At 46.2% G+C, this 576,716-nt stretch overlaps 1 protein-coding gene across 1 annotated transcript; it reads left to right on the top strand.

Moving 5' to 3' along the window:
- Window positions 1–222,543: 222,543 nt before the first annotated feature.
- Window positions 222,544–457,821, top strand: LOC144770770 (phospholipase A2 inhibitor and Ly6/PLAUR domain-containing protein-like). The gene is made up of 5 exons (XM_078655518.1): window positions 222,544–222,798; window positions 371,417–371,536; window positions 411,900–412,046; window positions 455,250–455,393; window positions 456,306–457,821. The coding sequence occupies exons 1-5, from the start codon at window positions 222,744–222,746 to the stop codon at window positions 456,830–456,832; spliced, it is 993 nt and encodes a 330-aa protein (XP_078511644.1). The 5' UTR covers window positions 222,544–222,743; the 3' UTR covers window positions 456,833–457,821.
- Window positions 457,822–576,716: the final 118,895 nt, after the last annotated feature.

The following is a 576,716-nucleotide window of genomic DNA, read 5'->3' on the forward strand; positions in this document are numbered from 1 at the left end:
AGGCTGAGAACACGAGCAACTAGCCACTATCCCCACAAGTGCATCACGGCGACGGCGGCCAGAGTCACGAGGGCGTCAGGCCCCACTTCCAGAATAACAGCTTCTCCGACTGCCGCGATGGGGAAGCCTGATAAACAACAACCAAAGCTCTTGTTCGATAGCAGAAAATCGAATAAGCCCGTAGAGGAGATGGCAGACTCCAGTGGCTCTGCGGAACCGCCGCCAACCAGCAACATGGAAAAAATACTGCTCGCCATCCAGTCGAATCTCCAAGACATTAACGGAAAACTGGACAACTTGACGTGCAGAATGGATGGAATGGCCGCAAGACAGGAGAAGCATGGTGAGCGGCTGGACGAGGCCGAAACCCGAATATCGGCCGTAGAAGACGAAGCACGAACCTCCACCACCAAATGCGCGGGAATGGAACGTATCCTCGAAGTGATTAAAGCGAAGGAGGAGGATTTGGAAGCGCGCTCGAGGCGCAATAATTTGCGAATTACGGGCCTACCGGAGTCGACCAACACTGGGCGTATGGAACAGTACGTCGAAAACCTTTGCAAAGACCTCTTTGGCGCGGAGGCCCTGTCGCCGGTCTTCATAGTGGAGCGGGCCCATAGATCGTTGGCACCTCGACCACCACCCGGAGCAACGCCGAGACCGATAGTGGCAAGGATACTCAATTACCGAGACAGAGATACAATCCTCAGGTTGGCGAGGGAAAAAGGCAAAATCACTCATCAGGCCAATTCCCTGGAATTCTATGCAGATCACACGTTTGCGGTTCAGCAGGCGCGTAAAGAATATACATCCGTCAAGGCGAAACTGAGAGACCTCAACATCAACTATTCCATGCTGTACCCTGCCAGACTTTGAGTGACGTGGAAAGAGAAGGCGATTGTGCTACCAACACCCAAAGCAGCCCAAGAATTTGTCAAAAAGGTGCAGCGGGAGACTAGGTCGAATTTGCAAAACGACCAGCAGCAAGACTCAGATTGACATCGCTGGCAGGCCCCATCTACATCCGGCGGTGAGTTATTCGACAGGTGTGGGTTATAAATGTTCAAAGTGTGGCTACAATAGTGCATACTGGGTGGCACGGCCTGGTGTGGGACGCTTAATGAAACGGCTGAGACAGTATTATTTGACTTTCCTTGCAACTGTGGAGCTGGCGATTGTGTAGGACAAGCGTTCTGGGGCGTACTCCAGATTATGACACGCGTCACTGCCTAATGCTGATCCCTCTTTACCGCACATACCCGTTGTGGTAAACATTGTTGTTTTCCCTGCTGTAAGAGGCGAAGTCCCGGTGATCTGGGTGACTCTCCATAGCTTCACTCACGGTTGTACATTGAAGGCGATCTCCGGGGGGGTCGAGGGACAGAGGGGGTGCATCCCTGCACAGCCATCTGATATCGCACTGCAACAGGGCGCGGACCTTATCATCGCGCACGTCCTCCTGCGAGACCACATTACAGTGGGCACGAGGGGCGCCGAATTCATTGCGTGGGAGGAGATCGTATACTGCATAACACGGACCTTCTTGCCTTCTCACACGAACAATAAGGACTGGCTCCAGCTAAAATAAAAACTGCTCATGCACTATCCTATGGGTAATGCTAAAGTGACTATTGGAGGGTGGGGGGTAAGCGGGTTCATAGTCACATACATTGTGTATATGTTAGCTTTCATAGTATCGCCTATACCCGTACCATCGGGGGTAGAGTTGTGCTCCCTGCGGTCCTCCGCAAGGGTAATGCCCAACACAAGTTCCTCAGAATGGGTATTGAGTTGATTGTTACGAATTTGTGGGGTTTGTCTTTAAAAGGGCTGAGGCTTCAGCAGGTTGGGGTTGCTGGAGTGGGTGGGATAGAGGGGTTGGGGGGTTCTGAATGTTTGCAAAGACCAAAGACATTGAAATTGGACAATTCACTGAGTTCTCCCTGGCGGACGGCTGCCATTGCTAGAAATGTTACTCCTAATGCAAAGAGACAGACACCTCCTATGGATGCAGTTTGTGTAGGGATGGGACACTGCACTTTCATAGATGACTCCAGGGGATAGACACGCGGGCAGACTGCACCTAAACGTCCTCACTTGGAACATAAGAGGATTCTCCCGGCCACAGAAAATAAGGCAGGTTTTTGCGAGCCTCACCAGATGGGAAATAGATATTGCATTTTTGCAGGAATCTCACTTAGCTCCCAACACGCACGCACGTCTGGGTGCCAGATGGGCAGAGTCGTCTTACAGGGCTTCCTATTCATCTTATTCTAGGGGTGTGCTCATTTTGATTAAGAAAGGGGTAAATTTTACGACACAGCAAGTAACACATGACCCCAATGGTAGATACGTGTTGGTATCAGGCACATTGAGAGGCCAGCACGTGACACTCCTTAACGTTTATGGTCCCAACACCGATGCTCCAGAGTTCTTTCGGGAACTTTGGGGCCATTTGCAAACGCATACAAACACGCACATGATTTGTGGAGGGGATTGGAACGTAACGTTACAGGATGGGCTGGATCGCTCCTCTAACTCGTTAGAACAACATAAGCAGTCAAGATTAATGGTGGGACACATGATGAAGGATCTGACACTATCGGATCTTTGGAGGCTACGGCATACTGACACACCAGGGGCCACCCATATCACGGCGTCTCACAGTAGCTGGTCCAGGCTCGACTATTGGCTAGGTACAAAGGACATAGCACTATGGGTTAGGAAGATTCAAGTGTTACGACGCACATTGTCAGACCACAACCCCGTCATGTTACAGATCGACATACCACAATATACGCCCCCTCCGTTCCAATGGCGGTTCAATTCCCAGGCTCTATCTGATTCTGTTTATACCGACACCTTAACGAAGGCAATAAAGGAATATTTCGAAATGAATTCACAGACAGTGGAAGACCCGGATATATTATGGGAGGCCTTCAAGGACACGATAGGAGGAATCTGCATCAGCACCACTGCCGGGTTCCTGAAAGACATAAGGCGACAGGTACACCGTTGTGAGGAGCGTATAAGGGATATAGAACTGAAGTTTGAGACAACGCAAAATATTTCGCTGTTGACTGAGCTGCGCGAATTGCACACTGAACATGCTGAATTTGTGGCAGCTGAAATTAAATACTTAGATCGCAAACACATAGCCAGAACATTTGGAGAGGGAGGCAGGCCAGGGGGAACTCTAGCGAGGAAGATATGTGAAGGTAGAGGACAATCGGCCATACTTCGAGTCAAATCGAAGGAGGGTCTAATACAGACACAATCAACGGATATACTGAAACACTTTGTAGAGTCCTTTAGCTCCCTATATAAATCACAGCCCTCAGCGACAGCAGACAAGATCTATGAGTATTTGCAAGATGTAGCGATTGGTTGGCTATCGGATGCACAAAGGGAACACTTAGCTATGCCCATAACAGTGGAAGAAGTAACGGCAGTAATCAAGTCGCTACCTAATGGTAAAGCGCCGGGCCCCGACGGGTACACTAATGAGTTTTACAAACATTTCGCGGACATTCTCGCACCCTATTTGGTAGACATGTTTGGCACTTCTTTTGAGAAATCATTACTTCCCCCTACCCTAAGAGAAGCACTAGTCATTGCCCTCCTAAAACCATCCAAGGATCCTGAGGACTGCGACTCCTACAGGCCTTTATCCCTCATTAACGTAGACTCGAAAATACTCGCAAAACTGCTGGCGGTACGTTTATCCCCGCTGATGACTCGTCTGGTCCTTCCAGATCAGTCGGGATTCATCCCCACATCCCATAACACCAGATCCCTGTTTGCGCTTTCTCACTATCTCGAGCCCTCGGTTAAAGCTGTGGCAGTCATGCTCGACGCCGCTAAGGCATTTGACTCCATTGAATGGAGTTATATGATCGCCATATTACACAGGATGGGTTTTCCTAAGCGGTTTGTTCAATGGATCTCTTTATTATATACCCAACTATGCGCTAGAGTACGAATTAATGGCTATATCTCTGCCCCTTTTACCATTGAGCGTGGAACAAGGCAGGGCTGCCCCCTCTCGCCCCTTCTATTTGCGTTGGCATTAGAACCCCTCGCTTGCATAGTGAGACAAAATTACAAATCTTCGGCATTGCAGTTCGTTGCCAGACCGCTCCACATATCCCTATACGCAGACGATATGCTGCTGTATATACGTGACCCCAACACCAACCTCAATCCTCTGCTTAGAGAATACATTAGATTCGGGGGGCACTCTGGTTTGACGATTAATTGGTCAAAATCTTCCATAATACCACTAACGGACACTACAACTCCCTTTGACATCGACTACCCGCTGGAATGGCAGCAGGATCCGATTCGTTATCTGGGGGTCATGTTTCATAGGGACCCGGAGGAAGTCATGCCGCCAACTATGGGGTAGTGATATCCAAACTTGAGGATAAAGTCAAACGCTGGGTCCACTTGCCTCTATCTGTAGCTGACAGAATCGCGATAGTCAAAATGAACGTTTTACCTAAGTTACTGTATCTTTTTAATAACATTCCCATCACACCTACAGTTGAGGTTTTTCGCCGCATTAAATCCTTAGTACTGACCCTGATATGGGCCGGCAAAAAAGCCCGCATAGACCTTCAGACATTAACACTCCCATATACGCAGGGCGGTTTTGGAGTTCCTGATTTTCTCCTCTATTATCTGTGTGCACAGGCACAATATGCAGCATATTGGTATCATGAAATCCCGTACCTCACACACGCAGCCATAGAGGAGGGAGACGCAAACCCTGTACCCCTGTCAGCAATAATCACACATACCAGACCACCACTGCATGCAAAAGACATCAACACCATAGATACAACGGTCAAAGCCTGGCGTAAACTTGGACAACTAGCCCGTAAAACCCCTTTATACGCACCAGCGATGCCGTTACAACATCATCAGGCACTGTCCGTCACCAGTGAGCAGGTAGGAATGTCATTGCTGAGCAGGGCTGGAATTGATAAGATGGGTGATGTGTTCGAGGGAGGCACGTACTTAGGTATTGATCAATTGACATATATACATAACAAGACACCCATGTTTCGCTTCACGTACTATAGACTAACTAGAGCTTTAAAGGAACACTACCCAACATTCCCAGCAGAACCAGAATGCTTAGCGCCACTCCAGCTACTGATAACCACACAGGACTTATCACACCTGGTATCCAGATTGTATGCAGCGGCGCAATCGGAGATGCCACGGCCCACAATTAAGGCTAAGGTGCGGTGGGATGTAGTATTGGAGACTCCGTTAACAGATGTTGAATGGCAGAGTACATGCGCCCTAACACAGATTCTCACGCCCAACGGCAATTTGAGAATTATACACTACAAATGTATTCACCAGGCGTACTACACCCCAACAAAACTTCTCAAATTTGGCTTGCAAGAGGAAGACAGGTGCAAGAGATGCAATAGGGAAGGTGCTAACTTCACACATCTAGCTTGTTCTTGCTCCAAGATAGCGGAGTACTGGGTAGAGGTTACATCCACACTCACTGTTATGCTGGGGGAAGAGGTGCAATGTACGATACAAGTCTGTCTCCTAGGTATAGTACCACAATTTCGTGCATTAAAGCGTAAATTTTGTGCTATTGCTCTATTATTAGCGAAAAGACAGGTGGCACAATGCTGGCATAGCCGCAAGGTACCGAAATAATCAACGTGGCTTCATGACATGTCCATATGTAGAGATAGGCTGCAAACATACGAGGAGAACCTTCCGGCGCAATCCAGGCCAAAAGACTTCTAGTGCTTCTTAACAGACTATACTAACTCATTGCAGGACAACATGGAAGATTAGATCACATTCTATTCACATCAAAAAGCGATTATATATGGTGTGCGAGCCGCGATCGAGTGGCGGCCGGGCCGTAGGAGAGAACCAGTGTTACTGATGTACTCACTGAATCAGATATATGTGATGTCAATGTAGGGTCTTAAGTTGAGTTATGTTCCTGTTCTTATCTATAAAATGACAAAATGTAAGACTCATGTTAAAGTGCTGGCTAAGAGACCTACGAAGGGAGCAAGGGGCGGTTCTGACTAAAGTTAATACACGATTCCTTCATGTATGCCTTTTTACTTCATTAAGATGACCATTATATCATTGCGAGCCGGCCCCAGGGTTGTAGGCTCATGCTGTGTAAACTGCATTGTGTTAATAAAGGTCTTACGCAAAAAAAAAAAAAAGCAGTTAGAAACTCAGCGGATATAAGTACACACGATCTGGAAAGAATAGCATTTAAAAACATCAAAGAAATTTCCGACAGAGAAATAACAAAGACAACCTGTTCCTCAGAAAAAATAGTGAGGAGGATCCTGGATGAGGAACCCCAACAAAAAGTATGGGGAATAAAAATGCAACTCTATCAAAGGCCTGGCTACCCGGAACCATTGATCATAAACAAAAGAGAACAAGGAAATGCAGCTATCTCATCAGCGGGCCTGCATCCGCAATCAGTACTCAAAAGCGCTGGCAGTACGGACGCACGACCATAAGAAAGAAAAGACCAACACTGAGTAATTAGGTCATAAGACTTGTCCTGGCTAGCAAAAACGATAAACTGGCTAGAGGAGAGTACTTCACTTAGGATAAAACAACAACCTCCAAGCAATCATCATTTACGAATTTGCTCCTGCAACATAAACGGTATGGGTAACAAAACAACGAATAAAGATCTTCTGAATTATTTTCAAGACTTCGATCTCATCCTGCTACAAGAAACCTGGTTAGAGGAACCCTTTATTTGGCTTCAAAACCCATCATACTCCAGCAGTGAGAGACTCCAAATTTGGACATCTAAAGGGTGGTCTAACAATTTACTCATCAATAAAAACATTAACAGCAACTGGTGATGTTGACACCTTTACATCTTCCACCAATGCAATTAAAGCACTCAGAGTGAGTATACGGGATGGGAATACTATACAACAAATACTACTCTTAAACACCTATATGCATCCCCTGGACAAAAAAAAGGTGCCTAAATGGTGAGGCAGAAATTATTAGGCTCCTCTCAGAAGAACCAATTTCAAATCTACTGTTGACAGGTGACTTCTACATGCACCTAATATGGGCACAGACGAGGAATGAGCTACTCGGGGAACAATACTCCACCTGGAATATTCTTTGTCAGGAGCTGAGTACCAAGAAAAAAACAATTAGCACTCACTAGGAACTTCGTCAAAGATCTGGAACACCTAAGCTTTGTGGCACTAAATGGCCGTTTCCCAAGAGATCAACCCCCAGTGGCAACATTCCACAGTGCACTCTCAAGCACCCTAATAGACTACACCTTTAGATCTATTTCATTCTTCAGTTGGATTACAGGCTTCCAGGTAGGCACCAAATATCAAAGTGACCACCTGCCATAGGAAATATCCACAATAATAATTAGATTGCCACTAAACCAACCTGCTGCGGAGCCCGAGTCCATATATAGGGACAATTTCAGGAGAATACATTTCAATACTAACCAATTATATGAACTACTGGCCTCAGCGAAGTCATTATGGGAACAAAGGGAGGAGTCCGACAGAAATGAGATAACACACTGGGAACAATTCATTAAAATATTAGGAGCAAAGCATGCGGCAACGCTCTTCCAGCCTCAACGTTAAACAGGATTTCAGAATATCAAGACAAACACTTTCTTATCACCAAAACTCCACATCTTCGTAATCTCAAGAAAGCAATAAACAAAACATTGTGCTGGCTTCCGCGTACAGGGCATGATCCGAGTTTACAAAGGGACCTAGCGCAACTCAAAGCGGAAAAGAAAAAAATAATCTGGCAGGCAAATAGGGACTCGGATGAAAATCTGTGGACTAGACTGTTACACGACTCAAAATCAAACAACAGCGCAAGATTCTGGCGCACAATAAACAGCCTAGCCAACCCGAATGCTCTAAGAATCAACTCACACCTAACAGAGAAAGCTTGGGCCTCTCATCTGCTTCATCATTTCAATTCTGATTAGAAGCAGAGCACACACTATATTCCTGAGAAAATCCTCCCAATCACAATGTTACTCCAGGAAACGAGCATCTTTCGTTAACTCATCAGATTAAGTACAGGATAGCTAAAGGCAAGCAGGAGGGAGCCCCGGGTTACGATGGGATTCCTCCAAGATTATTAAAACAATTATTTAAAATAGACCCGGAATACTGGGCTTCCAAACTGTCACCGCTGTTTGCGCAAATCTCAGGAGGAAACACTATCCCAGACTCTTGGAGGGGGTCAATCATATCCCCAATGTACAAGAAAGGGGAGAAGAACTTAGCAAACAAGTGCAGGCTGGTGGCCTTCATCAATATCAAAGTAAAATACTATGCTGGCCTACTTTTGGACAGACGATAAATCAATCACACCTATAAAACAAACAGGCTTTTGCAAGGGCATGGGAACAACTACAAGCATACTTGCCCTGTACCTATTGGTAGATAGGGTGAGATTAGCAAACCACCCTCTATTTATGTGTTTCATTGACTATTCATCAGCGTTTGACAAAATCGACATACTCTGGCACAAGCTCAAGGAGAAAAAAATACCACCTGCTCTCCTAAATAAGTTAATACTCCTCCACACAAATATGTTGGTACAAGTCAAACTTGGATATGGTAAGTTTGTGTCCCGAAAAATCCCAAAAACCATGTGGCTCAAACAGGGGTGCGTCTTGGCGCTGACACTTTTCAACTTGTACTTGTCTGATCTATCTTCTGTACTGGACACTTGTAACTTGCATGCGCCAAACATCGGAGGGCTGCTACTCTCTAACCTCCTTTATGCAGATGACCTCATGCTGGCGAGTCGAACCCCCTTGGCCTTCAACAAATATTAGACACAACCATTAGAAATTTAGCAAATAATGGTTAAACCAACTATGACAAAACGAAGGTAATGAGGATTCATCCAAGAAAGGAAACCTCCAAGTTCCGCTTGCACCTTGCTAACTCAACATTTGAAGTAGTTGGCCAATACAAATACTTAGGAGTGATAATAGACAATAAAGGGACATTCAACTCACAAAAAGATGTAATTAAAAGAAGAGTCAACTCTATTGCAGCAGCAATAAAATCCATAAACATATAACGACCGGCCCAAATCTTACTCCACTTTAACAAGTCTGGCAAACTAAGCTCATTCCACCAATCACTTATGTGAGCGAGTGCCTGAGGGGAAGAGATGGGACCATACTAGACAGCACTGTCTCAAGAGAGGCCAGAATGATCTTCAATCTACCAAAGTATGTTTCACTGGCCCAAATAGGGTTGGAATTCGGCCTACAAATCCATGAAATAGCCCACAAAGGAGCTTACCCCAAGAGCTGCTACAGGATCAAAAGGGCTGAAGAAGGATCACTGAATTCTTACCAATGGAACAAAATACATCGAAAGAGGGACAGTGCAGCCATGAACTATCTGACAGCATCAAAAGAGCGTCTGGGTCTGGAGGAACTTTGGGCATTCTCAGGGTTTTACCATTGCCTTAAACAAATCATAAATAAGACAGCAAAAAAACTATCACTAGTAGAAGACAAGGCGGCATTCACAGAGTGAACCCACAGATGGTTTGTTGTGCAAAATCTACATCAAGTCCTCTCCGCAATCCTACCTAGAAGAGGTGTGGCGCCGCGGCCAGGGCAACTGACGCTGGAATCTGGGGACCACGGTTCGATCCCCGGCTCCGGCGGCAGGTCAGCCCAGCACCATGTGACTCTGGGCAATAGCTCGCTTAATCTTCCCGACGGCCCCCCAGCGCCTAGAGACCCTTACGGGTGATTGTGCGCTTTACAAATGTGGACTTTACTTTAGGTGTAGGTTTCAACACTATGCAGAAAGAAAAATATCTTCATCTCCGAATGGGCATCTTACCATCATTGCAGCACCTTCCCCTTGGAAATGATCGCCGGGCCAGACAACATGTCTTTTATGCAAGGAAGAAAATTAAAGTATATCACACCTTTTGTGCATCTGCAGAGAACTACCAGCTGAACAACGTTAATTACTGAAGCCATTCTTTGTAAGCATGGGATAAGAACCTGCAGACAAGCAGTGATGGCATGCCTCGGAGAATGGAACATTCAGCTGGTATGCGGCTTCGTCTAATTTAAAGAAGCGTCTATGGAGAAAATCAGTTGTTAAACGACTGGTATGCTCTATCACTGCAACAAAAAGGTTTTTTTTTACCTGTCACTTCACAGCAAACAACAAATATTTAGGTTGCCCTTCATCCGGACTACATATGCCCCAGCATACTGCTGTTGTTGATATAGCTACTGTCCTATTGCATATTTACCCTTCCACTAAGAAATGAGTATCTGTTTTATCAATTTGTTATCTTCTAGATTTTTACTTCCTCTCCTAAAAATGCTCAGAAACTGAAAGAGGACAGTATTAGCAAATCACTTGGCAATCCGTCAACATACTGAGAGGTTAAACCCCTTATCAATGTACTGTGTTAGACAACAATTATGGATAACTGCATCATTGATGTTAGTATACTACACAGATGTTTTATGAAATGTTATTTATTAATTAGTCTTAAATCATGAACTCTGCTGCTGTAACTTTTGGTTTTAATTGACTGGACAATAAACTGTAACTTTCTTACTTAGATTACATATAGAAAGATATGGCATTTTAATGTTAAAATGTTGTAGTGCAAATGGAAGAAAATTTTAAACAAAAATTACACATTTTTCAGGAAGTCAAAGTTCTATTTCAGGAAGAACTAATACAACAGTGGCCTATATTTTCCATGATGATCCTACTACAACATCTGGAGACTATACTGTTTATTTAAAGTGTAACAAAGGAATGACACTTTGCACAGATGCCCACTTGAAATGCAAACCTAATTTGCCTTCTCAATTACCAAATTCTTATATTTTATTTCTCCAGCCAAAAATTTGAGAACATCATTTGGCCTATTGGGGAATATGTCAACAGCAAATATGGCATTTTAATGTTACAATTTTGTAGGGCAAATGTAAAAAAAATTGAAACAAAAAAATAAACATTTTAAAGGAAGTCAAATTTCTATTTTAGGAAGAACTTATACAACAGTGGCTATTATTTTCCATGATGGTGCTACTACAACATCTGGACACTATACCGTTTAAAAGAGTAACAAAGGATTGACACATTTCACAGATGCCCACTTGAAATTCAAACCTAATTTGCCTTCTCAATTACCAAATTCTTATATGTTATTTCTCCAGCCAAAGTTTTGAGGACATTATTTGGCCTATTGGGGAAAATGTCAACAAAAAATATAAAGCAATGCAATCTATTAGTGTTTTTGATTATTATTTTGCCTAATAGATATTATATTTTGTAAAGTGTGTTTAAAAACAAATTGTTTATATATTTGTTGTCATTATTGTATCAGATGTAAATAAGATTGTACAATTATTGAAATGTATTTGTGATAAGTAATAGAGTTAATGTAGATGAAAGAAGTGATTAAAAAAGTGCAGATAGGAGAACGCATAGTTACACATTTTGACAATGATGTACGATGCTGATTTGGGATTTTTTGTACAATCAATTCGATTGTTTTTTTCTGTGCTGTTCAATGATGATGCTATATTCAGATCATTGTTCATGTTGAAGTCATGTGCAAGCTGAGAACAGCAAAAAAGGGAAATTGAAAATGTTATCTAAATATAAATTAATGTTATGTTCTCAACAATTTAATATTATAATATCTCCAATATAGTATCATTAAATAATAGATAATACTACTCAAAAATAGATTTACTGAATGATGTATCTAAATTACTTTACAGGTAAGAATACATTACACAATATTTATGATGAACTGGAGAAATGTTTAAAATTTAGTTATATGTTATTTGTTTCTAATATAAATGATCTACTACTTTTAGACTATTTGAAAAATATCATCCTATTCCCGAGGAGCAGTATCACACTCGCTTTCTGGAAAAGTGCACACACCCATAAAAGTGGTAAAATAACATTGGGCTTTTATTTATTTATTTTTTAAATAATTTGTATTTAATAATTAAAACAGTACCTTAGTTACAAATAGCATACGGAAGAAAAGTAACATGTAACAAGAGAAATATAATAGGAAAATATACCACCTTATGCATGTTAGGTAGCTATTTATTATTTAATTGTGAGTATATTTTTTGAATATGGGAAAAGAAGGAAAAAGAAAGGATAGGTAGAAGGGAAAAGGGAAAAAAGGAGGTAGGGGAATAGGAAGAGGGAATAGAGTGAAGAAATATAATGACTAATTAGTGTAAGGATGAGTGTGTAGATAAAAAGGTAGTAAAGGGTAAGTCGGACTTAATTTTTTGAGGTATTGAAGAAGAAGAAACAGTAGAGATTCTATGTTCATCACAGATAATTGTCTACCAAGTTAGGATACACATTTTGGAGTTGTCTTTCCAACAGGTAAGAATAACTTTGAATACCATAGCAATAAAAAGATCAAGTAAATTCAACCTCAATGAAGTAATATGAAGATCATTAGACATGGAACCAAGAAATACATTTTGAATAGATAATGGTATTCAAAAATGAAAAATCTTAGAACATTTGAACCATACAGATTCCCAAAATTTAAAAAAAATAGGGCAATAGTACAGTAAATAAAGTAAAGTACCATTAGAAGATAAACAAGACCAACAAAGAGGAGAGTAAGAAGGGTTAATTATATGTAGAGAAACAGGTGTTCGATAGGCTCTGTTATATATATAAAAAAAACAGCGATTGTGTGATATCAGCAGCTTTAGAGGTGGTAAAAACTTTGGGGCACAGTTACAAGCCACTTTTGCGTCACTTTTCCCATGTTAAAAATGACACAAAAGTAGTGCAAGGGCCTTATAAATAAGCCCCTTTGTGCCATAGTTTATCCCAGTCTTTGATTGAAAAAGCTATCGAGAGATCAAGTTCCCAAGCTAATTCAATCAATGTTGTTGGTCTTTCTGAGTTAGAAGAGGAAAGAAGTTTATATATAAGAACGGCTTTCATATTAAAATCAGGAGAACTGTTCTACAAAGGGATCAAGGAGGAAAATGGAATAACATTAGGTGGAACATTGTTATTTGAAATAAATGCCTGGAGTGCACGTGATATTTGAATATGTTTAGGTAGACAAGAGGAAGGTAAATCATAACATTCTTGTGAAGTATTAAAAGGAGTAATAAAAATATGAGAAAGAAGTTGATGGACATAAACAATATTCTTTTCTTTCCAATGTTTGAAATAGAAAGATGTATGTCTAAATTTAATACATTTGTTATACCGAATAGAGGAGGCAAAGAAAACTTGATGAAAGTTGGACCATTAGTAAACAGTGACTGTAACAGATGTTGTGAATATTTTAAAATAGGGTGCTTAGCTATAAATGTACAATTGGACATAAAACAGGTGTCGAAAAAAGAGAATTCATTTAGTAGAGAGCGTTCAAAAGTGATCCAGGTGGGTATCGGTTCATCATGATATTGTTTGTTTAATGCATATGCTTGTCTGAGTAAAAAAGCGGTGTGGTAAAATTTAAAATTAGGGAATCATACACCCCCTACGCTTTTTGGTTTGATTAATTTAGATAATGCAAAGCGAGCAGGTTTGTTGTTCCAGAGAAATTTTGAACAAAGGGAATTGAATTGATTAAAGTAATAATTAGGAATCTTAAAAGGTAACAGAGTGAGTAAAAATAAGATCAGTGATACAATCATCATGTTGATGGTGTCTCTGACCCGTTAGTCTTTAAGAAGAAATTGAAAACACCTTTGTTCTGAGTCCTTTCTTGTGATGCTTTCTTCGTAGGCGGGCGGTGGGGGATTCATTGTAGCAGCGCCAGGACACTGAGTAGCCGTGCGCTTTAGAAATACAGTATAACATAACATAACATAACATAGTCTACCTCACCAAGATAAGTGAAGAGGAGACCAGGTGGAGAAAGAATTTTGAATTTTCGTTTTTCATGTGCTAAAATTATGGGATAGAGTTTGAGGAATGGTAGGAGAAAACCAAACACCTAGGTATTTGATTTTAGAAAACAGTAATTGATAACAAAAGAGATTTAGAAGTAAAATCTCACTTTAAAAATTGTTTTTGTTTGCAACCAGATACCTTTGAGTACAAATCAATTTCTTGTAAGAAGGGAGGTAGAGAAGTTATAGGTTTAGAAAGATCAATAAGAATGTTATCTGCATATGCAGATAATTTATTTTTGTGGGATTTATGTTGGAATCCAGATATCAAGGAGTTATGGCGAATGTGTTAAAGAAAGGGTTTAAGAGATAAAAGAAATAAATGAGGGGAAAGGGTCCAACCTTGCCTGGTGCCCCTGTGTAGGTAAAAAGGGGGGATAGTAGACCGTTGATCGAGACACACGCTGGAGGAGCTGCATATAATAATTTGATGAAAGAAGTACACTTGGGACCAAAACCGAACCAGTGTAAAGTTTTGAACACAAACTGTCAATTTATACGATCAAATGCTTTCTCAGCATCTAGTGATAAAGCAGCTAGGGGATCAGGATAACACTTTGCCATAGCAATGAAATTCGAGACCATCCTAGTGTTATCAGAGGTGAATCTTCCTTTGATAAATCCAGATTGGTCAGATTTTATAAGGAAGGATATGACACCCTCTAATCTAGAGGCAAGGATATTTGCAAAAATGTTGCAGTCATAATTAATTAATGATATTGGGTGATAATTTTCACAAAGGGAATGGTCTTTATCAGGTTTAGGGGTAATGACGATGAGGGCATCAATAAAGGAGCCCTCAGGTTTGGAATGTGATAGAATGGAGGTGAAAAGACCATGTAAACGTGGGACAAAAAAAATTGAAAAAGAGGAGATAAGTTCAATGGAAAAGCCATCAGGGCCAGGGGCTTTAGCCCTTTTCAGGGATTTTATTGCATCTAAAATCTCTTTATATGAGATATCTTTTTCTAAGAGAGCCACAGTGTCCGGTGTGGAAGTGGGGGAAGGTAGATTCTCAAAAAATGAATGGATGTTATTAACAGAAGGATTATTATCATCAACATATAATGAATGGTAATAAGATTGAAATGCATTGACAATGTCTAGGGCAGAATGTAGTAAAGTGTTGTTGATGATATTGCGAACTGGACCAACCTTTTTCCTTTCAGATTTAACTTTTGAATAATTGGCCAACAAATTACCTTCTTTATTCTGGCCTCCATGGTATTTGGATTTTATGTTAAGAAGGATCGTACAGGCATAGATTGTTGCAAGTTTATTTAAATCAGATTTTGCTTTGATGAGGTCTCACAGGTGGACAGGAGACTTAGAGGTATAATAAGTGGGTTCAAGGGATTTGATCAAATTGAGGGTGGAAAGATATTGTAAGTTTAATGATTTTTTCTTTTTGGCAGTGTACAAAATAGTAAATGCTCTGAACGATGCTTTAAAAGCATCCCAGTTGTTATGGACAGAAGTGTCACTTGATTTGTTAAATTGATCAAAAACAAGGTAAAACAGGTAGCTTCAGAAATAATGGCTTGAGAGATAACAAAAAAATATTGAATCTCCATCTAGCATGCTTAGTTGTAATGAATGATAAGTCCAAATTAAGAGAAACAGGGGCATGGTCAGAATAAAAATTGAACCAATCTCAGAAGATTGAATTGAGGGGAGTAAAGATTTCAAGGCGAGAATGTAAACAATACAAGACATGGTATGATGTACATTAGAAAAGAAAGTAAATTCTCATTTGTCAGGGTCACAAATTCTCCAAGCATCGAAGAGTGGACGAGAAGCAATAGCAGTTTGAAATGCTTTATGAGATTTATCAGGTTTGAACTTACAATCTGAATTCCTGTCAGAAATGGGGTCCAGCCAATCATTGAAGTCACCAGCAGTAATGATGTTGAGGTTAGTATTTGAGGATCATCTTATTTTGATGGAAAGCCAAAAGTCAGATTTAACTGGTCCATAAATACTAAAAATGTTGATTTGCTTATCATAGACCATGGCATTAAGTACTGCCCATCGTCCACTCATATTATTTTCAGGAGATAAAATTTGCCATTTCAAAATTTATGGCAGAGAATGGCAACACCACCCCTACAATTGATAGCTGGAGAGAAAACCATCTGACCCACCCATTGGTATTTTAGTTTAAGCAAATCAACATCATCACAATGAGATTCTTGCAAAAAGGCAATTTGACAATTTAGTTTAGATAAATGAGAAAGTACCTTTTTGACGCTTAATGGGATGACCCAGACCACAAACGTTCCACGAAACAACATTAAACATGTTGATGACTAAGAAACAGGGGGACGGATACAATAATGAGGAACTGCATGGGGAACAATGGAAACAAAAGACAACTCATATCAGAAATTAAATAACATGACAAATATAATGAACATATACGTAAATAAGACAAATATACACTAATGAAAGCAGTAAGGTTGAGGACAATAGATTAAAGAAAAATGTGGAAAAGGAGAGGAGAATAGAAACAATGATCTAAAACGTCGGACAACAGGATACAATTAAGAGGATCATACTTAAGCACATAGAATAAATACTCAAGCAAATTAGAAGACGGAAGGAAAAATAAACGAAAAGAGGGAAAAAGAAGGAAAGGGAACAAAACAGGACAAAGTAGAAACAAAATAGAAAAAAGAAAAGTAGAAAGAGATAGATCAAGGGCAGAAAGCCAGCTCTCCAGTAATGCAGAGAAAGATACAAAAACCGGGCATGTCCGCACACATGGACAAGGGCAGCAACGTAAAAAGGTTTGAGAGGAAGAGGATAAGAAAAGTGTAGAAAATAAGACAATATGAGATATAGAGGAAATAGAAGAAATAGAAGAGAAACTATTTAGATGGCATAAAACATCATAAATAGATAAAGAACATTAAGTTAAAAAAATAGTGATGAAATGTAAAATAATAACAATCTAATGATATGAGAGCATAAAAGATTTCAAGTACATTGAGTATTTGTGCCCACAGGCATTCTCGTGATAGAATGCAAAAACTGTTTCAACTTGAGAGGATCTTCAAAAGAGTGGGAAACACCTTCATGAGCGATTTTGCGGATACAAGGATCTAAGATACCACAATCGATATTCATAGATTTCTGTGGTCGAAGGGCTAGGAATTATTTGCGCCTAGCATTTGTAGCATTAGAAAGATCCTGTGGAATGTAGATGTTATGTCCCGACCAAACAAGACAACGTTGTTCTCTGGCAATTTTGAGAACATGCATCAGATCAATGATTTCAAGAAACAGCATAATTTTGCCACGTAGTTTGGTAGAATGAAGTTGAAGATGACCAAGACGATGAGCTAGCTGATGTTGAGGTGAGTCAAAGATTGAAGTTTGAGGAGGTAAGCCAAGAATTTTTTCTATTTAGGGGGTTTTATAAAGCGTAGTTTGGTAGAATGAAGTTGAAGATGACCAAGACGATGAGCTAGCTGATGTTGAGGTGAGTCAAAGATTGAAGTTTGAGGAGGTAAGCCAAGAATTTTTTCTATTTAGGGGGTTTTATTAAGCGCTTGGTGACGCTCAACGGCGTGTCCCCGCGCTGAGGAGCAGAAATTACAGGAGCCTACAGAGCAGAATATCTTACTGTGCGAATAGTACAGTTTTAAGCTTAGCTCTAAAGATTGATTCTGATGGTTCTAATCGCAATGCCATAGGTAATTTGTTCCTTCTAGAGGCTGCAAGATACCTAAAGGATCTTCCGCCCTTCCGTGCTCTAGACACTTTAGGGACAGCCAGGATTCCTGAGCCGGAAGATCTCAGGGGGCGGGACAGCTCGTAAGATGTCAGCAGTCCTTTCAAAGGGAGAGGGGACCTCCCGTTGATGATCCGATGGCACGTACATAGTGCTTTGAATTCTACCCTGCTTCTAATCGGAAGCCAATGCAGAGAACGGAGGGCCGCTGAAGATGCGGCTCTTCTGGGTAGTCTAAGCACTAGTCGGGCAGCGGCATTCTGTAAAACCTGTAGGCGGCTCAAATTCTTCTCCAAAGTCCCTAAATAGAGAAGATTGCCATAGTCCATCTTTGATGTGACTAGTGCATGCACCAGGGTTTGACGGGCTGTCACAGGTAAAAACTTTAATGCCTTCCTGAGACTTTTAAGGGTCCCGAAGCATGATCCAACCACCCGGTTGATCTGAGGGCCAAAGGTAAGGTCAGTATCAAACCATATGCCCAAGTTCTTTGCTTTCTGGCAGGGGATAGGTGTTGGACCTAAGCAGGACGGCCACCATGCCGACGTCCATGCAGATTGGCAACCCCCCACGACCAGCACCTCGGTCTTGCCTCCGTTGAGCTTGAGACAATTGGCGGACATCCAGGCAGCTAGATCTTGCATGCAAGCTCTGAAGATGTCCGCCGAGAGACCGGGTGCACGCGACAGGGAGATAACCATCTGCGTGTCGTCGGCATACTACACCATTCGGAGGCCGTGACTCTCTACTAAGGAGGCAATCGGGGCAACATAAAGGTTAAAAAGTGTTGGACTCAGGGACGAACCTTGCGGCACCCCCTGGTCCAAAGTGATTCGCTCAGAGGACTGATCGCCTTGCCTCACTTGGAAGCCCCGACCTGTAAGAAATGAATATATCCATTTCAGCGCTGCCCCTCTGTTCAGACACTGTAGCAAGATGGAATGTGCTACAGTGTCGAACGCCGCGCTGAGGTCCAAGAGGATTAAAGCCATGGTTTGTCCCTCATCTGCACCCTGCCTGAGGGTTTCGGTAGCCCTAAGAAGGGCAGACTCCGTAGAATGACGGGGCCGAAACCCAAATTGGGTGGGGTGAAGAAGGTTGTTTTCCTCCACATATTTCATTAGCTGTTTGTTAACCACGTTCTCTGCTACCTTAGAGAAATATGGCAGCAGAGAGATGGGACGTAGATTGTCCAACTTCTCAAAGCTAATGTTGGGCTTTTTGCGGAGGGGAAGCACCACAGCCTGTTTCCAATCCTCAGGTATAGAACTAGAACGGAAGGAGACATCTAGCAAGTGCCTGATATAGGGTTCGAGTGTCTCCAAACTGTCACTCAACCTTTTAGGGGATGCAGGATCTCGAGGGGAGCCAGATTTAACAGACCTGCAAATTTTAACTAAATCCTCCGTTGAGGGGATAGTGAAATTAAGTAGCAGATTTTGATCGGCTTCGTCTCCTACTAGATCTACAGGCTCATCCGCTACAGGTGGTGTATCGGGAAAAGCAGAGTAGATCTTAGACACTTTGTCACCAAAGTAGTAGGCAATGCGATTGCATGCTGCTACTGAGTGGTCTACGTCGTGAGTAGAGGTTTTAAGGGTGGCTAGGGACTTATATATGCTAAACAGTTCCCTGGCAGAATTCTCTGCCCCATGGATTCTGTCTGCATAGTATGTGGCTTTTTCTGTCCGGATTTTGTTATGATAGATGCGTCTCTTAGTGAGATAAGCCTCCTTCAGCCGGTCATCGTATGCCACTCTCCATTGTCTTTCTGCTCGTTTACAGTCCTTTTTGGCGCAGCGCAGCACCTTGCTGAACCAGGGAGCAGTTCTTTGTCTGTGGACACCTTTACTTGACCGGCCCAAAGGGGCTGTGCAGTCCAGAGCAGCCGTGATGCAATCATTGAGCAGTTTATTTGCCGTTACCACGTCATTGCCTCCTGGGGGCCCTTCCCCGGTGAGAGCCTTATTGAATTCTAGCAGGGAGAATTTTGCCCACCTGCGTCGAGGATAGTTGAGAGGGGTGGGAGCGATAACTGTTTGCTTGGGCAGTTGAATAACGAATGGAACAAAAAAATGATCTGTCCAGGGCAGGGGCACTGGGGGTGCAACCAAAACATCCTCCCAATTGGCAAATATAGGGTCTAGTAGGTGCCCACGGTTGTGTGTTGGGAGCTGCCCCTTTAACTCTAGCTGTAGGGTGTGAAGTTCTTCCAGGAACTCCACCGCTCCTTTGTCTAGTGGGTCTTCCAGGTGTGCGTTTAAATCTCCTAACAATAGAAACTTGTCCCTCCTTATTGCTGCTTCTGTAACACACTCTAGGAGATTGCCTTTGAATCTGGACATAGGTCCCGGTTGGCGATAAACTAACAGACCTTTAACAGTCATGCTCCCGTCGATTGTAATGGTGAAAACACCCGCCTCACATCCTGCCAGATTAACTGGTTCTAGTTTACAGGCCCATTGCTGTTTAAAGGCGATCGCAATTCCGCCTCCTCTGCCTACCAGTCTGTCCAGGCGTACCATCTGATAGTCATCTGGTAAAGCCTGAATGATATCTGGATCAGAGTTGGCGTCAAGCCAGGTTTCTGTAATAAACAGCAGATCAGGATGTTTATCAATGAGAAGGTCATGTACATCGTGTTTATGACAGCTAAGCGATCTCACATTAATAAGGCCACAGGACAGTGAGGAGTTGTTAGCCCTATTGTTTGCTGGCACCGTGCTGAAGCGGAATTGACAGTAACTACACCCTTCATTCTCCCCTACCCTTACGCTGTGATGGCCAGGAGAGCATTCAATAGAGGAAAAACTTACTAATTCACTCCTGCTCCAGGTGACTCTACCATCCGGGCCAGGGGTTGGGGCCCTGGGCCATGTCCGGTCGCGGACGGGCGCAGACGGGCTTGGCTTAGGCGCGGCTTCGGCGCGCATCCGGTGCGCCCGCTGCGCCATCCCGCTGCGCCGTCTGGCCGGAATGCACATTATATAGGGTGTGAGGAGGGTGGGAGGGCACTGCGACTAGAGCGCACCCCCAGCCCTACCTAAAATGGCGCCCACCGCCGCCAACCGCAAATGACACAAGACGGCTGGGCGAGGCAGAGGAAAGGGGTATGAGCATGTGAAAGAGATGTTAGTGTGCCTGGTTAAATTCCCCAATTAAAATTTCTATTTAGAACCCCCAGGTGAAACTCCTAAAAAACGCTGTCTTTACAGTTTAAAACACAATATCACCAGTAAATATTCCAGCAAGTCGAATCCAGATAAAAGCGCTCGCAGCCCTAGTGTCTCTCACTAGGGAGAGCTCAAAAATAGGCAGCGAGGGCTTCCCTGAGCAGCTCTATATAGCCTGGGAGGGCGGGAGGGCGGCGCGACTAGAGCGCACCCCCAGCCCTACCTAAAATGGCGCCCACCGCCGCCAACCGCAAATGACACAAGACGGCTGGGCGAGGCAGAGGAAAGGGGTATGAGCGTGTGAAAGAGATGTTAGTGTGCCTGGTTAAATTCCGCAATTAAAATTTCTATTTAGAACCCCCAGGTGAAATTCCTAAAAAACGCTGTCTTTACAGTTTAAAACACAATATCACCAGTAAATATTCCAGCAAGTCGAATCCAGATAAAAGCGCTCGCAGCCCTAGTGTCTCTCACTAGGGAGAGCTCAAAAATAGGCGGAGGAGGTAAGCCAAGAATTTTTTCAAAAAAGAGAGTCCATAAAGTCGAAGATTGTTTCTTCTGTTACTATTTTCCAAATCCTCAGTGTGAAGTTTTAGTTTGTGAATTTCTTGTTCTAACAAAGGTATTTTAGTAGACACATCCTGAAGATTACTTATACATTGCTCCATTTCAAACATTTTACCCTCCATTTGGATCCATCGATCTTCAATAAGCTGTAGTTTTTCATTAGTGGTGTTCATGAAAGTTTTTAAAGCCTCCTTTATTCTTTATTTCGGTAAAATTTTTCACCATAAAAGACGTTATAATGTTCCATTAAAACAGTTAAAATAAAATATACTTTACGAATTCATTCAGTCCATTACAGGGATTTTCATCATATTATTATATGTTGTGGTCACTGGACGGCCTTAATACATTTTGTCCTCAGAAACCACACGGCACCTAGGTACTTAGCTACTGTGAATACAATGTGTTTCGACAGGTCTGTTTTAAGAACTCTAAAAGCGGCTAGACAGTCTACAAATCCCAGGTTTCCGCATAAAGGGACGATACATTTCTTACGTGTCTCATGATATACTGGGCAAAAAAAGATTATATGGAGCTCGGACTCATCGGCCAGTTTGCAAGCTGGACATACACTATTTGCATGTTCACTCCACTTACTTTTAAATACTCGGAGTGGGAGGGACCCATGTCTCCATTGTAAGTAGAGTTTCCTAAGCAAGGAGGGATATAAGTTGTCTAACATTGGCTCAAAGCTGTAAATGTCCTTAGTGCATAGAAATGTCTCTGTTAATGTCCCATGGTTTTGGCGACGGTGCAATGCCATTAATTTGCTATCATGATATACCTTTGCCAGTGACTTTTTGGGGAAAAATGGGCAGGTGGGTAGGGGATCGGACCACAGTTTCAGAAGACCCAAACCCTCCAGCTCGGTTTTTAATAAATTGCAGCCATTTAATTTCCCCCACATTGGGCATTGCAAGCACCTCCTGAAGTCCTTGTCTATAGCTGATCAGTTCCGGAACTGACCATAACCTACGCCAGTAAGCCAGCGGACGAAAAGCCAGTTCTTCGTCAAGGGGTCGCAATCCAAGATCTAACCTTAAGGGGACAAGAGGGGTACTACGGGGAAGGGCTACAATACTCCGAATAAACCTGTTCTCCTCTTTCAGCAGATCCTGAGAGGCTGCATGGCCCCAAAGCTCACACCGATACATGACGGCCCCCCTTGCCTGTGCCCTGTAGATCTGTAAAGGTGGGCCAACAGGACGGATGGATGACTTGTTATTGCACAGGAGCTTCATGGTACCACCCGAATACTGAATCAGTTTAAGTAGTGCTTTCTCTTGATGGGTGCACTAGGACATTCTCTCATTTAAGGTAATTCCCAGGTACTCAAAAGTTCTCACCCTTTCCAGTCTGCTTTGTCCAATACTAGGGGTGAAGCGGAGTTTTGGGGGGGATTAAATACCATAAATTTGGTCTTTAAGGTGTTAATTTCTAGACCGTGTTCCCCACAGAAACCCACGAAGCCATCGAGTACTCGCTGGATACCCGTCGTAGATTTTGATAACAGTAAAGTGTCGTCGGCGTACATAATCGCCGGCACTCTGATTCCCGTCAGCTTGGGGGCATCAGAGTCGGCCACCCCATTCAGATGAGGGATAACCCCGTTGACATAGAGGCAAAACAGGGTCGGTGCGAGCACACAACCCTGCCTTACCCCCCTGTCAACGGGGAACCTATTCGACAGGGCACCCTCCTTGCCACACCTTACCTGTGCAAAGTTGGCAGTATGGAGATGAATAATCATCTCCAACAGGCCCCTAGGGACCCCCAATTTGGTCAGCACCTCCCAGAGTTTTCTACGAGGGACCAGGTCGAAGGCCGCCCTCAGGTCCACGAATACAGTGTAGAGGCTGCCACCCCACAACTGTACCGTTTTCCAGTAAATGAGGGCGAGCCGGAAAACCTGATCTATCGTTGAGACCTTCTCTCTGAAGCCCGCTTGGAAGGGACTCAGTATATCGTGTTCCATCGTCCATTCCAACAAACGATCCAACAATAGCCTGGCGAATAGCTTTTGTGAAACGTCTATCAGGCTTATTGGCCTATAATTGACCGGGAGCAGAGGAGAACCCTTTTTGAAAATAGGGACTATCTCTGCCCCCAGCCAAGTGGGGGGGATCGTCATGCCATTCAGAATTGCATTGAACAGCACCCTAAAATACGTGGCCCAGATTTTGACTTCGTGTTTGTATAGGTCTCCTGGAAGCCTATCGAGGCCTGGCGCCTTTCCAGGCACCAGCCCCGAGATCGCCATGGTAACTTCCTCCAGAGTGAATCCATCCATGGGAGCTGCACTTTCAGTATCTTGGTCCACTGTGAATGCCAGTGGAGTCGCCGGTTGGTCCGGGTTATGTGATCTATACAAGTTTTTAAAGTGGTCCTCCCAAACAGTGGGTGCTATATTTGCTTCAACTGCAACTAGGGGTTCAGCTGATCCGTGCTTGACAATTTGCCAAAATTTCCGGCTATCTCTGATTGTGAGGGCAGCAGTCATTTCTGACCAATTTTCCTCATCCCACTCTATTTTAGCAGTACGTAAGATGGACTTATAGGCAAGCCGTTTTCCCTGATCTTGGTTAGACTATCCCTTATTTTAAGTGACTCTAGTAGGGCAGCCTTCTTGCAGGAAGCATTGAACCACGAGGCTCTTTTCTTCCTAGATTTCTTCGTCCTAGCCACCGGGTTCAATACTTCTGCTAGGTTAGAGCATAACTCAGAGTGGATAACCCCAAGCACAGAAAACTCAGCAGGGGTGGTTTGGGTGGTATTGGGTACCTCGGCTTCTTCTGGAGCTAACTGCAGGGTAAGAACCTCAACCTTTTCTAGCGCGAGGACCACTGCTGCATACAACCTTTGGATGTTAATTGGGTTCTCTAAAAGTTTCACCCATTTGATTCTACGTCTGTTGCTATTTAAGACCAGGGCAGCTGGGGGTGCTGAGTTTTCTTCTTCCATACCAATAGACAGTCCCTGGACCGCAAATCTCAGTGAGAGTGCATTATGGTCGCTGTCGTTCCTAGCGACTATCCTAAAGTCCTCCACTTTATCCCAATCCTTCGTTGAAACCATGATGTAATCTATTCGTGACTCGTGACCAGGTCTGTTGAAGGTGTATTTTGGTGGAATATCTCCTTCAATTCGACCATTGCAAGCCCACAGCGAGTGGCAGAGCGTTAGAGAGGTTATTTGGGTGGCGGTAGGTGACCAAGCCTTTACGGATGGGCCCGCCAAAGTGGGGATCTCCCAAAGATCGTCCTCTTCACTTGTAACACCCACTAGATGATCCGGAAGAGGCTCATATTGGGTGTTGAAGTCTCCCCCCACTATAAGTGTGGAGCATAGGCTGGCGGAATCGAGGAAGAGTGCCAGATCCTTAATTGTTCTCGAGGTACCTGCTATCCCTACCGCTCTTGAATATACGTTGATCAATGCTATACTTTCACCGTGTGCCCATTCCAAAACAACGCACTGAAAGTCCGCTGAGTTGGTTTCACGGAGTGATGCCCTACATCCAGGGTGAGAAGCCACCCGGATCAAAAGACCCCCAGATGGTCGTCCCTTCCCGCCCCAATTGGCCAGAATTTCAAAGGAAGCATATCCTGTATGAGACTGTTTTTCCCTCGCCCATGTTTCTTGGAACAAGCATATGTCGTAACCTTCTACTAGGTCCTCCCACTCGGGGGAATCTATTTTATTGGCCAACCCTGCAATGTTCCAAGAAAGTATGGAAAGTGAGCCTGGGGTCATCACCTTATCAGTATAATTAGTTACCAGAGTAGGCCTGCTTGCCCTTGGCTGCCCTTGAGAATAGAAAGACGTGCCTTCCTTTACCGTGCAAGTTATTTCTGGCATCACCTCGGCAAAGGGATTATCCTTCATGCTTTTGTCTAATTTAACTTTGTCTGTGTTAATGTTTTTAACATTAGATGGCTCAATAATTGGAGTTGTTAAAATGTTTGTAATGCCAGCAGAGTGTTCAAAGGCAAGGCCACCTTTATGCCTATTCTCATCTGAAGTTTCATTACAATCTCCGGGTTGAGGATGTGGAGAAGAGGAAGCAGGTCGGCCCAGGGAATAGGTAGAGCAAGTGGCTGAGTCTACTACTGGCAGTGTGTTAGTAGACCTGCGAAGAAGTCAGTCTACTTCCTCGAGGCAACCAAATCTATTGTAGACAGGGACTCCTGTCCACCCACCATGTGTACTTGGCCAATTGTTGTAGAACCCACCCTGCACACCCTTTCTCTCCGGGATCCGGCTCCAATTCCCTCCTGTGTTATAGTGTGAGCGTGGAGGGTAAAAATAAGTTAAGGGTCTGCATGCTATAGGCGAATTTGGGCTGTTGTTGTTCCAGGAGTGAATATAGTGTGCAGTATTGGGATCCTCAAATGAGACAATTACACAATCGCCGTTAATAGACTTATGCGAATTGCCTATCCAGGGTACCCGACACACCATGAGGATTTTACTTCTCAGGTGGTTGGGTATTGGCCTGTTGACGTTAAGCCAGTGCATTACTTTGTTTTTTAATGACCCATAATCTTCCTGCTGGTGATATAGCAGTTCCGGCACCCCTGTTAGGACAGCTACATATGGCCTTACATCAGGGGGAAGATCGACATAACCCCTATAGTGATTTGTATTAGATTTTACTCTCTGTGTTGTAGAGTGGGGATTTTTATGCTCAATGACCCTCTGGTTAGTCATGACTATCGGCACCGAAGCATGGGAAACCACCTGCTGATTTACATCCACCGCTACCCTGTTAACAGAAATGCCTGTAACACCCTTGTGCCGAGGTTTTGGGATAGGTTTAGCTTTCGAGGCTTCTGAAGGGGTGGCAGCAGGTAGTGGTGTAGTAACAGATAGTGGTGGTGGTGAGTTGTTAGCAATGGCCGATCGACAAGTTAGTTTGTTATCAGATATACTAAGGGTGGCTACATTTAGGATACTTTTTTCAATCTCAAGCAACTGAGTTTCTATTCGTATTAATCTGACTTCTAGGGGGGGTTAACAGTTTTTTTAGTGTTCCCCACACAATTGTCAGGAATTCCACGTCCTTCCCTTTTATAGTACAAAGTGGAACCCCACCATTCTCGCTTTCTACAGAATTATCTGGATCGCATTTACCCACCAGTTTTACAGGGCTGGATTCTATTTCTGGATCAGAGGGGCACATATTTCTCATTAAAGGGGGTTCAGGGGGTATCTGGGGAAATCCCTGAGTGGGTAATTGGGCCATTGCTACCTTGGCCTTTTTCCTCGTGTAGGCAGATGTGTGATTGCGTTTTCTTTTGTAATTTGTGCCCTTTTGTGGGGTATGAAAAAACTCCCCGATCTTTCCCATAGATTTGGTAGTTAGTACCTTCTTCTTCTTCTGCCGCTCACTTGACCAAACCTGCTATTGCCATCGAGGAGGAAGCCTATCGCTGCACACGGAGGGTGCATTCGACCACTTAAACAGTGCTGCCAAGGTCGCGCCGCTGGTGGGAGCTTCTCCGCATTTCGGCGGACAGCCTGCACGCTCCCAGCGTGCGCTGGACCTTTAAACTACCTGTTGCCTTCACCGGGGGACTGCGAGGACCAGCAGCCTCTACATCTCACAGCTCGTGCCTCTTCCCCCGGCGGCAACGCCCCCCATCAGCCCTATTTACTTTTCGCGACACCCGCTCCGCGGGTGCCGCTCACTTGACCAAACCTGCTATTGCCATCGAGGAGGAAGCCTATCGCTGCACACGGAGGGTGCATTCGACCACTTAAACAGTGCTGCCAAGGTCGCGCCGCTGGTGGGAGCTTCTCCGCATTTCGGCGGACAGCCTGCACGCTCCCAGCGTGCGCTGGACCTTTAAACTACCTGTTGCCTTCACCGGGGGACTGCGAGGACCAGCAGCCTCTACACCTCACAGCTGGTGCCTCTTCCCCCGGCGGCAACGCCCCCCATCAGCCCTATTTACTTTTCGCGACACCCGCTCCGCGGGTGCCGCTCACTTGACCAAACCTGCTATTGCCATCGAGGAGGAAGCCTATCGCTGCACACGGAGGGTGCATTCGACCACTTAAACAGTGCTGCCAAGGTCGCGCCGCTGGTGGGAGCTTCTCCGCATTTCGGCGGACAGCCTGCACGCTCCCAGCGTGCGCTGGACCTTTAAACTACCTGTTGCCTTCACCGGGGGACTGTGAGGACCAGCAGCCTCTACACCTCACAGCTGGTGCCTCTTCCCCCGGCGGCAACGCCCCCTAGTACGATAACAATAAATTGAACAGTCCTCCACGCAACGCGGGACGCGCACGGGACGAAGCGCGAGGCGAAGCCCGGGCCAAGGGCGGGCCCGTTTAAGCCCGTTCAAGACCGGCCAAGACTGGACTGGACCACCCTAATTAAGTTTGCCTTTAAATTTTTTTTTTTTTTTTTTTTCTTACTGATATTGAGTATACTTCTAAACAGGTCCTTGTAGTTTGATTTTAAAAACATATTAGATTTACTGTATTTTGTATTGCAACGATTTGTATTGCATTATGTCTCCGAGAACCACCAGGAATACTGTTAAGAAACAGGCCCAAACTGCTGCTGAGGTCGTTGGGCCAATAGACCAATTCATAACTAAAGCTAATGATGCCATTAACCAGGGTATCATCTTATTGGAACGGAGGGTCTCACAGGACCTGGCTATTGCCAGACGCTCTTCTATGGGCTTACTGGCTAATGCAAAAACTCCCCAGCGTCCTGTTGAGTTACCCCCTCCCTTGATAGTGCATGCAGAGACGCACACTGTTCCCTGCACAGTGGATCTATCTGCGTCTCTAGATCTTTCTGAATCCCATCTTTCACTTGAAAAATCTCCAGATATTTTTGCTACCCAAACAGACGTTGCCCCTTCCCCAACTATAGCTAGGGGTATACGCGAAGGAGCAGTTCCCAAAAAAACGAAGAACAAGGAAATTATCAAGTCTCACCAAATCACTATTTCTCCCCCCTTAACTATCCCTGCACTCCTTCTGTTTCTCACCCCCCCCACAAACTTTTAACTCTGCCACAACTCCTCACCAACTTCCTTCCCTGTCATTTGTACACGCAGCAGACCTTAATACGGACAACTTAAACGTCAGTTGTGCCAGCTCTAGTAGTTACGACAGTGAAGGAGGTATGGAAAATGGTAACCTCACAACTAACACTTGTAGTAACGACAGTTTATTGCTTAGCAGAATTGGAGATTTATTTAAGTCCTATTTAGAACCAATAGAAAAGACTCTGCTCTCGGTTCAGACCCAATTAACCCAACTGTCCCTAGGCCTAAACTCAAATAAGGGTAACACGAAAGAGCCCATTTTGGCTCAAGGAAGGTCTACTAACCATAATACAAATACGTCAAAGCCTGGTACAACTGTACCGAATCCCAATATTAACAAACAAAAGGCCCCAGAGAAGCCTAACCAGAAACAACCACTAGCACTTACAATCAAGCAACAAGCACTTCCAAAATCTTCTAATCCCATACCGTCCCAATCTTTAACCAATCCTAAGCCACTATCATCTACCAAACCTATCCCACTTTCCGTTCCCCCTACCCCTGCCCCCCCTACCCCTGCCCCTACCCATCCTAAAAGTTCTGTTGGATTTAACACCATCCCGAGTAATCGGAAGAGAAGGGGCCACCCTATCCATCTCCCACCTGAGGCATCCCCCTACGTAGTAATAATGACAGGCGTCCCGGAACTCCCCCCAATCAGGACGAACCAGTTTGGTCACTAACAAATAAAGTATTATACTGGCTGTCCAAAAATAGACCTTTACCATTCTACTTGGACAACAGAGTCACCACTGTACGCAGAGTGCCCTGGCTAGGTAACGAACCCAAAAACACCAAGGGTGACTGCGTTATAGTAAACTTCGCCGATTCTAATACAGTGGAGCATATCTGCTCCTGGGGAGATCATATTTCCACTGAAGGGATAGCCACTCATAATTTGTCATACTTCTACCCCCCGACTTCACGACGCAATGTCGGTCCCCCGTGGTCTTGGACTAGGGGGGGAACTGGGGTGGAAATCGAGATCGAGATCACTGGTCAGGTTACGGTTTTAGTAATCCACCACCTGGCCACTTTACCAACTGGAGAGGCCCACCGCTATCCAACAGATACGATTGTTTGGATATGGTAGACTGACCACCAACCCCATCTTCCAAAGACAATGGCACCAACGATGTATTGATTAACCCCAAACCTATTTCCAAGGAAACTCGGATGGTTGGTTCCACTCTGCCATCCTTGTCTGGTTCCCGCACTGAGCCCTGTACCTCTCCGCGAACCCTGCTCCCACAGCCGTCACTTTCTATATATCATGATCCTTGCTACACTCAGTCAACTCCCCTCGAGGACTCTTCCCCGAGTCAGCAACACATCACCTCACAACTCTGTGACTCCAAACGTTTTTACTCCCTTCCTGTCCCAACAGTTCAGTCCCAACCCTTACGTCCTTCTGACGACTTTCAGATTTCAAATCCCAATCTACCATCAACCTGTGAGTTCCCAGTCTTGTACTGGAATGTAGCAGGTCTTAGATCCAAGACTCACCTTCAGTCTTGGCTCGACTTGATTAATAAGTATAAGTTAATTTGCCTTCAGGAAACCTGGGCAATAGACCCTATCCACATTCAGGGCTTCAAAACCTTTCATTTTCCTGCCATACCGTCTGTTCATGGAAGACCCAAGGGTGGTTTAGCTATCTATATTTCCAATCAAATTCCATTTACGACCATGGAAGTTCCGTCAATATCTTCAATTTTCCAAATTCTTAAACTAGTTCCTGATAAAAATTCTTGTTATTATTTTATTAACATGTATAACAATTCCACACCTGCTGACTGTGTAAAATCTCTGTTAGAAACTTCATCTTATTTGCATGACCAAAAAGTTAAGAACCCGCAGTTACAATGTCATGTCGTGTGGGGTGGGGATTTTAATGTCTATTTATGTAATAACTACAAAAAAGGTATCTGCGGGCTCCAAGACGAGCATGATGTTCCCTTGGCCCACTTTGCTCATTGTAGTATTGGGGCTGCTTTAAATAATTGTCTTTTTGCACTTGAACTTGAATTCGCGAATGAACTAGTGAGTCCTGCTGCTGAGTTTAAGCCGACCTTTCATGGCAGAGGTTTTTCTACTATTATTGATTTTATTCTGTGTTCTCAATCTTTAAATAATCGATTACAATTTTTTATAACTGGTACTGATCCCTCCAGCGATCACTACTCCAATAGCATTACCATAATATTAAATATACCCACCCCAGTTTGTTCAAAAACAAGCCTTCTAACGCAGCATTCCCTGGAGATGAGTAAAATCAATGGCTATACTGTAAAATGGTCAAAGATTAATCCCTCAGAGGTCACTAGCAAGATTATCCAAAAAACCCTTCCCCTAATTTACCATTGTTTGGAGAAGACATCATCCCCTCAGCTGATTCTCTCTAGTTTTGCCAAAATTTTTGAAACTATACGACAAGAGCTTACACGCCAACACAAGATTCATGACAAGGACTCCAGGGGGTGGTTTGATTCCCACTGCCGAAAAGCCCTTCGCGCATTAAAAAATGCCCTACATAATCAAGTCAGGGACATTCCCTTAATAGCCTCTCTAAGAAGAAATTATAAGTTGGCTTTAAAACCCGCAAACGGGAAATAAAAAACAACCTTTGGGCCCAATTGCACCAGAGTACATTAAACAAGGACACCACCTTGTTTTGGCGAACAGTTAAGGCCCCTTTTCTAGCTGATGTGACTGCCGTTCGCCATCTAGATGTGGCAGTACCAGCCAAAAAACGGGTAGCTCACTACTCACAGATTTTCGGGGACCACACTTTAACAACTGAGACTTCCAGATTTGGGGAGGCAGCCTCCACAAGCGATAATATTTATCCCATTGACCTCCATTTCGATCTTGTGGAGGTGACTGCTGCGTTGACTTCCTCAAAGTCCAGTAAAGCCCCTGGCCCTGATGGTGTGCCACTTGACATCTTTGTGAGTAACTTAGACTTATGGTCCCCAATCGTTACGCAGGTTATGTCTGCTGCTTCTCAGATTGGCCTCATTGATTCTTGGTCCACCTCTGTGCTTCTACCCATATTTAAAAAGGGAGATCGCGATAACCCAGCCTGCTACAGACCCATTTCCCTCTTGGATTCTCTGGGCAAGGTCGCCGGAAGACTAATTTTGGATCGTCTCCGGGACTGGGCCACAGAGAATAAGATCATAACCGATCTACAGTTCGGTTTCCAGGAGGGATTGGGTACTGTCGAACAGGCCCTAAATCTGACTTTACTCATGGGCAAATACGCCTGGGCCAAAGGCGGTAATCTCTATCTGGTCTATGTGGATTTGAGTTCCGCATTTGACTGCGTAATTCATTCCAAGTTGTGGGAGATTTTGAGTAACCTGGGCGTAGATCCTGCACTCCTGAAATTTCTCCGCGAGCTATACACGGATGCAAAAGCATGTGTGAGATACGGCATCAATGGTGAGCTTTCGGAATCATTCGGTATTGCAAAAGGCGTCAGACAGGGGTGCGTCCTTGCTCCATTCTTATTTAACATCTATACAAATGGGTTGGAGCAAGCGATGCTGGTAGATAACAAAGACCTCCCCTGTATAAATACCCGGCCAATCCCTGCATTATTATATGCAGACGACTCTGTCATCTTGGCAAGGACACCGAATCAGCTCCAGATTCAATTGGACAAGTACTGCCAATACATGCTCTCTCTTGGACTTAAAGTAAATAAGTCCAAGACTTTTGTTATGTATACCGGAAAGAAAGCCCAGAAATGTAAACCTGTATTTGTTGATAAGACTAGGTTAGAAACCACTAAAACATATCCATATCTAGGGATTCTTATTGATAACCATTTGTCCTGGAAACCTGCCACTTCCAGCAAGAAACTGCAGTTTCAGCGCACAACATCGGCTCTGACTTCATTTTCAAGGAAGTTGGGCAAGCCTGCTCCTGCCGTAATTTTGAAAATTTACCAAGCTAAATGTATGAGTGTGGCCACCTATGGAGCAGGTGTATGGGGCTACACGCACGTTAACGAGCTTCAAATAATCGAAAACGATTTTTTGAAATATATATTAGCCCTTCCTCGAAGTGCTTCTACTTACGGTACCCATATGGAGCTCGGTTGGGAGTATCTTACCGACATCGTTAGATACCAACCGATTCTCCTTTGGCATCGTATATGGACTCAGGAGCAATGTCTCCTTACTAGGTCATTAATAACTGATTGTCTTACATTGACCTACTGGAAAAAGATTCCCTGGCTATCATATGTTTTTAAATTCTTGAATGATCTGAATTGTCCAACATTTTTTACTGACCCTGTCTCATTAATGGCAATACCAAGAAAAACTTTGAAGAATCTGTGTGTCGCCCATTTAAGAGACCTACGTATGTGTTCTGAAATTGGCAAACAGTCAAACGTTCATTTAATGACGATACAATCCTCCTACGGCATTCAACCTTATCTGTCTTTTTACCTGTCAAATTATGATAGATACGTTTTAACTAGGTTTCGATTTGATTTATTTTATCGTCTTGTTTCACTTCCTGAGCCCTCTGATTGGTCACGCGAATTAGCTAGCTGTCCCTGTGATGGATGTACTCGTCAGTCTACCTTGCATGTAACCTTTTTTTGCAGCTTTTATGAGACCCCGCGTAAACGCTGGCTGGTCCCACTTCTCCATCAATTAGGTTTGAGAAGATGCAGACCTGCTCTTTTGGCACTTCAGTACCTAGACACCCCGTCTGCTGCCAAATCTGTAGCCTGCTTCCTTAAAGCTTGCTTGAAAATCCATTCCCAACTTTCGGTTACTGCATCACAAGACTCTATTCAGTTTGTATGAATAATCTGCTATCTCATCCCTGTACAGAGTGATACTGTATAGACGATTTTTAACGATTTCCTAACGTATTGATTTACAGTGTCATGTATCCTTCAGTCAATAATGTTTAAATGAAAACTTTTTATAAATTGTTGTAATTATTTGTTTCTAATGTGCTTTTATGATTGTAAATTCAATGGAAATAAAGTTTCTTTTGACTTTGACCTTCTTCAGAGGTGCCCTCTCTGCATGTTGTATCAGACCCGACCTTCCCGCCTGATGAGTTACTTAGAATGGCGGAGGTTTCTTGTAGGGACTCTGCCTTAGGTGTGTGTGGCGTGGTTGCTAATGGCTGGTGGATATCGGCCTGTGTCACTATCAATGTGGGAGTTGGACCAGTTAAATGATCAGGTGTTTTAGCAAAGGCAAAGTGCCCTAGGGAGGATTTTTTAGCCATGGTCAGTTCCTGGGATAACCTTCTCGCTGCATCTAGTTCATTAGAAACCCTGCGCTGCATTTTGTTAATTTCCATGTCTATGGCAATGTTGGTCCTAGTAATAAAATCGTCTAATGTTCCATTTTTCAGCTTGCCCTTCGCTGCCCTACTCCTATACTCACGAGTTGACATAGTGCTTTCTCTAGTGCGGGCTCACAACCAGTGGAGCTAAGGGGCAAAGTTGGGACCAAAAGGTGTGGCCCAGTCTAGTCTCTGCCGGTCTCGAACGGCCTCAAACGGCCCGCTCTTTGCCCGGTCTTCGCCCGTGCGCGTCCGTGCGCGTCCCGCGGGCCGATTAGGATGGCCCAGCAATATAGTACCTGTAGGACCACGCCCCTACTTTCAAGCAGAGGGAGGAGGCGGCGGGAGGAGGACCAGCTGTGGCAGGTTAGCGGACTGCCCGCTGGTCCTCGCAGTCCCGTCGCAAGCCTTTGCTGGAATCCGGCTTCACTCCACTCCGTTCACAAGCAGGCACAGCTGTCACAGTTGCCCAGGGTCCCGAGCGGCTCCCGCGCAGCTGGGGCCGCGAGTCGCGGGTCCGCTCTCCAACTCCCCACAGCAACAATAGGTAAAGCAGGAAGCGTCCGCCGAATAGCGCCTTTACTCCCAAAGGGGACACACAAAGCCCAAGTCCGGCCCCTACTTTCAAGCAGAGGGAGGAGGCGGCGGGAAGAGGACCAGCTGTGGCAGGTTAGCGCACTGCCCGCTGGTCCTCGCAGTCCCATCGCAAGCCTTTGCTGGAATCCGGATTCACTCCACTCCGTTCACAAGCAGGCACAGCTGTCACAGTTGCCCAGGGTCCCGAGCGGCTCCCGCGCAGCGGGGGCCGCGAGTCGCGGGTCCTGTCTCCAACTCCCCACAGCAACAATAGGTAAAGCAGGAAGCGTCCGCCGAATAGCGCCTTTACTCCCAAAGGGGACACACAAAGCCCAAGTCCGGCCCCTACTTTCAAGCAGAGGGAGGAGGCGGCGGGAAGAGGACCAGCTGTGGCAGGTTAGCTCACTGCCCGCTGGTCCTCACAGTCCCGTCGCAAGCCTTTGCTGGAATCCGGCTTCACTCCACTCCGTTCACAAGCAGGCACAGCTGTCACAGTTGCCCAGGGTCCCGAGCGGCTCCCGCGCAGCGGGGGCCGCGAGTCACGGGTCCGGTCTCCAACTCCCCACAGCAACAATAGGGAAAGCAGGAAGCGTCCGCCGAATAGCGCCTTTACTCCCAAAGCACATAGTTCCTCCAAGATAGAATTCAAGCCTGTATTGGAAGAAGATTGAATTGGAGATGGGGGAACATTTTTGGCTCTTTTGATGCCGAGAAGTAGGACGATTATTAAGAGCAGAGATCCTTCCCATAAAAAAGATTCCCAGTATTGTAGAAAACTATGAGGGTGTGCAGATGTTTCACACACAATACGGATATAGATAAAGGGTAAAACAAAGGATGGTGACTGTTAATTACAGCAGGGACATAAACAGTGACTAACCATCCACGGTCTCCTAAAAGTAAATCACTTGAGAGAAAAACTAGAGGTCAAACAACCCCAGTTGAAAACAAATAGTAGTAGTGAGGGCAACATATGGGTGTTATTGATGACACCAGCCCTGAGAAGATGCCACAGCACCAAATAACTTCTACAACAATATGAGATGGGCTGGTGATATCCTCAGTTACTTCACAATATGACAGTTGGCATATTGACCCATGTAGGAGGACCTTGCACTCACTGTCAATCATAGTGGTGCATGAACGGGAAAAGTAGAGGCAGAAGTAGCTGGTATTAAAGGAAAAATGCTCCAAAGCAAGAAGATGCCAGCAAACACTCCCCTGGGTGGCAAAGGACTTGGCAGTGATGAGAATAAGATTTAAGGAGTGCCAAGGCTGGATTAACTTGGAAATGCCCTTCAAATGTAGAGTTATCTCTCCTTCCATAGGCAACATACGGCAGCAGAGATAAATATGGTAATTAACTCATAATTACCAATACGACATGATTGCAGAAGCGACTAATAATAGTTCAGCAATAATTACATCAGTCAGGGTGGGCATCGCGCACATAAAATGTCGGTCGTCCGGTCAGAAGAACCAAGTTGCAGGGAAACACATTCAAAAACGGGTGCTGCACTCTGATAAAATTCAGCAAATGCGAGCTGCCATGTAGCAGGAGACTTCCAATGCTTGTCAACAGCGAAGCAAGGTCTCGAAATAGTCAAAATCCTCGTCCAGAACTCCTTGAGACGGAGAGCACAGGTAGGAGGCGCCATCCTGTTTGGCGCGGTAGCCACGCCCCGAGGCTTTTATTTTGAGTTACAGTTTCTATTGCGAACTCTTGCTGCTGTTAACAAACTAGTATTCTAATGTGACTTTTAAAACATGTTCAAAACGGTATTTACCCTGATTGTAACGTATATTATTCTTCACAAAGGTATACTTAAATTAGAAAATATTTCTGTTATATTTGTAAATTTTACAGTTTTGAATTCTGACGTATCTTCCCATTTGAACAAGTATTTTAATATATATCATAGAGCTAATAGGCCTATGTTTTAAATAATAGAATCTACTGTATATGGCACAACCTATACACTCATCCATTCATCCACACACTACCTGTACACTTATGAATCACACAGCGACTAGCTTTGCTCTCATCCATTTACTCAGGAAGTACCTATGCACTCATCCATTGACTCAAGCACTACCCATGCACTCACGCATTCACCCAAGGACTACCTTTGTGCTCATCCCAACAATTATACACTATTCCTTGAATGTATCCATTTGTTCATGCACTACCCAGGCACACATCCATTTACTTACATCCTACCCATGCACTCATCCAATCACTCAGGCACTTCCATTGGACTAATTTGTTTAATAACACTTTATCCACGCTGTCATCCAATCACCCAGGTGGTACTCTTGCACTTGTCTAGTCAACCAGGCACTACCCATACAATCACCCAATTGCCCAGGTACTACCCATGCAGTCACCTAATCACCCAGGCACTATCCATGCACTCATCCTTTCACTCAGTTGCTACTCAAGTACTCATCCATTCACCTAGCCACTAGCCATGCACTTATGCATTCTCCCAGGCACTGTTCATGCACTAATCCATTTACTCAGTCAATACCCTTGCACTCGTCTATTTATCCCAGGTACTCCTTATGCACTGTTCCATTCACCCAGACATTAACCTTGCACTTATCTATTCACTCATGTATTACCCATGCACTCATCTATTCACTTACATACTACCCATGCACTCATCCAATAACCCTGGCACTACCATGCACTTATCCATTCACTCACGTAGTACCCATGCACTCATCCAATCACCCGGCCACTACCCTTGGACTCATCAATTCAATGACACACTCCCCCAACACTCATCCAATCACCAAGGTGCTACTCTTGCACTTATGCAGTCACCCAGACACAACCCATGCACTCATGCATTCACTCAGGCACTACCCATGCACGTATCCAATCACCAAGGAACTATCCATGCACCCATCCATTTACTCAGGCATTACCTATGCACTAATCACCTAGGTGTTACCCTGCACTCATTCTTTCAATGAGGTGCTACTCATACTGTCATCTATTCACTCAGCCGCTAGTCATGCATTTATCCATTCAGGTAGGCACTACCCATGTACTCATCCATTCACTTAGACACTAACATTGCACTCTTCCATTCACTCATTCACTACCCATTCACTCATCCGTTCACTCAGACACTAACCTTGCACTCATCTATTCAATAGGGGGTGGTGATGGACGGAGCATCTGAATCAATCAAACACTCACACCCAGTCAAAAGATCTGGGTTTAATCCATCACCGTTCTTTAGCCCACTCTGCCACCCCAGTTCAGACATGGCTATATGCAAATCAGTCTGACCCTGTGCCTCATGGAACAGTCCAGCCCGAACTGCCAAGCCATGTCTTCCCTGGACCGGAAACAAGCTTCCGAGGACCGGTTTCTGGCATTTCAGCCGTCTTCAGCCCGGCTTGCTTGAATCCAGTGGCAAAGTGAGCAAGGGACTCACGTCTGAGCATACCCTGCCACACTTATGGCGGCCAAAAGCGGTACAAAAGGGGGTGGTGATGGACGGAGCATCTGAATCAATCAAACACTCACACCCAGTCAAAAGATCTGGGTTTAATCCATCACCGTTCTTTAGCCCACTCTGCCACCCCAGTTCAGACATGGCTATATGCAAATCAGTCTGACCCTGTGCCTCATGGGAACAGTCCAGCCCGAACTGCCAAGCCATGTCTTCCCTGGACCGGAAACAAGCTTCTGAGGACCGGTTTCTGGCATTCCAGCCGTCTTCAGTCCGGCTTGCTTGAATCCAGTGGCAAAGTGAGCAAGGGACTCACGTCTGAGCATACCCTGCCACACTTATGGCGGCCAAAAGCGGTACAAAAGGGGGTGGTGATGGACGGAGCATCTGAATCAATCAAACACTCACACCCAGTCAAAAGATCTGGGTTTAATCCATCACCCTTCTTTAGCCCACTCTGCCACCCCAGTTCAGACATGGCTATATGCAAATCAGTCTGACCCGGTGCCTCATGGGAACAGTCCAGCCCGAACTGCCAAGCCATGTCTTCCCTGGACCGGAAACAAGCTTCCGAGGACCGGTTTCTGGCATTCCAGCCATCTTCAGCCCGGCTTGCTTGAATCCAGTGGCAAAGTGAGCAAGGCACTCACGTCTGAGCATACCCTGCCACACTTATGGCGTCCAAAAGCTGTACAAAAGGGGGTGGTGATGGACGGAGCATCTGAATCAATCAAACACAAACACCCAGTCAAAAGATCTGGGTTTAATCCATCACCGTTCTTTAGCCCACTCTGCCACCCCATTTCAGACCTGGCTATATGCAAATCAGTCTGACCCTGTGCCTCATGGGAACAGTCCAGCCCGAACTGCCAAGCCATGTCTTCCCTGGACCGGAAACAAGCTTCCGAGGACCGGTTTCTAGCATTCCAGCCGTCTTCAGCCCGTTTTACTTGAATCCAGTGGCAAAGTGAGTAAGGGACTCACGTCTGAGCATACCCTGCCACACTTATGGCGGCCAAGAGCGGTACAAAAGGGGGTGGTGATCTATTCACTCATACACTGCTGTAGTATGGCCTAGGGCCTGCTTTGCATGCATGTTATATTAGCATGGCTTATTATAAGTTTAAATGCCATTTTACCTTTCGCTGCTTTTGCACACAACACTGCATAGCTGTTTTTGTAAGTTAGCCTTCAGGAAGGTCTACACATGAGAAAAAGTTTGTTTCCAACATCTCTAGATTTACATCATGCCACTAGTCTGCACAGTGAGTGCTACATCCGTCAAGGTTATCAAAACAGGTTTATTGTTTTTTGACATGTTCGGGTAGCGTTTTCTAGACACAACATTTTGGCAGCTGTGAGCCAAGTAAGATTCTGACATCCTTATTATCACACACTAGCCATGATTTCACACACTTGGAAGATTTCTGTTTCTAGGGATCAAGAGAGTCTATGCTGATCCAGATGTAATTTACTCTTACTGAGCGGAAATTCCGGAATTCCGGAATATGACCAGCGTATCAAGCCTCTTTATGCTTTAATACAACCTTCTTTTTCCAAATTGTGCTGGCTGCCTGAGCATGCAGCCATCATGCAATCTTTGCAGGCTGATCTGCTTGAATCTAAATTGTTGCTAACCTGTGATAACCATACCTACCTGGTAATGAGAATCGTTCCAGGGGCGGTGGGTTTCATGTACCTCACTTTTAGGTTTAAATCTTTTATTGAAAGCAGCACATAGAAAACAGAACAGACATTGCATATTCTGTGTGGTTCAACATTGGCATGGAACGTTTGCAAGGCACGTAAAGCCCCCAAAAGGGCGAGCATAGTATTCAAAAACCAATCTGACCCGCAAAGGCACACATATAGAGGAAGTGCTGCGAAGAACCCTCCAATAGGAAACCCCACCCCCTGTTCTCCCATCTCCCCGTCCCCTCTCCCCCTCACCCCCCTGTCCAGTGCTCAATCAATCAATCAATCGGGGGCCGCGAGTCGCGGGTCCGGTCTCCAACTCCCTACAGCAACAATAGGTAAAGCAGGAAGCGTCCGCCGAATAGCGCCTTTACTCCCAAAGGGCACACACAAAGCCCAAGTCCGGCCCCTACTTTCAAGCAGAGGGAGGAGGCGGCGGGAAGAGGACCAGCTGTGGCAGGTTAGCGCACTGCCCGCTGGTCCTCGCAGTCCCGTCGCAAGCCTTTGCTGGAATCCGGCTTCACTCCACTCCGTTCACAAGCAGGCACAGCTGTCACAGTTGCCCAGGGTCCCGAGCGGCACCCACGCAGCGGGGGCCGCGAGTCGCGGGTCCGGTCTCCAACTCCCCACAGCAACAATAGGTAAAGCAGGAAGCGTCCGCCGAATAGCGCCTTTACTCCCAAAGGGGACACACAAAGCCCAAGTCCGGCCCCTACTTTCAAGCAGAGGGAGGAGGCGGCGGGAAGAGGACCAGCTGTGGCAGGTTAGCGCACTGCCCGCTGGTCCTCGCAGTACCGTCGCAAGCCTTTGCTGGAATCCGGCTTCACTCCACTCCGTTCACAAGCAGGCACAGCTGTTACAGTTTCCCAGGGTCCCGAGCGGCTCCCGCGCTGCGGGGGCCGCTAGTCGCGGGTCCGGTCTCCAACTCCCCACAGCAACAATAGGGAAAGCAGGAAGAGTCCGCCGAATAGCGCCTTTACTCCCAAAGCACATAGTTCCTCCAAGATAGAATTCAAGCCTGTATTGGAAGAAGATTGAATTGGAGATGGGGGATCATTTTTGGCTCTTTTGATGCCGAGAAGTAGGACGATTCTTAAGAGCAGAGATCCTTCCCATAAAAAAGATTCACAGTATTGTAGGAAACTATGAGGGTGTGCAGATGTTTCACACACAATACGGATATAGATAAAGGGTAAAACAAAGGATGGAGACTGTTAATTACAGCAGGGACATAAACAGTGACTAACCATCCACGGTCTCCTAAAAGTAAATCACTTGAGAGAAAAACTAGAGGTCAAACCACCCCAGTTGAAAACAAATAGTAGTAGTGAGGGCAACATATGGGTGTTATTGATGACACCAGCCCTGAGAAGATGCCACAGCACCAAATAACTTCTACAACAATATGAGATGGGCTGGTGATATCCTCAGTTACCTAACAATATGACAGTTGGCATATTGACCCATGTAAGGAGGACCTTGCACTCACTGTCAATCATAGGGGCGCATGAGCGGGAAAAGTAGAGGCAGAAGTAGCTGGTATTGAAGGAAAAATGCTCCAAAGCAAGAAGATGCCAGCAAACACTCCCCTGGGTGGCAAAGGACTTGGCAGTGATGAGAATAAGATTTAAGGAGTGCCAAGGCTGGATTAACTTGGAAATGCCCTTCAAATGTAGAGTTATCTCTCCTTCCATCGGCAACATACGGCAGCAGAGATAAATATGGTAATTAACTCATAATTACCAATACGACATGATTGCAGAAGCGACTAATAATGGTTCAGCAATAATTACATCAGTCAGGGTGGGCATCGCGCACATAAAATGTCGGTCGTCCGGTCAGAAGAACCAAGTTGCAGGGAAACACATTCCAAAACGGGTGCTGCACTCTGATAAAATTCAGCAAATGCGAGCTGCCATGTAGCAGGAGACTTCCAATGCTTGTCAACAGCGAAGCAAGGTCTCGAAATAGTCAAAATCCTCGTCCAGAACTCCTTGAGACGGAGAGCACAGGTAGGAGGCGCAATCCTGTTTGGCGCGGTAGCCACGCCCCGGGGCTTTTATTTTGAGTTACAGTTTCTATTGCGAACTCTTGCTACTGTTAACAAACTAGTATTCTAATGTGACTTTTAAAACATGTTCAAAACGGTATTTACCTTGATTGTAACGTATATTATTCTTCACAAAGGTATACTTAAATTAGAAAATATTTCAGTTATATTTGTAAATTTTACAGTTTTGAATTCTGACGTATCTTCCCATTTGAACAAGTATTTTAATTTATATCATAGAGCTAATAGGCCTATGTTTTAAATAATAGAATCTACTGTATATGGCACAACCTATACACTCATCCATTCATCCACACACTACCTGTACACTTATGAATCACACAGCGACTAGCTTTGCACTCATCCATTTACTCAGGAAGTACCTATGCACTCATCCATTGACTCAAGCACTACCCATGCACTCACGCATTCACCCAAGGACTACCTTTGTACTCATCCCAACAATTATACACTATTCCTTGAATGTATCCATTTGTTCATGCACTACCCAGGCACACATCCATTTACTTACATCCTACCCATGCACTCACCCAATCACTCAGGCACTTCCATTGGACTAATTTGTTTAATAACACTTTATCCACGCTGTCATCCAATCACCCAGGTGGTACTCTTGCACTTGTCTAGTCACCCAGGCACTACCCATACAATCACCCAATCGCCCAGGTACTACCCATGCAGTCACCTAATCACCCAGGCACTATCCATGCACTCATCCTTTCACTCAGTTGCTACTCAAGTACTCATCCATTCACCTAGCCACTAGCCATGCACTTATGCATTCTCCCAGGCACTGTTCATGCACTAATCCATTTACTCAGTCAATACCCTTGCACTCGTCTATTTATCCCAGGTACTCCTTATGCACTGTTCCATTCACCCAGACATTAACCTTGCACTTATCTATTCACTCATGTATTACCCATGCACTCATCTATTCACTTACATACTACCCATGCACTCATCCAATAACCCTGGCACTACCATGCACTTATCTATTCACTCACGTAGTACCCATGCACTCATCCAATCACCCGGCCACTACCCTTGGACTCATCAATTCAATGACACACTCCCCCAACACTCATCCAATCACCAAGGTGCTACTCTTGCACTTATGCAGTCACCCAGACACAACCCATGCACTCATGCATTCACTCAGGCACTACCCATGCACGTATCCAATCACCAAGGAACTATCCATGCACCCATCCATTTACTCAGGCTTTACCTATGCACTAATCACCTAGGTGTTACCCTGCACTCATTCTTTCAATGAGGTGCTACTCATACTGTCATCTATTCACTCAGCCGCTAGTCATGCATTCATCCATTCAGGTAGGCACTACCCATGTACTCATCCATTCACTTAGACACTAACATTGCACTCTTCCATTCACTCATTCACTACCCATTCACTCATCCGTTCGCTCAGACACTAACCTTGCACTCATCTATTCAATAGGGGGTGGTGATGGACGGAGCATCTGAATCAATCAAACACTCACACCCAGTCAAAAGATCTGGGTTTAATCCATCACCGTTCTTTATCCCACTCTGCCACCCCAGTTCAGACATGGCTATATGCAAATCAGTCTGACCCTGTGCCTCATGGGAACAGTCCAGCCCGAACTGCCAAGCCATGTCTTCCCTGGACCGGAAACAAGCTTCCGAGGACCGGTTTCTGGCATTCCAGCCGTCTTCAGCCCGGCTTGCTTGAATCCAGTGGCAAAGTGAGCAAGGGACTCACGTCTGAGCATACCCTGCCACACTTATGGCGGCCAAAAGCGGTACAAAAGGAGGTGGTGATGGACGGAGCATCTGAATCAATCAAACACTCACACCCAGTCAAAAGATCTGGGTTTAATCCATCACCGTTCTTTAGCCCACTCTGCCACCCCAGTTCAGACATGGCTATATGCAAATCAGTCTGACCCTGTGCCTCATGGGAACAGTCCAGCCCGAACTGCCAAGCCATGTCTTCCCTGGACCGGAAACAAGCTTCTGAGGACCGGTTTCTGGCATTTCAGCCGTCTTCAGCCCGGCTTGCTTGAATCCAGTGGCAAAGTGAGCAAGGGACTCACGTCTGAGCATACCCTGCCACACTTGTGGCGGCCAAAAGCGGTACAAAGGGGGGTGGTGATGGACGGAGCATCTGAATCAATCAAACACTCACACCCAGTCAAAAGATCTGGGTTTAATCCATCACCGTTCTTTAGCCCACTCTGCCACCCCAGTTCAGACATGGCTATATGCAAATCAGTCTGACCCTGTGCCTCATGGGAACAGTCCAGCCCGAACTGCCAAGCCATGTCTTCGCTGGACCGGAAACAAGCTTCCGAGGACCGGTTTCTGGCATTACAGCCGTCTTCAGCCCGGCTTGCTTGAATCCAGTGGCAAAGTGAGCAAGGGACTCACGTCTGAGCATACCCTGCCACACTTATGGCGGCCAAAAGCGGTACAAAAGGAGGTGGTGATGGACGGAGCATCTGAATCAATCAAACACTCACACCCAGTCAAAAGATCTGGGTTTAATCCATCACCGTTCTTTAGCCCACTCTGCCACCCCAGTTCAGACATGGCTATATGCAAATCAGTCTGACCCTGTGCCTCATGGGAACAGTCCAGCCCGAACTGCCAAGCCATGTCTTCCCTGGACCGGAAACAAGCTTCCCAGGACCGGTTTCTGGCATTCCAGCCGTCTTCAGCCCGTTTTACTTGAATCCAGTGGCAAAGTGAGTAAGGGACTCACGTCTGAGCATACCCTGCCACACTTATGGCGGCCAAAAGCGGTGCAAAAGGGGGTGGTGATCTATTCACTCATACACTGCTGTAGTATGGCCTAGGGCCTGCTTTGCATGCATGTTATATTAGCATGGCTTATTATAAGTTTAAATGCCATTTTACCTTTCACTGCTTTTGCACACAACACTGCATAGCTGTTTTTGTAAGTTAGCCTTCAGGAAGGTCTACACATGAGAAAAAGTTTGTTTCCAACATCTCTAGACTTACATCATGCCACTAGTCTGCACAGTGAGTGCTACAGCCGTCAAGGTTATCAAAACAGGTTTATTGTTTTTTGACATGTTCGGGTAGCGTTTTCTAGACACAACATTTTGGCAGCTGTGAGCCAAGTAAGATTCTGACATCCTTATTATCACACACTAGCCATGATTTCACACACTTGGAAGATTTCTGTTTCTAGGGATCAAGAGAGTCTATGCTGATCCAGATGTAATTTACTCTTACTGAGCGGAAATTCCGGAATTCCGGAATATGCCCAGCGTATCAAGCCTCTTTATGCTTTAATACAACCTTCTTTTTCCAAATTGTGCTGGCTGCCTGAGCATGCAGCCATCATGCAATCTTTGCAGGCTGATCTGCTTGAATCTAAATTGTTGCTAACCTGTGATAACCACACCTACCTGGTAATGAGAATCGTTCCAGGGGCGGTGGGTTTCCTGTACCTCACTTTTAGGTTTAAATATTTTATTGAAAGCAGCACATAGAAAACAGAACAGACATTGCATATTCTGTGTGGTTCAACATTGGCATGGAACGTTTGCAAGGCACGTAAAGCCCCCAAAAGGGCGAGCATAGTATTCAAAAACCAATCTGACCCGCAAAGGCACACATATAGAGGAAGTGCTGCGAAAAACCCTCCAATAGGAAACCCCACCCCCTGTTCTCCCATCTCCCCGTCCCCTCTCCCCCTCACCCCCCTATCCAGTGCTCAATCAATCAATCAATCGGGGGCCGCGAGTCGCGGGTCCGGTCTCCAACTCCCCACAGCAACAATAGGTAAAGCAGGAAGCGTCCGCCGAATAGCGCCTTTACTCCCAAAGGGGACACACAAAGCCCAAGTCCAGCCCCTACTTTCAAGCAGAGGGAGGAGGCGGCGGGAAGAGGACCAGCTGTGGCAGGTTAGCGCACTGCCCGCTGGTCCTCGCAGTCCCGTCGCAAGCCTTTGCTGGAATCCGGCTTCACTCCACTCCGTTCACAAGCAGGCACAGCTGTCACAGTTGCCCAGGGTCCCGAGCGGCACCCACGCAGCGGGGGCCGCAAGTCGCGGGTCCGGTCTCCAACTCCCCACAGCAACAATAGGTAAAGCAGGAAGCGTCCGCCGAATAGCGCCTTTACTCCCAAAGCACATAGTTCCTCCAAGATAGAATTCAAGCCTGTATTGGAAGAAGATTGAATTGGAGATGGGGGATCATTTTTGGCTCTTTTGATGCCGAGAAGTAGGACGATTCTTAAGAGCAGAGATCCTTCCCATAAAAAAGATTCCCAGTATTGTAGAAAACTATGAGGGTGTGCAGATGTTTCACACACAATACGGATATAGATAAAGGGTAAAACAAAGGATGGAGACTGTTAATTACAGCAGGGACATAAACAGTGACTAACCATCCACAGTCTCCTAAAAGTAAATCACTTGAGAGAAAAACTAGAGGTCAAACAACCCCAGTTGAAAACAAATAGTAGTAGTGAGGGCAACATATGGGTATTATTGATGACACCTGCCCTGAGAAGATGCCACAGCACCAAATAACTTCTACAACAATATGAGATGGGCTGGTGATATCCTCAGTTACTTCACAATATGACAGTTGGCATATTGACCCATGTAAGGAGGACCTTGCACTCACTGTCAATCATAGGGGCGCATGAGCGGGAAAAGTAGAGGCAGAAGTAGCTGGTATTGAAGGAAAAATGCTCCAAAGCAAGAAGATGCCAGCAAACACACCCCTGGGTGGCAAAGGACTTGGCAGTGATGAGAATAAGATTTAAGGAGTGCCAAGGCTGGATTAACTTGGAAATGCCCTTCAAATGTAGAGTTATCTCTCCTTCCATAGGCAACATATGGCAGCAGAGATAAATATGGTAATTAACTCATAATTACCATATGACATGATTGCAGAAGCGACTAATAATGGTTCAGCAATAATTACATCAGTCAGGGTGGGCATCGCGCACATAAAATGTCGGTCGTCCGGTCAGAAGAACCAAGTTGCAGGGAAACACATTCAAAAACGGGTGCTGCACTCTGATAAAATTCAGCAAATGCGAGCTGCCATGTAGCAGGAGACTTCCAATGCTTGTCAACAGCGAAGCAAGGTCTCTAAATAGTCAAAATCCTCGTCCAGAACTCCTTGAGACGGAGAGCACAGGTAGGAGGCGCCATCTTGTTTGGCGCGGTAGCCACGCCCCGGGGCTTTTATTTTGAGGTACAGTTTCTATTGCGAACTCTTAATGCTGTTAACAAACTAGTATTCTAATGTGACTTTTAAAACATGTTCAAAACGGTATTTACCTTGATTGTAACGTATATTATTCTTCACAAAGGTATACTTAAATTAGAAAATATTTCTGTTATATTTGTAAATTTTACAGTTTTGAATTCTGACGTATCTTCCCATTTGAACAAGTATTTTAATATAAATCATAGAGCTAATAGGCCTATGTTTTAAATAATAGAATCTACGGTATATGGCACAACCTATACACTCATCCATTCATCCACACACTACCTGTACACTTATGAATCACACAGCGACTAGCTTTGCACTCATCCATTTACTCAGGAAGTACCTATGCACTCATCCATTGACTCAAGCACTACCCATGCACTCACGCATTCACCCAAGGACTACCTTTGTACTCATCCCAACAATTATACACTATTCCTTGAATGTATCCTTTTGTTCATGCACTACCCAGGCACACATCCATTTACTTACATCCTACCCATGCACTCACCCAATCACTCAGGCACTTCCATTGGACTAATTTGTTTAATAACACTTTATCCACGCTGTCATCAATCACCCAGGTGGTACTCTTGCACTTGTCTAGTCACCCAGGCACTACCCATACAATCACCCAATCGCCCAGGTACTACCCATGCAGTCACCTAATCACCCAGGCACTATCCATGCACTCATCCTTTCACTCAGTTGCTACTCAAGTACTCATCCATTCACCTAGCCACTAGCCATGCACTTATGCATTCTCCCAGGCACTGTTCATGCACTAATCCATTTACTCAGTCAATACCCTTGCACTCGTCTATTTATCCCAGGTACTCCTTATGCACTGTTCCATTCACCCAGACATTAACCTTGCACTTATCTATTCACTCATGTATTACCCATGCACTCATCTATTCACTTACATACTACCCATGCACTCATCCAATAACCCTGGCACTACCATGCACTTATCCATTCACTCACGTAGTACCCATGCACTCATCCATTCACCCGGCCACTACCCTTGGACTCATCAATTCAATGACACACTCCCCCAACACTCATCCAATCACCAAGGTGCTACTCTTGTACTTATGCAGTCACCCAGACACAACCCATGCACTCATGCATTCACTCAGGCACTACCCATGCACGTATCCAATCACCAAGGAACTATCCATGCACCCATCCATTTACTCAGGCATTACCTATGCACTAATCACCTAGGTGTTACCCTGCACTCATTCTTTCAATGAGGTGCCACTCATACTGTCATCTATTCACTCAGCCGCTAGTCATGCATTCATCCATTCAGGTAGGCACTACCCATGTACTCATCCATTCACTTAGACACTAACATTGCACTCTTCCATTCACTCATTCACTACCCATTCACTCATCCGTTCACTCAGACACTAACCTTGCACTCATCTATTCAGTAGGGGGTGGTGATGGACGGAGCATCTGAATCAATCAAACACTCACACCCAGTGAAAAGATCTGGGTTTAATCCGTCACCGTTCTTTAGCCCACTCTGCCACCCCAGTTCAGACATGGCTATATGCAAATCAGTCTGACCCTGTGCCTCATGGGAGCAGTCCAGCCCGAACTGCCAAGCCATGTCTTCCCTGGACCAGAAACAAGCTTCCAAGGACCGGTTTCTGGCATTCCAGCCATCTTCAGCCCGGCTTGCTTGAATCCAGTGGCAAAGTGAGCAAGGCACTCACGTCTGAGCATACCCTGCCACACTTATGGCGTCCAAAAGCTGTACAAAAGGGGGTGGTGATGGACGGAGCATCTGAATCAAACACAAACACCCAGTCAAAAGATCTGGGTTTAATCCATCACCGTTCTTTAGCCCACTCTGCCACCCCATTTCAGACCTGGCTATATGCAAATCAGTCTGACCCTGTGCCTCATGGGAACAGTCTGATTCAGAAAAGGGGGTGGTGATGAACAGAGTGCCTGAATTAACCAGACCACTCTTTCCCAGTCCAAAGATCAGGGCTTGATCCATCACCGTTTTTTAGCTCACTGCACCATCCCAGCTCAGAACTTGGCTATATGCAAATTAGTCTGTTCCTGTCCCAGTGCATGATGGGAACAGGGCATGCCAGAATATATATTACAAACAATTAAATGTATCAATTAAAGCTTCTAGTATGGAATGTAGCTGGTTTAAACAGTCGGACTAAGAGGAGTCTAGTATACGAAGAACTTAGGATGTATAACCCTCAGATAGTAGTTATAACTGAGACTCATATTACATATAAGGATAGACGTTTATTGAATCAATTAGGCTATGATCTTTTGGTTAGCACGGAGTTTAATGCCTCAATCCGAGGGGTGGCTATACTGAAACATAAACAGCTTAAAGTAGAAGTCAACAGAAAAATGACAGATAAAGCGGGCAGGTGGGCCATGGTACAATTGACTCTGGAAGGTCTCCAATATATAATATGTGGGGTTTATGCCTCAAATCAGGATGAACCAAGAATAATCGATCAGGTTAATATGGAGTTACTCACTTGGGAGGGGGAGCGGATAGTGTTAGGTGATTTTAATTGCGTAATGGATTACAATTTGGACACAACCAGGAAGGGTTCATTTCAGAGGATGCGTAAGACGAGGGCTGCTATCTCAGATTTAGCCACTATACATGCAATCAAAGATGCTTGGAGGTATCTATACCCTCACATAGCAGGTTATACCTATTATTCATCTGCCCATAAACTCTGCTCACGCATCGATATGGTCTTTGCTTCTGATTCTATTCTATCAACCAGTTCAATGTCAATATGCCCTAGGGTAACATCGGACCATAACCCGCTTTTATTTACAATAGAAATTGATACGGACATGCACCCACCCAGGCCTTTTTCCTTTCCTAGGTATTTATTCTCCGATACTAAGTTTGTGAGCTTGCTGAAAGGGCATATAAAGGACTTTATTGATATCAATAGGTTCTCTACATCTCCTTTGATGGTGTGGGACGCATGTAAGGCTAGCATTCGTGGGTTTACCCAACAGTTTGTCTGGCAACAAAACAAAGCTGGTAGAATTCAAAATAAAAAACTACTAGATGATATATCTGATATTGAAGATAGGCTATCTAAGATGTTAGCTACCACTATAATGGTAAAAGAAATTGAAGAATTAAATTTAAAATTAATGGAATCAAGATTAGCATTGAAAAATCTCTTTAGGGAGAAAAGTATTTCAAAGATAGCTAAATATAGGTTGAACCAATATGAAAGTGGGGAGAGGATAGGAAAAATGTTGGCATATAAAGTGGCAGAAGACCGAGCCCAAACGCTGATTAAGGAAATAAAAGGTGATGACGGACAACTACATCAAGATTCTAAATTAATCCTACTCCAGTTTGCCACATACTATCAAAAGCTATACACGCTGAAACGACCCCAACAGGGGATAATATAAAAGCTTATTTGACAGAAAATGCTGTACAGAATATAGAGGATGAGCAAGCTGATTACTTAGAAGCAGATATAACAGCAGGAGAAATTCAGGCAGCTATTAACTCCCTAGCACTGGGAAAAGCAGTAGGCGAAGACGCAATCCCCCTAGAACTTTACAGAAAATGCATGGAAGAATTAATCCCTCTCCTAATAATAGTCATCAAGGCTATTGGCGAAGGAGAACAAGCTCCAAAATCCTGGAATTACACCCAAATTACATTTTTTCTTAAAAAGGGGAAATCCCCACAAGAGAGAGGGTCTTATAGACCAATATCATTAATTAATGCCGATGCCAAGATATTCGCAAAAATATTAGCAACAAGACTTGCGTCACTAATTTCACAGATGGTTTCACCATTTCAACACGGGTTTATCCCTAAACGGGATACTACCGCTCACATTAATACTGCTATAACAGCATTTGACGTTGCTAGGACGTGTCCCACCCCACTCGGTATGATCCTTTTAGATGCAGAAAAGGCATTTGATCGCATGGGGTGGGACTTCCTTTGGGCAGTTCTGGCGGCATTCGGCATAAAAGGTCAGTATCTGAAATGGGTTAAATCCTTGTATGATCAACCAAGGGGCAAGGTATGTTATTCAGGACGTTGCTCACTTACCTTTTCAATCAAACGTGGTACACGACAAGGGTGTCCTTTATCTCCTTTGTTATTCGCTTTAGTAATAGAACCCTTCTTGATTGCACTGCATAAGCAAGAGATGATTATACCATTTAAAAATGGCCTTAAAATATTAAAAATAACTGCTTATGCAGATGATATAGCGGTTTTCTCTACAAATGTCCCTGATGCGATATTAGGTATAGGTACCGAAGCAGATAAATATGGTTTGGTATCTGGGTATCGGTTAAATATTAGCAAAACGCAAGTAATCCTAAACTTTCCTCCAGTCACACCAGTAGTTGGAGTATGTAACGTGGCAACCTACCTCGGGGTAAAAATCTCTTCTAATCCTGAATCGATAATTGCACTTAATTATGAACCCCTGCTAAAAGAAACCTCTCTTCTCCTCAAGAAATGGCACAAACTTCCAATGGGGATTCTGGGGCGAATTAACTTAATTAAAATGAAGATCTTGCCTAAATTTTTATATCTTTTTCGGTCTATACCTTTAAGAGTGTGTAATACATATTTCAGCAGACTGGAGGGTATCAACAGCAGCTTCATATGGGGGTATAAAAAAGCACGACGGGCTCTATCTCTGCTTAAACTCCCCTATGACCAAGGTGGACTTGGGTTACCAGACTTTAAATTATATTATTGGGCTGCTTTTTTAACTCGATTTCGCAGCTTGCTTATCCCTGACAAATGTCTTTATTTTCATAGATTTATATTAGGGGGAGAGGCTGTTATGTTTTTATATAGACTTAATGACCCTAACTACTTTAAACGAGTACGTTTTAAGACGATTCGAGATACGGTTAATATTTGGCGATCTATTCTTAATAGGAATAACATCTCCTTATTTCATGCCAAAACGCCCCTCTGGTATAACCCAGGGTTTCCAGAAATTTTTCATGATTCAGCTAGCACTATGTTTTTGGATAACAGCATTAGTAATCTTGGAGACCTGTATGACCATATTGGATTTTCTACTTTTGAAAAGCTAAAGATGATATATAACCTACAAGAAGGGGCTTGGTTTAAATACAACCAGATCAAGGATTATATTATTCATAGAACAGGCTTTGATAGCATAGCCAAATCTGAAATCTGGAGTTGTATGTATAGAGATTCTGACAAGGCACTGATCAGCTGTGGTTATAAGACCTTTTCTATCTTACACAAGGATGATATCAGTAAGGTGGCAGAAAAGTGGAGTACAAAGTTAGAGGTGAATGTAACCCCAGATATGATAACCTCCTCATTGAACAGTCTAAATAACGCAGTTCAATCGTCAAGCCTGAAATTACAGCTGTTTAGAACTTTGTTTCAACTGTACTATTCTCCAGACAGGATTTTAAAATGGGCTTGCAATAATGAAATGAATGATCGCACAAAATGTCCTAAATGTGCACTTAAAGGGGCAGATATCGTGCACATGTTTTTTTCATGCCCTGAGCTATCCATTTTCTGGAAGGATGTAGCTGGTGTTATCTCAGCCAAATTGGCTAGGCCAATTGTACTCGTGCAACTGGATATTATGATCGGGGTTGCTGGGGCAAATAACAGTTTTCGGGACCTGATGAATATACTTATGACATGTGCTAGATTAGCTATTGCTAGGGTTTGGATTCAAAATCATCCCCCCACGGTTATGGAATGGTGGCTTTTGGTTAAAGACATTCATAATATGGAAAGCTCTTTGGCGATAACTAAGGGACAGAAGAAAAAACGAAAAGTGGAAAAAATTTGGGGACTAATTATGTCTTAATGCTTAAATTGAAATATTGATTTTTAGTACTGTTATGATTGATGTCTCATCTTACATGATTTGTCGGATACCCTTGTTAATTTGAATTTTTTTTATTCTGAGCTATCTGTATTTGACGTTACTCATGATGCTAATAAAAAAATATTAAAAAAAAAAAAAAAAAAAAAAAAAAAAAAGGGAACAGGGCAAACCAAACTACCAAGCCAATTCTTATACTGGGAAGGAAACAAGCTTCCGGGGACCGGTTTCTGCCATTTCAGGCGTCGTCGGCCCGGCTTGCTTGAATCCTGATGGTGCAATGAGCAAGGGACTCACATCTGAGTATACCCTTCCACGCTTATGGTGGACAAAATGATTCAGAAAAGGGGGTGGTGATGAACAGAGTGCCTGAATTAAGCAGACCACTCTTTCCCAGTCCAAAGATCAGGGCTTGATCCATCACCGTTTTTTAGCTCACTGCACCATCCCAGCTCAGAACTTGGCTATATGCAAATTAGTCTGTTCCTGTCCCAGTGCATGATGGGAACAGGGCAAACTAAACTACCAAGCCAATTCTTATACTGGGAAGGAAACAAGCTTCCGGGTACCGGTTTCTGCCATTTCAGGCGTCGTCGGCCCGGCTTGCTTGAATCCTGATGGTGCAATGAGCAAGGGACTCACATCTGAGTACACCCTTCCACGCTTATGGTGGACAAAATGATTCAGAAAAGGGGGTGGTGATGAACAGAGTGCCTGAATTAAGCAGACCACTCTTTCCCAGTCCAAAGATCAGGGCTTGATCCATCACCGTTTTTTAGCTCACTGCACCATCCCAGTTTAGAACTTGGCTATATGCAAATTAGTCTGTTCCTGTCCCAGTGCATGATGGGAACAGGGCAAACCAAACTACCAAGCCAATTCTTATACTGGGAAGGAAACAAGCTTCCGGGGACCGGTTTCTGCCATTTCAGGCGTCGTCGGCCCGGCTTGCTTGAATCCTGATGGTGCAATGAGCAAGGGACTCACATCTGAGTATACCCTTCCACGCTTATGCCTTGCTCACTGCTCCATCAGGATTCAAGCAAGCCGGGCCGACAACGCCTGAAATGGCAGAAACCGGTCCCCGGAAGCTTGTCTCCTTTCTGGTGAAGAATTGGCTTGGTAGTTTGGTCTGCCCTGTTCCCATGATGCACTGGGCCAGGGACAGACTAATTTGCATATAGCCAGGTTCTGAGCTGGGATGGGGCAGTGAGCTAAATAACGGTGATGGATCAAGCCCTGATCTTTGGACTGGGTAAGAGTGGTCTGCTTAATTCAGACACTCTGTTCATCACCACCCCCTTTTCTGAATCATTTTGTCCACCATAAGCGTGGAAGGGTATACTCAGACATGAGTCCCTTGCTCACCGCTCCATCAGGATTCAAGCAAGCCGGGCCGACGACGCCTGAAATGGAAGAAACCGGTCCCCGGAAGCTTGTCTCCTTTCTGGTGAAGAATTGGCTTGGTAGTTTGGTCTGCCCTGTTCCCATGATGCACTGGGCCAGGGACAGACTAATTTGCATATAGCCAGGTTCTGAGCTGGGATGGGGCAGTGAGCTAAATAACGGTGATGGATCAAGCCCTGATCTTTGGACTGGGTAAGAGTGGTCTGCTTAATTCAGACACTCTGTTCATCACCACCCCCTTTTCTGAATCATTTTGTCCACCATAAGCGTGGAAGGGTATACTCAGACATGAGTCCCTTGCTCATTGCTCCATCAGGATTCAAGCAAGCCGGGCCGACGACGCCTGAAATGGCAGAAACCGGTCCCCGGAAGCTTGTCTCCTTTCTGGTGAAGAATTGGCTTGGTAGTTTGGTCTGCCCTGTTCCCATGATGCACTGGGCCAGGGACAGACTAATTTGCATATAGCCAGGTTCTGAGCTGGGATGGGGCAGTGAGCTAAATAATGGTGATGGATCAAGCCCTGATCTTTGGACTGGGTAAGAGTGGTCTGCTTAATTCAGACACTCTGTTCATCACCACCCCCTTTTCTGAATCATGGGAACAGTCCAGCCCGAACTGCCAAGCCATGTCTTCCCTGGACCGGAAACAAGCTTCCGAGGACCGGTTTCTGGCATTCCAGCCGTCTTCAGCCCGGCTTGCTTGAATCCAGTGGCAAAGTGAGCAAGGGACTCACGTCTGAGCATACCCTGCCACATTTATGGCGGCCAAAAGCGGTACAAAAGGGGGTGGTGATGGACGGAGCATCTGAATCAATCAAACACTCACACCCAGTCAAAAGATCTGGGTTTAATCCATCACCGTTCTTTAGCCCACTCTGCCACCCCAGTTCAGACATGGCTATATGCAAATCAGTCTGACCCTGTGCCTCATGGGAACAGTCCAGCCCGAACTGCCAAGCCATGTCTTCCCTGGACCGGAAACAAGCTTCCGAGGACCGGTTTCTGTCATTTCAGCCGTCTTCAGCCCGTTTTACTTGAATCCAGTGGAAAAGTGAGTAAGGGACTCACGTCTGAGCATACCCTGCCACACTTATGGCAGCCAAAAGCGGTACAAAAGGGGGTGGTGATCTATTCACTCATACACTGCTGTAGTATGGCCTAGGGCCTGCTTTGCATGCATGTTATATTAGCATGGCTTATTATAAGTTTAAATGCCATTTTACCTTTCGCTGCTTTTGCACACAACACTGCATAGCTGTTTTTGTAAGTTAGCCTTCAGGAAGGTCTACACATGAGAAAAAGTTTGTTTCCAACATCTCTAGACTTACATCATGCCACTAGTCTGCACAGTGAGTGCTACAGCCGTCAAGGTTATCAAAACATGTTTATTGTTTTTTGACATGATCGGGTAGCGTTTTCTAGACACAACATTTTGGCAGCTGTGAGCCAAGTAAGATTCTGACATCCTTATTATCACACACTAGCCATGATTTCACACACTTGGAAGATTTCTGTTTCTAGGGATCATGAGTGTCTATGCTGATCCAGATGTAATTTACTCTTACTGAGCGGAAATCCCGGAATTCCGGAATATGCCCAGCGTATCAAGCCTCTTTATGCTTTAATACAACCTTCTTTTTCCAAATTGTGCTGGCTGCCTGAGCATGCAGCCATCATGCAATCTTTGCAGGCTGATCTGCTTGAATCTAAATTGTTGCTAACCTGTGATAACCACACCTACCTGGTAATGAGAATCGTTCCAGGGGCGGTGGGTTTCATGTACCTCACTTTTAGGTTTAAATCTTTTATTGAAAGCAGCACATAGAAAACAGAACAGACATTGCATATTCTGTGTGGTTCAACATTGGCATGGAACGTTTTCAAGGCACGTAAAGCCCCCAAAAGGGCGAGCATAGTATTCAAAAACCAATCTGACCCGCAAAGGCACACATATAGAGGAAGTGCTGCGAAAAACCCTCCAATAGGAAACCCCACCCCCCGTTCTCCCATCTCCCCGTCCCCTCTCCCCCACACCCCCCTGTCCAGTGCTCAATCAATCAATCAATCGGGGGCCGCGAGTCGCGGGTCCGGTCTCCAACTCCCCACAGCAACAATAGGTAAAGCAGGAAGCGTCCGCCGAATAGCGCCTTTACTCCCAAAGGGGACACACAAAGCCCAAGTCCGGCCCCTACTTTCAAGCAGAGGGAGGAGGCGGCGGGAAGAGGACCAGCTGTGGCAGGTTAGCGCACTGCCCGCTGGTCCTCGCAGTCCCGTCGCAAGCCTTTGCTGGAATCCGGGTTCACTCCACTCCGTTCACAAGCAGGCACAGCTGTCACAGTTGCCCAGGGTCCCGAGCGGCACCCACGCAGCGGGGGCCGCGAGTCACGGGTCCGGTCTCCAACTCCCCACAGCAACAATAGGTAAAGCAGGAAGCGTCCGCCGAATAGCGCCTTTACTCCCAAAGGGGACACACAAAACCCAAGTCCGGCCCCTACTTTCAAGCAGAGGGAGGAGGCGGCGGGAAGAAGACCAGCTGTGGCAGGTTAGCGCACTGCCCGCTGGTCCTCGCAGTCCCGTCGCAAGCCTTTGCTGGAATCCGGCTTCACTCCACTCCGTTCACAAGCAGGCACAGCAGTCACAGTTGCCCAGGGTACCGAGCGGCTCCCGCGCAGCGGGGGCCGCGAGTCGCGGGTCCGGTCTCCAACTCCCCACGTCAACAATAGGGAAAGCAGGAAGCGTCCGCCGAATAGCGCCTTTACTCCCAAAGCACATAGTTCCTCCAAGATAGAATTCGAGCCTGTATTGGAAGAAGATTGAATTGGAGATGGGGGATCATTTTTGGCTCTTTTGATGCCGAGAAGTAGGACGATTCTTAAGAGCAGAGATCCTTCCCATAAAAAAGATTCCCAGTATTGTAGAAAACTATGAGGGTGTGCAGATGTTTCACACACAATACGGATATAGATAAAGGGTAAAACAAAGGATGGCGACTGTTAATTACAGCAGGGACATAAACAGTGACTAACCATCCACGGTCTCCTAAAAGTAAATCACTTGAGAGAAAAACTAGAGGTCAAACAACCCCAGTTGAAAACAAATAGTAGTAGTGAGGGCAACATATGGGTATTATTGATGACACCAGCTCTGAGAAGATGCCACAGCACCAAATAACTTCTACAACAATATGAGATGGGCTGGTGATATCCTCAGTTACTTCACAATATGACAGTTGGCATATTGACCCATGTAAGGAGGACCTTGCACTCACTGTCAATCATAGGGGCGCATGAGCGGGAAAAGTAGAGGCAGAAGTAGCTGGTATTGAAGGAAAAATGCTCCAAAGCAAGAAGATGCCAGCAAACACTCCCCTGGGTGGCAAAGGACTTGGCAGTGATGAGAATAAGATTTAAGGAGTGCCAAGGCTGGATTAACTTGGAAATGCCCTTCAAATGTAGAGTTATCTCTCCTTCCATAGGCAACATATGGCAGCAGAGATAAATATGGTAATTAACTCATAATTACCAATACGACATGATTGCAGAAGCGACTAATAATGGTTCAGCAATAATTACATCAGTCAGGGTGGGCATCGCGCACATAAAATGTCGGTCGTCCGGTCAGAAGAACCAAGTTGCAGGGAAACACATTCAAAAACGGGTGCTGCACTCTGATAAAATTCAGCAAATGCGAGCTGCCATGTAGCAGGAGACTTCCAATGCTTGTCAACAGCGAAGCAAGGTCTCGAAAGAGTCAAAATCCTTGTCCAGAACTCCTTGAGACGGAGAGCACAGGTAGGAGGCGCCATCCTGTTTGGCGCGGTAGCCACGCCCCGGGGCTTTTATTTTGAGTTACAGTTTCTATTGCGAACTCTTGCTGCTGTTAACAAACTAGTATTCTAATGTGACTTTTAAAACATATTCAAAACGGTATTTACCTTGATTGTAACGTATATTATTCTTCACAAAGGTATACTTAAATTAGAAAATATTTCTGTTATATTTGTAAATTTTACAGTTTTGAATTCTGACGTATCTTCCCATTTGAACAAGTATTTTAATATATATCATAGAGCTAATAGGCCTGTTTTAAATAATAGAATCTACTGTATATGGCACAACCTATACACTCATCCATTCATCCACACACTACCTGTACACTTATGAATCACACAGCGACTAGCTTTGCACTCATCCATTTACTCAGGAAGTACCTATGCACTCATCCATTGACTCAAGCACTACCCATGCACTCACGCATTCACCCAAGGACTACCTTTGTACTCATCCCAACAATTATACACTATTCCTTGAATGTATCCATTTGTTCATGCACTACCCAGGCACACATCCATTTACTTACATCCTACCCATGCACTCACCCAATCATTAGGCACTTCCATTGGACTAATTTGTTTAATACCACTTTATCCACGCTGTCATCCAATCACCCAGGTGGTACTCTTGCACTTGTCTAGTCACCCAGGCACTACCCATACACTCACCCAATCGCCCAGGTACTACCCATGCAGTCACCTAATCACCCAGGCACTATCCATGCACTCATCCTTTCACTCAGTTGCTACTCAAGTACTCATCCATTCACCTAGCCACTAGCCATGCACTTATGCATTCTCCCAGGCATTGTTCATGCACTAATCCATTTACTCAGTCAATACCCTTGCACTCGTCTATTTATCCCAGGTACTCCTTATGCACTGTTCCATTCCCCCAGGCATTAACCTTGCACGTATCTATTCACTCATGTATTACCCATGCACTCATCTATTCACTTACATACTACCCATGCACTCATCCAATAACCCTGGCACTACCATGCACTTATCCATTCACTCACGTAGTACCCATGCACTCATCCAATCACCCGGCCACTACCCTTGAACTCATCAAATCAATGGCACACTCCCCCAACACTCATCCAATCACCAAGGTGCTACTCTTGCACTTATGCAGTCACCCAGACACAACCCATGCACTCATGCATTCACTCAGGCACTACCCATGCACGTATCCAATCACCAAGGAACTATCCATGCACCCATCCATTTACTCAGGCATTACCTATGCACTAATCCCCTAGGTGTTACCCTGCACTCATTCTTTCAATGAGGTGCTACTCATACTGTCATCTATTCACTCAGCCGATAGTCATGCATTCATCCATTCAGGTAGGCACTACCCATGTACTCATCGATTCACTTAGACACTAACATTGCACTCTTCCATTCACTCATTCACTACCCATTCACTCATCCGTTCACTCAGACACTAACCTTGCACTCATCTATTCAATAGGGGGTGGTGATGGACGGAGCATCTGAATCAATCAAACACTCACACCCAGTCAAAAGATCTGGGTTTAATCCATCACCGTTCTTTAGCCCACTCTGCCACCCCAGTTCAGACATGGCTATATGCAAATCAGTCTGGCCCTGTGCCTCATGGGAACAGTCCAGCCCGAACTGCCAAGCCATGTCTTCCCTGGACCGGAAACAAGCTTCCGAGGACCGGTTTCTGGCATTCCAGCTGTCTTCAGCCCGGCTTGCTTGAATCCAGTGGCAAAGTGAGCAAGGGACTCACGTCTGAGCATACCCTGCCACACTTATGGCAGCCAAAAGCTGTACAAAAGGGGGTGGTGATGGGCGGAGCATCTGAATCAATCAAACACTCACACCCAGTCAAAAGATCTGGGTTTAATCCATCACCGTTCTTTAGCCCACTCTGCCACCCCAGTTCAGACATGGCTATATGCAAATCAGTCTGACCCTGTGCCTCATGAAACAGTCCAGCCCGAACTGCCAAGCCATGTCTTCCCTGGACCGGAAACAAGCTTCTGAGGACCGGTTTCTGGCATTTCAGCCGTCTTCAGCCCGGCTTGCTTGAATCCAGTGGCAAAGTGAGCAAGGGACTCACGTCTGAGCATACCCTGCCACACTTATGGCGGCCAAAAGCGGTACAAAAGGGGGTGGTGATGGACGGAGCATCTGAATCAATCAAACACTCACACCCAGTCAAAAGATCTGGGTTTAATCCATCACCGTTCTTTAGCCCACTCTGCCACCCCAGTTCAGACATGGCTATATGCAAATCAGTCTGACCCTGTGCCTCATGGGAACAGTCCAGCCCGAACTGCCAAGCCATGTCTTCGCTGGACCGGAAACAAGCTTCCGAGGACCGGTTTCTGGCATTCCAGCCATCTTCAGCCCGGCTTGCTTGAATCCAGTGGCAAAGTGAGCAAGGGACTCACGTCTGAGCATACCCTGCCACACTTATGGCGGCCAAAAGCGGTACAAAAGGGGGTGGTGATGGACGGAGCATCTGAATCAATCAAACACTCACACCCACTCAAAATATCTGGGTTTAATCCATCACCGTTCTTTAGCCCACTCTGCCACCCCAGTTCAGACATGGCTATATGCAAATCAGTCTGACCCTGTGCCTCATGGGAACAGTCCAGCCCGAACTGCCAAGCCATGTCTTCCCTGGACCGGAAACAAGCTTCTGAGGACCGGTTTCTGGCATTCCAGCCGTCTTCAGTCTGGCTTGCTTGAATCCAGTGGCAAAGTGAGCAAGGGACTCACGTCTGAGCATACCCTGCCACACTTATGGCGGCCAAAAGCGGTACAAAAGGGGGTGGTGATGGACGGAGCATCTGAATCAATCAAACACTCACACCCAGTCAAAAGATCTGGGTTTAATCCATCACCGTTCTTTAGCCCACTCTGCCACCCCAGTTCAGACATGGCTATATGCAAATCAGTCTGACCCGGTGCCTCATGGGAACAGTCCAGCCCGAACTGCCAAGCCATGTCTTCCCTGGACCGGAAACAAGCTTCCAAGGACCGGTTTCTGGCATTCCAGCCGTCTTCAGCCCGGCTTGCTTGAATCCAGTGGCAAAGTGAGCAAGGGACTCACGTCTGAGCATACCCTGCCACACTTATGGCGGCCAAAAGCGGTACAAAAGGGGGTGGTGATGGACGGAGCATCTGAATAAATCAAACACTCACACCCAGTCAAAAGATCTGGGTTTAATCCATCACCGTTCTTTAGCCCACTCTGCCACCCCAGTTCAGACATGGCTATATGCAAATCAGTCTTACCCTGTGCCTCATGGGAACAGTCCAGCCCGAACTGCCAAGCCATGTCTTCCCTGGACCAGAAACAAGCTTCCAAGGACCGGTTTCTGGCATTCCAGCCGTCTTCAGCCCGTCTTGCTTGAATCCAGTGGCAAAGTGAGCAAGGCACTCACGTCTGAGCATACCCTGCCACACTTATGGCGTCCAAAAGCTGTACAAAAGGGGGTGGTGATGGACGTAGCATCTGAATCAATCAAACACAAACACCCAGTCAAAAGATCTGGGTTTAATCCATCACCGTTCTTTAGCCCACTCTGCCACCCCATTTCAGACCTGGCTTTATGCAAATCAGTCTGACCCTGTGCCTCATGGGAACAGTCCAGCCCGAACTGCCAAGCCATGTCTTCCCTGGACCGGAAACAAGCTTCCGAGGACCGGTTTCTGGCATTCCAGCCGTCTTCAGCCCGTTTTACTTGAATCCAGTGGGAAAGTGAGTAAGGGACTCACGTCTGAGCATACCCTGCCACACTTATGGCGGCCAAAAGCGGTACAAAAGGGGGTGGTGATCTATTCACTCATACACTGCTGTAGTATGGCCTAGAGCCTGCTTTGCATGCATGTTATATTAGCATGGCTTATTATAAGTTTAAAAGCCATTTTACCTTTCGCTGCTTTTGCACACAACACTGCATAGCTGTTTTTGTAAGTTAGCCTTCAGGAAGGTCTACACATGAGAAAAAGTTTGTTTCCAACATCTCTAGACTTACATCATGCCACTAGTCTGCACAGTGAGTGCTACAGCCGTCATGGTTATCAAAACAGGTTTATTGTTTTTTGACATGTTCGGGTAGCGTTTTCTAGACACAACATTTTGGCAGCTGTGAGCCAAGTAAGATTCTGACATCCTTATTATCACACACTAGCCATGATTTCACACACTTGAAAGATTTCTGTTTCTAGGGATCAAGAGAGTCTATGCTGATCAAGATGTAATTTACTCTTACTGAGCGGAAATTCCTGAATTCCGGAATATGCCCAGCGTATCAAGCCTCTTTATGCTTTAATACAACCTTCTTTTTCCAAATTGTGCTGGCTGCCTGAGCATGCAGCCATCATGCAATCTTTGCAGGCTGATCTGCTTGAATCTAAATTGTTGCTAACCTGTGATAACCACACCTACCTTTTAATGAGAATCGTTCCAGGGGCGGTGGGTTTCATGTACCTCACTTTTAGGTTTAAATCTTTTATTGAAAGCAGCACAAAGAAAACAGAACAGACATTGCATATTCTGTGTGGTTCAACATTGGCATGGAACATTTGCAAGGCACGTAAAGCCCCCAAAAGGGCGAGCATAGTATTCAAAAACCAATCTGACCCGCAAAGGCACACATATAGAGGAAGTGCTGCGAAAAACCCTCCAATAGGAAACCCCAGCCCCCGTTCTCCCATCTCCCCGTACCCTCTCCCCCTCACCCCCTGTCCAGTGCTCAATCAATCAATCAATCAATCAATCAATCAAGTAATTTGTAAAGCGCGCTACCTACCCGCTAAGGTCTCAAGGCGCGGGGGGGGGGGGGGGGGAGCTGCAGTCAGTTGTCGAAGAGCCAGGTCTTGAGCAGTCTTATGAATGCCGGGAGGTCTGTAGTCTGTCGTAGGTGGAGGGGGAGGTCGTTCCGGGTCTTTGCGGCGCGTTGGGAGAAGGATCTGCCCCCGGAAGTGGTTCTGTGGATGCACGGGACGGCGGCCAGGGAAAGGTCGGCGGAGCGGAGTTTCCTGTTGGGTGCGTAGAAGGAGAGTCTGCTGTTGAGGTAGTCTGGGCCGGTCTTGTGGAGTGCTTTGTGTGTGTGGATCATGAGTTTGAAGGTGATTCTTTTGTCGACGGGGAGCCAATGCAGGTCTCTCAGGTAGGGGGTGATGTGGTCTCTGTGAGGGACATCTAGGACCAGGCATGCGGAGGCGTTCTGGATTCTTTGGAGGCTGCTGATGAGTTTGACTGGGGCTCCGGTGTATAGGGCGTTTCCGTAGTCGAGTCGGCTGCTGATGAGGGCGTGGGTGACTGTTTTCCGAGTGTTCATTGGGATCCATCTGTAGATCTTGCGGAGCATACGGAGGGTGTGGAAGCATGAGGAGGAGACTGCATTGACTTGGTTGGTCATGCTGAGCGTGGAGTCGAGCATGATCCCTAGGTTGCGTGCTTGGTTGGTCGGTGTCAGGGGGGTTCCCAGGGAAGGAGGCCACCAGGAGTCGTCCCACGCCGATGGGTTGGGCCCAAGGATGAGGATCTTCATCTTGTCCGAGTTCAGCTTGAGCCGACTTGCCTCCATCCAGTCGGCGACGGCCTTCATCCCCTGGTGCAGGTTGGATTTGGCGATGAGGGGGTCCTTGGTGAGGGAGAGGGTCAGCTGGGTGTCACCGGCGTGGGAGATTATGTTGACGTTGTGTAGTCTTGCGATGCGGGCAAGGGGGGCCATGTAGACGTTGAACAGCGTTGTGCTGAGGGAAGATCCCTGAGGGACGCCGCAGATGGTTTTGGTGGTTCCGGATTGGGGGGGAGGAGGACTCTCTGGGTTCTGTTGGTGAGGAAGGAGGTGGTCCGGTCCAGGGCCTTGTCTCGGATCCCTGCGTCGTAGAGGTGTGTGCGGAGAGTGTGGTGGCAGACGGTGTCGAACGCGGCTGAGAGGTCCAGGAGAATGAGGGCTGCTGTCTCGCCATTATCGAGGAGGATTCTGATGTCGTCTGTGGCGGCGATGAGGGCGGTTTCGGTGCTGTTGTTGCTGCGAAAGCTGTTGTTGTCTTCTAGGTAGCGGGTGAGCTGGGTGTTGACGGTCTTTTCAATTACTTTTGCTGGGAACGTAAGCAGAGTGATGGTCCGGAATTTCTTGAGGTCGCTCGGATCCGCCTTTGGTTTCTTCAGGAAGGCGTTGATCTCTGCGTGCTTACAGCTCTCAGGGAAAGTGACGGTTTCGAAGGAGAGGTTGATGATGTTGCGCAGGTGGGGTGCGATGAGGCTGTTGGCTTTGTTGGCGATGTGGTGGGGGAGAGGGTCCGAAGGGGCGCCTGAGTGGATGGTGCTCATGGTCTCGATTATGTATTCGGTGCTCACGTTGGTCCATGTGGTCAGAAGGTCGCGGTCGGTGGGGTTGGGTGTGCTTGTCGTGGTGGGGTGCGTTGGGTTGATCTCAGTGTTGAAGCTGTTGTGGATGTCGAAGATCTTGTGGTGGAAGAAGGCGGCGATTGTGTCGCACAGAGCTTGCGATGGCGGGATGTCGTTGGTGCAGGAGCTGGGATTGGAGAATTCTTTCATGATGTTGAAGAGCTCTTTGCTGTTGTGGGCGTTGTTGTCAAGGCGGTCTGTGAATGAGGCTCTTTTGGTTGTTCTGATGAGGTGGCGAGGGTTGCGGATGGCATCTTTGTGGGCTGCTGTTCTGTAGCTGAACCACATGTTTTCGAGTTTCCGGCAGGCGCGCTTGGAGGCCAGGTGCTCCGGAGTGAACCAGCTGGCTCTCTGGTTGGTGTCTCTGTCGTTGGGTAGTCGTAAAGGTGCTGCGTTGTTGGCGCATTTTTCCATCCAGAGTCTGAGGGTGCTGGCCCCCTCCTCTGGGCCGGTGGGGCTGGTCAGATGGTCGATTGCGAGGTGAGCTTCCAGCAGTTCCTTGGCTACTTTGCCCCAGCGACGGCGGGGGATCTGTGGGGTGCGGTGGTGGGTGACGGATTTCTGGAAGGTGAAGTGGATGCAGTGGTGGTCGGTCCAGGTGAGCTCGGAGTTGTGGCTGAAGGTGACGTGGGGGCTGGAGGAGAAGATGGCTTTGAGCACGTGGCCGGCGATGTGGGGCGCAACCCCCTTAAGAGTCCACCTCTTTGGGTGCTGTGAGCCGCAACAGGCGGAGGTATCTCGGGCAGGTGAGTTCCTCAAATTCAGTTACCAACAAGGAGCGGTATGGTGGCCAGAGTTCATCATATTGATCTATGTCTCCGGCTAAGGTAAGTGACAACTTCTCCATCCCCAATACATGCCACATCCTATGTAACCACCCTATAGTGGACGGAACCGTAGTAGTGCGCCAATGAATAAGGATGTTCTGTACTGCGGAGCCTAGGGCGATGGCTATCTGGCGCCCCCTGCGCGAGCGCAACGGGTATGTCAATGGATTAGGGAGCCCCAGCAAGATGTAGTCAGGAAATCGAGGTAGCTCTGTCTGGAAATGAATGTCAATGTCGTCTATTACCTGCGTCCAGTATGAATGGAGAAGAGGACAGTCCCACAAGAGGTGCAACAGGGTGCCTGTGTGTCCACACTCCCTCCAACAATTTTTGTCTTTGCTGCGGTCCATCTCATGTATCCGTTCTGGGGTGTAATACCAATATGTAGAAATCTTAGTTAGTGTCTCCGTAAGCCCAGTGTGGTATGCAGAGTGGCGCACTCTATAAGAGATATGGTCCCATTCTTTATGGCTCAGGGTCCTACCCAGTTCACGTTCCCAGCGTTCCCTGCCTGGATTGTGGAGATGTGTTGTCGGTGGTTGTAAAAATTTGTAAAGATCGGATATTAATTTGCCGTCAGAAGTGCGGGATAGAAGCCACCTTTCATACGGGTGGAATTTCCTATCGGCCATCTCCCTCACTTGTGGTTGCAGTGCCCAGTGGCGGACTTGCATATAGCGCATCCGCTCCGTCTCAGGGAATTTATATTCCTGTTTAAAGAGTGAGAAATGGATTACTCCATCTGGACCGTATATATGGTAGAGGAAGCAGCACCCTGCGGGTCACCAGTGAGTGAAGGCTCCTTTATCTAGTCCCGGAGTGAAGTCTGGGTTGTCGAACAATGGTGTGAGAGGCGAAGGGAAGGTGGTAAGTTTGTGAATGGCGTTAGTGGCATCCCACACTTTCAGGGGGACCCGTGTGACAAATGAGGCATAAAGGTTAGCGGGCCGATGGGCCTTACGAAGAAAGAGGATTTCCTGGAGTGGGCGCCCTGCAACTGCCTGGTCCTGGAAGAGCCAGTGCTTCTCCGACTCCCACCTACTCCATTCCACTAAGTAGCGCAACTGTGCCGCCTGAAAGTATTTGCGCAAATCCGGTATCCCCAAGCCCCCTGCTTCTGGAGCCAACGTGGTCAGTGCCCTCTTCATTCTCGGCTTCCGGCCTTGCCAAATAAAGTGGGCGAGGTCTGCCTGCGTTTGCTGGAGCCAGCCCGTAGGTGGCTGTAATGGTAGCGCTCTAAAGAGGTAGAGAAATTGGGGCAAAACGGTCATTTTGACCGCTGCGATTCTACCCAACCAAGAAAGGGGGAAGTGTTTCCAGCATCCAAACTCCTCCCGTATATTCCCTTGGAGTGCGGCATAGTTGGCCGTCGTCATAGCACGAGGCCGGATGACCATTGGAGGGGGAGGAGGTTCTGTAGGTAAGTTTTCGTGGAGGGGGTGAGGGACAAATCGAGAGCTATTGACTTGTCTGTATTCATTTTAAACCCGGCTACGCTCGCAAAGGTCTCCAACTCCGCAATGCAAGCTGGGAGGGCCGTCCGCAGATTTTCTAGCGAGAGTAGGACATCGTCCGCGTAGAGACTGATGGTGTGGGTGTAGCCACCCAATCCCATCCCTGTTGCCGCACTGTTTTGGCGGATCCTCTGGGCGAATGGCTCCATATACAGGGCGAATAATAGGGGTGATAGCGGGCACCCCTGCCTTGTGCCTCTCTCAATGGCAAAACTCTGCGAGCTATAACCATTTACCCGCACCACTGCCGTGGGGGATTTGTAACAATTAAAAATGAGAGTGCGGAATTTCTCTCCAATACCGTCCTTCGCCATGACCTGTTCTAGGTACGGCCAGTGAACTCGGCCAAACAGCTTTTCGGCGTCTACCGCCAGCATCATTCTCTCTCCAGGGATTCGGGAGGCTTTTTCTATGAGGTGGACGACCCTTTTGGTGTTATCTACCATCTGCCGTTCGGGGATGAAGCCTGCCTGGTCCAGGTCTATGAGGCCCGGCAAGTGGGGGCCAACCGGGTCACCAGGATTCCCGTATATAATTTAAGGTCCACATTTAGTAGCGATATCGGCCTGTAGGAGCCGCATTTAGCCCTATCTTTCCCTGGTTTGGGGATGACCGTAAGGGACGCACGCAGGAGGTCAGGTGGGATGGCGCCAGGTTCAGAAAAGGTGTTAAAAAGGCAGGTGAGAATCGGTGCTAATGTAGTACAGAATGTTTTGTAAAAGAGGGCCGTGAAGCCATCTGGCCCCGGAGCTTTCCCGTGCTTGAGTTTGGCAATGGCGGAGATCACTTCTTCAATGCGGATATCCCTTTCAAGGTATTCCGCTTTTTGGGCGTCCTCTGTGACTATGGATCCGCCAGGACCGGAGAGTTCTTTTACTATCTGTTGTTGGCGCGCAGCTCGAAGCCTATTCGCCAGGAGGCGGCCACATCTGTCCCCACCGGTGTAAAAGGCATGCCGCAGGGCTGTGAACTCCGCCCAGTCCATATCTAGGGCCGCCTGTAGTTGCTGTACTACTTTGAGTTGCTTCCATATTCTGGGTGCCCCAGTTCGTTGGTGCATTTGCTCAAGTTCGTGCACACGTTGCGTGAGTTTGTCCCGTTTGTGTTGCTGGTCCCTATTCTCCGTGGAGGAGAGAGCCAAAAATTTTCCCCGGATGACTGCCTTCATGGCCGCCCATTGTGTCGCCAAAGTCGTGTCGGAGTTAGAGTTGTGGATCAGGTAGTCTTGGATAGTGTCCTGAATGTGCTTCACTACCTATCATGTGGGTGTGCGCGGCGGCAAAGATCATGAAGATCCAGCTCTGCCATCCGGTCAGTGCAACTGGAGGAAAACACTCCAGTTTGATGAGTGCGTTGGGCGGACCTATCAAGGACCGTGTCGAAGACCATGTTGAAGTCCCCCCCTAGTATAATATGCCTATCCGGTGTGTCTGTGATGTCCGTAAGGGTCGAGTGAAGAAAGTGTTCCTGGCTCTCGTTAGGGCCATATAGGGACCGAATCGTAAACGTGAGGCCCCCTAAAGCAAAGCGGTACGCTAGTAATCTCCCTTTCTGTTCGGCACACTTATGTAGAACCTCCCCTTTAAAATGTCGTGCTACCAGGATCGCCGCCCCTGCAGTCTTGTTGGGGCCAGAAGAGAAGAATTGAGTTGGAAATTTGCGTGAGCGGAGCGTATGGCAGTCGCGGGCCAGCAAGTGGGTCTCTTGTAGTAAGCAAATGTCTGCCTGGGTATTTTCTAAGTGGGACAAAATCGCACGCCGTTTAACTGGATTGTTTAAACCCCTTACATTAAGGGTCAGGATCTTAAAGGTTGTAGGCAGCATGTATTACACAGGAATCAGACACGCTAGTCCCCAAACCTGGGGGGTTGTGAGATGCTGGATTGCAACCTAGATTAAAAAGACAAAAATGGAGCACTGGACGATCCACCCCCTCACCCCCCTCCTGAAAACACCCCCTGAACAAATACCAACCCTCCTCTCCTCTCCCATTCCCATGTCCCCCCGTTTCCTCCCCCAGCCCCAACTGGTAACCCCAACTGCAAACCATTGTCGAAGGCCTTTCCCAACCTCATTCAGGCCTACGGTGAGAAGAAAAAGATCCCAGGTCAGTCGCACAAAGTTCAGGCCTGTAGTAGTGGGAAGGAAGGGAGTGTGTGGCAGTGGTGACCCTAGTGGTCCCCCTCTCCGACCCCCAACCCCAAGCAATGACAGTGCTGTGAACCCCCCTGCGTCTTGCCTCAGTCTTCAACTGATGTGTCTTTAGACACTTCCATCACAGCCGCCGCTTGCGCCGACGATATCATCTTAGGGTCTGGTTTCAAGTTATTGCTGGGTGAACGTTGGCGTCCCATGCGTTGCCCTGGGGGGGGCTGAGTGGATTTCAGTGGTGATGACTGTGGAGTCAATCCCTCCGTTTGCGAAGTCTCCTCATTGTCGATTCCCAATAACGCACAGGTCTCCCGCATTGATCAGAGCTGGTGTAACTTCCCCTTCCACTTGAAGATTAGTCTGAAGGGATGCCCCCAGGCATAGGGGATCCCATTGTCCCTTAGAAAGGTGGTAGCTGCTCTAAAGCTCTTCCGTATTTGGAGGGTGATGGCTGAGAGGTCTTGGAACATCGCTATTGGGCGATCTTGGAATTTAAGGGGCTGATTCCTGCTGCCTCTATGAAGATGCGTTCCTTCAGTGGGAGGTCGGGTGGGGAGGCTAATATATCCGGTGGCGGGGCGGGAGCCCGGCGCGCCAGGCCCACTCTATGCGCCCTATCAATACGGACCTCAAAGTTCTCGGATTCCCCCAGTACCTCCCGGAACGGCTTCTGCATGTAGCCAGTTACATCGCCTCCTTCCGATTTGAGTGGCACTCCTCGTACCCGTATGTTATTTCTCCGGGACCGGAGACGGATGACTTCCTGTTGTAAGCTCTCCACCTCCTCACTCCTGTTGTGGTCCGCTTCCTCCATCGCTCCTACTCGTTCCCCAAGCCCGTACACTTCTCGGCGCAGCTTCCTGTGCTCTCCAGCCATGTCCTGTTTGAGGGTTTGGAAGTCTTCCCGCAGGGAGTTGAATAAGGACTCCAAAAAAAATGGGTAATGGGGCCTTCTTTGTCCTCCTGTCGCGGTGTCTCTGTGGACGTCGAGGGTGGTGGCGGGCCTTTCTCGTCTTTGGGGGTGCCTTTTATTAACATTTCGGTGATGGTGCGGCTCCCTCTGCGGTTTGAGGACGTCATGTCGTGTGTCCCACTGGAGTCGCAAGTGCCGGGTTGCATGTCCTTGTCCGATATTGGGTCCCCATTTAATTGCTGTCCCGTGGGATGCCTTCAGATGCGGCTCTGGCAACGCTCCTCAGGGCCTTCGGCAGGGTTCACCACTCCAGGGCGACACATGAGAAAAAGTTTGTTTCCAACATCTCTAGACTTACATCATGCCACTAGTCTGCACAGTGAGTGCTACAGCCGTCAAGGTTATCAAAACAGGTTTATTGTTTTTTGACATGTTCGGGTAGCGTTTTCTAGACACAACATTTTGGCAGCTGTGAGCCAAGTAAGATTCTGACATCCTTATTATCACACACTAGCCATGATTTCACACACTTGGAAGATTTCTGTTTCTAGGGATCAAGAGAGTCTATGCTGATCCAGATGTAATTTACTCTTACTGAGCGGAAATTCCGGAATTCCGGAATATGCCCAGCGTATCAAGCCTCTTTATGCTTTAATACAACCTTCTTTTTCCAAATTGTGCTGGCTGCCTGAGCATGCAGCCATCATGCAATCTTTGCAGGCTGATCTGCTTGAATCTAAATTGTTGCTAACCTGTGATAACCACACCTACCTTTTAATGAGAATCGTTCCAGGGGCGGTGGGTTTCATGTACCTCACTTTTAGGTTTAAATCTTTTATTGAAAGCAGCACAAAGAAAACAGAACAGACATTGCATATTCTGTGTGGTTCAACATTGGCATGGAACATTTGCAAGGCACGTAAAGCCCCCAAAAGGGCGAGCATAGTATTCAAAAACCAATCTGACCCACAAAGGCACACATATAGAGGAAGTGCTGCGAAAAACCCTCCAATAGGAAACCCCACCCCCCGTTCTCCCATCTCCCCGTACCCTCTCCCCCTCACCCCCTGTCCAGTGCTCAATCAATCAATCAATCAATCAATCAAGTAATTTGTAAAGCGCGCTACCTACCCGCTAAGGTCTCAAGGCGCTGGGGGGGGGGTGGGGAGCTGCAGTCAGTTGTCGAAGAGCCAGGTCTTGAGCAGTCTTATGAATGCCGGGAGGTCTGTAGTCTGTCGTAGGTGGAGGGGGAGGTCGTTCCAGGTCTTGGCGGCACGTTGGGAGAAGGATCTGCCCCCGGAGGTGGTTCTGTGGATGCACGGGACGGCGGCCAGGGAAAGGTCGGCGGAGCGGAGTTTCCTGTTGGGTGCGTAGAAGGAGAGTCTGCTGTTGAGGTAGTCTGGGCCGGTCTTGTGGAGTGCTTTGTGTGTGTGGATCATGAGTTTGAAGGTGATTCTTTTGTCGACGGGGAGCCAATGCAGGTCTCTCAGGTAGGGGGTGATGTGGTCTCTGTGAGGGACATCTAGGACCAGGCATGCGGAGGCGTTCTGGATTCTTTGGAGGCTGCTGATGAGTTTGACCGGGGCTCCGGTGTATAGGGCGTTTCCGTAGTCGAGTCGGCTGCTGATGAGGGCGTGGGTGACTGTTTTCCGAGTGTTCATTGGGATCCATCTGTAGATCTTGCGGAGCATACGGAGGGTGTGGAAGCATGAGGAGGAGACTGCATTGACTTGGTTGGTCATGCTGAGCGTGGAGTCGAGCATGATCCCTAGGTTGCGTGCGTGGTTGGTCGGTGTCAGGGGGGTTCCCAGGGAAGGAGGCCACCAGGAGTCGTCCCACGCCGATGGGTTGGGCCCAAGGATGAGGATCTTCATCTTGTCCGAGTTCAGCTTGAGCCGACTTGCCTCCATCCAGTCGGCGACGGCCTTCATCCCCTGGTGCAGGTTGGATTTGGCGATGAGGGGGTCCTTGGTGAGGGAGAGGATCAGCTGGGTGTCACCGGCATGGGAGATTATGTTGACGTTGTGTAGTCTTGCGATGCGGACAAGGGGGGCCATGTAGACGTTGAACAGCGTTGTGCTGAGGGAAGATCCCTGAGGGACGCCGCAGATGGTTTTGGTGGTTCCGGATTGGGGGGGAGGAGGACTCTCTGGGTTCTGTCGGTGAGGAAGGAGGTGGTCCAGTCCAGGGCCTTGTCTCGGATCCCTGCGTCGTAGAGGTGTGTGCGGAGAGTGTGGTGGCAGACGGTGTCGAACGCGGCTGAGAGGTCCAGGAGAATGAGGGCTGCTGTCTCGCCATTATCGAGGAGGATTCTGATGTCGTCTGTGGCGGCGATGAGGGCGGTTTCGGTGCTGTTGTTGCTGCGAAAGCTGTTGTTGTCTTCTAGGTAGCGGGTGAGCTGGGTGTTGACGGTCTTTTCAATTACTTTTGCTGGGAACGTAAGCAGAGTGATGGGCCGGAATTTCTTGAGGTCGCTCGGATCCGCCTTTGGTTTCTTCAGGAAGGCGTTGATCTCTGCGTGCTTACAGCTCTCAGGGAAAGTGACGGTTTCGAAGGAGAGGTTGATGATGTTGCGCAGGTGGGGTGCGATGAGGCTGTTGGCTTTGTTGGCGATGTGGTGGGGGAGAGGGTCCGAAGGGGCGCCTGAGTGGATGGTGCTCATGGTCTCGATTATGTCTTCGGTGCTCACGTTGGTCCATGTGGTCAGAAGGTCGTGGTCGGTGGGGTTGGGTGTGCTTGTCGTGGTGGGGTGCGTTGGGTTGATCTCAGTGTTGAAGCTGTTGTGGATGTCGAAGATCTTGTGGTGGAAGAAGGCGGCGATTGTGTCGCACAGAGCTTGCGATGGCGGGATGTCGTTGGTGCAGGAGCTGGGATTGGAGAATTCTTTCATGATGTTGAAGAGCTCTTTGCTGTTGTGGGCGTTGTTGTCAAGGTGGTCTGTGAATGAGGCTCTTTTGGTTGTTCTGATGAGGTGGCGAGGGTTGCGGATGGCATCTTTGTGGGCTGCTGTTCTGTCGCTAAACCACATGTTTTCGAGTTTCCGGCAGGCGCGCTTGGAGGTCAGGTGCTCCGGAGTGAACCAGCTGGCTCTCTGGTTGGTGTCTCTGTCGTTGGGTAGTCGTAAAGGTGCTGCGTTGTTGGCGCATTTTTCCATCCAGAGTCTGAGGGTGCTGGCCCCCTCCTCTGGGCCGGTGGGGCTGGTCAGATGGTCGATTGCGAGGTGAGCTTCCAGCAGTTCCTTGGCTACTTTGCCCCAGCGACGGCGGGGGATCTGTGGGGTGCGGTGGTGGGTGACGGATTTCTGGAAGGTGAAGTGGATGCAGTGGTGGTCGGTCCAGGTGAGCTCGGAGTTGTGGCTGAAGGTGACGTGGGGGCTGGAGGAGAAGATGGCTTTGAGCACGTGGCCGGCGATGTGGGGCGCAACCCCCTTAAGAGTCCACCTCTTTGGGTGCTGTGAGCCGCAACAGGCGGAGGTATCTCGGGCAGGTGAGTTCCTCAAATTCAGTTACCAACAAGGAGCGGTATGGTGGCCAGAGTTCATCATATTGATCTATGTCTCCGGCTAAGGTAAGTGACAACTTCTCCATCCCCAATACATGCCACATCCTATGTAACCACCCTATAGTGGACGGAACCGTAGTAGTGTGCCAATGAATAAGGATGTTCTGTACTGCGGAGCCTAGGGCGATGGCTATCTGGCGCCCCCTGCGCGAGCGCAACGGGTATGTCAATGGATTAGGGAGCCCCAGCAAGATGTAGTCAGGAAATCGAGGTAGCTCTGTCTGGAAATGAATGTCAATGTCGTCTATTACCTGCGTCCAGTATGAATGGAGAAGAGGACAGTCCCACAAGAGGTGCAACAGGGTGCCTGTGTGTCCACACTCCCTCCAACAATTTTTGTCTTTGCTGCGGTCCATCTCATGTATCCGTTCTGGGGTGTAATACCAATATGTAGAAATCTTAGTTAGTGTCTCCGTAAGCCCAGTGTGGTATGCAGAGTGGCGCACTCTATAAGAGATCTGGTCCCATTCTTTATGGCTCAGGGTCCTACCCAGTTCACGTTCCCAGCGTTCCCTGCCTGGATTGTGGAGATGTGTTGTCGGTGGTTGTAAAAATTTGTAAAGATCGGATATTAATTTGCCGTCAGAAGTGCGGGATAGAAGCCACCTTTCATACGGGTGGAATTTCCTATCGGCCATCTCCCTCACTTGTGGTTGCAGTGCCCAGTGGCGGACTTGCATATAGCGCATCCGCTCCGTCTCAGGGAATTTATATTCCTGTTTAAAGAGTGAGAAATGGATTACTCCATCTGGACCGTATATATGGTATAGGAAGCAGCACCCCGCGGGCCACCAGTGAGTGAAGGCTCCTTTATCTAGTCCCGGAGTGAAGTCTGGGTTGTCGAACAATGGTGTGAGTGGCGAAGGGAAGGTGGTAAGTTCGTGAATGGCGTTAGTGGCATCCCACACTTTCAGGGGGACCCGTGTGACAAATGAGGCATAAAGGTTAGCGGGCCGATGGGCCTTACGAAGAAAGAGGATATCCTGGAGTGGGCGCCCCGCAACTGCCTGGTCCTGGAAGAGCCAGTGCTTCTCCGACTCCCACCTACTCCATTCCACTAAGTAGCGCAACTGTGCCGCCTGAAAGTATTTGCGCAAATCCGGTATCCCCAAGCCCCCTGCTTCTGGAGCCAACGTGGTCAGTGCCCTCTTCATTCTCGGATTCCGGCCTTGCCAAATAAAGTGGGCGAGGTCTGCCTGCGTTTGCTGGAGCCAGCCCGTAGGTGGCTGTAATGGTAGCGCTCTAAAGAGGTAGAGAAATTGGGGCAAAACGGTCATTTTGACCGCTGCGATTCTACCCAACCAAGAAAGGGGGAAGTGTTTCCAGCATCCAAACTCCTCCCGTATATTCCCTTGGAGTGCGGCATAGTTGGCCGTCGTCATAGCACGAGGCCGGATGACCATTGGAGGGGGAGGAGGTTCTGTAGGTAAGTTTTCGTGGAGGGGGTGAGGGACAAATCGAGAGCTATTGACTTGTCTGTATTCATTTTAAACCCGGCTACGCTCGCAAAGGTCTCCAACTCCGCAATGCAAGCTGGGAGGGCCGTCCGCAGATTTTCTAGCGAGAGTAGGACATCGTCCGCGTAGAGACTGATGGTGTGGGTGTAGCCACCCAATCCCATCCCTGTTGCCGCACTGTTTTGGCGGATCCTCTGGGCGAATGGCTCCATATACAGGGCGAATAATAGGGGTGATAGCGGGCACCCCTGCCTTGTGCCTCTCTCAATGGCAAAACTCTGCGAGCTATAACCATTTACCCGCACCACTGCCGTGGGGGATTTGTAACAATTAAAAATGAGAGTGCGGAATTTCTCTCCAATACCGTCCTTCGCCATGACCTGTTCTAGGTACGGCCAGTGAACTCGGCCAAACAGCTTTTCGGCGTCTACCGCCAGCATCATTCTCTCTCCAGGGATTCGGGAGGCTTTTTCTATGAGGTGGACGACCCTTTTGGTGTTATCTACCATCTGCCGTTCGGGGATGAAGCCTGCCTGGTCCAGGTCTATGAGGCCCGGCAAGTGGGGGCCAACCGGGTCACCAGGATTCCCGTATATAATTTAAGGTCCACATTTAGTAGCGATATCGGCCTGTAGGAGCCGCATTTAGCCCTATCTTTCCCTGGTTTGGGGATGGCCGTAAGGGACGCACGCAGGAGGTCAGGTGGGATGGCGCCAGGTTCAGAAAAGGTGTTAAAAAGGCAGGTGAGAATCGGTGCTAATGTAGTACAGAATGTTTTGTAAAAGAGGGCCGTGAAGCCATCTGGCCCCGGAGCTTTCCCGTGCTTGAGTTTGGCAATGGCGGAGATCACTTCTTCAATGCGGATATCCCTTTCAAGGTATTCCGCTTTTTGGGCGTCCTCTGTGACTATGGATCCGCCAGGACCGGAGAGTTCTTTTACTATCTGTTGTTGGCGCGCAGCTCGAAGCCTATTCGCCAGGAGGCGGCCACATCTGTCCCCACCGGTGTAAAAGGCATGCCGCAGGGCTGTGAACTCCGCCCAGTCCATATCTAGGGCCGCCTGTAGTTGCTGTGCTACTTTGAGTTGCTTCCATATTCTGGGTGCCCCAGTTCGTTGGTGCATTTGCTCAAGTTCGTGCACACGTTGCGTGAGTTTGTCCCGTTTGTGTTGCTGGTCCCTATTCTCCGTGGAGGAGAGAGCCAAAAATTTTCCCCGGATGACTGCCTTCATGGCCGCCCATTGTGTCGCCAAAGTCGTGTCGGAGTTAGCGTTGTGGATCAGGTAGTCTTGGATAGTGTCCTGAATGTGCTTCACTACCTATCATGTGGGTGTGCGCGGCGGCAAAGATCATGAAGATCCAGCTCTGCCATCCGGTCAGTGCAACTGGAGGAAAACACTCCAGTTTGGTGAGTGCATTGGGCGGACCTATCAAGGACCGTGTCGAAGACCATGTTGAAGTCCCCCCCTAGTATAATATGCCTATCCGGTGTGTCTGTGATGTCCGTAAGGGTCGAGTGAAGAAAGTGTTCCTGGCTCTCGTTAGGGCCATATAGGGACCGAATCGTAAACGTGAGGCCCTCTAAAGCAAAGCGGTACGCTAGTAATCTCCCTTTCTGTTCGGCACACTTATGTAGAACCTCCCCTTTAAAATGTCGTGCTACCAGGATCGCCGCCCCTGCAGTCTTGTTGGGGCCAGAAGAGAAGAATTGAGTTGGAAATTTGCGTGAGCGGAGCGTATGGCAGTCGCGGGCCAGCAAGTGGGTCTCTTGTAGTAAGCAAATGTCTGCCTGGGTATTTTCTAAGTGGGACAAAATCGCACGCCGTTTAACTGGATTGTTTAAACCCCTTACATTAAGGGTCAGGATCTTAAAGGTTGTAGGCAGCATGTATTACACAGGAATCAGACACGCTAGTCCCCAAACCTGGGGGGTTGTGAGATGCTGGATTGCAACCTAGATTAAAAAGACCAAAATGGAGCACTGGACGATCCACCCCCTCACCCCCCTCCTGAAAACACCCCCTGAACAAATACCAACCCTCCTCCCCTCTCCCATTCCCATGTCCCCCCGTTTCCTCCCCCAGCCCCAACTGGTAACCCCAACTGCAAACCATTGTCGAAGGCCTTTCCCAACCTCATTCAGGCCTACGGTGAGAAGAAAAAGATCCCAGGTCAGTCGCACAAAGTTCAGGCCTGTAGTAGTGGGAAGGAAGGGAGTGTGTGGCAGTGGCGACCCTAGTGGTCCCCCTCCCCGACCCCCAACCCCAAGCAATGACAGTGCTGTGAACCCCCCTGCGTCTTGCCTCAGTCTTCAACTGATGTGTCTTTAGACACTTCCATCACAGCCGCCGCTTGCGCCGACGATATCATCTTAGGGTCTGGTTTCAAGTTATTGCTGGGTGAACGTTGGCGTCCCATGCGTTGCCCTGGGGGGGGGCTGAGTGGATTTCAGTGGTGATGACTGTGGAGTCAATCCCTCCATTTGCGAAGTCTCCTCATTGTCGATTCCCAATAACGCACAGGTCTCCCGCATTGATCAGAGCTGGTGTAACTTCCCCTTCCACTTGAAGATTAGTCTGAAGGGATGCCCCCAGGCATAGGGGATCCCATTGTCCCTTAGAAAGGTGGTAGCCGCTCTAAAGCTCTTCCGTATTTGGAGGGTGATGGCTGAGAGGTCTTGGAACATCGCTATTGGGCGATCTTGGAATTTAAGGGGCTGATTCCTGCTGCCTCTATGAAGATGCGTTCCTTCAGTGGGAGGTCGGGTGGGGAGGCTAATATATCCGGTGGCGGGGCGGGAGCCCGGCGCGCCAGGCCCACTCTATGCGCCCTATCAATACGGACCTCAAAGTTCTCGGATTCCCCCAGTACCTCCGGGAACGGCTTCTGCATGTAGCCAGTTACATCGCCTCCTTCCGATTTGAGTGGCACTCCTCGTACCCGTATGTTATTTCTCCGGGACCGGAGACGGATGACTTCCTGTTGTAAGCTCTCCACCTCCTCACTCCTGTTGTGGTCCGCTTCCTCCATCGCTCCTACTCGTTCCCCAAGCCCGTACACTTCTCGGCACAGCTTCCTGTGCTCTCCAGCCATGTCCTGTTTGAGGGTTTGGAAGTCTTCCCGCAGGGAGTTGAATAAGGACTCCAAAAAAAATGGGTAATGGGGCCTTCTTTGTCCTCCTGTCGCGGTGTCTCTGTGGACGTCGAGGGTGGTGGCGGGCCTTTCTCGTCTTTGGGGGTGCCTTTTATTAACATTTTGGTGACGGTGCGGCTCCCTCTGCGGTTTGAGGACGTCATGTCGTGTGTCCCACTGGAGTCGCAAGTGCCGGGTTGCGTGTCCTTGTCCGATATTGGGTCCCCATTTAATTGCTGTCCCGTGGGATGCCTTCAGATGCGGCTCTGGCAACGCTCCTCAGGGCCTTCGGCAGGGTTCACCACTCCAGGGCGGCAATGCCCAAGTACGGGATCTGATCTTTGTACCCTGCGGGCCGCTCCACCGTGGGGGCCTGTGGTAGTGCTCGGGTCTTACAATTCCGGGTCCCATGCTGTGGCTGCCCCTTATAATAGTCACGTAGGTCCCCTTGTGGGGACACAACTGTTTGCTGTGGGCTAGGCCGCTGCTCGCATACTGGGCCGCGCCACCTCTTGGCCCGGTGCTTCGCGGATTATCCGTACCCGGCCTGGCCTTCCACCCTGCTGCTCGGGACAGCTCCGGACCGGACCCTATGTCCTCCGGTGGTACCCTCCTTGTGCGTACCACCCCGGCTCCTGCCCACCAGTGCCGGGTCGAGGTCCCGATTGCGAGGTCCAGCCACACCTCTCAGTGGAGCCTGCTATGCAGTTGGGCCATGCAGGTGTGCTAATGTCCGCCGCTGTATGCCTCACCTGTGCCGCGAGAGAATGCGGTGTCCTCCAGGTTCTGGGGAGCCACTGCTGCTGTGCTGGCCGCTGTGTGGGGGCAGCGCGGCCTACTTAGGCCCTGGGGCGGGGAGCTCTAGTTTTGCACTCCCCGCACGTCTCACTTTTCCAGGTGGGACCGCACTGGGCCTCTCTCCTGCTGGGGGTCCCCAGTGTTGATGCCCACCCCACTGTCCGCCTGCAGTGCGGCGGGGCTCTGCTGCGCTGGGGTACCTTCGTAGGCCTTGGGGCGGGGAGCTCTACTTTCATGCTCCCTGCGCACCTCACTCTTCCAGGCAGGACACTACTCGACCTCTCTCCTGCTGGGGGTCCCCGTGTCGATGCACACCCTACTGTCCACCTGTAGTGCGGCGGAGGTCTGCTGCGCTGGGGTGCCTTGCTTGTTCCGCCAGGCCTCCGCGCTTACCTGGCCCTGCTGGGACCCGGGCCTCGATTCCCGCGCTCCCCGCGGTCCTCACCCCCAAGGTGGTACACCGTGCAGCCTCTCCCACGACGGAGGCCGCCTGTGCTTCTGCCCTCTCCTCGTCCCATTGGCGGAGCGTTAGTCTCTATTGTGCCGGGGGCGCCTTGCCTGCTTCGCCGGTTCGTCGGCACTTCACTGGAAGCCAGCACACTGGTCCGGCGTAGGCCCCAAGCCGGGGCCTCGATTTTGGCGCCTCCTGTCGCGGGCGCTCATCTGGCGGGTTGCTGCTGTCTGCCCAGACCAGGCTCACGCCGCCCTGCCCCAAGCCGCTCCGGCAAATGCGGCGGTGCTGGTCCTGTTATTCCGGCGTTCTCGAGCTCGCCTGCCCCCGCGGGTCTCACTGGTGGCCGCACCAGGGGTCCCGGCGTCTCCGGCTCAGGCCGACATGGCACCACGGCCCGAGACCGCTCTGCTGGTCTCGAGGGAAGCGAGTTTCTTCTGATGCTGGAGTCGCTGCCCCCTCACAGCTGCGAACCTAGGATCCGGTTCTGGACTCCGTGGGTCAAAGGTACTGTGTTGGGGGGTAATGAGTAACTTTTACGGGCTTAACTGGGGATCAGGGCCGGGGAGCCAGGCGATCTTGCGGCTGGTCAGATCGCCATCTTGGCCAGGCCCCGTATTTCACTTTTAATGAGGGTGACACAGTCCCTATCGCTTACAAGTCACACTTCGGCTGAGTTGCAGTTTTCCACTGTGGAAAAAGTTTTGACCCCACTGCAAATGGCGATTCCTAAGGGACGTGCACAGTCGCAGGGAAAACGCATTTTGGTTGTTACTCCGTATCCTGCCTTAGAGGCAGTGACGAAAGCCAGTGTACCAAATTCCAAAGCCTTGCACCCTCAGTGGATACAATGGGCCACGTCCTTGACGTCTCGGGATGTCACGTTCATTTTGATTCCTCACTGCAGACTCAAGAGTACTTGCAGTATGAATTTGTTCATCCTGCTCCTCTGACTATGCGCCCACTTGAGGATTTCCGTTGTATCATTCACACTGACGGAAGCACGCAAGCTGCTACGGTTTCAAAGCAAGCATATTCTTCAGCCTGCGCAATTGTGGTTGGTACTATGGTGGATGGTGAGTTCAACTCCGATGTTGTACATACCCAGACATTAGGGGACTGTACCGCCCAGTTGGCAGAGCTCCGTGCTCTGATGCTTACATTGGAGTATACAGACCCCAGTGTGACCACTCTAATTGTAAGTGACTCTTACCACTGTTTTCAATCCTACAATGACAATCTACCCTATTGGACTCAAAATGATTATTGTGACTCCAAGGGGCGCACAATAAAACATAAAATCATCTGGGTTCGAGTGGCTGAGCTTAAAGAGAGGCTGTCACTTGTCTTTGTAATTCATACTCTGGGTCACCAGCGTGTTGGAATTCATGCTGTTGGCAACTGTCTCGCGGACGAGGCTGCGAAGACAGCAGTTGCAACATATGCAGTAGCAGCGGTTACACGTTCCAAAAGTAATATTGATGGTGATATCTTGGCAGCTATTGACGCAACAGAGAAGGGAGGTAATTACCCTAGAGGTTTCCCTTCTAAATACTCTTATCCTGATAAAGTTCCTTATGTGAGAATTAACGACGTTGGTGACAGGTTAATACCCAACGCAGACCACAGGCAGGCTTTGATTACAGCAGCCCATGCCGGGATTGCTTCGGCGCATGCCGGCATGTCAGCTACTGTTTCTCCCCTACAGCAATGGTTTTGGTGGTGGGGTTTGTACAAACAAATGCGTGATTATGTCCTTCAATGTGGCATTTGTCAAAGTCAAAGTCAAATAATTTATATAGCGCGCTACATACCCAGAGGGTCTCAAGGCGCTTGAGGAAGGGTGGGGAATTACTTGTCGAAAATCCAAGTTTTAAGTTGCTTTCTGAATGCTAGGTGGTTTTGAGTGAGGCGGAGGTGAGTGGGAAGTGAGTTCCAGGTTTTAGCTGCCAGGTAGGAGAAGGATCTTCCTCCCATGGTGGTTTTGTTGATGCGAGGTACAGTAGCAAGGGCCTGGTCGGAGGAGCGTAGCTGGCGGGGGGGGGGTGTAGAAGGAAAGTCGTGTGTTGAGGCATTCGGGTCCGAGTTCGTAGAGAGCTTTGTGTGCGTGGATTAGGAGGCGGAATGTTATTCTCTTATTGACGGGGAGCCAGTGGAGGTTTTTCAGGTGACTAGAGATGTGGTCTTTACGTGGGATGTCTAGTATGAGTCTGGCTGATGCGTTCTGGATGCGTTGGAGTTTTTTCTGAAGTTTTGCGGTGGTACCTGGGCGTATAGGGTGTTGCCGTAGTCCAGGCGGCTTGTGACCAGCGCGTGGGTGACCGTTTTTCTAGTTTCGGTGGGGATCCAGCGAAATGTTTTTTTGAGCATGCGAAGAATGTTGAAGCAGGATGATGAGACTGCGTTGACTTGTTTGTTCATCGAGAGTGTGGAGTCCAGGATGACGCCCAGGTTCCGTGCGTGGTTCGTCGGGATGGGTGCTTTTCCAAGGGCCTCTGGCCACCAAGAGTCATCCCAGGCGGAGGGGGAGGTACCTAAGATAAGGACTTCTGTTTTGTCAGAGTTCAGCTTCAGACGGCTTTGCTTCATCCATTCGGCTACTTCTTTCATCACTTCATGTAGGCTGGTTTTGGCGGTGTTCGGGTCTTTGGTGAGTGAGAGGATAAGTTGAGTGTCATCAGCGTAGGAGATGATGTTGAGGTTGTGTTGGCGTGCGATGGTTGCGAGGGGGCTCATGTATACGTTGAAGAGGGTGGGGCTGAGTGAGGATCCTTGTGGCACGCTGCAGATGACTTCAGTGGCTTCTGACTTGAATGGTGGAAGGCGGACTCTCTGAGTTCTTCCGGTAAGGAACGAGGTGATCCATTCCAGTGCTTTACCTTGTATTCCTATGTTTTTGAGGCGTTGTAGGAGGGTGTTATGACAGACTGTGTCGAAGGCTGCGGAGAGGTCAAGGAGGATGAGGGCGACTGTGTCTCCATTGTCCAGTAGAGTTCGAATGTCATCTGTTGCTGCGATGAGTGCGGTTTCAGTGCTGTGTTTAGCTCGGAAGCCGGATTGTGAGGAGTCGAGGGAATTGTTTGTTTCGAGGAAGGCGGCGAGCTGGTTGTTGACAGCTTTCTCAATGACTTTGGCCGGGAATGGTAGGAGCGATATGGGGCGGTAGTTTTTGAGTTCGGTGGGGTCAGCTGAGGGTTTTTTCAGAAGGGCGCTGAGTTCGGCGTGTTTCCAGCTTTCCGGGAAGGTGGCGGAGTTGAGGGAGCAGTTGATGACGTCTCGGAGGTGTGGTGCTATGATGGAGTCTGCTTTGTTGAAGATATGGTGAGGGCATGGGTCTGTGGGGGATCCAGAGTGAATGGAATTCATCAGGCGGATGGTGTCCTCAGTGGAGATAGGGTTCCAGTCGTTGAGGATGTTCAAGGTGGGTGAGGGTATGGCAGAAGGTTGGGGGGGTTGGTCTCCGGGTTGGTTGTCGAAGCTGTTGTGGATGTCTGCGATTTTGTTGTGGAAGAACGAAGCTAGGGAGTCACAAAGGGTTTGAGAGGGAGTGATGTCGTTGGAGTTGGCAGAGGGGTTGGTAAACTCTTTGATGATGTTGAATAATTCCTTGCTGTTGTGGGCGTTGTTGTCTAGTCGTTCTTTAAGTGCTGCTTTCTTGGCAGTCCGGATCAGTTGTCAGAAAATTAAACCTTCTCCTGCTGCGCGTCCTCCCCAAACTCAGTTGTACATATCTAATAAACCACTTGCATGTGTTTATTTAGATGACTGCGGTCCTTTCTCATCTGATACTGCATACAAGTACATCTTAGTAGCAGTTGACTCTTGCATGTGCTTTGTGTGGCTATGGCCTCAAAGTAGTGCTGATAACAGAACTGTCGTAAGGGATTTGCGAGTTTTTGTGGGAATTTTTGCTTGTGGTACCTTCCATTCGGACCAGGGTCCAGCGTTTGCTTCAAGACGTAGAAGTTTGCCATGGCTTCATTGGGGGACCAGGTCAAATTTTCGTCTCCATACCAGCCTGAGGGTAATAGTGTTGTGGAGCGGATGAACCGTGACTTGAACCGTAAGCGTCATAGACCAATCTTCTGCAAAATACTGCACCTGCTCTTTCGGCACTGTGTGCGCGAAACTAGGGAGGATTACCTCCTCCCCTTGGGGAGCAGCTAAGACAAAGGGTGGGGGCCAGTCGACCTCCCCCAACAAAATATCATAGGTAGCAGTTAGATTTTCCCAAAATATCCATTTTATGGTATGTCCTATGTCACCTTCAATTACAAGGACAATTTCATAAAGCCTGTCAGGGGAGCCACTCTAGTGTCTGCTGTCTCAACTACAACGAAGGTGTCAGTTGCTGTCACCTTCAGTAGTTGACGCAGGGCCTCTCGCACTATGGTAATCTCTGCTGCGCTGTCTAACAGCGTCAACGCCCATGTCAGATTCCGAAGCTGCGTTCTCACTATCTGTGGCTTATCTTGCTGTTACTGTAGCAACTTTCTTCTTTTGAAACTGGGGTCTTTGTCACTGTGACTCGTCTTGCTTGCCTTTTCCGTCAGCCTTGCGAGGCTCTGTTGGGCACCTCGACATCTGCCGCTGCCCCCTCCACCGGTGGTTGAGACCGATGTTTCCTGCAAAGAGCGAGGAGAACGTTGTTCAGGAACCTGAAATCTATCAGGTGACTTAATAGTACTGCGGTCGCGCAACTCATATGTACGCTCAGTAGAGGCAGGTGTAGGTGAAGCAGGACGGGACCCCTGTTTCTGTTGCTGCTTCCCCTGTTTTTTGTTCTTACTCCAATTTTGTTTCTGAAGTTTTGGGCGGTCATCTTTATCAGATGACACCTGCTGAGTTTGCTGCTGTGTTTGTTGTTCAGCAAAAGGCTTAACACCCAAACTATTAGGGCCAACGTTCTTATGACCCTCCATAATAATTCTCGGTAACTGACCGGGTTTTTCAGCCTCGGGGATGTCGTGCAAAGCATTAGACACCTGGAAACTAATCGCATCCCCCTTGACATTTGGAAGGACGAGATCGCGTACCATGTCAAACGCTCCCACGAGTCGCATTCCCAACTCCACAGCCGCCTCCGCTTAATGACGGAGGGCAGGAAAGCCATTGACGAGGTGCCGAAGCACCTAGTATAGACAGTCGCAAAAATCACACCCCAAGTTGTACAGTCGTTTATGTCTGGCACTAAGTCTTTCTGCAAACTTATGGTAAGGATCCTGTGTTTTTCCACAGGAGTAGTGTTCGGAAATACTGGTTCAAGTTGGTCGAATTTCTCGGCAAGCCAAAAAGGCATCTCATCCTTATCCTGGGGACGCTTGCCCATGACCGCATGAACCATGATGGGACTAAGCTTCAGCCCGCCCCCACCAACTGGATGTGCTGCACCACCTGGGGCGCCACCCGGGAGGTTGCGCCTAATGTAATGAACCACACCCCTACTAACTGCCACAGCAGAGACATAAAGGGGTCCCAGTTGCAGAGCTGTTAAATGCCCCGCATTAGGATGTGGAGTATAGGCAGCTAAAACAGGCCAAGTAGTGCCTGGGATTGACAACGGCCCTTGTCTGACCGCCGTTATTACGTGTTGGAGGGCGCAATTAAACCAAACGGCATGCTGCCAAGCAGAAATAGGAACTTCCACTGGCCTATATGGAGCGTACACTGAAGGCACATCAGCAGGGGTGTAAGTGTGAAATTCACCAGGCACAGCATCTACCGCAGGAAACGTGACCCATGAGTAAAACAACTCAAACGGGTACACTGCCTCAGCTGATACAACAAAAACAACTGCCTGCCCCGCTAATGAAATTAGGCAATCCTGCAAGTGATTCCGCACAGCCAAGTGACTGTGTGCTGGGATATCAACCGCAGCCATAATGACACAGTGATAAAGAAGTACATGCAATATAAAAAGGCACCACTGGGTAGTAATTCAACAGAAAACCGTTTTAAAATATCAAGCTTGAATAGACCTATGTAACTATAGGTAGGTTTAATCCGTCACTACTGTCAACCAGAAATGATAGTGAGGGGGTCGTAAGCACTACTCAAGTGTCTCACAATAAGACTACACTCTTGGTAGAACAGAGGCATAAGAAAGCAGCAAAAGAAATGCGAAAACACACACAAAAGGGGCAGGGTAGAAACACCCTGATCCCCTAGGTCTGCTCAGGGGGTCACACAAGGACCCCCAATTAGCCCCCGGGGGGATCAAATCCCGGGGGCATAATAAAAAATAGTGTGGGGGGGCTCCAATCCCCCCCACACTGCCCCGGGGACCACCACCCCCCGCGGCAAAGTAATTATAATAGCTGCCACCCCCCGAGGCGTTACTGAAAAGTATGCGGGGGGCTCACAAATCCCCCGCAGCCCCGAGGACCGCCACCCTACGGGGCTTCAATTTAAATAAATAAAAATAAAAAACCTGTGTGGGGGGGCTCAAGCCCCCCACACACCCTGGGGACCGCCAACTCCCCAGAGCACGAATATTTAAAATAGGGGGGTCCGTGACGGACCCCCGAGCCCCGGGGACTACCACCCCTGGGGCTTTACAATTGATGGGAGAAGGGGCTGAGCGGCCCCCCTCCTGGATCCCTTGATGGCCCTGGGGACCCTCAGCCCCAGGGCCGGCTCCTGCAGTGTCCCGGGGTGCCTACCCCGGGACACTGCTGTTTGCTATTGTTTTTGAAAGAGAGAGCAGGGAACCTGCTCTCTCTTTCAAAAACCAAAGCGGATTGCTTTTCTGCATGGGGAGTAGCATGTTAGCTTCTCCCCATGCAGAAAAGCAATGCCGACTCTCGCAGGATGCGGGTAGCCGGCAGGGACCGTGGGGGGCTTGGGGACCACCCCACGGCTCCCAACGAAGAGGGCCAGGCCCCGGGGGATGTGGTTCCCGGGGCCAGAAGTGGCCCATGATGGTGGCCACGCGGCCCCACTCCCAAAATAATAAAATTATTACATTTAAAAAAAAGATGTAGGCTAGCCCCGGGGGATGGGGTCCCCGGGGCCTTAAGTGGCCTGTGGAGGGGGGCTATGCAGCCCCCTCCTTTAAAATTAAATATAAAAAGTGGCATGCCCCGGGGGATGGGGTCCCCGGGGCCTTTATTAGCAATGGGAGGGGGGTCACGCGGCCCCCTTTCCCTTAAAAAACATACATATTATTTTTGGGGGTGAGGCCCTGGGGGATGGGGTCCCCAGGGCCCAAAAGAAAGAAAAAGAAGGGGGGGCTACACAGCCCCCTTCTTAAAAACCAAAACAAATTTAAAAAATGGGATCGGGAGGAGGCCACGCGCCTCCCTGTACTTCTTTGCAAACACGCCTCCTGGCGCGTTTGCAGAGGGGGAACTAATTCCCCTTGCATACTGGGGGTACCTGGGGGCCAACTTGCCCACCAGGAACCTCCAGTATGCGCCAGGGGGCTGCATTGCAGAAAGGTGTAAAAAGGGGCGTGGCCTCAGAACACCTCTCTGCAATGCAGCCCCTGGTGCATACTAGAGTTACCCCTCTGCAAACGCACCAGGGGACTGCGTTGCAGAGAGGTGTACTGAGGCCTCGCCCCTTTTTACACCTCTCTGCAACGCAGCCCCCTGGCCCATACTGGTGGGCTAGTTGACCCCCAGGGACCCCAGGTATGCAAGGGGACTTAAACCCCCAACTTATAACACGCTATGGGGTGCGTTTGCACAGTGGTGAAGGTAGGGGGCGGGCTTGAGGTGATATGAGTGCAAACATGCCCTTTGGCGCGTTTTAAGTTGGGGAATTAATTCCTCTTCAATCCAGAGGTCCCCTAGGGTCCAACTAATCCAACAGGTACCTCCAGTACGCGCCACGGAGCTGCGTTGCAGAGTGTTGTAAAAAGGGGGCATGCCCTCTGAACACCTCTCTGCAACAGAGCTCCCTGGTGCATACTGGAGGTATCTGGTGGGCTAGTTGGCTCACAGGGGACTTCAGGATTGAAGAGAAATGAATTCCCCAACCTAAAATACACCACTAGGCGTGTTTGCACACATATCACCTCAGGCCCCTCCCCTTCCTTCAATATTGAGCAAAATATTCCTCTAAAATCAGCCGAATTACAATTCCGATTTACTCACCTATTTTCAAGAGAGACCTCAGTGCTGCATCTTTCAGCTCACTACTGATCCTGAAAAGTAATTCTAACCATACTTACAGTAACTTGAATTTCCTTCCATAGGCTAACATTGACTGGTTTCACTTGGAAATTCTTCTAAGTGTGTATTTTTGCTACTTAAAAAATTCCTCAAAAATCAGCCGAACTACGAATTCCGATTTATTCACCTGCTATCAGGAGAGACCTCATTGCTGCATCTTTCAGCCCACTACTGATCCTGAAAAGTAATTCTAATCGTAGTTACAGTAACTTGAATTTCCTTCCATAGGCTAACACTGACTGGTTTCACTAGGAAATTCTTCTAAGTGTGGAGTTTTGGAACTTTTAAAAATTCCTCTAAATCAGCCGAACTAGGAATTCCGATTTACTCACCTGTTATCTGGAGAGACCTCAGTGCTGCATCTTTCAGCTCACTACTGTTCCTGAAAAGTAAATTTAACTGTACTTACCAGTAACTTGAATTTCCTTCCATAGGATATCATTGCCTGCTATATAAAATATATATAAATTAAAAAAATAGAAAATAAAAAAATAAAATATTACAATTTCAATATTTTTGCAAATATTTTTTTTCAATTTATATTAAAAATATGTAATGTAAGTTAAAAAATAAAAGATCTAAAAAATAAATACTTTAAAACAGTAAAATTAAATAAGTAAAAAAAAATATAACAATTAATACATTTAAAAATTATCACTGAAATTCACTGAAAAAAACCATAGGTTTCAGCCACAATATAGTTAGGAATTAGCATTTAAAAAAGCTTAGAAATTTACTGAAAAAAATCATAGGTTTCAGCCACGTTGTAGTTAGGAATTAGCATTTAAAAAACCTTAGAAATTCACTGAAAAAACCATAGGTTTCACACATGCTATAGTTAGCTGGACATTTCACTTATACAAAACCATTGAAATTCCCTGTTATAGTTAGTTCAGATAACTATAACTCGCGTGCCCGCAATGCACTGCTGATGACGTCACATATTACATCACTGATTACATGGTCAGTGACATCACTCATGACATCACTGATGACATCTCAAATGACATCACTGATTTGCACGGGAATGCCTACTCCGCATATTATTAGCGTTAATCGTCGCTCTCAACTGTTGTGATTTGTTTTGCTGAGCTATCGGTGTAGAACTGGCGACATCGGTAGTATTCACCAGGTTGAGAATGGCATGATAATTTAAAATCACAGAAAAAAACATAGGTTTAATGAACATTATAATTAGAAATTAGCATTTAAAAAAACCTTTGAAATTCACTGAAAAAAGAATAGGTTTCAGGCATAATATAGTAAGAAATTAGCATTTAAAAAACATTTGAAATTCACTGAAAAAAACATGTTTCAGGGACGTTATAGTTTGTTGGACATTCCTCTCGTACAAAACCATAGAAATTCCCCTGTTATAGTTAGTTCAGCTAACTTTAACTTGCGCCCCCGCAATGTACCGCATTATGTGAATAACTGAAATATACATTTCATTAAAAATACTTGTGATTTTTAGACAAAGATGATAGATCTGTTTTATATATATTGATGTGCTCACCCCTTGATAAAGATATTTTGTATATTTTTGTTTTGTGGCGCTTTGACAAGTCAGTAAGAGTCTGCGTGAGTGCAGTTAGGGACTGTGAATACCAGATGGCCGTGTGCTGCAGGAGGTAGGGTGCATGTAGGAGGGTTGGGCGCAGGCCGTGCATAGCATAGGGTTGGCTTTATGTATAGTAATTAAATATTACTTCACGTTAATTTGTGTGTGACTGTCTAGCACGAATACACAAAGCCCAACTGCCAATTGCACCCAGTGTTGTGATCACAGATATTCTACAGGCACCTAAAAGTGGCATTTTCATAATTGTAATTGAAAATCCAACTTCACTATATGTTAGGATTTTAAATTAGAATATCAGAGCCACCAAAGACAAACCTGTTATCTCTTCTAATTTGGAAATTACACTTATAAAATGTAATATGGCAACTCCAATGTTAACCTATGGGAGCGACAGGCCTTGCAGAAGTGAAAAATGAATTTAGCAGTTTTTCACTACCAGGAAATGTAAAACTTAAAAGTACTTGTCCTCAACTTTAGATGCATTGCACCCTGCCCTCTGGGCTCTCCGGGGCCTACCCTAGAGGTGAAATATGTATTAAAAAGACGGTTTGGGCATGACACAAGGCTTTTTTTGCCAGGTCGAAATGGCAGTTCAAAACTGCACTCACAGCCTCTGCAATGGCAGGCCTAACTCATGTTTAAAGGACTATTTAACTAGGTGGCACCATTAGTGCTGCAGTCCCCCAAGTAGCATTTTATATACACACCCTAGGCACATGCAGTGCTCTTTACTAGGGACCTATATGTAAATTAAATATAGCAATTTGGTATAAGCTAATGTTACCATGTTTTATGGCGAAAGCAAAAGCACTTTTAGCGCTGGGTAGCTGTGGTAAAGTGCATAGAGTCCTAAAGCCAACAAAAACGAATCCAGCAAAAATAGAAAGAGGAAGGCAAGGCGTTTGGGGATAACCCTGCAGAGAGGGTCATTTCCAACAGTCTTGAATTCCAAGAGTAAGCCATAAGTTCTACAAAAGCAAGTCACACCCAAATCATAGCAAAATCTTGGTGACTCTGGCCCCGTGCATTTTAAGTATCCTTACAATGTGAAGTAAATGTTAACATGATGGGCAATAATAACTTAAGAGCACGAAAGACAGATTGCTATTCAAATACCCCATTTAAATTCAGAGCCACAGTGTTACTAAAACATGTGCAGGGCAATTTTACCTATGATGCCAAAAAGGGCATCTGGTTAATTGTCCATCATCTTAAGTTTACTGTCAGGGTTTGAAATGTGATGTTACATGGTGTGACTATGCAAAATGCAACACATCTTTCACACCCTGCAAATGTACACATGAGAAAACCCGATAAAGGCTGGACTTATGGGACCTTAGTAAGTAGTCCAGTATTCCCTGACATTATTATCACTATGGGGCAAGAGTGCCTGCGTTGACGCTAGGCAGTTATTATTAGCACCAGTGCTAGGGAAAACACAGGGGTGCAGTGTATTCCTGTAAATACGGTGCATCCCTGCATTTCCTTGTTGATATGCCGCTCTAACTGTGCTTAAATGACTTTCTATAGGGAGATGGATATTTCCAGGAATTCCCATATCATGCTGCACTTCAACTGTATTATGGTCCCTCACACTTACTGGGGTGACCATAAGATCTCTTAAGACTGATATTTACTTCCCTGAAATTAATGTATGATCGATAACACTCGTGGCTCCCTTTCCTGTAAAAGTTAGTAGAATCATCTGGGAGTTAGGGCGAAAATTAATCGCAAACTTCATATTAACTGTAAAACCACAGCACTCATAACAAGGACCTTAAGTGCTATGCTAAGGTGGGAGGGGCAAAATGTCATGGAAGAGTTTGGGATGGATTTTGTACAGAGAAAATGATTTTACCTGTATGAAAAACACCATTAATGCCCAAATGCACATTTCTGCATGGTGTACTCGCGCAAAATAAATATCACTTAGTCTGTGTCAGGTGTAAATTCATGACATTGTGAATTCTCGAAAAATCATAGGAGTAACCCTGTGGAAGTATAGATTTTTAACTTTACCAGCTTGGCTTTGGAAGTTGAGTCATTATAAGCTTACACATATGTTCCAGTGACTTGTAGATCGGTCATCAATGACCATATATCCCTCTCCACATCGGATGTAACAGGTCTACAGTGTAGAACAAGTGGCGACTGCGTCAGCAGCGATACTGGTCTGGACTCAACGAGGCGCTACAAGAGCCAGAAAGTGCGGTGTGGGCTTTTACCTTGGGCACTACCAAGAATCAAGAATGTATGGTGCCAATGCCCCGAAAAGCCCAAGTATCCACCCAACCCACACACCCGCCCTCTTACTTTAAAACCTGCAAACATCGAAACATAAATCATAAGTAGTTCTGAGTGTAATTCACTTCTCCATAGGATTTGCCACATAACCCACAGGGCTAGCCCCAGCTGCAAGAAGAGAGCAAGAAAGGTGTTCACACGAGGAAGTTTGTTGGAGATATTTGCATATTAAAAGAAGATGGTCTTAAAATATTTAGGCAGAGAATCAGTTTTTTGTCTTAGTTCACCCCTAACAATTTCATCAGAAGTTTTCAGCTTCGTTACATCTATTGGAAGTTTAAATTCGATCAAAATGGAGTCAACAAAAAAGCATTCTGGGATGTGAAGTTTTCAGGGAAGCTAAGTCGTATTAACAGTTTTTTTTATCATGATACACTGTGAGGATTAACCAGACATGAATCTGTTGTGGCACAATAGATACGGCATTACAAATATAAACAAAAAATGTACTTTCACTGAAAATATTATCTGCATTCCAGATTGCCTTAGGCTTATAGATGGCCAAGGCCAACGCTGCTCTTCATTTGATTTCCTATTAGAGGCAGTTCTTTGCCTTTTTATCGGCTGGTAGTGTTGCACAGATATTGCCTTTCTGCCTCCTCAGTAGAAACCCAGCCTGCCTCTACACACCACGAGATTCCCTTGGAAGCTCTCACTCCTTTGTCATCTAAAAATTATCTAAAACGGTGGTTCTCAACCTATTATCTTAGGTGGAGCCCGTTGTAATCATTACTGGAACCAGGGACCCCAATTGAATCATCAGTGGATTTTGGCTCCCCCCCACTGAGTCATCACTGGAGGCCGGGAATCCCGGGTCGAACATTTTTGATGATTTGAACTGACAAACAATACACACAAAAATACAAGAAACAAGCAAACAAATTCACAAAAGACAAAATAGTTTATTTAATTTACAAACACATATAAACAAAACAAAATTCCAATTTTATTGGGAAGGATGAAGTTTTTTCAAATTCAATTGAGGCCACTCATCATCCGTACTATATTCTAATTGATACACTCAGACTGCTCCCACAAATCAAACTGAGAACACCAACTTAATTTTTAGTCTCCAATTTCAAATTCCTAACATTTGCAGAACATTTTAAGAATTTAAATTTTACGTTTTATTTTTTAACACACTTTATTGACCTGTTAATATTATTCAATTTTCTAAGCAGTCGCAGACCCCCCTGAGTCGGCTTCATGGACCCCTAGCGGTCTCTTGACAACAAATTGCGAACCACTGATCTAAAACAAGCAAGAATTCTAAATGCAGCTATGCATCTGTGAGCTCTAACCAAAAGATTTCCAACCTTCAGCCTCAGTCCAGGGATAATCACTGCTGGGTACAGCACATCACGGTAGGATGACCGTGCCTGGATTTAAGGGCATGATGTGCTTGGGGATCCTGCATTTTCACTGCTGGAGAGCAGGGATTGCCAATCGTGTATTTTCAACATATTGAACCATAATATCTCCCATAGCATGCCATGTAGTGTCTAACTAGATGAGCAACACACTGCTGGCCACCAGAGAACTCTAACCAAGTCCACACCTGCACGTCAAGTGCAGGTTTTTATTCTGACCACATCTTGACACCTATAGATGAGAACGTATACTTAAGGAGATGACTGCAAACCAGTCTCTCCTGGCTTCCATCTCTATGCTGCAGCGTCCCCCAAGCCATTAGAGCTCTGAGGGGCCAGCCTCTGACACGGTCAGCATATAAAATTGGGCCTAGAATAAAAAGAAATATAGAAACATATTAGTGGGACCTGCAAAGGTACTCATGGCTTCCGGCACACTTCATCAGAAACAGTATGCCTTTCATTCCCCATCCTCCATCACACCATGAGGTGCAGAGCCCCATGAAAAGCTTCACCTCTATAGTAACTCACACACAACAAGAAATCACTCGCCACATGGGCTGAAAGCAAAGACAACACACGCCCAACCAACCAGTGCGCCTACATCCCCATTCATGGAGTAGCATGCTACTCCTGTACCTAAATACTTCAACTCCCCACACAGGTGTAGTATTCTACCCCTCTGTGTAGGCATCTGACTGGATCACAATTTCAGTAAAATACACTAAACATAAAGGTGAAGAGGAATCTGTAAAGTGATGTTTTCTGCTAAGCAATGTCATCCGGTCAGGTATTTTATTATGTACTAATATGTGATGTTGTGTTACTCATGTTATCCTTTGTGAATAGGCCTTTTGTTAGATTCAATTGGTTTTTAGAGTCAGATGACTTGCCAGACATAGAGCCTAACCAAGAATACACTAATATTGACATGTTTTAGTACTAATGTTGCAGTATTAAAATTACAAATACATATTTCACTATTGTTCAAAACTCTATCTGAATTTAAGATTTTCTAGTCTAGTAGATGGTCTGTACTTCATTTGTTTTCTGGTTTAAAAGCAGTGCTATGTCATTATTTACGCTACTTATGCTGAGTAGCGCAGAGATGTATGGTCATATTTGCAAGTCACTTTTTGAGACGTTCTGGTGGCGTCAAGTCCTTAACCCTATTTAGAAGGCTGAGTTAAGTCACTTAATGTGGCTTAATGCCGCCTTGTAAACAATGCCCCTAATTACGCAGCATTTAGCTTGAAAGGGGCAGGCAGCGGGTGCTGCTGTGGGTGTTCCGCTGCAAGACCCATTGCTTTTTGACGCTTATCTCAATTTACAAGGGTGGCATACTTATGGGGCAGCAACAAAAATAAGACCAGAGAAAATCTGGTCTTAATCTAGAGCAACAAGGAGAAATTATTAATTTCTCCCTGTTTTTGATGTTTCTATGTAGAATACAACACACATAGAAACACCAAATCGCCAGTAGGGAATGTTCGTGTACAAGAAGGCGTCCCTTCCTGCACATGAACAATCATTCAATCACAGCAAGTTGCAACTTCTATGTGTGCTGCAGAATGCACCACATATAGAAGTTTCAAATCGCCATTAATGATTGTTTATGTGCAGGAAAGGACACCTTCCTGCACATGAACAATCCTTCCCTGCAATGCATCGTCGCTAGGGAGCTAAATTTAGTGTCAGTCTAAGGGGAAAAGCAGGGTTGCATCGCATTCCTGTAAATACAGTGCATCTCTGCATTTTGAAACTAACAGGACCCGGCGTTAGCAATTTTGTCTTAACACAGCGCTACGACAATTTCCTTGTAAATATGCCTAGTTGTCTTTTATCCTCTTTAGAGCCCTTTCAGCCTCGGAGAGACCAAGATCAGAGAGAGTAAGCAAAAGTAGCTTATCATGGCAACATTGGCAAACATACCTTCATATATGGCACAGAGCTCTAAAAGTTGCATTTAAGTATTTGTTTATTTTTGATCTTCCTATATTGGCATAGTAACCATTCATGTGAAGGTGAGGAGTAACAGAAATGCTCACCATTTTATATGCCCCAAAATATGTAAAGTCCTTGAAGAAAGGCATCCTATGAAGCAAATCAAGAAAGCATACTGGTCTGAGACGTCTGACAAGCCATGGCTTGGGACCAAGCGATGAGTAACGATTTGATGAGGATCCACATGCCAGAGAGAGGAGGTGAGTCTTAAGGATTTCTAAACTTGACAATATCATCATCAATAGGAGGTACATCTTCAAGAGGGGCCGCCTTTCCCTAGGGATATGGTCTTCCAGTATTTTTATTCTGAGCTCCACGCCACATTATACCTGATTGAGTCACATCAAATGGGAAATGCTGTGAGCAGGTAAACATGATGCCAAGCATGGTGTGGTCACTGGCTAGATTGGGGATGACTTTAAATTCTCTCTCATTTCGATTTATGAAGACAAGCAAAACCACCCTACCTGACTTTGAGTTGCCTCCTAAATCACGAGTAAGGAGATGCAGCCCAAATCAGGATGTATGACTTTACAACGCATACTTTTACATCGCATGCCTTTACAACGCGGTTTTTACATCGCATACCATTACAACGCATAATGCTTTTAGGCGCTGGATAGTGATTTATTTAATTTACTATTCCAACTCCAGTCCCCGTGGATAGTAGGGAAGGTGTTGGATAGTATATTAAATACATTCCCTATCCTAGAGTGCCCCCCAGCGCTATGCGTTGTAATGGTTTGCGTTGTAAAAGTTGTGTCGTAATGGTAGTGCGTTGTAAAAGTTTCGTTGTAATGGATGTTTCCCCCCAAATCACTGCCTCGCCTACTCTGCGCCCCAGAGGAGTTCCATGGGTATTGCAATGGGTTTCCCCATGCAAAACCCATGGAATTTGCCCCGGATTCACTAAATGATGTAAATCTAGGGAATCACCAAATCTGTACTCCTCCTGAGGGGAGGCTTAGCGAGGAGAAATATGTTTATTTCTCCTTGTTTTTTTCCTCTTGCTACACGTGCTGCATTCTGCAGCACACATAGCAAGAGGATAACACCTCTTAGGACTGTTTTGTGCAGGAAGGCACCCCTTCCTGCACAGAAACAAAAATCCATGCAACAGAGTAACAAACCGAGTTGCAAGGGTGCCTACGTTGGCACTAAGCTGTCGAAACGGTGCCAGCACGGAGAGATGGACAGGAATGCAGAGTATTGCTTAAATACGGTGGATTCCTGCTCTTTCACTTTAGCGTAGGGTAGCACAGCAAGGTTGTGCTGCCCTGCACTAAATTCCCATAACTCCCCTTGGTTTGTCTCACTAATACTCTGGGCTCAACATTCTGAGCCACTCCACATAACATTTGATCCAGCAGCATCAAATCTATAGTTCACAGATGGACAATTTTGCATATCTGTGGCCTTATAATCCACATTCAAAAACAGATAGTACGCAGTGAAAACGCTTTTACTTGCACTGCCTGATGATCACACTTCCAATACACAGATTGCGGGTATTGGGGCAGTCCACTTCTGCCACATGCTTGTTTGGGTCAGCCAAATGCAGTTATTCTTTTAGACTTTGTCAATCACATCTTGGCTCAGATGAGTGAAGTATTTTTCTCTCACCTAATATTACTGAATGTTTGGAGTATTGTTCCACCTCCTAAGAAGCGGTTCCATTGCAATGTATGAAGTGCATGATTGACATTAGCAGCAGCAGTTATAGGAGGCTTCTAGCTGAACACAGAAGCCATATTGAAAATAATTAATTCAGCCGTAAAAATAGCGGCCCGGATTTGCCCGGGCCAAGGGCGGGCCCGTCTGCACCCGTCAGCGGCAGAAAGAGCCAGGGTAGGGCCACTCCCCTAACATCTGCAGCTTATTAACTCATCATTAAGCCTTACAGAGAAGTGCAGACCTACCCTGGGAATACTGAAAGGTATTGTTTTTCACTGTGCATATTGCAAAAGCCAGTTTGATGGACCCTTTCCTACTTTCTGTGGACTATCAGAATTGCTTGTTGTTTTCTAAGTCTTTCCTTTTAGCAGGGAGGTATATACTTGAATGGGCAAATGCAAGTCAATGGAAGGGGGAGGAGGGGTGTTGAGGCTGGGAATGCTAGTAGACCCCGCAAAGGAAAATAAGCTAGAAGAATGATCAAGCATGCTGCCAGCAATTGTGTTCTCGATCGTATCGACAGTCTTGTAGAGGAATGTGAGGCAATTTTAATTTCTGAACCTAGTCCACATCTAGTGTGAGATAAGGCTCAACAGAATACAGCTGGGCTGGCGTTGGAAGGTTCATGCAAGGGTCCTGCCTCCCTTGTTATTGCTGCTATGTTTCTCCCAAAACCAATAGCCCCAAAGGGCAGTGGTACTGTGAGTGGGGGGGGGGGTTCTAACTAAGGAGAGCACCATAACTAGTGATATTGATAACTCACTATTAGCTTATGGCAGTCAGTCCATAACATCGTCCGTATGGTCCCCTGCACTAACATGTTTTCTATACTGGCAAATGTTCACAGTAAGAGTTCTATGCTACAACCATCTCAACCGTCCGGAATAGCTACGGAGGTTGCCCCAAACCATCCATCAGACTCCTAAACCCAAATTAATGATAAGAGTAGAAATAATGTACAAGATATCCATGAGCTAGTGAGGCTAGTACTTCTTCTACGGGATGGGATAGAATCCATGAAGGTTTTGATTGTAAATGTATCTGGTATGGTAGGGCTTGCGCCTAACGGTGGGGCGTGCACCTTGTTAAACCCTATCTTGAGTGACACTAACTCTTTCCCACTGAAAGCGGGTAGTACCTTGGCAAAACCAATGGCAATTGTAAAAGAGGGTGGTGTGTGTAAAGCTACCACCTCCTATAGTGAGGTGGCTAAATCCGTAAAATCCTTACCCATCCCTTATGTTCAAAATAGACCTCAATTGCCCAATAACAACAGTTTAACCCACCCTCCAAAGACCAAGGAGAGAGAGTATTCGGTATTTAGTGTGAGGTGGAATGTTTCCCCAATAGTCACCAATCAAGATAAACTTCAAGATAATAGGGGGGGGTCTGAAATCAAGAATAGCACAGAGTACCAACAAAATCTATATGACCAACGTCCCCAAGTTAGCAACAGTGAGAAGTAATAAGAGTGCCGACTCCCTGACCAATAAAACTATTCATTGGTTGCGTCATGTTAGAGGGTGTCGGTCGGTAATTAGGGAAGATATTTCTAAGGTGAGCAGGGTGACCTCGACCACTGAACAATTTGATTGTATTGAATTGACACTGCGGAAAGAGGAAATGGCTGAAAATCTATATGCCCTCGAGTTCAGAACCAGCCCCCCTGCCCATTCATGCATTCAGTTAAGGAAGGCCCCACCTGGCTCTCAGGTGTACCACTACCCTGGGCAGTGGTCATGGGGTCGTGTTGGAAGCTCTGGGTTAGAAAATATTGATTGACTCCAGAGTGTATATGCGCAAGGGCTGTGTAGAGATAGTGCAAAGGGCCGAGCTGATAGTAGTGTTATTTCCAGTCACATTCCCGAAATGAGCCAATTGCAAGGGGTAGGTACTTGTATGGTCAATGGTCTGGCTGTTTCTTTAGATAGGTCCCAGTCAAATAACACTGATATTGCTAGTGGTTTCTCTGAGGTGAGATGTCCTATCACAACTCAATCAACTGATGCTCCTGGCCCTGGACCACAGCGACATGCCATGGGCACTATTCCAAGGCAAGGCAAGGAACCATTGCATATAGGCTATGCCCCCATTTGGGGTTCATTTATGTCATGGAACATTGCAGGTTTGGGTCCAAAAATATAATTACTGGATTGGCTCACATTTGTCAATGAGTTTGATATATGTACCTTTCAAGAGACTTGTCTCCTCGAGCCGCAAATCCGTGCAGGTTAACTAAACTTTTTTGTTCCCGCGATCAAAGGTGCCAAAGGCCGCCCAATGGGTGGCCTTACCATATGGGTTCCCCAAGCATTGGCATTGAGTGTTAAAGAATTGTCTTCCGAGAGTAGTGATATTCAGGTGATAAGGTTAGACTTGGGCTCCTTAGGACCTCTGGACATTTATAATGTTTATGAGAGGGTAGTTCGGGGGGAAAGTCCCAAGTTATATCGGTTTTAGACAACCTCCTCGAGCTTTACTCAATGGACAGCAGTGTGATTGTTGTGGGTAATTTGAACTCAACTTTTGAGCCACCTGCTACTCCCGATTAGCAACTCACTAATGATGAGGATAGCCTATGGGGAGCACCAAAATTGGAACACGACCCCGTAAAAAAATGGACAGAGGTCATTGTCCAGATTAACACTATCTGCTATGAAAGGGGACTTAGGGCCCTCAATGGTAGGACACCACAGGATAGGTCTGGGGCTAATACATTTAACAATGGGTAGAGCAAAAGTAGGATTGACTACATCCCCTGCAGTTTGAAAATTTGGCACAGGATTAATGATATGGCGGTTATGGATCAGCTAGAAAGCGACCATACCACCTGTGTGTCACCCATGGATGGTGGATGTCGGAGCAACCACAACCGGGGATGTTGAACTTCGTGCTCCGGACGCTGTCCTTACCAACGACATGTGTCGGGTTAACTGGCTACACGTAACTTAAAAACCGGAGGTCCTGGCAAACATCATTGAAGATGTTGGCAGAACTGTGCTAGAGATCGAGCAAGTCCTGGGAACCGGTGGTGATCCGGGGCACGTGATACAGATACATGATAGCTTTTTTATCAGAATAAGTACCTATTTTATTAAGCCCATCAGAACCCAGAAATTGTCTGACTCCAGGTGGTGTGGTGGTATAACAACGAATGTAGGCAAGCTGGAATTGCTAGAATTGCCCTTGGTAATACTACCAGGGGTGGGGAAATGGACACTGTCCGTACAGCAAAGCCAAGTGCCCAAGGGATGAGCTTAGATGGCAGGACTTTAAAGAAGCTGGTTCGCAGAATAATACCAAATTATTTTGGAATAATATTAAGTGGGGCAGAGGGGCACAACTAACCCTGGGCGAAGCACTACGCTACGCTCGCGTAGTTTGCAAAGTTTGCGCAACTTCGCACTACGCGAGCTGCACGTAGCACAGTGCGAACACGAGAAGTGCAGCGTAGCGTAGTGCAGCGGTCATTTTTTGCTTGTTCGCGGTCTTCAACGTCATGTTCGCGACCGCGTGCAAGCAAAATGACATCCCGGCGAGATTCTCAAAGCATGGAGGTCAAGATTTTCATTGCGAGTGGTTGAGCATGCTTGCGACCGCTCACGATGAGAAACTACCAGTTCGCGTTAAGAAGGCTGCCGCTCGAGTAAAAATCTACTCGAGCAGCAGAAAACTACAGCTTGCACTGTGCAAGATGCCGTTTTCAATGATTGCACAGTGCCGGATGCTTGTCCGCACTGTGCAATCATTGAAAACGCATCTTGCACAGTGCGAACATGCTACTACGCAGCTCGCGTAGTGCTACGTGAAGTTCGCGTAGTGCAAAGTGCACTTCGCGTAGCTTCGCATAGCTTTGCGTAGCGCTACTTCGCAAACTACGCCCACCTTTAAAGACAACCTGATCAGCCCCAAAATGTTATCTCTCAAGAAGGATGGGTTAATTATTTTAGGCGCCAATATGCGCGTAACCCTCTAGAGGATCAAATGGAAGATGTTAGTCATGTTTTCTATACAGATGAGGCTTTTAATGTTAAAGATGTTTTATTAGCTCTTAGTGCAGTGGCTGGAGGAAGAGCACCGGGACCCGATGGTGTCCCTGCGGACATGTTTCTCTACGTCAAAACGTGATGGGGCAGATACATTTTGCTGATGGCAAATGCAACGGTCCAGGGTGCCCCCGATCCCGGTTACCAGTATACAAAAAAGGAGATAAAACTCAACTGGGGAACTATACACCTATCATTTTGATAGACACGATCCACAAGGTAGTTCGGAAGGATGATCCTGACCAAAATTTTAGATTGGATTGAGGAGAGCAGTATATTGTCCCCCTTCCAAGCGGGTTTTCGTAAATATACTAGCACCATTGATCAAGTCTTTCATTTTATTCTTTTATAATGGAAGACTGTGGCATTGGGCAAGGGCAGCCTTTATTCTGCCTTTGTTGACCTACGTGCAGCTTTTGACCTTGTCCCCCGATCCCGGCTGTAAGAACTGGGGCCACCAGTTCTCCGGGGGGGTAGCTTGGCTCGAGCAGGAAGGCAACCAGGGGCTTACGTGTAAAGTAGCTACACAACACACTCATCCACTGAGACTATAAGTGGGCGCAATAATGGAGACCACACCAAATCAATATCTTTTATATAGAATTCAAGTCAGGGTAATCAATTCATCAACATTTCCTAGAATATCTCATTAAAGCATTTTATCAGGTGAGCAAAATTAGCAAAACGTCAAACAACACAGCCTGTTGCAATATACTCTTCAGCAGGCTAAGGGGGATACTTTCATGAACCAGGAGCTGGCATTTCAGGAAGCGGTCATGAACATTTAATACTGCAAATATAAACAGTTCAATACAGGTAACCATTTCATTGAAATAGCAAGGGGGTAGATTAAGCAATATCATAGCACATCCCCATAGACACTCAGGGAAGCCCGCCCCTGCAAGAAATTCAGTACAGGGCAATAATCCACAGCTCAATTAGCAGGCTTAAAACAGGTACTCAGACAAGCACAGTTAATTTAGAATGAGCCTGGCTCCAGGCATGCACAGTCAATCTGTATTGAGTCACCTTGAAGTTTAACCGTGGCCTCACAGTCTCTGGGGGCTCATTGGGGCCAACAGGGGCCCAGTTACCGTTTTCCCCGGGGGATGGGCAAACTCGGGGCCTTGACCGGCCTTCCAACCTCCTCCCCTGGGGGTTACCTGTTGTCTTCGGCCCTCCAAGAACGAGACAGACCCGCGGTTGAGCAGGAGGTGGAGAGTACGAAGAACATATCCAGTTCTAACAATGTCGCTGAATGACTGACCTGAAAGTCGACACCCAAGGTGTTACCGCGGTGAATGAAATATATTTGATGACAACAGAACCCTGTATCAAAATCAAAGATACGTATAACTACCAGAGCTCTGAGGAAATAAGTACAGTATATGAGAATCGTAAAGGAAACGGTTATATAGTACTGACAAAAGTTCCAAAAGGAAAGTACTCCAACCGCTCCCAGTGAGGTGACGGGGGATGAGCCTCCATTCTGAAAAATATTGCAAACTTCCAGACTAAGTGTCCTGAAAGTTCAAGACCTACAATAAAGAAGGATACCACTATCAAGATGTTGATGACCCCAATTAAATTTGTCCTGAAGAAGGTGTAACCATATCCACGGCTAAAACACCGAAATGCGTCGACGCTCCACGTTTATAGAATCCAAGTAAAGCCTGGGGGTTTCCACAAATACCCCAATTTTGGACATTGGAAGCCTCACACAAGTGGTATAAAGGCTATTGGATCTGATTATCCTGTAGCAACCTTAGTTGATCTATTGAAAATAGGGGGTTTACTTGTCTGTTATTTACAATTAGTCCTGTGTGATTAGGTTGTGACACTGTAAACTATGAGATGTTTTTATTTACTGTCTTTCAGGAAAACTGTTTGTTCTGAAATTTTAACATTGAGCTTGGTTCCTTATGTTAAGGAAAATACCATGTTAAGTAAGAGAATTTTTTAATAAAGAAAGAGTGTAAATGTTACATTTTAGTTTGTGGCCAAATTCATAAAAAATACAATTAAGTCATAGTCAGGTGTTAATGAGGCAGGGGTGGGGAATTCCTATCTCCCGACGCCGAGACATCTAGATTTCTTAGGAGGGCAAGAGGTTTTAATTTGCATTTTGTCCAAAGGACAAGTAGACAGTTTAATGGTGCTGGGGCCTGCACTTTAATTCCCCCAGAGCAGAACAACAACAGAGATATAGCAGAGCTCAAAGTTGCAGCCAGCTGCATAAGCTTGTGTGGCCCCCAGGCCCGCCCTAGTTCCTTTTATTTTCTTTGAGCATGAGACAAACATCGTGCTTCTGCAGCTCCAGAACACTCACAGCACTGGCATGTAAGAGGCTGCCTTATCTGCCTCTTGGCCCCTTGCTCTGACTTGAACTCTATGACCCCTGCGTTTTAATCTCTGCTCCACTCTTGGGCCTCATATGGCCCCAAGAACAGTGCTTTCCCTTCTCATGCAGCTCCTGCACCCCCTTCTTTGCACTTTGCCTTTCCTGTACACTTTATGTTTCACCCGGTGCCTAAACCTGCTAACACCGCCCTCTCTGACAGCCCGGACCTGCTCCCCTTGGCCTCTCGTTTTCTTAGTCATTCAGGGCTTACATTAAAGCTCATAAGTTTCTCCATGAGGCTTTCATGCAGGCCTAAGGCCACCCCCATTTCTGTCCTTGCACTAGGCCTCGCATATCACTTTGTGCATACACCAGGGGCATTTGGAACACACTGCCATAGCAACTACAGCAGCTGTGGAGTTCTTGATGGGCCTCTTCAGTCTGCAGGTCTGCACACAAAGGCCCATAATGGATTTGAAAGGGGTGGGTGGATGAGTGATAGGGTGGATGAATAGATACATGGATGAATGAGTGAAAGGGTGGATGGATAGATGCATGGAAGAATAAGTGAGAGGGTGGATGGATAGATGCATTGATGAATAAGTGAAAGAGTGGATGATAGATGAATACATTAATGAGTGAAAGTGTGGATGGATAATGCATGTATGAATGAGTGAAAGGTTGGATGGATATGTGCATGGATGAATGGGTGGAGTGAAAGGGTGGATGGATAGATGCATGAATGAATGAGTGAAATGATGGATGTAAGGAAGGATGCGTGAAAGAATGGATGGGCAAGGGTGAAAGGATGGATGGCTGAGTGGATGGATGGGGTGAAAGTGGATGGATGGGGTGAAAGTGGATGGATGAGTGAAAGGATGGATGGCTGAATGAAAGGGGGATTAATGGGTGAGAGATAGAGTAGATGAATGGGTGGATGGCTGAGTGGGTGGGTGGATGGGTGGATGAATCGGTGGGTGGGTAGGTAGGTGGCTAGCTGGGTGGAATGGTGGATGGATGGGTGGATAGTTGAGTGTAAAGGTGGATGGAGGGATTAGTGAAAGGGTGGATGGATATATGAGCGAAATGGAAGATGGAATGGGGTAAAAGGGTGGATAGATGAGCTAAAGCATAAATGGAGGAACTGAAATGGTGGAAGGATATACGAGTGAAAAGGAGGATGTATGTATGAGCAAAAGGATGGATGGAGGGATGAGTGAAAGGGTGGATGAATATGAGCGAAAAGGAGGATGTGCGGGTGAAAAGGAGGATGTGTGGGGTGAAAGGATGGATGGATGAGCAAAAGGATGGATGAGTGAAAGGAAGGCGGGATGGATGAGTTTGATAGATAGGTTTGGAGATGGAAGGATAGGTATGAACAGGGGCTTCGTGAACACCCCACTTTAGCATCTACTGTAGAGGTGGAGCTCTTGATGGGCCTCTTCTGTCTGCAGGTCGACAGACAAAGGCTCATAATCAATGTGAAAGGGTGGGTGTGAGTGAAAGGATGAATGTGTGGGTGAAAGGATGAGTGAGTAAGTGTTGCTGGCTAAATGCATGGATGAATGAGTGACAGGGATGGTTGAGTGACGGAGATAGGGGATGAACAAAGGATGTTAAAATGAAGGAAAAGGTGAATGGATGGATGGGTTACAGGGTGTATGGATTAGGGAGTGAAAGGATGGATGAGTGTAAAGGATAAATGGATGAGTGAAAGGATGGATTGAAGGATTGGTAGATAGGTGGGTGGATGGAGGAGTGAAAGGGTGGATGGATGAGTGAAAGGATGGATGGATAAGTGAAAGAATGGATGGATAGATGGATGGAGGGAAAGGGTGGCTATATGGATGAGCGAAAGGATGGACAGATGGCTGAAATGGTTAGGTTTGGAGATGGATGGGTAGGTTTGGATACTGATGAGCGGATGGACTGACAAATCAACAGATGGACGAACATATTGGTGAAAGGCTAATGGATGAAAGAATGAATGGATGACCATGTAAAGATGAAATGCTAGATATCAGTGGGTGAAAGGATGAATGGATGGATGCTTAGATGGAAGAAGACAGAGCAATTCTGGAGAGGACTCCAGTGACATTTTTCGCCTGCTTGGTGGCATAAGAGCTTTGGATCAAAGTGGGGGGTATTTCAATTTTCTGGTTACTCACTTGGCCTGCACTATGCTCCTTTCTCTACCTGGGGATTATCAGGTAGGTGTGGTGCTGTTCGTCAGCACGTTCTTACTAGACAGCCAGTATTTGGTCTCATTAAGGCCTCATTGCCATAGAAATTACTGGTACTGAACAAAACTACTTTGTAAAAGAGCAGAATGTTGTCACACACAATGAAGCCAGCCGATAGATAGGATGAGAAAGCATTTAAATAAAAACAAAAAGTCTTGGTTAACTCAGATTGAATTAGGGGCTCAAATGTTAAAGAAAGTCACAAAAGTGCACCCAGGATTTATGTCCTTATATTAATGCAGATTTACGTTTTTCATGAATTCACATGAATTTCCTTAAGTAGGCCAGGAAACCGTAATTCTAGAAAATATTTGTGAATTGCATTTTAGCATGAGCAAAGATGAATGTGCCCCAGTGGAAAACTGAGTGTTTACAAGTTCACTTTTCCTCGAACCACATTTTTCCCAGCCCTGGAAGAAACTTTACTTCTGCCGTTGTCAGGGGTAGTAAATTTCCAACCTTTCTCAGTATGGGAAGAGATTAGAGAAAAGCTAGTTAAAACCCCCAAAAGTCAAATCCTTTTATAGTATCAATCAATCAGTGACACTTATAAAGCGCGTTACATACCCGTAGGGTCTCAAGGCGCTGGGGGGGGGGGGGGGGTGCCGCTACTGCTCGAACAGCCAGGTCTTCAGCTTCTTCCTGAAGGAGAGGTGGTCTTGGATCAGGCGCAGGTCGGGAGGGAGGGAGTTCCAGGTCTTGGCGGCCAGGTAGGAGAAGGACCTTCCTCCTGTAGTCGCTCTTCGGATGCGGGGGACGGCGGCGAGGGCGTGGTTGGCTGATCGGAGGTGGCGTTTGGGAGCGTAGAAGTTGACTCGGCTGTTGAGGTAGCTCGGGCCTTGGTCGTGTAGGGCTTTGTGTGCGTGGGTGAGGAGGCGGAAGGTGATTCTTTTGTTGACGGGGAGCCAGTGAAGGTCTCTCAGATGTCCGGAGATGTGGCTGGTTCGTGGGATGTCGAGGATGAGTCTGGCCGAGGCGTTCTGGATCCGCTGGAGTCTCTTCTGGAGCTTGGCGGTGGTACCGGCGTATAGGGCGTTGCCGTAGTCCAGACGGCTGGTGACGAGGGCTTGGGTGACGGTCTTCCTGGTCTCGGTGGGGATCCACCAGAAGATCTTTCGTAGCATGCGCAGGATGTTGAAGCACGACGAGGAGACGGCGTTGACTTGTCTGGTCATGGAGAGGGAGGAGTCCAGGATGAAGCCCAGGTTGCGTGCGTGGTCTGTCGGTTTGGGTGCGGTGCCCAGGGCGGGTGGCCACCAGGAGTCGTCCCAGGCGGAGGGTGAAGAGCCCAGGATGAGGACCTCCGTCTTGTCTGAGTTCAGTTTCAGGCGGCTGGTCGTCATCCACTCGGCTACCTCTTTCATCCCTTCGTGCAGGTTGGCTCTGGCGGCTGCGGGGTCGTTGGTCAGGGAGAGGATCAGCTGGGTGTCGTCGGCGTAGGAGATTATTCTGAGGTTGTGTTTGCGTACGATGGCCGCGAGGGGGCTCATGTAGACGTTGAAGAGGGTGGGGCTCAGAGATGATCCTTGGGGGACGCCGCAGATGACTTCGGAGGCCTCTGACTTGTACGGTGGCAGGCGGACTCTCTGTGTTCTTCCGTCGAGGAAGGAGATGATCCATTCCAGTGCCTTCTCCTGAATTCCGACGTCGCTGAGGCGCTGCACTAGGGTGCGGTGGCAGACAGTGTCGAATGCCGCGGAGAGGTCTAGGAGGATGAGGGCCACTGTTTCTCCATTGTCCATCAGGGCTCGGATGTCATCGGTGGCGGCGATGAGGGCGGTCTCGGTGCTGTGGTTGGCTCGGAAGCCGGACTGTGAGGGGTCGAGGGATCCGTTCGTCTCGAGGAAGGCGGCCATCTGCTTGTTGACGGTCTTCTCGATGACTTTGGCTGGAAACGGGAGAAGCGAGATGGGGCGGTAGTTCTTGAGGTCGGTGGGGTCCGCTGTTGGTTTCTTGAGTAGGGCGCTGAGTTCGGCGTGTTTCCAGCTCTCAGGGAAGATGGTGGTGTCGAAGGATGTGTTGATGATGTCTCGTAGGTGGGGTGCGATGACAGCGTCGGCCTTGTTGAAGACGTGGTGAGGGCAGGGGTCGGTCGGTGATCCGGAGTGGATGGAGTTCATCGTGCGGATGGTGTCTTCGGTGCTGATCGGGGTCCAGGCGTGGAGGGTGGTGGTGGGGGGTGGTTGTTCGGTCATGGTGTGCGTTGGTTGGTTGTTGAAGCTGCTGTGTATGTCCGTGATCTTGTTGTGGAAGTATGAAGCGAGGGAGTTGCAGAGGTCTTGCGATGGGGTGATGTCGTTGTTTCCTGCGCTGGGGTTGGAAAGCTCTTTCACGATGTTGAAGAGTTCCTTGCAGTTGTGTGCGTTGTTGTCCAGCCGGTCCTTGAATGCTGTTTTCTTGGCGGCGCGGATCAGCTGGTGGTGTTTCCGGGTGGCAAGTTTGTAGGAGGTCCTGTTGTCCGGTGTCGGTTCCCTTTTCCAGACTTTCTCGAGGGCTCGGCAGTTCTTCTTGGAGCTCTTGAGTTCGTCGGTGAACCATGGGGTCTTCTTGCTGCCGTGTCTGCTAGGCGGGGTCCTCAGTGGGGCGAGTTCGTCCGCGCAGTTGCTGATCCACTTTGTGAGGTTGTCGGCGGCCTGGCTGGGGTTCGCTGAGCTGGCAGGAGGGTGCTGGCTCAGGGAGGTGGCGAGCTGGTCTGCTGTGATCTTGTTCCAGCTTCTGCGGGCGGCCTGTTGCTGGTGTTGGTGGGTCGTCGTTCTCTTGAAGGTGAAGTGGACGCAGCTGTGGTCCGTCCATTGAAGCTCTGTGGCGTGGCTGAAGTCGATGTCTGTGCTGGATGAGAAGACGGCGTCGAGTGTGTGTCCGGCGCGGTGGGTGGAGGTGGACACCAGTTGCTTGAGTCCCAGGTTGGCGAGGTTGTCGAGCAGGGTGCTGGTGTTGCGGTCGTTGTTGTTCTCCAGATGGAAGTTGAGGTCTCCCAGGAGGATGTAGTCAGCGGAGGGGAGGGCATGCGGGCTGACGAAGTCGGCGATGTCCCGCTGAATTGCGTGCGTGGTCCAGGGGGTCGGTAGATCAGGGTGCCTCTGAGGGTGGTGTTCGGGTTGGTGTGGATCTGGAAATGCAGGTGTTCGGCGCTGGTCAGGGTGTTGTCGGTGCTGGTCGTGAGACGGATGGTGCTTCTGTGGATGATGGCGATGCCTCCTCCCATCTGGTTGGCGTTTCGGTCCCTCCGGACGATCTTGTAGCCCTCTGGGATGGCGATGGCGATGTCTGGAGCTGAGGAGGCGTTCATCCAGGTCTCCGTGAGGAAGGCAACGTCGGGGGCTGTGGCGTCTAGGAGGTTCCAGAGTTCGATGGCGTGTCTGTGGACGGAGCGGGTGTTGAGCAGGATGCACTTGAGGTGGGTGCTGCTGGTGTTCGACTTGGCGAGTGCTGGTGCGGGGCAGGTCCGGATGCAGGAGAACTTGCAGGCGTGGCAGCTGAAGGGTCCGTGGGTACGTCTTGGAGTGGCTTGATGGCATTCTGGGAGTCGGCCGGTGTTGAGAGCGGTGAGGGTGGCGGCAGAGTACGTCAGGCGGGTTGGTCGGGATCTTCGTGGGCCAGGGGTCCTGGCACTGGGCGCGGTCCAGGCGCGGACGGGCGCAGACGGGCTTACCTTTGGCGCGCCTTCGGCGCACAATCGGCGCGCCCGCTGCGCGTGACCGCTGCGCGTTCGCACGGTCGCCATTTAAGGCGAAGTGCGCGGGTGGGCGGAGCAGCTGGGAGGCGGGAGCGGGGAGGGTACAGAATAGAAAAGGGGCGGGGAAAAGCGGCGGTGGCGGGAAGGGAGGGCGGAGGGCAGCGAGGTAGGCGGACAGAAAGGAAGGAGAACCTAAACACGGGCAAAGAGAAATTGACCACAGCAGGCACAAATTCTAGACAAAACAAGGGAAAAAATGAAAATAAACACAACAGGCACAAATGTTAGGCAAAACAAGGCAAAAACAAAGTCAGCAGCGGAGACAGCCGGCAACCGGCAAACGAGGCAGCAGCGAGGCGGGGGCAGGCAAGGGCACACGCAGCAGCTGGTGGCCTGACATTAACCAGAGAGGCTACTATCAGAGCTCTTCTATATTGAGATGGCTGCATTATTTTACGGCGCACTATGTGGCACCAAAGGGACAAGTGGATTTTGTTACAGGACAAGTAGATTTATGAAGCTACTTGTCCCTTGGACAAGTACATATTTCATTAAATTCCACACCCCTGATGAGGTTATACAACTAATTTCCAATAGCTAATCCAGGGATATTTCTTTTGACTTTGATTAATTTAGAATGAGCCCGACTCCAGGCATGCACAGTCAATCTGTATTGAGTCACCTTGAAGTTTAACCGTGGCCTCACAGTCTCTGGGGGCTCATTGGGGCCAACAGGGGCCCAGTTACCATTTTCCCCGGGGGAGGGGCAAACTCGGGGCCTTGACCGGCCTTCCGCCCTCCTCCCCTGGGGGTTACCTGTTGTCTTCGGCCCTCCGGGGCCCTTGTGTGGACTCTGGGGCGGGGGGAGGGCTCCAGCCCTCCCGGGGGCCTCACTCGGCCTGGCGCGGTGCAGGGACAGCTGCAGGGCACCGGCGCCAGGGGCGAAGCAGGTCCGGCGTTTGGGGGCAGATCAGAGGGGGCTCTCGGGCTCCGCGGCCCCCTCCGCGACGAGTCTGGGCTTCCCCCCCTGGGTGTCGGGCCTCGCTGAGGAAGGGGCGGTGCTGGGAGCCAATGGCTACGCGTCTCTGGCGGGGGCATGGCCGATGACGAGGCCGGAGTCCCCCGCCACGTGCTGCAGGCTTGGGAGGCTTCAGGGCTAGCACGGCCTGGTGTACGCGGTGCGGCGGCCCTCTCCTGGCATACGGGGGCCGCCGAGGGGGGCTCGATGTCGGCGCAGGACCCACTGGGGCACCGGGGCACGGAGAGGCAGGGTGACTTCGGCCCAGCGCGGCCCGTGGAGGAATCTGGCAGCCCTCTCCTGACACCGGGGGATGCCCCAAGGATATTATCACGCCCAGTCGGGCTGCGGCTGTGAGTGCAACAGCGTGCTCTTTCCACACAGCGCTGTGGGGGCAATTTCCTTCGGCTCAACACCGGGGCATACAGCGCGCCTCGAGCAGGATGGCGCTTCCAGGGTGTAGCGCCTCGGGGGCAGTCCACTCGGTGGGGAGGACGGAGTAGGCACAGCGCTGCTCATAGGGGTGCAGTTTAGCAGAGACACAGCACTTCAGTCAAGTCAGTTTCCCAGCGCTAGATAGAGGGTGCGCTTGACAGGCAGTTCAGGTAGTTAGGCAGGGGGACAAGGCAAGACAGTGCAGGCCCAGGTGGGGCAGAGGGGCACAGTAGGGGCTCAGCACAGTACCTGGTCGATCCCCCAGTAGTCTCTGGTTGAATGGCAAGTAGTCTTCTCGGCGCTTGGATGGTTCTGCGCCCTTATGAGGTGATTTCTTGAAAAGGGGGGGGCTTGAGTTGGAGGCTGGATACATTTTGTCAGGTCACTGAAGATGGACCCTGGGGTCCCCTACCGCTGGGCCAGATCAGGGGGCTAGTCTAGGATACCTCACTCAACTTAAGAGGCAGCACCTAAATCCTGTACCTTCCAGTGGCATAAGTCCCTGACTAGGCCCTCCCTCCTAAATCTCCTGCGTGGGTCCAACAGGTCAGTGATGCCCCAACTGACTAAAAAAAGTTCCCTCCCTTGCTTAAGTATGCCCAGGTCAGGTGACCACTCTCTAAGGCGGCAAAAAAAAGCTCCGCCTTTCTTCTGGAAGGTTCCAGGAGCTTCCCCACTCTACCTATGGACAGGGGATGGTAGGCTGGCATTGCAACAATGTATGGGGGTCCAGCCAGCTCCTGGCAACTAGGGTGCTACACTAAAAGACCACGCTGCAGTAGCAAGGGCCAGTGGCAGCCATGTTTGTAGTAGAGAGCACCTGCACCCTAACATGGATTAGCCATAAAAAGGTGCCCGAAGACCTAAGGGCCAACAAAAAGAAGGTGGGAAAAAAGGAGGCAAGGGCGAAAAAAACAGGGAAAGACCACCCTAGGGCTGACAGGTCTAACACCGGCTATGGTTGACATTGAGGGAGCTAGGTCTTTCTGATGAGATTTTAACTTTGATAATGAGGCTGCACGAGGGTAACCACGCTATAATCCGATGGGGGGGGGGCAGGCTAGGGTCACCACCCAGTTTCCGGTTGAACAAGGGGTACGGCAAGGCTGTGCCATGGCACCAACGTTATTTTCTCTGTATATTAATGGAATAGTGGACAGTTTGTTGCCAGTAAACACAGATGCCCCTTCTCTAGCTGGTGTAAAAATTCTGATTTTAATGTTTGCGGATGACACATTACTTATTTTCAAGACTTCTAGTGGCCTCCAGCGAGCTTCATTAATCTTCAAAGATTTCTGTGGTGCTCGAGGCCTAGAAGTTAATGTGGCAAAAACGAAACTCATGGCTTTTAATCCGCATCGAAGTTTTAAGGGACAGTTTTTATGAATAAACAACCACTTGAACTGGTCAGGGTTTTTACCTATTTGGGCATTCACTTAGAGAAGAACCTTAAGTGGGACTGCCATATAGATACAGCTGTTTTGAAACATTGACAACTCACGGGAGCCTTAAGTCTGGAGCACAAAAGGTCGCTAACAAAACTGATTAAACCAGTCCTCCATGTTTATGAATCAAAAGCTGTTACCTCCGCGTTCTATGGCGCTGAATTATGGGTGTTTGAGAAAGCAGCTTCCTTAACCCTTTCTGAAAATAAGTTCCTCCGTAGCATTATTAATCTCCCACAAAGCACTCCCCTTAAGCCGCTTAGATATGATTTGGGTAGAAAACCCTTCACAGATGCCGCCAAGCGGCGCCCGATTTTATATTGGCGCAGGTTGTGGACGACACCTGAACTCTCATCATATGCCGCTGGTTTTCCTGATGTTATCAAATCTGATGGCTTCCACAAAATCGGCTGGTTTAGAGGTGTTAGAAATAGCCTGGTTGGCTTGAGCATTAAAATGTTATGGGAGAACCCAACATAAGCCTCTTTTCCCTCTAAAAATATCTTAAAAGAGAAGTATTGGAAGTGGGTTGCTCATAATGCTTGGAGTAACACTGACTCATCTACTATGGCGGGAATATTTTTAGAAACAAAACTTACCCCCAGATTTCAATCTTACTGGGATATTATCGCCAGGCCGTGAGATAGGAAGCTGTACTTCCAGCTTAGGGCCGGTTCCACGAAGGAGCTCCTAACGCTCGGGATCCCCTCGGTGGATTTTCCCTGTTAGCGACAGTCCTCCTGGCGCAACAAAACAGAAAGATAAGGCGCAAGAGTAACCAGAATAACCTGAACATTTTTCTGCACTGAATCGTCAGGATTCACACGTCTTACCTGGAGACGGGCGGAGCAGATCCCCAGCGGACCTTCTCCGATCTGGATCTCCACACTGCTGGGCACGACATCGGCTCCTGATTATATGCTGACTGATGCGAAGTTTGGGAGCCCCCGATTGTCCTTGGTCACGCCGTGAGCGAGCCTCGCTGACCCCTGGAAGGACGGTGCCCACGGGTCGATGGTCCCGAGTGCTGGAATCGAGGAACCTGGATAGGACGCCAGGAGGCTCATGTCCTCGCACCAGCGGCCGCGCTCCACGTCGGGGGGAGACGCCAGGAAATGCGCACCCACGTAGGGGCAGCCGCACTCCAGCAGGGCTTCTCGCGAAGACTGCGGCCCGGGCAGGAGCTGCACGTCAACAGCGGAGACAGCTCGCAGTGGGCCCGGCACGTGACAAGCTTTCTCTCCTCTTTCTGCCCGACCTTTGAATAGTGCGCTCGCCCCCCCACCCATTCTGGCTTTATGGGCTGAACGCTCACGCAAAGCTCTTTGGGGTTGACTCACAGCAATATTGTCACCCATTCCCACAACATAGGAGGCAATCACAAGAGAAAAGGCAAGTGACTCTTTTTCCTCCTTCTAGGCTGCCTTTCATTTTTCATTTGTCCTAGGGAAAGGTCCCGAACTTTAGTGGGTGACTTTCCGTTTTTCCTTCTATTGGTGCTTTTAGCTTATTTTATATACTTTTCGGTTGGCATCAGGACTTTTGCTTGCTCGTACTGTATTTAAGGAACATTGGGTTTCTTTGAACAAGATGGCCCTGTGTGTATCTGGATGCTGATGGCTCCTCAACCTAGTCATATAGTTGTAAAATGGCTGCATGTTATTGTTTGTCCCATTACTCTATGGCAACTGAAAGAGGATAATAGTCTCTACAAACACTAAACATAGGAATAGGACTCTTCTGGGCTGGACACAAACAAAGGACTATATATTTGGGCAACAAATCTGACTAATGATTCGGCCATCCTTGCCTTACTCTATAGCAACTGAAAGAGGACCATAGTCTTTACAACTAAACATAGGAATAGGACTCTCAAGTGCTGGACACAAACAAAGGACTTCATACCTAGACAACAAGTCATACTAATGATTCGGCCATCTTGGACTGTTCTCGTTACACTCACCCACCCTCCTTCTCTTCCCCCTTACTACCTCACTATTTGATTATCATCATTATTCCCTCTTATATTGCTAAATTTTAAATGTATAGATCTTTTACGCTTTTATTTAAAATTGAAAAAAGATTAATTGATTTGATTTGATCACTATCATCCCATCTAAGGCCCTGACCCACACAGTCTATCGCACGAAGACCCTCTGCACCCAGACTGCTCTCTTGCTTAACAATCAACATGGAACTCTTAGGCACACATACTTTCAATATCATTTACCCCCCACACCTCTCACAAAAAGCCTCCAAACGCTTCAAGCACAACTTCCTAAAACTGCACCCTGAAACCCTCTTCGCTGACCCCTACTTTTCTCAGCACAACGGGCACATTACAACTCACATCATCTTCCACACCAAACGCAGAGCCGAATGGCGCAAAGCATTTCTTACACTACTCTCGATCTCCTCTTCCAGAAAATCTCCACATGGTCTAGCAATCACTATTTCACCATCACAGCTCTTCCAAGCTACAGCAACAATTACTATCTACAATAATGGCACTATCCTTATGCAATCCACAAATCACAATCTAGGTTTACTAGAGGAGATCTTCCCATCATTAAAAATCATGTATGCAATCCCCTTACTTCTACCCAACACTCCCCCCTATCCAATCCACCCCATCTGCCAACACATATGTCGCCTCCTCAACATCCCCCTCATCCACCCTCCGCCCCCCTCTTCCCCACCCTTCTCGGGCATCGCATCCACCTGCCCCTACCTCACAGACTACCCTCTCCCCCTACACACCCCATCCCATCGCTATATACCAACCCACATCCCAACCCACATCCCAACCCTCACTTCCCACCCAGCCCCTTACGCCTCATCAACCAGCACAAACAAACACACCCCGACCCCACCACACAGATCTAATGCTTGCACATACGTCGGCTTCCCTCCACACTGATCCCAAACGCGCTCCCCTTCCAGACCTCATTCCGCTCCCAGCTACACCCACTGCTTCTACTCACCAACAACCCTCCCTATCACCTATGTTACCCGCACTAACTGTCCCTCCACCCACACATACACCATCATCCACTACTCTACCTGTGCCCACCCAGGCTACGGCACAACCCCACTCATGCTTAACTCAATCACCAATTCCACCCACATCCAACCCTGATACCAGGATGGATGAACCATCACATACTTTTACCCCACGCACAATAGAAAGTTTCAATCTCAATAGGATTATGTCTGCACTCCTACAAATCAAAGAAGAACTCCACACTGTCAAAAAGATGATTGCTAGACAACCAATGCACTTCATATCGGCGTACACGGCTAGATCAAGTTACCCCCTATTCACCTTTCACACACACCCAAGCATTATCGCCTCTCCTGGAACTCCATCCATCTCCCAATCTCCCTTCCCGCCCTATCCGAAGCACTAACCCATTCTCGGAGAATGATATTCGCTCCCTCCTACTCTCCTACAATCCCCCTCTCATCACCCCTAGCGCTGCGACACATACGATTAGGGCTATTACCCCTAATCCACACAGATCCGCCACTCACAACAATAGAGGAATCATTGATAATAATCTTAGAAGAATCACACTCACACTTGATCCCACCCCTTCTCTCACGACATCCCTTCTCAAATGCACCCTCCTGAACAGTAGATCGGCCGCTTGACACGCAGTAGATGTCGCCGACCTCATCATCTCTCATGAGCTTGACTTGATTGTGCTAACAGAGACATGGCTAACTGAATCCTGCTCCCCCTCTTGGACATTCTGATACCACCTAACTATGACATCATCAGACTTGATAGAAGCAAAAAAACTGGGGTAGGAATAGCGTGCATACACAGGAGCACCATCTCAGTAAATAGAGCCCTATCCCCCACATTCTCCTCTTGTGAATACATGTGCATCGACATCACCAGTAATGGTACGCCAGTATGCTCCCTTCACATCATATACCATCTTCCTCGTGATAATCTTAGCTTCACTGAACACTTCATGGACATGGTCACAACAACCATTGGACGTCAAAACACCCAAATATTCCTTGGCGACTTCAATCTCCATTGGAATGACATCAATGGTTAACAGTCTCAAAAACTTCAACGGTGCGCTTGACCTCGCCCAAATCTGCAACAGCCCCACACACAAAAAAGTTGCAATCCTGGACTTAATAATTTCCAAGAACAACTCCATTCAGCTGGACTCAATCCTCCCCTGTGATTGGTCAGACCACCACATCATTACTTTCTTCATCAGGGAAACAGTGAAAATTAACATAGCCCAATCCACTAAACCAAAGATATGGAAAAGAGACCTGAAAAAGCTCAAGCCCAACACTTTGCCCATCTACTCCCATAAACTACTCCAGCCTCCAGATGACCTCACCTCCGTAAATGACCTCACCAACCATTACCTTAACGCAATGGCTAAAGTTATCAATGAAGCCGCTCCTCTGCAACTAAAAAGAGTTCCCGCTAAAAACTTCAAACCCTGGTTCAACCTAAACAACTACTGGAAACCTCACGCACCCAACCCACGTGTGACAAATTCTCTGCTTTCTTTAATTTAAAAAACGAAAACATCAAGAGGGATCTCCTCAATGACCTTACAGCCCTACAGTCTTGCCCTCATACCACAATCCCTCCCTCTCCCCCAACTCCGACACAACAAACATCCGCAAAACTTCAACTGAAAAATGAGGCAGCCTGGTCCTCCTTCGACACCTAGACACCTACGCCGAAGAAGCTGTAGGCAAGATTCTTAGCACCCTCAAGTCGGCCAATCATACCACCGATCCTCTCTCGGCTAACGCAGGTAAAGATCTAACCCCTCTGATCCTGCCGCTCTGGACCAGGATCATCAACAACTCTCTGCATTAGGACTGCATCCCTGACATCCTCAAAATTGGTCAAGTGAGACCCATCCTAAAAAAAAGCACAGCTGACCCGATGGACCTTAACAACTATCGTCCTATTTCTAACAGCCCTACCCTAGCTAAACTCTTGGGTATGTGTGAAAGGTGAATAGGGGGTAACTTGATCTAGCCGTGTACGCCGATATGAAGTGCATTGGTTGTCTAGCAATCATCTTTTTGACAGTGTGGAGTTCTTCTTTGATTTGTAGGAGTGCAGACATAATCCTATTGAGATTGAGACTTTCTATTGTGCGTGGGGTAAAAGTATGTGATGGTTCATCCATCCTGGTATCAGGGTTGGATGTGGGTGGAATTGGTGATTGAGTTAAGCATGAGTGGGGTTCTCCAACAACTGGCAAAACGCATTGACCACTCCGACCTCCTGGACAATCACCAATCTGGATTTAGAGCAGGGCATAGCACCGAATCAGCCATGACTCACATTATCGACGACGCGTTACAAATACTCGACCAGAATGGATCATGCCTACTCTTATTACTAGACCTCTCCTCCGCCTTCAATACGGTCAAACACGAGAACCTGATTGACCTGCTGAATCTCAGAATGGGCCTATCAGGCTCAGTGCTCAATTGGTTTACCTCCTTTCTTCAAAACCGGACCCAAAAATTCAAGGTCAATAACTCCTTTTCCAAACCTGTACCAGTAACTCTAGGAGTCCCACAAGGGTCCGCACTATCCCCGACACTATTCAGTCTATTTATGGAACCTCTTACTGTCTTGCTGCAATCATCCAACATCCAATTTCACATGTTACGCAAATGATACACAACTCTACCTGAAGATTCATACTCCTGAAGATATCAAATTACTCAACAAAACACTGCTGAACACCCAAACATGGCTAGCTGAGAACCATCATCTCAAGCTTAATGCACTCAAAACTGAATTCCTACTTATAGCTCCACCCTTCAAAACTCTCCTCCTCCAGGATTGGTTCAAACACCTCACGGCATTCAACGTTCAACCAACAATCATTGACTCAGCTAAATCTCTGGGTATAACCCTTGATTGCAACCTCAACATGCATAAACATATTGGCAACACAACAAAAGGAGCAAATTTACAGATTAATATTCTCAGGAAACTTAAACCCTTCCTACCAAAAAACGACCTCAAGACGGCAGTTCAAGCTCTAGTTATCCCCAGGATCGAGTACAGAAGTGTCTCTCTTTGCGGCCTCCCCAAAGCTACAACAGCACCACTAAGAGCCACCATCAACGCGGCAGCCAGGCTCTTCACAGGCTGAAAAAAAAGTTCCCACATCTCCCCTGACTTAAAAGCCTTGAATTGGCTACCATGGGAAGCCAGAATTCACCTAAAAATAGCCTCCATGACCCACAAAGCCATTCACCATAAAACACCCAGCTATCTCTCTCAGAAACTGTCTATCTCTGGGGGTAAGAGATGCACAAGAAGTGCAGAAAGCCTATTACTGAAGCCACACAGATTTAATAAGTCGAAAACTTACAAACGCTCCTTCTGAGGGATGGCTCCTAGGATCTGGAACGCACTATCCCCAGAAACCAGACTTACCACATTTACTGCATTGCTCAAAAAGGAAGTAAAGGCGATTCTCATGCAAAAATTCTCATGATCATCACCGAAAGATACCATGACTTATATAGGTGCAAACAGACAATCTACATGACACTGATGCTCTCTCGGCCCGCACCTTTCTCTGTATCTTATTTTGGACAACGTAGGATGCAGATTTGAGCTACCTCTCTTGTTTGTTTTATGTATGCACACTATGTACACGTATATTTGTATTTGGTATTGTGTTGTATAACTTTCACTGCCTGTAAAGCGCTCTGATATCTGCAAGGGTCTAGTTCGCGCTCTATAAAACTTTCAAAATAAATAAATAAATACCTCTAAAGTCCCTTACGTCCAGGTGGACCCCTACAATTGATATCATCTGTCCTGCTTGTGGGAGTTACAGCGAAACAGTCGCCCACCTGCTCTTCGCCTGTCCCGCCTATGCAATCCCTCGGCGAGCCTGGCTGATCCCAATGTGCAAACTTCTTGGTACAAATAGGAGCGCTGAAGCTGAAAGGCTTATGTGCACCAGTACTTTGCCATTCATTACAATAGCGGTAGCCAAATACTTGAGACCAGGATTTGAACTTGATTCTCCACTTCCAAGGTTGGCAGCCACAGGGCCAAATCTCCTCCTCCCTGTGTTCAGCTGTGTGTGACTTGACATTATCACTACCACCAGCACGTAATGCACACACCATCACAGTGGTAGACCAAAGGGGGATGAAGTGAGGGTCAACAAGTAAATGGATGAAAGAGGTGGACCCAAAGCCCCTTTTTCTCTTTTTGAATGTCTTTGGGACCTCATTTATGAGAAGTGACGCATCGCTGCGTGAAAGCAGCAATGCGTCACTACTCAGTGCTCCCTCCTTGCGACATGATGGATGCGTCAAATTTACTGTATGATGCATCATGTCGCAAGGAGCTACGTCAGTATTTCTGAAGTGTCTGTAGGCGCAAAAGTGACACATTGCTTGAGGCACTCCAATTACCATCGGGCCACTCGCGTGGCCACGCCCATCTGGGCGGGAACATCACGGGTAAATGGACTGCCAAAACTGCCGTTGAAGGTATTTGAACCGAAGCCCCCGAGCCCCTGATGAAGTGTCCTCAGACATGAAACGCGTTGGGCAGGAACTGATTGGATGAAGCACCATGTTGTTTCCCTTAATAATATTGAAGGCAAAAGCGACTCACCTGTTTGGGCTCCTTCACTGCAGGCAAACCTTGTGATTGATATATATAAATATATATATATTTACACATATATATGTATGGTTCGGTAAACAACCTTTACAACGAAACTTTTACAACGCACTACCATTACAATGCGGTCATTACAACGCAAACCATTACAACGCATTGCGCTGGGGGGCGCTCTACGTTTAATTTACTATCCAACACCTTCCCTAGTGTCCACGGGGACTGGAGTTGGAATAGTAAATTAAACTATTCACTATCCAACACCCAAAAGCACTATGCGTTGTAATGGATTGCGATGTAAAAAGGCAGACGTTGTAATAGCCTGCGTTGTAACGTCATACATCCGTATATATCCAATTGCCACTCCTATGTGCATTCACGCACGTCAAGAGAAATGGACTACTTAGTGAGCTGAATTTGCCAATGCTGCATTTAATTTTTCAGTTTCAGGTGCAGTCGATCATGACGCGTTACTGCCAACGCAGTGGCCTTGGTCACATGATCGCGTTACTAATGGTGAAATATTTATTGGATGCCCTCATACCATGTGACACCGTCTCTGCAACTTACATAGACATAGAAAAAATGTTCAAAAATACTACGGCATGGATGTTACTTTTGGTCTTCAACCAATACATGGTGTAGCTAGATGTATACACTGAGTAATAACAGGCAGTACTGCTTCAATGCATTATAGATCGAAATTGTCATCAATTTCATAAATAACATAATATTTACACCATTAAAAGCATATTATCTATAAAATGCACAAATACAGCATTTGAAATATGCTAAAAGTAGGTGAGGAAAAGCAAGACTACAAATGCCTAAAAAATATATACTCAAATTGTGCCACGTATTAAAAAAACATCTCTCTTAGCCATATCAAATTTTCGATAAATGAGTCAAAATTGCTAGTACAAATACTGCTATGTAAACATGATCGTCCATTGACATATAATGATGTAAATAGAAAAGACTCATTAATGACATCATTGGGTCTAAAGTGCAGAACTAGTGTGCAAATTTAAGTGCAAATAGAAAGTGCAAATGTGCATAATATTGAAGGTGCATGGATGAAAAAGTGCAGATATAAGTGCATATAGCAGCTGATACTAATACCATAATTTATGTTTAAATGTACGAATAATATAAAAACTAAGACTCATTTCTTTGATGTGCCTGGGAGCCCCCAGGCATTACCTTGTGCGGAGGAAAGGGAGCAACCTCCCCGGGTAATTCAAAAGAGATCCTGCACAGGTGACATTGTAGATGTTGCTATCCTAATACAAGGGTGCAACGAATAAGAATACATGGCATAGGACACTACATGAAGCTCAGCAGGGTGTATATGGCTATAGGGAATTGTATAGATCCTCACATAAATGTAAACCCTGAGGAGACTTGGTATTGAGTTCGACTATATACTGCGATTCAACTTTTTTTCTCGATTACCGCCACGTTTGTTAAGAGGTACACTGTCGAAACGTGTTTCGATGTCTCCTGACACCTTGCTCACGATGTCAGGAGACATCGAAACGCATTTTCTAATGAAGGAGAACATTTTATAAAAAGTGCAAAAGTACTTCGGGAGTGCGGCCTGTTATTTCTTCCTGTCAGGAAGATTAGTTGTTTAATAAGTAGTGGCGTGGTTCGGCCGCAGGAGATCGCACCCACATGGAGTGCTGCAAAACCCGGTGTTTGTGAACCGAATTGGATTAAATAAATATATTTATATATATCAAACCACGCTAGTTCCCTAGAGACAAGCACGACACACCCCAGAATCTTTAGAGGGCTTTATTTTAAAAATGTTGCGCAGTGTTGGCAGTCCATAAAACAACAGGCATATGTATTTCAGCGATGGTTCGCCTTCATCAGTGCCAGTTTCACGGGCTCCTTCGACGGTCAGCACAGGGTACAGCTGTTCTAAAAACCGAGCCCCGTTAAATGTTACTCTTGCCCATCCTCTAGATCAGGTGCTCTTCATTCGCGCTGTCACTCCCACATCCATTGCATGCTGGTACCTGTAGTCCGGGAGGGCGGCTGAATAGTTTCAGTAGTGCTCCCAGTTATACAGTGATGCTCCCAACATTATGAGCACGGGCCACACACCAGCTCGAGTGCCCAGGGGGGGGGGGTGTCAAAACAAAGTCCACAGCCGAATCCTTCCTCAGGCACACTCTCAGGCGGGTGCGGATTTACGGCAGTGGACACCTCAATGTATACCTGCTCTGTTCCTTCGGTTGCAAAAGAGAATACCGCACTTGCGGGGGCGTTCAAAGAAAACTTTATTCCTCAATGACCAGCAACAAACGCGTTTCGGCAAACTGCCTTCTTCGATGTTGATGACACACCGGAGAAGGCCATGTTTTAAAGACTTTTCATCAGTGCAGTAAAACAAAGAAGGGACCAGCGCACTCATTCTTGCGTCAGCGCCATTTTTAAAAGGTTCTATATCATGGGTACTCACAAACTTTCTCTCGGGGGCCAAATTTACAGTGTGGTTTGTGCCCGAGGGCCGCACCCGTGGGGGAGGAGTCAGTGGGGGAGGAGGCAGGGCTAGAGCAACAAAAAAAACTGTGACCGTGAGGTTGAACACAGGTCCCTGCAGCAGACGCCTTCGTCCACTGAGCTACCAGACCTGGCATGCACACCTCTCTCTCTCTCACCCTCCCTCTATCTATCTCTCTCTCTCTCTGCCTCCCTCCCTCCATCCCTCTATCTCCCTCTCTCCCTCTGTCTCAATCACTCTAACTGTCTCACTCCCTCTCTCTCCCTCATTCTGACTGTCTCACTCCCTCTCCCTCTCTCATTCCCTCTCGCTCCTTCCCTCTCCCTCCCCTTCCTTCTCCCTCCCTCTTCCTCCCTCTCCCTTCCTCTCCTTCCCTCCCTAACACTCACTCCCCTTCCCTTCCCCTCACTTCCCTTCTCCCTATTCCCCCTCTCCCTCCCTCACTCCCCTTCCCTCACCCTCACTGCCTTGCCATCCCTCTCTCCCTCACTCCCTCACTCCCCTTCCCTCACTCCCCTTCCCTCTCTCCCTCCCCTCTCTCCCTCCCTCCCCTTCCCTCTCTCCCTCCCCTTCCTCCCTCCTGCCCCTTCCCTCTCTCCCTCCCTCCCCTTCCCTCCCTCACTGACCCCCTTCCCTCACTCCCTTCCCTTACTCCCTCACTCCCCTTACCTTCCACCCCTCCCCTCACCTCCTCCCTCACCCCTCCCTCACCCCCTCCCCTCACTCCCTCCCTCACCCCCTCCCCTTCCCTCACTCCCATTCCCTCACTCCCCTTCCCTCACTCCCCTTCCCTCACCCCCCTTCCCTCACTCACCCCCTTCCCTCACTCACCCCCTTCCCTCACTCACCCCCTTACCTCACTCACCCCTTACCTCACTCACCCCCTTACCTCACTCACCCCCTTTCCTCACTCACCCCCTTCCCTCACTCACCCCTTCCCTCACTCACCCCCTTCCCTCACTCACTCCCTTCCCTCACTCAGTCTCTTCCCTCACTCCCTCCCTTCCCTCCCTCCCTTCACCCCCTCACTCACTCCCTCACTCACTCCCTGACTCCCTCACTCACTCCCTCCCTTCCCTCACTCCCTTCCCTCCCCTTCCCTCACTCCCCTTCCCTCACTCCCTCCCTTACCCCCTCCCTCACTAGCTTCCCTCACTAGCTTCTCCCTCACTCAGTCGCCCTCCTCCCTCTGTCACCCTCCTTCCTCTGTCTGTGTCCCTTTCTCTGTCTCCATTTCTCTGTTTCCCTTTCCCTCCCTCCCTCCCTCTGTCTCTGTCCCTCTACCTCCCTCTGTCACCCCACCCTGCCTGTGTGTGCCCGGGCTGAGACAGCTTCCCCAGCGCGCACAGACACACAGCCCCACCCGAGCACTTCACAGGTCATTAACAAGACCATTTGCATGTTAATGGGACTTTGTGTAATTCCACCTTCTTTTAGCGCCCCTGCAGCTCCATTCTGGCCTCGCCGGAATGAATGGCCCGGCCCCCACAGAACAGCAGAGTGTTTGAAGACACTTTTTGAAACACGAGTTTCATGGTCCGCGGGCCGCCACGGAAGGCTTGCCGGGCCGCTGCTGGCCCGCGGGCCGTACTATGAGTACCCGTGTTCTATATGAACCTGCCTTTCATATTCAGCTAATCTTTTACATGTAATCATGCATAAATACCGTGATCGTAAACATCTTTAAAAACACAATTGTGAATAAACATGATAACATATCATCACAGTACATTTTACAATAAAAAAGAATTCGCAGTTCTCATTTTATGTGTAACTCATAACACATTTCATCAACCGTGTAATGTGTACATTAATTTTAAATAAGATTCTTTTACCCGAGATTTATAACGGAATTGGTATGATCTCATTTTTTATATCTTACCAAATCAAGCACTACTTCACCATTAGAGGCTATAAGTGTGTTTCAAGACGATGCTTTGCTTTGAATTTTACACCAACAAGTCTTTTAAAGAACAACATTTATAAACATGTTTTGCAGCCAGAAGTATTTTGCATTAATGCTGATAGTATGTTGTTTCATTTCAATATTAGGCCATTGGACTCTTGGCATTTTACTCAATATTTATTGTGGATTTTATATTCTCTTTCAATATGTTTTACCACAGCACCAGCTTATTTGTGTTTTAATAGTATGTCTTCTATGTTTATTGGGAATCACGTGGCACGTTGGGGTGGTACTTAAAAAACAATGGCAAACGCATTTTGTTATGTGATCAAGGCTGCTGTGACAGTCGAAACGTGTAATAGCTATTCAAATGTGAGCATTAAAATCTTGCCAAACGTGAAAGAGGAGTTTGTGCCTTTCCTTCATTGCCTGCGTGAAAGTTGAAGTCGGCAAAACTGTGATTTGGATATAATACTGAAGTGGGTCTGCTTCCTCTCTACGAACCCCCTTGCCGTAAGCAGGCCGCTGCTTTCAGCCATCTAGTCCAAGTATTCCGGGAGGAAATTTTGGAAGCGGCCTCTTGTGCTTCTACTAAATCACTACTCGCCAGGAGGCGGGGAAAGGCTGGGTGGGTCGGAGGACGTGCCTGGAGCAGCTTTGCGGCGGTGAGCAGTTACAGCGCAGGTGGGGAGGTAACGGTTGGCGTTGCAATTTTTGGCAGCACACATAAAGAAACACAAGAAATTCAGTGCGCCACTCTCACAGAAGATGAGTATGTCCGAAAATGCTTTCCGTGAACGTGAGGCTGAAGCGGAAGAACTATTCAAAAACCTTCCGAGTATTTCCACTCGCAAACAAAGTGTGCATGCTAGTACAACCGAGGGAGATGCAAAGTCACTCGTTGGAAAAATGTCAACGGTCGGAAATGACAAAATTTTGGGAACAAAAGTCCTTAGAAAAATATGAGGAAGCAGGACGTGTACCGAGAGGATTGAGAATCCTATTGGCACCGAGTTTTGAGAATCCAAACCCGGATATGTTAACTGAGTGGGCTGAAAACAATCTGGCTGCCTCCATGAACCTAGTTAAAATCCTGGTCAAATATGCACAAATTGTTGGGGCGCTAGGTGGCGCTTGACCAAGATGGCTGCGCACTAGTAAGGCTCCAGCCCGGTCGAGCAGGCCATCATCCTTCAACACCATCCTGAGGCATATTGGACACGTCTGCTGTTCGCCAACAGACGCGTGAAGCTGCGAAGATCCTGCACCAATAACTATTTTGCTCCGAACTGGCGCCCACGAGTGAATTGCCGCTGGAGTCTCCTGGCCGCGGACTGCTGCTGGAACTAGAGGACCCCGTGGCCCTGATGCCGTAACTACGCGAGGCCGGGGATCTAGGGCCTAAGAAAACGTGGCGGCCGGAGCTCTCCCAGACACAGTGAGCTGGACCCAGCCGGCGGAGCACCTTGCCCCCTGTGCGGGGCCTGACATTGCTGGCGGCGGTAAGGAGCTTGGACTGTGGTGTGCCTTGCACTGTACGGAGCGCTGCTGAAAGCGGTCGGACTGTGGCGCGCGCTGACCTCCCCCCCCCCCATCAGCGGGAGGAGGCGCGACCGCCAACAACCTGCATCTTGCCCCAAAGCTGTTGCCACTATTTACCCCACGAAGCATGGCGCTGCTGGCGAGCAAGTGACCCATTGAGCGCGCTGGTGAAATTGGGCGCCTTTGAGATTGCGGGACATAAGTGCATAGCGGCTGCTGTATAGCGCTGCGGTGCCGGTGTGGAGCTGGATACCGCACGAGTGCCATACAACGAAGGTGCAGATACTGGGCTGAGCACCGGAACTCTGTGACGGGGTGTGCTGGAGGCAGAGGATTCAGATGGGCTAGAGGGAAACACCGTCCCGCCCCGGGCCAGAGGCTGCCATTTTGCGACAACTCACACAACAGCGGGCCCAGCCATGACGCGACTGGGGTGCTGACATCCCGCCTGCAGCGCTCCCTTGCCCGCCACCATTTGATAACTTTCCTGTGGAGGGGAGAGGCGACAGATTGCCTCCAGGGGATGCCCGGTCTGGACGTGCCTACCTAATAACACCTCAGCTGTTCTACTAGTGACTGGCGGCTCCCCCCTCTCACATACCAAGCGCGTGTGCCCACGTTCTTCTCTGACCATTGCTGGTTAAGACTGCCCGATTCCAACACCAGCCTGATGCGGAGGATACGAGGGGGCTACATCCCGCTGGGCCCTACCTTGGTGCAGTGCCGGCGGCGGCGGGCGCGCTACCTTAACCTGTCCTAACGAATACCGACCCTCTTGGGCCTGGTGTCCCGTGCCGCACCTTTCGCCTCGCTGGAGCTGTGACACTTGGCCGGAACTGCCCTATCACTGCTACAATATGGAGCGCACTGAGGCCAGGCAGTCCAAAATCCCCTTCGAAGCCCGCTGAAACCCCAGATCCCAATCGGAGGAACATGTGGAGCCCCCAACTGAGCATGAACCACAGCCTTACATCAATTGACTCTAAAATAGATGCGTTAAATGTATGAATGGACACTGTGGTTGCTAAATTGGGACAACACGATACCCGCATAAACGAAGCAGAGAGCAGGATTTCGGACCTAGAAGATACTGCCGCTACTAGCAGTCGTCATGTCACACAAATGGACAAGCTACTAAAGGTGATAGCGGACAAAAATGAGGACCTCGAAGCCAGATCCCGGAGAAATAACGTGCGCATCCTAGGCCTGGCGGAATCAGCCAACACAGGCCGCGTGGAAGACTTTGTCGAAAAGCTGGTGGTAGACCTCTTTGGGCGAGATTCTTTCTCGGCACACCTTATAGTGGAGCGAGCGCATAGATCCTTGGCAGTCAGACCTCCACCGGGAGCACCACCCAGACCCATTATAGCACGCTTTTTAAACTATCGGGACCGAGATGCTGTGCTACGGCTAGCCCGTGAAAAAGGACAAATACCTTACGAAAACACAACGCTAGCGTTCTTTCCTGATTTCACACCAGAGGTACAGGAGGCGAGGCGCAAGTTCACTGTGGTGAAAAAGAAGCTCCAGACGCAGGAAATCCCCTATGCTATGCTCTATCCTGCCAAACTAAAGATAACACACCGTGGGAAGAAGTACTTCTTTGTCACCCCACAGCAGGCGGAGGACTACCTCAAGCGGCATAAGAGAGCATCCTCCAGAGAGGAAGCGGCCCGGGGGCGCTCAAGATCGCACTCTGAGCTCTCCCAGCAGGACTGACACATGATGAAGGGGGAGACGGCGATGAGACAACCTGCACTCCATTAATGGACTGACAAACTGACCTCCATTGGTGATGTATAACATTGACTGGACTTGTTTAAATATGCAATTATACCCTTCTCGACTTCCCACCTCCATCCCACGTATGACTGCCCTGCTCAGCAGCAGAGGCACTTGTGGGTCCAAGTAGGGAGGTGTTTGGGCGGGTCGACTGCCCCTAGCGATTCCTCCCCCTAAAGTGCAAACCCCCTATCTTCATTCCCTGTTGGGAGTGATTTTTCTGTTTACTGCTATAAGGATTTACTGGATGGGAGGTAATCTAGTACCCGGCAAGTTGGGGACGCCGGTGTGGGTGGGGGGACACTGTGCTATTACATCTGTATTGTTATATGCCGAAAGGAGAATGGTACTTACCCAATGTGTGATATATGGCATGTGCTGTTATGGGTTCTGCAGGTGATCGGCATCCACTCCGAACCATTAAGGTGACGTTCTGGAATGTTAGGGGCCTCAATGACTCTAGGAAGCGCAGACAGATTCTGGGATACCTTGACAGGCATGGGATAGCCATCGCCCTCCTACAAGAGACACATTTAGCGCCCAGCACCACTCCGCATTTTGCGTCTAGATGGGTCTCATGTCGAGCCTACTCGTCCTACTCTAGTTATTCTAGGGGTGTCACTATTTTGATTAAAAGAGGAATGGATTTTACACCTATAGGGATGGACTCAGATGCAGAGGGCAGGTTCTGCTTGCTATGGGGGCGTCTGCACAGACATGAGGTGCTCTTTGCTAACTATTATGGCCCCAATACTGATAGGCCTAATGCTCTGCTACTACTATGGGGGAAGGTTCAAACACTGGGCATCACATATGTCATCCTAGGGGGGACTTCAACACCGCGCTGCGACCACAGATAGATCGATCCTGAACTCTCCCAGCACACTACACGACCACGCAAAGGATACTATGTGATATAGTGGATAGTAACGGTCTGATAGACGCCGGGAGGCATGTACACCCCACACTTAGGGAAGGCATGCACTACTCGACCATCCACTCATCTTGGGCTCGACTGGATTATGTTTTTATGTCAACGGGGAATGCACGCTGGTTAACTCGGGCGATCCACTAGGCCCGCACGTTCTCGGCCCACTTCCCAGTCATTATAGACCTTCAGATTCCCCTAAACTGTTGCCAGTATCTGGGTTGGCGGCTTAACCCCTCTCACCTCAAAGACCCTGTGTTTAAGGCAGAATTGGAGCAGGACATTCAGGACTTCTTTGACGGAACTTGGCATCTGTATCTAGCGTTATGACAGTTTGGGAGGCATTCAAAGTTACGATAAGGGGCTGGTGCATAGCCCAGGGAGGTGGAATTCTCAAATCTCTGCGGAACGACCTCCACAAGCTAGAGACTGAATTGCGAGCATTAGAGACTACCCTCAACCATAGCCCGAATGACAGTGCAACTAAGGCCCACATGCGTGACAAACTGACTGAATATGAAATAGTCACCGATAGGGAGTGCAAATTCCGGGGGAAACCGCACACAACGCGCATCCATGGGGAGGGTGAACGTCCGGGGTTGGCACTGGCAAACGCGATTAAACCCCCTAAATTTGCCAATTACATCACTGAAATACAAGACACTCAGGGGAACACGTACATAAATCTCCCAGATCAACTCCGCATCTTTCAGAAGAGCCACTAGACCTGATGGCCTATTTTGAGGATGTAGCACTTGCCTGGTTGGGAGACACCCAGCAAAAGTTCCATCATTTAGAACTGGAACTGGACGAGATCATGGAGGCCATCATGACAATGAAATCTGGCGAGGCCCCGGGCTCTGACGGCCTCCCGATCTAATTTTATAAAACCTTTGCTTCCCTACTGGCCCCCATATTGAAGAAAGTTTTTTATGCGGCACAGGAGGAAGAACGCCTCCCCAACACCATGCGTGAAGCTCTTATAACCTCCCTCCTCAAACCTGGCAAACCCCCTATGCTGTGTGACTCCTACCGCCCCTTATCGCTGTTAAACTGCGATACTAAAATATTAGCCAAGGTGCTGGCGACACGTCTTAATCTATTAACGGAAAGCCTGGTCCTACTGGACCAAGCCTGATTTGTCCCACATCGAGCGACTTCACATAATTTGCGCAAATTGCATGCGGTATTACAAGACATCGACCCACACAGTGAGGCGGTAGCGGTGTTCCTTGATGCCACAAAGGCCTTTGATTCACTGGAGTGGGACTACATGCTGGGCACGTTGGAAGGCATGGGGATGCCTTTCAGCTTCCTAGATTGGATACGATTGTTATATTGCCAACCAACTGCCACGGTGCTATTAAATGTTTCTAGGTCCACCCCGTTTAATATTCACAGGGGTACACATCCGGGATGTCCCCTATCCCCCATCTTTTTTGCAATTGCTATTGAAGCCCTGGCTGCGAAGCTTCGGCAGCACCATAACCATCGTGCCCTCATTTACCCTGCCCACCAGCTGCTCGTCTCGCTTTACGCAGATGACATGACGCTGTATGTTAGGAAACCCCAGGATAATCTCAATTCAGTACTGCGCGAGATCACGAAATTCGGAGGAATCGCTGGAGTGCAGATAAATTGGGCCAAATCCGCGATATTCCCGCTGACGGACAAAACACAACTGTACCAGCTGGACTATCCCCTTGTGTGGGAGCTTGATGAATTGAAATACCTAGGTATATGAGTCACTAGGCAGAAAGATACCCTGATGAGAGCTAACTATGGGACGGTAATGGATAAAATTACCGACAACATCACCAAATGGTTACGCCTCCCACTTTCAATGGCAGGCCGGATCGCCCTCATTAAGATGGTGCTGCTGCCAAAGTTGTTATACCTTTTTATCAATATCCCGTACCACCGGGGAAGCTTCTTCTTTCGCACACTGAGGACTCAGTTAACGAGACTCATATGGGGGGGCAAACAAGCGAGACTTAGTCTTAGCACACTCATGCTGCCATACCATCAGGGGGGATTTGAAGTTCCTAACTTCGAACGGTACTATGATTGTGCACAGGCCCATTTCGTCCACATATTGGTTCCACCCACCACCATACATGGCACATTTGGTGGTGTAAGACGGCTACATGACCCCAGTGGTCAAGTCTGGCTATATACATACGCAGGTGGGCACTAGGGAACGCGACCTGTCCACAGTGGACTCTACGGCAGTGGCTTGGAGCCGCATAGCTCGTTCCATGGACAGCCCATTCCTATACTCGCCCAAGATGTCATTGTTAAATGATCCCAGACTACAGGTCACCTGCAAGAAATCTGTTGCAAAATGTTGATTGAACTCAAGTACTACCTGTGTTCGGACCTATATCTACAGGCAGGGTTAGATTGGGATTGAAAATCGGCCCGGGCACGCAAACAAAAATTGGCCTATATTTGCATAATCACTCCTCTAATCACTGTTTGGCTAATCTTATAAAAAAACCTTTAGGAGGCTGGGGTAAAAAAATGCATGCGTTAAGTTTACAGACAAGTTTGGCCACTTCTACTCAGGCCCGCTGCCACCACTCAGTAAGTGCACACATTAATGGGCCGGCCAGCGAGACAAAGGGAGTGACACCTCTTGCTAAACAGAGGTAACGAGCGCCCATCCGCCACTAGAAAGGCCACTCAGACGCCTACGCGGCCGCTAGCTGATTTCGAACAATAGAGACAGCGCCCAAATGGCCCCCCAGACTGCTCAAAAAAGAGGCCCACAGCAGCACTCGGACACCGGCCCCTCAGGCATTGCCCGAATACCGTGTTACCAATCCAACGCTGTCTACAGGGCCAGTTTCACACCAAGGAGCAGTTCTTTGGGGAACACGTACCCACTATAATGGACACCTTCTTATACACTCGCCTCCGGGAGAGCGTCCGCGCTATCACCCCTATATTCCCTGGCGAACCTGACACCCTTACATGCAATGCTGCAAGCAGAGGCCCCGCACCATGTCATCTCGCTACTCTATAAACATGTACAAAATGTGCCGCTGACAACCTCCTTGCGAGCTAAGCTAGACTGGGACAAAGATCTAGACATACCACTGACAGTCGAGCAATGGGAAATCAGCTGCACACAAACTAACGCTATCACAAGTAACAGCAGGTTACTTCTCATACACTAAAAACTCCTGCACCGGCTGTACCACACCCCTGCTAGGTTGCATCGGTTTCACCTCCGTGAGACGGACTGCTGCCTTCGCTGCGGGACGACTGGACCTAGCTTGGTCCTGCCCCAGGTTCGCTGACTACTGGACACTAGTTTTTGCGGGAATTTCTGACATGCTGGGCACTGTTATAGCTTCATGCCCACTGATGGCGCTGCTGGGGTTGACACAAAGCACGAAAACTGTACATAAATTTTTTTGGGCAATGAGCTTACTACTAGCTAAGAAATTAGTGGCATGCAAGTGGGGGAGGGGGCGTGCCCCCAAGTTCAAACAGTGGATACTAACCATGGCTACATGGCATGATCAATTAGATACATATGCTAAGCTGCTGCCGCCGCAGTCACGACCGAAAGACATCTGGGCCCTCTAACATCTTACCTCCTGCGGAGTAGGGGTGGAGGGCGAGGGCAGTGATAAGATAACCCTCAATTTGCTGCCTAACAGCGCAACTATAGGATGGAAAATGCGTTGCCCTCCTCTAAAATGCTTGAATTCCGCACTCTGTATTGGGGATGCCGCTTCCGCCGAAATGTACAGGTGGAGCTGGACTGAGACTGTGGTCCCGAGGAGAAATGCGGAGGAGATCCACTGAGTGGGTTCAGAACATTACAGATGTTATCTTGAACTGATCTGGATTTGTACAAGACTTTATCACATGGACTACTATCGTTGATAACTTATGATCTAGTACTTATTTCGGCACTTTATGTGGAAAGCACAGTGGGTGGGTGAAGAGGGAGTTAATGTTTCTTTCCTTTTTTTTTACTTTCGCTGTATCTGTTCTAATCGACAAAATGTACACAATAAGACACGGGAAGGTGCTAAAGAACTTCATGAATATTTAATAGAATGTTGCTCGAAGTTATTACACTAATGTACCGTCCTTTATACGAAATAAAGGTTTTTGAAAATTCAAAAAAAAATATGCACAAATTGTTCGGGGCGAATTGCTCAAAGAAATTACCATACTAAATGAACAAATAGACAAGTTAGAACAAACTGAATATATAGTGAAAACAAAAAAAGAAATCCAGCATAGGATTAAAAAACAAGAGGATAAAATCAAACTAAGGAAGATACATAAATGTGCCCAGGACAAAGGATTATGAGCAAGGGCAAATTTTCACATTTGCACGGAGATGAGAATGTGAGAAAATGCATCTCAATGAAACTTCCAAAGTGGCAGTTTGACAGCGGAGGTAGCGATATAGCAGCCAACGCGGAATCATCAGCCTCTGATGCCACTTCACTAACCAGTGAAAGTGAATCCGAAGAAGGAAGAAGCAGTGCCCGCTACAACAATGACGAAAGGAGTAAATTTAAGCGGGGAGAAGAGCTGAATTTTTTAGATTACGATCGGCGGCAAACTCTGAGACCGCGCAATCCACGGCTTCAAGGCCCATAGGAATTAATGGTCAATACCGAATCGGTATTTACAGATTCGGTAAATACCGAATCTTAACGATTCGGTATTTACAGAATCTGAAATACCTACATCTCCCCCCTTCATATTTACCGTATCGGTAAAATTCGGTATTTAAGAGTCGGTATATATGAATTACCTACATCTGGCCCTAGACCTCTTAACTGTTGTAATCATAACATCATATTGTTGCAATCGATCACATGGTGCCTTTTTAACAATTCTTTTATGTTTAACAAACAAGTGTATAGACAGTCCAGAGAAGTTGCAATGGGAGCCTGCTTCTCCCCCAGCTATGCGTGTTTACACGTAGGTTGGTGGGAGGAGCAGGTTCTAAATGAGATGTATAAACATATTGCTGATGCTCATGTAGTAAATTGGTTCCGCTATATCAATGATGTCTTTATAGTATGGAAAGGTGACATCAAAAGTGCAGAAATGTTTATATCAGATATCAACACCAATGAAAGGAAACTAAAATTTACATCTCGCATAGATAAAGTCAGTGTTGATTTTTTGGATACCACTGTTTATGTAGTTGGGAATGAGTTACATACAACACTACATAGAAATTCTACATCAGGCAATTCTACGCTGCATGCTATGAGCTCACATCCAAAACATCTAATCACTAGCATCCCATATGGTGAGCTTTTGAGGCTAAAATGGATCTGTAGCACTGAAGCAGAGTTCGAAAAGTGTACAGTAGCATCCTTAGAAAGGTTCAAACAAAGAGGGCATAGCAAAAAAGTACTTACAGAAGCCACCCAGAAAGCTACACTCCGTTCTAAGGATTCTCTTTTAAATAAATGTGATGTAATCCAGGAGACTAGCCAGCCAATCAGTGAGGAGCTCAGTGCACCAAGGTTGATTACCGCTTACAGTTAACAACACAGGCAAGTTAAGGCAATAATAAGAAAAAATTGGCCCATTTTGATGACAGATGGGGTGCTGGCACCTATTTTACCAGCAGCATCTACCCTCACTTTCAGAAGAGCAAAATCTATGAGGACAGAACTGGTTAGAAACAGCCCAGAAAATACCACGATAACGACATGGTTAAAACCCAAATTGGGTTTTTTCAAATGTTCTACATGTAGGGCATGTAAATTTGGTGGCAACACCACCCACTACACAGTTCCTTTCAGTCCACAGCAAGGAGAGATAAGAGGCCATTTTACTTGCCGTACTGAATTTGCTGTATATGTTCTTTTGTGTACCTGTGATTTAAATTACATAGGGAGTACTAAACTCCCAGTACATGCTCACATTTTGTAGCACCTCCATGCAATTGTCAATAATGACATCAATTACCCCATAGCATGCCACTTTAAGGCAGTACACAGTAACAACCTTAGTTGTTTGAGATATTATGTGGTAGCTGCTATTCCCGTACTTCCGCATGGGGGTAATAGAGAGCTTATGCTTAGAAAACTGGAGACAAGCACGATAATGGAATTTAACAGTAAGCCCTGAATGGTCTCAACACTACTGAGGACCTTCACTATTATTTGTATAATCATTAAAGACATAGTTCCCATCCATTTTAGTATCATTACATGACGAAAAATGTGCTATCTTGCTATAGCAATCTCCATAGGTAGTGTTTTCAATAGTAGGTTTCTGTCTCACTGTACCATGTTTACAAATACCATCTAGTGATCACACACATTGTTTTATATAAAAAAAATAGAAAAAAATCCCATAAAAAAGTTATCAAATTAAAAGTGTTTTTTAGAAGTGTTTTTTAATTTATATAATATTTGTATTAAGTCATAACACTATTTGCACTTTATTATTATACACATTGCACTTTAAATTGCGTTATTTGCATGACATATAGGGATTTTGCAAAATTGGTAGGAATATATTGCTTCATATGTAATAAAGTGTTTATATCTGCTTAGAGTTTGTTAATCATCAATTGACTATGACCTGTCTTGCTGCTTTTTCAAAAACACAGCATTGCATTCGTTCAATCAGGTATCGAGCTGCTTTGGTCAGGGTTTTTTTAGAATACATATGTTTAGTATAGTCTAGCATATGATATTTTGGCATTCATGCTGATATAATGTGTCAATTAATTTGATAAAAGATTATTTTACCCGAGATTCAGAACGGAATTGGTATGATCTAATTTTTTATATCTTACCAAATCAAGCACTACTTCACCATTAGAGGCTATAAGTGTGTTTCAAGATGATGCTTTGCTTTGAATTTTACACTAACAAGTCTTTTAAAAAACACAATTTATAGACATGTTTTGCAACCAGAAGTATTTTGCATTAATGCTGATAGTATGTCGTTTCATTTCAATATTAGGTCATTGGACTCTTGGCATTTTACTCAATATTTATTGTGGTTTTTATATTCTCTTTTTATATTTTTTACCACAGCACCGGCTGGTGCTAGTATAATATATTGTTGTTATTTATTATGACAAGGCTTGCCCTATTTTGCACATCATTATTTGTGTTTTAATAGTATCTCTTCTATGTTTATTGGGAATCAGGTGGTACGTTGAGGTGGTACTTGAAAAACAATGGAAAACGCATTTCATTATGTCATCAAGGCTGCTGTGACAGTCAAAACGCATAATGCCTATTCAAATGTGAGCATTAAAATCTTGCCAAACCTGAAAGAGGAGTTCGTGCCTTTCCTTCATCGCCTGCGTGGAAGTTGAAGTCGGCAAAACTGTTATTTGGATATATAAATATATATATATATATATATATATATATATATATATATATTACCTACTGGCGGTCGCCAGTAGGTATATATACTTAGGATTTTTTCTCTATGGGATTTTTGAAAATTCTATGTCTAATAACTTTGGCGTTTGTGGACGGAATTGGCTGAAATTTTCAGGAAAATGGCACATTTTGTTTCTGAGCAGCCCCTGAAAATTGGGGGTGGTTCGTCCAGGGGGGGTCGAGAAAAAAGGGGGGTCCCAAAACGTGTTTTTAACATTGAGTTTTCCATAGGGCAGTTGGCCTCACTTTTAGCCCGAACGGCTGAATGGATTTGCACGAAACTTGGCAAAATTGTAGGGACTGGTAGCCTGATGTGCCTTTTGTAGGTCTCAATATATGTGCTACAGTGGATTTTGAGAAATTAACGTTTAAAAAAAGATATATATCTGTAACAGCGGACCGGGCAGCGCTCCAGTACGCGTACTTTTCGCGCAACGGAGCTTTGTGAAGCGAAGCTGATTGGTTCTCCGGCGTCTGTAAACATTCCAAACAGTCCGTAGCGGCCGCCATCTTGTCTCTCGGTAGGATCGAGAGACAAGAGGAGGCCAAAGCGAAGGGGCAAATGACCATAAGGGGGCATAGTAGATCCTCGCTGACCCCCTAGGTTTGATGTGGAGGTTTTAAAAGGGCCCCGCGGGGCAAAATAAATAAATAATAATAATAATCGAACGGCTGAATGGATTTGCACGAAACTTGGTAAAATATTAGGGACTGGTAGCCCGATGTGCCTTTGCTAGGTCTCAATATATGTGCTCCAGTGGATTTTGAGAAATTAACGTTCAAAAAAAGATATATATCTGTAACAGCGCTCCGCTTCGCGTAACGGAGGTTTGCGAAGCTGATTGGTCATTCTGTCACTGGGCTATAGTTGGGCTACATCTGGCTGATATTTGGGCTACATTTGTTTTTTTGTCTCTGGCGGCCATCTTTGGGCTACATTGGGCTACATTGGGCTTCATTGGGCTACATTGGGCTACATTTGGGCTCCAACATATATATAGGCCAATGTAGCCCAATATATATTTTTCAAAGTTAATTTTCGTAAAAACCACTGGAGCATATATCTTGAGACATAGCAAAGGCACATCGGGCTACCAGTCCCTACAATTTTGCCAAGTTTCGTGGAAATCCATTCAGCCGTTCGAGCTAAAAGTGAGTCCAACCGCCCTATGGAAATGAAGGAAATGAATGGGTAATTTGTAATTAGCAAATAGCTCATCGCAAACTAGGAATGGTAAAGAATCGCTATTTATTCCTTAAAGTTCGCTATTTAGGAAATGCAAAAAACTTTGATGATACATATGGCGGTTCATCTCTAACAAGATAAGAAGCATAGGGATAGATTTATGATGACTGGCGCATCACCAGGGATGTGTTAGTCATTCTGTGCCGCTGTTCCGTCACCTATGGTGTGCTGCATTTACAATGCGGCTCATCATGGGGCAAAAACAGCACAGATGCGTGATGTATCTGTGCCGTAAAGGTGGCGCATTGCTGGAGTTGTATCGCAAGTGTGATGAAGCTCCAGCAAGGGTCGGGGGTGCCCCTGTCGCAGGGTTTCTGTTCTCACACAGAACTGTGGACAGAGGATTGGAACCTCGGCGAATTAGGGTGTCCCAAAACTCACCTTAGTAATCAAAAACCCCTTAGCAAGCTAGGTACAGTGTCACATTGGATATAACAAACTCTCAATGTTTAGACAATCCAGAATATGAACTTATAGTACCTCAGGATACGTGGAACTCATGAACAGTCGGTCGTTATATATATCTTAGAAACCAGAACATGGAGTTAAGAAGAACACATGTGTATTTGAAATGTTTATTTACTAATGCCGTCTTCTCAGGCGTAGTATCTTAGATAATACAAGTACACATATTATCAGTAGCAAAATTACCAGCATAGTTACTAGTACATAAAAAGCGAATGGTGACAGTATGTTAACATGCTGTAAATGAATAAGAGTTAGCAACACTTATAAGCAGCCACGGGCCGTGGAGGGAGTTACGGTGGGGCAGGGAGGCGGGGAGGGGGAGGGGCAGGGTGGAGAGGGCTCCACCCTGCCCCTCCCCCTCCCCGCCTCCCTGCCCCACCGTAACTCCCTCCACGGCCCGCGGCTGCTTATATCTCACCCTCCCTAATACACATATTATATTATTTGCTAAGAAGGTCTGTTTGTGTTGGTTTAGGGCGTGCCCATACTTTAGTGTCTTAGATTTGAAGGAATCACATCAGCATACACCAGCTCTCTCTTCATGTGAACCGCATCAACTGTTGTGTATGTGTGTTCGGCAAAGCAATATAAAACCCGCCTCATGCCCAGAATTGGCAGAAGCTGCACTTATGTTATGAGTATGAAGTCGTGGAGATCAGACCTCATAACAATTCTGTATCGTGTTGTTCTTGAAACTTCAGCACTCGCTGTACAGATATAGTTTAACAAGCAAAGCAGATAGTAGAGCAATAACATATTATTCTCATGTAAACCACGATGAACTACTAGGTTGAAAGCTAAAGCAACAACTAAGTGTCGTGTGCAGAAGTTGCAAAAAAGGAAAAATGGCGTTTAAACCGGTAATGAGCCCATGCTAACTTAACACGGTGTAAAGATATCCAGGACCTAGATGACACCTCCCCATGATCCGGAAACGAACTGAATAAGATAATAGAAGTGCCATCTCATGAGAGCAGATTGCAACTTTATATGTGGACGGTCCGCAAGGTAAAACATTAAAAACTAGGAAAATTTAATGCTAAAGAAAAATAAAACAGCCAAGTACTTTATCGAGTCTTAAGCCAATAGGCAAGCTAAATATTAAAAACTTGACAAATAAGTCAATGAATTGTCAATGAAATGCTAGTACTCAGCATATCAAACATGAAAAAGGTCTATGACATAACTGTGTATGCAAAATAAGCTGCAACAGCCTCCAATAGGAAGTCACCGTCTTCATCCGAAAAGAGTTCAGCCATCCAATTTAAAAGCGGAAAAGAACATACGTGCTCTCCCAGCACCGGATCCTCTATCACCATCAGAGGACAGCTCGGTGGGTTTTCAAGAAAGCTCTGTTCCAAGAAAGACTGTGTTGCCGCCAGTAAATTCCAGGGACCAATTAGTCCATGCATCAATGCCACAGCCATAATCCTTTCGCCAGGACAAACCAACTCGTGAGTAATGATAGGAGTCATCAGCTGATTAAAGTCGACGTCAGGAGAAACCGGTCCGCAGAGACACAAATCAATGGCCCAATCGAAATCACAGGTCAGGCAGTGAAATACAGGCTGGACACAGGTGAAGTAGGAGAATCGAAAAGATAATCCATATGCCGTGCTTAATATCGCCAACGGCATTGTGCCATAATATTCTAGCATGCGATTGCGGAACAGTGTCAGCAGCTGCAGGGCGGGAGCTTGCACAGGAGGGACATCCATATTTAAAAATGTAAAAAAGCACAGGAGCGTCCGCTGGTAATGCAAGTAAAAATGGGAATCCACGAAGCAGAGTGGAAAAAATAGAATGAAAGAAAGCAGGGATGACTCCAAAGATTTTCTCAAATGAAGTCACGAGACCACTGGTAACAACTTTAAAAAAGTGCGCCAGGGCCTTTGTGGAGGACGCGTCAAAGATAGTCCGAACCATGTCGCTGAAATGCAAAGGCGAATCAGTATTTAAAAGGGTCTGCACCTCTGTACGGGTGTTCGCTATGTGAAGCACGAAAGTTTCACGGGCCGAACTCAAGGCCACCTCTCTCTGAGACAAAAGAGCTCTTATTCTTGCCATGCCGTTGAAATGTGCTCCCAAGGTTGGTATTTGTGGCCAGATTGAAAACTCCCTATGTTCATGTGTGGGAGGAAATAGAACATTTCTGCAGCAAATAACCCGTTCACTTACTGTTACGATAAAAGGAATACTTTTAATTAACCCAGAACAATCTTCATTATTGAGCATCAAATAACTACCATTTTCCAACAACTTGAACGTGGGGATGATAGCAGGAACTGGCGTGCCTTGCAAGCCATATTTGGTCGGTGTTTGTTGCATGAACCGTGTAACTGTATGTGCCTACACATTAGTGAATGATCTGGCGTCTCAGTGCATTCCTCTCCATTCAGATAAACTTCTTGATCATCTTTGAAACATCTGTATGTGTATGGAAGCGACCAGACCTCATGAAGAAAAGCACTACCTAAAGGTTCATAACGACCTATTGGTATATATTTCATACAATTTGAAAACTTATATAAAGCAAAAGGCAGCGTTATTAAACCGTGGATAAGGCACGTTGCCAAAAAACCCGCAATCCTCTGCTGATGATGTCACTGAGCATGTCATGAATGATGTAATATGTGACATCATCAGCAGTGGATTACGGGTAATAGTATCTCTAGTTTACTCCCCTATAGCTGTCTTTCTTTTAACATAAGTGTCTGTTTCCTTCCCTTATACTTACTGTTTTTTTTTTTTTTTTTACATTTTTGGTTCACTTTCGGTTCGCGTACCGGCGAGCGAACTGGGAAGCGAACTACGAGAAATAGAGGTTGGCACAGTTCCAAAAATTTTACCAATTTTTTAATAACGGGGAGGTAGTCCTGAAAAGAACTTTTTTTTATTGTTTTTGTTGTTTTATATTTTTTTATTATTTTTCTGAACATTTTTTTACTTTTTTTGAATTTTTCTGAACAGTTTTATATTTTTGGGGGTTTTTCTTGCAGGGGGCAATGAAAACGATTCATTGTAAAGGGCTCAACAGGAGCAACAAAACAAAAAAAAAGTATTTATTATTTGGGGCGTTTCGTACAAACTTGCATATGATAGTCAATAGCTCTGTTGATCAGAGTGATGCTTCTTTCTCCGTAGCAAATGAATCCATTGCAATGTACGCAGACGTGTTTTACTTCATGAAATCTCGTTTGAATATTTGGCACCATCTCCCTGCCCTCTGGTCCCGTTACTTCCGGTACAACAGATCTTCTGGCCATAATAGGGAGATTATCTAGGTCGTTACGAAACTGTGCAGCACTGTAGTTGTTAGGATGCCACCTAGTCATATGGCGATGCATTGTGTAGTTTCCGAAACTGTATTTTTTGTCGGTCCCTCTGGACAGTCTATCTTGACATATAAGGCAAGTTACGTATCTTGCATTTACTTTTTTCTGACCTTTGGGAATTTAAAAAAAATTGCCAAATGAAGTTTTCTTTCCGGTGAGACGTCCTGGGCTCCTCAGGCAAAAAGTGCCTCTCTTCGTGCTCGTCGTCCTGTTCTTCTTCTTCCTCTTCTTGCTGAATTATAACTTGAGCAGGTGGTCCACTCTTCCTTGGATGTGGTGGAGGTGGTGGGGAAGCACCAGCTGAAGCTACTAAAGAAGCCATTGCTCACTGGTAACAAAGGGTCTTTCTCTCACAAAGATGAAAGTCAGAGTGAGGAAAGAAGGAGGGGTTTTCATCATTTGGGAAAAACAATAGTTCTCAACCAATGAAAAGTTTTCATTTTAGATTATATGACCTAGTCTTACATCATTAGGAAACCAAAAGCGAAATGAACCAATGAAAAGTGTTATTACCAAGTCACATGACCTGCTGTGTTTACGTTAAGCGCTTTGCAGGGCCTCCAGGTTTGCTTCCAGAAACCTGTGCTTTGCGACTCGGTAAGCGTACCAGTTCGCTAACGTAGCACGTCATATGACGTATCACGCGACAACGCGAAACGTCATGCGGACGGGAGGCGTCACGATGTTGTTTTCTAACGCGGCAGTTGCGGTAAAGAAACGTTTACCGGCTCGCGGTCTATTTCGCGGCATCAAGGTCAGCTAACGGGAAGCTTCCCGATTCGCGAAGCGGGAACGAAGAAAAAAAAATATTTTAAAAAAAATTATTAATAAACATATAAAATATATTTTTGGATTTAAAGAACAATACATTTTACAGCTACAGATATTAGCTGTTAAAAAACCAATGAAATTCACTGAAAAAACCATAGGTTATAGACCATATATAGTTAGGAATTAGCATTTACAAAACCTTGAAAATTCACTGAAAAAACCATAGGTTATAGACCATATATAGTTAGGAATTAGCATTTAGAAAACCTTATTTTACTCACACAAAACCATTGAAATTCCATATATAGTTAGTTGCACTAACTATATATCGCGCACCCGCAATCCACTGCTGATGATGTCACATATTACATCATTCATGACATGGTCAGTGACATCACTGATGACATCACTGATGACATCTCAAATGACATCACTGATGACATCACTGATGACATCTCAAATGACATCACTGATGACATCATGACACACCAATACCAGTTACTACATAAGCACTCACTGATTCCTACGTCTACACACACATTCACTCATTCACCCATACAATCACTCATACATACAGTCACTCATTATTACAACACTATCATATGCACTCATACACCTATGCAGACAGTCACACACTGCCACTCATCCATGGAGTTACTCACACACCAAGTCAGTCCTGTAAAGAATCAATCACACTTCCATTTCTTCATCTATACAGTTAAACACAGAACACCATACTTCAGTGACATCACTGATGACATCACTAATGACATCTGAAATGACATCACTGATGACATCTCAAATGACATCACTGATGACATCATGACACACCAATACCAGTTACTACATACGCACTCACTGATTCGTACGTCTACACACACATTCACTCATTCACCCATACAATTACTCATACATACAGTCAGTTATTATTAGAACACTATCATATGCACTCATACACCTAGTCAGTCCTGTGAAGAATCAATCACACTTCGATTTCCTCATCTATAGTTAAACACAGAACACCATACTTTTCACACATATACTAACACATACTTACTCTCTTATACAATCACTGATACAAGTACACATTGATATGCACAGCGTCACACACCTCCCAGCCAGCCACACACACACTCAGTCTTCCATCCATCCAGTCATTCTTCAATATGTAAAACGTATTTAAACTTTACAAAAACACACAGACACTAGATGATGTCATCAGTGATGTCATCAGTGATGTCACTGACCATGTCATGAATGATGTAATATGTGACATCATCAGCAGTGGATTGCGGGTGCGCGATATATAGTTAGTGCAACTAACTATATATGGAATTTCAATGGTTTTGTGTGAGTAAAATAAGGTTTTCTAAATGCTAATTCCTAACTATATATGGTCTATAACCTATGGTTTTTTCAGTGAATTTTCAAGGTTTTGTAAATGCTAATTCCTAACTATATATGGTCTATAACCTATGGTTTTTTCAGTATATATATATATATATATATATATATATATATATATATATATATATATATATATATATATATATATATATTACCTACTGGCGGTCGCCAGTAGGTATATATAGTTAGGATTTTTTCTCTATGGGTTTTTTGAAAATTCTATGTCTAATAACTTTGGCGTTTGTGGATGGAATTGGCTGAAATTTTCAGGAAAATGGCACATTTTGTTTTTGAGCAGCCCTTGAAAATTTGGGGGGGGTTCGTCCAGTGGGGGCCGAGAAAAAAGGGGGGTCCCAAAACGTGTTTTTAACATTGAGTTTTCCATAGGGCGGTTGGCCTCACTTTTAGCCCGAACGGCTGAATGGATTTGCACGAAACTTGGCAAAATTGTAGGGACTGGTAGCCCGATGTGCCTTTTGTAGGTCTCAATATATGTGCTCCAGTGGATTTTGAGAAATTAACGTTTAAAAAAAGATATATATCTGTAACAGCGGACCGGGCAGCGCTCTGGTTCGCGGACTTTTCGCGCAACGGAGCTTTGTGAAGCAAAGCTGATTGGTTCTCCGGCGTCTGTCAACATTCCAAACAGTCCGTAGCGGCCGCCATCTTGTCTCTCGGTAGGATCGAGAGACAAGAGGAGGTCAAAACAAAGGGGGAAATAACTATAAGGGGGCATAGTAGATCCTCGCTGACCCCCTAGGTTTGATGTGGAGGTTTTAAAAGGGCCCCGCGGGGCAAAAAAAAATAATAATAATAATAATTGAACGGCTGAATGGATTTGCACGAAACTTGGCAAAATATTAGGGACTGGTAGCCCGATGTGCCTTTGCTAGGTCTCAATATATGTGCTCCAGTGGATTTTGAGAAATTAACGTTCAAAAAAAGATATATATCTGTAACAGCGCTCCGCTTCGCGTAACGGAGGTTTGCGAAGCTGATTGGTCATTCTGTCACTGGGCTATAGTTGGGCTACATCTGGCTGATATTTGGGCTACATTTGTTTTTTTGTGTGTCTGGCGGCCATCTTTGGGCTACATTGGGCTACATTGGGCTTCATTGGGCTACATTCGGCTAATTAGCAAATAGCTCATCGCAAACTAGGAATGGTAAAGAATCGCTATTTATTCCTTAAAGTTCGCTATTTAGGAAATGCAAAAAACTTTGATGATACATATGGCGGTTCATCTCTAACAAGATAAGAAGCATAGGGATACATTTATGATGACTGGCGCATCACCAGGGATGTGTTAGTCATTCTGTGCCGCTGTTCCGTCACCTATGGTGTGCTGCATTTACAATGCGGCGCATCATGGGGCAAAAACAGCACAGATGCGTGATGTATCTGTGCCGTAAAGGTGGCGCATTGCTGGAGTTGTATCGCAAGTGTGATGAAGCTCCAGCAAGGGTCGGGGGTGCCCCTGTCGCAGGGTTTCTGTTCTCACACAGAACTGTGGACAGAGGATTGGAACCTCGGCGAATGCATTGCTGGAGTTGTATCGCAAGTGTGATGAAGCTCCAGCAAGGGTCTGGGGTGCCCCTGTCGCAGGGTTTCTGTTCTCACACAGAACTGTGGACAGAGGATTGGAACCTCGGCGAATTAGGGTGTCCCAAAACTCACGTTAGTAATCAAAAACTCCTTAGCAAGCTAGGTACAGTGTCACATTGGATATAACAAACTCTCAATGTTTAGACAATCCAGAATATGAACTTATAGTACCTCAGGATACGTGGAACTCATGAACAGTCGGTCGTTATAGATTTCTTAGAAACCAGAACATGGAGTTAAGAAGAACAGATGTGTATTTGAAATGTTTATTTACTAATGCCGTCTTCTCAGGCGTAGTACCTTAGATAATAAAAGTACACATATTATCAGTAGCAAAATTACCAGCATAGTTACTAGTACATAAAAAGTGAATGGTGATAGTATGTTAACATGCTGTAAATGAATAAGAGTTAGCAACACTTATAAGCAGCCGCGGGCCGTGGAGGGAGTTACGGTGAGGCAGGGAGGCGGGGAGGGGGAGAAGCAGGGTGGAGAATACAAGTACACATATTATCAGTAGCAAAATTACCAGCATAGTTACTAGTACATAAAAAGCGAATGGTGACAGTATGTTAACATGCTGTAAATGAATAAGAGTTAGCAACACTTATAAGCAGCCGCGGGCCGTGGAGGGAGTTACGGTGGGGCAGGGAGGCGGGGAGGGGGAGGGGCAAGGTAGAGAGGGCTCCACCCTGCTTCTCCCCCTCCCCGCCTCCCTGCCCCATCGTAACTCCCTCCACGGCCCGCGGCTGCTTATATCTCACCCTCCCTAATACACATATTATATTATTTGCTAAGAAGGTCTCTTTGTGTTGGTTTAGGGCGTGCCCATACTTTAGTGTCTTAGATTTGAAGGAATCACATCAGCATACACCAGCTCTCTCTTCATGTGAACCGCATCAACTGTTGTGTATGTGTGTTCGGCAAAGCAATATAAAACCCGCCTCATGCCCAGAATTGGCAGAAGTTGCACTTATGTTATGAGTATGAAGTCGTGGAGATCAGACCTCATAACAATTCTGTATCGTGTTGTTCTTGAAACTTTAGCACTCGCTGTACAGATATAGTTTAACAAGTAAAGCAGATAGTAGACCAATAACATATTATTCTCATGTAAACCAAGATGAACTACTAGGTGGAAAGCTAAAGCAACAACTAAGTGTCGTGTGCAGAAGTTGCAAAAAAGGAAAAATGGCGTTTAAACCGGTAATGAGCCCATGCTAACTTAACACGGTGTAAAGATATCCAGGACCTAGATGACACCTCCTCATGATCCGGAAACGAACTGAATAAGATAATAGAAGTGCCATCTCATGAGAGCAGATTGCAAGTTTATATGTGGACGGTCCGCAAGGTAAAGCATTAAAAACTAGGAAAATTTAATGCTAAAGAAAAATAAAACAGCCAAGTACTTTATCGAGTCTTAAGCCAATAGGCAAGGTAAATAATAAAAACTTGACAAATAAGTCAATGAATTGTCAATGAAATGCTAGTACTCAGCATATCAAACATGAAAAAGGTCTATGACATAACTGTGTATGCAAAATAAGCTGCAACAGCCTCCAATAGGAAGTCACCGTCTTCATCCGAAAACAGTTCAGCCATCCAATTTAAAAGCGGAAAAGAACATACGTGCTCTCCCAGCACCGGATCCTCTATCACCATCAGAGGACAGCTCGGTGGGTTTTCAAGAAAGCTCTGTTCCAAGAAAGACTGTGCTGCCGCCAGTAAATTCCAGGGACCAAGTAGTCCATGCATCAATGCCACAGCCATAATCCTTTCGCCAGGACAAACCAACTCGTGAGTAATGATAGGAGTCATCAGCTGATTAAAGTCGACGTCAGGAGAAACCGGTCCGCAGAGACACAAATCAATGGCCCAATCGAAATCACAGGTCAGGCAGTGAAATACAGGCTGGACACAGGTGAAGTAGGAGAACCGAAAAGATAATCCATATGCCGTGCTTAATATCGCCAACGGCATTGTGCCATAATATTCTAGCATGCGATTGCGGAACAGTGTCAGCAGCTGCAGAGTCGGAGGTTGCATAGGAGGGACATCCATATTTAAAAATGTAAAAAAGCACAAGAGCGTCCGCTGGTAATGCAAGTAAAAATGCCAATCCACGAACCAGAGTGCAGAAAATACAATGAAAGGAAGCAGGGATGACTCCAAAGATTTTCTCAAATGAAGTCACGAGACCACTGGTAACAACTTTAAAAAAGTGCGCCAGGGACTTTGTGGAGGATGCGTTAAAGATAGTCGGAAACATGTTGCTGAAATTGAAAGGCAAATCTGAATTGCAAAGGGTGTGCACCTCTGTACGGGTGTTCGCTATGTGAACCACAAAAGTTTCACGGGCCGAACTCAAGGCCACCTCTCTCTGAGACAAAAGAGCTCTTATTCTTGCCATGCCGTTGAAATCTGTCCCAAGGTTGGTATTTGTGGCCAGATTGAAAACTCCCTATGTTCATGTGTGGGAGGAAATAGAACATTTCTGCAGCAAATAACCCGTTCACTTACTGTTACGATAAAAGGAATACTTTTAATTAACTCAGAACAATCTTCATTATTGAGCATCAAATAACTACCATTTTCCAACAACTTGAACGTGGGGATGATAGCAGGAACTGGCGTGCCTTGCAACACGCAAGCCATATTTGGTCGGTGTTTGTTGCATGAACCGTGTAACTGTATGTGCCTACACATTAGTGAATGATCTGGCGTCTCAGTGCATTCCTCTCCATTCAGATAAACTTCTTGATCATCTTTGAAACATCTGTATGTGTATGGAAGCGACCAGACCTCATGAAGAAAAGCACTACCTAAAGGTTCATAACGACCTATTGGTATATATTTCATACAATTTGAAAACTTATATAAAGCAAAAGGCAGCGTTATTAAACCGTGGATAAGGCACGTTGCCAAAAAACCCGCAATCCTCTGCTGATGATGTCACTGAGCATGTCATGAATGATGTAATATGTGACATCATCAGCAGTGGATTACGGGTAATAGTATCTCTAGTTTACTCCCCTATAGCTGTCTTTCTTTTAACATAAGTGTCTGTTTCCTTCCCTTATACTTACTGTTTTTGGTTCGCTTCTAGTTCGCGTACCGGCGAGCGAACTGGGAAGCGAACTAAGAGAAATAGAGATTGGCACAGTTCCAAATATTGTACCAATTTTTTAATAACGGGGAGGTAGTTCTGAAAAGAACTTTTTTTTTTATTGTTTTTGTTGTTTTATATTTTTTTTATTATTTTTCGGAACATTTTTTTACTTTTTTTGAATTTTTAAGAAGTTTTATATTTTTTTGGGTTTTTCTTGGAGGGGGCAATGAAAACGATTCATTGTAAAGGGCTCAACAGGAGCAACAAAACAAAAAAAGAAGTATTTATTATTTTGGGCGTTTCGTACAAACTTGCATATGATAGTCAATAGCTCTGTTGATCAGAGTGATGCTTTTTTCTCCGTAGGAAATGAATCCATCGCAAAATACGCAGGTGTGTTTTACTTCACCAAATTTCATTTGTATATTTGGCACCATCTCCCTGCCCTCTGGTCCCGTTACTTCCGGTACAACAGATCTTCTGGCCATAATAGGGAGATTATCTAGGTCGTTCCGAAACTGTGCAGCACTGTAGTTGTTAGGATGCCACCTAGTCATATGGCGATGCATTGTGTAGTTTCCGAAACTGTATTTTTTCTCGGTTCCTCTGGACAGTCTATCTTGACATATAAGGCAAGTTACGTATCTTGCATTTACTTTTTTCTGACCTTTGGGAATTAAAAAAAATTGCCAAATGAAGTTTTCTTTCCGGTGAGACGTCCTGGGCTGCTCAGGCAAAAACTGCCTCTCTTCGTGCTCGTCGTCCTGTTCCTCTTCTTCTTCTTCTTGTTGAATTATAACTTGAGCAGGTGGTCCACTCTTCCTTGGATGTGGTGGAGGTGGTGGGGAAGCACCAGCTGAAGCTACTAAAGAAGCCATTGCTCAGTGATCACAAAGGGTCTTTCTCTCACAATGATGAAAGTCAGAGTGAGGAAAGAAGGAGGGATTTTCATCATTTGGGAAAAACAAGAGTTCTCAACCAATCAAAAGTGTTCATTTTAGATTATATGACCTAGTCTTACATCATTAGGAAACCAAAAGTGAAATGAACCAATGAAAAGTGTTATTACCAAGTCACATGACTTGCTGTGTTTACGTTAAGCGCTTTGCAGGGCCTCCCGGTTTGCTTCCAGAAACCTGCGCTTTGCGACTCGCTTCGCGTACCAGTTCGCTAACGTAGCACGTCATATGACGTATCACGCGACAACGTGAAACGTCATGCGGACGGGAGGCGTCACGGTGTTGTTTTCTAACGCGGCACTTGCGGTAAAGAAACGTTTACCGGCTCGCGGTCTATTTCGCGGCATCAAGGTCAGCTAACGGGAAGCTTCCCGATTCGCGAAGCGGGAACGAAGAAAAAAAAATATTAAAAAAAAAAATTATTCATAAACATATAAAATATATTTTTGGATTTAAAGAAGAATACATTTTACAGCTACAGATATTAGCTGTTAAAAAACCAATGAAATTCACAGAAAAAACCATAGGTTATAGACCATATATAGTTAGGAATTAGCATTTACAAAACCTTGAAAATTCACTGAAAAAACCACAGGTTATAGACCATATATAGTTAGGAATTAGCATTTAGAAAACCTTATTTTACTCACACAAAACCATTGAAATTCCATATATAGTTAGTTGCACTAACTATATATCGTGCACCCGCAATCCACTGCTGATGATGTCACATATTACATCATTCATGACATGGTCAGTGACATCACTGATGACATCACTGATGACATCTCAAATGACATCACTGATGACATCACTGATGACATCTCATTTGACATCAATGACCACATCACTGATGATATCATTCATGTGACAATACAATGCATCTCCTCACATTTTAATATAACCTCTGTTTCACCCAGTGTTAAAAAGAGAGTATAATTTTTGAAACCATTGACACACCAATACTAGTTACTACATACGCACTCACTGATTGCTACGTCTACACACACCTTCACTCATTCACCCATACAATCATTCATACATACAATCACTCATCTTTACAACACTATCATATGCACTCATACACCTATACAGACACTCACAGTCTGCCACTCATCCATGGAGTTACTCACACACCTAGTCAGTCCTGTAAAGAATCAATGACACTTCCATTTTCTTGTCTATACAGTTAAACATAGAGCACCTTACATTTTCAAACATATACTAACACATACTTACCTTCTTATACAATCATTGATACAAGTACAGATTGATCTGCACAGAGTCACACACCTCCCAGCTAGCCACACACACACTCAGTCTCCCATACAAATACTTGGGCAATCAATCAATAACCCATATAGTTACTCATATAGCTACTGATCAACACATGCAGCAGTTTACAGAACAACAGACATAATGATGCACAAATTAAGACAGTTTAGTCACTAACCCATGCAGTCAGTGAGACACATTTAATCACTCACTCATACAGTCAGTCATGCACCTACTAAATCCTTCGTCCAGACACTTACACATCCACTCATTCTTCAATATGTAAGACATATTTAAACTTTATAGAAACACACAGTCACTGGATGATGTCATCAGTGATGTCATCAGTGATGTCATCAGTGATGTCATTTGAGATGTCATCAGTGATGTCATCAGTGATGTCACTGACCATGTCATGAATGATGTAATATGTGACATCATCAGCAGTGGATTGCGGGTGCACGATATATAGTTAGTGCAACTAACTATATATGGAATTTCAATGGTTTTGTGTGAGTAAAATAAGGTTTTCTAAATGCTAATTCCTAACTATATATGGTCTATAACCTGTGGTTTTTTCAGTGAATTTTCAAGGTTTTGTAAATGCTAATTCCTAACTATATATGGTCTATAACCTATGGTTTTTTCTGTGAATATATATATATATATATATATATATATATATATATATATATTCTCCCACCGATCTCCGGTATCATTGGAGATGCTGTAGTCGGGCGGTCCGAGCAGGGACACCGGAAGTCGCAAAACATACTTTCACCAATCTCGTTCGTTCCAAAAGATACTCGGACACCTTCCTTCTGCAAAATGATTTATTGCGGCAACAAACAACGCGTTTCGACGATTAAGCCTTGATCACGCTTGAGAGTTTCCGTGCACATAATCAAATTTAAATCCATTAGTGTAAAACATAAACATAGGACTATTTCCAAGGTGCTGTGTTCATACAAGTAAATGTATTGGCCATTTTGGAGTGTGTTAAAGATGTCGCAACCACTGTGTAATCAGTTCAATACACATGAATATTTGAATTTTTAGATTGTGCATGTATTCTTGCATCATTAATTACACAAATTTATGTAAAGTTGGTACAGTTGCATAATTTAGACATGTCAGCAAAGTCCCATTAGTAAATCATCTGTACACAAAACATGCCGTGTCTACAGTCTCCTATCTCCTAGAGAGCTGGGATGGTTTTGCCCAAGTGGGCTTTATCACTATTAGTTTGGCAACACGGATAGATAGTATCCACTATTACATGAATCATAGTGCAACATATCTTTCATTATCTTCACAAGTTGAGCCTTCATGCGAATGATCAGTCCTGTGGCCACAGTATTCTACACACATCAGGGCACCTATGCAAATAGAAATGTAAAATTACTAAAAACTTGCGACTGTGATACTGTACATATTATTAACTCATACATTCATAATTAATGTAGGTGTACTGCTAATTCTTCAGTAATATTTAGTCCACTAGGTGCAATACTTTCGAAATCAATAATATATGTTGATTCTAGTTTGCGTAGGGATAATTCCTGATTACCCCCCCTAATCCCAAGGTCGACACTGTCAATCACAACCATACGTGATCAGGAATTATCCCTACTCAAACTGGCAAAACGGCAGAGTGGGAAACCTCTGCTTGTAACGCCTGCCTACCTTTGGTGCTCCTTGCTGCCTTTCTTGACGGGCTCCTGACATCCGCCCTGGTTCTTTGTGACTCCGCTCTCTGCTCGCTGTGGGCTCATGGTGGGCTCCTGACGTCTGCCCAGGTCAGCCCTGCCGCCAGTGATGCCACACCATCCCGCGTCGCGGCCGCCGAGAGGGGGGGACTACAGCCCCCAAGAGCCTTTGCGCCGCCACCTACACCTGCCGCCGGAGGCGCATAAAACGGCCGGACTCATCCCGTGACGCGGGAGCACGCCGGGAGCACGCTGGGAGAAGCCCGAGACAAGGGCGGGACAGTCTGTGACAGTGCGGGACAGACAGGGGCAGGGCTGGGCTACCCCCTAAGTCGTGGATCAGCAGAGATTAAGCTGCATAAAGCTACTGTTACAACCTGGGAAGAATAACTGTGTATCCGTCTCTGTGGAGCTGCTTTACAAAAAGTACTATATATTAAAAAAAAATTAATAAGCTAAGAGGGGTACTTAAGGGGATGGAAAAAAGAAAGTCAACCAAAGGGGGTGTCGATCATGCAAACGGGAAAAAGGAAAGAAGGCTAAAAAGTCTTTACATGCAGCATCCAACTGCGTATTGTCCAACATTGAACTGCTTGTTGGAGAATGCGAGGAGATCTTGCAGGGGGCCCCCAAGTAATCGAATGGGGGTGCCATAGACCCCTTGCTAGAGAGTGCATCACAGAAGCGGGGCAAAGTAGTAATCCCGGCAATTTTCCTAAAGAAACCCCCACCCGCTGTTGAAATTTATCCAGCACCAAAAACCCTCCCTGTGCCTAATATTACAGATTCCCCAAGTGGGCGCAATACGAACAAGGGGGGAGAAGGTACTGTTCAAACAATAGAGGTCCATGACAGGGAAGGTTTGGAGGCTAGATGCAGTTCAGGGATTGTATGTTCTAATAGATATGCTGTCTTGGAATGTGAATTAAGGGAAATGGGTGAGGTCCCAGCACAAGGACCAAGAGTCAATGAGCTGAGCCCAGATAGTATATCAGACTGTTTACATTGTTTGAATTTTAAAGATCTTTTTATAAAGAAAATAGGCTGCCTGGAAGAGGAAATTGTGCAGATAAAGAAATTATTGATGGATCTAGTCAAGCAGGGTGGTAAACAGGCCTTATGTACCCCCCAATCAGCTGTGCCATCTTCCTTGGCAAATCTCCAAAACAATCGGGCAGCATCAGAAGTAGGCTGTAAAACTTCAATTTTAACATGACCGTCTTTCCCAAAGGCCCAACAAAAGGCTATGGCTTCCAATACATTAAGAACCCCCAATACAAGGGTAGTACAACCTAGTGGTCCTAAAGTATCAGAAGGGTTGGTAGCAAAAACAATAACCACACACCCGTTAGGCGGGGGGCAAGCAGGGCGGGGCAATGGTAGTTCCAGTTCCTATGCGGCTGTAGTCAAACAGCCAGGCCCATTGGAAAAATATCACCAGGGGTGGGGAAAGTTAGCCAGTAATGTATTAGAGGGGAAAAAAAACAGCAAACGAGGGGGGCAAATGGTCTAATTTCCATACTACACCACACAGTCCTCCAAACACTATCGTGTACCTGACGGGGGTCCCTAAACTTAGTCGTAACGCACAAGAGAGTAGGGACTCAACCTGTAACAAAGCGATACATTGGCTGCGCCAGGTGAGAGGATGCAGATCAATTATCAGGGAAGATATGATCAAAGTACAAAGATTGTCCCTGGTAAACTCTGTTACAGATTGCATTGAAATACAACTAAGGGATAAGGTATTAGCTGAGAATCTGGTCACCCTTGAGTATAGATCATCCCCTCCCACACATTCAAACATACAAGTTAGACAGTCGCCTTGGTGGTCAAAAGTCAATGTCCAAAACGAGTCAGACTTAAACACTGTGGACTGACTAGGGAAGGGCTATCAGACAAATACGCCGATAGATATAACCAAAGCCCCAAGGTTAAAGCACAAGAGCAAGGTTATTGTAAGTACTGCTGAGAGCGAAGTGGAATTCCCTATTGGATACGAGTACGGTTGTAGGAGGGAGGAACTAACTAGCAACGGGCAAAATATCCCTAGTATAGCAGATAAGGGATCATTGCCCTATGTAACAGCCAAGGGAACAGCTCCAGCTTCTAACATCATCAACCTTCTTTCATGGAACATAGCAGGGTTGCAAAAAAAAATGGCCATTCCAGAATGGAATGACTTTATTGATAGATTTAATATCTGCATGTTCCAAGAAACATGGAGCATGATCCCACTCCATAAAAATGGGTATACTACTTATTTTATTCCAGCAATTACGGCGGGGAGAGGATGACCATCAGGTGGCCTGCATATATGGATTAGTGTGGCACTGAATTGGGGTGTCACTGTCCATAATTTACCTTCAAATGATATATTATACATATCCCTTAAGGGCCCGAATGGGGGAAATACACTGGAATTGTTCTGTGTATACGCGAGAGGCTCCCAGGGTGGTCAATCCTCACCCACAATAGCATTACTAGATGCGACATTAGCGGATATTTCCCAAAGGTCTAAAGTGATAGTAGGGGGTGACTTTAATTGCACTTATGAACCCTTAGCTGATGAGGAGGTGCTATGGATTAGTGCAGATGATTGGAGTCAGTCCATCCCCCCTCTAAATTTAAAACCTATTAAGAAATGGTCGGCTAGAGCAATACAAATGAATGCTCTAACATTTGAACATAATTTATGGGCTCTCAATGGGAGGACTGTTTCAGATCCTAATGGGGCAATGACATACAACAGAATAGGTTGCCCGTCACACATAGATTATATATTACTGGACACCCAATCATGGGGCAGCCTGGTGGATATAGAGGTCAGGCAATCACAGGATAGTGACCACAACTCACTCTGCATGAGTATCAACTGGGAGAGTGAGATTGAAATAAGGAGTGGTCCTGTGATGATTGCTAAAGAAATAATCCCAGCAAATTGCAACCGGAAGTTAAAATGGAGTAGGGTAAGCTGTGAAGAGGAAAAATTAATTAGTATTAAAGAACTGGTGCAAGCAGAGACTAGAGTCCTAACATCTGGCAGGCTGGTACAGCCTAATTCCTCAGATTTTAAACTGACTGATTCTTATAAGAATCCAATAGATACAATTGGTGTGTTTTTTACTATGAGGGAGAAATAAAAAACCCTCGATTGGTACTCCTTGGTATACGGCTGAATGCAGGGAAAAGAGGAAGGCAATAACATCTTCCATTAAAAGAAAGGATCCGAAAGCAGTAAGACTAGCGAAGAAGGAATACAGTAGGAGTATCAAAGTAGCCAAGAGGGACTGGGAGGAGGAGCACTGGCAGCAACTTAAGCTTGCTGCCAATGCAAAAGACTTGACTCTGTTCTGGAACCTGGTCAATAAACTGGATAGAAGAGGGGTGGAGCCAATACCAAATCATATAACGGAACAACAGTGGCACTCCCACTTTTTAAAATTGTATTGTGGGACAGTAGATCTGGGACAAATAACAGGGGCTTATAATGAATTCAGTATGGAGATCCCAACGCAGATAGAAGCCTTTGCTCCCCGGGAAGTGCAGGATGCTATTACAAATATAATACCCGGTAAGGCGGCAGGCCCGGGTGGGCTGCCGACAATTTACTTCTGCACGACCCAAAGCTATGGTCCGACCTCATTGCTCGCATAATGAATTTAATCATGTATGGACATCCTGTCCCTGAATCATGGAAAGGCGCAGGGGTTGTAACCAAGGGCCCGATGTAGGTAGCCAAATACCGGTCGGTAACGGCCGAAATTTGGTAATTTCGGCCTTTACCGACCGGTATAAGTGAATCGAGATGTATGTGACCAGAAACGTACCGAATCGGTAAATACCAGTCGGTAAAACACCGAATCGGTATAAGACGAATCGGAATTCACCGAATTCATATTTACCGATTCGGAAATTAAGAAATTGTAATTGTCCAATTCGGAAAATACCGAATTCATATTTACTGAGTCGGTAAATAAGAAATGGTAAAAATGGCCTGTTGAGATGTAGCACATCCAAAAAATACCGAATTTCATGAAATTCGGTATTTAAGAGTCGGTATATACCATGGATTGGAAGCAGGTGGAAACCAGAAACAGGATTTATAAGAAGTCCCCAAAATGCAACAGTGCAACAACAATGGCGGCTTTCTATGTTATTGCAAGGCAGCTACGGATACAGGCAGCAGGAGAGAGGGTCTGGCTAAGGGAGGAGCAGGTGTATAGGCAGAGGATCACCCTCTTCCAACTGACTGAAGCTGAGATTCTGCAAAGGTACCGACTCCACCCCAGGACAATCCTCGACTTGATCATGGACCTCCACCCATATCTGGAACACCCAACCCCAAGAGCACATGCCATCCCACCCCATGTGCTGGTGCTGTGCTGCCTACACCTTCTTGCCTCTGGGAGCTACCAGCAGGTGATACCCACAGTAGGTGGGCTGTCCCAGAGCTGCCTGTCACAGTTCTTCAGAAAATTTCTTGACGCCATGATGCAGAGGATGGACCACTACATTGAGTTCCCTGACACACCTGCAGAACTGGCAAGGACGAAAACCGATTTCTATCAACTTGCACAGTTCCCGCACATCATAGGCTGTATCGATGGGACGCACATCCCACTATGCCCACCTGCAGCAACTGAACACATATACAGAAACCGGAAGTCCACACATTCTATCAATGTGCAGGTGATCTGCAACGCTGGCAACATAATTACTGACATTGTAGCCAAATATCCAGGGAGTACCCACGACTCCTACATATTCACAAACAGTGGGATATACAGATGCCTTGTGGCTGGTGATTTTGGTGATGGATACCTGCTAGGTGAGTATGTGTGAGACACCCTGATAGTCCATGCAGAAGGAGCAATCATGAGTATGTGACTAATCAAAATATCATTTTTCACCCAGGTGACAGTGCATATGCCCTGCGGTCTTTTGTGCTCACCCCCTACCTGAACCCATCCACCAGGAGCGAAAGGCGTTATAACGTGGCACACAGAACAACACGTTGCGTGGTGGAACGCACTTTTGGACTGCTGAAAAGTAGATTTAGGTGCCTCCATAAGAGTGGAGGTGCACGGCAATACACGCCAATTATCTGTTGCAAGATTATTGCGACCTGCGCCATGCTGCACAATCTTGCCACCAAGGAGGGCACAGAGATTGAACTAACTTATCATGAGGGCATAGATGATGGGACAGTACAAGCCGATCACAATGCAGCAGGAGCAGCACCAGCAACAGATGGTAGACTGCGACGCGCAGAAATCACCAACAGATACTTTTAATAGAGGGATGACACACAGGCATGTTCATGTCTTGGAACACTCACTTTAATATGCACTACTGCACTATTCAAGACCATATAAATCAAAATAAATGCACTTTGCACACTGGGTGGCCAAAGTTCACTTCACTGTGACCAGTCCTGTGTTCTTTATGATTTCTCAATGTTTGCGCTTACGCATGATGTTGTGGGAGCCACGGGGCTGTGGGTCAACCTGCGCAGTGGTGCCGGTGTCATCTGCATGGAGTCTGCTTCTCCGACGAATGTCCTGTACAGGCGTGCTGAACCCACTCCTGCTTGTGGACTCCTCTGTGTCCACAACACACGTGTTGCCAGCAGTGGCTGTCTGCTGTGTCAACAGTACCTCCATAGCAGAGGTCACCCTCCCCATCCCCCTGGACAAGTCACTGCAGCAGTGTACAATGTCAGTCTGCATGTTTACAGACCGGCGGCACAGCAGTGTGGTTGAAGTTGCCAGATGGTTAATAGACTGATTCAGCTGCCTGACCTCGCGCCTATACCTGCGCCTTTCTTGGTGGTCACTCTCCAGCCTGTCACAGAGGGAACCCATAGGCACACCCATGTCCCTCACCCCCTCTGCCATGGACTCCATTCCTTTGCCCATTGACTCCATTCCTTTGCCCATGGACTCCATTCCCTTTGCCATGGCACTTATCCCCCGGTCGATGTCTGACATCCTGCTGTTCAGGATGCGCACCTGTCTGTGCACTGCCATGATCCCTCTGGCCTGCATGCGATGGACCTTAACCATAGTGGCTTCCAGACCAGCAAAGACCCCCTGCACATTCTGCCCCTCATCCTGCTCACGTGCCCTACGGCCACGGTCACTTGCACGGCCAGACCCCATTGACCCCTGTTGCCCTGCGTCGCCAGCCAGGGGTGGTGTGCTAGGTCTGGGAGCCTCCACCACTTCCTCATCTGAGCTTTCCAGGATCCTTAATCGTGGTACGTCCTGCCTCCTTGGCCTCACATGCACAGGGGACCCAGAGCTTGGTGTAGTGGCATCTGCAGGTGCTGCCGGAGTCTGTGTCTCGAACAGCAGGGGCGACAGTGGCTGTGCAGTGGTGTCTTGCTCCATTGCTGTGGGTGCGTACGTTGTGGTTGTGTCTTCAGGCACAGTGCTAGGTCCTGCTGTGTCTGTGGGCTTCTCCCTCGCAGCTGTTGTTGGTGCACTTGACTCCCCTCCCTGCGCTGCTCTGCGCGATGACTCTCCTGTGGGCAGACATGGACAATGATCAGCTGTGTGTTTCCATCTCAAAAATTCCTAACACACATTTTCATATGCCTCAACTGGTTGTGTATGGGGAGTGTGGCATGGCATGCAAGATCCTGTGTTGGCTGCTTTGATGTAAGTTCTTATGACTACGGCTACCATGATGCATTGCAGGTGAGTACTGACATGTGGACTGGATTGTGATTCAGTCACCCACATTGGGGAAGGGGCCAGGGAATGGGTGGAGATTCATGCCCATGCATCTTACCTTTCTTTCTTGCAGCTGTGGCTGAGCTATCAGCATCCCCAATCCCGTGTATGCTCTCGGGCTCCATGATGGATTCCACAAGCTGCTCCAGTTCAGTGAGGCTTGGAGCACGACTCTTCCCCCCACCTGTGGCTGCTGATTCCTTCCTCTGGGTGGCAAGCTTCTTTTTGGTGGTGATCCTCAGATCATACCACCTTTTCTTCATGTCATCTATTTCGCGATGTGTCACTCCTAGGGCATTGACTTTGCTCTGGATAGCCAGCCAGGTGTTCCTCTTTACAGACTCTGCTACTTGCAGAGACTGTCTCCCAAAAAGCTGACTATAATGCTGCACAACCTCCTCCACCTGCACCTGGAGCTCAGTTGGGCTGAATTTCACCTTCCTCTTTCTGTCACCTCCATCCTTTGGTGCCTCCTGGGACTCCATGGTATTGCTATGCTGGGCTCAGTGCAGCCTGCTCCTCTGTCTCCCCTCCAGCTCTCTCTGCAGTTCTGTTGCTCTGCACCTGCATGGGTGTGGCCACCTCCAGGTACTGGGGTGTGATACTTGCATCTGATTGGTTGATTTCTCAGAGGCTTTGTTGTGGGGTGTGGTGGGTGTCCCTGATTGGTTCACTGGCTCACATGTCATGTATTCGAATTTTTGAGATCGGATTGTACCGATTCGGTAAATACCGATTCAGTAAATACCGATTTGGTAATCTCCGAGTCGTTGTCTCCCATTCATTCCTATGGGACTGGAGGCCCATAGGGTTGAATGGGTGTTACCGAATCGGAGATTACCGATTCGGTGATTAACGATTCGGTATTTACCGAGTGTGGATACCGAATGTTTCCGAATCGGTATTTTTTACCGATTATTTACCTACATCGGGTTTTCCGGTTCATAAATACCGATTCGGTATGATTCGGTATTTACGAACCGGTAAAAAAATATTATCTACATCGGGCCCCATATATAAAAAAGGTGATAGGGAAGACCCTGCCAACTACAGACCTATAAGCTTAATTGATACAATTCAGAAGGTAGTTGGCAGGGTCATTGTTAATAGAATAGGGACATGGCTCAGCCAAGATAATATTCTGACCCACTTTCAGGCGGGTTTTAGGCAAAATGTGGGCAGGATGGACCAGGTTTTCAGGTTCTGTTCTGTATACTGGAAAACTGTATCCGTTGCAAAGAGTAGCCTATATTTGGCCTTTATAGATTTAAAAACAGCGTTCGATGTAATCCCCCGTGATAAGCTCTGGAAGGTTCTGTTGGACATGGGGTTCCCGTGTCACCTTTTGCAGTTTGTTGTTAGGCTCCATGAAGACAATTATGCCAGAATCCTGTGGGGGAGTCAAGGCCAGCTAACAGGGAGGGTGCCAGTCAACAGAGGGGTTCGCCAGGGCTGTGTGATGGCTCCGACATTGTTCTCCCTCTTTATCAATGGGGAGGTAGACCATTTGAGGGAGGAACCTGCGGTTGCCCCAGTCCTGGCCGGGGGGAAAACACCTACCCTCCTCTTTGCAGACGACACCCTCCTGATGTCTAAAACCCCATCGGGTTCACAGAAACTGATTGATCGCTTTAGTTTGTTTTGATGAGCGAGGGCTAACTGCCAACACCACCAAAACGAAGCTGATGGTGCTATCCTCCAAAAAAAGGATAGGAAAGTTCATCTCACTTTAAATGGGGCTGCGCTAGAGGTGGTGGAAGAATTTGACTACTTGGGAGTCAGGCTGAGTAAGAACATGAAATGGGACTCCCACGTAGCCAAAATGCTCCTAAATCTCAAAAGGGTTTCTGGAGTCATCCTGTGGAATCAGCGCTTGTCTATTATCAGGCCAATAGCCCCGGCCCTCGCAGTTTATGAGGGAAAGGCGCTGGCTTCGGCGGTTTATGGCTCTGAATTGTGGTGTGGAGAGAACACGATGGACCTGGTAAGAGCTGAGAATAAGTTTGTGAGAGACTTAGTATCGCTCCCCTACTCGACCCCTCTGAAACCCCTCTTTAACGACATGGGCAAACGATCAATTGTGGATATAGTACGCTTCCGCCCTTTGCTGTTCTGGGTGCGCCTGAGAAGGACACCAGAATTGGCAAAATATGCCTTGGTGTTGGATAAGCTGATTAACCTGAATGCCTCAAAAAAGATAAAGTGGCTCAATAAATTGAGGCAGTTGGTGGTGAGTTTAGGCATGGCCGAATTTTCGGTTTCCCAGTCCCCACCACATAAACAAATTGTCAAAAAAAATTATTAAGAGTGGGTGGAGGCTGAGGATCTAAAACGTACAAAGTGGGGGCCTTTGACTAACCAATTCCTGGAACAACCAGGAAGCTAGAGCCCTTTCTGGATTACATTCAAATTCCAAGAGATAGATCCCTCTTCTTAAAGATGAGATATGGTATACTCCCCCTTAAAAAGTTTATAGAAGGGTGGAAAGGGGCGAGAGATCACGATGTTACCTGTCCAGGCTGCCCATGTACGAAAGAATCTCTACCTCACTTTTTGTTTGCTTGTAAGGCTTACAAGCACCCTAGAGCAAGATGGTTAAAACCTGTGTGTAGGGAGATGGGTGTTAGAGACTTCAGGACTGCATTGCGTATCCTTCTAACAGATACAACATCCTTGTATATTGTTTGTGGGGTTGCAAGGTATCTTGCCAGCGCTTGGTTTACACAGACTAGGCTGTTAGATAATAGTAAAAACTAAACTCCCACTATATCCAGATATATGAATATTGTTGAGAATGCACTTTAGTCCTCTGTAATTATTCTTTTAATTGTATATAGATTTTAACTTTTTTTAAGATGAAATGGATGTAATACTTTGGTACATTGATTTTATGTTTAGTAATGTTTGTACTTTTATGATATGAATATATCGAATAAAGTATTACAACAACACATATATATATATTTCCAAACAAATCAGCATCCATTTCGATGTTGAAAAAAGGAAAGCACACAGGTCTCCGTTTATGAAGTGTTTAATACAGACCCCCCACCCCTCCAACAGATGCGTTTCACCTCACGGCTTCGTTAGTATATATATATATATTTGTTACATTTTTGTAGAATTTTCAAATTATAAAATACATTGCAATTGTGTATATTAATTATTATATATGTGTTTACTTTTTTAAATTAATTGTATTTGTTATATTTGTTAAAATGTATAATATATTTTAAATTAATTTAATTATTTAATATATTTAATATTTCTCAATGTATTTTATATATTTAAAACGATTCATGACATTAATATTTATTCGATATTTTTTTACTTACCATTGTAAGTACAGGATGTAGATATTATTTACATTAATATTTTAGTCACAAAATATTTGTATGGGGATATTTTGGGTGTCGATATTTTGGCAGTGTACCGCTTCAAATGAGAGAAAAATTAAATGAACTGTTGACTCAATGATTAAGTTAACTTCATTTTCAGTTTTCTCCCTGTTCAAAGTATCACTTTTACAAACAGCAGGTATCTTGCCTTGGTCCCATTGTCTGATAGACACAGTGCTATATTTGTAAATGGGGGAAATTTAAAGTGAAGAAAAATATTTCTATGAAACATTTGGGCATATTTAGATAAAATGTTGGAGCGCTGTATTTTGCTACATTTGGCAAAGCCGCGCTGCAACATTTAAAAAATGCAGGAATTCTCCGTATACACAAAAATACAGAGCACCCCTGTATTTCCCCTAGCGCTGGCACTAAATAGCTGCCTAGCACCAGCACAGGCACCCTGCCGCCATGTTGCAAGGGTGCCTGTGCTGCAGGGGAGATTGTTTATGTGCAGGAAGGGACACCTTCTTGCAGATAAACAATCAATAGTGGTGGTTTGCTCTTTCTATGTGTGCTGCAGAATGCAGCACACATAGAAAGAGCAAAAAACGAGGAGAAATTAATAGGTTCTCCTTGTATTGCCATTCTAAGACCATGTATTACCTGACCTTATTTTTTGCCACTTGCCCAGCCTTGTAAATATGGGGCTGCGTCAAAAAAGCAATGGGTGTTGTGGTGGAACGCTCACTGAAACGCCCATTACACGCCCCTCTGCCGCAGAGGACTGCAGCAGAAAGGTGCATATTAACAAGGTGGGGTTAAGCCATATTGAGTGTTGAATGTCGCTATGCCACCGGAGCATAACAAAAGGGACACTCCTGTGGTCGTAGGGCCTTGTAAATATGCCCCATTTCTTAATGGTTGTACCTGCTTTAAATCAATCTAATTAAGTCCTAATATTTTATGAAGCATATTTCTTTGCTTTAAATCCCTCACATTTAATAAAAATACAGTATTTTCCTGTTATTGGTATGGCACTATGTCTACAGGTCACTGGCTGTTATATGCCTGCTGTTTGTAAAAACACTTTGACATGGGGAGAAATTTTATGTAATGCATATAAACATAAAGTTAGCTCTTCAGTTTAACTTTCTCATTTCAAAATGGCACATTTACACACAACAGGCATCAATCTCCCAGTGGCTGGTAGGCATGCTGCCATATTCATAGTTGAAAAATACAGCCTTTTTTTAAAAATTGGAGACATTTAAAGTGCAACAAAATGGTCCATCCAGTGCAGAAAAAGTTCCTTATTAGGAACATTTCTGCAGAACAATTTTCTGCACTTTATAATTCTTCCATTTAAAAAAAAAAAGTGTGTATGTTTGTGTTGCACATATAACAGTGCCAGATATGGCAAAATGTATCTCCTGTGCCACAAGTACATACGACACTGACTCTCAGTCACCCATACACACATATTCCATTCATTCACACACATGTTCATACATCCCAACAGATCATGCACTCACTGACGGACATGGTAGCCCTATCATAGTATCCCTAGTCAAAGTATTTTGTTCAAGCCATTGTATCGCACTCCTTGAACATTAACTCTAAAGTCAATGAAGCTGGGCGATAGGTGTCTGGTAACAATGCGCGAGTTTCAGTAGCTCCCAATGATTTTCACTGATCAGAAGTAGATTTTGCTGGAGATAGTGAATTATATGTGCTAAACAGATGCGCTCTAAAAGCTCTACTAAAATCTCATTAATTGGGTACAAATGCATACTGGGAGTCATCGTACAGGTATTGTCTTAGATTTCTTTGGACTTGTCAGTATTTACAGACCAGTGCCTGGTACTATTTAGGGTAGGTTGCGAGAGCCCGGTAGACTTCTTAGCGCTGGTATATCAATGCATCATGTAATTCAGAAATGAGGTGAATTAGAGTGGTTGAGGTTGTGGTTGAGTTGCTCTTCATGCCTCAGAAACTGCTTGACTACTGTCCCCCGGAATCAAACACTGACGACATTTACAGTAACATTTCCCCCATACACACATTCCCTGGTGACTAGTGTATTGAGACGTGCTCAACTCTATCGAGAATGCAGACATGTTCGGTACCCTCACAATCAGAGAACATAGGAGAATGCAGATGCCAGTCAAACCTTGTTCCAGCGCTCATCTGCTCTCTTTCTGCTGACCTCCAGCAGGGGGCGTTGTTGATGTGATGCAAGTTATTATGTGTTTCCACCGTAGGCTTGTTACGATAGGGGGTTTAAGGAATTCTTGTGTCCAAAGATCTTACCCAGTGCTTAATTTGTAAAAAAAAAAATGAGAACCGGTGCCCAAATCCCTTCTCTGGCAGTGCTATTAAAAACGGGTGCACTGAATACCAAGGCTGTTGTGTTAAATTTTCCTAAGGTCTCCTTAGACTACTACTAGACACTCCTTGCCCCTTTATGGCACTCTTGACTGTGTTCTCCCTTCGTGTCAATGTTTCTGTCTTTCCCTTCATCCTGCTTTAGATTGTGTGTTTTTCTCTCTCTTGCTCATGGTCAATATCTAAAGAGAAAAGTTATGTGAAGGTCCCCAAAAATGAGTGCCGGTGGATGCCTCCAGCAACTACCATCTTCCACCTTATAAACGATAAGAAACCTCATACAGACCCCTCACTCTCAGACATCTTTATGCCTAGATGTAGGGGGCTGTAATAGAGCATAACCCTCATTGACCCTATCGCAATGGGACATGGATTTGAGCCAGGCCGAATCTGTGGGCTTGTCCCTGCTACACCAATGAGCGGCAAGATCCTATTTAGTAAGTAGTTAGGCCACAGATATGAATCTGCGTACTGATTTAGGACTGTCATGAGTATAGCCCAGGAGTGCAATAGCGGGGTCAGGCTGTATTGTGTGATAAGCCATTGTGGAATGGAGGGAGAAAACGGAGGCTCAGTAGCGACCAATTAGGAGGTACGTCCAAGTGAGCTGAGCAAAATGGGCATATGGGGTTTGACACTTGGGGCACTGAGTCGAGTGTGTATGGTCAAATTTGGTGATGTCTTTAGGGGAAACATGCGCTCTGTGCAGGAACCTGAAATGGAAAAGCTTATGTGTTTGGTTGATAGATACTAGCTTGGTTTGAGAGCAACAGAAATCCCAGACCTTTTCAGGAATCAAACTGCCCAGGCCTCCCTAACCCGTGCTGTGGAGTCTGGTTTTAGGGCCAGGCATGAGCGATACAGTCTGACAACTTAATGGTCACCGTCAACATCAGTAATAATGAGCGTAAGTCATGTAAACTTATCCTGGGCCAGTTTGTACGTGGGTATATAAGAGTGCAAGGAATTATGAACTTTGCGTAGTATGAAATGATCCATAAAAGTGGTGCCCTAAAAGCGAGTAGCAGTAGCATGGAAATGGGCATGGGCATCTGGGAACACATCACCCTAAAGTATGGAGGCCATGACGGGCCAGGGTTTGCTGGACTAGTTATTGACTTGTGAGGGGGAAACATGGGTCGTCCAACAAAGGGATGGCAGAGGAGTACAGCTCACTGCCTCCTAGAGCACGGAAGAGCCATCGCCAGACCCAGCAAGTGGTGGAAAGAGTCTGAATGTCGGTGAAGTCCATGGGAATGCCCTTCTGCAATATGAATAAGTGCAGTATATGTCCAGCCTGGTTGCTCTCAGGCATGAGATATAAGATGCAGGAGTGAAGGTTGAGACTAGCATTAAACGTACTGGCACTGTGCAGCAATATAATAAAGAAAGGAGTTTGGGATTCCAAAACCACCATGCTCGTAGGAGAGGATCACGGTGTCCCACTTAATGCTGGTCCTATGCCTAGGCCATACAAGCCATAGGAAAAGACTGGGCAAAGTTTTGAAAACATGTTGTGGGAGTGGAATGTGAAGGTTAGAAAATGAGGGTGCACTACCATTTTGATTATTGCCACCCATCTGGCCATGGAGAGAAGGTGGCCAATCCAGTGTTCTACTTGAGTCGACAAATGGTCAACAGCAGGTCCGTGGGTTAGCCGAAGGACTTGTTCTTTATCTAAATATATGTGGACACCCAAGTATTTAGTGGAATCTGTGATGCATGACAGGAGATACTCTGTGTCTATGGGATATGTATTCGCTGTCAATGGGAAGAGCTCACATTTAGCCTGGTTTATGTGAAGGTCTGACAGACTGCCACCCAATGGTGAGAGGTTTTCAGTGAGATGGAACACAAATATTAAGATATCATCTGCATAGAGTGAGACTAAAAGGGGGCCATGTGTGTTGAAGGGTACAATGTATGTGCTGTTCCTGGAGATGACAGACCTGAGGGTTCATTGCAATTATAAATAAAAGAGGGGAAAGAGGGCATCCCTGCCTAGTACCCCTGTAAACAGGGAATCACTCAGTAAGAAAGCTGCTCATTAGCAGACTGGCCAGTGGTTGAGTAAAAGAAAAATCTCCAAGGGCTTTTTTGGAAATGGCCCTTTTTGCAGGGTTATCCCCTAACTTGTTGCTTCTTCCTTCCTTATTTTTCCTGACCTGTGGTTGTTGGCAATAGGACTCTGGGCACTTTATCACTGCCGTTCAGTGCTAAAGTGCATATACTTTCTGTATAAATTGTTATTGTGATTGGTCATCCATGATTGGCATACTTGTATTACCAAGAAGTCCCTAGTAAAGTTCACTGAGTGTGCCAGGGCTGGTGATTCAAATGCTAATAGAGGCCCTGCAGCTCTGATTTTGCCACCCAAAGGAGTAGGCCTAAAATGGTGTCTCAGGCCTGCCACCACAGTGCCTGTGTGCAGTCAGTGAACTGCCATGTCAACCTGGCCAGTGTCCCCACTGACCAGGCCTAACCTTTCCCTTTCTGTGCACATTGGACCCCCTATAGAAGGCCCTCGGTATCCCCCAGGGCAGGGTGCAGTGTGTGTGAAAGGTAGAGCATGTACTAGTGTGTGTGACATGCTCTGGTAGTGAATTACAGCCATTTTCATGTTTCACTGCTGTAAGTCTATCTGGCCCATAAGCTGTAATGGGGAATGCTGTGTACAGTGGTTACCTGTATATCTTCCCATAGGAGCAAGATAGAAAATTAAAGTTTGGTATCCCTGAACTCAGAATTTAATAACACATATTTTAGGAAGGATGCTTTTTAAATCCTGTGTTTGAAAACAGCACTTTTAGAAAGTGGCTGCTTTCTTGTCTGACCTTTCTGTGTGCCTTGGCCTGTTTGTGATTTGACTGTCTGGTTTGTGAGTGACAGGGCTGGGGGATTCCAAAGAGACAGAATGAGTCCGCCCAATGGTGAATAGAGAGATCTGTATCTAGATGGCAGGGAGGAGTTGCACCTGGGACCTGAATAGGACTGTCCCTGCCCCCCACCGTGCTGGCTCCACCCCCTGTGGTGCGTCTGATGTCTCTGCCCTACACTGTGAAAGGAGAGAAGGAATCATGTCAACAAAGTGCTCCAGGGCTGTGCTTTCCCTCCAGAATGCTGGCTCCACCTCCTGTGGGATGGCTAATGTTTCTGCTCTGCACTGTGAGAGGAAAGAAGGAGTCATGTAAACAGAGTGCTCCAGAACTGGTTTGGACCAGGCTCAGAGTCCTCCCGCACAATGGGAACAAAGACTTTTTGGGGTATAAGTACAGGACCCCAGACTACAGAAAATTAGATCATCCTGGAATCAAGAAGGAACCTCTGCCAAGGAGAAAGCTGGAAGACTGAAGGTGATGGACTGTCCTGCTGGGTGTCTGTGGGCTGACCTGCTGTTGCTTTACTTCCAAGAAGAGGGGAAGGACTTTGCTTTGTGCTGTTTCCCCTTGCTTGAAGAGATCTCGAAGGGCCTGAGATGAGCTTGCTCCCTGTTAAGAAGTCCCAGGAACAAAAAGACTTCACCCCCAGTTCCCCCCTGAAATCTATTGAGAGAGTTCTGTCCGTCCTAGAGTGCTTGGGCCAGTTGTGGTGCCTCTGGAAGTTGTACCTATTGTTGGGAAGCTGGACAAGGAGAAACGAAAGACTTTCTGCAAAGTTTCACGCATCGCTTGCTTGCGGAGCACATCCCCGTCAGTGCGACAAAATTCCCGCTGCCACGAAGATCGAGATCGTCACAGCGCCTGTTGCCGCTGCAAGATCCGACGTATCCTTTGCTTGCGGAACGCATCGCTCCGGTGCAGAAAGTACCATCGCTGCGAGTATCGTCGCAGGGCCTGTCGTCACTGGGTGAGATCGTCGCACCGCTTGCTTGCGAACCACATCACGTCGCTGCGAGAGTCGTCGCAGAGCCATCGCATCGAGGGGCCACGAGAGGAGAAGATCGGCTCTGCGCATCGCCGCCGCACCGGAGATCGTCGGCGTCCAGAAGATCTTCGCATTGTACCTTTGCGAGACGCTTCCTACGAAACCTCTGGACCGGAATCCATAAGAGGTATCGCATCCCTCTCCATACAGACCAGAGTCATCGCAACATGTGTCTGCGTCAAGCGGGGTTGTCGCATCACCTCCCCAGGGTCTCAGCAGAGACGCATTGCTTGTTTTTCATCGCTGCAGCATTCACTTGGAACTTTTGTCGCATCTAAAGGTACTTTTGGATAAAACGTGACACAACTGTGGATTATTTTAACTCAACCTTAAGAACTCTTTTGAAACCATATTCTTGAACTGTGTGTGTTGGGTTTTTGTCATTTTGGTCTTGTTTAGTTTAGATTCAATACATCTATTTTTCTAACCTGGTGTGGAGTCCATTTTGTGGTGTTTTCACTGTGTTACTGTGAGTGTTGGTACAAATACTTTACACATTGCCTTTGATAAGCCTGTCTGCTTGTGCCAAGCTACCAAGGAGGTGAGCAGGGGTTATCTAAAGAGTGTATCCCCCTTACCCTGACTAGAAGCAAGGGTCCCTATTTGGTCAAAAGGTACCTATCTCTGCCAACTAGAGACCCCAGTTATAACATGCTCCCTCTGCGGCCAGCCAGCCCCACCCTGCCCTGCGTCGCAATGGGAAATAAAATGATAACTTCTTGTTATTATCATTTTATTTTTATTTTCCACTGCTCAACGAGTGGGGGAGGAGCCGCCATTGGAGACAAACCATCAGAAGATGAACAGGCCTTGATTCAGAGTATAGGTACTGTTTATCACACATGATAAATAACGATGAAATGGGGTACTTTATTTATCAAGTGCGATAAATACCGGCTGTTATGTGTGGTTGGGGAATAACATGCAGATTTTGGTGTTTAACGCACTAAAATTTGCATGATACAGTAAATACCGTATGCTTTGAGTTATTTCGTGCATCCGATAATTATCAGATTTGTTAAATAGCTAATAACTCCTAAGTGCAACCCGCGCGTAAACTGGCGTTTGCACATGGGACAGAATTTAACGAGCAACTGGTAATCAGGCCCTTAGATTGTGAATGTATACATGGGTCATGGTCTGAGGCTCTGAAATGCTTTGTCTGCTCACATAAGCTTTCGACTGAGACTTGCTATGGACTGCAACCTGCCATTGTGTAATGTGGTGGCCTAGAGGATCCGGGAAAGCGCCTTGACCTGGATGGCTGGCGGACACTGGTTGCCTTCAACTCACAGTGCACAGCCTGAGTTGACACCACCTATCACCTTCATCACACCACAACTTAAGGACTCACATGAAACCCCTACTTTGCAACCCATGACCCAAGCTGGATAGATCTCAAAGAGTTCATGTATGTACACATGCTCAACACCAGGAGGCGTCTGTGTCTCCTGGAGGACTGAGGCCAACACACTGAACTGCGGATGTGCACTTACACACAGGCAGCTGTTTATATGAAGTTTATATAACATTTAACCACCGACAAGAGCCAGGAAAGAGTGTGCCTTGCATCTCAGATAAAGACCTTTAATAACTGCTTTGAGAGACCAGCACGTGAGTAATAAAGGCAGATGATCGGTGCAGTTTACAAGTTAGGCTGGGTCAGTGCTGCGCCGCCGCCCTCTCCACCTCCGCCAAGGTCACTCCTCGCTGCCAACATCTCCGAAGTGCGAGTCTATCAAACAGGCCATAAACGGACGGCAATCAGCGAACACAAAGGTTACTCCGATCCATGAAGATTTATTAATACAAAAACACTCTTCCACGCAGTCATTAGAGAGATAAGGGGGCGCGAACTCGACCTTCCAGGTGCGGTGGAGGGTTTGACATTTGTGATGTGCCAGAATCGGGGAGCGGTGTGCACCAGAGCAGATAAAGGCACTTTAACTGCTCTGCTGTGTCAAACGGAAAAAGGGAACCATGCCACTGCGGGAAAGTGGCAAGGGTTGTCTAGGCATGGGGATAACACAAGCACCTGCTGCGGGTGCGGGGTCCGCATCTCTTCAAGCCCCAATCAGGTCAGGGTGAATGAATATCTGTGAAGCCCGGTTATCACATTCTGCAGGGGGAGAGGCGTAATTTAGCGTTACGTCTCTGCTTCTAGGCACATTTTCGGGGCCCTGGGCTAAACGTATTTACTAAGGGCCCCCTGCTCGGGACAGATTTGGATTTATCATCCACTTCCAGTTCTTTCATGCCCTCTTTGGCCCGGTCATTGACAATGCACAGGCAAGCTGGGCCAAATTCAAATGTGTTTGCATCTAATTTCAGGGAGAGTAACTTGTGTTTTCAATATTGCAACTCAGCAGCAGCTCTCTAATAATACTGCAAATAATCTCAGTGTCGCCCTTCCATTTCTCATATGGAACGTCCTGTTTTGATCTAAAAGAAACGTTTTTTTATTGGTGTTGCATGAACCATAAGCACACAATGTATCTGTCAAATGGCTCTAATAGATTCTCATGCATCACCCACATTAAAAATAAAATCTGTTTAAGAATTATTCAATGCAACCAGGACGAGACTCAGCAGAACAGAGCTGGCTCTATCAGGAGCCTCGGGGAACGCTGCCCACTTTGCCCATGCCTTACAGCGTCTTTGGCACAGCCAGGTAACTGTGTGGATCTGAGTCTAGAGAGCTAGGCCCACCCAGGGAACATTGCGAGCATTGGTGTTAAGTTTTCATGCGACACCCTCTCCGAGTGCATTCATTCCGAGGTGAAAACCTTTGACAGAGGACCTATGAACACCGAGCCCCCCGGGTGGTCTTTGAAGGCTGGGACGGTAGAAGTTAAAACGAGAGCTTGCTGATATTCATAATACCAGTCCCGGGATGCTGCCACCTTGTGGTGATGATAACCATCGATTTAATCAAATTCACGCCAAATCTCTTAACCAGATTCTCATTTTATTTCAGTTATATCCAGTTATATCCAATTTTCAAATGCATGTACCATGCTCAATCGCCTTAAATACAGAGTCCCAGTTCCATATTTGAATGCCAAATGCTTAACCCAATTTCTCTTGAACGCTTTTCTTATCCTGGCTGTCGAGCCCACTGCGGTACGGACAGCTCTGCGAGTGGAGAGGTCACGAGGCTGGTTCCGCAACCATCGTCAGGTCAACAGCCCTGCCGGAGGGCTTCCGCTGAAGGGCCAGGCTTGTTGCTGTGACGGTGAACTAGGCCGTGACCAGGTGATGTCGTAGAAAGGCGGAGACCCCTCCGAGGAGAGCGAATCTTCCCTTCAAACTTAAGATATCTCTTTTCTAGGCATAAAAAAGACCTTAAGGTTCAGCTCTTTTTAAATGTGTTTGGTCTGTTGCGGAGTGGATGACAGATAATGTCCTTCCTCACTTTGTGCATCCTTGCGGGGCTGGTTTCCAGCACTGATGCTGACGAGGGCCCACCAATGCTGGATGGGGGAAGGGAGGGCAAGAGAAAGAAAAGCACAATGTAATGAGAGTGTTTCATCTGGGAGACTGGCTGAGGTCTCATCGAACCAGCGGGGTGCACTGCAATACCTCTTCAGGAGGTATTAACCATGTCTGAGGTATTAACCAATCCTAGGCTAAAACTAAGGTTTGGGAATTAATTAAATGGAGGGTCATGTAGATTCGATCACCCATTTGGACACTAATGGTTGACCTACTGCTTCTGCCTTTCCTTTGGCATTTTGGGGCCCACTAGCCAACTGGCAATAGTGTGGTGCCTGTTTTGTCACAAACCTGTGGACATGAGAAATTGATCAGAGGACTACCGGCACTCTCAGAGAAAGCAAGGTGTGCCATTAGAAGCTAAGGTAATATGTATATGTGCTTCTAGGAGCCTTTGCCCTCCAAGACCGTTTTCAAATGTAGCTTTCTAACTATATGTAGGTCAGCCAACGTTACTAGGCAGAAAAAACACTGTTTATACCTAGGCCCAAAGCTGTTCACCATCCTCTACCCTTGCACGCATACGCTACAAAGATTCAAAGTCAAGCCAAACACCCGAAGAAGGATGATAAGGGTCTACAAAATCCATAGCAAGAACTCAACATCAACCTTAAACAAAGTCCATGTACAATACTTAAAGAAGGCTCACTAAGGCCCGCATCTCTATATGGGACAGGACCAGTGTCATTACTGAAGAACAAGCACCCTGGAAAAAATGATTTGTCAATATCTCTGTTGCTAATATTATTTATGTCATCTTCAGTGCCTGACCCTCAAGACCCCCAAACCTGTGCACCAGCTCATAATGTAGACAGATCACAAACGCTGTCGCTCCTGGCATCCTGCTCCCACATTGAGCTAGTTGTCCGTATCATCACTGGAACAGCAAGCCTTACTGATATGCGACCACACACGCTTTATATGATATATCAACCTGAAATATATTGTGTAAAGAGTCCAGGGGTTCCCTTATGAGTAGACAGGGGTTTTGCTATGGCAATCCCAAGGTGCTCTTCTAGTGGTAGTGTGGGCGAGCAGCCTAAGGCTTATTACAGAGGTGTGCAAAACATCTGCAAATACATGCTGTAGTCAAAAAATTAGACACGCGACTCAAGGGAGATCCACACAAATTTAAACAAATATCAAGAATCATTATATATGTTTAGGCATCAGAAGTAAATCATTCAGGTAAATACGTTTTTAAGTATTATTTCTTTTTAGTTAAAAAAGTCAACAGTGCAATTTCTGGAAGCTGCAATGTTACCCTAAGGGAGGGAAAGTAAATGCGTCACTCAGGTATAGTACAGCGACTTACAGGACCCTTCTCCAGGACTTAAGGTGAGTGTTGGGCAAGGTCCAAGGCAGCACCAGCAGAAAACCATCAGGGCCGGACTGGCTAGCGGGTGTTTTAGCATGATGCCGAGCTGGGAGCTGATGTCACTGCGGTGGGGGCTAATTTCGTTGATGGAGACCTGCTTGTGCTTCAAAATAAACAAAACTAATTTCGTTCAGCACACGTAGGTCCCCATCAACTAAATCAGCCCCAAGTTCAGCAGCATGCCAAAACGCCCGGTGGCCAGTCCGGTCCTGAACACCATCATCGGTACTAGGACGGCCGAGTGCAGAGGTACAAAACAGCGTTTGGTAGCCAGTGTTATTCTATGGAGAAGGGCTGCTGTGAAAAGAGGCTGCAGGCTATGACTGGGGACCAGTTGGGCTGAACCAACAGGAGGGCTCAGGACTCATGATGCTCGGGATGTAGGGACGCCCTTGGTCCTTTTCTCTATGGCCTAGGTGCAAAGGTGTTCAGAGGCGTCCGATTTTCTTACCAGGAGCAGTCGCGGTAGAGGGGGCCTGCGCGTAGAGGCTGCAGATGACATTGGAGGGTCCATGAGGGGTGAAACCAAAGAAGGTGTATGCCTGGAAACGAAGACTCACCATAAGCCCACTGCCAAGAACAACCCCTTATGTATGAAAGCTTTCACCCAAGGGCACTGAAAGAGAATCTTCCATATGGCCAATTTCTTTGATTACGAAGAAATTGCAGCAAAGTACACGATTATCGCAACCAGGCCACCGAGCTTACTAACAAACTCTCCAACAGGGGCTACCTGGAACACATCCTGAGGAAATGCTTGAAACCGGCCAGGAACTAACCAAGGGATGCGCTACTAGAGGACAGAGTGAGGGAAGAGAAAACAGAACTCCCACTAACGTGGGTAACCACATACAACACACTATCTAACCAAATGACAAAATCCATAAACAAACACTGGAGCATCCTTAACACCGGAAACCTACACTGGAAGAAAACCCTTTTCTCTTTTAAGAGAGCAAGAAGCATCAAAGACACACTAATCAACACTCGCCCTAACCGCAATGTTCCTGAGGAACCTACAACAGTTCTTAGTGCGTGGGGATTACCAAAAATCACTGGACACCACCCATGTGGGAATTGCAGCGTGTGTCATTTGACCACAGCTACAAAAACCTTAAATCTGGAGAAGGACAGGATCTGGACACAGCGAGCCTACACAAACTGTAACAGCCAAAATGTGGTATATTTAATAACATGCCCGTGCGGCCTACGATATGTGGGCATGACAGGGAGAAAGGTGAAACAACGTATGTGTGAACACAGAAGTACAATAAGGTGCAAAAAAGCAACCACAAAACTGACTGAACATTTCCTCACGATGACTCCTGTACTTGTTCTCATACATGAACCATCCACATAAAGTGTCAGGTCGGGATCTGGTAATGGAATATCTGTCAGATCTTTTCTTGGCTTAGTCATAATGTTGACTACTTCCACACAGTCATGTGTGGCAGGACTTGAAGTAACTGACGGTAACAGTGTTGCAGGATTTAGAACGTTGCAGCGTCTGATTTCTATGTGTGGCTGGAACAGTGTCAATTCATAACCTGTTAAACGTGCAATTGTCAAGTGCTGAGTTTGTGTTCGGTTTAAAAGAACTTCCACGGAGTGTGGAACTTGTACTGTCAAGGAATGTCCTAATACTATGGACTCACTTTGTCTGATAGCTAGTGCTGTGGCTGCAACTGACTTGAGGCACGCAGGCAGAGCCTGGGCTACAGGATCTAGTGTGCTCGAAAAATAAGCACAGGGCTTGTATTGTCCTGCTTGATCTTGTGTGAGAACAGATAATGCTGTACCTTCCCGTTCTGTGACGAAAAGTGTAAAAGGCTTACTGTAGTTCGGTGTAGCTAGAACTGGAGCTTGGCATAGAGCTTTCTTTAATTCATTAAAACTAAGTGTATGTTCAGATGTCCAAGGGAGGACAGTCAATACGGCTGCCTCCTGTGTCGTTAACTGTATCAGTGGTTTAGCTAGAAATGCATACTGAGGAATCCATTGTCTGCAGTAAGAAGTAAGGCCGATAAAAGCACGTACCTCCTTCTGGGTCTTGGGCTGAGGAAGACTCGCTATTAACTGGATACGGTCTGGTGTCAACTGCCTACCCCTCTTGGACAGTAAGTGGCCTAAGTAGATCACTTGCTGGACACAGAATTGAAGCTTAGAAGGGAACACCTTGTGCCCCATCTCGGCAAGGAAATACAAGACTGTAAGGGATGCTCGCTCGCAAGCACGTTCAGAACGGGCTGTGATCAGTAGGTCATCGACATACTGGAGCAGGGCAGTGTCAGTTGGCATGTGAATATTGTCTAGTTGTCTTTTAAGCGCTTGACTGTAAATACTAGGACTTTCTGTGAAACCTTGAGGAGCTCGTGTGAACATATAGCTCCTTCCATTTAAACAAAATCCGAAAAGGAACTGGCTGTCTGGATGAATGGGGACACTAAAAAATGCGTTCTTGAGGTCTATGACTGTGAAAAATGAGGCTTCGGAATCAATGGCTGTCAATAGGGAAGAGATATCTGGGACAACTGGATACTGGGGAATAATACATTTATTAAGTTCTCGAAGATCAATCACTAATCGATATACTGGGGGTGCATTTGGATCAGTACGTTTCATGACTGGAATGATCGGAGAATTACATACATTGGAGTCAGTTTCTACAACTACTCCTTGAGCCATGAGCTCGTCAATGATTTTGGATAAGGCTGCTACAGCCTCAGGTGGCAATCTGTACTGTCTGATTCGTGGTAACACTACACCTGGCTTGAGAGTCACACGATGGGGTGTGATGTGCATATAACCTACATCAGTTGGACCTTGCGCCCATAGATGCTGCGGAACATTAGACAATCTCGGATCAAAATCTCGTAATACATAGTGACCCTTGAAGTCACGTAGAAACAGGCGTATTCCCTCTGGGGAGCAGCAAATAACTGCACCTAATTCTTTCAGTGTTTTAATGCCTAACAGATTTTCTGGACACGACTTTGTAAGTAACAGATCAGTAGTTCGGGACAATGGACCTACTTCTAGAGTAACTGGCTTAGATATCTCGTTTACAATAGGCTTTCCTGAAAATCCAAGGGAAACATTTCTAGAGCCTGAGAGCGGAGCCCCTGGAACTTCGGCGTGACTAATGGTCGTCCTACTTGCCCCTGTATCAATCAGAAACTTTCTGTCTTTCCCTAGTACTTGACTATGAACATAGGGACCCTCTTGATCTACAGGTATCTCGATGAGAGGCAAGCCTACCTCCCTCTCTAGGCTGTTTCATGAATATGGCTGATACTCTGGATACTCGGATTGTGCATACTGGTACATCTGCTGTGTAACATGCTGTGTTGCAGCAATAGGCTGCGGTGCTGGAACTGTCTGTTGTGCATTCTGTGACTGAAAAGTCTGTGAAACTTGTTCTTGTCTAGGCGGACGTGGTCTTTCTTTAGTCTTACCAGTGGCTATATTATGTTTCAGAACTGCACACTCGTTTATGAAATGACCTGGCTGTTTACAATAATTGCATGTCCCTTTAACGGGAGCTGTAGGATGACTGGCTTGATTCGGACCCCTCTTCTGACTGTCTTGAGGAACAGATTGTGCAACTAGTACTTTCATTTTCGTGTCTTTCATACGTTTTCTTTCATGATCTTGCTCTTCTCTGATTCTATTCTGGTGATACTGGAGCATCTGTAACATCTGGGACGGGGTATTAGCTTGCCAGGTACTTTCGACTTTCAGAACTCGATTCTTAACTTGTGGACTCGAATTCTCGACTAATTTAGTAACAAAAAGATGAGGGTATGACTCGCTACTTGTCTTGAGGCCACTGTTTATAATAAAACATTTTTCAAATCTAGAATAAAAATCACTAGTGTCTTCGTCTTGTTTCTGTTTACAGGCTGAGATTGCATCCCAGTCTTCCTTTTTAGTGGCTAATAATCTGGGCAAAACTTGTATTAACAGTTCTGGTAATTCTTTACATTTCTCTCCAAGACCGGTACCTGGTACTCGTATCTTATCTTCAGCTTCTAGAACTGCCCAATCGATCTTTTTCTCTCCCACCTCCCAATCTTTTTCCTTGAGTTTTTCATATACCCCTGCGGGCAACAAGACTTTTAGCATTTTAATTATATCTGGATACGTGTATTCTCCCATACGGAGCATGTCCTTTAATTCTCGGTGGAACCCTGCTGGATCTTTGTCATGACAGGGAATTAATTTCTTCATCTCTAAGAGTTCCATCTTTGTAATCGGAGTGTAAACAAACACTCGTTGCATTTCACCATCTGTTGTCCTGACTGGGTGTACTTCTCGTAACGGATTCTGTCTATCTATGTAAAAGGGTTTACTTTCTGGGGGTGAGACATGAACAAAATGCGGGTTCAGAAACGTTCTATATTTGTGGCGCTGTTCTAGAATAACACTAATTAAATCGGTACCTAAACCTTTCCATCTATATTGGAGTAACTCGTTCAGGACATCGTGTAACGGACCTGGATCAGAATGTTGACCCTCATACAGAGTAATGAGGTGTTGGATCATATACATACCCACCAGTCGTTGCTCGGCTGGGGGCAATTTCAGAAACATTTGTGCCACTATTTCGTCTGGAAAAGTGGTAGAATCAGTAATCCATCGGACTGCTGATCGGACTAGTTCTTGTTCATGCATAGTACTTAACTCACTATAACCGATTCGTGACTTCAAAATGTGATCGGTAGCTTGAAATACTTGTTCTAGAGAACCTTGTTCTGGTGCTGGATGATGAAAAACTGTCTTGTGTTCTAGGCATAAATGGCGATCTGGAAATCTAGATTTTCCTACATACGCTATTCTGACGGGATTCTCGTCGTCTACCTCTTCAGTAGAAGAGTCATTCTCTTTCTCGCTTACTTGTGCTGCTTTACGTTGTTCATGTAACTTTATTATTTCTTTACGAATTCTCTTGTACATACTCTCTATACTACTGATAGTCTTGTGCTTACCCTCGGCTATATTATCACTCCACCTTGTCAGGATTCTCATTTCGGCCGGATCTTTAGTCGGGTAGTCTTGTTCTCTTATTAGACAATTAATCAGAAACTTTAATATCATGAGCTGGATCTCAGCTTTCCTTTGAGACATGGCTTCGCCAATACTTTCTGGATCATCCCCTGTACGGATGAAACGATATATTCTGTCTAGATCTCCTTTCATGTCTGGTAAGGTGTCTAAATACCCGGTCACCCGTCTTACACGGATGGAATATATTACTGTACTATCATCACCTGCAACTGGATCATAGCGGCACTCAGTGAGGGCTCGTCGGATATCGGCAACGGACTTAAATTTGGGCGTACGTTGTAACGCACATTCATGTAACTCGGCCAACGTTCTACGTTGGTGTGGTGGCGGGGTACCTGGAGGACCTCCTCCTGCGGCCCCTAAACTGGAATCGTCGACTGACACTCTTCGTACTAGCGCGGCGGGAAATTGTAATGTAGGCTGGACCAGGGGTACCGTAGCAGGTACTGCAAGAGGTGCCCCGGTGTCTGGAGGAGCTAGATTTACATTATTTACAGGGACTGGCGGAACAGGATTCGCATATTCTGGGACTGTGTCGTCCAAATAGGACGAGATGAAAATATCAGCTGCGGTCGGTTTGTGACGTAGCTTAGTCGGAACTAGTGGTGGCGGAAAATTACTGGATGCCTCCGGGGTCGCTTTTGGCAAGCCCTCGGCAAGAAGAGGATACATACCCTTAATGAGGGCATGCCTCTGTCTATCTGACTGTTCAGTTTTGACTCGTTCACCTATCTCGATTAGTTCCCTTTCTTGGGCTCGTTCTAAGGATTCTCTACTTAATTCTGACCTTCTGATTTCTTTTTCGGTTCTTTTATGAGATTCTTTGTGCCATAACTCGATGGCATCTTTCTGTGACTGTCTGGCTTTCTTTTTCCATAATGCTTCTTCTACTCGCATGATGCACTCGGCATCCCATGTACCCGATACGGGCCATCTATACTTTTCTTCTAACTGTTTGGTATACTCTACCCATAAATCTAGATATAATATGGCACTTATGCCATGCTTCTGATACATAAAATGACCTGGACTGTCCCTAGGCGGGACAGGAACTGCTTCTTCTAACAGACCTTTTCTAGTTCTTAACTGACGTAGTCTGGAAAATAACGGCATGACTGAACTGTTAATCTAGACACAATACAATACACAATGAACACGATAATTACTCCACATTCATACCACGACATTAAAATACATGAAGAACATTTAAAATATCAGTTCGAACAGAATACTACCTGGAATACTGAAAACAGAATACATGAATTTCTCGAGAACGGAACTGACTAGAACAGAAACTAGATGTACTGCTGAAACAGTACGAAACTTACCGGTCTCATAAAGAGACACGTCAGGACCCGCATCCACCAGAGTGGACACTTCGTTTTTGGGTCTGTGTACCACCAACCCACGGACCAGAGTCAATTTAGATTGACCCTGTCTAGATACTACCCCAGCACTGGTACTCACCGGGCAGCAAGAACGGAAGGCCTCGGACTGGACTGGACTGCTTCGACGCCGGACGGACGAACTTCGGACTTCTGTTACGGGTGGGCCTCCGGATACCTCGGACCTTGGACTCTCGGCTTGGGCTCTGGTCGGGACTCGCCGCGTTCCTCCACCGCCTCGTCTGGATGCTGGACCGCCACCTCCGTCTCCTCCGTGGGCCTGAGGGATACTTGAAGCAGAAATATCTGCACGTGCACGGTATGGTTCCGTCACGGCTACAGAGGGTCAGGGGGCCGGCGTGGCTTCACCGGCGCGTGGGGAAAGGGCAAGTCCCTGTTCGGGCGCCATTATGTGGTATATAAATAAATAATACCGGATCTAGGTTTTACTGGACATAATAATAACAGATAGCTCAATAAATAAGAGTCAAGATTCGAGGTAGTAGGAGTTTGCAGGTTTAATACAGCATAAGGACAGGAACAGGACAACCTGCACAGGAATAGGATGACAGGGCCCTGCAGGGGGGACAGGGTCAGAATCGGCGTAACATTTAATAACAGTGCACAAATATATATACTAAAACAGTTACATTACAATGAATTACAGTAGGCGGAGCAGTGGGTGTGGTCAATAGCAGTCGCGAAAGATAAGGGTGAAAATGGGTGTAACAGGGGCGTATACATAGACATGTGATGCAAACGTAACAGAATATGTCATAAATGGGGCGGAAACATGGAGGGGGCTACCTAAGGAGCCGGGACCTCTAACCTAATGGTGCGCGCAAACTGACAATGACGTATTACTAGGAGAAGCTGGGGGCTATGAACTCTGTGCTAGGAGTAGAGACTGAAGTCTGGAGAGTCAGGGCGACATGTACCTAAACCCTATCTAGTATCTGATGTTTAGAGGACATGTTGATATAAACTAAAAGTTATCGGGGTAAAGGCTAATGGACTCTAGGACTGGTGCATGCATTATTCTACATGTAGTGCGTGATGAAGAATATGAAATGACCATTAAATACAGTATTTCTCTTACATGGAGACGTAAAGGCTAGACAATGACGGAAACTATTGATGCGATTCAGTAGCTTAGGAATGCAGAGAAGGAGGGCTGGACTGATAACTAGAATCATAACATACTCTTGGCAGACTCAGAGGCAGAGCCAGGCTGAGCCGGGCACTGTGAGGCAGGAAGTAAGTGAAGGGTCGAGGATACAGGTGGGGGCTGTATCGCTCCTCAGCGAGGACTCAAAAGACAGGAGCTGAATCTGGTGTCCGGGCCCTTTTGAGGCCTAGAAACGGGGACTTTACAATGAAATAACGTGCACACTGAGAAACGTGGCAACGTAACTTTACATAGGCCTGATACTCGTAGCTTTCACGAGAACTGGAAACTGGCATACTAGTGATGGACACAACTGTAATTGCGTCTTTAATCAAACATGGGGGATACATATGCATATTTAATCATGCACACATAACATAAGATGGAGGACACGTAGGGACACAGAACATGGCAAAATTTACTTTTCCACAATGACATTGGAGGGTCCATGAGGGGTGAAACCAAAGAAGGTGTATGCCTGGAAACGAAGACTCACCATAAGCCCACTGCCAAGAACAACCCCTTATGTATGAAAGCTTTCACCCAAGGGCACTGAAAGAGAATCTTCCATATGGCCAATTTCTTTGATTATGAAGAAATTGCAGCAAAGTACACGATTATCGCAACCAGGCCACCGAGCTTACTAACAAACTCTCCAACAGGGGCTACCTGGAACACATCCTGAGGAAATGCTAGAAACCGGCCAGGAACTAACCAAGGGATGCGCTACTAGAGGACAGAGTGAGGGAAGAGAAAACAGAACTCCCACTAACGTGGGTAACCACATACAACACACTATCTAACCAAATGACAAAATCCATAAACAAACACTGGAGCATCCTTAACACCGGAAACCTACACTGGAAGAAAACCCTTTTCTCTTTTAAGAGAGCAAGAAGCATCAAAGACACACTAATCAACACTCGCCCTAACCGCAATGTTCCTGAGGAACCTACAACAGTTCTTAGTGCGTGGGGATTACCAAAAATCACTGGACACCACCCATGTGGGAATTGCAGCGTGTGTCATTTGACCACAGCTACAAAAACCTTAAATCTGGAGAAGGACAGGATCTGGACACAGCGAGCCTACACAAACTGTAACAGCCAAAATGTGGTATATTTAATAACATGCCCGTGCGGCCTACGATATGTGGGCATGACAGGGAGAAAGGTGAAACAACGTATGTGTGAACACAGAAGTACAATAAGGTGCAAAAAAGCAACCACAAAACTGACTGAACATTTCCTCACGATGACTCACACCACCAACGACATGCGATGGACTGTGATAGAACTAATAAAACCAGGAGATAAGACAACACAGCGTCTATTTGAAAAAGAGCAACGCTGGGTATACAGACTTTCCACCAATGTATCTGGGCTCAATGATAACATACCATGGAACACCGTGAGACAAAGATCAAGGAGACACCGATTGCCCGTACATATATATAGACCGACTGCTCTCACTAGAATGTCATTTAATTACAAGCATCTTGTGGTGTTGAATCCCTCTAATCTACCATTCGTATAGAGGACCAATAACCCCCTTACCTTTATGATTATGTTTTTTTGTTTTAAAAAACCAATCGATAATTGTTTACACTGACCCTATTTAATAACGTCCAAGTCCTCTAATGTACATCAATTTCATCAGTAAAATCAGTAAATCTCGAGTTACTTTGCATACAGACTAGGAGGTACAGTGATTCAAAACAAGCTTCCTCCACATTGACACGTCCTCCTCTAACATACACGCCGGGTGGCTTACCTAACACGTATAAATATATTTTAAAAACATTGCGATGTGTACCCTATTCAATCACAGTAGGTTCACTTTGTGTTGCCCAAATGCGGAGCAAAGGTTTAATAAAGCTTCCTCTATATTGACAAAGATGCTGTGTAAATCTGTCAATGATCCCTAAAAACGTTGTCATATACCGTAATTTTTACTCAGTCCCATAACAGAGTGAAGCAACTAACTACGTAACGCTCCTCGCGTAAAGGTCAGCTGACCGGGTCGGGAGCATCTTGATTGGTTGCCGTCCATCTGGATGTTCTGCTCTTATACACACACCATCGTGTCCCTCAGTATCCTTGGGACTCCGTGTGCAATGAAAGCAGGTTTCCGGCGGGACGCAAAACTCTGAGAAGTAAGTTATGGGATGACTATGTGGGTGGGCTCCGCTCTCCCGACGCAGGTCAATTTCTGAGACTGGCGCCATGTCCCACTAATCGCGAAGTGCTAAACCTAAATACTACTACTTTTCTACCTTTTATCATCAACAGAATGCTCATATAAAAGGCCCCCCCACGGTATCCATGGGGTACAACTTCATTTAGTTACGAGTATGTCCTTTGTTGAGTGCATGTTGTTTCTGCACTGAAGTACATTAAAACCTTGGCTCTCTCACCCCTATTGGTTAATGCCTATGTGTATTATCACGACTTGCCTGATTTTAGGGCACTGAATGCACGAATACCGTGATTAGTCACATGGCGCTCCATAAAATGTAAGGATTGCAAATGGTAGCTCATAAGATTTTCAGACAATATATCCACTTGAAATAGTGATGTATCACTGTATGTGTGTCTGAACAATGTTGCTGCACACCACAAAAAAACACTGTGTTCATGATGGAGAATGAATGCAATCGCTTTTGAGTAACTCAACAAACAAACATGTATCAATGTGGAACCAATTTTATCCTGTTGTTTCAGATTTTTTTCTTACATCGAAGGCAGTAAGTTTGCTGAACCGTAAGTACACGGTCTAGCATCTGGCTGAGTCTGGTACGGGTGCACCTTAGCGTGCGCATACCTCTCGACTCATCACACATTGGTCCTGACGAAAACATAATATTGTATCTAAAGGTTGAAACATGTAGACCATATTCACACAACACTGAAACTTTCTGGTCACATTACGCCAGTATAAGTATCCCACTTGTTTTTTAACCGTGTCACATGACTCTAGAATAAAATTGGCAAGGAGTACATGTCGAACATTTTTTTTAAATCACTTTTTCCCTAAATCACTCCTGTCACAACTCACAAACAAAACCAGCTCCACTGCAGTTGCAGGCGTCGTAGCATACCTGACTGGCACTCGTCACTCAGGTGGAACCCGATGATGAAGCATGTCACCAACCAGGTTGGTGAGTGAGGGGTTTAAACAAAGAAAGAGTTCTTTCTTTATCTGCATATTTCTCCCGCCTGATTTGATCACTAGAACACTGTGTCCTGGGGATACTCCTTTCTTTGTTTTTGAAAATAGTCCCTTACCTTGCACACTCTTTTGAAATGGTGCCAACTCAATCCTTGTGTGATAGGTTGCTAGGCACTTTGTGCATAAAGTGGAAAGCATTTTTAATGAAGTGGGCAGTAGTAGAACTAAGGAGAAGCTGTCCATTTCTGACATGGATCCTGCAGCAGATAAATCCACTGGGGAACCCCGCTTTGATAAATTTGCTGACCTGGAGAAGGAGCAAGTGGTGGAATTAATCGCAAAACCAAAATCAGGCTCACCGATCAACCCCTGCCCAGTGGTGGTGGTAAAATTGGCGCAAGATATTGTATCGGATAATCTGGCAAAAATGTTCAACTAAATCTTTAGGGCAATAATTTTCCCTAAGCTGTGGAAGACGGCATAAATTCTGCCTATCTTGGAAAAGGACAATTAAGACCCACAGGACGATAACAACTATTGCCCTATATCGCGCCTACCGTTTCCCACCAAACTTCTAGAGAGGGACATGAATAAACAGTTGATGGAGTAGATCAACGTAAATAGCTGCTTAGACAAAACACAACACTGCTTTAGAACTGGTCATAGTATTGAGTCAGCCCTGATAAAATCAGTCGAGGAAAGCAGTGTAGCTCTAGATAACGGTGGGAGGGCTGCCCTTATTCTATTTGATTTGTCTGCAGCTTTTGATACTGTCCACCATACCATTTTGGTAGATAGGCTAGCAGCGGTATGGCTCCAGGGATCAGCACTCCATCTGCGTAAATCTTTCCTGGAAGATAGGTCGCAATTTGTAGCTATGGACCCGTTCAAGTTTAACCATTTTCAGCTCCCTTGTGGAGTGCCACGAGGCTCCTTAATTAGCCCTACTCTTTTTAATGTTTACATAGCCGCTTTGGCCCCAGTCATAAAATCTTTCGGCTTTGCCCTAACCTGTTATGCTGATGATACGTAAATTGTCGTAGCAGTCATGAAACAACCACACACCATCAGTAAGCAATTCAGTGATTGCATGTCAGTCGTAAGTTCATGGATGAGCTCTAACGTCATATTGACCTGTCTGTCCTGAGTATTAGCAAGCGCTATGAGTCCTTGGTGGTGATATATGCGCTATATAAATACCAAATACAAATACAAATACAAGATTTATTCTAATATTACTGAGGTGGTCCTCTTCGGTAACAATCCCTCCTTATGGTCCCGTGGGTGGTGGTCAGCGAATTTAGGTGATTCGCTGATGCCAGTAGAAAAGGCAAAACATCTTGGTATAATTATAGACAACAGGCTCACCTTTGCTCAGCAGATCAATGCTTTGACATCTCCCACTTATTTAATTTTAAGAACAATTTGAAAGATCTTGCATTTCATCCCAGCAAATTCCAAAAACTGATCATATCAGCATTGATATTGGCCGGACTAGATTACTGTAATGGACTATACCTTAATCTGGGGGCTCAGCACCTTCGGAAACTCCAGGTACTGCAGAATACAGCTGCTAGACTGCTTACTCGTACCCCTAAATATGTATCAATGAGCCTTGCATAAGCATGGACCACAAGACATAGACCAGAAATTCAGATGGTGCTTACCTAGTAGATCACATAGATCTTCTTACTCAAGAACTTTGGTGGTACCAAAATTCAAAAGAATGAATTGGGGTGGCAGAAGCTTTTGTCTGGGGACCATAACAATCTGGAATAAACTCCTGTTATCCATCTGATCTGCCACCTACCTCCTCAATTTTAGGCGTGAGTTGAAAACTTGTTTTTTCAGCATATCAGACTTTTGGTAAAGATTCCTGTTGTCCGGTCCGATCATAGGTTAGCACCAGGACACCATTTGGTAACAGAGCGCTTTATAAGTCTCCTACATTAACTACGCCCCCTATATGACCACTTCCTGTGGGAAGTGGGCATAACCCTGCCCCAGACTTCCTAAGTATGTCATCATAAAAATGGCTACTTCTGAAAAGTTGTGCAGTCCAGACAAGTACAGAGCATCAAGCGTTAGACTGACTCATTTCAGTATGGTGGTCCGCATCACTGCACTAAAATGCGAAGTCACACATATTTGCGCCTTGTCATATGCCTGTCAAGCGCTGCGGCCAAGAGCTGGATGCTTATAATAGCACTGTGGTGGCCGTTTGCAGCTCAGCTGAGCTGCCCAGAGCAGAGTCGGTCACCGAATCACAGAGAGAGGTGAGCCAGATGGCCATGTAGCTGTTCTTGATGGCCGTCGGTGCAAAAATAAGTGTGCCTGGAGTGAAGGGCATAAAATAATTTGCTGGCGCACTGCTGGGGTAATATTTCAAATTCCAAATGTGCCTGCACATCACATGACCTACACATGATGAAAGGAGGTTGGTGGCAATGAACGTAATTTGAAAGTCAAACAAAACCTTACCTTCATTCAAAGTGTACCACCTGTGTCTGAAGCCAGTGTTGTAATTTAGAAGGGCGAACCCCTAGCACTCGTAGGCCTTGCTGAGGCTCACCACGACAAATTGGCCCCCAACGTGGGGCCCATCGGCAACTCGGATACCCAAAGGAGTGGTCGAAACGAAGGATTGGAATCTCGCTACGGATGATCATTGCCAGGGAGACCCCCGTCTTGGCAAATCACGGCGTTTTTTCCTCTCTTTCTGATCTGATCATCCAGGTGGCGCCGGTCCTCGACTGAGATCTCTTCTGTTGATACGCCATGCAGTGACCATTTGGTCGATTTAAGAGCTTGGCAGTTGGAATCTGGACACCAAGTGATTGGTAAGCGTTGTTGTGCTGCAACACTTGCTGTTGGTTTGATACCTGGGATTGGAAAGGTAGTTTAGTAACGCTTACTGTGGCTTTGGAATTTTGCAATTTGTGTTGGCCAACTTTGGATTTGTATGTGATTGATATATGAATTGCAATTTATATAGGCAGGTAATGAGGAGAACTTTCTCTAATTTGAATTGATTTGAATGGCACATCGTACGAGAAGTACCGTAAGTGCTACTTTGGATATAATACTGCATATTCTGTACTATTTTTTGCATGCCTTTTTCTAGCACACTTTGTAGGATGTGTTGCTTTTGTAGTGGTACCAATTGAGAATCGAAGAAGCACAATCGGCTCCCCCGGAAGGGACGCCTAATAGAGACATGTATGTTAAGCATGGTATTTCTTCTATAATGTACAGCACGTTATGGAATAAATATACTTGTAAGGACCCGGAATTGTGTTGGCCTATGCATGGGTCATTTGATTTGCGAAAGATTCAGTATGTGGAACAACGAATGTTTAAGCAAAAGGCTAGACAAGCCATGTGCGTGAGCGAATGAAGCGTGAGCAAGCCTTGATTGAAAAAGAACAGCGGAAGAGCATTTATGCTAAAGCATTGGATATGAAAAATAAAGAAATTAAAGAGAGAGAAGATAGAGAGCGTCATTTGCAGGTAAATGGCCAATACGCTGTTCGTAGACATCTCTATCCTATTCTTAATAAACCACAAGATGATTCTCTCTTATTAGATCATTCTCCACCTCTGTATACTCTTCCTTCTGCTCCTTATGACTCAGATGAGGACTCTCCTACAGACCAGGACAAAGCACGAGAAACTCGTTCTATGTTGACCGCTGAGCGTGTGTCTGAGATTAGAGCTGCTGCTCCTAAAACCGTTTGTAGTTTTGCTCCTGCTTCTGACCTATTGGATAGCATAAAGGATTGGCTTGAAAGGGAGCAAATATATTTTACTGAGGTTTTTGCCGCAGAAGTCCTTGAGCGGTTTAGAAAATATTCAGAAAAATTGGAGCCCATTGATATAGCAAATGAATTTAAGCAACTGCGTGATGGTCTTTTTGTTTTATCTCAGGTGGCTGATACAATCAGACGTTTGGTTAAACTACGTGCTAATGCAGTTTGTTTGCGAGAGGAGGAAAAGGCAGCAGAAGCAGCTGCACAAACATCCCGGATTAACATGGCACGAGCTTCCATCTCCGAAACAGATATGAATGTTGTAGTTCATGTGAGACCTATGCGGGAAGCCGCACCTTTGTATGTTCCTCCTAGCCGTACAGGAACTAGCAACGATAAAAATTCTACTGATGAAAAGGGTTACTTTGTTTATAATTGGGTTTATACTCCTTGGAATAGAGCAGATGTTATGGCCCTTAAAACTGCATTACCTGATCCGCAAAAGAATCCAGCAGCCTTTTATGAGGAAGTTGAGGCTGCTATTAGTTCTTGTACTGTGACTTTGCCCGATATTGACCTGTTTTCGGTTTGATATTACCCCCTGATATGTGGAGAACTGTGCATAAAGTTGATGATCATGTGACTTTTGGGGCATTATGGAAAGATTTAGAACAATTCGATGAAGAAAGAGAACCTGCGCAGAAACAGTGTCAGTTAATTTTAGGTCTTCCCGCAGCTATTATAGTAAAGTTAAAGACGATTATTCCCCCTAAAAAGATAGACTGGACAGTGTTAGCGTCTTGCAAGCAAAAGGCAGATGAATCAGTCTCTGATTTCTTCACACGTTTTGAAGAGGCATTCCACGATTTTAGTGGCCAGCCATTGACGGATGACACGAGCAGACATGTGTTGGTCGATAAATATGTCGTAAATCTGTTGCCAGGAATAGCTAGTCGCCTTAAGGCCAGTGAGAGTTAATGGACTACCTCTTCTCCGGGTTCTCTTTTAACTATGGCTCAGTATTACGAACAACAGGAATTAGAAGTGAAAGGCAATGAGGATAAAAAGACTAAAGAATTCAAAACAAAAGTAATGTTGGCTCAGGCTTATCTTTGTAGCACGGAAACAGCCAACGTGTGTTTCATCACCACCGTGACTTCCTCAAGGCTTGTATAATGGTAGCAAATGAGCCTGGGAAAAAGTTCCAATTGAGGCTCTTAAATCTCGAACCACTGAATGTCCTTTGTCAAGGCTAGTGGCAGACAGGCTTGTGTTGTGATAGTAATTGAGCCTGGAAAAATGTTCCAAGTGAGGCTCCAAAGTCTCGAACTACTGGAGATCCTTTGTCAAAGCTAGCAACGGACGGGCAATAGAAACTTATTCTTTAGGTAGCAAACCTTCTCTTGTCTTGTACTATCTTGGACACTGGGGTTTGAAAACGAATGTAAGCTAGGCAGCAGATACTCTCTGTCAACTCGTGATTCTCCCAGTTCGAACAGTCTTTTAAATATAAAACTCAAAGTTTAGAAAAATTCTCTGGAAACAACTCAGCATCTGTAATGTAGCTGCCAGTTCGACAATAGAAGTCCAGATATTTAGTGTTTCAAAATAGGACTCCGTGATTCAAGAAGTAGTAATCCCTTCCTTCCTATTGTCGAAAGGGCAGCTACAACATGGGGGCAACGAGTGAAAGAGAGCGAGCAGCATAGTCAGCCTATGCCCGGGGCTTGCCGAGTGAAGGCCTCCGGATGCCAACATCTGGATGGCAGAATAGACATACCGTTGCCATACAATGAGGCACAGCAGTGAGTGTCTTTTATGGCTCTACAGGGCATGCGTTGGCAATCTTCAAAGGACAGCAGACAGGAGGAGGCAGGCAGTGTCCTAATGTTGGCATAATTGAGCGGGATGGCACAGGTTCCTCTCTAAAGGAGAACAGTAGTGCCCAGCCTCGGCCTACACCAAACAGAAGCACAGGGGTGCAACCTGCACCAAGCGGGCAAAGCATTGATACGCCCAGACTTGCACCCGAAAGCAGGTGGCATAGAAACTCAGCGTAAACCACCAAGGGCGCCACACCCTTGGTTCGCAACACGTGGTCACAGTGGCACATGCACTGGGCCACTGCACATCCTTGAGATGAATACTGAATGGACAGGAACATGCAACTAGACATAGAAATAACCAGATGCACACCAGGGTTTCCGTGCATGCGTGCGTGCTCGTGCGCACACACACACACACACACACACACACACACATACACACACACTTACTTACCTGGTGCACACACTCCGCACGCTCTCTCTCTATACTCTGAAACTAGACACACACTCCTTTGACAGGACACACATGCTTGAGAAAACACATACACACATGAGCATCTAGACATGCAACTGAGATCAGGCAAACGTGCAAAAACACTTGCACATGAAAACACACACAGCCCCTGGTCTGCCGTTCTGGTTGCCGGACAGAGACCAGCAGTGCAAGGTGGTGGCATCTCCGTAGATTTGGAAGGTGTTCAACGCCGGGGTCACTGGTGCTGGCAGCAATGGCCCTCCTCCTAGAAGTGGGTGCCTCCCTTACAGGTCAAATACCATCACCATGATAGGGAAGGAAGCTGCTGGACCTCATGATAGTCCCACATCAAGATGTCCTTTGGGAGCCTCCTCTCACAACCAAACCCCGTTCACTCTTAAGTCATTCCTCGGATTCTTCTTACAATGATACTGATCAATCCGAGACACACTCTACTCAAAGCACATCCTTACCCTTCTCACAGTGAGCTGTAGCAGACCCGGACCACCCTCAAAATGACACAACCAACACCTGATCCCTGCTACGATGAACCACTAGACCAATCTCAAGCAGTCTCAGGTCACTTCCCACAGCCTTGTGGCACATTGCAGCACGCAGCTACATTACCCAACACTTGCCGTAACGTGTATAGGTCATTGTTCCTACAACTTTTTTAAATTATCGCAGCGCGCACCACGTGTGCGCTTGATATTATTACTTCCCTGAGCACGGCGCCCGCTATGGACACCGCGGTCACTTTATTTATATATTTATTTATTTAAATTGGCAAGCCTGTGTGCGAGTGAACTTCTATGACGGTCCTTGCATGGGTCCGCCTCTTTGTCCGGGTGCCTCCGAGGCTTCATGTCTGGTATCTGTGGGCAAATGGAGGCCGTGTCTTTCTGTCTTTGTGCTGGTCTGTGCCTGCACGTGCAAGCATGTTTCTTTTTTGCAGAGTTATATAGCACGAACTCGGCCCCTAGTCATCGGAGCGTTTTACAAGGGCAGCAGTCACAATGACACACTGATGTCTCTAGTTTCCACCTGTCATCCGGACTTTTTAGTCAATGATTTCCTTTGCGACCAAAATAAAGTCAATTGATGTTTTGTTTCCCTTGGCAGGGCCGGCCTTAGGCATGTGCAAGCTGTGCACCTGCACAGGGCCGCCCAACCCCAGGGGCCACCACACCAGTGCTTAATTTAAATATATTTTAAATTGGATGCAGCTGTCTCAGACTGCCTTTTTACAAGTCACACATCACCGCCAGAAAATGAAAATGCCTGGGTCCCTGCTTTGGGCGTAGGTCACCGCCACACTGCATTTTACAATCGTTCATGAGCTACCAATGAATGATTTGTAAAATATATTAATAGCCCGCCCCGTCCCTCCCAGGCGAATCTTCCAAGTGTGTGCACAGATTCAGGCCAGATCAATTAAGGCTGTCCCGGTAAATAATTACTTTCACTTTTTAACATGATTCTAATAATCATAGGGCGTCCAGTGTTTATGCAATGAGCCGAGAGGACATTAAAAGGATTGTTGAAAAAGCTTAAATAATTATCAGGGAAAAAATGCCTGTGTGCCCTTGAGGGGCCCAGCATGTGCATGGTTATTGAAGCCACATGCGGCATGGCTACAGTTTGAGACGCTGCTGTGCGGTGACGGTATAGGTATGGGCTTCCAGTCAGTGAGGCCGTGTGGCCCGGCTCTTGACACTCCAGGGCCTCCCCACAGACGCGAGAGCAGACTCAGCTGTCAGAGCAGAGGGCAGAGCCTGCCATGCATGCCGGGGATAGGCAAAGAATGTATACAAGGAGAAGCCAATAGGATATGAGGGGGAAAGAAGGGGAAATGCGCAGGAGAGGCTGCAGAAAGAGACATATACAATGAAAGGGGGTTCAGAAAGAGGGTATGTCGATGAGAGACAATGCTGAGAGCGGAAAGAGAAGTGTGGAGCAGCTGCAGGGGCAATATAAAGAAGAATGGGGTGTGCCATTGTAGAGGGTGAGTAGAAGAGCGAACCATGAGTAGGGGTTGACACTATGGGGCTCATTAGGATGGCGGACGGAGAAGCTACCGTGGCCCTGGAGTACGCGGAAAATGCCTTTTCCGTGTCCGCCAGCCGCGGACACTCCGTCCGCCATATCAGGATAGGAAACAGTGTCAAATTTTTGTCCGCGACGGAAAAGCACGCACCGCCGCCCAACTACACCCGACCACGCGGCGGACGGAACACATCCTGAGACTGCACCGTACGTACTGATGTCAAAGACCGTCCCCCAAATCCAGATGGCGGAAATTACACATAAAACCGCAGCGGAAAAACAACCTGTCTGAACACGGCGGATTCCCCACAGCAAAGAAAAGATACATAGCAGAGATACCCACCACAAGCTGCTCGCCACCATGGACCCAGTGCTACATGCTTTCCCGATGCTCTTCGCGATCCACCACGTCCTAGTCTTGGCCCACCATGGACGCCGACGCAGGTAAGGCACAAACCATTGGCTGCATGGAGGGGAATACCTGTAAGGGTCATGACGTAGGGAGGGGGAGTGTCATGTTACCGAAACCACTGATGAGAAGCAAATAGAAATACACATTTGTAGTACGCAAGCATGAATGACAACGACAAACCACGAGACATGATTGACTACCTTTATTGCACATAATATGGGTATAATCACAGTGTATGCGTGAGCATGGGCAAAGTGGGCACCAGAGCATGAACATCAGAGGCAGCACGTGAGAGGGCAGAATGCAGTATCACTGCATCAACAGGGCATTGTGCCCAACAGAGCAGGTACATCATTGGCAGTAAACGAGAGGGCAGAATGCAGTATCAGAACAGCAACAGGGCATTGTGCCCAACAGAGCAGGTACATCATTGGCAGTAAACGAGAGGGCAGAATGCAGTATCAGAACAGCAACAGGGCATTGTGGACAACAGAGCAGGTACATCATTGGCAGCACGTGAGAGGGCAGAATGCAGTATCAGAACAGAAACAGGGCATTGTGCCCAACAGAGCAGGTACATCATTGGCAGTAAACGAGAGGGCAGAATGCAGTATCAGAACAGCAACAGGGCATTGTGCCCAACAGAGCAGGTACATCATTGGCAGTAAACGAGAGGGCAGAATGCAGTATCAGAACAGCAACAGGGCATTGTGGACTACAGAGCAGGTACATCAGAGGCAGCACATCAGAGGGGCTAAGTGCATCAACAGTCCATAGCACTGAACATGTCCATCAGAGGCAGCACGTGAGAGGGGTTAAGTGCATCAACAGTCCATAGCACTGAACATGTCCATCAGAGGCAGCACATCAGAGGGCAGAATGCAGTATCAGAACAGCAACAGGGCATTGTGCTTAACAGAGCAGGTACATCATTGGCAGTAAACGAGAGGGCAGAATGCAGTATCAGAACAGCAACAGGGCATTGTGGACAACATAGCAGGTACATCATTGGCAGTAAACGAGAGGGCAGAATGCAGTATCAGAACAGCACCAGGACATTGTGCCCAACAGAGCAGGTACATCATTGGCAGTAAACGAGAGGGCAGAATGCAGTATCAGAACAGCAACAGGGTATTGTGCCCAACAGAGCAGGTACATCATTGGCAGTAAACGAGAGGGCAGAATGCAGTATCAGAACAGCAACAGGGCATTGTGGACAACAGAGCAGGTACATCATTGGCAGCACGTGAGAGGGCAGAATGCAGTATCAGAACAGCAACAGGGCATTGTGGACAACAGAGCAGGTACATCATTGGCAGCACGTGAGAGGGCAGAATGCAGTATCAGAACAGCAACAGGGCATTGTGGACAACAGAGCAGGTACATCATTGGCAGCACATGAGAGGGCAGAATGCAGTATCAGAACAGCACCAGGGCATTGTGCCCAACAGAGCAGGTACATCATTGGCAGTAAAGGAGAGGGCAGAATGCAGTATCAGAACAGCAACAGGGCATTGTGGACTACAGAGCAGGTACATCATAGGCAGCACAAGTACGTGTCCCAACCAACCCGTCCCAGGGACCACAACAGTGCAAGGCTGTTCTCAATGGACAATGGACACACCATGTGAAATAACATGTGAGTGAAGTGATCAGCACCTCACATCACAGAATCAGGTGGACTGCGTGAACTACCTGCCTCGGACACACTGCCAGCACCAGAAACAGGAGTGTGAGACACAGCCACAGCCCGAGTGACAGACACATGGGCCACAGACCCAGACACACTGCCAGCACCAGAAACAGGAATGTGAGACACAGCCACAGCCCGAGTGACAGACACATGGGCCACAGACCCAGACACACTGCCAGCACCAGAAACAGGAATGTGAGACACAGCCACAGCCCGAGTGACAGACACATGGGCCACAGACCCAGACAGACTGCCAGCACCAGCAACAGGAATGTGAGACACAGCCACAGATGTAGTGACTGACACGTGAGCCACTGACCCAGACAGACTGCCAGCACCAGAAACAGGAGTGTGCGACACAGCCACAGATCTACTCACTGACACACGAGCCATAGACCCAGATACACTGCCAGGACCTGCAACAGGAGAGGGCACAACTGAGACTGTGCTACTACATGATGCATGACAGCAAACAGCAGACACAGTGGCACTATCTGATACATGAGAGTCAACTGCACCTGCGCCACTGGGACCACTGAAATGATGAGCCACAGGGCTGTATGGGCCAGGAGGCAGGGTGGCCCTGGGAGCTGGGGATAGCTGACCTTGAGCGACATCGGGGTGGGCAGGTGTCAATGGTGTGTGTCTGGGTTTCTTAGGGATATGTGAGTGCACCCTGGACAGGACAGGACTGGCAAGTGGTGGTGACTCTAAACAAATATCACCCACCATAGGTGGAGCATCTGCAGCCGGGGATCGGGTTTCTGGGGACGTGCTGGAGCCTGCTTGTCGTTTGCTGTGTGCCTGCCGCCTGGACTCAGAATCATGTGTAATGGGGGATGCAACAACAGGGGACTCCCTCCTCTGCTTCTGACTGGCCTAGATGGGAGTGGAGTATGCGGGGACTCCGCCGCGGAGACATCTGTTTGGCGTTCATTCGAAAACATCAGCCGCAGTGCAGCCAGGGGTGATGTATGCCTGTCCTTGACTGCACCATTGTCCATGGTAGAAGCCTTGTCTGTAGGATGTGCCTTATCCGTAGGTGGAGTGTTGTCTCTGGATTTTGCCTGTGCCTTGGTCGGTGCCCTGTTCCTGCCAGCAGACTTGTCGTCTGTGGTGTACCTGTCTCCAGTAGACACCTGCTCTCTGTGTGTGTCCCTGCCCTTTGGAGATGGACCTTGCTCTGTTGTGTGTCTGTCCTTGGAACTCTCCCTGCTCTTAGGATGTGCCTTTGTCTTTTGACTGTCCCTGTCCCTGTCCTTGGGAGTGGCCCTTTCCTCTGTTGTGGGCCTGCCCTTGGGACTCTCCCTGCTCTTAGGAGGTGCCTTTGTCTTTTGACTGTCCCTGTCCTTGGGAGTGGCCCTTTCCTCTGTTGTGGGCCTGCCCTTGGGTCTCTCGCTGCTCTTAGGAGGTGCCTCTGTCTTTTGACTGTCCCCATCTCTGTCCTTGGGAGTGGCCCTTTCCTCTGTTGTGGGCCTGCCTTTGGGACTCTCCCTGCTCTTAGGAGATGCCTTTGTCTTTTGACTGTCCCTGTCCCTGTCCTCGGGAGTGGCCCTTTCCTCTGTTGTGGGCCTGCCCTTGGGATTCTCCCTGCTCTTAGGAGGTGCCTTTGTCTTTTGACTGTCCTTGTCCCTGTCCTTGGGAGTGACCCTTTCCTCTGTTGTGGGCCTGCCCTTGGGACTTTCCCTGCTCTTTTGAGGTGCCTTTGTCTTTTGAGTGGCCTTGTCCAAGGGACTGTCCATGGACTTGTGAGTATCCCTTGCCTTGGGAGTACCTTTTGTGTTGAATGCCTGTGTAGCATGTGAAGGCATGTCCATCAACAACACTTGTGGATCCTGTGTGTGTACTCCAGTGTATCTGACGTTGTCTTCGTGAACAGATTTTGCTGACCTAGGGGATGGTGTCTGTGCCCTCCGTGCCCTGACGTGCTGTCTGACGCTGCTTCTAGTGCAATAACCTGTAGTAGAGTACCGCTCAGAATATTCACTACCCCCTGAGACATCCAGTGGTGTAGATGGGGAAACAGAAGTAGCACCCTCTTGCAGAGGACACACTGCTTGTCAATGACTGCACTGTCCTGTGTAGACCAGCAAGATCGCCATGCATCCCTTCCATGAATGCCACCACCTGCCCCAACTTCCTATCATGGTCTTGGAAAGCATTTGTCATATTGGTCTGCCCCACACACAGCTGTCGCAGCAGATCAACGGCCTCAGCACACAGTGCATTTTGGCTCACCATGGCAGGGGCAGCGGTGCCTGCACCGAACGCCACTCTGCTTCCCCTACTCCTGCGTGCACGAACAGTACATGGTGCAGTTGGCGGAAGTGTGGGCCCTATGTGCTGTGTTCCGACAAAAGGTGTTGATTGCCCACTCCCAGTCTGTGACAACAGTGCTGGCTCACCAAGATTTTCCGAAGATGAGGACGATGGTGTCTCCACATGCGAGTCCTCAGGGACGGTCCTGTCCCCCTCTCCGGCGCTGCCCTCCTCTGTGTCAGTCTGCGTGTGTGCGAAGTCTGAGCCGGACTCATTGCCTCCACTAATCTCCTCCGTCTGTGGCTGAGTGTCCTCTGTCATAGCTGAAATGCACATAAAAGAGGTGTAAGTCATGGGCACACTCACATACAGAAGGACAAGGATTCCCTAATTCCATAGCTGACAAAGTTCTTGTAGCCCCCATCCTGCACACGGCCCACCTCTACCAGTCATCCTCACATTACAGAAGCGTTGGTGGCCGTGACACATGTACAGCATGCGGACAGGGCAGGAGCACGTACATCTGCACACATGTCTTGCCATGGGGCCACGGACCACTACGGCATGTGCTTCAACACTCAACTACTAAGCAAGTGGCGTGTCGACATGCCGGACCTGGATGTCAAATTACACCCACCCAATGGGACCAACATGGCATCGCAGAGATACATACGCACCACGGAACTCAATACTGTGTCTGTGCACCAATACATGCATTGCACTCCCAAGTATCCTACACAGACAGTATGCTCACCGCTAGTTTGCTGTTGATCGACACTCAGCCGTTCGGAAGGTCAGGATGCGTCACAGCAATGATACGGTGCATGAGAGGGGTCATGGAGCGTCGGGCCAGACGTGGCGTCCTTGGAATCATCCCCAGTGTCACTTCCGCTACATTCTTGCTCAGCCTGGAAATGTCGTCCCAGCGTTTGTGGCAGTGTGTATGTCGTCTGTTGCACACCCCCAATGCCCGTACTTCACGTGCAATGCTCCTCCACACGTCCTTGCGAAGGTGCAGCTTGACCTACCATGATGGGAGACAAAAGGGTGTAAGTCAGTGGACAGTTGGCCTGTCACACAGATAAGGGCAACACGTATCTGTCATCCGCCATGCACAATCCAGAAAATATGTCGAGCCCACACTACACAGATAAGATTGCAGTAGCCAGGAGTCATTGGCCCCCTCATGAACACCAACATGTCCCACACTGGGACATGTGTGTGGGACATGTCAACATGTGTGTGGGACATGTCAACATGTCCCACACTGCACTTACCACCTGTCCGGGTGCGCCGTAGAGCCGTCCATAGTTGCGTCCATAGTTGCGGAGCACACCGTCCACGAGGACATCAAGCTCCGCGGCGGTGAAGGGACGAGACCGGATCTCTTTGGCTCTCGACATGGCAGGATCACGGAGTACGGCACTAGAGCAGCAGTCGGTGGTCAGCTCAGCAGCAGGTCGAGGTGATGGTCACAGGCAGCAGTCGATGGTCAGCTCAGCAGCAGCAGCAGGTCGAGGTGATGGTCACAGGCAGCAGTCGGTGGTCAGCTCAGCAGCAGCAGCAGGTCGAGGTGATGGTCACAGGCAGCAGTCGGTGGTTAGCTCAGCAGCAGCAGCAGGTCGAGGTGATGGTCACAGGCAGCAGTCGGTGGTCAGCTCAGCAGCAGGGCGAGGTGAACAGGCAGCACTGGTTCCCAGGGTAGGATGTGTGCTTTTGGACAACACACATATATAGGGCCCTCAGCACGTGTCAGTGGCATACGTCGCCAGCAATTGGTCAGCCCTGGATGCGTGTTCGTAAAAGGGCCAATGACTGGCCCTGGTGTTGTGGTGCACTGCTTCCGCTACTTTCGATTGGGCATACGCGGCCAGCGGCCCTCTTCCCATTGGCTGCATGTGCACGGACCGTCACGGGCACACATCGGCAACCGCACGTGCAAGCTTCAGGCACGGATGCTTCTGTTGCAACAATGTTCTATCACTGGCGCCACCATGGCGTTGCACGTACTCAGCGGGGGAGGTGCAGGCCTATACACCCTTTAGATGTACTCAATGGACATGGCAGTTCATGTCCCCTCTTACAGTCACATTGCATCATCCACGGTACACCGGCCGGAGCGGCCTGGCCTAGGACGGCCGTGCCGGCCATGTCCACAACCGCCGTGCCAAGCCGGGCCTAGGACGGCCGTGCCGGCCATGTCCACAACCGCCGTGCCAGCCATGTCCATGTAGGATGGCGGTTGTGGACATGGCTGGCACGGCGGTTGTGGACATGGCCGGCACGGCCGTCCTAGGCCCGGCCTGGCACGGCGGTTGTGGACATGGCCGGCACGGCCGTCCTAGGCCCGGCCGCTCCGGCCGGTGTACGGTGGATGATGCAATGTGACTGTAAGAGAGGACATGAACTGACATGTCCATTGAGTACATCTAAAGGGTGTATAGGCCTGCACCTCCCCCGCTGAGTACGTGCACCGCCATGGTGGCGCCAGTGATAGAACATTGTTGCAACAGAAGCATCCGTGCCTGAAGCTTGCACGTGCGGTTGCCGATGTGTGCCCGTGACGGTCGTGCACATGCAGCCAATGGGAAGAGGGCCGCTGGCCGCGTATGGCCATTGGAAAGTAGCTGAAGCTGTGCACCGCCATGGCGGCGCCAATGATTTTATCTTGTCAGACGCTGCACCGTGATGTGTTGTCTGCAGTTGCGTCTTGAGGGTTGTGAGCGTGATAGGGAAACTTCATATGTCATTCACTATTCCATGTGTGTCCATACTGTGCCCATCGGTGGGCACACAATGTGCAACAGATGTGCATTTTGACGTGTTGACGTCGGGTGTGACCCTACTGACGTTATTACATCTTCACAACTACACAGTACATCACGGCTGTATGGCCAAATTATGAATCTGTTGTCAGTGTGTGGTTCTGGCGAGGTGACTACAATGGTGGTGGTACACATGCATTCAGTGTATGTGTCTTGGATGTTGTGTCACCTTGCATGTAATTACCGTATGCTCAACATTATTGGTGTTGGCATTGGTGCATGATGACATGGTGTGTGTGTATCATTATCGTTTGTGTGCATGCACTTGCATGTGTGTCTGTGATGTGGCTTCTAAACATTAGGGTCAAGACACACGTATTGTCAGTAATGTTCACATGTGACTAAGTTGCGTTGTACGTGTTGACACACTTCCTGTTGCAAGTGGTTGCATATTGTTAAAGGGCCACTCCGCATTGTATTAACTATCAGAGATGTCACACATATGACCATTCTCCAAAACATTTTTGTTCTTGCTAATGTTGGCTTACATGTGATGGAGTTGCACACGTATGCGTCGTTTGTAAGTTGACTCAAGTTACATCTCTCTCCCACACAGGAGGGCTCCAAATGTGCATCTGCCATACACTGTGCTGGAGGATATGGTTGACGAGGAGGTGATTAGGAAATTCCGGCTGGATCGACGTCGGTTGATGGAGCTTGTTGCCCAATTGTCTCCTCATCTGCAGCCACGAAGGACGTATCCTGGTTCTATTACACCCACCGCAAAGGTTATGGCGGCACTACATTTCTTTGCTACTGGCACCTTTCAGTACACAGTTGGACATGCCGGGGGGATGTCACAGTCCATGATCAGCACGGTACTTCGGGATGTTTTAAGAGCTATGATGCTGTACAAGAATGACTACATCCATTTCCCACGGCCGGAAGAGTTGCCAGCAGTCAAAGCAGACTTCTATGCACTGGGCCAGATACCACACGTAGTGGGTTCAATTGATGGCACACATATCGCTATCATTCCACCACGGGCACGTGAGCAGGTTTTTAGGAATCGCAAGCACTTCCATTCGCTGAACGTGCAGGTGGTGTGCCTGGCAAACAACATAATCTCCCATGTGTGTGCAAGATTTCCAGGCTCCGCACATGACGCCCACATCATGCGGAGCAGCATTGTCCCCCAACTGTTGGCAAATCTGCGACCCGGTCAAGCGTGGCTTGTTGGTGAGTGTGCAGTGGGGACATTTGTGATCTCTGTGTGGCATGGGGTACCCACCATATCTTGTTGTGATATTTGTGTCTGTCATCCCCCTACATAGGCGACTCGGCGTACCCAAACCGGCCCTGGCTCCTGAGTCCCATACGTAATCCTACAACAGCGGGTGAAATGCGCTACAATGATGCACATGGAAGGACACGGAGAGTGTTTGAACGTACCTTTGGACTGCTAAAGTCTAGGTTTCGGTGCCTGGATAAGACCGGAGGGGCCCTGCCTTACTCACCAGGCAAAGTATGCAGGATCGTGATTGCCTGCTGCATGCTCCACAACCTGGCCGTGCGCAATGACATTGAACTGCTCTTGGACCCTGAAGACGAACAAGTTCCTCGGCCTCCCATCCCACCCATGTCGACTGATGAGGATAGTGGTGAGGAGGAAGGTGTGGACCAGAGGCGCCAGCTCATTGATCGCTACTTCCCTTGAATGTGAGTAACTACCTCTTGTGCCGGTTGACAATGCCTTATGTATGTTTGCTGGTGTTGTGTGGATGTGGGGTGCATCAGCTGTGTGTTCTGGTTTGTGATGGTTGCATATGTGTGTCTTCATTTCTTTGGACATACAAGTCTTATGATGTGTGTCCTCTCATACCATGCTTTTGTGATGAGTGTAGTTTGTGGAATGTTGCTGTGCAGTGTGTTGTGATGTGTGTGAATCTGTTTCCTGACGTGTGTTTGCTGTCTCTGATTTTCCCTAGGTCACTCCCGCAGCGCCATGATTTTGTACGACTAGGATCCCTGCACCTGTTTACGTCTGTTTCTGAAGGCAATCATGTGAATAAACATGGAGACAAAACATCATTGAGTGTGTAAGTGACATTTATTTACAGGTTGTGCATTTGTGCTGGTGAATATTTACAAGTAAGTGGGGGGGAGGGAGTTGGAGTTGAAGGTAATGGCAGATCAAATGTCCGTGCTGACACCACATTGGGGGGTGTCAGGCTAGTCCAGCAGACCAGTGGCAATGATTGTCTATGTGGGACAGGATACTTTGCAGGGTGAATGTCTGGCTCAGGCAGTGACAAAGTCATTGGCGGCCCCTCTTGGAGCGTGTGGATGGCGCACCCACACTGCTCTCACCCACTTCCAGCCTCGGGCGGCCCCTCCGTCTTTGAGGTGGAACTGAGTCAGCTGGGGGTGCAGGTTGTTCATGGGCCACATCCGTCGCCAGGGGCACAGGTGGTGGTGGTGGTGGCGGTGGAGGTGGAGGTGACGTTGGCGGTGGCGCAACGACAATTGGTGGAGGGGGGGTGGGGTTGTTCCGGCCAATCTATTCCCTCCACATTGTTGTCTGCTGGCCCATGATGTGCACTATCTGGCCAAGGTACCCCGAAATTTCACGCAACATGTTTGTGTTGTCCACCGAGTCCTGGTGTGCACGATCTGCATGTTCCTGGGAACAGTCGTATGAAGCCTGGCACCTGGCTAGGGCTTCAAGGGACTCTGCCACAGGATGGGGTAGGTGTCCTTCCTCTGTGCGGCGGAGTGTGGGTCACCTGATTGCCTGATGTGCCGTCGCCTCTCTCCTTTGTGGCCCACTCACCCTGCTTGGGTGTGAGGCCGATGGACCTGCGTCGTGCGCTGGGTAAGGCAGGGTGGCACAGGCAGGAGTGGTGGTACTGGTGGTAGTGGTGGTGGTGGTGGTGGTGGGGACTCTGCAGATCACAGAGGCAGGTGACGCTGGAGTCACACATGCGACGGTTGTCGGGCCCGGGAGTCCCTGTGAGCCAGATGGCCCTGGCTGTCTGCTTGGGCCCGCACCATCCTCCGCACCGGAGCTGCCTGTGTCATCGTCCCCAGAGAGTCAGGTATGTGTGGGAGGCGAGTCTTGCGGCCGGGTGCTGATTTCCCCAGTCAGTTCACGATCACCTGAGGGACAAGATTGAGCTGGTCAGTAATGTGGACATTACATGTTCATATCGATTTGTAAACATTTCTGTGTCCTGTCGCACACACCCCACACACCCTACCCTCCACCACCCACCACCACCCTCCCCGTGAACATGGGGGCCTGTTGGGAGTTGTAGTTGTGAGCTCTCACACACCCCACCCACCACCACCACCCTCCCCGTGAACATGGGGCCTGTTGGGAGTTGTAGTTGTGAGCTCTCACACACCCCACCCACCACCACCACCCTCCCTGTGAACATGGGGGCCTGTTGGGAGTTGTATTTGTGAGCTCTCACACACCCCACCCACCACCACCACCCTCCCCGTGAACATGGGGGCCTGTTGGGAGTTGTAGTTGTGAGCTCTCACACACCCCACCCACCACCACCACCCTCCCCGTGAACATGGGGGCCTGTTGGGAGTTGTAGTTGTGAGCTCTCACACACCCCACCCACCACCACCACCCTCCCCGTGAACATGGGGGCCTGTTGGTAGCCATGTACATTTTGGTGAGTATGTGTCCGACGTGCATGGGTTGGGGCGTAGGAGATGTGTCTTCTCAGTTGTGAGAGCCTGACCATGTTGTACTGATCGTGGTGCTTGGTTTGTACTTACCAGCCTCTTCTCCTTCCTCAAGTCCGTCTAGGCTCTCTGGGTGAAGTATAACCAGCACCTTCTCCTCCCAATCGGTGTAGGGTATGGGCTCCGGGGGTGTACCGCCGCCAGTATGATTGGCTCGTGCATAGTTTTTGGCGCGGATGCCTTTCACCCTGGTCTTCAGGTCATGCCACCGCCTCTGAATTTCGTGCTTCGTCCTTGGCACGGTCCCTGACGCATTCACCCGACTGACGATTCTGTCCCACATGTGATTCTTTTGCGCCACGGAGGTCTGCTGGACTTGGGCCCCGAAGATGTGGGGCTCAACACGGATGATTTCATCTACCATTACCTTCAACTCGGTCTCAGTGAATTTAGGTTTTTTTTTGGGTGCCATGGTGTGTGGTGCTCAGTGTGTGGGTTGAGTGAGTTGGGGGGTGCAGGTGTGTGGTGTGTGATGTGTAGGAATGGTGTGGTGGGTGTTTGTGTGGTGGGTGTGGTAGGGTGGTGGTTGTGTGTCTTCTATTTGAGTAAGCTGTATATCGATTAGGGCCTCTTGCTAGCAGCAATGCTGTGATGCAAAGGATTGTGGTAGTGGGTGGGTGTCATTTTATAGTCGTGTCTCAATGGTTGTTGGCAGTCAGGTGGTAGGTGGGCGTGTTGACTAGTGTGCATTATTGGGTACTTGGGGGGTGTCATGGTGGCTTGTGCTTGGTGTTGGTGTATCAGGTGGGGGGGTTGTCAATTTTCGTGTGTTTGCTAATTACTTGCAGTACACTTTCTGACATTTGTTTGACGTTAGGGATGTTGTGCGTGTTGGCCTTCCGCAGTGATGCACTGTTTATCGTTGCATTCTTTCCGCCGCGGACGTGGATGGCTGTGCGTACCGTGGTACAGGCGGATTTATCCTAATTGCGGACACGGAGTTTTCACAGGTATGGCGGTAAATGTGTCTTTTTCCGCGGTCATTGCCGTCCGCGGCGGTGGCTGTTCATTAGGCTCCGTCCACCGCGGACGGAGTTAGATGTGTTCCGTCCACCACGGACGGTGTTTGTTATGATCCGTCCGCCGCGGTCGGAGTTTGGTGACATGAATATCCTAATCGCAACCGCGGATTCTCCGCGGCGCGGCCGGGAGTAAAATTTCCCCCGAACATGGCGGACAGTACCCGTTTCCGTCCGCCATCCTAATCGACCCCTATATACGGGTCATGTGTAGGGGAGTTGGTGGCAAAGGCGGCATTTGTATGGAGATGTGTTGTAGATAAGGAAATGGGCAGGAGTTTGGGAAGGTGGAGTAGTGTGGGGTGTGGAAAAATGTGTAGGGTGTAGAAAAGTAAAAGAAAGGGTAAATAAACTAAGATGTGCAGAGAGTTGTAGAGAGGTAGAGCCAAAGACGTGGATTACTGAAGAAGAAATGTGCTGGGGACAGAAGGTGACATGAGAGGGAGTTGGTGCATAGGCAGACACGTTTAGAGGAGTAGATGTACTGGAGTAAATATCTAGGGGTGTGCTGCGTTGGAAATGTGCAAAGGACAGTGCACGGAATAGTGTATGTGCATTGTCTAGGGTGTGGTATAGAGTGAGACATATGCGAAAGGCAGGGGCTCTAGGACAAACAAAATAAAGGGGGAGGGGTTTGTGAAGTTATTGTGGTACTGGAATGATAAGGAGGGAGGCAGCAGTGCAGGGAAACGGAGGGCACATGGGTATGAAAGGATGAGGTGCAGCTGAGGGCCGCGCTGTGTAAAATTGAAGGTATAGAGGTGATATGGAGGTTGCAGTGTATGGAAAGGTACGGCACTGGGGCATAGGAAGGATAAGGAAAATAGGAGTACAAGTTGTAGGAAGAATAAGTCAGAGACAGCTACTGTTTTAGGAAGGTACAGCGGTATAGGAAGGATAAGGTGCAGTGCAGGGGTGTAATATATACACTGGAAGGTATAGAGGTACAAGAACGGTATGGAGGCTGCAGTGAGTGCAAAGGTAGAGCACAGAAGGGTAGGAGCAGCTGCAGGTACTCACCTAACGCCTTTTCTGGACGTTTTATTAAAACACCTTTCTGAGCTCTGGGGGCTCCGTCCCGCCCGGACCCCCTCTTCCGAGGCCACCTACCTACGCTCCCTGCCCAGGGCCACCATGAGCCTAGAGCCGCCCCTGCCCCTGGTGTTGTGAAGGCAAGCTAACACCTTTGTTGATAGTTGTTAAACGCCTGACGCAAGTTAGTTGCTGGAGTCACAGTGATAGATTACTTTATAGGTCCCCTCAAAACAACGAACACTTTACCTACCCATCGAGCCTCAGATTTGTTCGTGCACTGCTTTTTTGCCTCTCCGCCTTTAATACCGGATGCTTTACGGTTTTCATAAATACGCAGTTATGTGCAGGAAAACCTCCGGTGACATTATTTGAAGGAAAGGTGCATTTTATGACCCTTTCATGCAACTGCTTTCGTTAAACATGTTTAAACCTGTGATGTCGTTGCAGAAATGCATATTTCAAATCCAACGTGCATAAATCCATTAGCTCATGTTAAAATACCTGAAATTCTTCAAAACTCCTTATAATTATAACCCCTTTCCTAGTGCAACTAAACTACAAAACATTTCTTCACCCCAAAACATTGCTGATATAACAACCCTGTGAGGAATTTGCTCGACACTGTAATCTCCCCCACTCCATCCTCGATCTCATACCTGCCAAAACGAAACCGCGTTACAAAAACAAATTCTCAACCCCCCGAATTGCTGTATTGATTGCTGTTCATCCTTTATCTATCAAGTTTCCCACATGTCGTCAACCTCAACTTAATCCCTCTGATATATTCCTTATACCATGGTCGTTGCCACTGCCCAATATGCTATAAACAGCCTCATTCCTGATGTTGCTACATTATTATTTCTACTGGTGCAACCGACTCCTTTCATCTTCACCATTTTGCCGGGCGCATGCTCAACCAATTAACTATTTTAACATGAGCTCGCAAAGAGGTCTGTTCCCTCAGTGAGCCTGACGTCGCTACAGGAGTAGCCCTGTGAATCTGTCCCTGTTGCCTTGGAGCCGCTGTCAAGAAGACCAACTGCGAGGCCGCAGAGGAGGTGAGAGGCGCGGCCCCGGGACTGCGAGGACCAGCAATCACCACCAGCTGCTGGTTCCTCTTCCCGCGTGAGCCGCGCCCCCTCCCAGTGCCCGCCCCCATCCATCCCAATCGACCATAAAATAAGCCCTACGACGCGCAGCGCGGGACGCGCGCGGGTCGCAGTCCGGGGCGAAGACCGGGCAAAGAGCGGGCCGTTTGAGGCCGTTCGAGGCCCGGAGAGTCTGGTCTGGCCCACTCCCCTTTCCTTGTCTATTGTATGTGATCCCACCATCTACATAGCCACCAGTAGTATCTGATCAGTTTGAGAAAAATGGTTGTCACCAGAGGTACCAAATTAAAAGCCCCGGGTACCGTTGGAAAACTGCTCGGGCCCATGGACGACTTCATCACGAAGGCGAACTCGTTCATAGACCAAAGTATCTCATTAATGGAAGAAAGGGTCTCTTTGGACCTTGCCTTTGCTAAGAGGTCCTCATTGGGAAACCTGGCGGACGCTAGATCACCAGCTGCAGGAGGAGCCACAGTAGCCGAGGCCAATTCAACGCGAGAGAGACGCAGTCTACCCAACACAGTTGATTTATCTGTGTCCCAACTAGCTGAATCACAGCTTAGTACCGACCTTGAAAAAACCCCGGACTTAGTTATGCAACCTTCCCCACCAATTTCCTCCTTAGAAAAAATGATAGAAAGGGGAAGGAGGGAGGGGGCGATAAGCAAAAAAAGGGTGGTTCCAAAAATCCCTATCCCAAACAATTTGACCCTTTTACCAAGTACACAAGAAGATAGACCGGCTAGAGCAGAACATCTAGCCGTCCCAATACTAGTACATCATTCAGAGTCTGAAACATTCCCCTCGCTTACCCTGGATTCCCAAATTAATATACAATCCCCCAGGGGACTGAGCGAATCGGAGGTTCCTAATCCTTTATTGGCCAGAATAGCTATAATATTTAAACAATCACTGCAACCCTTGGAGCAAAGACTAGTGAACTTGGAGACACAGATTCTTCAGCTCATAAAAAACCAGCATCATGATCACCCCGTAGGCTGCCAAAAAGGAGGGGGAAACAACGTAAAAAAGCCACCCACTGTAAATTTAACTAACGGTAAGTTACATTCGACTAATCCCCAACAGAAGACACGCCAAACCACAATCTCCATTGCCCCCACCAACACTATTAACCAGAAGTCACTAATCACTCCGACGATCCCTAATCCCTCAACAAATATATCTCTACTGACGACCCCAGGAACCCCAATTACCCCGGCCCCGATCATAGTGTCATCTAACAAAACTACCAATAAAATTCTTAATCAAACTTCGAATAAATCATCTAGTACAACTCCGGTCCCTCAGCACCCATGTCCGAACTCCTCGTCGGTGAGGCCCAGGGGAAACACCGTTAAAAATTATGGTAAAACAAGATCTCCAGCAGTTTTCCCTCCTGAAGCCTCACCGTACGTGGCAATTATGACTGGCGTGCCTGAGCTTACTGACCCTAATTCCGAACCTGGCTGGTCTCTAAAAAATAAAGCTCAACACTGGTTGCAGACCAACCGCCCGATCCCGTCTACATGGACGGGAAGGATCAGATCTGTTGTAAGAGTACCCTGGGTGGGCAACACTCGCAAAACTATCCCCGGGGACTGTCTAGCGATCACATTTGAGGACCCACGAATAGCAGACTATATCTGCTCATGGGAGGACATCACCTCAAAGGGTGGTATTAAGATCAAATCACTCTCCTTCTTTTACCCTTTCAGACAACCAAATGGTATTCACGAACAAGAGCTCCCGTGGACAGTTCCACTCCCTAGACAGAATGATTCAGATAACTTTAGGTATCATGGTCCTTCAAGACATTATGACATAGATTATTCCTGGAACACAATAGCTCCGCGCTATCAAGGGGGAGGATGGGAAGATAGGAGACCCTACCAACAAAGACAGTTAGCCAGAGACCATCCTAGATGGGACCCATGGTATAACATCCCTCTGCAAAATAGGTACAGTGGACTTGAAATGGTTGATTGACCATCAAGCGATAATATACCTAATAATCTCCATGTACCACCTAGCCCGGTCTATTTGAATAGTCCTCCGATCTCCACGAACCTGGAAGACGTACCCCCAGTCGCACAATTAAATGAGGCCACCCCTTTGACCTCTTTGACATCTCTTCTCTATTGGAACATAGCAGGTCTTCGTTCCAAAATCGAGGATGGGAGTGCGCAAAATTTTCTCAATCCATATCAAATAATCTGCCTCCAGGAGACCTGGATCACAGAAGAACTACACTTCCAAGGTTATAAATCCTACTTTATCCCGGCTATAAGCAGCACAATGGGAAGACCCAGAGGTGGGTTAGTAACCTACATAGCTAACACCCTGACTCTGATAAAAGTCGCTATAGTTTCCCAGGATCCCAATTTTCAAATTCTCTCCTTAACCTTTGTTAACAAGGAGACTATCTTCCTGACTAATATATATAACAACCTCCCGGAAGATCAATTCCTAACTCTCCTTGGACATATTCATGAGAGCCTGAAAAAATCTTATCTATGGAAAACTGGTAACAAGACAACCCATCTAATCTGGGGTGGAGATTTTAATCTCCACCCATGCTTAAAGACTAACCCTCTTTGTTGTGGGATGGCAGATGAACTTGATGTTCCTTTGGCACATTTTATACACAGTAAAGCAGGGAACTTATTAAATTCAGTCCTCTCTGACTTGGACCTGCAAATTGCGAACCATCAGCAAATAGAACCCAATGTATTTAGTTCGACCTATATGGTCAGAGGTCACTCCACGACAGTAGACTATATGCTTTTATCACCTGGTCTACGGGCTCTGGTCAAAGACTTCGAGGTCATTGGTAACCCACTCAGTGACCACTCAGCTTTAAAGATTAATTTGCACCTGTCACCAACCAATACTCTAAATGTGGAGATTGCAAGTACGTTAAGACAAAATAAATTAGAGATTGGCAAACAGAATGGCTATACAATCAGATGGGCTAAGATTAACCCGATGGAAGTCACAAAAAAACTTATAGTACATACATACCCATACATCTTAAAATGCCTTGATCTATCTTCTGATGACGAGGAAGTCCTAGAGAACTTTCATCAAATTCTGGTCACCATTAAGGACCTACTGACATCAAAACCCAAAGTCAACCATCCAATTAAGAAAAGGTGGTTTGACCACAATTGTACAAAGGCCCTAAAAACTTTAAAATTAGCTCTTCACAATAAATCAAGAGATGTAGCCCAAATACAACTTCTAAGGCGCAAATATTTAAGTGAAAGAAAATTGAGAACTGCCCAACTAAAACAGAAATTGTGGGACGATCTCCATGAGAGTGCGGCATCGAAAAACAGTACGTTATTCTGGCGTATAGTCAGAACCCCATACCTATCGGATTCAGGCGCCCCTAGAATAGAAGTCGCCATAGACGAAAAGACATGGGTTGAGCATTTTTCTAACATTTTTAAAAAAAATTCCCCAAAAGATTTAACGCCCCCAGGAGCACAGTATCCTATCTCGCTTAATTTCGATATTCCCGATCTATTGGAGGCACTGCAGAAAAGTAAAATCGGAAAAGCGCCAGGCCCTGATGGAGTCCCAGAGGACTTTTTTAAAATCAACTTAGATCTTTGGGCCCCGATTTTGACAAGAGTGTGTACTGCCGTAGTCCATGAGGGAGTGCTATCCTCTTGGACAAAATCAATAATGGTCCCCGTTTTTAAAAAAGGGGACAGACAAGACGTGAAGTGCTATCGGCCCATCTCACTGTTGGATTCGCTTGGGAAAGTAGTGGGAAGAGTAATCCTAGAGCGTCTCCAGCAGTGGAGTGAGGACCGTTGCATCATCTCTGACATTCAATTCGGCTTCCGAGAGGGTTTCGGAACAGTTGAACAGGCCCTCAACCTCACCCTATTGATGGGAAAATATACACAGGCCAAGGCTAATAAAATCTACATGGTCTTTGTCGACCTCTCCGCAGCCTTCGACTGCGTTTCGCACGCTAAGCTGTGGACAATTCTCGCCCAAATGGGAGTAGGTCCCCCCCTCCTGGATTTTTTACGTGAACTCTATTCTGGCGCCACGGCTAGAGCACGATTCGGCGTAAATGGCGAGCTGACGGCCCCGTTTAGCGTAGGGCGAGGAGTCAGGCAGGGTTGCGTCCTGGCCCCCTTCCTCTTCTCTCTCTACACAAATGGCTTGGAGGAGGAGATGTTGAGGGGGGCTCGGGACCTCCCACGCATTAATCATCGCCTGATTCCCGCTCTGCTCTACGCGGATGATGCGGTCATCCTCGCGCGTACTCCCCGTGAGCTTCAAAACTCACTTAATAGGTATACGACTTTCATGAGCAATTTGGACCTCAGAGGAAACGTGAAGAAAACCTTTGTTATGACAGCAGGTAGGGGCTCCCAAAGAACAAAAGCCTTCCACCTTGAAGCTCAAAAACTCGACGTGACCTCTCAATACCCCTACCTGGGCATCATGATCGACGACCACCTAACATGGAAGCCAGCAGTAGTTACAAGGGGTAACCTTTTTAAAAGATCAATAGCTGCTCTAACAAGCTTTTCCCAGAGACTTGGGCAAAGGACTCCTGTGGAGCTATTAAAAATTTACACTGCCAAGTGCCTGGCTACTGCCACATACGGTGCGGGAGTTTGGGGATATGTTGACACCAGTTATATCCAGAAGGCGGAGAACACCTTTCTTAGATTCCTCCTGGCAATGCCGAGAGGCACCTCAACATACGCCATGCATCAAGAACTAGGAATTCCCTATAGAGAGGACCTAATTAAAATAGAACCTGTGATGCTGTGGCGGCGCATTTGGGCATCTGAAAATAACAATCTGACTCAGTCTATCATCACTGACTCGATGGCGCTTGAAAAATCTTCTAGCATAAAGTGGCTGTCGTATGTAAAAAAAATTCTTACAGACCTAGACCTCCAGCACTGTTACCTTAACCCAGACTCCATTAGGGACATTTCAAAGAGAGCTCTTAAACTCCTAGCGCTAAGACACCTGGAATCGCTAAGATTATCATCAAACGCAATGAAAATGTCGGTTGTCCACGCGAACATGGTACAATTAGCTCATGGCATCCACCCATATTTGACTCTGCAATTATCGATCTACGAGAGAATGCTACTAACAGGTTTTAGACTAAATTCTTTTTTTAGATTGGTCACGTTCCCTGAGAAAAACTGCTGGAAAGATACTCTCTCTCCCTGTCCGTGCGATGAAGTATCCACACAATCAACCTTACACGTGATTTTGCTTTGCAAATTCCACCGCTCACACAGAAAAATCTGGTTATTGCCAATTTTAAGGACTTGGGGTCTTAGACAATGTAGACCAGCTCTTCTTAGACTCCAAATGCTGGAATAAGAAAATGTTTGTTATTTCGTGAGCAATTTTTTAAAATGCATCTTGAAGCACAGAAATAACTTATAAACCATCTTACTGATGCTACTTCATGCATATTGTTATAGAAAAACTTTTTAATCAATCTTTCGATAATAGCTTCTTTTTTTTTTTAACCATACAAAAATGTAATGAATGTTGAATATTGTGTCTTTTATGGTTTTTCCACTGTGAACAAACCGAAATAAAGAACTTATTATTATTATTATTATTATTAATGGATTTATGCACGTTTGACATCACAGGTTTAAACATGTCTAATTAACAGAGGTTCTTTATTTCAATTTGACAGCTACCCCTGATGAAGGGCCATAAAAAAGGCCCGAAATGCATTGGGATATGATGTTAACTATAGTTGCTGACCATGAAATACATGTACCCACGTATGCAGTAAAAGGCCTGGATGGGCATAATTACACCATTTATAAAAATTGGGACTTTAACCCGCCTTATCGTGAACAGAATAGTAAAAAATAGTAACATTTGTTGAATCAAGAAGAATATTCAATAAAATTTGATCAAGAACCAAAGAGGTTTTCTAACTTGTGCTTTCCGGCTGTGCGATTGGAATTGCAGCGCATTCACGCTACATATGGCTACAAAGTCCTTTGTACTGGACCAGACTATAGGGCAGAGGTCTTCGATCTGTGGGGCGCAACCCCCAGGTGGCCGTGGAGTCCTGGGAAGGGGTCGCACATTCCCCAGCTTCACTAGTGCTTTCATTTTGGAAAAAGACAACCATCCTGCTGAAGTTTCGTCAATTAAGTCTCCTGTGCTGTGAGAAGCCTTCCTGCCAGGGTGCCTGCTTGCATGAATGTAACGCAGTCTGTGTTTCTTATGGCCAGCGGCTGGGGAACTTCATTTACCAGCATTCATTGCTCTCCCAGGAGGGAGAAGCAAGCCCTGCAATCTCGTTCTTAAAAGCACTTAAGACCCTTGCAACGCGGGACACGCTCTTTGTTTCTTGTGGCCAGTTGCTGGGGGACTTCATTTACCAGCATTCCTTGCTCTTCCAGGAGGGAGGAGCAAGCCCTGCAGTCTCGCGCTCAAGACCCCCTCAGCGCGGCACCCGTTCTTTGTTTTTTGTGGCCAGCGGCTGGGGGACTTCATTTACCAGCATTCCTTGCTCTCCCAGGAGGGAGGAGCAAGCCCTGCAGTCTCGCACCTCAAAGCGCTCAAGACCCTCGCAGAGCGGGACGCGCTCGTGTAATGCCCGGGCCAAGGGCAAGCCCGTCCTTGCCCGTCATCGCCCGGAGGAGGCTGGGCTGGGCCACCCCTCTTGGTCTGCTGTTTTAATTTGCTCAATTGGAACTTTGCTGGATACGGGGATTTTGTCCACTATAAACTGTGAGTTCTAGATGCATTGAGGAAGATAACCCGCCCTATTTTTACACGTTACATTCTTTTCTTGCTGCTGTTGTATGATCAGTCATGCTGCCTAAATTATTATTAGTGTTCTTATTCAGCAGCATCTTTTGTTTCGTGGGTGGGGGAGTGGAGGTCCCTGTCCTCCTGTCTTGCAAGTCCATCTCTCACATGGGGAAAAGAAAAGTCACTGAGAGGGATAACATGGAGGGGGGGAAGCTGGAAGGGGGTCGTAGGAAGGTTAGTAAAGCCAAAATGGCGCATAAGTCAGCTGCTAAAAATTGTGTTCTTGATCGTATTTATGACTTACTGGTAGATTGTCATGACATTTTGGCCTCACCCATACGCTCCTGCGCCCCTTCAACTCCACCTGGAATAGCTAGTCAGCCCGCTATTATAGACCCAGCAATTGTATCTGACATGGTTTCTAATCACGTCAGTAAACCTAAGTGAATCCCTTCTATCTTTACCAGGCGCACTACACGAAGTACGTAAGCACACAGGCATAACAATAACAAGCAAAGCATTACAGGGGAGAATGATGGGGAATTAGGAGCTCTCCCCTATTCTACTCGAGGGGTAGACAGTAGTGCAGGAAATGATAGAGGTGACTGCATTATCACCACTACTATTCCTCTATCAAACCGATATTCACCACTTCAAGAACAGCCAGAACAAATGCTGGGAGAGCGGGTAGAGACACTGGGACGCACTCCATCCCCAAGTCCGTAGTTGCTTGTACAATTACCCATAGTAAGGTAGTAGATAGGAGGGGGAGGCTTTTCAGTCTCAGCAGCCTATTTAAGGATGTGATGTCAGTAAGATTATTACTGAACTTAGGGAAGAAATCAGTTCGCTAAAATCCACAATCTTAGCTCTTTCTAATCAAGTAAAGTTACGTGTGAATAAGGAGCAATTTAGAGATCAAGTGGCTGTACCATCTACTAGTCTCCATTAAGCCATGCTCCAGCAACAGTAAGAAGTGTAATTACTACGCCAGTGAGTGACATAGTTCCTTTAATGTCTATTCCAGCCTACTGCTCATTAGGAAATAGGAATATAAATAGAAACATAAGTCATTTTAGAGCAATATAGGATGAGAACAAATCCCCTTCTATTGTTAGTCAGAGTTTAGAGAAATGCTCAACTTTTTTTAGGATTAACGTGCCGAAAAATAATTCGAAAGGCGATAATGAGGACCAACGCTCACTGCTCAACAAAACAATTCATTGGATTAGAAAAATAGGGGGCTGCAGGCCACTAATTAGGGACTGTATTCTTTGGGCAAAGAGATTGTCACATAGCGCTGAGGAAAAGTGATCTTCTGATCGGCATCATTTGTACCGGGACTCTATTGCTTTTTCATTGCCATCTCGTGTCAAACACTTCAACACGACCCACCTGGTAATTTCTGCTGATGCCTGAGGAAATTCTAACTGACACGACAAAAACCATCTTGCAGCCTGCATTTCTGCCCAGGAACTGTCGCACACCCAACCCCCCCTGTTCTTTGTAGTTCAACTGAAAGCCACAAGACACTCACACCCTGAGTAGATGATTTATTTTCCATCTCCTGCTCCCAGCCTGGTAAACATCCTTGACACCGTGATCAGGTTATCTGGACAATGGTCTGACTGCTGGCCCTTGATCAGGGTGATTAAACAATGACTTGAAAGACTAGGCTTTGATCAAGGCAATTGAACAATGGCCTAAAAGACTGAGCCTTGATCAATGCCGAGTGAACAATGATTTGTGTACCAAGCCTTGACCATGTCACCATCTACAAACATCGTCTGGATCTGGTTATCAACTGCAAACACTGACCTGATTAAATAATGAACTAACAGCCAAAAGACTGGGATGAAAAAGTATAAAAGGCATGTAAGCTGCAGAGTGAAGCAGCAGCCTCCTCAATCTTGTCTCTGACTAGCTTGGGACTCTGATCCATAGCCCGGGCTATTGAATAAATCTGGGTTCCTCCTACATACGAAGGCTCCTGTGTCTCCTTTTACTACGTATGAAAGGTATGGAAGATTTGGGCGGTTCCCCCGCCGCCGAGACCTAGTAAGTGGGTTATTCCAGTTCTTCAGCGTCTCGCCTACAGATTCTGTTGGACTCCATCTAAGGGACGAGGGGCTAGCTCATAAACTTATAGCCCTGGATGCAAGAACATGCTCTTCTGTTGTCACCAATATTCAGATGAAATATAGTCCCTGTACTTCATTAAAGTTGTGTGAAAATAGAAAGGTTGGTGCCCTGATGGGATCTGACTCATCTCTAGCCCAGAATGATTGACTGTTGAGCGCCAATACCATACCCGATGTGAACCTAAACCATCACGATAGGAATAATCCTTTAATGCCAGTGGCACCGTTGAGAGGAGAGCTTCATATTATTCCATCACTTATGATGCAGAGATACTGTTCTGAGCCCTCTATTCCCTCACAATCTACCAATAAAATCTTAATAACGGTATGCTCAGATCAGCAGGTAAACTCTTTACCTCCACAGGCCAGCGAAGCATTAGAGGAACCTTATCAAGTAGCTTCCCAAAGATCAGAAGATTCGTCATCCATATTTCGTATATGGTCATAGAAAGTCGCTGGGTTAAGATCATCGTTGGCACTACCCCAGTGGATTGAATATATTGAGCAATTTAATGTATGTATCCTTCAAGAAACCTGGTCACCTGCATCTATTTTTATTCCTGGGTATGTTGAACATATTCAGTTTATAAAAATATAAATTTTCAAGTTAAAAGGTATGTGATATACTTATTGATTTGCCAAATGAAAAATTACAAAAACGTAAAATACAAGGTGGACAACAAAGATGACTCCGGTGTTAAATGGGGCTTGAGTGTAATAAGCAAAGCACATCCACCACGATGGACCAGCCCTGACTCCCGCTAAGACTAGGCATCCCGCTATTAACAAGACTACCAACGTCCGTGATCTATTCATCTATATATCCACATTATGGACACGGTTTCTGACATTTTAGCTATCTAGATAGCGGTGCATCTTCGGAACTTCAAATACACGCAATACTATCTATGTGGAGTTGCAATAGCAGGCTACATCATACCGACCATCTATTGGTACGACTGGACCAGTCTCTAATTAAGTGAATATCTTTTTCTGCTAAGACAGATTATCTAGATAAGGCATAACCAGTCTGCTACCGGCTCTACTGCTCAATATCCTTTTTAGTAAGATGGTGATGGAAGCAAGTGCCCTGAAAATTATACTAAAGTTGATTATAGAATAAATAGAACCAGACAACCCTCTCGTGAGGTGTCTTCAACGAATATCAACAGGAGAATATTGTACCTTAAATATCTTATTGTTGTGCTTATATGTTCTCACTGCAAATGACGGACTCCTGAAGAAGGCTAATGCCGAAACGCGCGTAGAGTCCCATCTACCGCTTTGCTTATTACACTCAAGCCCCATTTAACACCGGAGTCATCTTTGTTGTCCACCTTGTATTTTACGTTTTTGTAATTTTTCATTTGGCAAATCAATAAGTATATCACATACCTTTTAACTTGAAAATGTATATTTTTATAAACTGCATATGTTCAACAAAAATGTTAAAATATATATTGAAATAAAACAAAAATATCAATTTATAATACAAAAATAATTGTTGTTCTTATCAGTTCTTTACTACAGGTCATAATCACTTTGTAGTTACTCAGTTTCCTTCTTGGGTTTCTGGCTTAAGAATAATTCTCACTACTTAATGTTTTGCAAGAAAGTTCTTATATGTTTCCCTACAAGTAGTGAATGCATCATTAGTAGGGGTCCCCCTTCTTTACAAATAGTATTCCTGGGTATGTGACATTCTCCCAGCCAGCAGTTACTAGACATCCAGGAAGGCCTGCAAGGGGTTTGGTGACATGGGTTAAAATGGAATTGCTTTGCTCTATTAAAGAGGTTAAGACTAATAGCCCTGATATACTTGCTATAAGTCTCAGGGGCAAAAAAGGTAGGATGATGAATATTTTTAATGTTTATGCTCGGGGCACCAAGGCAGGAACATGTTCATTAACTCTACAAGTGCCGGAAAATATTCTTGATGAGAGAGAGTCATTGTTACCTCTAATAGTAGCTGGAGATTTTAACACTTCATTTGAGCCGCTGGACCTGATAGATGTATCATATTGGGATCTGATAGAGGTGCAATGGAATGTCCCCTCCCTTGATCTACCTCTGATTAGAAGATGGACTCAAACTGCAATGCAGATTTAGGCTATAACCTTAGAGTATGGGCTTAGGGCAACAAATGGCCGTACTAAGTCTGATAGGAAGGGAGCTAATACTTTTAATAGAACCACCGCTAGGAGTCGAATCAATTACATTCTGTTAGACGTGAGGCTGTGGCCAGAAGTACAATACATGGTGGTTGGTATAACCAGTGATAGCGACCACAACCCGCTTGAGCTTGCCATGACTAGGCCATGGAGTAAATCTACTGATAGCTTGGGGGTTAGGCTTACGTCCGTGGACCTGTATCCTACAAATGACAACAGACGATTAAAGTGGACGAGTGTAGTAATGGACGGTCTGAAGATTGATTAAACAAGATTTTCAAGAAAACCACCATAAAGCTCCAAATGAGTATTGAGCAGCAGGAGGATCTTGCTCTGATCATTATAACCCACACAGGCTTTTTCAAACAAATAGCATCTCGTTTCATTTGTTCGAGGCCGGAGCTTAAGAAACCAATATTTATTTATTTATATAGCGCCTGAATTGACCCCCAAAAGGATATCTCTACGCTGCGGACAGGCAATTGGAAAGCTGAGTGACTGGATCAGGATTAGAGACAGAAAAGGAAGGTCTTAAGGTGCATCCTGAATTGGTGGTGGTCAGGGCATTGCCTCAAGTACAAGGGAAGATGGTTCCAATAAAGAGGACTGAGGTGGGAGAATGCTTTTCCACCTAGTCTGGCCTTCTTCACTCGAGGGACAACAAGTAGTGATTTGGTTCCAGAGCGGAGGGACCTTGAGGATGTGTATGGTGTAAATTTGCGGCTGAGATGGTTTAAAGCTTTATGGACCATGCAGAATACCTTAAACTTGACCCGCTCACATATCGGGAGCCAGTGTAGCTGATGGAGGAGAGAGTGAGAAGCAGTCGGGGGGGATTTTGTAGCAGTCGAACAGCCGTGTTCTGGACTATCTGCAATCTACACAGTGGGGACTCATTGGCCGGGGCCAGGAGGCCGTTGCAGTAGTCCAGGCAGCTCAATATCAGCGACTGCATCAGGGTCTTCTGAGTGGAGTCGGGAAGAAGGGGAAACACTCTGCGTAATAGGCCCAGCCTATGAAAGCAGAAGCCAGCTGTCTGAGCACCGTGCTCTTTCAGGGGGAGACCCTGATCCAGGCAAATGCCTAGGTTCTTGACAGTGGATCTAGGGAAGGGGGGAGTGCCCAGGTCCACAGGCCGCAGTCACGTGTCCAGAGAAAGGGTGCGTCTCTGAACAGCATGATTTCTGTCTTCCCCGTGTTGAATTGGAGGAAATTACCTCTCATCCAGATTTTGTTCAATCAATCAATCAGGGAATTGTAAGCGCCCGACTCACCCTTAAGGGTCTCAAGGCGCAGAGGGGGAGGGGGGCGTGCAGATCTTTTCAGCCGAAGAGCCAGGTTTTGAAGGTCTTCCTGAAGGTGTTCACGTTGAGGGTGAGTCGGATTTCTGCTGGTAGCTCTTTCCAGGATCTGGCTGCGATGTGGGAGAACGATCTTCCGCCTGCTCTGGCTCTGTAATTGTGAGGGGTTTCGGCCCGTGTCAGGTTGTCAGACTGGAGATTCCTTTTGAGTATGTGGAAGTTTATTCTGTCATTGAGGTATTTGGGTCCATTATTGTGTAGGCATTTGTAGGCGTGGATGTGGATCTTGAAGGTGAATATTTTCTCCAAGGAGAGCGAGTGGAGTCTCCGCAGGTGTTGGTTGATGTGTTCGTTACGGGATATGTTGAGGACGTTCATGGTTCACAGGCATTGTTTTGAATTAGGGCTTGGTCTAGAGATTGATTGAGGTCCATAGAGATATGTATGGTCCTCTGCATGTTTCAAAGTGTCCTTGTACATGACTCTAGCACTTTATTCACTTTAAAAGGCCCCTTTTCTCCTGAGGCTTTTATGGAAAGGTTGTCTGGCTCCAGCAAATGGGTTAATATATATGAAATATTGTTTTAGATTGAGATTTCATCTGATGGATGCCTCCTGATTATGTTGATGTGTAATGCTTCTTACATTTGTTAACTAATTTTTGTTTCTGCAGCTCACATAGGAAGAGGAAAACGCCCCTCAGGATCATTGTTGTGGAGGAAGGTGCCCCTTCCTGCCCCAAACAAATCCTGCCTATGTTAGTGCTTGGCAGCAATTTGTGTGCCATCGCAAGGGGAAAGAACAGAAATGCACCATATCTCATACATAGCTGTCAAGGTTTCAAATTGCTTATGAGTGACATTTTCTCACAATCAAAAATCAAGCTATGAAGAAAAAGGAAACCTAAATTTCAGAAATTACACCAATTTGAGGAACAAAAAATCTCTAATACGATCTTACAACTGATTCAAAGCACCAGAAACTGAGGCCGCCATGTGCTTTCTCCCGCACCACTACATTTGCAAGTATGTATGTGGCAATTACTTCTCCACAATTGGGAAGAAACATGAAACAAGAAAGCAAGCACCGAAAGAGAAGAGGATGGAATTACACTCCAAGAATCCAAGGGCGGGTCGGGTCAGGATAAAGGAGTGGGTTGCCTGGGCAACTTTGTCAATGGCTTGGACAGTGTACGAGGGCTGGGGTAGGAGAAGTGGCAGAAGAGGGGGTTAGAGTGGGCAGCAGTATAAGAGATGGAGTCTGATCAGGACGAGCCAGGGTCAACGCTCATCCATCAGCTGCCACCGAGCCTTTCACAGGCAGTTCTCCTGATGGGCAGCGAGCCACCTGGGGCATGTGGCAGAGCACTCAGCACACCAAGTGCTTCCAGAGCAAGACTGCCCGACAGGGACTGGGGCAGGCAGTGCCAGTGTGGGCGGAGGGAGGAGGCACGTGGCAGGGGACGTGAATAATGGTCTTTCACGAGCACAGTTCTGTCTCTCTATCTGCGGGTTTCCCTACAGGCCAGTCTGAAACACTCAGCATAAGAATCATTTAAAAAATGCAAAGGCGCTTCAGAACTACTGTCATTCACATTCGCATTCGGAAGCCCAATGTGAAATCACTGCCAGCCATCGTTTTAAAACAAATACATTGGCAGTCAGTTTATATGCATGAAGTTGTGGATTATCCTGCCCAAAGAGCACTGAAGAGAGTGCAAAACCAATGTGCCGACAGTCAGATATTCGCATTACCGAATTAACACACACTGTTCACACTTGGCTGGCTGCAGCACTCACGTACGAGTCTCCGAGCCACTGCAATTGGTGTACTGCGCTGGTGCGGCAGCCGCCTCCTCAGTCCAGTCCTGGTCTCGGCAGCGTCACTCCCTCTGCAATTTGCGGTGGGGTGAAGGTCATTGTTTAACATTTACTGCAACCATAGTGGTGCTTGCAGTGCTGCCATGATGTGCTCCAATCACCTAGTAGCCTTTCACAAACAACTGCAGCACTAGCAGGACTCAGGTCAGGTGACGTCCCTGTTTCGTGCCTAAAGAAGTCTCTGTCTATATCACACACAGGTCACCGTCAGTCAGAGCAGCGCCGTGGCAGGAAATCCCTGCAGGCCCGGACCGGCTGTTATGGGCACCGGGCAATCCCCCGGTTGGCCACATGTGTGGGGGCTGGTTTGGGGCCCCTGGGGGCCATTTTTATTACAGGGACGTTTTTGCAGCATAGCTGCAAAAACGGCCCTGTAACAAAATCGGCCAAAAACCGGCCCTGGCAAAGAGCGTGGTTGCACCCCCAACCCCCCACCGGGGGTGAGGGGGTGGCCGAGCACTTTGCCAGGGTCGGTTTTGATTCCCAGTCCAGCCCTGAACCCCTGCTACATGGATACATTGTAGCAGCCAGCTGAGCCCCAAGCCTGCGGGATTAGCATACCCATGCCACAGAGCGCTGCCAGACACTCCAGCTTTATTTTCACACAGTAGGCAGCGCGAACATAGTAGGCAGCGCAAATGGCTTGATAGTAGTAGGTGCTATAAGTCTGTCATGCATGACAATGCATTTCAGTGCGGTGATGCCGAGCACCACACTGAAATGTGTTAGTGTCGCATCTGATGGATGATACTTGGCTGCTCTGTTCATAAATACGGTGCATTCCTGCCCTTTCACATTGGCATAGGGCAGGTCAGCAAGAAGACTTATGGCGCTGTCCTATGCCAATGCCTCATAAATGAGGCACTTTGTTATTAGCTACACCTTTGACTACATCCCTGTGCTCATTGACCTTTGGTTTGCTAAATACTGTTTAATTTTATTTCCCCACCGTAAAAATTATTTGCTGTGGGAATTGGAGGCATTTATGGTTGTCGATAGTTGTTGATGATGAGTACCGCGTTCTAGACATTTTTTTCAGGAGGGAGTCCTTATGGCTAAAAGCTTTTGACAAGGGGTCTCAGCATCATAAAGTTTGAAGACCTCAGATCTAGGGTGTGATGGGTAGTAGGGGGAGAGTCTATCTGTAGTGTAAACTATTGCCCCCTATATTACCCAGAACTGAAGCCAATGGCTAAGTAGGGATCCCTCTCCCTCTTTAGTGCTTTTGTTTGAGGCTTCCCCTGACAGACTCTCATAACGCCACCCCAAATTCTTTTAACTCTGTGAGACAAAGACCAGCCTGTAAAAACATGCAAAAGGCAGGAGCCACCTGAAACTGGTCCCAAAACATATTCTGTGAAATAAATAAACTCTGGGCCTCATTTATAGTATTTTCGCATAGGCTCCTATGCTGTCCTACTCCAAAATGAAAGGCATGAATGCACCATATTTAAGCAATGCCTGCGCTGGTGCCATTATGGATAGCCTAGCACCAACATAGGCACTCTGGCACCATGGTGCAAGGGTGCCTCTGCTGCATGCAGGATTGTTTTTGTGCAGGAAGGGGCACCAGGAATGGGTAAAAAAAATCTGGGGTAACATAAGTGCCCTGGGAATGCATTGAGTGGGTATTCCCACGGAACACCCATGGATTTTGACGCATCCCCAGATTTACAAGAACTTGTAAACCTGGAGATGTGCTCAAATCTTACACCTTACCATGGGAGTAGTAACGAAAATGTCTCTATTTCTCCTCATTTCTTCCTCTTTCTATGTGGTCTGCCTTCTGCAGCACACATAGAAAGAGGAGTAAACCTCCCAGGATTGTTTTGTGCAGGAAGGAGTCCTGCATAAAAACAATCCTGCATGCAACACAGACACCCATGCATATTTTTGCAAGGGTGCCTGTGTTGTCGGCAGCAGTGGTTTCTGTAAAATCTCAGAGGAGCAAGTGCCGATCTCAGCAATGTCTCTGTAAACCCATTAGGAACAAGTGCGGATCTCAGCGCTGTCTCTGTAAAGACACAGAAGACCAAGTGTCGATATCAGTGATGTCTATGTAAGCCCACAGAGAACCAAGCATGGATCTCATTGTTGTCTGATTCACTAAACCTGATTTTTGATAATCGAATATTTCCAATGCCTGAAACCTTATATTATGTATGATAAAGTTGAAGCCAAGGGGGGCCCAACTTATCGGTGGCCAAACTTTAACATAGAGTTGGGGACATATTTACAAGCCCCTTGTGTCGCCGGAGCATAATTTTTTGTGATGATCCAGAGGCACAAATCACAAAATCATATATATGAAGCCACGCAAAGCAACTATGCATGGATTTAAATGGCCACATCGATAAGGAGTAAGGCAAGGCATCTCTAAATTGCTGTGTTGCCTTACTCTGAGCTTGGCAGGCATTTCATGGGCACCAATGGATTTTGACGCTTTCCCAGATTTACAAAAACATGTAAACCTGAGGATGCACTAACCCTTATGCTTCCAATTAAGGCGGAACAAGAAGAAATACATTTCTTTTTGTTTTTTCCTCTTTCCATGTTTGTGGCAAAAAGCCTCCCAGGATTGTTTCTGGGCAGGAAGGTGCACCTTCCTGCACAAAAACAATTCTGCTGACAGCCCCGGTACCCTTGTACCCTGCTGTTGTTCTTGGCTACCAAAATGGCGCCAGAGCAGGGGGAATGGACAGGAATGCACTATATTGTATAAATAGGGTGCATTTATTCCCTATCACTTTGACGTAGGGCAGCTCTGCAAGGTGACTTTCTGTGCTGCCCTAAACAAAAACCCCATAAATGAGGCCCACAGTGTGCAAGAATCTGTACACAGAGCAGTCATGGAAAACCTTGTGCTGAGTCAGACTTTAATCAGGTGGCGTTATTAGCTCTTTATCACCAGTGAAGTTAATCTCACAAGGAATATACTATTGATTTTTGTGGTACCAAAGTCATATAAGTGCAGGCTCAAGGACCAGGTGCGGCTCAGTGCTTGGCTGCGGTGTGAAGACGTCCTGTGGTCACCATGACTTCCAGTCTGGCCATCATCAGCTTCATCATCACAGTGCTGATCGCTGAAGGTGAGGCTCCTCCTTGCGCCTTTCTGGGGGGTCCCCCAACCTCTTTGGGAATCTGCTGTACATACATTTTATAAATCACCCAAAATGCCCCCCCCCATGCGATTTCAACCAGACGGGTACTTACAAACCTCAGGTATGGGTGAATAAAAAACACCCATTTCAGCATGCAGTAGAAAAGGTGAATTCTGACACTATCTGCAGATCACATAATAATAATACTCATCACTCCATTCTGCATCAGGACTGAGGCATCACAGGGCAATACCATATGTTAATGGGGACAGTCCTAATGAGCCTTGTGTTATTGACCGGGCCAGGGCGGAAGGCCACGATCCAAGCCTGATTCCATCAAGTTACACAGAGATCTCTACAACACGTGCATTAGCCCACTAAGCTATGTTTCCAGCCTCTGTGTTACTGTGCAATCTGTTTTTATCACAGTAACGGGGCACAACCAAGAGTTGGGTCAGGGCCTTCAGGTGATTGTGTTATTCCGAACTTTCATGATGATTCATGGGGACGTTTCTCGAGTGCATTCTGTGTATCCAGGGTCTTTGCTTCCATCGTAATTCCATTGTAATTCTGGGGTGAAATCCATTCGCATACGCCTGGTGTGGGACTTGTTTTTCATAGGAAGTGCTACTTGTCATTGCTGCATACTTGGTATAATAGTTTTACCTCAGGCAGAGGGTCTTTGGTAGTACCCACCTTCCAACTCCACCCGCATTCATTTGAAAGTGTGGAATCTTCATCACACGTACAAGTCTCAAAAAATCCTTCTGAGTCCCAACAAATCCTTCTGTGGTTGTTGCACATCTCTGAGACATCTTTGTCTTTGCCAAAGTCACGTTTAAAGAACTTCAGTAAAATTCGGTCACTTATATGGCGACTTAAAAGGTAAATTCCTTTGTGAAGTGGAAATAGGATGTATCATTGGGGCCAGAGCTGCCGACTTTGGAACTGGAGAACCAGGTTCGAGTCCTGGCATCGGCTCAACCTCCTGTGATTCCGGGCAAATCACTTAATCTCCCGGTGCCTACCAAAAAAAGAATGTATTCTTGTGTAACGAAACTGGTGCTCATGTAAAGCCTCCAATAACTTCTGGTCGAGTTGGCCCTTTGAGAAAAAAAAACATCTCGACATGTGCCTAAAAACTATTTAAAGCACTCAAAGAAATGAGAGAGAGAAACTGAGAGCAACAGAAAGAGAGAGACTGACAAGGAGAGATAGGGCTGGATGAAATGGAATATGGAGAGGTAGAAAGAGAGAGTTTGCCAATAAAGACATTGATAGGGATTTCAAGAGGTAAAGGTGAAAGGAAAGAGAAAAAGAGGAGAGGTGTATATACATATGCTATGCATGTATGTGGAATTTCTATAGTGCGAACCTAGCCATAAAGCAGTGGAGCGTCATAAGACACTTGTACAATGGAGTGATAGGGGCAAGAGCTGGTCATTGTATTGTGATGTAGTGTTCTTTAGAGAGACGTGTCTTCAATTCTCTCCTAAACTGGAGCAGCGTTGGATTGGTCCTGATGCAAAGAGTCTTCAGTCAGATGGTGGCTCGGATGCCGGTGTGCCTAGAGTCACCGGGAAAGATTACTATACCGCAAGATAAGCATGGGTGCTGGTCATGGTGGCTCTGTAAATGATGCTGCTGGTTCTAAAGATGGTGTGAGCAGGAAATGTGAGCCATTTGAGTTCCATCATATTTCCTATGTACTATTTCCTGCTTATTTTTCTTGCCAAATTACAGGAATTATGTTTTGCAATAACGCAGCTTCTTGTCTTGGTGCAAAGGGACAGTGAAGGGATAGTGTGGACGAGGAAGATGAAATGTGTGAGATAAAGGGATGGAGTGGGAGGAATGAGAGAGAGGGGGAGAGAGAGACAGAAAGATAAGGAAGAACTAGAGAAAGACAAAAACAGAGCAGAGATAAAGAGTGTGAGTGATGGTCAGGAGAGAGAGTGAGACAAGAGAGAGAGAAATACAAAGATGGAAGTACAGAATACAAAAGAGAGAAAGATGAGAATAATGGCAAACAAGAGCGACAGAGTGAATGATGGGGAGCAAAAGGGAAAAAGACTGGGAGAGCGGAGAACAGGGGAGCATAGACCGAGAAGGAACAAGACTGAGAAAGGATACAAAAGAGTGAAAGCGGAGAAATTCTGAGTCGGAGAGGTGGAAATAGAATGAGAGAAACAGTCTAAGAACGAGTGAGCGAGGGAGAACAGGAGAGAGACAAGAAAAGCCTTGAAGCGAAGACCATATGAGGTTCTGTTCTATACTTGGAAAGACTCTTCTCTAAGTTGTGAATCCCGCAGTGTAACCCCGGATAAAATGATGTGATTCGTAATCAAACTGATACTCCTAAAACAGTGAAATCTGGAGCTCTGTATAAGCCAGTGATTACACCAAGTGGAGCCCAAATGTAAACATACCCATGCTGGTGCTCTGCAAACAGATATCGAGGATGCACAGGAATCACCCCCACAATGTCATTGGAGAAGAGTAAGCGACGAGTTTGAATCCAGGGAAGGTTGTCTCAGCCTGTCATCCTTCTAAGATTGATAGACTGACTGTCGCTAAATAGAGTAGTAGTAACATCTGTTATTCACAGCAGTATAATGCACTGTATGAAGGCAAATAATTAAGAAACAGTATTATTATTGTTTTTATGAGCAGAATGCCATCCATTACAGTCTGACATTCAAAAGGAGACTGCACAAATTCTTATATACTATATATACTAATAGAAGTGGAAGCAAATTCTTCCTCTACAAAAAAACCTACAGCTCTTCCAAGAAATGAGCTAAAAACCCAGAAACAAGGGAGGAACAGCAGAACAGCACACCACCCAAACAAACATACCGGGATGATCACCAGTGGGTGGAGTTTGTCCAAGCATTCCATCCATCTCTTTTTAGTATACTTTAGTGTGTTACCCGAAGTGTGGCGAGTGTGCCCAGACATGAGTCCCATGCACACGGTGTCACTGTGTGAGAAGTTGGCCTGATGTGCAGTGTTCACTATTCTAGTGATCACTATATATCAGTCCAAACAACCCTTATTGATGATTGGTTGTAAGTCAACCTTATAGACCAGCTATCCTAGTAGCATGGATACGAGCAGTCTAAGGCTAAGACTCTAGAGGGCGTGTTAAGCCAGCTGTTTTACCATCACATTACCCCTTGAACACCCAGTGAAAGGACACCACACAAGTGTTATGAAAATAAACAATGTATTTATTAGAATCACAACAACCCTGTACTCTTTATGAGGACAGGGTGCTAAGCACACAACAAAACTCTTATGAAAATACTTAAGTTAGCACGTTATACACAAATGCCCGAGGGGCACGAAAAACCATATAATCTAAGAGTGGAATGCGAAATTACTAGCAGGTAAGTACAGTACTAATAGGCTTTGGAATCGCTAGGACTGGATTAGGGAATCGTTAGATTACTTCTAGGAGGCCTAGGGGACTCGGGTGCAGAGTGTGCACTCTCACGCGGGATGCGGGACAAAGTCTATGGAAGCTAGTAAAGGCAAAGTTAGTGTTCACGGGCGAACCCGACCTGGTAGGAAGAAAACGACAGTGGATCCTGACCCTAGGATAGTGAGGCTATGCTGGGACACCGAAGTGCCAAAGTTACGTAGCCCAGGGGCTGCAGCTGCATAGGTCTGAAAAGACGTCGGGAATCTCGTTGCCGGACCAGGAGCCTGGAAGAAGGAAGTTGCTGGCAGGCGACCAGTGAAGAAAAGTTCGATGGATCCAAGCCTGGATCAAGGAAGAAGAAAACCTGAAAGCAGAGGGGACCAAGTTCTTGAATCACTAGCCAGTTATTAAGTGGGCACCAGGATGGCACCGGGCGAAGTCACCGCAGTCAGGTGAGTGGGCGCTGCTGGGCTCTGCAGTCTCTCGGACCAGGAGGCGTTGTCGGCGACCAGGATGGAGGTGCGAGCTGTCCCACGAAGGTTCTTGCTGTCGACGTCGCTGGACCCAGGATTGGGCAACAAGTCTTGGCAAATGCAAGGCCCACGCGGTGGACCTAAAATGGCGTCTTAGCCGGACCAGGAGGGTCCAGGGTACTTCTCCGATGGAGGGAAGCAAGGGCCAGTCTGGAGCAACCAGACTAGCAGCAGTGATGTCGTCGGGCGTCGTTCAGAAGGCCACAAGCCAGCGGGCTAGTAGCCAAACAACGCGGTGAGCAGCAAAAAGCAGAAGGGCCCCACGCAGATCGTGGAGATGCTGGGAGGCTGCACTTCGGTGCTGGAGCTGCTCAGGGTCGGGGCTTCTCGGACCCCAAAGCACTCACCAGGGAATTACTCGGCGGGCTTGCTGTGCAGAAGTCGTGCAGTCTTGAAGATGGCCGGTCCCTCGAGGTCTCGTCACACCCACGAATCTCAGCGTGACTGATGATGTAGGTAGAGGTCAGAGGTGCCAGGGAAGCCGGTTCTCGTCGAGCTGGGCAGTCTTGATCCGGAGGAGAGACTTGCAGCAGACCGCAGTGTTCTTAAGATGGTGCCTGCGGATGCAGGGTGACTACTCCTTAGTCACAAGGGAGAAATCTTAGGAAGAAGTCTTGAGTTCCTTTCGTGGAAAGTAGTTTCAGGATTCAAAGATGATCTGATTTGGAAGGGGGCCAGTTCCTACCTTTATCCTGTAAAAAGGGGCTGGCACGCGACTTAGTCCTGCCCTAGGGGTGGGACTAGGAGGGGGGTGGTTACACCCACTTCCTTGGCGGGCTTTTCCCCAGCACAGGGTCTGGAGTGACCCTGGAACTGGTTCCAGCCAGCCTATGCACAGTGAGCACCGGGGTGCCACGTGCAGTCACCTTCCTCTAAAGCCCTGCCTACCTACAATACACAAAACCCTGTCTGGGACGGTGCTGGCACCGCCCCTGGCAGGAAACCCTTTGTCCTTATCTCCTGCTCTGGGAGGACTCCCAGCAGCAGGAGGGCAGACTTGTGTCTCGGTGGCAGTATCCATTTTGTGGAGCTGAGGCTCTGTTTGACTTTAACCGGGGTTAGGGGTTACATACATGTTGTGTCCCTCTAGAAGGGTGGAATGCTAACCCCGTCGCCAGAATTGGCGAGGGGTTAGTATTCCAATTCGTATGACACCTTACTCGACATGTTTTGATAAAGCGATACCAGAGTTGGCATATAACCGCGAGGATTATAATGCACTTAAGAGTATATGGTATGCGATATCATGGAAACGGCTAAGGGATGGATCCCGAAAGCCGCAGACAGGCTCAGCTCATGCCAGAGCACCATCTCACACGATTCCAAGCACTCTGCCTTCAGGATTGTTAAGGCCTGCCATAGGAGTGACTGATAGGAGATCTGTGTGTCCATTTTAGGGTTAGATATAGGTATACTATATCTAAAGCAAAGGGTGAGTACACCACCTTGCCCCAGCTGTCATGCAGCCAGTTGTGTCAGTTTAGTTAGTCAGCCCAGGGGTGGCATAATACATGCTTCAGCCCCTGGGAGACTTCTGGGTACACCTCAGCCCTGGGTACAGGGACTTGGAGAGGGCCCAGTGCCAATTCAGTACCTGAGTACAATTTGGATAGAGAGAACAGCTAGGCTGTGGGTCTGATTAGCAGGCCCACAGCCAGGGAAAGTCATAAACCAGTGCAGCAAAAAGCAAAAATCTGGGTGATCATAGGATTGCAGACCCTACTCTCCTACATGACCCCCCCCCAAACTTTGGGACAATAAACTAACCTTGACCAGGTGAGTCTTCTTGCTCTAAGTGGAAATACATGGAGAGCCCATCAGCATTGCTGTGATCAGTACCAGGTCTATGCTCCACTGTAAAATCCATCCCCTGTAGGGAAATGGACCACCTAAGCAGTTTGGGGTTTTCACCCTTCATCTGATTTAGCCACAAGAGGGGCTTATGGTCTGTCTGAATGGTGAAGTGAGTGCCAAACAAGTAGGCCCTCAGCTTCTTCAGGGCCCAGACCACAGCAAAGGCCTCCCTCTCAATAGCTGACCAATTTTTCTCTCTGGGTGTCAACCTCCTACTAATGAAAGCAATAGGCTGATCATTACCATCAAAATTCAGTTGAGACAGAACAGCCCCCACACCCAACTCAGAAGCATCTGTTTGGACAATGAATGGCTTGGAGTAATCTGGACTCTTTAGGATAGGTGCTGTGCACATGGCCTGCTTTAGGTCATTGAATGCTTTCTGACAGCTTGCTGTCCACTGAACTTTCTTTGGCATCTTTTTGCTTGTCAGGTCATTAAGAGGGGTCACTATGGACCCATAATTTCTGACAAACTTCCTATAGTACCCAGTCAGGCCCAAGAAAGCTCGAACCTGAGTCTGGGTGATTGGAGGAGTCCAGTCCTTGATGGCCTGTATCTTACTCTCCAGTGGCTGAACCTGGCCTCCACCTACAAGGTGGCCCAGGTATACAACCTGTGTCTGCCCTATCTGGCACTTTGTGGCCTTGATAGTGAGGCCTGCCTTTTGCAGGGCCTCTAACACTTTCCTCAGGTGGACCAGGTGATCCTCCCAGGTGGAGCTAAAGACAGCGATATCGTCTAGATATGCTGCACAGAAGTCATCCAGCCCAGTGAGGACTTGATTCACCAACCTTTGGAAGGTGGCAGGTGCATTTTTCAGTCCAAAGGGCATTACCACAAATTGATAATGCCCTCCAGGGGTAGAAAATGCTGTCTTGGGTTTGGCCTCCTCAGCTAACCTGATTTGCCAATACCCAGCTGTCAAATCAAATGTACTTAAGAAGTTGGCAGAAGCCAATTTATCTATAAGTTCATCTGCTCTTGGTATTGGGTGGGCATCAGTCTTAGTGACTGCATTGAGGCCTCTGTAGTCTACGCAAAACCTCATCTCTTTCTTACCACCCTGGGTGTGAGGCTTTGGCACTAGAACTACTGGGCTAGCCCAAGGGCTATCTGAGGGCTCAATGACTCCCAGCTCCAACATTTTCTGCACTTCAGTTTTGATGCAGTCTCTAACATGATCAGGCTGTCTGTAGATTTTACTCTTGACAGGCAGACTGTCTCCAGTGTCAACATCATGGGTACACCAATCAGTTTGGCTGGGTGTCAGAGAGAACATATGTCTGTAGGATTGCAGAACTTGCCTGCAATCCTGTTGCTGATGTTCAGTGAGGCTGCCACAAAAGACAACACCATCAACTGATCCATCATCAGGATTCTGAGTGAGCAGGTCTGGGAGAGGGTCACTCTCTTCCTCCTGTCCCTCATCTGTGGCCATGAGCAAGCTCATGTCCTTCCTGTCAACATATGCCTTGAGCCTGTTAACATGGAGCACTCTGAGAGGGCTCCTGGGAGTTCCAAGGTCCACCAAGTAGGTAACCTCTCCCTTTTGCTCAATGATGGTGTGGGGCCCAGACCATTTGTCTTTCAGAGCTGCTGGGGCCACTGGCTCCAGCACCCACACCTTCTGCCCTGGCTGGTACACAGTCAGAACAGCCTTTTGGTCATGCCAAGCTTTTTGAAGTTCCTGGCTGGCCTCAAGGTTTTTAGATGCCTTTTCCATGTACTCAGCCATCCTGGAGCGGAGACCAAGTACATAGTCCACTATGTTGGTTGCAGGCTTTTTGAGAGGTCTCTCCCATCCTTCCTTCACCAAACACAGGGGTCCTCTTACAGGATGCCCATACAGAAGCTCAAAAGGGCTGTAGCCAACCCCCTTCTGTGGGACCTCTCTGTAAGCAAACAAGAGGCAGGGGATCAGGACATCCCATCTTCTCCTAAGGGTTTCAGGTAGTCCATGAATCATCCCTTTCAGGGTCCTGTTGAATCTCTCAACAAGCCCATTGCATTGTGGGTGGTAGGGTGTGGTGAACTTGTAGTTCACACCACACTCCTTCCACATTGCAGTCAGATATCCTGACATGAAGTTTGTACCTCTGTCAGAAACGACCTCCTTAGGGAAACCCACTCTGGAGAACACTCCAACTAGGGCTCTTGCCACTACAGGTGCTGTAGTGGTCCTAAGGGGAATAGCTTCAGGATACCTGGTGGCATGATCCACTACCACCAGTATAAACTTGTGCCCTGATGCTGTCTGGGGTTCCATTGGACCAACAATGTCAATCCCCACTCTTTCAAAGGGAACCCCCACCACAGGTAGTGGTATGAGGGGGGCCTTTGTTGTGCCACCTGACTTACCACTGGCTTGGCAAGTGACACAGGAGCGACAAAACTCCTTGGTATTCTCATTCATATGGGGCCAGTGAAAGTGTGAGACAAGCCTGTCCCAAGTCTTTGTCTGACCTAAGTGACCTGCAAGGGGAATCTCATGGGCCAAGGTGAGAAGGAAACCTCTCAGAGACAAGGGGATGACCAGCCTCCTGGTTGCACCAGGCTTGGGGTCTCTTGACTCAGAGTACAGGAGTCCATCTTCCCAGTATACCCTGTGGGCACCTGTGGCATTCCCTGCAGCCTCAGCAGCAGCCTGCTGTCTGAGGGGTTCAAGGGAAGGGCAGCTCAACTGTTCCTTCCCCAGGTCCCCAGTGGAGAAGCGTGGCTCAGTGGTTAGAGGCGGCAGACCCGGAAGCTGAGATCGGCTGTGAACCAGGGTTCGATTCCCCACCTCGGCGGGTCTCGTGCTCAAAAATTCCACGGACTCGGCAATTCTCGCTCCGGTGCCTACTCGACTCACGGGGTCACACTCTGCGACTCTGGGCAATAGCTTGCTTAATCTCCACTACGGCCCCTCGCGGCGGGATGCCTGGCTTTCACCTTGTGGATACCCTGCCGGGGTATCTCACAGGGGAATACCAGGACGGGTTCCCTAAGCAAGCGCCTTGATGCCTTCGGGTGATACGTGCGCTATATAAGTCGCAATACATCTACATTTACATTTACAGGTCTGCTCTGGAGGGTCCCCCTGAGCCCAGAAACTCAACTTGATCAAGTTCAAGCTCTTTAGGCTCAGTTTCCCTCAGTTCTCTCAGATCAGCCTCCTCAGAGACTTGATCCTCAACCTGGGGTAAGGGGGAAGGCAAAGCCTTACCCTTACTGCTCTTCTTCTTGGAAGGTGTCTGGTCCATCATTTCAGGATCCAGCACCTGTTCAGTGGGGCATTTTCTGGCCTGTGACCTAGTCACAGCAAGCACATGTGCTGGCAAGCCTAACATTTCCATGTGAGTCCTCTGCTCCACTTCTGACCATTGTGATGACTCCAAATCATTGCCCAACAAACAATCAACTGGGAGGTCTGAACTGACTACAACTTTCTTTTGTCCCTTCACTCCACCCCAGGAGAAAGCCACAATTGCCACACTATGACTAGTAGTGACATTGCTGGCATTGGTCACCAGGAAATCAGTACCTGGCATGATCTGTCCAGGGTCCACAAAGTTAGGTGTCACCATGGTGACACTGGCACAAGTGTCCCTATAGGCCTGAGCCATTTTGCCATTTATCAAAGGTGTCTGCCTGTATTTGCCCAAAGTATTGGGACTTATTTCAGGGGGCATATCCATATCCCCTGTACAGACAAGGACAGCCTGAGTGAGTGTGCCAACTAAGTTGTCAGACCCCTCAGTACCCAAGGTTAACCCAACTAATGCCTTGGGAGGTACACTACCACTACTGACTGTACTAGGGGGTGCAGTTGCCTTAGGGGCTGTAGTGGCAGGAGTTTGTCCTCCTCTTTTGGTGCACTCACTAAACCAGTGAGATTTACTTTTGCAGTACTGGCACCACCTTTTTGACTGGCCTTCTTGAGTCTTCTTCTTCTGGGAAGCCTGACCCCCACCCTCTTTGGTTTGTTGGGGACCTGGTGAAGACTTCTGGTCATTTTGCTCATTCTTAACATTACCCTTCTGGTCTGCTTTCTTCTGACCACCCTGGTTCTGGTTCTGGTTCTGCTTGATCCTTGTCCTGACCCATTTGTCTGCCTTCTTTCCCAATTCTTGGGGAGAGGTCAGATCTGAATCAACAAGGTGCTGGTGCAACAACTGGTTCTGACAATTGTTTAAAATTTGTTCTCTCATCATTAGATTATACAATCCTGTGTAATCTGTAACCTTGCTACCCAGCAACCAGCCCTCCAAAGCCTTAGTGGCACAATCCACAAAGTCAGACCAGTCCTGAGACTGAGTTTTCTGGGTGTCTCTGAACAGCAACCTGTACTGCTCAGTGGTTAAACCAAACCCATCAACCAGTGTATTCTTCAGGACCTGGTAATTGTTAGCATCCTCTACTCTTGTAGTGAGGAGCTTATCTCTACCTTTACCATCAAAGGAGAGCCACAGTATAGCTGCCCACTGACTCTGGGGAATGCACTGCACAGTGCAGGCCCTCTCCAGAGCAGCCATCCATTTCTGGATATCATCCCCTTGCTTAAAGGGGGGCACTATTTTAGTCAGGTGTTTAGTATCTAAACCCTTCTCTCTATCTCTTGGGAGATTGCTGCCACCAGTGGGAGCTAACCCACTCATCTGCTGCTCTTTTGCCAGGGCAAGCTTCTCTTTGGCCAGGGCAATTTCTTCCCTTTCAATCCTCAGTTCGGCTTGTCTCATCCTAGCTTCATGCTCCCTTCTCTGAGGGGAAGTAAATCTCCTCTGTGGAGGATTCCTTCTCCCCTGAGAAGAGGCATTAGAGTGCAGAGATCTATTGGAGTCCCTAGAAAGAGATCTATCTCTCCTAACTCCAAGGTTAGGCCCACTTCGGGTTAGTACTGGGGGCCCCCCAGATCCTAGCCCAAGTAAGTCTAAGTTGGCCCTGGTTAGCCTTCTGACTACCTCAAGACCTTTGTCTACCTCATCCCCAGAGAGTTCCTCTTGATCCTCCTCCTCAACTGCAGTAGCAATGTTGGGGAGATCTGGATCCCCAGAGGTTCCCTCTAAGGCTGGCATATTCCCATCTAGCTGAGAAAGCTTTCTCGCATCATAAGTCTCTAAGAGACCTATTAAAAAGGGAATGGTGGGGTTAGACCCCTGCTTCAGTTTTCTGGAGACACAGATTTGTCTCATCTCCTGGAAACTGAGAGCTGCATATCTTGAAGTGACCTGTGGAGGGTCAACACTGACCAGGGGAGTCTCAGTAGATTCTCCCTGGGTAGACATGCTTTTCTAGTGAGGTGTAAGTGGTGCAATTACCTACACTATATGTTTGCCTTCTGATCCCTTGCTAGAGTTGTAGTTTAGGGTGTGCTAGGCCCTAGGAGCTACAACAGCTGGTTCAGTAGAACTCAGAGTATTCTAAGCTAAGTTATATGTACCTTTAGTACTTATGTGATCTTTCACAAGATATTCTTAGGATATGTGTGGTAAAACAACAGCAAGCTCAAATCCCAACCGCTGCTCACCAATGTGAGAAGTTGGCCTGATGTGCAGTGTTCACTATTCTAGTGATCACTATATATCAGTCCAAACAACCCTTATTGATGATTGGTTGTAAGTCAACCTTATAGACCAGCTATCCTAATAGCATGGATACGAGCAGTCTAAGGCTAAGACTCTAGAGGGCGTGTTAAGCCAGCTGTTTTACCATCACATTACCCCTTGAACACCCAGTGAAAGGACACCACACAAGTGTTATGAAAATAAACAATGTATTTATTAGAATCACAACAACCCTGTACTCTTTATGAGGACAGGGTGCTAAGCACACAACAAAACTCTTATGAAAATACTTAAGTTAGCACGTTATACACAAATGCCCGAGGGGCACGAAAAACCATATAATCTAAAAGTGGAATGCGAAATTACTAGCAGGTAAGTACAGTACTAATAGGCTTTGGAATCGCTAGGACTGGATTAGGGAATCGTTAGATTACTTCTAGGAGGCCTAGGGGACTCGGGTGCAGAGTGTGCACTCTCACGCGGGATGCGGGACAAAGTCTATGGAAGCTAGTAAAGGCAAAGTTAGTGTTCACGGGCGAACCCGACCTGGTAGGAAGAAAACGACAGTGGATCCTGACCCTAGGATAGTGAGGCTATGCTGGGACACCGAAGTGCCGAAGTTACCTAGCCCAGGGGCTGCAGCTGCATAGGTCTGAAAAGACGTCGGGAATCTCGTTGCCGGACCAGGAGCCTGGAAGAAGGAAGTTGCTGGCAGGCGACCAGTGAAGAAAAGTTCGATGGATCCAAGCCTGGATCAAGGAAGAAGAAAACCTGAAAGCAGAGGGGACCAAGTTCTTGAATCACTAGCCAGTGATTAAGTGGGCACCAGGATGGCACCGGGCGAAGTCACCGCAGTCAGGTGAGTGGGCGCTGCTGGGCTCTGCAGTCTCTCGGACCAGGAGGCGTTGTCGGCGACCAGGATGGAGGTGCGAGCTGTCCCACGAAGGTTCTTGCTGTCGACGTCGCTGGACCCAGGATTGGGCAACAAGTCTTGGCAAATGCAAGGCCCACGCGGTGGACCTAAAATGGCGTCTTAGCCGGACCAGGAGGGTCCAGGGTACTTCTCCGATGGAGGGAAGCAAGGGCCAGTCTGGAGCAACCAGACTAGCAGCAGTGATGTCGTCGGGCGTCGTTCAGAAGGCCACAAGCCAGCGGGCTAGTAGCCAAACAACGCGGTGAGCAGCAAAAAGCAGAAGGGCCCCACGCAGATCGTGGAGATGCTGGGAGGCTGCACTTCGGTGCTGGAGCTGCTCAGGGTCGGGGCTTCTCGGACCCCAAAGCACTCACCAGGGAATTACTCGGCGGGCTTGCTGTGCAGAAGTCGTGCAGTCTTGAAGATGGCCGGTCCCTCGAGGTCTCGTCACACCCACGAATCTCAGCGTGACTGATGATGTAGGTAGAGGTCAGAGGTGCCAGGGAAGCCGGTTCTCGTCGAGCTGGGCAGTCTTGATCCGGAGGAGAGACTTGCAGCAGACCGCAGTGTTCTTAAGATGGTGCCTGCGGATGCAGGGTGACTACTCCTTAGTCACAAGGGAGAAATCTTAGGAAGAAGTCTTGAGTTCCTTTCGTGGAAAGTAGTTTCAGGATTCAAAGATGATCTGATTTGGAAGGGGGCCAGTTCCTACCTTTATCCTGTAAAAAGGGGCTGGCACGCGACTAAGTCCTGCCCTAGGGGTGGGACTAGGAGGGGGGTGGTTACACCCACTTCCTTGGCGGGCTTTTCCCCAGCACAGGGTCTGGAGTGACCCTGGAACTGGTTCCAGCCAGCCTATGCACAGTGAGCACCGGGGTGCCACGTGCAGTCACCTTCCTCTAAAGCCCTGCCTACCTACAATACACAAAACCCTGTCTGGGACGGTGCTGGCACCGCCCCTGGCAGGAAACCCTTTGTCCTTATCTCCTGCTCTGGGAGGACTCCCAGCAGCAGGAGGGCAGACTTGTGTCTCGGTGGCAGTATCCATTTTGTGGAGCTGAGGCTCTGTTTGACTTTAACCGGGGTTAGGGGTTACATACATGTCGTGTCCCTCTAGAGGGGTGGAATGCTAACCCCGTCGCCAGAATTGGCGAGGGGTTAGTATTCCAATTCGTATGACACCTTACTCGACATGTTTTGATAAAGCGATACCAGAGTTGGCATATAACCGCGAGGATTATAATGCACTTAAGAGTATATGGTATGCGATATCATGGAAACGGCTAAGGGATGGATCCCGAAAGCCGCAGACAGGCTCAGCTCATGCCAGAGCACCATCTCACACGATTCCAAGCACTCTGCCTTCAGGATTGTTAAGGCCTGCCATAGGAGTGACTGATAGGAGATCTGTGTGTCCATTTTAGGGTTAGATATAGGTATACTATATCTAAAGCAAAGGGTGAGTACACCACCTTGCCCCAGCTGTCGTGCAGCCAGTTGTGTCAGTTTAGTTAGTCAGCCCAGGGGTGGCATAATACATGCTTCAGCCCCTGGGAGACTTCTGGGTACACCTCAGCCCTGGGTACAGGGACTTGGAGAGGGCCCAGTGCCAATTCAGTACCTGAGTACAATTTGGATAGAGAGAACAGCTAGGCTGTGGGTCTGATTAGCAGGCCCACAGCCAGGGAAAGTCGTAAACCAGTGCAGCAAAAAGCAAAAATCTGGGTGATCATAGGATTGCAGACCCTACTCTCCTACACACTGGAACCAGGATATACTTGGCCGATGAGCTAAACTAGGTCATGGGTTACCTGTGTTCTGGTTCAGAAAGGGCCTGGCCTGGCATTTCGGGCTGGACTGTTCCACTGGAGCAGGGACAAGAATGATTTGCACATGCTGGGTCCAAACCGAGCTGGCGTGAAGGACAAACAATGATGGACTGTAATTTGGCCCATGTGATTACCACCGGCTGAGATTAATTCAAGTATTTCATCCATCATATTTTATATTCTCCCAGAGCTGACTTCTATGGAGTTAACTCAGCCACAAATGGTTGACCATCCAGAGACGGATTCTCACCAAGCAGTTCTGTTCAGTGGCTCTGGAACAATTTCCATAGTGGGGGTGCAGGCCATCAACATAACCCGACTTCAGTCCCTCTTTTATACTTTCCATGCCTGGGGTGTAGTTATCAATAGTGCAGCACATGCAGTGGCACTGTTACCCTCGAGGAGTGAGGGGGCGCTCTGCACCCCAATTATGGCAGTTGTCATTATATTATTCGATTTGGATCACAGCTCATTTGCCATTCCACTACTCCATGCTGCTGTTACACACATTGAGATGTTTGTTCTTTACTTTGTAAAGCAAGCATGTGTCTTTATTTGCACATGTGGAGAATAACTCTAGGATACTTTCCACTCATGCTGTGCCTGGTGGCTTAGTGGACTAATGTGGTCACCTAAAGGGCCTGTGTTCGATCTCATGGTCACAGGTTCAAAATGCTGGTCGGTCCACTCAGCCTTTGTCCTTCTGAGGTCGATAAAATGAGTACCACTGAGTTGGGTAATAATAAATATCTGTTATTCAAAAAAACTTCTGGGTGAACGTCGCTTCACAAAGACAAATGTTATGTAAGCAAGATTGTCAATAATGAATATGATAAGATACTCTAAACGTGCAGTTCAAGAAAAAACAGTAAACACTGTCCTGATGCTCAAATAATAACAAACACTTTGTCTAAAGAAGTTGCACGCAATGTGACAGTTTGTACTCTAAGCATGTTTATTGTTCATTCCTCTGACACCCATCAAGGATATTAAGGAGTGCTGTAGTACCCTCACCCCTGCTTCTAGAGACACTGGTTATATCATTAAGCTAAGTTTAGAAACTCGCTGACTTCATGATCTGGCCCACTGAAGCCCTCGCCTGTCCCTGGACTCTCACTTTTGTGACTTTTCTTAAACGTGCAGAAGTACTAATTAAAAATAAAACATTACAGGGCAGCTTTATAAGAAAGTGACACATCTGTAGAGATGCACCAGTTTCCCTGCACCAGCCTGCGATACCCTTGTGCCACCATGGATGCACTGTATTTACAATACAGCGCACCATGGCGCAAGGATTGACAGATGTGTCCAAAATTCTGACCAATCTGTTGGTGCAAAAGCCATGCATTGCTGGAGTTGTGTTGCAAGCATGATGCAACTCCAGCAATGCATGTTGAGGCCTATACTTATTCTACCGCGTCACTCCTTACGTCTGCTTCAAGCAGGCGTAAGGTTTTGACGCAGTAGCGTCCTAGAAGTGGCGCAGTGAAATCTTGTAGATTTCACTGCATCACTTCTACGAAGCTTTCCTGCTTGGGAACGCCTAGTCTGCCTACATTATACCTGACGCAGATGTAATGTGACGCAGGGCTTTACAACGTGATGCATCTCCCTAGATGCGCCACATTGTAAATTGACCACATTGTTTATCCTGCCGCTGCTTCACAAAAGTGACGTGACGTCGGTGCAAAAGTGTTGCCCCTACATTTTCTTTATAACCCAGAGGCAGCAAGAGGTTAGACTACATTGCCCCCTTCTTCGGGGCAGTCACAGGACCTGCCCACATGTGGTGAACAGGCTCTCTCAGGTCAGGTGACAGCTGAAGGTAAACCCGGCAATCTTCTCCGTCTGGTCTGTTACAGAGACTGCTGCCAGAGAGGCTGTGCTAACGAGGTAATCACTGTTCACAACCTGCTGTTTACACATCTGTGCCTGGAACTGATAGCCAGAGCTCACTCTTCCAGATCCTGATCCTGTATAAACAGATATTATCTCCTTAAAAAATATTATAAGCTTATTTTAAAAAAATCAAGATCTGACGTTTGTTTTCCATGATTTTACTTTTTATAAGTTCAACAATTCTTTTAGTATCAAGAAAATATTGGCGTTGTATAGACTGGAATTGTTCCACAAATTATTTATTTCACCCTTCTTGGTAAAGACACAATATCACAAACTTATGAATCGTAAGTTGAAAGCTTCATTCCTGCCGCACTTGAATGAATCACAAATGCCTGGCTTTGTCATGGCCTCAAAGGTACCACACCGAATTACAAATGTAAAGGATTGTACAATTTCATTGCATAGCGGGCTTTGCATCTCTTGATGTATTTATGGCGTCCCAAATAAGTAAAACAAAAGCCGATAGTGGTTTGCCATTTAGCTAGGTGAAGTGACGGGTTGAAGGCAAGTGAACACAGGAAATTGTAGTCTTGATTGTATGTCTTTATTGTAGCTTCTCAACAACAGCCTCATCCTTCAGCAAGCAGATTAAACTGACATCTAGTTCAAGTGATAACATTCTAAGCCAGCAATATTCTAATGGGGAACAACATGGAAGGTGCATATCCTAGGCAACAAGGAAGAGAGACTAAGGAAGAATAAGAACACTACATCACCTCCCTCTTTTCATAATCAGAACAGAAGAGGGAAGTAAAATGAACAAAAAAAACCAACAACAATTAGATAAACACACTATACACAATCTTTTTTTTTTGTTTCTTTTTATTTAAAATATAAACAAGCAAGGCAAAAAAACATGTTATACAAAGTACCAGTGCAAATGAGGGAGGAAAAGATAGTGCAACAAAATCGGCAATCGATATAAGGAAAGGGAGGGGAGACAGAGGCCGACTCAATATACATACAATGAAATAGTCAGAATGTGGGGTCAGGGGAGAGTGGGACATCATTGTCATCGACTGCAGGCGGTGTACATAAGTCCCCACGACAACTTTTCCAAGGTCCCCATACTTTACGCCACTTCCGGGGACGGCCCCGGGCCAGATACACCGTCTTTTCCCTGAACATACACCAGTCCATGTTTTCTTTCCATACTTCTACTGTTGGAGGCCTCTGGGACCCACACAACTGAGCAATATCTCGCTTCGCAATCATGCCCCCAGGGTCGCCCATTGAGTCTGGGCTACATTATAATCCGTGGGTTCCCAGACATTTAACAAGCAGCGCCTGGCCTCTGGCAAGAGAGCAACACCCGTCACTTCCTTCATTACCTCATGCACCCCGCTCCAGAAAGCAGCAACTTCATGACATTCCCAAATAATATGAAGAAATGTCCCTTCCTGCCCACACCCCTGCTCACACAGACCCTCCTCAGAAAAACCATTCGAACCAAACGAGGGCCCGTGACGTATATCCTGTGGAGGATATTAAGTTGTACCAATCGGAGTCGAGCTGGAATCGTGACCTCCTTGGGAGAGGAGATCGCAGACTGTCAGTCCTCGTCATCTAACTCGAGGCCGTCACGGGTCCACAAGTCCCGAAGATGCGGAAGGAGGTCTGACCTATTGTTAATTAATTTTTTGTAGACAAGGGAGATAGTACTGTCAGGCACATGACCGTCCAACAATCTATCTGCAAGCGGGGACGACTCCGGAATTACCTCCCCCACTGGAAAAACTGACATCAAGGCATGACGAACTTGAAGATAGCGGAAGTACTCTGAGTCGCCCAATTCAAACTCCGTCTTTAACATCTCAAACGATTTCACCTGACCCTTAACCCAAAGGTCTCCCACCTTAATAATACCAAAGAGGTCCCACTTATCAAACCCCTTGGTCTTCCACAGTTTACCAAGCTTATCCGAACCGAAAAGCGGGGTCATTAGAGTCAAGCGGTCTTTCCATCCCATCGAACTAGTTGCGTCTTGCCACATACGTACTGCCGTCTTCGTAGGCCCCGACAAAGCCTTAACCACATACTTTGAGTACAGCGCCCTATAGTAATTACCCCCCCGGCAACAGCCATCTATCCCTAGCAAAAGCGGGGTTCAATTCAGGACCATACATACCATGATTAATGGCCCCCAATTGAGATGCCCAATAATAACGGTTGATGTCAGGGAGAGCAATACTCCCGTCATACCACAGGAGTGTCAGTTTGGCAAGTGCAATACGAGGTCTACCGTCCCATATCAACTTCCTTTGAAGAAATTCAACTGCACGGAAATAGCTAGCAGGAACTATATCAAGAGTGTTCTGGAGAGCATAAAGAAAACGAGGCAGAGACATCATTTTAAAGAGAGCCGCACGACTATACACAATCTTGAAGACGAAGAGGAACTGTCTTCTCACATTAGACTGTGAGGGAGCAGCAGAGGCACGAGAGGAATCCTCCTCGGAACATTTTGGGGAACATTTGGCAATTCTGTTGAGGTTCTACACTTTATGATCCTGGGTTCTTACGGTATTCCCCAAAAGTTTGATTACTTTAATTGGTGATGCCCACCCGTCTTTCAGGGAGTTTTATTCTGACCCAGTCACCAATTTTGACCACAGTTCTCTTCACAGTTTTTCTTGCTTCAAACACTTTTCCATTTTCTCCAACTCACGATCTTTCCAACCAACCTTACTGTCAACCACTCCACTTACTTTCATCTTTCTTGAAGTATCCCAAAGTGGCTACAGATGCGTGCTAGCCACCCTTCCTTTAACCTCCGCCGCGGCGCTGGGGTTGAGGGGGGCCGCGCGGCACAACTATGCTGGTGCCGGAACCACTCCGTCTCCAGCCACAGGCACGCTGTGCTTGTGATGGAGTGGTTCCGTCACGGCCCCGCCCGCTCAATGGAACGCTTAGCGCAGGTGCGGGATTAATGCCGCGCAGGCGCGGCGGCCGGGCCGTGATGGAACCACTCCGTCACCAGCACAGCGCATCCGTGGCTGGTGACGGAGTGGTTCCATCACCAGCATTCAAGGGGTTAAACAAGGTAAAAGGCGTGACACCCATTGAGGAATGAGGTGTGAACCTGTATTTTCATACTTTCTTTTTGATTGCTTCTTCCCAATTACAGCTAGACACTAGGGCTAGTTGCATAGCCTCTTTGAGAACCCTGACGAACCTTTCAACTACCCCATTGTATTCTGGCGTAATACCTCTCTCACTCAAAAATTCTTCCACAACACCAGAGGTAAATTGCACCCCATTGTTTGTCAAAATTGAACTTGGCAAACCTTCATTTGCAAACAGATCGTCAAGGAAACAAATTACAGAAGAAGAATCTACGCAATTGACTATTTTTAGATCGGCCACCTGGAGAACATGTCAACACAAACTAGAACATAGTGATCCTGAGTCTTGACTTTAACGGGACCCAGGATATCCAGAGCAATATCTACCCAAGGACTGGTAGCTTGTTTCCTGACCACCATGGGCTGAGTTTTACACTTAAGTATCCTGTCACTGATGGAACATTGAGGACAGCAACGCACAGACCTTTCAATCTGAGTGTCCATTGCAGGCCACCAATAGGCTTCTCTAATTTTTTCTTTTGTTTTAGCGGTGCCCATGTGACTTGTATGTGCATTTTCAATCAGCTTATGACGTAAAGCCAAAGGTGGAACAAGTCTACTTCCTCTGAACAGTAGTCCATTATGAACAGACAATTCTTCTTTAACACACCAGAATCCTCTGATTTCTTCATCACACTCGCGTTTTTCACCCCGGCCATCAAGCACAAAACACACAACACGTTGCAAAACCGAATCGTCTCTCAGACATGCAATCCATTCTTCCGCTGTGACAACACCCTCGGCTACCAAACAAACCTTCAAGTCTTTAGAAGAATCTTTGCCAACGAACGAGTCATCTTCACTACAATCAGAAACTGTTGCACCACTTAGCCTAGACAAACAATCTGCAAGAATGTTGTTAGTGCCCAGCAAATAAGAAACCAAAAACTCAAAGCCTTGCAATGCGACTACCCATTTTCTTATCGTATGCGAGACACAATCAATGCCTTTCTTCTCAAACACTTCTTTTAAGGGTTTATGGTCAGAGACCACGGTAAAGTGTTTACCCCACAAGAATTTCTTAAGCTTTCGAACAGCCCAATAGACTGTTAAAGCTTCTTTTTCGACCACCGAGTATGTACACTCGCTCCTCTAAGTGGTCTTGAGATGAACAAAATGGTATTGTCAACTTTTTCGCCAGTTTGTAAAAGCACAGCGCCAAGTCCTTTACAACTGGTGTCTGTCATAATATAAGACTCCTTAGTAGGATCAAAACTTGAAAGATTTTGTGCATTGTTTAAACAATCTTGATCAAGTCAAATTCTACACAGCAAGATTTGTCCCAAATGAACTCATATCCCTTTTTTAACAAAGCCCTGATGTTTTCTGTTTTCTGAGCAAACCCAGGAACAAATTGATTATAAAATCCTGCCATTCCTAAAAATGTAATGAGTTCTTCTTTATTCTCAGGATATTTGAGATATTTGAGATTAGTGATGACCTCTACTAAGAAAGGATTAGGTTTGATACCCGATCCAGAAATCAAATGGCCAAGATACTCAATCTCCTTTACGTCAAATTTACACTAGTCTAACCTGAGAGTGAGACCTGATTCCTGCAACTTGGACAAAACTTCATTTACTCTCACATCATGTTCTTGTTGACTCACACCATGAACAAGGACATCGTCCTGGTACACTTTGACACCATTAATACCAACCAGGATGTTTTCCATTACTCTTTGAAATACTGAGGTGGCTGAAATTAAACCGAAAGGCATCCTGAGAAATTTGTACGTGCCAAAAGGCGTGATAAAAGCTGTCAAATCTTGACATGAGGGATGGAGTCTGACCTGATGATAGGCCAATGACAAATCCAGTGTTGAAAAGTGGGTGGCACCATTCAACGATGACAACATTTCTGCTATGTTGGTGAGAGGATAGCAATCAACCACCACTGCTTTATTGAGTTCTCTCATATCAATGCATAATCTGGCCTCTCCGTTGGCTTTTCGGGCCATAACTACCGGAGATACCCACTCTGTGGTTTCAACTTCTTGGATGACCCCACTATCCAAAAGTTTATTCAACTCATCTTTCATTTTATCTCTAACTAAGAGTGGTACGTTTCTGACTTTGGTTACTTTCGGTGGGAATCCTTTTTTTAACTTAATAAGATGTAAGTGTAAGACAATCTAGCTTTTTATCAAAGTTTTTGGGGAAATTTTTTAATCCAATCACCATGCTCTGAAATCGATGCAACACTAGGAAGATCCCTTAAGCGTGCAGAAGAGAACTCATTAGGATCCAGATAAACCTGAGATCATGTTGATGACCCCAACTAATCAGAGAATCTCCCTTCATTGACACGTTTAAAGTATCTCAACTGGTTTATAATTTGACCACCATACCCTCTTGGTACAGTGTAGTTTGACCTTTTCCAGCAAGTTCTTTTCATGGAAAACTTTGGGTACTAATATAATTTTGGCGCCTGAGTCAAACAACATATCAACATAGTTATCATTGATTAGAACTTTTTCCATTGGCCCCTCAGGTGTTAGATTATCAACCTGACAGACAACCAAATCTTCTTCACTTTGTTCGTTAATGTCTACTTGTACTGTATTGTTTTGTAGGTATTCTTACATAACGCAACTGCCATCCTACGGGTATCCTGGCGCTCAGATATAGGAACATAACCATCAAGTGGAGGAGTCGGGAAAGAAGATAACGAGGAATCATACTTTCGGAAAGAGCCATGTTTTTAAGCTCTTTCTGAATTCAATTAAAGAATCAATCTGTCTGATGCTCTGTGGCAACTCATTCCAGAGGTGAGCAGTAGCCACGCTGAATGCCTTCCCCCAATCCTAGAACGCTTGAATCTTGGAGTTACCAGCAGGCTGGTGCCAGAGGAGCGAAGCTGCCTCTGAGGATGATACCAGGCAAATCGTTCCTGTAGTGGAACTGGGCCTAATTCATGTACCGCTCTCTTCACCAAGCAGAGTCATTTAAAATTGACCCTTTCCTTGATAGGCAGCCAATGAAGATCCCTCAATGCTTGAGTGGATGATGAGCCGCGTTGTCTGTTCAGCACCAGCTTTGCCGCTGCAGACTGGATTCTCTGCAGCCCCAGAAAGATGTACTGAGGGGCCCCCAAATACAAGGAATTACAGTAATCCAGTCTGCTCAACACTGTGCTTCTTACTACAAGGGATCGCGAGTCCATGGGTAAGATTGGAAGTATCTGATGCAGCATACGTATTAGACTGAAACATACGCTGGCAGTCTTGTTCGCCTGCTATTCCATTTGAAGATTCTTATCTATCAGAACCCCCAGACTACGTATTGTGTTAGCAGGGGCCAGCGGGTCCTCCTCAGGGGGGAGCCTAAACTCCACCAGTTTATGTGTGAGCATCTTTGCCAAGGAGCAGTACAGCACCATGGATTTCCCCCATTGAACTGCAGGGAGTTCTTCCGTAGCCACCCTGCAGTCTGTTGCATGGAAACTGCATATTTCCCTTCCATGGAAAACGCCAGTTGCGTATCGTCCGCATAGTTGACCAAGTCAACCCGAACGATTTGATAATGGGGAACAGAAGCTGCAGGTAAATATTAAAGAGAATGGTGCTAATAGCAGAGCCCTGCGGAACCCCATAGCCTATTGGAGATTTGCAGGCGGAGAACGGTGCCAAGGTAACCACCTGCTGTGTCCCTGTCAGATAAGATGGTAACCACTGCAAGGCCCGTCCCTTCACTCCAATTTTCTCCAATCTCTCAAGCAAGATTGAATGGCTCACAGTGTTGAATGCGGCCGACATATCGAGAAGCACTAAAACAGTGGCACTCCCGTTGTCGGTCCGCATATGCAAATTATCTATCATGGTGGTCAGAACTGACTCCGTTCAATGACTGGGCCGGAATCCAAACTTGTCCAGCAGATGATTTTCTTCAAAAAAATGGATAATATCCTGCTTACAGCCTTTTCCAAGATTTTAATAGGGAAAGGAAGGAGAGAGATTGTTCTGAAACTTGCCGGATTCAGAGAGGGCTTCTTAATCAGGGGTGTCACCACCACCTGCTTCCATCCCTCTGGAACCTTCTTTTAGGGACTGATTGCAAATCAGCGGTAACCAGGGGAAGGTTGTTTGACCATAGGTCTTCCACACTTTGTGAGGCAGAGGTTCAGAAGGCAATCCTGAGGATACGCTTTGTGCCAAGATGTTAAAAGTGAGATCTGTAAAGATCTGAAAGCTATCCAGGATACATGACTGTCATGAATCCCCTTCCGCTGCCTGTAAAGCAGAATCCTGGTCGGCAGTTTCATTGTCCAAAAGAGAGCCGACAATCTTGGCCACTTTATCTGTAAAGTGGAGGGCTATCTCATCACACAGTTTCTGCGAGTTTCTACCTTATTACCCAAACAGGTTGGGGCAGAAAGGTCCCTGGCTATCTTAAAAAGTGCATTAGTACTATTAGAGGTTTGTAAAATGGAGTTAGCATAAAAATTAGCTTTGCACTCTAGGATAAGCTCATTTTATTTAATCTGTACTGCTCTCAATTCTTGCTTATTCACCTCTAGGTACTTCCTTCTCCATTTCTTCTCTGCATTCTTACATAATAAACAAAGCTCTTTCAATTCGTCAGTGTACCGCGGTGCTGAGATTTTATTTCTGAATTTTAGTTTTTTTTATCGGGATTAATTTATCCAGAGCATCTGTGATATAATTATGACAGGTGTTATAATTCTCCTCTACTGTAGCTGAGGCGCAGAAGGGATTGACATTGGGGAGAGTTAAAAGAGCACTAGTCCTTCCTAATTTCACCCACTCCCTGCCTCTCCGGTAGACCACTGAAGATTTAGAATGATCCACCAGACTGGGTAACATAATTTTAAAATGGATTAAGTAGTAATCCGTCCAATTTAGAGGTGTAATGTTTAAAACTTCAGTTTACTTCTCTTATTTTCTTTTGATTCTTGTTGGATCTGCATCACCTCGAGAAGTGACCTTTCCTTTTAAAAATTGAACATATAGCCTTCCACCCAGGGCAGTCTTTAAAATTAGCTACATGGCCTGTGTTACCACAATGATAACACTTAACTGTAGAAGATTTTGTGTTAGCACCAGGACATGTAGGTTTTGAGGAGACAGAAGAGTCTTGTTGAGGAACTTTAGCTGGCGTGTCTGAGGTTGGAGCCTTTATCTCTTTCACTTCTGTTGTAGTGTTTTTGGCATTGTCACTGTTCTTGTGTATAGTTACTCCACACGCATTGGAATGCTCATGCATTTTTAAGGTGGTGATTACATCTTGAAGTGAAGGATTGTCCTTTTGCCATAGGCTATCTTTAGCTTTGTCTATGGAAGAACCTAACATAAGCTGATCCCTAAGCAAGTTGAGGCAAGTTTACGTAGAATTGTGACATACTGTTCAACCGTTTCACCCTGCCTTTGTACTCTCTTCTACAACCATGCTCATCTTGGGAAGATAGTGCAGATCCATTTTCTTAATGCAAATTTCATATTCATTGAGTGAGTCACCCTCACCATCAGGTAAATCGGGAAGGTGCTCAAATACCTCTTGGCCTTCCGAACCCAAGCAATGCATGAACAGGGAAGTCTTTCCTTCGGCGCTTAAGGACGTCCGACAAACCCTTGCATAGTGAGCAAATACTTTCTTCCATTTTAACCAGGGTATGGTGGGTTCCCAAGGAGCAGGAAGAAAGAAAGGAGGAGCAGTGACGTTCTGCATAATATTAAAGCGAGTACAACAATAAGCACAAAGAGGGTACTAATAACTAAAACCTACCAACTTAGACAGGGATAGATCTGACATGTTTAAACAGAGTTATATGTAATTAGTTGTGTGAATCAGTAAAAAGTGTAACTCTATGAAGAAGAGACACACGTTCATAAATTGAGAAACATGAAGTTAAGATATAAAACAGTAAATGAGACTGTGCAGATCAGCGTAGAGAGAAGATATGGACCTAGATGAGGCTGTGCAGGTCAGCGTAGAGAGAAGATATGGACCTAGATGAGGCTGTGAATGTCAGCGTAGAGTGAAGATATGGACCTGCAGACACATGAAGCAACATAGTGGAGTGCTGTGCAGATCAGTGGGAAACGTGACAAGGACCAACACAAATGAGTCTGCGCATGTCAGTAACAGCGTTAATCATAGCAATGCACTGCAGTAATAACAAGGTATCATGTGTTGATCTGCAGGCTCGTAAAATAGAACAGCATACAGTAGTAGTTTCGAAGCGACAAGCAAGGTGTTTGTGAGACGAGTGAATTAAATACACAAAAGAAGATGACTTGCCACGTGCTGTGCAAATCAGTGTAGTATGGAAACTGTACCTCAAGGACGAAGATGACCTGCAGACTGCTGTGCAGATCAGCGTGATAGAGAAACTGTACCTGAGGAGACTCGCCTCTGTAATGTCCAGAAGAACTTCACCAGTCGGATTCAAAATGGCGACCACGACGCGACGTGATGATGTTGAAATCACGCTACGTGAGGAGACATCGTGGGAGAAGCACCAAAGCGAGATGTGACATCACGTCACGGTTCCCAAGACAACAGGAACAAAGCGACGTGAGGATCAGGCAAAGTCAGGAGACTGGGGTTGCTAGGCAACAGCTTACGACGAGGTAGGCCGCAAAATGAAATCCTTTGAGGGAGCAACCAACGCGCAACCGAGTGAAAGGTCGGGAAGCATCCAGAATGGGTTCCAACACTACACACATGATGCGAGGCTCCAGGAGGCAAAGGCCAGAATCTGTCACGGTGCAGCAGTTCCTCAAAGGTGGCTCGCAGAAAGAGGCAAGACTCGGCACAAGTCTCACTCCCACTTATCTTTGGATGAGAATCGCTGACTCAGAGGCAATGAGTTAGCAGTGATATCCAGGGTAAAGTTGCTTGAAGGTAAGAAGATTTGAAATTTTGAGCAATAAAAAAATGTTGAGTTGAGGTCTCTTGTAATCGCTGGGTAGATGTTCAATCGTCGCCAAAATGAAGTGAGGGGTTGAAGGCAAGTGAACACAGGAAACTGTGGTTTTGATAGTAGGTCTTTATTTTAGCTTCTCAACAAGAGACCTCATCCTTCAGCAAGCAGATTAAACTGACATCTAGTTGAAGCGATAACATTCTAAGCCAGCAATATTCATAACCATAAACATCATGGAAGGTGCATATCCTAGGCAACAAGGAGGGGAGACTAAGGAAGAATAAGAACACTACACTAGGTAAATGTTTATAAATGCTTGTGTTAATATATCCAGGTGTTTTCATTTCTTGTACATCCCTGGGGTGCAATGAGGTCTACAATGGTATTTGAGAATGGGGTCCATGGCCCGGGGCCCTGCACATGAGGGTGCCGCAGAGGATGTGCATGGGCTTTGTCTGGATCTGGGAGTTAAGGTGGTCCATGGTCACCCTTGGGTCATTAGAGTGCGTGGTCAGTCCGAGTGTGCTGCTTTAGGTGATGGCAATGTCTCCTCCTTGATGGTCGCAGTGCTCCTTGTGAGTGGTACTGCAGTCATCAGTGATGGCGATGTCCAGTCCGGAGCAGAGGTTGGTCCTGGGAGGTGAGGGGGCATCCAGGGTTGATGGTGTGGAGGGTGCTGGCGTCGTTGTGGTGGAGTGTCCAAGAGGAAAGCTCCTTGGTGCTGAGCGCGGTCCAGGGGCAGTCGGACGCAAACGGCGTAGCCTATGGGTTGCCTTTGGCACGGAAGACAACCAGTACAATGCAGGCAGTACATCATTAACAACGCAACTCCAAAAACACAGTTGCCTTTACATTGCATTTGATTACAACACATTGTAAGGTCAGTAATGGGGTCATTTGAAGTTTTTTTGGGTGGTTATGGGTTTTGGGGGTAAAATATGAAAATCGGGGTCTTATTTGGGTCTAATTTGATTTTTGGGTGTGTTATGGGGGCTCAAAAAGGAATTCCAGGGTTCACGTTGAGTTTGGGGTGCAAAGGTTAGTTTTGGGTTGCACTCAGTGAAGTGGGAATAGTGATATTAATATCTCCGTAATGCAACACCTAGTCTACTGTTGCAATGTGCCTAGTATTAGTATGCATTGGAATGGTTGCGATGTTATGGCATGCGATGTAACCATGTATGTTATATTGGCACATGAGTGGAATGCCCACTGTGCATGGGCACACAGCGGCAGCCATTGAGAAGTGCTGGGGGATGTGGACAGCTGTGATGTGGCGTTGATGTGGGGCTGTGTGTGTTTGAGCGGGTGTTGTAAATATTTTAATACGGGGAGTCTTACCTCGAAGCCGCATCCCGTGTCTTCGTTGCTCCTGCTCTCCTGTGTCTGCTTCCAGGAACAGAAAGTAGGCAGCCAGGCTCCCTCCCCAGAGCCAATCACAATGCTGCGATGCGGCGGTGGGATCGGTAATTGGCAACGGGACAAGGCAGGCAGCCAGGAGCAGGAGGGGTGGGCATGTTCTCCAGGCAGGCTGTAATGCAGCCTGCATTACGAACAAGGAAGTGAGCATGACTGCTTTGCGCGGCTTGAGTGGGCCGGCAAAACAGTCATTGCACACTTGAGTGGGCATGCAATCTGCCCATGCCTTGCCCTGTGCTTGGAGCAGTCCTATCAACCCTCCCACCCGCAAAGGAAACATAGCACAGTTACATCAGTAAGCTATCATCATGTGATGATTGTTCCTCCTCTGTACTGCTTGAAAGCAGTGGGGCAACGCTCTTCCACCATAGCAAATGAGCCGCCATTGGGGGTGCGTCATCTACATGTGCTAGGCCTGGACGACTTGACCCCCAGGAGTCCCACACTACGCATCCCACCTTCGCCTTACCCTGACATTGACACCCTAACGCAATCCGCTGCACTCTCTCCAAATCTGTGACTCAGCCAGCAGGAGCCTCAGCCAGGTAGGATTTCACAAGCCTGGGCACAGCAGTCGCCGCCAAGTCCACTGGTGAATCTCCCGATACAGTTCATGCCGCTGGGCCCCCTTAGGCATGAAGTTGCAGCGCTCTGGCCACACAAGTTCGGGCAGCTCAGGGGCCTCACCCTCCACATGTCCAGCCAGCCCAGCATCATCAGGACTGAGATGCAGAGGCAGCAACCACTGCTGGCAATCCTCTCCGTGCACCACGGTGTAGTGGTAGATCGTAGTTTGCAATACAGACCTCCCTATGTTTGGGGCACAGGAGCACCTCTACTATTAACAGCTCCAAGGTGCGCAAGGCGGTCTTCTCACACAGGTCAGCAACGTGTCTCTATGAGACCTGCCAGACTTCACCACCAGGTACAGGCGTTCGTCGTGCCTCAATGTCTGCCGCCATGGCTCATCGACTTCACAGCTCCTCCTCATTCCACTCCAAGCTCCAGACGCAGTTCCAGCGAGGCATCCAGGCTCCGGACGCAGGTTCAGCTTGGCGTCCAAGCTCCAGATGCAGGTCAAGTGAGGCATCCAGGCTCCAGCTGCAGGTCCAGTGTGGCATCCAGGCTCCAGTCGCAGGTCCAGCGAGGCATCCAGGCTCCAGACGCAGGTCCAACGAGGTATCCAGGCTCCAGAAGCAGGTCCAGTGAGGCAACTTGGCTCTCATCCTGGTCATCCTGGATGTTGGCCCAGACTGCTCCATTCTACATGTTTTTGGTGTTTATACCTATTTTCTATTGGATGTTGACTGATAGGTTATTTTTTGCATTAGAGACAAAAAAACTCACGTTGGGCTGGCTAGCGTGAGTTTTGTTGCCACTAATGGACCTAGCAGTAGTTTACGCCCGCTAAAGCCAGATTTACTATTGCCTTCTCACTGATGTTAGTGGCAGTTTTCACCGCAGTTCCCTGACACTATCACCTGTTAGTGACGTGTGTTGAAAACGCCGCTAACAAGGCAATAATTTCCCGCGGTACACAGCGATGAAAAAACATACGCTAAATGAGGTTAGCGTTAGTTTTCGCCGAATGTTGAGAATATCCCCATGTCTTTTTAGGAAAATACTCCAAAAGGGCGAATATCAACCTGTAAGAAATGTAACGAAAATCCAACTACATTGAAGCTGTGTCAGGCCAGCCATCCTCACTGTCCACAACAAAACTACCCCCTTGAAAGATATTTAATAGTCTGCCATCTCGCCAATGACAACTCCAATTTGTGAATATTTCACCGCAGGACAAACACCGACACACTCTTGACACCCGTGTTTGTCCAGCGGTGAATGCTGTTTTTTAATAGGGGTGCACCCACTGACCTGTCCACACTGCACTGTTTTATTGGGCGCTGCAGTGTAGGCCGTGAAATGTCTGTCTGCATTAAAAACGTAGCTTAAAGTCTGCCTACGGACCACTCTTTCATTGTAGAGTTTGATACAAGTCTTGTTGACAGCAACCAGGAGCATCCCAACGCAGGCACGGTCAGCTACAATGCCATCATGGGTGATCGCTCCAAGGATGTCTATCATCCTACTGCCAGTGAGGAATACGTCTGTAGACAACCCATAGATGCCAGACCTTACCATCAACACTTACTCTGCTTCCACAGAAATTCAATTACCGGTCACATTTCCTCCACTGAAAGTGACTACACACCTGCCTGTTAGAGTCAGATATTGAGGCAGGCATCAGCAACCAGGAGATCATCTCGGACACGGCATGTAGTCCTGTGCTTCTTGATGTCCACTATGTATATGATTTTTACGAAAGGTAGATGGAACACCTAGAATATGAATTCCTACCTCAGACCTTTAAAGTAGAGTTGAGAGCGTTAAGATGGATTCTCTAGCATCTTATGGTCATCAACACCTCTATAAAGAGCCTGATGCAAGTATCTGTTGCATCATGATCGCACTGCAATAAATCTGATGAAATCATACAACCTCACCTATTACAATTTCACAAATGACAGAAATGATAAAAAATGGATAGCCACAATGACCTCTACAATTCACAACTTGATGACTGCATTTGTGCCATAAACACTTGGATGATGAACAACCATCTAAAGCTCAAGTCCACAAAAACAGAGCTTATGACCTGTGGACAATGGCAAACGTGCCAGACTACCGGCCTATGGCCCAAGGAACATCAAGCCCCGTCAACAACATCTAGAGAAATTAAAAATCTAGCAGTAATCTTGAATTCAGAACTATCCTCGATACTGCGTGCTAGCAATGTCACAAAGAGTGTTTTCTATACAATGAAAACACTCTGTCATGTCTTCCCATACCATGCACACCATTATAAACTACAAGCCATCCTCACACTCGTAATGTCCAAGCTTGACTATACCAAAAGCCTATACGTTGGTGCACCTGCATATATCAGCAGCACAATACAACTCATTTAAATGCTGCAGCAAACTTCTTCTCCACCTTCTCCCAAGAGAACGCATAATTTCAGTCCTTCAATCACTCCAGTGGCTATGTATCGCTAGAAGTGCAATGTTGGAGGCACTCTGCATTGTCCACAGACCTTCCCAAGGATAAAGGACAACTATAACTACAAGTTAAATTCAAGCAGTACCAATCAAAAAGAACACAGTGCTTCAGGTTTGCACTACTTATCATCCTACCACCTTACCATAAAAAATCTGGGAGAGCCCTGCTTTCTCAGTACATGCTTCCAAACACTGGAACTCACTACCAGGCGACATTAACAGCACCCATGAGCATATATTCTTCTGAAGACATTTGAAAACATGGCTGTATCCTACACAACTTCACCTTCCACATCCAGACAACAGAGCTCAGAAAACAATTGCACCCGCAAATGCAATAGTCAGCTTACAACCCACATATTGCAAGCAGCTCAATCAGCAAACTGCTTTCACTATGGTAGTAAACTAAGAAGGACTGATCTATGGTTGTTTGTTGTGGCATCATATAGTTAGGTACTTGCATATATAACAGTTGTGGCCCACAATAATACTAAAATCATATCATGCAGTGGTCAGCAATAAACTATAACTTATTCCTCTTAAATTCACAAACGTCATATCTGCTTAGAGGGTTGTCCATCACCAGCAGTGGACAGCCAAAGAAATAGCCATCACCAAATGAATGAACATAGAACATCTGTAGAGATCTGTCACACATTGCTGGAAAAGTGAAAGAACTTTAATGTAATCAACTACTGCAGTCCCAAATATCTACACAATCGGACTGTTTATTTATATCTCTGAAAGACACTTAGATATGGACTGATTAAAAAAATGCCCATCCCAACAGATATCTGCACTTCTCTCCCTCCAACCATGCCAGTTGAGGGCCAAAACTACACTCAAAATCTCAGACTGCACTACCCAGTGCAGTAACCAGCTAAGCAAATTATATCACATGAAAGAGCATAAAGATACCTGCAATGCTGTTCAAAGCAACCAGCATACTGAAAATGATAAAACAGTGTGACTGCCTCTCATAGTTCATCATTCACCACACTTCTATCTGTCCAATAACACCATAACCACACCTCAGTGCAGGGCTGGACTGGCTACTGGGCATTTTGGTGTGCTGCTGAGCTGGGGGCTGATTTCACTGCGGTGGGGGCTGATTCCGTTGATGGGGACCTGCGTGTGCTTCGAAATAAACAAAGCAAAATGAATGTTTTTCATCACAAGCAGGTCCCCATCAACGAAATCAGCCCCCAGCTCAGCAGCACACCAAAACGCCCGGTAGCCAGTCCGACCCTGCCTCAGTGGTCATCACGCACAATATGAAAACACTTCTGACATGGGGTCTAAACAAAAGCAACATCCTTTTAACCACACACCCTACAAAGTGTAGCATACCACTCATACAGGCACTCCAGCACCTCACATATGGGTAGTAAGCACAATATAAATTCTGCAATGCAATACAATAACCCATGCACGACTAAGTACTGGCATGAGCCTTGTAATTACAATTACTTAGGACCAAATTAAGAATGAATTTTGGTCTCACCTTCACAGAACCAAGTATGCTCACGAGCTTGGTACCACAACATCACACATATAAAAGTGCACGTCTGAGCCTTGGCACCATCAACCTTCAAACAATTACATTCAAACATAAGCCTGGACACCCTACTTCTACAGAGAACCATGTAAAATGATAATCCTGTGCATACTTTCACATAAGAAAGTACTGATCTGGCCATTGGCTCCATATCCCACATACACTAAAGTGCAGATCCTGCCATGGTTACATGACCAAGTACCACAAAGCAATGGCGGCTCCTCCACTATGGTGGAGGAGCGTCGTCCCACTGAACAGATGGAAAACTAAAATCTTATCTAGTACATATCTCTTTCTGGACACCATATACTCTCACTCACCCAAGTAAATATCTCTGCCTAGACACCATAAACTCCCACTCATCTAAGTACATATCCCTGCCCGGACACCATAAACTCTCACTCATCTAATTACATATACCTGCCCGGACACAATAAACTCTCACTCATCCAAGTACATATCCCTGCCCGGACACCATAAACTATCATTCACCCAAATACATATATCTGCCTGAACAACATAAACTCTCACTCACCCAAATACATATCTCTGACTGAACACCATAAACTTTCACTCACCATAGGAACAGATCTCTACCTGGCACCGTAAACTCACAATAAACCAAGTGGAGATCTCGCTCCAGTCACCATGAATACTCACTCAAGAACATGGCCCTGCCTAGTAACCATAAACTCTCACTCATTCAAGTGTATATCCCTGCCGGGACACCATAAACTCTCACTCACCCAAATACAGATCTCTGCTGGGTCACTATAAACTCTCACTAACCCATGTACATATCTCTTTCTGGACACCATAAACTCTCACTAACCAAAGTACATATCTCTGCCTGGACACCATAAACTCTCACTAACCCAAGTACAAATCCCTCTCTGGACACCATAAACTCTCACTCACCCAAGAATCAGATTTCTGCCTGATCATTAAAAACTCTGACTCACCCAAATACATATCAGTGCCTGGACACCAAAATAAACTCACTCATCCAAAGTGCATTTCCCTGCTCAGACACCATAAACTCTCAGTCACCCAAATACATATCTCTGCCTGGGCACTATAAACTCTCACTCACCCAAATACATATCTGCCTGGACACCATAAACTCTCACTCACTTAAGTACATATATCTGCCTAGACACCATAAACGCTCACTCACCCAAGCACATATCTCTGCCTGGTCCTCATAAACTCTCACTCAGCCAACTATATATCTCTGCCTGGACACCATGAACTCTCACTCACCTTAGAAACAGATCTCTACCTGGTCAGCGTAAACTCACAATCAACCTAGTGGAGATCTCACTCCAGTCACCATAAATAGTCACTCAAGTACATAGCCCTACCTAATAACCAAAAACTCTAACAAACCCAAGTACATATCTCTACCTGGACACCATAAACTCTCACTAACCAAAGTACATATATCACCTCAGACACTATAAACACTCACTCATCCACGTACATATATCTGCTTGGGCACCATAAACTCTCACTAACCCAAGTACATATACCTCCCTGGACACCATGGGGCAGATTTACAAGCCCCTTGCGCCACTTTTGCATCCCTTTTCCCATGTTAAACAAGGTTTGTAAATCTGCCCCCATAAACTCTCACTCACCCAAGAATCAGATCTCTGCCTGATCATTAAAAACTATCACTCACCCAAATACATATTAGTACCTGGACACCACAATAAACTCACAATCAAACAAGTACAGACCTCTGTACCAGTCACCAAAAGCTCTCATTCACCAAGTACATATCCCTGCCTGGGCACCATAAACTCTCACTCACCCAAATACATATCCCTCCCTAGACAGCATAAACTCTCCCTTACCCAAGAAAACAGATCTCTTCCGGGTCACTATAAACTCCCACTAACCCAAGTACATATACTTGCCTGGGCACCATAAACTCTCACTCATCCAAGTACATATCCCTGCCATGACACCATTAACTCTCACTAACCCAAATACAAATCTCTGCTGGGTCACTATAAACTCTCACTAACCCAAGTAATATCTATTTCTGGACACCATAAACTCTCACTAACCAAAGTACATATCTCTGCCTGGGCACTATAAACTCTCACTCGCCCCAGTACATATCACTGCCTGGACACCATAAACTCTCACTCAGCCAAGTACATATCTATTTCTGGGCACCATAAACTCTCACTAACCAAAGTACATATCTCTACCTGGTCACCATAAACTCTCACTAACCCAAGAATCAGATCTCTACCTTGTCATTAAAGACTCTGGCGCACCCAAATAGATATCCGTGTCAGGACATCACAATAAACTCATAATCAGCCAAGTGCTGACCTCTGTACCAGTCACCAAAAGCTCTCCTCACCCAAGTACATATCCCTGTCTAGACACCATAAACTCTCACTTATCCAAGATGGCATGGTCAGCATAAAAGTGTAGATTTCTAAGATGTTTGCAAAGTATCTAACAATTTAATAAACCATGTGTAGCACCAGAAGCTTGTCAATAATTGAGAAAGGAATATTAGAAAGAACATGGCTGTTGGTATTCAGGGCCTGTATTTATTCTTGGATTAAGTTATGAACTCTGCCATGTCACGCCTGAGCATTGCTGAAAGTCCACACATAGGCCCCAATCGCAAGTGGGGGGAGGGGTATGAGGTATTTACCTTCGGGGAGGGTGGGACCAGAACAAAAAATAGACCCAGGCACCAAAATATACGTGCCCCCGCTAAAAATGTGCCCCAGTTATGGAAATCAGACCATAGTGCCAATATAGGTAACTCACCCAACATGACGAACATAGCATGCACATCAATAAATAAACAGACAAGACATGTTTGTTGGGGAAACATTTTTCTGCAGGTTTTATTTCATACCAGAAACATGCTAATGTGGTGGGTTAACTTACGGGCGATCCAAGGGCAGGCAGTGGTGACTAACCTAAGCTGCCCTGCCCGCATGATGAGCGAATTGCTTGGTGGCCAACCCAATCGGTGCTACCATTTTGTGGGGAATATCCCCCTTAAATACAGTGGACCACCAGTCCATCCCTTTATTCACGTCTTTTTATAGGCGGAGCGTGTCCAGGAAAGCCCCCTGTTGCTCAAGCTTACAACTTCCCGAATGACTAGCTGGGCACCGTCGCTTTCCTCCACGGTCCTGCCCTAAAGACTTCTGGGGTTGTTTGGCTTCTGCACCTCTATTGTGCTCCTGAAGAGGGTACCCCTATGTACCATTCAGCCTCCATGTAACTCCGCCTGCAACACAAATTAACAAGTTAACATGCTCATATCCTAGCTATGCACCCCAGCCAACACGCCGGGTATGCAGTAGGGAGGAAGACAGTGTGCCCAGAAGGGGCAAAAGGAAACCAGATGGGTGGGGGCAGGAATAAATACCTTGCCCCCACCCTCTGATGTGCCTGGACGTGACACCAGACTTTGGGGGTCCCATCCACTAGCCATCTTGTTGTGCCTAATGTGGCACTAGGGTGGCCGCCCTCTTGAGTGGACACACTGCGTGTGCCGCAGGCAACCTCATTCTTGAACTTGTAAAGGCACAATGCATTAGTATTTTGCAAGGTTTGTGCGACACCATGCATTTGTGCCTGCTGCCGACAATGTATGAGGCCATATTAGGGAAATCAACAGTAAAAACCGGTCCACCTGGCCATAAAACAGGCCCTCACACCGATCTGACACACCAGCCCATCGGGCACTGTCTGATTGCCCTCTAGCCCAGCCCGACCCCGCCTTGAGGGAGAGATTCTGTACACTGGTCCCTGTGTCACCTGACTCTGAGGTCGCGTGGCACCCTGAGGTAATGTCAGACGTGCCTCTGTGAGGTGACCTAACTCCGTGGCTTGGGGTATTTGCTAGGTCCGGTAAATGCCTCTTACTCTGAGTTCCAGCTCATAAAGAGTGCGTAACTGCATAAAAAACTCGATGCCTGCGCACCAAATGCCACGTGGCCCGTCAATCACCAGGCTTTTATCCCCTAGTATGTTTTAGCATGTTTAACGAAATATAACAACCCTGGAGCGTTTTATCACACCCGATAATATAACTTAGTGAAAACCGCATTACTTTGAGTTCCGAACCTGTGATCATATTTCACTTTCCACTGTGATCAAGGCCACGGTGTTGAAGAACCGTCATGGAAACACTTGTGCTGAGTCAGGCGTTATTCAGAGCCCGCCCTTTAGCACCGCTCGAGGTATTCTAGCAAGAAACACACTATCGATTTCAAGTCCAAGAAGCTATTGCGAGATTAAACTCAAAAACCCCGCTCCGCAGACGGCAGATATGGATTATGGACACCCTAAACGGCTCTCCATGTGAGGTTTATTCTGGCCTCAGCCAATATTGCCACCTTTGCGTCTCCCATGTGGATATTGAGGGGATGCAAGGGGAGAAACCCAGAAACAGTGACTGACTGCACTTTGCCGTGCAGGCTCCAGACTCAACCGGAACCACATCCAGATCAAAATTAGAAGGAGGAGGCGCAAACGTCAGGGCGGGGCAAATTCTTTGCTTCACTTATGCATAGATTCATCAAGCTTAAACCTTTGAGAGCAGTATTTCTGCATTTGGGATGCATCATCCCAAATGCAAAAATCGCAATTCTAGAAATCGCTAAATTGCGATTATTTGCATTTATGGAATCTCAATTTGAGATTCCTTAAATGCAATGCATGAAAGTGTTTAAAATTGCGAATTCGCAAATAGGGCACGCAAATTATTACCATGAAGTACAACTTCGTGGTAATTTGCAAAAACTTTGAAAAATGCACTAAAGTGCATTTTTCAAAGTTCCATGTTGCGCACACAGCATGTGTGTGCGCAACATATGTGCACATATCAATTTCATGGGTGCAACAGGGCGTCCTTTGGACACCCCTGCACCCTTGAAATCGCAATCTCAATTTGCGAATCGCTAATTGCGATTCGCAAATTGAGATTGTCTTCCCATTCATTCCTATGGGCTTCTAGACCCATAGGAATGAATGGGGAGGTATTCCTTAATTGCGACTCGCAATTTGCGAGTCGCAATTAAGGAATTCTAAGAAATCGCTATTTTTTAAGTGATTTCTTGATGCATTCCATTTTGCAATTCCTTAATAGCGAATCGGTATTTTTCGCTATTAAGGAATCGCAAATTGGTTTGTTGATGCATCTGGGGGTTAATTCCCACCTTTGCGGCCTTTCCACGCTGAAGCTGAGGAATAGACTTTGGGACCGAATTTACAAATCTTTAACTTTTTCCCTATTCAGCTGTAATCCACATCGGCCATATTTGTCTCCCTCATCAGAGCCAAAAAGAGGAGAGACCACCAGCCTCAGTGCTGTGTAGACGATGGCTCTAGTTCAGTGTCTTGTCTTGGACTCTGGAAGTGAAATGACTTCTTAAGGAGTAAAAAAAAGCAATTCTCACGATTCGAATAATTATTCGTAGCAAAAAAAGAAATGTCATTATTTAAAGAGGGGTATCCATTTTATGTCTCCCACCTCTTCTTTGTTGTTAAAAATTAATGTCAAATAAACGTTGCAGATTAATGACAATAAAGCATCTTAAATCCTGATTTCCACCAGGTAGCAGTAAAAGCATATCACTGGCAATGTCATCGATCTGTTCTAAAATCTGTACTTACCTAAAGATAAGATACTTACCTGTTCAATAGTTTTCTTTCCAAATTATTGTGGTGATATATTTGATAGTCGATATTCTGACATTCAATACAAGCCATATTTTGAGGGTGTTTTGGCCTGTGTTTAGGTTTCATATTTTTGTGCATCGAGTCTTAAAAGGTCTGGTTTTCAAGTGGGTTTGAGGTAGAATGAGGTATTGCTTGAATAGCTTGAGTCCTATGGCACAGTGAACACAGGACTGAAGTCTGGGCATTCCCCGATCGCACTTAGGGCATCAGCTGCATCAACAACAAAGTGATGGGTTTAATGTTTGAATTAATCTCAGTCCCTAGCGATCGCTCATGGCCACTAAATTATTTTCCCCCCACCATGCCGCTCAAGACAAGCCCTGTATTATGCAAATTGGTACTGACCCGGCTCCTCATGTTAGCAGTCCGTCCTGAACTGCCAGGCAAGATCCCATCCAGAAGGGGTCATAAGCAACCGCTGACCGGTTTCAATCTAAGGAGATCTCATCGCTAAGGTATAGTTACAGTGAGCACGGGACACACATTTAGGCATATCAGTTGCACTTAGGGACCTAACCGTGATATCAGGCCAACCACGATGGAATGCAGGTTAGATACACCAACTAGGTTTGACCTACTTGTGTTTTACCTTGGGAGTTGGTCTCATGGAATGGGAGTCAAATCCTTCACTGGATGATATATACGAAGAAGTTCAAGGTTTCGGGATGTGCACCGCCTAGTTTTCTATAATTTTTTTTTCCGTGCTCGAGGGTATCACTCCCCTCCAGGAGTGTAACAGATACTTCAAAGTGAGGCAGACCTATTGATCCATAGGCCTCTCACCCTTGGCACAGGCATTGAGGCTGAACGATATTCAGCAAAAGTTTGTATTGAAAGATTTCTCTGTGAGATTCATGTATCTTTGCATCAAAGTTCAATTTATTCAATTCATCTGCATATGTTCTTATTCACATATTTCGAACCATATTTTCTTTTCAAACATTTTTATAGGGTTCCAATGCATTTCGGTGCCCCATGCACCTTCATCAGGGAAAATCTGGAATGTACAAATAAACATACTTAATTCCGCATGCTCTATTAATCCCAGTATGTACTAACTTAAGTCAATTATGCACATGCTTTTTTCTTGATATGCGTATTGTTTTTACTCCCAAAATCCCATGTTAAACTCTCGCATACGCGAGGAAATCTCTTGTGCCCGTTCTACTATCAAAGGTTCTGGCGCCATGTATGCGTGGATCGGGTATAAACAAATGCTTAAAACTTAACCGCCTGTCTGCTTGTTGGGCGTTTGCAGTTAAAGCGCTTTATCAGTGCCTGGATCATCTTACCTCGCATGTGTTTCTAGCGCGGCGTCTTTTCTTCTCGCAGTGTTTGTTCGGTCTGTGTTACAGAACCGGTATGAGACGGGTATTTACGCTGTGCGCGTTACGCGCATGAGCACTAAGGGCTACACTTTTTTTGTGTGTAACTTTATTGACTATCCAGTACCTATCTCGAAGTACCTAACTGGGATATGTGAATCAATCTACGCGTGTTATAGCCAGTATCCATGTAAATATATCTATGTCTAACGAGTAAATGACATATAAATTGATTCAAACCTGCGAAAGCAAAAGATAATAAATAATGTACAGTATTAACGATTCAAAAGGTTATAGATAACATAGAAATTCAGTCCGATCATTAAGCCCATTTGGCTTGAGGCTATTCAGATGGTAAATCCAATGATTTTCGCGCTTAAGTAAGTTCTTCTAGTTAAGGGGACCTTCAACTCTAGGGACTAATTCCAGGATACAAGCCCGCAGTTGGTTGATATGATGTTGATTTTCAAGAAAATGAGTTGCCACTGTCGATTTTAGCATGCCAGTTCTTATGTTGCTCTTGTGTTCTGTCAGTCTAGTCTTTAGCTTTCTCTCCGTGTGTCCTACATAGACAGACCCACACGGGCACTTCAACATGTATAGGATGTTCTTGGTATCACACGTGGCGTTAACCTTTATTGGAATTTTATGTCCTTTCATAGGATGGGAGATAGTGTTGCCTTTCATTATGTTGTGGCAGTTGCTGCAATTCATGCATGGTACTGTAACTTTGAACGAATTCATCGTTGGACTCTCTTCAGTAGTTTTTAACATTTCTCCCAAATTTCGGCCCCTAGTGTAAGCGAACAATGGTTCTTTGTCAAATACTCCTTTGAAATCTGTTTCCAACTTTAGCATCTGCCAATGTCTTTTAATGATCATTGCGAACTGGTGACTCACATTTGAGAATTTGCTGACGCATGTGATTCTATTCTCTGCTGGTTTGCTCTTGTTGATGAGTAATTCTTCTCTAGGTTTGTTTTGTGCCCTCGTTAGTGCTGTTTTGATGATTGTTGCAGGATATCCCCTTTCCCGAAATCTGTGCTCCACTGATCTCATTTGTTGTTGGCATTCCTGTTTGTCTGAGACCTTTCTCCTGACCCTGAGGAACTGGGAATAGGGTAGATGTGTTTTGAGGGTTTGAGGATGATGACTTTCATATTTCAAAAGATTGTTCCTTTCTGTAGGTTTCCGGTACAAGTTCGTGCGAAATTGATTCCCATCTCTTGTAATTTCCACATCTAGAAATTGAATGCTGCTGCTGCTGATTTGCCATGTGAAACGGATACGGTCATTTCTCCTGTTCAGTATTTCCAATTGGTTCACCAAGGATTCAACATTGCCCTTCCATACCATGAAGATATCGTCTATGAATCTTACGTACATCAGAAGTTGTGTTGCCCACAGATGATTTTGGTAAATGTATTGTTCCTCAAATGATGTCATGTACAGATTTGCGTACGCCGGAGCGGCGCAATTGCCCATCGAAGTTCCACTCCGTTGTATAAACCATCTTTTGTTGTATGTAAAATAGCTGTTCATAAGGGTAAATTCCATAAGTTCCATTAGAAAAACTTGTAGATCGTGTGTATACGTGCTATTTAATAGCACGTGCTCTACGGCTTCCAGTCCTTCTTTGTTGGGTATCGACGTATATAACGCCTTTACGTCAACTGTTGCCATCACAATGCCCTCTTGGATATTTAGGTGTTGAAGTTTGACCAAAAAGTCTGTCGAGTCTTTGATGTAAGACTGTGATTTCAATACCAGTGGTTGCATGTACTAATCTAAGAATTTCCTCACAGGTTCGTGGAGGCTTCTTTTTGTGGACACGATCGGGCGGCAGGGTGGCTTATACAAATCTTTGTGTACCTTGGGTACCATATATAAAAAGGGACTGTTCGGACTGTCTTGTGTGAGGTATTTGTGAGTTTTTTCAGTGATAGTCCCTTTTTCCACGGCTCTTTGTAGAATAGACTGTAAGGTCTTTCGAATTTCTTCAGTGGGGTTGAAATCAATTTCCATGTATAACTGTTCATCCTCAATGTGTTCTTTCACCACTGTTTCATAATAAGATGTGTTTAGTATTACAAGTGGCCCTCCTTTATCTGCCTTCTGGCATGTAATTTTGTTGTTTCTGGCTATTGCTCCTATTATCCCATATTCCTTGTTAGTCATGTTTTTCTTTTTACTCCTTTTGTTGATTTTGATTTTGTTAATATCTCGTTTACATAGTTCTTCGAACAAATCAATAGTTTTGTGGCTGATAGGTGACATGTATGTACTGTGAGTTTTTAGACCTCTTAATTCATCTTCAGGTTTTGGTCTAGAATCGGTAACCCCATTATCAAAAAAATGTTGCAGTCTCATTTTGCGGGTTAATTTAAACAAGCTTACATCTAATTCCAGCTTATTTGTATGTGTTGTAGGTAAAAGGAAAAACATGACTAACAAGGAATATGGGATAATAGGAGCAATAGCCAGAAACAACAAAATTACATGCCAGAAGGCAGATAAAGGAGGGCCACTTGTAATACTAAACACATATTATTATGAAACAGTGGTGAAAGAACACATTGAGGATGAACAGTTATACATGGAAATTGATTTCAACCCCACTGAAGAAATTCGAAAGACCTTACAGTCTATTCTACAAAGAGCCGTGGAAAAAGGGACTATCACTGAAAAAACTCCCAAATACCTCACACAAGACAGTCCGAACAGTCCCTTTTTATATATGGTACCCAAGGTACACAAAGATTTGTATAAGCCACCCTGCCGCCCGATCGTGTCCACAAAAAGAAGCCTCCACGAACCTGTGAGGAAATTCTTAGATTAGTACATGCAACCACTGGTATTGAAATCACAGTCTTACATCAAATACTCGACAGACTTTTTGGTCAAACTTCAACACCTAAATATCCAAGAGGGCATTGTGATGGCAACAGTTGATGTAAAGGCGTTATATACGTCGATACCTCACAAAGAAGGACTGGAAGCCATAGAGCACGCGCTAATAAATAGCACGTATACACACGATCTACAAGTTTTTCTAATGGAACTTATGGAATTTACCCTTATGAACAGCTATTTTACATACAACAAAAGATGGTTTATACAACGGAGTGGAATTTCGATGGGCAATTGCGCCGCTCCGGCGTACGCAAATCTGTACATGACATCATTTGAGGAACTATACATTTACCAAAATCATCCGTGGGGAACACAACTTCTGATGTACGTAAGATTCATAGACGATATCTTCATGGTATGGAAGGGCAATGTTGAATCCTTGGTGAACCAATTGGAAATCCTGAACAGGAGAAATGACCGTATCAGTTTCACATGGCAAATCAGCAGCAGCAGCATTCAATTTTTAGATGTGGAAATTTCAAGAGATGGAAATCAATTTCGCACGAACTTGTACCGGAAACCTACAGATAGGAACAATCTTTTGAAATATGAAAGTCATCATCCTCAAACCCTCAAAACACATCTACCCTATTCCCAGTTCCTCAGGGTCAGGAGAGTGGTCTCAGACAAACAGGAATGCCAACAACAAATGAGATCAGTGGAGCACAGATTTCGGGCTAGGGGATATCCTGCAACAATCATCAAAACACCACTAACGAGGGCACAAAACAAACCTAGAGAAGAATTACTCATCAACAAGAGCAAACCAGCAGAGAATAGAATCACATGTGTCAGCAAATTCTCAAATGTGAGTCACCAGTTCGCAATGATCATTAAAAGACATTGGCAGATGCTAAAGTTGGAAACAGATTTCAAAGGAGTATTTGACAAAGAACCATTGTTCGCTTACACTAGGGGCCGAAATTTGGGAGAAATGTTAAAAACTACTGAAGAGAGTCCAACGATGAATTCGTTCAAAGGGACAGTACCATGCATGAATTGCAGCAACTGCCACAACATAATGAAAGGCAACACTATCTCCCATCCTATGAAAGGACATAAAATTCCAATAAAGGTTAACGCCATGTGTGATACCAAGAACATCATATACATGTTGAAGTGCCCGTGTGGGTCAGTCTATGTAGGACACATGGAGAGAAAGCTAAAGACTAGATTGACAGAACACAAGAGCAACATAAGAACTGGCATGCTCAAATCGACAGTGGCAACTCATTTTCTTGAAAATCGACATCATATCAACCAACTGCGGGCTTGTATCCTGGAATTAGTCCCTAGAGTTGAAGGTCCCCTTAACAAGAAAAACTTACTTAAGCGCGAAAATAATTGGATTTACCATCTGAATAGCCTCAAGCCAAATGGGCTTAATGATCGGACTGAATTTCTATGTTATCTATAACCTTTTGAATCGTTAATACTGTACATTATTTATTATCTTTTGCTTTCGCAGGTTTGAATCAATTTATATGTCATTTACTCGTTAGACATAGATATATTTACATGGATACTGGCTATAGCACGCGTAGATTGATTCACATATCCCAGTTAGGTACCTCGAGATAGGTACTGGATAGTCAATAAAGTTACACACAAAAAAAGTGTAGCCCTTAGTGCTCATGCGCGTAACACGCACAGCGTAAATACCCGTCTCATACCGGTTCTGTAACACAGACCGAACAAACACCGCAAGGAGAAAAGACGCCGCGCTAGAAACACATGCGAAGTAAGATGATCCAGGCACTGATAAAGCCCTTTAACAGCAAACGCCCAACAAGCAGACAGGCGGTTAAGTTTTAAGCATTTGTTTATACCCGACCCACGCATACATGGTGCCAGAACCTTTGATAGTAGAATGGGCACAAGAGATTTCCTCGCGTATGCGAGAGTTTAACATGGGATTTTGGGAGTAAAAACAATACGCATTTCAAGAAAAAAGCATGTGCATAATTAATAGAGCATGCGGTATTAAGTTTGTTTATTTGTACATTCCAGATTTTCCCTGATGAAGGTGCATGGGGCACCGAAATGCATTGGAACCCTATAAAAATGTTTGAAAAGAAAATATGGTTCGAAATATGTGAATAAGAACATATGCAGATGAATTGAATAAATTGAACTTGGATGCAAAGATACATGAATCTCACAGAGAAATCTTTCAATACAAACTTTTGCTGAATATCGTTCAGCCCCAATACCTGTGCCAAGGGTGAGAGGCCTATGGATCAATAGGTCTGCCACACTTTGAAATATACGAAGAAGTTCTCACAAGGTCGGATTCGTCTTGCTAAAGTCTCTGCTTGTGGTGCAAAGATTTCTGAGCAGGAAAAGTTAAAATGTCGCGCCCAGGGTAGTACTTTTGCTTGTTGGATACTTTGGTGCCTTTTGTCTGTCAAGATTTTACAGGAGCACAGAATCATCTAGCTGAGCAAGGCTGCAGGCAGTATCTTTAATGAGTTCCACAAGTCTGGGTACCTTCTTAAAAAGACTCCACTGAATTGTATTTGCTGCCGCAAAGAAGCTCAGAATGGGAGAAATCAATTTCTTTAGCCCAGCAAAGCCAAGCATTGGGCTAATCAAATGGGGAGTTTTGTCCCGGTCTGTCAAAGATCAGGAAGTTCAAAAAGTTTGCAGGTTTTAAAAGATGATAGGAGAAGTGCAGGTAGGCACAACCAAGTGTTCCAGGAGCTCAGGTACAGCACTTTGGGGTCAAGGGTTACTCCAAAAGAAGGCACCAGCAGAGTCCATGTCAGGACCAGCCAGTACTTTTCAACTTGACATTTCAGGGAAAAGGCCTCTTGCAGCTTGTTGTGGTCCTTTAGTCACACAGGAGGTGAGTCAACTAACCCTTGGAGTCCATTTCTTTGTCCTGGGTACAAGTGGATCAGGTCCAACTCGCAGGTCTACTCACAGGTCTCAAATAGCAGATGTAATCTTTCTGTCCTTCCTCAGATCCAGAAAATGTTCTGAGGAGGGTGCCTGGGCTTGCCATATTTATGCCTGGCACCAACTAGTGGGGTGGGTGACTTCTGGCTTCTTCCTAGTTAATGTGGTAAAGTTCTTAGAGATTACCCGTCCCACGTTTGCAGTAGTTATTGTTTTGACTACTGCAGACAATCCCACAGTGCCCCTGACTCTCATAATATAAGAGCCTGATAGAGAAGACAAAAGCTGGGGCCTTTCCATATGTCATCTAACATTTTCTTGTGCCAGGGAAGGCTCCATCAGAGAAAATTAAGTTCCTGGGCTCACTCCAACTTCCTGCTAGTGGATCAAATATACCTCCTTTCTCAGCAGTTTTCATGCCCCATCACGGATAATCATGGGTGGGCAATTGCTAGAGCGCTAATAGAAGTTAGTGTCTAGGAACTTCAGGCAGAGAAAAGGAAACTTTCTATGATCTACTTTTCCTTAATATTTATTACAAATCTGACTTCACAATAGAGTTAGGCTTTAAAATGAGTGGTTTCATTATTTTTCCTACCAGTTAGTGCCAACCCGTATATTGAGGAATTATTATTTAATCTTGCTTTCCAGTGTTTCTCTATGGACCAGCCATATCCTCCTTACAGTGACATTTTTTTTTAGCTAGGAGTGTTTGATAAATTCCGCTACTCCGGCGGATTTCGCAGAGAATTGCCCACTCTCTGCTCTGCACTGAATTTTGGAAACACTCCGCCAACCACTGCATGGTGGAATTTTTTCACTCGCGCGGCTCGCCCAACGTGAAGTTGGCGAGTGCAAATGAGAAAATCGAGCGTTAAACCACCTCCTGGCAAAATTTCTCAATGCAGGCGGGATGTGGCCGAAAGAGTAAGCATGCTCTGGCGTGCCACAAGTTGCCGATTATACAGCAGGGGACAAGCTACCGGCACAAAAGATCAGTTTGAGCAGTGTGACATACCAAATTCTGCCACTCACGGAAGTTCCTGGAATCTCGCAGAGTTTGTAGGTTACTCCATGGAATTGTGGGAAGTGAAACTCCATAAGTTCCCCTCACCTCTACTTTTAGGGACATGATAGCATTAATTTTCTGTATGTCAGCATTAAAATACAATGCACTCTATCTTGTGGGCTATACAATTTACATATTGAAAACTTACTAATATTTGCAAGGGAGGGTTTAACCAGTCAAACACGTTTTTAACAGGTCATACATCAGTGTTTTCACTGCAGCAGTCAAGCTGCACTGAATAGGCATGAAACCACATTTGTACTGCCGCTGTAGCTGATGGAACAATAGGTGCTTAAGTCAAAAGTAGCTTTTAACTTGCAGGTCCTTTATGCACTTTCTACACAATTTACTAGGAACTTACAGGCAAGTTAAATACGTCAATCAGGAATAAGCGAATATAATCATGTTTAAATGTGGACAACAGGTGCTTCACTCCTGGTTAGCAGTAATAAAGTCCACAGAGTACTTAAGCCAGCAAACCAAGTAGGCAGGCAATCATTAGGGGGATATCACACAAAAGGCGGTAATTTTGGAAAGATTGGGGGGTGGGGAGAGGAAAGATTGGGGGGCGGGGAGAGAACATGGCGGCAGTCGGCTGAACTGCCGTGGTCCTCCGTGAGTCAAGCTCCCGCTTGATCCCTGAGGCACTCAGATAGAATCATCCTCAGCTACCGTAAACTATGCTAAATACGTGGCTAAGATTTAAATAGTTTTTTAAGAAGAAACTGCATTTTTTTCCCGTTTGTATTTTTGACGGAGTCTTTCTTCCGTTCCTATGCCTGGGTTCCTTGGCAGCGTTCTCGGAGCTGACGGCTGCAGTGGAGTGGTGACGGCGTTGGACTCGTCAGCTTCAGTCGGTTTCTCGCTGGTCCTGCAGCTGTGGTCCTCGGCCGCCCTGGAGTTAAGGAGAGGCAGGAAAGCTTGCAGTCTCGTGCGCGCGTCCTGCAGTGGGCTTGTGAAGACCTGCAATATCGAGGCTGCCCCCCTCGAGACAGTGGAGGGGAAAAAGCTGCAGAAGGCTCCGAGAGCGGTAAGGAGAGAATGAGGGGGGCTTAACTGAGCCTACTGAGCGGCCCACTCGTCAGACTCGACAGACTAATGGTAAGGGTAACTGTGGCCAGAAAAGGGGAAAGACGCCTACAAAAACGCGGGAGGAAGTCTTTGTTCCTACTGTATGTCCTACCACAAGTAAGATTTCACCCGCAGTAGGCAGAAAAGCCTCCTCATACCTCTCGACAGAGGTCAAATCGAAGCGCACACGATCTAACAGTAGAAAAATCAAAGCAAAAGAAAAGAAAAATCTTAATACTGTATTGGACGTGGGAACCAGCATTACCCCTTCCCTACGTTCTTATTTCAAGGCTGTACCTCAGGTACTACACCTTCCAGATTTGTCTGCCTCTTTGCCAGTGGCTGTACAAAAGGGGGTGGTGATGGACGGAGCATCTGAACCAATCAAACACTCACACCCAGTCAAAAGATCTGGGTTTGATCCATTAGAGTTTTTTAGCCCACTCTGCCACCCCAGTTCAGACATGGCTATATGCAAATCAGTCTGACCCTGTGCCTCATGGGAACAGTCCAGCCCGAACTGCCAAGCCATGCCTTCCCTGGACCGGAAAAAAGCTTCCGAGGACCGGTTTCTGGCATTACAGCCGTCTTCAGCCCGGCTTGCTTGAATCCAGTGGCAAAGTGAGCAAGTGACTCACGTCTGAGCATCGCCTGCCACACTTATAGAGGCCAAAGTGGTACAAAAGGGGGTGGTGATGGACGGAGCATCTGAACCAATCAAACACTCACACACAGTCAAAAGATCTGGGTTTGATCCATCACCGTTCTTTAGCCCAACCTGCCACTCCAGTTCAGACATGGCCATATGCAAATCAGTCCGACCATGTGCCTCATGGGAACAGTCCAGCCCGATCTGCCAAGCCATGCCTTCCCTGGACCGGAAATAAGCTTCCGAGGACCCGTTTCTGGCATTACAGCCGTCTTCAGCCCGGCTTGCTTGAATCCAGTGGCAAAGTGAGCAAGTGACTCACGTCTGAGCATCGCCTGCCACACTTATAGAGGCCAAAGTGGTACAAAAGGGGGTGGTGATGGACGGAGCATCTGAACCAATCAAACACTCACACACAGTCAAAAGATCTGGGTTTGATCCATCACCGTTCTTTATCCCACTCTGCCACCCCAGTTCAGACATGGCTATATGCAAATCAGTCTGACCCTGTGCCTCATGGGAACAGTCCAGCCTGAACTGCCAAGCCATGCCTTCCCTGGACCGGAAACAAGGTTCGGAGGACCGATTTCTGCCACCCCAGTTCAGACATGGCTATATGCAAATCAGTCTGACCCTGTGCCTCATGGGAACAGTCCAGCCCGATCTGCCAAGCCATGCCTTCCCTGGACCGGAAATAAGCTTCCGAGGACCCGTTTCTGGCATTACAGCCGTCTTCAGCCCGGATTGCTTGAATCCAGTGGCAAAGTGAGCAAGGGACTCCCGTCTGAGCATACCCTGCCACACTTATGGTGACCAAAGAGGTACAAAAGGGGGTGGTGATGGACGGAGCATCTGAACCAATCAAACACTCACACCCAGTCAAAAGATCTGCGTTTGATCCATCACCGTTCTTTAGCCCACTCTGCCACCCCAGTTCAGACATGGCTATATGCAAATCAGTCTGACCCTGTGCCTCATGGGAACAGTCCAGTCCGAACGGCCAAGCCATGCCTTCCCTGGACCGGAAACAAGCTTCCGAGGACCGGTTTCTGGCATTACAGCCGTCTTCAGCCCGGCTTCCTTGAATCCAGTGGCAAAGTGAGCAAGGGACTCACGTCTGAGCATACCCTGCCACACTTATGGTGGCCAAAGTGGTACAAAAGGGGGTGGTGATGGAAGGAGCATCTGAACCAATCAAATACTCACACCCAGTCAAAAGATCTGGGTTTGATGCATCACCTTTCTTTAGCCCACTCTGCCACCCCAGTTCAGACATGGCTATATGCAAATCAGTCTGACCCTGTGCCTCATGGGAACAGTCCAGCCCGAACTGCCAAGCCATGCCTTCCCTGGACCGGAAACAAGATTCCAAGGACCAGTTTCTGGCATTACAGCCGTCTTCAGCCCGACTTGCTTGAATCCAGTGGCAATGTGAGCAAGGGACTCACGTCTGAGCATACCCTGCCACACTTATGGCGGCCTAAGCGGTACAAAAGGGGGTGGTGATGGACGGAGCATCTGAACCAATCAAACACTCACACCCAGTCAAAAGATCTGGGTTTGATCCATCACTGTTCTTTAGCCCACTCTGCCACCCCAGTTCAGACATGGCTATATGCAAATCAGTCTGACCCTGTGCCTCATGGGAACAGTCCAGCCCGAACTGCCAAGCCATTCCTTCCCTGGACTGGAAACAAGCTTCCGAGGACTGGTTTCTGGCATTACAGCCGTCTTCAGCCCGGCTTGCTTGAATCCTGTGGCAAAGTGAGCAAGGGACTCACGTCTGAGCATACCCTGCCACACTTATGGTGACCAAAGCGGTACAAAAGGGGCTGGTGATGGACAGAGCATCTGAACCAATCAAACACTCACACCCAGTCAAAAGATCTGGGTTTGATCCATCACTGTTCTTTAGCCCACTCTGCCACCCCAGTTCAGACATGGCTATATGCAAATCAGTCTGACCCTGTGCCTCATGGGAACAGTCCAGCCCGAACTGCCAAGCCATGCCTTCCCTGGACCGAAAACAAGCTTCAGAGGACCGGTTTCTGGCATTACAGCCTTCTTCAGCCTGGCTTGCTTGAATCCAGTGGCAACGTGAGCAAGGGACTCACGTCTGAGCATACCCTGCTACACTTATGGAGGCCAAAGCGGTACAAAAGGGGGTGGTGATGGACGGAGCATGTGAACCAATCAAACACTCACACCCAGTCAAAAGATCTGGGTTTGATCCATCACCGTTCTTTAGCCCACTCTGCCACTCCAGTTCAGACATGGCTATATGCAAATCAGTCTGACCCTGTGCCTCATGGGAACAGTCCAGCCTGAACTGCCAAGCCATGCCTTCCCTGGACCGGAAACAAGCTTCGGAGGACCGGTTTCTGCCACCCCAGTTCAGACATGGCTATATGCAAATCAGTCTGACCCTGTGCCTCATGGGAACAGTCCAGCCCGATCTGCCAAGCCATGCCTTCCCTGGACCGGAAACAAGCTTCAGAGGACCCGTTTCTGGCATTACAGCCGTCTTCGGCCCGGCTTGCTTGAATCCAGTGGCAAAGTGAGCAAGGGACTCACGTCTGAGCATACCCTGCCACACTTATGGTGACCAAAGAGGTAAAAAAGGGGCTGGTGATGGACAGAGCATCTGAACCAATCAAACACTCACACCCTGTCAAAAGATCTGGGTTTGATCCATCACTGTTCTTTAGCCCACTCTGCCACCCCAGTTCAGACATGGCTATATGCAAATCAGTCTGACCCTGTGCCTCATGGGAACAGTCCAGCCCGAACTGCCAAGCCATGCCTTCCCTGGACCGAAAACAAGCTTCAGAGGACCGGTTTCTGGCATTACAGCCTTCTTCAGCCCGGCTTGCTTGAATCCAGTGGCAACGTGAGCAAGGGACACACGTCTGAGCATACCCTGCCACACTTATGGAGGCCAAAGCGGTACAAAAGGGGGTGGTGATGGACGGAGCATATGAACCAATCAAACACTCACACCCAGTCAAAAGATCTGGGTTTGATCCATCACCGTTCTTTAGCCCACTCTGCCACTCCAGTTCAGACATGGCTATATGCAAATCAGTCTGACCCTGTGCCTCATGGGAACAGTCCAGCCGGAACTGCCAAGCCATGCCTTCCCTGGACTGGAAACAAGCTTCGGAGGACTGGTTTCTGCCACCCCAGTTCAGACATGGCTATATGCAAACCAGTCTGACCCTGTGCCTCATGGGAACAGTCCAGCCCGATCTGCCAAGCAATGCCTTCCCAGGACCGGAAACAAGCTTCCGAGGACGCGTTTCTGGCATTACAGCCGTCTTCAGCCCGGCTTGCTTGAATCCAGTGGCAAAGTGAGCAAGGGACTCACGTCTGAGCATACCCTGCCACACTTATGGTGACCAAAGAGGTACAAAAGGGGGTGGTGATGGACGGAGCATCTGAACCAATCAAACACTCACACCCAGTCAAAAGATCTGGGTTTGATCCATCACCGTTCTTTAGCCCACTCTGCCACCCCAGTTCAGACATGGCTATATGCAAATCAGTCTGACCCTGTGCCTCACGGGAACAGTCCAGTCCGAACTGCCAAGCCATGCCTTCCCTGGACCGGAAACAAGCTTCCGAGGACTGGTTTCTGGCATTACAGCCGTCTTCAGCCCAGCTTGCTTGAATCCAGTGGCAAAGTGAGCAAGGGACTCACGTCTGAGCATACCCTGCCACACTTATGTTGGCCAAAGTGGTACAAAAGGGGGTGGTGATGGAAGGAGCATCTGAACCAATCAAACACTCACACCCAGTCAAAAGATCTGGGTTTGATCCATCACCGTTCTTTAGCCCACTCTGCCACCCCAGTTCAGACATGGCTATATGCAAATCAGTCTGACCCTGTGCCTCATGGGAACAGTCCAGTCCGAACTGCCAAGCCATGCCTTCCCTGGACCGGAAACAAGCTTCCGAGGACTGGTTTCTGGCATTACATCCGTCTTCAGCCCGGCTTGCTTGAATCCAGTGGCAAAGTGAGCAAGGGACTCACGTCTGAGCATACCCTGCCACACTTATGTTGGCCAAAGTGGTACCAAAGGGGGTGGTGATGGAAGGAGCATCTGAACCAATCAAACACTCACACCCAGTCAAAAGATCTGGGTTTGATCCATCACCGTTCTTTAGCCCACTCTGCCACCCCAGTTCAGACATGGCTATATGCAAATCAGTCTGACCCTGTCCCTCATGGGAACAGTCCAGCCTGATCTGCCAAGCCATGCCTTCCCTGGACCGGAAACAAGCTTCAGAGGACCCGTTTCTGGCATTACAGCCGTCTTCAGCCCGGCTTGCTTGAATCCAGTGGCAAAGTGAGCAAGGGACTCACGTCTGAGCGTACCCTGCCACACTTATGGTGACCAAAGAGGTAAAAAAGGGGCTGGTGATAGACAGAGCATCTGAACCAATCAAACACTCACACCCAGTCAAAAGATCTGGGTTTGATCCATCACTGTTCTTTTGCCCACTCTGCCACCCCAGTTCAGACATGGCTATATGCAAATCAGTCTGACCCTGTGCCTCATGGGAACAGTCCAGCCCGAACTGCCAAGCCATGCCTTCCCTGGACCGAAAACAAGCTTCATAGGACCGGTTTCTGGCATTACAGCCTTCTTCAGCCCGGCTTGCTTGAATCCAGTGGCAACGTGAGCAAGGGACACACGTCTGAGCATACCCTGCCACACTTATGGAGGCCAAAGCGGTACAAAAGGGGGTGGTGATGGACGGAGCATCTGAACCAATCAAACACTCACACCCAGTCAAAAGATCTGGGTTTGATCCATCACCGTTCTTTAGCCCACTCTGCCACTCCAGTTCAGACATGGCTATATGCAAATCAGTCTGACCCTGTGCCTCATGGGAACAGTCCAGCCGGAACTGCCAAGCCATGCCTTCCCTGGACCGGAAACAAGCTTCGGAGGACCGGTTTCTGCCACCCCAGTTCAGACATGGCTATATGCAAATCAGTCTGACCCTGTGCCTCATGGGAACAGTCCAGCCCGATCTGCCAAGCCATGCCTTCCCTGGACCGGAAACAAGCTTCCGAGGACGCATTTCTGGCATTACAGCCGTCTTCAGCCCGGCTTGCTTGAATCCAGTGGCAAAGTGAGCAAGGGACTCACGTCTGAGCATACCCTGCCACACTTATGGTGACCAAAGAGGTACAAAAGGGGGTGGTGATGGACGGAGCATCTGAACCAATCAAACACTCACACCCAGTCAAAAGATCTGGGTTTGATCCATCACCGTTCTTTAGCCCACTCTGCCACCCCAGTTCAGACATGGCTATATGCAAATCAGTCTGACCCTGTGCCTCATGGGAACAGTCTAGTCCGAACTGCCAAGCCATGCCTTCCCTGGACCGGAAACAAGCTTCCGAGGACTGGTTTCTGGCATTACAGCCGTCTTCCGCCCGGCTTGCTTGAATCCAGTGGCAAAGTGAGCAAGGGACTCACGTCTGAGCATACCCTGCCACACTTATGTCGGCCAAAGTGGTACAAAAGGGGGTAGTGATGGAAGGAGCATCTGAACCAATCAAACACTCACACCCAGTCAAAAGATCTGGGTTTGATCCATCACCGTTCTTTAGCCCACTCTGCCACCCCAGTTCAGACATGGCTATATGCAAATCAGTCTGACCCTGTGCCTCATGGGAACAGTCCTGCCCGAACTGCCAAGCCATGCCTTCCCTGGACAGAAACAAGATTCTAAGGACCGGTTTCTGGCATTACAGCCGTCTTCAGCCCGGCTTGCTTGAATCCAGTGGCAATGTGAGCAAGGGAATCACGTCTGAGCATACCCTGCCACACTTATGGCGGCCAAAGCGGTACAAAAGGGGGTGGTGATGGACGGAGCATCTGAACCAATCAAACACTCACACCCAGTCAAAAGATCTGGGTTTGATCCATCACTGTTCTTTAGCCCACTCTGCCACCCCAGTTCAGACATGGCTATATGCAAATCAGTCTGACCCTGTGCCTCATGGGAAAAGTCCAGCCCGAACTGCCAAGCCATTCCTTCCCTGGACTGGAAACAAGCTTCCGAGGACTGGTTTCTGGCATTACAGCCGTCTTCAGCCCGGCTTGCTTGAATCCAGTGGCAAAGTGAGCAAGGGACTCACGTCTGAGCATACCCTGCCACACTTATGGCGGCCAAAGCGGTACAAAAGGGGCTGGTGATGGACAGAGCATCTGAACCAATCAAACACTCACACCCAGTCAAAAGATCTGGGTTTGATCCATCACTGTTCTTTAGCCCACTCTGCCACCCCAGTTCAGACATGGCTATATGCAAATCAGTCTGACCCTGTGCCTCATGGGAACAGTCCAGCCCGAACTGCCAAGCCATGCCTTCCCTGGACCGAAAACAAGCTTCCGAGGACCGGTTTCTGACATTACAGCCGTCTTCAGCCCAGCTTGCTTGAATCCAGTGGCAAAGTGAGCAAGGGACTCACGTCTGAGCATACCCTGCCACACTTATGGCGGCCAAAGCGGTACAAAAAGGGGTGGTGATGGACAGAGCATCTGAACCAATCAAACACTCACTCCCAGTCAAAAGATCTGGGTTTGATCCATCACCGTTCTTTAGCCCACTCTGCCACCCCAGTTCAGACATGGCTATATGCAAATCAGTCTGACCCTGTACCTCATGGGAACAGTCCAGCCCGAACTGCCAAGCCATGCCTTCCCTGGACCGGAAAAAAGCTTCAGAGGACAGGTTTCTGGCATTACAGCCTTCTTCAGCCCGGCTTGCTTGAATCCAGTGGCAAAGTGAGCAAGGGACTCACGTCTGAGCATACCCTGCCACACTTATGGAGGCCAAAGCGGTACAAAAGGGGGTGGTGATGGACGGAGCATGTGAACCAATCAAACACTCACACCCAGTCAAAAGATCTGGGTTTGATCCATCACCGTTCTTTAGCCCACTCTGCCACTCCAGTTCAGACATGGCTATATGCAAATCAGTCTGACCCTGTGCCTCATGGGAACAATCGAGCCCGAACTGCCAAGCCATGCTTTCCCTGGACCGGAAACAAGCTTTCGAGTACCGGTTTCTGGCATTACAGCCGTCTTCAGCCCGGCCTGCTTGAATCCAGTGGCAAAGTGAGCAAGGGACTCACGTCTGAGCATACCCTGCCACACTTATGGCGGCCAAAGCGGTACAAAAGGGGGTGGTGATGGACGGAGCATATGAACCAATCAAACACTCACACCCAGTCAAAAGATCTGGGTTTGTTCCATCACCGTTCTTTAGCCCACTCTGCCACCCCAGTTCAGACATGGCTATATGCAAATCAGTCTGACCCTGTGCCTCATGGGAACAGTCCAGCCCGAACTGCCAAGCCATGCCTTCCCTGGGCCGGAAACAAGCTTCGGAGGACCGGTTTCTGTCACCCCAGTTCAGACATGGCTATATGCATATCAGTCTGACCCTGTGCCTCATGGGAACAGTCCAGCCCGATCTGCCAAGCCATGCCTCTCCTGGACCGGAAACAAGCTTCCGAGGACCCGTTTCTGGCATTACAGCCGTCTTCAGCCCGGCTTGCTTGAATCCAGTGGCAAAGTGAGCAAGGGACTCACGTCTGAGCATACCCTGCCACACTTATGGTGGCCAAAGTGGTACAAAAGGGGGTGGTGATGGACGGAGCATCTGCACCAATCAAACACTCACACCCAGTCAAAAGATCTGGGTTTGATCCATCACCGTTCTTTAGCCCACTCTGCCACCCCAGTTCAGACATGGCTATATGCAAATCAGTCTGACCCTGTGCCTCATGGGAACAGTCCAGTCCGAACTGCCAAGCCATGCCTTCCCTTGACCGGAAACAAGCTTCCGAGGACCGGTTTCTGGCATTACAGCCGTCTTCAGCCCGGCTTGCTTGAATCCAGTGGCAAAGTGAGCAAGGGACTCACGTCTGAGCATACCCTGCCACACTTATGGCGGCCAAAGCGGTACAAAAGGGGGTGGTGATGGACGGAGCATCTGAACCAATCAAACACTCACACCCAGTCAAAAGATCTGGGTTTGATCCATCACTGTTCTTTAGCCCACTCTGCCACCCCAGTTCAGACATGGCTATATGCAAATCAGTCTGACCCTGTGCCTCATGGGAACAGTCCAGCCCGGACTGCCAAGCCATTCCTTCCCTGGACTGGAAACAAGCTTCCGAGGACTGGTTTCTGGCATTACAGCCGTCTTCAGCCCGGCTTGCTTGAATCCAGTGGCAAAGTGAGCAAGGGACTCACTTCTGAGCATACCCTGCCACACTTATGGAGGCCAAAGCGGTACAAAAGGGGGTGGTGATGGACGGAGCATCTGAACCAATCAAACACTCACACCCAGTCAAAAGATCTGGGTTTGATCCATCACTGTTCTTTAGCCCACTCTGCCACTCCAGTTCCGACATGGCTATATGCAAATCAGTCTGACCCTGTGCCTCATGGGAATAGTCCAGCCTGAACTGCCAAGCCATGCCTTCCCTGGACCGGAAACAAGCTTCGGAGGACCGGTTTCTGTCACCCCAGTTCAGACATGGCTATATGCAAATCAGTCTGACCCTGTGCCTCATGGGAACAGTCCAGCACGATCTGCCAAGCTATGCCTTCCCTGGACCGGAAACAAGCTTCCGAGGACCCGTTTCTGGCATTACAGCCGTCTTCAGCCCGGCTTGCTTGAATCCAGTGGCAAAGTGAGCAAGGGACTCACGTCTGAGCATACCCTGCCACACTTATGGTGACCAAAGAGGTACAAAAGGGGGTGTTGATGGACGGAGCATCTGAACCAATCAAACACTCACACCCAGTCAAAAGATCTGGGTTTGATCCATCACCGTTCTTTAGCCCACTCTGCCACCCCAGTTCAGACATGGCTGTATGCAAATCAGTCTGACCCTGTGCCTCATGGGAACAGTCCAGTCCGAACTGCCAAGCCATGCCTTCCCGGGACCGGAAACACGCTTCCGAGGACCGGTTTCTGGCATTACAGCTGTCTTCAGCCCGGCTTGCTTGAATCCAGTGGCAAAGTGAGCAAGGGACTCACGTCTGAGCATACCCTGCCACACTTATGGTGGCCAAAGTGGTACAAAAGGGGGTGGTGATGGAAGGAGCATCTGAACCAATCAAACACTCACACCCAGTCAAAAGATCTGGGTTTGATCCATCACCGTTCTTTAGCCCACTCTGCCACCCCAGTTCAGACATGGCTATATGCAAATCAGTCTGACCCTGTGCCTCATGGGAACAGTCCAGCCCGAACTGCCAAGCCATGCCTTCCCTGGACCGGAAACAAGATTCCAAGGACCGGTTTCTGGCATTACAGCCGTCTTCAGCCCGGCTTGCTTGAATCCAGTGGCAATGTGAGCAAGGGACTCACGTCTGAGCATACCCTGCCACACTTATGGCGGCCAAAGCGGTACAAAAGGGGCTGGTGATGGACAGAGCATCTGAACCAATCAAACACTCACACCCAGTCAAAAGATCTGGGTTTGATCCATCACTGTTCTTTAGCCCACTCTGCCACCCCAGTTCAGACATGGCTATATGCAAATCAATCTGACCCTGTGCCTCATGGGAACAGTCCAGCCCGAACTGCCAAGCCATGCCTTCCCTGGACCGAAAACAAGCTTCTGAGGACCGGTTTCTGATATTACAGCCGTCTTCAGCCCGGCTTGCTTGAATCCAGTGGCAAAGTGAGCAAGGGACTCACGTCTGAGCATACCCTGCCACACTTATGGCGGCCAAAGCGGTACAAAAAGGGGTGGTGATGGACGGAGCATCTGAACAAATCAAACACTCACACCCAGTCAAAAGATCTGGGTTTGATCCATCACCGTTCTTTAGCCCACTCTGCCACCCCAGTTCAGACATGGCTATATGCAAATCAGTCTGACCCTGTGCCTCATGGGAACAGTCCAGCCCGAACTGCCAAGCCATGCCTTCCCTGGACCGGAAAAAAGCTTCAGAGGACCGGTTTCTGGCATTACAGCCTTCTTCAGCCCGGCTTGCTTGAATCCAGTGGCAAAGTGAGCAAGGGACTCACGTCTGAGCATACCCTGCCATACTTATGGAGGCCAAAGCGGTACAAAAGGGGGTGGTGATGGACGGAGCATGTGAACCAATCAAACACTCACACCCAGTCAAAAGATCTGGGTTTGATCCATCACCGTTCTTTAGCCCACTCTGCCACCCCAGTTCAGACATGGCTATATGCAAATCAGTCTGACCCTGTGCCTCATAGGAACAGTCCAGTCCGAACTGCCAAGCCATGCCTTCCCTGGACCGGAAACAAGCTTCCGAGGACCGGTTTCTGGCATTACAGCCGTCTTCAGCCCGGCTTGCTTGAATCCAGTGGCAAAGTGAGCAAGGGACTCATGTCTGAGCATACCCTGCCACACTTATGGTGGCCAAAGTGGTACAAAAGGGGGTGGTGATGGACGGAGCATCTGAACCAATCAAACACTCACACCCAGTCAAAAGATCTGGGTTTGATCCATCACTGTTCTTTAGCCCACTCTGCCACCCCAGTTCAGACATGGCTATATGCAAATCAGTCTGACCCTGTGCCTCATGGGAACAGTCCAGCCCGAACTGCCAAGCCATGCCTTCCCTGGACCGAAAACAAGCTTCCGAGGACCGGTTTCTGACATTACAGCCGTCTTCAGCCCGGCTTGCTTGAATCCAGAGGCAAAGTGAGCAAGGGACTCACGTCTGAGCATACCCTGCCACACTTATGGCGGCCAAAGCGGTACAAAAAGGGGTGGTAATGGACGGAGCATCTGAACCAATCAATCACTCACACCCAGTCAAAAGATCTGGGTTTGATCCATCACCGTTCTTTAGCCCTCTCTGCCACCCCAGTTCAGACATGGCTATATGCAAATCAGTCTGACCCTGTGCCTCATGGGAACAGTCCAGCCCGAACTGCCAAGCCATGCCTTCCCTGGACCGGAAACAAGATTCCAAGGACCGGTTTCTGGCATTCCAGGCGTCTTCAGCCCGACTTGCTTGAATCCAGTGGCAAAGTGAGCAAGGGACTCACGTCTGAGCATACCCTGCCACACTTATGGCGGCCAAAGCGGTACAAAAGGGGGTGGTGATGGACGGAGCATCTGAACCAATCAAACACTCACACCCAGTCAAAAGATCTGGTTTGATCCATCACTGTTCTTTAGCCCACTCTGCCACCCCAGTTCAGACATGGCTATATGCAAATCAGTCTGACCCTGTGCCTCATGGGAACAGTCCAGCCCGAACTGCCAAGCCATTCCTTCCCTGGACTGGAAACAAGCTTCCGAGGACTGGTTTCTGGCATTACAGCCGTCTTCAGCCCGGCTTGCTTGAATCCAGTGGCAAAGTGAGCAAGGGACTCACGTCTGAGCATACCCTGCCACACTTATGGTGGCCAAAGCGGTACAAAAGGGGGTGGTGATGGACGGAGCATCTGAACCAATCAAACACTCACACCCATTCAAAAGATCTGGGTTTGATCCATCACTGTTCTTTAGCCCACTCTGCCACCCCAGTTCAGACATGGCTATATGCAAATCAGTCTGACCCTGTGCCTCATGGGAACAGTCCAGCCCGAACTGCCAAGCCATGCCTTCCCTGGACCGAAAACAAGCTTCCGAGGACCGGTTTCTGACATTACAGCCGTCTTCAGCCCGGCTTGCTTGAATCCAGTGGCAAAGTGAGCAAGGGACTCACGTCTGAGCACACCCTGCCACACTTATGGCGGCCAAAGCGGTACAAAAAGGGGTGGTGATGGACGGAGCATCTGAACCAATCAATCACTCACACCCAGTCAAAAGATCTGGGTTTGATCCATCACCGTTCTTTAGCCCACTCTGCCACCCCAGTTCAGACATGGCTATATGCAAATCAGTCTGACCCTGTGCCTCATGGGAACAGTCCAGCCCTAACTGCCAAGCCATGCCTTCCCTGGACCGGAAAAAAGCTTCAGAGGACCGGTTTCTGGCATTACAGCCTTCTTCAGCCCGGTTCGCTTGAATCCAGTGGCAACGTGAGCAAGGGACTCACGTCTGAGCATACCCTGCCACACTTATGGAGGCCAAAGCGGTACAAAAGGGGGTGGTGATGGACGGAGCATGTGAACCAATCAAACACTCACACCCAGTCAAAAGATCTGGGTTTGATCCATCACCGTTCTTTAGCCCACTCTGCCACTCCAGTTCAGACATGGCTATATGCAAATCAGTCTGACCCTGTGCCTCATGGGAACAGTCCAGCCCGAACTGCCAAGCCATGCTTTCCCTGGACCGGAAACAAGCTTTCGAGGACCGGTTTCTGGCATTACAGCCGTCTTCAGCCTGACTTGCTTGAATCCAGTGGCAAAGTGAGCAAGGGACTCACGTCTGAGCATACCCTGCCACACTTATGGCGGCCAAAGTGGTACAAAAGGGGGTGGTGATGGACGGAGCATCTGAACCAATCAAACACTCACACCCAGTCAAAAGATCTGGGTTTGATCCATCACTGTTCTTTAGCCCACTCTGCCACCCCAGTTCAGACATGGCTATATGCAAATCAGTCTGACCCTGTGCCTCATGGGAACAGTCCAGCCCGAACTGCCAAGCCATTCCTTCCCTGGACTGGAAACAAGCTTCCGAGGACTGGTTTCTGGCATTACAGCCGTCTTCAGCACGGCTTGCTTGAATCCAGTGGCAAAGTGAGCAAGGGACTCACGTCTGAGCATACCCTGCCACACTTATGGCGGCCAAAGCGGTACAAAAGGGGGTGGTGATGGACGGAGCATCTGAACCAATCAAACACTCACACCCAGTCAAAAGATCTGGGTTTGATCCATCACTGTTCTTTAGCCCACTCTGCCACCCCAGTTCAGACATGGCTATATGCAAATCAGTCTGACCCTGTGCCTCATGGGAACAGTCCAGCCCGAACTGCCAAGCCATGCCTTCCCTGGACCGAAAACAAGCTTCCGAGGACCGGTTTCTGACATTACAGCCGTCTTCAGCCCGGCTTGCTTGAATCCAGTGGCAAAGTGAGCAAGGGACTCACGTCTGAGCACACCCTGCCACACTTATGGCGGCCAAAGCGGTACAAAAAGGGGTGGTGATGGACGGAGCATCTGAACCAATCAATCACTCACACCCAGTCAAAAGATCTGGGTTTGATCCATCACCGTTCTTTAGCCCACTCTGCCACCCCAGTTCAGACATGGCTATATGCAAATCAGTCTGACCCTGTGCCTCATGGGAACAGTCCAGCCCTAACTGCCAAGCCATGCCTTCCCTGGACCGGAAAAAAGCTTCAGAGGACCGGTTTCTGGCATTACAGCCTTCTTCAGCCCGGTTCGCTTGAATCCAGTGGCAAAGTGAGCAAGGGACTCACGTCTGAGCATACCCTGCCACACTTATGGAGGCCAAAGCGGTACAAAAGGGGGTGGTGATGGACGGAGCATGTGAACCAATCAAACACTCACACCCAGTCAAAAGATCTGGGTTTGATCCATCACCGTTCTTTAGCCCACTCTGCCACTCCAGTTCAGACATGGCTATATGCAAATCAGTCTGACCCTGTGCCTCATGGGAACAGTCCAGCCCGAACTGCCAAGCCATGCCTTCCCTGGACCGAAAACAAGCTTCCGAGGACCGGTTTCTGACATTACAGCCGTCTTCAGCCCGGCTTGCTTGAATCCAGTGGCAAAGTGAGCAAGGGACTCATGTCTGAGCATACCCTGCCACACTTATGGCGGCCAAAGCGGTACAAAAAGGGGTGGTGATGGACGGAGCATCTGAATCAATCAAACACTCACACCCAGTCAAAAGATCTGGGTTTGATCCATCATCGTTCTTTAGCCCACTCTGCCACCCCAGTACAGACATGGCTATATGCAAATCAGTCTGACCCTGTGCCTCATGGGAACAGTCCAGCCTGAGCTGCCAAGCCATGCCTTCCCTGGACCGGAAAAAAGCTTCAGAGGACCGGTTTCTGGCATTACAGCCTTCTTCAGCCCGGCTTGCTTGAATCCAGTGGCAAAGTGAGCAAGGGACTCACGTCTGAGCATACCCTGCCACACTTATGGAGGCCGAAGCGGTACAAAAGGGGGTGGTGATGGACGGAGCATGTGAACCAATCAAACACTCACACCCAGTCAAAAGATCTGGGTTTGATCCATCACCGTTCTTTAGCCCACTCTGCCACTCCAGTTCAGACATGGCTATATGCAAATCAGTCTGACCCTGTGCCTCATGGGAACAGTCCAGCCCGAACTGCCAAGCCATGCCTTCCCTGGACCGGAAACAAGCTTTCGAGGACCGGTTTCTTGCATTACAGCCGTCTTCAGCCCGGCCTGCTTGAATCCAGTGGCAAAGTGAGCAAGGGACTCACGTCTGAGCATACCCTGCCACACTTATGGCGGCCAAAGCGGTACAAAAGGGGGTGGTGATGGACGGAGAATATGAACCAATCAAACACTCACACCCAGTCAAAAGATCTGGGTTTGATCCATCACCGTTCTTTAGCCCACTCTGCCACCCCAGTTCAGACATGGCTATATGCAAATCAGTCTGACCCTGTGCCTCATGGGAACAGTTCAGCCCGAACTGCCAAGCCTTGCCTTGCCTTCCCTGGACCGGAAACAAGCTTCCGAGGACCGGTTTCTGGCATTACAGCCGTCTTCAGCCCAGCTTGCTTGAATCCAGTGGCAAAGTGAGCAAGGGACTCACGTCTGAGCATACCCTGCCACACTTATGGCGGCCAAAGCGGTACAAAAGGGGGTGGTGATGGAAGGAGCATCTGAACCAATCAAACACTCACACCCAGTCAAAAGATCTGGGTTTGATCCATCACCGTTCTTTAGCCCACTCTGCCACCCCAGTTCAGACATGGCTATATGCAAATCAGTCTTACCCTGTGCCTCATGGAACAGTCCAGCCCGAACTGCCAAGCCATGCCTTCCCTGGACCGGAAACAAGCTTCCGAGGACCGGTTTCTGGCATTACAGCCGTCTTCAGCTCGGCTTTCTTGAATCCAGTGGCAAAGTGAGCAAGGGACTCACGTCTGAGCATACGCTGCCACACTTATGGCGGCCAAAGCGGTACAAAAGGGGGTGGTGATGGACGGAGCATCTGAACCAATCAAACACTCACACCCAGTCAAAAGATCTGGGTTTGATCCATCACTGTTCTTTAGCCCACTCTGCCACCCCAGTTCAGACATGGCTATATGCAAATCAGTCTGACCCTGTGCCTCATGGGAACAGTCCAGCCCGAACTGCCAAGCCATGCCTTCCCTGGGCCGGAAACAAGCTTCGTAGGACCGGTTTCTGCCACCCCAGTTCAGACATGGCTATATGCAAATCAGTCTGACCCTGTGCCTCATGGGAACAGTCCAGCCCGATCTGCCAAGCCATGCCTTCCCTGGGCCGGAAACAAGCTTCCGAGGACCCGTTTCTGGCATTACAGCCGTCTTCAGCCCGGCTTGCTTGAATCCAGTGGCAAAGTGAGCAAGGGACTCACGTCTGAGCATACCCTGCCACACTTATGGCGACCAAAGCGGTACAAAAGGGGGTGGTGATGGAGGGAGCATCTGAACCAATCCAACACTCACACCCAGTCAAAAGATCTGGGTTTGATCCATCACCGTTCTTTAGCCCACTCTGCCACCCCAGTGCAGACATGGCTATATGCAAATCAGTCTGACCCTGTGCCTCATGGGAACAGTCCAGTCCGAACTGCCAAGCCATGCCTTCCCTGGACCGGAAACAAGCTTCCGAGGACCGGTTTCTGGCATTATAGCCGTCTTCAGCCCGGCTTGCTTGAATCCAGTGGCAAAGTGAGCAAGGGACTCACGTCTGAGCATACCCAACCACACGTATGGTGGCCAAAGTGGTACAAAAGGGGGTGGTGATGGAAGGAGCATCTGAACCAATCAAACACTCACACCCAGTCAAAAGATCTGGGTTTGATCCATCACTGTTCTTTAGCCCACTCTGCCACACCAGTTCAGACATGGCTATATGCAAATCAGTCTGACCCTGTGCCTCATGGGAACAGTCCAGCCCGAACTGCCAAGCCATTCCTTCCCTGGACTGGAAACAAGCTTCCGAGGACTGGTTTCTGGCATTACAGCCGTCTCCAGCCCGGCTTGCTTGAATCCAGTGGCAAAGTGAGCAAGGGACTCACGTCTGAGCATACCCTGCCACACTTATGGCGGCCAAAGCGGTACAAAAGGGGGTTGTGATGGACGGAGCATCTGAACCAATCAAACACTCACACCCAGTCAAAAGATCTGGGTTTGATCCATCACTGTTCTTTAGCCCACTCTGCCACCCCAGTTCAGACATGGCCATATGCAAATCAGTCTGACCCTGTGCCTCATGGGAACAGTCCAGCCCGAACTGCCAAGCCATGCCTTCCCTGGACCGGAAACAAGCTTCGGAGGACCGGTTTCTGTCACCCCAGTTCAGACATGGCTATATGCAAATCAGTCTGACCCTGTGCCTCATGGGAACAGTCCAGCACGATCTGCCAAGCTATGCCTTCCCTGGACCGGAAACAAGCTTCCGAGGACCCGTTTCTGGCATTACAGCCGTCTTCAGCCCGGCTTGCTTGAATCCAGTGGCAAAGTGAGCAAGGGACTCACGTCTGAGCATACCCTGCCACACTTATGGTGACCAAAGAGGTACAAAAGGGGGTGTTGATGGACGGAGCATCTGAACCAATCAAACACTCACACCCAGTCAAAAGATCTGGGTTTGATCCATCACCGTTCTTTAGCCCACTCTGCCACCCCAGTTCAGACATGGCTGTATGCAAATCAGTCTGACCCTGTGCCTCATGGGAACAGTCCAGTCCGAACTGCCAAGCCATGCCTTCCCGGGACCGGAAACACGCTTCCGAGGACCGGTTTCTGGCATTACAGCTGTCTTCAGCCCGGCTTGCTTGAATCCAGTGGCAAAGTGAGCAAGGGACTCACGTCTGAGCATACCCTGCCACACTTATGGTGGCCAAAGTGGTACAAAAGGGGGTGGTGATGGAAGGAGCATCTGAACCAATCAAACACTCACACCCAGTCAAAAGATCTGGGTTTGATCCATCACCGTTCTTTAGCCCACTCTGCCACCCCAGTTCAGACATGGCTATATGCAAATCAGTCTGACCCTGTGCCTCATGGGAACAGTCCAGCCCGAACTGCCAAGCCATGCCTTCCCTGGACCGGAAACAAGATTCCAAGGACCGGTTTCTGGCATTACAGCCGTCTTCAGCCCGGCTTGCTTGAATCCAGTGGCAATGTGAGCAAAGGACTCACGTCTGAGCATACCCTGCCACACTTATGGCGGCCAAAGCGGTACAAAAGGGGCTGGTGATGGACAGAGCATCTGAACCAATCAAACACTCACACCCAGTCAAAAGATCTGGGTTTGATCCATCACTGTTCTTTAGCCCACTCTGCCACCCCAGTTCAGACATGGCTATATGCAAATCAATCTGACCCTGTGCCTCATGGGAACAGTCCAGCCCGAACTGCCAAGCCATGCCTTCCCTGGACCGAAAACAAGCTTCTGAGGACCGGTTTCTGATATTACAGCCGTCTTCAGCCCGGCTTGCTTGAATCCAGTGGCAAAGTGAGCAAGGGACTCACGTCTGAGCATACCCTGCCACACTTATGGCGGCCAAAGCGGTACAAAAAGGGGTGGTGATGGACGGAGCATCTGAACAAATCAAACACTCACACCCAGTCAAAAGATCTGGGTTTGATCCATCACCGTTCTTTAGCCCACTCTGCCACCCCAGTTCAGACATGGCTATATGCAAATCAGTCTGACCCTGTGCCTCATGGGAACAGTCCAGCCCGAACTGCCAAGCCATGCCTTCCCTGGACCGGAAAAAAGCTTCAGAGGACCGGTTTCTGGCATTACAGCCTTCTTCAGCCCGGCTTGCTTGAATCCAGTGGCAAAGTGAGCAAGGGACTCACGTCTGAGCATACCCTGCCATACTTATGGAGGCCAAAGCGGTACAAAAGGGGGTGGTGATGGACGGAGCATGTGAACCAATCAAACACTCACACCCAGTCAAAAGATCTGGGTTTGATCCATCACCGTTCTTTAGCCCACTCTGCCACCCCAGTTCAGACATGGCTATATGCAAATCAGTCTGACCCTGTGCCTCATGGGAACAGTCCAGTCCGAACTGCCAAGCCATGCCTTCCCTGGACCGGAAACAAGCTTCCGAGGACCGGTTTCTGGCATTACAGCCGTCTTCAGCCCGGCTTGCTTGAATCCAGTGGCAAAGTGAGCAAGGGACTCATGTCTGAGCATACCCTGCCACACTTATGGTGGCCAAAGTGGTACAAAAGGGGGTGGTGATGGACGGAGCATCTGAACCAATCAAACACTCACACCCAGTCAAAAGATCTGGGTTTGATCCATCACTGTTCTTTAGCCCACTCTGCCACCCCAGTTCAGACATGGCTATATGCAAATCAGTCTGACCCTGTGCCTCATGGGAACAGTCCAGCCCGAACTGCCAAGCCATGCCTTCCCTGGACCGAAAACAAGCTTCCGAGGACCGGTTTCTGACATTACAGCCGTCTTCAGCCCGGCTTGCTTGAATCCAGAGGCAAAGTGAGCAAGGGACTCACGTCTGAGCATACCCTGCCACACTTATGGCGGCCAAAGCGGTACAAAAAGGGGTGGTAATGGACGGAGCATCTGAACCAATCAATCACTCACACCCAGTCAAAAGATCTGGGTTTGATCCATCACCGTTCTTTAGCCCTCTCTGCCACCCCAGTTCAGACATGGCTATATGCAAATCAGTCTGACCCTGTGCCTCATGGGAACAGTCCAGCCCGAACTGCCAAGCCATGCCTTCCCTGGACCGGAAACAAGATTCCAAGGACCGGTTTCTGGCATTCCAGCCGTCTTCAGTCCGACTTGCTTGAATCCAGTGGCAAAGTGAGCAAGGGACTCACGTCTGAGCATACCCTGCCACACTTATGGCGGCCAAAGCGGTACAAAAGGGGGTGGTGATGGACGGAGCATCTGAACCAATCAAACACTCACACCCAGTCAAAAGATCTGGTTTGATCCATCACTGTTCTTTAGCCCACTCTGCCACCCCAGTTCAGACATGGCTATATGCAAATCAGTCTGACCCTGTGCCTCATGGGAACAGTCCAGCCCGAACTGCCAAGCCATTCCTTCCCTGGACTGGAAACAAGCTTCCGAGGACTGGTTTCTGGCATTACAGCCGTCTTCAGCCCGGCTTGCTTGAATCCAGTGGCAAAGTGAGCAAGGGACTCACGTCTGAGCATACCCTGCCACACTTATGGTGGCCAAAGCGGTACAAAAGGGGGTGGTGATGGACGGAACATCTGAACCAATCAAACACTCACACCCATTCAAAAGATCTGGGTTTGATCCATCACTGTTCTTTAGCCCACTCTGCCACCCCAGTTCAGACATGGCTATATGCAAATCAGTCTGACCCTGTGCCTCATGGGAACAGTCCAGCCCGAACTGCCAAGCCATGCCTTCCCTGGACCGAAAACAAGCTTCCGAGGACCGGTTTCTGACATTACAGCCGTCTTCAGCCCGGCTTGCTTGAATCCAGTGGCAAAGTGAGCAAGGGACTCACGTCTGAGCACACCCTGCCACACTTATGGCGGCCAAAGCGGTACAAAAAGGGGTGGTGATGGACGGAGCATCTGAACCAATCAATCACTCACACCCAGTCAAAAGATCTGGGTTTGATCCATCACCGTTCTTTAGCCCACTCTGCCACCCCAGTTCAGACATGGCTATATGCAAATCAGTCTGACCCTGTGCCTCATGGGAACAGTCCAGCCCTAACTGCCAAGCCATGCCTTCCCTGGACCGGAAAAAAGCTTCAGAGGACCGGTTTCTGGCATTACAGCCTTCTTCAGCCCGGTTCGCTTGAATCCAGTGGCAACGTGAGCAAGGGACTCACGTCTGAGCATACCCTGCCACACTTATGGAGGCCAAAGCGGTACAAAAGGGGGTGGTGATCGACGGAGCATGTGAACCAATCAAACACTCACACCCAGTCAAAAGATCTGGGTTTGATCCATCACCGTTCTTTAGCCCACTCTGCCACTCCAGTTCAGACATGGCTATATGCAAATCAGTCTGACCCTGTGCCTCATGGGAACAGTCCAGCCCGAACTGCCAAGCCATGCTTTCCCTGGACCGGAAACAAGCTTTCGAGGACCGGTTTCTGGCATTACAGCCGTCTTCAGCCTGACTTGCTTGAATCCAGTGGCAAAGTGAGCAAGGGACTCACGTCTGAGCATACCCTGCCACACTTATGGCGGCCAAAGTGGTACAAAAGGGGGTGGTGATGGACGGAGCATCTGAACCAATCAAACACTCACACCCAGTCAAAAGATCTGGGTTTGATCCATCACTGTTCTTTAGCCCACTCTGCCACCCCAGTTCAGACATGGCTATATGCAAATCAGTCTGACCCTGTGCCTCATGGGAACAGTCCAGCCCGAACTGCCAAGCCATTCCTTCCCTGGACTGGAAACAAGCTTCCGAGGACTGGTTTCTGGCATTACAGCCGTCTTCAGCACGGCTTGCTTGAATCCAGTGGCAAAGTGAGCAAGGGACTCACGTCTGAGCATACCCTGCCACACTTATGGCGGCCAAAGCGGTACAAAAGGGGGTGGTGATGGACGGAGCATCTGAACCAATCAAACACTCACACCCAGTCAAAAGATCTGGGTTTGATCCATCACTGTTCTTTAGCCCACTCTGCCACCCCAGTTCAGACATGGCTATATGCAAATCAGTCTGACCCTGTGCCTCATGGGAACAGTCCAGCCCGAACTGCCAAGCCATGCCTTCCCTGGACCGAAAACAAGCTTCCGAGGACCGGTTTCTGACATTACAGCCGTCTTCAGCCCGGCTTGCTTGAATCCAGTGGCAAAGTGAGCAAGGGACTCACGTCTGAGCACACCCTGCCACACTTATGGCGGCCAAAGCGGTACAAAAAGGGGTGGTGATGGACGGAGCATCTGAACCAATCAATCACTCACACCCAGTCAAAAGATCTGGGTTTGATCCATCACCGTTCTTTAGCCCACTCTGCCACCCCAGTTCAGACATGGCTATATGCAAATCAGTCTGACCCTGTGCCTCATGGGAACAGTCCAGCCCTAACTGCCAAGCCATGCCTTCCCTGGACCGGAAAAAAGCTTCAGAGGACCGGTTTCTGGCATTACAGCCTTCTTCAGCCCGGTTCGCTTGAATCCAGTGGCAAAGTGAGCAAGGGACTCACGTCTGAGCATACCCTGCCACACTTATGGAGGCCAAAGCGGTACAAAAGGGGGTGGTGATGGACGGAGCATGTGAACCAATCAAACACTCACACCCAGTCAAAAGATCTGGGTTTGATCCATCACCGTTCTTTAGCCCACTCTGCCACTCCAGTTCAGACATGGCTATATGCAAATCAGTCTGACCCTGTGCCTCATGGGAACAGTCCAGCCCGAACTGCCAAGCCATGCCTTCCCTGGACCGAAAACAAGCTTCCGAGGACCGGTTTCTGACATTACAGCCGTCTTCAGCCCGGCTTGCTTGAATCCAGTGGCAAAGTGAGCAAGGGACTCATGTCTGAGCATACCCTGCCACACTTATGCCGGCCAAAGCGGTACAAAAAGGGGTGGTGATGGACGGAGCATCTGAATCAATCAAACACTCACACCCAGTCAAAAGATCTGGGTTTGATCCATCATCGTTCTTTAGCCCACTCTGCCACCCCAGTACAGACATGGCTATATGCAAATCAGTCTGACCCTGTGCCTCATGGGAACAGTCCAGCCTGAGCTGCCAAGCCATGCCTTCCCTGGACCGGAAAAAAGCTTCAGAGGACCGGTTTCTGGCATTACAGCCTTCTTCAGCCCGGCTTGCTTGAATCCAGTGGCAAAGTGAGCAAGGGACTCACGTCTGAGCATACCCTGCCACACTTATGGAGGCCGAAGCGGTACAAAAGGGGGTGGTGATGGACGGAGCATGTGAACCAATCAAACACTCACACCCAGTCAAAAGATCTGGGTTTGATCCATCACCGTTCTTTAGCCCACTCTGCCACTCCAGTTCAGACATGGCTATATGCAAATCAGTCTGACCCTGTGCCTCATGGGAACAGTCCAGCCCGAACTGCCAAGCCATGCCTTCCCTGGACCGGAAACAAGCTTTCGAGGACCGGTTTCTTGCATTACAGCCGTCTTCAGCCCGGCCTGCTTGAATCCAGTGGCAAAGTGAGCAAGGGACTCACGTCTGAGCATACCCTGCCACACTTATGGCGGCCAAAGCGGTACAAAAGGGGGTGGTGATGGACGGAGAATATGAACCAATCAAACACTCACACCCAGTCAAAAGATCTGGGTTTGATCCATCACCGTTCTTTAGCCCACTCTGCCACCCCAGTTCAGACATGGCTATATGCAAATCAGTCTGACCCTGTGCCTCATGGGAACAGTTCAGCCCGAACTGCCAAGCCTTGCCTTGCCTTCCCTGGACCGGAAACAAGCTTCCGAGGACCGGTTTCTGGCATTACAGCCGTCTTCAGCCCAGCTTGCTTGAATCCAGTGGCAAAGTGAGCAAGGGACTCACGTCTGAGCATACCCTGCCACACTTATGGCGGCCAAAGCGGTACAAAAGGGGGTGGTGATGGAAGGAGCATCTGAACCAATCAAACACTCACACCCAGTCAAAAGATCTGGGTTTGATCCATCACCGTTCTTTAGCCCACTCTGCCACCCCAGTTCAGACATGGCTATATGCAAATCAGTCTTACCCTGTGCCTCATGGAACAGTCCAGCCCGAACTGCCAAGCCATGCCTTCCCTGGACCGGAAACAAGCTTCCGAGGACCGGTTTCTGGCATTACAGCCGTCTTCAGCTCGGCTTTCTTGAATCCAGTGGCAAAGTGAGCAAGGGACTCACGTCTGAGCATACCCTGCCACACTTATGGCGGCCAAAGCGGTACAAAAGGGGGTGGTGATGGACGGAGCATCTGAACCAATCAAACACTCACACCCAGTCAAAAGATCTGGGTTTGATCCATCACTGTTCTTTAGCCCACTCTGCCACCCCAGTTCAGACATGGCTATATGCAAATCAGTCTGACCCTGTGCCTCATGGGAACAGTCCAGCCCGAACTGCCAAGCCATGCCTTCCCTGGGCCGGAAACAAGCTTCGTAGGACCGGTTTCTGCCACCCCAGTTCAGACATGGCTATATGCAAATCAGTCTGACCCTGTGCCTCATGGGAACAGTCCAGCCCGATCTGCCAAGCCATGCCTTCCCTGGGCCGGAAACAAGCTTCCGAGGACCCGTTTCTGGCATTACAGCCGTCTTCAGCCCGGCTTGCTTGAATCCAGTGGCAAAGTGAGCAAGGGACTCACGTCTGAGCATACCCTGCCACACTTATGGCGACCAAAGCGGTACAAAAGGGGGTGGTGATGGAGGGAGCATCTGAACCAATCCAACACTCACACCCAGTCAAAAGATCTGGGTTTGATCCATCACCGTTCTTTAGCCCACTCTGCCACCCCAGTGCAGACATGGCTATATGCAAATCAGTCTGACCCTGTGCCTCATGGGAACAGTCCAGTCCGAACTGCCAAGCCATGCCTTCCCTGGACCGGAAACAAGCTTCCGAGGACCGGTTTCTGGCATTATAGCCGTCTTCAGCCCGGCTTGCTTGAATCCAGTGGCAAAGTGAGCAAGGGACTCACGTCTGAGCATACCCAACCACACGTATGGTGGCCAAAGTGGTACAAAAGGGGGTGGTGATGGAAGGAGCATCTGAACCAATCAAACACTCACACCCAGTCAAAAGATCTGGGTTTGATCCATCACTGTTCTTTAGCCCACTCTGCCACACCAGTTCAGACATGGCTATATGCAAATCAGTCTGACCCTGTGCCTCATGGGAACAGTCCAGCCCGAACTGCCAAGCCATTCCTTCCCTGGACTGGAAACAAGCTTCCGAGGACTGGTTTCTGGCATTACAGCCGTCTCCAGCCCGGCTTCCTTGAATCCAGTGGCAAAGTGAGCAAGGGACTCACGTCTGAGCATACCCTGCCACACTTATGGCGGCCAAAGCGGTACAAAAGGGGGTTGTGATGGACGGAGCATCTGAACCAATCAAACACTCACACCCAGTCAAAAGATCTGGGTTTGATCCATCACTGTTCTTTAGCCCACTCTGCCACCCCAGTTCAGACATGGCCATATGCAAATCAGTCTGACCCTGTGCCTCATGGGAACAGTCCAGCCCGAACTGCCAAGCCATGCCTTCCCTGGACAGAAAACAAGCTTCCGAGGACCGGTTTCTGACATTACAGCCGTCTTCAGCCCGGCTTGCTTGAATCCAGTGGCAAAGTGAGCAAGGGACTCACGTCTGAGCATACCCTGCCCCACTTGTGGCGGCCAAAGCGGTACAAAAAGGGGTGGTGATGGACGGAGCATCTGAACTAATCAAACACTCACACCCAGTCAAAAGATCTGGGTTTGATCCATCACCGTTCTTTAGCCCACTCTGCCACCCCAGTTCAGACATGGCTATATGCAAATCAGTCTGACCCTGTGCCTCATGGGAACAGTCCAGCCCGAACTGGCAAGCCATGCCTTCCCTGGACTGGAAACAAAGCTTCCAAGGAACGGTTTCTGGCATTACAGCCGTCTCTAGCCCGGCTTGCTTGAATCCAGTGGCAAAGTGAGCAAGGAACTCACATCTGAGCATACCCTGCCACACTTATGGCGGCCAACGTGGTACAAAAGGGGGTGGTGATGGACGGAGCATCTGAACCAATCAAACACTCACACCCAGTCAAAAGATCTGGGTTTGATCCATCACCGTTTTTAGCCCACTCTGCCACCCCTGTTCAGACATGGCTATATGCAAATCAGTCTGACCCTGTGCCTCATGGGAACAGTCCAGCCCGAACTGCCAAGCCATGCCTTCCCTGGACCGAAAACAAGCTTCCGAGGACCGGTTTCTGACATTACAGCCGTCTTCAGCCCGGCTTGCTTGAATCCAGTGGCAAAGTGAGCAAGGAACTCACATCTGAGCATACCCTGCCACACTTATGGCGGCCAAAGCGGTACAAAAAGGGGTGGTGATGGACGGAGCATCTGAACCAATCAAACACTCACACCCAGTCAAAAGATCTGGGTTTGATCCATCACCGTTCTTTAGCCCACTCTGCCACCCCAGTTCAGACATGGCTATATGCAAATCAGTCTGACCCTGTGCCTCATGGGAACAGTCCAGCCCGAACTGCCAAGCCATGCCTTCCCTGGACTGGAAACAAAGCTTCCAAGGAACGGTTTCTGGCATTACAGCCGTCTCTAGCCCGGCTTGCTTGAATCCAGTGGCAAAGTGAGCAAGGAACTCACATCTGAGCATACCCTGCCACACTTATGGCAGCCAACGTGGTTCAAAAGGGGGTGGTGATGGACGGAGCATCTGAACCAATCAAACACTCACACCCAGTCAAAAGATCTGGGTTTGATCCATCACGGTTTTTAGCCCACTCTGCCACCCCAGTTCAGACATGGCTATATGCAAATCAGTCTGACCCTGTGCCTCATGGGAACAGTCCAGCCCGAACTGCCAAGCCATTCCTTCCCTGGACTGGAAACAAGCTTCCGAGGACTGGTTTCTGGCATTACAGCCGTCTTCTGCCCGGCTTGCTTGAATCCAGTGGCAAAGTGAGCAAGGGACTCACGTCTGAGCATACCCTGCCACACTTATGGCGGCCAAAGCGGTACAAAAGGGGGTGGTGATGGACGGAGCATCTGAACCAATCAAACACTCACACCCAGTCAAAAGATCTGGGTTTGATCCATCACTGTTCTTTAGCCCACTCTGCCAACCCCAGTTCAGACATGGCTATATGCAAATCAGTCTGACCCTGTGCCTCATGGGAACAGTCCAGCCCGAACTGCCAAGCCATGCCTTCCCTGGACCGAAAACAAGCTTCTGAGGACCGGTTTCTGACATTACAGCCGTCTTCAGCCCGGCTTGCTTGAATCCAGTGGCAAAGTGAGCAAGGGACTCACGTCTGAGCACACCCTGCCACACTTATGGCGGCCAAAGCGGTACAAAAAGGGGTGGTGATGGACGGAGCATCTGAACCAATCAATCACTCACACCCAGTCAAAAGATCTGGGTTTGATCCATCACCGTTCTTTAGCCCACTCTGCCACCCCAGTTCAGACATGGCTATATGCAAATCAGTCTGACCCTGTGCCTCATGGGAACAGTCCAGCCCTAACTGCCAAGCCATGCCTTCCCTGGACCGGAAAAAAGCTTCAGAGGACCGGTTTCTGGCATTACAGCCTTCTTCAGCCCGGTTCGCTTGAATCCAGTGGCAAAGTGAGCAAGGGACTCACGTCTGAGCATACCCTGCCACACTTATGGAGGCCAAAGCGGTACAAAAGGGGGTGGTGATGGACGGAGCATGTGAACCAATCAAACACTCACACCCAGTCAAAAGATCTGGGTTTGATCCATCACCGTTCTTTAGCCCACTCTGCCACTCCAGTTCAGACATGGCTATATGCAAATCAGTCTGACCCTGTGCCTCATGGGAACAGTCCAGCCCGAACTGCCAAGCCATGCTTTCCCTGGACCGGAAACAAGCTTTCGAGGACCGGTTTCTGGCATTACAGCCGTCTTCAGCCTGACTTGCTTGAATCCAGTGGCAAAGTGAGCAAGGGACTCACGTCTGAGCATACCCTGCCACACTTATGGCGGCCAAAGTGGTACAAAAGGGGGTGGTGATGGACGGAGCATCTGAACCAATCAAACACTCACACCCAGTCAAAAGATCTGGGTTTGATCCATCACTGTTCTTTAGCCCACTCTGCCACCCCAGTTCAGACATGGCTATATGCAAATCAGTCTGACCCTGTGCCTCATGGGAACAGTCCAGCCCGAACTGCCAAGCCATTCCTTCCCTGGACTGGAAACAAGCTTCCGAGGACTGGTTTCTGGCATTACAGCCGTCTTCAGCACGGCTTGCTTGAATCCAGTGGCAAAGTGAGCAAGGGACTCACGTCTGAGCATACCCTGCCACACTTATGGCGGCCAAAGCGGTACAAAAGGGGGTGGTGATGGACGGAGCATCTGAACCAATCAAACACTCACACCCAGTCAAAAGATCTGGGTTTGATCCATCACTGTTCTTTAGCCCACTCTGCCACCCCAGTTCAGACATGGCTATATGCAAATCAGTCTGACCCTGTGCCTCATGGGAACAGTCCAGCCCGAACTGCCAAGCCATGCCTTCCCTGGACCGAAAACAAGCTTCCGAGGACCGGTTTCTGACATTACAGCCGTCTTCAGCCCGGCTTGCTTGAATCCAGTGGCAAAGTGAGCAAGGGACTCACGTCTGAGCACACCCTGCCACACTTATGGCGGCCAAAGCGGTACAAAAAGGGGTGGTGATGGACGGAGCATCTGAACCAATCAATCACTCACACCCAGTCAAAAGATCTGGGTTTGATCCATCACCGTTCTTTAGCCCACTCTGCCACCCCAGTTCAGACATGGCTATATGCAAATCAGTCTGACCCTGTGCCTCATGGGAACAGTCCAGCCCTAACTGCCAAGCCATGCCTTCCCTGGACCGGAAAAAAGCTTCAGAGGACCGGTTTCTGGCATTACAGCCTTCTTCAGCCCGGTTCGCTTGAATCCAGTGGCAAAGTGAGCAAGGGACTCACGTCTGAGCATACCCTGCCACACTTATGGAGGCCAAAGCGGTACAAAAGGGGGTGGTGATGGACGGAGCATGTGAACCAATCAAACACTCACACCCAGTCAAAAGATCTGGGTTTGATCCATCACCGTTCTTTAGCCCACTCTGCCACTCCAGTTCAGACATGGCTATATGCAAATCAGTCTGACCCTGTGCCTCATGGGAACAGTCCAGCCCGAACTGCCAAGCCATTCTTTCCCTGGACCGGAAACAAGCTTTCGAGGACCGGTTTCTGGCATTACAGCCGTCTTCAGCCTGACTTGCTTGAATCCAGTGGCAAAGTGAGCAAGGGACTCACGTCTGAGCATACCCTGCCACATTTATGGCGGCCAAAGTGGTACAAAAGGGGGTGGTGATGGACGGAGCATCTGAACCAATCAAACACTCACACCCAGTCAAAAGATCTGGGTTTGATCCATCACTGTTCTTTAGCCCACTCTGCCACCCCAGTTCAGACATGGCTATATGCAAATCAGTCTGACCCTGTGCCTCATGGGAACAGTCCAGCCCGAACTGCCAAGCCATTCCTTCCCTGGACTGGAAACAAGCTTCCGAGGACTGGTTTCTGGCATTACAGCCGTCTTCAGCACGGCTTGCTTGAATCCAGTGGCAAAGTGAGCAAGGGACTCACGTCTGAGCATACCCTGCCACACTTATGGCGGCCAAAGCGGTACAAAAGGGGGTGGTGATGGACGGAGCATCTGAACCAATCAAACACTCACACCCAGTCAAAAGATCTGGGTTTGATCCATCACTGTTCTTTAGCCCACTCTGCCAACCCCAGTTCAGACATGGCTATATGCAAATCAGTCTGACCCTGTGCCTCATGGGAACAGTCCAGCCCGAACTGCCAAGCCATGCCTTCCCTGGACCGAAAACAAGCTTCCGAGGACCGGTTTCTGACATTACAGCCGTCTTCAGCCCGGCTTGCTTGAATCCAGTGGCTAAGTGAGCAAGGGACTCACGTCTGAGCACACCCTGCCACACTTATGGCGGCCAAAGCGGTACAAAAAGGGGTGGTGATGGACGGAGCATCTGAACCAATCAATCACTCACACCCAGTCAAAAGATCTGGGTTTGATCCATCACCGTTCTTTAGCCCACTCTGCCACCCCAGTTCAGACATGGCTATATGCAAATCAGTCTGACCCTGTGCCTCATGGGAACAGTCCAGCCCTAACTGCCAAGCCATGCCTTCCCTGGACCGGAAAAAAGCTTCAGAGGACCGGTTTCTGGCATTACAGCCTTCTTCAGCCCGGTTCGCTTGAATCCAGTGGCAAAGTGAGCAAGGGACTCACGTCTGAGCATACCCTGCCACACTTATGGAGGCCAAAGCGGTACAAAAGGGGGTGGTGATGGACGGAGCATGTGAACCAATCAAACACTCACACCCAGTCAAAAGATCTGGGTTTGATCCATCACCGTTCTTTAGCCCACTCTGCCACTCCAGTTCAGACATGGCTATATGCAAATCAGTCTGACCCTGTGCCTCATGGGAACAGTCCAGCCCGAACTGCCAAGCCATTCTTTCCCTGGACCGGAAACAAGCTTTCGATGACCGGTTTCTGGCATTACAGCCGTCTTCAGCCTGACTTGCTTGAATCCAGTGGCAAAGTGAGCAAGGGACTCACGTCTGAGCATACCCTGCCACATTTATGGCGGCCAAAGTGGTACAAAAGGGGGTGGTGATGGACGGAGCATCTGAACCAATCAAACACTCACACCCAGTCAAAAGATCTGGGTTTGATCCATCACTGTTCTTTAGCCCACTCTGCCACCCCAGTTCAGACATGGCTATATGCAAATCAGTCTGACCCTGTGCCTCATGGGAACAGTCCAGCCCGAACTGCCAAGCCATTCCTTCCCTGGACTGGAAACAAGCTTCCGAGGACTGGTTTCTGGCATTACAGCCGTCTTCAGCATGGCTTGCTTGAATCCAGTGGCAAAGTGAGCAAGGGACTCACGTCTGAGCATACCCTGCCACACTTATGGCGGCCAAAGCGGTACAAAAGGGGGTGGTGATGGACGGAGCATCTGAACCAATCAAACACTCACACCCAGTCAAAAGATCTGGGTTTGATCCATCACTGTTCTTTAGCCCACTCTGCCAACCCCAGTTCAGACATGGCTATATGCAAATCAGTCTGACCCTGTGCCTCATGGGAACAGTCCAGCCCGAACTGCCAAGCCATGCCTTCCCTGGACCGAAAACAAGCTTCCGAGGACCGGTTTCTGACATTACAGCCGTCTTCAGCCCGGCTTGCTTGAATCCAGTGGCAAAGTGAGCAAGGGACTCACGTCTGAGCACACCCTGCCACACTTATGGCGGCCAAAGCGGTACAAAAAGGGGTGGTGATGGACGGAGCATCTGAACCAATCAATCACTCACACCCAGTCAAAAGATCTGGGTTTGATCCATCACCGTTCTTTAGCCCACTCTGCCACCCCAGTTCAGACATGGCTATATGCAAATCAGTCTGACCCTGTGCCTCATGGGAACAGTCCAGCCCTAACTGCCAAGCCATGCCTTCCCTGGACCGGAAAAAAGCTTCAGAGGACCGGTTTCTGGCATTACAGCCTTCTTCAGCCCGGTTCGCTTGAATCCAGTGGCAAAGTGAGCAAGGGACTCACGTCTGAGCATACCCTGCCACACTTATGGAGGCCAAAGCGGTACAAAAGGGGGTGGTGATGGACGGAGCATGTGAACCAATCAAACACTCACACCCAGTCAAAAGATCTGGGTTTGATCCATCACCGTTCTTTAGCCCACTCTGCCACTCCAGTTCAGACATGGCTATATTCAAATCAGTCTGACCCTGTGCCTCATGGGAACAGTCCAGCCCGAACTGCCAAGCCATGCTTTCCCTGGACCGGAAACAAGCTTTCGAGGACCGGTTTCTGGCATTACAGCCGTCTTCAGCCTGACTTGCTTGAATCCAGTGGCAAAGTGAGCAAGGGACTCACGTCTGAGCATACCCTGCCACACTTATGGCGGCCAAAGTGGTACAAAAGGGGGTGGTGATGGACGGAGCATCTGAACCAATCAAACACTCACACCCAGTCAAAAGATCTGGGTTTGATCCATCACTGTTCTTTAGCCCACTCTGCCACCCCAGTTCAGACATGGCTATATGCAAATCAGTCTGACCCTGTGCCTCATGGGAACAGTCCAGCCCGAACTGCCAAGCCATTCCTTCCCTGGACTGGAAACAAGCTTCCGAGGACTGGTTTCTGGCATTACAGCCGTCTTCAGCACGGCTTGCTTGAATCCAGTGGCAAAGTGAGCAAGGGACTCACGTCTGAGCATACCCTGCAACACTTATGGCGGCCAAAGCGGTACAAAAGGGGGTGGTGATGGACGGAGCATCTGAACCAATCAAACACTCACACCCAGTCAAAAGATCTGGGTTTGATCCATCACTGTTCTTTAGCCCACTCTGCCACCCCAGTTCAGACATGGCTATATGCAAATCAGTCTGACCCTGTGCCTCATGGGAACAGTCCAGCCCGAACTGCCAAGCCATGCCTTCCCTGGACCGAAAACAAGCTTCCGAGGACCGGTTTCTGACATTACAGCCGTCTTCAGCCCGGCTTGCTTGAATCCAGTGGCAAAGTGAGCAAGGGACTCACGTCTGAGCACACCCTGCCACACTTATGGCGGCCAAAGCGGTACAAAAAGGGGTGGTGATGGACGGAGCATCTGAACCAATCAATCACTCACACCCAGTCAAAAGATCTGGGTTTGATCCATCACCGTTCTTTAGCCCACTCTGCCACCCCAGTTCAGACATGGCTATATGCAAATCAGTCTGACCCTGTGCCTCATGGGAACAGTCCAGCCCTAACTGCCAAGCCATGCCTTCCCTGGACCGGAAAAAAGCTTCAGAGGACCGGTTTCTGGCATTACAGCCTTCTTCAGCCCGGTTCGCTTGAATCCAGTGGCAAAGTGAGCAAGGGACTCACGTCTGAGCATACCCTGCCACACTTATGGAGGCCAAAGCGGTACAAAAGGGGGTGGTGATGGACGGAGCATGTGAACCAATCAAACACTCACACCCAGTCAAAAGATCTGGGTTTGATCCATCACCGTTCTTTAGCCCACTCTGCCACTCCAGTTCAGACATGGCTATATGCAAATCAGTCTGACCCTGTGCCTCATGGGAACAGTCCAGCCCGAACTGCCAAGCCATGCTTTCCCTGGACCGGAAACAAGCTTTCGAGGACCGGTTTCTGGCATTACAGCCGTCTTCAGCCTGACTTGCTTGAATCCAGTGGCAAAGTGAGCAAGGGACTCACGTCTGAGCATACCCTGCCACACTTATGGCGGCCAAAGTGGTACAAAAGGGGGTGGTGATGGACGGAGCATCTGAACCAATCAAACACTCACACCCAGTCAAAAGATCTGGGTTTGATCCATCACTGTTCTTTAGCCCACTCTGCCACCCCAGTTCAGACATGGCTATATGCAAATCAGTCTGACCCTGTGCCTCATGGGAACAGTCCAGCCCGAACTGCCAAGCCATTCCTTCCCTGGACTGGAAACAAGCTTCCGAGGACTGGTTTCTGGCATTACAGCCGTCTTCAGCACGGCTTGCTTGAATCCAGTGGCAAAGTGAGCAAGGGACTCACGTCTGAGCATACCCTGCCACACTTATGGCGGCCAAAGCGGTACAAAAGGGGGTGGTGATGGACGGAGCATCTGAACCAATCAAACACTCACACCCAGTCAAAAGATCTGGGTTTGATCCATCACTGTTCTTTAGCCCACTCTGCCACCCCAGTTCAGACATGGCTATATGCAAATCAGTCTGACCCTGTGCCTCATGGGAAATGTCCAGCCCGAACTGCCAAGCCATGCCTTCCCTGGACCGAAAACAAGCTTCCGAGGACCGGTTTCTGACATTACAGCCGTCTTCAGCCCGGCTTGCTTGAATCCAGTGGCAAAGTGAGCAAGGGACTCACGTCTGAGCACACCCTGCCACACTTATGGCGGCCAAAGCGGTACAAAAAGGGGTGGTGATGGACGGAGCATCTGAACCAATCAATCACTCACACCCAGTCAAAAGATCTGGGTTTGATCCATCACCGTTCTTTAGCCCACTCTGCCACCCCAGTTCAGACATGGCTATATGCAAATCAGTCTGACCCTGTGCCTCATGGGAACAGTCCAGCCCTAACTGCCAAGCCATGCCTTCCCTGGACCGGAAAAAAGCTTCAGAGGACCGGTTTCTGGCATTACAGCCTTCTTCAGCCCGGTTCGCTTGAATCCAGTGGCAAAGTGAGCAAGGGACTCACGTCTGAGCATACCCTGCCACACTTATGGAGGCCAAAGCGGTACAAAAGGGGGTGGTGATGGACGGAGCATGTGAACCAATCAAACACTCACACCCAGTCAAAAGATCTGGGTTTGATCCATCACCGTTCTTTAGCCCACTCTGCCACTCCAGTTCAGACATGGCTATATGCAAATCAGTCTGACCCTGTGCCTCATGGGAACAGTCCAGCCCGAACTGCCAAGCCATGCTTTCCCTGGACCGGAAACAAGCTTTCGAGGACCGGTTTCTGGCATTACAGCCGTCTTCAGCCTGACTTGCTTGAATCCAGTGGCAAAGTGAGCAAGGGACTCACGTCTGAGCATACCCTGCCACATTTATGGCGGCCAAAGTGGTACAAAAGGGGGTGGTGATGGACGGAGCATCTGAACCAATCAAACACTCACACCCAGTCAAAAGATCTGGGTTTGATCCATCACTGTTCTTTAGCCCACTCTGCCACCCCAGTTCAGACATGGCTATATGCAAATCAGTCTGACCCTGTGCCTCATGGGAACAGTCCAGCCCGAACTGCCAAGCCATTCCTTCCCTGGACTGGAAACAAGCTTCCGAGGACTGGTTTCTGGCATTACAGCCGTCTTCAGCACGGCTTGCTTGAATCCAGTGGCAAAGTGAGCAAGGGACTCACGTCTCAGCATACCCTGCCACACTTATGGCGGCCAAAGCGGTACAAAAGGGGGTGGTGATGGACGGAGCATCTGAACCAATCAAACACTCACACCCAGTCAAAAGATCTGGGTTTGATCCATCACTGTTCTTTAGCCCACTCTGCCACCCCAGTTCAGACATGGCTATATGCAAATCAGTCTGACCCTGTGCCTCATGGGAACAGTCCAGCCCGAACTGCCAAGCCATGCCTTCCCTGGACCGAAAACAAGCTTCCGAGGACCGGTTTCTGACATTACAGCCGTCTTCAGCCCGGCTTGCTTGAATCCAGTGGCAAAGTGAGCAAGGGACTCATGTCTGAGCATACCCTGCCACACTTATGGCGGCCAAAGCGGTACAAAAAGGGGTGGTGATGGACGGAGCATCTGAATCAATCAAACACTCACACCCAGTCAAAAGATCTGGGTTTGATCCATCATCGTTCTTTAGCCCACTCTGCCACCCCAGTACAGACATGGCTATATGCAAATCAGTCTGACCCTGTGCCTCATGGGAACAGTCCAGCCCGAACTGCCAAGCCATGCCTTCCCTGGACCGGAAAAAAGCTTCAGAGGACCGGTTTCTGGCATTACAGCCTTCTTCAGCCCGGCTTGCTTGAATCCAGTGGCAAAGTGAGCAAGGGACTCACGTCTGAGCATACCCTGCCACACTTATGGAGGCCGAAGCGGTACAAAACGGGGTGGTGATGGACGGAGCATGTGAACCAATCAAACACTCACACCCAGTCAAAAGATCTGGGTTTGATCCATCACCGTTCTTTAGCCCACTCTGCCACTCCAGTTCAGACATAGCTATATGCAAATCAGTCTGACCCTGTGCCTCATGGGAACAGTCCAGCCCGAACTGCCAAGCCATGCCTTCCCTGGACCGGAAACAAGCTTTCGAGGACCGGTTTCTTGCATTACAGCCGTCTTCAGCCCGTCCTGCTTGAATCCAGTGGCAAAGTGAGCAAGGGACTCACGTCTGAGCATACCCTGCCACACTTATGGCGGCCAAAGCGGTACAAAAGGGGGTGGTGATGGACGGAGAATATGAACCAATCAAACACTCACACCCAGTCAAAAGATCTGGGTTTGATCCATCACCGTTCTTTAGCCCACTCTGCCACCCCAGTTCAGACATGGCTATATGCAAATCAGTCTGACCCTGTGCCTCATGGGAACAGTTCAGCCCGAACTGCCAAGCCTTGCCTTGTCTTCCCTGGACCGGAAACAAGCTTCCGAGGACCGGTTTCTGGCATTACAGCCGTCTTCAGCCCAGCTTGCTTGAATCCAGTGGCAAAGTGAGCAAGGGACTCACGTCTGAGCATACCCTGCCACACTTATGGCGGCCAAAGCGGTACAAAAGGGGGTGGTGATGGAAGGAGCATCTGAACCAATCAAACACTCACACCCAGTCAAAAGATCTGGGTTTGATCCATCACCGTTCTTTAGCCCACTCTGCCACCCCAGTTCAGACATGGCTATATGCAAATCAGTCTTACCCTGTGCCTCATGGAACAGTCCAGCCCGAACTGCCAAGCCATGCCTTCCCTGGACCGGAAACAAGCTTCCGAGGACCGGTTTCTGGCATTACAGCCGTCTTCAGCTCGGCTTTCTTGAATCCAGTGGCAAAGTGAGCAAGGGACTCACGTCTGAGCATACCCTGCCACACTTATGGCGGCCAAAGCGGTACAAAAGGGGGTGGTGATGGACGGAGCATCTGAACCAATCAAACACTCACACCCAGTCAAAAGATCTGGGTTTGATCCATCACTGTTCTTTAGCCCACTCTGCCACCCCAGTTCAGACATGGCTATATGCAAATCAGTCTGACCCTGTGCCTCATGGGAACAGTCCAGCCCGAACTGCCAAGCCATGCCTTCCCTGGGCCGGAAACAAGCTTCGTAGGACCGGTTTCTGCCACCCCAGTTCAGACATGGCTATATGCAAATCAGTCTGACCCTGTGCCTCATGGGAACAGTCCAGCCCGATCTGCCAAGCCATGCCTTCCCTGGGCCGGAAACAAGCTTCCGAGGACCCGTTTCTGGCATTACAGCCGTCTTCAGCCCGGCTTGCTTGAATCCAGTGGCAAAGTGAGCAAGGGACTCACGTCTGAGCATACCCTGCCACACTTATGGCGACCAAAGCGGTACAAAAGGGGGTGGTGATGGAGGGAGCATCTGAACCAATCCAACACTCACACCCAGTCAAAAGATCTGGGTTTGATCCATCACCGTTCTTTAGCCCACTCTGCCACCCCAGTGCAGACATGGCTATATGCAAATCAGTCTGACCCTGTGCCTCATGGGAACAGTCCAGTCCGAACTGCCAAGCCATGCCTTCCCTGGACCGGAAACAAGCTTCCGAGGACCGGTTTCTGGCATTATAGCCGTCTTCAGCCTGGCTTGCTTGAATCCAGTGGCAAAGTGAGCAAGGGACTCACGTCTGAGCATACCCAACCACACGTATGGTGGCCAAAGTGGTACAAAAGGGGGTGGTGATGGAAGGAGCATCTGAACCAATCAAACACTCACACCCAGTCAAAAGATCTGGGTTTGATCCATCACTGTTCTTTAGCCCACTCTGCCACACCAGTTCAGACATGGCTATATGCAAATCAGTCTGACCCTGTGCCTCATGGGAACAGTCCAGCCCGAACTGCCAAGCCATTCCTTCCCTGGACTGGAAACAAGCTTCCGAGGACTGGTTTCTGGCATTACAGCCGTCTCCAGCCCGGCTTGCTTGAATCCAGTGGCAAAGTGAGCAAGGGACTCACGTCTGAGCATACCCTGCCACACTTATGGCGGCCAAAGCGGTACAAAAGGGGGTTGTGATGGACGGAGCATCTGAACCAATCAAACACTCACACCCAGTCAAAAGATCTGGGTTTGATCCATCACTGTTCTTTAGCCCACTCTGCCACCCCAGTTCAGACATGGCCATATGCAAATCAGTCTGACCCTGTGCCTCATGGGAACAGTCCAGCCCGAACTGCCAAGCCATGCCTTCCCTGGACAGAAAACAAACTTCCGAGGACCGGTTTCTGACATTACAGCCGTCTTCAGCCCGGCTTGCTTGAATCCAGTGGCAAAGTGAGCAAGGGACTCACGTCTGAGCATACCCTGCCCCACTTGTGGCGGCCAAAGCGGTACAAAAAGGGGTGGTGATGGACGGAGCATCTGAACTAATCTAACACTCACACCCAGTCAAAAGATCTGGGTTTGATCCATCACCGTTCTTTAGCCCACTCTGCCACCCCAGTTCAGACATGGCTATATGCAAATCAGTCTGACCCTGTGCCTCATGGGAACAGTCCAGCCCGAACTGCCAAGCCATGCCTTCCCTGGACTGGAAACAAAGCTTCCAAGGAACGGTTTCTGGCATTACAGCCGTCTCTAGCCCGGCTTGCTTGAATCCAGTGGCAAAGTGAGCAAGGAACTCACATCTGAGCATACCCTGCCACACTTATGGCGGCCAACGTGGTACAAAAGGGGGTGGTGATGGACGGAGCATCTGAACCAATCAAACACTCACACCCAGTCAAAAGATCTGGGTTTGATCCATCACCGTTTTTAGCCCACTCTGCCACCCCTGTTCAGACATGGCTATATGCAAATCAGTCTGACCCTGTGCCTCATGGGAACAGTCCAGCCCGAACTGCCAAGCCATGCCTTCCCTGGACCGAAAACAAGCTTCCGAGGACCGGTTTCTGACATTACAGCCGTCTTCAGCCCGGCTTGCTTGAATCCAGTGGCAAAGTGAGCAAGGGACTCACGTCTGAGCATACCCTGCCACACTTATGGCGGCCAAAGCGGTACAAAAAGGGGTGGTGATGGACGGAGCATCTGAACCAATCAAACACTCACACCCAGTCAAAAGATCTGGGTTTGATCCATCACCGTTCTTTAGCCCACTCTGCCACCCCAGTTCAGACATGGCTATATGCAAATCAGTCTGACCCTGTGCCTCATGGGAACAGTCCAGGTGAACTGCCAAGCCATGCCTTCCCTGGACTGGAAACAAAGCTTCCAAGGAACGGTTTCTGGCATTACAGCCGTCTCTAGCCCGGCTTGCTTGAATCCAGTGGCAAAGTGAGCAAGGAACTCACATCTGAGCATACCCTGCCACACTTATGGCAGCCAACGTGGTTCAAAAGGGGGTGGTGATGGACGGAGCATCTGAACCAATCAAACACTCACACCCAGTCAAAAGATCTGGGTTTGATCCATCACGGTTTTTAGCCCACTCTGCCACCCCAGTTCAGACATGGCTATATGCAAATCAGTCTGACCCTGTGCCTCATGGGAACAGTCCAGCCCGAACTGCCAAGCCATTCCTTCCCTGGACTGGAAACAAGCTTCGAGGACTGGTTTCTGGCATTACAGCCGTCTTCTGCCCGGCTTGCTTGAATCCAGTGGCAAAGTGAGCAAGGGACTCACGTCTGAGCATACCCTGCCACACTTATGGCGGCCAAAGTGGTACAAAAGGGGGTGGTGATGGACGGAGCATCTGAACCAATCAAACACTCACACCCAGTCAAAAGATCTGGGTTTGATCCATCACTGTTCTTTAGCTCACTCTGCCAACCCCAGTTCAGACATGGCTATATGCAAATCAGTCTGACCCTGTGCCTCATGGGAACAGTCCAGCCCGAACTGCCAAGCCATGCCTTCCCTGGACCGAAAACAAGCTTCCGAGGACCGGTTTCTGACATTACAGCCATCTTCAGCCCGGCTTGCTTGAATCCAGTGGCAAAGTGAGCAAGGGACTCACGTCTGAGCATACCCTGCCACACTTATTGCAGCCAAAGCGGTACAAAAAGGGGTGGTGATGGACGGAGCATCTGAATCAATCAAACACTCACACCCAGTCAAAAGATCTGGGTTTGATCCATCGCCGTTCTTTAGCCCACTCTGCCACCCCAGTTCAGACATGGCTATATGCAAATCAGTCTGACCCTGTGCCTCATGGGAACAGTCCAGCCCGAACTGCCAAGCCATGCCTTCCCTGGACTGGAAACAAAGCTTCCAAGGAACGGTTTCTGGCATTACAGCCGTCTCTAGCCCGGCTTGCTTGAATCCAGTGGCAAAGTGAGCAAGGAACTCACATCTGAGCATACCCTGCCACACTTATGGCAGCCAACGTGGTACAAAAGGGGGTGGTGATGGACGGAGCATCTGAACCAATCAAACACTCACACCCAGTCAAAAGATCTGGGTTTGATCCATCACCGTTTTTAGCCCACTCTGCCACCCCAGTTCAGACATGGCTATATGCAAATCAGTCTGACCCTGTGCCTCATGGGAACAGTCCAGCCCGAACTGCCAAGCCATGCCTTCCGTGGACCGGAAACAAGCTTCCAAGGACCGGTTTCTGGCATTACAGCCGTCTTCAGCCCGGCTTTCTTGAATCCAGTGGCAAAGTGAGCAAGGGACACACGTCTGAGCATACCCTGCCACACTTATGGCGGCCAAAGCGGTACAAAAAGGGGTGGTGATGGATGGAGCATCTGAACCAATCAAACACTCACACCCAGTCAAAAGATCTGGGTTTGATCCATCACCGTTCTTCAGCCCACTCTGCCACCCCAGTTCAGACATGGCTATTTGCAAATCAGTCTGACCCTGTGCCTCATGGGAACAGTCCAGCCAGAACTGCCAAGCCATGCCTTCCCTGGACTGGAAACAAGCTTCCGAGGACCGGTTTCTGGCATTACAGCCGTCTTCAGCCTGGCTTGCTTGAATCAATTGGCAAAGTGAGCAAGGGACTCACGTCTGAGCATACCCTGCCACAATTATGGCGGTCAAAGCGGTACAAAATGGGGTGGTGATGGACGGAGCATCTGAACCAATCAAACACTCACACCCAGTCAAAAGATCTGGGTTTGATCCATCACCGTTCTTTAGCCCACTCTGCCACCCCAGTTCAGACATGGCTATATGCAAATCAGTCTGACCCTGTGTCTCATGGGAACAGTCCAGCCCGAACTGCAAAGCCATGCCTTCCCTGGACCGGAAACAAGCTTCCGAGGACCGGTTTCTGGCATTACAGCCGTCTTCAGCCCGGCATGCTAGAATCCAGTGGCAAAGTGAGCAAGGGACTCACGTCTGAGCATACCCTGCCACACTTATGGCGGCCAAAGCGGTACAAAAGACGGTGGTGATGGATGGAGCATCTGAACCAATCAAAAACTCACACCCAGTCAAAAGATCTAGGTTTGATCCATCACCGTTCTTTAACCCACTCTGCCACCCCAGTTCAGACATGGCTATATGCAAATCAGTCTGACCCTGTGCCTCATGGGAACAGTCCAGCCCGAACTGCCAAGCCATGCCTTCCCTGGACCAGAAACGAGCTTCGGAGGACCAGTTTCTGGCATTACAGCCGTCTTCAGCCCGGCCTGCTTGAATCCAGCGGCAAAGTGAGCAAGGGACTCACGTCTGAGCATACCCTGCCACACTTATGGCGGCCAAAGCGGTACAAAAGGGGGTGGTGATGGACGGAGCATCTGAACCAATCAAACACTCACACCCAGTCAAAAGATCTGGGTTTGATCCATCACCATTCTTTAGCCCACTCTGCCACCCCAGTTCAGACATGGCTATATGCAAATCAGTCTGACCATGTGCCTCATGGGAACAGTCCAACTCGAACTGCCAAGCCATGCCTTCCCTGGACCGGAAACAAGCTTCCGAGGACCGGTTTCTGGCATTACAGCAGTCTTCAGCCCGGCTTGCTTGAATCCAGTGGCAAAGTGAGCAAGGGACTCACGTCTGAGCATACCCTGCCACACTTATGGCGGCCAAAGCGGTACAAAAGGGGGTGGTGATGGACGGAGCATCTGAACCAATCAAACACTCACACCCAGTCAAATGATCTGCGTTTGATCCATCACCGTTCTTTAGCCCACTCTGCCACCCCAGTTCAGACATGGCTATATGCAAATCAGTCTGACCCTGTGCCTCATGGGAACAGTCCAGCCCGAACTACCAAGCCATGCCTTCCCTGGGCCGAAAACAAGCTTCCAAGGACCGGTTTCTGGCATTACAGCAGTCTTCAGCCCGGCTTGCTTGAATCCAATGGCAAAGTGAGCAAGGGACTCACGTCTGAGCATACCCTGCCACACTTAGGGCGGCCAAAGCGGTACAAAAGGGGGTGGTGATGGACAGAGCATCTGAACCAATCAAACACTCACACCCAGTCAAAAGATCTGGGTTTGATCCATCACCGTTCTTTAGCCCACTCTGCCACCCCAGTGCAGACATGGCTATATGCAAATCAGTCTGACCCTGTGCCTCATGGGAACAGTCCAGTCCGAACTGCCAAGCCATGCCTTCCCTGGACCGGAAACAAGCTTCCGAGGACCCGTTTCTGGCATTACAGCCGTCTTCAGCCCGGCTTGCTTGAATCCAGTGGCAAAGTGAGCAAGGGACTCACGTCTGAGCATACCCTGCCACACGTATGGTGGCCAAAGTGGTACAAAAGGGGGTGGTGATGGAAGGAGCATCTGAACCAATCAAACACTCACACCCAGTCAAAAGATCTGGGTTTGATCCATCACTGCTCTTTAGCCCACTCTGCCACCCCAGTTCAGACATGGCTATATGCAAATCAGTCTGACCCTGTGCCTCATGGGAACAGTCCAGCCCGAACTGCCAAGCCATTCCTTCCCTGGACTGGAAACAAGCTTCCGAGGACTGGTTTCTGGCATTACAGCCGTCTCCAGCCCGGCTTGCTTGAATCCAGTGGCAAAGTGAGCAAGGGACTCACGTCTGAGCATACCCTGCCACACTTATGGCGGCCAAAGCGGTACAAAAGGGGGTTGTAATGGACGGAGCATCTGAACCAATCAAACACTCACACCCAGTCAAAAGATCTGGGTTTGATCCATCACTGTTCTTTAGCCCACTCTGCCACCCCAGTTCAGACATGGCTATATGCAATTCAGTCTGACCCTGTGCCTCATGGGAACAGTCCAGCCCGAACTGCCAAGCCATGCCTTCCCTGGACAGAAAACAAGCTTCCGAGGAACGGTTTCTGACATTACAGCCGTCTTCAGCCCGGCTTGCTTGAATCCAGTGGCAAAGTGAGCAAGGGACTCACGTCTGAGCATAACCTGCCCCACTTGTGGCGGCCAAAGCGGTACAAAAAGGGGTGGTGATGGACGGAGCATCTGAACTAATCAAACACTCACACCCAGTCAAAAGATCTGGGTTTGATCCATCACCGTTCTTTAGCCCACTCTGCCACCCCAGTTCAGACATGGCTATATGCAATTCAGTCTGACCCTGTGCCTCATGGGAACAGTCCAGCCCGAACTGCCAAGCCATGCCTTCCCTGGACAGAAAACAAGCTTCCGAGGAACGGTTTCTGACATTACAGCCGTCTTCAGCCCGGCTTGCTTGAATCCAGTGGCAAAGTGAGCAAGGGACTCACGTCTGAGCACACCCTGCCACACTTATGGCGGCCAAAGCGGTACAAAAAGGGGTGGTGATGGACGGAGCATCTGAACCAATCAATCACTCACACCCAGTCAAAAGATCTGGGTTTGATCCATCACCGTTCTTTAGCCCACTCTGCCACCCCAGTTCAGACATGGCTATATGCAAATCAGTCTGACCCTGTGCCTCATGGGAACAGTCCAGCCCTAACTGCCAAGCCATGCCTTCCCTGGACCGGAAAAAAGCTTCAGAGGACCGGTTTCTGGCATTACAGCCTTCTTCAGCCCGGTTCGCTTGAATCCAGTGGCAAAGTGAGCAAGGGACTCACGTCTGAGCATACCCTGCCACACTTATGGAGGCCAAAGCGGTACAAAAGGGGGTGGTGATGGACGGAGCATGTGAACCAATCAAACACTCACACCCAGTCAAAAGATCTGGGTTTGATCCATCACCGTTCTTTAGCCCACTCTGCCACTCCAGTTCAGACATGGCTATATGCAAATCAGTCTGACCCTGTGCCTCATGGGAACAGTCCAGCCCGAACTGCCAAGCCATGCTTTCCCTGGACCGGAAACAAGCTTTCGAGGACCGGTTTCTGGCATTACAGCCGTCTTCAGCCTGACTTGCTTGAATCCAGTGGCAAAGTGAGCAAGGGACTCACGTCTGAGCATACCCTGCCACATTTATGGCGGCCAAAGTGGTACAAAAGGGGGTGGTGATGGACGGAGCATCTGAACCAATCAAACACTCACACCCAGTCAAAAGATCTGGGTTTGATCCATCACTGTTCTTTAGCCCACTCTGCCACCCCAGTTCAGACATGGCTATATGCAAATCAGTCTGACCCTGTGCCTCATGGGAACAGTCCAGCCCGAACTGCCAAGCCATTCCTTCCCTGGACTGTAAACAAGCTTCCGAGGACTGGTTTCTGGCATTACAGCCGTCTTCAGCACGGCTTGCTTGAATCCAGTGGCAAAGTGAGCAAGGGACTCACGTCTGAGCATACCCTGCCACACTTATGGCGGCCAAAGCGGTACAAAAGGGGGTGGTGATGGACGGAGCATCTGAACCAATCAAACACTCACACCCAGTCAAAAGATCTGGGTTTGATCCATCACTGTTCTTTAGCCCACTCTGCCACCCCAGTTCAGACATGGCTATATGCAAATCAGTCTGACCCTGTGCCTCATGGGAACAGTCCAGCCCGAACTGCCAAGCCATGCCTTCCCTGGACCGAAAACAAGCTTCCGAGGACCGGTTTCTGACATTACAGCCGTCTTCAGCCCGGCTTGCTTGAATCCAGTGGCAAAGTGAGCAAGGGACTCATTTCTGAGCATACCCTGCCACACTTATGGCGGCCAAAGCGGTACAAAAAGGGGTGGTGATGGACGGAGCATCTGAATCAATCAAACACTCACACCCAGTCAAAAGATCTGGGTTTGATCCATCATCGTTCTTTAGCCCACTCTGCCACCCCAGTACAGACATGGCTATATGCAAATCAGTCTGACCCTGTGCCTCATGGGAACAGTCCAGCCCGAACTGCCAAGCCATGCCTTCCCTGGACCGGAAAAAAGCTTCAGAGGACCGGTTTCTGGCATTACAGCCTTCTTCAGCCCGGCTTGCTTGAATCCAGTGGCAAAGTGAGCAAGGGACTCACGTCTGAGCATACCCTGCCACACTTATGGAGGCCGAAGCGGTACAAAAGGGGGTGGTGATGGACGGAGCATGTGAACCAATCAAACACTCACACCCAGTCAAAAGATCTGGGTTTGATCCATCACCGTTCTTTAGCCCACTCTGCCACTCCAGTTCAGACATGGCTATATGCAAATCAGTCTGACCCTGTGCCTCATGGGAACAGTCCAGCCCGAACTTCCAAGCCATGCCTTCCCTGGACCGGAAACAAGCTTTCGAGGACCGGTTTCTTGCATTACAGCCGTCTTCAGCCCGGCCTGCTTGAATCCAGTGGCAAAGTGAGCAAGGGACTCACGTCTGAGCATACCCTGCCACACTTATGGCGGCCAAAGCGGTACAAAAGGGGGTGGTGATGGACGGAGAATATGAACCAATCAAACACTCACACCCAGTCAAAAGATCTGGGTTTGATCCATCACCGTTCTTTAGCCCACTCTGCCACCCCAGTTCAGACATGGCTATATGCAAATCAGTCTGACCCTGTGCCTCATGGGAACAGTTCAGCCCGAACTGCCAAGCATTGCCTTGCCTTCCCTGGACCGGAAACAAGCTTCCGAGGACCGGTTTCTGGCATTACAGCCGTCTTCAGCCCAGCTTGCTTGAATCCAGTGGCAAAGTGAGCAAGGGACTCACGTCTGAGCATACCCTGCCACACTTATGGCGGCCAAAGCGGTACAAAAGGGGGTGGTGATGGAAGGAGCATCTGAACCAATCAAACACTCACACCCAGTCAAAAGATCTGGGTTTGATCCATCACCGTTCTTTAGCCCACTCTGCCACCCCAGTTCAGACATGGCTATATGCAAATCAGTCTTACCCTGTGCCTCATGGAACAGTCCAGCCCGAACTGCCAAGCCATGCCTTCCCTGGACCGGAAACAAGCTTCCGAGGACCGGTTTCTGGCATTACAGCCGTCTTCAGCTCGGCTTTCTTGAATCCAGTGGCAAAGTGAGCAAGGGACTCACGTCTGAGCATACCCTGCCACACTTATGGCGGCCAAAGCGGTACAAAAGGGGGTGGTGATGGACGGAGCATCTGAACCAATCAAACACTCACACCCAGTCAAAAGATCTGGGTTTGATCCATCACTGTTCTTTAGCCCACTCTGCCACCCCAGTTCAGACATGGCTATATGCAAATCAGTCTGACCCTGTGCCTCATGGGAACAGTCCAGCCCGAACTGCCAAGCCATGCCTTCCCTGGGCCGGAAACAAGCTTCGTAGGACCGGTTTCTGCCACCCCAGTTCAGACATGGCTATATGCAAATCAGTCTGACCCTGTGCCTCATGGGAACAGTCCAGCCCGATCTGCCAAGCCATGCCTTCCCTGGGCCGGAAACAAGCTTCCGAGGACCCGTTTCTGGCATTACAGCCGTCTTCAGCCCGGCTTGCTTGAATCCAGTGGCAAAGTGAGCAAGGGACTCACGTCTGAGCATACCCTGCCACACTTATGGCGACCAAAGCGGTACAAAAGGGGGTGGTGATGGAGGGAGCATCTGAACCAATCCAACACTCACACCCAGTCAAAAGATCTGGGTTTGATCCATCACCGTTCTTTAGCCCACTCTGCCACCCCAGGGCAGACATGGCTATATGCAAATCAGTCTGACCCTGTGCCTCATGGGAACAGTCCAGTCCGAACTGCCAAGCCATGCCTTCCCTGGACCGGAAACAAGCTTCCGAGGACCGGTTTCTGGCATTATAGCCGTCTTCAGCCCGGCTTGCTTGAATCCAGTGGCAAAGTGAGCAAGGGACTCACGTCTGAGCATACCCAACCACACGTATGGTGGCCAAAGTGGTACAAAAGGGGGTGGTGATGGAAGGAGCATCTGAACCAATCAAACACTCACACCCAGTCAAAAGATCTGGGTTTGATCCATCACTGTTCTTTAGCCCACTCTGCCACACCAGTTCAGACATGGCTATATGCAAATCAGTCTGACCCTGTGCCTCATGGGAACAGTCCAGCCCGAACTGCCAAGCCATTCCTTCCCTGGACAGGAAACAAGCTTCCGAGGACTGGTTTCTGGCATTACAGCCGTATCCAGCCCGGCTTGCTTGAATCCAGTGGCAAAGTGAGCAAGGGACTCACGTCTGAGCATACCCTGCCACACTTATGGCGGCCAAAGCGGTACAAAAGGGGGTTGTGATGGACGGAGCATCTGAACCAATCAAACACTCACACCCAGTCAAAAGATCTGGGTTTGATCCATCACTGTTCTTTAGCCCACTCTGCCACCCCAGTTCAGACATGGCCATATGCAAATCAGTCTGACCCTGTGCCTCATGGGAACAGTCCAGCCCGAACTGCCAAGCCATGCCTTCCCTGGACAGAAAACAAGCTTCCGAGGACCGGTTTCTGACATTACAGCCGTCTTCAGCCCGGCTTGCTTGAATCCAGTGGCAAAGTGAGCAAGGGACTCACGTCTGAGCATACCCTGCCCCACTTGTGGCGGCCAAAGCGGTACAAAAAGGGGTGGTGATGGACGGAGCATCTGAACTAATCAAACACTCACACCCAGTCAAAAGATCTGGGTTTGATACATCACCGTTCTTTAGCCCACTCTGCCACCCCAGTTCAGACATGGCTATATGCAAATCAGTCTGACCCTGTGCCTCATGGGAACAGTCCAGCCCGAACTGCCAAGCCATGCCTTCCCTGGACTGGAAACAAAGCTTCCAAGGAACGGTTTCTGGCATTACAGCCGTCTCTAGCCCGGCTTGCTTGAATCCAGTGGCAAAGTGAGCAAGGAACTCACATCTGAGCATACCCTGCCACACTTATGGCGGCCAACGTGGTACAAAAGGGGGTGGTGATGGACGGAGCATCTGAACCAATCAAACACTCACACCCAGTCAAAAGATCTGGGTTTGATCCATCACCGTTTTTAGCCCACTCTGCCACCCCTGTTCAGACATGGCTATATGCAAATCAGTCTGACCCTGTGCCTCATGGGAACAGTCCAGCCCGAACTGCCAAGCCATGCCTTCCCTGGACCGAAAACAAGCTTCGGAGGACCGGTTTCTGACATTACAGCCGTCTTCAGCCCGGCTTGCTTGAATCCAGTGGCAAAGTGAGCAAGGGACTCACGTCTGAGCATACCCTGCCACACTTATGGCGGCCAAAGCGGTACAAAAAGGGGTGGTGATGGACGGAGCATCTGAACCAATCAAACACTCACACCCAGTCAAAAGATCTGGGTTTGATCCATCACCGTTCTTTAGCCCACTCTGCCACCCCAGTTCAGACATGGCTATATGCAAATCAGTCTGACCCTGTGCCTCATGGGAACAGTCCAGCCCGAACTGCCAAGCCATGCCTTCCCTGGACTGGAAACAAAGCTTCCAAGGAACGGTTTCTGGCATTACAGCCGTCTCTAGCCCGGCTTGCTTGAATCCAGTGGCAAAGTGAGCAAGGAACTCACATCTGAGCATACCCTGCCACACTTATGGCAGCCAACGTGGTTCAAAAGGGGGTGGTGATGGACGGAGCATCTGAACCAATCAAACACTCACACCCAGTCAAAAGATCTGGGTTTGATCCATCACGGTTTTTAGCCCACTCTGCCACCCCAGTTCAGACATGGCTATATGCAAATCAGTCTGACCCTGTGCCTCATGGGAACAGTCCAGCCCGAACTGCCAAGCCATTCCTTCCCTGGACTGGAAACAAGCTTCCGAGGACTGGTTTCTGGCATTACAGCCGTCTTCTGCCCGGCTTGCTTGAATCCAGTGGCAAAGTGAGCAAGGGACTCACGTCTGAGCATACCCTGCCACACTTATGGCGGCCAAAGCGGTACAAAAGGGGGTGGTGATGGACGGAGCATCTGAACCAATCAAACACTCACACCCAGTCAAAAGATCTGGGTTTGATCCATCACTGTTCTTTAGCCCACTCTGCCAACCCCAGTTCAGACATGGCTATATGCAAATCAGTCTGACCCTGTGCCTCATGGGAACAGTCCAGCCCGAACTGCCAAGCCATGCCTTCCCTGGACCGAAAACAAGCTTCCGAGGACCGGTTTCTGACATTACAGCCATCTTCAGCCCGGCTTGCTTGAATCCAGTGGCAAAGTGAGCAAGGGACTCACGTCTGAGCATACCCTGCCACACTTATTGCAGCCAAAGCGGTACAAAAAGGGGTGGTGATGGACGGAGCATCTGAATCAATCAAACACTCACACCCAGTCAAAAGATCTGGGTTTGATCCATCGCCGTTCTTTAGCCCACTCTGCCACCCCAGTTCAGACATGGCTATATGCAAATCAGTCTGACCCTGTGCCTCATGGGAACAGTCCAGCCCGAACTGCCAAGCCATGCCTTCCCTGGACTGGAAACAAAGCTTCCAAGGAACGGTTTCTGGCATTACAGCCATCTCTAGCCCGGCTTGCTTGAATCCAGTGGCAAAGTGAGCAAGGAACTCACATCTGAGCATACCCTGCCACACTTATGGCAGCCAACGTGGTACAAAAGGGGGTGGTGATGGACGGAGCATCTGAACCAATCAAACACTCACACCCAGTCAAAAGATCTGGGTTTGATCCATCACCGTTTTTAGCCCACTCTGCCACCCCAGTTCAGACATGGCTATATGCAAATCAGTCTGACCCTGTGCCTCATGGGAACAGTCCAGCCCGAACTGCCAAGCCATGCCTTCCGTGGACCGGAAACAAGCTTCCAAGGACCGGTTTCTGGCATTACAGCCATCTTCAGCCCGGCTTTCTTGAATCCAGTGGCAAAGTGAGCAAGGGACACACGTCTGAGCATACCCTGCCACACTTATGGCGGCCAAAGCGGTACAAAAAGGGGTGGTGATGGATGGAGCATCTGAACCAATCAAACACTCACACCCAGTCAAAAGATCTGGGTTTGATCCATCACCGTTCTTCAGCCCACTCTGCCACCCCAGTTCAGACATGGCTATTTGCAAATCAGTCTGACCCTGTGCCTCATGGGAACAGTCCAGCCAGAACTGCCAAGCCATGCCTTCCCTGGACTGGAAACAAGCTTCTGAGGACCGGTTTCTGGCATTACAGCCGTCTTCAGCCTGGCTTGCTTGAATCAATTGGCAAAGTGAGCAAGGGACTCACGTCTGAGCATACCCTGCCACAATTATGGCGGTCAAAGCGGTACAAAATGGGGTGGTGATGGACGGAGCATCTGAACCAATCAAACACTCACACCCAGTCAAAAGATCTGGGTTTGATCCATCACCGTTCTTTAGCCCACTCTGCCACCCCAGTTCAGACATGGCTATATGCAAATCAGTCTGACCCTGTGTCTCATGGGAACAGTCCAGCCCGAACTGCAAAGCCATGCCTTCCCTGGACCGGAAACAAGCTTCCGAGGACCGGTTTCTGGCATTACAGCCGTCTTCAGCCCGGCATGCTAGAATCCAGTGGCAAAGTGAGCAAGGGACTCACGTCTGAGCATACCCTGCCACACTTATGGCGGCCAAAGCGGTACAAAAGACGGTGGTGATGGATGGAGCATCTGAACCAATCAAACACTCACACCCAGTCAAAAGATCTAGGTTTGATCCATCACCGTTCTTTAACCCACTCTGCCACCCCAGTTCAGACATGGCTATATGCAAATCAGTCTGACCCTGTGCCTCATGGGAACAGTCCAGCCCGAACTGCCAAGCCATGCCTTCCCTGGACCAGAAACGAGCTTCGGAGGACCAGTTTCTGGCATTACAGCCGTCTTCAGCCCGGCCTGCTTGAATCCAGCGGCAAAGTGAGCAAGGGACTCACGTCTGAGCATACCCTGCCACACTTATGGCGGCCAAAGCGGTACAAAAGGGGGTGGTGATGGACGGAGCATCTGAACCAATCAAACACTCACACCCAGTCAAAAGATCTGGGTTTGATCCATCACCATTCTTTAGCCCACTCTGCCACCCCAGTTCAGACATGGCTATATGCAAATCAGTCTGACCCTGTGCCTCATGGGAACAGTCCAGCCCGAACTGCCAAGCCATGCCTTCCCTGGACCAGAAACGAGCTTCGGAGGACCAGTTTCTGGCATTACAGCCGTCTTCAGCCCGGCCTGCTTGAATCCAGCGGCAAAGTGAGCAAGGGACTCACGTCTGAGCATACCCTGCCACACTTATGGCGGCCAAAGCGGTACAAAAGGGGGTGGTGATGGACGGAGCATCTGAACCAATCAAACACTCACACCCAGTCAAAAGATCTGGGTTTGATCCATCACCGTTCTTTAGCCTACTCTGCCACCCCAGTTCAGACATGGCTATATGCAAATCAGTCTTACCCTGTGCCTCATGGAACAGTCCAGCCCGAACTGCCAAGCCATGCCTTCCCTGGACCGGAAACAAGCTTCCGAGGACCGGTTTCTGGCATTACAGCCGTCTTCAGCTCGGCTTTCTTGAATCCAGTGGCAAAGTGAGCAAGGGACTCACGTCTGAGCATACCCTGCCACACTTATGGCGGCCAAAGCGGTACAAAAGGGGGTGGTGATGGACGGAGCATCTGAACCAATCAAACACTCACACCCAGTCAAAAGATCTGGGTTTGATCCATCACTGTTCTTTAGCCCACTCTGCCACCCCAGTTCAGACATGGCTATATGCAAATCAGTCTGACCCTGTGCCTCATGGGAACAGTCCAGCCCGAACTGCCAAGCCATGCCTTCCCTGGGCCGGAAACAAGCTTCGTAGGACCGGTTTCTGCCACCCCAGTTCAGACATGGCTATATGCAAATCAGTCTGACCCTGTGCCTCATGGGAACAGTCCAGCCCGATCTGCCAAGCCATGCCTTCCCTGGGCCGGAAACAAGCTTCCGAGGACCCGTTTCTGGCATTACAGCCGTCTTCAGCCCGGCTTGCTTGAATCCAGTGGCAAAGTGAGCAAGGGACTCACGTCTGAGCATACCCTGCCACACTTATGGCGACCAAAGCGGTACAAAAGGGGGTGGTGATGGAGGGAGCATCTGAACCAATCCAACACTCACACCCAGTCAAAAGATCTGGGTTTGATCCATCACCGTTCTTTAGCCCACTCTGCCACCCCAGGGCAGACATGGCTATATGCAAATCAGTCTGACCCTGTGCCTCATGGGAACAGTCCAGTCCGAACTGCCAAGCCATGCCTTCCCTGGACCGGAAACAAGCTTCCGAGGACCGGTTTCTGGCATTATAGCCGTCTTCAGCCCGGCTTGCTTGAATCCAGTGGCAAAGTGAGCAAGGGACTCACGTCTGAGCATACCCAACCACACGTATGGTGGCCAAAGTGGTACAAAAGGGGGTGGTGATGGAAGGAGCATCTGAACCAATCAAACACTCACACCCAGTCAAAAGATCTGGGTTTGATCCATCACTGTTCTTTAGCCCACTCTGCCACACCAGTTCAGACATGGCTATATGCAAATCAGTCTGACCCTGTGCCTCATGGGAACAGTCCAGCCCGAACTGCCAAGCCATTCCTTCCCTGGACTGGAAACAAGCTTCCGAGGACTGGTTTCTGGCATTACAGCCGTATCCAGCCCGGCTTGCTTGAATCCAGTGGCAAAGTGAGCAAGGGACTCACGTCTGAGCATACCCTGCCACACTTATGGCGGCCAAAGCGGTACAAAAGGGGGTTGTGATGGACGGAGCATCTGAACCAATCAAACACTCACACCCAGTCAAAAGATCTGGGTTTGATCCATCACTGTTCTTTAGCCCACTCTGCCACCCCAGTTCAGACATGGCCATATGCAAATCAGTCTGACCCTGTGCCTCATGGGAACAGTCCAGCCCGAACTGCCAAGCCATGCCTTCCCTGGACAGAAAACAAGCTTCCGAGGACCGGTTTCTGACATTACAGCCGTCTTCAGCCCGGCTTGCTTGAATCCAGTGGCAAAGTGAGCAAGGGACTCACGTCTGAGCATACCCTGCCCCACTTGTGGCGGCCAAAGCGGTACAAAAAGGGGTGGTGATGGACGGAGCATCTGAACTAATCAAACACTCACACCCAGTCAAAAGATCTGGGTTTGATACATCACCGTTCTTTAGCCCACTCTGCCACCCCAGTTCAGACATGGCTATATGCAAATCAGTCTGACCCTGTGCCTCATGGGAACAGTCCAGCCCGAACTGCCAAGCCATGCCTTCCCTGGACTGGAAACAAAGCTTCCAAGGAACGGTTTCTGGCATTACAGCCGTCTCTAGCCCGGCTTGCTTGAATCCAGTGGCAAAGTGAGCAAGGAACTCACATCTGAGCATACCCTGCCACACTTATGGCGGCCAACGTGGTACAAAAGGGGGTGGTGATGGACGGAGCATCTGAACCAATCAAACACTCACACCCAGTCAAAAGATCTGGGTTTGATCCATCACCGTTTTTAGCCCACTCTGCCACCCCTGTTCAGACATGGCTATATGCAAATCAGTCTGACCCTGTGCCTCATGGGAACAGTCCAGCCCGAACTGCCAAGCCATGCCTTCCCTGGACCGAAAACAAGCTTCCGAGGACCGGTTTCTGACATTACAGCCGTCTTCAGCCCGGCTTGCTTGAATCCAGTGGCAAAGTGAGCAAGGGACTCACGTCTGAGCATACCCTGCCACACTTATGGCGGCCAAAGCGGTACAAAAAGGGGTGGTGATGGACGGAGCATCTGAACCAATCAAACACTCACACCCAGTCAAAAGATCTGGGTTTGATCCATCACCGTTCTTTAGCCCACTCTGCCACCCCAGTTCAGACATGGCTATATGCAAATCAGTCTGACCCTGTGCCTCATGGGAACAGTCCAGCCCGAACTGCCAAGCCATGCCTTCCCTGGACTGGAAACAAAGCTTCCAAGGAACGGTTTCTGGCATTACAGCCGTCTCTAGCCCGGCTTGCTTGAATCCAGTGGCAAAGTGAGCAAGGAACTCACATCTGAGCATACCCTGCCACACTTATGGCAGCCAACGTGGTTCAAAAGGGGGTGGTGATGGACGGAGCATCTGAACCAATCAAACACTCACACCCAGTCAAAAGATCTGGGTTTGATCCATCACGGTTTTTAGCCCACTCTGCCACCCCAGTTCAGACATGGCTATATGCAAATCAGTCTGACCCTGTGCCTCATGGGAACAGTCCAGCCCGAACTGCCAAGCCATTCCTTCCCTGGACTGGAAACAAGCTTCCGAGGACTGGTTTCTGGCATTACAGCCGTCTTCTGCCCGGCTTGCTTGAATCCAGTGGCAAAGTGAGCAAGGGACTCACGTCTGAGCATACCCTGCCACACTTATGGCGGCCAAAGCGGTACAAAAGGGGGTGGTGATGGACGGAGCATCTGAACCAATCAAACACTCACACCCAGTCAAAAGATCTGGGTTTGATCCATCACTGTTCTTTAGCCCACTCTGCCAACCCCAGTTCAGACATGGCTATATGCAAATCAGTCTGACCCTGTGCCTCATGGGAACAGTCCAGCCCGAACTGCCAAGCCATGCCTTCCCTGGACCGAAAACAAGCTTCCGAGGACCGGTTTCTGACATTACAGCCATCTTCAGCCCGGCTTGCTTGAATCCAGTGGCAAAGTGAGCAAGGGACTCACGTCTGAGCATACCCTGCCACACTTATTGCAGCCAAAGCGGTACAAAAAGGGGTGGTGATGGACGGAGCATCTGAATCAATCAAACACTCACACCCAGTCAAAAGATCTGGGTTTGATCCATCGCCGTTCTTTAGCCCACTCTGCCACCCCAGTTCAGACATGGCTATATGCAAATCAGTCTGACCCTGTGCCTCATGGGAACAGTCCAGCCCGAACTGCCAAGCCATGCCTTCCCTGGACTGGAAACAAAGCTTCCAAGGAACGGTTTCTGGCATTACAGCCATCTCTAGCCCGGCTTGCTTGAATCCAGTGGCAAAGTGAGCAAGGAACTCACATCTGAGCATACCCTGCCACACTTATGGCAGCCAACGTGGTACAAAAGGGGGTGGTGATGGACGGAGCATCTGAACCAATCAAACACTCACACCCAGTCAAAAGATCTGGGTTTGATCCATCACCGTTTTTAGCCCACTCTGCCACCCCAGTTCAGACATGGCTATATGCAAATCAGTCTGACCCTGTGCCTCATGGGAACAGTCCAGCCCGAACTGCCAAGCCATGCCTTCCGTGGACCGGAAACAAGCTTCCAAGGACCGGTTTCTGGCATTACAGCCATCTTCAGCCCGGCTTTCTTGAATCCAGTGGCAAAGTGAGCAAGGGACACACGTCTGAGCATACCCTGCCACACTTATGGCGGCCAAAGCGGTACAAAAAGGGGTGGTGATGGATGGAGCATCTGAACCAATCAAACACTCACACCCAGTCAAAAGATCTGGGTTTGATCCATCACCGTTCTTCAGCCCACTCTGCCACCCCAGTTCAGACATGGCTATATGCAAATCAGTCTGACCCTGTGTCTCATGGGAACAGTCCAGCCCGAACTGCAAAGCCATGCCTTCCCTGGACCGGAAACAAGCTTCCGAGGACCGGTTTCTGGCATTACAGCCGTCTTCAGCCCGGCATGCTAGAATCCAGTGGCAAAGTGAGCAAGGGACTCACGTCTGAGCATACCCTGCCACACTTATGGCGGCCAAAGCGGTACAAAAGACGGTGGTGATGGATGGAGCATCTGAACCAATCAAACACTCACACCCAGTCAAAAGATCTAGGTTTGATCCATCACCGTTCTTTAACCCACTCTGCCACCCCAGTTCAGACATGGCTATATGCAAATCAGTCTGACCCTGTGCCTCATGGGAACAGTCCAGCCCGAACTGCCAAGCCATGCCTTCCCTGGACCAGAAACGAGCTTCGGAGGACCAGTTTCTGGCATTACAGCCGTCTTCAGCCCGGCCTGCTTGAATCCAGCGGCAAAGTGAGCAAGGGACTCACGTCTGAGCATACCCTGCCACACTTATGGCGGCCAAAGCGGTACAAAAGGGGGTGGTGATGGACGGAGCATCTGAACCAATCAAACACTCACACCCAGTCAAAAGATCTGGGTTTGATCCATCACCATTCTTTAGCCCACTCTGCCACCCCAGTTCAGACATGGCTATATGCAAATCAGTCTGACCATGTGCCTCATGGGAACAGTCCAACTCGAACTGCCAAGCCATGCCTTCCCTGGACCGGAAACAAGCTTCCGAGGACCGGTTTCTGGCATTACAGCAGTCTTCAGCCCGGCTTGCTTGAATCCAGTGGCAAAGTGAGCAAGGGACTCACGTCTGAGCATACCCTGCCACACTTATGGCGGCCAAAGCGGTACAAAAGGGGGTGGTGATGGACGGAGCATCTGAACCAATCAAACACTCACACCCAGTCAAATGATCTGCGTTTGATCCATCACCGTTCTTTAGCCCACTCTGCCACCCCAGTTCAGACATGGCTATATGCAAATCAGTCTGACCCTGTGCCTCATGGGAACAGTCCAGCCCGAACTACCAAGCCATGCCTTCCCTGGGCCGAAAACAAGCTTCCAAGGACCGGTTTCTGGCATTACAGCAGTCTTCAGCCCGGCTTGCTTGAATCCAATGGCAAAGTGAGCAAGGGACTCACGTCTGAGTATACCCTGCCACACTTAGGGCGGCCAAAGCGGTACAAAAGGGGGTGGTGATGGACAGAGCATCTGAACCAATCAAACACTCACACCCAGTCAAAAGATCTGGGTTTGATCCATCACCGTTCTTTAGCCCACTCTGCCACCCCAGTGCAGACATGGCTATATGCAAATCAGTCTGACCCTGTGCCTCATGGGAATAGTCCAGTCCGAACTGCCAAGCCATGCCTTCCCTGGACCGGAAACAAGCTTCCGAGGACCGGTTTCTGGCATTACAGCCGTCTTCAGCCCGGCTTGCTTGAATCCAGTGGCAAAGTGAGCAAGGGACTCACGTCTGAGCATACCCTGCCACACGTATGGTGGCCAAAGTGGTACAAAAGGGGGTGGTGATGGAAGGAGCATCTGAACCAATCAAACACTCACACCCAGTCAAAAGATCTGGGTTTGATCCATCACTGTTCTTTAGCCCACTCTGCCACCCCAGTTCAGACATGGCTATATGCAAATCAGTCTGACCCTGTGCCTCATGGGAACAGTCCAGCCCGAACTGCCAAGCCATTCCTTCCCTGGACTGGAAACAAGCTTCCGAGGACTGGTTTCTGGCATTACAGCCGTCTCCAGCCCGGCTTGCTTGAATCCAGTGGCAAAGTGAGCAAGGGACTCACGTCTGAGCATACCCTGCCACACTTATGGCGGCCAAAGCGGTACAAAAGGGGGTTGTAATGGATGGAGCATCTGAACCAATCAAACACTCACACCCAGTCAAAAGATCTGGGTTTGATCCATCACTGTTCTTTAGCCCACTCTGCCACCCCAGTTCAGACATGGCTATATGCAATTCAGTCTGACCCTGTGCCTCATGGGAACAGTCCAGCCCGAACTGCCAAGCCATGCCTTCCCTGGACAGAAAACAAGCTTCCGAGGAACGGTTTCTGACATTACAGCCGTCTTCAGCCCGGCTTGCTTGAATCCAGTGGCAAAGTGAGCAAGGGACTCACGTCTGAGCATACCCTGCCCCACTTGTGGCGGCCAAAGCGGTACAAAAAGGGGTGGTGATGGACGGAGCATCTGAACTAATCAAACACTCACACCCAGTCAAAAGATCTGGGTTTGATCCATCACCGTTCTTTAGCCCACTCTGCCACCCCAGTTCAGACATGGCTATATGCAAATCAGTCTGACCCTGTGCCTCATGGGAACAGTCCAGCCCGAACTGCCAAGCCATGCCTTCCCTGGACTGGAAACAAAGCTTCCGAGGACCGGTTTCTGGCATTATAGCCGTCTTCAGCCCGGCTTGCTTGAATCCAGTGGCAAAGTGAGCAAGGGACTCACGTCTGAGCATACCCAACCACACGTATGGTGGCCAAAGTGGTACAAAAGGGGGTGGTGATGGAAGGAGCATCTGAACCAATCAAACACTCACACCCAGTCAAAAGATCTGGGTTTGATCCATCACTGTTCTTTAGCCCACTCTGCCACACCAGTTCAGACATGGCTATATGCAAATCAGTCTGACCCTGTGCCTCATGGGAACAGTCCAGCCCGAACTGCCAAGCCATGCCTTCCCTGGACCGAAAACAAGCTTCCGAGGACCGGTTTCTGACATTACAGCCGTCTTCAGCCCGGCTTGCTTGAATCCAGTGGCAAAGTGAGCAAGGGACTCACGTCTGAGCATACCCTGCCACACTTATGGCGGCCAAAGCGGTACAAAAGGGGGTTGTGATGGACGGAGCATCTGAACCAATCAAACACTCACACCCAGTCAAAAGATCTGGGTTTGATCCATCACTGTTCTTTAGCCCACTCTGCCACCCCAGTTCAGACATGGCTATATGCAATTCAGTCTGACCCTGTGCCTCATGGGAACAGTCCAGCCCGAACTGCCAAGCCATGCCTTCCCTGGACAGAAAACAAGCTTCCGAGGAACGGTTTCTGACATTACAGCCGTCTTCAGCCCGGCTTGCTTGAATCCAGTGGCAAAGTGAGCAAGGAACTCACATCTGAGCATACCCTGCCCCACTTGTGGCGGCCAAAGCGGTACAAAAAGGGGTGGTGATGGACGGAGCATCTGAACTAATCAAACACTCACACCCAGTCAAAAGATCTGGGTTTGATCCATCACCGTTCTTTAGCCCACTCTGCCACCCCAGTTCAGACATGGCTATATGCAAATCAGTCTGACCCTGTGCCTCATGGGAACAGTCCAGCCCGAACTGCCAAGCCATGCCTTCCCTGGACTGGAAACAAAGCTTCCAAGGAACGGTTTCTGGCATTACAGCCGTCTCTAGCCCGGCTTGCTTGAATCCAGTGGCAAAGTGAGCAAGGAACTCACATCTGAGCATACCCTGCCACACTTATGGCGGCCAACGTGGTACAAAAGGGGGTGGTGATGGACGGAGCATCTGAACCAATCAAACACTCACACCCAGTCAAAAGATCTGGGTTTGATCCATCACCGTTTTTAGCCCACTCTGCCACCCCAGTTCAGACATGGCTATATGCAAATCAGTCTGACCCTGTGCCTCATGGGAACAGTCCAGCCCGAACTGCCAAGCCATGCCTTCCCTGGACCGAAAACAAGCTTCCGAGGACCGGTTTCTGACATTACAGCCGTCTTCAGCCCGGCTTGCTTGAATCCAGTGGCAAAGTGAGCAAGGGACTCACGTCTGAGCATACCCTGCCACACTTATGGCGGCCAAAGCGGTACAAAAAGGGGTGGTGATGGACGGAGCATCTGAACTAATCAAACACTCACACCCAGTCAAAAGATCTGGGTTTGATCCATCACCGTTCTTTAGCCCACTCTGCCACCCCAGTTCAGACATGGCTATATGCAAATCAGTCTGACCCTGTGCCTCATGGGAACAGTCCAGCCCGAACTGCCAAGCCATGCCTTCCCTGGACTGGAAAAAAAGCTTCCAAGGAACGGTTTCTGGCATTACAGCCGTCTCTAGCCCGGCTTGCTTGAATCCAGTGGCAAAGTGAGCAAGGAACTCACATCTGAGCATACCCTGCCACACTTATGGCGGCCAACGTGGTACAAAAGGGGGTGGTGATGGACGGAGCATCTGAACCAATCAAACACTCACACCCAGTCAAAAGATCTGGGTTTGATCCATCACCGTTTTTAGCCCACTCTGCCACCCCAGTTCAGACATGGCTATATGCAAATCAGTCTGACCCTGTGCCTCATGGGAACAGTCCAGCCCGAACTGCCAAGCCATGCCTTCCCTGGACCGAAAACAAGCTTCCGAGGACCGGTTTCTGACATTACAGCCGTCTTCAGCCCGGCTTGCTTGAATCCAGTGGCAAAGTGAGCAAGGGACTCACGTCTGAGCATACCCTGCCACACTTATGGCGGCCAAAGCGGTACAAAAAGGGGTGGTGATGGACGGAGCATCTGAACCAATCAAACACTCACACCCAGTCAAAAGATCTGGGTTTGATCCATCACCGTTCTTTAGCCCACTCTGCCACCCCAGTTCAGACATGGCTATATGCAAATCAGTCTGACCCTGTGCCTCATGGGAACAGTCCAGCCCGAACTGCCAAGCCATGCCTTCCCTGGACTGGAAACAAAGCTTCCAAGGAACGGTTTCTGGCATTACAGCCGTCTCTAGCCCGGCTTGCTTGAATCCAGTGGCAAAGTGAGAAAGGAACTCACATCTGAGCATACCCTGCCACACTTATGGCAGCCAACGTGGTTCAAAAGGGGGTGGTGATGGACGGAGCATCTGAACCAATCAAACACTCACACCCAGTCAAAAGATCTGGGTTTGATCCATCACGGTTTTTAGCCCACTCTGCCACCCCAGTTCAGACATGGCTATATGCAAATCAGTCTGACCCTGTGCCTCATGGGAACAGTCCAGCCCGAACTGCCAAGCCATGCCTTCCGTGGACCGGAAACAAGCTTCCAAGGACCGGTTTCTGGCATTACAGCCGTCTTCAGCCCGGCTTTCTAGAATCCAGTGGCAAAGTGAGCAAGGGACACACGTCTGAGCATACCCTGCCACACTTATGGCGGCCAAAGCGGTACAAAAGGGGGTGGTGATGGACGGAGCATCTGAACCAATCAAACACTCACACCCAGTCAAAAGATCTGGGTTTGATCCATCACCATTCTTTAGCCCACTCTGCCAACCCCAGTTCAGACATGGCTATATGCAAATCAGTCTGACCCTGTGCCTCATGGGAACAGTCCAGCCCGAACTGCCAAGCCATGCCTTCCCTGGACCGAAAACAAGCTTCCGAGGACCGGTTTCTGACATTACAGCCATCTTCAGCCCGGCTTGCTTGAATCCAGTGGCAAAGTGAGCAAGGGACTCACGTCTGAGCATACCCTGCCACACTTATTGCAGCCAAAGCGGTACAAAAAGGGGTGGTGATGGACGGAGCATCTGAACCAATCAAACACTCACACCCAGTCAAAAGATCTGGGTTTGATCCATCGCCGTTCTTTAGCCCACTCTGCCACCCCAGTTCAGACATGGCTATATGCAAATCAGTCTGACCCTGTGCCTCATGGGAACAGTCCAGCCCGAACTGCCAAGCCATGCCTTCCCTGGACTGGAAACAAAGCTTCCAAGGAACGGTTTCTGGCATTACAGCCGTCTCTAGCCCGGCTTGCTTGAATCCAGTGGCAAAGTGAGCAAGGAACTCACATCTGAGCATACCCTGCCACACTTATGGCAGCCAACGTGGTACAAAAGGGGGTGGTGATGGACGGAGCATCTGAACCAATCAAACACTCACACCCAGTCAAAAGATCTGGGTTTGATCCATCACCGTTTTTAGCCCACTCTACCACCCCAGTTCAGACATGGCTATATGCAAATCAGTCTGACCCTGTGCCTCATGGGAACAGTCCAGCCCGAACTGCCAAGCCATGCCTTCCGTGGACCGGAAACAAGCTTCCAAGGACCGGTTTCTGGCATTACAGCCGTCTTCAGCCCGGCTTTCTTGAATCCAGTGGCAAAGTGAGCAAGGGACACACGTCTGAGCATACCCTGCCACACTTATGGCGGCCAAAGCGGTACAAAAAGGGGTGGTGATGGACGGAGCATCTGAACCAATCAAACACTCACACCCAGTCAAAAGATCTGGGTTTGATCCATCACCGTTCTTCAGCCCACTCTGCCACCCCAGTTCAGACATGGCTATTTGCAAATCAGTCTGACCCTGTGCCTCATGGGAACAGTCCAGCCTGAACTGCCAAGCCATGCCTTCCCTGGACTGGAAACAAGCTTCCGAGGACCGGTTTCTGGCATTACAGCCGTCTTCAGCCCGGCTTGCTTGAATCAATTGGCAAAGTGAGCAAGGGACTCACGTCTGAGCATACCCTGCCACAATTATGGCGGTCAAAGCAGTACAAAATGGGGTGGTGATGAACGGAGCATCTGAACCAATCAAACACTCACACCCAGTCAAAAGATCTGGGTTTGATCCATCACCGTTCTTTAGCCCACTCTGCCACCCCAGTTCAGACATGGCTATATGCAAAATAGTCTGACCCTGTGTCTCATGGGAACAGTCCAGCCCGAACTGCAAAGCCATGCCTTCCCTGGACCGGAAACAAGCTTCCGAGGACCGGTTTCTGGCATTACAGCCGTCTTCAGCCCGGCATGCTTGAATCCAGTGGCAAAGTGAGCAAGGGACTCACGTCTGAGCATACCCTGCCACACTTATGGCGGCCAAAGCGGTACAAAAGACGGTGGTGATGGATGGAGCATCTGAACCAATCAAACACTCACACCCAGTCAAAAGATCTAGGTTTGATCCATCACCGTTCTTTAACCCACTCTGCCACCCCAGTTCAGACATGGCTATATGCAAATCAGTCTGACCCTGTGCCTCATGGGAACAGTCCAGCCCGAACTGCCAAGCCATGCCTTCCCTGGACCAGAAACGAGCTTCCGAGGACCAGTTTCTGGCATTACAGCCGTCTTCAGCCCGGCTTGCTTGAATCCAGCGGCAAAGTGAGCAAGGGACTCACGTCTGAGCATACCCTGCCACACTTATGGCGGCCAAAGCGGTACAAAAGGGGGTGGTGATCGACGGAGCATCTGAACCAATCAAACACTCACACCCAGTCAAAAGATCTGGGTTTGATCCATCACCATTCTTTAGCCCACTCTGCCACCCCAGTTCAGACATGGCTATATGCAAATCAGTCTGACCATGTGCCTCATGGGAACAGTCCAACTCGAACTGCCAAGCCATGCCTTCCCTGGACCGGAAACAAGCTTCCGAGGACCGGTTTCTGGCATTACAGCAGTCTTCAGCCCGGCTTGCTTGAATCCAGTGGCAAAGTGAGCAAGGGACTCACGTCTGAGCATACCCTGCCACACTTATGGCGGCCAAAGCGGTACAAAAGGGGGTGGTGATGGACGGAGCATCTGAACCAATCAAACACTCACACCGAGTCAAATGATCTGCGTTTGATCCATCACCGTTCTTTAGCCCACTCTGCCACCCCAGTTCAGACATGGCTATATGCAAATCAGTCTGACCCTGTGCCTCATGGGAACAGTCCAGCCCGAACTACCAAGCCATGCCTTCCCTGGGCCGAAAACAAGCTTCCAAGGACCGGTTTCTGGCATTACAGCCGTCTTCAGCCCGGCTTGCTTGAATCCAATGGCAAAGTGAGCAAGGGACTCACGTCTGAGCATGCCCTGCCACACTTAGGGCGGCCAAAGCGGTACAAAAGGGGGTGGTGATGGACAGAGCATCTGAACCAATCAAACACTCACACCCAGTCAAAAGATCTGGGTTTGATCCATCACTGTTCTTTAGCCCACTCTGCCACCCCAGTTCAGACATGGCTATATGCAAATCAGTCTGACCCTGTGCCTCATGGGAACAGTCCAGCCCGAACTGCCAAGCCATTCCTTCCCTGGACTGGAAACAAGCTTCCGAGGACTGGTTTCTGGCATTACAGCCGTCTCCAGCCCGGCTTGCTTGAATCCAGTGGCAAAGTGAGCAAGGGACTCACGTCTGAGCATACCCTGCCACACTTATGGCGGCCAAAGCGGTACAAAAGGGGGTTGTGATGGACGGAGCATCTGAACCAATCAAACACTCACACCCAGTCAAAAGATCTGGGTTTGATCCATCACTGTTCTTTAGCCCACTCTGCCACCCCAGTTCAGACATGGCTATATGCAATTCAGTCTGACCCTGTGCCTCATGGGAACAGTCCAGCCCGAACTGCCAAGCCATGCCTTCCCTGGACAGAAAACAAGCTTCCGAGGAACGGTTTCTGACATTACAGCCGTCTTCAGCCCGGCTTGCTTGAATCCAGTGGCAAAGTGAGCAAGGGACTCACGTCTGAGCATACCCTGCCCCACTTGTGGCGGCCAAAGCGGTACAAAAAGGGGTGGTGATGGACGGAGCATCTGAACTAATCAAACACTCACACCCAGTCAAAAGATCTGGGTTTGATCCATCACCGTTCTTTAGCCCACTCTGCCACCCCAGTTCAGACATGGCTATATGCAAATCAGTCTGACCCTGTGCCTCATGGGAACAGTCCAGCCCGAACTGCCAAGCCATGCCTTCCCTGGACTGGAAACAAAGCTTCCAAGGAACGGTTTCTGGCATTACAGCCGTCTCTAGCCCGGCTTGCTTGAATCCAGTGGCAAAGTGAGCAAGGAACTCACATCTGAGCATACCCTGCCACACTTATGGCGGCCAACGTGGTACAAAAGGGGGTGGTGATGGACGGAGCATCTGAACCAATCAAACACTCACACCCAGTCAATAGATCTGGGTTTGATCCATCACCGTTTTTAGCCCACTCTGCCACCCCAGTTCAGACATGGCTATATGCAAATCAGTCTGACCCTGTGCCTCATGGGAACAGTCCAGCCCGAACTGCCAAGCCATGCCTTCCCTGGACCGAAAACAAGCTTCCGAGGACCGGTTTCTGACATTACAGCCGTCTTCAGCCCGGCTTGCTTGAATCCAGTGGCAAAGTGAGCAAGGGACTCACGTCTGAGCATACCCTGCCACACTTATGGCGGCCAAAGCGGTACAAAAAGGGGTGGTGATGGACGGAGCATCTGAACTAATCAAACACTCACACCCAGTCAAAAGATCTGGGTTTGATCCATCACCGTTCTTTAGCCCACTCTGCCACCCCAGTTCAGACATGGCTATATGCAAATCAGTCTGACCCTGTGCCTCATGGGAACAGTCCAGCCCGAACTGCCAAGCCATGCCTTCCCTGGACTGGAAACAAAGCTTCCAAGGAACGGTTTCTGGCATTACAGCCGTCTCTAGCCCGGCTTGCTTGAATCCAGTGGCAAAGTGAGCAAGGAACTCACATCCGAGCATACCCTGCCACACTTATGGCGGCCAACGTGGTACAAAAGGGGGTGGTGATGGACGGAGCATCTGAACCAATCAAACACTCACACCCAGTCAAAAGATCTGGGTTTGATCCATCACCGTTTTTAGCCCACTCTGCCACCCCAGTTCAGACATGGCTATATGCAAATCAGTCTGACCTTGTGCCTCATGGGAACAGTCCAGCCCGAACTGCCAAGCCATGCCTTCCCTGGACCGAAAACAAGCTTCCGAGGACCGGTTTCTGACATTACAGCCGTCTTCAGCCCGGCTTGCTTGAATCCAGTGGCAAAGTGAGCAAGGGACTCACGTCTGAGCATACCCTGCCACACTTATGGCGGCCAAAGCGGTACAAAAAGGGGTGGTGATGGACGGAGCATCTGAACCAATCAAACACTCACACCCAGTCAAAAGATCTGGGTTTGATCCATCACCGTTCTTTAGCCCACTCTGCCACCCCAGTTCAGACATGGCTATATGCAAATCAGTCTGACCCTGTGCCTCATGGGAACAGTCCAGCCCGAACTGCCAAGCCATGCCTTCCCTGGACTGGAAACAAAGCTTCCAAGGAACGGTTTCTGGCATTACAGCCGTCTCTAGCCCGGCTTGCTTGAATCCAGTGGCAAAGTGAGCAAGGAACTCACATCTGAGCATACCCTGCCACATTTATGGCAGCCAACGTGGTTCAAAAGGGGGTGGTGATGGACGGAGCATCTGAACCAATCAAACACTCACACCCAGTCAAAAGATCTGGGTTTGATCCATCACGGTTTTTAGCCCACTCTGCCACCCCAGTTCAGACATGGCTATATGCAAATCAGTCTGACCCTGTGCCTCATGGGAACAGTCCAGCCCGAACTGCCAAGCCATGCCTTCCGTGGACCGGAAACAAGCTTCCAAGGACCGGTTTCTGGCATTACAGCCGTCTTCAGCCCGGCTTTCTTGAATCCAGTGGCAAAGTGAGCAAGGGACACACGTCTGAGCATACCCTGCCACACTTATGGCGGCCAAAGCGGTACAAAACGGGGTGGTGATGGACGGAGCATCTGAACCAATCAAACACTCACACCCAGTCAAAAGATCTGGGTTTGATCCATCACCGTTCTTTAGCCCACTCTGCCACCCCAGTTCAGACATGGCTATATGCAAATCAGTCTGACCCTGTGTCTCATGGGAACAGTCCAGCCCGAACTGCAAAGCCATGCCTTCCCTGGACCGGAAACAAGCTTCCGAGGACCGGTTTCTGGCATTACAGCCGTCTTCAGCCCGGCATGCTTGAATCCAGTGGCAAAGTGAGCAAGGGACTCACGTCTGAGCATACCCTGCCACACTTATGGCGGCCAAAGCGGTACAAAAGACGGTGGTGATGGATGGAGCATCTGAATCAATCAAACACTCACACCCAGTCAAAAGATCTAGGTTTGATCCATCACCGTTCTTTAACCCACTCTGCCACCCCAGTTCAGACATGGCTATATGCAAATCCGTCTGACCCTGTGCCTCATGGGAACAGTCCAGCCCGAACTGCCAAGCCATGCCTTCCCTGGACCAGAAACGAGCTTCCGAGGACCAGTTTCTGGCATTACAGCCGTCTTCAGCCCGGCTTGCTTGAATCCAGCGGCAAAGTGAGCAAGGGACTCACGTCTGAGCATACCCTGCCACACTTATGGCGGCCAAAGCGGTACAAAAGGGGGTGGTGATGGACGGAGCATCTGAACCAATCAAACACTCACACCCAGTCAAAAGATCTGGGTTTGATCCATCACCATTCTTTAGCCCACTCTGCCACCCCAGTTCAGACATGGCTATATGCAAATCAGTCTGACCATGTGCCTCATGGGAACAGTCCAACTCGAACTGCCAAGCCATGCCTTCCCTGGACCGGAAACAAGCTTCCGAGGACCGGTTTCTGGCATTACAGCAGTCTTCAGCCCGGCTTGCTTGAATCCAGTGGCAAAGTGAGCAAGGGACTCACGTCTGAGCATACCCTGCCACACTTATGGCGGCCAAAGCGGTACAAAAGGGGGTGGTGATGGACGGAGCATCTGAACCAATCAAACACTCACACCCAGTCAAATGATCTGCGTTTGATCCATCACCGTTCTTTAGCCCACTCTGCCACCCCAGTTCAGACATCTCTATATGCAAATCAGTCTGACCCTGTGCCTCATGGGAACAGTCCAGCCCGAACTACCAAGCCATGCCTTCCCTGGGCCGAAAACAAGCTTCCAAGGACCGGTTTCTGGCATTACAGCCGTCTTCAGCCCGGCTTGCTTGAATCCAATGGCAAAGTGAGCAAGGGACTCACGTCTGAGCATACCCTGCCACACTTAGGGCGGCCAAAGCGGTACAAAAGGGGGTGGTGATGGACAGAGCATCTGAACCAATCAAACACTCACACCCAGTCAAAAGATCTGGGTTTGATCCATCACCGTTCTTTAGCCCACTCTGCCACCCCAGTTCAGACATGGCTATATGCAAATCAGTCTGACCCTGTGCCTCATGGGAACAGTCCAGCCCGAACTGCCAAGCCAAGCCTTCCCTGGACCAGAAACAAGCTTCCGAGGACCGGTTTCTGGCATTATAGCCGTCTTCAGCCCGGCTTGCTTGAATCCAGTGGCAAAGTGAGCAAGGGGCTCACGTCTGAGCATACCCTGCCACACTTATGGTGGCCAAAGCGGTACAAAAGGGGGTGGTGATGTACGGAGCATCTGAACCAATCAAACACTCACACCCAGTCAAAAGATCTGGGTTTGATCCATCACCGTTCTTTAGCCCACTCTGCCACCCCAGTTCAGACATGGCTATATGTAAATCAGTCTGACCCTATGCCTCATGGAAACAGTCCAGCCCGAACTGCCAAGCCATGCCTTTCCTGGACCTGAAACGCATATGGCCATGTCTGAACTGGGGTGGCAGAGTGGGCTAAAGATCGGTGATGGAATAAACCCAGATCCTTTGACTGGGTGTGAGTGTTTGATTGGTTCAGATGCTCCGTCCATCACCACCCCCTTTTGTACCACTTTGGCTGCCATAAGTGTGGCAGGGTATGCTCAGACGTGAGTCCCTTGCTCACTTTGCCACTGGATTCAAGCAAGCCGGGCTGAAGACGGCTGTAATGCCAGAAACCGGTCCTCGGAAGCTTGTTTCCGGTCCAGGGAAGGCATAGCTTGGCAGTTCGGGCTGGACTGTTCCCATGAGGCACAGGGTCAGCCTGATTTGCATATGGCCATGTCTGAACTGGGGTGGCAGAGTGGGCTAAAGAACGGTGATGGATTAAACCCAGATCCTTTGCCTGGGTGTGAGTGTTTGATTGGTTCAGATGCTCCGTCCATCACCACCCCCTTTTGTACCACCTTGGCTGCCATAAGTGTGGCAGGGTATGCTCAGACGTGAGTCCCTTGCTGACTTTGCCACTGGATTCAAGCAAGCCGGGCTGAAGACGGCTGTAATGCCAGAAACTGGTCCTCGGAAGCTTGTTTCCGGTCCAGGGAAGGCATGGCTTGGCAGTTCGGGCTGGACTGTTCCCATGAGGCACAGGGTCAGACTGATTTGCATATGGCCATGTCTGAACAGGGGCGGCAGAGTGGGCTAAAGAATGGTGATGGATTAAACCCAGATCCTTTGACTGGGTATGAGTGTTTGATTGGTTCAGATGCTCCGTCAATCACCACCCCCTTTTGAACCACTTTGGCTGCCATAAGTGTGGCAGGGTATGCTGAGACGTGAGTCCCTTGCTCACTTTGCCACTGGATTCAAGCAAGCGAGGCTGAAGACGGCTGTAATGCCAGAAACCAGTCCTCGAAAGCTTGTTTCCAGTCCAGGGAAGGAATGGGTTGGCAGTGCGGGCTGGACTGTTCAAATGAGGCACAGGGTCAGACTGATTTGCATATGGCCATGTCTGAACTGCAGTGGCAGAGTTGGCTAAAGAACGATGATGGTTTAAAACCAGATCCTTTGACTGGGTGTGAGTGTTTGATTGGTTCACATGCTCCGTCCATCACCACCCCCTTTTGTACCACTTTGGCTGCCATAAGTGTGGCAGGGAATGCTCAGACGTGAGTCCGTTGCTCACTTTGCCACTGGATTCAAGCAAGCCGGGCTGAAGACGTCTGTAATGCCAGAAACCGGTCCTCGGAAGCTTGTTTCCGGTCCATTGAAGGCATGGCTTGGCAGTTCGGGCTGGACTGTTCCCATGAGGCACAGGGTCAGACTGATTTGCATATGGCTATGTCTGAACTGGGGTGGCAGAGTGGGCTAAAGAACGGTGATGGATTAAACCCAGATCCTTTGACTGGGTGCGAGTGTTTTATTGGTTCAGATGCTCCGTCAATCACCACCCCCTTTTGTACCACTTTGGCTGCCATAGCTGTGGCAGGGTATGCTCAGACATGAGTCCCTTGCTCACTTTGCCACTGGATTCAAGCAAGCCCGGCTGAAGACGGCTGTAATGCTAGAAACCGGTCCTCGGAATCTTGTTTCCGTTCCAGGGAAGGCATGGCTTGGCAGTTCGGGCTGGACTGTTCAAATGAGGCACAGGGTCAGACTGATTTGCATATGGCCATGTCTGAACTGGAGTGGCAGAGTTGGCTAAAGAACGGTGATGGTTTAAAACCAGATCCTTTGACTGGGTGTGAGTGTTTGATTGGTTCACATGCTCCGTCCATCACCACCCCCTTTTGTACCACTTTGGCTGCCATAAGTGTGGCAGGGAATGCTCAGACGTGAGTCCGTTGCTCACTTTGCCGCTGGATTCAAGCAAGCCGGGCTGAAGACGTCTGTAATGCCAGAAACCGGTCCTCGGAAGCTTGTTTCCGGTCCAGGGAAGGCATGGCTTGGCAGTTCGGCTGGACTGTTCCCATGAGGCACAGGGTCAGACTGATTTGCATATGGCCATGTCTGAACTGGGGTGGCAGAGTGGGCTAAAGAACGGTGATGGATTCAACCCAGCTCCTTAGACTGGGTGTGAGTGTTTGATTGTTTCAGATGCTCCGTCCATCACCACCTCCTTTTGTACCACTTTGGCTGCCATAAGTGAGGCAGGGTATGCTCTGACGTGAGTCCCTTGCTCAGATTGCCACTGGATTAAAGCAAGCCGGGCTGAAGACGGCTGTAATGCCAGAAACCGGTCCTCGGAAGCTTGTTTCCGGTCCAGGGAAGGCATGGCTTTGCAGTTCGGGCTGGACTGTTCCCATGAGGCACAGGGTCAGACTGATTTGCATATAGCCATGTCTGAACTGGGGTGGCAGAGTGGGCTAAAGAACGGTGATGGATCAAACCCTGATCTTTTGCCTGGGTGTGAGTGTTTGATTGTTTCAGATGCTCCGTCCATCACCACCCCCTTTTGTACCACTTTGGCTGCCATAAGTGTGGCAGGGTATGGTCAGACGTGAGTCCCTTGCTCACTTTGCCACTGGATTCAAGCAAGCCGGCCTGAAGACGGCTGTAATGCCAGAAACCGGTCCTCGGAAGCTTGTTTCCGGTCCAGGGAAGGCATGGCTTGGCAGTTCGGGCTGGACTGTTCCCATGAGGCACAGGGTCAGACTGATTTGCATATGGCCATGTCTGAACTGGGGTGGCAGAGTGGGCTAAAGAACGGTGATGGATTAAACCCAGATCCTTTGACTGGGTGTGAGTGTTTTATTGGTTCAGATGCTCCGTCAATCACCACCCCCTTTGGTACCACTTTGGCTGCCATAAGTGTGGCAGGGTATGCTCAGACGTGAGTCCCTTGCTCACTTTGCCACTGGATTCAAGCATTCCCGGCTGAAGACGGCTGTAATGCTAGAAACCGGTCCTCGAAAGCTTGCCCCCGTTCCAGGGAAGGCATAGCTTGGCAGTTCGGGCTGGACTGTTCAAATGAGGCACAGGGTCAGACTGATTTGCATATGGCCATGTCTGAACTGGAGTGGCAGAGTGGGCTAAAGAACGGTGATGGTTTAAAACCAGATCCTTTGACTGGGTGTGAGTGTTTGATTGGTTCAGATGCTCCATCCATCACCACCCCCTTTTGTACCACTTTGGCTGCCATAAGTGTGGCAGGGTATGCTCAGACGTGAGTCCGTTGCTCACTTTGCCACTGGATTCAAGCAAGCCGGGCTGAAGACGTCTGTAATGCCAGAAACCGGTCCTCGGAAGCTTGTTTCCGGTCCAGGGAAGGCATGGCTTGGCAGTTCGGGCTGGACTGTTCCCATGAGGCACAGGGTCAGACTGATTTGCATATGGCCATGTCTGAACTGGGGTGGCAGAGTGGGCTAAAGAACGGTGATGGATTAAACCCAGATCCTTAGACTGGGTGTGAGTGTTTGATTGGTTCAGATGCTCCGTCCATCACCACCTCCTTTTGTACCACTTTGGCTGCATAAGTGAGGCAGGGTATGCTCAGACGTGAGTCCCTTGCTCTCTTTGCCACTGGATTCAAGCAAGCCGGGCTGAAGACGGCTGTAATGCCTGAAACCGGTCCTCGGAAGCTTGTTTCCGGTCCAGGGAAGGCATGGCTTGGCGTTCGGGCTGGACTGTTTCCATGAGGCACAGGGTCAGACTGATTTGCATATGGCCATGTCTGAACTGGGGTGGCAGAGTGTGCTGAAGAACGGTGATGGATTAAACCCAGATCCTTTGACTGGGTGTGAGTGTTTGATTGGTTCAGATGCTCCGTCCATCACCACCCCCTTTTGTACCACTTTGGCGGCCATAAGTGTGGCAGGGTATACTCAGACGTGAGTTCCTTGCTCACTTTGCCATTGGATTCAAGTAAGCCGCGTTGAAGACGGCTGTAATGCCAGAAACCGGTCCTCGGAAGCTTGTTTCCGGTCCAGAGAAGGCATGGCTTGGCAGTTCGGGCTGGACTGTTCCCATGAGGCACAGGGTCAGACTGATTTGCAAATGGCCATGTCTCAACTGGGGTGGCAGAGTGGGCTAAAGAACGGTGATGGATTAAACCCAGATCCTTTGACTGGGTGTGAGTGTTTGATTGGTTCAGATGCTCCATCCCTCACCACCCCCTTTTGTACCACTTTGGCTGCCATAAGTGTGGCAGGGTATGCTCAGACGTGAGTCCCTTGCTCACTTTGCCACTAGATTCAAGCAAGCCCGGCTGAAGACGGCTGTAATGCCAGAAACCAGTCCTCGGAGGCTTGTTTCCGGTCCAGGGAAGGCATGGCTTGGCAGTTCGGGCTGGACTGTTCCCATGAGGCACAGGGTCAGACTGATTTGCATATGGCCATGTCTGAACTGGGGTGGCAGAGTGGGCTAAAGAACGGTGATGGATTAAACCCAGATCCTTTGACTGGGTGTGAGTGTTTGATTGGTTCAGATGCTCCGTCCATCACCACCCCCTTTTGTACCACTTTGGCTGTCATAAGTGTGGCAGGGTATGCTCAGACGTGAGTCCCTTGCTCACTTTGCCACTAGATTCAAGCAAGCCGGGCTGAAGACGGCTGTAATGCCAGAAAACGGTCGTCGGAAGCTTGTTTCCCGTCCAGGGAAGGCATGGCTTGGCAGTTCGGGCTGGACTGTTCCCATGAGGCACAGGGTCAGACTGATTTGCATATGGCCATGTCTGAACTGGGGTGGCAGAGCGGGCTAAAGAACGGTGATGGATTAAACCCAGATCCTTTGACTGGGTGTGAGTGTTTGATTTGTTCAGATGCTCCGTCCATCACCACCCCCTTTTGTACCTCTTTGCCAGTGGCAGCGGTTGTCATGGATAATACAGCGGCTGTCTCAGCTTCAACTTGTGCCCCTGTTGCCCCCGTAGTTACCCCGGCCCCTGTTTTTGTTCCTGCTCCTGTCTCTATGCTCGTCCTCACTTCAACGTCTACCTTGGCCCCTCCTTTGGTGGCGACCGTACTGTCTCACTCCTCTATTGATAGTCCATTGGAGAATGGAGGTGTAGTAGATTCCTCGCTGCAGGAGGGGGGCAGGAAGGAGTGGAGACAGCAGATGGGGCCGGGGGGTCTGCAGTTGGTTTGGAACTAGAGGGGGATAAAGTGGAGGAATGCCCGCTCCAGGTTACGGTGCAGCAGGAAGCATTGGTTATTCCCTCTAGTAGTTGGTCAGGAGATGCGACCTCTAACATAACCTCTGTTATCTCAGCAGCATCACTGATGGCAATGTTTTCTACCTTATCCCAGGATATAAAAAAGGGGTTTGAGGAGTCCTCTACTATGCAGGCTGAGATTAGAAACTACGGTGAGTCTCTTGATAACAAGATTGACGAGCTTGCATCGAGAACTGGTAAATTTGAGGACTCTGTGGCGGTGTTGTCTATCCATATGGATAAAGCTGAAGAGGATATTATTAAGCTCAAGAAGGAAGATCAGGCCCTCCTGGATAGGATGGAGGTGTTGGAAAACAATGCGAGACGGAGTAACATCCGTGTCCTCAATGTGCCTGAAGGGTCGGAAGGCTCGGACATTAAACATTTTATTATTTGTCTATTGAAAGACTCACTTTGCTTAGACCAATCATTGGAAGAACTGTCTACCGACATTCATAGGGTGCATAGGGACCCATTCAGACAGAATCCGCAAACGTCTAAACCACGGAAAATTCTTGTTAATTTCCACACCTACGCCCTTAAAGATCAAATTCTTAACCTGGCTTTGAAACAGAAATCTCTATCAGGGAAGGGGTTCTCTTTTCTCATTAGGTCAGATCTTGCCAGGGCTACACTGGAGAAGCAGTGGGAGTTTGGTAGGCGTCTTGATGCCTTTCGGAAATTGGGTGCGACTGCCCAGTTGAAGTTTCCGGCAGCGTTAAAGGTGATGCATAACAACAAGATGTTCAATATCAGGACTGTTCAAGCTGCTGATGAGTTGCTGCTGGATTTGGGCAACAAGGCGTCTGCTAAATAGACTGAGTAATCTGTGGTTATCTCAGTAGTCAGGGTTGCATTATTTCTTCTTGTTTTTGCTTCTTTTCCCCCTTCTTTTCTCTTAATTGAGAATGAGGTTACTGTAGTAAAAATGATTTAGGGGATAAGAGAATAGTGGCATTCAGTAGAGGAGGAATATAATTAATAAAGAAAAAAGTAAAAACAATTAGGAATTGTAAAAAAAAAATGAAAAAGGGGGAAGAATAAGAGAAAAAAAACGAGAAACATTTGCTCTTTTTACGTAGGACACGTGGGTAGTATGCATGGTAGTATACATGGTTCATGTTTTGGGTGGATTGGCGGGAGCTTGTGATGGGGTGCCATCTACTGGATTTGATCCGGTTAGAAACACCGAGGGTTCTCTACGGGAGGGCGAGAGGGTGCAGGGGGGGAAAGGGGGGGGGGTTAGGGGGAGTTAAAAAATAAGAAAATCCTCATTTGCCAGTCTTTTGCTTTTTTTTGTAATGATTAGTTGGCGCTTTATGGTGTTCTGTTGCATTTATTAGGGGTAGGATATCACATAATGATTCTTAGGCTTCTTAGGTTCTGTTTCGGGCTAGGTGGAGTTGGGGTCAGATTGCATGAGTAATCTAAAAGTCATATCCTGGAATGTTAATGGCCTGCGTACCAATCCTAGGGCTGGAAAGCTGTTGCAGTATCTTCGCGATGTGGATGCGCAGGTCATTATCCTTCAGGAGACCCACTTGACCGAGCCCGAAACTGAGGAACTGGTAAAGAAAAATAAGTGGATTGACTTTGCAGTCTCCACTTCTCAAACCATGAATACTAAGGGTTGTCTTTGTTTTTTAAGAGGCAGCTAAAGGCCAGATTGATATCTTATAAGGTAGATCCAGGTGGCAGATGGGTTATTGCCTCACTCATCATTTTCGGGGTACAGCTTACACTGGTAGGCTACTATGGCCCTAATCTGGATGACCCCTTGGTCTTGGAGTCAATCTTTTCCCATCTTTTGTCTTTTCCTGACCCAATTATATTTGCTGGTGACTTTAACATTGTGTTAGATCCAGTTTTAGATAAATCACAAAATAATCGATGTTCGACCCCCTCAAAATCTAGGACCCTTTTGCTAGCTGCAATGAAATAGTTTGGATACGTGGAAATTTGGAGGGTAAGGTCGGGTAGGCAGCAGGGTGTCTCTTTTAGGAATTATAAGTACCAACATCAGTCTCGTATAGACTTCATATTAATTAGTCAGACACTAGTAGAATCCGTAAAAAGAGCATTAGATACCTCCCTCCGCACTTTTCCGACCATTCGGCTGTAGTTATAGAGCTTGTAATGCCTCTTAAAGTACCAGCTAGGAGCTGGTCATTTGACTGCTCCCTACTCTCTCATCCGGAGGATGTCTTGTTTCTTAAAACCGAAGTGCAGTACTTTATGAGGGTAAATGCATGTTCAGCGGACAATGGAGTTGTGTGGGATTCTCTAAAAGCATTTTTGAGAGGTCTCATTACAGGTAAGGTGTTCTATAGAAGGAGGGAATACAGGGAGGCAGTGGTCTCCGTCGAGGTGGAGATAGCTAAGACCCAGTTAGATATTGATGCCAATCAGGTCTCAGCAGACGATATTCTGACGCCTCTCTGTAGCAAGTTACTTGCTCTGAAGGCCCAATTAGGTTCAATTTCAAACCAGCGAATCTTAGAAAGATGGGAGGCTAGTAAGATTGCCCATTTTCAATACGGTGAGGGGGCAGGGAAGTTATTGGCATGGAAAGCCAAAACGAAGCAGGTCCGCAATAACATCATTACTATCACTGTTAATAACGTTTCGTACACCTCTGATGGTGATATTAGACAAGCCTTTAGGGATTTCTTTCAATCCATTTATCAGGAGGATAAGAATCCAGATCATGAGCATATTAAGGAATGGCTAAACCATTACACCCTTCCAGCCCTATCTATTGAACAGAGTGAGATCCTGGATAGTGTAATCACAGAGGATGAAGTCAGGACAGCTATCCAGAATGTCAAGAAGTGGAAGGCGGCGGGGCCAGATGGCTCAAATCTATAGAGTACTGGAGCAGGAACTAGTCTCCTTCCTGGCAGTGTTATTTAACCAAATCCTACAGGTTGGTACACGTCCCCCAGCATCTTGGGACAGTGCCTCTATAACATTGATTTTAAAACCTGGAAAATCACCCTTATCTCCTGGTTCGTGTAGACCTATCTCGATTTTGAATGTCGATTATAAAATCTTTGCAGCTGATCTCGCTAGTAGGTTGGCACTGGTAGCCCCTGAGATCTTGCACTCGGATCAGAAGGGGTTCGTAAAGGGTAGACAGCTGTATGAACTAACTTTTGATCTGATAGGGGCAATTGACATGGCATCATTGGAGTCCCTTCCCTTGGCTTTTTTTACGTTGGACGCCACAAAGGCCTTTGATAGGGTGAATTGGTTGTACCTGTCGGAGGCCTTGGCCAAGTTCAACGTTGGTGGAAGATTCCGTCTGGCTATTAGTCTTTTATATCAGAGTCCCCAGGCGTGTATTTTGGTTAACGGTGCTTTATCTGAGCCTTTAAACATCTCGAGGGGAAGGCGGCAGGGCTGCCCGCTCTCCCCGTTACTATTCGATCTATATATCGAGCCGTTTGCCCAATGCCTAAGGGACACTGTAGACATCAAGTCGTTTGTGTATAGGGGTTGGGAGAAAAGGGTGGCCCTGTACGCAGACGACATCCTCGTTTTTACATCAAAGGCTCATACTGCTTTCCCGGCAATCCTTAAAGAGGCCTCGGAATTTGGGAGTTTGTCCGGCTATGAGATCAATGCCTCAAAGACTGAGTTGATGGCGTGGAACCTGGATTGGAATCCATCTACCACTAATATCCGTCCTGGTACTAAGTTGCGTCATTTGGGCCTTAACATTATTAAGGATATAAACAAGATCGCTGAAATAAACTTTGCAGCTGTCGCAAAGGATTGTCGGAAACTATTGCAGTCGTGGGCACAGCTTCCCTTATCATCATTGGGAAGGTCTAACCTGGTCAAAATGTCGATTTTGCCTAAGATTTCTTTTTTGTTTAATACTATTCCTTTATATTTTGATCCATCCCTAATAAAAAAAATACAGTCCGATATTAGCACGTTTATTTGGAACAAGCAGCTTCCAAGAATTTGCTGGAAGAAGCTTAGGAGGCGTAGAGAAAAGGGAGGCCTGGCAGCCCCAGACCTCCAGATTTATGCATGGGCGTTCCAGCTGACCCACGCCAGGATGTTGTTAAAAATGACGTCAGATTCTGGGGTGGGGACCCTGTATTCAACTTTGCTTAAGGGAGAGGAGGTTAGCCAGTCTGGCTTTCTATTTAAATTTGGGGATCCCAAGTTCTTTAAAAAAAAATCAAATTGAAGATCTTACAGGGGGTAGCAAAAATCTGTTAAAATAAGTTACTCTGGTAATAGGACGCCTCTATGGGATATTCCTGAAAGCCTTTCATGGTTGGGGGATTGTCTTGCAGTTCCAATCAAAGTAGCCGGGCTAGAAGTGTGGGGTGACTTATTTATAGAGGGGGATCTGCTTCCTTGGGAGTGTTTAAAAAATAAAATTGGACCAGATTTGTCGAAGCTTAAGTATATGGAAATATCTAGCTGGTCGCGAGCATACACTTCTCGGCTTACCCGAGTAAACAAACTCCCATTAGGGGGGCACAGCTATCTAATATCTCATTTGGTAGATAAACCCCTTGGCAAGAAGGACATTTCAGTATGGTACAATCTGATCTTGGACTAAATGGATGGCGCATTCCAGTTACCGGGCGAGCTTTGGTCTTCACTTACAAATGACTGTAATTTGCAAGACCTTTGGAGTGCTTCGTGTAAGATGCTATGGGATACTGTCAAACCAGCATGGCTGCATAGGAACCACCTTTTTACAATCCATCGAGCCTATTATTCCCCTCTCAGGCTTTCAAAGTTCGCTCAGGGGAGCGAAGAAGCCTGTCCTAAATGTGGTTTGAAGGCCGCCTCTGACTCCCATATGTTTTTTGAATGTTCCCATCTGTCCTTGTTTTGGGAGGCCATAAGTAAGACTCATCTCTCGGCCTCAATATTGACCTTGACCTCCCTCTTGTAATTTTTGGAATTCTAGAAGGGATTTCAAGTCCGTCAAAGAAGTTAGTTTTTTACTCCATCCTGCTTGCAAGAAGGGAGATATGCAAAAAAAAGGAAAGATCTGCTATCTCCCTCTATTTATGACTGGTATGCCTCGGCTTTACAGGTTTCCAGACTAGATCTGGTTAGGTCTGGAAATCCAAATAAAAGAGCTTTTTGGCAGCTTTTGAATTGGGAACATTGAGTGACCGGGGTTTTTTTTTTTTTCCCCGGGTCCAATGATTAAACCACCAAGACCCAACCCCTGGGCAATGCTAAGCTCCGGTTGTCAAACTGGTCTATTTGGCTGCAACTTCCATTTCTCTGCATGGCCTTAATTGGGATCATTGGTGGTTGAAGCATTAATGCTGAGGGATGTGGTCCGGATATCTCATTTCTGTCCCTACCAGTTGCAAAACTGAGACAGCATATTGCCAATATACCTTCTGATCCCGCCTTAAAGGAGTTAGGTGGCAAATGAGGACAAATGAGGACAAAAAACAAAAGGCGGTCCTTTCCTATCCCTCCAGAGTCACACACAACCATTTGATGTATCACAAATTATCACTGTGGCTCTATTTTTGGGTATAGTTCCATTGTCAGGCGTAGAATTATATGGTTCCCTCATTTTAAAAATTGTGTGATCCTGATACAGAATCAGTATGTGTGCTTGATGGAAGCTCTATAATTCCCAGTATGCTAGTTACAAGTTTCAACATCACAGCATGTGATGTCCCTATTACTAAGGGGCGTGATCAGTTTGCAGCCTGGAAACTATTTTGATATCACCAGCAGCCCCACAAAAGTGAATATCTAACATAAAACTGTTTATCCATATCAGTCCATGCCTTTTTCAGTTATATTCCATAGTCCAGTTCACTCAGACAAACAGATTCCAATGATATGAATTTCCATTGGAAGCTTACACTGAATAGCAAAAAAAATCTAAACGAAAGCTCGGGTATGTGATGTCTAACAAATTAATAATATAGTGATAGATCAGAAGGGACTAAGAAACTACTATGAGGTTTTTAGGCTACTCAAATATGAAACATAACCACTATTTGTAGTCGTGACCTCAAAATTCCTCTTTGCAATGTGGACGACCCGTAAAGGAATTTTAAAGGGAAAAGACCAGGGTAATAGTTGATGTCGCTATTTACATAATTTTTCCACTTCCCTTGTCGTTATTTAGTACTGTAAGTGAATGTGATGACAATAATTGTGTCCATTTTATTTGCACAGGAACGTAAATTTTTAACTTTACTCCCTTAATTTATTTTTTTATTGTGTAGTTTAACTGAACTTTGTATTAGAGTGATAGTGTCCTTTTATAGCCCTTAACATTTTTATTCCAATTGTGATTTGGGTTTCTTCGACATCGTTTTTACATGAATATGGGGGTCAGGGTAGTCATTTATCGTGTGTTATGGCTGCAGTATTGATGTAATTTATCTTTGTTTATCATCGAATTTGGTTTTGATAATCTATTTCTAAATGCCTTTTTTGTACATTTTACTATTCTTTCAACTTATTCAACTAATGTACATTTTTTGTGCTTTTATGGCTGAATAAAAACAATATAGTGATAGATAAGAAATAAAGATAATACAAAATAAATAACTTCATCATTCAGGTTTCTGTAAAAAGCAAAGGATGTAGTTGTAAAAAATGACTAAAACTGAAGAAAAATAAAACAAGTTGTTTAATGGAAAAGAAATGAAGGCAGAATACAAATCTCTTAATCCTTTTGGCTACAAATGGAATAAATATTAAGAGAAAATGTTGGAAAGCAATGATTAGAGGAGTATTTTGTTGGAAGACGTTATTTACTTAGAAGGTAAACAGTGGAAAGGCACACTGCCAAAAAAGACAATCTTATCAAAAGTTGCTGCCAAAAGAATTAGGGACAAAGAATATCCAGCAGTGAACTTCTGTCAATGGTGATTAGAGCCATGAAGGTACCCTCTGCTCCACAATCATGACTACTTCTTTGTATTCCCAGTCTCAAGACTCAGTACTCCCCAGCAGTTCAATCACTAACCATACCTAGCACCAGTCCACTTGGGATTGTAACACTTCCATTTAAGTGTAATACTCCACAAGCCAGCAGCTCGCTCTGAAATTAGGATGAAACCACCAAACAAATAGATTGCAGGAACAGAATTAAAAACGTAATACTGTCTAATGACTAGGGTTCCTCATTAAGGCCTGATTGTAATATATGGGATAAAGTACACATTTCCATACATCAGTAGGATATTGCAAGTCACCAAGGAGATCCATGACTATATTGAGGCCTTTATAAGATCATGAAACTCTGAGTTGACCTACAATATCTTTTGAATGTTCCAGAGAAGGTATTTTATAGTCTGCTGTTGCATGCTATACTGGCCATTAGAGGCAGGTGCCAAAGGTAAAGGCCTGAGCCAAAGGCGAGAGCCTTTAACAAGGAAGTGGGCTTTAAATGGCGGTATAGTCCACCACGGTGGGTAATAAGGCTATTAGTCAGGGTAGGATCACAGCTAGTTGCAGCGCCTCCCTATGTCAGAGCAACAAAGTGCTCTGTCATACGCCCCCATCAGCTCAGACCCACTTCTCTAGGGGTCTCAGATTACTGAGCCAAGTTGGACCTGGTTCTCAACTACAAGGCTGGTTACTATAACATCACGCAAATTCTTGAATCAGCATTGCGGTAGTGCTTTAGTATAAGAATACATTTCCCAAAACACGGTCCTGATGAAAAGCAACCAGATCCGCTAGGGGCTACTACTGGCATGAAAAATGTCGACCATATGCATCACACAGGACCTGTGGGATCATCACATCCAGTTGCGGCTATTTTCAGAAAGGGTTGCCCTAGACCTATTTTAATCCGTTTACTCACCGCACTACCCAGCCCACACACCCGCACACACCATACGGCCTCATCAACAAAAGATCTCCGCAAAAGAGCCCCTTTGCAGGTGCCCGAAGAGGAGCAGGCCCAATGATAAAGCATGACATTCTTCGGGTGTGTGAGGGCACTATTTTAGAAAGACCTGACTCTTACCTCACATTTAGGAACTGCATACCCCCTTTTTCACATGTATTACCTAGGAGTCTGTATGCAGGACCTGTTTAAAAAGCTCCTGGTTCCTCTTGTTTAAAAAGAAGAATTAGGCTATTAGAACATTCCACCCGATGTGGGCAGTATGTCCTAATTAAAAAAACGTAGGCCTCTCGTAGCTCAAGGGGGTTGAACCAATGCCCCTATGGCTGCAATACCTTTGTTTTTTAGGATGGCTACCAGATTATCTGCTCTGATCTTGTTCCAGCTTCTTAGGATTTTCCATCCTGATGATGGATTTTCCACTCGCCCTGGGAATATGAGTTGACCCTGCAATAGGTGGTGGTCTGACCATGAACAGGAGGAGATGGTAATTGAACTAGACATCGGGACAGCCGTCCAGATTAAGTCCAATGTGTGACCTTTCTCTTGTGTCGAGCCCACCACCCGTTGACCGAGATCTAGCGATATCATGGCCTCATCTAACTGCTTTGCCTGACAGTCTTTAGGAGTTTTCTCCCAATGGAAGTTAAAGTCTCCCATTACCACCAGTCCTTCATATCGTGATCAAAGGTCATGGACTAGTTCCAGGAAAGTTTCAACAAAGCCTGGTGATGTGTGTGGGGGACGGTAGACTAGGAGTATTACCAGACAATCGGTGGTGGAGCAGAACGTAACCCCTAGTACATCCGCACCCTCCAGACTTTCTAAGCAGATGGTTTCTGTTTTGAGGGAGCAGGTATAGAGGAAGGCGACCCCTCCCCCTTCATACTACCAGTCTGGTTTTTGTGGATGACCGCAAAATTCGATGGCAATGATGCGACCAGATCTGGAGTGGAGGATTCTTCAAGCCAGGTTTCTGTGACCCCTAAAATATCGAGTCCACCTTCCTGGAGTAGCAAGAAGACCTCAAGGTTGTGCTTTTGGAGGGCGCGTGTATTAAGCAGTGCAAAACTGTGCCTATGTGACGTTACCTTTTTTGTCAGGTTTGTGTTGGCCTTGCGTTCGGGTGCGTTAGGTGGTGATTTTAGCAGCCCTTCGTGCCGAAGCCCTGTGGCGGTTTGATGGCTTAGCTGCAGGGCACCCAGGTTCATTGACACACGTTCATGCCTGGTATACGGGATGTGGGGGCCAGGGGTCTTGGCCTCTGGTCCTGGATGGGCGCGGACCGGCGCAGACGGGCTTGCCTTTGGCACGCCTCTGGCGCGCCATCAGCACGCTCGCTGCGCGCTTGCATTGCCCGACTTAAGTAAGCAGCAAATGTGGAACCACCTCGCCACTAGTGCGCTCACAAAGATGGTGCCCGAGAATGGCAAGTCCTCCCCCAAGATGGCGCTAAAGCGAGGAGATTAAGTATGTAGCCCTGCTCAAGCAGCAGGTGAATATCGTTTTTAATGTGCAAGTAAGTGAGAACAGAAATAGCAAACGATTTTAAAAAACAGGTTTAAAACAACAGAATGTGCAAAGGCAGCAGAAGCTTGGTACTAGCGCGATTTCCCAGCAGCTAACACAAATAACAGCCCCGCTGTCCCGCGCCTCCAATCCGACACCAAGCTAGTTAGTACCTTACTCTTAGTCTCCTTCCACGCCCCCAAGAGACACCTCCGATGAGCTGACCTCTCTCTGGCCGCCATCCCACACATCTACAAGACCAGAATGGGAGGAAAGTCCTTATCCCAGCTCGCAGCCATGGCCGGGAATGACCTCCCTATCTACCTCCGACAAGTTCCTACACTGCTCCAGTTCAGGAAGGACCTCAAGACCTGGCTGTTCGGATGACCCCATCACTCATCAAAGCTACCCGCACAACCCCCTAGCACCTTGAGACCCTCACGGGTGAGTTGCTGCGCTTTACAAACCCCTGATTGATTGATTGCTGATTTAAAGTGTGTTGGTTGTTTTATACGAGCAAATTGGAACTCTGCATAAAGTTTTGAAGCAGTTTAGAGGCGTTCAAGCATAAGCGGAAGTGTTACAGAAGAGCGTAAGATATATGCACTGCAGTGTATGCTGGCTCTCTCTCACTTTCTCTCTCTTTATATATGTATATATTTAGGTTTACTATATATGGGTTGCATTTGTTCCTGGTAATATACTCCATAGTAGGTCATCCTGTGAATATTGTCACAGTTGTGGGTGGAGGCAGGGGCCTTACGTCACAGCTGTGGGTGGAGCCAGAGGCGATCCAGTTATTTCCTGGTCCATCTAGCTGAGCCATTTGCTTGCCAGTTTGATTATCCACATTACCAGGTGGCCTCCTTGTTCGTTGGATAAGTGATAACCTATGGTCTACTAAGAATTGTGTCATGTTTTGGGGTAAGGCCAAGTTAGTAATATTGCCTTTCTAAATTTTAGATAACTGTAGATGGAACGTGCAAGCTATTTTACGGTGAAATCTGATAGTTATGAATATTTTCACTAACTTTAGTGCCAGTCTAGTGTTGTGATGGCAGGGCACGGCTGGCTTCCAGGAGGAAGACTGCAATGAAATCCAAAGATTACTCAGAGGCTGGGACTTGTTTCACTCTTGCTACATTTGTGTACAACTTTTTCAAATCTGTCTCTTCCAAGGTGATGTTACACATTGCAAACAAATTTGGTGCCTGAAACCAGCACTGGCCACTGCAGGGAATACTGAAAACACACAAAGCTCACATCTTAAATCACTCAAACCGGACATCTTATAGTACTCAAACCTCACTTCTTAAATGACTCAAACCGGACATCTTAAAGCACTCAATCCTCTCATCTTAAAGCACACAAACCTCACATCTTAAAACGCACAAGCCTCACATCTTAAAGTACTCAAACCTCACATCTTTCAGTACTCAAACCTCACTTCTTAAATCACTCAAACCGGACATCTTAAAGCACACAAACCTCACATCTTCCAGTACACAAGCCGCACATCTTAAAGCACTCAAACCTCACATCTTTAAGAACTCAAACCTCACATCTTAAAGCACACAAACCTTACATCTTTATATCATGCAATATGCTGTTAAATGGGGCATAATGAAAACAGATCCCCAAAGCGACAGAGACAGTACTGTTACAGAAGCAAACCTAACAAGGCTCTTGGATTCTGCACAAAAGAAATAAAAATGCTGCACGAAAGGGAGGCAAACAGGATAGTGGTGGTGTGTTTTATTTTTTTTAACGCAGGACCGTGTGCAGAGACTGAAGTCTTTTATCAGTCAGAGCTTCTCTGCCCTTTGATCCTTCGTATTTTATGGACTTGTTAATGACCGCAGGCTGATTGCAGCCTGTAGATATTAAACATTTATTTACGCTTCAGTTATCCATCGATTTCAGGTATACGGACAGCTCCGCCCTCTCCCCGGCTACGTGTGTAAAACGCGGATCGGAGTTGTGTTGGAACTACTGCAGTTTTACCCTGGCAAATTCCGTCAGGTAAAACCTACCGAAATGTATTAGAAGGAACAGCAAAGTATGCGGAATTTGGTGTGGTTACATCCTATGGCTCGTGAAACCTCGCAGTAGGAGGTATTTACCTTAGGTGGTAAGTACCTTACCCAGGAATACATGTATGTACTTCATGTGATAAATACATCACTCTATTCCGAAATTGTAATGAGGGACAGAAGGTCCCTTTTACATGAAACTTCAAAAAGAAAGGGACGTCTCCTTAGAAATCCAATGAGGGACAAGGAGGAAACTACTAGAAACAAACAGGTCCCTGGGGTCTGGCTAACTGTTATGGTATAGATAGTAAACAAAAGTACTTGCATCCGTGTAAAGCTTAAAAAAAGAGAGAGAACCACTGGTGCCACAGGTATCAATATACAATCATAAAAATACTAAAAAAACAAATGATAAAAATACATGATTTATTAAGTGCAATGAATGGTTGTGAGAACAGGTTAAAAACACATCATTTTCTTGATCACATAAAAAAAGGAAAAACAAGTTGTCGATGAAGCGTTTCGGTTTGTGAAATTTACACCTTCTTCATTACAGTTTTTCTATATAATAGAAAACATACAATTAATTCACCACATTTTAGCACTTTATTCAGAATTTAATTTACACGGCCGGGAATGACCTCCCTATCTACCTCCGACAAGTTCCTACACTGCTCCAGTTCAGGAAGGACCTCAAGACCTGGCTCTTCGGATGACCCCATCACTCATCAAAGCTACCCGCACAACCCCCTAGCACCTTGAGACCCTCACGGGTGAGTTGCTGCGCTTTACAAACCCCTGATTGATTGATTGCTGATTTAAAGTGTGTTGGTTGTTTTATACGAGCAAATTGGAACTCTGCATAAAGTTTTGAAGCAGTTTAGAGGCGTTCAAGCATAAGCGGAAGTGTTACAGAAGAGCGTAAGATATATGCACTGCAGTGTATGCTGGCTCTCTCTCACTTTCTCTCTCTTTATATATGTATATATTTAGGTTTACTATATATGGGTTGCATTTGTTCCTGGTAATATACTCCATAGTAGGTCATCCTGTGAATATTGTCACAGTTGTGGGTGGAGGCAGGGGCCTTACGTCACAGCTGTGGGTGGAGCCAGAGGCGATCCAGTTATTTCCTGGTCCATCTAGCTGAGCCATTTGCTTGCCAGTTTGATTATCCACATTACCAGGTGGCCTCCTTGTTCGTTGGATAAGTGATAACCTATGGTCTACTAAGAATTGTGTCATGTTTTGGGGTAAGGCCAAGTTAGTAATATTGCCTTTCTAAATTTTAGATAACTGTAGATGGAACGTGCAAGCTATTTTACGGTGAAATCTGATAGTTATGAATATTTTCACTAACTTTAGTGCCAGTCTAGTGTTGTGATGGCAGGGCACGGCTGGCTTCCAGGAGGAAGACTGCAATGAAATCCAAAGATTACTCAGAGGCTGGGACTTGTTTCACTCTTGCTACATTTGTGTACAACTTTTTCAAATCTGTCTCTTCCAAGGTGATGTTACACATTGCAAACAAATTTGGTGCCTGAAACCAGCACTGGCCACTGCAGGGAATACTGAAAACACACAAAGCTCACATCTTAAATCACTCAAACCGGACATCTTATAGTACTCAAACCTCACTTCTTAAATGACTCAAACCGGACATCTTAAAGCACTCAATCCTCTCATCTTAAAGCACACAAACCTCACATCTTAAAACGCACAAGCCTCACATCTTAAAGTACTCAAACCTCACATCTTTCAGTACTCAAACCTCACTTCTTAAATCACTCAAACCGGACATCTTAAAGCACACAAACCTCACATCTTCCAGTACACAAGCCGCACATCTTAAAGCACTCAAACCTCACATCTTTAAGAACTCAAACCTCACATCTTAAAGCACACAAACCTTACATCTTTATATCATGCAATATGCTGTTAAATGGGGCATAATGAAAACAGATCCCCAAAGCGACAGAGACAGTACTGTTACAGAAGCAAACCTAACAAGGCTCTTGGATTCTGCACAAAAGAAATAAAAATGCTGCACGAAAGGGAGGCAAACAGGATAGTGGTGGTGTGTTTTATTTTTTTTAACGCAGGACCGTGTGCAGAGACTGAAGTCTTTTATCAGTCAGAGCTTCTCTGCCCTTTGATCCTTCGTATTTTATGGACTTGTTAATGACCGCAGGCTGATTGCAGCCTGTAGATATTAAACATTTATTTACGCTTCAGTTATCCATCGATTTCAGGTATACGGACAGCTCCGCCCTCTCCCCGGCTACGTGTGTAAAACGCGGATCGGAGTTGTGTTGGAACTACTGCAGTTTTACCCTGGCAAATTCCGTCAGGTAAAACCTACCGAAATGTATTAGAAGGAACAGCAAAGTATGCGGAATTTGGTGTGGTTACATCCTATGGCTCGTGAAACCTCGCAGTAGGAGGTATTTACCTTAGGTGGTAAGTACCTTACCCAGGAATACATGTATGTACTTCATGTGATAAATACATCACTCTATTCCGAAATTGTAATGAGGGACAGAAGGTCCCTTTTACATGAAACTTCAAAAAGAAAGGGACGTCTCCTTAGAAATCCAATGAGGGACAAGGAGGAAACTACTAGAAACAAACAGGTCCCTGGGGTCTGGCTAACTGTTATGGTATAGATAGTAAACAAAAGTACTTGCATCCGTGTAAAGCTTAAAAAAAGAGAGAGAACCACTGGTGCCACAGGTATCAATATACAATCATAAAAATACTAAAAAAACAAATGATAAAAATACATGATTTATTAAGTGCAATGAATGGTTGTGAGAACAGGTTAAAAACACATCATTTTCTTGATCACATAAAAAAAGGAAAAACAAGTTGTCGATGAAGCGTTTCGGTTTGTGAAATTTACACCTTCTTCATTACAGTTTTTCTATATAATAGAAAACATACAATTAATTCACCACATTTTAGCACTTTATTCAGAATTTAATTTACACACTGGTAACTATCTTAAAAGAGTTCATTTACATTTTACATGAAAAACACAAGTTCCTTCAGTCTCAATGTTTAAGTGCCATGAAAGGAAAAAGTCCTAGCTTTACACGCTTAACGCACTGTAGATGCATAAAAGTAGGTGCTCAGCTGTGCCCTGAGCATGATTCAGATCATAATGGGAAGTAAATCATCATCACAATATTAAGGCCCAGATGTATATAGAAAAGCATACAAAAAGTTATGGATAGAGTGCTTCAATAGTCAGTCATATAACTTTTATTCGGTTGCCATAATTTTTTAGGAACCATAAAAAGTACGTTACAACAAACAATTTATAAAAATAAGAGGGCTGAAAAAATGTAAACAATATACAAACTTTACAGTAAAAAGAGATACATTTGAGGGTAAAATAAGACACGGTTATTAAGCAGAGTGTTGATGAAGTACGAGTGCGCTAGAAGACATATAAGTCATAATTACACCGATATTTTATACACATTTTAAGGTATATATCTCTAATATGTGATGCAGAGTACTTGAATATATATTTTATTGGCTATTGGCATTGTAAATGACAATGCCTTTTATTTAAATTTTGGGTTTTAAAATATAAATCAAAGGCATCGTCATTTACAATACTAATAACTTAAACTCTCGCAAATGCGAGACCTATTGCATTGCAATAAAGGGCCATTTCGCCGGCTTGCTAGATTGTAAATATCAGAGGAAGAGACCGGCCAGCGACGTCTTCAAAGTAGTGATAAATAGTGCAGTGAAGAAGATGTGTAAGTGTTCTAAATTACACAGACACAAAGTGTGAAGTGAGAGTTACATGTGATCCGAGCTATAAACACTAACAAAGTGCTCCAACACCTTTCGCTTTGTGATTACACTGTTACAGCTCAGGAGAAAGAGTGGGAGTGGGGGGGAGTGGGGGGGAATGGGGGCTAGTTCCTGCCCTCTCCATGATTTGAGTGTGCAGTGTGGCATTGCATAATGTCATTGCTATCTTTGGCCTAATAAAAAACACTCCAGCTGTAGTAGGGCCCTGGCTTCACCTCCTGGTGCCGGGTGGGCTGTGCTTTATGGCAGGCATGGAGGGAGGGAGGGATGGTCTCAGCTGCAGCTCCGGCTTCGAACAGTGCCCCTGCTATAACTAGTGAGCAAGAGGCACTGAGTTGGTGGTGTTGGTGGTGGTGGTAGCATTGGTATTGGTGGTGGTGGCGGTGGTATTGGTGGTGGTATTATTGGTGGTGGTGGTATTGGTGGAGGTGGTGGTATTGATGGTGGTGGTATTGGTGGTGGTGGTGTTAATAAAACAGGCTTTTGAAAACAACCGGTCAAGTGGCTTTAGTACAGATGACATGTAACACAGATGTGCTGTTGTCAGCTTCCCACACTTAATATGGAGGGTCGGGCATTTTTTCAAAGTTATGAAATAGAAAACGTATATCATTACATTATGATATACGTTTCTTGGACTTACTGGTTTTCTCCTGCAGTTCATGTGCTCCTCGCCCTCCGCCTGGGACAACTCCTGGTGGCCCCCCGCCCTGGGCACCGCACCCAAACCGACGGACCACGCACGCAACCTAGGCTTCATCCTGGACTCCTCCCTCTCGATGACCAGACAAGTCAACGCCGTCTCCTCGTCATGCTTCAACATCCTGCGCATGCTACGGAAGATCTTCTGGTGGATCCCCACCGAGACCAGGAAGACGGTCACCCAGGCCCTCGTCACCAGCCGCCTGGACTACGGCAACGCCCTCTACGCCGGAACCACCGCCAAGCTCCAGAAGAGACTCCAGCGAATCCAGAACGCCTCAGCCAGACTCATCCTCGACATCCCACGAAACAGCCACATATCCGGACATCTGAGAGACCTGCACTGGCTCCCCGTCAACAAAAGAATAACCTTCCGTCTCCTCACCCACGCACACAAAGCCCTACACGATCAAGGCCCGAGCTACCTCAACAACCGAGTCAACTTCTACGCTCCCAAGCACCACCTCCGATCAACCAGCCACGCCCTCGCCGCCGTCCCCCGCATCCGAAGAGCGACCACAGGAGGAAGGTCCTTCTCCTACCTGGCCGCCAAGACCTCGAACTCCCTCCCGACCGACCTACGCCTGACCCAAGACCACCTCTCCTTCAGGAAGAAGCTCAAGACCTGGCTGTTCGAGCAGTAACGGCACCCCCCCCCCCTAGCGCCTTGAGACCCTACGGGTGAGTAGCGCGCTCAATAAATGTCTTTGATTGATTGATTGATGTGTTGTCCTTGTACAGAAGTCTCTAGAGACTGTGCTTGCAGTTTGAATAGATTACACTTTTAGAAAAACTATCTTTTGTGTTACCGCAAAACTGCAGAAAGGAACCCTTCATGCTCCTTTTACTGCATACTGCTGTACTAGGCATAAGGTGTTTTTGAGCACTTAATGCAGGTGCCTAGACATGCCAGCAGGCTCTGGTCACTAAAGAAATAGAAACTATCTGCCTGCTGGTATTGTGCGGTTTCCTGCGCCTTTCACTCGCAAAGCAACCAGTTCAGGCCCTGAGAGCGTCTGAGGGGGTGGAGGGCAGGTTTATCTCTGCATGTCAGTGCAGCAGCGCCTTTAACTACGGGGGGGGGCAGTGTGTAGGCCAAGGAAGCAACAAGGCACAACAACTGTACTTGCCCCGAAACCCTCTGTACCCTCCACAGTCTGCTGGGTACTGTTTGCTTGGCCCCGCCTGGAGGTCAGGAGGCTGCTGTGAAATAAAAATACATTCTCTAAGACCCATACCTTCTCTCCAGAAGGTGACGGGTCTATTCGTGTGATCTTCTTATTCTGATTTTAAACTGAAAATATTTATATTGACTTAAAATAAAACATATCTTTTGGCACATTGTATTGCTCTACCAAGCTCGTGAACGGGGCTTTCTGTCTTTACAGACTGCCAAACACAGGCAGGCACAGGGAGACAGTTATAGAAACAGACCTGCGTCCAGGCAGAGACAGCCAGCCGCGCAGTGTCCGACCTGCACAAGTGTCTGCAACAACCACAAGATGGCAGTGTGGAAGTTCGGTGCCCATTGGTCAGCGAGAGGTCAAATGCATATTAACCCTGAATCTGCCAACCCGGCAACCTTACGCCGCACCAATAGATAAGAATAATATGAAATATTTGTGAATATATCGCAATATATTACATATTTATAAATTTAAATAGATGAATATAGTTATATAATGTATCCGCACCTGCAGTATATTTACAAGAACAATTTCTAACATTTCAAACAACATTCACATACATGATATGTAATATGAATAGTTGTGGTTGTTGTCATAAATTACATGCATACAAGTAAATGAGCTGTCTGCAGAGAGAGAGTGTGCATGTGTTATCTCGTAAGTGAGCCCGCCTGCTCTTGTCGTTATGTGTGTTTACCATGGAAATATTGACATTGTAAAAAGTAGTAAACTTACACAAAAGTGTACGTTTACCTGTATGAATCGTGCCCGATAATTTTGGAAAAATAACGTTTACGTTCCTGCCTGCTTATCTGTAAAACTACAACGCGCAGCTCACTGAGCAAGATACACCAAGCAAAACACAGCAAACAAACTCAAGATATCGCTGGACAGACATGTACAGTGTAAGGAAATGTAGCAACCCATGTCATGCTGCAGAACTTCTGTCATAATGGCTGAAGCAAGCACAGGAAACTCTCTGGTTAGCTTACACATATTTCCCTGAGCGCTATTTACAAGCCCCCTGTACCTCAGCCTGACAGCTTCCCCATTCAGTTCCCATCTGCTCCCACCTCTCCGGCTCTGTTAGTTCACCCCCTGCCAGATGTTCAGCCAGCAACCTGAATAACCACAACTCTCCCCGCTGAAAAGGCCCGCAAGGCACTGAGGGGCATATTATCAAGGGGGTTTATCTCCGCTTTTTTGGCTTTAAAAGCCAAGAAAGCGGAGATAAAATGATCTCCATATTACCTAGCTGTCGCTAACACCAGTTAGCGACAGCTAGTAGGAGATAGCGACCATCTTGGGCCCCGCTTTGCATGTCAGTGAAATTTATCACTAATGACATGCAAAGTGGGCGTGCCAAGATGTTAGCAACTGGAAACAGTCTCTAACATCGCTATCTCCTATTACCAACTTTTGGAGATATTCGCGCTAAGCGCAAATATCTCCAAAAGCTAACGCCTGCCCAGAGCAGTTCTTAGCCATGTTATCCAATGGGAGGTGGATAACATGGCTAAGAGCATTAGCTCGGTAATGCAAGAATATCGCTGACTTTTCAGCGATATTCATGGATTTCGGCCGATTTTTATCGCTTAGGAGATAAACCTTGATAATAGCAAGGTTCCTAAGCGATAAAAATTGCCGCAGCTCGGCGATAAAAATATTGCTGCTAAGCCAACATAGCGATAATTATCGCTAGTTGTTGGTAATATGCCCCTTAGTTTCGAACTAATCCATCCCTCCCAACATGACTGGAAGACACCATGGAAACAAAAAAATGATTGGTAGTTTAAGCAGCACCTCGGCCCTTCTTGTAAAGTATCCATACGCCTAACATCGCAATAGCACACTTCCAGCACACTTAAGATAGTTAACATGGCGTCTTGTGTTTTCGGCACTGGTGTCTGGCAGGACAACGGCTGCTTTTTAAACCTTCAAACGTGTTTTACTAAAGAGGGGGATTTCTCTTTCCAGCGGTAGCTTGTACGTAGTTAAGAACAGAGACCTTGGTGCGAGGGGACGCGCTGGGACTCTAAACTCCAACAATGAACAGGAGACGTGGGAAGATCGTTGGTAGCTGGAGGGGAAGCAGATGCAGCTTTAAAGCTGCAAATAAAATTAAAATGCGGCGCTTGGATAATCAGCGCCGCTATTGTCCCGGCTGGGCACGTCGTCATGCGTGCAGTAGGAGAAACTCATTCTAAAAAATAGTGCACCCACCGTGTAACAACCAAGTAAAGGGACCAGTAGACATGGGAGTATACAAATGACGACATGGCCATAGTAAGGAGGGACTGATAAGCCTCATATTGAATCAGCCTCCAGCATTTACGAAGAACTAAGACACAAGCCAATCAAAAATAAAGGTGGTGGGAGTGAGCGAAGCTTCTCTCTGTACTGAACTACCACAGATCTTCACAGAGCAGCACTTGCACGCTGGCTCAGGCTTGACCTAAAAAGTATGAGTAGTGGGCTGATGGCTGTGCATTCTTGATTAGTGTATTGTAGCAGGAATATTAATTTCCAATGTTCAGTAGTAGGTTTCCAACATGCTGTGTTTATTCGTATAATCAAGCATAGAACAAAAGACAGCCGACACGTGTTTCGTCCATTTGGCCCATTGGCTGAATACGTGCAGAAGGTACAAAAACAGGAAAAGGGAACTGAAAATCAAAGTAGTGAAAATATGTCATAGTCAGGTGGTGATGAGTGGAGGAAGATAGGGGAAGGGGAAAGAGAGGAAAAGACACGATCAGTGAGGGGGAGAAAGTACTGCACAGGAGACAAGGGAAAGTGAAAAACAATAAGAAATTATTCAAATTACATAATTACATAATGTTCAATAACAGTGATGTTCAAGAATTTTTAAATCAGCTTCTCCATCATAATAATTTTTCTGTCTAGAAGTTTACAAAGATACTCAAATGCAAGTCGGGAAAAGCTTAAGGTACATTCAAAAATACATTTATAAAAAGTACCGGTCACACAGAAATACGGACACTTGATAATATGCTAATATTGTAATTAGCTGCTCAGATGATGAAGACCACTTGTGTCCTGAGGTCCTCAGGACACAAGAGGACCTCATTGCCCCACCAGCAGTGCACCAGAAGCCTTGTTTGCGGAATGGTATAAAAAGGGGCGTGGCCTCGGACCACCTCTCTGCAACACAGCTCTGTGGCGCTTACTGGAGGTACCTGGTGGGCTAGTTGGCCCCCAGGGACCCTCAGGATTCAACGGGACTTAATCCCCCAATTTACAATGCTCCAGGGGGTGTATTTACACACTATTCATATCAGGTCCCGCCCCCTCCCTGCACCACCGTGCAAATACACCCCCTGGTGCACTGTAAGTTGTCGGATTAAGTACCCTTGAATCCTGAGGGTCCCTGGGGGCCAACTAGCCCACCAGGTACCTCCAGTAAGTAAGTAATTTATTTTAAATGTTATGAGTGAATGTGCTTGAGCCATATATTAAAAATGCAGACTGTGATTTGCTAAGAACATAAAATGGTATACCTCTCCTGGCCACTCTATAAAAGATACTTAGAATGAACTAAGCCAAAGGTGCTTGGTTTATCACTCTTGCGAAGATGAAAGGGTGAGTGGACCCGCCTGTTTCAGACTTGTTGCCAAGCAGTGAAACACAGACACAAGCAGGAGTCTACTGAGTGATCCCACCGGGCTATAGTGAGCTTGTGCTGCGGGACTGCCCAGACCCATCACCGGTCTGTTACCTGCTGAGTTTACATGAAATCTGCCCTGATGCTCTGCTTGACAGCCAGGCCACGCCGGAAGTGACCAACCAGAGGAAAGGCCATTTGACAGACTGTCCTGGCTGGGAATGGCCCCATCTGGCACCAGGCCTCCTGCACTGCCTGATAAAGAGAGAAGGGTGGACTACTGCCCCACCCAGGCCCAGCCCCTCCTGCACTGCCTGGACATGTGCAGCTGTTGCAATGGAGACACAGGCACCGGCTCGATGCTCAGCTGTGGCACCTGCCAGCTCTCGCCATTCTGCAAAGGTCATCTACCAAGAGATAGTGCAGGATGGGGGGGTCATGCCAAGGGACAGGGCTGGGTGGAGAGGAAGAGGGCTATGAAGGTGGGGGGAGGGTGTGGAAGGAAGGGAAGGTGGTGAGTGGAATGGACAGAGGACTTGGGAAGACAAGAGGGAGGGGGCTGAAGAACTCAAGAGACGAGGAATGGAGCTTGAATAGAAGTGACAAGAAAAGAGGCTTTAATGGAGAGAGGTCGGCAGCATGATGGGTGAGTGGAGGGATGGAGAAAAGAGAGAGGAAAGGACGTGGAGCAGAAGTGGCGTGTTGGCAGCCAATCACAGCGAATCTCGTGGTCGGGAGGGTTCGGGAACCCCCCGCTGCCCTAGATATCGAAACTTTTATTTTTTTAATTTCTCAGCAACTACTGAAAGGATTTACACCATTTTAAAAAAAGGTAGCTTGCTGAACCAAGCACTACCTTTTTGCCAAATTTAGTGTAATCCCGTTCAGCAGTTCGGGCTGTAGCCTTGGCTAAAGTTTTCTATGGAAAATAACATGGGGACAACGCGTTATGGGACCCCCTTTTTTCTCGCCCTCCGCTTGGCGAATGACCCCAAAACTTTCAGGACAGGAGCTGACTGGAGCTGATCACTAGTTTTGAAAGATTTTGTGAAAATTCGTCAACCGGCGCCAAAGTTATTGGAAAAACAAAAAATGCTTTTGCTATGGAAACTAGGTCCTAACTATAAACTACCTAACTACCTACTGGCGGTCGCTGAAAAAAAAAAATATATATACATATATACACAAACACACACACACACACACACACACACCCACCCACCCACACACTTAGGTCAGCTGTGTCATAATAAAAGTGTATTTTATGTTGCTAATAACTTTGTTGCTGTTTGACGGATCTCCACAAGCCTTTCCAAAAAGGTGCTACTGTTTGTGCATTGAAAGTTTTGGGGTGATCCGTCAAGTGGAGACTGAGACAAAATCGGAGTCCCAAAACCATAAGGGGCTTATTTACAAGCCCCTTGCGTCACTGGTGCATTGCTTTTATTATGGGAAAAAGTGACGTAACAGCAGAGCAAGGGCTTGTAAATACGCCCCTAAATCCCCCTGCATTTTCCAAAAGACTTGTTTAAGAATGGCTACAGCAAAATCTGCTGAACGGATTTGCACCAAATTTAGCAGGAAGCTAGATCTTGGTCTCCAGATTGTGCTTTCTGTTTTTTGAGAAATTAAGGTTAAAAAATAATTTGGTATTTGGACACTTGGGTCTACCAGAGGTTCCAGAGACTCTAGCAGGAGATCCAGTTTAACAAGAGAGTGCTCTGAGTGGCCCAGGGAGCTTTATTTCCTTGGGGCCATCTTGTATCCGCTGGAGTGCGCACTCTGATTAGCTGCAACAAGGAAAATGTTACTGGTAGCCATTACAGGACTCGGAGACTTAATTTAGACCTTGGCGGACGGGTTGCTCCATCACAACGGAGACGGATATCACAGCTGCTGAAATATAAATCCCATTATATCCAAATCCACTTTAATCCCATTATATGCAAAGAAAGATCTAAATCAGGCCCTTAGTACGCTGTCCTGCAGTAAAAAAGAAAAAGTAACATAAGGGGGCAAGGTAGTGATATCCTGACCCCTTAGGCCCCATGGGGGACCCAAAGGAACCCCTTAGCCCAAAACAAAAATAAAACAGCAAAAATTGCTGCTATCCTGCCTGACTACCACAGGTTAAAAAAATGGCAGCCAGGCCGCATTAATTATTTATAAGCCCCAGGAAGCCCACCCACTATCCGTATTTAATAAGGTGAGAGGGCTTCATGGCTGATTGGGTCCAATAGATGTTAAGCATTCTGGGAGGGTTGGGTACCATGTGGGGTGAGGCAATGGTTTGTACGGTTTTCTCAAAGGGCCGTAGAGTTTGGGTCAGTATGATCTTCTAGGTGAAAGTTAAGGTCTCTGAGGAGGATGAAGGCGCTGGTGTTAATGATGAGGGGTGCGACAAAGTCCATGATGTTACTCACAAAATTGATGTGGGTCCTGTTGTTCTGTATACCAGTGTCCCGCCCAGCAAGAAGTTGACTGTGATGCATATCTTGAACGTGTGGTGTTCCATGTAGCCGTTGGGGGTGTCCGTGTAGATTGTGCAGCTGCTGGTATTTTTGAATATGATGGTGACTCCACCTCCAGGTTTGTGATAACTGAAGGTCTTGTCTAGCGATCTTATAACTAGAGGGTATGGCTGTAGCGATGTCCCCTGCAGAGACTGGGTTTAGTCAAGTTTCAGTGAGCAGGTCTAGGGTGTGATTGTGCAGTAGGTCCTATATGTCTGTGGCGTGTTTGAGGAACAAGCGGATGCTTGGGGAGCACGCATGCAAGTATATTGTGTTGTATGGGTTGTATTTAGTCTGTGTGAGAGCATGCATGGGTGGCTGGTTTGTGTGAGCTAGTGAGGTACTGGGTAGGATTAGTGCGGGAGTGGTTGGGGTTAGGTGTGGGAGCATATACGAGAACTTGCAGGAGAAGCATGTGGATGCTCCTTCGGTGTTGCATGTGGGCAGGGTGAGTACCAGACTTCCTGGCACTGAGCGCAGTCAGACAAGGACAGATGTAGACAGGCTTGCCTTGACTACTCCTGTCTACATTTTCACTGCAGCCGCCATTAGGTAGGTCCTGGGAGGGGAGGACAGGGTGCCATGGGAATGAAACCAATGATTTCACTTCCCATGCAGATAGATGATGGGAAATCCAGTGATGTCACTTCCTATGTAGATGAGTGAATGGAAATGATTTATTTTTGCTTGACTTCTTTGATGGATAATGGCGTTCTCTTACCAGACCTCTTCTTTTAAAGACATTTTTGGTGGGAAGCCCAAGATGTCAATTGCTGTGCAGATGGAGGATGGGAAATGCAATGATGTCACTTCCTGTTCAGATAATTATAGGATATGAAATCCTGGGCTTATTCTTTTAAAGACAGTTTTGTCTGGGAACCAGAGATGTCACTTTCTGTGCATATTAGTGATGGGAGATTCAGGTTGAGGTTCACATGTAACTGAGAAACAACACCCAAGTGGTGGTCAGTCACCATTGTGAGCTTGTGCAATTTGGAAAGTGTGAAGGCTCCCCCCCCCACCAGTTTGCATCTCCCACAGCTGTAAGACAATTGTGAATGACCCTCCTTAGTGGCACCTCAAGTAATGGATCCTCACCATTGTGAGCCTATGCAGTAATTCCAGAGCCACTGAGTGAGATCCAACATCCAACCCAAGAAGTGCAGAGAATATATTTTATCTCCCCAGCATATCCACGATCATCTGTCAGAACCAAGTGGAACCTCGGTGACTGCAATCTGTCAGTGTCCCTCCTTCTTGCAGGACATTGTACCATCTGAAGCCTACCTAGCAGGACCAGTCTCTGCATCAACAAGCCCCGGTTGCACCATTGCAGTGACCCTTCACATTGATAAGAGGCTCTAAACATTTGTAAGAGACCCTAAATGAACACAAGACTGTTAGATCTGGGGGTCTCTAGTTGGCAATGGTTATCACCTTTGTCCAAATAGGGACCCTTACTTCTAAATCAGGACAAGGGGATTACTCTCTTTAATAACCCCTGCTCACCCCCTTGGTAGCTTGGCACGAGCAGACAGGCTTATCTCAGAGGCAGTGTGTTAAGCATTTTTGATTATACACAGCAATACAGTGATAACACTACAGATGAACACAACACAGGTTTTATAAAAATAGGTATTCTTTATATAGACTTAAACACAAGACCACAAACGACAAAAATCCACAATACTATACTAAAGGTTACTTAAAAGATGATGAAAGTCTCTTAATTCAAGTTGATGGTAAATGCGACAAAGTTCTCAACAAAGTTCTGGGATAGGGCACGCAAAGTGAACAAAAGGCTCGCAAAAAGGGGAGATGCGTCGGTTCCGTGACCCGGGGGAACGGTTGCGTCCTTCCTCAATGGTTGCGCAGAGTAGGGGGCTCGTCGTGAGCCTTACCGGTGAGGAGGTGATGCGTAGATTCTCGACCTGTTGCGGTGCGCAAGATGGCACTTTGATGTGATGCGATGCCGATGCGATGATCCACTTGCGATGCGAGTAGATGGCGCCCTTGATGCGGCGATGCGATGACGATGCGATGACGCCCTTGAAGCCTTGCGACTACTCTGTACTTTGGAGCCGTGGCAGGCCCTGCGATGCACTTCTCCGGTGATGCGATGACAGCTCTCTCGATGCGTCGCGCTTCTCCGGCGATGCGACAGCAGACAGCTTCGATGAACACACGCTTCCAGGGAGATGCGACGAACTCTCGCTTCTCTGGCGTTGCGATGATTTCAGCTGCGGCGGCGACACGCTTCTTTTCGATGCGTCGCGCTTCCAGCTCCCAGCGGCACGCAAGTGACTGGAGTCAGAATTCCCAGCAAGGAAATTCAGGAGGGAGCTGGAGGTGAAGTATTTTGGCCCTGAGACTTCAGCAGGAGGCAAGCACAGTTCAAGCCCTTGGAGAATATTCTGTAGATGAAAGTCCTTACAAAGTTCCTTCTCCTTTCCCTTGGCAATGAAGCAACCACTGCAGGCCAACCCAGCAAACAGCACACTGGCAGAGGGGCAGTCCAAACTCCTGCAGCTTCCTTGGTTCTTCTCCTTGGCAGAAAGGTTTCTTGTTCCAGAAGTGATCTAAAGTCTGTGGGACTGGGTCTAAAAATGTAAACCAAAAAATCCTTTGTTCTCTGAAGGCAGAGAGGCCTCTGCCTAGTTTAAACCAGTTCCTGAGCACTGTGTTTACATGACTCTTCTCTTCCTTTCACTGTGCAGGGCAGAAACATCAGACGCCCCACAGGAGGTGAAGCCAGCACAGGGGAGGGAAGATGCAGCTCTGGAGTACTCTGTTGACAGGAATCCCCTTCTCCTTTCACTGTGCAGGGCAGAGACATCAGACAAGCCACAGGGGGTGGAGCCAGCATTGTGGAGGGAAGGCCCAGCCCTATTCAGGTCCCAGGTGCACGCTCCCCCTCCCATCTGGATGTAAATCTCACTAATCACCACTGGGCTGTCCCAGACTGTCTCCTGGAATTTCCCCAGCCCTGTCACACACAAACCCAGACAAGGAATACACAAGTCAGCAGAGGCGGGCTCAAATGGTTAGGCAAGCAAATACCTACTTTGTAAAAGTGGTATTTGCAAACACAGAATATTAGAATAAACTTTACTAAAAGATGTATTTTATCATTCTGAGTTCAGGCATACTAAACTCGAATTTCGACCATGTTCCCTGAGTCAGTGAGGATTGTAGGGATGTAACAATCTTCACTGCCCATTCTAATCTATGAGAACAGGTAGCCTTTAATAGTGAAAAACGAAAATGGCTGTCATTCACCACTAGAACATGCTACACACATCAGAGCATGTTCTACCTTATACTTACAATGCACCCTGCCCTTGGGCCTACCACAGGGGTGTCTAATATGAAGTAAAGGGAAGGTTTAGGGACTGGCAAGTGGGTGCACTTGGCCAAGTCGACATGGTAGTCACAGACTACACACAGGCCATGCAATGGCAGGCCTGAGACACATTTTACAAGCTGCTTCTGTGGGTGGCCCAACCAGTGCTGCAAGGCCACCAGCAGCATTTGCTCTACAAGCCCTGGGCACACCTGGTGCACTGTACTAGGCAGTAGATCAAATAAGCCAATCATGGAATCCAATCAGTATATCAATTTAACATAGGGAGCACTTGCACTGTGGCACTGATTAGCAGTGGCACAGGGCCCAAAACATACAACCAGCAAAAATATGTCAAAACAGAGGAGGCAATCCATCAAAAATGGAAGGGAGACTCACGCCAATGATGTCAGGTCTAACACAGACTTTTAACAGAAAGATCTGCAGACTGACCCATGGTCCCTTGGCAAATATGGTACTGTTCTAATTTTAGGTTAGAGACAAGTGTGACTGTAATTCAGTGAGCTTCCAGTAGAATCTTACTACTGTGTTTTCAAAGGACAACAGCAATACTTGACACATGGAAAGGCCTGAGTCCCCTTTGCGCCCTGTTCTTGTGATTGACAAAGAGAGGTCTTGGTAGACTTTGATTAGAGAATGTTCTTTTCCATTTCTCCTTGATTGCTTCTTTTGCTTTTTTGAAATGCGCTCCCTGACTGTCTGTGACCCTAAAAGTACCTACACTGCAACGGAGCTCGGGGAATTCTTCAAGAAGAGGAGGCTTCCAGCAAAGAGGAGCATGGTGAAGCTAGGGATCTAAAAGGCCCTTAGGGCCTGGGTAGAAGCCTGACAGATATTGGCCACAACAGAGGACCAGGATGAGGAAAAGGATATGAAGGAGCAGGCAGAGTACCAAGGCACAGTTCCTGAGCTACAATACCCTGGAGAGGATGAGTCCTACACATCAGGGTGCATTCTGTCTTTCAATAGTCTGTCCACAGAGGAACCCGACAAGGGAATTCCAGCTGCATCTGGCCTAATTAACATTGGAAGCAGGCAAGGAGGAGCCTGCTGCTAAAAGGGCCTTACACAAACTGGCCCTGGAGGAGAAGCTGGCAGAAGAAAACAGGGCTGAGAGAGCTGTGGCAGAAAAAAATATCTTGTTGGCTCATGAAGTGAGTCTTAGGGAGCTGGACCTGAAGGCCAAACAAAGCACAAGGCCTAGCAATAAAAGGGTTACAAAATCACAGTGAACAATAGGAACAAGAGAGTCCACATACTTAAAAAAGGTGTTCTGCTTATGAGATAGCTTTAAGGATGCACAGGGTCACACAAGACGATTGGGTGGTGAGTCTCTGGAAACACATGCCCACGGTGGGTAGGGATACCTTGCTGACACTAGATGGAGTTGAACAGATGAAGTATGAAAGATATTCTTGTCACAAAGTTTGTGGTTCACTCTGACAAGGACTGTGGCTGTTACTTGAGTAGGATTTCACCCCCCTCAAGCAACAACCATATTTCTCAGAGACATGATAATGCTAAAAGTATTTTCAGAGAATAACATTAGTTTGACATTGCATTTAGTTTACCTGGTAGCTCTGCTGCTTGAAAGCGGCATCCAAGCAGCTTTCCCCTGCTCCCATGAGGAAGCCATGTCTGTTCGACTACCCTACCCATGACAGTCAGCGAATGAAGAGGAAGTGCTTGGATCTGAAAGGTGCTCAAATTGTTTATTACACCAGTCCTGAAGGGATTATGGGGCATATCGGTTTGCGAGTCCTTAATAGCAAATTTTAGCGAATCGCTCTAAGGACTCGCAAATTGAAATGTATGTTGGTTTCACAATATTAATGGCATTTCCTACGTATTCCTTAATTGTGAATCGCAAATTGCAATTTTCATAGAAATGAATGGATGAATGAATGGGAAGCCAGTCGCAAATTGCGAGTGCCCATTAGGTGCTTGCAAATTGCGAATGCAATTTCAAGGGTGTGAAAACGACACACTCTTGCACCCCTGAAATATGCATGTGTGCATATGTGGCGCACATACATTCCCTTAGGACATGTATGTGCGCCACATGGCACTTAGAAAAATGCAAAAAAAGTGAATTTTTCGAGGAAATCGCAAATTAATACCAACTTGAATTTGGTGGTACTTTGTGATTTCTTAAGGCAAATTCGCACAACTTGGGAGCTTCCAGAATTGCATTAAGGAATCACAATTTGCAATTCCCTATTTTGCAATTGCCTTTTGGGATGATACATTTCAAAAGGAATTTTCCCTTTTGCAAACGGGCAAATTTTGAGAATTGCCCGTTTGCGAAAGGGAAAAAGGCTTGATACATATGCCCCTATGTGACTGAAAGCAAATACGAAGGTGATTTTTTTGTCCTTTATTCTAGGATGTGCACTTCAATGTCTAACATGCTCTGGAGACTCTCCAAGCAATTGCACTGGGAGCGTGGAGAACTGCACCCACTGGCAAGATGCCTGCATAGCAAAGTACTACACACTAACAAAATGTAAGTATGCATCATATATAGAATTCTAAAACCAGTAAATGATTGTGGAGCAATGGGTGAATGTTTAGCTGACTAACTCTAGTTTCTCAAAAAGTAGAAAAATAGTGCAACATCCACCAAACCTATCCCTTCTAAGCCAGAATTTCTTACTACCTTCTGCTGAATTGCCAAATACCAGTGTCCAGGAAAATTACCATCTCAGAACTGCTAAATCTCTAGGCCTTTACACTTGTTAATATCAAAGGCACTAGCCTCCTCTATATCAGTCACATATGCCCACTAAACTGTGTGCTATTGAGCCCCTTAACCACTAAAAAACTCCCTCCAAGAGTCGCAGTGCTGCTAAATATCGGCCACCTAACCCATCATCTCACACTGGCTAAAACTGCTCTGCATGTGAATAAACCTCTCCAATCCCAGTTATTAAACCCATCAATGTTGAAGTCACTTTCAATATTGAAGTTATTAAAATTTTTAGGTCACAAACAAAAAAAACAACCCCACCTACTCACTACCGCCCTGACACCAAAATGCTCAATATAGGAGTCACCAATTTTCCTCACCTCAGGATCAGAAAATCTTTCATCTCAGAATCACAAAATGTTGTCTCTCACACCAAGTTGCCAAGCATCTCCACATCATAATCATGAAACCATCTATTGCATGGTTAACAAACATTTCTATTTCAGGATGTCCATACCCCTCCATCTCAGAGAGGCCAAACCTTCCTTCATTAAATTCTCAACCTTCTCTATTTGAGCGTTGTTAAAACACCTCAGTATTAGTTAGCAACCCCCTACTGTGGGATCTCTAAGCCCCCCATCTCAAAACTAATCACCTTCTTCTCCTTTCCTGTCCCAAAGCTCTTCTGACTTGGAGTCATTAGCTTCTCCATCTCAGTCACTAAACTGTTCTAAATTAGGATCAGCAAATTTCCTGCTTTGACTCTTTCATACCTCTCTTGGCAGTTCGGGCTGGACTGTACCCATAGGAACAGGGTCAAGACTGATTTGCATATGGCTGGGTTCAGACTGGGGTGGTGTGGTGAGCAAAAGAACGATGTATTAAACCAAGCTACTTTTGACTGGGTGTGAATGTTTGCATTGTCCATCAATTGTTTCTTTTGCATATGTTGCCCTAATTGGGAAGGGTATTCCCTGGCGTGGGTCCCATGCTCACTACACCACTGGAATCAAGCTAGAATGGCGGATGAAGGGTGATGCCCTGAAAATGGTCCCAGGATGCTTGTTCCCAGTCCAGGGAGGACCTGACTTGGAAGTTTGGGCTGGACTGTTCCCATAAGGAACAGTGTCAAGACTGATTTGCATATGGCTCGGTCCAAACTGGAGTGGTGAGCAAAAAAATGATGGATTAAACCCCGATTCTTGTGACTGGGGGTGAATGTTTGCATTGTCCTGCATTCCGTCCATCAATTGTTTTCTTTTGCATATGTTGCCCTAAGTGGGAAGGGTATACTGACGTGAGTCCCGTGCTCAATACACCACTGGATTCAAGCTAGTCTGGCTGATGAAGGGTGATGCCCAGAAATCGGTACCAGGGTGCTTGTTTCCAATCCAGGGAGGACCTGGATTGCCAGCTTGGGATGGACTGTTCCCATAAGGAACAGTGTCAAGACTGACTTGCATATGGCTGGGTGTAAACTGGGGTCATGAGCAAAAGAATGATGGATTAAACCCATATCCTTGAGACTGGGGTGAATGTTTGCATTGTCCAGCATTCCATCCATCAATTGTTTCTTTTGCATTTGTCGCCTTAAGTGGGAAGGGTATGTCCAGACGTGGGTCCCGTGCTCACTACACTACTGGATTCAAGCTAGCCTGGCTGATGAATGGTGATGCCCTGAAACCGGTCTCAGGATGCTTGTTTCCGGTCTAGGGAGGACTGGGCTTGGCAGTTCGGGCTGGATTGTTTCGATAAGGAACAGGGTCAAGACTGATTTGCATATGGCTGGGTCCAAGCTGGGGTGCTGAATGTTTGCATTGTCCAGCATTCCGTCCATCAATTGTTTCTTTTGTGTGCTTCACTCTTTCATACCAGCGGTATGAAAACAGGGATGGTCCTGTATATCTCAATTCTAACCGTCTCAAAATCGGCAATTGAGAGTCGCTATTCTCACTATCTCAGAGTCATAAAGCTGTCCATCTTAGGATCACTAACTCTTCCACCTTAGAATTACTAAACGTCTTCAATCTGGGTCACCAAACTTCACTTTAATTGTCATCAAACACCTGCACTCCACAAGTCATAAAGCATTCTTCTCAGAGTATCTAAATACTTCCTCCTAATATTCACACAGCTCTTCCATCACAGTAACTCAACGTTCCTTTTTTAAAGCCACCCAACACTTCTGCATCAGGATCTCCAACCTCCCTCCACCACAGTTACCAAATGCCACAATGCCACAGTCCATAACAACCTCCATTTTAGGATCACTGACCAAAGCCTTCTAACTCCAGGTCACTAGAACTCTCCACTATTTCAGATTAAATCAGAACTCCACCAATACCAGCAAACCCTCTATCTCAGAGTTCCACAACCTCTTAATCTCGTAGTTTTCACAGAGTGCAGTGTATAATTATCATTATACTACGCAGCATTGCATGATATGGAAATGGCAGGAATGACTGTAACACTTAGTGGTACATTCCTGACTTTTCTCAATGGTGGTGCACAATGTGCTGCCTAGTGCCAATTCAAGGACTCTTGCAAGATGTAGCAAGGGTGGCAACGTTGTTCGCAGGATTTTTTTTGCCGGAAGGGGCACCTTCCAGCACAAAACACAATCCCCTGAGGCATTTTCCTCTTCCTATGTGTGCCCGCGTTTTGCAGCACACATAGTAAGAGGATAAAATGAGAAGAAATTAAGATATTTCCTCTTGTTATGCCTTCCCTGGGAAAGCTTAGCACTTTGGAGCATTCCCAGTCTACCAGAAATGGTAAATCTGGAAATTTCTCAAAATCCATGATTGTTGTGTCCCACCCATGTAACGCCTCCCTGGAGCTTAGTAGCACAATGCAGTGATTTGCGCTGCATTACTCTGGATTTATCAAGTCACTCAGAGCCATGCAAAGGGACCTTGCTTGGCTTGATAAGTGGTATCTAAGGGGTTGCATCGCTTTTGCACCACATTGTGAGGCGCAAAAGTGATGCATCCACTTGATAAATATGGCCCTCGTTTATAAATGCCCAAACCACTCGGTGCCAAGACAAAGGTTTTACTGTTTTGTCGTGCAGTGAGATCCAACCCAGAGGTCAGCCTCTCGAATGTCTTGCGGTTTTGTTTTGGCCATTAAAGCACACCCTAATATAAAAAGGGTAGGTGTTGTTTGGGACTCTGAGATGTCACTAAACCACAGAGCTAATGTCATCAAAAGTTATTTTTAGGCAGTTGTGCCTCTTAAGGAGAGTGATTCATTTTCTGGAACGAAAAAAATGAGGAATTGTGATAAGTACAGCAGTAAATGCCCAATTGGACTTTTACAAATCACTGTACTGCACGGTCTGATCAACCGTGGGGAGATGTTTCCAACTGGTCCAGGAAGTTGACATTGATTTCCCTTGAAAAAACATACGCTATTTTAGATAACTCGACTTTTGGGTCCTCACTGTCTTTTGGACTCTGTCAATAAATGTCTTTTTTGGCAAGCTTTAATCTGCTCTTAGATATAGGGACACCTTTCTATCTATGGTCCTCTTGTTGGCGATGGCCTCCCATCCCTCTTCGCCGCTGTCAATATTTGACCTTTCTCTCTAAGCGTCTCTCTCTCGTGCCTCCTTTGCTAAGATGTTTGCTGCAAATGACACAGGTGAACAATATCTAGAGTCAGTTAAACCTGTTCTGTGCACGCAATCACTAATCACTACATGGATAAATTAACTCAGGGTTTTCAAACTGACAGCTTCAAAGGCTTTTGAATGTATTTATTTATTTTATTTTATTTTTGTAAAGTACATTATACGTTATATGGTTTTTCAGATGTTCTGATGATTCAGTTTAGGTAGGAACACAGGGAATCAGGAATCTGAAAAGAGGCTGAATGAGCATATCAACAATTTATGCCATACGTGAGATAGTTAATACTTCTGCTTGCCATGAAAGAAAATAATGGTAAAACCTTGATCACCCTCATCTTCTAAGTTTGGTTTATATGTAGGTGGCAAGGACAGTCTAATGCAGCTGAGAACCCAAACTCAAAACACGACCAACCCTCAATCTCTTATCCAACCATTGCCAACACCTTACACCCTATTTCCTTCTCAGGTCTGAACTAATGGCTGCTGCCTCTTTTCCAAAACATAATATAAAAATACACACATATATAATGGCTCTCAATCCATAATCTTCCACAATTTGTCTATTTAGATTTCACTAAAAATATGCCCCTACCATCACAACCACAGTGCAAAATAAAGATCAACAACCAGCTCACTCCAGCCATTGGAAGCTATCACCTTGAATGACTGCATTTTGCCATTGCATTTCCATACTCAAATAACAAAAAAAGTAAAAGAAAAGCTGCTCTGAGAATAGAATGTTTTAGCCACAGGTACTTCCTAGTGACTGCTAGTCCCAATGTATGGTAGAGATTTATCAACTATTTCCATCATTCTAAAAAACATTTATTGATTTATTGTAGTTTGCAATGTTGATTCTTCATTATAAACCAGATTTGGTATATTTATTTATCAAGCATAAAATAATCACACATCATTAGAGTAGCTAGAGTGCATACGTAAATTTCTAGATTGAAGCCACACCTTCTCAGGGTTGTGTGCAACATTTCAAGCACTTTTATTGGACTTGAGAGGAACTAATTTTGGAACTGCAGCTTCAGGAACGATTTTCTTCTGCTTTATATTGGTTATTTACACCAGAGCTTATCTCTAACTGCTCCCTTTAACTATTACACTGCTCATCGCCTCCTCCTCCTCCTACTAGAGCATATTTAGCACGCTGGGGGCCTCACACCATGATGCATACGGGGGCTTGTCTCCTGTCTCCTCCTCTCATTAACTTGAGCGGTGATCTAATTCAACTCTCCTGTTGTCTCTGCCTCCGATTAACCTGATTGTATGCACAGACAGCATCTAGAGCAGTGATAGTCAATGATCAGGTAAAGCAACCACTATACACAAAATTACTTAAAGACACTTGTCCTTTTCAGTGAAATGTAGAATTATGGAAGGGTGTCATCACGAAATGTATTGAGATCTGTCATTCAACTCATTATGACAAACCAGCTTTGGCTATTATTTTATCTTATGGGAAGCAAGCACAAATAATCACTATACCAAAAGTGTGCATACAAGTGTATATGTTAAACCCACGCACCCTCAACTTGATGAAGGTCATTTGAATCCGTTGCATCTGACTTGAGAGGGATCATTATTAATGACTTGTGGAATTGCAGCTTCATGAAAGAATTTCAGTGTGTTTGCACTTGGCATGAGAGGGCCACCTAGTAAAGACTAGTGGTACATCAGCATCATGAAAGATTCTCAATGCTTTTTCATTTGACTGGATGAGAGACTTCTAATAACAACCTGTAGGACTGAAGCTTAAGGAAAGAAATTGAGACTATATATATATGGGGAAAATACGTTTTGATGTAATTTTGTTATCTATTGTGTTGCTACTCTGACATTGGCATTGTCTTTCTTCCTACTACAGCGTAGTAGAGTAGGCTTAAATATAAGCGACTGCATGACGACTTAAAAGCCAGTTTGTAAAGAACAATTGTGAAGGCACCTAAATGTACTATTAACTTCTTGAACGATATACTCGATTTCTAGAAGCCTGATAATTTATAAACTATATTAAAAATATGTAAGAACATTTAGTCACTGGCCTGTATCTTATAGGTTGCGCAGCTGCTACTTAAATAATACCCATTCCTCACACTCTACAATCGAATTATTTTGTTGTAAATAAAGGTAGCGTAGTCCTTTTAGTTCATTGTAAGTAAGTACTTTATTCAAGTAAGATGGTAAGTTAAGAAGAAGATAGGAAAACCTGTTTCTTCAAATCCTCTGTTTCTGTTCTGTTCTCTTGGAGATTTCAGTTCCTTTTAAAGTGGCAGTTGTGGATCCCACCCATGTCGCCAAAAATGTTGTAAATAAACGTAGCATAGTCCTTGTAGTTCCTTGTAAGTACTTTATTCAAGTAAGATGGTAAGTTAAGAAGAAGATAGGAAAACCCCACCAGGAGCAACCTCCTGCCGCTCAGCCCTTTATCCAACTGACAGTCTTACACACTCAACATTCTAACAAGCTCTCACACCAAACATTCTAAGCTGAGCAGCAGGAATGAGTACAACAGAATTCACTCTAGAATGCTTGATTACACATCCTCTCACACCCACCTAAACATATACAGTCAAAATTAGTTATTTTAAGGCACTTGCTCTTGATATCTCAAGGAATGCTGATTTCAATATATAGTACGGTCTAATCACTTCACAAAAAATAAAGAGGTTTATTAACATCTGTAATTTTGACTCAAACCAGATTTAGAACATTCATTTATCCTAGTGAAAACAAGCACAAATCATGTAAATGTCAAAAGTGTGTGTGCAAATATATAAGCTAGAGCCACACACCCTCAGGTTGGTGGAGGTCATTTGAAGTAGTTGCATCTGACTTAAGAGGGATCTCTAGTCAATTTGTGGAACTGAAGGTTCATGAAAGAAATGTAATGCTTTTGCCTTGAGAAGTTGAGCTGGATCTATAGTAACGATTTGTGGAACTGCAGATTCAAGAAATCATTTTGAGGGTTTTGTACCTGACTAGAGGGAGACATCTAGTCATTCTTTGAGGAACTGCAGCTCTGTGAACGAATTTTGAAGATTTTGCATCCAACATCAAGCAGACCTCTAGTAGGGGCTTAGGAAACTTAAGCTACATGAAATAATGTGTGCTTTTTCATCTAAATTCAAGAGTGAACAATAGGAAATACTTGATTAAGTACAGCTTTATTCAATAATTTCAATGGTTTTGCTTTTGACCCAAAAGGGACCTCAAGGAACAACTTCATGAACTGCTGGTTTATGTGTAAAATAGCACACATTTGTATGAAATTGTCTATATTAAATCCACCCCTCCACCACCTCAGAACAGGTCATATCAAGTAGTTGCAACTGACTGAACACAGACGTCTAGCAATAAGTTGTGGAACTGCAGGTTAATGAAACAATTCCAGGCCCAAGCCCATATTTGCTATCATTTCTCACAAGTGCAACACAGCAAGGCAACTTGCTTTGCAGCATTGTATAAAAGGGAGAGAGCAGAAATGTGATACATGTACTATAATATGCTACATTTCTGTTCTTTCCTTGTGCTGCCACAGTTGAGGCAGCCTAGCTTCAATGCAGGCACCCTTGTGATATGGTGCAATGGTGCCTGCGTTATGGGCAGAATTTCTTTGTGAAGGTAATGATACCTTCCTGTGCAAAAACAATTCTTAGAGCCTTATTCCTCTTTTAATGTGTGTTTCCGAATGGAGCTAAGATGGGAAGAGGAAGTAATGAGGACAAATTTAGATATTTCCCCTCGTTAAACCTCTCGGGTAGGTGCACCATTTTGGAACCAACCCAATCGTAATACCTGTAGTAAATCTGGGATTGCATCACAATTCATGGGTAACACCTATCCGTGCTCCATTGTGGTTAGCCTTGACCCAATACAGCAGGACCAGGTATCCCCAATAGAGCTTTTAAGGTTTTGTACTGCACAGTGCTAACGCTTGTGAAATCTATTTTACTAAATATATTTTAAAAGGACATACATTCACTTCTTATTGGTCCTTGTGCTTTTCACTGTACTTTTCCTCGTTTCTATTGGTTGTAGACATTCTTCTTTTGTTCTTCGGTGTTTCTTTTATCTGCAAAGTACTGTGTTAATCTGCCTTTGTGGAACTACTTTTCTCAAGCAACGATCGGTAAATAAAATAAAAACAAGAGCTACACCCTTGCTTTAAAGTTACAGCGCTGCCCAACTGCTGTGGGCTCAGCGCACTGTTATTATCTCCCTGGAGATCCTTGACGTGTTTTTTATTCCTTCTCCATGTTTTTATGAAGCACGCACTATCTAGTGCCCCCAGGCCACAAGAGGGACCCACTTGAGTGCGTTCTCATCTGGTGCACTACATGGTCCAAGCAGGCCAATGCTTTAGTACTTTTTACATGTGCAGTGAACATTTATTTAGCACAGGAAACTAACTCCATTGGGGCTTTGCGTAATACCCCGGTTACTTACCGGTAATCTTCATTACTCCGAGTATAGTCTTCCTCGCCACATGACTAACAAAGTGAGCTTCAGCTCCACACCAGAACCCTCCAAAGCAAAAAAGTCAGCCTCCCATGCCTCCCATCCCTTCCCAATATGGCCGACCCATTACACCCTTGACCTCTATAAGAGGCGGGCCGGCCCAACACTTCATCCTGAAACTACCAAGCACAAACATGAAACCAATAGCCAGATAGGGAGGGAGGCATGGGAACTTATATGGCGAGAAGACTATACTCGGAGTAATGAAGATTACCGGTAAGTAACCGGGGCACTACCTCCTCGTTAGTCTTCCTTGCCACATGACTAACAAAGTGAGCACATACCAAAGCCAAGAGGCTTCATGGAAATTCACAAGAAACCAAAAGACCAGAAAGGGATGCCCACGGAGGAGGGCAAACCCAACAGACCAGATGAGTGGAAGGACCACCCAAGAGAGAGGCAACCATGAGCAGGAAGAACCAGCCCGCGACAGAAAGACACTGGAAGGGCCGAAAACTCGGACCTTCGAGACACGAAGAGTCACCAGAAAATCTGTCTCAACCAAAAGCCGAAGGAGGATAGAGAAGACACGGAACCAGACCGTACGGAGCCAAAAGCAACAGCAAACAGGCCCAGAACAGAAAGCAGGACCAAATACACCAAGACCGCCCAATTGACAGCCAAAAATGAGAGGGGAGCAGAAGCCCAGACAGAGGAACCGAGAGCATCCCCACCACAGCGACCCAGCCAAAAGCCATAGCAGAAATGAGACGCAGTCCGGTAGAAACACAGCAAAACCACACGGTGGACCACCAACCGCAGGAGAGCCGAAACCACCAGAGGAACGGGGCAGCGAAACCTGACACAATCAAACAGACTGGCAGGAGCCGCAAGAACGGATAGGGGTGCAAGGAAACCTAAAAAAACGAGGGTCACCACAACCCCACCCGCTCAGTAACAAAAAGGACCCCCCGGAAGGGAGCGCGACCCAGGCAGGCACCCGGCCACCAAGGCAACCCAGCGGCCAACCGTGAAAAAAGGGAAGGCCCAGAAAGCCGCCCACGGAGCTCAAAAGAGTGGAAGGAACCAGGCCCAAGGCCAAGCCACCAGAAAGGAAGCAAACAAGCACCATAGGCCACCATGATTCCACCAATCCCCCAGGCCGACCCATTTTGTCAGGATGTGGTTCTATATTAGAACCTATTGGACAGTATATTGATTTTGTTTAAAGGACTTTGTGCATACTCAAGCAAGTCATGTAAAGGATACCATGCACGTGATAAACCTGGTAGAAGGGAAACACTTTGATGACTCCACAGACTGGTTAGCAACACTTGACATCACATCACTCTACACAAACATCCCCCAGGAGGACAGTATTATTGCTATAGAGAGACTTCTGAACTCAAGACCCAGACCCCAACAAGTCCCTACCTCTTTCATCATTTCACCGTTACGCACCGCTTTACAATGCAACTATTTTGTATCAGGAGGAGAGTATTATCAAAAATGCTCGGGCACGAGTATGGGAGCTATTTTTGCACCGAATTTGGCAAATATATATATGGACTACATAGAGCAAACGTTTGTCCTAAATACCACCAACCCCCAACATGGTAATATTAAATGCTGGCATAGATATTTGGATGACATTTTCCTGATCTGGAGGGGCAGTGAGACTGACTTTCATAATTTTGTACTATACCTCAACACAGTGCAACAACACCTGACCTTTACATCTACTCTACATAGATCTAGTATAGCCTTCCTGGACTTGCACATTAGACATGAGAAAAACCACATTTATACCACCTTACATAGGAAACCAACGTAACGTAACACGTTGCTATCCTATAGAAGCCAACACCCCAGGGCACTGAGAGATGATTACCCTTCGGGCAATTTCTGTGCATTCGTAGAAACTGTTCACTCAAGGAGGACTATATGCATGAAGCTGAAATCCTGAAAAACAAACTAATGTGTAGTGGATATCCAAACAGAGTAGTAAAAAAATCATTAAAATTAGCATGGTACTGCCCCCGGGAGGAACTTTTGAAACCCAAACAAAAGAAACAACACGAGAAAATTGTATGTGTCACCACTTTTGGTGTGCACACAAACGAAATAAAGAAATTAATCACTAAGAACTGGGGCATAATTGAAAGCTATGACCCATAAATGACACCCCCACTTTTTGCATACAAAAGAGGCAAAAATATAAAATACCACCTGATCAGATCCTTCACTGAGATAACTAGACCAAAGGTAAAGACATTGGAATCAACATGGGGCCTACCAGAGATCAAAGGCCATTGTAAATGTGGTAATTGTGTGGTATGCCCCTTTACCACCAATACACAGACTTTCGAACATGGGTCATGGAAGCACATTTTGAATTTCTTTTCAAATTGCAATACCCGATATGTGATCTACTGCGTATGGTGTCCGTGTTATTTACCATATATCGGACAAACTCAGCAGCCCATCAAAGCACGCGTTGGACAACACCGGAGTCGCATACGACGTACGGTGGAAAATGCCCCTCTAGTGACCCACTACAAAGACAAAAAACACATAACAGAGGACATCAGGTGGCAGGTCATTGACATTGGCTTGGTACCCGAAAGAGGAGGTGAAATTGCACAAATCCTACAGACGTGAATGCCATTGGATAGACCGTATCAATTCTATTATTCAGGGTCTAAATACTGCTGAAGAATGGCGGGGTTTTGTGGCAACGCTGGTTTAACTTACTTTACATGTAACAGAGTATCTCTTGTATATAAGCACTAATTGATAAACAAAACTATGTATAATAGGGGATAATTACATCAAATGTCACACATTCACTGATGTATATGGTCCATAAATTGCTCACAGTTTGGATTCCTACTATATAATCCTGTACTGTAATATAATTGTATGACCAGAGGAATTGCATTAATGCAGAGGAGATAAGCTCTATACACTGTGTATATATAAGGCATTTAGAACCTGTGATATGTGGCCATTTGGTCATCTTCCCTTTTCCGAGACTAATCACTTGACTACTGTGTCACCATTGCATCTCTACAGCACCACTTAGATGTAGATTATAACCGCCTAGATTGGACATCCACACATTGAAAAGGTATCGCCACCTGAGTACCTCAGCCAACCTATAGATGGAGAAATATCGCATACCTGAACCGATTACATATGGACTCACTCTCCATATACTTGCCCTATTTTTGATTTTATAAACATGCATAAACATATCCCATAACTCGGGTCACCGTTTTGCCCCTCTGTACAGGCCTACAGATGTAGCATCAATCACATTAGACAGAAACCTATATATCCAATGCATGATCATGCCATATAACCACATCTTATCTTGCACCCAACGATATAGAGCATATAACACACACAGGAACATGTACGATTCTATCAGACACACACTTGTTATGTTATGTTATGTTATGTTAAAAATAATTTGTTAAGCGCACTGCCACCGATTGGTTTCCTGGCGCTGAGATAGACAGAAGACGAAGCCTGAGGTTATGAATATGTTGGGTTTACTGATATGTTTGTCTGAAGAACCAGGTTTTTAAAGCTTTCCTAAATGACATGAGGTCCGGACAAGACCGGATCTCAAGGGGAAAGGTGTTCCACAGACGGGATGCCAGAACAGCAAATCTGCAGCCTCCTGTACGCTTGCGTTTGAAGGCAGGTATTTGGAGGAGGGCTAGATGGGCAGAGCGCAGATTGCGGGAGGGAATATGCCTGGTGATGAGTTTATCAATAAATGTAGGGCTTTTGCAGTGGAGGGATTTGAAAATCATGCATCCGGTTTTGAAGGAGCAGCGTTGGGCCATGGGGATCCAATAAACGTTCCTAAGCAATGGAGTTGCTGAATGCCATCTAGATTGTGTCGTGATTAGTCTGGCCGCGTAGTTCTGGACCATCTGAAGGCGCTTCAGCAAATAAAGGGGTAGGCCTAGGTATATGGAGTTTGCATAATCCAGGTGGGAGAGCACCGTGGCGATCACCACCTGGATGATGGCCTCTGGAGTGAAGAAGCGTCGCACCTTCCGGATTTTCCTGAGCTGGAAAAAGCACTTGGAGGCCACTTGACCCACTTGTGTTTTTAGTGAGAGATCACTATTCAGGGTGACTCCAAGTGTATTTGCTGAGGAGGAGGGGATAGGGACTTGACCCATATCTGATGGCCAATAGTGTGGGCCCCAGTGTTTAACACTGCCTCCTGTGAGCACCACCTCAGTTTTTCCAGGGTTTAGTTTTAGGTGATTTTGGTTCATCCAAGTTTGGATGAACCTCATGGTAGACTGAAAATGAGAGATGGAGGAGGTAGAGTTGTCGATGGTAAAGAGCAATTGCAGGTCGTCTGCATAGTTGAACACCATCACCTGTTTGTCTCTTAAGGCCTGGATTAGAGGAAGAATGTAGATTTAAACAGGTGGGGTGACAACGAGGAGCCCTGTGGGACTCCACAGGTGATGGACTGTTTAGTTCCGGCCAGGGCTCCAAGACGAATCGCCTGGGATCGGTTCTCTAGGAAGGACTTCAGCCAGCAGGCAGCTAAGCCCCCAATGCCGGCCTGGTTGACACGGTCGATCAATATGCTATGGTCGACTGTGTCAAACGCGGCCGACAGATCTAGCAGCACCAAGGCCCAGGGGGAACGTCTGTCAGCGCAGTCCCGGAGCATGTCTAGGACCGCAACTACCACTGCCACTGTTGAATGGGCAGGACGAAAACCTGCCTGGTGGGGATCAAGGCAATTTGATCCCTCCAAAAAATTGGACAGGTATTTCGCGACGTGGGCCTCCATTACCTTAGCCAAGTAAGGGATCAAAGAAATTGGCCGATAGTTTGCCATGCAAGTGGGATCGGCCCCAGGTTTCTTCAAGAGTGGTATGACCGTTGCTTCCTTAAACGCAAGGGGTACTAGGCCAGATGTAAGAGAATCATTCAGCAGAGTGTAAGCCGGAGTCGGAAGAGCAGATAGACACTCTTTAAGGATGTAAGGGGGGCATTTGTCCGAAGGGGCACCAGATTTGACTCTTACCAACAGCTCCAGGAATTGTTCTGGGGTAATAGTAGGAAACCTATTAAGTAGGACCTTGTTGGTAGTGGTATGAGTTTCAGAGGAGGTTTTAATGAGGGATTTTGGGATACTCTCTTTGATGTCCACAATTTTATCGATGAAATAAACATTGAGTGCATCGCAGAAAGTCTGGGTTGGAGTCACCCTAGGACGGACACTGTCTAAATCAGTCAACTCATTTAGAATTGAAAAAATATCCTTGGGTCTATCTGACGAGTTGAGGATGCGGGAGGAAAAATAACCTACATAATGACCACATTAGTTCTGTTTATTAGTACTATTTTTTACTTTAGTTTTCACCGTCTTCAAAACTTGATCGTCATTAATATATATTTCTTCTATATCTCGTCTACTCTTTGGGCATACACATGGGTGAGATAGTAGGTCTTCTCCTTCCTAAAGACCGGGGAACATGACACGTCATTTGTGCCGCTCTCTGTACGGCGGTGCGTGGCGGCCGCTGTGAACACCGTGGGACAACCAGTTAATTCTGGTAATTGAAAACGCTGAAATAGCTTCCAAGCACACTCGGTGGCTGTTACTAATACCACGGAAGACGGACAGATGCGGTTCCTCTGCACAGACCCTTGGAAAAACAGGTATGCTCGCTTACCGACCCTGGGCTGATTAAACTCGCAGACAATAGATAGCGCTAGTTTATCAATCTCTGGCCAAAACGGAAAGACTGCTAATAATTTAACCGGGCTTAACCTGGGAAAAGATTACTCTGCTAGGACCTTAACAAGCAATAACACGAAAAATATGTATCATGTGTTAGTTAAAAGAGCACGCAACCACTTGACTAGAAAGGATGGTAGCCCATAATGTATTATAAATCGTAATTAAAGGGCACCACTCTCAGTAATTTGGCACCAGATTGAAACCACAAAGGGAATAAGCCCTGTGCTTTCACCATTTTCTGTGCAGCTTGAAAATCTTAACTACATAAGACACAACTGAATCTATACACTATAGTAGTTGTGGCGATATATAGGGAGACAGCGAGTAATCACAAAGGGGTCAGCACTCCTATTGCATCCTTAATCTATGAGGTTAATTAACATCTTGGCATTGAGAAATTGGACACTACAATTCTCTGATAGGTAATTTAATTCCTGAATACAGAATCTCATCCAGACAAAACCCTTCAAACCTTGAAGCAAAAATTACAGCTATTGAGCTTTACAATTGGAATTGCGTAACCCACATATTCACTAGGGGTAAGTAACTATATACCTCCCACCCACAGGGATTACCAGTGTATGCCTCTCTATATTTATATAAATCGTTAAAATAAAATAAATATTTTCGCAATGTATCTTCTTTTCCTTAATATGGACTATTTGATTTTGTCTTTTATAGTACCCGACTGGGTTTCTTAGTGAGTATCTTTAATTTTACTTTCACTTGCACATGGTTCCCACGCATTTCATCAACATTGAGCAACTCCAATACCAGGTAAAATCCAGCCCACATTTCTCTAAGACAACGTCTTAAACTACAGTTTGATCTAAGAATCTAAATACACATTTCTATTTTTCCAGATGTCCCCCACATCAAAAGTCCTGAAGAGAGCCGATAGCCATGTTAGGGTCGAAACGCCGTCGACAATTGAGAAAAGCAAACCAATAGAATTAACATTCTATCATTCTATAGATGTTATGTATTTAAAAAAAGAAATTGGTTGCAATTTGTGTATATCAAAGTCTATCTGAAACCTTGCACATATTGTTTCACAAATATATTTTTTCGTATGCCAAAATCGGTTCAAAATTTCACGTGGGACACAAAACACAACTGTAAATATTTATTGTGGAATCTTTCTAATTTAAATGTTTTGTTTTATCCAATATAATCATCATACAACCTAAATCGGTGCTTTTGAGTTTCTTTCTATCTGACATGCCACTTACTCCCTGCTAATACATGCGTTTTTCGCTATTTGTATTATCAATAGGTAATAAGTATTGTTCCACAGGAACCACTGTCCTTTTTCAAAATACCATGCAGAAGAAAGCACAGAGAGCCTAGCAGGGAGAGAAAGGCAGCACGGAGGAGCGAGATCACCCCCACACGGGACTAAGCAATCCCAGCAACGTCAAACAAGAAGGAACCAAAGTCAGCGCCCAGGCAGGCAACAACTAGACCCGGCCCAGCCGAACAATGAAGAGCCGACAGGACCAGGAGCGTACCGGGAGGAACAGCCATAGGCAGAAACACACCCAATGCGAGAAGGACAGAAGAGCTGGGCGAGCGAGCCTGAGCCAAGTCAACACTCCCAGGAAGCCACCCGAGCCAGCAGCCCCAGGGCCCCAAAACCAGGGACAAAGAAGAAAAGGACACAAAGTCCACACCCGCAGTGCAGGGCCCCGCCTGGGAGAGGGGAACCTGGAGACCCAGCACCCCTTGGACACCCCAAAGCACAGCTGGAAACAAAAACCACCACGGGAAAGCAAGTAGCAGGGGCAGGACAAAAGCCAGCGCTCACAAAGGCAAAACATGGACCACCGAGCAATAGCCCTCAAGTCCACCAACAGCAGCAGCAGATGCCACTGGCGAAGCCCCCAGGCAAGCACCACCAAGAGGACAAATGGCCCGGCCAGGCCAAACAAGCCCAGAACCCCTGAAAGAAAAGGGAACCTAGGAAAGCGCAAAGCCGGTAGCCCGGACGAAAAGGCAGAAGAGGCAACACCGGTGGCACAAACAAGAACAAATGGGACCCAGGCAAGGAAAGCACCGTTGCACAAACAAAAAAGGCAACAGTGGTGAATCCCGCAAACTCCCCGGAGCACGAAGCAGGGGAGCAAACGCCCAGGAGAGCAACAAGAAGCCCCCGCTGGGCCGGGGCAAAACTGGGGCAAAGCCCTGACCAGCCAAGGAACGGGTGACAGAAGGCAGAGCACCATCCCAATAAGGAGGCGTTTGAAGACACAGAGCCACAACACACATGACATGGGCCCCATAGGAGAACCAGCCTACAGCACCAGGTAGTCCCATGTGGAAAATGACAATGTATATGTACATAAGCGGCGTTCATTTGTGTTCACCCTCGCCACTGTTGAAGGTAAAGCGAAAGTCACGGCACAGTGGCCCCGCCATCTTGTCCCCTTTTAGGCCCCATCACGAACATAGATAGTAGCCATTTTGTGTGTTATGACCTCTCTGCCCACTGCCAATAGCCTGCATCTCTCCCCCTCTCTCTCTCTCCCCCCCCCCCCAGCCTCGCAAGTTTCCCCCCCCCGCGCCCCGTCAGCCCCCGGTCTCTCCTGTTCGGGCCATAAACGCACCACTAAACACGACCCTGTCTCCGTGCTGAACCCCTGCCCCCTCGCTCTTTCATCCTACCCATAGATCAGGCCCTTTTGGTAACCTCTTCCTCCCTGCCCGATTGCCCGGCCTGATCCCAGGCCATCACCTAGTCCAACAGATGCAGTTTATTGCTCCCTACAGTAGGACCTCGCCTCACATCAGAGGAGCGGTGATTAATCAAGGCCTTCACACCCCTAGATCTGACCGACACCCCTGCATTCCTCCCAGGAACACCCTTCCTCTCTTCTGATGACCCCCCCCTGGCTACACCTGGCCTCTCGACCCAGTCCCATATCATAAAACTAGGTCTCGTGGATGTACCCCCTCCGGCCCCGCATAGCGAAACGTGATCTTATCGCCTGCCCAACCTTAGATCTGACCACCCCCTCCTGCCCTCGTGTCCTGTTGGGACGTCCGGCTGCAGATTACAATCACATGTTACATTTGGGAGGGGAAAACAACATCAGAGCGACCGGTATGGGAATAGGCCTGAAGCTGGGGTTCCAAACATTCCTTTTCGTACTTCAAAGTGTCTTTATTACAATAAGGAATGTTTGTACATCATAAACCTGTGTATAAAAGACGGAGCCGTAGAGAAACTTGTGAGAGCACCTCGAGAAGATACCCTGTTGTCTGATTTGACGTGTTCTGTTCCGTCGGAAATAAACTCCTGTTTCCTGCCTTCCAGTCTCCAGCGCCTGCCTCTTTATTTGGTAATCGTGAGTCGGGTGAGAAGCGGCTAACGCCGGGCAAACCTAGAAAAGGGGTAAAACGACCTGATCTGCCTGAACCCTTTTTCATCACTCAGGCAGACACCGACCAAAATCGGGAACCAGAACTCCTGCACCAGCCCCAGAGGCCGAAAAGGCCACAATCACCCGGGAAAGGCCAGAAAAAGAAGACCACAGGACCTACATGCCGACAGGGAGGAACGGGAACCGAGCGCCCGGCCAGCAACCCAGAAGAAGGGGAAAGAAGCAGGCACCACTAGCTACTTACCCAGACAGGACCAACTCCGCCCCAACAACAACCGAAAGGAAATCGAGGTAACAGGAGACCACCGTGACAACCGAAGGCACCCACAAGGAACATAGAACGACGGAGGCCGGAGACGAACCCTAGACCCGTGTGACCCTGCTCCAAGGAGGCACAAGACCAGCCACAAGTCCACAGTACCTGGCAGCCTAGCGGAGCCACAGGCAGAAGCTGAAAGCAACACCAGAACCCCAAACCATGGGACCCAGACGGGACACGAAACCAACAGGGCAGAGGACAAACCAAGAGGAAGCGCCCAGTACCTGAACAACATGCCTCCACCCCGAAACAGGCCGAGACCACAAGAGGAAGGAGGACAGGATCCAGCCAAACACGGGAGGACCTGAAAGACAGCTAACCACGCCACAGCAAGCACTGGCTAACACCAACCGCAGCAAAGGCGCGAGCCAAAACCCCAACCAGACCCAGCAAATGCCCCCAAAGGGAGCAGCACACTCAAAGAGCAACCGCCCCAGGGCACGAGCAGGCGAGTCCCATAACTGAAAATAGGGGACAACAGGGCGGCAAGGAAGGAGGCAGGATCCATGATCCTGAAACCTAGGCCACCCAGGACGTGAGGAGAGGCAAAAGAAGGTCCCACAACAGCGCCCCCAAATAGGAACCAAAACCACCACGCGAAACCATGAAAGCACACACAGGAGACGAGAGCAGACTTGATCAGGGCTGAAAAGGACACAGGCTGAAAACTACTGACCTCGGGACCCAAAGCAGAACACGACCCTAGCCCAGGGAGAGCCCATGCGTAAGGAGGCACAAGACATAACAGAGACCAAAAAACAGTTACCAGGGCCACACAAGGATGCGGGGCTGAAGACAATAGCTTACTACGCATCCTAGCCTGCCGGAACACAAAACACCCCACCACCCGGAACCCCTGGGGCACCGGGAACCCACGGGGAGGACTACAGGGACCCACTGGCAGGCACCCTGGACGGAGGAACAGTCTCAGGGTGCTGCACGGACCGTTGGAGAGATGGTCAGCCAAGGGGGGGGAGAGGGCCCCCCCGACAACAGCACAGCAGAGGGGCAGTAAACAGGAGAGAGTCCCAAGGGAAACATAAGAGCCAAGAACAGGCACCACCGAGACATCCCGCGACACCAGGAAGGCAAACTGCGGGGGCGGGGACGCTGACCCATCGCCAGCACCGAGACTAGAAAACAATACTCTCAAGCACATAAACTCCACATAAAGAGAAACGGGTAATAAAAAAGTCAGGTGTACCAGGTGCGGCCTGAACTCACAACCTTTGCAAGGCACAGCGCAAGCACCGCAGGAAAAGTACCGCGAGACAACCGATTGCGCCACTAGAGCACTCTCCAGAGTCAAAGCACTGAAACACTGAAATGCAAAACAGGAACAAATACCCAATGGGAACTGAACCCACGTGCCAGAACTGATCGGTAGTACCTCAACTACAACAAACCAACGTAAAGGCAACCCCGAATTAACCAGACCAGCACAGTGTTACATAAGTACACAATGCCACATATATAACGTCATCTGTCCAGAATAAGAGGATGCTTGAGCAGACACAGAGACGTGAACCTGGAATCCCAGTTTCAAAGCCATCCCTTTAGCCATTAAGTCTGAAGACGGTAATTAAAGACATAGAAACCATGCTGGGCACTCAGGTCAAAGACATAAGTGTAAATAAAAACGCTCACAGATCACATTAGGACAGACCTTAAGAACTGCAGGAGCGAGAGGGAGACAGACGTACACCGACAGCGGGACTGGCTGCCATTTAAAACTCAAACAGTCACCAGCCCGACTCCCTAGTCAGTTCAGAGAACTATTAGAGCTGTGTAGCCGTCCAAATCCTCAATCTTTTAGCCATGGTGGAACAGTCATTCCTCCAGGCCTGCTGTGGCCACGCCCCTCGGAGGCAGAGACAGAAAAGGCGATGACAACCGGCACCCACCCCCTAGAAACCCAGACAGCCCAGCGTGAGGAATTCCCACAGGAGAGTGACATGAATGCCATGGGAAGAAGAAGCCGCGTCGGAGAATGCACCCGCCAAGGCCCAAGCCGGTAAGCATGTGCACGGAAAAAGGTAGGGAGCAGCCCCGCCGCCGCCCGCCAGACCCTCGGGACTGAGAACATAGGCCGCATAGAGGTCACTGCGGGCCCAGAATGCACCGACGCAGGGCTCTGTTCACCCGAGCGCCCAGGTGCAGGCTCCGCAAAAGCAAAGGCGCGCCGCATTGAACTCAACCCGAAGGCTGCGCTCACATGAACACCAGTGCGCTTCAGACATCAAACTTCTATCTAGACACGAATGACCAGAATCATGGGATGGTGAGCGTCCCTGGCAAAACATGAACACAGTTCCCCAGCAACCAGATCGACCGCCCTAGCCGTAAGGGCAGGCCGACCAGTGCAAATACAGCAATGGGGGTATGGCCAAGGCAGGCAGAACGTCCCGCCGGGACCCCTAGCTCAACCCTGCCAACAGCCTCTCTCACACAGGGCCCACAGGAGACGTGAAGAGCAGGGCACAGACAAAGTACTAAAACAATATCAACATGGACGGGGGCTAGAAGAGCCGCAAGGCATGGCCCCAACCACCCCGTCCGTCCCCCCTGTAAAGCCTTGGCCCGCTAAGGCAGAGCCTAACTGGGCCTGTAGGCCAGGGGAAGGAAGGGGTAGAGTCCTAGGTCCTACAGGTCCGCTAGAGCAGGACCACTGACAATGGACCCATGCACCTGCTGAAGCAGGAGACACTTACCTGAACACACATCTGGAGAGCAAACGTGCGCAGAACAAACAAAACAGGATGAAGGGTTGGGCCGTAACGCTTCTTATAGAGGTCAAGGGTGTAATGGGTCGGCCATATTGGGAAGGGATGGTAGGAATAGAAGGCTGACTTTTTTGCTTTGGAGGGTTCTGGTGTGGAGCTGAAGCTCATTTTGTTAGTCATGCGGTGAGGAAGACTAACAAGGAGGTAATAAATAATTTCAGGAGAGCATGCGACAAGGGAGCGACTTGTGAGTAGTATTTTTTATTTTGTGTGAGAGCGCTTAGTGGAACTTTTTGTATGACTTTTTATAAACTGTTGCAAAATTAAATGTTCATTGAACCACAAACAATGGAAAAGATTTTGAGTTTAGAAAGCTTTATTGAATCAGATAAGCCAAGTAAAACATCATTACAGGAACACAATCAATAAAAGAAAAAGAAAAGGGAAAATGGGATAATACAATAAGAATGTGGATTATGAAAAAAACAAAACCCCATAAGGGGAAATATAAACAATATACTGAGGGAAAATGCTTTTTTAAATTTTTGGGAGATGGGAAAGGAAAGAAGTGAGGGAAAAAGAAAAGGGAGATAAAAGAGTGAAAGAAAGTCTAGAAGAAGGGGGGACAGAAAGTAGGAATATAGAGAGAAAGGAAGAAAAATAAAGGAAAAAGATGAGGCATATCAGGGTAGGCGTCTGGAAAGAAAATCAGTTAAGGGTAACCATAACAAATCTCTTTTTGAGAGCTTAGGGCATATCCGACAGCGCTAATGTTGGCGGGCTCAGTGGCTGCAACGGGCCGGAGGAGGTTACAGAGCAGCTAACCGGATCGAGGGATGTAGCTGAAGCTGACCGCTCAGAGGCTGCGATGGGGTCGGAGGAGGATGACGTCAATGATGCAAGGAGTGTGGAGCAATCCGGAGAGACAGCCACACTGAGTCAAGTAATAGAACGGGATAATATGGCAGGAGACACTCGCGGCCCACAGAGAGGGTCGACTGAAGACAAGGAGTTGTCTGTGGATTACGTTGCTGCAGTAGAGCATAAGGGAGATCATACTGGACTCAGTTCTTCAGAAGGGGTGTCAGGGTTGGAAAACACGAATATACAGATGGATACAAACACAGAATCACAGGGATGCGCTAGAGTTGAAATGGGTGAAACGGAGCCCCATGATAAGACACCTAAAGAGGATGCGTCATTGTCTACAACATTGCCTACAGCATTTACGGTACAGACTGCACTTGAACTGGGTAAGGAGCAAGAGGGGGATACCCAAGCGACTAAAAGTACTTTTATGACTGAAGTGGCACAACAATTAATTAGTAATAAGGAGATGGTATGCACGCTTGCTGCAGTTTGCTCAAGAGACAACTCTGTAGATACCCTAGCGCGTAAAAGTAATAGGGTTAAAAGTGTCATCAATAATATCCCGGAGGGCATCCCAGATGGTTCTCAAGTAAGTATTGAGGGGGTAGATATAGAGTATGCTGACGACAATGTCAACTGCCTCCCAATAGTAACTGGCTCACCTAGTGATGACTGCTTTTTTACTGGGAATGACGATGATAAGGAGGAGGACGAGACTGAGGGGTCAGATTTAAGTCATAACTCTTCCACCAGCCTGGATGATACACCAATATCCACGGAAAGTGACTCAGAAGCATCGCAGGCAGACACTTCAGAGTTAGAGACTGAGTCAGAGCCAGAACATAACACTATATTAAAACGAAATTTGGAGCCTAAACCAAGCAGGGGAAGGTCTCGCAGAAGAGCAAAGAAAAGGGGGAGCGGAATTCAATCAGGTGTGGCAAAAAAACTGGATTGGGACCATGTAAGCACTTCACAGGTGTACCAGGAGGGTGCAGCCGGTGGCTTAGAGCAACCAAACAACTCGCAAACACAGACCCAGACACAGACACAGACACAGGAAAAAAGCTACGCATCAAACTTTGATCTTCTGCTCACAACCTTAAAACAGATTCAGGGGGAGGCCCGCCAGGAGAGTCAAAAAGCTAAGCATGCAAATAAAAAAATACAAGGGTCTCTCCGTAAGGTTGATAAAATGTATGCAGAAATGGCTGGGCGTTTGGCGGAAGTGGAGGAGAGAACAGGCAAAGTGGAGGACGAAATGGCGAAATTGCAGGAATACAGAGAAGAACAAGAAAAAATATCATCAGATGTCTTGTGGAAACTCGAAGACTTTGAAAATAGGCAAAGGCGCAATAATGTAAGACTGCTTGGGATTGAGGAAGGGAAGGAAGGGTCGGACATACGCGCCTTTGCTGTAGAATTGTTGAAGGGGGCTTTTCCAGAGCTTGATAACTGGGACTGGGACAAGGAGGTGCAGCGCGCACACAGGTTTCCTTTAACGCAGAAAAAAACCACAAATTCGAAATCAAGGGTTATCCTAGTATACATGGGGAATTTTTTGCTGAGAGAGGAAGTAACTAGAAAGGCAAAGCCAACGACTAAGCGCTCTTATAAGGATATAACATTCTTCACTCGCCCAGATTTTTGTCACACTACTGTGGAGAGAAGGTGGCGCATGAGGCAGTTGATAACACCCTTCCAGAATGTGGGATGTGAAGTATACTTAATGTTTCCCTGTCGACTTAAAGTTGGTTTTAATGGCCAGTTCAGAGTCTTTTTTTCGGAAGTAGTAGCACAAGAATACCTGACTTATCTAAAAGAAGGGAAAGCACAAAGAGATGGGAAAGCACAAAGCGAGAGGGCTGCAGCCATAAGGCAAACCGAGTATGTGACACAAAAAAAGAAAAAATGAAATGAAAAAAGACAAAGTAAACGAGGGTGGGGGCAGCGTGGATAAATAGTCCCAGACGATGCAGGTGTAATAAAAAGACATTGACACTTCGGGAGAGTGGGAGTGGTGAAGCCTCCTGGGGGGGGTTCGGCTGTCAGACAGAGGTCAATATTGGCCTGTTTGCCAGTAGGGAGGGGAAGGGTGGGAGGGAGGGAAGGGGCTTGGGGGGGGGAGTGAGGAGACAGGACACGGCACGTCAGCAAAACACAGAATCATACACAGAAGCAAGGGTAGAGGTGGGAGGAAAAAGAGATAAGATGAGAGCTATGAGGCTGAAAAGAAGGAGAAATACACTTGAAAAGGGTGAGAAAAGTAGACATAATGGGAAAAGAAATAAACTGTATAAGTATAAGTATATGAGCACACATAACAGTAACATAATGAATTACTCATGGGGGCTAGATATGTGACATGGAATGTGTGCGGGTTGAACGATGCCCAAAAAAGGCTAAAGGTATCTTTGTTATTAAGGCAAATGAATGTGGATTTTATTTTTATACAGGAAACACATGTTATGACTTCACAAGAATTTTATTTGAAACAGCTGGGCTGTCAGCTATTAGTAACTTCACAGCAAAATGTTAAAAAAAGAGGGGTAGCTATACTATCCAGAGATAAAACTGTACTTTTGCGAAAAAAGGCACATGATCAATGGGGGAGATGGGCAATGGTCGAGTGTATGATAGATGGGGAGTGGACAACTTTGATAAGTGTATACGGGTCAACCGAGGATGACCCGGAGATTTTCCAATTTTTAGATGTGGAACTAGCTACTTGGGCTCCCAGAATTATAATGGCAGGAGATTTGAATATTAATGGTGCTGACGGGCTAGGCTTAGGGTCATTTGGTAAATATTCTGGTAGAAAAAGACGAACATGTCATGCCCTACAGGGATTAGTTGAGAATAATGCTTTATCTGACGTTTGGGGGAAAAGAAGACCAGGGAGTAAGGGCTTTACATATTATTCCGCCCCACATAAAATCTGTGTGAGATTGGACTACTTTTTTGTCTCAAATGAATTACTATCAGATTCAAGGATAGATAGACTCCCCCGGATCCTAAGTGATCATAATCCCCTAATTCTCACATTAAAAAAATCAATAAATACCAGACAGCAAAGACAGTGGACTTTTGAGAGAGGATTATTGCTGGAAGAAAAATATGTGGAACATATGAAAATATGGATTAAAGAATTTTTTGAGAATAATAGAGATAGTTCTACTGTGGGGGTGGTATGGGACGCTTTTAAGGCGGGGGTAAGGGGGGAGACTTTGAGCTTTAGCTCTTATAAGAGAAAACAGGAACAGAGGAGAAACATGGAATTGGTTGAGGCAGTACTTAAAGCTGAAGAGAAACTAGAGGAGTGTATCATGACCGGGACCCCTTCAGATAATGCGAACTTGGAACTACTAAAAGTGAAAGGAGATGCTGAGGGGGACATTGCCAGAAGGGCGGCAAAACTTTATATCACAAAAAGAGAAAAATGTCATGAATTTAGTGAAACAGTGGGAAGAACTTTAGCAATTCGAACAAGACAGCAAGAAGCATTAGGTACTGTAAGGGAGATTAAGGATACCTCGGGTAGGATACACACAGAGTCTGAGGAAATAAGGGAAGTTTTCAGAGCTTTTTATGAGAAGCTATATGAGGAGCCGATAAGGGGAGATGTCAGGAAAATCAGAGACTATCTACACGAAATCCCGGCGACTAGATTTACGGGAGAGGAGGCAGACAGCCTAGAAGAGATTTTTCAGGGGGAAGATATAAAAAATGCTATATTGGATCTCCCCTCTGGAAAAGCCGTAGGCCCAGACCTGATTCCAATAGAATTCTATAAAATATTCTGGGATATTCTAAAAATTGACATAACTAGGACAATGCAACAGGCGCAATCAGGTAATTCAATACCTGGGACATGGGGAGGCACCGAAATAGTGATAATTTAAAAAAAAGGGAAACCCGCAGAAGAACCTGGGTCATATAGGCCTATCACGTTGATGAATACGGACACTAAAATCTTTTCCAAGGCATTAGCGACAAGATACGCTAAGATAATAGATAGGGTGGTGAGCAAAAACCAGCATGGTTTTATACCCGGAAGGGGCACCACCCACCATACGCGTAAAGTGATAACACTATTTGATGCTGCAGCAGTCTCAGGGGACCCGATGGCGATTATGTTATTAGATGCAGAAAAGGCATTCGATCGGGTCTCCTGGGACTACTTGTGGTATACCTTGGAAAGATCAGGAGTTAAACAGGGGTTTATTAAAGCAGTTCAGGTGCTATATGTAAACCCTGTGGCCTCGGTGCGCGTGAATGCGGGGATTACAACACAATTTGGGATAAGGAGAGGCACGAGGCAGGGGTGTCCCTGCTCCCCATTGCTATTTGCAATGTACATGGATCCACTAATCCGGAGAATAGAGATGAATGATCTAATAAAATCATTACCTACACGAACTGGTTATTGTAAGATATTGGCATATGCCGATGATGTTGCTGTAATCACACCAACTACAACGGAGGCTATTGCTCAAGTGGAAATTGAAGCTCTGAAGTTCGGGGAAATCTCAGGTTATAAGCTTAATACCGCTAAGACCCAGATAATTAAAAACTCCTATACTACCTGCACAGATAGCCGAGTTACTAAAGCTGGAACATATCTGGGAGTGATTATATCGGCTGATTTGGATAATCTAGTGGAAACAAATATAGCTCCTTTAATAAACAGAGTAAGAAAGGATCTGGATAGATTAGACAACCTGCACTAATCAATTGTGGGACGAACTAACGTAGTAAAAATGCTGGTTTTACCTAAGTTTCTTTATTTTTTTAGAGCAATTCCTTTATTATTTGAGACTAACCTATTCAAGAAGATAGAAAATATGATTAACAGATTTATATGGGCAAAGGGAAAAACCAGGAGATCACTTAGGTTCATGACATTGCCAAGAGAGAGGGGAGGGTGGGCACTGCCAGATCTAAGGTTCTATTATTGGGCAGCAGCTCTACAAAATATGGTTGGATTGGTGGGAGGGGGGGAATGGGAAGGGGGTAATGAGTTGGGATCACTGGCAATTTATGGCTTACTACTGGGGCCAGAAGCAGAAAATCTCTTTTTAAAATACATTGAACCCAGCTATTACAAAAGGACACGGTTCAAGACGCTTATTGCAGCACATACTGTGTGGAAAGCCTTCACTAAAAGATTCGAGCTGGGGCGATATAACGCATACACTAGATTGAAAGGAAATCCAAATTTGCCTGAGGAAGTTGTTTCCGGGCCCATATTGGCAGAATGGGAAAGAAAAGGACTTAGAAAGGTCGGAGATATTCTGGGGCAGCAAGGTGTTTACCAGTTTTCTGAACTACAAACCAAGTTTGCATTAGACAAAAGTCAATTCTTTAAGTATTTACAAATTAGGAGCTTTCTTTATAGTAAGAAAGGTGGCCCATCAGGATTCAGTAAAAATGCAATCATGGAAATAATACAAGCAGGGGAGGAGTGTACTATTAAGAGATTTTATGCTGAGTTATTGATCTCAAAAGAGGACGATACAGAAAAATGGGCAACTAAGTGGAAAAGTAATTTGGAAATTAGTGAGGATAGCTTTTATATATCTTTAGAAATGGGGTATACACTGTTATGCTCAGCACCTCTTCAGGCACAACACTATAAAACACTGTATCACCTCTACCACACGCCTGCTAAGATAGCCCAATGGGGTGGTGTAACTGGAACTACATGTTTTAGATGTGGAGGTTTAGAAGCAGACTTAACACATATATTTGCAACATGCCCTCATCTGCAGTTACTTATAAAAGATATCAAGGGTTTCATAAACCGAGTATTAGGAATAGATATTCCTCTAACTCCCTCAATTATCCTTCTGGGGGTAAAAGAGGAGGAGGGACAACAGCAGAGCAACATCAGGGCGGAGGGCAGAGGGGAATACTTCCTATTTCTAGCCATGTCGGTTCTGAGACTTTGTACTGCATCAGTATGGCTAGACTCCAAGCCACCAACATTTCATCAATGGCTGGCTAAATTGCTGACAACATATAATTTGGAGGTTGAGATTAATGCAAGGAAGGGGAAAAAGGGAAGGAAAACTGGTAGACAAATTTGGGGCCCTATTACTGGCTGGAAAGAAGAGAGTATGGATTGAAAGACTAGATTAATTTATCTGCTTAATATGGATTGGACTGGCTAGAATGCACTAATATTGCTTGATATCCATGTAACGGGTGTGGGAAACAAAAAAAAAATGCTTCCCTTTTTTTTTTTTCTTTTCTTTTTTTTTTTTTGCTGCTTTGATTGGATTTGAAAAAACTGTATTATTTTTGGTAATATGCCTTGCTATGTGTATTATATAATCCATTGTCGTGCCCTGTATGTAAAAAGTGGGTAAAATCTGTTAATAAAAATATTTAAAAAAAAAAAAAAAAAATCTCTTTTAATTAAAAGGGAGGTAGTCATAGCATGTGCACGATCAAGTCTGTGATGATGACATAATAAATTCCACCAGGCAGTAGAAGAGATCTTTGAGGTATCTTTCCAGTTTGATGTAATAATCTGCAAAGAAATGGCTATAAATAAATCTATAAAATTACGAACATTGCGTGAAACATTCCAAATAGGAGAGGAACCACCTAGAAAAATGTGAACAATATCAAAGGTATGATTGGAATTTAAAATCTCATTCAGCTTGCACCAGATATGCTGCCATAGGGATGCAACCAAGGGACATTGAAAAAACATATGAAACAAAGTGCCATCGGGATGAGAGCATGACCAACAGTGGCTGGAGTCTAGGACCTTGAACTTAAAAAGATCATTTGGGGTAAGAAAAAGTCTATTATAAATGAAATAGAGAGTCAGAGTGGTGCTAGCTGAACGAGAAACAGTGTGAATTTTAGACCAGATGGATTCCCAAATAGGAAGGGAGAAATCCTGTGCTAGATCCTTTTCCCATGCAAGTTCAGGGTTGGATTTGGGGCGGTCAGGAATAGAGCGGGAGAGGTTCTTATAAAGGGTAGCCGCTTTGTGTGGAGAGGTAAAAACTAAGGGAGTGGAGTCAATTGGGACAACATCTGATAGGGTAGAGTGGAACGAGGAGAGTGTAGATAGGGCTATTTTGAAGTCAGGAAACTAGGGAGAATGTGTATTAGATATTCGAAATGAGGAGCAAATAGTGGGGAAATCCAGTAAGGAACCATCAACAAAGAGATCATCTAAATACATAATGCCTTTGTCAATCCATTCCTTTCAGAAGAGGGCCTTGTTATTAATCTTTAGAGATTGATTGTACCATAACGGGGTAAGAGAGTGTAGGTGTGCTTGAGAAAAAGAGGAGCGAAACAATGAAAGGGAAAGTGCCCTAGAGAGCTTTAAAGTGGGAGAAAGAAATCGTTTAGGGGGTTGAGATAAATGGATAGCAGCAAGAAAAGGGAAAGGAGATAGTTGAGCTTGCTCTAAAGCACTCCATGCAGTGGGAAGGGAGGGGGCGAATCTGCAAGAAATGGCCAGATTTGCTTTAAAGTAAAGGAAGAATGAAAACGAACAAGATTGGGAAAATTTACGCCACCTAAATGCTTTGTTTGTTGAAGGCGGGATATGGATATCCTGGGTTTACGGTTATTCCAGAGGAATCGAGTAAGAATACGATTAATCTGAGTGAAAAAATAGGCAGGAAGAGAAATAGGCAACATTGAAAGATAAAAATTAATAATAGGGAGAACCATCCTTTTAACAGTTGCCAATCGACCCCACCAAGATAAGAATAAAGGGGACCATCGCTCTATTAGGGTAGAAAGCTTGGAAAGAATATCTTTATGATTAGTTTTAACAGTGTCTTTAATAGATGAGGAATATAAGACACCTAAACATTTAATACTATTAGGATTCCATGCAAAACCGGAACCATGAAACATATGAGCGAGACAGAACGTATTAAGAGGTAAAACTTCAGACTTATCAATATTTAATTTATAACCAGAGACTGAAGAATATTCGGTAAGTAAAGAAAAAAGTGCCGGTAAGAAGGTAGCGGTGTTTGAGATGTAAAGTAAAATGTCATCAGCATAAGCTGTGAATTTGATGTCTAATGAGTTATAAACAAAACCAGAATAGGAGGTGGAAAGACTAATTCTTTCAAGAAAGGGTTCTAATGCTGAAATAAAAAGAAGGGGAGACAAGGGGCAACCTTGTCTAGTGCCTCTATGTAAAGGAAAATAAGATGACTGAGAACCATTAACTAAGGGTGGGCGTAGTTCGCGAAGTAGCGCTACGCGAAGCTACGCGAAGTGCACTTCGCACTACGCGAACTTCACGTAGCACTGTGCGAGCTGCGTAGTAGCATGTTCGCACAATGCAAGATGCGTTTTCAATGATTGCACAGTGCGGACAAGCATCCGGCACTGTGCAAGCTTTGAAAACGGCATCTTGCACAGTGCGAGCTGTAGTTTTCTGCTGCTCGAGTAGATTATTACTCGAGCGGCAGCTTTCTCAACGTGAACAGGTAGTTTCTCATTGAGAGCGGTCGCGAGCATGCGCAACCACTCACAATGAGAAACCTGACCTCCTCGCGTTGAGAATCTCACCGGGATGTCATTTTGCTTGCTCGCGGTCGCCAACATGACGTTCAGGACCGCGAACAAGCAAAAAATGACCGCTGCACTACGCTACGCTGCACTACGCATGTTCGCACTGTGCTACGTACAGCTCGCGTAGTGCGAAGTTGTGAAAACTTGTCAAACTCCGCGAGCGTAGCGTAGTGCTTCGCCCAGGGTTACCATTAACCCAGATGGAAGTAGAAGGGGACGAATATAATAATTGTATAGGTTTAATGATATGAGGACTAAAACCATGCCAGCGGAGGGCCCCGAACATGAAATCCCAATTAACCCTGTCGAAAGCTTTCTCAGCATCAAGGGTGATAACAGCAAGAGGGGTTGTCATTTTGGAAGCTAGGTGAATAATATTAAGGAGAGCTCTAGAGTTATCTGTGATAGATCTGCCCTTAACATAGCTTGATTGATAAATATTAATGAGGTCTGGAACAAAAGTAGATAAAGCTAAGATTTTGGCATAAATTTTACAATCCTCATTGATTAAGGAAATGGGCAGATAATTCTTACAAAGGGAAGGATCTTTATCTTTTTTGGGAAGTAATCATAACATGGCTTGGGTAAAAGAGCCTTTAGATTCGCCTGCGGAAAGAAAAGAAGATATCAAGGAAGATAGGTGAGGTTTCAGGCAATTTTTGAATTGAAAATAAAAACGAACAGTAAAACCGTCTGGACCTGGAGATTTGTCTTTGGGTAAGAGAGTAACTGCTTTTAATATCTCTTTCTCGGAAATGGGGGCATCCAGAGAAGAGAAATCGAGATTGGCGGAAGAGGATTTGGGTATATTGAGAAAAACTGAATCTATTTGAGAAGGAGTCGGGGTAGATCCGGGTGTGTATAAGGAGGAGTAATACTGAACAAAACAATCAAGGATCTTGTCGTCCGTGCAGTGACGAATCCCAGTAGCATTGGATATAACAGCTATTTTGGATTTTTGTTTCTAAATTTTAAGATAATTTGCAAGAGACCTACCCGCTTTATTACGCCCGCCATTCATCTTGGAATTAAATTTTAAAAGATGGTTGCAGGCAGAGTCACAAGAAAATTTAATAAATTGAAGTTTAGCTTTGATGAGAGAAGAGAGAGCTTCGGGAGAGCTGGACGTATAAAAAAGGTGTTCTAAATCTTTAATTTGTTTGAGAATAAGAGAGGATTTGGAAAGGGCCAATTTCTTTTTACGCGAAACAAAATCAATAATAAAGCCTCTGGCCGAAGCTTTAAATGCATCCCAAACAGAATGGAATTGAGAAGTGGAACTAAGATTAGTATGAAATAAATCATCCATAAAAAGAGTGAATTGATCGACAAACTGAGGGTCCAAAAGAAGAGAATTATTGAAACGCCAACGGCGAGAACTGGGCGTAGGTGAGGGTAAATCAATGTCTAGGATGACTGGGGCATGATCTGAAATTAGAATAGAGCCAATTTCAACATTTGTCATGAATTGAAACGTGTGTTGGGTGAGAAAGATATAATCAATCCGGGAGTGTGAAGCATGGACAGGGGAAAAAAAGAAAAATTCCAAAGTATCAGGGTGAGAGAGTCTCCAGGAGTCAATTAAACCTCTAGAGGAGATTGCACGGAAAAAGGACTTTTGCATTTTATTAGGAATATACCTGGTCTGAGATTTACGATCCAGAAAAGGGTCCATTAACTGATTACAATCACCTCCAACAATTAAATCAACACTAGTATGAGAGGAGAGGAGCATGGAGAAATCAGTCCAAAAAGTAGGGTCAATACCATTTGGACCATAAACATTACAAAAGGATAAATCAGTATCATTAACTTTGACATCTAAGTACAACCATCTACCATCAGAGTCAGAAATCTCATTTTTTAACTGAATAGACAACGATTTATGAAACAAAATAAGAACACCATTCTTATTATTAACTGACGGTGAACAGAAAACATCACCCACCCACTGTTTACGCAGAGAAGAGAGATCTTTTTGTGAGAGGTGGGTTTCTTGTAACAAAGCAACTTGGCATTTCAGTCTGGCTAAATGAGATAAAAACCCGTTGCTTTTTAATCGAGTTACGAAGACCTTTAACGTTCCAAGAAATGACACGAAGAACGTTCATTTATAAATAAAAAAAAGAAAGATAAGCAAAAAATTGAGGAAAGAGAAAATAGGCAAGAGTAGTAAAGAGATACTCTGGAACGGAGAAAAAAAAAAATCTGTACCGTAGTGTAAAGAAATAGAAAAAAAATGGAAAATAGAAGAGAAAAAAGGGAAGCAGAAGAACGTGAAGAATGCCATGAAGAAAGAAAAAGAAAAGGGGAAAGGGACAGTAGAGGAAAAAAGGAGTGGGAGATCACAGCTCCCCTGAGAAAGAGAGAAGAGAGAAGGATGGCAAAAAACCAAAAAAGGCTTCAGCCATACAGGACAAATAACGTGAAGAGCAATAAAGTGAGAGCGGGAGCAACAGGAAAAGACGACCGCACAATAAAATAAGACGTCAGAAGTAAGGTCTCAAAAACATGAAATAAAGAAAATAAAGAGGAGATACAACCGGAAATGGAGAATAAAAACACGGCGATAAAAAATGAAGGAGACTTACCAAACATTTGTGAAGGGAAAGCAGCGAACTGGAAAAATAAAACGTATAACAGCACAGTACAGTGGGGGGAGCAAAAAAACAAAACACTTGGAGAAGAGACCTAGAAAACAAGATAGAAGAACAAAAACATATTATACTGAGGAACACTACAACCAAAAATGATAAAACAGCAAGAAAAGACATTGAAACATTAAGAACTGCTGTGTTCCATGGAATCTTCCTTGTGGGTATTGATGAATTTCCAAAGGTCAGCTGGGTCATTGAAGCTAAAAGTTCATTCTTTATAAGTAACCTTGAAGAAACACAGATGAATGAGGCCATATCTTGCATTCACGGAACGAAGCGTGGGTCTTAAATCCAGAATCTCTTTGCGACAAGCAGCAGTCAATTTGGAAACATCTTGAGTGAAAAAGAGTTTGTGACCGGACCAAAGTAACTGCTTATGTTGCTTGGCAGAGTGAAGGAAATTCATGAGGTCAGAGTAAAGAAGAAAATACACGATGATCCACCTGGGTTTCGAAGAAGTGGAAGAATTTTTAGGACCAAGACGGTGCGCCCTCTGAATGTTCACATCAAGGTGTTTAGGCAGTCCAGTGATAGGTAAAACTGGTTACTTTAAAATTGTATAATGTCAGACCCCTCCGAATTCTCTGGAACACCATAAATGTGCAGATTATTGCGCCTATTACGATTCTCCAAATCCTCAGAAGTTTTCTTGAGCATTTCCACTTCCTTAGTGAGGCTAACAACCTTGGCGGCAACATCTTGAACATCATTAATCTGTTGTTCAACATCTGATACCTTCTTGGCCAAATTGGACCATTTATCGTCCAATCTCTGGAGAGTGGTAGTGGTGTTCGCCATAAAGGGGCGAATAGGGCATAATTCCTTCATGATATCTTCAAGAGTGACAGGAAGTGGAAACTTAGAGGGGGGGGTCTTTTTTGAGGCGCTTACCAGAGGAGGCAGAGTCTTTGCGCATAGCAGAGGCTGGAACAGATGCCTTTGAGTGTTGCGCGTGCTCCATTATGGCAAGTGCTGAGAGGACCAATGTAGAATGAGAGATGAATCAACTCACAGAATAAGTAATCAAAGAAATGCCCCAAAAAGTCACAACAATGAAGCAAAGAGTTCCATAACAAAGGATTTAGGGCATCAGGACGCAGGAAACAGCAGCAAATCAGTAGCGCATAATGATGAGTGGAGAAATAGTCCTCAAAAACCAATGACGCACAAGTAAAGGAGAAAACTGAGGTAAAGAGACAAATTCAGGGAGCCTCCAAGTTGCAATCACAGAAAAAGCCTTAAGGGTCCATCAGTGAAGTGAAAAAAGGAAAAAATAAGGCTAGAGGACCAAATTCAGGCATAGGAGGTCGATTTTGAAAAAAAAACGAGTAAAAGGAAAAAACAAAATGGCAGCCATTATGAAGTACTCAGCGTTTTCGCATTTATCAAAAAGAAAAAAATGCATAATTGAGGTAAAAAGCATACCAAGGAGAAGAGGGGCATTTCTGCCGCCGAAATCAGCCGTTTGTACCAGAATTCGCTATCTGGAGACGGAACCTTCTTCAGGAAAGCGCCGCCAAAATCGCGGAGCTCAGGGGGCAGCGGCCATCTTGTCCGCCGCGTTGCGCGCCCCCTACAATGGAAAAGTTTAAAGATGAGAAAAAAGGTTTAGGTAGTGATGGAAAACAAATGATGCTGTCACTGGAGTAATATCCTGAAGCAGTTGACTCATCAGGAGGCTGGTAAACTGCATACCAGTCTGATTTTTCAGGAGTCCTCCGTGCTGCTCTTTGAAAGTGTGCACAATATCGTGGGCATAATTCAAGAGCCATTCTGTAGTACATAACGCACACTTAAGGCCCAAATTCCTTTTTAGCACCAGTGAATTCAGCAGCGCAGCTTAGGCATAGCAGACATTAACGGAAATGGAAAATCAGTAGAGTAGGCTGCGTGTAATTGTATTTCATGGCCACATCGGTGACAAGAAGTCAAATATCTGGCAGCTGTTTCTGCCAGTTGTCTGCCTTTTCATTGCCCCTCCTGCGAGTACTCTGTCAATAGTACTCTCAAAATAATCACCCCTCTCTCTCTCAGGACTCTTTGCATGCCACCACCTTTTCCTCTGTCAACTGATTTCCACAGTTCCTCTCCTCCATTTCATTTGAGCACCCTGTCTTCTCGTCCCTACCTTTATACTTAGGGGCACATTACAATGCAGGTGGGACCGCCACCGACAGGCCGTCGCTGGCGGTCCCACTGACATGCAGCCCTGTGGGCCAATCTCTGCATTACAATGCAGGCAGTCGGACCCTAAAATCTTGAGGGATGGACCGCCACCTCCGAGAGGATCTTCTGACCCCATTGGGGCAGTGGTCGAAATCATGATTCAGAATGGAGGCGGTGCCTGCTCAAGCACCACCGTCAGGATCATGGTGTCCATTTCCACATGTCTTTTCATGGCGGTCCCACTGTAATGAATTGGCAGATGGAAACAGACTTTGGGGGCCCCACACAGGGGCCCTGTCCCCGGTGGGCCACTGGTAAGTGGTCAGGGGGGCACATGTGCTGCTCCCACACACATCCATGCACTGTGTGCTTGGCACTACTTGGTGCCTGGCATACGTTGCATGGATGTTTTGAAAATGCCTTTTTCTATTGCGGCTTGTGCTGCTGACCTTTTTCGGGCTTCAGCACAAGCCGCAGTAGAAAAATGCATATTCTGACGACCTACACGGTGGTCTGATCAAAACATGGCGATGTCCAACTGCCATCATAGTGTGCCCCTTAATCTACCCCCAATACTACTTATATCCAGAACCACTAAAATTATGATGCAATTGAGTCAGGGTTGACTACGTTATGCTACAAGAATAGGCAAATTATGCGGCACATATTATGAAAGTATTTAATTATTTCGCCATTTTTACACTTATTCACCGTCTGGACATAGGGTGCACCTCATTGGTACTAGTTTAATGCCTGAATATAGCAAAAAGCATCAGAAACATGATCAGTCAACTGTTGCAAAGGACCTTTCACTGCGCAGCAACAATTGTCACTGTGTTTTTAGTAACCTTTGAACCGTTAGACCTAGGAAGACATTTTTATTTTGTTAAAGTCTGCAGATTATGTAGCAGATGATGGATTAGGAGGCAAATGCGGCAAATCCATAAATCTACTAAAAACGCAGCACCCGCACAATTGCATATTTCCAGTGGCCCTGCTTATAGTAGTTAGTACTTCACTGCAGCACAGAGGTGAGCAATATATTTGGTCTGTATGACTTACATTTGACTTCTCCGTGCCATTGCACTCTGTGCCGCTACACTCTATAACACTCTACTCTGCAATGCTGCACTCTCCGCCACTAAATTATATGACACTCTACTCTGTTCCACTGCCCTTTATGCCACAGCACCACTCAACTCTATGGCACTCAACACCACTGCACTCTATGCCACTCTAATCAACTGTGCACCACTGCACTCTGCACCACTTCACTCTACACCTCTCTCCATGCCAATGCACTCTACTTTACCACACACAACTGCGCTTTACACCACTCCAGTCTAGGCCGCTCCACTCTGCACCACGCCACTCTACACCAGTGCTCTGTGCAACACTACTCTATCCCACTCTACTCTAGCCTAAACCATTCCACTCTAGACCACTTCACTCTACTCTGAAACAATCTACTGTGCTCTACATTGTTCCTCTGTACACTAATCTACTCTGCACCACTCTACTCTATGCCACTGTGCTCTACACCACTCTACTCTAAATCACTGCATTACACCCAATGTACTCTACACCACTTTACTGAAAACCAATGCTCTCCACACCAACTACTTTGCAAAACTCTATGCCACTGCACACTATACCACTCTACATCATTGTGATCTATGTACCTGCATTTTATGCTACACTATTCTACTCTGCACCATTGCGCCAATCAACCCAACAGCACTCTATGCCACTGCACTCTACACCACTCTAATCCACTGTGCACCACTGCACTGTACACCACTTCACTCTGCTCCTCTCTACTCTGCACCACTCTATGGTTTACTTTACCATGCACCACTGCACTCTACACCACTCCAGTCTAGGCAGCTCCTCTCTGCACCACTCTACTCAATGCCAATGCACTGTGCAATACTACTCGATGCTACTTAACTCTAGCCTGCTCCAGTCAACTCTATACCACTTCACTCTACTCTGCAACAATCTACTATACACTACTGTACTCTATGTCACTGTACTCTACTCTGTGCTTCTCTGCACCATTCTACTCTGCACCACTCTACTCTACGCCACTACGCCCTATGCCGCCCTTTAAACCACTGCCCTCTGCCCAATGTACTCTACACCACTTTCCTTAAAACCAATGTACTCTACACCAACTACTCTGCAACATTCTACTCTACGCCACTCCACTCTATGCCACAGCATGCTTAGCCACTCTCAAAATTGTGCTCTATGTCAGGGCACTCTACGCCCCTCTATTCTACTCTCCACCACTGTACTGTAAACAACTGCTCTCTTCAGCACTCTACTCTGCAACATTCTACTCTACTCCACGGCACTCTAAGCCAATGTACTCTACACCACTGTACTCTACAGCACTGCGCTCTAAGACCCTTTTCTCTGCAAGACTGCAATCACAGCTGCTGAACTCTACGCTACTCTGCACCACTGCACTCAATGCAACTGCACCACTCAACTCTACCCCACTGCACTCTACGCTACTACAATCTATGCCTCTACACACTTCATCACTCCACTCCATCCACTGCACTCTATTCCGTCTCAGCTTTACACTTCTGTACTCCATCCTACACCACTTCACTTTACCTTCCACCACTTCATACTACTCTGAAACTATGTACTTTATGCCACTGCACTCAGCCCCATTTTACTCCACTCTGATCCACTCCTACCTGTGCCACTCCACTGTATGCGATTGCACTCTATGCCATTGCACTCTATGCCACTGCAATCTCTGGTGCACCACTCTACTCTACCCTGCACCACTACAGCACTCTATTCCAATCTACTCTGCACCATTGTTCTTCATGCCGATTCACTCTACGTCACGGTACTCCACTCTACAACAGTCCATGCAGAAGCCATTAAAGTCTACTTCACTCTATGTTACTCTACAACACTCCACCCTACATCCCTCTACTCCACTCTATGATGCTACTCCACTCTATGACTGTATGCAACTCCCTCTCTGCCACTCCATACCACTGTACTCCACTCTATTTTACAACACACTACTCCACTCTACGCCACCCATGACAATCTACACCACATCACTCTACGACACTTCTCAACTCTGTCTTTACACTCTACTACACTACTTCCCTCTATCCCACTCCACTCTACGACAATCTACTCCACTCCACTCTACGCTACTCTACTCTACAATACTCCAGTCTACGCAACACCCTCTCCGGTACTCCACTCCGCTCCACATCACTCCACAATACTCTATACCACTGCACAACACTATACTCCATTCTCAGTCCTTCTAATCTATGACACTCAACTCCCTTCATGACCCTCCACTGGACACCACTCAATTCTTTGCGCCATTCCATAACACTTCACTCTGCCCAAAGCCACTCTACTTTACGACACTCCATTCCATGCCGATGTAAAACATGGCTAACAAATATTGACAAAGCCAATAGCTCTCGCAAAGGTGAGACCTATGGCATTTGACAATGCTTGTTGCTTATTAGCACTATTTTACTTTAAAACTCTGAAATCTAATATCTCTAGTTCTTATAATTAGATTTTTGTCATTGTGTCTTGTTTTATTTATTAAAATCATTTTGTGTGGTGTTTTCACTGTTTTACTGTTTGAAATGTTTCAAAAATACTTTGCACACAGCCCCTAAAGTTAAGTCTGACTGCTCTGTGCCAAGCTACTAGAGGGTCAGCACAGGTTATTTTAGGGGGTGTCTGTCTCTTAACCTAACTAGGTATGTGGTTGCTGCTTGATCAGGGCACCCACTCCTGTCAACCTACAACCCAATTTTTAACAATGTGATATTGATTAATAGCATATTCCACCACTGGCAGACTTTAGCAAACAAGCACATTTCTTTAGAGTACAAATGTGTGTATGTAAATATTTATGTTGAAGGTACAGTGGAGTGGTGTGGCTCACTGGTTAGAGGCAACAGACCCGGAAGCAGAGAACGACCGGGGACCAGGGTTCAATTCTGACACGGCAGGGTCGTGGACCAGGGTCAGCGGACTCGATAATTCTCGCCTCGGTGCCTACTCTAACCAGGGATCACACTCGGCAACTCTGGGCATTAAGCTTGCCTCATCTCTACAATGGCCCCCCAAAGATGCCGGGGATGCCTGGTTTCACCTTGGAGATACCCAGAAGGGACCATCTCACAGGGAAAGCCAGGACGGGTTCCCCAGCGGTCTCCAGCGCCGGGACGCTTACGGGCAGCTGTGCACTTTACAAGTCCAACACATTTACATTTACACCCTCTCAACTTTGTGAAGAACATCTGAAGCAGTCACATCTGATTTGAGAGGGGCATTTAGTACATCTTGAGTTATTGTAGCTTTGTAACAGATTTGTTAAGCAGTTTCTAGTAAACCTTTGAATAGCTGCAGTCTTGTTAAAGACTTCAAGCTGTTATGTCTAACTCGAGAAGGACATCTAGTCATTACTTAAGGTACTGTAGCCCTGTGAACGGCCAGACTGATTGGCTTTGCCAATAGTTGTTAGTTTTAGAGATTAGTTGAATTCAATTTACAACAAATTTCAAATGATTACAATATACAACTTTTCTAAAAGTATCACACATACAAAATGTCATTTCATTATAGAAACACACTTCTGTTTTAAGGATCCCTCAGAGTCATGACTGGATTATACATCTTTACGTATATTAGGTTATTCAAAGGCTTGTTATTTGTTTCCCACCTGCTTAAAAACCTATTGAATCAATCTAATCAATGCAAACAATGGGACTTGAAAATATTTTGGGCCTCATTTATGAGGTTGTGCGTCACTTTTACGCCACAGGTGCGTCACTTTTTGTGACGCACCAGTGGCGTAAAGAATGCGGCTTGTTGCTCCATATTTACAAAGTGACGCATCTAGGTAGATGCGTCACTTTGTAAACCCCAGTGCCACATTATACCTGCACCAGGTACAATGTATGCAAGGGGGCGTATTGGCGCAAGAAAGGGTCATGGAAGTGACGCAGTGAAATCTCTGAGATTTCACTGCGCCACTTCTATGACTCAAATGCGTCAAAATCTTACGCCTGCCTCACGGCAGGCGTGAGACTGACGCAGGCCCGTTCACATGGGGCTTGCCCCATGTGAAAGGATACATTGCTGGAGTTGCGTCACTTTTGTGACACACTCCAGCAAGCGTCACTTTTGCACCATACAGATACGTCAGAAATACTGACGTATCTGTAACTCCTTGCGCAATGATGCGTCGTACTGTAAATATGACGCATCATTGGTGTCACAAGGAGGGTGAAGTGAAAAGTGACGCATCGCGGTTTTCACGCAGCGGTGCGTCACTTTTCATAAATGAGGCCCTTTAATTTTATCAAACGCCTTGGTAATACAAATGAGGGGGTTTATTTAGTTGCCATTGCCTGTAACCATATAGCAGAGGAGACTGGCTGCTGCTTCTGGCGGCTTTGTTGCCAGAGCGTCCATTTTCTACAGCCATGTGCAGTGCTTCCATTGTACACCGCCTCATGTGAGTCACTGTGCTCGTTCTGGCCTTCCACTGGCTTCTCTAACCTTTCTGTTTTGCCTTTTTCTTCAGCTGGATCTGAAAGTTCAGTCTACACCCTGGGCTGTGGAATGTCGAGCCACTGCAACTTCACCTACAGCATGACGGTCCCCACCATGAGGGAGGAGCTGAACTCAACCTGCTGCATGGCGGACAACTGCGTCCCTGACATACCTGCGGGTACGTCCTTGTAAGGAGAACACAGCCTGTACTTCAACAAGCACTGGCAAAGCAAATAAGTCTTGCCTATGCTACAGCGTTTGGATTTGTCCATGTTTTGTTTAGCCACGTTATACAACAACGTGACTGCTGTGCAGCATGGCAGAAAAGAACAAGCATTTGCAATGCAATAGGTCTCGCATTTACAAGAGTTTAAGCTATTTACATTCTAAATGACAATGCCTTTTATTTATCAGTTTTGATAATTGACATATAAATAAAAGGCATTGTCATTTACAATGCCAATAGCTCAAGCTCTTGTAAATGCGAGGAGACCTTTTTCTTTTCAAAGAACCGACCGCCATTGTCCCGGGCTGCATGGAAAGTGAAAGTGTGCATGGAGCGCTGAATGTTGCAGGAAAGCATGGCGAGCCTGCAGTAGTAGAAACTCATTAAAGAAAATAGTGCTTACAGACTAAATTAGACATACCATGTAACAACAGAAGTAAAAGGGTCCGTCCTCATGGGAGGTTACAAATAAAGACAAGGCTATACTTTGGAGGGATGAACAAGCCTATAATGAATCAGAAGCATTTACAAAGGGCAAATGACACAAGCCAATGAAAAAAATGGGCGGAGAGTGGGCGGAGCTTTAAGTCCATGCTCGAATACAGCATGCCTAGCAGAGCAGCGCATGCTCTGCCCAGGCTTGACCTAAAAACAGGCGCCATGAAGCGGGAAATGCTAACCGCATCAGTGCGCTTTTAATTTTCTTTACTTTTACCCATGCTGAATAGCAGCAGTGCAGCTGTACAACATGGATAAAACACATTAACACATCTCTCATAGGCGAGCTCTATTGGCTTTAACAATGCTCATTACTTCTGTCACTTAATCCAAACACTCCTTAAAATAAAGTATTATTCCTCTAAAAAAATTTAATTCTGAGAAAAGAAACATAACTTTAATCAATTTTTTGTAGATCGGTTAATATAAACCTTTTTTTAAGGGAAGTTGTATATTCTAAGGGACCCCGCCCATAAGGGTTAGATGGTAAGCGAATGTTTATAATTGTAGGACCTTATGGCACAGAGCAGAGTTCAGATGGGAACACATGGATGTTGACAACAGGAAAACTACCTTCACACCACTGTTACTGGAGAGAATATATATATTTAAAAAATGTCTGCAAAGCAAATGTGGGTCATCATAACTGTGTGCCAAAGGGATTCTGAATAGCCCACTGTTTCTCTGGACCCTGAAGCTCGTGTTGACAGAGTGTGATCCTGCAAAGGATGAAGGTATGTTTTATTAGAACCAAAAGAGCGCCCACTCATGGAGGGCACAGGGGGCTGTCTTCTATGTGACTAGCCTCATCAGGGTGTTTCTCAGCACACTGAATGGAACCAAATGCAGAATAGACTTTCCATTTAGAACCACCAGGAAAGACTGGATACGTTTCAACAGCTATATATGTGAAGCAAGTGGGGCAAGCGGTGCTCCAGATAAGATTTTGAGGTAGGTGGCAGTATTAAGCTTCGTACTGTAATAAAAGAGGGTGAAAAGGAGTGGTCTCTTTCACAAACATGAAAGTGAAAAAGTGCCAAAGCCAGGTTTGAAATCCTCATGAGAATCAAAGGTAATTGCTAGATTTTAGATGGTGCCGCAAGAGGGCAGTGAAAGACTATTTTTCTTTACAGTTAACTGCTTCACGAGAAACGCGTGGAAATGTCAAAGTGGGATAACTTCTTACAGCATAAAAACGCATTAAAAAGTTAGAAAAAAAGTACAATTATGTGGCCTGCGCTGACCGCATCACGCGCCTTCTGTTATTATGATGGGTAGGGGTGGCCAACATGGACTACAGGAGGGAGAGTGGGAGGCAAGGGCCAAGATGGAAAACGGGAGGGTGGGAACAAGCAACACAGATAATGGGAGGGTAAAAAAATCACTATGGCATGCCCAGTGCCAGCTGAATGATAGCGCTTTCTTTTGATGATGATGGGTGGGGGGGCAACATAGACAACGGAGTGCGGCAGGTGAGAGCAAAGAAGCAACACAAACAATGGGAGGGTGAGAGGTGGAAGGGAAATATCCATAGGAACAACAGAAGTGTGGAAGGTGGGTGAGAGAGATGAAGAAGCACAAACAACAGGGCATGAAAAATAAGAAGAAACAACACAGAAAACGTTGAAGAAACAGCAACACGGACAATGAGGAAGAAGAAGAAACTCAAACAGAGCATGATCAGTGGAAGGACACTAATCAAGATGAATCAATCAGTACTTGGTCCATGCTCCTCAGGAAAAGGAGATAAAGTGAAGCAGTCAAGCGCTGGCCAATTAGGAGTCAGCAAGTAAGAGTGACAATGAAGCCAATGAATGGTAAACAATTGGCACACTCAAAGCTCCTTGTAGCATACAATATCTGTCTTAGGTGAGATTTAAAAATGTCACTTTGATGATGGTCAATGATGATAATCAACCCAAAAAATCACTTCCTGCTTAAAAACACAGCCTCAGACAGGCCCTTGTCTTTTAAGATGTCTGTTGCCATAGGCATTGAAACAAGCAGCTGAGCTTATGTGTATTTAATGAAGCACGTTTTAAATACTTTCGGCTTCTTATGCCAAACAAACCATGGAGGGAGTCTTAGCCTTAGATTAAGGAGTTGTTCCAATCACCTTAAGGGTGAAAGCCTCAGCCTCGCTTGTAAGTGGTTACGCAACCGCTTTTAGGTTCTGGGAACTCCTGGGCTGCTCATGGTCGAAGTTATGTTGAAGACTGAGCGGCATATTACCAACAAGTAGCGATATTTATCGCTAAATAGGCTTAGCGGCGATTTTTTTATCGCTGCCTATCGCTGGATATGTTAGCGGAAAAAACATGCTATTAGCAACGTTTTTCTCCATTGTGCTAAAATATCCAGCGATAGCGGCAAATGCGCGAATATCGCTGAGAATACAGCGATATTCATGCATTAGCGACGAAATGCTCTTAGCCATGTTATCCACCTCCCATTGGATAACATGGCTAAGAACTGGTCTGAGCAGGCATTCGTTTTTGGCGATAGTAGGAATATTTACATCGCTACGCCTGCCTTGCTAATAGGCGATAGCGATGTTAGCTGATTGGGTACGCCCACTTTGCATGTCATTAGCGATAAATATCGCTGACATGCAAAGCGGGTGCCAAACCGCTCGCTATCGCCTAAAAGCTGTCGCTAACATCAGTTAGCGACAGCTTGCTAATTGAGCGATAGAATTCTTGCCGCTTAGCGCCCGAAAACGGATGCTAAACCTGCAATAATTGCCTATCGCCCCCCTTGGTAATATGCCCCTTATTGTGCGAAAATCAAAGAATGACTTCAGTTGAGGAAAGGTCTGACTTGAGAAGTAAGGCCATTGCCACTGTCAGGAATGTGAGTCTGCTGGGGCTCCTCCCTACGTTTAGTGATTTGTGTGCAGTGGTTTATCTTTCTGGGTTGCTTTACATATATGTTTATTTTATCTGTACATTCATGTTTTGAAGTGTAGTTCCTATATTCCCAATAGGCTCTGCGCATTGGAATAATATAAACAGCAGTGTAGACGTAGGACTGAGGCCGACTAGGTCTCTACTGACTATATTAGACTTAATTAGTTTTGCCAGCTAGCTCAGAGGTCACTAGAAACTTTCTTGAATGTTCAGGAAAGAGTTAACTCTCCGGATTTAGACAAGAAGGGATTCGTTTCTGACAACCGCATAAACATGACAAGTTTGCTATCTCAGAATAAAGAGTGTATCTCTAGAGTCGTGTGAAAACAATAGACAACTTTTTCACTCAGTCAATCGTGCATACTTAGTTTCACCAGAGTGCAGAGAAAGAAAGAGACAGGCGTTTTCAATAAAAGGTGTTATTTATTGAGCAGTCTTCTTTCTCATGCAAGAGAAATGAATTGCCACAATTGCAATACTTATCATAAAGTAAAGTGCGTACAGTAAAAGGAGTATTATAAAATAATACTGTAAAAGCATTGATATGGTTTCTTAGCCATATGATACTTTAAAACGGATAAAATATATACTTACATAAAAACATTGACTAACGTACTCAACTGGTGCTTCTATTATACGCCTACCCCGGTGTACCTGACCTAAGCCTAATAAGTGGGAAGGAGTAAATAAGTTGCAGTTTAAGTTAAGTTGGTTTTTGCCAAGGAATCTGAATCAAGAATTCTCTTAAGGGTTTAGTCAGCTCCGTACCTTGGTAATAGAATGTAGGAGGTCTTGCATCTCTCTCTCCGGACTCGATCTCCCAGCAACCCGCAAGGGTGACTGGAAACACCGGAGCTGGAATTTTCTTGGCTGGAGAAAAAGACAGCGTCTTTCTCAGTGCGTCAAAGGGAGGGGCGGCTTCCTTCGGCTCTTGCATCAGGCTGGGCTTCCGGGCAAGTAGATAGCCGCACTGCTCCAAACCACCGTGTGTTTGCTTAAGGCAACGTTGGTATATTTATACCTGAAAGGTGCCGGGTTTGACGTAAGGTTGGACATAAGACGTCACTAAGAACTAACAGTTCTTTCCGGACTCTAGGAGTTCTTGTGCAAATCAAAACAAGAGCAGGGGGAATGCTGCTGGAGGCTTGGTTGTTTAAAGAACGCGTTGTACTTTCTAGGAGTCTAGGGGAGTAGCCTTGCCGTATTTGGACTGCATGGTAAGGATACTATTTATTATAACCATATAAGGGCATAAATCAGGAATATCGAATTAGGGTCCTAGATAGAAACACAACACCCACTCCACGTACTAATGTCCATCATTACTAAAACCAAGCAATATTAAACATATAACGATGCATGTGTGTTTTCCAACCCACCCCAAAATACATAATTTGCATTTGAAATGGTATATGGTAAATACACGAAAATGAGTATTGGTACTGTACGCTTATTAAGCAGTGTTATCATTCAGTTAAATGCATATATATATCAGCTGAATGAATTGCGAAAATGACACATAAAATGGCTCTTAGTACAGAAAAGAAGGGTCAAGACCATTCCATCACATATTTATACAAAACGCTGTACTTGTACTAGAGGCTGAGGTAAAATATTGTCTCTAGGGTTCTTAAAATAGAAGCTCTGTTCTCTAAGAATAGTTCTACTTTAAGCACAGTACCATGTGCCAGAAAAAGGGTAAATATTTTGGAAGTGAAAAAAATAATTTTGCTTTCAGGGGAAAAAATAGTTCCAAATGTTTTCAGTAGCTTTTGTTTATCAAAACTGAAGGCCGAATTCAGAGTTCAAGGAACGATGCGTGCTCATTGTTTTAAAAAGTTATTCTTTTTGTTCTGGGGAGAAAATCATATCAGACAGGCTTGCAAAAAGTTGGTCTACAACATCAGGTGAAAGTTCGACCAAGTTCGAAAATGCCGAAATTGTGCATATCTGAAAATGATTGCTATCATCGATGTCAGGATCAGCAATGCTCACAGAAGGTTGTACCTGTTTGATGCTGCTTTCCTCTCGTACTTCACCGCCACCTACTCGTAGTGGTGAAGTCTCAACGAATGCCGTCATCAGAATAGGTAGCCGCTGGGGACAACACGATGCATGAGTCATTACCGGACCTAGCAAGGTATCTATATCCATTGGTACTGCTGATGGTAGAGTAAGACAGACGTCCAACACGCATTCTTCTCCGCATAGCAGACATCGAAGCACAGGTAAAATGCAATCTTGCCAGATTGGTCTGAATGAAAGAAACCAGGTTGCACTCAGATCTCTTAGCCGGGCTAATCCGAGGACTTTAGTGATGCGGTCCCAGTAGCGTATAGCTAGGATCATTTCTCCCATCGTTGCTGGAGTCTTTTCTGTGGCTTGGCTTGCCACATCAGAGCAGAAGTATCAAAAATAAAATTCCTGCTACGAGACCCAAAATAAGAGGCAGACCGTCAAATATCGAATGGACAAAATTCGGAAAAATGCCCAGAACTGTTTCAAAGGGTGCTAACAGTCCTGAAAAATTGTCTTAAATACATGTGTGATGCCACTGGTATCAGGCATGTTTAAGATTTGACTTAACATTTCTACAAAATGGACGGGGCAATTTGTTGATAATAGGGAATGTATCTCTGCCGCTGTCCTTGCAACTTGCAGATCATACGTCTCTTTGGACGAGGTTAAAGGCACAGTTGTCTGTAAAAGAATGGAATTCATTCTGCTTAAAGTATCAATTCGAATAGAAGAGATATTCAAAGAAGGCCATAACGCAGCCTCCATGTCTGGATGGGCCTCCCCTCATAGAGACTTTGCAGATCCACGCCTTAATATGATCCTCACTCATCGCAACCCCGCCCCTTGGGCGGCATAAACTCCTTTGGTTTTAACCTTTGTAATTTTGTAACCTTGTATTTTGTTTTAATGTAATGGTTTTGAGTAACCAAACAATAAAAATAATTCATTCATTCATTCACTCCATATCTGGATTGCTGTGTGGATACAATACTTGCATACAGCAAATGACCCTGGAAGTGACAGTTACGAGATAGGGTTTTCCTGGCACCATGCCACAACAGCTGTGGTCACTTATTAGAACATAACTGCCGTTGGAAAGCTGTCTGAAAAATGGCTCTATCTGTTTTGCAGGAGTGCCATGCAGGTGACATGAAAGGTTATTTGAAGACCCTTCGCAGGCTCCATGTAAGTTAATACCTTGACACAGAAGTGTACCACTTAGTGATTTTTTACAATTGTTACCACTAAGGAATACCTCCTTTTTTCCTTCACTATCACATTTGTGTGTGTAAGGTAAATCCCAGGTTGATCTGATGTATCCTTTACCCAACCTTTCATACTGGCCTGCTGGTATACACTCTTGGCAATATTTAAATTGGAAAGTTGTTATCGGAATTAAAATTGTTCTGTGTATTATCCATTCAATGACAGGTCTTTCTGACATTGTCAATGGTAATCTCTCAAGTTTTTCAATGCTCAGAATCGTATAGTCTGCTCCTTTTTGGGCCAAACTGATTTGTATATCAGTAAGGTTAAAGATAGAGAATAATGACGTTATGTTGATTAGACGCATGGCACATAGCCTGAACGCAGATTTTGCAACGTTCAGCCTAGCTGTACAATAGAACGTAATTGGGACTGACCATGTTGTAACATTAGCAAGTCCTGCTCTATTATATCAATAGCAGATGATACAATGCTGTCCAGTGAATATATTCTGGAGGACAGAGTCATTAACCCACTGCCCACTACAGAAAGTGATTTTTCCAAATTAATACGATCAATTTCTCGTATTTTTTCAGCTGTTTCAATTTGTGTTTCTTTCCAAGCTTCGTTGTATGCCGCGTATATACCGGCCGCTATGAAAAGTTTTTGACGCTGTTTGCGTGGTCCCAGTATGAAATCACGCAAGTCAGCACCGTCTTTAAGTAAAGTCAAGTGTTGCTTAATTTCATCCAGTGTGGATTTCTGTATCCATTCAAGGCAAAGTTTCCCTACACTGTATGTTGTAACTATCCCTGGATGTTGTCTCTGGGAGTATCTTGGGTCTGGCCTGGTCTGTTTAATCCCCTGTGTTTTGTTCAGGAATCTATCTTGACAGTTATTTGTGTCTGTGGGCCAGATCAACCATTTTTTCCAATCAGGATGTGTTCTGTTTTGGTATAAAATATGGGATACGTCTATCTCCACATATGTAGTGCTATTACTATCAGGTATGGGCTTTGGAATAGACGGTTTGTTTAAGTCTTTTATCTTGGCTAGACCAAGACAGGTTGTTTGCTGAATCGTGTCATTCAGGAATATTATCTGTTCTGGGATCATGCAGGCTCTAAATAATGCTTCTAGACCTTGTACCTGCCAGTCTTTTGAACCCCAGATGGTTTTTGTTTCAATGTTGTTTTTCCAAAATTCAAAACCAAATGTAGACATTTTGTCATAAAACTTTTCAGAATAAATCAATTTAGTATTTGTCAACATTGTTTTCATTCCTGTCTTATTTAGCATTTTCAAATAAAACGTTTATGGATTACTGTTGTTAAACCCTGAGAAGTATTGGAATTTCTCATAAAATGTTTTCGAGCTGCCTTTTGGCGGAGTTGGACAATGTTCCCATTGGTTGTAAGTTAAAACATTTCATAGGTTGTGCAGATTTATGCAAATAGTGATCGCCAAAATGATTATAACAATATAATTCTTCATAATTTGATTAACCCTGCAAATAATCATGTTCTGGTAATTTTGCTGACATTACTAAATCTGACATCATATTATTAATGTTTTCAAAGTCCCAATCATCAGAGAAAGTACTTGGTGTCACAAAGTCACTTAAGGAAACCTTGAACTGGTGTGGATATTTCAAGAGCTCAATCGGGCCATATATTTCATAATCCGTTTTGTCCCATGCTACCCCACCGGGTATTGGATTGGCTGTCATGTTCACTGATGACAGTTCTTTTTTCTCGATGTGAGAGGATGTGTGAGGCTTTAGGACCAAGTTGATGTTCTGACTTGCTGTGTCTGTTGTACTATATTTTCCATCAATGAATCTACCCAAACATAAAACCATGATGAGCCAAAGCAGGAGGAAAAGTACACCTAACACAATCCAAAATTCAATCCATGGTGAAATCAGATATGTTTCTTTTAGTTGATGAAAAAGTTCAGTTACTTTGCCTTTGAAAGTTTTTGTTGCTGGCATTTCTTCATGCTCGCTTGTATCATCAGAAAAGTCATCGAAATTGATGAAGTAGCCAGATGCAGTTCTGTCAATTGTTGAAATTGCTTCAGGATTTTCATTTGCCTTTGGATCTTTCTTTGTTTCATTAGCATAGTCTGAGGCTACATTGTTGTAGATTGGTGTTTCTTGACGAACTGTTGTAATTTGGGTTTCAAGAGGCACAAGTTCCATGGCTTTGTTGCATAGTCCTTTTTTATTCGCTGCAGGTTTATCAAATGTGATTAGTCTTTCAGTTTGAACCTCTTGGATTGTAGCAAAATGTGGTCTTCTGCTATTTCTTGGGAGTCCACTGGGCCTACTACTTAATATTGGCCACATGATTGTAGTTTTACCAGGTCGATGGATACAACTCGGTTCTCCTTTTTACCAGCAAGGGGCGGTAGTACTACTGATCTTGTTCCGCTGACAGCTAAGACAGGTACTGCTTTTCTGTAAGAACCCCCAAATTCCTTCTTCACACGCGATCTTTTCTCTGACTAGATCCCCAATCTTTGGAATCCAGATAGGTCTTGCTGGGACAGGTGGATATTCTTCAGTGGCTGTTGGCTTTAACTTTATATTGCTCAGACTTCTTCTTGTTTCATTTAAGTCTTGTAAAACAGCCAAACGGTCTTTGATATCAAAGGCTTTTTCTTCTACCACTGAAGTGAGACAATCTAGATCCTGAATGTGCCTTCTAGTACCACACAATAGTTCATAGGGAGTGAGACCTTTTAGAGAATTTCTTGGCAGATTGTTAAGACTACGTTGGACACTTGTTAAATGTTTGACTCACCCATCACCGGAACCTAATACCCTCGCCGTTATAGATTGCTTTATGTCACGTTTTTGTTCTTTCCACTACCGCATTTCCCTCAGTATGGAATGGAGAAGAGTACCGCAATACAATGTCCATGCTGGCCATGGCCTCCTTGTAAGCTCGAGAGCTAAACGCAGGATCCTGGTCAGAATGTAGCATGCCAATTGCGTATGTGCCGATAAAGACTAGAAAATCTTTTATAACAGTTCTGGCGTCAGATGAGCGCTGGTGTCTACATTTTAAGTGAATCTAGTCTTAAATATTATGGGGACGCATTTCTCCTGCTGGATTTCTGCGTCTAGATAGCCTGATGCTTTCTAATATAGTGGTCCTGGCAATACTCCGGTTGGTTCATGACTGCGATCTCTGTTGCAGTCCGGACAATCCTTTGCAAATTTGTAATGTTGCAGGCTCATCCCCGGCCACCAGCTTTCTGATTGTATTTCTTTTAGAGATTTCACGATCTCTTGGTGCCTTAAACCCAATCCCATTTGTGCCGCTTCAATCAAGAAGACTCTCCTGTTTGTGTTTGGAATTACTCTGTCCCCCACTCCAGTGATTTGAGCAAAAGGAATGGAGTTTGCATAATTTATGTATGTATGATGGAGTGGATAGTTCAGAGGTAATGCTGCATAGTCGCCTTTTAAAGACGCTTTTACCGCCAGCATGGTTTCTCCGTCTATGTGTTTTTTAGAATGCTTTTTTGTGGCTACGGAAGCCAATTGAACCGCTTTCGCTGTGGTTCTGTCAGCCAATGAATTCCCTGCAACGTGAACGCCATCACGTCGATGACTCAGTGTATGTATCACGTGAGTCTTTCGTAGTTCTTTCTGCAAAAGAACTACCTGTTCCCAAAGCTTTTTATGCTTTATTGTGGCACCTGTGTCATCTTTGTAATCATTTTGAACCCAGCTCTGCAAGTCATTATTGTAAGACCTGACGCAGAAATGCGAATCGCACACTATTAGTGTCGGGAATTCACGATCGGCATTTTCAAGCGCCATCTTTAAAGATCTTATTTCAGCTCGCTGAGCTAAACAGTTCTGAGTGATTCAGTTTTGGTGACTATTGGTCTGAATTTACCAAAGCGCCAGCGACCTTTAACAATTGCGCACGCTGCGTTGTAGGATTTTTTCTCTACATCGTAGTGTTGTACAAATCTGTCCATATAGATTACACATGTGTACTGTTCGAGAGGCAGAATTTCGATTGGCAGAGGATATTCTTCTTCATATTCTAGATCTTCTAGTTTTTTCATTTTTGGGTCAAAATAGTATTTCACATCTTCTGCAGCAAGAGAATTTTCCCATTGTATCCATTTTGGATCTAATGCCACTGCATTTAGATTGCGTGGGCTTGTTAATGCCTCAAGTGCGCATTCTGCTGTTAAAACAGTTATCCTTCTGCCTTGGGCTTGGGCTCCTTCTTTTGCTACAGCAGTTTGAACCGTTATTAGAATATTTTCAGTAGAACTGAATTTCATTTCAGCTTGTGTGTACAAGTGTGATTTGTAAGCTATTGGTACAGTTTCTCCCTCATTAGAGGTCAGGTACGTGAATCCGTATCTTCCTGGGATGACTTGGATTACAAGGTTGCGTACATTTTTGCGTGCTCGCAATTTTGTTTTTGCTAACATGTCTGTTTGCAATGATCTTAAAATTTCTGTGTGTTTCTGAGTCCAATTGATTGGTTTGAAATCAGGTTTTATTAATTCATAGAGAGGTTTAACCCTCTCTTTATCATGTAGAATGTATGTTCTTCCGAAATTCAGGAAACCTAGTATTGATTGTAAGTTCTTCAGCGTTTTAGGTGCTTGGAGAACAGCGTACTTCTCTAAGGAGTTATCTGCTAGGCTTTTGCCTTCACTTGATAATTCATATCCTAAAAACAGGACAGTTAGATGGGCAATTTGTGACTTTTTATATGGGTATTCACTCTTTTCAAGTGAGTCTCCAGGTCATCGTCTGTGAGATAGATGTCATCGACATAGGATAATGCCTCATCATCATATATTTGTAGTAACTCTGTTACCCTTGCTGAGAATAATCCTGGGCTATTCTTGAATCCCTGTGGGAGTTGACAGAAGTGTTTTTGTGACCCCATTATTGAGAAAGCGGTCAAATACCTGCTTTCTGGTGCAATGTTTTGACAAAAGAATCCATTAGAGATATCTAATGTCTTTTATACATTTTGCGCACAAAGTTATTCATTAGTGCTGCACTATGTGAGTTTTGTACTGCAAATGTTTTGCAACATGAGTTTAGGTGTCTGTAGTCCAAAACTAGACGATATGAATCGTCTGGCTTGGAGACAGGAAACAAAGGATTGTTCATTTGTGAGGTGCATGTTTCAATCACCGTTTCAATCACCCCCTGATATTCAAGTTGATCTAAGATCTCCCTGACTTGCTTTTTAGCTTCTTGTTTAACTGGGTACTGCCTTTGTGCAGTGGGTTGATTTTTTAACTGGATTTTTTGAGAAGGAAAATCATCATCCCATCCTACATGATTTTTATTTAAAGCAGGAGCTTGGGCCACTGCCCATTTTCTTGCAAAGGTGTATTTTTTATGAATTGGAATATGATTTGAGAAGGCAGGCATAATCATTTCTTCGCCTTGAGGGCGCTCCCTGACAAACTCTGGTGGCCAGTCTTTCTCAGCTAACAGGATATCATAGCCTTTCGAAATGTTATCCCAAAAGAGACCCCTTACTTTCCTAGTCTTGTCTCCCTCTATACATAATGTTATTTCATATAATTTATGGGGTTTGCTAACTCTGGTGTCTGCAGTTTCCACTTGAATGTATTCATTTGTGTCCACTGTCTCCAGAAGATTCATCAAGATCTTGCGAGCTATGGTCACTTCTGCTGCGCTGTCTAGCATTGTCTGGGCCCACTCTCCATTTTTCAGTTGTGTCCTCGGTATCCTTGTCATGTTTTATTTTAATACTGGCTACCTTCTTTCTTGGAAATTGTAATTTTTTACTTTGATGAGCAGGTTGCTTGTCTTTGGACTTGACGTGCTCTTCTTTGTGTTCTGACCGCCCTCTTCTTTCTGATTTCTGTGAGGAAGTCTGAAAAGATTGAGAGGGACGTGTATCAATATCTTGATATCTATCAGGTTTTCCCTATCTCTAAGGTTGTATCTTTTCTCAGAGGGCTCCCTCTGGGGAGACGTGCCACCTCGTTCTGGAGATCTATCTCTCCGTTGAGGAGAACCTCCTTTGGACTGAAATCGTTTTTCTCTGCAAATGGATTGTTTATTTCCATCCCAACTCTTTTTTAAAGTGCGCAGATTATTTTTAATAAATGTTTTTTCAGGATTTTCAGTTAGTTGGGCTTTTACTGGTTTCCCACCCAAACTATCTCTTCCTAGTTCTTCATAGGATTTTTCTATGATTCTGGCAAGTTCAAATGGTTATTCTGCTATATCTGTTTCTTTCAATTTCTGGAGGTATGTTATATCCTCCATTGCCAATTGAACTAATTCTCGATATGCCTTTGTTAATTCTTTTATTTTAACTAAAAGTTCTTCACTTGACATTTTTTCAATGTCTGGATGTGGTGTGTAGCTGGCTGGAACCGGCCACGTGGCTCCTGGTCTATCTAGTGGACCGAGTCTGGTGATGTGATTTTGATGTTTTAGGGCGCCTTTAAACCAGAGCAGGTGCTCTTGGTATGTAAGTGGGATTTCAACGTCCTCGAAAGGAGTGTATTCATCCGGAGGTTCCTCTATTTTGTAATAGTGGAACTCGTGTGTCACAGTGTGTGCTGCTGGAAAATGTATCCATGAATAGAATACCTCTGTCTGCCGATATTCATGGGCCTCTACCACAAATATGACTGTGATACTCCATTTTCAATACGTTTTTTGGTTATAGTTCTTCTTACATTGACCGGAATGAGTGTAACATTCGGGTAATTTTGCTGGATAGTTGTGTCATCCGCTAAGAGTTGAGCTGCTATTTTAGCCCTCTCCCTTTCATCGTCACTTTCCCCCATTTACTGAAAGAAAGTTTTTGTTGCAGATCAAGTTTCAAGGAAACAAAGATTAGGTGCACAATATTTTGGAACACTGTATCCTTCAACTTTGACTAAACCAAAAACTATACATAGGAATCTCTTCCTACTAAGTTTCGGCGGATATTAACCTTTTACCCACTCCAGACGTCTTTTGGAGTTTTTACGGGAAAAAGGGTACTGTGTGAAAAAGCACGACGGAGTTACTCTAATGTCTTGCGTTAGATTATTGCCTTACCAAACATTGGGCGCCATGTAGTGTAGTTCCTATATTCCCAATAGGCTCTGCGCATTGGAACAAGATAAACAGCAGTGTAGACGTAGGACTGAGGTTGACTAGGTCTCTACTGACTATATTAGACTTAATTAGTTTTACCAGCTAGCTCAGAGGTCACTAGAAACTTTCTCGAATGTTCAGGAAAGAGTTAACTCTCTGGATTTAGACAAGAAGGGATTCGTTTCTGACAACCGCATAAACATGACAACTTTGCTCCCTCAGAATAAAGAGTGTATCTCTAGAGTCGTGTGAAAACAATAGACAACTATTTCACTCAGTCAATCATGCATACTTAGTTTCACCAGAGTGCAGAGAAATAGAGAGATGGGCGTTTTCAATAAAAGGTGTTATTTATTGAGCAGTCTCCTTTCTCATGCAAGAGAAATGAATTGCCACAATTGCAATACTTATCATAAAGTAAAGTGCGTACAGTAAAAGGAGTATTATAAAATAATACTGTAAAAGCATTGATATGGTTTCTTAGCCATATGATACTTTAAAACGGATAAAATATATACATACATAAAAACATTGACTAACGTACTCAACTGGTGCTTCTAATATATGCCTACCCCGGTGTACCTGACCTAAGCCTAATACGTGGGAAGGAGTAAATAAGTTGCAGTTTAAGTTAAGTTGGTTTTTGCCAAGGAATCTGAATCAAGAATTCTCTTAAGGGTTTATTCAGCTCCGTACCTTGGTAATAGAATGTAGGAGGTCTTGCATCTCTCTCCCAGGACTCGATCTCCCAGCAACCCGCAAGGGTGACTGGAAACACTGGAGCTGGAATTTTCTCGGCTGGAGAAAAAGACAGCGTCTTTCTCAGTGCGTCAAAGGGAGGGGCGGCTTCCTTTGGCTCTTGCATCAGCTGGGCTTCCGGGCAAGTAGATAGCCGCACTGCTCCAAACCACCGTGTGTTTGCTTAAGGCAACGTTGGTATATTTATACCTGAAAGGTGCCGGGTTTGACTTAAGGTTGGACATAAGACGTCACTAAGAACTAACAGTTCTTTCTGGACTCTAGGAGTTCTTGTGCAAATCAAAAGAAGAGCAGGGGGAATTCCCGGGCTGCTGGAGGCTTGGTTTGTTTAAAGAACGCGTTGTACTTTCTAGGAGTCTAGGAGAGTAGCCTTGCCGTATTTGGACTGCATGGGCTATTACTAAATATGGATATGATTCTTATGCCTTTATAAGGATACTATTTATTATAACGATATAAGGGCATAAATCGGGAATATTGAATTAGGGTCCTAGATAGAAACACAACAGTTTGCCATTGCCTGGGCACGCCCAATCTTAAGTACAATGCAGGATAATCTCCTGCATGGGTTCATATTTGCGTCCCCCTTGGATCGGGGTGACATCTTTAGTTGCATAATTCGTGCTCCCATCACTGTTTTGCGAGCATGTGCGGGACGTGGTTACGGGACGTGGTTAATGGGGGTAGCAGGACTGCTGCACTGCCAGCAGGTGTGTGCCCCCTCCAGGGAGGTCTCGGTTGCTCCTCACTCTTCATCAATGCTTGTTACGGCTTCTGGAACGATAAGATCACAATTCATGACCACAAACCATAGCCTGCATAAGAAATCAGATTGAAGATAAACCACCAATACAATAGAAACCGGCATGGCTAATCAGAGCTGTCAGAATGCCACATATTAGAAGTGTTCATCTATCACATCCTTATCTATCACCAGTAAGAGCTGCATGCCATAACACGATAACCGCATCTCAGTGGTCTTCAAGAATGTCATGGAAACACTTCCCACAAAGGATCAATGCCTACTTCCTACTTCCCAGTGCTATCAGCTCTAGCTGGAGTGAAATATAAGTTTTCAGTTGATTTCTGAAACTGAAAAAGTTGTCATCTATTTTCAAATAGGCACAAAATTCCAGCGTTGTGTGTTGCCAGATATGCTAAGGAGCGACCTCCACTTCTAGCTCTCTTGTCTCTGGGGAGGACTAAAAGAGCGGGGGTATATTTACAAGAAGATAGCACCACCAGAACATCACTTTAGTGATGTTCTGGTGTGGCTATGCCCTTCTTCATATTCGCAAAGCGGAGCTAAGCCACTTAGAGTGGCTTCACGCCACCTTGTAAATATGGCCACTGTACATGCATCACTTTGCATGAAAGGGGCGTCCAATGGGTGCTGCTGCGTGCGTTCCATTGCAAACCCCATTGCATTTTGACGCTGCCCTAGATTTACAAGGATGTGTAAATCTGAGGCGGTGCCAACAACTGATTCCACTGAGTAGAAGGCATTAGAGTGGTGCAATGAGGAGAAACACATTTATTTCTCCTTGGTTTTGCTTTATGTGTGCTATATTCTGCAGCACACATAGAAAAAGCAAAATGCCATTAATGATTGTTTATGTGTAGGAAGGTATCATTTCCTGCACATAAACAATCATTAAAAAGTGATGATTTGCTACTTCTATGTAAAATTAACAAATCCCCATTATTTATTATATACGTGCAGGAAGGTACACCTTCCTGCACAGAAACTGTCATTCCCTATAAAGTAAAAGTAAGGTAAAATATAATTTAGAAAAGCACTTGTTACACCAACTGGTGAGTGACCACGCTAGCAGCAGCTACATACGAGTCTAAGAGAGGGTGTAAGTAATGCAACAATAGCCTACGGGGGCAAATGGAACTCACGACTGGAAAAGCCATGTTTTCAATCCTTTCTGGAAAGCATTTTCTGAAGATTCAGCGCAAAGAGAAGGAGGTAGTGTGTTCTAGTTTATGGATGCCAGATAGCTGAATGAGTGCGCACTCATTCTTGCTCTTTGGATTTTTGAAACTTCGAGCAGGTGGGCTCATGTTTATCTAAGATGACATGTCTGGTTGTTAGGGGGCAAAAGATCATGCAGGTAACTGGGTCCATTGCCCTGCAGACTCCGGTGACAGAAGCACAAGGCTTTAAAGAGGGTTCTGTTTGGCGCCTTGATACCCTTGGGCTAAGTTGGTATAAGTTTCCCTTCATTCATTCATTCATTTTGTCAACAGGCAGCCAATACAGGGAATCAAGGACTTTCACCAAGGAAGCTCTCTTCAGTAGATTGACAACTAGGCATGCTGCAACCTATGGAGACTTTTTTTGTTGCTCCCAGGTGGAGGACATTTCCATAGTCCAGTTGAGATGTAACCAGAGTGTGGACCAGGGTTTTCTTGGCTGAAATGGGGAGGATATCCAAAGTTTTCTTTAATATTTTGAGGATTCCAAAGTATTTCCTTGTAACCTTCCTGGTGTGGATCTCAAAGTATAATTTAGAGAGAGGGGCGGGGCTTGGCTGGCTGCAAAATGGCCGCACTCTAAGTGGACTCTGCCGGGCGAGACGAGAATCCGTTCCTAATCCTGCAGACTTACGTGGTGCTGCCCTTCAGCGACACCCTCCATCGCTCTACCTCACTCTGGGGCACTGCCTGCTTCTGTTCTGGGTCTTCAGCGATATTGTCATCCTGAGATCCGCTGCTGAGGCCGGACGCGGACTCTGGGCCTCTCTGCCAGTGTGGGGCTGGTGCGCGGCCCGTTCCGAGATGGCACTGCTTGCTTGCCGCCTAGCCTGTGCGGCTTCCTCAGGCCTGAGTGGTGCTTGGTGCCACCCTCCACCTGGCTACACTACTCCCGGTGAGTGGCGACACTGTGGGGGTGACTCGCGGTGGGTTAGGGGGTACGCATGCGGTACCCCTGGGCCTTAATTCACTGCAGGCGCCATTTTCTTACTCCTGGTGCCCGTTGCAGCTACTCACCAGACCGGGCCCCGCGTCTCCCTGCTGCTGGCTGTAGCTGCTGGCACACGCTCCCTGGGGTCCAGACCTCCACCCCACCGGGACTGAGGACCACCTTGGTGCCACAGCAGCCAAGCGCATCGCCTCCCTGGCCTGGGGACCGCTCTTTGCTGCAGCTCTCCCTCCACCCGGTCTGCACCGGTGGGGCTTTCCAACCCCCATTTCCCCCGTGGTGGGCGACCTCTCCACTGGACCAGGATCCTTCGGCGGACCTGCCTCGAGGACACCATGCTGCGCTTTGCTGTCCACGCCCTGGACTCTAGGCCCTGAATGTTCTGCTCAGGCCTGGGCCGGTTCCTCTCACTAATGGCCTCCTGTCCTTAGTACCCTATCTGGCGTTTGCTGCTGCCGCTTCCTTCCAGTCCATCTACACTCGCTCCTGGCTCCCTTCCTAACGGGCCCTCCTGCTAACATTGGCCTAGCTCAACCTCTGCTTTCACTTGTTTGACCTGCCAGCTGCCCGACAGCCCTTTTGCTCCAGTGCCCCCTGGGCCCCTCGCCTGTTGTTGTCCCTAGGCTCTCGCTCAGCCACATCCTTTCCTGCTGGCCACGGCCTCCCTCGTTCTCCCGGTGGCCCGGCCTGTGTGGGGGAAGGCGGATCCTAAACAGCCCAAGCTGGCCTTTGACCAAAGTAGGCAGACTTGACAGGAGAGGGCCACTTCGGACACTGGCGAGCTTACTGTTCAGCCCGAGGGATGCTCGGCTCGGGATGACGACCTAAAAGGTAATTATGCTTGACGTGAAATCTGCAGTCATCGGTATCGCAGTCCAGCTGGACCACTTTCTGCCCCCTAGACACTGTCAAGGCCCGAGTGGACACACGTCTAACCCAGGTTGAGGCAAGGATCTTGGACGTTGAAGATACTACGGCTCAGGAGCCCCATAAACTCCTCCAGATGGACAAGGTGTTAGACCTTATAAAGGCCAACGATGAGGATTTGGAGGCTGGCTCCCACAGAACCAACCTCTGCATCACAGACGTGACTGAATCCTCCAACGTCGGCAAAATGGAGGACTTTGTTGAACAACTGATCCAGGACCTGTTCAGTGAGGTCCTCTCCCCTGTCTTCATCATCGAGCGGGCCCACCGCTCTTTGGGACCTCGACTCGCCCCTGGCCTAGCTGTTCGCCCCATCATTACAAAAATACTGAGCTTTCAGGACCGAGATGCGATCCTGTGCTACGCAAGGGACAAGGGTGAAATTCGACATCAAGGGAACTCTTCATCCTTCTACCATGATTATATGGTGGCGGTCCAGGCTGCCCGCCGTAAGGTTCTCACGGCCAAACGAGTCTTGCAAAAACACAAGATCTCCTATTGCCTGGCTTACCCGTCGAAATTACGCATCAGACATGGCTCGCAGGTCCACACCTTCACGGAGATGAAGGCAGCCCTTGCCTCTGCGAAGAAGCTTGACAAGCTGCCGCGTTCCACCCCATCCAACTCTCAGCTGGCTTCAGACGGTGACATGAGTGACAATGACTGAACGCAGCCCTCATTCTTTGATATTTGCGATGCACACCTGTTGACATGTGCTTATTGACTCCGGCGCTGGCACCCTTTGTTCACCCGGGTGCTACTGCATCAGGCCACCTCCGATGCTCTCCGGTCTTCCGGGCTGACGGGCGGTGTGGGTTTTCATGGGGTTTGTTGCCTCGTCTTCGAGGCCTGTTTCGTTGTTTTGACCTAACCTGTGCTGTTCTTTTGACTCCACTGCTCTCTGTGTTGCACATCCCCTCTCCTGCACATCTACCATCTGTGCTGCATCTGTTCCGAACTCACTGTCGCCCCCGAATAGGATATCATGACAGCCACTAGGTTCTGGACCTGGAATGTCCGTGGTCCTAATGACCATCAGACTGCTTGCCTTGTACATGCCCATCTCTCCCGTCACAAGGTCGACATCGGTTTCCTTCAATAAACTCACTTACTGCCTGCCACTTCACTCCAGGCACTGGGGAGAGATCCACTCCTCCTTCTATTCTTGCTACTCCCGCGGGGTGTCCATTCTCATACGGCGAGGGCTTCCCTGGCAAATCACTACAGTTATTGCGGATCCTGAGGGGCGCTACATGCTTGTTCTTGGTACGCTCTTGGCTCGTCCCTTGATCCTTGCTGCAATTTATGGCCCCAACACTGACAATCCCAATTTCTTCGCGCAAGTTTGGCAGCATTTCTAAGCAATCTAACATCTTGACCTCCATTCACGGCATCCTTGAGCGTCTGGAGAGGGAAATAAGGGCTCTCGACTCCTCGCACTTAATCCTGCTTCTGACACCCTCGCGCAGTTTCAGGGTAAACTTTCTGAGGTAGAACAGGAGGCTGATAGAGAACTCTCCTTCTTGAGTAGAGAGGCAAGGGATCACCGTATGGCGATGGCGACCACCAAGGTAAGACTCTAGCTGGTCTACTGTGATGCCCTCAGGCTACCTCCTATATCACGGCACTTCGGTACTGGGGCCCGGCACGCACCACCTCACCTACTAAGGTGATGTCTAGGGTTACTGCCTTTTACACCCACCTCTACACCACAGAGAGCGCTCCTTCACATGACATTCTTGATCAACACTTTGACACCCTGGAGCTCCTCTGGCTAGCTAATGGTCACCAGGAGGAGACAGCCATGACAACGCGGGCTTTACACCGCTCTGCCATTACGACGCTACCATCACAATGCAAGTCGTTACAACGACTTGCACTGGATGGCACTAGATACTAAGGAATAGTAGATTTACTATACCAACACCTTCCCTACTGTTGCATAGGCTGGAGTTGGAATAGTAAATCATACTATTCCAGAATCCTGTGCCTACAGCGCAAGTCGTTGTGACGACTTGCGTTGTAATGGATGCATCGTAATGGCAGCGCGGTGTAAAAGCCCACGTTGTCATGATGTACATCCGTCACCACGAGTACCTAGACAAGCCCTTTTCTAGCGGGGAGATTCTGGCAGCCATCAACAGCTTCCCTGGGGATAAGGCGCGGGCTCCGACGGTCTGCCAGCTTCCTTTTATAAGGCCTACATGTCCCTCCTTATCCGACACCTCGCAGCCATGTATAATGACTCCTTTGAGTCCGGCCTTTTTCCCCCGTCCCTCCGTGAGGCTCTGCTTACACTACTCCTGAAACCGGACAATTCCCCTGAGCGCCTTGATTCCTATCGTCCTCTCTCCCTAATAAACACGGATAATAAAATATTTGCAAAGCTCTTGCCTTCCCGCCTCTTACCCCTCATGCCAATGATTGCTCGACCGGTTCAGTCTGGCTTTATTCCCAGGCATGCCACGTCGCATAACCTCTGGACTATATTCACCGTGCTACACCATTCAACCCTACTCTCCTGGCCGTGGCTGCCCTTTTGGATGCAACCAAGGCTTTTGATACCCTCGAGTGCCCATTCCTTTTATACCTACTCCCTTGCCTTGGCTTCAGCCCCATCTTCCTGCGCAAGGTCCATCTCCTTTACTCTCTTCCCACTGCCTGCCTCCGAATAAATGGTCAGATTTCTGAGCCCTTCCCAAGCTCGTGGGGCATGAGGAAAGGTTGTCTGCTTTCGCCCATGCTTTTTGCTGTGGCTATGGAACCCCTCGCCGCCAGGCTTCTCCAACATCACACTCAGAGTGGTCTTGGATTTGCGGTGCGAGCCCTGGTTGTTTCCAGGTACGCGGACGATGTTGCACTCTATGCCAGACACCCCCAAGAGAATCTTGGTCCCTTGGTTAGGAGGTGGTGAGCTGTGGGGGTCTATCGGGCATTCAAGTCAATTGGAGCAAATCTATCCTTTTCCCTCTAATGGATGCCATGGTCTCCTTTACTCCGGACTATCTGGTTCAGTGAGCTTCCAGGCCACCAGGTATCTGGGCGTTTGGCTCATCCGGAGTGTGAAAGAACTCTGGAGGGCGAACTTTGGTCGCGTCGTTCACTGGCTGGAGACTAAGATTCCCATCTGGCGCCACCTTCCTCTATCCCTGGCTGGGCGCATTGCCATCGCCAAGATGGTCCTGCTCCAAAATTTCCTTATTTGTTCCTTAATGTTCCTATTCCTCTCATGGCCCATTTCTTCCATACACTCCGCTCCCTCATTATCTCTTTAGTATGGGCGGGACGGCAACCTAAAATTGCATTCTTGTTCCCGCTAGACGGCCGCCTGGGGAAGTTGACACAGTAGACAGCCTGCGCTGGGCCTGGGAGGGCCTTCGGAGGAACTCCGGCTCCAGCCTTCTCTCCTCTAACGCTATGCCCATTGCCTACAACCCACCCTTTCCCCCGCTGCACACAGGTGGGATGGTCAAACGCGCAACTAGCTTTGGGCTGGCTGTGTTGTCAGATCTCTACCTTGATGGCAACATTCTTCCTCTCCCAGCGGACTCCGGCCCAATGGACACGCTGCTCTATTATCAACTCAGGGAGTCATGCAGGAAGCTGCATCCCACTTTCCCTCGGCCCTTTCCCTCAATGGTTTCTCTGGACCTGGTTTATACTTCTGTCTCCCCCCGCAAACTGGTCTGCAGACTCTATGCAGCTACGCGGGTGGCATCCTCTGTAACCGCCCACATCGCCTGAAGCGTGGATCTGTGTACCGATCTCTCTTCGGTGGACTGGATGTATTGTTTTTTTTTATTTTTTATTTTTATTTTTTTTATTGAAGTTGTATTCAGATTATATACAGCGTACATAAAAAATAAGAAAACACAGAAAAATAACAATTACATTTAGTTTCGACTCAACAAAATGTTAAACCCATTTACTCAAAATACCATCCCCAAATTTGATCAAATTTTCTAATACCCCCAACTCTTTGAGCATATAAGAGTTCGCTTTTCCTGACCCTTTTCATTTTTTCCAACCATTCCTGCAGCGTCGGGATATAGGATGAAAGCCAATTCTGCAGTAATAAAGATCTAGCCACAGCCATTATAATATAAATCAATTTTGCCAAGTGACTGGAAAATATACAATCAGGGTCATATCCAAATAATAACATTCTTGCATTGCATGGGACAGATAACAAACAATAAGTCTTTAAAAAACTAATAATTTCTTCCCAGAAATGCTTAATTTTAGGACAAGACATAATAATGTGAGACCAATTGGCTTGTTCACAATTGCAATGTCTGAAACAAAAAGCAGACGCATCGTTATACATTTTAGCAATTATTACTGGTGTACGATATAATAGCCACTTGCTAAAATACAACATGCGACGCCAATTGGCCCCACGCAATACGCAGAAATTAAATTGATTAATGGTTTTCCAGATTTCCGGCGACAATATAAAATTTTCTGGATGTATTGTTGTAAGCAGACCAAGCGTCTGTCGCCTAATTATAGCTTGCGCCTCATCCATTTTTAAACATTTACATAGATTATACCGCTTCCCTGCTCAGCTTCATAGAATGAGCCTCACTCGCAGCGACAGTCGTGTCCTGAAGTCTCTGCATACTGGCGCGTGGTATGCACCACCATTACTAAAATCACCTCCACCTCTGTGTCGCCGAACCCGCTGGTCTGCCTTCTGGGCTTCTAACCCTGGGCGAAGCACTACTCCATGCTCGCGTAGTTTGCAAAGTTTGCGCAACTTCGCACTACGCGAGCTTCTTGCACAGTGCGAACACGCGTAGCGGTCATTTTTTGCTTGTTCTCAGTCCTCAACGTCATGTTCGTGACCGCGAGCAAGCAAAATGACATCCCGGCGAGACTCTCAACGCGGGGAGGTCAGGTTTCTCATTGCGAGTGGTCGTGCATGCTCGCGACCACTCGCGATGAGAAACTACCAGTTCGCGTTGAGAAATCTGCAGCTCGAGTAAAAATCTACTTGAGCGGCGGAAAACTACAGCTCGCACTGTGCAAGATGCCGTTTTTGATAATTGCACAGTGCCGGATGCTTGTTGGCACTGTGCAATCATTGAAAATGCATCTTGCACAGTGTGAACATGCTACTACGCAGCTCGCGTAGTGCTTTGTGAAGTTTGCGTAGTGCGAAATGCACTTCGCGTAACTTCGCGTAGCGCTCCTTCGCGAACTACGCCCACCCCTATGAAACACTGTCCGGATGCCTCTCGCCATCTCACCGCTATGCAACTTGTTCTTGCATGTCGCAGGGTCGCCATGCACAGGGTTCGCAGGCCTGCGCCCAAGGTTAGCGCCTGGCTTGAAGATGCTGTGTGCTGTCAGACACACTTGTCCAAGTACTGGGAATTGACATCGGCAGCTGGCCGACCTTGTGATTTATGGGGCCCCCTAGTTTCCTACCTCCTCCGCCAGAGCGCATCACCTTCTGCAACCTCTCCCGTACCCCCTGCCGGCACACGGCCCACGGCCCGCAGTGGCCGCCGGTGCTGGTATGTAGAAATGGGCTGATCCCCAGCTGTACGCTGATTTTTCTTTACAACCCCCTCCTCGCAGGCGCCCTGGCTGCCTCATGCGCCCCATCATGCCCTCTTTACTTCAACTCCTCTCTCCCCCTACTTAATTTGGCTGAATATTATTCATGTACAAGTGCCTCTCCGATGTATGTAACAGATGTGATCTCTCTTTTTCTTGCTGTTCATTGCAGTATATTGCCCTTTTATTATGTAGCATGATGTGCAACTTTCAATAAAGGCCTTTTAAAAAATCCCCCCCCCCAAAAAAAAGTATAATTTGGAGTCAGACCATACTCCCACATTTTTAGATCTCACCTAGGCAGCACGCATGCGCTGCTCTAGGAGGGCCTTTAGCCATCGCTCTTCACTTTTGAAGCACTGCACTTGTGCTTGTGGCGGCATCCACCTTGCGGGAGCGAGCAGCGGGGTGGCCACGTTAATTACAAACAAATGCCCGCTGCTCACTCCCGCAAGGTGGATGCCACCACAAGCACAAGTGCAGTGCTTCAAAAGCCGATCGCGATGCTGCTTGCGTGTACTGCTTGTCTTGGGGCCACTTGCAGATTTGTAGTTGAGTGAGTACTTTAAAGTTAACTTCTGACACTAAAAAACCTCCTAAAAAATATGATTTTGGCAATGTATGCTTCCTCTGTGAGGTCTCACTGTACTAAATACTTTCCGCACTCCCTGTCCCCCCTGCCCTCAAGCTCTTCTGCTTCTCTGCTCTCCCCTACTCTACTCCTCTACCCAGCCCACCCTTTGTTTCTTGCGCAGCACCTGTGTTTATCAGGAAAAGCATGAACTTCAATGGCTGCGCAGGCGTTCTCCTCCAATATTTTCACAACAACTCTTGTTTGCTGTTCAAGGCATGTTGCTAATACCGACAGTGCATATGAGCACATTTTCCTCTTATATGAGCTGTACGTTATTTCACAAGTATTCCCCCATGGTGCTTTGAAAGGAGATCTAATAACAACGTAACACAGCGTGTCTCCTTTGCCTATCATTTTTTTCAAGCAGCATGTTTCCAATAGATGTTTTTTACCACTGTTCTGTATCGCCTGGCTGCAATGCTCACCACACGAGAGGCACTGTTCTCATAGCCATACGATGACAGCACTGCACTCGCTGCAACACATGCCTGCACAACTCACAATGACTGGCCTCTCTGAGATCCAGTGACATCTACACCACCCTGTACATATGGAGGAAGGTGCCACTCTTACCAGCAGGCTTCTGCAGGTCCAGCTAAGATTTCATGCTTGCATGCACTTCACTGTACACCCGAAGTAGCACTGGTCTCACAATGTCACGTAAAAGGCAAGCCCTAATCTTAAACAGATACACACTGGCACACATACTTTGGGGCATGCACTTCGATCACCAGCACATCTAATTAATGGTTGCTGGCTACACCACTACCATGCAGACTCTGGAGGGATGGCTTTTGAACCTATGCAACTGCTTTCTAAGTGCATGCCATTGAATGCCTGCCACATCTCAGCGCCTAGCGTACTCTAAGCACAAAGCTTCTGTGTTAAACAACATTAGATGTTGTAGCACCCACTATAATGTGCTGCATTGCTAAATACTTATAAGGTCCCAAAGGCGAGATTTATAGGCTTTGCCAATGCTTGTTTACTTTTTCTTTGGGGATAGGCCTGGGACCCAGCATCTGGGGCCACCAAGCTAAGCACCAGATAGAAGGGGACTTCCCTACGACCATGACCTCTGTTTTACTGCAGTTAAGCTTAAGGCAATTGTTTGACATCCAGGAGGCAAGGTCTTTTAAGCAGGAAGAAAACTGAGTCACTGCATCATCTGAGTTGTGGGATAGAGGGACAACAAACTGCGTGTCGTCCGCATAGGACACAATGGTGAAATTGTAACTTTCCACAATCTCTGCCAAGGGTCAGATGTAAAGGTTAAAAAGAGCTGTACTAAGAATTGAGCGCTGTGGGACCCCTTGTGAGATTGGCGTGCTTTTGGACATATGTTGGCGCTGCGCAACCTGAATGCTACGATCCTGTAGGAAAGAGGTCATCCATTTTTAAACTGCTGCTCCTTCCAGCTCACCACACCAGAGTTGCTGCAGGAGCAGTTTGTGGGATACCGTGTGAAAGGCTGCGCTGAAGTCCAGCAAGACCATAGCTACAGTTTGACCAGCATCTACACGCCTACGTAATGTCTCCGTAGCGAGGAGTAACGCTGACTCCGTAGAGTCCCCGCTGGGGGACGATAGATCAAAAGGTCATTAACCGTAAAGTCTGTAGCCACCTGTTGTAATGTGCTATTTACTAATACAGTCTCCCCACTGTGGTTCTCTGCCTGTCTGCTCAGCCTGTGGTGAGGTCATCTAGAATGTTAGGGTTAGTTTGTATGAAGCTAGGAATCAGTTGGTATAATGGGCTGAGCAGAGAGGACCTTGCTCCTGGTGGGGCATTTCCAGGTATTACCAGAGATTACCAGATAATCTAAGGATCTTCCTATAATTGTATACCTGTTGATTACTACGTGAATAAACCTACTTATACCTTCTACAAGTGATGTCTGCGCTATTACTTCGTTTTAACACTGGCGACGTTTTAAAAAAAGAACCCATGTGAGCTACCTTGGAAGGATTAGACATTTGAAAATGAAGTAGAAGAAGAAGCGCTTTTAAAAAAGATTAAAAGAAAAACTGGTACAGATTGGAAACCTAAAGACTTTAAGACTTCAAGTAAGTGTTTTGTAATTTATGAAATGAATGAAACTTGGCACCCCTAATGCCCCACCAGTGACCCTGTCAACGGTCGCCCATTTGTCTAGATTGTGCCAGTTTCTGTTTGCCTGCTTACTGCCTTTGAGAAATAACTGAAAGTCTCTGCTACGTTATCCCTGCATTGACTCTGACTGACTTTTCAATGGATTAGCAGCTGTGACATGTGCTAAAGGAAAACTACACTACAACTAAACTGTTTTCATGTGTATGCCTCATCACCCCAGTGGTGGAAAGTAGCGATAGGTGCTGGGTATGGATATCAGGTGGAAAGCAGCGATGCCCCCTGGGTATTGTCAGCAGTGAAAAATGCAGCGATGTGTGCAGAGAAAACTTGCATCCCTCTAAGATTTGGCAGTTTTGGAAACGCATTTTTGGAAATATATAGACTGCAGCCATGTGTTACTTGACTTGCGGAGTGGTGCTCTATAGCATGGATTTTGCCTCTCCACCTTCACAGAGTGTTCTACTATTTAGAAATGTACAGCAAATCGTTAGCGTTGGAGACCTGCTGTGACACCTGTTTGTATTGCACCTCGAGTTTAGATATTGACTGGTAATGCGACCGCCGTATTTGTCCTTGCCTGGGCTTTTCCTGGATTAATTGGCTGACATTTATTTCTGCAACGGCAATTTAGTAACGGGTGTGTTTACCTTCAAAATTGTTGAAGTTCCAGCACGTGTTCCCCTCTCGTGAAAGGAACTGCTGACTTCATCTTTAACTCTCGCTGAAGTCAAGTCAAGTCAAGTCATGGAATTTGTATAGCGCACTACATACCCAGAGGGTTTCAAGGCGCTTAGGAAGGAGAGGAGGGTTACTTGTCAAATATCCATGTTTTAAGTTGCTTTCTGAATGCTAGGTGGTTCTGGGTAAGGCGAAGGTACGCGGGGAGTGAGTTCCATGTTTTGGCAGCCAGGTAAGAAAAGGATCTGCCTCCCATGGTGGTCTTGTTGATGCGAGGTACAGTGGCGAGGGCTTGGCTGGAAGAACGTAGTTGGCGGGGGGGGTGTAGAAGGACAGTCGTGAGTTGAGGCAATCTGGTCCGATGTCGTAGAGTGATTTGTGTGCGTGGGTAAGCAGACGGAAAGTGATCCTCTTATTGACGGGTAGCCAGTGGAGGTCTTTAAGGTGACCGGAGATGTGTTCGTTGCGTGGGATGTCTAATATGAGCCTGGCTGAGGCGTTTTGGATTCGTTGGAGCTTCTTCTGGAGTTTTGCGGTAGTACCTGCGTAGAGGGTGTTTCCGTAGTCCAGTCGGCTCGTGACCAGAGCGTGGGTGACTGTTTTCCTCGTTTCGGAGGGGATCCAGCGAAATGTTTTCCTGAGCATGCGAAGAATGTTGAAGCAAGAAGAGGAAACGGCGCTAACTTGTCTGTTCATTGAGAGTGAAGAATCCAGGATGACGCCTAGGTTTCGTGCGTGGTCTGTCGGGATGGGTGCTTTTCCGAGGGCTTCTGGCCACCAGGAGTCGTCCCAAGCAGAGGGGGATGTACCTAAGATGAGGACTTCTGTTTTGTCCGAGTTCAGTTTCAGACGGCTTTGTTTCATCCATTCGGCAACTTCTTTCATTCCTTCGTGTAGGTTAGTTTTGGCGGTGCTGGGGTCATTGGTGAGGGAGAGGATCAGTTGAGTGTCGTCCGCGTAAGAGATGATGTTGAGGTTGTGTTGGCGTGCGATGGCCGCGAGGGGGCTCATGTATACGTTGAAGAGGGTGGGACTGAGTGAGGATCCTTGTGGTACGCCGCAGATGACTTCAGAGGCCTCGGACTTGAATGGAGGAAGGCGGACTCTCTGGGTTCTTCCGGTGAGGAACGAGGTGATCCATTCAAGTGCTTTTCCTTGGATTCCGATGTTATTGAGGCGTTGTAAAAGGGTGCTGTGGCAGACTGTGTCGAATGCTGCAGAGAGGTCAAGGAGGATGAGGGCGACTGTGTCTCCATTGTCCAGTAGAGTTCGAATGTCGTCTGTTGCTGCGATGAGGGCGGTCTCAGTACTGTGTTTTGCTCGGAAGCCAGATTGTGAGGGGTCGAGGGATTTGTTGGCTTCGAGGAAGGCGGCGAGTTGGTTGTTGACAGCCTTTTCGATGACTTTGGCCGGGAATGGAAGAAGCGAGATGGGGCGGTAATTTTTGAGTTCGGTAGGGTCTGCTGTTGGTTTTTTCAGGAGGGCGGTGAGTTCAGCGTGTTTCCAGTCTTCCGGGAAGGTGGCGGAGTTGAGGGAGCAGTTGATGACGTCTCGGAGGTGTGGTGCTATGACGGAGTCTGCTTTGTTGAATATGTGGTGAGGACATGGGTCTGTGGGGGATCCTGAGTGGATGGAATTCATCAGCCGGATGGTGTCCTCAGTGGAGATTGGGTTCCAGTTGTTAAGGGTGTTCAGGGGGGGAAGATGAACAGCAAATGGTGGGGTGGGTTGGTTGTCAAAGCTGTTGTGGATGTCTGCGATCTTGTTGTGGAAAAATGAGGCTAGGGAGTCGCAGAGGGCTTGAGATGGGGTGATGTCGTTGGAGTTGGCCGAGGGATTGGAAAATTCCTTGACGATGTTGAAAAGTTCCTTGCTGTTGTGGGCGTTGTTGTCAAGTCGATCTTTGAATGCTGTTTTCTTGGCTTTTCGGATCAGTTGGTGGTGAGTGCGGGTGGCGCTTTTGAAGGCGTCCTTGGTGCTGGTGGTTGGGTCTTTTTTCCAAGTCTTTTCAAGGGAACGGCAGAGTTTCTTAGACTTCTTGAGATCATCGTTGAACCATGAGGCCTTTTTGCTGCCAGGTTTGCTTCGACGTTTTTTCAGTGGTGCTAAGGTGTCGGCGGTGTTGGATAACCATAGGGTGAGGTTGGCGGCGGCTTCGTTGGTGTCGGAAGATAGGGCTGGGGGGTTTCGAAGGAGCGATGCGGAAATTTGGTCCGTGGTGATTTTGTTCCAGTTTCTTTGCAGGGTAGGTTGGGGGAGTATGTTGGGTTTTGGTTTGTTGTAGGTGAAGTGAACGCAGCTGTGGTCAGTCCAGAGGAGGTCCGTGGTGTGGCTGAAGGAGACATGGTTGCTGGAGGTGAAGATTGGGTCGAGTGTGTGACCTGCGATGTGGGTGGGGGAAGTGACCAGTTGTTTAAGTCCGAGGTTGGCGAGGTTGTCCAGCAGGGTGGCGGTGTTGCGGTCGTTGCTCTTTTCAAGGTGAAAGTTGAGGTCTCCCAGAAGGATGTAGTCTTTGGAGGGGAGCGCGTGTGGAGTGATGAAGTCCGTGATGTCTTCACTAAATTTAGCTCGGGGTCCTGGTGGTCTGTAGAGGAGGGTGCCTCTGAGTGTGGTCTTGGGGTCGGTGTGTATTTGGAAGTGGAGGTGTTCGGAGTTGGCGAGGTTGGCGTCAGAGCTGGTTGAGATGCGGATTGATTTCTTATGGACGATAGCGATCCCTCCTCCTGTGTGGCTGGTACGGTCTTTGCGAGTGATCTTATAGTCTTCAGGGATGGCAATGGTGATGTCTGGTGCGGAGGAAGCGTTCATCCATGTTTCCGTTAGGAAGGCGACGTCTGGAGAGATGGTGTCTAGTAGATCCATAGGTCAATGGCGTGTCTGTGGACTGATCGGGTGTTGAGAAGGATGCATTGTAGGTGGTTGGGGTCGGGGATCTGTGGTGTGGTCGTAGCAGAGATGTTGACGGTGCCGCTGAATTTGCAGGAGTAGCAGGAGAAAGGTCCATGGGTGTGTCCAGGAGCGGCTTGGACGCAGTTGGTGGAGCGGCCGGGGTTAAGGGCTAGGAGGCTGGCGGCATCATAGGTAATGCGGGGGGGCTGGGAGGGACGGGGGCCAGGGGGTCTGGCGCTGGGCGCGGTCCAGGCGCGGACGGGCGTAGACGGGCTTACCTTTGGCGCACCTTTGGCGCGGATTGGGCGCGGTCGCTGCGCGTGAACGCTGCGCGCTTGGGCTGCTGTCATATATGGATGGTGGGAAGGGGGAGGGGCGAGGGCGTCTCAGCTGGGAGGCGGGGCGGGCACACGAGGACAACAACAAACAAAATGGAGGCGGAGGGGGGGGCAGAGCGGAGCGCTGGAGTCAAACGCGCTAACAGGGCAAAAACAGCAGTGGGGAATTAATTATTTAATTAACGAAGCAGAGCGGAAATGTGCTCCACAGCTGGCGAAATGTGGAAAGCTTAAAATGCACAGTTAGAGCAGTCAAGCAGAACAGCGCTATGATATAAACAACACGTGAAAAGGAAATGAAATTGCACAGTTCGAGCAGTTAAGCAAAGCAGCGCTACGATGAAATACACACAGCAGGCAAATGAAATCCAATTAAAAGGCGCTTTTTAAAAGTAAATGCAGCAATGTAGCCCAACAATACCAGATGTCTGCGAGAGATACTGGGAGCGACCACTCAGCCTGAAGCGAGGAGCGAGTCACGACGAGTGTAGGGAGAAGGAGCGCTATCTCTACTCTGTGGGAGGGCGTCTCAGCTGGGAGGCGGGGCGGGCACACGAGGACAACAACAAACAAAATGGAGGCGGAGGGGGGGGCAGAGCGGAGCGCTGGAGTCAAACGCGCTAACAGGGCAAAAACAGCAGTGGGGAATTAATTATTTAATTAACGAAGCAGAGCGGAAATGTGCTCCACAGCTGGCGAAATGTGGAAAGCTTAAAATGCACAGTTAGAGCAGTCAAGCAGAACAGCGCTATGATATAAACAACACGTGAAAAGGAAATGAAATTGCACAGTTCGAGCAGTTAAGCAAAGCAGCGCTACGATGAAATACACACAGCAGGCAAATGAAACCCAATTAAAAGGCGCTTTTTAAAAGTAAATGCAGCAATGTAGCCCAACAATACCAGATGTCTGCGAGAGACACTGGGAGCGACCACTCAGCCTGAAGCGAGGAGCGAGAGCCTTGACGTTCTGGATGCCTCTGATGTTACGTGCAACCAACGGATGACGTGTGACGCTCGTTCACGTTGTCGGAAGCCGTTTTTTTATTTGTGTTTCTATAGTGACATCACTGAAGTTACAATACAGAAACGGCGAGTGTGTCAGCGTTTTGGTGGAGATTCGTGTTTTCATTTCGACATTATGCCTTACTTCTTCCAAGTCATTACTTATATGGAGATAGATGTATTGGATGCATCTTAATATGGGGAGTACATGAAGTTTCCAAGCCGTCAACAAAGGCTCATCACAGTGTAGATCTCGGGTGAGTCATCGCTCACCGGCGCTAGAGACTTCTTAACACTGTAATCTTGTTGCGAAAAAGGTTGCTCTGTTATCTATTTATAAATAATAGCTGTTATTTATTATTTTTATTTTTCTTCTCTAACATGTTTTGAGTTATAGTAAACTTGTTGGTGTATTGTAGTGTAGGCGTATGTCCTTGTTGTGGCGGTTGGGACAGCATGGTTCTCTCATCTAGTAGCACAGAATGGGAGCATTTGAGATATTGTCTCTTCTAGTTGTGCAGTGTGGTGTAATGTTGTTTAGTGTGTGTCCTCATCTTTATTGGTTGTTTTGTGACTGTCTTGCACAGTAGATGGATATTGTGAATCGGCAATGGGTTTAGGATTACCCAAAGTTTTTGTTTTACCTGGTGTTTTGTATTCATGTTATATAAACTATATATGATGTGATGTTTACGCTTATGGGGTTAAAAGATACCCTAAGTTTTTGGTTTTTGACTTACTTTACGCTTGTGGGGTTAAAGGATACACTAAGTGTTTGGTTTTTGACTTACTTTATGTTATGTATACTTGATGTGTGTGATGGCTACACACATGGGGTTAAGGGATACCCTTGTATGGTGTTACATTTATATATTACATAGACTGTGTGTGAAGGGTACACACTTCTCTTATCTGTTTAGATCTACCCTTAGTTTTTGGGATTTCTGAGTTTTATTGGTACTCAGTGTATGATTCATGAGTGTTTTGGGTTGAAGGTTAACCTAGTTTGTTTTAGGGTTTAAAAGATACCCTAATCTTGTTTTGGCTTAAGGGATACCCTACATTTTCAAGTTTTGTCTTGTGTTTTATACACATTTACTTAGACTGAGTGTGACGGGTACACACGTTGGGAGTTACTTCTGGTGTGTGTAACTTCTCCTATTTGATTTGCTATAGTATTTTACCCTTGGTTTTGGAGATTTGTGTAGCACTTTAGGAAATTGGTGCGGTTTTAGTTTCTTGCTATTTTTGTTTTTGATCATTTTCTAGGAGAAGAGTGTTAAGGATGTATTACATTGTTTTTGTGGTGCGTTCTCTTCATCTCTCTGACAAAAGTGTATTTACCATCTTTATACAATTTTGTGTTTATGATCATTATTAAGGGGGAAGGATGTGTTATATTGTTTTTATGCATTCTTCTTTTCCTGACTTCTAAAATTTCTGTATTTTATTTGCTTCTATTCCTGACTTGTGTATTCTCTTTCCAGACTTAAGCTATTATATTTCCATTCCAGACTCGTGTATTTTATCTTCTTCTATTTCGTGATCTTATCTTCTTCTGTTTCTTTTGAATACTTTCATTATTAAAAAGGGAGATGTGTTGTAATGTGCTATTTACTAATACAGTCTCCCCACTGTGGTTCTCTGCCTGTCTGCTCAGCCTGTGGTGAGGTCATCTAGAATGTTAGGGTTAGTTTGTATGAAGCTAGGAATCAGTTGGTGTAATGGGCTGAGCAGAGAGGACCTTGCTCCTGGTGGGGCATTTCCAGGTATTACCAGAGATTACCAGATAATCTAAGGATCTTCCTATAATTGTATACCTGTTGATTACTACGTGAATAAACCTACTTATACCTTCTACAAGTGATGTCTGCGCTATTACTTCGTTTTAACACCACCCTTCTGGTATAATAAGCTGCTTCACAGTTTTCTATGTTAGCTTTATCCGTAGTCATTTTAAAAACAGGCGATGAATGGCTATTCCTTCTCCGCGCTTAATAGGGCGATCTTGTCTGAGGAGGAGCTTGTAATATATCAGAAGCGGAATCTTCATTCAGCCAAGTTTCTGTGAGAAACATAACGTCTGGGTGATTGTCCAAAATGAAATCATGAATTTCAATCTTGTGTTTGCTAAGTGACCTGCAATTAAGAAGTATGAACTTTAGTTTATGCTCTAGCTTGAGACCTACCATTGGTATTTCTGATTTAAATGAGCAAAGAATGCAGCACAAAGTTTCTGCCTTCGCAGTCAGAGTATGATAACATGGTTCAAGAAATGAAGGGTACAAGTCTTTTAGAGGTTTTGCCGAGTATCTCAAGGGCTGATTGGTCTGAAACGGGCAGTGGGGGTGGCCCCTGGCCTTGGACGGTCATGGACAGGCCCAGATGGGCTTGCCTTTGGTGCAACTCCGCTGTGCCGACAGGGCGTCCTCTGCGTGCATCCACTGCACATCCGGCCCAGCATGCTATTAAAATAGTGGAAATTCAGCCACTAGCCTATCCCCCTGCTGGAAGTAGGTGCAGCCAGGGGGAAGGAGCTATGACCCTCCGCTCAATCGGCATGAAATGCGTGGCGGACAGGGGACGCAGCCCATTATAAGAGGAAAAGTACAACGAACTAAAGGAAATATCAGCAAATTAAAAACTATGCAGACTTCTAAAACTAATGTCAGCCAAGAGGTAAGTCCGAAATTAGATGCTGTCCCTCACCGCGCTGTATGCCGCTTCTATATGCGCAGGAACTCTTGCACTATGGTACAGGGGTCCTGGATTGGTGCAAGGTAGATCCTTTTATTTAATGCCAGCCCTAGAGGAAATGCAAGGGTGCGCCATGGTATTATTGTAAATGCGTTGTTCCCTGCGTTTTGGAACTGTCGGAGCGTGGCGCCTCCAAATTTGGAGCAGCTCCGCACTGAGACATTTCCTTGTAAATATGCCTCCAAGATTGCTAGATCTAATTATTTTGTTCTTGCTCAGGAAGCTCAATCCACAAAAAGATCCCTGTACCTGGGACAGTTAGTAGTGTCTATCTATTTAACATGAGTGTACACTCCTCTGGTTATATTTTTACAAAATACCAGAGAAACCCCCCTTCCCTCTTCACGGTGAGTTGTGTATTCTCTAATGTCTTAATGTCCCCCGTAAATTACTATTCATATGTAAAATTTCAAGGTAGCCCTCAACTCAACCTGTCCAGTAATGTCTGCCCTCACTCTGGCAGTACATCCACCCACACTTAAACAAATATAGAAAAGAATGAAAAAATGTGTGGTGGAAAGGAAGGCACCTCACGGGCGAACAACCCTCGGGGATCTTGGCAGATGTTACCAATTCTATGCCCCTTTCTCATCATCGGTTGCCATTCCAATTCCAAACAAAAACAGTGTGCATAACACAAATATAGTACAACACATAAACTGAAATGCGTGCACAAAGGGGCTAGACAGAGAGTTTACGACAATAACTCACTAGTGTGACCAACATATAAGAGTGATATAAAATCATCAGACACACCCACTCTATAACTTTATTCTTCGTATTAGTGTGTACTGGTGAATTAAAACGGCTGGTAGCTTAATCTTGCATACCAATACCTGATACCGACATGTTTCACTGCCCCAATGCTTTCGGCAGATTCATCAGGGTATTTAACACTCGGTCACTGAACCAATTTTCAACATCTTTTTTTGGACACTGTTGAGTTGAGAAACACACCCATTAAAAACCATCAGAGACCATTCCTGTAACCAATCTGAATATCTTATTCTCAAAAGTATTAATAACAATTTCGAGGACAATTACCCCAGATCAGCACTGTCATCTCATACCGGCAGATCGTTTGGAATTGGAATGGCAACCGATGATGAGAAAGGGGCATAGAATTGGTAACATCTGCCAAGATCCCCGAGGGTTGTTCGCCCGTGAGGTGCCTTCCTTTCCACCACACATTTTTTCATTCTTTTCTATATTTGTTTAAGTGTGGGTGGATTTACTGCCAGAGTGAGGGCAGACATTACTGGACAGGTTGAGTTGAGGGCTACCTTGAAATTTTACATATGAATAGTAATTTACGGGGGACGGTAAGACATTAGAGAATACACACCTCACCGTGAAGAGGGAAGGGGGGTTTCTCTGGTATTTTGTAAAAATATAACCAGAGGAGTGTACACTCATGTTAAATAGATAGACACTACTAACTGTCCCAGGTACAGGGATCTTTTTGTGGATTGATGATTAGAGTGGAGGGCGATCTTTCTGCTCCCTCTTGGCTCCTCTTTGTTTTTGCACTGCTCAGGAAGCTGCCAATCATCTCTTAACAGGTTTAATCTGGCTCAACAGCTTCCTTAAAAGCAGTCAGATGGCTCCAATAAATCTGCATTCTGTAGTATGAGTCTCTCAGGTACATTAATAGGGGTGGCAAGTATAGGTTCTGTCACAGTTAGTTAATATTTAACTGTGTACCTCTGAAAACAGGTAGGAATGACATCAATCATGTTCTGAGTTAGGCAGCAGAACTGGGTGCAGGCAAGAGCCTCAGAGAGGAGATTTACAATAAGCGTGCCTATTGGAGTTCAGTAGTTGAGACAGTCACGTATAAAAAATGCTAAATCCACCTCCAGCATCCAAGATATTGCCTTGCATCGCCGTGGCATGTACTCAGTGCCCAGTTTACAAACCAGGGGGCATATTAGCAATAACCTCGTTAAAATTATCGCCGTTTTAGCAGCAGGAAACTGCCGCTAAAACGGCGATAATGGGCTTGCTAATATGCGTTATAGAATTCCAATAGAATCCCAGGTTAGATGTGCAGGACATCCATCCTGGGCTTCTATTGGAATTCCATAACGCATATTAGCAAGCCCATTATCGCCGTGTTAGCGGCAGTTTCCTGCGGCTAAAACGGCGATAATTTTAACGAGGTTCTTGTAAATATGCCCCCAGTTTCACTTTCTTTTTTAAAAAAAATATTTTTATTTGCATTTTATAATACATAAACATAAAAAGCATGTCAGCATTAAGCAACACACCCCACCCTTTCGCCCCCCTCTCTCCATGATTCATCCTTAGAAACAAGTCACTTTCTGCCACCTCAGCTAGACCCGGGAGGTTTCGTCCCTGACCCTCCCCTAGTATATCACAAAGTCTCGTAGCACCCTCTCTCCTATCCTGTTTGAGATACAGCTGTACCCCTACCGACTCACAGACCTCCATCCAGACCATGATATCTACGCCATTTGCCCTACACTCTTCCAAACTTTTTAGGACATCCCCGTGCTTTGTACGTGACCCTTTCAGCTGCCATGTACAGGTCCATGCCTCTTCTCCATTCCTCCATCTGCGGTAACATGGGTACCCCCCATCTCCTTGACACATCTCTCTTGGCAACCACTAGGGCCAGTGCTAGAAAAATCAACAGTGGGCGGGCCAGGTCTACAACGTTAGTCATGCCCAATAAGACCAGTTTGGGATCTAGTGGCAAAGTGGTCTCCAACACCTCCCCCAGTTCTCTCAGGATCTCAACCCAGTAGGTTTAAATTTCCGAGCAGGACCGGAGGACATGGAAGAAATCTCCACCATCTCTACCACAGCGCAGGCAGTTCGAGTCTCCGGCCCTTCCCATTTTATGTAGGCGCACTCGATCAAAGTAGGTCCTGTGGAGGATATTGTATTGGATAAGCCTTAAGCGGGATTTAATGGCCACCTCTCTCGGGTGCATCAGGACCGTATCCCAATCCACCGCATCAATTTCCCCCACATCGTTCTCCCATTTCCTCTTAAGACTCACTACCCCGTCCGGGATATTATTCATCACAGTTCTGTAGGTCAGTGAGACTGCCCTATTTGGGATTTGCTCCTGTAGGAGGCGGCCCTCCAGTGGTGCATACTCAGGGAGTATGCCTATCAAAGTCTCCTCTGCCCACCAAGCGTGTTTCAGCTGTGTGTACTTGAAATATTGTCTGCAACATAATCCGTATTCTGCCCTAAGGGCCTGGAAGGACTTCAGCGCCCCATTTTTCATCACATCACCTAGTGTTGATATTCCTATAACATCCCATCTCTGGAACCACTTTAGTTTACTCAATTCCCTCAACCAAGCACATTGCCACAGTGGTGTCTGCCTCGTCGGCTTCCGTTCCCAGTCCGTACACCTCATCGCCCGTTCCCAAAGGTCCAGGGTAACTCTAGTGGCAGGAAGCAACCTATCTTTCCCCACACCCTCGTAAAGATAGTGAGTGAATGTGCGTTTCTCCATGCCATGTCGCTCTAGTGCATAGGTAGGATGTGTAGCTGGGGCATGCATCCAGTCATTGATGGGCGTCAAATGTTCTGCCCAATAGTAGGCCTCAATATTAGGTAATGAGATTCCACCATTGTATTGATGCCTTTGGAGGGTCGTCAGTGCTCGGGGTTGCTTACCCAGCCACTGGAAGGCCCTAAGTTCCACATTGATATCTCGGAACACCCGTTGTGAGATGGGGAAATATTCATTTTGGAGAGCATACAAGTATCTGTCTGTCCTAGTCTTAACCCCCAAATGTCCCCATTATGTCTAACCGCACAAGCCAGAACCTCAATCGTAAGGGCAAAAAGCAGGGGGGACAGAGGGCATCCCTTTCTAGTCCCCCGTATCACCGGGAAATCTCTGGATAACTTACCATTGACCTTAACGCGTGCTCTGGAGTCAGTGTAGAGCAACTGTACCCAAGCCCGAAACTTAGGGCCGAAGCCAAAACGCAGTAATACAACATCAAGGAATGGCCAGTGGACAGCATCAAACGCTTTTTCTGCTTCTAGTGACAGAAACAAATGAGGGTCGTGCCTCGTGTTCACGTCCTGGAGCCAGTTATGAGTCCGACGGAGATTTAATCTCGTGGCCCTATCGGGCAGAAAAAAGGTATGGTCAAGGTGTACTAGTCCCGGTATCACCCGCCGCAGCCGGGGAGCAAGCTTCACCTCTACATTTAAGAGGGAGATGGGGCGATACGATGCACAGTCGTCTACCGGCTTACCCCCCATTTCCTCTCAAGACTCACCACCCCGTCCGGGATATTATTTATCACAGTTCTGTAACTCAGTGAGACTGCCCTATTTGGGATTTGCTCCTGGAGGAGGCGGCCCTCCAGTGGTGCATACTCAGGGAGTATGCCTATCAAAGTCTCCTCTGCCCACCAAGCGTGTTTCAGCTGTGCGTACTTGAAATATTGTGTGCGACATAATCCGTATTCTGCCCTAAAGGCCTGGAAGGACTTCAGCACCCCATTTTTCATCACATCACCTAGTGTTGATATTCCTATATCATCCCATCTTTGGAACCCCTTTAGTTTACTCAATTCCCTCAACCAGGCACATTGCCACAGTGGTGTCTGCCTCGTCAGCTTCCGTTCCCAGTCCGTACACCTCATCGCCCGTTCCCAAATGTCCAGGGTAACTCTAGTGGCAGGAAGCAACCTATCTTTCCCCACACCCTCGTAAAGATAGTGAGTGAATGTGCGTTTCTCCATGCCATGTCGCTCTAGTGCATAGGTAGGATGTGTAACTGGGGCATGCATCCAGTCATTGATGGGCGCCAAATGTTCTGCCCAATAGTAGGCCTCAATATTAGGTAATGAGATTCCACCATTGTCTTGATGCCTTTGGAGGGTCGTCAGTGCTCGGTGTTGCTTACCCAGCCACTGGAAGGCCCTAAGTTCCACATTGATATCTCGGAACACCCTTTGTGAGATTAGGAAATATTCATTTTGGAGAGCATACAAATATCTTAGGAGCATCATCATTTTGAACACATCCTCTACAAAATTATTTGTTACTCTTTTAATGTTACTGTCATAGGAGCGAGTCCTGTCCAGTGTCACAAATATCCCCAAATATACAAACCCCTCCCCTGTCATCTGCAGGCTTCCCGGTAGATCTGCCCATTCGTCCCGGCCCTTAGAGCCATAGAGGATCGACTTGTGCCAATTTATTTGGTATCCTGCACAAGCCCCGTATCGATCCAGTTCTGCGAATAGAGCCCCTATCGTCGTAGCAGGGGGCGTTATGTACAGGAGGACATTGTCCACGTATAGCGATATTTTCTCCTCTGCAGTATCTGTCTGTCCTAGTCAGAACCCCCAAATGTCCCCATTTTGTCTAACCGCACAAGCCAGAACCTCAATTGTAAGGGCAAAAAGCAGGGGGGACAGAGGGCATCCCTTTCTAGTTCCCCGTCTCACCAGGAAATCTCTGGATAATTTACCATTGACCTTAACGCGTGCTCTGGGGTCAGTGTAGAGCAACTGTACCCAAGCCCGAAACTTAGGGCCAAAGTCAAAACGCAGTAATACAACATCAAGGAATGGCCAGTGGACAGCATCAAACGCTTTTTCTGCTTCTAGTGACAGAAACAAATGAGGGTCGTGCCTCGTGTTCACGTCCTGGAGCCAGTTATGAGTCCGACGGAGATTTAATCTCGTGGCCCTATCGGGCAGAAAAAACGTTTGGTCAAGGTGTACTAGCCCCGGTATCACCCGCCGCAGCCGGAGAGCAAGCTTCACCTCTACATTTAAGAGGGAGATGGGGTGATACGATGCACAGTCGTCTACCGGCTTACCCTCCATTTCCTCTTAAGACTCACCACCCCATCTGGGATATTATTCATCACAGTTCTGTAGGTCAGTGAGACTGCCCTATTTGGGATTTGCTCCTGGAGGAGGCGGCCCTCCAGTGGTGCATACTCAGGGAGTGTGCCTATCAACGTCTCCTCTGCCCACCAAGTGTGTTTCAGCTGTGCATACTTGAAATATTGTGTGCGACATAATCCGTATTCTGCCCTAAGGGCCTGAAGGGCTTCAGCACCCCATTTTTCATCACATCACCTAGTGTTGATATTCCTATATCATCCCATCTCTGGAACCCCTTTAGTTTACTCAATTCCCTCAACCAGGCACATTGCCACAGTGGTGTCTGCCTCGTCGGCTTCCGTTCCCAGTCCGTACACCTCATCGCCCGTTCCCAAATGTCCAGGGTAACTCTAGTGGCAGGAAGCAACCTATCTTTCCCCACACCCTTGTAAAGATAGTGAGTGAATGTGCGTTTCTCCATGCCATGTCACTCTAGTGCATAGGTAGGATGTGTAGCTGGGGCATGCATCCAGTCATTGATGGGCGCCAAATGTTCTGCCCAATTGTAGGCCTCAATATTAGGTAATGAGATTCCACCATTGTATTGATGCCTTTGGAGGGTCGTCAGTGCTCGGTGTTGCTTACCCAGCCACAGGAAGGCCCTAAGTTCCACATTGATATCGCGGAACACCCGTTGTGAGATGGGGAAATATTCATTTTGGAGAACATACAAATATCTTGGGAGCGTCATCATTTTGAACACATCCTCTACAAAATTATTTGTTACTCTTTTAATGTTCCTGTCATAGGAGCGAGTCCTGTCCAGTGTCACAAATATCCCCAAATATACAAACCCCTCCCCTGTCATCTGCAGGCTTCCCGGTAGATCTGCCCATTCGTCCTGGCCCTTAGGGTCATAGAGGATCGACTTGTGCCAATTTATTCGGTATCCTGCACAAGCCCCGTATCGATCCAGTTCTGCGAATAGAGCCCCTATCGTCGTAGCAGGGGGCGTTATGTACAGGAGGACATCGTCCACGTATAGGGATATTTTCTCTTCTGCAGTATCTGTCTGTCCTAGTCGGAACCCCCAAATGTCCCCATTTTGTCTAACCGCACAAGCCAGAACCTCAATCGTAAGGGCAAAAAGCAGAGGGGACAGAGGGCATCCCTTTCTAGTCCCCCGTCTCACCAGGAAATCTCTGGATAACTTATCATTGACCTTAACGCGTGCTCTGGGGTCAGTGTAGAGCAACTGTACCCAAGCCCGAAACTTAGGGCCGAAGCCAAAACGCAGTAATACAACATCAAGGAATGGCCAGTGAATAGCATCAAACGCTTTTTCTGCCTCTAGTGACAGAAACAAATGAGGGTCGTGCCTCGTGTTCACGTCCTGGTGCCAGTTAGGAGTCCGACGGACATTTAATCTCGTGGCCCTATCGGGCAGAAAAAACGTTTGGTCAAGGTGTACTAGCCCCGGTATCACCCGCCGCAGCCGGAGACAAGCTTCACCTCTACATTTAGGAGGGAGATGGGGCAATACGATGCACAGTCGTCTACCGGCTTACCCTCCTTATGTATCGGTATTATTGTAGCCAAACGGAGATCCAATGGTAACTCTCTCTCCTGGGCCGCCTTCTCAAAGAATCCTAGCATATGTCGTAGCAGCAAGTTCGCTGTCTTTTTAAAAAATTCTGCTGGGAATCCGTTGGGACCCGGGGACTTCCCTGCCCGTAGTTTGGCCAGGGCTGTTTTAACTTCGTCTAATGTGAAGCCATCCTCCAGCTCCCTCTGATCCTCATCCGTCAGTCGGGAGCTCAATGTGCTCCATATAGTGGAGCGCGTGTTCCTGCGTCCCCAAGTCCCTAGCTTCGTAAAATGTTTTGTAGTATTCAGCGAAGGTCTCCGCTATCTGTTCATCTGTTCTCATCAAGTTCCCCCGGGCATCCCTAACTAACTCCACCCACCTGGCGTCCCTCTCCTTTCTGCTGAGCAACGCCAACAACTTTCCGGACTTGTCGCCCACATCATATAAGCGATGCAATGTCGCCAGTGCCTGCATCCTAGCCTCCCCTGTAACCAAGTTTCTATACTGGCGCTGCAGATCCTGCAGGCGTCTGAGGGTCCCTTCTGCCTTAGTGTGCTGATGCTCCCGTTCCAGTGTCAGTATCTAGGTTTCCAGGGACCCCCCAGTTTCACTTTCACTTTGTACAGTGTGCATGCAGAACAGCACACTCCGGTGTCCCCTCCATACGAGGAGCTTGCTGGAATACTAGTGGACCACAGATCAATGACGCTTCTCTCAGTTCGAGCCACTCACCTGCCCGCCAATCCCTCTGAACACCGGGATGATAGGGGGGCAGCCATGCCACTTCCAGCATGTGCTTTTAAAAGGCAGTATTCGAGGACAGCCAGTTCCATTTCAAGCCCCAATCTTAAAAACTCAGGAAGTTTTCGCCTCCTTCTCCCTGCAAATATTTGTTCTGTCTGTCTAGTGCCTGGAGACCCTCTCAGAAGAAGCCTTCCACCAACACCCGAGGAAGTAATACACGGAGAAAGGATGTGCAAAATGAAATCACAGTAAGACATTGTAATTGGGTTCAAAGTTTTGCTGTGTGAAAGTTAGGCTTAAGGTTTTTGCAGGACAGAAACCAGCCATGGGTGGTGCTCAGCTAGGGCCTGCACATCACAAGGTCCTGTGATGTGCAGGGCCTTAGAGCTGCTTTAAGGACCAGAAAGCCATGAACAATGTGGAGAAACATCCAGGACTGGAAGTTGTCCATGCCACCAGGGGTAAAACATAGGAATCGCTGATTATGGGCAGAAGGGCAGAAAGGCTCAATGCAAGGCGAGGGCTTATTTTCCACGCCCAGGTATCAGCTCTACCATATTTTCTCTTAGTCATTTCCACTTACAGACAGAATGGAGTTCACCTTTTCTTCTCCTTTTTTATCTCCAGTTCCATCAACAACCGCTGAGCCAAATGGACTGATGTGTTATTCCTGCTTGTCGGAAAAGTCTGGATCCTGCCCGGACCCGGGGACCATGGAGTGCTCTGGGATGGAGGACAAGTGCTTGCAGTTTGTCATAACTGTGACCACAGGTAATGGTGAAGATGGGACTGTGGGTCAGATCCAACCTCAGGCCAAAAGGCACTGTTGCCCCAAGACTAAAAACTGCATCTTTATGTTACCGCTTTATGTAGTGTAGAGCTCGCTTCTAGGCACAGATGGTTGTCTTTTGAGAAATATGGTACCACAATATCATTGTAAAAATATTGTCTGACAGAAATATTGTCCTATTTGAAATAATATTACAAATGTACACGCAATGGGACAATAATATTGTACACAATTTTTAAAATAATCTATGTCAGACGATATTTCTGCATGCAATCTTCTAACATACACCGTACACGAAACAGTTGGGGTGCAGGGTTCAGTTGTGGGAAATGTAATTGGGACAATGCCAAATAGCAGAATACGCAGTTAGCCCTTAGAAATTTCCATCACATATAGCTGCACATTTACACATTCACAGCATTGTCCTGTCCATCTTGTCCTGTCCCTCACTGGGTACCAGCAAGAGCATATCATAGGTTTGTCCCATGTCTTGAGCCACAGTTACCATGCTTTTGATCTGGCACATGCGTGGGTGCCACGTACGGGAAGAGATCTCAGCCAGGCTGAGCAAATCCATACACTGCCATCAAGGATGCCTGTTCGTAAACAGCCTTAATGCGCCCAACACAAAGTGGCACTCTGTCATGTCTAAAGAGAAACATAGATTGATTGAAGAGTACAAGGGTTGAGTGCTCTCAGCTAGTTGTGGGTTTTGGCAGAGAATTGTGGCATCCCTTGCTGAAACAGAAAGAGCCGGAGTAGGTAAGCTGTGGCCTCTGCTGATGTGACGGAAGACCATCCACCATATGTTGAGATCCCCACCTGGCTGATGGTGGGGTAAAGGAGCTGTTTATTACATTGTTGAAATACCATATCTGCATTTCTATTTACAGGTCTGGTGGGCTACAAAGCAGCCTTCTCTGGATGTGCAAGTGAAAGTTACTGCAGGAATTCACCGGTCCTAAAGTCACTGGGACTAACAGTCAAAATTGACATTAACTGCACAAGTGGTGACACTAGCCCAACCTCAAGGCCCAGCACTACTCTTGAAGACAGCACCGATGACAGCATTGGGACTGACATCGCCAGCACCGATAACACCACTGACAACAGCGGTGTGACCAGCAACCCTAACATGCATCACAGCACAGGTTTCACCACAGGAACAAGTTTCATGAGGGACAACAAGACAAGCACAAGTTCCAACATCACCTCCAGCACCAATCCCAGCATGAACATCAGCACCAGCAGTAGCCCCAGCACCAGTCATATGATCACAAGTACCCTCACCAACAGCATGAGTAGCGGATCAACCCAAGAGAACAGCACTGCCAAGAGTGGCACCAACGGCATCAACCAGGGGCATCATCTGCTCTTATTAGCCCTGACTGTGCTGTTTCTGCTTAAACTCTTTACCTAACCTCAGGTAGCATGAGGATGTTCAGAGCTGTTTATATCCTTGCCCAAGCATTCTTGAAGCACTGAAGATTTTAAACAAAATCTTCACTACTCTGTTCACCGGGCGAAATAGACCAGCACCTTCCCCCCACTGAGAGTAGGGTCAAGATAGTAGTTGTGGAAACCAATGTACCTTTTAATGGTTTAGCACACAACATGTTGGTATTAAAATTTATTACACTAGTAAATGCAACATGAATGTCTGAACCACCATCCCAGCAGTGCATCTACTGAGACAGGTGAACAACTTGACACCCCATTGCTCATGACATGTTTCATTGAAGCTCTGGTAAAAATCCATCTGTCCTCCTGCCAAATGCATTATGTACCCTTTCCAGACTTCATTTCTAGTTTCATTGAAAGGCCACCCGAGGCACCATCAACACCTCTGCATTTAATATGACTTAGTAACAGGATTTATGTGGCTGAAGGAGGGGGTGCCTACAAAGCAGTTGCTTTGTTATGCAGTTGTTTCAGCATGTCCTCTTGGACAAAGAGGACATTACTAATGTTTGTATCTGACCATGAGGAGTATGAGGTTATAACTAACATCCCAGTGCACTAAGGATGGGGCTGGTGGTTTCCAGGCAAGTAACAAACATTTAATGATGCAAGTCCTCAATAGCTGCCCTGATACAGATGCTTTAATTCTCAGAAGACTTTGACTCCTTCCCAAGATGGTCCATGGCTGGAACTAGGAACAGCAATTCATAGAAAGACTAGAGTTCAGCCACAGTTGACCATTGTATTCTGGGTATACCGAGCCTCATGCTCTATACATGTCTGTATGTCCTGAACAAATTGTCACTTCGAGTTGTACTTTTTTTTATTAGTGAAGGGACATTAAGTAACTTCTGAAGGTATAGATGTAGCTCTACACCTTTTTCTTATTTGAGTGAGCTATATGTGAATGTTTGTAGCAAAGCAATAAATATGAGAGTTACAAACTTTTTATTTAGTTTTTTTACTTCCTGCAAAACTGTTGAGTACATTTCAGATACTATGAATGATTGTTTGGGATGCAAGAAAAAACGGTTAAAATATTTGAATTGAGTACACACTTTTATCTATTTAAGTTTAAACATACCTTTATGCCTGCAACAATGCAGATTTACTGACATTTACATATTTTTAAACATGTCTTTTAAACATACTAAGTACCACACAAGTATTGTTTCTTGGAGCCCGAGATATAATTAGTTCACAAACAGTGCAGGTCACCTTCCTCGTGTTGACCTTCTTTTCTCCAGGTGGAAAGTAGTAAAGAAGGACCAGATGATACTCTCCTTTCTTGTTTTTCTTTGTTCCTCCAAGTCATCTTCTTCACCAAGGATGTCATCTGGTGGATTTCAAGATGCCATTCTCCTAGGTTTTACCCCCAAAAAACACCAACAAATGTAAAAGGAGCAGTAAACACAAAAGGTGTCTCCTGGCAATGTTGTTGGAGGAATGAGTAATTTGGGTGGGGTGCTATAACTTCTAGAATAAAAAGCTTCTTAACCAATTAAATGCTTTCTTTTGAAGTTACATGGGTTCGCGCTGTAGTGTAGTTCCTATATTCCTAATAGGCTCTGCGCATTGGAATAATATGCCCTTCAGATTAGACATAGGACTGAGGTTGACTACGTCTCTATTGAATATATTAGACTTAATAGTGAGTGCCAGCTAGCCCAGAGGTCACTAGAAACTTTCTCAAATAAACAATTAGGGTTTAGTTTCTGACAACCGCATGAATATGACAACTTTATTTCCCAAGAATAAGAAATGTATCTCTAGAGTCGCGGAAACAATAGATAAGAATTTCACTCAGTCAATCGTGCATGCTTCGTTTCTACAGAGGTGCAGAGAAATAGAGAGACGGTGTCTTTCAATAAAAGGGTTTATTGAATAGTCTTCTTCCTCAAGCACAAGAAATGAACTGCTACAATCGTAATGCAGACTGCAAAGTATAATGTGTACAGCAAGAACAATATTATGATATAATATTGTACGAGCATTGTATGGTTTTCTAAGTCATATAAAATATATACATAAATAACAATGACTAAAAAATACTCAACTGGTGTTTCTAAAATACGCCTACCCCGGTGTACCTAACCTAAGTCTTGTACGAGGGAAGAAGTAAGTATTTGTGTAGCACAGGTGTTGTTTTCTTTGCCAAGAATCTATCCAAGATTTCTCTTAGGTTCTAATCAGCTCCATACCTTCGTTTAGAATGAAGGTGGTCTGGCATCTCTGACTCAGACTTGATTTACCAACACCCCACAAGGGGAGCTTGGAAACAGTGGAGCTGGATTCTCAGCAAGAGAAAGGACAGCTTCTCGATCTGTGCGTCAGCTGGAGGGTCGGCTTCTTTCGGCACTTGCTGTAGCGAGCTGTGTCGGGCAAGTAGATAGTCGAACTGCTCCGAACCGCCATGTCTTGCTAGGGCAAGTGAAGGCATATTTATACCTGGACGATGCCTTGTTTGACATAAAGTCGGGCATATTAACGTCAGTTAAGAACCCCAAGGGAATAGTAGTTCTTTGTCAAGTACATGATTTCTTGGACAAATCAATATTCAAGCAAGGGGTGGTCCCTGACTGCTTAAGCCAATTTTCCTAGAAATCGTTGTGACTTTTTCGGTACGGGTAGAAGTAGCCATGCCTGTATTTGGACTGCATGGGCTATGTCTAAATAAGGGTATGATTTCTATGGCTATATAAGGGCAATGTGATTTGTACCTATATAAGGACATGAATCTGGAATGTTCGCTCGGATCCTAAAACGCCCACTCCGCTTTATTATGTACGACATTACTAAGTTCTAAAACACATAAAACATATCTAAAGCATGATGTGTTAAAATCCCATCCAAAATACAAAAATTGCATTTGAAATGGTTGTATATGAAAAAGGAGCGTTAGTGCTGTACGCATGTTAAAAACAATGTTTTTCAATCAAAGCATATAATATGATATTGGAAAGGTTAGCTGAATAAATCACTAAAATACATTTATGAAATGGCTCTTAAATATAGAAGAAAAAAGGTCGAGACCATTCCATGGCAGAATATATAATACTGTTCAAATGTGGACAAGGTTAAATATTGTCTCTGGAAGTCTTTCAAAGAATCCTTGTTCTCTAAGAATAGTTTTACTTTAAGCAGAAGACTCTGTGCCAAAAGGAAAAAATAACATTTGGAAAAAAAAAGTCTGATCGTAGAGGTTTCAAAGTTAGAACTTTGTTTTGGACAAAATGAAGGTCAAATACAAATTCTCTCAGAACACTGTGTGCTAACTTCAAAAGTCAGTTTCATTGTTTGGAGAAAACATCAAATCTTCTAAGCTGGTAAAGAATTTTTCTACTACTGTAGGTGAAAGTTGTACTACCTCGTTAAGCAGATCAACTGCACATAGATGTGAAGCATCGCCGTCAGCCGTATTAGCAATGCTCGAAGTATATGGTACCTGCGTGCCTGGTGCTCCATGTATCTCACTGTCTGCATTTTGCGTCTGTGAGATCTCAATGAATGCCATCATCAGGATCGGTAGCCGCTGGGGACAACACAGTGCATGAGCCATTACTGGTTGAAGCAAAGTATCAACTTCCTTTGGCATGACTGATGGAAGTGTCAGACAGATGTTTAGCACGCATTCTTCTCCACTGTAGAACAGGTAAGATGCAATCTTGCCAGATTGGTCAAAATGATAGAAACCACGTGGTGTTCAGATCTCTTAAACGGGCCCAGCCCAAGAGTTATACCATGCGCTCACGACACGTCATTGCTAGAAGAGTGTTTTCCAAGGTGATTTGGGTTTCGATGCTGACTTGACTTGCCATATCGGAGCAGAAGAGACAAAAATAGTATTCCTGCTACGAGTCCCAAAATGAGAGGCAGGCCACCAAACACAGAGTGTATGAAGTTTGGAAAAATGCCTAGGACTGCTTCAAAGGGTGCTAACAGTCCCGAAAAAAATACATGTACAATACCACTGGTATCAGACATGTTTAAGATACGACCTAACATTTCTGAAAAATGTACGGGGCAGTTTGTGGATAAAAGGGCATGTATCTCTGCAGAAGTCCTTGCGACTTGCAGATCATACATTTCTCTGGACGAGGTAAGTGGCACAGATTTTTGTAAAAGAATGCCTTTCATTCTGCTTAAAGTATCAATTCATATAGAAGAGATGTTCAGTGAAGGCCATAACGGCGACTCCCCGTCTGTCTTGGTTTGAGGAAATAATACTTGCATACAGAAAGTGACCCTGGCTGACACAGTTACGAGATAGGCTATTCCCGGCAACATGCCACGGCAGCTGTGATCATTTAACGTAATATAGCTTCCATTAGAAAGCAGCTAAAAGTTGGATCAATCACTGCAGCTGGAGAACCTTGCAGGTGACAGGATAAGTTGTTCGAGGAACCATCGCAGGCCCCATGTAAGTTAATACCCTGACATAAGAGTGTCCCGCTTAGTGAGTTTTTGCAGCTTGCACCACTAATAAATACCTCTTTTCCCCCACTCCAACATCTGTTTTGGTAAATCCCAGGTTGACTTGATGTATTCTTTACCCAACCTTTCATTACGCCTGATGGTATATGTTTTAAGCAATACTGAAACTGGGCAATTGTCACAGGCAGAGTGATAGTTCTGTGTATTATCCATTCTGTTGCTGGTTTTTCAGAAATAGTTTCTCAATGCTCAGCACCATATAGTCTCCTCCTCTTTGTGCCAAAGTGATTTGTTTATCTGCGAGGTTAAATTCAGAAAACAATGACGCAGTGTTGATTAGACACCATGGCTCAAAGCCATAACGAAGATTTTGTAACGTCCCGGCTAAAAGCATTATAGAATGCAATTGTGACTGTCCATGCTGGAACATGAGCAAGTCATTTTCCATTATATCAATGGCAGAGTGATGGAGCAAGGATCCGCACGCAATGCGACTTGTCCTCTCGACATAACATTAATGTGCTAACCAATATGTTTGTCTTATTAATATTGCATTTCACAACACATTGGGTGTCTAGAAGAAGCTTGGATATGTACTTTAACTAATGTAATCTGCTTGCAAATAAAATTGCAACTGCTACGCGGGATTTCTTACTGCGCATGCGTCTGTCACACTCATGTGACATGACGTATTCTTTGCTTTGGAGGGAATCTTTTGCTTCTGCGCATTAAAACTAAGATGGCTGCTCTGTGTTACAGCATGCATGAAGCTTGCACTGCTGCTTTTGCTAAGATGTTTGTTCTGCCTAATTTTTAATGCAATAGTTAAAATAAAGTAATGGGAATAGAGTAGAGATAAGTGGTATACAGTACATTCAGTTATTCTTTGTTCTAAAAGTGTTTCTTTTCTATTTCTCATATGTATCAAACTATGGGCCTGACATATTTCTGAACTACATCTTTGGAAGAACTGCGACTGCGCAGAAATGCTAAAGTCCATGAAGCACTGACCTTTGAAACTCGGCCAACTCCTAACTTGCTAGAAGATGTTCATGGGAACGTCAACTCCTGACCCCTGTGAAGGAAGCTAAACATAAATATGGACTACATTGTAATCATTATTGATACATTCACTGCCGGTTGGAATAAAACATACATGGGAAAATAAATTGATGGGCGGGAACGCAAACATTAATATTCATTCAAAAAGTCTCATTTTGCTATGGTGTGATGACCTCTCCTCATTCTTTTGTCCAATCAAAATTGGGGATCCTTACACTTGCAACATTGGGGGGTGGTACACTGACCTTGAAAATAGTATAACTATGGTAGGCTTAGCTAGTTAATTTGCCCGACTTGTCCGAATAGCTGACCTGTCACTGACCCAACACACTCAATAGGTGATCGGGAGTGGAGGTGCTGGGGGAGCCCTCTGTCAGAAGGTTCAAAACCCAGATCGGGGTTTGGGAGTTGAAGTGCTGGCGACGCACTTTGTCAGAGAAAACAATAACTTTTACCGGGTTCTGGCTGTTAACTGCAGAGAGGGAGTAACGCAGGCTTTGCAACTTTAACTGCGGGTGCTGGTCTTAGCCCTTGGTGGTCCTGTCCTGATCCAATTTGGCCTTACCTGTCCTGATTCTGTTCTGCTCCTGCCTACCTTTATGGTGCCTGCACTTTCGGGGTTCTGTCCTTTAAACTGATGGGATGGGACTCCTTAACTGCCGTTCCCTCCCTAAGCACGCAGACAAAATCAACTTATTAATACTAAATCAGGAGTTGGATACACTGTTTCTTACTGAAACGTGGTTATCTGACTACTCTGATGCGGACATCGTCACTGCCCTCCCCCCGGGTTATCTGTGTCAAACTTTTCATAGACCCAGAGGGAGAGGTGGGGGATTGGCTCTAATCCATAGACAACAATTCATCTGTAGAACCTCTGAGGCTCACATTGATGACTGCGAGGGATGCAAATTCTCTATTCAAACCTCCCCGGCCCACACCTTGTCGGGACTCTTGATATATCGCCCCCCAGGTACCCCTGGGAAATTTCTTAATGCCATTACTGAAGCGGTTGCACAACTAGCCTCTTCTGCTTCTGACTTTCTTATAGTAGGCGATCTAAATTTGCATTTCATGGACCCCACCGATCGAATAGCGGTCGAGCTCCTTCAAGACCTGTCGTCTTTTAATATTCGTTTGATTAATAATGAGCCTACCCACGATAAAGGACACCTGCTAGACCCAGTTCTCACCAATGTCGCTAATATCACCACTGGTCCACCTCTGACTTTACCTTGGACCGACCACTTCCTAGTCCCGATCTCCTGGGATGTCCCCATTAAGATCCCTCAAACTAGGAAATCTCAAGTCACTGATAGACGGTGGCACAAACTTGTTTCTACAGAATGGGCTACCACTCTTTCAAACTCCATTCCTGTGTTTTCCTCTGACCTCAATATGGCTAATGAACAGTTTAACACCTGGATTACTTCCTCACTTGACAAATTAATCCCTAAAAAGGTCACTCTTAAACACACCAAAAGAGCGCCCTGTGCTCCATGGTATACCGCAGAACTCAAAGCTATGCGCCAGGAGTGCAAGAGGGCCGAACGCATATGGCGGAAAGATAAATCTATTACAAACAAAGGAGCGTATTCCACCTCCCTTGCAACTTATAAATCATCCATCCGCAAGGAAAAAACCATATTCTTTCAGCAAAGAATAGAAAAAGCATTATGCTCGAGCAAAGAATCTTATGCCATTCTGAAAGAGCTATTGAAACCCCCAGCTCCTGAACCAACAAGCCCCCCAGACCCCACTGTGGATCTGAAAAAATGCCAACAGTTGGCTAACTTCTTTCAAGCAAAGATCCAAAAAATCCTTGCCTCAATCCCCCCCGCCAGCCCATGCGAAGATAGCGGTCTTACGAACACCCAGACACTCAGTTGTCTCCCCTCTTGGGGCCAAGTAACCACCGAAGATGTGGAAAATACTCTAAAATCCATTAAAAGTGGATCTCCCAGAGACCCTGTCCCGCTTCGGACCCTGAAAGAAGTAACCCCCATCATTGTTCCCCCTCTTACCCACCTGATCAATGTTTCTCTCCAACAGGGCATTGTTCCCCTGAACTGGAAGGCTGCAGCTGTGAAGGCTCTACTGAAGAAGCCCTCCCTTGATCCCGAAAACCTGGCCAATTTTAGGCCAATCTCCCTTCTCCCTGGGATAAGCAAGATTGCCGAAAAATTGGTTAATAAAAAACTGTCTCAGTTCCTGGAAGACAATAACAAATTAAAAAACTCTCAGACAGGTTTCCGGCCAGGGCAGGGCACCGACATCGCCCTCCTGGCGGCGGTAGAGGAGGCCAGGACACTCTTAGACGAGGGAGGATCAGTGGCAGTGATCCTCCTCGACCTGAGTGCGGCCTTCGATACCGTCAATCACCAACTCCTCATTAAACGGCTCGAAAGAGTCGGTGTGGTAGGCTCTGCCCTATCCTGGCTCACATCCTTCTTGGACCAGCGTACTTTTCAGATCTGGGAAAACAACACCTGCTCCTCCGAAACTCCCCTCCAATGTGGTGTGCCTCAGGGCTCCTCCCTGAGCCCCACATTATTTAACATCTACATGTCCCCATTGGAGGAGGTTATCACCCCGTTCGGAGTGAGCGTCGTCAGCTATGCTGACGACACACAATTAGTGGTATCACTATCCCATCCCAATCGAAAACCAGCAGATTTACTTAACTGCCTTACGCAGGTTCAAAACTGGATGAACAGCTCAGCCTTGAAACTAAACGGAACAAAGACAGATGTCCTTCTTCTTGGTCAAAAAGGAATCATTCTCCCCCCAGATATCTGGCCTGATTGTTTGGGTCCTATTCCAGAACCAAAACAAGAAGTAAAAAGCTTAGGTGTGTGGCTAGATACTACTTTGTCTTTTTCCACACAAGCAAAAAAAGTAGCCGGGACATGCTTCGGCTTGCTGAAATCAGTGAGAAAGATCCTGCCCCTTTTGCCACCCAATTCCCAAAAACTGCTTATACAAGGCTTGATAATTTCTAGGCTTGATTTCAGCAATGTGATATATCTGGGCGCCCCGGAAGCAACACTGAATAAACTTCAGAGAATCCAAAACATAGCCGCCCGGATTCTCACTAAAACCCCTGCCAGAGACTCGGCCAAACCAGCATTGAAACTCCTCCACTGGCTTCCTATAAGGGAGAGAGTTAAATTTAAAGCCTTGTGTCTAGCCCACAAATTATTACAAAATCAAGGCCCTCCCATTCTTAGGAAATTTATCAAACCTTACAAATCCTGCAGATCCCTCAGATCGGACACGGAGAACTTCATCAGCGCTCCTAGAGTCAGGAGGGTACGCACAGGTGGAAGGCGGTTTACAGTCCAGACCGCAAGCCTCTGGAATGCACTCCCGCACGACCTGAGAACTGAACCACACTACCTCCGCTTCAGGAAGCAGCTGAAGACTTTTCTTTTTCCCTAATGATCCCTTCCTATCCGAACCACTGTATCCCCGTCCCATTCCTCACTCCCCCTCCGTCTGGTCCCCCCATGTCAGGTTTAGGGTAGGGTTCTTAGCGCTGGGATACCTACGGGTGACTACGCGCTCTAGAAGAGTTTTTTAATAATAATAATAAACTGACCCGAGCCCATCCTTAGTTCTTCACACCATTCTAGGTAAATATTAAATGTGGGTATTCAATCAATCAATCATAGCATTTGTATGGCGCACTACTCATCCGGAAGGGTCTCAAGGCACTGGGGGAGAGGGGTCCGCTACTGCTCGAACAGCCAGGTCTTGAGTTGCTTCCTGAAGGAGAGATGGTCCTGGGTCAGCCGAAGGTGGATGGGGAGGGAGTTCCAAGTCTTGGCTGCCAGGTAGGAGAAGGATCTTCCTCCGGCGGTGGCTCTGCGGATGCGTGGTACGGCGGCCAGGGCGAGGCTGGTCGATCGTAGCTGGCGGGTGGGCGTGTAGAAGGTCAGGCGGTCGTTGAGGTACTTGGGGCCGAGGTCATGGAGAGGCTTGGGTGCGTGGGTGAGGAGCCTGAATGTGATCCTCTTGCTGATTGGGAGCCAGTGCAGGTCTCTCAGGTGATAAGTGTGGCACAAATCCACCTGAGCGACTTACCTCACTCATCTATCATTCTCATATAATAAGCCAGCCAGGCAGTGGAGAAGGATTAGAGATATATTTATTAGGATACAAATGTTCATCTATAGATGGGCCCTGTTAGGTCTGCACTCCAGAGAATGCATCGAGAGGACTGACTCATCCTATCATGATAATACATTATAACATAACATGGCAGGGTAAAGACATGCCCAGCCTGGAAAATTACAGAACTAGCGAAATGGTGAACAATGAACTCATACATGAGGCATCTGCGCCTGCGAAGGCAACTCTGTTATCTCCCCTCAAGGACACAGAGCCGAAGCTCTGCCCTGCCAGGGCATGGAAACAATTTCGGCAAAACTAACTCAAGGCAAGAAATGCTGAAATAAGGATTTTCTGCTCATAAGGGAGGGGGGAAACTGTACCATGAGACATTGGAACTGCAGAGCAAATGTCAGCATCAGAAGTCTGTCTGCAATAGACAAGCCTCTCTCTCTTATAGGAAATATCAATAATGGGAACCTAACCAAGGGAACAGGTAATGTACCACATCAGGTTTTCTAACTTAGAAGGCAATAATAGAACAAAAGCTTACACATTACAGAAACAATTCTATCCAACCGAAGCTTGCACATTACAAAAATAGCTCGGTGGGTTTCAGCACCTGAATTTTAAACTGTGACTGCATATTGGTTAGACACATCATGCTAACTCATAAACATAATATATACAGTGGGCGGGGCATCGGAAACTGAAACCTATCACAGGTGGCCGGAGATGTGACAGTGTTGGGGGATGTCCTGACGAATCGTGTGGAGGCGTTCTGGATGCGTGGGAGTCTTTTCTGAAGTTTGGCTGTGGTTCCGGCGTAGAGGGTGTTCCCGTAGTCCAGTCGGCTGGTGACGAGTGCCTGGGTGACGGTCTTCCTGGTTTCGGCGGGGATCCATCGGAAGATCTTACGGAGCATGCGCAGGGTATTGAAGCACGATGAGTAGACAGCGTTGACTTGTCTGGTCATCGAGGATGAAGCCCAGGTTGCGTGCATGGTCCATTGGCTTGGGAATGGTGCCCAGGGCAGGGGGCCACCAGGAGTCGTCTCAGGCGGAGGGCGATGATCCCAGGATATTGTCACTGTATTGTTTTCTTCTCTCTTCCCATCCTCTTGTCAAATGTGTAAAGACTGCTTCACACTCAATGTGTTCAGACTCAATGCCCTGAAAACAGAGTTCCTTCTGATCTCACCTCCAGCGAAGATCTCCACCAATCAAATGTGGCTTAAAAACCTAACCGCACTCAATGTCCAACCCATCATCGTGGACTCAGCAAAATCTCTAGGCATAACACTCAACACCAATCTGAACATGCAGCAACATATCAGCAAGGCAACAAAGGGAGCGAACTTCCAGATCAACACCCTGAGGAAACTTAAACCCTTCCTCCCAGCCAAAGACTTCCAAACGGCAGTACAGGCACTAGTCCTCCCTCGAATTGAATACGGCAGCATCGCCCTCTGCGGACTCCCCCTAACTACAACTGCACCCCTAAGAGCTTCTCTAAACGCTGCAGCGAGACTCATCACTGGGTCAAAAAAGCACTCCCATATTACCCCTGACCTGAAATCCCTGAACTGGCTGCCTTTTGAAGCCAGAATACATCTGAAAATTGCCTGCATGACACAGAAGGCGGTACATCTAAACTCACCCGGATACCTCGCTCAGAAACTGACAATCTCTGGAGGAGCTAGAAACACTAGAGGCACAAACAATCTTCTGTTGAAACCTCGAAGATTCCGGAAGGAAAAAACGTATAAGCGCTCCTTCTCAGGAATGGCGCCCAGAATCTGGAACTCACTCCCGCCCGAAACCAGGCTTATCTCTTCCACTACACTCTTTAAAAAGGAAGTAAAAGCTATCCTCTTGGCTAAATACACCTGAACTACTATCTCGAACACTGTTAGTACTCTGCACCAATATGTGCTACATGTTTGACACTTTTTGATTATTTGTATTAATTGTTTTATTACTCACGTGTTTGGCTTTTTAGCCACCTATCTGTACTGTTTGACCTATTGATTTATCTGTCTGACTATGCTTCCTCATGTACTTCTCTCTGTAAAGCGCTCTGATATCTGCAAGGATCTTGTCCGCGCTATATAAAACTTTCAAAATAAATAAAATAAAAAATAAAAAATCTGCATATTTTCATTCTAATCGTTATTTTCCTAATTGAGAATTTTCTATTATTCAATGCTTGGATTATGACATATTAAACATTTTAGATAAAGAGTTTAAACCTTTCCCAAGTTTTGGTTATTTTATGAGTGCAAATGTCCTATTTCTACCAATTATGATAACACCCTGCTCCATTAGGTTTTTCAGGTACCGGTGACTAGGATTGGTAAGTCCAATGGTATAGGTCCTGAAAGGTTAAAACAAAACTTGATAAGAGTGTATGTTTTACATGTTCAAATTGAATATATGTATATATTTTATATGGGTCCAGGTGAGTATGGTAAATAACGGGCAGGTGAACCTGTACTCTATCCGTTTATTTTGGTAGCAGCAGTATGGTTAGGGTTTAGTTAAGATAGGTAGATAGTTGTAGTTAGTTGGTTAATGCAAAAATATTTTTTCGTATTATTGATTGTATTGATTTATGTATTAACAAAAAAAATTGTTCGTACCTTTAATATGTTTTGTCTGGAATCCCCGGGGGCAGAATAGCGGGTGGTAAATGGAAACCACACTGCTGTGAGGTGACTTACCTGTAGGAAATAAGTGCAGGGTTAGGTAAAACCGGAAGCACTATTTAGAGATTTTCTGTATGAATGTGTGAATAAATTATAGCAAAGAGTTCGCCAGCAAAACTTTTTGTGTGATATCACCTAGAAAGGGTCACATGGAAGGAGTGGCAGGTCCGTCTGAGCTTGATTGATAGCAAAGGGGTTCGCTGGGGAAACTTTGGCCTTAGTATATCCCAAAAGTGATAAGTTTAAAGGAGTAGCAGGTTCTCTAATGCTTGCGTGAAGGGTAGACGGAAGGGCCCTACTAGTAATATATGAAGAGTAAGCTGAAAGGTTTTACTCGTAGTGAGTGAAGTATATCTTTCCTCTGATTTAGTCACTCAAGTACAGTGGTGAATGTTTTTACGTTGTTGAATAATAAAATCTGCAATAAAAGTGAAAGAAACTAGGTTTTCGTATTACCTTGGAAAAGAGGGAGTCAGTTGCGGAGCTGCACTGACGTCACTCAGAGCAGCGCTGGTATTGGTTGAGACAGCAGGCGTGTAGCTGAGGTAATAATTGTAAAGGAGGGGTGAGTACAGGAGCGTGAGAACTAGTCTCACGAGAAAAGCCGCGCAATTATTGGTTGGATTTATTTGAATTCTAAATGTTGATTGGTCATTGAAAAATAAAAGACGCACTGGTATTGGAAGTAATTTTGTAAACAAATTGAGAGTTATCCTAAAGATTTGCGTTTAAATTATATGTGGCACATAGGTCCGATTGTAGAAGGTAGACCCGATAAGAAATATCTAGGGTTTGCGCAAGAACATTATATAAGAGGAAGACCTTATATCATAAACGGAGAGAAAAGGAAAATGTCATTCATTAAAAGAATTAGGAATTATTTCAAGAAAGATAAAGCAATTAAAACAAGAGAAAGGATTATTATTCCACCACCAAATACGCTCACATCATATATGATGGTCAAAAGGGGCTATCACACTTGTGTGTGATCAGAGAATTAGATGGGGTACACAAAAGATGATGGGTTTTAGCATTTCCAGAAAATGGTACGTTTAATGGCAGAGCTTTGTACAATTTGAGAACTCACATTAATGAATTAGATCCTAGACCTAGATTAACTCAGTATGAGGCATTGGAGGAATGGGAAACTGAGGCTTTTGAGCGAGACAGACCCAGAAGTAACAGGAATTGGAGTAAGTTTTATCCCAGATTTCCAAAAGAGACAAGAGACAAACAAATGAAACAGTGGAGACAGTCCATGTTAGTGGAAGGATTATATCCTGTATTGACTTTAGAAGAACCCACTGGAAGTAAAAGGACTGAGAAAACGAAACATTTAATGACTAGTGGTGAATCGGATGATGATTATTTGGAGGATTTATTAATGGAAAATCCACCACCTTATAATGAGGAATCAAGCACAGTTAATCCAAATGCTCCGTTTCTGAAACCACCTTTAATTCCGCAAGTGGTACATAAGACTTCGTTAGAAAAAGTACTGCAAGACAGGGAAAGAGAAGCATTAAATAAACAGAGAAGTGAGTTGATTCAGAACATTTCCAAATTAAATACAAGTCCTGAAGCACTAACAATTCCGGTAACTATTGGCCCAGTTGTTCCTTTGTACGGAGATAAGCAGGCTAGTCCTAAAACTCCCGTTCTGACAACACCTGTGGTTCAGCCAAGAAAAGAACCCTTAATAATTGATGATCAAGTCAGTGAATGTGAGTCAGTGATTTCCCTGATGGATTTGCCCATAGGAGAACCAGTGGGTGACTCGGTCAGAAAAAACACTCCTACAAATTTGAGAGAAGTACAAATGGAGACATCCTCAGGTACAAGAAATGCCACAGTAGTAACCCCAGATGAAATAGAGAGATGGACACGAGAAATAGAGAAGCCAAAGTCACAGCCATAGATATTGGATATATTTAAATTAAGAGTAGAATTAGAAGAAATGATGACTGGAAATGTGGAAATGGACAGATTAAATACATTCAGTGAAGATGAATTGTTGTTCATGTGCAAAAGTATTACTAGAAATACAAGAGTGTTTCATGAAAAATGAATGGATATGGCAGCTAACATGGGAATTGACATTGGTAAATCTAAAGTGATACAGAAACCATATTGAGCTGGATTTTCTGACAAAGTTTTGGAAAATATGAATGTGTCAGGTAGAAAGGTACAGATCAGGGAGATTATGACATTATTGCAAAAATGGGGTGACATAGAAAAATGGAAAACTAGGTGGGCAAAGAAAAAAGAAGAGGCCCGATCCAAACAAACTGCATCTGAATATGTGTTAAAAGAAGCAAAGTGGAAATGTTATGTCCCATGAGAGTGGTACCAGGTGGAGGTTATGTACATGTCCCATGGTCCCGACAGGATATTTTGTCATTTACAAATGACTTCCCCAAACTTCGCGAGAAACCTGTAGAGTGGTACAGACAAGTTGAGAGATTTGTGAAGGTTTCAAAATGTCTTTTGAAAGATTTAGATGGACTATTTGACATTGTTGTTCCTGTAGATTTGTGAACAGAATGTAAAATTGCTATTGATTGGCCTAGTGATGAGTATCCTAGAGATCCAAAGACAGGGGCACCTTCTGATGAGGTGATGAAGAAGTACAATCAAGTAATACTGTACCTCAAAGGGAAAGTGCCTGCAAAAGAGTCAGATTGGACTAGGATAGATAGAACCACTCAGAATAAAGATGAATCTGTGCATGCATATTATGAACGTCTGTTACAAGTATTCAAACAGTATAGTGGTTTAGATAATATCGATATGAAAGACATGACGCATTTCATCTATCCGTTTGTGTCAGGATTAAGGCCACAAATTTCGCAATGGATCAAAGACCATAAAATTTGCTTGCAGGCGAAGCCGATTGATGAAATCCTTAAATACGCAAAATTTTGTGAGGATGAACTCGACAATAAATGAAAAGAATTAAAAGAAAAAGTAACGTGGGCACAAGTGAAATTAGCAGAGCAACAGGAACTCCAGTTAAGCCAAATGAACAATAACCAGACTCAGGGTGATGGAAATGGGGGTAAGCCAAGAGGTAAATTCAATAGAGAAGAACCCAAAAAGAGGTTTCCCTGTCATGGGTGTGGCAAGTTGGGGTACTGGAAGAACGAGTGTAAGGCTGTGCAAAATGGTAACATGCAAATTAATGATTTAAATCCACAGACGCAGAATGAGGTGCCACGGAAACAACAGTAGCAGGTAATACAAAACCAGTTACCCCTTGCACCTATGCCAAATTTTAGTAGCAAAGCCCACCAGAGTGTGGATACCACAAATTGGGAGGAAAGTGAGAGGAGAGACACAGCGACATCACAATTTCTCTTGAGTGGTACGTTTTTTTAGTGAGGACACATACTGACGGTGCCTGAGAGGGGAGGACGAGGAGTGCGTACTTGGTGCCTCCTTGCCGGTAGAAGAGTCAGATCCATACATTGAAGGAAAGGTTGACGGAAATGATGTCACCTTTTTATTGGACACTGGTGCTACCCGTTCTACTGTAAGAACAGCAGACGTTCCAAACCTAGCCCTCTCGGGAGAAGCGATCCAAGTAGTGGGCATTTCAAAGAAACAAATTAGTACTCCAGTCACAGAACCAATGGAAATTAGAATAGGCAATTTTGAAGAAATGCATAGATTTGTGGTGTGTGATTCAAGTCTGGATTTCAAGACGAACCTCTGTCCGTGTAACCAAGGCATCTGTAGGAGTCGGACTGCCCCTGTGCCAGTGTGCTGTTTCTGGGGTTGACCCGCAGTGGTAGGTAGAGACTTGTTGTGCAAAATGAATTGCACCATTTTTTGCACCCCAAATGGTGTTGAAATTCAACCACCAGACGAAGACGCAAAACAAGAAACAGGGAATAAAAAGTTAACTATAGAAGACTTACCGAAGAATTACAACAGACTGTAAATCCTAATGTATGGGATTTTACCGTAAAAGATGTAGGATTAATGGCAAATGTCGATCCAATAAAAGTGACAGTAAAAGAAGGTGCAGTTTACTCAAATACCCAACAGCACAAAATGAGTCCAGAAATAAAAGCATGTGTTGCAGCAGAAATAAAGCGTTTGGTTAAAGCAGGCATTGTACAAGAAATAACGAGGAGTGCATGTAATGCGCCCATATTGGCATAAAGAAGCCAAGTGGCAAGTGTAGGCTCGTGCAAGACCTTCGAAAAATCAATAAAATTGTTGTCTCGTTCTGTCCAGTTGTGCCAAATCCTGCAGTGATTCTGTATCAGATACCGTGGGAAGCTGGATGGTTCACCGTAATTGATTTGTGTTACGCATTTTTCTCGATTCCAGTGCATCCAGATAGCAAATATCTTTTTTCTTTTGAATTCGACAGTCATGTATACGTCTGGAACCGCGTTCCTCAGGGGTATACAGAGAGTCCATCGATTTTTAATCAGATTTTGAAAAAGTGCCTTGAGTTTTTGGTGCTGCCGGGACAGTCAGTCCTGGTCCAGTATGTAGACGACCTATTGGTGGTGTCTAAAACTCAAAATGACTGTGTTGTTGATACCATTGCTTTACTGAATCATTTGGGTAGAGGAGGGCATAAAGTGTCACCTGAGAAATTGCAGTTTTGTACCACATCAGTGAAATATCTGGGGCAACAGATAGAAAAGATGTCAGAAGGGTTACCTCAGAATGGATCCGAATAATCAAAAACATGAATTTACCTCAAACTCAAAAAGAGATCAGAATGTTTCTTGGAGTTGTAGGTTACTACAGGCAGTGGATTGTGGGATTTGCAGTTCTAGCAAAGCCATTGAAACAAATGACAAAGAAAAGAGCAAAAGACCCAATAGAATGGGTGCTAAAGAAACATACCCGAAAATCTTGCCTTACACCAAGGTGGGGAAAACCACGACAAGTAATTCTGATTACCACCACAGCTGTAAAGTGCGAAGGAGTTCCACACTGGATCCATGTCAGTCATACAAAAAGAGTGACTGAACCTGATAAAACTGAAGCTGAAGGTTGTGCAGCTGAGCTGAGGGGTCTCAAGATATCGATCCTGAAGTAGCTTAAGAGGAACAACCAAACACAAGTCAAGATGATTGGTTTCTAGTAGTTGACATACCTGCAGAATACGTGAGAACCCGAAGTAAAACTTATCTAGACAGTCAGAGTGATAATGAGGATGAGATTAAGCATGGGCGGATTTTGCGGATCCACGATTCGCGGATTTAGCGGATCCACGGATCGTGGATCCGCAAAATCCGCGGATTTAGCGGATTTGCGGATTTGGGGGCGGGGCTTCATCGAGTGTGTGGGCGGGGCCAAACGGACGGGGCTTCCACGCGAGCGCACATGCCTCTTGTGTGTCTAAAAGGTCAGAGACCGATCAGAGCAGCATCACAGCGGATTTTCGATGATATATTTGGGAAGAAGGCACATCTGCCCAGCCTCCCAACGCTCACGATTTTTTTTGGGCTGATTAATGAGTCACTGCATTTGCGCTTCAACTAGTTCCAGCGACCAAGTGTGTGTTACTATGCAATCGCGCCGAAGTGCGCAGGGGTCCCTTGAGTGAAATGTCCATCATAGTGGGTAAATGGCGGGAAGACGGTGCACACCTCGAGTGTGTGGGCGGGGCCAAACGGACGGGGCGTCCATGCGAGCATGCCTCTTGTGTGTATAAAAGGGCAGAGACCGATCAGAGCAGCAGATTAATTTTTGGGCTGATGAATGAGTCACTGAATTTAAGCTTCAACTAGGGCACATGCTTTATTGATATCTGCAAGTGTTTCTTGTTGAGGTTTATTTTTTTGTGCCAGGACCGTCGTGCCCGAATGAACCCTGCCCTTCATATTTATTCAAGAAGACACCACCGTTGAAATAATTTACGATGGCGCCGGCAAGCTGCCAGCGCCATCCTGCAATAGTTACTTAATTAGCTTCAACAGGAAGCTCCAACTGTTAAAATAAAGCAGGCGCTCGAGCCCCTGCTGTATCTTATCTATTAGAGCTTCCTGTTGAAGCTAATTAAGTAACTATTGCAGGATGGCGCTGGCAGCTTGCCGGCGCCATCGTTAATTAGGCTCGCTTGAACTTTTGACCGCAAAATCCGCTCCGATCGCGGATTGCGGATTTTCGGTAAATCCGCGAGAGTTCGCGGATCGCGGATTCACCGAAAATCCGCAAAATCCGCGATCGGAGCGGATTTTGCGCTCATGCTTAGATGAGATAGGTTTAGAAGAAAGTACTCAGATTACAGAAATCCAAGCCAGTAGCAATTCTGAGGAGGAACAGATAAGGAAAGATCAGAATACTCAGAAAAATGGCACTCCACCAAGAACTCTTGAGTCTGAGGAGGGACAGATAGGTAATAGGGCGAGAACTCAGGCAGAAGAAAATAAAGGGTTCGAAGAGCTTGAGCAGGGCCAGATAGTAGTAGAAAAATGTGTTCAGGAAGAAGAAGGTGAATCAAATCAAAGTCAAATTAAGCAGATACCTGAAGAAGGCCAGATTAGTAACCAGGCAGAAGAAACAGAGATAAGACCTGAACCTAGTCAGATAGTAAGGCATACAGAAGACAGCATTGAAATAGATGTGCCACAACTGACTGAAAATAAGAGAGCACTGGAAGAAGGCCAGAGCACAGTGCCAGCATAATGACTCAGAAAAGGAGACAAGTGGCCTAGGTTTGTCAAAAGACTGAGATTTCGTCTAAAAACAATAAATGAAGAACCAGAACAAGTAAATGAAATAACAAGTCAAACTGAACAATCTACAGTACAACCAAGAAGGAGAAGTCCATGTTTAAAGAGACTAAATAATAAATTCGGAGGCCCTGAATGGACTTACATCGTTCTTGAAGATTTTGAAAACTTAGAAATAAGTGACGAAAGTGATGACAAATTGATTGCTGATCAGAGTGACGGAGAAGTGAGACCCACTTGAAAATTCACAGGATAAAAGACTGTGTGAAAGCTACAAAGAGTGGTTAAGTCTCCTTGGTCAGAAATGGCTGATCATACTGTTAATGGAAGACAGAAAAGAAACTGTTTAAAAACATGCTGTAGAATATGCCCATGTAGTATAGCGCTAGTACTCATAGTATGGTTAGGACTGACAATTACTATTCCTTACATAATGAGTAGAGACATGAGAATAATACTAATGAGCTACAAACGATAGATACACCTAGAAGAATAGATACACAAGAGAAAGCACTTAGCATTAAACAACAGAAGGTAGACTTAGAAGCATCAGATGAGGAAGGATTACATTATACTGGAATTAAAAACAGAACTTACTTAAATGTATTTGCAAGCCTATTAGTACACTATGTAGACGCTATGGAAATAGAAGATTGCTATGTTTGTATGAAGTTACCTACTTCGGTAGCCGAAGGTGTAACTTACCATCATTTACCACTAACATATGGTATTTCATGTAGTATTTTAGCTAGTTTATTCTTTAAGAAAGGACCTTTGCAGTATTATTATTCTAATTCAAATGTGATATTTTCTGCACTTCCTATACGTAGTAACCTGAATCCTGTACATACTAAAAGGGATGTAACACGTTATATGGGAGAATACTTTCTAACTATAGGTACAATAGATATAGCTGAAGCACACAAGAAAAATTTAACATGTTTACTACGAGAGAAAGAGAAAATATTTTTGAATATGGTCGAGAAAAGGAGAGAGAATTTCCAAAGAAAGGCAAATGATAAGAATCATAAAATTCCTAAATGGGCTGAAAATATAGGGTTCACCCCAAATGGCAAGTCTCATGCTGCCATGTTGCTGGATTTCGAAAAGAAGGGGAAACTCTGTCTCCATAAAGAAATAACAAGTTATTATAACAATATATTAATTGGTTCCTGTGAATGTGAACACAATTATAAGGTAATTAGGGGTTGGGGATTCAAAGATGGGACTGAACCTGTGTTTCCTGGAATGTATTTTATATGTGGAAACAAGGCTTATTACAAACTGCCCGATCATTGGTATGGGAGCTGTTATTTTGGAATAGTATTCCCAAAGATATAGCATGTAAACAACATCACTGGAAACAATGAAGAAACTAATGGATTAACACGTAGCAAAAGAGCTAGTTTTGGAGATATAGTAGGTGATATATTTAGTGAATTGCCACCTACAGTGGGAGTGGCTCTGAATATGCAAAGAATTTGGAAATTGTCAACAGTAGTGGATCGGTTATCAACTGATACTGCTGGAGGGTTCTTAATGATCAATACCGAATTGGTTGCGATCAGATCAATGGTTTTACAAAATCGACTTGCTCTTGATACATTATTAGCAAAAGATGGTGGAGTCTGTAGAATGTTAAAAGCGCAACATTGTTGCACTTACTTATCTGACAAAAGTGTTGAAATTAAGGGGTATGTAAGAAATATTACACATTTGAGTAAAGAGCTCAAACCACTGGAGGATGATAGTGCATGGAAGAGACTTACTGACGGTCTCTCCTCTATAGGTAATTGGCTTTCTAAAGTAGGAACAAGTTTTGTAGGTAGAATACTGATGCCAATGGCAGGAATAGGCCTAAATAATTTAGGGATAATATTTTGTTGCAAATGTCGGAAGCACAAAAAGACATATGCAGTAAATAAGACAGGGAAATACAGAAATATTGATGAGCTTGAATTAGAAGAGTTGAATGGAAATATATACAAGAAAGTGAAAAACTTTCACACAAACAATAGAAAGTTTGAAGAAATTGAGCTGGGTGAGATGTGAAAAGTTGGCATCTGTTTCATCAATTAGTGATGATATAAAATATCATCAAAAAGGGGATTGATGGACAAGGATTCGCACGTAATGCGACTTGCCTGAATTCAGTCCGCTCGACATAACATTAATGTGCTAACCAATATTTTTGTCTTATTAATATTGCATTTCACAACACATTGAGTATCTAGTAGAAGCTTGCATATGTGCTTTTACTAATGTTAATCAGCTTGCAAATAAAATGGCCGCTGCTACGCGGGATTTCTTACTGCACATGCATCTGTCACACTCACGTGACATGGCGTACTCTTTGCTTTGGAGGGAATCTTTTGCTTCTGCACATTAAACCTAAGATGGCTGCTCTGTGTTACAGCATGCATGAAGCTTGCACTCCTGCTTTTGCTAAGCTGTTCGTCTGCCTAATTTTTAATGCAATAGTTAAAATAAAATAATGGGAATAGAGTAGAGATAAGTCGTATACAGTATATTCATTTATTCTTTGTTCTATAACTGTTTCTTTTCTATTTCTCGTATGTATCGAACTTTGGGCCTGACATATTTCTGAACTCCATCTTTGGAGGAACTGCGACTGCGCAGAAAAGCTCAAGTCCATGAAGCACTGACCTTTGAAACTCGGCCAACTCCTGACTTGCTAGAAGATGTTCATGGAAACATCAACTCCTGACCCCTGTGAAGGAAGCTGAACTAAAATATGGACCACACTGTAATCATTATTGATACATTCACTGCCGGGTGGAATAAAACATATGTGGAAAAATAAATTGATGGGTGAGAACGCAAACATTAATATTCATTCAAAAAGTCTCATTTTGGTACGGTGAGATGACCTCTCCTCATTCTTTAGTCCAATCAAAATTGGGGATCCTTACACTTGCAACATTGGGGGGCGGTACACTGACCTGGAAAATAATATAACTATGGTAGGCTTAGCTAGTTAATTTGACCGACTTGTCCGAATAGCTGACCTGTCACTGACCCAACGCACTCAATAGGTGATCAGGAGCGGAGGTGCTGGCGGAGCCCTCTGTCAAAAGGTTCAAAACCCAGATCGGGGTTTCAGAGCTGAAGTGCTGGCAAAGCACTTTGTCGGAGAAATCGATAACTTTTACTGGGTTCTGGATGTTAGCTGCAGAGAGGGAGTAATGCAGGCGTTGCAACTTTAACTGCGGGTGCTGGTATTAGCCCTTGGTGGTCCTGTCCTGATCCAATTTGGCTTTACCTGTCCTGATTCTGATCTGCACCTGCCTACCTTTATGGTGCCTGCACTTTAGGGGTTCTGTCTTTTAAACTGACCCATGGCCAGGGTTAGTTCTTCACACCATTCTAGGTAAATATTAAATGTAGGTATTGTCACTGGATTGTTTCCTTCTCTCTTCCCACCCTCTTGTCAAATGCGTAAAGACTGCTTTATTAAACTCTGCATATTTCCATTCTAATCGTTATTTTCCTAATTGAGAATTTTCTATTCAATGCTTGGATTATGACATTTTAAAGATTTTAGATAAAGAGTTTAAACCTTTCCCGAGTTGAGGTTATTTTATGAGTGCAAATGTCCTATTTCTACCAATTATGCTAACACTCTGATCCATTAGGCTTTTCAGGTACCGGTGACTAGGATTGGTAAGTCCAATGGTATAGGTCCTGAAAGGTTAAAACAAAACTTGATAAGGGTATAGGTTTTACCTGTTCAAATTGAATATATATATATATATATATATATATATATATATATATATATATATATATTCACTGAAAAAACCATAGGTTATAGACCATATATAGTTAGGAATTAGCATTTAAAAAACCTTATTTTACTCACACAAAACCATTGAAATTCCATATATAGTTAGTTGCACTAACTATATATCGCGCACCTGCAATCCACTGCTGATGATGTCACATATTACATCATTCATGACATGGTCAGTGACATCACTGATGACATCACTGATGACATCTCAAATGACATCACTGATGACATCACTGATGACATCTCATTTGACATCATTCTTGTGCTAATACGATAAACCTCTTCAGACTCTAATATAACCTTAGATGCACTCAGTGTATACAGACACTCACACACTGTCACTCATCCATGGAGTTACTCACACACCTAGTCAGTCATGCAAAGAAACAATCTCACCTCCATTTCTTCAACTATACAGTTATACACACCTTACTTATTCAAACATATACTAACACATATTTACTCTCTTATACAATCCCTGATACAAGTTCACAATGATCCATACAACCACTCACACATTCAGTGGCTCTCATGCACAGTTATTTATATATGCCAACTCTCACATGTACTGTGTTTTACATATGTACTTACTATGACATGTAGCATTGAGATATCCATTCACTCATCAATACACTCATGCACACAGTCAACTGCCCATGTAGCTGTTTCCACATGCACTCTTGAACTCATACACCTAGTGAATCAACTGCTCACACATCTATGCACAGAGTCACACACCTCCCAGCCACCCCCACACAAACTCAATCTCCCATACAAATACTTGGGCAACCAATCAATAACACATATAGCCTCTCGTATAGCTAATGATCAACACATGCAGCAGTTTACATCACAACAGACATAATGATGCACAAATTAAGACAGTTTAGTCACTAACCCATGCATTCAGTGAGACACATTTAATCACTCACTCATACAGTCAGTCACGCACCTACTAAATCCTTCATCCAGACACTTATACATCCACTCATTCTTCAATATGTAAGACATATTTTAACTTTACAGAAACATACAGTCACTGGATGTTGTCATCAGTGATGTCATCAGTGATGTCATTTGAGATGTCATCAGTGATGTCATCAGTGATGTCACTGACCATGTCATGAATGATGTAATATGTGACATCATCAGCAGTGGATTGCAGGTGCGCGATATATAGTTAGTGCAACTAACTATATATGGAATTTCAATGGTTTTGTGTGAGTAAAATAAGGTTTTTTAAATGCTAATTCCTAACTATATATGGTCTATAACCTATGGTTTTTTCAGTGAATTTTCAAGGTTTTGTAAATGCTAATTCCTAACTATATATGGTCTATAACCTATGGTTTTTTCAGTGAATTTCAATGGTTTTTTAATAGCAAATATCATAAGCTGTCGAATGTCAAGTACGTGGTAAGTGAAAACATTTTCGTGTTTATGCACACTGATCTGCTTTGAATGGTGCCCCCCCCCCTCATTTCTATTAGGAGTACTCTCTCTTTGCAGATAGTGAAAGGTAGTTAACGCAGGTCTTTGCCCCCATTGTAATCCGTCGTGCCTGCTTCTCTCTCCATTTGATTCATTGTTATCCAAGTATTTACTGTTTTAGAATTAGTTCTCTTTGGTTCATTCTCTATTTACAAACAAACACAGAGTCGCAATACTCTGTTTAGTCTTTGCAGATAACGAAAAATCGTGTAAAAAAAAAGAAAAAGAATCGAGCAAAATCAGTAGGCCACTAATGGGATCTCTTTTTGACCTCGCAAAAATAGAAACATTAGGAACAACCCCTCATGACAAATACAAAACTAGTGAGATGAACTGAACTCCACACAATGATGGCTGCAAAACAGCTCGGCTCCGCCACCCACCCCGCCCAAAATAACGATAAAGAACGGCTGCCATGATTGGTTGCGGAATGACCACGACGGAGCTACGAAATGGTGCTGCTCTCATGCTAACCCCAGCTTCAGTCTGAAACATCCAGAAACACTGTAGACTACCAATTCGATCAGTTCCGGTAGCGCCCCAATGTAACCCGGTAGAGAAGAACTAGCCCTCCCCTCTTTGACTGATGGTTCTTGTTGCCTGTCCCTTCTGTTGTCATTTAACAGAACTATTTAGCCTGCTGAAAGGGGTTGTGTTCCGACCGCTGGTTGGTGGAGACATTTTGACTATATTCTGTACCTGCGTTGTCGCGTAATGCGTCATATGACGCGCCGCGTTAGCGCATCCGGAAGTCATCCGGGGCGCGCAGCGCGTAACGTAAGCATAACAAGTCATGTGACTTGTTAATAAAACTTTTCATTGGTTCATTTTACTTTTCTTATTGTAATGATGAAAGGCTTGATCATATGACCTAAAAATTACGCTTTTCATTACTTCCGAACATTATTTTTTCTTAAATATATGTTATAATGTTCCAGGCTAATGTACTTTCCCGGAAATTTTACAACTGTCCTGCAAGTAAAATATATTCTTTTTTCGAGAAAAAGAGCGTTTCTTCGTCCCATGACGGAGCCGTTGAGCAAAAGAGGGTCGACCTGCTGTCTTAGTCGCCGATACGCCTGAATATGAGATTCTTATCGATCACTTTATGTTGCAGGAATAGAAAACACAACAGCCCTTGACCATTTATCTTTACTGCGTTCCTTCGTATTATACCTTTTACCCTTCATGTAATTGGTCTGCTTTATTTCACTTGCCTTTTAATGATTCTAAAACAGTGACTATTATTAAAAACTTTACCAATGTATATACTACTACCATGTTTTCTTTTAAAAACCTTTATTGTGAAAATTTCATTATACAAATACGAGCCTATAACCACGTGGGCCGGCCACGGAGCAAACTGTAATCGTATATGATGAATAGACATTTACACTGTAGAGGAACGTAACGGGCGGGCCATTAGGTTGCAAGAACTAAGGTGTCTAACAGTTACGGAATCGGTGGACGTACATTTTATAATTAAAATACGACAGGGCCAGTTACAATAAAATTATCTAGATATACATTTGCGGGCAAGTACCATGGGTGACGTTAATTCGAACTTTCAACAGTACAGTAATCAATAACACATCAGAACTTAATATCAATAGGGATGTCGAAATATTCAATCAATTCTCGTCCCCGCCCGCCATGTGCTTCAAAACTGCATACGTATCTCGTGATTTCAAGGTTCTGCAACCAGTACACAACAAGGAGTTACGAGTCCCATTTATTCTGGCGCCATTTTGGGCGAGGACGGGCAGGTCCAGGATATAGTCAAAATGTCTCTACCAACCATCGACTATGATGATGTTCATATGCTGTATTTATTAGAGTAACACTCAGATGTCCACATGAAATAAATTTGCCACAATCTAAACATGTCATTTTAATCTTTCCAAAGTTCTTCTAAATATTTGGGACCGTTTCCCTTGCCTCTGAAGCTCTCAGTGCCACTTCTTTGATGAATGTACTAGCAGGTCAGGGGTTCTCCTCCAAATCTCTCTTTTATGCAGCACTATAATTAATTGTTGCCACCTCTCCATATGACGATGCATGGTATAGTTACCACAACTATATTTTTTTTCGGTTCCTCTAGAGAGTTCATCGTGGCAGATGAAGCGTGTAACGTACCGGGCATTTACCTTTTTTTGCATGTACAGGAAAGGAAAAAAAAATCGAGCGTCCGAGTTCTAAGGTGTCCCAGGGCCATTTTAGTGGACCAGGCCCAAATCCAAAGAACAGGCCGCCATTTTGAGAGTCCTGTTGCAGCCGCCTGTCGCTGTAGCATCAAGAGCAGCCGAAACTCAGCTGAATGGCAACTGAAACGGTAAAGGGGCGCCCCACTACAGCAGACGAGCCAGGCCCAAATCCAAAGAACTGCTATCTCACAGGCTAATGGGGCGACCCACGCCGAGTTTCAGCATTGTAGGATGACCACACAAGTACAGCAACTTGCTAGACATCACCTCGGTGCCATCCGGATCTCGGCGCCCCACTGCAGATGAAGTGCCTCTCAACTATGAAACCACCACGGTGACATCCGGATCTTGGCGCGTTGTGCTGCCTTCGGCCTATTCGCACATCGGTCCGCTACTGACGCCATCTCACAGGCTAATGGGGTGACCCACGCCGAGTTTCAGCATTGTAGGATGACCACACCAACTTGCTAGACATCACCTCAGTGCCATCCGAATCTTGGCATCTCAACGCCTAGTGGTATCTTCCATACAAAAAATATTGTTACGCTGCCTTTGGCCCCATTCGCACACCAGTCCGCAACTTAGACATCACCTCGGTGCCATCCGGATCTTGGCATCTCAGCGCCTTGTGGTGTCAGTCAGAAAATATTGTTGTGCTGCCTTCGGCCTATTCGCAAATCCAAAGAACTGCTATCTCACAGGCTAATGGGGCGACCCACGCCGAGTTTCAGCATTGTAGGATGACCACACAAGTACAGCAACTTGCTAGACATCACCTCGGTGCCATCCGGATCTCGGCGCCCCACTGCAGATGAAGTGCCTCTCAACTATGAAACCACCACGGTGACATCCGGATCTTGGCGCGTTGTGCTGCCTTCGGCCTATTCGCACATCGGTCCGCTACTGACGCCATCTCACAGGCTAATGGGGTGACCCACGCCGAGTTTCAGCATTGTAGGATGACCACACCAACTTGCTAGACATCACCTCAGTGCCATCCGAATCTTGGCATCTCAACGCCTAGTGGTATCTTCCATACAAAAAATATTGTTACGCTGCCTTTGGCCCCATTCGCACACCAGTCCGCAACTTAGACATCACCTCGGTGCCATCCGGATCTTGGCATCTCAGCGCCTTGTGGTGTCAGTCAGAAAATATTGTTGTGCTGCCTTCGGCCTATTCGCACATCGGTCCGCTACTGACGCCATCTCACAGGCCAACGGGGCGCCCCACGCCGACTTTCAGCATTGTAGGATGGCCACACCAGTACCACAACTTGCAAGACACCACCTCGGTGCCATCCGGATCTTGGCATCTCAGCGCCTTGTGGTCTCTTCTACACCGGAAATATAGTAGAAAATATTGTTGCGCTGCCTTTAGCCCCATTCACACATCAGTCCGCTACTGACACCATCTCACAGGCCAACGGGGCGCCCCACGCCGACTTTCAACATTGTAGGATGGCCACAGAAGTGCGACAACTTACTAGACACCACCTCGGTGCCATCCGGATCTTGGCGCGTTGTGCTGCCTTCGGCCTATTCGCACATCGGTCCGCTACTGACGCAAACTCACAGGCCAACGGGGCGCCCCACGCCGACTTTCAGCATTGTAGGATGGCCACACCAGTGCGGCAACTTCCTACACACCACCTCGGTGCCATCCGGATCTTCGCGCGTAGTGAAGCTGCAGCAGCTGCAAATAAGCTTCAGACAGTGTTACAACCGCTGCTCAGAACTCTCAACTATGACACCACCTCGATGCCATCCGGATCTTGGCGCGTTGTGTTGCCTTCGGCCTATTCGCACATCGGTCCGCTACTGACACCGCCTCACGTGCCAACGTATTTTCTCCACATTTTATACCCTATGCCGCATAACAGGTCATGTGACTTCTTTATAAAACTTTTCATTGGTTCATTTTACTTTTGGTTTCCTAATGATGGAAGGCTTGATCATATGACCTAAAAACAACACTTTTCATTGGATGAAAACTTTTTTTTCCCCCCAAACGATGAAAGCCCCACCTTGTTTCTGGATGTTTCAGACTGAAGCTGGCGTCACCATGAGAGCACCACCATCTCGTAGCTCCGTCGTGGTCATTCCGCGAGCAATCATGGCAGCCGCTCCCCACCAGAAGCCTGCAGGAGTCGGGGCCCCCAAAACTTTTGATGAATTCTCAAGGCGGAGGGGACGCTTTCGAGAATGGGGTCCAAGACCTAGCAGACAAGCGTCCGATTTCCAAGGTGTCCCAGGGCCATTTCAGTGGACCAGGCCCAAAAAGGAAACAGCCTGCCGCCATTTTGAGAGTCCTGTGGCAGCCGCCTATCGCTGCACCGCAAGAGTGGGCGCAACTCAGCTGAATGGCGGATTTTGACACAGTGGACCAAAAGCGGACGGAATGGCAACTGAAACGGTAAAGGGGCGCCCCACTACAACAGATGACACTCCACCTGGAGAGGCCCGTTCACGCCGCCTCCCCCGGGGCGCCCCACGCCGTTATTCGGAGCAGCATTGTAGGATACCAAAACCAGTGCGGCAACTTACTGGACATCACCTTGGTGCCATCGTTCTGCTGCCTTGGAACTATTCGCACAACAGTTTGCTACTGATGACCCACCCCCCGCGACGCCCCACGCCGTTATTTGCTGGGTGGCAACTTACTAGACATCACTTTTGTGTCATCTAGATTTCGGCGCGTTCTGCTGCCTTGGAACTATTCGCACAACAGTTTGCTACTGATCACCCCCCCCCCGCGACGCCCCACGCCGGAAATCTGGACGTTGTGCTGCGTTGGGACTATTCGCACAGCCGACCGCTACTTCGTTGTTTTTCTCTAAAAATGTTTATATGTTATTACTATTTTTGTTTTCTTGTATATATTTATAAATTATTAAAGTTTTATAATCTTACTACTTTGTCGGAGTGCTATATATTTTTAATGTGACACATAATTGTAAAAACTTTGATGTACAAAGAGTCATCCCTGGAATCTTCCGCTTCACGCTCGGTCCCCTCCCCAATCACAATACAGGATGGTTTTCAGATAATAGCAACGCTTCTGCTGTGACGGATCTCATCGAGTGTGGGCCTTGATCTACTATAACTCCTTTGAAGACGGGTGATTCTTTACAGCTGTGGCCATAAACTACATCTGCAGGGCTAGCTGATAGCCTAGGACCGGCCTGGACAATCGGACACAGAGGAAAAGGAGTGTCAGAGGGTGCGGTAGTGAATAGGGCGAAAGGGAGGTGTCGGGCGGGCACAGGGTGTGATTCTCAGGGAAGAACAGCGCAGATGGGGGGAGGTTTATTACCCATGCATAAAACAGAGAGCGGGGGTGACCACTGCCTGGGGGAGATGCTTGCGAGGGTGGGGAGCCATGGTAAGGATCGACAGCGTTCACAGAGTGGATCTGGTCAAGGCATCTAAAATGGCTGCCGTGCACGACAAAAGTGTGGCATTTGAAAAAAGACAAGATGGCGCACACAATGTTTTTCAACAATTCCTGATTTCCTTCGAATCGAACGTTAACAGACGTTGGGGCATATTACCAAAGTTAAGCGATATTTATCCCTAACGATGCATTGCAAAGATTTTTTTACCGTCAGAAATTATCGCAGATAAACCTTGCTATTATCAAGGTTTATCGCAAATACGATAAAAAACGAGCGCAATGCATTAATGTCGCTGAAAACTCCGCGATATTCATGCATTACCGAGCTAATGCTCTTAGCCATGTTATCCACCTCCCATTGGATAACATGGCTAAGAACTGCTCAGGGCAGCTGTTACTTTTTGGAGATATTCGCGCTTATCTCGAATATTTCCAAAAGTTGATAATAGGAGATAGCGATGTTAGCGACTGTTTCCAGTCGCTAACATCTTGGCATGCCCACTTTGCATGTCATTAGTGATAAATATCACTCACATGCAAAGTGGGACCCAAGATGGTCGCTATCTCCTACTAGCCGTCGCTAACTGGTGTTAGCAACAGCTAGGTAATACACATATAATTTTATCTCCGCGAAGCGGAGCGCTGTTACAGATATATATCTTGTTTTTGAACGTTAATTTCTCAAAATGCACTGAAGCACATATATTGAGACATAGCAAAGGCACATCGGGCTACCAGTCCCTAATATTTTACCAAGTTTCGTGCAAATCCATTCAGCCGTTCGATTATTATTATTATTATTTTTTTTTGCCCCGCGGGGCCCTTTTAAAACCTCCACATCAAACCTAGGGGGTCAGCGAGGATCTACTATGCCCCCTTATGGTCATCAGCCGTTCGATTATTATTATTATTTTTTTTTTTGCCCCGCGGGGCCCTTTTAAAACCTCCACATCAAACCTAGGGGGTCAGCGAGGATCTACTATGCCCCCTTATGGTCATTTGCCCCTTCGCTTTGGCCTCCTCTTGTCTCTCGATCCTACCGAGAGACAAGATGGCGGCCGCTACGTACTGTTTGGAATGTTTACAGACACCGGAGAGCCAATCAGCTTCGCTTCGCAAAGCTCCGTAACGCGAAAAGTACGCGAAGCGGTGCGCTGTTACAGATATAAATCTTTTTTTGAACGTTAATTTCTCAAAATCCACTGAAGCACATATATTGAGACCTAGCAAAGGCACATCGGGCTACCAGTCCCTACAATTTTGCCAAGTTTCGTGCAAATCCATTCAGCCGTTCGATTATTATTATTATTATTTTTTTTTGCCCCGCGGGGCCCTTTTAAAACCTCCACATCAAACCTAGGGGGTCAGCGAGGATCTACTATGCCCCCTTATAGTTATTTCCCCCTTTGTTTTGACCTCCTCTTGTCTCTCGATCCTACCGAGAGACAAGATGGCGGCCGCTACGGACTGTTTGGAATGTTGACAGACGCCGGAGAACCAATCAGCTTCGCTTCACAAAGCTCCGTTGCGCGAAAAGTACGCGTCCTGGGCCGCTGCCCAGTCCGCTGTTACAGATATATATCTTTTTTTAAACGTTAATTTCTCAAAATCCACTGGAGCACATATATTGAGACCTACAAAAGGCACATCGGGCTACCAGTCCCTACAATTTTGCCAAGTTTCGTGCAAATCCATTCAGCCGTTCGGGCTAAAAGTGAGGCCAACCGCCCTATGGAAAACTCAATGTTAAAAACACGTTTTGGGACCCCCCTTTTTTCTCGACCCCCCCTGGACGAAACCCCCCCCAATTTTCAGGGGCTGCTCAGAAACAAAATGTGCCATTTTCCTGAAAATTTCAGCCAATTCCGTCCACAAACGCCAAAGTTATTAGACATAGAATTTTCAAAAAACCCATAGAGAAAAAATCCTAACTATATATACCTACTGGCGACCGCCAGTAGGTAATATATGTATATATATATATATATATATATATATTCACTGAAAAAACCATAGGTTATAGACCATATATAGTTAGGAATTAGCATTTACAAAACCTTAAAAATTCACTGAAAAAACCATAGGTTATAGACCATATATAGTTAGGGATTAGCATTTAAAAAACCTTATTTTACTCACACAAAACCATTGAAATTCCATATATAGTTAGTTGTACTAACTATATATCACGCACCCGCAATCCACTGCTGATGATGTCACATATTACATCATTCATGACATGGTCAGTGACATCACTGATGACATCACTGATGACATCTCAAATGACATCACTGATGACATCACTGATGACAACATCCAGTGACTGTATTTTTCTGTAAAGTTAAAATATGTCTTACATATTTATGAATGAGTCGATGTATAAGTGTCTGGACGAAGGATTTAGTAGGTGCATGACTGAATGTATGAGTGAGTGATTAAATGTGTCTCACTGAGTGCATGGGTTAGTGACTAAACTGTCTTAATTTGTGCATCATTATGTCTGTTGTTCTGTAAAGTGCTGCATGTGTTGATCAGTAGCTATATGAGTAACTATATAGGTTATTGATTGGTTGCACAAGCATTTGTATGGGAGACTGAGTGTGTGTGTGGGTGGCTGGGAAGTGTATGACTCTGTGCATAGATGTATGGATTCAAAAGTGCATGTTGGAAACAGCTGTATGGGCGGTTGACTGTGTGCATGACTGTATTGGTGAGTGAATAGATATCTCAGTGCTACATGTCAAATTAAGTACATATGTAAAATACAGTACATGTGAGAGTTGACATATATAAATAACTGTGCATAAGAGCCAGTGAATGTGTGAGTGGCTGTATGGATCATTGTGAACTTGTATCCAGGATTGTATAAGTGAGTAAATATGTTTTAGTATATGTTTGAATAAGTAAGGTGTGTTTAACTGTATAGTTAAGGAAACGGAGGTGTGATTGATTGTTTGCATGACTGTCTAGGTGTGTGTGTAACTTCATGGATGAGTGACAATCTGTGAGTCTGTGTTTACACTGAGTGTATCTAAGGTTATATTAGAGTCTGAAGAGGTTCATCGTATTATCACATGAATGATTTTATCAGTGATGTCATCAGTAATGTCATTTGAGATGTCATCAGTGATGTCATTTGAGATGTCATCAGTGATGTCATCAGTGATGTCACTGACCATGTCATGAATGATGTAATATGTGACATCATCAGCAGTGGATTGCGGGTGCGTGATATATAGTTAGTACAACTAACTATATATGGAATTTCAATGGTTTTGTGTGAGTAAAATAAGGTTTTTTAAATGCTAATCCCTAACTATATATGGTCTATAACCTATGGTTTTTTCAGTGAATTTTTAAGGTTTTGTAAATGCTAATTCCTAACTATATATGGTCTATAACCTATGGTTTTTTCAGTGAATTTCATTGGTTTTTTAATAGCTAATATCAAAACCTTTACAATGTATTATTCTTTAAAAAGAAAAATATTTTTTACATGTTTTTTATACAATTTTTTTTTTATTTTTTTTTGTTTCGCTCCCAGTACGCGTACCGGTTAGCTTCCCGTTAGCTCAATCCGGAGGCGCGACCCGGTACGCGAACTGGTAAACGTTCCTTTAGCGCACCTCTCGCGTTACAAAACAACATCGCGACGCTTCGCGTCAGCATGACGTTTCGCGTTCTCGCGTAATACGTCATATTACGTGCTACGTTCGCGTACCCGGAAGCGCAGCGGTACGCGAACCGGAAGCGATCCGCGGCGCGGCGCCGACCGCGTAATGTAAACATAGCAGGTCATGTGACTCGATAATAACACTTTTCATTGGTTCATTTCACTTTTGGTTTCCTAATGATGTAATACAAGGTCATGTGATCTAAAATGGACACTTTTCATTGGTTTAGAACTTTTGTTTTTCCCAAATGATGAAAACCCCTCCTTCTTTCATCACTCTGACTTTCATCTTGGTGAGAGAAAGACCCTTTATTGAGACTTTGTGATGGCTTCATTAGTAGCTTCAGCTGGTGCTAGCCCACCACCTCCACCAAATCCAAGAAAGAGAGGACCACCTGCAGAAGTAATTCTGCAAGAAGAGGAAGAACAGGAAGAGGAGGAAGAGGAGGAAGAGCATGAGTTTTTGCCAGAGGAGCCCAGGAGGTACAATCGACAGGAGAATTATATCTGGCAATTCTACAGAATTCCTGAGGGGCAAAAGAAAGTGAATGCTCGTTACGTGTTTTGCCGCATATGCGGTGACAGATTGTCAAGGGGCACCGATAAAAAATATAGTTATGGGAATCATACTATGCATCGGCATATGAGTAGGTGGCACCCAAATAACTATAGTGCTGCCCAGCTACGTGACCAACAACAACATCCCCTCCAAATGGCAAGAAGATCGGTGGTTCCAGAGGTGTCGGGACCAGAGGCGAGGGAGGTGATTGCAAACATCCAAATGTTGTTTGGGCACGTAAAACAAGTGTGCGTGGAATGTGGCGCTTTCATCTGCTACAGAGAAAGTAGCATCACTTTGATTTTGCGAGCAATTCAAAATCATATTAATGTTTGCACAAAACGCACCAAAAAATAAATTCTTTTTTTTTTTTTGCTCCTGTTGAGCCCTTTATAATGGATCGTTTTTGTTTCCCCCCCCCCCAAAAAAACCAAAAAAATTTTAAAAACGTTCAGAAAATACAAAAAAAGTAAAAAAATGTTCAAAAAATACTAAAAAAAATATAAAACAACAAAAACATAAAAAAAAAAGTTCTTTTCAGAACTAACTCCCCATTATAAAAAAATTGGTAGAATATTTGGAACTCTGCCAACCTGTATTTCTCTTAGTTCGCTCCCGGAGCGCTACCCGGTACGCGTACCGGAAGCTAACCAAAAAAATATTTTTTAAAAAAGAACAGTAACTATAAGGGAAGGAAATACACAGTTATGTTAAAAGAAAGACAGCTCTAGGGAGTAAAATAAGGATACTGTTACCTACAATCCACTGTTGATGATTTCACATATTACATCATTCATGACATGGTCAGTAACATCAACAGCAGTGGATTGTAGGTAACAGTATCGTTAGTTTACTCCCTATAGCTGTCTTTCTTTTAACATAACTGTCTATTTCCTTCCCTTATAGTTACTGTTCTTTTTTAAAAAACATTTTTTTGATCAGTCATAAACAGTGACATTAATAGAAACAGAGAGAGTGAACAAGAGTGAAGAACTATGGTCCTCCTCAGCCACCCTCAGAAAACCAAGGGGGTCAAGATACATCTACCGTGCCCCCTTCTACCTATTCTGAACATTATTTGCCCTCCATCTTGTATCTTGATTCGAACGAAACACAAAATGGTGGACTGCCATAACGCTGCTGGTTTGCGAACCGGGCAACTTCCCAGGAAGCGGTCCCCAAAAAAAAAAAGTTGGGAAAGTAATTCACAGACACTAAGAGTAATAGAGATGGAGTGAGTGAACAAGACTGAGGAACTATGAGAACAGAGGGACTGAGAAAAAGAGTGGAAGGAGTTGAGTAAATAGGTAATAGAGAAAGGAATGAGGAAAGTAGCAAAGGCAGGAAACTGAGGATTAAAGAAGTGAAGCAGTGGATCTAATAGTAGGTGAATGTGATAGAAATGTAACGAAAAGAGTACAACTATTTACCTTGTAATTGCCGTTAAATTAATCACATTTTATTTCTATACTTTCAATCTGTGAAAGAGAGAACCAACATTTGAAAAAAAATTAAAATATGTATTTAAAAATTACAAAAGACAAGGGAAAATATTGAAGGACAAATAGTTTTTCAACAACTTTGACACTGACAGAAGCTTCTGCTTCTCCAGGTCCTCTACACAATGCTAAAGATATACATTTTAAACTAACAGTATCTTGATGCAGATGAAGTGAGGCCTATCTTAAAACATGGTGCATCTTTTGCATTGCTCTTGTTTCAGAAAAGTGTCGCTTCAGTATGCCAATAACATGTCTCCTATCCAGAGATTTGTTTGAGGTGAGGCCTACTCAGAGTTCAAGATGAGATTTACACTTGTTGAAGTGTACAGAGGAGATAATATCTGTGAAAGTCTACTAATGAAGTGAGTCATGTCCACTGCACTCTTCAACAAAGTAGAAACCTCCTATGTTTCCCTGGACAGACCTAAACTTGATCTGCACAATGTGATTCGTAATGATAGGAAACTCAAGTGATGTAATTGAAATATGTGCAATTTATTTTGCTCATTTCACAATCACATCACTTGTGTTTCCTTTGCTTAGGTATCTCATTGTGCAGATGTAGTCCAGCATATGAAAGAATACGTAGAAGTGCAGCACTGCATACAATAAATTTAACACTTACAGAAAACTCACCTTCTCCATGCCTCCTACACAGTTCTACATATACATCATAAATGCAAACAGTACAGAATTAATTATACATGTTAAATGGTTTATTTTTGCTGTTCTCAGAATGTATCAAAATTCACTAAAAACAGTGACTTGAAGGTATTCATCATGTAACAGCGGGGAAAAAAAAACACAATCAAAATGATTGTGTTTAAAAAACCCATACAACATCAGAAAATAAAATTCAGAACTCCTTAAAGTTAACTTACTTTCCATGACGTCCAAGGATGTCCTATGAACAGCTTACACTCTTTTGTGCTGTTATTACTTTCAGCCCGCCACTTTCTGAAAGAAAACCTCCATCGTTTTTAAAAACACGTTACATGCAATAAATGACTTCTTGCTCTCTACCACTATTTTCCACAAGGCCAAATCTAGTCAGAGATATTTATAACTCTTGGATTTCTTGTAAGCCAATCCCATCATTTGGCATTTCCGCAACTTTCAGAATTAAAATGTTGAAGATCATTTTCACAATCCTGGAATAGTAATATCTTCCCCTTCTTGGTCAGTCATGTTCTACATTTCCTATGACACTGATACTGCTTAATATGAAGCAGACTTACACTACCTCTATGAGTACTACAATTATTTAATTCTCTACATCACTTTTAATCACAAAGCAATGTAAAACAGTAGACAGCATTGCAGACTTACATTCCCTCTACTCCATGTTTTGATTGGCTGCTTCAATTAGCTTATGAAAAGAAACAATTTTTCTGAACTCATTTAAAGTGCACATACATCTCCATGATGTCCAATCCTTTGATTAGAAGTTATGTCTCTGAACTACACTTATCCTCAAGGCCAAATTGTGTAGGAGCCATTAGAACTTCTTGAAATTCCACAGATCATATCCCGAGATTATTTTCCTAAAATTTTGGTTTTAAAAACACCAGGTAAGAGTTTTTAAGGTCATACGGCAATTTTTTTTTGAAAATTAAAACAGAATCATTGCAGAATGACCAGCCATTTCTAGACTTTAAATAAGCTGTGTAATGTCCTGATGATATTGAAGGGCCGTCATGATATATAATTGCTGTAGTTACAAAAGTCCTTCCTGATATTGACAACTGCGAAGCTACAACATTTTTTATTAAAGTTGTCAATTTTGTTCCATCAGGCCTACATCGTTGGAACATTAAAATGACGTACTGGCCATATGTTCGTATAAATAATGTGGACATCATTTCAGATTTACATTGGCTACACTCCATGCTGTGATTAGCAGCTTTTACTAGCTTATTAAAGGAGACTGATTTACTGTCTGGCAAAGTTAAATATATAAATCTTTCTGAGTCTACACTAGTAGTACTTGATACCATACAGTTCTCGCAGTCATGCTGCCATTGATAAGAAAGCCCAAACAGCTGATCTACATCTACACCTTCAGCATGTAATACATCAAGCATATACATTAAAAACTCCTGACAATCTTGCTGAATATTTTGAGAGAATTGTGTTTGCCCTGAACATCTGTCTAACAGGTTTCGAATTTCAGACACACTTTCTATTTTTGTTCTATCTGTGCTACATTTCTCTAACACAGAATTCAACAAACTGCAAAATCTTTGATCAGAATTGACCACAATCTCTTCTTTTACATTTTTTAGAGAAAACAAAACATTCATTACTACATTAGCATAGCAGTTGACACCAGAACTGTTTTCAAACTGAAAACCAACAACATCTTCAACAGAATCCTCTTTGTTTCTGCTTGTAATTTTAGGTTCATTCACTTTTTGTCTTTTTGCTACAACCTCCCCAGTATTGTTCTCATTTCTTCGTTTCCGGCCTACCAGACGTTTCTCAAACAAAGGAAACTGAGGCAAATGTGGCGCATACTCTCTTCTTAACCTATTGTATTCCTTAACACAATCTAGATCTGCACAAATGTTTCTGACATCACACTCAATCAAGTACAATCCCGATAAAGTTCTAACTCGTGACAATGCCACATATGCCATACCCTCCTTGAACACAGAACTGCCAATATTCACCAATGCAGTGTCTACACTTAAACCTTGCGATTTATGAATTGTCACCGCATATGCCAAGCAAACAGGGAACTGCTTACGGCGAACATATAAGTCTTTTACAAGCAAAAATCTAGCAGAACAACGAGCAATTAGCTGTACTTCCTCAATGCCATCAAATTTAATTTTTAAAAATTCAATTCCATCTCTATTTCTGTATTTCACAAAATCAACAACATTACCCATTGATCCATTTACCAGACCTCTTTCAACATGTAAATTCCTTCTTAAAATTATACGGCAGTTCAAGCACACATTCAGAGTCTTTTCAAAACCTGCAGTTTTAGATATAGTCTTCTCTAATGAATCCAATTTTGATTTCAGATTCTCAGACAAAATAATTGTTGATCCCATATGCTCTACTCTATCAATAGCTTCCACTTTCACAATCTCTTGCTTTTCTAAATGCAACATTTTGTTGTTAAATTTGGCACATTCTGCAAGAGTTGGCATCAAACATATTCCAGATTTCTTATCAGTAATTTTCTGAAAAATATTCTCAGGCACAACATCTTGTTCTGGATATAAATTTGACAGTAATCGTGCATGTAAAGCTTCTTTTCCATGCTCGGTCACTTTTCCAATTCTAACATCTTGTAGAATAGTCTTGTAAACTTCATCCTTTGCCTGACGCATATTTTCATGCAGTTCAGCATAATTGAAGTTTAACCATATATTGACGTTGCCAATGCTGCCTAGGCACTTCCTGGTATCTTCATGCGTGAGCATTTTGAACACAGGTTGCCCTTTCACTGGTGTCAGCTGCAGAAGATCTCCGAAAACAATGATGTGTTTGCCACCAAATAACACATCATACTCTGTTTTGAGAACTTCTTGCATCCTCAAATGCACAAAGGCAAGCATGACATTGGAAACCATGCTTACTTCGTCAATGATAAGAAGTTTCATTTTCCTCAAGATTCTTGAAACTTCAAAACAAGCATCTCCAGATAGCTTGTGATATTCTAATTTGTTGTCATGCTCCACTGGCAGCATCAGTAAACGATGTAAAGTAATCCCTTTAATATTATGTGCTGCCAGTCCAGTTGGAGCAGTGACAACACAAGACAGCGATGACTCTGTCCTTTCCTGCAAATAGCATGAAATTGCTTTAATGAGGAAACTTTTTCCAGTTCCCGCTTCTCCACTCACGTACAGTCGGACAGGCTTCAACGACGTACATGAGCACTCTTTCTTATCATGACTTAATCCATGATCAATTTGCATGGTAACTTCGTCATATATTTTCCTCTGCTCAACGTTGAGTTGCCTTTCCAACTCTTCTAAGTTAACCGCATCCTCTTGAGCATGTGCCATGGCTCTTTCCACCTCATTCATAGCAGTGGCAGCTTCATTTTCAATAAGAGGTCCTCCTAGTGGATCCTGACTCAATGAAGCAGAACTCTGACTGTCCTGAGAACTGTCTCTGGCAATCTCGGCTGCAATCGTTGCTTCCTGCTCAATTTCCGCATTCAACATTTCTACATATTTGGGAAAAGCAGGACATTCTATGGTCTCCTTGGCGGCATTGAAAGAGTCTTCATAACAGAGGAAATCTCCAAGCAGTTCCTCTTCTGCACGCCAAGGCTTGAAAAGTTGCAAAAGTGCTAAATAGAAAAACTCCTTTTTTTCAGGAGATTCGCCACTCAATTTTCGATGGTTTATCAAGTGGCATTTTCTTTGCTTCACCAGACATCCCTCACTTCCTATTACAGCATACACTCCTTTCTCAGTATCTTCTTTGATGTTCCTCTTGAACATGTAATTTTGCAGAACCTCATACAGACAAACATTCTCTAGGTGACTGCTTCGATTTGGATAATATGTATCCAACATGTTTGTCTTCAAAATGTCGGTACTGTTTGGCTCCTTTTCCGCCAAATACTCAATTTCCCGCACAGGTTTGAGAACTCGATTACGCGTTGCAGCAAGACCAAGACTCGCCCAAACGATACTCCTGGACTTGGCATAGAGACTTGCTGAAGACAACCGGTCAGAACATTCGTACGCTCCGATTTCTCGATGCGACAACATCTTCAGACTGAAACTGTACAACTTCTTGCTGAGGCTCTTTTCATGGGAAATGTCCTCCCACATATCCTTCAATTCTGTCTTCTCTTTTTTGGTGATGTAAGACGTCACATACCGAGCCACAGCCATACAGTTATCAGCCACAAACTGTATATCCATGTTAGCATTCCACATGGACAAAATCACCGGGTTGTAGTCGTTGATGTACTTGGACTCTTCGTTCCTCTTCAAATTGTAAGTGTTTTTAGGTGATTTCTTCATGACATTGTGTCGCAGCGAAGACATCAAACTGTTTACTCTTCCTTTAGAAATCACCGGTCGTGGAAAGCCGAAACGACATTTAGTGTAGAACTTGTCCTTGTTTCGGAATTTACGACGGCAGTACTTTCCACATCGATGGCTTTGGAAACGCAGAACTTTTTCTCTTAGGCTTTTCTTCTCCTTTGCGTTTGGAACAGCACACGTAGAATACTGTTGGATGAAACTCATCACTGAGTCATCTGGATCCGTTCCAAATTTAGGTGCATCCTTGATCCACAGCAACATATGTATATGAGGAGCACCTCTTGCTTGGTACTCCTTTCTCCAGAAGAAATCCAACACCTCTCCAAGAGGTGGATTCTTCTTATTCATGATGAAAGACATCATAGCTTCAAATCTATGATTGAAGTACCTACATACATTGACTGGATCCAAAGAGCACAGTTCTCCGGGTGTCTTGAATTCGATGTTTTCTACGTTAGCATTTGCCTCTCGTAGAAATTCAAGTAAGTCTTCCCAGCCATACTCGGCACAGCTCAGAGTGAGGAACCATGTGGGAGTACCTAAGTTCCTCAGCATACATTTTAAATCACCATGACGACGGTACCAGTACTCATTAGTACCACGCTGACACGCCATGAGATTAATCAGGTGAGAATCCAAAATACTATCTTGGACATTCACTTTATCCATAAAATCACTTGCCGAGATGTTTTGCATGTGTATACCACTTTTCAAGATGTGGTTCACTGCATATGACAGTCCAGACAGATCGCTTTCAAACAGGAGATGAAACAAATAAGGAATGCATTGTCGAAACCTAGCATCTCCTGCATACAATCGCAAAGTCCGGTATTCAGAAGCAGGAATTTGATGAGGTCGCTCATCATATCTTCCTCCCTGACCTGTTGGAAAAAGCTGTGGGAAACACCGAGCTTCCAAACTTTCCTCCCAAACACTAATGGGACTCCCTTTGGCTTGTTTCATTTGAAACAACTCAATAGCATTCCCCATGACTTCCTTTGAATGCAAAGGATGAACACTATAATGTTCATATATTTCCTCACTAGTAGAGGGTTCTACTTTCTCAATTTGACCAGCACACAAATCGCTATCCTCTTCCTCACTTACTTCCTCTTCTTCAACATATACATTCTTATAGTATTTATTATTTTTTTTCAAATACAATGTTGCCTTTTTAACTTTCCTAACATCTACTAAATCTTGCCATATTTTCTTATTCTTTGTCGGAACCCCATTAACTAAGATAACCAGAGGTTCCTCTTCCACTTTTTCTACTCCAATTGTGTTAATGTTTTTCTTCAAATCTAGAGGCAAATAAACAACTCTTCCCTTTAATCCTCTCTGTAAATCTGATGGAGGCAATTTCCCTGTCTTTGGCTCCATTCTTACAATAGCCTGAAAGGGATGGATACTTTGAATCAAAATAGATTCATAAGTATTTAAATCCTTCAATTCAGAAGGAATCTCAACCAATTCCAGATTATTATGAACTGCTCTAGCAGGCATCTGGTTTTGTTTTAATTTGTTACAACAATAAGTACACACACGTTGATCCAATCCCAAATCAAAACAATTTTCTACCATCAAGTATGTTGCAAAATCCTTCCATTCACTATTATTTTCCCTTTCACTTTTTGCATATAAATCCAGTAACTTAGTCTGATTCTTATAATAAGTGCGTCGACAACACACACAAGTGAAATTAGGCCTCTCACTTGATTTCATGTCAAACGTCGCAATTTCCCTCTGGAAATTATCTGTACTGGAAACATGTACAGTATCTTCCAAATGACCCTCTATTTCTTGCTCAATTTCAACATTCTCCTCTTTACTTCCAAAGTAACAAAACTCAATTTCTTCACATATATTCCTCACATCTATTTCAGAACCATGCAGAAGAGCAGCACATAATTGTTTCAGCATAATTGCTGGACTCTTAGCATAATACAACAGTCTAACTAACTTCCTCACTTTGTTATGATGCACTGCTAGCATCCTGAAATGATGAAAAACACTCTGGCATACTCTCCTGGAAAGACAAGCCAGTGAATGACCATGCAAACCTGTCACTTCTCTCACTCTGCAAGGATCTAATTCTTGCAACAACCTCATTTTCTGCTTCAAACTTTTCTTGTTAAATGACCGTACAAAATCACAAAGCAAATTGATGGAATCCTGTCGCACACTGCAAATACTACTACACTTCCAGGTGTACACAGGACCCTTAGCACGTCTTCCTAAAACCTCATTACCTAACAACTCTTCTGCCTCTGTTGTCACAAGTTTTTCTTTTTCAACTGGACAACCATCTTTCACTTCATAAGCACGACCACTGATGTCAACTGCATGCACCAAATCATTATCCTGGAAATAACTCTCTTCATTAAAAAATGCCTCACAGCTTGAACTATGTATCCATTCTCCAGAAAAAACTTCACAAAAATTACTACGATTAACTATTCTCTTCCATCTACTATTTCTTTTGAAATCAAAAATTGCCTTGTTTAGCTTCCTAATTCTATTGATTATCAAAATAAATAACTTACGTTTAATTTCAAAAGCCTGATCAATAACTTTCTCAACTTTTTTTTTTCTCCTATAAAAAACTAATTTCTGTTGACCTTTCTTAATATTTTTTAACAAATTGCCAATTATCCTGTTACGGAACATTCGTTTACGAATCTCCGTAAACTGTTGTTTCCTTCTACTATCATGCACAGATTTATCTCTTGCTCTAGCAGTAACATTTTCATTTGTCCTTTTCTTTCCATTTGATTTACTTGTGTTGTTATGGATTGAAACATTTTCTGTACTAATATTTTTTTTATTAGAAATATTTTTTATGAAATATTTAGAGCTCTTACCCGGTGCTTTCTTCATCGCTTGAGAAATCTTTTTGTTAGAGGACTGCTGCATTTTTTTTTTCTCCTGCTGTCTTTGACGTTTTGCAGCCTTCATCTCTCTTATTTTTGTAGGCATAGTTGAATCTGAGGAAAAATATAATAAAAATGTTAATAAAAAAATATTATCAAACAGTAAATCAGTAATAGTGATCAAAAACATAACACACTACTTGACATTTTAAATAGAAGATTTTTTAGTCCTTGCAAATTTACAATACAGAAGTAGCAGAAAAGAAATGAGATTTATATTTATGTTACCTATGCTATTTTATATGTGAATCTGATCTAATTTTATGAGCATATTTTAATATTTTATTGAAGACACTACACATAACCTGTTTTTGAAGGTGTCTTTATTTTTAAATTAAACGGTTTACCTTTTTACTTTTTATTGATTATAAATTTTAAAAATAAATGTTTATAATTCCAAAGGCTCAAGCAGGTCAGCTTCCCATCCTATATCATATAATTCGGACAAATCTGCATCCTCATCACGCTCTTCTTCATCCTCAGGATTTAAATCATCCAATGGATCAACATCCACTGATGTTTCAATTACAAGTTCAATGATGAGGTCAAAATCAACTGATTGCAGATTGTCGCTCATGTTGAGGTTGTCTTTATCTTTAAAGAAAGACAACAACAATGAGATGTTGCAGAGTAAGAGACAAATCTCACAGATTATAATAGTAAAATTATTTAACAAGAGTAACATTTTGCAGCTATTATTTAGCCATGTCCAGCGATGCTGAGCAGGTGAAGCCTATGTCTAATTTTTCACTGAACAGGACTCATCTGTTCTTAACCTTGGATAAGCCTCAACGACTCTGTGTCCCCTGCACATACTCAAATGTTAAAGTGCAGATTTATATTAAATGGCACATCCCCAGGCATGCACCAGTTAATGTGCACCACTGCTTTACCACCCATGGTGTGCCGCATTTACAATCAGATAGGAGAAAGCTGCTTCAAAACCCTGCACCTGCTTGAAGCTGGCATAGGTCTTGACGCAGCATTGTATAGATGGGGCACCCCTGATCCTTGCTGGAGCTGCATCGCACTTACGATACAACTCCAGCAATGCGCCACCTTTACAGCACAGATGCGTCACGCATCTGTGCCTTTTTTGCCCCATGCTGCGCCGCATTGTAAATGCAGCACACCATGGGTGGCGGAACAGTGGCGCAGGATGACTGTCACATCCCTGGGGATGCGCCACTCATCATAAATCTATCCCTAAGCTTCTTATCTTGTTACAGATGAACTGCCATATGTATCATCAAAATATTTTACATATTATAAATAGCAAATTTTAAGGAATAAATAGCGATTCTTTACTATTCCTAATTTGCAATGAGCAAATTGCTAATTGCAAATTACCCATTCATTTCCATAGGCTAGGAGGCTCATAGGAATTAATGTTGCAAGTTGTGATTAGCAATTAGCTCATCACAAAATAGGATTTTTTTCAAGCGTGCAGGGGTATCTCAAGAACACCCTGCTGCACCCCTGAAAAAGAAATTTGGGAGCACATGGCACACCTACATGCCCTAATGGCATGTATGGGCGTCATATGGGACCTTTTTTTTTTTAAAAAAAAAATTCTTTTTGAAAAGAATTCGCAAATTACCACAAACTACAAGTTGGTGGTAGTTTCCAAATCCTTAATATCATTTTTTACATATTTTTTTTTTATACATTGCATTTAAGGAATCACAATTTTTGAATTATTGACATTTTAAGTAATTTCCACATGTGCACTGTTTTCTAAATATAATTTGAAAATCGTTTTTGGGGAAAAGTAATGGTTTGCAAATTTATGACAAGGACATAATGGTGTATGCTTCTCTATAAGGCATTTCAGTATCTCTAATGTCATTTTTCCCATATTACATTATAAGACCTTTCCCCATGAAGCACATTCCTTGTAAATATGCTCCCACCAGTGCATTGCAAATTTAGATTTTGACTGTTTCAGACACATAGCCATGTTGAAAGTGACCCAAAAAAATTGCAAACGTTTAAAAAAAACACATTCATGTGTCTTAATGACATTTTAATTCATTTCCCCATGGACAATGTTTTCTAAGTGGCACAAAAGAGGTATACACCTATCATAAATCTGTCCCTAGAATTATAAATGATTAAATCAGGATGACAATAAGATGTGGCCTATCCAGAGGTTTGTTTAAGGTGAGGCCTACTCAGGATTGCAGATTAAAGTTATGCTTGATGAAGAATACAGAGGAGATAATTTATTGTAAAGGCCTACCAATGAAGTAAGTGATTTCTACTTCATTGCACCAGTCATCATAAATGTATCCATAAGCTTCTTATCTTGTTAGACATCAACCGCCATATGTATCATATAACTATTTTGCATTTCCAAAAAAGCGAATTTTAAGGAATAAATAGCGATTCTTTACCATTCCAAATTTGCGATGAGAAAATTGCTAATTGCAAATTACCCATTCATTTCCATGGGCTAGGAGGCTCATATAAATGAAGGTGCAATTTGCGATTAACAATTTGCTCATCACAAATTAGGAATTTATTCCAAAAGTGCAGGGGTGTCTCAAGAACACCCTGCTGCAACCCTGAGAAAGAAATTTGGGGGCATATGGCGAACATAAATTTTAACAACATTCCTTTACCTCAAAAACGATTTTCAAATCATAACTTCAAAACACTACACATGGGAAAATTACTTAAATTGTCCTTAAGACACATAAAAGCGTATTTTGATTGGCTTTCCTGCATGGTAGGGTCACTTTAAACATGGCTATGTAACATAAACATTCAAAATCAAAATTTTCAATGTACAGGTGGGAGCATATTTACAAGCAATTTGCGCCACAAAGAAAGGTCTGACATTAAAATGGGAAAAATAACATCAGGGACAGTCAATTGCCTTATAAAGAACCATACACCATTATGTCCTTCTCATGAATTTAAAAACAATTCCTTTTTCCCAAAAACGATTTTCAGATCATAATTTCAAAAAACTGCACATGAGAAAATGACTTAAAATGTCATTGAAACACATGAAAGCGTTTTTTTATTGGCTTTCCTGCATGGTTGGTTCACTTTTATCATGGCTATGTAACACAAACATTGATAATTAAAATTTTCATGCACATGTAAGAGCATATTTACAAGCAATTTGCGCCACAGAGAAAGGTCTTACAATAAAATGAGAAAAATAACATCAAGGACAGTCAATTGCCTTATAAATAACCATACACCATTATTTCCTTGTCATGATTTTAAAAACAATTCCTTTTCCACAAAAACGATTTTCAAATCATAATTTCTAAACACTGCACATCAGAAAATGACTTAAAATGTCATTAAAATACATGAAATCATTTTTTGATTGACTTTCCAGCATGGTTGAGTCACTTTTAACATGGCTATATAACAGAAACATTCAAAATCAAAAATTTCCATGCACATGTGAGAGCATATTTACTAGCAAATTGCGCCACATAAATCATAATTTTCTCCTTAAAGCACACTATTCTCTATCTAAAGTAAAGAAATATTTTCTCACCTTAGCAAATACTTTGAGTTTGAAAACAGTCTCAGAAACACACCAATTTGTCTTCAGCAGAGCAAAAGGTATGCACTCCAGAGTCTGCAGCTATCAAAAGCACAGAAATGGTGTAATTCTTCACACATATTTCTCATGTCACCCAATCAAAACTCTTCCCTCACTTTTTTTCAAATGAAAACCCTTCCCCCTCTGCCCTTTCTGCCTATTTTCCATAGCAACCACCTCTTGGAGAAACTCTGGTGTTTGCAAATTCACACAACAATGTTGCAATTGAACTCTGAACTCTCAGTGCACCTGCATATCCAGTGCTTTCTTTCATTTAATGATTTTTTATTGACCACTCAAAATACATCTTTCAAAGAACACATCTCTACACCCTAACTTTCTGTTTTCATCAATCAAAATCCACCAATCACTGTTACTACTTCATGAACACAGAAACTCCACAGTTTTTTTCATTTCAAACTCACATTTTTTCAACTGCCATTTCATTGCCACACTTCATCTGACTGCAGGAGAACCTTCTCTCACCATGTTTTCTGTCTGGATTGTTGGTCATAGTTATATTCACTGGGCTCAAAGGTACGTTGAAAGCAGGAATTTACCTAACCTCAATTTACAAGATGTGGAAATTAAGTGGTTTGGCCAGAGAGGATTAAAATGTCACCAATTGATACCATTGGTGAAAACCTTTATGCATTTGCCAAAACCTGACCTGTTAATTGTGCACTGTGGAGGTAATGACTTGGGCACTTTGACTGGTGTAGGTCTGGAAATGCTTTTAAAGGACACCTTTGAGCAATTAATGGCACTTTTTCCTCAGACTGCCTTGGTATATTCAAATATATGCCAAAGACAGAAATGGAGGTGGTCAAACCAATTTTGTCCACAAATTGAGAAGTCGAGGAAGCATGTAAACAAATCTGTTTCAGCTTACATGAGAGACCATGGAATGGGCTCCCTGTACAACAATAACTTGCGTTACTACATGCAAGATATCTACAGAGGAGATGGAGTTCACTTCTCAGATGAGGGCAACAGAGTTTTCACTCTGAATTTAAAAATGTGCATTGGTACCTACTTATAAGTACCTAAATGTACCATAAACCCAAAAGCTCTTCTCAGAGCTACCCTACATCTAATCACTCACAATTATTTTTTTACTCTAACTATTTTCACTAATTTTCAACAAAATACGCTCCCTGGTGCGCTACCCGGTACGCGTACCGGGAGCTAACCTCGCGAAATTTTTTAAAAAAATGTTTCTTTTTCCGCACATATGGGCCTCCTCAGCCACCCTCACAAAACCTAGGGGGTCAAGATAAGTCTACCGTGCCCCCTTCTACCCATTCTGAACATTATTTGCCCTCCATCTTGTATCATAATTCGACCGAAACACAAAATGGTGAACTCCCGTTACGCTTAAGGTTCGCGTACCAGGGCGCTCACCGGTTCGCGTACCGGGTCGCTTCCTGGGAAGCGCACCATCAAAAAAGGTGGGAAAGTAGTTCACAGAAAAGCCACTGGAGACAATTTCACCAAATATAGAATAACTCATACTACATACCAATCCCTACCATTTTCACAAATTTGATTGGAATTCCATTTAGCCATTTAGCCTGTAGTCCTCTCTAAATACCGTGAGGTAAATTACTTCACAAAACACATCTGAAGTGTTGGAATTGACAACCAATTAAAATGTTACTTTCATTTTCTACTTTTTTTACATGATATTTGATTGGTTATGTACCCGAATATATATAAAGGAAGAGAAGGAAACACAGCCATTTTGACTACTACTTCCTGGTGTACATTTCATTTGGATTTTCATTAATAACTTCAACTTCTTTTTAAAGGTAAGTTGTTATTTTTAAAACTGAAGTATATTGTGCACTTTAAGTTAATATGGCAAACTTTTTCTGTTAGTTATATACTATCCCTCTGTAGTACTTATAAATTTAGATACACTTTTTTATATTCCTACTTCCACTCTGATACTATACACTGCCCAAAGATAAATTCTCTGATAAAAACTGCCTATCTAAAATTAATCCCAACAGTGCCCTACCTCTACTAATATATATTTTTTTTATGCAAATTTCAGGAAAAATGGAAAGTGAACAAAACATTTCATTTGAAATTGTCCTTCCAGAGTCCAACACAGAAATCATTGATCCAAATGAGATTGAATTTATGGATGAAACATGGGACCAAGAACTACTGCAATGTGTGCAAGCAGTAGATAACCTCCTTGCAAATGAGGACATTTTACAACCTCAGAGACTACAATCTATATTCCATGATTATGAAATTTCTGACAATGAAATGTTAGAAAGTTTAATAAATTATGAAACACAATAAAAAAAAAAAAAAAAAAAAAAATAATCAACAAAACCAACAATCAATTAACATACAGCATTTGAAAAGTCTATCATTCATTTTTTATTGTGATACGCTCCCCAGTACGCTTCCCGGTTCGCGTACCGGGCGCTAACCACGAAAAAAAACAAAAAAAATATATTTTTTTTTTTGCTTAGCGGGGCCCCTTTAAAGCCTCCACATCAAACCTAGGGGGTCAGGGAGTATCTACTATGCCCCCTTAAGGTCATTTGCCCCTTCGCTTTTGACCTCCTCTTGTCTCTCGATCCTACCGAGAGACAAGATGGCGGCCGCTCCGGACTGTTTAGAATGTTGACAGACACCACAGAGCCAATCAACTTCGCTACGCGAAGTTCCGTTACGCGTCAAGTACGCGTACCGGGGCGCTGCCTGGTCCGCGCTTACAGATATATATCTTTTTTTGAACGTTATTTTCTCAAAATCCACTGCAGCACATATATTGAGACCTACAAAAGGCACATCGGGCTACCAGTCCCTACAAATTTGCCAAGTTTCGTGCAAATCCATTCAGCCGTTCGGGCTAAAAGTGAGGCTAACCGCCCTATGGAAAACTCAATGTTAAAAACACGTTTTGGGACCCCCCTTTTTTCTCGGCCCCCCCTGGACCAACTCCCCCCAAATTTCCAGTGGCTGCTCAGAAACAAAATGTTCCATTTTCCAGAAAATTTCAGCCAATTCCGTCCACAAACGCCAAAGTTATTAGACATAGAATTTTCAAAAAACCCATAGAGAAAAAATCCTAACTATATATACCTACTGGCGACCGCCAGTAGGTAATATATATATATATATATATATTACCTACTGGCGGTCGCCAGTAGGTATATATAGTTAGGATTTTTTCTCTATGGGATTTTTGAAACTTCTATGTCTAATAACTTTGGCGTTTGTGGACGGAATTGGCTGACATTTTCAGGAAAATGGCACATTTTGTTTCTGAGCAGCCCTTGAAAATTTGGGGGGAGTTCGTCAAGGGGGGGCCGAGAAAAAAGGGGGGTCCCAAAACGTGTTTTTAACATTGAGTTTTCCATAGGGCGGTTGGCCTCACTTTTAGCCCGAACGGCTGAATGGATTTGCACGAAACTTGGCAAAATTGTAGGGACTGGTAGCCCGATGTGCCTTTGCTAGGTCTCAATATATGTGCTCCAGTGGATTTTGGGAAATTAACATTCAAAAAAGATATATATCTGTAACAGCGGACCGGGCAGCGCTCCGGTTCGCGGACTTTTCGCGGTACGGAGCTTTGTGAAGCGAAGCTGATTGGTTCTCCGGCGTCTGTGAACATTCCAAACAGTCAGTAGCGGCCGCCATCTTGTCTCTCGGTAGGATCGAGAGACAAGAGGAGGCCAAAGCGAAGGGGCAAATGACCATAAGGGGGCATAGTAGATCCTCGCTGACCCCCTAGGTTTGATGTGGAGGTTTTAAAAGGGCCCCGTGGGGCAAAAAAAATAAATAATAATAATAATCGAACGGCTGAATGGATTTGCACGAAACTTGGTAAAATATTAGTGACTGGTAGCCCGATGTGCCTTTGCTAGGTCTCAATATATGTGCTCCAGTGGATTTTGAGAAATTAACGTTCAAAAAAAGATATATATCTGTAACAGCGCTCCGCTTCGCGTAACGGAGGTTTGCGAAGCTGATTGGTTCTCCGGCGTCTGTAAACATTGCAAACAGTCCGTAGCGGCCGCCATCTTGTCTCTCGGTAGGATCGAGAGACAAGAGGAGGCCAAAGCGAAGGGACAAATGACCATAAGGGGGCATAGTAGATCCTCCTTGACCTCTAAGTTTGATGTGGAGGTTTTAAAAGGGCCCCGCGGGGCAAAAAAAAAATAATAATAATAATCGAACGGCTGAATGGATTTGCACGAAACTTGGCAAAATTGTAGGGACTGGTAGCTCGATGTGCCTTTGCTAGGTCTCAATATATGTGCTTCAGTGGATTTTGAGAAATTAACGTTCAAAAACAAGATATATATCTGTAACAGCGCTCCGCTTCGCGGAGATAAAATTATATCTGTATTACCTAGCTGTTGCTAACACCAGTTAGCGACGGCTAGTAGGAGATAGCGACCATCTTGGGCCCCACTTTGCATGTGAGTGATATTTATCACTAATGACATGCAAAGTGGGCATGCCAAGATGTTAGCGACTGGAAACAGTCGCTAACATCGCTATCTCCTATTATCAACTTTTGGAAATATTCGCGATAAGCGCGAATATCTCCAAAAGCTAGCACCTGCCCTGAGCAGTTCTTAGCCATGTTATCCAATGGGAGGTGGATAACATGGCTAAGAGCATTAGCTCGGTAATGCATGAATATCGCTGAGTTTTCAGCGATATTCATGCATTGCGGTCGTTTTTTATCGTATTTGCGATAAACCTTGATAATAGCAAGGTTTATCTGCGATAATTTCTGACGATGCTTAGCGGTAAAAAAATCGTTGCTAAGCATCGTTAGGGATAAATATCGCTTAACTTTGGTAATATGCCCCAACGTCTGTTAACGTTCGATTCGAAGGAAATCAGGAAGTGTTGAAAAACATTGTCTGCGCCATCTTGCCTTTTTTCAAATGCCACACTTTTGTCGTGCACGGCAGTCATTTTAGATGCCTTGACCAGACCCACTCTGTGCACGCTGTCGATCCTTAGCATGGCTCCCCACCCTCGCAAGCATCTCCCCCAGGCAGTGGTCACCCCCGCTCTCTGTCTTATGCATGGGTAATAAACCACCCCCCATCTGGGCTGCTCTTCCCTGAGAATCACACCCTGTGCCCGCCCGACACCTCCCTTTCGCCCTATTCACTACCGCACCCTCTGACACTCCTTTTCCTCTGTGTCCGATTGTCCAGGCCGGTCCCAGGGTATCAGCTAGCCCTGCAGATGTAGTTTATGGCCCCAGCTGTAAAGAATCACCCCTCTTCAAAGGAGTTATAGTAGATCAAGGCCCACACTCAATGAGATCCGTCACAGCAGACGCCTTCCTATTATCTGAAAACCATCCTGTATTGTGATTGGGGAGGGGACTGAGCCTGAAGTGGAAGATTCCAGGGATGACTCTTTGTACATCAAAGTTTTTACAATTATGTGTCACATTAAAAATATATAGCACTCCAACAAAGTAGTAAGATTATAAAACTTTAATAACTTATAAATATATACAAGAAAACAAAAACAGTAATAACATATAAACATTTTTAGGGAAAAACAACGAAGTAGCGGTCGGCTGTGCGAATAGTCCCAACGCAGCACAACGTCCAGATTTCTGGCGTGGGGCGTCGCGGGGGGTGGGTCATCAGTAGCAAACTGTTGTGCGAATAGTTCCAAGGCAGCAGAACGATGGCACCAAGGTGATGTCCAGTAAGTTGCCGCACTGGTTTTGGTATCCTACAATGCTGCTCCGAATAACGGCGTGGGGCGCCCCGGGGGAGGCGGCGTGAACGGGCCTCTCCAGGTGGAGTCTTGTCTGTTGTAGTGGGGCGCCCCTTTACCGTTTCAGTTGCCATTCCGTCCGCTTTTGGTCCACTGTGTCAAAAGCCGCAATTCAGCTGAGTTGCGCCCACTCTTGCGGTGCAGCGATAGGCGGCTGTCACAGGACTCTCAAAATGGCGGCAGGCTGTTTCCTTTTTGGGCCTGGTCCACTGAAATGGCCTGGGACACCTTGGAAATTGGACGCTTGTCTGCTAGGTCTTGGACCCCATTCTCGAAAGCGTCCCCTCCGCCTTGAGGATTCATCAAAAGTTTTGGGGGCCCCCGACTCCTGTAGGCTTCTGGTGGGGAGCGGCTGCCATGATTGCTCGCGGAATGACCACGACGGAGCCACGAGATGGTGGTGCTTTCATGGTGACGCCAGCTTCAGTCTGAAACATCCAGAAACAAGGTGGGGCTTTCATCGTTTGGGAAAAAAAAAAGTTTTCATCCAATGAAAAGTGTTGTTTTTAGGTCATATGATCAAGCCTTCCATCATTAGGAAACCAAAAGTAAAATGAACCAATGAAAAGTTTTATAAACAAGTCACATGACCTGTTATGCGGCATAGGGTATAAAATGCGGAGAAAATACGTTGGCACGTGAGGCGGCGTCAGTAGCGGACCGATGTGCGAATAGGCCGAAGGCAACACAACGCGCCGATCCGGATGGCACCGAGGTGGTGTCCAGCAAGTTGCAGCACTGGTGTGGCCATCCTACAATGCTGAAAGTCGGCGTGGGGCGCCCCGTTGGCCTGTGAGTTTGCGTCAGTAGCGGACCGATGTGCGAATAGGCCGAAGGCAGCACAACTCGCCAAGATCCGGATGGCACCGAGGTGGTGTCTAGTAAGTTGCCGCACTGGTGTGGCCATCCTACAATGTTGAAAGTCGGCGTGGGGCGCCCCGTTGGCCTGTGAGATGGCGTCAGTAGCGGACCGATGTGTGAATAGGCCGGAACCAGCACAAGGCGCCAAGATCCGGATGTCACCGTGGTGGTTTCATAGTTGAGAGGCACTTCATCTGCAGTGGGGCGCCGAGATCCGGATGGCACCGAGGTGATGTCTAGCAAGTTGCTGTACTGGTGTGGTCATCCCACAATGCTGAAACTCGGCGTGGGGCGCCCCATTAGCCTGTGAGATGGCGTCAGTAGCGGACCGATGTGTGAATGGGGCAAAGGTAGCGCAAGAATATTTTCTGAATAGAAGACACCACAAGGCGCTGAGATGCCAAGATCCGGATGGCACCGAGGTGGTGTCTAGCAAGTTGTGGCACTGGTGTGGCCATCCTACAATGGTAAAAGTCGGCGTGGGGCGCCCTGTTGGCCTGTGAGATGGTGTCAGTAGCGGACCGATGTGCGAATGGGGCCAAAGGCAGCGCAACAATATTTTCTGACTAGAAGACACCACAAGGCGCTGAGATGCCAAGATCCGGATGGCACCGAGGTGATGTCTAGCAAGTTGCTGTACTGGTGTGGCCATCCTACAATGCTGAAACTCGGCGTGGGGCGCTCCATTAGCCTGTGAGATGGCGTCAGTAGCGGACCGATGTGCGAATGGGGCCAAAGGCAGCGCAACAATATTTTCTGAATAGAAGACACCACAAGGCGCTGAGATTCCAAGATCCGGATGGCACCGAGGTGGTGTCTAGTAAGGTGCACTGGTGTGGCCATCCTACAATGCTGAAAGTCGGCGTGGGGCGCCCCGTTGGCCTGTGAGATGGCGGCAGTAGCGGACCGATGTGCGAATGCGGCCAAAGGCAGCGCAACAATATTTTTGGAATAGAAGAGACCACAAGGCGCTGAGATTCGGTTAGCACCGAGGTGGTGTCTAGCAAGCTATGCAGCTGAGTTGCGTGCGCACTTGCGGCGAATAGGTCGAAGGCAGCATAACAATGTTTTCTGAATAGAAGACACCACAAGGCGCTGAGATTCGGTTACCACCGAGGTGATGTCTAGCAAGTTGCCGCACTGGTGTGGCCATCCTACAATACTGCTCCGAATAACGGCGTGGGGTGCCCGAAGGGGGGGGGGAGGCGGCGTGAACGGGCCTTCCTAGGTGGAGGCTCGTCTGCTGTAGTGGGGCGCCCCTTTACCGTTTCAGTTGCCATTCAGCTGAGTTTCGGCGGCTCTTGATGCTACAGCGACAGGCGGCTGCAACAGGACTCTCAAAATGGCGGCCTGTTCTTTGGATTTGGGCCTGGTCCACTAAAATGGCCCTGGGACACCTTAGAACTCGGCCGCTCGATTTTTTTTTCCTTTCCTGTACATGCAAAAAAAGGTAAATGCCCGGTACGTTACACGCTTCATCTGCCACGATGAACTCTCCAGAGGAACCGAAAAAAAAATATAGTTATGGTAACTATACCATGCATCGTCATATGGAGAGGTGGCACCAATTAATTATAGTGCTGCATAAAAGAGAGATTTGGAGGAGAACCCCTGACCTGCTAGTACATTCATCAAAGAAGTGGCACTGACAGCATCAGAGGCAAGGGAAACGGTCCCAAATATTTAGAAGAACTTTGGAAAGATTAAAATGACATGTTTAGATTGTGGCAAATTAATTTCATGTGGACAGATGAGTGTTACTCTAATAAATACAGCATATGAACATCATCATAGTCGATGGTTGGTAGAGACATTTTGACTATATCCTGGACCTGCCCGTCCTCGCCCAAAATGGCGCCGGAATAAATGGGACTCGTAACTCCTTGTTGTGTACTGGTTGCAGAACCTTGAAATCACGAGATACGTATGCAGTTTTGAAGCACATGGCGGGCGGGGACGAGAATTGAGATGTCATCAGTGATGTCATCAGTGATGTCACTGACCATGTCATGAATGATGTAATATGTGACATCATCAGCAGTGGATTGCGGGTGCGCGATATATAGTTAGTGCAACTAACTATATATGGAATTTCAATGGTTTTGTGTGAGTAAAATAAGGTTTTTTAAATGCTAATTCCTAACTATATATGGTCTATAACCTATGGTTTTTTCAGTGAATATATATATATATATATATTTTTTTTTATGGGTCCAGGTGAGTATGGTAAATAACGGGCAGGTGAACCTGCGCTCTATCAAGAGGATACTATGCTGTCCAAAGAATACATTCTGGATGACAGAGTTGTTAACCCATTGTCAGAGAGTGATCTCTCCAAATTAATACGATCAATTTCTTGTATTAGTTCTGTAGTCTCTGCTTGCTTTGCTTTCCAAGCTTCATTATAAATGGCATAGATACCAGCGTATATAAAACGTTTATGACGCCGCTTCACAGGACCTTTTAGGAAGTCCCTTAAATCAACGCCATCTTTAAGTAAAGATAAGTTTTGTTTGACTTCTTTTAGTGTAGATCCTTGTAGCCACTCAAGGCACAGTTTTACTACACTGTATTATGTTACTATCCTTGGATGTTGTCTCTGGACATATCTTGGATCTGGCCTAGTGAATGTGAACCCTTGTGGTTTTTTTAGGAATCTATCTTGACAGTTGTTTGTGTCTGTGGGTCAGAGTAACCATTTTTCCCTATCAGGATCTGCTCTGTTAAGTAGATTAGTCTTTACGTCGATCTCCCCCTCTGAAGTGTTCTTACTATCAGGTGTAGGTGTGGGGATGGACGTTTGTTTAAATCTTTTATCTTAGTTAAGCCAAGACAAGATGTCTGTTGAACAATGTCATTCAAAAATATTTTTAGTTCGGGGGTGCTGCAGGCTCTAAATAAAGCTTCTAGACCATCCACCTGCCAGTCTTTTGTGCCCAAAAGAGTTTTTGTCTCAATGTTGTCTTTCCAAAAGTCATAACCTATGGTAGACAATTGAGCATAAAAGGCAGCAGAATAAATTTGCTTTGTATTTGTCAGCATACTTTTCATTCCTGCCTTATTTGTATTTTTGAAATAAAATGATTCTGTATTTGAAATATTAAAACGTGAAAAGTATGGAAATTTGTCCTAAAATGTTTTTGAGCTACCCTTTGGTGGCGTTGGATAATGTTCCCATTGATTATAAGCATAAACATTTCTAGGATTTGCAGATTTGTGCAAATGATGACCATAGTGATTATAACAGTACATCTGTTCATAGTCTGATGAACCGTCTAAATATTCATGATTTGTAAATTTTGCAGACATTTCGAAGTCTGACATCATATTATTAACAGTCTCAAAGTCCCAATCATCAGAAATGGTATAGATGAAACAAAGTCACTCAAGGAAACCTTGAATTGGTGTGGAACTTTCAACAGCTCTGCAGGACCAAAGATGTCATAATCAGTTCTGTCCCAAGCTATACCACCAGGTATAGGAATGGCTGTGAAGTTCACTGATGACAAGTCTCTCTGTTCACGATGAGATGATTTGTGTGGCTTGAGCAGTAAGTTGATGTTCCTACTTGCTGTGTCCTTTTTACTATATCTTCCACTTATCAGCATTCCCAAAGTTAGTACAAGAGCCAACCAAAGTAGAAGAAGTAGTACACCAATCACAATTCAAAGTTCAATCCATGGTGAGACCAAATAAGTCTTTTCCAGTTGCAGGAAAAGTTCAGTAGCTTTTTCTTCATAAGTTCTTTTAACTGACGTTGTTTCAGGTTCACTGGGATCCTCTGAAAATGTATCAAAGTTTATGAAATAGCCAGAGGCAGTTCTGTCAATTGTAGGGATTGCATCAGGATTATTTGAAATCACTGCAGCTGCTTGATCATTTGTCATGTTAGTATAGTCAGCTTCTATATCATTGTAGACAGGTGTTTCGTGACGAACTGTTATTTGGGTTTCAAGAGGCACAATTTCCATGGCTTTATTGCAAAGTCCTTCTTTTCGCACTGCAGATTCTTCAAGGGTGATGAGTCCCTCAGTTTGAAGCTCTTGGATAGTAGCCAGATTTGTTCATCTGCTACATCTTTGGAGTACACTTGGCCTTCTACTTATGATCGGCCACATGATGTGGTTTTACCAGTGCAATTAATAGGAACTTGTTCTCCTTTCTTCCAGCTAGGGGCAGCAGTAACACTGTTCTTGATCTGTGGATTGCTAGCACAGGTACTGGTTATCTGTAAGAAGGCCCGAATTCCATCTTGTCCGAGATCTTTTCTCTGACTAGATCCCCAATCTTTGGAATCCAGGCAGGCCTTGCTGGGACGGGTGGTTCTCCTTCAGTGGTCGTTTGCTTCTGCAATGTGTTGCTCAGACTTCTCCTTGTTTCATGTAAGTCCTGCAAAAAAGCCAAACGATCTTTGATATCAAAGGGTTTTTGGGTCTACCACTGAAGTGTGACGATCAAGGTCCTGGACAATCATTCTAGTACCAAATAGGATTTCATATGGAGTGATTTCACCCAGAGAACTTCTTGGCAGATTGTTAAGACTACGTTGGACACTTATTAGATGTTTGACCCACCCGTCACCCAAGCCTAATACCCTAGCTGTTATAGATTGCTTTATGTCCCAGTTTTTTCTTTGCACAACCAAATTTCCCTCAGGATGGAATGGACTAGAATACCGCAATGCAACGCCCAGATTGGCCATGGCCTCCTTCTAAGCCTTTGAGCTAAATGCAGGACCCTGGTCAGAAAGGAGCACGCCGACTGCGTGTGTGCCGATAAAGATTCGCAAATCTTTTATAACAGTTCGGGCATCAGACGAGCACTGAGGCCACATCCAAATTAATCTTAAGCATGAATCCACTGCGACCATGATCTAGTTGTAGTTACCATCCCTCTGTAAGGGACCGCAGGGGTCCAGGTAAACACAAGCTAATGGTTTATCTGAAATTAACAGGGGCGTCTGCGCAGGACGTTTCACTGTTGAGACTTTCATCTTTTGGCAGATTTCACATTCCAAAACATAGTTTCTAGTTTGCTTCCTCATGCGTGGCCACAAGTATCTCTGTTTTAATAATGATACTGTGACCCAAAGCAACTTATGCTTGATTGGGCCACCTTTTGCATCTTTGAAACCACTTTAAATCCTGTTCGTGAGTATTCATTGTGAGATTGAATGAAATAATAGGAATTGCACACTATGAGTGTGGGGAATTCGAAATCAGTATTTTCAAGTCCCATCTTAAATTCTTATAGTTCAGCTCTCTGAGCTGTACAATCGCCTAGAGATTGGGTTTTTGTGACTATCGGTCTGAATTTACATCGCGCCAGCGACCTTTAACAATCGCGCACGCAGCACTATAAGCTTGTTTACCCCCAATAGCGGGTTGTGCTGATCCGTCAGTATAAATTATACTTTTGTATTGTTCTAGAGGTAGAATCTCAGCGGGCAGAGAACATTCTTGTTCGTATTGCAGAAAATCTTGTGTTTTCAAGTATGGGTCAAAAACGTATTCAGCGTCTGTTGCAGCAAGAGAATTAACCAATTGGATCCATCTTGGATGTAATGCTTTAGCATTTGGAATGCTTGCTTTTATCACTGCCTCTAAGGCAGGTACAGGAGTAACGACCATAATACGTTTTCCCTGTGCAATAGCTCTCTCTTTTGCTACTGCAGTTTGAACCACTGTTAGCATTTTTTCTGTAGAGGTGAGTTTCATTTCAGCTTGTGTGTACAAGTGCAATTTATAAGCTACTGGTACTTTTTCTCCTTCATTAAGGGTTAAGTAAATGAATCCGCATCTTCCTGGGATGATTCGGATTACAAGGTTGCGTATGTTTACGCAGGTTTGTAAATGATTTGTTGCTAACATATCCGTTTGCGCTGAACACAAAATTTCTGTGTGTTTTTGAGTCCAATTATTTGTCTTAAAATCAGGTTTGATCAGTTCGTAGAGAGATTTGACCCTTTCTGCGTAATTTAGAATGTAAGTTCTTCCGAAATTTAGCAAACCTAGAATTGACTGTACGTTTTTCAGCATCTTTGGAGGCTGGAGCAGCACACATTTCTCTAGAAAGTTTGCTGCCAGGCTTTTGCCTTCACTTGAAAGTATCCTAGAAAAAGGACGTTGAGGTCGGCAATTCTTGTGTTTTTTAAAATTGAATTTATACCCTTGTTGAATAATCATGAAAATCCAATGAAATTATGATGTATTTTATTAGCAGCATGGCAATCCATCCACAGGTAACAGAGTACAGCTATAACTGATTTCTCCAACAGCAACATATCAGTTTCACTAACATGTGGAATTCAGAACACTGTTGAAAGAAAATATGTCGCATGCAGTGGCATGCGGCAATGACCAAGACACTTAAAGAAATATGACATGAAATAAGAATACAACAACCCTTCAGATGCGAAGCCAAGTATTATGGTGTTCACCCTGCTCAAGTGCCTATCCAAATCATCATCTGTTAGATAGATGTCATCAACATAAGATAATGCCTCATTATCGTATGTTTGTAGTAACTCTGTTACTCTGGCTGTAAATAACCCTGGACTATTCTTAAATCCCTGGGGGAGACGACAGAATTGCCCATGTGTCCCCATTATTGAGAAAGAGGACAAATACCTACTTTCTGGTGAAATATTTTGGCAAAAGAAACCGTTAGAAATGTCTAGTGTGGTTTTGTAATTTTTCTGCATAATGTTATTCATTAGTGCTGCACTGTGTGCATTTTGTACTGCAAATGTTTTGCAAAAGGAGTTTAAATGTCTGTAGTCCAAAACTAGACGATATGTATTGTCCGGTTTAGAGACAGGAAACAAAGGATTGCTCATGGACAAGGTGCATGTTTCAATCACCCCTTGGTATTCAAGTTGATCTAGGATCTCCCTGACTTATTTTTTTAGCTTCTTGCTTTACTGGGTACTGCCTTTGTGCAGTTGGTTGAGTTCTTAACTGTATTTTATGGTGAGGGGAACCCTCATCCCATACTACATGATTTTTATATAATGCGGTGGTCTGGGCTACAGCCCATTTTCTGGCATAGGTGTATTTTCAATTAATTGGAATCTGATTGGAGAAGGCTGGCATAATGATGTCTTCGCCATGTGAGCACTCCCTGACAAATTCAGGTGGCCAGTCTTTTTTCAGCTAGGAGAATGTCATAACCCTTAGAGAGCTACTCTAGTTATATCCCCCTCCATCCGGAACGTGTTGATTGTCCTTGGATTTCACACGTTCTTCTTTTTGTTCTGACCGTCCTCTTCTTTCCGATTTCTGCAAGGAAGTCTGAAAGGTACGAGAGGAACGTGTATCAGTATCTCGATATCTATCAGGTTTTCTCAAATTATCCTTATTCCTAAGGTTATACCTTTTTTCAGAGGGCTCGTTTTGAGGAGAACTTTCTCTAGATTCAGAACGTTTCTCTTTAGGAGTCTGTTTAGTGTTCTTCCATTTCTTTTTTGGAAGAGTAAGAGTGTTTTTAACAAAGACCTTTTCAGGGCTTTCAGTTAGTTTGGGTTTAACTGGTTTTCCACCCAAACTATCTTTTCCTAGTTCTTCATATGATTTTTTAATTATTCTCGCCAGTTCATATGGTTGCTCAGTTAAATCAAATTCTCTTAGTTTTTGGCGGATCGCCACGGATGCTGCCTCACCTTTAATATTAGCTAATATTATTGTTGAGACCTGTTTGAAATCTTTCAGTAATTTCATACCCAGATTTAAAGCAGGCTGTGCCCCATATTCATTTTGAATCTGTTTCAGGACGCCTGGTATTACCGCCATAGATGGAACACCATGTGTTTTTGTGTAGAATGCAGCAAAGACTGTACCTCAAGTGTCACAGTCCTCCAGGTGTGAATTCTGTGTTTCTCATGAGGAGTAGTATCAGGAAATACTGCCTCTATTTTCTGAGCTATCCAGAATGGAATTTGTTTCCGTTTTGCGGGTAATTTACCAATGACTAATTGTATAGTCTGTGGTGTAATTTTGATTGTGTTCCCCTGGTAAGGGGTGTGTTGTGGAATCCTTATAGGAGGTTGGGCTGTTAGAGTCCGCATAACATATTGAACCGGCCCTGTTGCTCCTGGTCTACCTAGTGGACCAAGCCTGGTAATGTGATTTTGATGTTGTAGGGCACCTTAACACCAGAGCGCATGCTCTTGGTAAGTTAATGGTATTTCAACATCCTTGAAAGGAGTGTATTCCGTTGGAGGTTCCTCTTCTTTGTAGAAGTGAAACACATGTGTCACAGGATTTGCTTCAGGGAAGACAATCCATGAATAGAATACCTCTCTCTGCCCATATTCATGTGCCTCTATTACAAAAATTACCCTACCACTTCTTGATGATAGGCCATTTGTTATAAGCTTTATAGTAATGGTTTTTCCTAAATCTTCCCGGATGATTATAGCATTCGTGTTGTCTTCATTAAAACCTGTAACGTCTAAGCCTGTTTGTGCTGCAGCTGCTGCAGCTCCATCATTTTTGGGGTTACTCACTTTGTTGACTGAAAGTTTGCAGAGCAAGTTTCAAGGAAACAAAGATAAGGTGCACAATATTTTGGAACACTGTATCCTTCAAGGTTGAATAAACCAAAACTAATACATAGGATTCTCGTCCTGCTCAGTTATGGCGGATATTATCCTTTTACCCACTCCAGCTGTCTATTGCAGTATTTAAAGGAAAAATGGGTCTCTGACGAAAGCACGACTTAGTTACTTTAGTATCTAGCATTAAATTAGTGCCTTACCAAACGTTGGGCGCCATGTAGTGTAGTTCCTATATTCCCAATAATCTCTGCGTATTGGAATAATTTATCCTATAGCATAGACGTAGGACTGAGGTCGACTAGGTCTCTATCGAATATATTAGACTTAATAGTGAGTGCCAGCTAGCTCAGAGGTCACTAGAAACTTTCTCGAATAAACAAGAAGGGATTAGATTCTGACAACCGCATAAACATCACAACTTTGTTTCCCAAGAATAAGAAATGTATTCCTAGACTTGCGGAAACAATAGATAAGAATTTCACTCAGCCAATCTTGCATGCTTTGTTTCTACAGAGGTGCAGAGAAATAGAGAGACGGGCGTCTTTCAATTAAAGGGTTTATTGAACAGTCTTCTTTCTCAAGCACAAGAAATGAACTGCTCAATCATAATGCAGGCTGCAAAGTATAATGCGTACAGCGAGAACAATGTTATAAAATAATATTGTGAGATCATTATATGGTTGTCTAAGCCATATAAAGATACATACATAAATAACAATGTGAGTTCATATATATGCCGCTCGCAGTCGTGTGTGTGTGCTGTAATCGTGGAGGGAATCAACTTGCCATTCAACTGCCCTGAAGACGGGACCCTCGAACATTGAGCCCGTGTGCTCCACCCTACTTGGATTAATTTTGCCTGGAAGACGGAACTCTGCCTGAGCCCGTGTGCTCCATCCCAGGGTTTGCCCAGCAGCTGAGGGAGTTGAGGCAGTCAGCGGGAGCGGGACTGCGAGGCCCAGAGGTGCTTGCGCCAGGTCATCGCGCGCACCTGGTGCCTCTTCCCGCCCCCTCCTCCCTGCAAGCTTTTAACGACTCGCGGCCACCTCTTTGCGGGTGCTGCTCGCAGTCGTGTGTGTGTGCTGTAATCGTGGATGGAATCAACTTGCCATTCAACTGCCCTGAAGACGGGACCCTCGAACATTGAGCCCGTGTGCTCCACCCTACTTGGATTAATTTTGCCTGGAAGACGGAACTCTGCCTGAGCCCGTGTGCTCCATCCCAGGGTTTGCCCAGCAGCTGAGGGAGTTGAGGCAGTCAGCGGGAGCGGTACTGCGAGGCCCAGAGGTGCTTGCGCCAGGTCATCGTGCGCACCTGGTGCCTCTTCCCGCCCCCCTCCTCCTCCTACTTAGTTTAGTCTCCAGACGCGCACGCGGAACGCGCGCGGACAGAAGCGCGGGCGAAGACCGGGCAAAGAGCGGGCCGTTTGAGGCCGTTCGAGGACCTGAGAGACTGGACTGGGCCACTCCCTATGTAAGTAATCTCTTTATCCTCTAAATATCCATTACCCAAGCAAGATTGTCCGAGCCCTAATATTCCCATCGCTATCCTCACTTCTAACCTCTCACTATGGTAGTTACAAGAGGAAAGAAGACATTGGCTCCGGAGAGCGTAGGAAAACTTCTGGGCCCTATGGACGACTTCATTACAAAAGCCAACTCGTTCATTGATCAAAGCATTTCCCTAATGGAGAATAGGGTTTCAATGGACTTAGACTTTGCTAAAAGATCCTCCCTGGGAAAACTCGCCGAAGCAAGAACACCTGTCCCGAGTAACAACAAAAAAGGACCAAGGCTAGCGGGTGAGGGTAGACGTAGCTTGCCAAATAATGTAGACTTGTCTGTATCCAAGCTTGTAGAATCACCCCTAGGCTTAGACCTAGAAAAAACCCCTGAGTTACCCCCTCAATCCCTTACACAAACATCAACCCTGGAGAGAATTCAAGCTAGGGGAAGGAGGGAAGGCGCAATAAGCAAAAATAAGACTATTCAAATAAACTCTAACAGACATATAACGGAATTCCTCTCCAGCGCTCCACTTACACCACTTCTAAGACCAGACCAATATGTTGCCACTGTATTGGTACATCAAGATCACCAGGAAGGTCCCACTCCCATAATATTAGACTCACCAATCCTAGTAACTACAGATAAGGGCCCGACAGAGCATGATAATGCTATTACTCTAAACAAGTTCGCCGAACTCCTGAAACAATTCATACAACCACTAGAAAAAAAACTAGTAAAATTAGAGAGTCAGATCCTGAAGCTTATTATTATCTCACAACACAACCAGGGGCCTGCCCCAAAGAAGAAAGGGGGAGCAAACCCCGCACAGATTTCTCGCCCGAATCCTTTGGGTGCCATTGCAAAATCTACAATTCCCCAAACGATTACTTCACAGACAATAGCAACCATAGCACCGCCCCTCATTCCAACACCTTCAGTAATGTCCACTTCGAGCACATCAAACTCAACTACCACCGTAGTAACCACATCGAAACAAGGCAATACAGCGTCAGTAACAACTATCTCGTCGCAACCAGCGACAAGAAAACCAGTACCTCCCAAAACTCCGGCACATAACTTCTTTTTTCAACCAACTCAAAGAAACACACTAAGAGGCCCTGCAGAGGTTAGAGCTCACTTAGAGCTACCACCCGAGGCTGCACCATATGTAGCGGTCATGACTGGTGTACCCGAGCTAGCTCCCAACACTATGGAACCTCCCTGGTCATTAAAAAATAAAGTACAACATTGGCTACAGACAAACCGCCCCATGCCACCAAATTACCATGGAAGGATTTCCTCATTGTGCAGGACTCCCTAGGTGGGAAGAGGCAGTAAACAGCTCCCAGGGGACTGCATCGTCATCACCTTTGAAGATTCCCGGGTGGCAGACTACGTCAGCTCCTGGGACCAATCATATGTAAACGGAGGAATCAGAATCAAACCGTTGTCATTTTTCTACCCCATAATGCAACCCAATAATAATAACTTCTTTGAGGATCCCGTCTTTCCCTGGGCTGAACCACCCCCCGTCAGGCTACATCCTTTGACAACAGACAATATGGAGCCCCCCGTTTCCGCGAACATGAGAACCCCTGGCAATTAGTAAGACCACGCTATCAGGGAGCGAACTGGGGGGAATGGGGATACCAACAGCAGAGGATGATTCACAGAGAACCGCCCCGATGGGACCCCTGGCACAACATTCCATTAACAAATAGATATAGTGCTCTAGAAATGGTCGATTGACCACCAAGGGATATGGAGCTCACTAGCCCTAATTCACCACACTCCCCCTCCCTAAGTGACAATACGACGCAGGCCCCAGTAATACTTACCCCAAAAGCTGATGTTCGAATCATACCTTTCCTTTTCTGGAACGTGGCGGGTCTACGATCAAAGATTGAGGACGCCACGGCCCTGAATTTTCTAGAACAAGGAGAAATAATCTGCCTCCAAGAGACCTGGATAACATCAGAGTTCCATCTTTTGGGCTACAAAACTTACTCATCTCCAGCCACTCGCAGCACAACAGGTAGACCCAAAGGAGGGCTAATAATATATATTGCTAACACCCTTTCCCTCCTAAAAGTGTCCACCCTATTCACCGACTCTAATTGCCAGATATTATCCCTCTCCCTTGTAAACAAAGACATTATCATTCTAGTTAACCTGTATAATAACTTAAGTGAAAAGGATTTTCTGATCTTTGTCAGCAGTATGCAGGAGAGACTAAGAAGTCTACAGCAGTGGGAGGATCACTCCAGAATGATTCACCTCCTATGGGGAGGCGATTTTAATCTTCACCCATGCCCCATGATAGACTCCCAACGCTGTGGGTTTGTGGATGAACACGAGGCTCCTTTAGCCCATTTCATCCACAATAAATCGGGAAACGCAATGAATAACATACTATCCGATTTCGATTTAGTAATCGCTAATCCCCTAAATTCGGAGAAAAACCTGTTTAATCCAACTTATGTGGGCAGAGGCCATCAAACGACAGTCGACTCCAGGACTTCTCCCGATGGCCAAAGCCTACCACGTGATGGATAACCTATTAAGCGATCACTCTGCACTAAAGATGGAACTCCACATGATAGAAACCAAATCCAAGGTCACTGACATAGCAAACGCTCTCACCCAAGACAGACTGGAATTAGCAAAACATAATGGTTTTTCTATAAAATGGGAGAAGACTAACCCCTATGAACTCACAAAAAAGCTTGTGGATCAGGCATACCCAAACATAATTAAATGCCTGGATCCCGCGCTAAATCACGCAGAGGTACTGAGCAATTTCATAGAAATCCTAGAAATAACTAAGGGATTGCTCACGGGGAAAAAAACAACCATACATCCCACTAAGAAAGGCTGGTTTGACCATAATTGTACGAGAGCCTTATCTGACTTAAAATCTGCCCTTCATAACAAACCAAGAGACGCGGGCCTCATTCAACTCTTGAGACGGAAATACACTCAGGAACGCAAGTTAAGAGTACAACAACTGAAAGAGAAACTCTGGGAAGACCTACATAAGAGCGCTCTCTCGAAAAATAGTAAGGCTTTTTGGAGAACGGTCAGATCTCCCTATCTTACAGATCACAATTCCCCCAAGATAGAGGTGGCCATAGATGAGGATACCTGGGTAGCCCACTTCGAAAACATCTTTAAAGACCATGGGCGCGCAGATTGCCCATTGAACACTCACAATAAGGTACAATACCCAATCCCACTGACCTTTGACATCTCTGAAATCTTGGTGGCTTTGGAAAAAAGCAAGACTGGAAAAGCGCCTGGTCCAGATGGCGTCCCAGTAGACCTTTTTAAACACAACCAGGATCTATGGGCGCCTATTCTCACAAGAGTATGTATTGCCACTGCTAGCGAGGGCGTATTAGATTCTTGGACTAGGTCAATTATGGTCCCCATTTTCAAGAAAGGGGACCGCCAGGATGTGAAGTGTTACCGCCCCATCTCACTCCTGGATTCTCTCGGCAAAGTGGTGGGGAGGGTCATTCTGGAGAGACTTCAGCAGTGGGGCGAGGAAAGAGGCATTATCTCGGACCTGCAATTCGGGTTCCAAGAAGGCTTTGGGACGGTGGAGCAGGCACTTAACCTCAGCCTGATAATGGGCAAATACATGCAGGCAAAGAAGAGCCCGGTATACATGGTCTATGTGGACCTGTCTGCCGCGTTCGACTGTGTCTCGCATTCCAAACTTTGGACAGTCCTAAGACAAATGGATGTGGACCCCTCCCTGCTAGATTTTTTGAGAGAGCTGTATTCAGGGGCATCGGCGAGAGTTCGTTTCGGAAGGAACGGCGAGATGACGGCGTCATTTGGAGTGGAGCGGGGAGTTAGGCAGGGTTGTGTCCTGGCCCCCTTCCTCTTCTCACTCTATACCAATGGTCTGGAGGGGGATATGTTGAGGGGGGCTCAGGACCTCCCAAAAGTAAAACAGCGCCCGATTCCAGCACTGCTCTATGCGGATGGCGCCGTCATCCTGGCGCGAACTCCGCGCGAACTCCAGAGCTCACTAAACAGATACACGACTTTCATGAGCAGCTTAGATCTTAAGGTTAACGTAAAAAAAACGTTTGTCATGATCATGGGGGGGGCGAAGAAAGGTACAAAAAAGATCTACCTTGATAACCAAATACTTGAGACCACCACACAATACCCATACCTCGGGATCATGATAGATGATAGGCTGTCTTGGAAACCGGCAGTGGAATCGAGATGCCACTTATTCAAGCGATCAATAGAGGCCCTACAGACTTTCTCGCAGAAGCTGGGGAGGAGGGCCCCAGTAGAGCTGTTGAAAATCCACAACGCCAAGTGTCAGGCCATTGCCCTTTATGGAGCAGGGGTGTGGGGTCATACAGATGTTAGAGCTCTAAAGACAATTGAAAATACATTTATAAGATTTCTCCTGGCCACACCAAAAGGTACTTCAACTTATGCCTCCACATGGAACTGGGAATTCCCTATCTTCAGGACCTTCTTAAAATTCAGCCATTGATGTTGTGGAGGCGTATTTGGTCATCTGACACAAACATATTAACGCAGTCAATAGTGGCTGATACCATGTCACTTGACTATTCCTCCAGACTGAAGTGGCTTCGCTACATTAGAAACTTCTTCACAGACCTCGGACTTGAGAATTATTATCTTCAACCTGAGACGATAGTCGCCCTGTCAAAAAAGGAGCTCAAGCAACTAGCCCTACAACATCTGGAAACATTGAGATTGACATCTGATGTCGTAAAGCCTTCAGTTACTCACGCGAACATAGTCCAGACAACATATGGCATCCAACCGTACCTAACTTTGCAGCTTAAAACATACGAGAGGATGCTGTTGACTAGGTTTAGACTGGACATTTTTTTCAGACTGGTTGTTTTTCCAATGAACAAGGCCTGGGAAACAAGTTTGCCCCCATGTCCCTGCGATGGGAAATCCATACAATCCAACATGCATGTGATTATGTTCTGCAAATTTTACCATCCCCACAGAAAATGTTGGCTTCTTCCCATACTTAGGCGGTGGGGCTTCAGACAGTGCCGACCAGCATATTACCGACTGCAATTCTTAGAGTCCGAAGAAGTGTGTTACCTAATTTTAAACTTTTTAAAATGTATTATGAATAACAGAAAAAATCTTTAGTACTGTTTTCTATGCAAAAATAACATCCCTGAAATACAATATTATTACAATACGCTTGTTTACATTCATCGTATATTGCTTTTTATGAAATCTTTTTTTTACATAATTCGCATTTTTATTGATTCGTATTTTTGACTGTGTCTTTTATGGTTGTCTTTGTGATAAACCGAATAAAGAGTTGTATATATATATATATGAACACATATTCACAGGATGATGTCATTAGTGATGACATCAGTGATGTCATGTGAGATGTCATCAGTGATGTAATATATATATATATATATATAATATATTCACTGAAAAAACCATAGGTTATAGACCATATATAGTTAGGAATTAGCATTTAAAAAACCTTATTTTACTCACACAAAACCATTGAAATTCCATATATAGTTAGTTGCACTAACTATATATCGCGCACCTGCAATCCACTGCTGATGATGTCACATATTACATCATTCATGACATGGTCAGTGACATCACTGATGACATCACTGATGACATCTCAAATGACATCACTGATGACATCACTGATGACATCTCATTTGACATCATTCTTGTGCTAATACGATAAACCTCTTCAGACTCTAATATAACCTTAGATGCACTCAGTGTATACAGACACTCACACACTGTCACTCATCCATGGAGTTACTCACACACCTAGTCAGTCATGCAAAGAAACAATCTCACCTCCATTTCTTCAACTATACAGTTATACACACCTTACTTATTCAAACATATACTAACACATATTTACTCTCTTATACAATCCCTGATACAAGTTCACAATGATCCATACAACCACTCACACATTCAGTGGCTCTCATGCACAGTTATTTATATATGCCAACTCTCACATGTACTGTGTTTTACATATGTACTTACTATGACATGTAGCATTGAGATATCCATTCACTCATCAATACACTCATGCACACAGTCAACTGCCCATGTAGCTGTTTCCACATGCACTCTTGAACTCATACACCTAGTGAATCAACTGCTCACACATCTATGCACAGAGTCACACACCTCCCAGCCACCCCCACACAAACTCAATCTCCCATACAAATACTTGGGCAACCAATCAATAACACATATAGCCTCTCGTATAGCTAATGATCAACACATGCAGCAGTTTACATCACAACAGACATAATGATGCACAAATTAAGACAGTTTAGTCACTAACCCATGCATTCAGTGAGACACATTTAATCACTCACTCATACAGTCAGTCACGCACCTACTAAATCCTTCATCCAGACACTTATACATCCACTCATTCTTCAATATGTAAGACATATTTTAACTTTACAGAAACATACAGTCACTGGATGTTGTCATCAGTGATGTCATCAGTGATGTCATTTGAGATGTCATCAGTGATGTCATCAGTGATGTCACTGACCATGTCATGAATGATGTAATATGTGACATCATCAGCAGTGGATTGCAGGTGCGCGATATATAGTTAGTGCAACTAACTATATATGGAATTTCAATGGTTTTGTGTGAGTAAAATAAGGTTTTTTAAATGCTAATTCCTAACTATATATGGTCTATAACCTATGGTTTTTTCAGTGAATTTTCAAGGTTTTGTAAATGCTAATTCCTAACTATATATGGTCTATAACCTATGGTTTTTTCAGTGAATTTCAATGGTTTTTTAATAGCAAATATCATAAGCTGTCGAATGTCAAGTACGTGGTAAGTGAAAACATTTTCGTGTTTATGCACACTGATCTGCTTTGAATGGTGCCCCCCCCCCTCATTTCTATTAGGAGTACTCTCTCTTTGCAGATAGTGAAAGGTAGTTAACGCAGGTCTTTGCCCCCATTGTAATCCGTCGTGCCTGCTTCTCTCTCCATTTGATTCATTGTTATCCAAGTATTTACTGTTTTAGAATTAGTTCTCTTTGGTTCATTCTCTATTTACAAACAAACACAGAGTCGCAATACTCTGTTTAGTCTTTGCAGATAACGAAAAATCGTGTAAAAAAAAAGAAAAAGAATCGAGCAAAATCAGTAGGCCACTAATGGGATCTCTTTTTGACCTCGCAAAAATAGAAACATTAGGAACAACCCCTCATGACAAATACAAAACTAGTGAGATGAACTGAACTCCACACAATGATGGCTGCAAAACAGCTCGGCTCCGCCACCCACCCCGCCCAAAATAACGATAAAGAACGGCTGCCATGATTGGTTGCGGAATGACCACGACGGAGCTACGAAATGGTGCTGCTCTCATGCTAACCCCAGCTTCAGTCTGAAACATCCAGAAACACTGTAGACTACCAATTCGATCAGTTCCGGTAGCGCCCCAATGTAACCCGGTAGAGAAGAACTAGCCCTCCCCTCTTTGACTGATGGTTCTTGTTGCCTGTCCCTTCTGTTGTCATTTAACAGAACTATTTAGCCTGCTGAAAGGGGTTGTGTTCCGACCGCTGGTTGGTGGAGACATTTTGACTATATTCTGTACCTGCGTTGTCGCGTAATGCGTCATATGACGCGCCGCGTTAGCGCATCCGGAAGTCATCCGGGGCGCGCAGCGCGTAACGTAAGCATAACAAGTCATGTGACTTGTTAATAAAACTTTTCATTGGTTCATTTTACTTTTCTTATTGTAATGATGAAAGGCTTGATCATATGACCTAAAAATTACGCTTTTCATTACTTCCGAACATTATTTTTTCTTAAATATATGTTATAATGTTCCAGGCTAATGTACTTTCCCGGAAATTTTACAACTGTCCTGCAAGTAAAATATATTCTTTTTTCGAGAAAAAGAGCGTTTCTTCGTCCCATGACGGAGCCGTTGAGCAAAAGAGGGTCGACCTGCTGTCTTAGTCGCCGATACGCCTGAATATGAGATTCTTATCGATCACTTTATGTTGCAGGAATAGAAAACACAACAGCCCTTGACCATTTATCTTTACTGCGTTCCTTCGTATTATACCTTTTACCCTTCATGTAATTGGTCTGCTTTATTTCACTTGCCTTTTAATGATTCTAAAACAGTGACTATTATTAAAAACTTTACCAATGTATATACTACTACCATGTTTTCTTTTAAAAACCTTTATTGTGAAAATTTCATTATACAAATACGAGCCTATAACCACGTGGGCCGGCCACGGAGCAAACTGTAATCGTATATGATGAATAGACATTTACACTGTAGAGGAACGTAACGGGCGGGCCATTAGGTTGCAAGAACTAAGGTGTCTAACAGTTACGGAATCGGTGGACGTACATTTTATAATTAAAATACGACAGGGCCAGTTACAATAAAATTATCTAGATATACATTTGCGGGCAAGTACCATGGGTGACGTTAATTCGAACTTTCAACAGTACAGTAATCAATAACACATCAGAACTTAATATCAATAGGGATGTCGAAATATTCAATCAATTCTCGTCCCCGCCCGCCATGTGCTTCAAAACTGCATACGTATCTCGTGATTTCAAGGTTCTGCAACCAGTACACAACAAGGAGTTACGAGTCCCATTTATTCTGGCGCCATTTTGGGCGAGGACGGGCAGGTCCAGGATATAGTCAAAATGTCTCTACCAACCATCGACTATGATGATGTTCATATGCTGTATTTATTAGAGTAACACTCAGATGTCCACATGAAATAAATTTGCCACAATCTAAACATGTCATTTTAATCTTTCCAAAGTTCTTCTAAATATTTGGGACCGTTTCCCTTGCCTCTGAAGCTCTCAGTGCCACTTCTTTGATGAATGTACTAGCAGGTCAGGGGTTCTCCTCCAAATATCTCTTTTATGCAGCACTATAATTAATTGTTGCCACCTCTCCATATGACGATGCATGGTATAGTTACCACAACTATATTTTTTTTCGGTTCCTCTAGAGAGTTCATCGTGGCAGATGAAGCGTGTAACGTACCGGGCATTTACCTTTTTTTGCATGTACAGGAAAGGAAAAAAAAATCGAGCGTCCGAGTTCTAAGGTGTCCCAGGGCCATTTTAGTGGACCAGGCCCAAATCCAAAGAACAGGCCGCCATTTTGAGAGTCCTGTTGCAGCCGCCTGTCGCTGTAGCATCAAGAGCAGCCGAAACTCAGCTGAATGGCAACTGAAACGGTAAAGGGGCGCCCCACTACAGCAGACGAGCCAGGCCCAAATCCAAAGAACTGCTATCTCACAGGCTAATGGGGCGACCCACGCCGAGTTTCAGCATTGTAGGATGACCACACAAGTACAGCAACTTGCTAGACATCACCTCGGTGCCATCCGGATCTCGGCGCCCCACTGCAGATGAAGTGCCTCTCAACTATGAAACCACCACGGTGACATCCGGATCTTGGCGCGTTGTGCTGCCTTCGGCCTATTCGCACATCGGTCCGCTACTGACGCCATCTCACAGGCTAATGGGGTGACCCACGCCGAGTTTCAGCATTGTAGGATGACCACAGCAACTTGCTAGACATCACCTCAGTGCCATCCGAATCTTGGCATCTCAACGCCTAGTGGTATCTTCCATACAAAAAATATTGTTACGCTGCCTTTGGCCCCATTCGCACACCAGTCCGCAACTTAGACATCACCTCGGTGCCATCCGGATCTTGGCATCTCAGCGCCTTGTGGTGTCAGTCAGAAAATATTGTTGTGCTGCCTTCGGCCTATTCGCAAATCCAAAGAACTGCTATCTCACAGGCTAATGGGGCGACCCACGCCGAGTTTCAGCATTGTAGGATGACCACACAAGTACAGCAACTTGCTAGACATCACCTCGGTGCCATCCGGATCTCGGCGCCCCACTGCAGATGAAGTGCCTCTCAACTATGAAACCACCACGGTGACATCCGGATCTTGGCGCGTTGTGCTGCCTTCGGCCTATTCGCACATCGGTCCGCTACTGACGCCATCTCACAGGCTAATGGGGTGACCCACGCCGAGTTTCAGCATTGTAGGATGACCACACCAACTTGCTAGACATCACCTCAGTGCCATCCGAATCTTGGCATCTCAACGCCTAGTGGTATCTTCCATACAAAAAATATTGTTACGCTGCCTTTGGCCCCATTCGCACACCAGTCCGCAACTTAGACATCACCTCGGTGCCATCCGGATCTTGGCATCTCAGCGCCTTGTGGTGTCAGTCAGAAAATATTGTTGTGCTGCCTTCGGCCTATTCGCACATCGGTCCGCTACTGACGCCATCTCACAGGCCAACGGGGCGCCCCACGCCGACTTTCAGCATTGTAGGATGGCCACACCAGTACCACAACTTGCAAGACACCACCTCGGTGCCATCCGGATCTTGGCATCTCAGCGCCTTGTGGTCTCTTCTACACCGGAAATATAGTAGAAAATATTGTTGCGCTGCCTTTAGCCCCATTCACACATCAGTCCGCTACTGACACCATCTCACAGGCCAACGGGGCGCCCCACGCCGACTTTCAACATTGTAGGATGGCCACAGAAGTGCGACAACTTACTAGACACCACCTCGGTGCCATCCGGATCTTGGCGCGTTGTGCTGCCTTCGGCCTATTCGCACATCGGTCCGCTACTGACGCAAACTCACAGGCCAACGGGGCGCCCCACGCCGACTTTCAGCATTGTAGGATGGCCACACCAGTGCGGCAACTTCCTACACACCACCTCGGTGCCATCCGGATCTTCGCGCGTAGTGAAGCTGCAGCAGCTGCAAATAAGCTTCAGACAGTGTTACAACCGCTGCTCAGAACTCTCAACTATGACACCACCTCGATGCCATCCGGATCTTGGCGCGTTGTGTTGCCTTCGGCCTATTCGCACATCGGTCCGCTACTGACACCGCCTCACGTGCCAACGTATTTTCTCCACATTTTATACCCTATGCCGCATAACAGGTCATGTGACTTCTTTATAAAACTTTTCATTGGTTCATTTTACTTTTGGTTTCCTAATGATGGAAGGCTTGATCATATGACCTAAAAACAACACTTTTCATTGGATGAAAACTTTTTTTTCCCCCCAAACGATGAAAGCCCCACCTTGTTTCTGGATGTTTCAGACTGAAGCTGGCGTCACCATGAGAGCACCACCATCTCGTAGCTCCGTCGTGGTCATTCCGCGAGCAATCATGGCAGCCGCTCCCCACCAGAAGCCTGCAGGAGTCGGGGCCCCCAAAACTTTTGATGAATTCTCAAGGCGGAGGGGACGCTTTCGAGAATGGGGTCCAAGACCTAGCAGACAAGCGTCCGATTTCCAAGGTGTCCCAGGGCCATTTCAGTGGACCAGGCCCAAAAAGGAAACAGCCTGCCGCCATTTTGAGAGTCCTGTGGCAGCCGCCTATCGCTGCACCGCAAGAGTGGGCGCAACTCAGCTGAATGGCGGATTTTGACACAGTGGACCAAAAGCGGACGGAATGGCAACTGAAACGGTAAAGGGGCGCCCCACTACAACAGATGACACTCCACCTGGAGAGGCCCGTTCACGCCGCCTCCCCCGGGGCGCCCCACGCCGTTATTCGGAGCAGCATTGTAGGATACCAAAACCAGTGCGGCAACTTACTGGACATCACCTTGGTGCCATCGTTCTGCTGCCTTGGAACTATTCGCACAACAGTTTGCTACTGATGACCCACCCCCCGCGACGCCCCACGCCGTTATTTGCTGGGTGGCAACTTACTAGACATCACTTTTGTGTCATCTAGATTTCGGCGCGTTCTGCTGCCTTGGAACTATTCGCACAACAGTTTGCTACTGATCACCCACCCCCCGCGACGCCCCACGCCGGAAATCTGGACGTTGTGCTGCGTTGGGACTATTCGCACAGCCGACCGCTACTTCGTTGTTTTTCTCTAAAAATGTTTATATGTTATTACTATTTTTGTTTTCTTGTATATATTTATAAATTATTAAAGTTTTATAATCTTACTACTTTGTCGGAGTGCTATATATTTTTAATGTGACACATAATTGTAAAAACTTTGATGTACAAAGAGTCATCCCTGGAATCTTCCGCTTCACGCTCGGTCCCCTCCCCAATCACAATACAGGATGGTTTTCAGATAATAGCAACGCTTCTGCTGTGACGGATCTCATCGAGTGTGGGCCTTGATCTACTATAACTCCTTTGAAGACGGGTGATTCTTTACAGCTGTGGCCATAAACTACATCTGCAGGGCTAGCTGATAGCCTAGGACCGGCCTGGACAATCGGACACAGAGGAAAAGGAGTGTCAGAGGGTGCGGTAGTGAATAGGGCGAAAGGGAGGTGTCGGGCGGGCACAGGGTGTGATTCTCAGGGAAGAACAGCGCAGATGGGGGGAGGTTTATTACCCATGCATAAAACAGAGAGCGGGGGTGACCACTGCCTGGGGGAGATGCTTGCGAGGGTGGGGAGCCATGGTAAGGATCGACAGCGTTCACAGAGTGGATCTGGTCAAGGCATCTAAAATGGCTGCCGTGCACGACAAAAGTGTGGCATTTGAAAAAAGACAAGATGGCGCACACAATGTTTTTCAACAATTCCTGATTTCCTTCGAATCGAACGTTAACAGACGTTGGGGCATATTACCAAAGTTAAGCGATATTTATCCCTAACGATGCATTGCAAAGATTTTTTTACCGTCAGAAATTATCGCAGATAAACCTTGCTATTATCAAGGTTTATCGCAAATACGATAAAAAACGAGCGCAATGCATTAATGTCGCTGAAAACTCCGCGATATTCATGCATTACCGAGCTAATGCTCTTAGCCATGTTATCCACCTCCCATTGGATAACATGGCTAAGAACTGCTCAGGGCAGCTGTTACTTTTTGGAGATATTCGCGCTTATCTCGAATATTTCCAAAAGTTGATAATAGGAGATAGCGATGTTAGCGACTGTTTCCAGTCGCTAACATCTTGGCATGCCCACTTTGCATGTCATTAGTGATAAATATCACTCACATGCAAAGTGGGACCCAAGATGGTCGCTATCTCCTACTAGCCGTCGCTAACTGGTGTTAGCAACAGCTAGGTAATACACATATAATTTTATCTCCGCGAAGCGGAGCGCTGTTACAGATATATATCTTGTTTTTGAACGTTAATTTCTCAAAATGCACTGAAGCACATATATTGAGACATAGCAAAGGCACATCGGGCTACCAGTCCCTAATATTTTACCAAGTTTCGTGCAAATCCATTCAGCCGTTCGATTATTATTATTATTATTTTTTTTTGCCCCGCGGGGCCCTTTTAAAACCTCCACATCAAACCTAGGGGGTCAGCGAGGATCTACTATGCCCCCTTATGGTCATCAGCCGTTCGATTATTATTATTATTTTTTTTTTTGCCCCGCGGGGCCCTTTTAAAACCTCCACATCAAACCTAGGGGGTCAGCGAGGATCTACTATGCCCCCTTATGGTCATTTGCCCCTTCGCTTTGGCCTCCTCTTGTCTCTCGATCCTACCGAGAGACAAGATGGCGGCCGCTACGTACTGTTTGGAATGTTTACAGACACCGGAGAGCCAATCAGCTTCGCTTCGCAAAGCTCCGTAACGCGAAAAGTACGCGAAGCGGTGCGCTGTTACAGATATATATCTTTTTTTGAACGTTAATTTCTCAAAATCCACTGAAGCACATATATTGAGACCTAGCAAAGGCACATCGGGCTACCAGTCCCTACAATTTTGCCAAGTTTCGTGCAAATCCATTCAGCCGTTCGATTATTATTATTATTATTTTTTTTTGCCCCGCGGGGCCCTTTTAAAACCTCCACATCAAACCTAGGGGGTCAGCGAGGATCTACTATGCCCCCTTATAGTTATTTCCCCCTTTGTTTTGACCTCCTCTTGTCTCTCGATCCTACCGAGAGACAAGATGGCGGCCGCTACGGACTGTTTGGAATGTTGACAGACGCCGGAGAACCAATCAGCTTCGCTTCACAAAGCTCCGTTGCGCGAAAAGTACGCGTCCTGGGCCGCTGCCCAGTCCGCTGTTACAGATATATATCTTTTTTTAAACGTTAATTTCTCAAAATCCACTGGAGCACATATATTGAGACCTACAAAAGGCACATCGGGCTACCAGTCCCTACAATTTTGCCAAGTTTCGTGCAAATCCATTCAGCCGTTCGGGCTAAAAGTGAGGCCAACCGCCCTATGGAAAACTCAATGTTAAAAACACGTTTTGGGACCCCCCTTTTTTCTCGACCCCCCCTGGACGAAACCCCCCCCAATTTTCAGGGGCTGCTCAGAAACAAAATGTTCCATTTTCCAGAAAATTTCAGCCAATTCCGTCCACAAACGCCAAAGTTATTAGACATAGAATTTTCAAAAAACCCATAGAGAAAAAATCCTAACTATATATACCTACTGGCGACCGCCAGTAGGTAATTACCTACTGGCGGTCGCCAGTAGGTATATATAGTTAGGATTTTTTCTCTATGGGATTTTTGAAAATTCTATGTCTAATAACTTTGGCGTTTGTGGACGGAATTGGCTGAAATTTTCAGGAAAATGGCACATTTTGTTTCTGAGAAGCCCCTGAAAATTGGGGGGGGTTCGTCCAGGGGGGGTCGAGAAAAAAGGGGGGTCCCAAAACGTGTTTTTAACATTGAGTTTTCCATAGGGCGGTTGGCCTCACTTTTAGCCCGAACGGCTGAATGGATTTGCACGAAACTTGGCAAAATTGTAGGGACTGGTAGCCCGATGTGCCTTTTGTAGGTCTCAATATATGTGCTCCAGTGGATTTTGAGAAATTAACGTTTAAAAAAAGATATATATCTGTAACAGCGGACCGGGCAGCGCTCCGGTTCGCGTACTTTTCGCGCAACGGAGCTTTGTGAAGCGAAGCTGATTGGTTCTCCGGCATCTGTAAACATTCCAAACAGTCCGTAGCGGCCGCCATCTTGTCTCTCGGTAGGATCGAGAGACAAGAGGAGGCCAAAGCGAAGGGGCAAATGACCATAAGGGGGCATAGTAGATTCTCGCTGACCCCCTAGGTTTGATGTGGAGGTTTTAAAAGGGCCCTGCGGGGCAAAAAAAAATAATAATAATAATAATCGAACGGCTGAATGGATTTGCACGAAACTTGGCAAAATTGTAGGGACTGGTAGCCCGATGTGCCTTTGCTAGGTCTCAATATATGTGCTCCAGTGGATTTTGAGAAATTAACGTTCAAAAAAAGATATATATCTGTAACAGCGCTCCGCTTCGCGTACTTTTCGCGTTACGGAGGTTTGCGAAGCTGATTGGTTCTTCGGCGTCTGTAAACATTCCAAACTGTCCGTAGCGGCCGCCATCTTGTCTCTCGGTAGGATCGAGAGACAAGAGGAGGCCAAAGCGAAGGGGCAAATGACCATAAGGGGGCATAGTAGATCGTCCCTTACCCCCTAGGTTTGATGTGGAGGCTTTAAAAGGGTCTCGCAGGGCAAAAAAAAAATATACCGTTTTTTTAGTTTTTTTGCGTGGAGTGCGCCCGGTTCGCGAACCGGGAAGCGTTCTGGGGAGCGTACTTCTTGAAAATTAGTGAAAAAAGTTAGAGTAAAATAATAATTGTGAGTGATCAGATGTAGGGTAGCTCTGAGAAGAGCTTTTGGGTTTATGGTACATTTAGGTACTTATAAGTAGGTACCAATGCACAGTCTTAAATTCAGAGTGAAAATTCTGTTGCCCTCATCTGAGAAGTGAACTCCATCTCCTCTGTAGATATCTTGCATGTAGTAACGCAAGTTATTGTTGTACAGGGAGCCCATTCCATGGTCTCTCATGTAAGCTGAAACAGATTTGTTTACATGCTTCCTCGATTTCTCAATTTGTGGACAAAATTGGTTCGACCACCTCCATTTTTGTCTTTGGCATATATTTGAATATACCAAGGCAGTCTGAGGAAAAAGTGCCATCAATTGCTCAAAGGTGTCCTTTAAAAGCATTTCCAGACCTACCCCAGTCAAAGTGCCCAAATCATTACCTCCACAGTGCACAATTAACAGGTCAGGTTTTGGCAAATGCATAAAGGTTTTCACCAATGGTATCAATTGGTGACATTTTAATCCTCTGTGGCCAAACCACTTAATTTCCACATCTTGTAAATTGAGGTTAGGTAAATTCCTGTTTTCAGCGTACCTCTGAGCCCAATAGATGCAACTATGTCCAACAATCCAGACAGAAAACATGGCGAGAGAAGGTTCTCCTGCAGTCAGATGAAGTGTGGCAATGAAATGGCAGTTGAAAAAATGAGAGTGTAAAATGAAAAAAACTGAGGAGTTTCTGTGTTAATGAAGCAGTAAGAGTGATTGGTGGATTTTGATTGCTGAAAACAGAAAGTTAGGGTGCATGGATGAGTTCGTTGAAAGATGTATTTTGAGTGGCGAAGAAAAAATCATTAAATGAAAGATTGCACTGGATATGCAGGTGCACTGAGAGTTCAGAGTTCAATTGCAACATTGTTGTGTGAACTTGGAAACACCAGAGGTCTTGCAAGAGGTGGTTGCTATGCAGAAAAAGCAGAGAGGGGGCAGAGGGGGGAAGGGTTTTGCTTTGAAAAAAAGTGAGGGAAGAGTTTTGATTGGGTGACATGAGAGATATGTGTGAGGAATTACAGCATTTCTGTGCTTTTGATAGCTGCAGACTCTGGAGTGCATACCTTTTGCTCTGCTGAAGACAAATTGGTGTGTTTCTGAGACTGTTTTGAAACTCAAAGTACTTGCTAAGGTGAGAAAAGATTTCTTTAATTTAGATAGAAAATAGTGTGCTTTAAGGAGAAAATTATGAAGAAAGTTGTGTTTTTCAAATGTTGCTTTGTCTCAAGTGTTTTACAAATAGATTTTGTTTCTTTGAGAAATTGTAATTGGAGAAAATGTGAAGTATTAGTACTGACAGGGTTTTTATGTGCATAGGAGCTGTGGAGTGTTTTCAAATTATGACTTGTAAATCGTTTTTGAGAAAAAGCAATGGTTTTAATATTGATGAGAAGGACATAATGGTGTCTGCTTCTTTATAAGGTAATTGAGAGTCTCTGATGTTATTTTTCCCATTTCAATGTAAGAAGTTTGTCTGTGGAGCAAATTGCTTGTAAATATGCTCCCACCTGTGCATGGCAAATTTAGATTTTGAATGTTTGCGTTACATAGGCATGTTAAAGGTGACTGAAACATGCTGCAAAGGCAATCAAAAAACGCTTTTATGTGTCTTAAGGACATTTTAAGTCATTTCCCCATGTGCAGTGTTTTCAAATTATGAGTTGAAAATCGTTTTTGAGGTAAAGGAATGTTTTCAAAATTTATGTGCGCCATATGCCCCCAAATTTCTTTTTCAGGGGTGCAGCAGGGTGTTCTTGAGACACTCCTGCACCCTCGGAAAAATTCGTAATTTGCGATGAGGTAATTGCTAATCGCAAATTGCACCTTCATTCCTATGGGCCTCCTGCTGCATGGAAATGAATGGGTAATTTGTAATTAGCAAATAGCTCATCGCAAACTAGGAATGGTAAAGAATCGCTATTTATTCCTTAAAGTTCGCTATTTAGGAAATGCAAAAAACTTTGATGATACATCTGGCGGTTCATCTCTAACAAGATAAGAAGCATAGGGATAGATTTATGATGACTGGCGCATCACCAGGGATGTGTTAGTCATTCTGTGCCGCTGTTCCGTCACCTATGGTGTGCTGCATTTACAATGCGGCGCATCATGGGGCAAAAACAGCACAGATGCGTGACGTATCTGTGCCGTAAAGGTGGCGCATTGCTGGAGTTGTATCGCAAGTGTGATGAAGCTCCAGCAAGGCTCAGGGGTGCCCCTGTCGCAGGGTTTCTGTTCTCACACAGAACTGTGGACAGAGGATTGGAACCTCGGCGAATTAGGGTGCCCCAAAACTCACCTTAGTAATCAAAAACCCCTTAGCAAGCTAGGTACAGTGTCACATTGGATATAACAAACTCCCAATGTTTAGACAATCCAGAATATGAACTTATAGTACCTCAGGATACGTGGAACTCATGAACAGTCGGTCGTTATATATTTCTTAGAAACCAGAACATGGAGTTAAGAAGAACACATGTGTATTTGAAATGTTTATTTACTAATGCCGTCTTCTCAGGCGTAGTATCTTAGATAATACAAGTACACATATTATCAGTAGCAAAATTACCAGCATAGTTACTAGTACATAAAAAGCGAATGGTGACAGTATGTTAACATGCTGTAAATGAATAAGAGTTAGCAACACTTATAAGCAGCCGCGGGCCGTGGAGGGAGTTATGGTGGGGCAGGGAGGCGGGGAGGAGGAGGGGCAGGGTGGAGAGGGCTCCACCCTGCCCCTCCCCCTCCCCGCCTCCCTGCCCCACCGTAACTCCCTCCACGGCCCGCGGCTGCTTATATCTCACCCTCCCTAATACACATATTATATTATTTGCTAAGAAGGTCTCTTTGTGTTGGTTTAGGGCGTGCCCATACTTTAGTGTCTTAGATTTGAAGGAATCACATCAGCATACACCAGCTCTCTCTTCATGTGAACCGCATCAAGTGTTGTGTATGTGTGTTCGGCAAAGCAATATAAAACCCGCCTCATGCCCAGAATTGGCAGAAGCTGCACTTATGTTATGAGTATGAAGTCGTGGAGATCAGACCTCATAACAATTCTGTATCGTGTTGTTCTTGAAACTTCAGCACTCGCTGTACAGATATAGTTTAACAAGTAAAGCAGATAGTAGAGCAATAACATATTATTCTCATGTAAATCACGATGAACTATTAGGTTGAAAGCTAAAGCAACAACTAAGTGTCGTGTGCAGAAGTTGCAAAAAAGGAAAAATGGCGTTTAAACCGGTAATGAGTCCATGCTAACTTAACACGGTGTAAAGATATCCAGGATCTACATGACACCTCCCCATGATCCGGAAACATACTGAATAAGATAATAGAAGTGCCATCTCATGAGAGCAGATTGCAACTTTATATGTGGACGGTCCGCAAGGTAAAACATTAAAAACTAGGAAAATTTAATGCTAAAGAAAAATAAAACAGCCAACTACTTTATCGAGGCAAATTGACAAATAAGTCAATGAATTGTCAATGAAATGCTAGTACTCAGCATATCAAACATGAAAAAGGTCTATGACATAACTGTGTATGCAAAATAAGCTGCAACAGCCTCTAATAGGAAGTCACCGTCTTCATCCGAAAAGAGTTCAGCCATCCAATTTAAAAGCGGAAAAGAACATACGTGCTCTCCCAGCACCGGATCCTCTATCACCATCAGAGGACAGCTCGGTGGGTTTTCAAGAAAGCTCTGTTCCAAGAAAGACTGTGTTGCCGCCAGTAAATTCCAGGGACCAATTAGTCCATGGATCAATGCCACAGCCATAATCCTTTCGCCAGGACAAACCAACTCGTGAGTAATGATAGGACTCATCAGCTGATTAAAGTCGACGTCAGGAGAAACCGGTCCGCAGAGACACAAATCAATGGCCCAATCGAAATCACAGGTCAGGCAGTGAAATACAGGCTGGACACAGGTGAAGTAGGAGAATCGAAAAGATAATCCATATGCCGTGCTTAATATCGCCAACGGCATTGTGCCATAATATTCAAGCATGCGATTGCGGAACAGCGTCAGCAGCTGCAGGGCGGGAGCTTGCACAGGAGGGACATCCATATTTAAAAATGTAAAAAAGCACAAGAGCGTCCGCTGGTAATGCAAGTAAAAATGGGAATCCACCAAGCACAGTGGAAAAAATAGAATGAAAGAAAGCAGGGATGATTCCAAAGATTTTCTCAAATGAAGTCACGAGACCACTGGTAACAACTTTAAAAAAGTGCGCCAGGCCCTTTGTGGAGGACGCGTTAGAGATAGTCCGAACCATCTTGCTGAAATGGAAAGGCGAATCTGTATTTAAAAGGGTCTGCACCTCTGTACGGGTGTTCGCTATGTGAAGCACGAAAGTTTCACGGGCCGAAGTCAAGGCCACCTCTCTCTGAGACAAAAGAGCTCTTATTCTTGCCATGCCGTTGAAATGTGCTCCCAAGGTTGGTATTTGTGGCCAGATTGAAAACTCCCTATGTTCATGTGTGGGAGGAAATAGAACATTTCTGCAGCAAATAACCCGTTCACTTACTGTTACGATAAAAGGAATACTTTTAATTAACCCAGAACAATCTTCATTATTGAGCATCAAATAACTACCATTTTCCAACAACTTGAACGTGGGGATGATAGCAGGAACTGGCGTGCCTTGCAACACGCAAGCCATATTTGGTCGGTGTTTGTTGCATGAACCGTGTAACTGTATGTGCCTACACATTAGTGAATGATCTGGCGTCTCAGTGCATTCCTCTCCATTCAGATAAACTTCTTGATCATCTTTGAAAATCTGTATGTGTATGGAAGCGACCAGACCTCCTGAAGAAAACCACTACCTAAAGGTTAATAACGACCTATTGGTATATATTTCATACAATTTGAAAACTTATATAAAGCAAAAGGCAGCGTTATTAAACCGTGGATAAGGCACGTTGCCAAAGCAGTCAACCTTTTGGATTTATACTGGAAATGTTAAAGGAAGAATTACGGAGTAGGGCCTGTAAATCTTTAATGGACAACGAGTAAAATTACTCCAACCATCATATTCCTGTAACTCCGGGATAGTAGGGGTGTTTAATTTTTTAGAAGTAGCCAATCCAAAGCATTTGGTCTGGGAAATTGTTTCATTCACAAACAACATATGATTTGGGATGAGACATGCACGGTGCAAAGCCTCAGTGCCTTGTACCTGCCAGGTTCGTGAACCCCAAACTGATGTAGATCCTGGATATCTTTACTCTGTGTTAAGTTAGCATGGGCTCATTACTGGTTTAAACGCCATTTTTCCTTTTTTGCAACTTCTGCACACGACACTTAGTTGTTGCTTTAGCTTTCAGCCTACCTGCGTCAAGATCTATGCCTGCTTCAAGCAGGCGCAGGGTTTTGATGTAGCTTTGTCCTATCTGATTGTAAATGCGGCACACCGTGGGTGGCAGAGCAGCGGTGCACGTTAACTGGTGCATCCCTGGGGATGTGCTAGTTAATATAAATCTGCCCCTTTACATTTAATTATGTGCAGGGGACACAGGGTCGGTGAGGTTTATCCAAGGTTAAGAAGAGATGAGTTCTGTTCAGTGAAAAATTGGAGATAGGCTTCACCTCCTCTGCTCCTCAGCATCGTTGGACATGGTTAAATAATAGCTGCAAAATGTTACTCTTGTTAAACAATTTTACTATTATAATCTCTGAGATTTGTCTCTTACTGTGCAACATCTCATTGTTGTTATCTTTCTTTAAAGATAAAGACAACATCAACATGAGCGACAATCAGCAATCAGTTGATTTCGACCTCATCATTGAACTCGTAATTGAAACATCAGTGGATGTTGATCCCTTGGATGATTTCAATCCTGAGGATGAAGAAGAACGTGATGAGGATGCAGATTTGTCAGAATTGTATGACATAGGATGGGAAGCTGACTTGCTTGAGCCTATGGAACTATAAACATTTATTTTATAAATTTATAATAAATAAAAAGTAAATATGTAAACCGTTTAATTTAAAAATAAAGACACCTTCAAAAACAGGTTATGTGTAGTGTCTTCAATAAAATATTAAAATATGGTCATAAAATTAGATCAGATTCATATATAAAACAGGACAGGTAAAATGAATATAAATTCCATTTCTTTTCTGCTATTTCTGTATTCTAAATTTGCCATGTACAAAAAATTCTTCTATGTAAAAATGTTAAGTAGTGTGTTAAGTTTTTGATGACTGTTATTAATTTACTGTTGGGTAATAGTGGTTAATAACATTTTTTATTATATTTTACCACAGATTCAACTGCAGATTATTTCAAGATTTTAGGATGCCAAGCAAAGAAAGAGTGAGAAAGGCTGCAAAACGTCAAAGACAGCAGGTGAATGAAAAAAAGCAGCAGTCCTCTAACAAAAAGATTTGTCAAGTCACCAAGAAAGCACCGGGTAAGAGTACAAAAACATTCATAAGAAATATCTCTAGTAAAAAAAATATTACTACAGAAAATGTTTCAGTCCAGAAAAGGAGAAGCAATTCAAACGGTAAGGAAAAGCCAATGAGAAATGTTACTGCTAGAGTAAGAGATAACTCTATGCATGAAAGTAGAAGGAAACAACAGTTTAGGGACATTCGTAAACGAATGTTCCGCAACAGGATAATTGGCAATTTGTTAAAAAATATTAAGAAAGGTCAACAGAAAGTGGTTTTTTATAAGAGAAAAAAAATAGTTGAGAAAGTTATTGATCAGGCATTTGAAATTAAACGTAAGTTATTTATTTTGACAATCAATAGAATTAGGAAGCTAAACAAGGCAATTTATGATTTCAAAAGAAATAGTAGATGGAAGAGAATAGTTAATCGTAGTAATTTTTGTGAAGTTTTTTCTGGAGAATGGATGCATAGTTCAAGCTCTGAGGCATTTTTTAATGAGGAGAGTTATTTCCAGGATAATGATTTGGTGCATGCAGTTGACACCAGTGGTCGAGCTTATGAAGTGAAAGATGGTTGTCCAGTTGAAAAAGAAAAACTTGTGACAACAGAGATAGAAGAGGTGTTAGGTAATGAGGTTTTAGGGAGACGTCCTAAGGGTCCTGTGTACACCTGGAAGTGTAGTAGTATTTGCAGTGTACGACAGGATTCCATCAATTTGCTTTGTGATTTTATACGGTCATTTAATAAGAAAAGTTTGAAGCAGAAAATGAAGTTGTTGCAAGAATTAGATCCTTGCAGAGTGAGAGAAGTGATAGGTTTGCATGGTCATTCACTGGCTTGTCTTTCCAGGAGAGTATGCCAGAGTGTTTTTCATCATTTCAGGATGCTAGCAGTGCATCATAATAAAGTGAGGAAATTAGTTAGAATGTTGTATTATGCTAAGAGTCCAGCAATTATGCTTAAACAATTATGCGCTGCTCTTTTGCATGGTTCTGAAATAGATGTGAAGAATATATGTGAAGAAATTGAGTTTTGTTACTTTGGAAGTAAAGAGGAGAATGTTGAAATTGACCAAGAAGAAGAGAGTAATGTGGAAGATAGTGTACAGGTTTCCAGTACAGATAATTTCCAGAGGGAAATTGCGACGTTTGAGGTGAAATCAAGTGAGAGGCCAAATTTCACTTGTGTGTGTTGTCGACGCACTTATTATAAGAATCAGACTAAGTTAGTGGATTTATATGCAAAAAGTGAAAGGGAAAATAATAGTGAATGGAAGGATTTTACAACATACTTGATGGTAGAAAATTGTTTTGATTTGGGATTGGATCAACGTGTGTGTACTTATTGTTGTAACAAATTAAATCAAAACCAGATGCCTGCTAGAGCAGTTCATAATAATCTGGAATTGGTTGAGATTCCTTCTGAATTGAAGGATTTAAATACTTATGAATCTATTTTGATTCAAAGTATCCATCCCTTTCAGGCTATTGTAAGAATGGAGCCAAAGACAGGGAAATTGCCTCCATCAGATTTACAGAGAGGATTAAAGGGAAGAGTTGTTTATTTGCCTCTAGATTTGAAGAAAAACATTAACACAATTGGAGTAGAAAAAGTGGAAGAGGAACCTCTTGTTATCTTAGTTAATGGGGTTCCGACAAAGAATAAGAAAATATGGCAAGATTTAGTAGATGTTAGGAAAGTCAAAAGGGCAACATTGTATTTGAAAAAATATAATAAATACTATAAAAATGTATATGTTGCAGAAGAGGAAGTAAGTGAGGAAGAGGATAGCGATTTGTGTGCTGGTCAAATTGAGAAAGTAGAACCCTGTACTAGTGAAGAAATATATGAACATTATAGTGTTCATCCTTTGCATTCCAAGGAAGTCATGGGGAATGCTATTGAGTTGTTTCAAATGAAACAAGGGAAAGGGAGTCCCATTAGTGTTTGGGAGGAAAGTTTGGAAGCTCGGTGTTTCCCACAGCTTTTTCCAACAGGTCAGGGAGGAAGATATGATGAGCGACCTCATCAAATTCCTGCTTCTGAATACCGGACTTTGCGATTGTATGCAGGAGATCCTAGGTTTCGACAATGCATTCCTTATTTGTTTCATCTCCTGTTTGAAAGTGATCTGTCTGGACTGTCATATGCAGTGAACCACATCTTGAAAAGTGGTATACACATGCAAAACATCTCGGCAAGTGACTTTATGGATAAAGTCAATGTCCAAGACAGTATTTTGGATTCTCACCTGATTAATCTCATGGCGTGTCAGCGTGGTACTAATGAGTACTGGTACCATCGTCATGGTGATTTAAAATGTATGCTGAGGAACTTAGGAACTCCCACATGGTTCCTCACTTTGAGCTGTGCTGAGTATGGCTGGGAAGACTTACTTGAATTTCTACGAGAGGCAAATGCTAACGTAGAAAACATCGAATTCAAGACACCCGGAGAACTGTGCTCTTTGGATCCAGTCAATGTATGTAGGTACTTCAATCATAGATTTGAAGGTATGATGTCTTTCATCATGAATAAGAAGAATCCACCTCTTGGAGAGGTGTTGGATTTCTTCTGGAGGAAGGAGTACCAAGCAAGAGGTGCTCCTCATATACATATGTTGCTGTGGATCAAGGATGCACCTAAATTTGGAACGGATGCAGAAGACTCAGTGATGAGTTTCATAGAACAGTATTCTACGTGTGCTGTTCCAAACGCAAAGGAGAAAAAAAGCCTAAGAGAAAAAGTTCTACGTTTCCAAAGCCATCGATGTGGAAAGTACTGTCGTCGTAAATTCCGGAACAAAGACAAGTTCTACACCAAATGTCGTTTCGGCTTTCCACGACCGGTGATTTCTAAAGGAAGAGTGAACAGTTTGATGTCTTCGCTGCGACATAATGTGATGAAGAAATCACCTAAAAACACATACAATTTGAAGAGGAACGAAGAGTCTAAGTACATCAACGACTACAACCCGGTGATTTTGTCCATGTGGAATGCTAACATGGATATACAGTTTGTGGCTGATAACTGTATGGCTGTGGCTCGGTATGTGACATCTTACATCACCAAAAAAGAGAAGGCAGAATTGAAGGATATGTGGGAGGACATTTCCCATGAAAAGAGCCTCAGCAAGAAGTTGTACAGTTTCAGTCTGAAGATGTTGTCGCATCGAGAAATCGGAGCTTACGAATGTTCTGACCGGTTGTCTTCAGCAAGTCTCTATGCCAAGTCCAGGAGTATCGTTTGGGTGAGTGTTGGTCTTGCTGCAACGCGTAATCGAGTTCTGAAACCTGTGCGGGAAATTGAGTATTTGGCGGAAAAGGAGCCAAACAGTACCGACATTTTGAAGAGCAACATGTTGGATACATATTATCCAAATCGAAGCAGTCACCTCGAGAATGTTTGTCTGTATGAGGTTCTGCAAAATTACATATTCAAGAGGAACATCAAAGAAGATACTGAGAAAGGAGTGTATGCTGTAATAGGAAGTGAGGGATGTCTGGTCAAGCAAAGAAAATGCCACTTGATAAACCATCGAAAATTGAGTGGCGAATCTCCTGAAAAAAAGGAGTTTTTCTATTTAGCACTTTTGCAACTTTTTAAGCCTTGGCGTGCAGAAGAGGAACTGCTTGGAGATTTCCTTTGTTACGAAGACTCATTCAATGCTGCCAAGGAGACCATAGAATGTCCTGCTTTTCCCAAATATGTAGAAATGTTGAATGTGGAAATTGAGCAGGAAGCAACGATTGCAGCCGAGATTGCCAGAGACAGTTCTCAGGACAGTCAGAGTTCTGCTTCATTGAGTCAGGATCCACTAGGAGGACCTCTTATCGAAAATGAAGCTGCCACTGCTATGAATGAAGTGGAAAGAGCCATGGCACATGCTCAGGAGGATGCGGTTAACTTAGAAGAGTTGGAAAGACAACTCAACGTTGAGCAGAGGAAAATATATGACGAGATTACCATGCAAATTGATCATGGATTAAGTCATGACAAGAAAGAGTGCTCATGTACGTTGTTGAAGCCTGTCCGACTGTACGTGATTGGAGAAGCGGGAACTGGAAAAAGTTTCCTTATTAAAGCAATTTCATGTTATTTGCAGGAAAGGACAGAGTCATCGCTGTCTTGTGTTGTCACCGCTCCAACTGGACTGGCAGCACATAACATTAAAGGGATTACTTTACATCGTTTACTGATGCTGCCAGTGGAGCATGACAACAAATTAGAATATCACAAGCTATCTGGAGATGCTTGTTTTGAAGTTTCAAGAGTCTTGAGGAAAATGAAACTTCTTATCATTGACGAAGTAAGCATGGTTTCCAATGTCATGCTTGCCTTTGTGCATTTGAGAATGCAAGAAGTTCTCAAAACAGAGTATGATGTGTTATTTGGTGGCAAACACATCATTGTTTTCGGAGATCTTCTGCAGCTGACACCAGTGAAAGGGCAACCTGTGTTCAAAATGCTCACGCATGAAGATACCAGGAAGTGCTTAGGGAGCATTGGCAACGTCAATATATGGTTAAACTTCAATTATGCTGAACTGCATGAAAATATGCGTCAGGCAAAGGATGAAGTTTACAAAACTATTCTACAAGATGTTAGAATTGGAAAAGTGACCGAGCATGGGAAAGAAGCTTTACATGCACGATTACTGACAAATTTATATCCAGACGAAGATGTTGTGCCTGAGAATATTTTTCAGAAAGTTACTGAGAAAAAATCTGGAATATGTTTGATGCCAACTCTTGCAGAATGTGCCAAATTCAACAACAAAATGTTGCATTTAGAAAAGCAAGAGATTGTGAAACTGGAAGCTATTGACAGAGTAGAGCATATGGGATCAACAATTATTTTGTCTGAGAATCTGAAAACAAAATTGGATTCATTAGAGAAGAGCATATCTAAAACTGCGGGTTTTGAAAAGACTCTGAATGTGTGCTTGAACTGCCGTATAATTTTAAGAAGGAATTTACATGTTGAAAGAAGTCTGGTAAATGGATCAATGGGTAATGTTGTTGATTTTGTGAAATACAGAAATAGAGATGGAATTGAATTTTTAAAAATTAAATTTGATGGCATTGAGGAAGTACAGCTAATTGGTCGTTGTTCTGCTAGATTTTTGCTTGTAAAAGACTTATATGTTCGTCGTAAGCAGTTTCCTGTTTGCTTGGCATATGCGGTGACAATCCATAAATCGCAAGGTTTAAGTGTAGACTGTGCATTGGTGAATATTGGCAGTTCTGTGTTCAAGGAGGGTATGGCATATGTGGCATTGTCACGAGTTAGAACTTTATCGGGATTGTACTTGATTGAGTGTGATGTCACAAACATTTGTGCGGATCTAGATTGTGTTAAGGAATACAATAGGTTAAGAAGAGAGTATGCGCCACATTTGCCTCAGTATCCTTTGTTTGAGAAACGTGTGGTAGGCCGGAAACGAAGAAATGTGACCAATACTGGGGAGGTTGTAGCAAAAAGACGAAAAGTTGATGAACCTGAAATTATAAGCAGAAACAAAAAGGATTCTGTTGAAGATGTTGTTGGTTTTCAATTTGAAAACAGTTCTGGTGTCAACTGCTATGCTAATGTAGTGGTTAATGTTTTGTTTTCTCTAGAAAATGTAAAAGAAGAGATTGTGGTCAATTCTGATCAAAGATTTTGCAGTTTGTTAAATTCTGTGTTAGAGAAATGTAGCACTGATAGAACAAACATAGAAAGTGTGTCTGAAATTCGAAATCTGTTAGACAGATGTTCAGGCCAAACACAATTCTCTCAAAATAGTCAGCAAGATTGTCAGGAGTTTTTAATGTTTATGCTTGATGTATTGCATGATGAAGGTGTAGATGTAGATCACCTGTTTGGGCTTTCTTATCAATGGCAGCATGACTGCGAGAACTGTAGGGTATCAAGTACTACTAGTGTAGACTCAGAAAGATTTATATATTTAACTTTGCCAGACAGTAAATCAGTCTCTTTTAATAAGCTAGTAAAAGCAGCTGATCACAACATGGAGTGTAGCCAATGTAAATCTGAAATGATGTCCACATTATTTATACGAACATATGGCCAGTATGTCATTTTAATGTTCCAACGATGTAGGCCTGATGGAACAAAATTGACAACTTTAATTAAAAATGTTGTGGCTTCACAGTTGTCAATATCAGGAAGGACTTTTGTAACTGTAGCAATTATATATCATGATGGTCCTTCAATAACATCAGGACATTATACAGCTTATTTAAAGTGTAGAAATGGCTGGTCATTCTGCAATGATTCTGTTTTAATTTTCAAAAAAAAATTGCAGTATGACCTTAAAAACTCTTACCTGGTGTTTTTAAAACCAAAATTTTAGGGAAAGAATCTCGGGATGTGCTCTGAGGAATTTCAAGAAGTTCTAATGGCTCCTACACGATTTGGCCTTGAGGATAAGTGTAGTATAGAGACATAACTTCTTACCATAACACTGGACGTCATGGAGAAATACGTGCACTTTGAATGAGTTCAGAAAAACTGTTTCTTTTTATAAGCTAATTGAAGCAGCCAATCAAAACATGGAGTAGAGGGAATGTAAGTCTGCAATGCTGTCTACTGTTTTACATTGCTTTGTGATTAAAAGTGATGTAGAGAATTAAATAATTGTACTAGTCATAAAGGTAGTGTAAGTCTGCTTCATAGTAAGCAGTATCAGTGTGATAGGAAATGTAGAACATGATTGAGCAAGAAGGGGAAGATATTACTAGTACAGGATTGTGAAAATGATCTTCAACATTTTAATTGTGAAAGTTGCGGAAATACAACATGACGGGATTGGTTTAAAAGAATTCTAAGAGTTATAAATGGCTCAGACACGATTTGGCCTTGTGGAAACGTGTGGTAGAGAGCGAGAAGTCATTTATTGTATGTAACATGTTTTTGAAAACGATGGAGGTTTTCTTTCAGAAAGTGGCGGGTTGAAAGTAATAACAGCACAACAGAGTGTAAGCTGTTCATAGGACATCCTTGGCCGTCATAGAAAGTAAGTTAACTTTAAGGAGTTCTGAATTCTGATTTGTTGTTGTATGGGTTTTTTAAACACAATCATTTTGATTGTGTTTTTTTTTCCCCGCTGTTATATGATGAATACCTTCAAGTCACTGTTTTAGTGAAATTTGATACATTCTGAGAACAGCAAAAATAAACCATTTAACATGTATAATTAATTCTGTTCTGTTTGCATTTATGATGTACATGTAGAACTGTGTAGGAGGCATGGAGAAGGTGAGGCTTCTGTAAGTGTCAAAGATGTTGCATACAGTGCTCATATTCTACGTAGTCTTTTATATTTCATTACTTTCACTGTTTCTGACTGATCTAAAAAATTTTTTTTAAAAAGAACAGTAAGTATAAGGGAAGGAAACAGACAGTTATGTTAAAAGAAACACAGCTATAGGGAATAAACTAGGGATACTGTTACCCGCAATCCTCTGCTGATGATGTCATTGAGCATGTCATGAATGATGTAATATGTGACATCATCAGCAGTGGATTACGGGTAATAATATCTCTAGTTTACTCCCCTATAGCTGTCTTTCTTTTAACATAACTGTCTGTTTCCTTCCCTTATACTTACTGTTCTTTTTAAAAAAAAAAATGTTGGGGTTCGCTTCCGGTTCGCGTACCGGGGAGCGAACTGGGAAGCGAACTAAGCGAAATAGAGGTTGGCACAGTTCCAAATATTGTACCAATTTTTTAATAACGGGGAGGCAGTTCTGAAAAGAACTGTTTTTTTATTGTTTTTGTTGTTTTATATTTTTTTTATTATTTTTCTGAACATTTTTTTACTTTTTTTGAATTTTTCTGAACAGTTTTATATTTTTTTGGGTTTTTTTTCGGAGGGGGCAACGAAAACGATTCATTGTAAAGGGCTCAACAGGAGCAACAAAACAAAAAAAAAGAATTTATTATTTGGGGCGTTTCATACAAACTTGCATATGATAGTCAATAGCTCTGTTGATCAGAGAGATGCTTCTTTCTCCGTAGCAAATGAATCCACTGCAATGTACGCAGACTTGTTTTACTTCACGAAATCTTGTTTGTATATTTGGCACCATCTCCCTGCCCTCTGGTCCAGTTACTTCCGGTACAACAGATCTTCTGGCCATAATAGGGAGATTATCTAGGTCGTTACGAAACTGTGCAGCACTGTAGTTGTTAGGATGCCACCTAGTCATATGGCGATGCATTGTGTAGTTTCCGAAACTGTATTTTTTGTCGGTCCCTCTGGACAGTCTATCTTGACATATAAGGCAAGTTACGTATCTTGCATTTACTTTTTGCTGACCTTTGGGAATTTTAAAAAATTGCCAAATGAAGTTTTCTTTCCGGTGAGACGTCCTGGGCTCCTCAGGCAAAAAGTGCCTCTCTTCGTGCTCGTCGTCCTGTTCCTCTTCTTCCTCTTCTTGCTGAATTATAACTTGAGCAGGTGGTCCACTCTTCCTTGGATGTGGTGGAGGTGGTAGGGAAGCACCAGCTGAAGCTACTAAAGAAGCCATTGCTCACTGGTAACAAAGGGTCTTTCTCTCACAATGATGAAAGTCAGAGTGAGGAAAGAAGGAGGGATTTTTATCATTTGGGAAAAACAATAGTTCTCAACCAATGAAAAGTGTTCATTTTATATTATATGACCTAGTCTTACATCATTAGGAAACCAAAAGTGAAATGAACCAATGAAAAGTGTTATTACCAAGTCACATGACCTGCTGTGTTTACGTTACGCGCTTTGCAGGGCCTCCCGGTTTGCTTCCAGAAACCTGTGCTTTGCGACTCGGTAAGCGTACCAGTTCGCTAACGTAGCACGTCATATGACGTATCACGCGACAACGCGAAACGTCATGCGGACGGGAGGCGTGATGATGTTGTTTTCTAACGCGGCAGTTGCGGTAAAGAAACGTTTACCGGCTCGCGGTCTATTTCGCGGCATCAAGGTCAGCTAACGGGAAGCTTCCCGATTCGCGAAGCGGGAACGAAGAAAAAAAAATATTTTAAAAAAAAGTTATTAATAAACATATAAAATATATTTTTGGATTTAAAGAAGAATACATTTTACAGCTACAGATATTAGCTGTTAAAAAACCAATGAAATTCACTGAAAAAACCATAGGTTATAGACCATATATAGTTAGGAATTAGCATTTACAAAACCTTGAAAATTCACTGAAAAAACCATAGGTTATAGACCATATATAGTTAGGAATTAGCATTTAGAAAACCTTATTTTACTCACACAAAACCATTGAAATTCCATATATAGTTAGTTGCACTAACTATATATCGCGCACCCGCAATCCACTGCTGATGATGTCACATATTACATCATTCATGACATGGTCAGTGACATCACTGATGACATCACTGATGACATCTCAAATGACATCACTGATGACATCACTGATGACATCTCAAATGACATCACTGATAACATCTCAAATGACATCACTGATGACATCTCAAATGACATCACTGATGACATCACTGATGACATCTCATTTGACATCAATGACCACATCACTGATGATATCATTCATGTGACAATACAATGCATCTCCTCACACTTTAATATAACCTCTGTTACACCCAGTGTTAAATACAGAGTATAATTTTTGAAACCATTGACACACTAATACTAGTTACTACATACGCACTCAGTGATTCCTATGTTTACACACACATTCACTGATTTATCCATACAATCATTCATACATACAATCACTCATCTTTACAACACTATCATATGCACTCATACACCTATACAGACTCTCACACTCTGTCACTCATCCATGGAGTTACTCACACACCTAGTCAGTCCTGTAAATAATCAATCACACTTCCATTTTCTAATCTATACAGTTAAACATAGAGCACCTTACATTTTGAAACATATACTAACACATACTTACTCTCTTATACAATCATTGATACAAGTACACATTGATCTGCACAGAGTCACACACCTCCCAGCCAGCCACACACACACTCAGTCTCCCATACAAATACTTGGGCAATCAATCAATAACCCATATAGTTACTCATATAGCTACTGACCAACACATGCAGCAGTTTACAGAAGAACAGACATAATGATGCACAAATTAAGACAGTTTAGTCACTAACCCATGCACTCAGTGAGACACATTTAATCACTCACTCATACAGTCAGTCACTCACCTAATAAATCCTTCATCCAGACACTTCTACATCTACTCATTCTTCAATATGTAAAACATATTTAAACTTTTCAGAAACACACAGTCACTGGATGATGTCATCAGTGATGTCATTTGAGATGTCATCAGTGATGTCATCAGTGATGTCACTGACCATGTCATGAATGATGTAATATGTGACATCATCAGCAGTGGATTGCGGGTGCGCGATATATAGTTAGTGCAACTAACTATATATGGAATTTCAATGGTTTTGTGTGAGTAAAATAAGGTTTTCTAAATGCTAATTCCTAACTATATATGGTATATAACCTATGGTTTTTTCAGTGAATATATATATATATATATATATATATATATATATATATATATATATATATATATAAATACAATGTTCCTGTTTCGCCACTGCTCGGCGAACACAAACCCAGGTGCGGACCTCAGAGCCAACTCCGTCGTTGCAGCGAACAAGTAAAAAAATGAGTAAAAATCCTCAAATGGATTGCAAAGTAAATAGAATTTATTTAGAACAAAATCAAAGGACTGGTGTCCATCCTAGACACGTTTAACTCCTCTAGGGAGCTTGGTCACTTGAAACGCCCAGAATGGTGTGCAAATATATAGTAAACATAAAGGTGGGACAAATTAGGATAGTACACGCCCTTGACGTGTAAACAATAAAAATAAATGACAGACTAAAGTGCAGAGCGTACTTTTCATGTAGCACAATGGTGCAAACCATAGCACAATTTACAATTAAAAACACAATCTAATGCATTTGTAGTTAAAGACTAGTGTCCAAATGAAAGAGAATTACTAGAAAGATAACACAGTATTTCTGTATATATCCTCAGGCTAGGCATATGTTCAAAATGTGAAAGAAAAAATATTGTAAGTTAAAGACCTAAAATATCGGTCCAATCTTATTTCGCCAAATGAACAATAAATTATTGACAAGTGTCATAAAGATATAAGCCAAATAAAATAAACTTATACAAGTAAATTCTACATCAAAATCACCTGATGATAAAGTGCTCAAGTAAATTCTCTACAATATTTATACAGACCTAATAAACTCATTTCAATTGATTGCGATTCAAAATTGTCAAAAAGGTGCAAAAAAGTGTAGAGCAAATTAAAAAAACATATTCTACATGGTTCAACCCACAAAAGAAAATATGTACAATTTATAGCCGATTAAGCAAATGAGAGAGCCTATCACAGTTTATATATTCTATATACACCGCTAATACCAATCATATTGAAAAAATTTAATGATGTTTTATACAATAAATTCAAGCCAAATATAGCGATGGTATAAAAAAAGCAGCAACATAAATACAACATTAAAGAGACTAGGCGAGATTCATATTCACAAAAAGTTATTAAAATCTTCTGTTAAATTCAAACCATTCAGGGCCTTAGTATCTAAAGCTAGAATAAAGTGTGATTCTTTTTGTCTGAGCAGTTTTTCACGGTCCCCACCCCGTCCGGGCTGGGGTACTGAACATAGAACAGTATATTCCAGGTCTTTCAATAGTTTGTTATGAACAGACCGAAAATGTCTCGCCACAGGATAATTATTATCACTATTGACGATTGCTCTTATATGTTATAGAATGCGCCTGTGCACAGGGAGTTTTGTACTCCCTATATATTCGAGATTGCAAGTGCACTTCAACTTGTAGACAACAAATTCAGACCTGCAGGTTAAATATTCTCGAATTGGGATGGGAACCTCACTGAACGCTGTTACATAGTGGGTACTATTCTTTGCAAATGTGCACGCGCGGCAAGAGGTGCATTTAAAGAATCCTGTTTTGTTCAGCCAGGTTTTTTTAGGAACCACCTCAGGCATTGGTCTATCTAATACATCACGCATTGAAGGCGCCCTTCTGAATGTAATGGCAGGTGTGCTTGGTAAGATCAGACCCAAAATGACATCAGTCAACACAACTGGCCACTCTGTGCAGATAATGCGACGGATTCTCCGTTCTTGCGCACAGAAAGTTGTAATGAGCCTGACTGAGCACTCTGAACCGGTGGTAACCGTGCTTTTAGGTGCAAGAAGGGATGCTCGATCAATAGAGCTAGCTTTAACTAAAGCCTGTTCTAAACTTTTCTTAGAGTATCCCCTGTTAAAAAATTGCTGTACTGATAATATATATATATATTACCTACTGGCGGTCGCCAGTATGTAGTTATAGTTAGGACCTAGTTTCCATGGTAAATCCACAACATTCTATTTGGAATAACTTTGGCGCCGGTAGACGAATCTTCGTGAATTTCTCCCAAAAAAATGGCTTTCTCGGTTCCGCTCATTCCCTGAAAGTTTGGGCATGATTCGTCATGTGGGGGCTGAGAAAGAAGGGGGGTTCCAAAACATGTTTTCCCCATGCAATTTTCCATAGGGACCTTTAGCCAGGGCTACAGCCCGAACGGCTGAACGGAATTACACCAAATTTGGGAGAGAGGTAGAGTTCGGTTTGCAGATTGTGCTTTTTGTTAAATGGTGTAAATCCGTTTAGTAGTTTCTGAGAAAATTGCAAGTAAAATCATAGCGATATCTAGAGTCGGAGTTCAGTACGCGTACTGAAATCTGTTCAATTACGAGCGCGAGCTGCATGCTGATTGGCTGTGAACTGTCTGTCAACACTCGAAACCAGGAAGTGTTGGTGGCCATCTTGTGCCTCGCTAGAACCGAGTCACAAGAAAACAGTTAAACAAAGTTGAGAAATAAGGGAAGGGGGTAGGGTAGAGACATTCTGACCCTCTAGGCTTGCTCAGGGGGTCGTACATGGATGTTTAGGCTCTATTTTTTATTTAATTTTTTTTAAAGAAAAATCTCGGCGTACGCGTATGGAAATACCTACAATTACGAGCAGGAGCTGCATGCTGATTGGCTGTCAATACTCCAAACCAGGCAGTGTTGGCAGCCATGTTGTTTGTCGGGAGAGCAGAGTCATAAGAAAACAGTAAAACAAAGTTGAGAAATAAGGAAAGGGGGCAGGGTAGAAACATTCTGAGCCTATAGTCTTGTTCAGGGGGTGGTACATGGATCTGTAGGCTCAAATGGCGGGGTACTCGTGCAGTACTTGTACGCGGTGGAAAAGGTGAAAAAAAAGTAGAAGTCCGTTTTATTCATTAGGTCCCGGGGGGGCAAATTACGGGGGCAATTTTTCTGCTTAATGGGGGCTTGTAAGGTGCTCCGAGCACTGGGGAACGGCACTCCTCTGGTTTTATTTTGAAGTATGCGGGGGGGCGTTATGGTCCTACTCCCTGCAGTTTCGGGGAGCGGCACCCCTCGGGTCTTTAAAAAAAAAAGTATATGTTTTGAGCACTCCCTCCCTCTCTCCCCGTACACGTCGCGGGGAACGCCACCTTTCTGGGGCAGAAATATATAAAATTACCTTCCAGCTCCGGGTACCTGCACTGTCTGGAGTTTTTTTATTAATGTTGGGACAGTGGGCTCGATAATACATCCTTGTTAATTCCCATAGAAGCCTTTGTTCTGGTGTTAACATGGGCTTCTATGGGAAATAACAAGGCTGTATTATGAAGCTCATTATCGCTGTTTTATCGGCAGTTTCCTGCCAATTTATTTATTTATTTATTTAAAGTATTTATATAGCGCGACTAACACCTTGCAGGTTTCCTGGCGCTGGAGAATACTCTTTAACTGAGGAGGCTGAGAACGAGTAGCAAACTATTAGAATTTAGGGAAACAGCCAGGTTTTAATACGTTTCCGAAAGGGGAGGAGTTGTGAAGTTTGGCGGATGTCAAGTGGCATACTGTTCCACAGTTTAGCCGCTGCGACTCTGAGGGATCTGCCCCCAGTCCTGACTTTATTAAATCTAGGAACTGTTACCAAACAGGCTGAGGCGGATCGAAGCGTTCTGTTGGGGGTGTACCATGAAAACAATGCTTGCAAAGGTCTGGGCCCGACTCCGTGCAGAGCCTTGAAGACAAGGCAAAGGGCTTTGAATGCCACTCGCTGCCTTAGAGGGAGCCAGTGTAGCTCGGCTAAGGCCGCTGTGGCGGAGGACCTCCTGGTCCAGCCAAGAGCTAGCTTGGCGGCGGCCGACTGAATTCTTTGGAGTCGATCCAGCAGCACAGCTGGGGACTCGAGTAACAGTGCGTTGCAGTAGTCAAGGCGACTAAGGATAGTGCACCTGACTATCAGCGCCCGAGCTTGTGCGGGAAGGAGTGGCATGATTTTGCGCAGGGATCGCATTAGGGCCGAGCAAGTCCCCACTGTTTTTGCTACCTGGGTTTCCATACTCAGCTTATTGTTGAGCATGTCCCCCAGGTTGCGTGCCGAGGTGACTGGCAGTGGTTTTTCCGGTGTTTCCGGAGGCCAAAAGTCGCTCGGAAACGGGCGTGGTATTCGGTTACCTGCACAAAACAGAACCTCAGTTTTGGAGGAGTTGAATTGCAGCGAGTTTTTATGCAACCAACCAGCCGTCTCTCTTAGGCAGTCATGAAATGATGTTAAGGGGATGGAGTCTTCTCCCTCCCAAGAGAGAATGAGCTGGGTGTCGTCCGCATAATTGATGGTTTTTAACCTGTGGGTCTTTATTAACGTGATCAGGGGTTTGAGATACACGTTAAAGAGGATGGGGCTGATCGAGGAGCCCTGGGGCACTCCCTGAGACACAGGTGCAAATGCGGATTGGAATGGGGGGAGGGACACAGCCTGACTCCTGTCCCGCAGGTAAGAATGGAACCATAGCAGAGCCGTGCCATCCACCCCAGCCTCAAGAAGTCTCTCCAGCAAAATCCCATGGTTGACCGTGTCGAATGCGGCAGACAGGTCCAGCAAGATCAAAGCTACTGCTTGGCCCCTGTCTGCACGCATACGGAGATCTTCCATGGCTGTCAGGAAAGCTGTTTCGGTGCCATGGGCTGGACGAAATCCAAATTGGAAGTCGTCCAGGATGTGGTTCTGCTCCAGGTGAGTAGAAAGACAGGAGCTTACCCATCGTTCGACAACTTTTGCCGGAAAAGGCAGGAGGGAGACAGGCCGATAGTTCGGCAGAACTTCAGGGTTTAAGGAGGGCTTTTTCAGCAGCGGTGTGACAAGCGCTTGCTTCCAGGGCGTTGGAACATATCCGCAATGTAAGGATTGGTTGCAGATTCTGCGCAGAGTGCTGAAAAGTTCGGTTCCAAAGCTTTTCCAAATTTTAGGAGGCAGAGGATCAAGAGGGGAGCCCGAGGTGATTCCGAGCGCCAACTTTTCAAACTCGGTTTCTGGGATGGGGGGGAATTCCCGCAACCTTACCGTGGGAAGGTGACCTGAATGCATTGAATCAGGGCCAATGGTACTAGCCCCCAAGTTGTTGGGGCTGCCCAGCGGAGGGGAGGTGTTCAGGTTGTGGATAATGGTATCGATTTTATTTTTAAAGAAAGATGCGATATTGTCGCAAAAAGCTTGTGTGGGTGGCATAGTTTTTGTGGCACAGTCGGGGTGGGTGAGGTTTTTAAGAATCTGGAAGATACTTTTCGAGCTGTTGGTGGCGTTGACAATGGTGGAGCAAAAGTAGTTGGCTTTGCTTTGCCCCATAGCAGTTTTATATGCCCGAAGGTTTTCTTTCCAGATGGACTTGTTGGTGTCGGAGTAGCCTTGCCTCCATTTTCTCTCCGATTGTCTACAGGCAAGTTTGAGGACTCTCAAAGAGTCGTCAAACCAGGGAGCTGGTGCTCTGCCCTTGGGTTTGCACTTTTTCTGGGGGGCGAGGTAGTCCGAGGTAGAGGAGATCTTTGTGCAAAGGGCTTTGTAGTTGTCCTCCACCGAATTAGTGGGGGAGAAACTATTTTCCACTTTGAAAACAGGGCCGGCCGCTCTTAATTTGTCCAGAGCTTTCCAGTCTCTGTACAGGAATTCGGGAGAGACACTATGTAGCGGCCTTCTGGCTCTGCTGCTAGCTATGTGGAATTTAATGAGCGAGTGGTCGGTCCAGCACATCGGCAAGATGTCGCTAAGGTGTACTAGCTGGGGGGAGGAGAAGATTAAGTCGAGTTGGTGTCCTGCTGTGTGGGTGGGTTTGTTAACCAGTTGGGAGAGTCCCACGCTTTCACAGGAGAGTACAAGATTGTTCAAAGCAGTGTCCAGGCTGCCGTTAGGCCAGAGATTGAAGTCGCCTAAAATGATCAGCTTGTTGTGGGTGGTGGCCATATTGGTGAGGGTGGTGAGTAACGCTTGTTGCTGTAGGGAGTTAAAGGCTCCCGGGGGGCGGTAACATATAATGGCCGTAAAGGTGGCTCCGGAGAGACAGTTTATGGAGAGGCCGAGAAGTTCCGTTCCGGCCGCTGGGTCCATGTTAAGGATGTTTATGGACCAAGCGGCTCTATAGATAATGCCCACTCCACCACCACGACCCTTAGGTCTAGGAAGATGCAATATTTTGAAATCTGGGGGACAGGCCCCGTCGAGTTCAGTGTTGCAGTCCGCGTGGGTCCATGTCTCTGTAAGAAATAATACGTCGAGGTGGTGATTGTCAATAAGCAATTGAATTTCGTCTGCGTGTTTAGGCAGCGACCTGACATTCAGCAGGCCACCTGATAGTAGACCCTTAGAAGAAAAGTCGTGCAGAGGGTAGGCAGTGTCAGAGAATGACAAATGACCTTCATGTGCGAAGTCTCTGAGACGAAGTAGGGACTCACGAGTTAGGTACGGAAGGTGGGGGGTGAACAACGGGGGGGTCAGGGCATGGGAAGCCGCTTCAGTCGCTTCCGAGGCGCGGACGAGCGCAGACGAGCTTGCCTTATGCGCGCCTTCGGCGCGCAATCGTCGCGCCCGCTGCGCTCGTCCGCTGCGCTTCCGGCCAGGATTCATGTTTTATAGAGGAGCTTGGTGCGTAGGAGGGGTGGGCGTGGCCAGCCGAGGTGGGCGTGTCTGGCGGGTCCCTCGACCAGGAAATGGCGGCAAGACGCGAGACCAGGGCAAAACAACAAGCTATCTGCTGCTGAGTGCTAGTGCAGGTAATGCCAAGAATTAAAGTGCAAAGTAATATTAAAAACACAGTTATACAGTTTTTAAAATTTCCACAAGTTTCTAAAAAGGCTGCTCCCGGCTTTCCGCCTCAGGAGTTTTCTCAGCTTGAAAATGCAGCGCTAGCGATCAGCGCGCATTTATATAGACCTGGGAGGGGGGGCGTGGCCAGCCGAGGTGGGCGTGTCTGGCGGGTCCCTCGATCAGGAAATGGCGGCAAGACGCGAGACCAGGGCAAAACAACAAGCTATCTGCTGCTGAGCGCTAGTGCAGGTAATGCCAAGAATTAAAGTGCAAAGTAATATTAAAAACACAGTTATACAGTTTTAAAAATTTCCACAAGTTTCTAAAAAGGCTGCTCCCGGCTTTCCGCCTCAGGAGTTTTCTCAGCTTGAAAATGCAGCGCTAGCGATCAGCGCGCATTTATATAGACCTGGGAGGGGGGGCGTGGCCAGCCGAGGTGGGCGTGTCTGGCGGGTCCCTCGACCAGGAAATGGCGGCAAGACGCGAGACCAGGGCAAAACAACAAGCTATCTGCTGCTGAGTGCTAGTGCAGGTAATGCCAAGAATTAAAGTGAAAAGTAATATTAAAAACACAGTTATACAGTTTTTAAAATTTCCACAAGTTTCTAAAAAGGCTGCTCCCGGCTTTCCGCCTCAGGAGTTTTCTCAGCTTGAAAATGCAGCGCTAGCGATCAGCGCGCATTTATATAGACCTGGGAGGGGGGGGCGTGGCCAGCCGAGATGGGCGTGTCTGGCGAGTCCCTCGACCAGGAAATGGCGGCAAGACGCGAGACCAGGGCAAAACAACAAGCTATCTGCTGCTGAGCGCTAGTGCAGGTAATGCCAAGAATTAAAGTGCAAAGTAATATTAAAAACACAGTTATACAGTTTTTAAAATTTCCACAAGTTTCTAAAAAGGCTGCTCCCGGCTTTCCGCCTCAGGAGTTTTCTCAGCTTGAAAATGCAGCGCTAGCGATCAGCGCGCATTTATATAGACCTGGGAGGGGGGGGCGTGGCCAGCCGAGGTGGGCGTGTCTGGCGGGTCCCTCGACCAGGAAATGGCGGCAAGACGCGAGACCAGGGCAAAACAACAAGCTATCTGCTGCTGAGCGCTAGTGCAGGTAATGCCAAGAATTAAAGTGCAAAGTAATATTAAAAACACAGTTATACAGTTTTAAAAATTTCAACAAGTTTCTAAAAAGGCTGCTCCCGGCTTTCCGCCTCAGGAGTTTTCTCAGCTTGAAAATGCAGCGCTAGCGATCAGCGCGCATTTATTTAGACCTGGGAGGGGGGCGTGGCCAGCCGAGGTGGGCGTGTCTGGCGGGTCCCTCGACCAGGAAATGGCGGCAAGACGCGAGACCAGGGCAAAACAACAAGCTATCTGCTGCTGAGCGCTAGTGCAGGTAATGCCAAGAATTAAAGTGCAAAGTAATATTAAAAACACAGTTATACAGTTTTTAAAATTTCCACAAGTTTCTAAAAAGGCTGCTCCCGGCTTTCCGCCTCAGGAGTTTTCTCAGCTTGAAAATGCAGCGCTAGCGATCAGCGCGCATTTATATAGACCTGGGAGGGGGGGGCGTGGCCAGCCGAGGTGGGTGTGTCTGGCGGGTCCCTCGACCAGGAAATGGCGGCAAGACGCGAGACCAGGGCAAAACAGCAAGCTATCTGCTGCTGAGCGCTAGAGCAGGTAATGCCAAGAATTAAAGTGCAAAGTAATATTAAAAACACAGTTATACAGTTTTTAAAATGTCCACAAGTTTCTAAAAAGGCTGCTCCCGGCTTTCCGCCTCAGGAGTTTTCTCAGCTTGAAAATGCAGCGCTAGCGATCAGCGCGCATTTATATAGACCTGGGAGGGGGGGGCGTGGCCAGCCGAGATGGGTGTGTCTGGCGGGTCCCTCGACCAGGAAATGGCGGCAAGACGCGAGACCAGGGCAAAACAACAAGCATTCTGCTGCTGAGCGCTAGAGCAGGTAATGCCAAGAATTAAAGTGCAAAGTAATATTAAAAACACAGTTATACAGTTTTTAAAATGTCCACAAGTTTCTAAAAAGGCTGCTCCCGGCTTTCCGCCTCAGGAGTTTACTCAGCTTGAAAATGCAGCGCTAGCGATCAGCGCGCATTTATATAGACCTGGGAGGGGGGGCGTGGCCAGCCGAGGTGTGCGTGTCTGGCGGGTCCCTCGACCAGGAAATGGCGGCAAGACGCGAGACCAGGGCAAAACAACAAGCTATCTGCTGCTGAGCGCTAGTGCAGGTAATGCCAAGAATTAAAGTGAAAAGTAATATTAAAAACACAGTTATACAGTTTTTAAAATTTCCACAAGTTTCTAAAAAGGCTGCTCCCGGCTTTCCGCCTCAGGAGTTTTCTCAGCTTGAAAATGCAGCGCTAGCGATCAGCGCGCATTTATATAGACCTGGGAGGGGGGGCGTGGCCAGCCGAGGTGGGCGTGTCTGGCGGGTCCCTCGACCAGGAAATGGCGGCAAGACGCGAGACCAGGGCAAAACAACAAGCTATCTGCTGCTGAGCGCTAGTGCAGGTAATGCCAAGAATTAAAGTGCAAAGTAATATTAAAAACACAGTTATACAGTTTTTAAAATTTCCACAAGTTTCTAAAAAGGCTGCTCCCGGCTTTCCGCCTCAGGAGTTTTCTCAGCTTGAAAATGCAGCGCTAGCGATCAGCGCGCATTTATATAGACCTGAGAGGGGGGGCGTGGCCAGCCGAGGTGGGCGTGTCTGGCGGGTCCCTCGACCAGGAAATGGCGGCAAGACGCGAGACCAGGGCAAAACAACAAGCTATCTGCTGCTGAGCGCTAGTGCAGGTAATGCCAAGAATTAAAGTGCAAAGTAATATTAAAAACACAGTTATACAGTTTTTAAAATTTCCACAAGTTTCTAAAAAGGCTGCTCCCGGCTTTCCGCCTCAGGAGTTTTCTCAGCTTGAAAAATGAAACGGCGATAATTTTAACACCCGTCCTTGATAATATGTACCTAAGTTTACTGGTCAAAAAAAAGAGCAATGGTCCATATTATCAACAAAAGGCGATACATTATCGTCGCTTTTATCGGCAGGAGACTGCCGATAAAGCGGCGATAATGGGCTTGATGATATATCCTTGTGAATTGCAATAGAAGCCCAGGTTAACACTAGAACCTGGGCTGCTATGGGAATTTACAGGGGCCTATTATCAAGCCCATTATCGCCGCTTTATCGGCAGTTTCCTGCCGATAAAAGCGGCAATATTGTATCGCCCTTTACTGATAATATGGCACTGAAGGGCATATTATCAAGGACCGGTGTTAAAATTATCGATGTTTAATGGGCAGGAAACTGACAATAAAACTGCAAAATTGGTCTTGATAATACGCCCTTGTTAATTCCCATAGAAGCCCATGTTCTGGTGTTAACATGTCAAATGAGAGCACAGAGCGAGCTATGAGAATAGTTAGAAATGGTCACTTATTGGAGATCTGATTCAGCTGTGTGGCTTAGCGTGTGGTTTTCTATAAAAAAAAGTTGTGTTTACTCCTCTGTATGGGAAGCTGGATGTTTCCATCTGGCCGTCAATTTCGACCTTGAAAGCAGAGTTAACCAAATGAATCGTATAAGAGCGCTATTGTCTCAAAAAGAGGTCGCTCTTACATCTGCTAGAGAAACATTTGTCCTTCATGTAGCAAACACCTGCACAGAAGTGTATGCTTTGTTAAATACAGACGTGCCTTGGAATTTTAGAGAGTTAATTTAGACTATCTTTAATGCGTCATCGAGTAGGGGGTTAGCTTACTTTTTTAGAAGTTATAAGAATTGGTCTTGTGACTTCTGTATAAAGTATATTTGGTGTCTTGTCTGTGTTTTTTCATTGCCTTTTTAGCAGCATCTTTGGTGAATTGTGATTAATGGTCACATTAGTTGCCATTGTGCTTGTAATAATTTGTTTACTTAAAAATGGATGCACATCTTGCAGCAGACGACAATATTTCTCGGTTGTTGCTGGTCCGCAACTGAATGCTTAGTTACTATGGCGTGCTGCCCCTTGCAACGTTGAGTGCAGTTTATGGATTATCGTTTCGATTCTCCGTTTTCACATGCGTTCAGCTTCTCTTCCATTGCCTGAGCTGTGATTTCGACTGGACCCTGGATTTGTGTTTCTGCAGTACAGTGTCTCCCAACGCGGATTACGACCAGTTGATGAGTCCTTTAGTGGTTCATGACATGCTCTGTTCTGGCTGCGGGATTATGGCCTTAGCAGCGACACATGGAATAATGGGACGTTGGAATGTTTTTGCAGCGGCGCATGAGTTCTTGGGACGCAGTTACATTGAAGATGACCCGAGTTTACCTCTGATGGTGATAGAGGCTCCGGTCGTTGAAGAACATGTATGTTCATTCTCACTATTGAATTGGATGGCTGAAATGTTTTCAGATGAGAACAATGACTTCCTGTTGGAGGCTGTTGCTACATACTGTGCTTAAACGCTGTTGGATTAAGACTCTGATTTTTGTGCGTATTGTTTACTTTTTAGCTACTGCTTTCTATCAAAAAGCGAATAACTTTTTTTTAAATGTGAACTTGACTCTGGTTTTTAGTCTTGGAGTGTGCGTTTCTAAGTGGCCCACGCTTATATCACGTGCTTTGATGAAGAAAGTGTGCCGTGGCTGAGGCTTGCACTCACACCCTGTTAAGTTAGCATGGGTTTATTAGAAGCTTACACGCTATTTTTGCTTTCCTGCTCTGCTTTGCACATGGCACATACTTGTGATATTGTTTAGAGAAGGCTGAGTATTTTGTTTTATATGAGAATAATTTGGTATGCTATTTTTGTAAAGTGCCTCGCTAGTTTTGTGTGTATAGTGAGAGCATGGAACATCAAAGTTATCTTGAATACTGTGTCTGTGTTTCAGAATGATCCTCGGAAGTTTGAGCCATAATACATATGCAGTTGGGTCCACCTTTGATACTTGAGCTTTTCATAATGCATTGTGAAGGCAAAGTTACACACAGTTGGAGAGCATTCATAACTTGACAGTTTGTGAGGCACTGAATGTGATCTATTACTGCTGAGTACCAGAGGTATGGGTCTGACCATGTAATCCTATGAGACTTTCTGTAGTTATAAACTAATCTGCTAGGTAGAGAGGGTGAAATGTAGGTATATTTTAAATTTGTTTACCTTTAGTATTATAGGATGCTTTTTCCGTTTGTATCTTATAGAATAGTAACAATGCTGACAACCTTGTTTGTGATAATATGTTTGGTTGTATTATCTAAAGTACTGTGCATGAGATTTTGGCGTTAGAAATAAACATTTCAAAGTTGCATGTTTCTTTATTTACATCTTGTATTGGACTGGTGTAAGACTATAATGAAAGAGTGCCATTGTTATCCTCGTTACTTCATGTAATCAAAGTGGCATGTTCTGGGTTGACTAGTCATTGGTGTTTTTGTTGTAGGGCAGTGGTTCCCAAACTTTTGACTCCTGAGGACCCCCCATAGAGTCACCACTGGAAGCTGGGGACCCCCAAGCAATTTGTAGGATTTAAATTTCAAACATTAAATCCGTAATTCGGAAACAATTAACACATATGTGCACCCAAAACAAATACTCAAATTGCTAATGATTTTAGTGGCATATTTACAAACCCCTATCACCATGGGGACATCACTTTCAGAGAGTTTTCTGTGGCGATAGGGGCTTTGCCTTATTTACAAGGCGACGTTAAGCCACTTAACGCGGCTTAACGATCCCTTGTAAATAAGACTCCCTTGACAGAATGCTTAGCGTGAAAGCGGTGGGCAGTGTGTGTTGTGGTGGGCGTTTCCTCTGTGACACCCATTGATTTTGACGCTGCCGCCTATTTACAAGAGCAGCGTAAATGGGAAGCAGCACCAAAATTAAGGCCAGGGAAAACCTGGATTTAACTTGGCGAAACAATGAGAAATGCTTCATTTCTCCTCGTTTTTGTTAAACGCCTTGGATTGTTTATGTTCAGGAAGGCGACCCTTCCTGCACATAAACAATCTTTAAAAAAAAAGACATTTTGTAACTTCCATGTGTGATGCATTAAGCAGTACACGAAGAAGTGACAAAATGACATTTCAATATTGTTTATGTGCAGGAAGGGGGACCTTCCTGCACATAAACAATCTTCCTCTATTAAATGTAAAGCCAGTGCAGGGGAAACGCAGGGCTGCACCATATTCTTGTAAATATGGTGCAGCCTTGCGTTTCTGAAGTAGTAGAGTGTGTTGTTAAGCCAAGGAGGCTGGTCTGGAGAAGCACAAACTTAAGGAGTGCTGGTCTGGAGAAGCACAAACTCAGGATTCAGAACATAACACAGTGGTTAGCATTGACTTTAACAATAAAAATGTATTTCCACCCAAAGAAACCTTTTTAGAAGCATCAGGATACTGAAAGACTGAAAAAAAGCATGTCACTAACTTGTACCTTGCAGTTTGCAAGCAGTTGTTTGATGACAGTTTTTTGGTCACAGTGCTAGATTACGATTGTCACTTATGAACTGCAGTGCAACAAAAGAATCTGTGATACAAAAGCAGTAACCCACTGACCGATGCATATCAAATACTGTTTTTTAACATGTATGGTACACTTCTTTGCAGTAGGCATATTAACCCTCTGTGTTACATTAGTTCAGTCACAGCTGTCACTGGACAAAACTCTCATGTCTCTCCAGCAGGGAAATCAATCACTGTTGTTATCTTGACATTTTTATTGTTCTTTGAAAACTGCTAATTAAACAAGATACTTTGTAGTGCTTTTAAAACTGCTGCCTGAGGACCCCCTGGGAATGTGTGAGGGACTCATGGGGGTCAGCGGACTATAGTTTGGGAAACACTGCTCTAAGGCGAAGAACCAATGAGTCACTGATTGCTAGTCTGGTAGGTTGTTTGTGTAGTAAGGTGCGTTTTGGAACACCGTAATTCACTGAGGTCCTAAGTCTTTATGCACAGTTTTGTCTATGAGCAGAATTCCTGGAACAGTAGTTACAACAAAAAGGCTTGATAAAGGGCTTGCACTTTGAATATGAATATAAAATAGAAGAATAGTTGCTAATCACAGTTAAGGAATGCAGCAATTAGATGTGTGTATGTGTGGATGATGTGTAGATTGAGTGGAAGATGAAATATTAGAGAGATTGTAGAGATGCAAACTTTCCATTTCTTTGTAAAGGAAGTGGGTGTTTAGTTTGCCAGTGCATATATATATTCACTGAAAAAACCATAGGTTTCAGGCAATTTATAGTCAGGAATTAGCATTTAAAACACTTTAGAAATTCACAGAAAAAAACCATAGGATTCAGCCTCGTTATAGTTAGGAATAAACATTTAAAAAACCTTAGAAATTCACTGAAAAACCATAGGTTTCACTCACGTTATAGTTAGGAGTTAGCATTTAAAAAACTTTAGAAATTCACTGAAAAAAACCATAGGTTTCAGCCACGTTATGGTTAGGAATAAGCATTTAAAAAACCTTAGAAATTCACTGGTGCACAAAGAGGGTCTCACGCCGGCCAGGCTTTGCTCCGCTGGGGCGTTGGAGGCTTTCCTTTGCTTGTTGGGAGTAGCGGCCGGGCTTCGCTCTGCCGAGCGACCCACCCCCTCTGTTTTTCCTGTCTGGCCGGGCTTTGCTCGCTGGCCAGGACTACGGTTCCCAGCAGCCCCATCCCAGGATGCCGCCACTGTCATCATCCTGTGCCAGGAGGGGCATAAAGACCTGCGTGCTGTCGAGGACCTTGTGGTGTACATAGAGGGTCTCACGCCGGCCGGGCTTTGCTCCGCTGAGGCGTTGGAGGCTTTCCTTTGGTTGTTGGGAGTAGCAGCCGGGCTTTGCTCTGCCGAGCGACCCACCCCCTCTGTTTTTCCTGTCTGGCCGGGCTTTGCTCCGCTGGCCAGGACTACGGTTCCCAGCAGCCCCATCCCAGGACACCGCCACTGTCATCCTCCTGCGCCAGGAGGCGCATAAAGACCTGCGTGCTATCTCGTCCCGCGAGGACGCGCCGGGAGAAGCCCGGGAAAAGGGCGGGACAGTCTGTGGCAGTTCGGGCAGGACGAGGCTGGGCTGGGCCTCAGACCCTGGCCGTCTGCGGATAAGACATTCCTCAACACTGTGGGACTTTTACGTGTTTTTATTACCGTAATTTGTATGATCATAATTACATCCCCAGTTATCGTAGGTTTTATTCTTTTCGAGTTATTGTTTAACAATGTCCAAACTTAGATCTGCTAAAAACTCCTCAGCGCCCATAACGATGGATAACTACTTGGTTAAAGTAGTAAGTAAGATTAACAAAGACCGGAGCCTTTCATTAAGCCGGGTAAGTCCCCCGGCTTCACCTATGCCTCAGGGCTCCTCTCTGAGTCCCACACTTTTTAATGTTTACATGCGCCCCCTGGCAGAGATTGTCGAGCCATTTGAGGTTAAGATCATTACGTACGCTGACGACACTCAGTTTATTGTGTCCCTCAACCTTTTAGACAACCATAAGTCCATGTTGGCTAATTGTCTGGAAAAGGTTCCGGCATGGATGGACTCTTCTTTCCTAAAGCTGAATGCTGCTAGAACAGAATTGATGTTTCTAGGAAAAACCACCAACTTGGAAATCGGCGCTCTCTGGCCTAAATGTCTGGGGGCCATGCCATTCCCCAAAGACCAAATAATAAGTCTCAGAGTCTGGTTGGACCATAACCTGAACTTTAAGACACAGGCGACCAGGGTAGTAGGCACCTGTTATGGCATTCTCAAAATGATCAGGAGGATTTTGCCCCTTCTGCCTTTTATTGCCAGGAAACTGCTGGTGCAAGCACTGATTCTTTCCAACTTTGTTTATGCCAATGTGCTCTACCTTGGTTCCCCTTGCACAACCATAAAAAAACTACAAACAGTACAAAATTGTGCGGCATGACTCCTTATGCAGGCTCATAACAGGGAATCTGCTAAACCACATATTAACACTTTGCATTGGCTGCCATTGGCCCAAAAAAGTATTCAATTTAAGGCCTTGTGTATTGCCCATAAATCATTGGCAGCTAGTGCTCCACCGATCTCCAATCTATAATTTCTCATTACGTCCCTAAAAGACCACTTCGCTCTGAGAAGAAACATCTTGCTATCATTCCTAAAGTCAATCGAGCTCGTAGCGGGGGACGTCTACTTTCTTCTATCACTGCAAAATGCTGGAATCAGTTGCCAGATTCTATTCGGCTCGAGGCTAATAATCTTTTATTCCGCAAGAGTCTTAAGACTTTGCTGTTTTCTTGATTTTCCCTACTTATGCGGTTTAGGCTTTGTCTTTAGCACTGAGAGGCCTTTGGTAGCCATGCGCTTTATAAATGTCTATTCAATTCAATTATTTATTTATTTATTTATTTATTGTACTTGTAGAGCGCGCTATCACCTCAAGAAGCATCTTGGCGCTGGCAGTCACAAAAGCAGAGAGAAAAGGCAGTTGGAGGCGGCTGAAAATTAAGGCAAGCGTGGAAAAAGCCAAGTTTTCAGCTGCCTTCTAAAAGCAGGCAGGTAGTCAGTCTGCCTTAGTTCCATGGGCAGAGAATTCCACAGCTTAGCCTCAGCCACACTAAATGATCTGCCTCCAGCTCTAGATCCCGCACCGCCCTGGCCAGGGAGGAGCGCAGATTACGGGCTGGTACATACCATGAAAACATCCGTTGAAGGCAAGCCGGACCCAACCCATGAAGGGCTTTGAAGGTCAGACATAAGGACTTAAAAGTCACCCTCTCCCTCACTGGGAGCCAATGTAGCTGCGCCAGAGCCAAAGCAGAGGAGGATCTCGGAGGCCAACCTAAGGCCAGTTTGGCAGCTGCAGACTGAAGTCTCTGAAGCCTATCCAAAAGATAGCTCGGGGACTCCAGCAGAAGGGTGTTGCAGTAGTCTATCCTGCTTAACACAGTGCAACATACCACCTCTATCCGTGCCATAGGTGGTAACAAGGGCAGGATTTTTCTCAGAGGGCGAATGATTGCCATACAGCTAGCTACCACCTTAGAGACCTGCGCCTCCAAGGAGAGGTCACTATTGAACATGACACCCAGGTTCCGAACTACCCTCACCGGCTGGACTAATGAAGTGAAGTCCTTCGGCCAGAAGTTGTCAGGTAGGGAAGAGCTTATCCTAGGCCGAGGGCAATAAAGCACCTCGGTCTTCCCGGAGTTAAATTGCAACGAATTGGCTTTCAGCCATTCTGCCGTGGCTCGCATGCAGCTATGGAATTCCTCCAAGAAGGTAAGATCATTCCCCTCCAAGGACAGAATCAGCTGTGTGTCATCAGCGTAATTGACAATTTCGATCTTAAAATGTTTGATGACCGCTATTAAGGGCCTCATATAGATGTTGAAAAGAACTGGGCTAACTGCCGAGCCCTGTGGAGCGCCATGCGAGACAGTGGAGAAGGCCGATTGAAAAGGCGGAAGGGAAACAGCCTGTTCCCTGCCTTGAAGAAAGGACTCGTAGGGCATTCCCCACAACTCCAACATCTCTCAGCCTGCCCAGTAAAATATCATGGTTCACCGTGTTGAAGGCGGCAGACAGGTCAAGCAGGATCAGAACCCCTGCCTGTCCCCTGTCTGCCCGCCAACGAAGCTCGTCCAGTACGGTCACCAGGGCCGTCTCGGTGCCATGAGCTGGACGAAAGCCAAATTGTGCTTCGTCCAGGAGCTTATGTTGTTCGAGATGTTTAAAGAGTATACCTGCCACCACCCGCTCTACAATCTTAGCTGGATAGGGTAGAAGCGAAATTGGCCTAAAGTTCTTAAGAGAGTCCGGATCAAGGGAGGGCTTTTTTAGTAAAGGGGTCACTATCGCTTGTTTCCATTGTGATGGAACCCTACCCATAGCAAGAGACTGGTTGCATACCCGCCTGAGCGTCGGGAAGAGCCCCGGCTCGTACTCCTTCCAGATTTTTAATGGGAGCGGGTCCAGCGGGGACCCAGATGTTATACCAAGGGCCACTTCCCTAAACTCTTCCACTGACAACTGTGCAAACTCTGCGAGGGGCTCGACTTCTCCCAATGCAGACGAAGTGTCGGGCGTCAGTAGGCTACCACCGTCAGTTGTTATCAGAGATGGTTGAGCTCTCACTCCCAGGTCATCAATAATCATTTTGATTTTATCCTGAAAGAACCTGGCTAGGTTCTCACAGAGCTCCTGCGAAGGGGGGAAATCGTTCTTCACACACTCTGGACTGATAAGATTCTTCAAGATATTAAAGATACTAGGGGAGCTTTTTGGGGCCTCAAGGATCACCCTCGAGAAATGATCCACCTTAGCTCTGTGAATCTCCTTCTTATATTCCCCTCGCTTGAGTTTCCAATTCAGCTTATCCCTATCCAAGTATACATGCCTTCACTTTCTCTCTGCCTGTCTACATTCCTGCTGCAATTTTTTAAGGCTGTCTGTAAACCAAACTGCAAAAGGGCTGCCCCTGCTCAAATGATGTTTAAGAGGAGCAGAGGTATCCAATACTGCAGTGATCTTAGCGCAGAGGGCCGCATAATTCGCCTCTGCCTGTAAGGCGGGAGAAAAGCCTTCCTCGACCATAAATGTCGGTGATGCATCTTTCTTCCGAGCAAGGGCTTTCCAGTCCCTACTCACATATTCCCTTACTTGGCCAACCGACCCTGCTATGAACACATCTGACTTTATAAAGACCTTGATCAAGGAGTGATCAGTCCAAGCCATAGGTAACACATCCCCAACCGTGAGAAGATTGACCTCGGAAAAGATCAAATCCAACCGGTGACCTCCTGTGTGTGTAGCTTGTAGAATACACTGAGAGAGGCCGAGAGCCTCATATGAATGGATTAAGTTGAGAAAGCCTGTGTTCAGGGTACCATGCAGCCAGAGATTGAAATCCCCCAGAATCATCAAATGCATATGACTAACAGCCAGCGTTGAAAATAAATCCAGCAGCGCCTGCTGCTGTGCCAGCGTAAAGACTCCCTGAGGCCTATAGCAGATAATACCAGTCACAGCAGGTCTCTGCGAAATCTTCATAGAAAAAACAAATACCTCACAGCCATTACACTCTTCCAAATTGATAACGTTCAATCTAATAGTATCTTTAAAAATCACGCCCACCCCACCCCCTCTCCCACTCATCCTAGGCTTGTGACACATTTTAAACCCCACTGGGCAGGCAAACCCGGCATCAACGTCTCAGCCGGGTGCCATCCAGGTTTCAGTCATGCATAAGAAGTCTAACTCGTGGGTCTCCAGCAGCAATTGAATGTCCACACAGTGTTTAGAAAGGGACCTCACGTTCAGGAGTCCCCCAACTAAGGAATCACCCTTCAGAATATCTACTAATGGGGAGGCCGTATGGGACAACAGAAGAGTTCCTATGCCACGACCCTTCTCACCAATATTGATAAGTTCCTTGCTGGAATACCTTAGTGGGTCACCCTCAGCACCCGGTACCCATCTTGACCAAATAGGAGCAGCCTCCCCTGCGCTGAGCGCGTCCTTGGCGCAGACGGGCTTGCCTTTGGCGCGCCGTTGGCGCGCCTGCTGCACGCTCGCTCCAGCATCGGCTTTTGTGCCCCCGTGAGCGCCTGAAACTAGACCGCCATTCTGCAGATCGAAACTCCTTCCAAGATGGCGGGTCAGCTCGCACGGACGGACCCCCCACTCGAGGAAGAAGCAGAGTGAGCTGCGGTTGTCCCAGACCCCTTCTGCACTAGGGTAAGTACCACCAGTGCGCGAGATGTTAGGAGCAAGAGTGGTGAATGTCACAAGAGTGGTAAATGTCACAACCGGAATCACTAGCAGCAGAAGACACGGAAGAATGCCCTCGAAATGCGTGTCACACGCAGAGTTAAATATTTTATTTCAATATTTTAAAAGCAATGGAAGCCACAGCCGTAGCTCCAATGAAACTGCCTCCCGACTTCGAGCTGCCCGCAATTCAACTATATAAAAGAGTAAGTATGCGTTAGTATCTGTATGAATATATGAGGTGGTGTGTGTATAACTGTGTAGGTGAGTAAATTAAACTATGATTCAGTCTTTCCATGACTGACTACGATGAGTGCATGACTGACTAGGATGAGTGGTGGTGTGTGTGTGTCTGTATAGGTGTATGAGTGCATATGATAGTGTTGGATTGATCAGTGACTACATGTACGAATGGTTGTATGGGTGAATGAGTGCATGTGTCTGTAGACCTATGAATAAGTGAGTGCGTTTGTAGTAATTGGTATTGGTGTCTCGATAGTTTTGAAAACGATACTCTGTATTTTACAGGGGGTGTATCAAAGGTTATATTAGGGTGTGAGGAGGTGCATCAGATTGTTACGTGGATGATGTAATCAATTATGTCATTTGAGATGTCATCAGTGATGTCACTGACCATGTCATAAATGATGTAATATGTGATGTCATCAGCAGTGCATTGCGGGCGCGTGAGTTATAGTTAGCTCAACTAACTAAAACGGCAGAACTTCTATGGCTTTGTATGGGTGAAATGTCCAACTAACTATGACATCACTGAAACCTATGGTTTTTTCAGTGAATTTCAAAGGTTTTTCAAATGCTAATTTGTAACTATAACGTCCCTGAAACCTGTGGCTTTTTCAGTGAATTTCAATGTTTTTTTAAATGCAAATTTCTAACTATGCCAACAAAGCTAGGACATGTGAAGAAAGAGGAAGAAAAGCACAGAAAGAAGCAAGACAAATGCTGAAAGAGTTAACAGAAGTCAAGAAAGAAGAACAAAAGTGCAGGAAGAAGCAAGAGATGTGCAGAAAGAACCAACAGAGTAGCAGCAAGTCCTCCTATGCCCCCAACATTTTACTGACGGGTACTGGTGGTAACTGTCTCTGACTAACAAGGACCGGAGCCAGTGCTATGCTAAAAGACACTTAGAATACAGTGAAAACACCTACATACACTAGGGAACAATATGCATTTGGGTACCCCTGTGATTAGCATGACCTCCTCTGTATTTGCCATGAGTTGGTGCCTGGGTCATTACATGAGTACATGGGTACTGAGCTCCACCACCTTGCCTCTTTTCCAGCACAGGCAGCACAAGGTTGTTGCTGAGGGCATCAGGATGATTGTCTGCCTACGGCGGTTTGCGTCGGGTGATTTAGATGAGTCAAGTTGTTTCAGATGCCCCTTCTTGTCCTCAAGCGCCCTCTGCTGAAGCTGCCTGGGAAAGAGATGCCTTGTAAGTGGTACTGGTGCCATGCTTTGATCGTCATTTTCAGCTGAGGTACCGGTATTTGGAGTGCACCCTACTAAAGGAGTGGTATTGTACTGACTGCTTGTTCCACTTTATGTGCTTCGCGACAGAAGCTTGTTTGGACACTACAGGGGCAGATGACTCAAAGGCCCAGAGACCAGCGGGGGCCTCAAGCGGACTGGAAGCCCCTCCCCTCATCATCAGGTGCATTTAACTGCCGCGATGCAGGACGCGCGAGGACGGCCGCCGCGCTAAGAACGGGCCAAGGGCGGGCCTGTTTGAGCCCGTTCGAGACTGGAGAGGCTGGGCTGGGCAACCCCCCTAAAAAGCAGATCAACAACCAGTAAGTGGATTTAAGAACTTTATTAGAGTGTAATTTACCTCTGGTAATTTGCCCTGAAAATTGCTGCCTGTTACAGTAACTTTGCTAAAATGGCGGCACGGGAAGGAAGGGGAAGGAAAGTAATGGGTGTTGGGTATATGGCGGGGACACTCGACCAGTTTATAACCAGGGCGTCATCAGTGCTTGCACACGAGATTGCGGTTACAGAGCGCCATCTCTCGATTGAGCCGTTGTTTGCAAAATGCTTGTCCCTGGGGGCATTACAAATGCACGCTCACAGAAAAGACTGTCAATCTGCGCTTGATATGGGCCCCATACCAACCACTATAAGTGCACACCCAATTTTGGAGTGCTCGAGAGTCCACAGATTCTGCTATGTCACAAAGTAGCAGCCTGCCTTATCTGCCGAAGAAAACGGGTGAGTGTGTGGCAAATCCACATACATGGTACTTGTCAAGAATTCCTGACATGCGAGAGGAGGAAAACGGTAACCAGCGGAAACGAACTACATCTCCCAGGATGCTTAGCGGTTGAGAGGTTATGTAAACGGGAGAGCCGTTACATAACTCAAGGAAACCACGCCCTTATGTAATCGGGAAACACGTTACATAACTCAAGGAAACCACGCCCTTATGTAATCGGGAAACACGTTACATAACTCAAGGAAACCACGCCCTTATGTAATTGGGAAACACGTTACATAACTCAAGGAAAACACGCCCTATAAAGGGAGGAACCTGGAGGCACAACGCTGTCGGATATTGTGTTTTCACCGACGTACCTGCTTCGTGAAAGGGCAGCGTTCCGGAGTGGTGCTCCAAACAGACAAGAACGGAGGTAGGTTGAGTCGTTACTCCCTGGGCCGTGTCTTGTCCAACGGCAACCTGTTACTGACCCGGAAGCTCTACCGGACAACCATTGAGCTCCGCGCTGACTCGGCTGAGTCAAGGCGCATTGGTGTTTGAGCTGGTAGAAGCCGTAGCTCCCAGCCCGACCCGAGATACAAGGACTACCAGCTGTAACGCACACCAGGAGGTGTTTGCCGCGTTACAGGCTTGGACGTCCATAGGATCGATCGAGCGGCTGCTCTCGGTTCTGTCCCCTTGTTGTGATTTGGGTATCGGTGACGCATCACCCGGAGGTGAACCCGCGTCCCGGTGCAGTACGAGGAAGAGGTTGAGCGGCTGCTCCCTTCAGGTAGAGACCCCGGCTGGGTGTTTCCCTGTCTCCTCGTTTTCCCCCATCACCCTTCGAGCCCCGCACAGCATACCGAGTGGCATTGCCGGCCATTACGTTTCCTGTCCTCTGTTGGCATACGCCGGGATCGGTGTATTTGCAGAGGACGGTGAGGACCATCATCCGTGTTGTGGGCTGGTAACGTAGATGGACTGGAGACCTCCAGTGACTTTAACTTTTGTTTACTCTTTGTATTATTTGAGCCTTCATTAAAACATCTAAGCATACACAAGTGGTTGCGTCCTCATTATCGTGTTTGTTTAACGATCCTGAGACGTTCAGGACGTTACAAAATATCCGACCTTTATATACACTAACTGTCTCCTGGTCGATAACAAACATGGCAACCCTTGATGATGTGCTGGCTGCATTGGCGGCCGTGCAGGTTGAATTGGCTGCATCTAGACAAGAAACAGCCGATGTTAAGGCCAGACTGGATGCTATACAGTTGGACCCGCTCACGCCCAGCTCCTCCCGCACGAACCAAAACCCTGCGGTAGTAGTGGAAATGCCGGTCGCCATACCCTTGGCAACACCAGAAAGATACAATGGGGACCCCAACACAGTGCAGGTATTCCTCACTCAAGTGGCACTGCATCTGTCGTGCAAACCGAAGGCCTTCCCCACGAGTCAGTCTCGAATGGCTTTCTGTTATTCCTTACTTGGCTGGAAACGCGGCACAGTGGGCCGTACCTCTGGTGAGCAGGGACGACCCCATCTTGTGTGATTGGGGTGCTTTCCGCGAAGAATTCCTGAAGGTTTTTGACCGGAGGGCTGACTCGTACACGGCGGACCGGGAAATGCTTGAGTTAAGACA

Source organism: Lissotriton helveticus, chromosome 7, assembly GCF_964261635.1.
Source record: "Lissotriton helveticus chromosome 7, aLisHel1.1, whole genome shotgun sequence".
In the NCBI taxonomy this organism is placed as follows: Eukaryota; Metazoa; Chordata; class Amphibia; order Caudata; family Salamandridae; genus Lissotriton; species Lissotriton helveticus.

What these genes read in the sequence shown, in the direction of transcription:
- LOC144770770 (XM_078655518.1), top strand. Translation starts at nt 222,744, where the DNA reads ATGACTTCCAGTCTGGCCATCATCAGCTTCATCATCACAGTGCTGATC. An exon ending in GTACTACACACTAACAAAAT is followed by an intron (nt 371,537 to 411,899) that starts GTAAGTATGCAT and finishes CTTTTTCTTCAG; the next exon opens with CTGGATCTGAAAGTTCAGTC. An exon ending in TGTCATAACTGTGACCACAG is followed by an intron (nt 455,394 to 456,305) that starts GTAATGGTGAAG and finishes TTCTATTTACAG; the next exon opens with GTCTGGTGGGCTACAAAGCA.